Source organism: Caloenas nicobarica, chromosome 5, assembly GCF_036013445.1.
Source record: "Caloenas nicobarica isolate bCalNic1 chromosome 5, bCalNic1.hap1, whole genome shotgun sequence".
NCBI classification, from domain to species: domain Eukaryota; kingdom Metazoa; phylum Chordata; class Aves; order Columbiformes; family Columbidae; genus Caloenas; species Caloenas nicobarica.
The window spans coordinates 57,163,417-57,723,955 of NC_088249.1; the positions used below are offsets into that span (position 1 = coordinate 57,163,417).

At 37.7% G+C, this 560,539-nt stretch overlaps 7 protein-coding genes across 22 annotated transcripts; 3 read left to right on the top strand and 4 right to left on the bottom strand.

Annotated features, from left to right (window-relative positions):
- Positions 1-24,954: 24,954 nt before the first annotated feature.
- SBF2 (SET binding factor 2) lies at positions 24,955-340,533 on the bottom strand. 8 transcript variants are annotated; one of them, XM_065635396.1, is made up of 42 exons: positions 295,013-295,206; positions 245,587-245,675; positions 183,886-184,023; positions 169,083-169,196; positions 167,315-167,425; positions 164,806-164,911; positions 144,278-144,410; positions 142,835-142,943; positions 141,987-142,100; positions 141,084-141,161; positions 139,024-139,137; positions 138,394-138,522; positions 137,565-137,663; positions 132,965-133,169; positions 130,805-130,914; positions 129,601-129,750; positions 102,845-102,913; positions 86,342-86,512; positions 84,294-84,556; positions 82,858-83,030; positions 82,526-82,599; positions 81,944-82,139; positions 80,643-80,770; positions 78,256-78,431; positions 77,174-77,319; positions 73,185-73,383; positions 70,934-71,130; positions 65,107-65,244; positions 63,900-63,995; positions 60,216-60,287; positions 57,667-57,851; positions 53,909-54,085; positions 50,815-50,916; positions 49,416-49,601; positions 42,506-42,632; positions 41,003-41,130; positions 38,917-39,150; positions 32,314-32,418; positions 30,770-30,963; positions 30,320-30,407; positions 27,767-27,898; positions 24,955-27,470 (listed from the first exon to the last, which is right to left on the bottom strand). In XM_065635396.1, the coding sequence occupies exons 1-42, from the start codon at positions 295,065-295,067 to the stop codon at positions 27,372-27,374; spliced, it is 5,709 nt and encodes a 1,902-aa protein (XP_065491468.1). In that variant the 5' UTR covers positions 295,068-295,206; the 3' UTR covers positions 24,955-27,371. The 8 variants fall into 8 exon arrangements, with proteins under 8 accessions (XP_065491468.1, XP_065491461.1, XP_065491462.1 ...); XM_065635389.1 differs by lacking the exons at positions 60,216-60,287; positions 63,900-63,995; positions 295,013-295,206 and adding exons at positions 339,308-339,383; positions 340,257-340,533 and having other exon boundaries at positions 77,168-77,319; positions 245,587-245,672; XM_065635390.1 differs by lacking the exons at positions 60,216-60,287; positions 63,900-63,995; positions 295,013-295,206 and adding exons at positions 339,308-339,383; positions 340,257-340,401 and having other exon boundaries at positions 245,587-245,672.
- Positions 301,465-304,502, top strand: ADM (adrenomedullin). 2 transcript variants are annotated; one of them, XM_065636052.1, is made up of 4 exons: positions 301,465-301,552; positions 302,138-302,248; positions 302,513-302,653; positions 303,169-304,502. In XM_065636052.1, exons 2-4 carry the CDS (start codon positions 302,151-302,153, stop codon positions 303,470-303,472), a joined length of 543 nt encoding a protein of 180 aa, XP_065492124.1. In that variant the 5' UTR covers positions 301,465-301,552; positions 302,138-302,150; the 3' UTR covers positions 303,473-304,502. The 2 variants fall into 2 exon arrangements, with proteins under 2 accessions (XP_065492124.1, XP_065492125.1); XM_065636053.1 differs by having other exon boundaries at positions 303,172-304,502.
- Positions 340,534-340,637: 104 nt separating the features above from the next.
- Positions 340,638-372,848, top strand: AMPD3 (adenosine monophosphate deaminase 3). 3 transcript variants are annotated; one of them, XM_065635399.1, is made up of 15 exons: positions 340,638-340,725; positions 344,035-344,260; positions 346,166-346,361; positions 346,827-346,992; positions 349,308-349,527; positions 352,008-352,137; positions 358,981-359,175; positions 359,422-359,553; positions 360,422-360,585; positions 361,770-361,896; positions 362,732-362,895; positions 364,937-365,057; positions 366,872-367,045; positions 368,152-368,262; positions 369,182-372,848. In XM_065635399.1, the coding sequence occupies exons 2-15, from the start codon at positions 344,040-344,042 to the stop codon at positions 369,356-369,358; spliced, it is 2,298 nt and encodes a 765-aa protein (XP_065491471.1). In that variant the 5' UTR covers positions 340,638-340,725; positions 344,035-344,039; the 3' UTR covers positions 369,359-372,848. The 3 variants fall into 3 exon arrangements, with proteins under 3 accessions (XP_065491471.1, XP_065491469.1, XP_065491470.1); XM_065635397.1 differs by lacking the exon at positions 340,638-340,725 and adding an exon at positions 340,888-341,252; XM_065635398.1 differs by lacking the exon at positions 340,638-340,725 and adding an exon at positions 341,102-341,252 and having other exon boundaries at positions 344,004-344,260.
- A 1,661-nt stretch (positions 372,849-374,509) lies between these two features.
- On the bottom strand, positions 374,510-388,413 carry RNF141 (ring finger protein 141). 2 transcript variants are annotated; one of them, XM_065636755.1, is made up of 6 exons: positions 388,319-388,413; positions 386,185-386,384; positions 384,639-384,747; positions 383,492-383,673; positions 380,174-380,281; positions 374,510-378,474 (listed from the first exon to the last, which is right to left on the bottom strand). In XM_065636755.1, exons 2-6 carry the CDS (start codon positions 386,367-386,369, stop codon positions 378,324-378,326), a joined length of 735 nt encoding a protein of 244 aa, XP_065492827.1. In that variant the 5' UTR covers positions 386,370-386,384; positions 388,319-388,413; the 3' UTR covers positions 374,510-378,323. The 2 variants fall into 2 exon arrangements, with proteins under 2 accessions (XP_065492827.1, XP_065492826.1); XM_065636754.1 differs by having other exon boundaries at positions 386,185-386,387.
- A 1,260-nt stretch (positions 388,414-389,673) lies between these two features.
- On the bottom strand, positions 389,674-400,264 carry LYVE1 (lymphatic vessel endothelial hyaluronan receptor 1). Its single transcript, XM_065636368.1, has 6 exons — positions 400,017-400,264; positions 396,768-396,927; positions 396,530-396,669; positions 393,715-394,014; positions 392,857-392,935; positions 389,674-392,113 (listed from the first exon to the last, which is right to left on the bottom strand). Exons 1-6 carry the CDS (start codon positions 400,096-400,098, stop codon positions 391,927-391,929), a joined length of 948 nt encoding a protein of 315 aa, XP_065492440.1. The 5' UTR covers positions 400,099-400,264; the 3' UTR covers positions 389,674-391,926.
- Positions 400,265-403,435: 3,171 nt separating this feature from the next.
- Positions 403,436-478,531, bottom strand: IRAG1 (inositol 1,4,5-triphosphate receptor associated 1). 5 transcript variants are annotated; one of them, XM_065635260.1, is made up of 24 exons: positions 478,507-478,531; positions 469,203-469,377; positions 468,432-468,552; positions 452,708-452,805; positions 448,239-448,292; positions 447,325-447,510; positions 437,840-437,910; positions 431,870-432,043; positions 430,739-430,816; positions 430,257-430,306; positions 429,812-429,853; positions 428,079-428,672; positions 425,741-425,819; positions 423,181-423,301; positions 420,434-420,464; positions 419,210-419,350; positions 416,797-416,928; positions 415,923-416,064; positions 415,241-415,290; positions 413,114-413,221; positions 411,921-411,988; positions 408,881-409,000; positions 407,869-408,000; positions 403,436-406,732 (listed from the first exon to the last, which is right to left on the bottom strand). In XM_065635260.1, the coding sequence occupies exons 6-24, from the start codon at positions 447,438-447,440 to the stop codon at positions 406,492-406,494; spliced, it is 2,490 nt and encodes an 829-aa protein (XP_065491332.1). In that variant the 5' UTR covers positions 447,441-447,510; positions 448,239-448,292; positions 452,708-452,805; positions 468,432-468,552; positions 469,203-469,377; positions 478,507-478,531; the 3' UTR covers positions 403,436-406,491. The 5 variants fall into 5 exon arrangements, with proteins under 5 accessions (XP_065491332.1, XP_065491331.1, XP_065491329.1 ...); XM_065635259.1 differs by lacking the exon at positions 478,507-478,531 and adding an exon at positions 478,431-478,483; XM_065635257.1 differs by lacking the exons at positions 448,239-448,292; positions 452,708-452,805; positions 468,432-468,552; positions 469,203-469,377; positions 478,507-478,531 and adding an exon at positions 440,681-440,781 and having other exon boundaries at positions 430,739-430,813; positions 447,325-447,472.
- A 44,622-nt stretch (positions 478,532-523,153) lies between these two features.
- On the top strand, positions 523,154-545,305 carry CTR9 (CTR9 homolog, Paf1/RNA polymerase II complex component). The gene is made up of 25 exons (XM_065635521.1): positions 523,154-523,257; positions 525,369-525,467; positions 526,065-526,304; positions 526,811-526,928; positions 527,681-527,770; positions 529,049-529,197; positions 532,032-532,139; positions 532,576-532,683; positions 532,800-533,036; positions 533,822-533,911; positions 534,015-534,143; positions 534,248-534,431; positions 535,445-535,533; positions 535,780-535,965; positions 536,142-536,229; positions 536,480-536,628; positions 538,627-538,743; positions 538,925-539,070; positions 540,637-540,708; positions 541,914-542,049; positions 542,558-542,704; positions 543,156-543,313; positions 543,608-543,704; positions 544,056-544,168; positions 544,413-545,305. The coding sequence occupies exons 1-25, from the start codon at positions 523,213-523,215 to the stop codon at positions 544,819-544,821; spliced, it is 3,504 nt and encodes a 1,167-aa protein (XP_065491593.1). The 5' UTR covers positions 523,154-523,212; the 3' UTR covers positions 544,822-545,305.
- Positions 545,306-560,539: the final 15,234 nt, after the last annotated feature.

Genomic DNA, 560,539 nt, shown 5'->3' on the forward strand with positions numbered 1-560,539 from the left:
AACCAGAGCTCACCTCACGGACAGCAGTGATGGGCAGTTGGGACCTTCTTTTGCAGATGCAGTCATGATCACTGTGTTGCATTCTCCACCCTGCCAGGGCAAGCAGTCATTGTTCATGCCCCTGTCTGGTACAGTGTCCAGGCCCTTGGTTTCCCTCCCCTGGGGAGAGGTGGGCAGCAGGACACATCAGAGCTGCAGCCACTGCAAGAAACAAATGGACATAAGCAGTTATCTAGGTAATAGTGCCAACAGTGGCCAGCAGGATGGAGCAGAGTCCCAGGTGACCCGAGTGCTCCCAGAAACCCAAACCTTACTGCCCTCTAAACTGGAATATTCTTTCAATAAAACCCATCACAGCACGCTGTGGGTATCATGGAAGAAATCTGTCCCTGTGGCAGGTGATTAGGGAGCCAGACACAACAAACGTAGCACTGAAATCCTCAGTATGTTCAGCCAGAGAAGAGATGGTCTGAAGAGCATGGCGATGATCAGTGAAACAAGATGCACCACCGAGCTGAAGGTGGGTATGTTTCTACTGTGTCAGAGCTCCTCTTGCCCTTACAGTTGTATCATTAAGGCAGCCTGGTTCCAGGCAGCCTACAAGGGCTGCTGTGCTGTATTTATCTACACCATCTTTACCTTCTTTTTTAACAAAAGGCAGTATATCTTTCACTCACTCCAAGTAGATGCCATGCTGGAAAAAAAGCAGCTTTTGTAGTTTCCCCTTAATGATGACAATAATCACTTTACTTGCTCAGTCCTGCCATGTGCCATATGGCTGCTTACACCATCATCCTTTTAACACTCTCTCTTCCCCTCCACCCTACACGGTCATCTAGCTGAAGATTGCAGCATCACACCAACTAACTGAACAGAAATACAAGCTCTAACTGCAGTGGCAAAGCAGCGGCTGAGGATTAAAAAAGCACCCAGGGATTGCAAAAATACAAATCATTCAAGGCATGACTAGGGTTTTGCGTACCTCTTTCTGGACTGTTGGGTCACTTAACTGTTGTGCAATTCATTGCGACTGTGGTTGTTGGGAAAGGTAAGAGAAGGAAAAAATAAGAGCAAACTTAAGGAAATCTAATTTAGTGAAGAGAATTGCTCAGCAGTGCAGTTCTCTCAAAGTGACTCATAAGGGATGGTACCATTCAGAGCCACTGGTGTCCTTTCGCTCCACTGCAACAGATCTGTTTGTCTGACGTCTTTTGGAAAAGGGATACCTGCTTAAGTAAGTACAGCCAGAACCAATGTCCAAACAAACAGCACCTTGCCTCTGCATGCACCATTGTTTTCTCCTTTCCACAACATGCTCTATAAGAACAGATGCAGACATTAGTCTGATTTACACTGAATTTTCCTAAACTCTTCTCCTCAAGGTAGACTGATGCCCCCTATTCTTCAGAGGCAAAATATTTTGAAAATGTCTTGCTGTTTCCAAGACTGGGAAGAACCAGAAAGCTAAAACAAAAGGGGAAGGGGGAGCAACCCAAGCCCTTTGTTCCAGTTGGCATGAAAGCATCATTCTTACAATAGCTCATTTTCTCCTTCCCCCCAACAGCTGACAACTCATGGCAACTAAGGACAGGGCTGCTATTGTCATTAAGCAAATACTTGTCCAATCTACGTAGGAAAAAAGAGCTCCAGAGATGACGACATGTTCAAAATGCTCGCAAGGGCATCCCAGGAGGCGAATAAAGAGACAGAGCAGTGGAGGAAAGGGTTCCTGAAGGAAAAACAAAGGACAGAAAAGTGGCCTAGCAGACACAGCTGCTGCAGAGGTTGAAGAGTCAGCCTGCTGCAGCCAGCCAGGGACTCTGAGTCTAAGAGTCCACCATAGACTGCAGACTCCAGCCTGGGCATCCTCTGCAAGCCCCTGCTTCTGCAAACCATCCTCTTCCTGGGCACACTGCACGCTGCCATCAGGCCTGCACCGTCATGCATTTCTGCACAAAGTGATGGCAAAGAGAATTCTGGGCACTGGGAGAACCCTTAACGCTGACTCCTACTAGTAGGATAGTTTATCTGTAGCACTGAATGACCAGCATGCACTGAGGACACATACTTGTGATCTTTCACAAATAATTTCTTTAGAAAAAACACAAACATCCAAGCAAACAAACAACTCACCACACACCCACACAAAATGTGTTTGTTGTTAGAAATTTCTTTGTGTACAAAGCATGAGCCCTCCCCCATATAAAGCATTTCTGCATGTTCACCACTTCAGCCACACACTTAAGGGGAGGATGGAGGCTATACATCACAACATTAGCATGCAGGATGAGTTCCAAACAAAGCACAACACATATTTTTCCATGAGCAGTCCTAATTCCCCAAAGCACAAGCATGAGTGACTATAGTCCAGTCATGGCAGCATTTGTTTAGTTTTTCAATTGCTATAGGGTAAGTCTCCCTTCAGGGTCTACCAGTCCTCCCTCATCTGTAGCATAAGGCTGCAGCCTTTTCTTTCATGCAAAGTTGTGCAGAACAAGTCACCCAGTCACTGTAAAGTTTGGTGGTGATGTGCCTGACACAGAGACAACAGGCAACCAAACTCATCTCTCTTCTGCAGTTGCAGCAAGGGACACAGCCGGAGGCCGCAAGGTCAAGAATAGCAAGCATGGCTGTGGGAAGCCTGGCACAAGGGACTTATGCCTTAATACAGGTGGACCTCTCACAGCAATTGCAGACTTTGTTGGCCCTTCTTTACAGAATTATTCCAGGGGCTCCAAGTGTAAGCAACAGTCATCCAAATCAAACAACCTGGGGACTCACAAATGCGCAAATTTGCAAGTACCTATTGTGGATCGTTCAGCCTAACACATCTTCATGACAACAGCACACGGCCCCTGTGCAACAGTCAGTCACCTGGCACAGCCAGTCAGTAGCTAACTCAGGGCACGCTCAAGGACGGAGAGGCATGAGTCAAAGGGAGAGCTGCCTTTACGTAAGAAATCCCCTGCTGCCCCTCCAAAGGGCTTCTGTACAGGCTCTGATGAGGCCTTTGGTCACAGGGGGCTTTACCAATTTGTAATCCCAGATCTAAAAAACTAAGCTGCTACCAGCCGTTTCTGGCTGTCTAAGACAGATCACACTCCACCGAGCAAGGCTGTCACCAAAGAGTCAGGGGCAGCACACTGTGTGCCAGGTGTCGGACTCCTCCTTGGCTGCCCTTATTGCCCTGGTCCTGAAAACTCTGCATGTTTTCAGATGTGTTTGCAACAGCCGTTTATATTCATCACCATGAACATTTCAGTACTTGCCAATGTTTTTAAACTGGTGCTGGCCAGGTTGCAACGAACAAGATGGATGTGAGAGAAGAAGAATCACGGGAACTTAAATTTCACTCCAAGCCTCAAAATTCCATCATCTTGCAGCTGAATGCCACAACGCACAGTATGCAAAGTCCCAGATCTTACACAGCAGTGGAAATGCATCTTGGGAAGTCTGGATAAAGAGCCCAACACTTGTTTGGAAACACTGCAACACTGGACAGTTGTAATGATACACAGCTAAAACTACTTTGGCTGGAGAATGACGGTATTCACTGCACAGTGTTTATGGATATACAATTCAACTATATAAAACCACTGTATGTATCTTGTTACTCGCCTCATGCAAACCCTTACACAAACCATTTGCTGCACACAGTTGTGCTCTGGCAGCGATGAAGCGGGGCATGCGGCACGGCAAGACGGCGCAGCCACAGAAAATTGCTGTTATGCTGCTGCCCCTCAGCAATCCCTTCACAAAAGGAGAAAAACCCTAGCTTTTTCAGTCTGATAGATTCCTTCCCAGAACATTGCAGTTTGGTTCTCTTATCAATTTGAAAACTCTTCAGTAGAGTTTTGAGCTTCTCAGATTGTGAAATACCTAAGAAGCCACAGCAGACAGGCACTATGCAGATAAACAATCTCAGTACAATAACAGCTGCAGAAAGGCAGTAAACATGCATTTTGGCCTTCTGCAGCTAAACATTGTAAGACAAAAACAAGAAAGTATCCATGATTAGGGCGATTTATAGCCTAAAATAAACCCGAAGACTGATGAAGAACACGAGACCAAGAGAAACTATTCATTCTATTTCACCAGTTTTGTAATCGCTTTGGAACGAGAAAGGAGAAAAATTTAAGAGATTAGAAGAAAGTCATTCTTCATTCCCCATGGGTCTGATCCAGAGCTTATTGAAGTCAATTAAATGAATCCCACTGCATCTCCACTAGATTTTTTTGATCAGGCCACAAGAGATGATTACTAAAGTGTCAGTGCAAGAAGAATCAAGTTTGTTTCAGAAAAAAATATTTAATCAGCGTTTTCCTTCAAGGTAATCACAGATCCCTTGAGACAGTCAAAACTCAGTGCATCTAGCCTCAGCACTCAAGGGTGAGTTGCTGTGAATAGCATCAAGTTAAGAAAACAACATTTGTTTTCAACATTTTTTTCCATCCCTTTACTGTTTGCATACCCAGGATGACCGGAGGTGTTCTGCTCCTTCTCTCCACTCCAGCAAACTTGTACATTTTATAACACTGTGCACTGTCAAGCTCATTGTTTCCCCAGATTTTTGTGTAGCTCTTTTACGACGGTGAGAAGAACCTTTTAATCTGAAAAGCTGATAGCATATGACAAAAACGTGAGAATCCACGTGCAGATTTGACTTAAACTGCTCTTAATTCATCATTTACAGTTGTTTGGCTTGTGAGTCAAGGATGACTCTTTAAGTTGGAGTTTCCCCTGAAATTTTGCCCTTACAAGCAAGTTTTTTCAGGCCTCTGTCCAGAAGAGGAAAAATAATGATTCTTGGAATCATTATTATCTTTTGGGTCACTTTTTCTTTCTTTTTTTTTTTCTTTTTTCTTTTTCCTTCAGATATGAACTTTCTAGAACAAAGGCCCAGTTAAGAACAGTACCAGTTTCTCAGTTTCCATTGGAGTAAAATGGAATGCTCTTCTTCAAAAAGAACAAACCCACAAAAACATAAGCAAAAGAATCCCCCAAAGCCATACTGTATGCAGTGAAGCAATGTTCAGTGGTTCCATCCAGGTGATTTCTCTTGGTCAGTAATTATCTGCACTCTAAGAAAAGATCCTTTACAAACATTCCTGTCTTTAACCTCTCGAAGACTGAACTTCCATTTTGATGTTTGTTCCTGGGTGCTTTGCTAATCAGCCTAAAAATTAGAAGAAAAAGCCAGCAGAGCAGTTAAAAGCTGCAGTTCTTAGCTCTTTATGATACAGAAAAACAACTGAATGATCAAAAGAATTAGCTAATTATGTTCATGCGGGCACAGAGGGAAACCCATGGGGCTGACACACATCCAGGGCAGCGCCCATGGGAGAACACTACCACACCAGCGCTGTGCCGAGGTATGATCAGGGTAAAGCCGTGAGCAGAATCACAGTCTCCGGAACAGGGAGATAAGGCCTCTGGAAACTACTGCTCTCTCCTGCTGTGAGCTACTTTCGAAGGTTATCCAGAGGCTGGTTTTTGATACAAAGATGTAGAAGTGAAACATGTCCTGTGGCCTCTGCCACACACATATTTCAGTAAAGTGGTCAGGAAAGCTGACCACCCCTTCACTAAGGACTTAGAGTCTTTGGATTCTCACACCTTAATCCCAAGTTTATGAAAGCCCTCAGCAAAGCCGTGGCCAATTTACAATGGTCTAAAGGAACAGTGTATTGCATCCTTCTCTCAGCAGGTCACCATTAACCAAGAATCAGGCTATTGTGGTTTTTGCCACTATATGCCTGCTGTAAATCAAATTACTGAGATGAGGTTTTGTCTCTCTTGCCATCTCTTCCTCTAGCATTGAATTGGTTGTCCTCCAATTACCTCATTCTCACTTCAGTGTGCTCAAGCCAAGCTTCAGTCTCATTGTTGTCTCTCTCCATCCTACTTCACATATGAGTCTACCTACAGATGAATACAAGTCAATTTTTCCATTTCCTTAATGAGAAGGATACGATATTCTTAAGGAATTAGGCAGAAGCGCTTTATTAATTTAGATAATTTTCATGATTTCATGGCTGGAACAGATCCTCTTCCAGATACATCCAGCCTCACTATAGCGGTATGTCACAACTCCATTATTGCTGTATACGTTCATTTCTTTATAACCTAAACTGTTCATAACAAATAAAGAACACAAATCAACTCCCAAGTCCATACGCAACACAGGTCTTAGAAATAGTGATGCTCATGAAAGGAAATACTTTAATTGGGCCTATCTCAACAAGGCGTCCTTCAGTAATTTAAAAAAAAAAAAGAAAAACAACATGTTCTCTTCTGATTCTAAAGCTAGTACTGACTCCTGCTGCTAAAGTTGGTCCCATGTTTCATCTCATCTAGAAAAAGAATTAATGTAGCTGTTTTCTTGAGGCATGTCACATGCATACTTATTCCACTACCAGTGTGCCTAAACTCTATCCACACCGCCCTAAAGTTTCTCATCTTGTACACGCTAAACACATCTGTCCTGTTGCACAGAGAGCATCCAAAACTACTGTTACACCACATAAAATGATAGAAGCTCATAAATATCTCAAAGTCAGTCATTCTTAGTGCCCACATGTCCTCTACTCCGAAGGCTCATGGAATGAAAGTGAGTTCCTGTATCCCACATGAATCTGAGCTGCCACTTGATATTGCTGGAAATCTGGAGGTTTTACCTGTGGGGTCACGCAGACAGGACTGCTGCCTAGAGCACTGTGCACAGAGCATTCCTCCCAAGGAGCTTGTTCACTGTTTTAAAGCTCCCAGGTAGTCTCATGGGAAACTATGCTGTCTGTTATAGTCCTGTTATAGGGAACTGATTCGGGTTTTGGAGAGGGATGCACTTGCAAAAGGACTAAGTTGTTGGAGCATTGACGGCTTTTTTGTTGTTGCTTTTACATGGTGGGTTTCTACCCTGCACCTCTTGCCAGCTCTTACATATAAAATCCTGACTGTATCCTACACGGAGGTCTTGAGCAGGCAGTCAGCTTCAACTTCTTCAGCTGGCTTTGGCATTATCCGTGCCATTCATGGTCTGTTCTACTTGCCTATACTCACAGCAGTCATTACTTGAAAGTAATAGAACAGTTTTGTCACATTTCTACTCTTACTTAAATGTGAGCTCCTGTTAAGATAGAAGTAGCTCCTCTCAAATACTGCAGCTAAGGGCAGGCAACAGGACTTTTAAAAACCCTTACAGAAGACAAGGAGACCATAGAATGATAGAATCATAGAATGTCCCAAGTTGGAAGGGACCCACAAGGATCATCGAGTCCAACTCCTGTCCCTGCATATGACAACTTCACAGTTCACACAGTGTATCTGAGGGCATTGTCAGAAACATTCCAAGTCAGAATCTTACTTGTCATTAATTCCTGGCTTTTCCATTCTATAGAGTGCTGTACATATGTAGTGCTGAAGCAAAAGGTACATCTTATTTTTGCTTAGTGCCATCAAGTATGGTAGTCATACCAGAGGGTTGCTATTCAGTTCTGCATTAGCAGCAGACCGACCTAAACAGTAATATTTAAACTGGGGCAGGAACCACACATTATTAATGCTGAAGTAGTTGTTATCCATAAATTATAGGTCTTTCGAGCTTGCAAGCCCATTACAGTTGTTGTTCAAGGTTTCTGGAAGACTTTTCACCAGTTAAACTAAGTAGTCAAAATAGCGGTACATTTCTGTATTCCACGTGTCTGTTTTTTATCAGTGTATTTGCACACATTTAGTTTTCCAGGACACAGTGATTCTGCAAAACTGACCAATCTATTAAAGCAGCAGAAGCTGCAGACGAGCCAACTCCCTACAGAAGCGAAGACCTGAGAGAGAAATAAAAGAACAAAGATGCTAAAAAAATGCAGTGACATAGCCAATTAGTCTTACATATTTTGTGCTATTTTAATTTAATCTTCTTAATTATTTTTTGCAAGAACACTTGAACTTCTTGGGCAGGAGGAGGAAGAGGCGAAGAGCAAGCCTCCTGGGTTCAAAGTAGAGGGTCTGTGCAACGATTAATTCTCTAGAAATGTCCCTCTGCAAGATAACACAGAAAGCTGCTAAACTGTCCCCTTGGGAAGATGTAGCACTCCCAAAGCAGGTGATCAAGGGTACTTCTGCTATAGCTTTTTAGTTGCAATATTCCTGCCAGCATAGCTTCATTATTGGGCTTCCACACTGTCCTGATCTGGTCTGCCCTGCTCTGATGTTTTTAATTTGGAAAGCAATTTCTAAATCAGAAACACAGTGAAGAAAGAGGGACATGCCATCAGTCTCCATGGCCTATTTGAACTTCGTACTAGTCTGAACAACACTGACTTGCCAATAGGATTCCCAGAAAGTATGGAGGCTGCTTTATTTTTTAAATTTGCTTGGGAATATATTTCTCAGCTGCTACACAGGAAACAGTCGGCCCATCCATTAAAATTGCTTTCTCAAGACCAGATTTGAGGTATTTTATGAAGTCTAACATTAATTATGCAAGAACAGGAAAGTATCTGGGCTTCTTTGAGATCCCACAGATGGGCATATAAAGGACAAACAAAAAAAGTGCTGCAAAAGACAAACATAAACATGCCTGCAAACACAACTGTTCACTCTGCCTTGAATTACAAAACAGCATTTTTCACATGGCTAGAGTCTTAGGTCATAACAAGTGTCAGTGGAGAAGAATTCAGAGAGGCGAGGATGCAATATGCTAGCAACACGTCTGGTAGGACCTGGCTTTGGAAGTAACTTTTCTCAGAGAAAAGGCTTTAATAATAAGCAAGTGTATCAGATTTCTGCAAACACACTGTTAAGGTCGGCAGAGCAGCTGGCAGCAAGGCGAGTTCCGTGACCTGCTCCTGAACCCTTCAAACTCATTTCCTGTCAAACATCAGACCCAAGAGGACAAGCAAAAAGCTGTTAAGCTCTTTTCTAGAAGAGTCTGAGATTAGAATTCCAGTAATGGCTCAAATTCCTTTCCAGTTGTCCTGAACTGGCCACTTCCAGCGCCGACGACTGCGATGCCGTATGGCAGTGCTGTCCTCTGGGAGAAGGAGGAGAGAGCAGGGGTGGAAGGAGGAGTGAGGCCATGGAAAATAGGATCCAGCTTTTCAGACAGCAAACAGGAGAGTCCGATGTGCTATTCATTTAAATAAATTAGAGCTACTCCCAGTAGATCAAAATAGTTGGTGAGAATTGCTTGGCTTGTCCTGGAGAGCAAAGGTAAGCCTGGACGTAATCTGGCTCTGCTGGAGCTCCGCGTCAGGAGCCAAGCAGAAGGTTGTCCCTGCTGACAGCGGCAGGCAGGAGCTGGCACGCACAGCCAGAGCCAGCCAGCCTTTCCCAGCACACAGCGAGGCAGAAGGAAAAAGCAAGCATCGCCCTGCTCATTTCAGGTGGTTGGAAGAGAGCTGCTCGTTTCCACATCAGCAACTGTGAAAGCACCAAGTGAGTGGATCAGAAGAGATGTTAAGAGTTGGGCATTTTTCCAAAGGGACCCAGCAGTCGACATGTCCATTCCAGTATATGAAACATGCAACTGCACAAATTTTGAGGAAACAACTCATAAGATCTCAAGCACCACCATTTTAGGTTTTCCTCAGTTTCTGCCCCAAACTGGGTCCAACAGTTCAGAACACTTAAATAAATAAAAAAGCCTAGCAAGGAACATCTACCTGTTTGCTTCTGCATGGAGGCTTCCCAGTTCTCCTGCCCCAGCTCTGCAAGAGAGTCCAAGTTCACAAGTTAAAGCATCAGACCAAACTTCTCAAATCCTCCTTTGGTTTATTTGGCAAGATCATTCTGGAGCCAAATGCTTCCATTGCGTACCATATCTATGGACAGAAAGGTATAGTACAACACCAGGAGAGATCCCCTTTCATTCCATTTTAAGAAATTTCAAGTATTTATTTATTTATTTATTTAATTTTATTAAGGTTACCCTGCTATCATCAACCTTCTTGTCGGCACCACCATCTCCATGACAAGGAAAACAAAATTATGATGAAATTTTAGTTTTCTGCCTTTCATAGTTAAGAGGCAGCATGGATCTGAAAACAAATCTGACAAACTTTAATTTATTGTATCTGATTAGCTATCTTCAATTTCACCTTTCTTTCCCATTATATTGTTATAAGCAAAACAATATATCTAAATAGATAACAGACAATTTGTACTAAGATGTAAATCCAATAATAAAGAAAAATGTTAAGGAAAACAAGAGAAGTAAACTTGCAGCAAATTAATCAAAACATTTGCTTTCAATGTGGATGAAAATAAGAATAAATCATTATGGACAGATGCTTGTGATTTTGTTTTTGTTTCTCTATTATTCTGTCTATTATTGGCCAGAGGCTTATATTCATGTCTGGAAATGAGCAAACTTCCTATAAAAAGCACTTCAACAGCAGGTGTATAAACTGAACAAATTTTGCCATCAAAAAGTTAATATTTGGCAGGATTTTTGGATTCTGGGTCTGTTTCCTCTAGTCAGTTCATTAATATAAAGTTTAACTACCTTCCTTTCCTAACGCAGAAACAGCAAAGAAACTCTCCCCTTTCCCCCCAAATCACACAGCTCCTAATGACTGGTTTGTGTCCCAGAGACTCCATTGCTGCACACAAATCACAACAGCCACCGCACGATCCTTCATGTCAAAAATGCTGGAGAATGCTTTAGTGGGATTAGATGTATTTTCCAGATTTACTGCTGGAAATCCTGGGAAGCCTAGGGACAAACACACAAGCTAACATTTTAGTTCAGCTTAGTGACTCTTTGAATTGGCCAGTACAGCTGCTGGCTGAGCAATGACTGACCTGCAGCCAGCATGTAAGAATGCAGGGCTAAACAAAGAACAAATAAACAAGAAAAATGCCACCCCCAGAGTACAAGGCTTGAGCTCCTCTAGCACACCACAGTTTAACAAGGAGATCGGCTCCCTCATCAAGGGCACAGCCAGACTGTACTTTCTGCTCACCGTGACTTGGGCCTGTTATCGCAGAAAGGCTGCAAGGCATGTGCTGGAATACCCTGAGTAGTCAAGGATATACAGAAAACCAGGACTGCTTTCCCCCACACGCTTCCTTTCTTGAAAGCAAATGGTCTGTTTCAGGAATCAAGGTGAGATTCACACATATTAACACCAATCTGATGAAGAACTACAGTCAGTAACAGTGAACTTCAAGAGGCTCCAACTGGACACCTGTTTCCACAGTATTATTGGGCTTACAACTTGTGTCTGCTCTTTGCGAACATTTGGGTCTGAATTCAAACTTCACAGCTCCTTCCCCTTAAAGCCCTAGACATGTTCAGGAGTAGTGCTGAACTTTGAAAAAGAGATTGGATGCAAGTGAGGCACATTTCTAACATTCATTTGAATGAAGTCAGGTAAAGGCAGTTGTTATGTCTCTTGAACAGAGCAAAAAATTATAAGTTTTTACTTATCAGACTATTATGAAGAAGTGTACAAGGACAGAGATTTATAACTAAGTCCTTTAGGATATACAGAGACCTAGAACTCAAAACAAAACCAAGTTTTTATTTCAGCTATATAAATCATTTTGTAGCAACCAAATCAAAAGCTATCTTGACAGTGCCAGGTCTTACTGACCTCAGTTCAGGACAGCAGTAAATACGTGTCTGCCCCAATGAAGTTCCATTTGAGTTAACAAATAAAGAACATAATTACTGCTGTTTTGAACAAGAACATTTGCATTTCTATCTATTCTTAAAAATAGGGCCCTGTGGAGAGCTAAAAACAATTCCAAATTCATTAATAAATCAGAGCAGAAGAACACATGCTTCCCTGTGCTGATAATGCTCAAGGCATTTTTGTTCAATAAACTGCAGGATGCTATCTGAGGTTTACCCTTGAGGAAAGATATCAGAATTAAACTAAAAGCAAACTCTGTACTACAGCTGCATTACAGGTTGTAGTAGTGAATGTTCTTGAAAATCACCATGTGAGCCATTCAGGACTTTCTGAAAGGAAATTTGTAGGTAGCTTATATAAGTTTCTGTCCTACAAATTCAAGGCCATTTCTGCATCTGAGAAATATACCAGAATACTGGTTTCATTATGCAACAGAGTCCCCTGATCAGGAAAAAAAAGGATGTCAGTAACTTACTGTTATGCTGTTGAAACCACAAGAAATGAAAGAGGATCCTTCCCTCTGATGACACCAGTGCTACCTGCAGAACGTTATGTCTGCCACCTCCCTTTGCCTTGTTTTTCTAGGGGCAGAGAAGAAATGAAAGAAGATGTCTTATAGATGTTTATGACAGAAGATGATGGAACTTTATCATGCCATCTATAAAATGCACTTAAGAGCTTGGTGCTTTAACACATACTATAGTACCAATTCAGGTGTTAACTAGTAGGGCTCATATCCACTAGGAATATCCCTTTTGCTTTTTCATGTCAGCAGAGGCGGCATAGGTGGGGGAGGAAAAAAAAAACCACCAAAACAACAACCAAACAAAATGCAACAAAACCCAAACCAAACAACATCACCCTCGTGCCCCCACCTCATTTATATACCTTGTGGACCCTTGCTACTGTATCACCCTTCACAGAGATGACAGCAGCTGATATACTGTGGCTCTTACAGTATTTATAAGAAACACAGCTTTTTTCCTGGATAAGAATTAGCTGCTTTGTGCACAACACATGCAAAACTCTTTTCAATGAACAGAGCCTCAGACTCTCCAGAAGCAATGTTTTTAACTTTACCAAAGCCAGAGTTAAAAGGAAGATGTGCTGTTTCTAAATAATGGACATTCAAAAGGAAAAAATGTCAATTAAATAAATGTTTCTGGCATGCAGAGCACAGATGTCAAAGACGCAGAAGCATTTTTGTGGTGTCTTGACATAGCAATTTTATCTGTGACACCTTGTAAGGAGAGACTAGAGGTCTTAAGTGGGACCCTAGGACTGACGAATATAAAGCCATGTCCAAATACAGAGCAGTGCAGGTTATGCATTGCAAACCATATGAAATGCAACGTAAATAATTTTTCAATGCAAACCATATGAAAAATCTCCATCTGAAAGGTTTGAGGTAGAGAAATACTGGCAAAACTGAGTTTGAAAGTATTGCGTGTCTTGCTCCCACAGTAAAAATGTCATTGGCAACCAAACTAGAACAGGACACACGTCACATTCATAGTCTGTCAAACTTACGTAAATTCTAACTAGCTTCATAAACTATTTGGAATGCTGAATTTCTTCACCATAAAATGGTGTAAGTTACATCACCTGGCTTCACTAGAGTTTGGCTTGAACCAGAACAGCAGACCTGAATTTATCTGTGCTTTTAAAGAATTTCTTGGATCCAAACTACTCAGCTGGTCTGTAACTTGACGGGAGGGATCCATCAAGTCCAGCTCTGCATTGAATCATGACACAAGGGAATGTTTCTGAGTTGTTTTACTTATCCAGGTGGACACCTCACAGCACAGGACTTCAGGAGAGCAAACATAGCCCTGCTTAAGTTCTTCTTTAGCTATAAATAATTGTGCTTACTCTAAGAGTCTGTACTAGAACCAGAGAGCTTCCCTGTACTGAATATCACTTCAAGAACAGGTTCTGATCCTCTGTGCTGGGCCAGCCTCCATTTTCTATTACTACAGCTGTCCATCTTAAAATGTTCAGTGACACTGAGAGCAATGCTGACATACTGTGGTACTTTTCCTGGGAAATCAACACACTCGATGCCTCCTTGAAGTGCCTGTGCACTCACACACAGCTTGAGGAGCACAAAGGAAGAATGAGAGGTCTGCAGGCAGCTGAGGGGCCACAATCTCATTGGCATCGGGGAGAGATGGTGGGATAGCTCACAGAACTGGAGTGCTGTGATGGATGGATACAGGCCAGGAGGGTGAAGAGGGGGAGTTGCCCTTTGTATGAGAGAAGAGCAAGAGTGTACCCACCTCTGGCAGGCAAGGACACTGCCTGCCCAGCCTCAGAGAGAGGCCCCACGCATCCCCAGCTCTACAGACCTGCAGCCTCCCCCTTGGAGCTTTGCCTTGAGTCAAGGCCTCTGCTGATCCAGAGGCAATTGCTCATTATACACAGTAATGAATTTTATATACCTCATACCATCAAATGTTAACCTGACATCTAGGAATGTATGTTTCACTTACAAATAGTTCCAGCGATAACTGGGAAAAATTCTATAGCCTACATTATAAATTATTACTCTACACTGGTTTATTTTGAGCTATGTCTCTGTAAATAAGGGTTGAAGGATTGAGTCCATTTAGCACAGTAAACATAACCCACCTGAGCAAGATCTGGCGGTCACTCCTCTGGCTGTGCACTCAGATTGCTAAATACTTTGACATAAAGGCTTTGTATGTATTTTACAGATAACCAGAACACGCCACATATGAAGCACAAACTAGTTTCTATAGTTGCTGCATTAGTGAAGAGCTGCAATCAAACTAGCTGACTCTACAAGAAAAGAGTTCCTGCCATCATATATTCATCTTGATTACGACTTGTAACAAATGCTGTCTCAAAATTTCTTTTGTGAAACCATAAATCCACAGAATTAAAAGCAATTTATGGTGTCACTTTCAAACCCAGCTGAAGCATCTCTTCAACCTATGGTTATTAGCATGTATTATTTTTGTTCTTTTTCCAAAACACGGTATTTTGGATATTATGATGGTAAATCCAGAGAGGACAGAAACCTGGTTCCAAAGTATGCTCCTAAAAGGAAAGCAACTTTAATAACAGCAAGTATTAGCTTCCATGTGACCCAAGCTCAAATTCAATTTAACAGATATGATAACCTTCATGAGGGATGAAATCTCTGCTTTGCTGATCTCAGGGTGAGCTTTGCCAAAGAATTAAGCAGGCCATAATTTCACTCCCTCTGCAAGAATTCAGGAACAAGAGTGAAAAACCAAAGGAACTAAAAATAGCCCTTTTCCTTGTCTCACATATATGACAGCTGTTCAGCTGCACGTTTTCCTGGATTTTGCTACCTATGACAGCAAAGAAACAGACCTGTCAAGCGACGTGCCAAGAAAACGGAGAACTCCAAATATTTTTATTGTTGACAATACCATTCAGGAAGTTAGTTGTAAGTCAACCTAAGTACTATAATATCCAATATATGCTGTTTGTATTCATGTAATCACAAAAAAATGCACTGGTTGGCTACAATATTACTTAAGAGCAGAGAAATTGATCCCTTCTGAGAGTCAGCTACATCCAAAAGTACTGTGATAAAGCAAAGAAAGATCCACCTCATTTAAGATTGTGGGCTTATCTGAAGTTATTGCTACAACCATTAAAATACAGTAGCTGAGAGATCTTTAAAAAGTGGTTTAACATGATGTACTCATCCTGTTGCAGAGAGAAAGAAGAACTGCAGGCTTCATCCTACTCCATGTCTCCCAAACAGCCACCTATATGGAATTCACCTGCAGCATTCACCTGCAACCTACAGGGAATTTCTTCAATTAGCCACATACTAAGTCATACAATTGTTTCTAGTATGAGCTGTTTGGATGAGCAACAACATGGAAAAAGATTCTGCCTTAACTGGCACGTCATACACGTGTCAATGACATACGTAATGCACAAAATGAAAAGCATGCAAGTATACTACTCCCATGATCGGAACAGAGAGGAACATTCTATCCCTTCTTCTGAGCACAGCAGATTTTTTTGTTCATAACGGTAAGGGAATTTTTAAAAATAAATATTTTCTAAGATGACAGAAGCATGAACATTTTTCAGATAAGACATAAGACATGGTTAACAACAGGAAAATGCAGAGTACCTATCAGTGCTTTACAACTCACTGTAATGCAAAATGAATCAGGAATCCTTGGTTGGGAGATGGAAATGTTTGCATCTGTGAACAGTCAGTCTGACTCCAGTGCCTCATGCAGCAATTACTTACACATGATTTTTCAGCAAATTACAACATCAAAATATTCTCCATCACATTAACACAATGTCCAAACTTTCTTTTATTCTATACAACTTCAACACATTCAGCATATGTGCAGAACTGGTATTTTATTTTTCTGTGGAAGAACTCCACTGACATGATTAGGCTCAGAGGTATTTCTGATCTACAATAAATCCTTTAGAGAGTTGGGACTGCATACAGAAAAGCTCTGTTGTAATGTAGAAATTAGATGCTGAAGGTAGGTTAACTGTACTTATTTTCTCCAATTTGTGTAATTTTTATTTGCTTATTCTGAAGCACTTTTTTTCCGCAGAGGCACATATGGAACCAAAATGTGTAACAACGTAGTAAACAACAGCTGCAGCCACCTTTTGGCTTGCTTCTATTTCTATAGTATATCAGCAGTTTTTGCAAAGCTCTAGGTGTTATTATTTAAAGGAAGGGAAAAAACCTTTGAATTTACCTCAAAGTTGACTGAGATCAGGTCAAGCAGGATGCAATATCCACAAGCTTCTTTAACAACTCTGCATAAAATGTCCTGTGAGAGAGCATTGCAACACATCTCAAACACTAACCACCAAATCGAGCAGCTGGTCTTTGAACAACTATTTGAATACTAAGTAGAAACTTCCCTTCTCAGGGCCAAATTCCTTGCTTGGATCATAGCAGTTGAGCCTTACACCTCATACTTCAGAGCTCTCTATGCAGCAAGCTGAAGGGGCCATGCTGAATGGCATACAAAAAGACTACAAGTGAGCGCCTTCATTTCAGGTAGTAGGTCCTTTAACACAAAAAAGCATCTGTGAGTATCTTCTCAACACAGGCTTCAGACAAACCATCCAGTACAGAACATACTCTCAAGCACAGTAACACCATATTACCAAATACCGTGCTGAGAGACTGCTGCATACTAACATTGCTATTACTGTTCAAATGCCCTTCATGTTTTAACAGTTTCTAGAGAATAATAATTACTGGATTTACACTATTATATCAAAACTTCCAACACCTCCCTGCAAACTCTGTATGCTCCCTGCTTACCTTTTGGAACTTCCTTGGGCAAAATTGCATTTAGAGCACTGGGTTATACCCCCCACACTCCAGCAACATGGCAGCTTCTGCTCCCTTCTCAGCCCAGGTGCAGCTGGGGAACTCCTGCAAGCGAGAGCCCTTGCTGTGATGGGGAAGGTCCTCCCCAGCCTCAGCTCCTAACCCACACGGACCCCTGCTGATTCCCATTCAGCGGCTCCTAACGCCATCCGGTGCCACCTGGCTGTGCAGTTACTGGTCCCTGTCCTAAGGGTCACAGTCCCCAACCCTCCCAAGCAGGTCTCCAGCCTCACACCCAGCTGAGGAGAGCCTGGGGACGAGTTTCTTCCCCGCTTGCCCCCCCAATAAAAAGGTGTTCTCCTGGCAAGCGAGCTCTGGCCTACAGCCTCACCTTTTCTGCAGGTAAATCCACCACCTTTCATCTGTCCAGGTAGGAACAAAGGCAGAATCACGGGCGCAGCCATCGCTGCCGCTCCTCTGTGCCCAGCACAGCCCTGCCCTGGGGACAGGCACAGGTGCCACCCGTCAGGGCCTGCTGCCCAGCTGGGCTGTGCACAGCACACCTGGGCCCCGGAGCCCTTTCTGCTCTGAGAGGGCACCCAGCACAAGCAAGAGTAAACCCCACTTGGCATGGGCAGTGTGCTTCAGGATGAACATTCGGCATGTTTCTCTTCTACCATGTTCGCATCCTTTTTTAAGGATTTAAGACCTGTGTTTGTGGAGACCAGCAGCCTCCTCCTCCCCACAGCTGGCAGGCCCAGGTGCGCTGCCATCGCTGGCCACAGCCCTTGGCAGCTGCAGACACTTTCATACTCATTAACCACTTCCAAACATTTGTGTTGTGTTGCACATTTTCAGTTGTTCCAGGCCACCACCCCTGGGCAACTACTCTGGTATACAAGCTGTCATTTCATCCATCCAGAATATGTTTCTGGCAAGGGTTTTAATAATCTGTTGTCCTTGCGACAATCCTCTTTTCTCTTTCAGAATAATAATGTATTAAGTTAAATAACATCTACTAAAATGGTAAAATTAATGTAAATCACGTTTTTCTACCTCTGAGTTTGTACTCAGTCTTTTCCTTCAGAAGAAGGGGTTGCCATGCTCCTGGAACATAATTCAAACACATCAACCGCAGACAAAAATGCAGTCTGCAATTTATGTCCATCCTGGGCTTGAGATTTTTAGTCTTTCAATCTTCTAAGCTCTCTGCTAGCCTGTGCAATACCAAGCAACATGGCAGCCTTGTTCAAGTTTTGTATATAAACAATAATTTCCCATTTTCTCCATTTGCCTGGCTGTCCCTGGCCTGCCAGCTCTAGATCAGCTCACTTCTCTGTCCCTCTCCTCATTTAATGCTACCTTGTGTAGCAAGGCAAGGGCTAGCAGTTTCGGGATCTATAATATTTTATACTTTTCTTATTATGCATGTACTGTAATTGTACATGCCCTCTCATAACGGCCTGGATTTTGTATTTTACATAGAAACTTAGGATAACACTCCTAATTTAATAAAAAAGTATTTCATACCATATTAGCATTTATTTTTTTAATCCATCAGTGAATAATTCAGATGTTGGCCAATATGAGGGTTTGTTTCCTAAGTACGCATCTCACTTCATAACTATTATCCATGTTTGTTCTCAAAAAAGGACTTCAGATTTCCCTCTCCTCTCCCATTCTCTTCAAGCCTTGCAAACCAGAGTTTGATAATGATCACTTCTGATTTTGCAAGAAATCTTGCACAGTGTTTTAATTGTTATCTTTTTCAAAGGCTGTATGACTATTTCTTCTTAGTGTCTAAGTGCACAGTATCACTATGCCTGTGTCTTTAAAAGGAACAGTTTTACTTAATGCAGTAAAAGCTCAGGTTTGTTTTAACCACATATTAGCAGTCTACCAAAAATGAAGCAGTTATATTACCTACAAAGTTCCTTTAAGAGGAGCAAAGGTAATAGTTCTTAGGAGCATTACTTTCCTCAAGTATTTATTAGCACCAATGAATAATATTTGGGCTCACCTTTACTGCCATATCACTTCTATGTTTTGCTTCTTCCCTATGCACATAAAAAGGTACAGGCCTGTTTGCTGCTTGGTTTCTGATTGAAAAACATTCAGCATATGCATCAAAGGAAACTTTGTTTTAAGTGTGCTCTTTGTGTTTCAAACTGCTAGGAATTCTCTCATTCTTACAGGAAGTAACAATATTAATTACATAATAGCTCAAAATAATATTAGGAATAATCACCCTAGTAATAGGACACAGCATTGTTAGCCCACTGGTCCGCAAGAAAATTTATAACCAAATCGTTTTGGTTAACGCAACAAACATTAAGCAAAGACATCCATATTCTACTACATGGATAAAATTCTATATTATTAATTATTCCACATTAGATAATATCCATATTACAGATAAGTATGTTACATCATGGAAAAAATGGCCCAAATTTGGAAATTAGAGACTTGACAGTACATCCTTTGTACCCATCTCCAGCAGCTGAAAATAACTTGGCTAAGTCTGCATTTGATAAACAAAGCTGTGATGTTCTACTGGAAATACACTTATAGTAATATTAGCAATGGTATTTTCAGTGACCGGAGTTCAGCATACTTGATGTTGGCTTCACATTAACCTCTTTCCTCAATGCTGTTAAATCTAATTCCAAAGAGCGATACTCACATGTCAAATGCCGAGAGTGTCTGAAATCCAAGCTGAGATGCAGTTTTACGAACCGGCCCCTTATCCCTTACAGCACAACAAATTCAATCACAAATCCTGTTCCCCTACCCCCCAAAATTCTGAAATAAAGATGTACACCCTGAATTACCCACTAGTTTCAGAGCACTTTGAAAAACAAAGACTTATTTGGCTTTAAATATATCACAGCACCTGCAAGTATTCTAGGCACCTCTAGGGAACAAGTTCACACTGATAATCTTTGCTTCTCAAAAATTTATCATCTAAATTTAGAGATGATCAGACAAGTAAAGGTCAAAACCACAAAACTGGGAGTGAAACAAGTACAGGAGTAGATTTTGATGAACAGATAATGCAACTGCTCAGGGGAAAGCAAAGGAGATTGGAAGTGTTCCTTTGCTGCTGGGAGTGGGGGTGTATGGGATCCAGTTCCATGGCCTGCTTACCTGGAGTTCTTCCCATTTGCAGTATGAGCTTTCCTACACTCCACTCTGTCATGGATACCCGTCTTTCTCCTTTCTAATTCTTTGATCACCTGTCCAATAGATGAATATGCACTAGAGCTGCTGACACATGTTGTTCTGGTCTCTGCTTTACACTGGCATCAACTCATTGGGCACCAAGCACCAGCCAGGCCTTGCTGCTCCCCTGCATCTCTCTCCTTTTTGATGTCCACAGCCTTCATAAGCTCTGTTCATCCTGGCTTGGTGGGAACATATATACAAAGGTTAATCTAAAATCCTAACAAGTTTTAATATACACCAATGAGAGCAGTAATACAGTCACTTGTGATATCAAGTGTCACTGACAGCCTCACTACACTTTCATGTAACTCAGACTTATAATGAAAATTAATAAAAATCAGTGGGCTGGAATCCCAAGATAAACTGAAGGATTTCTGTCTGTTTTGGTTGCACATACTTATTTTTCAAATAAAGTTATCAAGTTGTCTTGAGATACCACCATCAAATAAGGAAAGCTGTCCTTATCTCGAGTATTATATAAATTTTAAACAATTTATATATGCATGTTTCGCTGTGAAATGGGGAACAGGTCTGAGAATATAAAAAGTTTAAAAGTTGCACAGAACTGTGTTTTCAGGAAATATTTGAATATCATAAAGCAACATGCATGATATAGAGAAATATTTTTAAACTGAGGCCTGACAACAGCTAAAAAAGTTTGTGGTAGTCCATAGCAAGTTGCTAGGGTATACATGACCTTATTGACAGCAATATTTACTTTTGATAGCAAAAATGGAAAATCTGTTCACATGACAAAAATGTGTGCAGTATTCTTTGAACTAAAACACATTCAGTATCATAGGAAATAGCTACATGATTGTTTTTTATTCCTAGGCTGAGAACTTGTCACATGTGTCACTGTGTGGTCAGCTGTGTGGTTTTAACAACTGAAATAATAATTGATAAAAGTGAGTTTATCTTAAAAATTATTTTCTCTACAGAAATTTGTGTCATTAAAGAGACAAAGTCTCAGAATACTATTTCTGCAGGAAGAACAGGATACAAAGCTTAGATATTTTAGGGTTAAAAAACACGTCTGATTGCTGTAGCAACAGTATGATGCTTTCCAAGATTGTAATATGACCTATAGCCTGTCCTGACACCACTAATGTACAAAACACACACAGTGGTCAACAACACGATTCTACATACCATAACTAACTCCTCAATTTATTCCTGGCTCTGGTGCATTATCACTTGATGGGATGTTTTCCAGGTTTTTAGGCATTGCTACATACTCATACCAGAAAATGAGACTTACTGCAAGCTTTCCTTTGAGTCAGGAGCCTGAAGTAGAAGAAGTAAGGTTAATGTTAACTTTAGACTTTTTTTTTTTTTCCAGAAAACAGCTCTAAAGATGAACAAGTTACTTTGAGTAAAGTAAGAAAAGCAGAAGAGATCTTGAACTTTATTTCATTTCACTTTAATGCAAATACATGAATTACTGGCACTAATTCAGGAGACACTAGGACAAGCCGAATTTTAAATAAAAGGTCTTTGAAAATATGAAAAGAATATCTATACACATCCCCGAGAAACAGGTTGTCCAACTTCATCAAAATTCAATAGTAATTGCATCTCCAACTCTTTTTTTTTTTTCTAATTCCAATCCTAAATAATTTGCCTGCACAAAAAACTACAAATATTTGAATGCTTTATACTAAACAATGTTTTTGACTTTAAAATCTCAGCATAAGCATTTGCTTCAACTATTGCATTAAAATATTTGCCAGTGATAATCTGAGCACAACAGAAATTAAAATGAAACTTTAAACTACTGCAATGGCACAAAACCAATGCAACATATGCAAAACCTGAACATGTAAGTATTTAAACATGAGTCTTTTCACCTCTACTATAGCTTATTATATTGAGCTCAATTCATAGCGATACACAATTTTATGAAGTTATTGTTTTGGACTTACTGGAGGTCTTGATGTGAATATAAACTCACTGGCACTAATGAAGATGGTCCACAGCCAATGTAACCTGGCACAGCGCTCAGTGCTGTCAGTGTGATGCCTCTTTCTTGAGCTTCCTGATAATTTTTCCTTATTGAGAAAGCATTTGCACAGAATACTCTTCCTGGGTGTTAAATTCAAAACAGTTTAATTTGTCCATCATTAAACAGGGATGTTGTACCTAGTATAGACTTTGAACAATTAATGGAGACTTCTAACACAAAGGGACACTACAAGTTTTGGAGGTCCTGTTTGGTGACAGGCTGAATGGGTTTGAAATGCAAGAATCCTTACTGAGTTGAACAGTGAGAGAAATTAATTAACAATGCATTCGTTGATTTTTTGACAATACAGATTGATAAATAAGTGATCGATAAATAAATCTTAAAATACACTATGACTATGCCTCAGGTTCTTCTAGGTGGTATGAGGGGCAGGAAAGAGTACCATTCAATACCAAACAACTGCTACCTTCATATCTCCTTCCAGGATAATATTGTGGTCCTTTTAGCCCAACTATTTCCATCTTCTATTATTGCCTGCTTTACAGATAAAAGTAGAGGCTCTCTATGAATCTCATAGAAGACACACATAAACAAAACATCTTTACTACCAAGTAGACAATAGGCGACAGCAACAGTAAACTTCCCACAATCAAGCAACATTTCCTCCTCATAAATGTGCAAATTCTGACATAAAAGCAAAATTTGATGAGAAGGGAAGAACCTTTAACTGCATGGTGCAACCTGAAACTGGACACAATGTAGTTTTTCCATTGGATGTTGACAAGCACTATTTTAGAGAAGCAGACATTAGATTAGACCACTATGAACAAGATAAATAAGACAGCATTTTGGCTAGATATGACTAGCAACCAAGAATTATAATTCAGCTGCCACTAGCACATCTCCTGGTTTGTAGGGTGTGCATAGACATCAAGGTATGAACAAATAATGTTGGAGAGTCAGCCTTTAAAAACCACAGCTTTTGCCTTTTATTCCAAGATTTAGTTTTAAGAACTTTCTAGGAGTAAAATATGGAGTCCACATATGAAATTAAATATCTCAGGTTAAGAAACTCTTCGTCTTCTCAGGAATGACTCAAGTGAGCATTATGACAATCCCGGCTCAGTAAAAGCTGGGTTTATTCATAGTCACTTGCTAAACCAGAAATGACAACAGTGTTCAGTCCTTCAGCTCTTGACAGACAGTCTTGTGATAAAGAAGAAACTTCCATAACTGTCAGTGGTAAGAAGGGAAGCTGGTATCTGGTTTTTAATTACTGGAGTGTGGTTGTGGATAAAGCTGGTAGTCATAGTTGATTACACTTAATTGATTTGCTCTAATAATCTTAAAAAGTAGTGAATTAAAGTTAAAGAACCGAAGAGTCCTTTTGGGTGACAAGTCATATCTGCTTAGACTGCAAAGGCATACAGCAGGAAAAAAAAGTAAAATTATTTTTTTGAGATTTTGTATTACACAAAAAGAAACAGGAAAACAAACAATTCTTATCAGCAGTATTTGTATTAGTAATCCATTCCTTTGGGAGGGTAGCTGGTCTGGTAAGTAAAGAGAGGAAACAATAGTGAACTTGCAGCATCCTTATTTGACAGTCAATTAAGAAAAAGTTGTATGTGAAAAAACTCAAAGATGGAAATTTCCTAAATGAGAATGTGGATGCTAATACTACCCTTGGCTTGCACAGTAGCCAAAATTTGGGAAGAAACTGATGGAATACAGACAAAACCCCGGAAAGTAGGTGTGACAGTGATACTCAGCATGAACTTTAGCATAACTGGGGAACTGGCAAATTCATTTCAGTTTTCTGACTCCCCAAAGCAACCACAGGATAATCATGAACAGACAAAATATTCCGATGATCACAAATCTGAAAAATGAGAAATGTGCTGCAGCCACTTAAGACATACTCCAAGAATATTACAGGATGAAAAGGCAAAATGTCAGTATTTGGACAAGATCACCACATTTTTGTTATGTCTGCAATTCACAAAATATCAGAGACAAATAACGTGTGTGGGATGTGATAGAAAATGTCGAACATTTGTTCCTGAGTCTGTTAGCTGTTTGTGTATTATTACATAACCAGTGACCCACACATGTGGCATGCTAAGTATTTTATTATTTAGCATTTAATTCTAAAGTTGCATCAGAAGGACTTTTATAGAAAATATTTGTATGTTAGACAGGAAAGAGAAATTACTAATATAATATACAACTAATATACAACAACTATACAACACGCACACACACACATATATATATAGTAACAGCTCTTCAAAACTTAAACTCGGTTCATCCCATCACCTCTTAGGCGGGCTTTTTGTTACTTAACGCAGAGAAGAGCAAGCAATCTTCTTCCCTTATGTAAAGCCCCTGATAATAGTCCCACTGTTTTACAGTCGGCATGTTGTGATACACAGTATGGGAACAGTGATACGACACACTAAAGGGAGCACATGTTTACCTCATCCCCAACTCCTGGATGGGTTCCTTTTTCTGGAAAATTTTCACAGAAGAGGAAGCCCTATTTCTTTGTACACAGAATTTTTCCCAGGCAAATTCTCTCTTCCTAATTCTCTACTCCTGCTGCCACAACTCAAACACACTGACAAACCCTGTAGCTTATGTCACGCCAACTTCTTCACATTTTCTCTAAGTCTCCGTTTCGATCTTCATTTTGTATAGAAGAAGCCCTCAGGGACACTGCAAACCATGAGCCTATGCCTACTATTCCTGCGTACATTCCTTATATAAACACCACAAATACCATGTATCTCATTTCAGCTTTTATTTGGGTATTTTTAAGTTAAGTTGCTCAAGTACATTTTCCAACAATACAGACACTAAAAATTGAGATCAACATTTAAGGCAACATTAGCATCCATGCCAAGCTCAATATGCAAACCTTATCATCTAAGCACCACAGCATCCAAGAATCGTCACAGGTCCCCTACCTCCGTCACACATTCCCTTTCCATTTTAACTCTGCTATCCCACACTACACTCAGTAATTCCATTTAGATGCATGTTCTCAAGTAAGACCTTGTAATTTTTCATATTTTATTTCTTATGACCTAGGTCATTTTTGCATCAGGTGATACAAATGCGTGAGATACATTTCAGGGTGAAAGTATGAAGTTGTGATATCACAGGATTTTTTTTTTAAAAAAATTAACATAATTATTCAACAACTTAGTATGAACATTATATGTATTTAGCCTTTTAGTAAAGGCTAAACACTGAGTCTTGTTAGAATGATAATTTTGCTTTAAATTCTGATTTCTTTAGTCTTTAGTGTTACTGTTGACAAGTGTTTGAGTTAAGGATGCTCAAGTGCAACTTTTATGTAAGAATATTTACAAGTATACAAAAGACCACACAGCTTTTAATACACCCACTATTCTTAATACAGAGTAAATAAGGATTTGTCTTGTGCCCGTGGAAATATTTCAACATGTGGGTCTTGCTTTTTTCTCTTTTACAGTAAAAGGAAAGGATTTACTTTTCCTTAAGAAGTATATTTATTACAAGATGGTTAGCATACATATATCACATAACATACAAGAGTTAAAATTAACTAGTTACAAAATAAGCAGTGGTATGTATATTTTCATATAACCTAAGAACAGGATGAGTATTTTACAAAGTACATATAAAAGTACTTCATATACAAAGAAAAATACAAATGTGCAAACACCATTGTCACAGGTGGCAATTTGTCAATTGAAAAATGCTAGAAAAATCCTTCATACTTTTGTTTTGAAACTGCAAATGCATTAAAAACAGCTGCATTTCCTATTGTGTGTGGTGAGAAATTTATGTTCCTTTCTGACAAAATACATTAGCTATAAAAAACCCACAAACAATTTAATAACTGAAAAATCTTATAAGTATAGTCAGTTTGGTTAGACCGACATTAAATTACAAGCAGGATGTCTGGAAAAATGAGAAAATAGTGAATCATATATACAAACCTTTTGTAATATTAGTGTGCTATTTAACATATTAACATTTCAAAATAAAAACAATGGCTTAATTACCTACGTATTCTACTCAATGTCATCACTATTTGTAGACTGTAAAATTTCAACTAATTTGGGGCTATTAAAAATGTTTCACCAGGATTTTAAGCTGAACAAACACAACTTTATCAAATGTAAAAATCTATAAACAGTCTTCCAATTCATGTGCAAAAAATGTTTAAAAAGTATCAAATCACGACACATCAAACCTGATTATGTACATATTTAATATTTGTAAATGTTGTTAACTACCTAGTATTGTTCTGCTATAAATAACTTACCTATGTCCTGCAAAATGTCTGCATTTTAAAGATTTCAGTGCAAATGCTTGCTTCATTGTTTAGTGCATTATCATGTTATTTTTTATTTACTGTGAGCAGAACAGCATATAAATTAACATATACAACTCACATATAAGAGATTTTTCTTCTACTGAATTCTAGTTTGTTGTTTTCCATTTCTCCTGGATAGTGTTGGCCAGTTTTCTTTCATTTATCACATTGTAATTGCAAACAGAACCTAAAATAAAAGTGCTGTGATCTTCAGATAATCCCTAGAATTTGAAATTCCATAACAACATTGCAGAAGCACTCAGCAGAGTACAAGGTTAGAGAATGACCTGCACATTGAGAAGACACTTGAAAGTCGGGCTATTTCACTTTTTGGTCTTAAAATATCGACTGTCTATAAACGTTGGCAACCTGATATATATGTCACTGGACTCACAAGCTTCATTTATTTGCTTATTTTTGGGAATTGTAGACATGTTCCCTCTCATTCATGACTAGCTTAAAAATGTAAATAAAGTGAAAATACACTTCCTGTTGGAGGGAAAATTTCTACAATTTCCTTTGGACAGGTTTCCCAACAGAATAGCTCTGAAATGAGAAAACCAGGATTAGATGATAGTGCAAATACAGACCACTTTTATAGCTACGAATTGTACTGAAGAAAGTGGAAATTCGGGATAAATGGATTATTATTTTCCAGTCCTCCCTGCAGAAAAAAATAGCAGTTACAGTGGTTATAATTGTTAAACAGAAAAGGAACGTAGTATGAACTTTTATGGCTGAAATGTCAGGAAGACTGGTTGTCTGTCAGTAACACTTCAGAACTTAGCTTCTTACAGGAAGAGGTGCTTTAAACGTGTCTTTAATATGGAATGTTTTCCCTTTCTAAGCATCTGAAATGCAACTCTGGATCCTATCCATCCATTGTTGAGCACTCTGTGCATCTTGGGCACAAAAATTATATACACGTTTATTTGTCTTCAACTGCAAAGGGAAAATAAGAACATGAAAACAGACAAGTCAATACACAAAACAGAAAAAGAAATTTGCAAATTTTACTTTAAATTGTAATACTCAATGTACTAATTGGGTCTGAAGGGAATATTTTTTTAACTTATGCTGTTGAGAGTGAGAGCCAGATGTGTAAAAACTTTTTGTCTGGAGTTGGCATGACAACTCTTTCCTAGCTCACACCTTCCAGCAGGACTGAAAGTAGAAGGTTAAACAGAGCATAAAAGGAAGTTTCATGTAAAGATCAAGTAAAGACCAGACATACTTACATCAAAAAATGCTTTTTCACTTGCATGTTTTGGGGCTCCAATTGTTGGAGAAGCTGGAATCACAGTTTCTACTTCTGCAAGGTCTATGTGTCCCTTACAGCTTGTATCCTCACCAGAATCATAGTATCGCAGCTAGACCACAAGAGAAAAAAAAAAAATCAAAATATGCTATTTAGATGGACCTTTCACGTCTTCTTCCCTTTTCCTGGACACAACCTGAGGGCATGGAGGGGTAATGGTGAGAGGCACAAACATTACTAGGGCCCGAGGACAACTGACATGGGACACAACTGACAGAAGCCACAGCCTTGGTATATACAAAATGGTGGGACTGGTAATAGTCCTTAACTGGCCAGTCCTCTATTTGACATCTCTGGGTAACAGTGAAGTCTCCACCATCTGCTCCTGAGCAGACATGGAGTTGGGGAGGAGCATTTTGTCACCGGAGTTTCAGAGCAGAGATGTTTCAAATAGTCCTGCATTGGTTCTGGGCAGAGGCCACGTGAAGGATGAAAGGAGATGCTGCATTCCTTATCAATTTCTCTAACAGAAACCACCTCTTCACTGTTCATTACATTGAAACTAACACAAAAGCTTTACTTCACCAAGGAGTTAAAACAACACTTATTCTCTATATTTCAAGAATTTATACTTAAATTTTTGATCATCATTTTAATTTTAGATCATTACAAACTACATAGAAAACTCACATTTTCCTACACTGCATTTAGTGGTTGAATGACGCTTGCTTTTTTCCCCTTGCAAACATACTTTGATGTGAATGTTAACCACTCCATAAACTGAGTTTCAATATGCAAACAAGTTCCAGAAGAGAAAATCTAACACTTACTTTAAAGAAAAAAACAATCCCATAAACCAATGCAAAATAGTAAAGCAAACTGTCATAGCAAAGGTCAAGCAACAGAATTCCAACTAAGATTGACCTGTATTACTCCTACATCTATGATACTCAGGAGGATATTTGGTTATACAAAAGATGTAAAAATATTTTTTTCTTCTGCAAACTGAGTCTTCTCTATATCAGGAAGAATAACTCTAATCAGCACATTTGTTGGTATTTTACGACGTTAATCTAGAAATCCTCTATTAGCGTTTTAAATGACTATCTATACGACATATTTTAAAGTGTATTGATTACTATAAATTAATATTTTTAAAGAAAACCACCCATGAGTCCCAGAGGTTACAGCCCACACTGCGTGGAATATTTGCCTCAATGAAGATTACCACCTGATGACCCAACATTATTTAAAGTCCACGAGACCATGAATTTCCACTGCAGAATACGAGCATACATTATAAATTGGGTAAAACGTTGAGAGTGACGCATCTCTGGCTTTAGTGCTCCTTGCTGTACGATGATTTGTCAATATTTATGAGTAACTTTGCTACTAAATTTACATCACTATTGCTGATGTAAAATGCTTCTATATATGGCACCTGAAGTCATCGTTCAATCAGGAACTTTGCATTTCAGGACTTTTACAAATACAGATTTGAGATGAAATTCTAACTCATTTAAAGTAATTTAAAAAATGATACTCATTTCAGAGTGATCTGTGATCCCGTTCTCCATATTTGAAAAGACTTTCAAAGAGAGATTCCAGATCAGCTTTCTCAAATGCAGGTTACAGAAAAACACTAAAAAGTCAAGTGAGGTACAAGGTCTTTTTTCTGCTGAGGCAATTCAGATTATGATTTTCTAGAGTATACAATGCCCTTTCATTTGCAAAGAGAAATGCTCATGGCAAAGTGCTTGAGGAACAAAGAGGCTGTAAAACACACTGAGCATTCAGTAACTACCACAGTTTCCACATGAATGCCTGAATTAAACTTGCTATCAGTTACCATATTAGCGCTCAGAATCCCAGTTGCACTCTAGAAAATACCTTTTAAGTTTTGCACTCTCTAGCGTCAGAAAGAGTTTTTGGCCCTTTTGGAAACTAAATTAGTCATATTAAAAGGGAAATTATGCTCACCACTTAATTGCTTAATGACATTCTAGAGTTACCGGTGCTTTAAAAAATTGCTTGTATACCACAATGCCCAGAAAATGTCCTCAGGCACCACCTGGCTTTTTTTTTCCTGAGGCATGAAGCAGGCCAAAGATGTTTGGGCCCAAATAATTATGCATGACTCCCAGCCCAAGAAGTCTTTTATGATTATATGCTAAACGGTTATCACTGTTTAAAACAAAACAAAACCAAAAAACCCCACCATGAAACAACAAAACCAAAACCAACCAACCAAAAAAAACCACACGACACAAAAAACCCCAAACAAATGAAAAACCCCACAAAAACACCCCAAATACTGAAAAACCTCTATCCATTCAGAACACTGTAGCAGCTACAAGATACACAAGATAAACAGACGTATGGTCTATAATGATGTAACAAGTCTATAATGATGTAACAAATACATTACATCTGAAAATAATCAGTATTATTTGCAAAATCAATCTGTACAAACTCAGTAAACAAAAAAGCAGCAAACTAGCCATTAAAAATCCATTATCTGAAAAGTTTTTACCTGGTGTTTTGTCACATCCAGCACAAACCAGCGAGGTTTCCAGCCTTTTAGTAATGCTCCTCTTTTGTATAGCGTACCTTCAAAAGATCTGAAAGGTACAGAAAATACAAACGGCATGATTCCACAATATGCCATAATATGAATACTGGTGACACATAAAAGCCCCCAAATTACTACATACATATTCAAACACTTCTTTTACTGCAGTAAAACAAATTGGTTTTAAACCGATAGATTAGTTATTGGTAAATGTAATACACCGATAAACACTGTTTAAGTACTTCAGATGCGTAAAACGTGCAGCTACAATTTGCTCGTAAAGGGGAAGACTGAAAGATACTGCTAGGAGATAGAGGCCCACCCATCAAGACAATTAATGTAATCAAAACCACAAAGAAGGAATAAAGTAGGTACAAGATATTCTGTGCATATGAAAATTTCATTTTTTACCTATTTTCATCATTCTTTGATGTGAAATGATTGTATAGTGTAGTTGTTCTTCTGTCTACTCCATTGGAGGGAGAGATGCTTGCACTCTGTTCCTCACCCAGCCCACGGTCAGGTATTTCCATCAAAGCCCTCTTTTGATAGGAATGTAGATTAGCTGACATCATCCCTGAGGAGCCAGAAGGGTGTTTCCGGAGCTAAAAAAGATCAAAAGAAAATAAAAAAGGTAACACAATGTGTTTTGCATTGTGAGACTGTCTTAGCATTATACTGATAATACATGGTACAACAGGTAAGTTGTGGATTACTATGAGGCAAAATAATCTTCACAATACAAGTCAGTGCTGCTTCAGAAAAGAAGTCAGAGGGATGGCAATTCAGTGCATTTCTTAAGCAGAAGGGTTCACATGGTGTGAGAAATCAGTATTTCAGAAGCGCCTTGCATATTTCAGTGACATGATCTTGAACAATGTTTTCCCTTGCTTTCTCAGAAGCATCTAGAACCAGTCAGACATTCAGACACAATAAATGTCCCTGATTTCATAGGGAAGGAAAGGAAAGGAATCGAGGGAAGAACGGAAAAAGAGTTTAGTTTCCGACAGCTACTTTATAGATCCAAATCATTTTAGTAGGATCTCAATAACCTGGAACAAGAAGGATCCTGAATTCGGTTTTAATCTAAATGACAGCTTGAGCCTTAGCTGTTGCATTTATCTGAGAATCCTTAAATAACAGCTAGGACAGGAGACTGATATCAGTTATACTGATACTTGCATTTTCTTTTCTGCCTCCAATTCAATAAAAAAATCCTCTGCTTTGCTAGGATAAAACTTTTTTCATCTTGAATTCATCTTGGGTATAAAGTAAACTTCAATGACTCCGACATGTAAAGCATATTGCTTTCCTGAGAGCAAATACCAAAGTAGTGCTGCAGACTAGCCATTGCATGGAGGCTGGCAAATTGAGCTGGTAACGCAGAGTGCCAAGTTTACAGGGAAAGCTCACAAAAGCTGTATCTAACATTCTTCCTAGTGCATGTAGATAGCAAAGAGGCAGCCTTTGACTTAGAAAATACCTATATTGTCAGCAATTCTTACTGTGGTCAAGAATTGGAAACACAAGCATGAACACTTCCTACCTTTACTAGAATCTACAATTCCAAAATTCTATTTAGACATGAAAATACTTTTACTCATCTCTGAAACTCCGTGATGTCCGTTTGGCTACTTTCAGGAACTGAGTTTTTTAATACTTCAAGAATCTTTTGAATATATAAAGACATATATTTGTGTGTCAGTAAACTGCTCATGCTCATTTTGTCTGTATGCCTTAATCTACCCTGGAAAGGCAATTAGATAAATAGCACAAGTTTAAATATATTTTTCTACTTGCAGAAATACAGAGCCAGTCTCATGGGTTAGAACAACACGTTCAATTTTTCAAAAGCAGTATTTTACTCCAAGAAGTGCAGTGATTTTGTCAGTGCCCCAGGTAGCCTATGTAAAATAAATGGAATTGTTCTATTGAAGAGCTCTTTTACTACTTACATTGTCTTGTCTGGTGTCATCCTTTAGGTTCATTTTGACCCTTTCCCACAACAGCTGCCACCTTTCTGGGCTCTGGTTCAATTTACTTTCCAACCTTTCAATTTCCTGAAACAAACAACAAAGGTTTTCTTAAGGATAAACATTTCCAACTGATCACTTGCTGGCAATCATTTTTATACAACTATTTTCTAGTCAATATTTTTACACAGGGAACTTTTAGGCTATGTTGCCCAGTGAAGTACAAAAACCTCTGTCAAGCCATCTATAGATTGCAATCAGCCAGAATCAGGAGTCAAAGGCAACCAAGTACAGCATCAGCCACATCCTTCTTCTTGCATGTCAGAGGCTGGAGGAGCCATTATGCTTTCAATTCTCTGCCAGTTCTCCTGAACACACAAAGTTCAACACAACTGCCATAATAGAAACATGGCAATGATAAGGATAGGCTATATTTTACAACAATATTTACAAAGAACAAGTTCTGTGCTGTGACACCAACACTGTACATTGCCAATATTAACATTTACTCTGGTTTATAAAATGTGATACGAAGCTGTAATAAAAGGAAATGAAACAGAAAGATTTATTCAGTTTGGATGCCAAACTGTAACAACATGTTCTTGTTGTGGAACTTGGGAATATGACCTTTGTTGATAACCTCCAGTTAGGGTTATTTCCTGTTAATAAAACAGCATATACAAAGTAAAGCAAAAAGAGGCAATTTCATTACTTAATGTTTACTTGTGAACACTCATTGATACATTTGTCGTTACTTTGATGTGTGGTCCATATTCCTTACGATGCTCCCTTCCTATATTTTTTCCTTTCAGCAATTGTATTGTTATGAAAATCTGATTCTCAATGAAATCAAATTAAAAACTCAATTTTCCAAATCCAGTTAAGAAGTGATGATGGAACAAAAACTTGCCATAGGACAGAAAACTCCCATGTTACATGAAAGCCAACTAAAACCCAAGACATTTATTTTCTGAATAGAGACAGTAAGTCTCTGACTTTATTTACTTCTACTAGACCAAATGATTAAAGTAGATTTCATAACATTCTCCAACTCCTATTGGTCTTTTAGAATGACAATTTCTTCAGGAAATTGTTATTGATTGAAATACTTACAGAAAATGATTGTATTTTTAAGGTAAGAAAACAGTTTGATCAGGAAATTAACTCCTGAACTAAATTTTGAACTCCGAAATGAAAACAAAAAAGCCAGTATTTGACAGTGCAACAGGAACACAATGTTTCTACAAACTCTTCCTTGTTGAAGGTAAATTAGCAAACTCTAAAGTAAAACTAAATACAAGAAATCTGGCTCAACCGCAAGAATCAAACCAGAAGTTTTAAATACTGAAGGTAGTTGAAAGCCACATATACATTAAATTTTATGGGACTCTCTTTCTGACAAGAAATAAAACCAGAATAGTTTTGGAGTATCTTCGTAGGTAGAGATAAAAACATGGAATGGTGAACACAAGCCAGACTAAAGATTTCTCTAGATTACTTGTTCCTTTTTCAAAGTGCTGAGTGTAAAATGCTTCCTAATGGGATACATATGACTGAATCAATTTACCACAGACTTTTTATGCAAAAGGTTTTCCAAATTGCTGCAAAAGGATACAAGCTCTTTAGTGCTAAAAGTTAGACAGGCTTTAATCTGATCATTCTCTTTTTGCTGTAGTCTTGACTTCTGAGTAGGAGTCTTTCTCTGCAGAATCTGGAAGTAACTGAAACTTGTTACTTAGCAACTGGGTCACATTCCTTCTCTTTTGGCCTCACGATGAGTAGTGCTTCCAGAACTTAAAATGAAAAAAGTTTCAACAACCTCCTATATATAACTCGAAATGTTAGGAATAAATTCTTCTTTAATAAACCCCATGTAAAAAAAAAACTTACATGGCAATAAATCCCTAAGATTTACTCTTGCTCCTTCAGTTTCAAATTTTGCTGAAAATGTCAGATTTTTTTTTTTACTTCCATGTGTGGAATGGACTAGGAATAGCTGCATTTCCTTGAAAGAAAAATTCCTTAACTTTAGCTTTCTGGTTCGTCTCCTGTCGCCTAGACTTATGGGAGCAGAAGTCAATACGTATAAAAAGAAAGGTTATAACAAATACAAATCACATGAATATCCATTTCCTGAAATTAGTAATTGCAAGCAATTAGCACTGCTCTGCCTTTCAAAAGACACATCTGCTACGTAATCTGCTTTGTAATTTTTGAATGGTACAGACAGGAGTTATCTCTGCATTCACTCCAGAACTGCAAAGACTGATCACCTGCTTTGTATCCAAAATGTGTTTGGGCACATGCAAAACAATCTGGACAAAGCCCTATGCCAGTGAACGGTCTTGACTGTGACAGATCACCCTGTTATGGAAATCCTCCCTCGACAGTATTTTCTCTTCAACTTCTGGGCTAGAAGGTTTCCGAGACTTTGAATACAAAAGGAAAGATGCTGAATTTGTATCCAGTGATCGAATTGCTGCCTCTGTGAAGTGTTCAGACTTGTGTGTGCAACAAGTTATACATGACTACTTACTCAATTTTTGGAATACATTTTTTGGTTCAGGGTCCACTTTGATGGATCAGTCTTTATGGCACATAACCAAAAGTTATAAACCAGCTCACGATCAGAAGTGTTATTTTTATTATTCTGCTAGTCATGCATTGATCCTCTTATATAGCTTTAGTTCTTTATGGCATAAATTTATGTCAGAATTCATTTGGGTGACTGGCATCCTGAAGTGGCATCTCTGAGTCTGCCAACCTCTCTCTCAGCAATCATCATCTAATGTTAAGTGATGTAACTTCTTACTTGTAAGAACAGGACACGCAGGTTCATCTCTCTCAATTCCTAAAACTACCAAATCTGAGCCACTCCCAATGAACTATGGGGACTGAATCTCTTTTTAGGAACATTAGCAGATTAGTGGGGACAGTGGAGATGTGTCTGCCCTCAGGATTTGACTTGCATTTTCATTAAAATGTTGGTACATTACTACCTCTAATACGACCATCAACCAGGCATTTATCACAGAATGGTTGAGGTTGGAAGTGACCTCTGGAGGTCACCTGCTCACTGAAGCAGGGCCACCTACAGCCAATTACCCAGGACTGTGTCCAGATGGCTTCTGAATTTCTCCAAGGATGGAGACTCCATAACCTCTCTAGGAAACCTTTGCCAGTGCTTGGTCACCCTCACAGTGGAAAAGTGTTTCCTGATGTTCAGATGAAACCTCCTGTGTTTCAGTTTGTGCCCGTGGCCTCTGGTCCTGTCACAGAGCACCACTGAATAGAGTTTAGCTCCATTTTTTTTACACTTTCTCTTCAGATATCTTTATACACTGATAAGATTCCCCAGCTGAGCCTTCTCTTCTGCAGGCTAAACAGTCTCAGCTCTCAGCCCTTCCTCATATGAGAGATGCTCAAGTGCCTTCATCATCTTTGTAGCCATTCGCTGGACTCTCTCCAGTAGCCTCATCTTTCTCATGTACCTGGGAGCCCAGAACTGGGCACAGCACTCCAGGATTGACCTTAGTGGGGCTAAATGATGGAAAGGAGACCTCAACCGGCAGGCCATGCTCCTAATCCAACCCAGGATACCACTAGCTGCCATTGCTGCAAGTGCACGTTGCTGGATCACAGTCAGCTGCTTGTTCCCCAGGACTCCCAGGGCCTTTTCTGCAAGGTTGTTTCCAGCTGGGTTCCCCCAGCATACACTGGTGCATGGGGTTATTCCTCCCCGAGTGCACGACTCAGCCCTTATCTCTGTTGAACGCCAGTCAGATAAATTAGCTCATTTATAATGTACTACAACATACTCATGGTCAAAGGAGCATTTGAAGAACTAGTCTTTATGGGAAACATTTAGCCCAGAACTTCAGCCAGAACTGAAGACATGGCTCTTGGATGTGCTACACTGTAGTAGAATCTGATTGAATTTTACAAGCAAGGAAAGCAAGTACTTACAAAAAAAGAAATAACAGGAACTTCAAAGTTCCTGTCAAATTAGTTGGTTTTGAGTTTTATGGAGAAACCTACATTTTTAAAATGGAGAAATATTTTAAAACTATCTGCAACTAATCTCTCAAAGAGAAAATAGAGGCATAACTGTAATGTTTCACAATTACCTTTCATTTTCTTTAAAAAAATGGATGGGTAGCCACTCTTATGATCAGTACCTTGTTTCTGATTTCTATTATGCGGAAAGGACACCAGAAAATGGTCTTAAAGGGAAGCACCTCTGTTCAGATCTGCTTTTGAACATTTATGTCTCCAAAGCACATTTTTGAGAAATTAAGATTTCAACAGCCTAGCTCATATTTATTGGGTGCCTCTGATGTGGTAGAAGTGAACTGAGAAACTTTTAACAGAAATCTGTATTTTAAAATGCATTTTATCATCTGCAATCTTTAAAAGGCTTCATTTAGGACTAAATGTTTGATTGGTTAACTTGCTAAACTTGCTAAGATTGGTTAACTTGCTAAAACTCATAAACATAAGGATTTATGGAAACCATAGAGCCATCATACACATCTGGTTAGAGGTGGATTGTTATGTACCCAAAACACGTCAGAACACTTACTGCTAAAAAAATTACACCTTTTGCTCTTAATAGAAGAGCACCACATTCACCCAAGGAAAATTCTGAATTAAGATACTCAATAACTTCTGTTTCAGCTTTACCTCCTGAAGAGCAGTATCTAGTTTTCAATTGAAAAATATCTTTAGAACAAACAAATTTGGGCTTATCATTATAAACTAAGGGAGAATCAATCATCCCTAATAATTTACCATTGCTAAATATGGTCTCAGTTCAAACATTTTTTGGATACCAACACATTCTCAACGGATTTATGATTAAAGAGAGGTCTTTCTCCTACATCAGCCATAGCCCTAAATTAACAATTTGTTTTAAAAGAAAGTTCACTTTGCTTTTTAAACTTAGAAGGATATTTTTGTAACCTTTATACAACCTCTTCAAAGATTTCCAAATGTTCCTCTCCATTGCTATCTTTTATTACTATAATCTAATTCACAAATAACATTTAAACTCTATAAAGCCTGACCCACATATCTTTGGAATATAATATGGCTAATTTCCCTGTTATATGGCAGTTTCTCACAGTTGTGGATATGGACAGTTTGGCATCTACCCCAGGAAGAAATGCAGAACAACACTGTTCTATATTCCTGATGAACTTCTGGCCTCTAGTTACCTGATACAAAAGCTCTCTATTTTTTTGCTAAAGAATCCCTGATACGACCCCTGCTGAGAGACTGCTCTTCCCTTGCATTTGTGAAATTATAAGCTCTAAGAAGTTCTGGCTATCTTATTTGGATTCAAGGGGAGTTTTACAAGTGATTTTGTATTGTTCCTATGTTTGATCAATTATGATTGGAAGGAATGGACCAAAAGAAACCTAAGGAATGTGCCAGAATAAAGCTAACTATCTAGCAAGAGCAAGTCTATCCTCAAGGACTCAAATACATTCAGAAACTTCCTGCCTTATGACTTTGCAAAAAATCATCTGTGATTCGGAGGACTTCAGGGACCCACAACATATCCCAGTTTTCCAAGCACTGCATTATTAGGCTTCGTAATCCCAGCTTTAATATCACGTAAAGTCTGCAAATAGTTTTCAAAATAAAACACCTGTACATAGTGATGTGTATCTGAATATGCATGTGGCTTGAAACAATAGCTCCAGCCCTTGTCATTTTCCTGCACTATCAATTAAGATTATAATCTAAATATTAGGACTGTTAATTAATTATAATCAAACAACAAACATTTAAGAAAATACAGATGTCATACCTTTTAAATAAATACAACAATTATCATGATAATTAGATCCTTTTTCATCTTCTAATGAACAAAGGACAAAACCTAGGCAGCCTACATGAGCCCAAACAAGAAAGAGCCAGAAATCAAGCATCTATTTCAAGTACCAAAATATTCTAAAGAATCTAAATTTACAAGTTGGGTCCCAGTAAACATGCACAAACTAAGAGCAAACATGGAAAGCCATTTTTAGAAATTTGGGCCAAGATGTTCAGTTCACGTTTGCGTATCTGTCTCCCCCTTGTTAAAATCAACAAGTGTCAGATTATGTTTTCTGATCTGTCTGGAAATCTGCGTCTTCACCATTTTACCGCACACCTACTTTAAACTGAGCAGAAAGAGAAAATGACATTCAACATTCACCCAAACTAAAATAACAGCTCCTGCATTTCTTAGAAAAGGTAACCTAAAAATGTATTATGCTACCTACCTTATTATTTAAAAAAGACAGTGAAAAAAATGAATCCATGACCGGCTTTCCATAGTTATTATCTATGGTTAAAGCATACTCCCAGAAAAGTGTTCATTCAGAACAACGTCAGCCTTGCAGGAAGCCTGACTGATTCCCATGCCAACCATTGCTTCTCAAGATCAACCAGTTAGTTTTACTAGATACCTGTTTTGACATCTATCATGACCCTTTTAATAACAATATATCTAGAACGCAATAACTTAATTCAAAAATAAATTTGAATTTCATGAGCATAAGGAAACTTATTGTTCTGTGTAACACATGTACTTACATTTAAAAGGCTGCTGATGGCATCGGGTTGTATTTTTTTAACATCATCATAACACGGCCATACTATTTTCCTCTTAGTCTGAGAGAGAGAACCATCCGTTTGGTCTGTTTCCTCTGAGATGCTGCATTTTGCAGTTACCATGGTCCAGTCATAGGAAGGACCTGTAGCCAGAATCTCTTCTACATAATAATCCCACTTTTTGAGGCTGGACATATTTACATTTGGTTTCAGTGCCTACTTGAAACAAAGTTTTATTATAATGACAGAAATGAATTCTTTGAGTTTCAGACTTACATATACTTATACAATACTTATTTTTTCTAGATTATTCTAAACTGAACAGTATATTGCACTGGGCGGGTAGTGCAGCAATTCAATAATTTCCACTGAAAGATCTTAGCTCAGTCAGATCAAAACCTAATGCTAGCTTTGGGAATTTACTGCTCATTTTTATCCTTCTATTAAACCAGGCACCCAATAAGAACTCTCATTCAGCATATACAGTTGATACCCTCACAGTCTTTGTGCCTCCTGTTAAACATTCAAAAGGCACTCAACAGTGATCACCCTTCAGTTTTCCTCAGCAGAAAATCCAAGACCCTTTACCATCAGAGAAAGGAGACAAGATGTACAATGTAGGTGGACATTCCACTTGGAAAAACCACAGGTTAGAGGTAAGGTAGACAGCCAGGAACTATAGATCTTTCAGAGTAGTTGTTTTTTTTTTTTTCTTTTAAAAAATAAGGTAAGACTTTCGGTTTGCAGGCACCTGACTTGAAGGGAATTACTGGCTCAGGTGAACAGGAAATTTTGAAGTCTGAAGAGTGATGCATAATGACTAATTCTGCTATTATGACTAATTCTGCTACTATTATACCATTTCATATCAGGAAAAACGGTTTCTTCTAAACAAGAGAAAGAAAACACTGCCATAATATCGAAAGCTACTCCTGATTACATCCCAGCAAAGCGGATAGAACATACAGTGAACAAGCAGCCTGTAAAGCTCCAAATTAACCAGTGATGGTTCTACAAAGAAAACAGACTTTTCTCTAAAACAAAGACAGCTGAAGCACTTTCTATCCACTGAATGTCACCCTCGTGTGTTCTCCCTCCCCCCTCTTGCACCACCACTTTATTAGGTGAGTGTTTGTGTGCATGTGGGGGGTGTATGGGGGTTGAAAGGGGCCGCACTGTGATCTGATGCAGAATCAAATTACCTTAAAGCATTTTTTTTTTTTAAATAAGGTCAGTTCATATAGCAGATTTGAGTGCAATTACTATGTATGCTAAGATACAATGTGGTAAAACGGCTTAAGGAAAAACGTAAACCAAGAAACACAACCAAAATATCAGTGGCGCCACGGCCTCTGAGACAGCGGAGACTTTCTGGTCACCAGCAGTGGATGGTCATGCCAACAAATGTTTTATCAGGGCGAAGCTCACTGCCAAAGCAGGAGAGAGCAGCACAGCAATGAACATCTGTGGGGCAGTGGATGGCAGGAACATCTTAAAACAGCCTTGTCTCCAGAACTCCAGCAAGAACAGCACCCTTTTCTTGCGGTTCCTGAGATATCTTGACTGCTTCTTCCCTGGCTACTGCAGAATTCTATAATGGTGAGTACACTGTAAATTCTACAGAATTATTCAAGACAAAGTCCAATCTAGTGGACGTGCATTATCACGAGACAGTGATATAGATAAAGTATTTCAATCAGATTGTTATGAAATAGTATCCCATTACGATTCTAATTTCCCCATAACTGTGGTTTTCAGTACACAATGTCTTTAATAATCTGTCCAAAATTTAAGATCTCTTTTTATAATCGTACATATAATTAAATGAAATGAAACAAAGATCCTCATTTACCTCAGTGGGATGCATAAATACATGTTCCAAAATTCAGCCCTCTAAGTAACATTTACATAACTAAGGTGACTGAGAATATAATCCTGTGAGACAAGGTGGGTCAAACTTGTCTGCCAAATGCTTAATTCATTTGAGAACAAGTATTAGCAGGGTATCAAAAAGTACTCAAAGAATCACTCAGAATAGCAAAACACCCGTTTTTTTTCAAAATCATACCTCTGTTTCAGCAGGGGCATAGAGGTAATTGAAGAAAATAGGGCTCCTTTTGTGCATCTTTTCAATACATTCCCAAATACAAATTCCTTTTTTGGCATGTTTATCTCCTTTATCTTCAAACAATGTCCCTAGGGAAAATAACAGCAGCAAAAAGACAGCTTTACGATAATACATAACAAACTCTAAAGCATAGCCAAAAGAAATTTCACAGACTAAATGTACAGTAAAATCTACTATCAAATGTCATTGCAACAAGAGATTGTATTTGATGAAACAACTGCTATACTTTGCAACTGCCACTGTGCCACAAATTGGTAGAATATCAATCTTGTATGAAAAAAAAAATCAGTAGCATTATATTTATAAACCTATTTTGAAATTCACTGAAATACTTGAGTGTATCAAAGACTGTCCCTTTCTGCGCGCAGCTATGCTGGCTCAGCAGACCACCGAGCCCTCCTGACTCTGGCCCTGCTGCCTGAGGTTACCAGCCCTTCCAATCTGCTGCACCAGCTGCACCTGAAATCACTTGCTAAAGCTTTTCAGGGAAAACGTATCAGGCTGGTGTGAATATGTTAGCCATAGATTTGTGCTATCTGAAATGACTTTGCAAGGACATATAGTTTATCCAAATGGGATTTTATACTGCATTAAATGGCATTTGAAAGTAATCTACCCTAAATAAACAAGCATCCCTCTCTCCTGCAGTTGTAGAACCATGTGACAATCCAGGTTGGAAGGAACCACAGGAGGCCACTGATTCCAACTCCTTGCTTTTGCTCAAATGAAGGTAAATATTAGAAATATTGAAATAAAAGGCTGCTCAAGTTTAGTCTGTTGCACTGTAACAGTTTTCAAGAAAAGCATAAAAATTGACTATATGCCATGAGAAACACCCCACGAAGCAGTGAAATTCAGAGCACTTAAGTGTTTTGCTCAGTGAAAAAGTTCCAAGAACAGTCTCAATTGTGGTTGTGAAGTTTTATTAAGAGGGTTCTGAGGGTAGATAAGGCCTTGGAACCAGTAAGGTTGCACACAATAGATAGAATAGATGGAATAAAAACGATATATAAAGGAAGAGACACACTGAAGAGAATTCAAGAGAGAGAAAGGAGAGATAACAGCTGGAAAGGCTTTCCTTTCTTGAAACCTCATGCACTCACTGAAAGATTCCCAAGTACTTTCTTTCTGTTAAAATAAGGTATTTAGTAGGGGAAACTGAATCACATGGATAAATTGTTAAAAACCCCTGAAGCATGGCACTAATTCCTTCCACTTTCTCTTAGTCTCATCAGTGGCATGGCTCAGGAATTCTTCATTCAGAAAATTCTACATGCTCTTCACCTCTATTTTCCTTTATACTCCTGAAATGGAATTCATTACATCATCACCGTGCAATTACTGGATCATCCGAAACTAGGCAAATTTTTGTAAACCACATATTGACGAGAAAAATACCAACGACTACAAAACCCATATGCAGTAAACAAACATCACACATACCATGTTCTAGTCTTTCATAGTCTGAATCCAGAAGAAATGTTTTGAATCGATTTGATATGTGATGAAAAGCCAGAAACTTCAGATAATATTGATTGAACTCAAACTCTGTTGGGTATTGGTTATGAATCTAAAAAATAAAAAGGGAAAGAAGAGAGTATTGATGTATGATACAAATACATATGTAATAAATAACAGTGTGAAACATGACAGCAAAATAATTCCCCTTTGAATGCTGACAACAAATATGTCCATAGGCAACTGTCTTCTCTGTACACACAAAACCTTCTACGTTTTGTCTAAAAGTGTTTTAAAGCTAATCAAATTCATGTATTGTCTATGCTGAAAAAAATGTGTTGGAGTAGATAGGGTGTACTGTATAATAAGCAGTATTATACTCTGTACAAAATCCAAGATTCTTCAAAGTAATCAAGTAATCAAAGATGCTATTCCTGGGTGTAGCTGGAAATCAAACTTTCATTGGAAGATTTTGCTGCAGACATCTTGCTGTTGGCTCAGAACCCAATGTAGCAGACACATATACAGGTAATGCTGCAAACAATATTCCTTCTATCATTACTGAAATAGATAATTTCTGAAGTACTTGCTAGTCTACATGTATTTCGTCCATTTAAAAATATGCACCAAAATATTACAATATGAAAAAAAAAGAAAACCATACTGAGGAGGTGTCTTGTCATTATTCTTTTAAAACAGTAAAAACAATGTAGCATATTGTTATCCTCAGTTAGGCTTGGGATCTATCTAATCCAGTGAATGTCAGCAATGTGAGACAGTTGGCTCTTCACAACTGCTTCCTCTTGAACATCATCAGAAAGAGCCTGGTGTAAGATTTTAAGCATTAAGTTTAATATTCATGGCACAAGTTTTTAGCATTAATTATTGATAATATTTATACTTGATATCCATAAAAATTCAAGACTCTAAAGTTAAACTTGATGAGATATTGCTCACAGAAATTTCATGTGTAAATTTCAAATTTAAAATTTACTCTCCAAATAAGTTTATGAATTGTGACATTTATTTTCTGAATTAAGCATGGTAATTAACTGAAAATTTCCAATTACAATAAAATATTAATAAGTGCAGTGTGCAATAAAAAAATAAATTGCTGATTTAATTTCATATTTGCAATATGTCCCACTGTGCTTTATCTGGCTTCCCATCAAACTTGTAAAATACATTTAGTTCTACAGTCTTCCCGAGTCTTGTCTTTTGCATTCCCATCACTCTCATTCTCCCATTCCGTCTCTTCTCTCTAATCTCTGCTTATCAGTTCCTCAAGAGAGAAACACTTTTTTTTTTTTAGTACTTATGGAAACTAGTATTAGACTACTTGAAGCTCCTTGATGTTTAGAGTTCCACATGTGCCAGTTGAAAAAAACAACCAATCGACCAGCTAAATAAAGAAAACAAATATGCATTTAGCAAGGAAAGGTTATCTACAGAACGTACAACAGTGACAGGAAAATCCCTTGAAAGGACCTAATAAACACACAGACAGCATTTCAGTCAGAGAATTTGTTGTTATCATATCTTGATATTAGCTCGTGAGTAGGCATTTTAAATGATCCTAAGATACTTTAAAATATCTCCATTTAAAATGATCCTAAGATACTTTAAAATATCTCCATTCAATATGCCCACACTTAATTTACCCCCATTACAAATTACTACATTCCTGCACTGTTTTGTAAGAATAAAGCTCAGCAAAATTCTTTCTATAATAAATTCAAGAGTTCAACTTCACAGACAAAGTAAGGTTTTAGTTCTCCTTATAAAAAAGAAATTATTTTTTTCTGGCATGTATTAGATTAAAATGTAAGCATAGTACACTAATTTTGTTCAAAAATGACATAATATACTTTTGATCTGAAATCCAAAAAACTCTGCATATGTGTGTGCATTTAGACACATACGCACACATATACAAGTAGTTCAGTATACATTTTCCACCTTCTGTGACAGGAAAAAATTTCTTTAATATATTGCAAGAAGGAAAGGCTACATTCTGCTCTTTGACATGACTTATACAGGGTCCTAATTTCTACTTATGGTCCAATAACTATTTTAATACATTTGAAGACTTAGACGAATAAGCTGCTACTAAAATCCTGTCATTGATCTCGGTGTTGTGAGTGATCCCATTTCTGGAACTACAAGTAACTAGAAGTTATAATAATATAACTCACTTTTTAATTGAAAACAACTATCATCTAAAACATTTATTTGATAAAGGTGAATATTGTAGTTATTGTTATTGTCTGTGTTTTAATGGCTGCGGCTGATTTCAGCACACTTGGAGATGGGAAAGATGCCACAGCCAGGTGAAGTGACTAGTTATTGATGATTTGTTCAGCTGCAGTGCAGTCTGCAAAATTTAAAACATAGCTGAGCTAGCAGGTAAAAAAGCTCTTGATAAAATATAGTTCCATCATCAGAAGTGCTCAATTAGAAATTTAACATCAAAGGAAATACTTGTATTCATTTAAGCAATTACAAATAAACATAAAAGAAAGATTTCTATTACTACAGGCAATGTAACCACTTAGGGTGAGGTTAAATACAACTGGTTTCTTTCTGATAACTCTTTGGTGCCATTCCAGTTAATTAATTGATTTTAAGGGATATACTAAAAATTTACATGTAAATTAGAAGTGATGTTGTATACTTTACAATTTAAACACATACCACCTAGAAAGATAAATCTACAAGGACAGGTTATCTTTGAAAATTACAACTGCAACTCTTTTAAAATGCTTTATCTCCACAATATATGAACATTTAAAACCTGAGTAAACTGAAAGTGTTTCTTATATTATGACTAGAGAAACTCAGTATTTTAGAATTCTTTTTCAAATCACCATGTTCCCAATTAACTATCTCCTAAATGTATTTAATAATCTTACACTTCTATCAACCTTCCTTAGTTTTCCAATATATTTTGGTTTTGTAATCCCATTATATATCAATATTTAATTAGATTAAATAAGAAATACGGTACTCTAAAAGTCCTGTGCTAGTAATCACTAAGAGGCTACTCCTGCAAACAATGGAATGACTGAATACATCTACCATGGGAGTAGTGCACTCACCTCCTCTTCCACAGGGTGCTGTTACAGAGCTCCTTATTGAGCTTAAAAGAAGTCAGTTCCAGAAAATCATTCTGTTTTAATTATATTTAATAGATTACAAAATAGATACAAAAGAAAAATAGGAAAAACTTTCTGCACTGACATCACTTTCATAAACTCAGTCTTCTTAGAAGCAGAGACAGTATCTGCCAGATGCTGCTATTGTAAAGGAATGATTTTGCATTAATAATTCAGCTGACACCTGGAGATATTGGCATAAACAATGACTTTTTGCAAGATGATGCAGTTCTAATTTAGGAATTCCTGTTTCATTTGTTTTCTCTGTATCTTTAGTTTAACCCATGACATTTAATGCACATACTGTTTCTATGGTGACTATTTACTGCACCTAGTATGTTGAGACCATAATGGTTAAAAATATTTTGAAAGAACCAAATGTTTATTCCCAGTGAATAGGCAATTTTTAAAAACTGATCATAATACATTACACTTCAAGGTCAAGTTGCAGTCTAATTGGATTCTGTAGTTGTCTAATGAGTTTGACAGAAATCAATGAAACATAACAGAAATGCTCAAACATAAATGTTATGTAAATTTATTTTGCATAGAAAATTCCTATGAAACTTCAACCAGTCTGACTTCGAAAGTAATCTCCCTAGAGTTTACAACCATACTGTTAGAATTTGGTAAGTCAATACTATGCTATCATGAGTTAGAAGACTAATCTTTGTAAGTCTGTTTCTAGAAAACTTAATTCAGAGTTGCATTCTAAATAGGATTGTAAGTCATTGAAAGATTTTTTTTCTAATAAATCTACAAATCTATATTACCTATATTACACTGATTATGCAGCAAAGCTGTGTTCCCATGTCTTTTCTTGGCTGAAGTTAACACTGGCTGAAAATACTATAACCCCTAGACAGCCCTATCTTTCCTCATGAGAAGTTACTGCCTCCTTCAGATTGACCTGCTGAACTGCTTCTAAATCTACACCCATCAAAATAAGATGGTCCTTTCTACCAAGTTTTTCTACCATTTTGATTGGAAAAGTCAGGCAGGTCCAGCTAACAGACTGGAAGGGTGTTATCTCCACCAGAGAAGTGCTGAATAGCTCCAGATGCCTGCAGGAGGTCATCTCTCTGCTGACACAGCTGCAGCCAGGGCACGTGGACACAGCTTAAGACCAAAAACCAGAAAATACAGATATTTCTGTAAAATGTAGCTGTTAATAACTTGTATACACTATATTGCCTCTTAAAGATAGAGAAGGGTCAGATACCTAGTGACGTGCGTCAAAGCTGTTATCTGAGATGAATGACAAAGGCAACGTTCTTCTATTTCCTTGACGCATTCATATGTATAGTAGGAATGTTTTACACACCTTGCAGCTTGAATCAAAATCATATCTGACAGCCGTTAACAGCAGGGATTTATCCTACTTTACATTACATTTCAACTTTTAAAACCAGAATGATTATAATCCACCATTCCATGTTCTTAGAACTGCAGGTTGTGTTAAACGTAACTTAAAGAGAAATCAAGAATTTTGCAGTGAAGAAAACACAGTACATTCTATTTTATCACAATAAACCCAAATCCTTGGATTTAATTTTTACCTTTGTTCTGGATAACCCATTTATTTCTACAGTTTCTGTGACCTCTGCACTCGAGAAAAACATACTGTACAGGTATGCGTGGATAATTTATTTGCTTTTCTTTACACCAGCTTTCTAAGATTTATTACTGTAAAACTGGAGCAAACAAAGTGTTTCAGGGTCAGAAACAGGATGTAGGCTACGTCTACAACAGCAAGTAATTCAGAGCAAAAGGAGCAGACAAACAGCCTGCAGCAGCTGGTGCTGAGGTCCCTGCAGCTGGCAGGGGACAACAACATTTGTTGTTTTACTTTGGGCTAGGTTTAGTCCAGTTGAGTTGATGACCCCATTGTACACTGATGGCCCCCATGGTTTTAAACTAAGTGATGAGTCACAGGTTCAGATCCTTTTAAGAGCTGGTGAGCATTTGGTACATACCAGTAGGACTTTTGGGTTAAATTATTTCAGGAAAAATCTAGTAAACATGCACCAAATCAGCATCAACAAATGGTAAAGAGGAGATTCACTTCAAAACTACTTTACTGCTAGAAATCAAATGTAGGTTTATTCCATTTATTCCATTCTAATAATAGACAGTGTTATCCAGTCAGCTCATTGAAGCTTGGAGAACACACCTGACAGCGGAGAGAATACAGCTCCAGACGAATGATTTACACACAGAACTGAATGAACCACCAAGCTGATGGGTTTCAGTATTAGAAGACATGGCTGCTCTGTCCTGTTGTAGCCATTGCAACCAAGAATTTGTTTTTTCTACTTCAGAAAAGGAGCAATAACCTTAAGCTGTTGTAAGGAATAGTCAGGATGACAATTGGGCAGATTAACTTGTTTGAATGAAAAATGCAATACTGATTCTCTTTAGAGAAATCTCCCCATTTCAAATTGAAACTAATCTGAGTACCACAGTCATTGGGAAACAGATTGATGAAACAGGAGATGTGACAAATACTTCTAAAATTTTCTAATGGGAAAAGCTGTAGGAATTGAACCAAATTCCAAGTGTAGGATTTATTAACTTGCAAGACAGTAATAATGATGGCTGTCAGTGTTTAACATTTGGATACAAAGTTTTTCTTTTGTGCAACATGTTCTTCAGTAAGTCTTTACTCATCTTGTAAGCTGATTCATTATCAATCTTCCATAGATATCTAAAGATGCTTTTTCATTGGTTTAGCAAGTTATTTAATGTGTGGACTTTACTTCAGGTAGGAAAGTAAGTCTACCTGCTGACCCCTCTTTCAGGGTCTACATGCAAGTATTCACTATGAATGTCTGTTCCCAGGAAGAAGGCTCGTGCTTTAAGAGTCATATTCTGTGAGACACAGTCATCCATAAATTTTAATATAGGTTAGTAACGTCCAGGAGTACTTTCAGCTTTTTCAGCGAGGAAAATGACAGAAGTGGGAAAAGAAATACATATGTACAACAGGAACTATGCAAGCTCCTCTTTTCACAGAATCATAGAATCATTTCAGTTGGAAGAGACCCTCAGGATCATTGAGTACAACTATAACCATGACCTAATCTAACTCTAGCACTAAAACATGTCCCTAAAAACCTCATCTATATGCCTTTTAAACACCTCCAGGGATGGTGACTCCACCGCTTCCCTGGGCAGCCTGTTCCAATGCCTGACAACCCTTTCCATCAAGAATTTTTTTTCTAATATCCAATCTAAATCTCTCCTGGTGCAACTTGAGGCCATTTCCTCTTGTTCTATCACTTGCTACTTGGGAGAAGAGACCAACACCCTCCATGCTACAACCTCCTTTCAGGTAGTTGTAGACAGTGATAAGGTCTCCCCTCAGCCTCCTCTTCTCCAGTCTAAATAGCCCCAGCTGTACTAACAATCAATCAGTTTCTTCTCCTGAACAAAGATACTTCAGACTTCCAAAAGCCAGTCTTAAGCTTAAAGAACTTCTATTTGAAATCTCTCCATAAGTGACCTTAAAAGAGCCATAATGCCAACCATCCCTCTTTGTCTGTTTTGTGTGTATGGTCAGTCTCCTCTAGGCAACCATTCCAGCTCTTCTTGAGGTGAAATCCATTCACTTTAATAAAACCAAGAGAAGGATGTTACTACATCTTCCCCCAAACCATTGTCTGTAACATCAGAAATAGTGGCATCTACACACTTATGCATGAATTCTTCTTGTAAACTAGAATTCGATATTGACTTACCTGATGCACGCAGTCTAAGAACTGTAAGAAAACAGGAGCAAATCCACTACCCTGACAATTGAGAGTCAGATTACTACGTTGACTGAATTTATGACCAAAAGAGAGCCATTCTTTTTCCACCAGCATTCGGAAGCCTTCAAGTGTCCTATAGAAGGGATCACTGAGTAACTGCACCAAAGATACTACCTAGATCACAAGACAAGACATATTGTATTAAGAGTGACAGAAGGTAGAAGAACACTTTAGTCAATGAACATAAATATTCCATAATCTATCTGTTTGTAGTTCGAGGAAACAAAAGCCTTCATATAAACTCAGTTACAAGTATTGTACCACATACATTGAGTATTTTTATGAAATAAACCAAATAACATCTCACATGAAAAAGTTTGAATTAAACTGAGACTTTTGATATTTGCGAAAGTTAAACCTGAGCAACTACAGACTTTGGAAGTCATTGTAATCCTTACTACATTTAAATTACATTGGAAATAAAACCACTTTTATTAATAAAATAAGGATAATAAACATGTCTAAAATAGCATCAGCTACCTCAGCAAAGAATTGGTCCTGAGGGTGACTTTAGAGTTTCTGCAGTGTTGCCATGTCATAGTGCTCACTAGCCAACTTCAGCTTGTTTTTATAGACAGCATCTCAGGAGACTTTAAAATGCAGCAGTGTGTGTCCTCTTCTCTATTCTTCATTGTTTAACAATTATTCCAGTAACTATGTTAACATTCTTTTGTGGATTTGTTTACCTGGTATCAAGATGCTGGCTGCACATGAAGTTTTTATTTACTAGAATTACTGTGTTTATCTTCTGCATTATGAAGCAACTACATGGACACAATGCATTCATCAAATGAGGCAGCAGGTCTTCATTCACCTAATTTATAGTTTGTTTCACAGAGTTATCTGTTCTGGTGATCTGCTCTTGCAGCAGGTGTTACAGTCACTTTGGCACAAATTTAGTTTTCTCCCTGTGTGTGGTCTCCTAACTTCACTTATGGAAAGTGAATGGCAAGAGAAAGAATTCCTCTCCTTCCCTCCTGTGTTTAAAGTGTACTATGTTTACAAAGAGAAGTGATCTGTTGTGGCAACTTGCAGCTTTCATTCTTACATATGGTCAGGTGCAGGAATGCAGATTTGATGTCTAAGCCTTAGAATTCTAAGTCCATCAAGACCTTTGGAACAAATTCATTTTATGGAACTCTTTCATGATCTAAATTGCAAATGAATGCAAGGATTCATGCATTTTAGTTTCCTCTGCTGCCGTAACAGAAATTTATTAATGTTATACCCAATTATCAGTAACTTGTTTAAAAAAGTGTCACCTGGTGTTTTTTTCTTAATGTGTGGCTTAATATTTGGCTATTTCAAGGTTTTAGTAGCAGCTTACTTGTGTGGTAATATCCCAGCCATCTTCCAAACAAACCATAACAGAAGAACCATTTTCCAGGAGCTCAGAGATGATCACACCCAATTGCATTATCCTGTGAAGCTATAAAGTATTACAGATAAATATCATACTCGAGTATAAAATAAATGTCTAGGTATTGTCAATAAATAGAATCTGTTCATATTTAATATTTAAATATGTATTCTAAAAATCTACATATAGCACAGAGAAATGCATTGATGCAACAGATTAGAAAGGTATAAACATAACAGACTCGTGATTTTCATCTTAACTACAACAAAACTAAGCAAAGACATGAAGACAAGAACTTAAACTATTAAAACCAATGTCTGCTGTAATAAAATAGCTGTCATAAAAAGGAGAATGGGAACAACATAGCTAACAGATTTATTGTAGAGAAATTCCATCCTGTGCTTAACATTCAAGTAATTTCCTGTGAAATGTTAAGGTTCCATAAAGTCACGAAGTACTTTGATGGGAGAACTCATGTAAGACATTTACAGGATAGTATTTCTAACGCTCAATTTCATGAAGTTGGAAATTCATTAATTTAATACTAATATTACTAGTACTAATAATGATGATGAAAAAAACAAAACCGCAACCCAAAAACAAACACAGAAAAATTCTCTTTCTATAATCTGGAAATAGTTTAGGTAAATTAAACAGTGTTTCTCATACTTTGCTCTTGGTCAGACTGGCTAAAACATACGGAAAAAGGACACATTAATTATTTGCATCCTGATATTGATTATGCTGGGATACTGAAATTTCTTGAGCAGGTGCATTAGTTATTTTCTCCGGGAAGGGTTATTGAGTTGAATAAGGTTGATTCAATCATGAGAAGTGTAAGCAAGCTAAAAAATTTAGGTGAATTTCAGAAATTTTATCTATGAGACTCCACATTAATATTACAAAAAGAAAAATCTATATGATGTTTCTACCATTTTTGTCATATTATGACAGCATTCTTGTTAAACAACATAATAGACACTATGTAAGAAATTCAGTTTCTCACAGCAGAATGAAACTGCTCTTTGCAGAGCACTGAATACAATCCAATCAATAGCAGCAGTAGGAAAGATAAAGGCGTGAAAGAAGGGAGAAAGCAATATAGGAAGGCAAATAAACAAAAGATGGCAAGAGAGATCTAAGATCATGTATGCAAGGAAAAAACTTAAGTTTAGAAAGTACAGAAAGCACAGGAAAGTGACTCAGGAAGAACAAAACTAAATTGTAAAAAATAAGAGGAAAAAAGATCAACCAAACAACAGTTAAACCCTAGAAAATTCATCCTTGTTTAGGGCAGTCTGATTTTTTCCTTATTTAAAAAGTCCCGTCCTATGAATATTACCATGGAAATTGTGACAGAAAACTCCTCTGAACATTCTTATAGTCATTACTTAGAAAATAAAATAAACTAATTTTCCTGCAATTTTTACTAGGAAAATATTTAAAAGAGTACAACTTTTAAAACCAAGTAGTTTGTTTATTCTTCTATACATTCTTAGGCAATAGAATAGAAGAAAATCTGTTTTTTGAAGAAACCTGATATGCAATCTGGTTATACAGATTCAATTAAAAAAATGCAAAATACTATTTTTATCATTTGTATTCAGAAAATAGGGCAGCACTTAAAATTTCTCCTTACGTATTCACATCCTTAGAAATATTTAGCCTACGCAGTGTTAAAATCGATACTATGTAGTAACCTCAGTTACCCAGGAGAGGAAAGCTTAATTCAATCAAAACACATTTCCAAGATGACAGATCTATGGCCTTTCACAGGAATAACAGAAAATGTGTTAAATCAGTCATAAATCAACTTTATCACATAAGTCACATACGACATGATTTAAACACAGAAACGTGGTTTAAATGTCACACAGCTAGTGTGTGACATTACGATCTACTCCTGACTATTACTTTTCCTCTCAAAGATGCAAAAAGAGAGTAACTCCACTGTTATAGTCTCCCCTTGATCTCTGTGCTGCTATAGGGAGGTGTTTATTTCATCAAACGGACATTCAGCTCATTTAGCTACTTATCTACTTGCTCATGTTCACATGTTGAGGGCGTCAAGTTTTCACGCTCTTCCCACTTCTCCCCTTCCTGAACAACGTGGTGGCCAGACCCAGCAAGGACCAGCTCCTGTACTCTCTGAGGAGCCATCACACCTCAAGGGAAGAAGTTTAGCCACCCCTTGTGCTGCAGCACATTTCAACCAGGAGTACATTTTCTGATGTGTAACTACTGAAATGACCATGTTACTCACATGTATTTCCTCCTTAAGAAATCAGCATAAGAGTTTATTCTGTTTTCTATGATTAATTGCATTTGAGAAGAATTTATTCAGCAGAGGATTCCAAACATAACATGCAACTTAAAAACATTCACTATAATTAAAATGGTTTTAGATTTACAAAGAGCTGACTTTCCCACATCCTTCTTAATTTGAATCTTGCAAAGCTACTTCCAGTCTTGCCTTCGTTTGGTTAATCTTTATGTAAGGGAATGTGGGACAGGGCAGTAATGGAACAGGTTCAGAGAGAACAGCTGAGCGCACACACAAGCCCCTTTCCCCTGCAAACACTCTCCCATATCCCACAATGGGTGACAGATTATAGCTTATCTGTTAAATACTTGTGCGTATAGAAATTCAGGTTGGGGACACGTATGAGGAGTAGAATATCAGCTTTAAAATTCAAAGGCTCATTTATCCTTCTATACTTTTTTCCCCTGAATTTTAAAGTATATAAAATAAGAAAAAAACAGTTATAACCAAGACCATAAATTTATATAGGCAGTAAAACCAGTCATCTCTACTTGTGTACACGTTTCATGTTATAAACCATAAATTATGTTATAAAAAATGCCTCTGACATTTGTAAATGTTATTATTGTATTCAAATAATGCTTATGTAATGACAGAATTGATAGCATGCAAAACAAATACAACGAACTGAGAACAGCTGCTTAGAACACAATAGCTCTCTGTCAGAAGAGCCTGAAATTTATTTTGTGTAAGTAGTACTGCATATAGATTATTAGAAGTACCTGTCATATAAATTACCTGTGGGAACCACTCTGACTCCCCAAGTGCTTTGAGGAATGTTGCCTCAGAATCTGTAGGAATAGTGCTGGGAACACAAGCTCTCATCAGCTTTTTAAAGCTTGCCTTGGTCTGTCGGATGTCACTGAATTCAACAGGAACAAATTCACAATTCAAAGCAAAATCAAGTTTGAATCCCTATGTGAAAAGGACAACAGCAGATGTAAAAGGCAAGCACATTTTTCACTAACAGTTTCATCAAATCTCAATGTCTTGCCTGCTTTATTGCTAAATACTTCAATTCCTAATTAAAAAATTGTTTAGTTAAACATCTGCCTAGTATAATAAAAATCCTTACACCACTTGCAAAATGTACCATAATAAAGTACCCATCTACTACTCTTAACAGCAGAATGTACTGCAGAGCAGTTATGTTTGTAATAGTAATAATAGCAGTAAAAAACCAAAGTTGATTAGTAAATGTGTTGAGTTCTTTATATACAATATAATGTGCTTCATTTAGGATTTTAAGGGCAAATTAACAATAAATAAATAAAAATTAAAATAACTGTATGGATGACATACCAACAGCGCGGGACAGATTCTAGTGGTTCAAAAAAGCAGGAAAGAAGTAAACTCCAAATCCAAAAAGAACCCCCAAAACTGCAAACTACCTGACTGGCCTAAGCAGTCACTGCACATTGAGTCAGTTCAACACAGAACAGCAGGCAGGGAATACCTGATATAACTTCCAAGGGCTATGTGAGGTTTTCCTAGCAAAATTTTTCATGTTCTGTTTTACTTACTGCATTTAGAAAACGAGCAGTAAAAGAGGAAGACTGAATTAAGAGATCATGTTAGCTAACTGAAAAAAAAGAACTATGATGAAAAGTATACTATGGAAAACATTATTAGGGAAAACAATTCTCATGTATGAAGCAGCCCTGAAGATCTTCACAGCAGTTTTCTTCAGAAATTGCTTTTTCATGGAATTAAACTTGGCCTGCAAATAATCTTCATTAAGCTGCTTCACAGGATGCCAAGTGAAAACATAGGCAAGTAAAAGCCTAGATTTAGCTTTGTTTATATTTTGGCATGGTTCAAAAATAAATTTAATAGCTCAACTACCAAACTTTTTTTTTTGAGAATGCTAAGTTGTAATAATGTATGATAAAAGCTATTGAGAAAAGTAGCAAAATTCCCTTAAAATGTTACATATTTTTGTTTGTATCACCAATTTATGTGACATGATATTTAGCAGAATAAAGTAGGTCCTCATAGGAATTAACGTCAGTAATGAATACGCTGCCAAGCCTTTTACAAAGCCTGCAAATGCCAAGCTAGCAGGATGCTAACAAAAGCTAGGAAAATACTTCACAACCGAAAATCAACAAGATTTCTTTATACAAAAAGTTGAATTGATCTTATAGGCTAGATAGATATCAATGAGAGCAGGCTCAAAACAATCACCTAATCACTATGTGATTTTAATCTTACATTTGCTAACACAATAAACTTTTCCTTAGAAATGTCCAGTGCTGACTGATCTCCTGCAAAATTCTAATATTAAACAAAAAAAAAAAGGTGAAAAATCAATGAGCTCTAAACCAGGAAGGAAATCATCCAGTATAACGTAAGGATCCTCAAAGTACTGCTTTTTAAATGATTTCCAAATTATATCCATCCTACTGGACTTCAGATTATTTCATGTGTATTTTTCCAACGATTGTTGTTTGTACATCCAATAGCCAGCTCTTTTCATATTCTGCATAATACTACACACCTGTATGGTAATATATTAAAAATGCTTTAATCTATACCAAGCCCTAGCATATTATCCCCACCTAGTTTGTTAAGTGTTGATACATTAAACAAATTCCATTTTTTGCCCAAGTGGTATAAAGGGTCACTTCAAAACAGCAGACTGAAGATGTTTCTACTACATCTCTTTAGATGCATGATAAACTCTTCACTTATCATTCATTAAGCAATCAAGCAAAGAGAAACGTGAATAACTGTTACTATTGGATTATGGCAATTTAATTCTATGTAATTGTTTCTCTTGCATTACTCTTCCTGTATTCTTTGTCATCAAAGTGTCTCCTTTGCCAGAGCCTTCTGGGGGTTATGGTTACAAAAGAAGACTTAACAAGACGAAAAATTTATATGAATAGACCTGTCTGAAAACTTTGGGAAGAATGTTCTCCAGAAGAGTTAATGAAAATGTCAACTCAGTAAAACTGAAAAAAGTTGCAGGAAAATAAACAGTTTTCTTACCATTCAAGAGAACGGTTTGTTCTAATAATGATAAATAATGTTTACCCTTGAAACTTCCGTTTAGTCTTTTATGTTATATATTCTTATGCTTTATTATATCAGAACACTGTGATTGTAGACTTAACAGAATATTTCTGTAAGTTAGTGTTATGCTAATTATATTAGAAAGCAATAGAATGCCAAATGAAATCTCACTAATTATAAATTACTACTTCATGTACGAATGTATAAGGTAAAAAAACAAAAGGAAAATTAATTTGCAAACCAATTATAAAAGACAAAGTAAAAATGGAATAAGAATGACTACCTGTTATATAACCACCATTTAAAAATACAACTGAAAATACAAATAAGATATAAAAGAATATCTGAAATTACAAAGAAAAGTAAACATAGAAACAAAATTTGGAAATCATTTTGATTCATCATTCTGATACAGCATGATTCTTCTATCTCCTGAAATAATATGATTTCAGAAAGAAATGAGTACTGGTGTATTTTCCTACTACCAGTAACTGCTTTTGGAAGTTATATATTTCAAAGAATACATAATATTTCATGTATGCTCATATTTTGAATAAGAAAGTAGAAAACAGTTGATTTTTCAACTTTTGAATGCAGAGATTTAAAAAAAAGACCTGCAAACATTTTCTGAAAATAAGTAAAACTACCAAGAACTAATGTGGACGACATCTGTTTCTCAAACAACTGCATCTAAAGTATTAAAATATATCCAAAAAGGTGTGTGAAACTGTAGGCATCACGGTCCTCCTCATGCAACCAAATCAGGATGGACAGACTTCTGGGACGACCTTATTCACATCAATTTGCTTTCATGTGAGTTTAAGTGCTGCCGACAGTAATGAAGGTTTTCTTCTCTGGTAATCGGCTTTGTGACTAACAACATTCCATTTGCTTCATAACATATTTCAACACATCAGGAAAAATAAAATTGCACTTAAAATTACCAAATAAGTCTGTTTCATGTTTCCTAAAATAGAAAACACCGAGGTTATGACTCGGCTGAACGTTAGATGTCTAGTCAGCAGAATCAGAGCACAGTAGTACGTACTTAGGTATAATTAAGCAAGAGCTTACAGATACAGAACTCTGACACTTCTGTTGGAATAGCTGAATGGGGCAGCAAGCTCCACTGCCGCTACACCACCCCACTTTATTTGCCTACAGCTCCATCATCCATCTTTATCCTGGCCGCCCCACTGAGCAGAACCGGACTGCGGCCCTTGCTCCCTGCAACGCCAGCACAGGGACACGGTGGCTTCCAATCCTGAAGGCTTTACTGGATGCTCTGTTGCCCAGCAGCGTATTCCCTTCCTAGCCATGTCTTTCCCAGTTTGAATGCTCGTAAGAGTTCACATCTTTAGGAGAGTTATCAATTTACCTCATCTTAAATATTATTTACTCTTTTGTAAAAACATTAGCGTTATTAAAATCAAGCCAAATAAAAACCATGTTAGCATAAAACAAAAAATTGCCATTACCCGTAACTGAGATTTTTCTCCAAATATATAGAGGGCTGCTTGCCGTCTCAAAAGCTGACTTTGCAGAAAAGTGCTGCTACTGTAGGAAGTGGCGTTATCTTTCCCTGCAAGTCTTGCACCAACATCAATGAATGGAGTTTGTGTGTTGATAAATCGGTTGCTTGAACGAAGACTCGCCCATACACCTTCATAAAGACAAAAAATATTTTAAAACCTCTTTGCGCAAGGCACGGGAGATCACAGTTATTAAGGCATATGCTAAAACATCATTTGGAAAGCAGAGTGCTTACACATGTCATTTTTCTCTCTCATACGACATAATTAAGAACACATACTGGAAGTAAATATTTTCATAGCAAAAATTGTCAAAAGTATCCTACTGCATTGTCATTTAACCTAAGATACTAATCAAACTCAGCACAGCACTTTCTACTGTAGAGAAAATGGTTGCTATGATATCAGTGATACAAAGATGAAAAGAATCACAACTTGCAAGCAATTAACTTCCATTTGGCTTCATGCAAATGAAATTGCTAGTTTTGTTCTTTTCAGAAGTAGGGACAAAAATTTGATGTATTTCCTTGGCAAAGGCATATTATTTTGGAAGTCTAACTAGTAAGAATATTATATAATTACTTTCTTCAGAAATGGAAATAGTATCACTTAAAATTCCCTGTTACCTAGAATTCTTGTGTTGGTTTCGCCCTACACAATCTAGTAGTATCAACCATATTGTATTATAATGAAAATGTATCTAAGGGTGATCAATTCAAACAATTCAAATATTACATTTCAAGATAAAGTATTCCATATCTACTCTTGAAATGCCATGATTAAAATACAGAATGCAGCTATATTGTCATTTCCAGAGGCAATTCCCACCGCACTGCTCTGATCTGACCATGCTGATCATGCTTAAGTAAGTTTCATGATTTCAACATAAGATTAGGTAGTGATAAACCAGATTGCCACAGCCTGTTTAGCAGCAGCAAAAAAAAGACAAGTAGTAAATATTTTTCTGTTTCTTGTGCCTCAGTTAATAACAATGATTTTGTGAGACTGTTATTGTGTGTCTAATGTGAGGTATGTGAAAGGTACTTCATTTTCAGAATATAAATAGCACTACTTGCAAATCAAATCCCTTAAAGTATACTAAATTGGGCATTCAAATGGAAGTGTGAAATTCTTTAACCCAGTATGTAGTAAATCAGAAGAGACTCTTGTCCATAAATCTGTGGAGCAAGATATCTAAAAGAGGTACCAGAAATACCTCATAGTAGTAGAAATTTAGACATACAGTACCACAAAACCCTCTGACCCCTTCAGTATAATACAATAATATGCAAAGTTAACATTTCTTGCAGAGTGGAAAAAAGCTGCAGATAACAGTAAAGTTCCACTGAGATAGCTCAACCAGCAAAACAATTTTATTTTGATTTTTAGAAGTAGGATTATGTTTCTATTAAAGAATAATTCTGTACAGTAATCCTCAACAGGGATTTATCCGTACAGTTTGGCTTGTCTGCCTGTCTGGCTGTTAGTCTTAGGTGTGAGCAAATGAACAGGAGTAACTGAGAGTGGTTGGCTCAGAATTTATGAATTGGTAGCAGTTCTAAACAGTTTCCACTTCGAAGTCAGCCAGTTTTATAAAATATCTCTCATGTCAAGTAGTATGTTTAGTATAAACTTTTGTTTCACATCTGAACTACTACAGATGAAGTAATAAAGACTTTAGCAAGCAAAAATCACAGCAAGTATTTAATAAGAGAAATAATTTCTTGTTCATTTGGTATGAAAAAATGCTAGCTCCAACACAGGCAACTGTCCCCTAAGATGATACACACAAAAATACACAGTCATACTTCATAACATTTTACAAATGAATGCCATCATTAGTGCCTGTAGAACATCAAAAGCAACAAAGCTGGTTGCAAATACATGCAGATGAACATGTTTACCAGTGACGGATAACAGTGATTAAAAGACACAATCATGTTTCCATTATATTTCTATTCTAATTTTGCCTAGTATTTTTTGCCTTATTTTTTGTTAGTAGTATCTAGCTTTCATTATTTGGCATATATCGTATTATTATGACTTTCTGATTCAGGAGAAATCAATTTTTCCCTGTTCACTAACATTAACAATGATTTTGGAAATATAGTTGACTAGGTACCAGTATTTCTTAGGTATTTCACTAAAGCAGTAGGAGTACTAAATGCTCCTCAGCAGAATTGATTTTCTGCTGTTTAAAATTTTCACAAAAGAAATTTTCTACATATCACTTCACATTAGATCCCAACATTACTAAAGAATAACATGGTGAAGTGTGTGGCTAATCACTGTCACTGCATCATACATTCAGTGGCTAAAAAACTCCAAAACAAAATAAAACCACAACACTGAACTAAAGCAAAACCAACCCCAAAATTTTGTTAATGCAGAATCAAGACTTGTATCTGTCAGTATCACTTTAGTGTGTATTAAGATACTGTAGTAGTTATGGAGATGGTAGAAAAGAATGTGCTTCAGGACACAGAATACAGTACCTTGATGGACTCTTCCCTTAGTTGCTGATTTGGAATTTGAATGAGTGAAACATTTATCTCTGTACCCAAGCACTAGGAGATAACAGTTAAGACAGAAGGAGGAGGAATGGAATGCACATTGCAGCGAGACACATTGCAGGAGAAAAGAAAAGGGTTACTTATTAGTTTCCAAAGATCTAGTATATATTGAATTTCTTTATAGTACATGATTTATCAGACAGCACAAATCTTAGTCATCACAAGACAAAACATCGATCAAGCCAGAAAACCAATATAAAATGGGAAGGAAGTACCCATTTATCAAAAAGAATTAATTTTCATTGTCATTGCAATGGTTTCAAACGTAGCATAGCCATCATGTGTTTTTTCATAATTACAACCAAAGGAAATGTAATTATTAAATCACTCTGCTGAATACTTTATTGAAAGTTTCTATCCAGCTGAAAGTTAGCTTGATTAAAAATCCCAAACCTTAGTGCATTTTGAAAACTATTTTAGTCTGTTTTAAGTACATAATTTGATGGACCTCAAAATCGACCCAGAGTGCAAGATGTAGTTCTATACACCAACAAACATTTTTAGAGGACTGTCTAAAAGTATATCATTTAGAACACATATAATATCTACCATACTCAGTGGGAGCCCTATATGCTTGTATTTTTGGGTGTATTTTTGGCTCGAAAGCCACATCAACACAAGCAATTTCTTTTAATACAAATATTCTATTAAAACATACGCAAAGTATTAGTGTCTCCTGCTTTTATGTCTGAGCTTAGTCTGTATTTATTAATTATAAACAACCTAGTATTTTTCTGATAGCAGCAAATCACACTGAGAAAACATTTTATTTTACTAAATTCCACAACAATGCCACATAAGAAGTGCTGTTCTGTAGAACGACACTATACTTATAAAGCAAAATAAGAGGAAAAGGTATGTATTTTTAGTGAACTTCAGAATTCTTATGAAAGATATCAACCAAGGTATTGCAAAAAAAAGGTCCAAGAATGAAAATATATTATGAAATGTAAGTATTTGGCCAAGTATTTCAGTGCAGAAACAACTTAACTGTGCTTTAGGCAACTACTCTGTTACAACATTCAGATAAAGTTAAAAACCATATCTGACACAGATACAAATATTCAGGACAATTGATGAGTATTCAGAACAATGATGATTTTTAAAAATGAGCACTGGCACGTATCTTTTAACCTAAATTTCAAATGGACGTGTATTAAAAAATACATTATCTGGCACAATAAAATAGAAGATGTCATTTTCAATCAGTGTATCACAGATGAACCTGGTTTTTGAGTGCTGGTATGTGTGAGAATAAAAACAAGGAAAGAAAGAGGGATCCAGAATCAAAACCATAAAAATATTGCTGTTGTATTTTGCGCATAATCAATAGCTGCTTGCTATGATAAAGTAACTAGCTAACTCTATTGTCTTTTTTTCCCCCCTTTTTTTGCTTTTTGAGTTATTCTTAGGAATATGAGGGAGAAAGAAATCATCATTTTTAGAGTGCCTGCATAAAATAGGTCTTTTTTTCAGCTGACCAAACTCTGTATTTTTGATTCTGCATGCAGTCTTGTGACAGTACTTCACGAGGAGTGTAAGTAGCTGTGAAAAAGCAGTAAAAAACTTTGAGATAATAAATCAAATTAATCAATTTATTTGAGAATAACAATTTTAGAGATTCTATATATTGTGTGTATTTTAGAGTTTCTTCTAAAAGAATTCAGTTAGCTAATCTAAACCCCCTAGCGTTTACTTCTCTACAGGGAGATATTCCCTTCCCCTGTTCTCTCTTAAACTGTCAACTTCTCACCTTCACTAGGGCTCCCCTTGTACTCGTCAAACATTCTTATGTTTCAGCAAAGTCCTCATGTGTCCTGCTGAACTGTGAATCGACTGCAGACACCGGGCTGTAATTACACCTTTCAGATATATAGAGCAGGTGTGGCATCAGTCCAGCAAGACACAAGATAACTTCTCTGCCCTCTTCCCGATTACTGTTGAAATTTAGCCAAGAGACTTCAACGTCCAACAAAACAACACGTCTGTGACCTAATACTGCCTTGAGACTCCTTTTTTCTTCACTGAGTAGCAACAAACCCATCCTATCACACTTACCACAAACTCTAAGCCCAGAAACCAGCAACAGTTATTTCAGTAATCCTTTTATCTTCAAACGAGAACTTCATACAGTCAACCAGCAAGCTTTCCCTTACTTATCAGAAGCACCTTCACTGCCCCTTAGCACCACTTCACTGTTGGCACTTTTGTCCCTACACAGACAATGAAACACAACCGAATGTCTGCTGTCAGCTACCCAGCATTTTCACTGTTTCAGTACAAAGTCAAACTGGGCACAGCCGTCAATTTATCAAACAATTCCAGACACTATTAACTGCTGTTCTCTTAGGTCCCCAGCCATTTTGCCTGTCCAAATAAAATCACTGTTTATTCATCTCCATGTACCACAATAACAAGACAGTGATCAGAAAGCATAAACAGAACTTTTAAATATGAAATAGGCATATACTATTATTAATGAATAAAGAATTTTCCATTCTTTAGTGATCATCATTCAACTGCCCTTCCTCTCTTCCCTCCTGCTATTCTCACTTAACTTCTCTATACAGCTCTGAGTATTTTCCTTTTTTCCTCTCTCCTGTCTTTTGAAAGTTGTTCTCTTCAAAATTGTCTAACTCCTCCCCATATGAAGCTACAGTTTTTTTATTACACAATAATTTAGGCTGGAATGGATGTCAGCAGGCCAAAGTAGGTCTAACTAATTTTACATGAGGTATCTTATGGCTTTTCTCACTCCCACCTCTGAAAATCTGAGCTGCATTTGCTGTAAGATGGTAAATGCACTACTCGCAAAGCTGGAAGGAGTTAAAAAGGAAGAAAAGCAACTTCTAGATGCTTAGAAGTAATCATACGAACAGCTTTCAGAGTTAAAAGGTAACAAACAAAATATAAAATTCTCCCTTTTGGAAAACAGATTCATTCCTATCCTAACAAACATACACTGAAGGAATTTGATGCACTAATTTATGCATGCATTGCACATAAAAATGGTAACAATTTCATCAGACTAGAAGAGTAAAAGTAGTTGGAATCCACTTCACAGAATGAAAGCCTCCTGTAGAAATGACACTGATGAGCCCTTGTACCCAAGAATAACTATCTCTGAAGAATGCACTTATTACAGCCTGGCCACGTAATTCCATGCTTTACCTAGAGTAAAATTATTCAGATAGATTATTTGTAACTTTATGAAGCATCGTCTAATCTTCAGCCAAATGTTGGAATGATCTGTAATTGGAGATTCTAAAGCACATTTAATTCTGATATAAAATATGCATTTTCAGGCCATACATTCTAGACAAATTAAAACATGCATGAATCACTAAGTATTTAGAAACATAATTCCTAATTGAGTGTTTCATTTTTCACTAAGTTCCAACATGAAATGAACTTTATTTCAATGGTAAGTAAAGGACTTTAACAGAAACTAGATACTTAATGTCATGGACTGAGGCTAATCTGTAATTCCTATTTTGATGTTTCACAGAGTAATGAATTGGTAAGCAGTATAGTTATTTTTGTTTCACTAACATTTTGTTATCATTTATTATTTCAAATAATAGACTTTGAGCTAGTCTTACTAACCTCCTTGAGCAAAGCTATTGGATAGATTTACATCCAAATGTCCTGGCACTACCTGCTTAAATACAGTAGACATTCTTGAAGCCCTCGTCTCAGTGCCTAAAGTCAGCCAAAAAGAGAAAGAAGATTAAAAAACTACAGTGTTACTCAGACTAACACTTAGCATAGCTGATAAAAATGCCCTTTTTCACACAATACAGCTAATTCTTGCCAATTTTGTGCTTCAGATATATTTTTTAAGACATGTATACATTGGCAACAGTACAGAGATGTTAGATAGAGCTAAGCAATCAAGATGTTTTACAATAAATGAAGCAAAGCATGCACACTTTGGAAATGGTGTTATTTTACAAGAAAAGCCTCTGTTGGGCTATATTAGGCCAATTACCACCAACCGAGTAAGACAAGACAGACACAATTTCAAGTAACATACTCCTCTTTCTAATATATTTGGCTTACCTTCACATAAACCTTACCAGGTTTCATCACAAAATAATTGAAATAAAGCATGGATTAATTTCTTCATGGTTTCACATATGCGTAACTCAAATAGTGTATTTTGAAAGAGTTTTTACTGCAAGTAAGGCTCTACTTGGAATTGACATTAAAAGCCTATTATGAATATGCAACATACATGAAAATGCTTACATGCCTTCCATTGCTGCTGTAGCTAAATAGTGCGTCCGTTCATATAGAATCTGAGCTTGTAATATGGTATTTTCTCATTATATGAAATAGAATAGTATTTCACATTCTCTTCAATTTGGCACTCTCTTATTCAATAGACAGTTTTCAATATACTTAATTTGTTATAAAAGACTTTAAAGTGGATCTTTACTTTTGATTCTGTTATATAATGTAATCATTGCATTTGATATAAAAGAAAAAAACCTGGAAAGGTTTGGAAGCTTGATATTCTGGAGAAATTAATTTTATTTGTTCCAGAATTGTAATAAAGTACTAATGCCCCACAGGTGAATGATCATTTACTGTCAGATTAAGAATACTGAAAAATATTTTGGGAAAGATTATAAACATCCTTTACATACAGAAAACACATTCACTGAAACTAAGAGTGAATAAGCTGTCTGGAAAGTGCAACAATAAAGAAAAAATAGAGTTCATATGGGACAAGTTAAACTAACACCAAACTGGAGAAAACTCACTTTTCAACTTAACCATAGAAAAGCACTATATAAACCATTTTTACCTGGAGACAGAGCAATTGTTGGTCTAACAGTGAGAGTGTTACTGCCATTCATTTTGCAGTGGACGGATATCACATTGAGTAAGGCCTGTAGGTATTTTTCCTGTTCTATACTGCTTGAAGATTCTAAAGAAGCAGGAGCTAGAGTCACAAGAAGAACGGAATACATTAAAATCCAAGTACATTTATAAATACATAAAATAGCAAAACAAAAAGCTTCTTGTGTAAAGCAGAGCACTGAAAATGTCATGTTGTGTCTATCAAAGGTTCAAAAAGCCATTCCTTTAATGACAAAAAATGCTCAGATGTTCATCACCTGGCTGCAGAGCAGCACCCAGCCTTGTCCTCTTGCATTCCACTCCACAAAGCCAAACTTCTGAAAGAGTCGGTTACCCTGTGGTTACTGCTTAAAACACTCACTATTAGCCAGTGATCAATACAATATAATGATGTAGATTTCCCTTCATTCCCTTCAACAAAAAGTAACATTTCTAAGTTTGTGCTACTTTTCAGCAAATTTCAGCCTTAAAAAAAAATGTGTATAGAACAGATAAAACTGTTTCTTTAACAAAAGTAAGCTAAAACTACACTCAACCAATTCTTCCTCATTCCAGTAAAGGAAGGTTACTCACCTGTAAGTGGAGGTTCCCTGAGATATATTGCCCACTTACTGAAAGTATACACCAGTGTTCATGCACTCTGCTGCATTAAGAGACATCAATGGACACATCCTTCAGGTGCCCTGCCCCCAGAATCTGACCTTTCTAATGGAATAAAGAAGAGAGGAACAAGGACGGAAAACACATGCACACCTATTAGAAGCGGGGTGGTTAGCAGGTCGAGAGAGGTTCTGCTTCCCCTCTGCCCTGGTGAGACCGCATCTGCATTATTGTGTCCAGTTCTGGGCCCCTCAGTTCAAGAAGGACAGGGAACTGCTGGAGAGAGTCCAGCGCAGGGCAACAAAGATGATGAAGGGAGTGGAGCATCTCCCTTATGAGGAAAGGCTGAGGGAGCTGGGGCTCTTTAGCTTGGAGGAGACTGAGGGGAGACCTCATTAATGTTTACAAATATATAAAGGGTGAGTGTGATGAGGATGGAGCCAGGCTCTTCTCGGTGACAACCAATGATAGGACAAGGGGCAATGGGTACAAACTGGAACACAGGAGGTTCCATTTAAATTTGAGAAGAAACTTCTTCTCAGTGAGGGTGACAGAACACTGAACAGGCTGCTCAGGGGGGTTGTGGAGTCTCCTTCTCTGGAGACATTCAAAACCCGCCTGGACACCTTCCTGTGTAGCCTCGTCTGGGTGTTCCTGCTCCAGCAGGGGGATTGGACTAGATGATCTTTTGAGGTCCCTTCCAATCCCTAAGATTCTGTGATTCTGTGAATAGCACAGGTCAAGGGATCTCCGCTTATGAGAAGTAATGATCCTGTTCCCTAGTGACAGACCACCGGCTTCTTCACCAGTAGGTAAGGTCAGGAAGTGTCTTCTCCCATGCTTGGGTAACTTGTAGGAGCGGGGGCTGCACGGTTGTGAGAACCAACATCCCTTCTCTGAATAATCCTTTATGTGCAAGTAGTTTCAGAGGACTAGTCCACAGATCTCAGAATCATTTTCTAACTGTTACTGATGTTGCTTAAGTTGCTGGAGACGTGGAGAAGGACCATTTAAGAAAGAGAGAAGTGGCTGCAAAAGACTGGATGAAAGCAAAGCCTGAGAGGAAACCGACATAATTTAAAAACAGGGAGGAGAAAAAAAGCAGCAAGATGAGAAGTTATGATGCTCTGAGAAACTACCGAAGTTAAACAAGACAATCCACTTAAGACAATCTTAAGACTTAAAAAAGTTAAGAAACCAATAACAACAAAACAGAATCAAAGAAAAAAAAAAAAAACCAACAGAAAAACACCACCCATTTGTATCCAGGTACAAGGACTTAAAGGAAGGGAAGGAGATGAAGGTCAGGTTCTGGGCCATACTATGATGACAAAAAAAGTGTCCAGCCTCAGTGAGTCACATTTTTTTTCAAATGCCCAAATTTTAAAATTCTAGTTTATTGCAGCCACCTCTGGACTTGCTATAGGACAAAAATGTCATAGCTGCTTAAACCAGGATTTGGTATCGTGACGACAAGAGCCAAGATTTGAAATAAGAGATAGAGAATCAAAGAATTTGAGCACATTTGGACAAAGCACAATGGTAATTTATAAATAGTTTTCTCCAGTGATGATCCAATCAGATTCTATGCTGGAGACTAATAGACAGCAACCTGCTTAGCTGGAGGTGGCAAAAGAAATTTCAAGATAGCACTGTTAAAATTAGTATCTAAATAGCCCTGTAAAAATTAGTACCTGAACTGGAAGTACAATTAGTAAGTGATTACAAAATGTACTTGCAGGAAACATCATGCTGTTTCTGTCTGACAAAGCGGAACGAGCCTGAAGAAAAAGATTATTTTCTCTCCAACTCTTAAAAGAGGGCTTGCACATCCTGAAATCCACTTGAATGATCTCTGTGTCTCCAAGTCCTTGAAGCAATGCCACAAAAAGTCAATTTAGGTCTTAAAATTTTAGTTAAATGAAACGAAATGAAGTGTCTACATGGAAGGACAATGTCCTTACAACTTGCACCTACAGAGTTTTATTTTTTGAAGACTATTTTGTGTGTTTTAGGAAAGAGACTCAGGAGATGAAAAGCTTGACTTACATGAAAGTCTGTTATTGAACTGGGCAGACATCTAAATTAAAGGCTGAAGGCAATAATGTCCTTGTGAAATATTATAGATAGAAAATGTGCCCTTCATCCTTACCACCAATCATCCCATCACACAGTGCCTAACAACAGTATAAAGGGATGAAAGACTACTGGTGACTCAAAGCATGAACTCCTTACCTGCATAACTGAACAGGTATTTCTATTAAATGACTGATCTTTTAAGTGCTGTATCATACATGAAGGTCACCACAACAGCAAGAATTTAAACAAAAGATGGGGATGGAGACCCCAGTAGCAATTTCCTAAATCCCAGGAATGAAATGCATTGCTTAGTAATGCAATACGATTGCCTCAGCTCTGTATGCCTGCTTGCAGGGCTCTCCATCTTTATCTTACAACAGGTCCTAATATAATCAAGAATCCAGACTGTATCAAGATAACTGTTCTCTTGGATATGTTACTACATAGAAGAAATATAATGGTCTTCCTTAATGGGAGTTGACCAATACTTGGTAATTCCGGTGTAGAATGTCATACTTAGAACTATGATGCTCGGCAAAAAAATTCCCAGAAAGGCTGAAGCGAAATTGAGAAACCAACCTTCATGTTTCAAAGGAACTTTTGAAAAGACCTGCATACTCTCCATGTCATATTCAAACACCTGTTAATAATCCTTTGTGGACATATATTAGAAAAATACAATTCTGTTGCACATGTAGTTTGGTTCCATACAGCAATTCAGTGCTGTGTATAATTTCTCTAAAAAATATCTTCTGTGCTTCTTATATAACATATTGATCTCAACTATGCTTTGAAAACTTGCTTAACACACGATCTAACAGGAAATCACAATAATGTTCATTAAGTTCCAGTAGGTCCTATTTTGTTTCTGTGTATCAATCCAGAACTGCCTAATAAAAATCTACTTCTATGAAACCTCTGCTTAGGAAGGTATGCACCTGTCAACTTGAATGTAACTTAAGATTATCTTCCTCCTCTTAGTTTGCATCCCAATGCGTTTTTCAACATCGACTTTCCTTCATTGTACACAATTCCTACTGAGGCAAATACCTGCACCTGTGCACAACTTTATTGATCAGTTTCTTCAAAAATTTTGCTTCACCAAGCTTTAATTTCATTATGAATAAAATAAATATCTTATAAATATTTTTCTTTTTCCTTGCAGTACCTTCCTGAGGAGGGTCTTCATTTTCTTCACATTTTAAAAGAAACAGGAGCTCCAGAAGCCCATGTCTGACAGATACAGTTCCTGTCAATCAGATTATCTATCGCCTAATATACTGCAGGAAGTATGGCAGTGACAAGGGCAATATAAAAGACTACCTAAAATTAAAAAAAGAAACCACCTACAAAAGCAATGAGACTACACACTGGAAACATGCTTTAATGGGTCAGGTTTTGAAGATCTTGTTTTGGAAGGCCCTCATACTCCCATGGACATAAAAATTATAGCTACTACAGAAAACAAGAAAGTGTTTGTCTTCATATAATTTGCAGACTATTCCTGCAGAATTTTTTCAACTCGTTCTATTTATACCAGGTTAAAGATGCCTGGCCAGTATTTCAGCTTAGACAATCAGTATTATATCAGTTTATAAGACCAATGTCTGAATTACCACGTTTAGGACTCAAAAGATAAACCTGTGGAAAAACCGGTGTACCTCATAGCTTTGATGGCTGCCATGTTAACTGTTGGTAGTACTTCACTGATTCATTTTATGAATCTTTTCAACAAAAATGCGTTATATAAAACTCAATTCATCATTTTGCTCCTCCCTCCAACTAAAAAATGCCCCCATGAAACACTGAAGAGACCCACTGAATCAATGCTATGGCAGTGAATATTCAGCAGATTATCAGTGATTCACAAATTAGTGTTAACAGCCAGTTCAGACACTGTCTGATGTAAAAAATGTTTTTCTAATAAGGTCTCTGATATGTTGAGATTTTAAAGGTGAATTTGATATACATAAAACCTCGTATAGCTAAATACTCTCTCTCATATAAACCGCTCTTTACAAGTAATGAAATTGTTGTTTTCATAAAGATACTCTGTGAAGGACGATGTAGAAAATATTTAAATCGTAATCTTAAAACTACTTTTATGTGACTAGCACGTATTTGTAAAGTATGCTAGTTATAGGTTTTGAAAAATTCTATAGAACAAACTATTCAGTAGAGTCAAACCCTTTAGTTGCGTTTTAGTCATTGTGGGGGTGAAACGCAAACATAAACAGGACTAAGGAATTGCTTTGCTACCTTAATGAGTTCCTGGTATTCCAATTCTACCTCACATTTTCTAAAAGAAGAAAAATTATGGCCTAATTCCAGAACAATTTCTAAAACTATCAGTTTGATTAAAGAGAAAACTGACTTCTTCAGCCACATACCAAATTCACTCTTGGCATGAAATTAAACCTGAAGAAATTATCAGCATAAAAGATGGAAATCCAGGCAGCCATAATAAGTATCCTAAACACTGCCTTTGACACATGAAAGCCAACTAATATTCCTTCCAAAATGAATGTTGCCCTAATATGTTATATTCTTTTGAAAAATTAACTATTCTGACAAAGCTTGTGCTGGTTCAATCTTGATGAAGAAATGAAGAAGTTTACTTAATGCAAAGCTCCCAACTAGAATCTTTCAGGTCTATGCTTTATAAAAGAAAGAGAAAAGTTAAAGTAATATTACAATGGAAAACATGAGAAAGTCCAGTGGATAACAATCTCTCTAATATTTTATATAAACCTCTATTAAGAGGGAAAACATACACTCCTTACATAAACTGGTGCAAAGGAAAACGATAAAGGGAAACGGGAAATTTGGGTTGAATTTGGCAGATGCCAGCTTTTAACAAAGACTTTTGGTACGTATATTATCTTTCAAATTATTTATTGACATTTTTAAATCACTTTCATATGATTCAGAATCTGCTTCTTGACATAGAGTAATTAAACTGAACTAATAAAATATCAGAAAACCATTCATATCCTGAGACTTCTGATTCAACTGTATCATCGATTTCCTCTAGAAAAATAAGTATTTCTATCTAGAATTCTTATGCAGAAAGCCTAGCTGCATCAGCTCACCTGTAGTATGTGTGTTTTGGGATTTGAAGAGGCCAACAACACCTTTTCCATGAAAGCCCCCAGATCTAAGTAGAAGAGTACTGTTTTTAGTGTTCTTCCAACAGACAACTGGCAGGCGATTGTGGCGGTAACAGCGAGCAACTCTCTGCAGACTGCTGTCTTGGACAGACTGAGGTACTACCAGGAGCCCAGGGTAACTGCATTGGCAAATGAATAAGAGTTGAAATTACTTTCAAAATTTTCATCAATGAAAAACATTCCTAAAATTACAAGCTGAATATACATCTTAATGAAAATACAGCTCAGCTGTTAGAATTATTTTTTAATTAGTAACTCTCATTTTTTGTCCAACCCTAGAAAATACATTAATTTGTAAAGAAAACTACATTTTAAAACCAACCCTAATTATGAAAAATTTGTAAGACTATCATTACTAGTCTCCATTTAAGGTTATATTTTATTTGGTAAAATTTTTCTTCTTAGTACATCTCTTTTCTGTCACTATAATGAAGCCATATTTTTGAGCATGACAGAAAAGAGAATTTTGAGGCATGCAAATGATGCAGTAGTTTTGTTTTGACACTTGTATATGAAATATGAGAACTGAAAGGAAAGAATGTTAGATTGCCTAGAGTATCACAACTAAAACAATAGGTTTTGGTTTATGTCAAAATACATTTAAATTTTACAGTCAGATTCCTTGGAACACTATTTCAAACTGCATTTTTGTGTACTTTTTAAAACACTACAATACACTGAGAGAATAGTAAATTCACTGATACAATAGCTTTAAAAATAGAAAACCCAGCAAGATGGTAGTTATGTTCCTATTAGTGAAAGAAGGCTTCAAGCAATACGAAAGATTATTTTCTATCTCCTGCAAAAAATATCCAAGTGCCAATATCATGTGTTAAGAACAAACTAAGACAAGAAGCAGGGAAAAGTTAGTACTTACTAAACAACTTTGTTCCTCTACAATATACACTGTTCCTGTAAGTTCGGTTATTTGACATTTATTGAACTGCCCTCAAACGTTATCCATCTACATAATATTTATGATCTACTTCTTAAAACACAGTAACAAAACTAATATGGCATTAGATAAGTATTTATATACTGAGGTTTTTAATCCACTCAGATATTAATCATATTTTCAAAAAAATCCTATAGAATATTAAAAACTGGTGGTTTTAGGGGAGGGAAGAGTTGTCTGCATAATGTTCAAAGCATAACAAAAATGCACAGATTTAATGCCTCCATTTGTGTTGTACTCAATGGTGGTTGAACAAAAGCAGTTATCAGTCTGTTACTCTAGGTAAGTCAGAAAACAAGAAAGGATCTAGTATTTTCTTATGTGCCCTTCTTCCATGAAGAAATGGTGATTTCATTATCCATAATAAAAGCAATGACTGGCCAAAACTGGCTTTAGAGAATGCAAATGCTCTTCTGATATAAGTCATGCAGATATGCTTTTTACATTAAAAACAATTTTTGTGGGTAGTGGTAGTTAACTACACCACCTTTCGGAACAAAAAAGCAATTAGTAACATTCATGTGTTAAAACAGAGCATGTGGCTTTCAGCACCTGATACAAACTTTTAAAGCAGTGTAGACACCTTCATTAATTCAATTTTAAAACATGTTTCTTATTTGAAGAAAAGAGTTATGTATAATTGTTTCTGAGGCTTGCTTTTTTTTATTTAGGAAAAGAATAGATTTTATATGCAAATATATGACAAATAATTTCCAGTACCCACACAACAAGTTCCAGAAACCATACTGAGGGAGTGAGTTCTACCAGCTAACTTTATTTGCCAAGTCGGAAAGCTGAAAAATAGGCTAATGATTTAGACATCAGTGTAGAAAGCCAAGAGAGAGAAACTCCTTCAGAAAGCAATCCAGAGTATCTAGGTCAGTTTCTTCCAAAAGTCCCAGGGGCACTCTCTTTCCATGGGCTATAGGAAGAACCTAGGAAGGAAGAATTGTGTTGTCTGACAGAGCTTCTGGGGCAGCTCTGAAAGCCGACTCCTGGTTACCATTGCTGGCACTCTTTCTGAATCTAACGAACACATACACAGCCACCAGGAGACAAATCTCTGAGGGGAATACAAATAGCTTCCAGGTCATTGGTTGAACACTCCTACTGTAAACAAAAATTTTCTCAGAATAAGTTGCTTAAATGGATACACCATGTGGTATGTGTGTTACGCCATCTTTATTTTCAACTACTTGACTGAACTGGTAAACTCACCTCCTGCAAAGGGAATACATCCTGTTCAGTGCAGTTATTCTTAAGTATTCTGTTTTTGAGCGAGAAGAGTTACTGCTGATGGTCCCTAGTCCCAAACGTTGGTAGTCTCTGAAACAGGCTCTTTCGACTAATTGCTCCATTGTTGATTTTTCTGATGCTTTTAGGGTACCGCTTGTGTGCAGCTCGCTGTCATCTGAAACTGAAGTTAAACATCTTTAAGAGTTTGCTATTGGGGAGGCCAGCAGTTACACAGAAAACAATGCTGTTTTCTTCAGAACAAAGTAGTAGTTTGTCTTACAGTCAGTGACGAATGACAAGAACCGATACATACAAACCACAGTTTACAGAAATTATAAGCAATAAAATAATATTTTAGTCAGGAAATCTGAATGTATCACACTGTTACCTACTGCACTTGTGATTCGCATAGCTGACAACTCCCTCACTAAAATTATGGATAACGTTATCTCATCTATTCATTTGAACGGAACCAAAGGCAAATAATCTTTCAACAATTTATGAAAACCTTTTAAACTCATAACTGCTATACAGAGATGTACACAAGACAGAAGAAAGAAAAAGCGCACATAAATCCATTAAGCATCCGTGATAAAATGGACCTCGCAATTCTTTTAAACTATCTTCAAAAGATGTAACAATCTTTTTAAGGCTTGGTTCAAACAAAAAAAAAAAAGGTTTTGTGTCATAATTTCACAACTGGTGAGTGTTGATTTCTTAATGCCTCAGTTTCAATGTCAAACCGCAGCTTCCTTCAGCCATGCACATCAGCTGCACTTTCCAAAGCAGAAAAACCTTTAACCATGAGTGATAAAAACCATCACAAGTTCAAACTACACTGAAATTCAAGTCAAGCAAGGTCTCTGTACAAAACCTGCCACCTGCCTGTTATTGACACTTCCAGCTATTTCAAAATACTTCCAAAAGCAGATTTACTGTTCACAGCATGTATCAGTTACTTGCTACCACCTCAAACATTGCAATATGTGCATATGAGGGGAAGTATTTCTTCAGGAATGAGGCACTGAAAAGTATATAAGGATTTAAATTTAAAACAGAATTTTATAAAACTGGAAAATAAAATTATTTTAAAAAATAAAAATCACGATACAACTAAAATATTACTGGCAATAGAAAATGTTCAGAATTTACAAGAGTAGAATCCATATATTTTTTTTTTTGCATCTTAGCATAAGAGCTAAATGAATAATTCTATTGCCCCTGCAGCTCATCAAATAAAACGAACAGTTCTCTATTTAACCTAAATAATAAAGAGTTTAACGCTGTGGATATCTCCTCTTTTTTCTGTGTTTTCCTATTTGTCATGGTAAGAAAGAAGTTACAAAACATTTAACAAGTATTTAACAATTTTGAATGGAAAGCTATTACTGACTCAGATAAGATGAGGGTGCGTTTTTTAAAATATTTTTTTCTAAATGCATTTTTCTCTCGTGAAAGCAGGTGTATTGGTGATCAGAATTTGAAAAACATTTCCTCTGTGTAAAAAGCTAGAGATAAGAGCTCATACTGGTGTCCTTAACCTCAAAAGGGAAATGAAGATACTTTGCTGTCTCAAGTTGGATTTTTTTTAAAAATTGATTTTGAAAAGAAGAGGAAAAATCCCTCTATTTTACTGTTCCTGGGATATGACTGTTTGTAAAAGTGGATTTTGTAGTCTCCTATTTTATGGAACACAACAGTATGATCACCTATAGAAAACAGAATTTAGCAGTAATGAGATTCTAAACTCTGAACACAAAAAGATGAGGAGGAATCAGAGGGAAATTAGGTGTTCATTAGCAACAACTAATAACTAGAGTTCTGTGCCCAGTTTTGGAAATCACATTGCAAGTTACATGTGAACCAGCTAAAGAGGGCTGAGAAAAGAGCAATGAAGATGAGCGGCAATCTACCGAGACTAATAAACAAAGAACTGAAAGAACTGCAGATATTCAATAACTAGAAAAGAACAGAGAAATATTACAGTAGGCCACAAATACATTAAGTACTGCAATCAAAATGAAGGGAATAATCTCTTCTATATGTCTATGGTGGCAGAATAAGAACTGAAGGCTTTAATTTATGGCAAGGAAATGTTTAGTCCTGAATATCAGAAAGTTGCTTGGTTTTCTCCAGCATTAAGGATGATTAGAGCATATGTACAAATTGCCTAGAGTTGTGGAACTTTCATCTTCGAAAGCATCTAAGAAAAGGTTAGGTAAACATCTCTGAGGAACAGATTAAGTATGCTGATCTTGCCTTGGGGCAGACAGATGGAGCACATGATCTCTTAAAGTTCCTTCCAACCCTGTCTTTAACATTTCTTTTTTTAAGACACCTGCTGCTGATAGTTCACGTTTGCTTCATTGCTGGTATAGCTGCATAGTTTCCTATACTTCAGTTTTCTGAGACTTGCAAACAAAAAGTCATTCACAGAAGTCAATACAGAAGAAAATGCAGGGATTAAATAGCAAATTTCCTATGGCTATTTGTACTGTGTCTGAAATAGTCACTACTGTTGTCAGCTGACTATACCTGAGCTGTCAGATCAGCATGGAGAGAAAAAACAAACTGTTACATTCCTAGTCACAACATCTGGAAAGCAGCAGGTAGGAAGCCTCACAATTTACATTTTTGGTTTTTTGTTGAGGGAGGAAAAAAGTGACTATAACTAATGTTTATATAACACCTGTGTTCATGAAAGAATATAGTTGTTTCGTACATCAGCAGTGCAAAAACTCTTAAAATTTCTTTATCGTCAAGAGAAGAACGAATACCCAGATATGATTGTGCTTGGTGTCTCTGGGTGAAAGACACAAAATCACCTAACAATCACAAAGGTACAGACTGCAGAATTGCTTCTGTCCCAAAGAATCTGCAACATCGGAATGCATATTAACTCAGCGCTTAAGGAAGATACTGGAAATTCAATTTAGAACATAATTTTTCAGCACTGTAAAGACATTCTGTGTTTTGTAATCCTTTCTTTTTGCCCTTTTTCCCACCATCTGGAGTGAAAGAAGAAAATCAATATTTTTTAGCTCTCCTGGAATGGCTTTCCTCCATTATGGAGACAATGCAGTAACACAGTCCTGCTTCAGGCAACTTTTATATATCTATTCATAAGTCATCTAAGTTGCCTTGTTCACTGACCAAATATCCAAAGGAAAATTTGGCTTGTTTGATGTTTTGAAGAAATTAGTAGTGTCTGATAAACACTTAATTCTCTGAAATGCTTAATTTTTTTTTAAAAAAAGAAAGAATGGTATGACAAAACAATACCTGTTTACGTACAGGAGAATCTGGTTCCCTCTAGTGGTTTATTATAAATTAGCACTGGTCCAGATAAGGATTTACTGACAGCAGCACATGGTAGAAAAAGAAGTATTTGGAAGAAAGTCAAACTCCACACCATTACACCAACTATACAAAGTGCCCAAATCGCTTTCTACCTTCTGTCCCCAAATCCTTTCAACCAAAATTTGGAACAATGGTACTCTCAGTAGTAATGACTTCTGCTGCTTTCAGAAACCATTTGTCACTTCCGCATCCACAAAAGTCTCCCACAGTATCTGCTCTTTTTTGAATCTCACCAGTTACTGCTTTCTTATCACAGACTTAACTCCAGAAGTCATGATGCCTAAAGACAAATGGAAGTTACAGCACACTTTTATGCTGTTCCACCTACATTATTATGATGTTAAAAAATGATAAAAAGATACTATCTTAAAATAGTTAGATCACTAAAAAATAATTACCTAGTATTTTGCTTTACCAGTGAATGAACTTCCTCTTTTGCCTCATCATGACAAAAGAAACACTTAATGTACATATTTGTAACTTTTCTCCTTCCGGTCAAGGAAGACTCTGCAATTTCTTCTTGAAGATACTACTTATTCAATATGTTGGAATGGAAGCATAACAGGATGCAATTATCAACCAACATGGAAAAAAAAAAGCGTTACCATTACCAGAGACATCATCATCTTCATTCCAGCCTGGGCGATTCCCTCTTTCTTCCACTATTGTGCCCGTCTTCTTCTTTAATAAATATTGGCGTCCAATTGTCATCTTCCCAGCACGCTTTGCTCCTTTCACAATGCTTTTTGAGAAGGTACTGTAAATTCACAGCAACAAAAATATTTAGAAAAATGCATATGCATCTCTCCAATAGCATGTGCAGATTGTTATGATAAACCCACTTACGCAAATAAAATGTATTTAATAATTTTTCATTTAATGTAGTAACAAAAATTGTAACCTCCAGAAAAATGACTTCCTATATTAATTTTTAAATGCCAATTATATTATTTCGAGATAAATTTGTGTCTATTATGTCTAATGGTAATGAATAAGCAGCTGTCATCTTCCTTTAGGTATTTATATTTTGCTAGCAACATGATAAATCTACAAAGTTGACAAAGTAAAGGCAAGAAAGAGAAACTACCTTAAAGTTTTAAGATTCCCTGACTAGCTTGGGATTCTGCTTTCCTGTGTCAATAATGCAATAATCAACAGAGAATCACAGGAACTACCACTCTCGAACAGAATAATGATCTAATAAAAATCTAGTCTAGTAAAAATTAACGTATAACACAAACTTCAAAAGAGGACAGGAAGCTCAAACTCTAGATTAAAAACCACTAAGACAACTGTACAGACTGTACTAAGGGTAAAATTAATTCCAACTCACATTAGGTTATTAACCTATGAAGTAGTACACAAGAAATCTGGGTTTTATTTTGGCATAATTTGCATAGCTGAAGATGCTACTTACATTGTATGTGTTTCAAAATGTAATGACAAACTCGTTCAAATTTACTGCAGCCAGAAATTTGGATAAGTAATAAATTCCTATACAAAACTGACATGTATACCATACTAATCTATCTTTTATTCAATAAATATAAAAAAATGCAGAATAGCACACAGTTATTTTGACTTTCCTGAAAACTGCTTGAATAATCTGCATTTCTGCAAAGCTGTCAGATTGTTCAATGTATTTGACTAATACTAAACAAGAACATCAGTAATAAAATAATAATAACTATACCGGAATGAAGTGTTCTTTTCTTTTTGTTTTGGTAAAATTATCTGTGGTGCTGTTTGCCCAGCTGCAAATGCAAAAGTGCTGAAGATAGATTGAGGATAACGGAACTTCATTAATTGTTTCTTAAATATTTCCACCACTTCAGGACTTACTTCTTCATCAAATGCTACTTTAATTAACTGCATATTAAAGACATGACATGTTAGAAATGGCAAAAAAAAAAAAAAAAATTAAAGAAATTAAAAGATCCTAAAACAGATCAGCAAAATCCCCATATTTATGCATTACTATGCCCATTGGAAAAAACAAATACATGTACATATATCTTACTGATTTTGAGGGATATTACACAGTTTATTATTTTTTAATTTATTTTTTACATTTATGTCCTCATGCTAAAGCATCTAGAATTCTCATAATATCAAACACAAAATACGTTAGTAAATCCAAGCAGTAGTGCTGGCACTAAGACATCCCCAACAGTTCAAACACTAGTCATGTGGGACAGCTTAGCTTGGAAATATTCTGCCAGCTCAGCCCATATACTGGGAACTCAGGTTGGTAATGCACTTCAAAGACTCTCACCAAACCAACAATTCCAGCATTCATACATCACAACCATTATATTTTAATTACTTAGTCATTCCAATTTTTGCCTCATCTTGCAAAGTATAGAAATGTAATAGTGAAATTTGATCCTTAATAAAGAACTAACCTTGTACTATTCACCATTGATCCATCCAATCCACTAAAAATGCTTTTTGAAAGGTTTTGAGGAAAGAAAGAAAAAAAAAAAAATCCCATCCCATCATCCTCAGCCAAAAGAATGACATCAGCAATTGGGGTGATGAGGCAGGGGAAGAAAATAGAGAGAGAAAATAGGGAATCCGTAAAAGGGCCCAAAAGAACTTTAATATTTGCAAAAGGCAAACAAAGAAATATCCTAGAGCTTTATTTCTGAGTGCATATGTATACACCTTTTGAGTGTCTTTTGTTTGCCACCTAGAAGGTGGATTTCATAATTGCTTTTTTAATTCCACTTGTTTTGTAAATATTTTCCGAACGACTAATAACTCTGTTGTTCTAGGACCTCCTTGAAAGGAACCCTTGAATCTTTTTGGGGTTACAGTGATCTGAAGTTTTAAAGACATTGAATAGCATAACTGCAGCCAAAACATTCTGAAAATCATTATTAATAAACGAAGAGGAGGGGCTATTTCACACTGCATTGAATTCTAGCTGTTACAAAAGGACCAGAAACTAAACCATTTGCTGATTGTTTTTGTTCTCATAACCTAATAGAAAACTATTCTAAACAAAAGCAAAGATGATGTTTGACCAGAATCCAGCACTAAAACACTGAGCTGTGTCTGTATTTAGCACATCATTGAAGCATGCTAACTATTCTGGTAAAAACAGTTCTGGAAAATAAAAGTACTCATGAAGTCCTCTCAGAAGTCCACAAAAAGAACTTTGTTTTGCTCGTTTTACTCAGTTGTGCTTTTGAATAGGATATTGAAGGATGATTAGCTAAATAATGTCCTTTAGTGTAAGGAACTAGAAAAATGCTGATGATCTATTTTATTATGTTTTCAAATATTAGAGTTACTGCTCACAATGAAAATATACTTCTGCAGTCAGCCAACCCAACAAAATATTAAATGTCTTAAGTGCTGCAGTGTGCTTTCAGTCCATGATATGAAATTCTTTGCCTTCAACTTTCCACCTCTTAGGGTTTGACCACAGTTAAGATCACTACCAAGAAGAAACAGTTAGGGAAGGCTTCATGAATGCTAATTCTTAAAAGTGCAGCTCTGTCGATGGCCCCGCAGTACATGCTCCTGCTGAACACACCGAGGGGGATCCCACAGACAGGAAACCACCTGGATATATGGAGGCTCTTTCGTTCTGGCCTTTAGTGGTTACCCTAAAGATTCCTGAAAGTACAGCTTACATGTGAGATGCACCATGACTTTCTGCCATGGATTTTTACAGGAAGCTGGTAAAGTGACAAGTATTGAGAAGAAAGCAATATTTATAGGTTTTCCATATTCTTTACATGTAGCTGGAGGAGAGAGAAAGCATCTTTCCACTGGCCTACCCAGGCCTCTCCTTACTCACGTTAAGAGATTTTGGAACACAAATAATCCATTAATGGACACAAAATAGAAAGGGGGGGGAAAGGAGTAAAAGAAATGAAATATAAAAATGGTAACCCTCTGTAAATATCAAGTGGGCTAAGAAATGCCAGTGTTTCTATGAGAGAACTGCATTTTGTATTGACTTCACAGGGCAGAAAACTGAACTCTTCACAAACAGCAGGACAAAGTGCTGCTCATAAATATTTTGACCTGTGTTGTCACATAAATTTTTACAAAACTTCCTTTTACCTGAAAGGTTGCTGAAGTGATCTGCAGTCCTTCCTGCATACTCTGCTGCAGTTGGTTCTGTATAGTGATTTTCTTCTCCTTCGTAACAGATGCAATAGGAAAGCTCCGGATCACCGTCTGCTCTCCAACTGAGGAGCATGAAATTGTATTTACAGATACTTGTTAGATCAGAGAATCAGATCTGGTTTGGTCACATTGTACTTTGAATAGATAGAAATGAGTAGGCACAAAGCAACACGAAAATAATGGTACAAAATTAATTTCAATCGGTTAATTCCTAAAGTATTACTTGTAATCTGAATTTTAGATTAATTTCAGATGGGATTATTAGAAAAATAATCTCCTTCATTCTGAGTCTTTCTATACAATAGAAATGCACCTCCAAAATCTAGGTTGGTAGGGGGTGAAGAAACACTTTTAAGCTTATTCAAATTTCAGACTGCATGATAAAACTTATAAACAACAAATTATATACACTGATATCTCTACATATGACCATGAACCTTCCACAATAAATTTATACTTCTGAATTACAATCTGCTTAGAAATGGCAGATGGCAAAATATGAAAATTTGCCATTCAGAAGAGTTATTTCTATTACATATTAAATAGAATACTGAATTTGTTAATATTCATTTTAGGGAGAACGCTAACTCAATATTTGTCATTTAACATACTTCTGGTGGCTGAAAAAAACTGTTTAATGAAAAGCTAAGGGTAATGGAAGCTGCAGTTCTCACACAGTATGTATGTTCTCTCTTAGTGGTGAAGAAGCTTACAAACATTGTTCTGTAAAGCAGCATTACTACACTAACTTTACAGATGGAACTGAGATATAAAGATACTAAGCATTTTGTCCATTCAAAACAGAAAGTCTATGGAAATTACTCAAGTGTGGTCAGCAATGTCCTTTCTGTCTCTAGGTTGCCTGTAAAAGCCCATAATACCAAGTGACAGTCTACCGAAGTTTCCTCTAAGACAAGTACATATTATGATTTTATATTACATAAATCACAGCACTCTTAAGTATCTACCAATATACAGGAATAAACAAACACTTTGCGCCTAATCCCTCATCTGAAGAAATAAGTTCTAGTTAAGTTAAATGTAAAATCAAAATCGATCACTGTCCTATCTAGTGATAAAAACCTATATTAAGAGATTAGTCTTATCTGATCAACATTAAAAATTATCCTGTGAGGTATATACATTTTGACATTGATGCTTGAATAGGTAGATAGGCCAGCTCAAAGTCCTGCTTATCTGTAGGAATACAGTTATCACTGTTTAATTTTTCTTACCCAGTTGATCATGAGGAGTGCCTTTAAATATAATTCGGTAAGTAGTAAGGAACAAAGCTCCTTCAGCAGGGAGGATGTGAGGACCTCCAAGCAGTCCTCCTGTAGCTTCCTCTCTGCCATCAGGATCCAGTAGCACACGGAGACCTTCACAAACAAATTCTTCTCCTGGCAGTAATGCTGGTCGTAGAATTTTTGGCTGATGCAAATAAAGGAAAGTGTTAATGTAATGGTGATACCAGTGTTATACCTCAGTCTAGTTATAATATTTAACTTAAAAAGCTTCAAAACAAAATTGTTATGAGACTGAGCCCAAAGAAGGGAGACGGAGTTTGAACTCAACTAAGAGAAAGGGATCTCAAAAAAGAGTGGGCATGCAACAGCTTGTTTATGATCAGAAGTTTGGCTCTACTAGTTTCATAAGTTCATATTTCGTGAGACCAAAGCCAACGCTTTAATGACTGGTGGAAATTTTCTTTCAGTGTTTTGATGTTGCCTCTTAACATTATGAGGGGGGAAAAAAGATGACTAAATTGCATGATTCTAATACTTGTAAAGAATACAAATATGTTTCATAATACTTGCCTTCTGTATTGGTGGAAGCCGCCTACTCTCACGATGGACAGCCTCCAAGGTCTCTATGTGCATTGCTACAATGCCTGGAAAGCAGTAATACCATAAACAAAGTCTCACATAATATGCAAGTTACCCTTTAATTAAAACACTGATATTTTGAAATTCTCAAATTTAAACATCAAGGGAATAATTATTTGAAATTCAACAGCAATTACAGTCTAGAAAAGAAATCTAACCTTCTAACTTCACTGAAACTTAATGAAACTAAAAAGTGCATTTCTCTCACTAAGAAAAGAATTAAAAAGAAGGACTACAAACCGTTTTTTGGTCACAATTCTTACCTGGTATCATACAATGAAGACTCTTTATGTGATCCTGTGTAACTCCGCTCTCTGTGCAAACCTTGTCAATAAATCTGGTGATAAAGCGTACAACTGCATTTGCGACATCATTGTTCTCAGAGTCCTCAAATCCACTTTCAGTGTCATAACTCTCTGCAACACTGCCTGCAATACTGTGTACATAAACAAAAGAAATTTTGAGCGTGAAAAATTCAGCTGGTGATGCATGTGTGATATCTGGCTAGAGATAGACCAGCTGTGGGTTTCTTTTCTTGTTATAGTACATAAACCTTGCTAAAAGCATATGGAGGTACCACAATTACACCATATTTTCACTGTGATTAACACTGTCAGAACTGCATGGAGAACTTTCCCTCCATGAGTCCAGCACAGACATGTCCACGAGAGAAAAAAAGGCTGCCTGGAAGTGAGCTCTATGTCTTCTCTTCATAGAATCAAGTACATTGTTTGCAACCCAAGGTAAACAAATATCCAGTTACATAGAGAAAGATATATTAAACAAATATTTTGGTGGCAGAGCGAAGCATACAAAAGCTAAAAAGACTATAAGATACGGGTTTTGTGCATCAGATAAAAAATGCAGGCAAGTCAGTGGGAGATGTACTTCGTATGTCTAAAAATGCCTCCCATAACAATATCAAGGACCAGATTCACATATGGCAACATACACTGCAACCTGTCTACTGAGCGTGTTCTAATGCCCCAGTTTTGAGGTGTTTAGTCAGCAGAAATGAGTAGCCATGGGGAGTCCGATACTGACAGCCTGCCTGTCTTTTACTTGATGTCAGTGTTCTCACGTAGTGTTCTACTATTTTATCAGGTGGGAATTCTGACAGATTCTAGCCGATAATGAAGACAACAAATAGAGAAGGAGGAAGGCTTGTTATGAAATGTCCTGGATTTGCATGCTAGGGAATGTAAACTGGCGTTATCCTCCTCCTTAGTAATTTAACCTTTGCCACAGTGGTTTAGCCCTCTTGCTTTTTCTGACCTCGGTGCCTTTCTTCCTTGCAGCTGTTGCACAGAAATGGTGATTTTATGGATGCTATACAAATGCTTTCTTGATTGTAGGTTCATACACTGTTTTTTTTCAAGTTATATAAAAACTGAGTCATTTTTAGGCTGCTCTTTCCTTTCTAGTCATACCCTATGTTTGTCTTGAACATTTCCATTACTGGATTAAAAATTCTTACTGCAATAATAAAATTTATATGTTCCTTTAAATGGTGGAAAATGACTCCAGATTAGGTTTTGTTATTTAAAAGGAATCATGTTAGACTTCTGTTCTCCTTAATTAATGGACTTGAAAAGAAGATACTGAAATAATCTGGTATTTAGAACAAGTCCTGAAAACCGAGAAGCTTTTGTAAATTGTGGCCCATTCTGACTGATCATCACTGAACTTGTGTACCCACCTGTTTGTGACAATACTGTTGCTTCCACTCTCCCAGTCACCAGTAGCTGATGTTCTCAATAACTTGTTCTTACTGGTATCCAGTGGTACTAGCAGGTAGACCATGAGGTTAGCAAAATGAATGGCCTGACTGAAAACTGTACTTTCCTCATTCTGGACTAGCTCCTGCTGTGTTTGTTTATTAAGAGTTGGCCACAATCGCAACTGCTCAGCAGCCAGGTCCATTGCCGTCTTATCCTGGTCTGGACCTACAGAATTTTTCTCCTAGAAGACATATTGAAAGCAATATAAAGACTTAGAAGAAATAACAAAGCTGTAACTTAAAAGCAATGTTTAGTCAAAATTTTATTAAAATATTTATTAAACTTCTTCAGTTAAATTATAAATTATTTTAAAAAGAAAAAGCAAATAGCTACACTCAATAGGGTTTAGGGAGAGTTATGATTATAATAACTGAGCTTTGAAGGTAATTTACTGAGATATGCAAGTAGCACAATGTGGACAGATTTAAATAATATAATTTCTTTCCAGATCTTTTTTATGCTGTATGATCTTCCACGTTTCTTCAGAGTGGTTTACTGATTTTAATACAGTCGTTCTCCTTAGCTTATCCATGTAGGTCACATAAGAACAAGCATAAATCAGATTGAGAAACGACATGTAGCTCATTGCTTGATGCAGGTGATATCCTCCGAATTCCGAGGATGTTGAGATGAGGCAAGGTTTTATATAAATAGTTTCCAGACCAGCTGAAACATTCATGTTCTTACATGTCAGAGTCCAGTTCTAGCATTTGCTTGAAGGAAACCAGGTAGATGGCACAGGGTAAATTATATTATAGCCTGAGGAAACTAGAATAAAGGAATCTGGCAGCTGATATTAGTGACCTGAAGTCTGATGTTAAATTATCAAAGGATGAGGTATCTTGTAAATGTTTTTTCCATACTAAGTTAAAGTTGAGCTAATTTTCCATATAAACATTTTTCTAATAGTCTATGTGATCTTTACGCTTAGTATTTCTGTGAACATAAGAACTGCTGCTAGGTTCTTCATCCTCACTACTGACAAGATCAATGCATTCAAGTACAGGTCTTAAAGGTCCTTCTCTAAAGAACTTATGTCATCTTCACTTTCACAAGTGGATGATGTGCTCCCATGAATGGTGGTAGAGCTACTAGACTCCATTATCCCGCCAGCACCCACATATGTGAGGGTTAAATTAGATGCTCCCTTCTAAGTTCTACTGTTCACATTTTTCTTTACATAGTGTCAGATTGGAAGGGGCTCTCCATTCACCATCCTACAGTGCTTTTCTCTTTATGCCTGATATGTCTGATGTGCCTTTTCACTTCTTCATTCTGTCTACATTTCTTGAAATATCTCTGTCTATTTTCCTTCCTCTCTTTACAATGCTGTATGACTCTGCTGTATGACTTTTCAGTCGCTTGGTTGATAATTGTATTTTCATACAAGAAGAGCGATAACAAATGGCTCTTCACTATGTGTATGTGCTCCTTCTTAAGAGGAAGATCCTATTGTAGCATGCTGCAAGGCTTCCCATTATACTTTCATTTCTGCATTAGAGATGTACTTTCCTCCTACTGAGACAGACAATTTGTATTCTGGAAGATCTCTCCAATTTTAATAAAGCAGATTGAGTGCCATTCAACAGAAACCACCTGAGGGTTTGGTAATAATCTAACAGTGGGCACCGGAACTGCTGTTAGCTTAGGTCGTTCATGTAATAGAACTGTCGCTAGTTTATAACACTGCTATACAGTAAGTTACTACTTTCAGGAAATACATACATCTTAAAGTATGGAAAATTACACAAAGAAGTGGTTGCTTGAAAAATCGTAAGAGCAACATCTGCTTTGCAGATAAATGTGCATTTTTGTTATTTTTCCATATTATTGCATGCTGTTTAATATGGCAAAAATAAAAGGAAAATATGTACAACTCGAGAAATATAACTTAGCTCTCTATAACTTCGGAGACAATTAAAGGGTGAATAAAAATACTACTTTGATGTTTAATATATTCTCCTACCTTTTGTCTGAAGTGTACTGCATGGTTGTCATCTTTGGCTGTAAGGTAGAGGGAGCGAACTTGATTTTGCACGTTGCTATAAAAGGTTGTTTCCCAAAACTGTTGGTTAGTCCAGATAGGATGGTCTTGTACACAGGTGTAAGCAAACTGACTAACTCCAGGTGCTAATTTCTGAAGGCAAAACCATGAAAAATTGACAAATCAGTCCTGTCATTTCATTTCCTTTAAAGGCCACAGCTTGAGTATTGAAATCCGTATATAAAAAAATCAGTTGTACACACTAAAATATGCAATATATACCATCTTTTGTACTGCAATATGGGAAAGAAAATATATCTCCAGTTTTGTGCCTTAAAAAATTAACACAGAGGAAGCTTGTATAGAATCCTAATGCCAGGGCAAGACGCGGCTTTCTTGATTCTCAGTAGAAAAATGAGACTCGAGAGGAAGAATTCTGTTATGATAGTACAGAAAACACTACTAATATAAAATATTTTTCGTGCCAACAAAATACAGTATTTTAATTACCTAGTCCTACAGCATAGAAATCAGTGTTCAAACAGGTGAAAATTATTTCTAGTTTTATTTAAAAGTCAGAACTGTGGTAATGAAATTTAAAATAATTTTAAGTGGCAACTGAGTCCTTCTAATAAGCTGCATTTGTTGCAGCTTAGATAAATTGTTCTCTTCATTGTTATCTACTGCACTGTATGATCCAAATCCAGCTCCTGAAAGAGTAGTAAATTGGGTATGTTCTTTTGAAGCCACAAGGGTCTGGATCCCTATAAGGCCTCAAACAAAACCAGAACTGTTACAGCATTTCTCATGAATGCATCATTTTTTCCAAGTAGGTCTATTTATTTAGGTAGCACTGGTATCCCAGTGGGTTGTTTAATATTCTTGATAACCAAATACAATTAAAGGAAATTTATTTCAATGACCTGAACCATGAACAATGAAATCTTATTATCATATATTCTTACTTTTTGAAAAAAATCTGTGTTGTATACTGCATATAGTGAAGAGGCAGGTAATCTAAATACCTGCTTATGATTATTTCTACAGCAGAACTGAATAATGAAGTACATTACTGGGTGCCTCATTTAATGACTTTCACTCAGACTACTACCCATATCTGAAATATGCACTACATTCAGACTTTAAATTTTACTTTAATGATTACGTTGTAAACCCCTTTCCTGTAGAGCATAAATATTACTCTATTTAATATTTATAACTGACCAATGTACACAACAGCTAGTAAATACAACAATTCCTCAGCAGCCACCCAGGCATTCAATTGGAAGGCTGGGAAATTACAACTGAAAATTTTAAAGTCTGTTTTATAGATTTCTGGTTTTGCAATTCTTCGAACTGTGTTTTCCACACTATGCTCTTCCAAGTACATCATGAACTAAAAGTCCTGATCATGTGCCATGTATTCATTCCCTATCAAAGAGAAGGTCCTTTGAAATGGTACATTTGAGGAAATGGTATGTGACATGCTACTAAAATTTACCCAACTGAAATACCTTCTTGCGATTAACCATCAAAAACTGAGAAATATAGTTTTTTATTTAATCATGAAGAATGTAATCAAAATCTCTTGGTAACCTGGTAAGAAATCTAAATGCATGGAAGATTCAAATTACATCAAATGTCACTTTGTTTATTCAGTACAGATTGAAACAGAAGATAGCTGGTTTGTTAACAGATTCCCAAGTTTCAGTTGGGATGCAGTGTCTGGTGGCTCACAGGAAACGAGAACGCATCGCACAGGAGCGGCTCCCGTGCTTGATCCAGCTGTTAAATCTCAGAACAGGACAGCTCAAACAGTGTCCTACTGGCCTTTGTATTCACTGCTGTGCATCCCGTGAAAAAATCTCAGGCATATAAAATATATGCTAATTCATTACTATATCAAGCCTGTTAATTAGCAGGACAACTAACTGTACATGAAATTTAGTCTTTTAATTGTAAAAATGAGGAAATGTTGAAACAAAAAACATACAGGAGGACTACCCTTATCCTCCTGTAAAGCTACCTCCTTTACAGTAATCTTTATCCTTTAACAGCTGTACGTATTTCACGTCTTTCACCATTGGTAGGTGTACCCACGGCTAGCTTAAAAAGCTTAGGTTGTTCAGCTGTGGTAATTAACACAGGGCCCACAGAATGGATTTGGTGCAAACATTCACTTAACTAAAAATCCAGATGCACAAAACTTTGTTACAGAGGAATGAGGATGACAGGTAAATCACAGAATATAAATATGGATAACACCTCTTGAAAGCAACAGTTACTGCTAAAGCCATATCATGACTTTTACTTTGATTTACTCTTTATTTTTTCCACTGGCAGTAATTCTCAGTCAGAATACAGCTGCAAAAAGGGAATCACATTAAAAACAAACAAACACCCCTCAAAAACACCCAAACCCACAAACAAACAAAACCCCAACAACAACAAAAAACAGCCGCCAAGAAAACAAATAAAACATGTAAATGTCTGTTCAACTCTAGCTCATGCCAATTTGTGTAGTAAATGCTGCACAAAGGAGTGATTTGACTATCAACCTGTTCAGCTGCCTTTGATGCCTCAGCCCAAATCAGATAACTGTGTAAACTACGTAAACGGCAGGTTATCTTTGGTGTAACCCCCAACAAAAGTTTAAACTCATAACCCTGGGTCCATAGTAATAGTGTTACAAAAATAAAAACGAGACAAATGATTTTCACATGGGGACAAACAGGACAGGACAGGAAAGCTGAGGGGCTTTTAAATGCTCTTCCTGTGCTCATAATTTAAAACCATTAACAGCCATGTACAAAGCACAATTTTTAAGGGATGGAGATTTACGTTCAAATATAAGGACAGAAGTCAACACTGACAGTAACTCCTAGGCAAAGTAAAAATAGTTTGTTTACAAAAGGATGAAAGAAAATCCATGAAAAAGCTAAGCGACCATCAACAGTATCCTTCTCATCACCTGCATGTGTTGAAATAAACGGCAGAACCTGCTAGTGGCCAGAACACAGAATCAAAGTCAGGACTTGTAGTTCCAGGATCAGCTCTGCCAGTTATTTTGGGAAAAATCACTTTGGATTCTCAGCTTGTTTCAGTCAGTTTGTTTGTAAAAAACCAATATGAATACCAGCCTCAAGAAGCGCACTGCTGCTCCTGTGCAGTCAAAACCCATGGCCTAAAAATACTCTTGGTAGAAATGCATGCATTCCATGAAGCTTGCACTTTCTGTATTCTCTACCCTGGGTATGCTTGGTCAGTCCATTTCACTAGAATGAAAACTAATCCAATACATCAAAAGGGTCCTAATATTTACTGTTCGTTCAAAAGAATTTGCTCAGGATTTCTCCAATTTAAGTAAAACAGTAGTTCAGAGTTTTTCATCAAGAAATCCTACATATATAAAACAAATCTTCACCTATCTCTCCATAGAACAGCTAAACTATACTGATATTTATGCTCCTTCTCCCTGTCCTGATAATTCATTTCTGCCAGACAGAATGAATGTAGGAGGCAGCAGAAGAATTTCCTACTTATAAGGGAGGATTTAAGGGCTGACAGCTTAAAAAACACCTTAGAAGAAAATATGAAATCCTTATTCTAAAGTTGTCTGTATGATAACTTAAATGAACATTCAGCTGTAAGCAGTAATAACCACCAGAAAATGAGTTAACTTCTGCAAAGGACAGCAAGTTCTCTCAGTAGACTAACGGCACTTAAAAAACTCAAGCACTCCTCTCCCAAATTACACTATGTGTGACTACGCAATTTCCCGAATTCAGGAATTACCCTTCCATTATTTCCACCTTACTGAGTGGCACTGGATAATACACGCCTGGAATTTTCCTAACACTGAATACTTCTGATTCTGAAAATGATACTTGGTGGCTCAGTAAAAAATGTGCAGTGACTCCAAGACTGTAAAACTTACTGTGAGGTGCATGTCCCCTAAGAGCCTCTCTGACATTGTATTACTTAGATTGCTTGTTTCTGGAAAAGAAAAGCAGGCTTTGTGCTGATCACTCATCAGTCATTACCCTTTACACCACAAAAGCTTAAAGACGAAAGGAAGTTTCTCTAGCAAATCAGAGGATCCAGTTATTGAAGTTTGAAAAAAGAGACGCAAATCAAAAAGAGTAAAAAACAATGTGAATATACCTGAGACTGCTCGTCTCACAGGATTTTGCTGCACATCTCTTGGCTATGGAAATTCAGGGCCAATGTCAATAGTACTCTATTTTTCAGAGAAATTCTGTTTACTTCAGAAGTAAACTGGATTTTTGTCTCCAACTTACATCCTAGGTTATTGTTCTGGATATTTTTAGTAAGAAGAGGAAGGAAGAGAGAGGTGAGGAAGAGGTTGTAGCTGAACGCAAAGAACAGCTTCCCGCTCGGCTCTTCGAGGAATCCCTGTGCTATGGGTTATTGGCTTGATTTCTGTGAGAAAGCTATTGCAACACCCTGGAAATTACCCACCGATCTTCTATGCATACCAAAGGAGAACATAGAACTTCCCTTCTTGTATTGGGTAAGGTTCGCCCTGGAAGCCTGCAAGTGTAAGCAGGACATCGTGACACTGCTACTTTAGAGTTACTGCCCATCTAGGAGCTGTTTATATAGACATTCAGTCAATTACCACCTATTGCATATCATGACGAGGTACCACTTACTGCGGGCAACACACCGCCCCTCCCCAAGGGGATGAACATATTGTATGTGCCAGTCCTCCATCCAGATCTATGTTGTGCCCACATAGATACCTGGTAACGTTCAAAAAGCCTCCAAAGAAGTCCCACAGGATCAACCTATATAAATTGACCTATTTGTCTATATATTACTTGCATACAACACTGCATCACACCATGCATGAATTTCATTATTTGTCATGGCACACACTCAAACAAGTATAAGTGTGTGCGAATATGTTTTCAAGTTTGACTGAGCACTGCAGGGGTAACACCAGTCAAAAAATTCAACTCAATAAATGGTTTTCCCATTCGGTCTAAAATATAAGATTATACTCACGTGTACTGGACACACAAATACAGGGAAAGGTCATAAAACCATAAAGTAAGAACTGTGAAGCGTCTATGTTGTTTGTTGGTTTTGTTTGTTTGTTTGAAAATTTGATAGTGTATTAGAAAAACACACAGACAAATAAAAAACCCACCAAAATACTAAATCATGCTGCTTCTCAGCCTGAAAACCTCGGCAACAAACAAGAAAACAATCTGCCACCTCTGCTAACTTTTGAAAGCCACCAGACAAGATTGGACTCAAGACTGATGCACATTTTAAAATACTTTTAAAGTGTGAGTAGCAAAGCAGTTCATTACACTGTTTATCTACTGTTATTTCACCATGAAAAATAAAAGAAAGGCCTGCTTACTTATAATTCAGTGCTACCAGATCACAGACGGGTACACTAAACCAGCAGAGGGCAATAGAATTCTAGAATTTTACAAAATTGGGATGTAATTCTGGATGGAGCTTTATTTATTGTATACATTATCTGGAAAAAGTGAGTTAAACATCTAACTACTCATGATCTTTAATCCCAGATTCCTGAAGATCATACATAATTTACTATATATTACTTAAAGCCATACAGAATATCTCGGTGATTTCTATATAGACGTGTCAAGAAAGACAGATATATGCTAATACACAGATACACATAACATTAAATAATGCACAAAATCACACTTCTCCTTTCTCCAAAGAGATTCCAAAAAGATTTACAAAGTTCTGTTATATGCAGAAAACACTAAGGAAACTAAAATCATCTTGAATGAAGAATGTTCAGAACCCGCAAAAAAGAAAGTGAGAAGATATTTTCATACCAGAAATTCACAATTTTAAATAAGGTTAAGTTCCAAGCAGTGGATAAGAAATACGTTCACTTTTCCCCTGTCTACAGAATATTAAAGTATTTTTTAAAAATCTAATTTCATTATAGAGATTACCATGACTCTATTAATCAAGATTTAATTCCATTAGTTAAGCTACAGATTTCACGAATTCTCAGTTGCCGTGTTGAATCCATCTGAATCGTTTTTGAAATTGTCACACAGCTATCTTGAAAATCTGCTAAAATGTCACCATATTCCTTTGGTGTCAGTTGGCTCAGCAGTGAGAGTGCACCTGGGTGACTGCATTGGAATGGTGGTGTTGGCTCTACCCACAAACAGCACCTCCCAGCAACAAAGTTGTTTTCCAGGTTCTAAGCTGAGAAACCAACCAGCCAACCCTGTCAATCTCAGGAGTTTATGTTTTTATTTATATTCTGACAGTGGTCCTTAGATTTATTGATGACCTGATATGAAATTTAAAGCCCAGTTAATAGAGCATCTAAGTAATCCTCAAAACGGTAATAAAGTAATTATTTTAAAGTTCTTCTGTCACTTCCTTCTAGTATTTCTTTAATTACTGTTTTCCTTCTTCTTCAGCCTTCTCCGTCTTCAGTGGTAAAAATCTCTCTGAAATTATCTCAGTATACAGCATTTCCTTATCTGAAGAAACTGTTAAACAAGAGTCTTCAAGTAGTCCTCAAGAACAAGATCAGCAAAATAGTCAGAAAGATATAAGAATACAATACAGAATATAAATTGCAAATTAATAATAAATATATATATAATAGCAGTAGATTTCATCTTGGCAATACAAATTATATATTCTACGTCATTCAGAGGATCGGCAAAAATGGGAGGAGCAATATGATGAAGAATATCATACGAGAAACCTGTATTTATTGCACTCTGATGGAAGTCATTTAACAGATTAAATGAAGATCCAGTCTGACTAACAGGCAAAGAAAATTATTATGGAGGTGCTGGATGCAAGTGCATTACCAGGATACCATAAGTAACTCTTCTGCCAAATCACAGGATCCAGATACAGCATGAGGAACAGGAGAGATACAACATCTGCCAAATAAATTCTTACTGGCAGGAGTGTTTTGAACTAAGGACAAAGAACTGATGTGGTATCCACAAGCTCAGAAAGCCAGTGACGAATCAGAAGCAGTGAAGATGAGGATCCTAACAAGAATTTTAACTGTAGGAACTATTACGAAGAATAAAGCAGCAAGTGGATAAAATGCAGGGATGTGGACGAAAACAACAGTAGCAGATACTAACTTCAGTTATGGCCTTGAATCACTGGGAGCATAATAATGTGTATGAGTGAAGGGGGAAACTGTAAGACAGGAAAGAATTTGTGACGCCACAAATTTTTAGCCAAACCCAGTTTAAATTGTTGATGAGATATTCGGAATGGCAATACAGAAATTCCCACAAAAGCAGGCAATATACGTAAATATATTAGTAACTTATCTCCCCTACCATCTGTAAGCATTTGCTCTCTTCTGAAAACATAAAATAATGCCGCTCCAATTATGACAGATGATAATGCCTCAACGAAACTGAGTTAAATAAAAGAAATTGCATTTTGACACAGAAAATTAAGTTCCATTCTGCTGGAATAAGGAGGTACTCATCAGGAGGTAAAGCTGAACGTACAGATACGGAAAATGCATGGGACTCAGTTACTTCAGATTTACATTCCTTCACTTTAAGGTCAGGAGTTTTACCAGAAATTTTAATTAAACCAGCAGAAATTCTTTCACGGTGAAGATTTTAAATGAAGCAGTATTTCTGTAACACTGTAATCCCTCCTAGAAATAACAACAATGTAGAGAGATGGGCTATAACCAAATTAAAATTGCTGCAGTCAAACCAGAGTTCTGTATCATTGCTAGAAAATGAGTTCAAGTAGGATCAAGAATAGTTACAAAGCATGTAATCCAATGCTTGTGGGAATACAATGGAAAGGTTTCTGTTTATTCTAGGAGTCAGTTCCTCACTTAAAGAACTAAACATTTACTACAACTTCTATCTTCACTTCTTATTTTAATTAGGGAAGGGTGGGCAGGTTTTTGTTGTTGTTGTGTTTTTTTTTTTCCTGACCAAGTACTTCCTCCCACAAACCACTAAGGAAAGGAATTGCAGATTGCAAAGTTCTTTAAAATGTTTCTCATGATGTTATCATTCTGGGAAAGCAAGCTTCTTCAACAGAGCAAATTTACTACAGTAATTCATTTCCAAAATTCCTTGTAACAACACATGTGAAAAAAATCCTGTAGTTAGTCTCTCCCACTAATGCGCTAAACCCTCGTATTACACTTTCCTGTTTTATTTCATCCAGATTACTTTTCACCTAAAAATAGTTTTGGAAGTGAGATCTGCTCTACCTGCAAAGACATAAAATCTGTTCTACATGCATGTATTATGTATTTATTCACAACCAAACTACACTAATGAAAATCTTAAGGATCAAAGATGACATTTTGGCATGTGTTTGCAAGTGATACTGCAAAACCACTCAACCACAGCTAACAAGAATCCCCAGATTCCTGTTTTAACTTTGTCCTGGTTTTGTCTGGGATAGAATTAATTTTCTTCCTAGTAACTGGTATAGTGCTGTGTTTTGGGTTTAGAACATGAATAATGTTGATAATACACTGATGTTTTAGTTGTTGCTACGTAGTCAAGGACTTCTCAGCTTCTCACGTCATCCTGCCAGGTACACAAGAAGCTGGGAGGGGGCACAGCCAGGACAGCTGACCCAAACTGGCCAAAGGGATATTCCATACCATATGATGTCACGCTCAGTATATAATTTGGGGGAAGGTGGCTGGAGGAACCACTGCTTGGAGACAGGCTGAGCAAGCGTTGATCACCAGGTGGTGAGCAACTGCATTGTGCATCGCTTGTTGTTGTTGTTATTATTACTGTTATTACTATTTTCCCTTTCTGTCCTATTAAATGGTCTTTATCTTAATTCATGAGCTTTCCTTTTTTTTTCCGATTGTCTCCTCCATCCCACTGGGGATATGAATGAACGGTTGTGTGTGGTGTTTAGCTGCCTGCTGGGTAAAACAACAAGAAACTTTAAAAGTATTTTTGCTTTTACAAAAATAATTTACTGAACTATAATATTTATGTGAAAGGAACTTATAGTGGATTTAATAAAAACCCTCGTCTGGAAGAGTGTTTGGAAATATTGACAGAACTGTGACCATCACCTTACTATTCTCTTCCATGACCCCACTCCTATTCATAAGCACCTGCCAAGTAACCACACTATCCTCTCTCAGAATTCAAGAAAATACTGCTTTTATGTCATGTCTATAAGAGCTTTAGCCATAGTTAACATACTGGTGGACAGAATCACCAACAATATTGATGACTAATACTGCACCACAGCTTCCTTGCAGTGCCTCAAACTGTCTGGCTTCAAGTATTATTACTTATTTCAAATTCATATTGTAAGCTCTTGAGGAGCTTCATGTCCGTTTGTACAAAAGCAAGACCAGCAGTTCTGGCCCATAATTATGGCTCCTGGATCCTCCAGTAATGCAAATAATGCTAATATACACACTTGATAATACTGTAAAATATCTTCAATCAATCTTTTGCCTGTCAACTTGGATATGTACAAAATGAGTGAGATGTCTGAAAGAAGAATTATTAAACGAGACAATACATGGAAATGCAATTTATATATTAAATTAAGATTTAAAAATCTAGCTTATATCGTAAACATACTGCGTGGTATTTTAAGTTACACTAGCATCGGAAGTCTAGGAACCGATCTCAATGTAAAGGATAAATTTTTTTTTCCTTACAAAATATGACTCATGTGAAAGGATTAACATCCAACCCTATCCCTGCAAAAAGGGCATGTATGTCATGCCCTTTTACACTTTTCACTAACATTACCACTCACTCATTCCTAACAAGCCAGATTGGTATCCAAGTTGAAACATTACAAGCTCTGCTGATAAAAAGAAGCATTACAGCTCTGAGAGTGAAAGAACAGCATCATCCAATGATGAAAGCTAACACATATTCTCTTGATACTTATTACTTCATTTGAAGAACTGCAGAAAAAGCCGCCTTCTCTCCTGTGTAATGTCCTTAAATACAGTGCTGTTTGTTTTAGAAGAGTTATGTAAAAAATAGGAACCACTTAAAGTCCACCTACACGTATTTTCTTTTGTGGTTCAGCTTCTTCCATAGTATCCGCTATATGATACAGGCATGTTCTTGCTGGTTTTTAAGCATACAACTTCATGCATTTCTACATTTGAGGGATTACCATTCTGAGAATGCATAAATAAGTATAGTATTAAAAATAATGTTATTTAACACAATTTCAGTCACAAAAACATTTTCATAGACTAAGATAGTATCAGAACTGGCAGAATAGAGATACAAGAAGAAAATTAATGGAAGCAGACAAAACTTCTTGCCAAGACAATAATGGAAGCCTTTCAGGATGGGACTAGAAGTAGAAGTGATTTCATCCCAAGCACATCAGAGTAAGAGACAGAAATGTCTAGAAGGAAAAACAGCAACAAGATAGACTGAAGATATTTCAGTACAGAAAGCTAATGTATTACAGGAAGTCTTTCTAGCTTTATAGAAGATTAATAGCATGCTGATGTTTATGAGAATTACTTGTGCCAATAGCAATTGTGCAGAAATACAAGTTAAGAATGAAAACTCAAATGTAAAAAGCCCACTAATTTTGCTCTTCAAAATCAACTGTTTCATCCACTAACTTTACACAATTCCTTGGTATTTACACTCACTCTAAAATATATTATTATTTGTTATAAATTAACAGAGATAATTTTCCACTGTTTTTCACAGTACAGTTGGATCAATATTCCACCTATTCCAGTTGGTACTAACTGTAAAATCTGCGTGATAAAGACATAAAAATGGAATCCATTCTTCTCCCATCATCACAGATTTCCACATCAGCCTTTCATTAGGAAGCTTCTCTGCGACTTCGTAGCTGATGCTACACAACAGAGAGCACATTCCAAATTATGATGCTTCTGTTACATAACTAACCTTGGATTGGGTCTCTCTTGGAAAAGCATTTGAGGGTAATAGTCAAAATATGATAAACTACTCTGAATTTCTCTAGCACTGCCTCTCTAATCTTCAGAGAAAGCCTTTATCCTTATAACTGGGAATCCTTCCCACACCTAACAGGCTCTGGAGTAAAGTGGTCATTTATTTAGGCATTTCAAGGAGTAAAGGCTTTCTTCCATTGGACGTCTGTCATAACTGTTACTGAAAATATGGTAATTCATTTGAACTAGAAAAAGTATACTCTCAAATTAATTTCATTTTATTACTATGCTATGCAAAGGAACACATGTATTTCACTGTGGAAAACACCAACAATTATTTATATTGGTGTCTTAACATGGAATACTTCCAGATTCACATTTTATTATTAACTTAAAATTTTTTTCTTAAGTCACAATTTCGTATTAACCTTGAAGATTATTAAAAAAAAACCCTAAACAAACTTAAACAAAACCCACTTTAAATAAACATGGACTAATGTATTTTTCATCTAGAAAATGCTACTGGGATAATTCCTAAGATGACTGGAATAAATGTTCTGTACGATATTAAAAAGTGTTAAGTAAAATGATTTACCAAATTTTGGTAATCTTTTAAAAATACTGAGTAAAGCAATCCTCCTATTTTATGTAATTCTATTTCCTTCTCGATAGAGAAAGGCATAGGCGTGTGGAGTACTAATGGTAAATGGGCAGACATGCAGATGAACAGCCAAACAATAGCTAGGGATTTCATCTAGCACTAGCCTGCAAAATGTTTTTCTGTTTCATTGAAAGTTCTAGAACAAAATCAGCATCACTATCCAACTGAAATATTATTCAAAAATTGGTGGTTTATGAGCAATTTAAAAAAAAAAACCAACTCAATCCTTCCCTCCATCCTCCCCAAAATTACATAATTTGGTCACATAAAATTATGAGGCAGTCTCCAATGCAGCTCACAGTGTTATGCTACATGATGAATGTCAGGGTTAATGTAATACATCCTATCTGTGAGACAGTTCAGCGCATTTGGGTTATTTTTGCTGAGACCAGATCAGCGCTCTCCAAGTGTACAGGAAACCATTAAAACCAACAAATGTCTCCGAAATCTAAATGAAATACTTGTGATTCTGAAAAATGATACTGCTCTGCAATTTAAATAAATGCTCATCTATAAAATATACATGTTCACTCAAGATTACTACACAGAACAAATTCTACTTTCAGAACAGTATATTCTTATTATGCCACTTCCTGTATTCAAACACAGGCGATCAGAACTGTCACTTCTGAATGTAACGAAAATTTCCAGGTGCATTACTATCTACTATGTGACGTGGTAGAAATGGGAACATGGATGATTATCCACAATTGAAGGATAAAATTTTAATTACAAAATTTTGAAAAGAAAAAAAAAATCCCCTGGAAGTGAGAACATTGTATTACAACCTGCACATTCAGGTTCTGCAAGAGTTGAGGGATGCAAGGAAGAATGTTTGATCAGACTGCCAAGCATCGTCTTGGTTGAAAAGGGAGGAAAGATGGAGAAGCAGACTCTGTGACTTGGCACGGAACAGCAGTGAGGACAAGAGATTCGCTGCCTCTGCTTGTTGTCCAGCGGACAGGCCGAAACTGGTGCCTGCCATTGATCACCACTCCTGCTGCACACTAACCCTTCGAGAAATGCAGTGCAGTCTACATGACATCTTGCCACAATGGCAAAGAGACAGAACTGACACAAGAGTATCCAAATCCCGTGAACGTCACAATGCCAGTTCACGACCGTCAAATTGTCTTCCTTGATGAGTTAATAAAATGAAAATATGATTAAGATATATCCTTTTCATCTTATCCTTTCTTCCCACATTTAGAAAAAGACCTATTTTCCACAGCACCAGGGAATACTACATTTCTATTTCATATACAGAAAAAGTGATCGCGTACCAAATGAGCACGGGTCATCCCTACCAAAAAAACATGGAAAAATTCTTTTATCTTCATGTATAAATACATTTTATTTATATTGTTTCAATTTAAACAAAATTCCAACAGTATTACTAATGGTAAACTAAAGCCTTTTTCTAACCCAGAAGCAAAAGATGTGTTTGTTTTTCTGACATTAACAGTACCCATCAAAGTCTACTGTCACTGATGAGTCACATTTTACTAGCAGTTCATGTCCAATATTTAAAATTTTTGAAAAGCATTGTGACTATTTTTTCTAGAAAAATTCAATTATTTCTCCAGGCCACAAATATGCAACCAGTACTGACTTCCTGTCTATGAATTTAATCCCACCAGCTACGAGTGCAATCAAATCCTGCCTGATCAAGTTTCACAACAGATCACTCACCAGACTTCAGGAGCTGGAATTCTGACATTTCACCAGACAGCCCGAGAGCTGATAGCATGCTGTACAGAGTGATGTTTCTTATTATTTTAACTAGGTACATGTAGAAATACCCTAGACTAATCTTTACACAAGCAAAGACATCTTGTCTATCTCACAAGACCTCTTAGATCATGCAAGCTTTTTCCTTTCTATATATTTTTTTACTGTTTTCCCAGTAATATTTTAAAATACCTCAAGGCTAGAGTATTCAGTACTTCATGAGAAGACAATTCCAGAATCTAACCAACATCACCTCTAGGATTATGTTTCTCTTACTACTCAGTTTCTTGGTTTCATCTGCCAGACTTACAGGAAAACACATCTTTCTCATCATTTATACACCTCAAACACTTGGTGTCTGCGCTATATGTGGCCACATACAGTAAAGCTATTTAGGAAGAACAGGTAATTGTTTCATTAGTCCTCCACTTTGTGTTAGGGAAAGAAAATGAAACTTAACATTTCCTATACACAATAGTCTTTCACAAAGGAACTGTAATGTTGTGTAACTTCTTATTATTTCATTTGAACAGGAATTACATTAACAACAGAATGCTGTGACATGAAATCCCATCATAATTTCCCATCAAAATGCTACAGCAAACATAGATTGTAAAATATATATTTGACTGATATAACTCTACAACATTTTTAGATTTACAGGCTTTCTCACTGATAACTCAATGTGGAATGCCATCTGTGCAGTAATACCAGTGCACACTCAAATTAAATTCTGGTCTACTCCTGGCTACCAAGACCACTGTGCAGTTCCAACAGGGCTAGGTGAAATAACATTTAATATGCTGCTGGCATTAAACATGGTATTCTGCTAATAGAAACTTCAATAAAAACAAGTACATACTACTTTACTACTTCACCATTTTTTTGGAATGCAGAAACACAATCACACTTATAGCAGAAGACAGACAGTTCTGCATATTGAAGCAACAGGATTGGAATACCTATGCTCTGCCTATAAAAAAATGAAATGCAGCTTCAAGTGTGTGTGTGCATGTGCATGTGAGTGTAAACTACACTCTATATAGTAATTAAATAAAATTGACAAGCAACTCAGCAGAAAAGGCCATGACATAGTTTGACAGTGCAAACATACCAGTTTTCCTGAAGGTATTTTAATAAAAGACAAATAGTCCCCCAAATGACCTTAATTTTAGTTTGTACATTCCTCTGGACTTATCAGAGACAGAACAGCAATATGCTGTGTTAAGCAACAAAACTTTAATCATTCTATCTAAGATTTCGGTAAAGGGAAACCCAGTGAAAAGAGAACTTATAAACTGTTAATACATTAAAAAGCAGGAAGCTCAAGGGACAAAAGCAAAGCAGCAGGATTTGGTATTATTTCTCCCCAAAAGAGGAGAAGAGGAACATTAGTTTAGTGTAACTCTAGAGCAGGAACCCCTGGAAGGGTTATAGAGATGTTAAAGGGGTGGAAAAATGCCACCCATTTTTCTTAAATTAAAGAATACTGATAAAGAACATTGTTCCTACGCAGGTTCATGCCAGGTAGAACACACTTATTCTAGTCTAGGATACAATCTTGAAAACCTCTAGAGAAGCTGAAAAATGCTCCAAAATGTTTAATTTTTGCTCAAATTTGAAACAGAACCTGAAACTGTTAATCTTAATTTTAACTAATCACTGCAAAGTTTGTCTACTGATCTTGTGTTCTGAACAACACAGTTTGTGTTTAGTAGGAATAGTTTCATATCAAAATAAGTACTTTTGCCAAAAAATTGTATCTAATGGGACATACCAAAGGGGGCCATCATTGAACCTGAGGATTAGATCTGGGAAAAACAAAATTCTTTTTCTATTATGCATTAACAGCTGGCTTTTGTAAGTTAGCAGTCAGGTTACTTTAATTTTTAATTCAGGTCTGGAACACTAAAAAATCATCATGTTTCTTACATCCGGGGGCTCACAGTTTTCTGAGTGTATAGTTTTAGAGATAAATAGCAAGTACAGGACTAGATTATTACACAAAAGATTTCAGAGAACTTTCTGTGAGAGAAATGGTGTGAGACCTCGGTACTCCTACCAAAAACAGAAGCATAAAGAAGAAATTACTTAAAGATATATTTATTCAATCCAGCTTTTGGCTCTCCTTGATTATGAAATTAAAACTTATTTAAGCTTATTTCAACACTCATACTACTCTGTGCGAAAAAATTATTAAAAAAAGAGTATTATTTTTACTGCCTTTTTTTTTCCTACTTGATTAAACTTTACCAGATGAGGAATCTAACCAAACTGCTACAACACCCCAAAATACTCTCTGTACCTCTCAACATAAAGAGCTATGTGGACTTTCTTGGACATTTTTATTAGAAGAACTAAAAATCAGAAAATAAAATGGAACTAAAGTCAACTCTTCTTCATAATGTAGGATTAAGGCAGTAGTAAGAATAAAATAGCGAAATGGAAAATCTCTACAGCTCATTAGCTCTTTCTCCAAATTAGGTATTAGTGGCAGCAACAAATGACAAACAACTCATGATTCTACTACTCAAGGACTTAAAAGAGATTGAACAAAAAAAAGATGAACTTGCAATTAATGATGGGAGAAAGTTTATTTGCTGGGATTGAAAAATTTCATGTCTTACCACGCTAGCTTATATAAGAAAATGAAAATATTCTGTAGACTCCAGAAAGCAGCGTTGTGGTAGAGCTCTAAAATAAAGCCCATTTAACTAAAACTTTTTCAAAGATCAAACGCAATGCAAAAAAAAGAAAAAAAAAAAACCACACAAGAAACTGAAAACAAATATACAGTTAAAACAAACCAAAATTAACAACTACACAGACTGAAAACCTAACGTGTACTTTTTGGCCAATGCTTAACATGCCGAATTAAACAAAAAAGCACTTCAATAAAGTTTTTCCACAGTAATATCAGAAATTGTGACTAGTTATAATTCAATGGTAATTCTCTAACCCATTATACAAACCTGCATTTAGTTCTGGTTAAATTTTTCACAATCATCATCACCCAGTATCATTAAGTTTAATTCTGAAGCAATGTCCATACCTAGCAATCTCCCTACCCACCTGTTCTGCCATCACTTTCTTCATTTTAACAATGCATGTAATGTAAATAAATACAAAATAGAGTGGTTTTCAATAAAAAACTCACCCTATAAAAAGCAGTCGTCAGGGGTAGCAATGCTGCAGCAATAGTATATTCTTCCGAAGATGAACAATCCTTCAAGAAAAACATATGAAGAAAATAAGCAAAACAATTTTCAATGTCATAAATTGTAATTTAATTTCTGCCTTATGGAGTCCCTCTGATATATTTTCTATACACAATGTAAGTTTTAATCACTTGATATCATGTAGAATAACATATATTTATGTGTGCACGTCTGTGTTCACATAAATATCTTCTGTCTAATTGCTATGACACTTCCCATTTAAGGAATTTATTAGCACCTTTGTCACTCCCATGTCTGAAATATAATTTCATCAACATCATCTGCATATAAAAAGGAAAGTATTCCTTGTTGAGGAAACAATAAAAATGTAGCTTACTTCCATCTGGGTCAATAGCAAATCTGACTAAATGGAAGTGATGTGATGACCAAAGAACGTACTTTCAAAGAGCTTACACAAAGAAATTGACATTTATTTCACATGAAATAATCACCTCCACAGCCTCTACAAAAGTTTGGCACAAGGTTAACTTTAAAAGAAGATGAAAACCCATTCTCTTCGCAGTCTCAGAATGACTCATTTAACAATCAAGTGTGTCATTTGTGTCTCTCTAAGCTGAAAAGGGTATGACAAAGTAAATGAACTAGTAATTGCACTGATGAAAATAGTGATTTTATTATGGAAGTATTTTAAAAGAAACCAGAATTGGAATGTAACTTAATATTTAAAAAACAAACTACTTGCATTTTTAAGACTTTTTTAAAAAAAATAGAACAAAAAATACTCAACAAGAGTTTAAAAAGTTATTTTCTTTTTTTAAGTGTCTAGGTTTTTTCATTAGCTCTTTTTCCCAGTACTGAAGAACACAATAATGCACATAATTCTACTAGACAAATGTATCACTGCTGTGCCCTTGGATGATGAATGGCAAAACAACATTTCCATTCGAACAATTCATTTCAATATTTTTAACGTTCATTCTTGCAATGGGCACTCTCCAAACCAAACCACACTCCTATTAAGTATGTATAACATCTGACCAAATTCCAAAATTGGAACATCTCAAGTGTTTCTCTGCCGGACTTTTCCTTTATACCTTCATCTCATTTCAGAGTTCTCTAAAACACAGCAACTAGCAAAAAGTTGGCACCAGCCAACTGTGACAACAGAAATAGAAAATCTGCATTACAAGAACAATCATGTTAAGGATCATTAGGATGTTATTTGCATTCATCTCACTCTTCTTTCTTAAATGGCTGCTGAGTGATTCTGCTGGTTTAAGACAATAAGACCAAAAAGCTCATCACAAGACTATTTTACTTCTCATGGACTTTAAAAGTGCATTTCATCCTTTGTGGTTTTCCAGCAATGAATACTTCATCTTCTACTACTTTAATCAAGCTCACCTAAATGGAACACCAATGTCCATACACAGTACTATACAGTAGCATTTAGAAAACTACTTACATATATATTCTGAAAAGGGGTACAACAAGTTAATAGGTGTGAAGCTTTATTTCTGCACAGTTACTGAAGGCTTCAAAATGTCTAACTCTGCATGAATTCATGTGTGCTAACTGTGCATGGAAAACACTTCACACTTCATAACACATTCTGATCCGGTAGAGTGAAGCAGTAAGAAAAGGGGACACCAAGAAACTCAACATATGTTTTAATGATGCCTTTCAGTATTGTGGTATCTATATAAAGAACCCAAATTAGTTTGTAAGATGTCAAAACAGTAAGACTAAAGGACATAGTGTCAGCTGGTTTTGATTTCCAATTTCTGCATTATTTCCTATTATCATCTATATCCTTGACCTCCATTTGGAATTTAGCACACGTATTTCTAGTTTAATAAAAAGATATGATAAGTATTGTTAGTAATTTTTCACTTAATCAGAAAACTTCCCATTTAAAATGAGACTTTACAACCGTTAGGAATGCTCAACATTTTTCAAAGAAATAAATACCTTGTTTCTGTATGTGCTTATTTATAACCAGGTATAAAATGATCCATCCTCATAGTTTCAAATTATCTACCTAGTCCCTTAGCTCAAATTATTTGTAAGAGCTTTGACATTTATCCAAAATATACATAAAAATATCTTTATAAAAACTGAGCAATGTATCTTCACCTAGAGAGCATTCAATACTCCAAGAGCTAACATATGTCTCAAAGATATATATCACCACATAAACAACACAGTAGATTATTTTTCCATTCCTTCTCACAAGTATGAAATTCTCCACATATTTTATATCAGCAATACCCCCTGGACTTGTAGTATGGAGGTATTATCTATTTTTTTTCCTTCTCCAGCATGTGACAAGCAATGAAAAATGATCTCAGTTAGGAATAAACTATAATACTGCTGTTTTAAGAACAGTGAAATTAATTGTCTATCTGCTTTGTAGCTGCATGACAGAATGCCATAGTTCAGAGAATCACAAAATCCTTTAGGTTGGAAAAGAACCTCAAGATCATCAACTGTCAAGCCTACCACCAAACCATGTCTCTAAGTGCCACATCTACACAACTTTTACATATCTCCAGGGATGGTGGCTGAACCACTTCCCTGGGCAGCCTGTTCCAATGCCTGAGAATCTGAAGAAAATTTTCCTAATATCCAATCTAAATCTCCTCTGGAGCAACTTGAAGCCATTTCCTTTTGTCCTATCACTTGTTACTTGGGAGAAGAGACCAATACCCTCCATGATTGAACCTCCTCTCAGGTAGTTGTAGACAGCGCTAAGGTCTCCCCTCAGCCTCCTTTTCTCCAGGCTGAACAGCCCCAGTTCCCTCAGCTGCTCCTCATCAGACTTGTGCTCACTACCCTGCTCCTGCTGGCCACACTATTCCTGATACAAGCCAGGATGCTGTTGCCTTCTTGGCCATCTGGGCACACTGCTGGCTCATGTTCAGCCGCTGTCAAACAACACCCCCAGGCCCTTTTCCGCCAGGCAGCTTTCCAGCCACTCTTCCCCGAGCCTGTAGCACTGCCTGGGGTTGTTGTGACCCAAGGGCAGGACCCAGCACTTGGCCTTGTTGAACATCGTACCATGGGACTCAGCCCATTGACCTATCTGGTCCAGATCACTCAGCAGAGCCTTCCTGCCCTCCAGCAGATCAACACTCCCACCTAACCTGGTGTTGCCTGCAAACTTACTAAAGGTGCACTCAATCCCCTCATCCAGATCATCCATAAGGAAACAGAACTGGCCTCAATACTGAGCCCTGGGCAACACCACTCGTGACCGACCGTCAACTGGATTTAATTCCATTCACCACAACTCTTTTCGCCTGGCTCTCCAGCCAGTTCTTTACCCAGCAAAGAGCACACCCGTCCAAGCCATGAGCAGCCAGTTTCTCCTGCAAAATGCTGTGGGAAATGGTGTGAAACGCTTTACCAAAGCCTAGGTAGACAATATCCACAGCCTTTCCCGCATCCACTAAGTTGGTCACCTTGTCATAGAAGGAGATCAGTCAAGCAGGACCTGCCTTTCACAAACCCCTGCTGCCTTGGCCTGATCACCTGGCTCTCACATACGTGACATGTGACAGCACTCAAGACGATCTGCTCCATAACCTTCCCTGGCACTGAGGTCAGACTGACAGGCCTGTAGTTCCCCCGATCCTCCCTCTGGCCCTTCTTGTAGATGGGCATCGCATTCGCCAGCTTCCAGTCAAGTGCCCCCAGTGGTTAGCCAGGACTGCTGACAAATGATGGGCAGTGGCTTAGTGAGCACCTCCAGCAGCCCCCTCAGAACCTTTGGGTGGATCCCATCTGGCCCCATAGACCTGTGCATGTCTAAGTGGTGTAGCAGGTCCCTAACAATTTCCCCTTGGATTATGGGGCTTTCGTTCTGCTCCCCATCCCTGTCTTCCAGCTGAGGGGGCTGGGTACCCAGAGAACAACTGGTCTGGCTATTAAAGACTGAGGCAAAGAAGGCATTTAGTACCTCAGCCTTTTCCTTGTCCTTTGTCACTATGTTTCCCCCCACATTCATTAAAGAATGGAGATTTTCCTTAGCCCTCTTTTTGCTGCTAATGTATTTGTAGAAACATTTTAAATAATTGGGCTTTGGCCCTTCTAGTTTTCTCTTTGCATAACCTTATGGCACCCTTGTAATCCTCTTGAGTTGCCTGCCTCTTCTTCCAAAGGTCATAATCTCTCCTTTTTTTCCTGAGTTCCAGACAAAGTTGCTTCTGTTCTTCTGGCTCATCCTTTGGCACACGGGGACAGCCCACTCCTGCACCTTTAACACTTCCTTCTTGAAGAACAACCAGCCTTCCTGGACTCCTTTGCCCTTCAGAACCGCCTCCCAAGGGACTCTGTCAATGAGTCTCCTAAAAAGCCCCAAAGGTTAAGAGATGTTGCACTGAAATCTTACCATCTCAGTTTTACAGGCAAACCAAAGTACTGGAAATGTCATATATGTATCGCACGCAACTAATTTAGACTCCTGAAGCAAGGAAATCCAGCCACCTTATGTGTTATAATGCCTTTACCAATTGTGAAAAATATCTCTACTGCTACAGAAGCATACAAACTAAATACCATAAAATAGTTAAAGTTGTCCCTCTAATTTGCACAAAATGAAGCTGAAACACATCTGAGGAACAAAAATTATTCTCAGTAAATTAATTTCCTAAAATGAATGTCTTATGACAAGGAAATATGGACTTACGCCATGCCATGTGCAGAGTACTGCTTCAAATCCATGCCTAATTGAAGACTTGGCGCATTATTCTGGCCATACATTCAGATAACTACTGAAGTCTGTAGCAGATTAAAAGTGTTACAGTAATTCATGTCCATTTAAAACTAAACTGAATTGACAAGTGAATAATGAGAGTACTTTTCGTTACACTGCTTACTTTGATAACACATGTGATTTACTTTTATGTTCCGCTCAGTTTTAATATGAAGCAAAACTTTTGTGGTTAGATATTGTCATTACATTGCAGAACTGACAGCTAGAAGTTACAGATTTTGACCACTTGGATGGACTCATGGGACCGCTGGTATCTGGTGAGGCACCGATGGCTTTTGGAATCTGGTGGGTGGGTAAAGCTTCTGGTACTGGAGAGGAGTGGCAACTCCTACCCTCATTCTTGACTTCAGAACAAGTACTGACCTGAACTTTTCTTTGGAAAACATGGTATTGTATGTCATCATTAAGCTGAGACGCTCTCCACAATCTGATCCTAGCGACGAATAGATAAGAACAGCCACCCAGGTAAAGGTTTCTCCTTGATCTGCTACTGAAGGTGCAGGCCCAGATTCAACAAAGCCCTTGAGCCCTTTGATGTCTCACTGACTACAAGGGCAAGTCAAAGGCAGTGAAGCACAGTGGCAGCCAAGCACACACTTACATACCTTCCAGAACAGGCTGCAGTAAATAATAACTGACACTTATGGATTTCTGCTTTCTCTTAGTCACATGATAAAAATCTAGGAGAGATATATTCAATATCTGGTAACATTTGCAGAACCATTTTCTTTTTAAATCTGTCTTGATAGTTTCATTAATTTCTGGCTGATACAGTATATTTCCTGTATTAAATCACATTCTGCTTTGGGCAGTAAGCTTTCCAAACATAATCTAGAGAAATCTGAGAATGCTGAAAACTTAGGACCCGATTTTGCTCCAAATTCAGCAGCACTATAAATAAATGGAATTACCCGCAGGCCTGACTACTGCACGAAATAAATGTATGCAGTGAATGCATTCAAACTAAAAAGCTACACATGGCAGCACTTGATCCATGCTTTTTTGGCAGTACAGTATGATGCAGGTACGCTCTACTAAAAATGCTTCTCAAGTAAACCCTCAACGCTGCATTGTCCCTCTTGAGAAGAATTGAATGCTGTCAATTTTCAAGACCACCAAGAGCATTCATCATCATGCAAGACCAAGCTTATAATGAATCAAGAAAGAAATGCCAGAAAATTTAGTCATATCTGTTTTTAAAGCACTAAGACAAGAATTGTTAAGTCATCATGTGTAAGGTAACCATAAACTATGTGCAGTACATTGGCTACAAATTACAGGTGCAATATTGGTTCCAAATTCAAGAGATTAATTCAGTGGTGCCAGGATTTAATCCTTATGTGGGGAGAGTTTTACTGAATCATGGAATTTTTATTGTTGATGCAGTTTATATTTTGGAAATACAAACTGTCAAACCTAATGCAGAAGACTGCTCTTTCGTCTAAAGTAGTAAGAGAATTCAGCAGTCCAGTTTAGAAAAAAATGCTTTGTTTGTTAAAAGAAATAGGGATTCATCATGTAGAACTGCAATGTAATTCAAAACTAGAATATAATTTTAATGAGCTGATTATAGAAAAATCATTCATCTTCATTAGATAAGTTGAATAAAATTTATGCATCCATCTATAAATTCTCAGCATAATTAAAAATCCAAGTAAATAAAACAACATTTGCACAATGTACTGATTATATCTAATGTAATTATATACTGCCTTGAAAGAAAGGTGAAAAAAATAGTCCTGTTTGGAATTTTTAATGTAACTTTAAAAAGTATTTAAACCACAAGTTTTAACTCCACAGGTAAAGCCATCGTCTGGACCAACAGTCAAAAATAACACATTTTGCTGGATTAAATGCCAATATGACACTAATTACTTACATTACTTAGTACTAACAGCATATAATTAACTCTAAAAGGAAGTTTAGAATCTTCTTACTGAAATCACAAGCAAAATTGGGTTTTTTTTCAGTGAAAATTTATTTCTAAAATTTATATACAGTGTTGTCTAATGAAGTTAACATCACTGCTAGCCACTGCTCTGCTTTATAATGGGATCAAAGTTTTCTTTTTTCTTGTCACCAAAGGTGAAATAAAACCTTATTCAGAGACCTACGATTTTGTTAAATGCAACTCTTCTGGGTCTTGAGAAACAGGATGGAAGAAGACATAGCTAGGAGGCCCATGTAGCTGGCTACCTGTGGACTTCTGCATCTGCAGAACTACAAGAACACACTCAAAACCTGGAAAATACTGTCTTCTGTAATTCTCATTACTTTTAAAACCTCTCATTTTGAGAAGGATATATACCCTCTCCTCCTTCATAAATGACCTCAGCACACTTTACATGTTACTTTCTAACAAAAGCTTTTAATTTAACTTTTGTTCTACTTTAACACTGTTGCTGTAATTCTCAGTAAATAAAAACAAAAATGTACACTCTTATTGTCTATTTTTCCAGGTTTACCACTGACCAGAATCACACTTTGGGCTTTTGAGGAGCAACTTCTCAGATTGCTACCTGGTTACTACCTGACAGCAGTGACTCAACAAAAAGTCCATATTGGACTTTAGATATAGACTTCACCTGTGCTCTGAATTATGCCAGATGGAATACTTTCTTCATTCTCTATGGCCATTACGGTCATACAAGTGCCAACACAGAAGACAAAGGAACTGCACACAACTCAGAGAATCCTCTCCAATCTGCTTGGACTTTGTGGTCTTTCTGCCTGACTAGAAGCCTTCATAATGACCATTTTGTTAAAGAACCTATCATGTCAGCAGTAGGATGCAAGACGTGGCAGGCCTGCCATTCCAGGTAGTAGGAGATCCAATTCCATTAGAAAAGGATTTCAGTTCCTGAAGGGCTTCATATTTGTCTTTACCTGGCCCCGAATTCTCATAGGTTTGTCTGTCCTTGAAACACAGTGCTATAAGGGACAGAATTCATTTGATGCAATTTAGATGGAATTACACAATGTTAATTAATTTTTAAGTTTCCTTTTGCTCTACTCCGCATTGTCACAAGTTAAGAAATAGAGCACATTTCTCTATGCAGTTCCATTGCACTTCTCACAGCAAGCCAAAACAAGAAACATTTTACTCAAAGAAGAGATGTCGAGTTCTCCTCCTCCCTTCTTTCTCGATAAATACAGTTCCGTCCATGGCTGAAATTAGTCAGCCTCCTTCTCGTACGTAACAAATTATGTTTAGGAAATCAAGAACCTCAATTTTTATGTGCATAAATTACACATTCTTCACTGTATTTTTACTGTACCTCAAAAGCGGAAAAACATTTAACTTCTTTTTGTAAGATACTGATAAACACAAGAATGCCATCACTTGCATCTAAGCACATCTGAGTTTCTTTAAGAGAAATGCCATGCATGTTTCTGAATACTGTCATGAGGCCCATGGCAATAAAGTTCAACATACTCAGGCTGTAATCTTCTCCCAAGGAAATGGTTGGGATGCCAAGATGCCTTTTGACTTTTATTTCACAGCAGGGCTTCATTCGCAGTGACTCTGTCCAAACCTTAAACTACACCAGCTGTGATACAAGGTCCTGCACAGTCATTTGTAAAAAGTATTCAACAAACAACATTCAAATGATAGAATATATTGCAATTCAAGACAGAACAGTGATCAACATCCATTAACTACTCAGTTGGAAAGGGGTGATTAATTCATAATATATCTACAAAGTGCAGCATACTACTAAAGCCCTGATAGACCAAAGCACTTATGCAGCGATCGCAAAACATAAATACGGGATACTTTGTAAACAATTTTACAGACAGCCTGGTTAATTGAGTGAAGGAACATCAGAAAAGTTCTTAAAATATTAGAACAACTATTAAAATAGATGCAATATCCCAGTATAGTCCAGTTATCTATTAGTGAATTAGCACACAGCACACATTATTATGCATTCTAGCATTAATTCAGTGTGCAGCAGCATTTCTTCTCCTATACTATAAGCAAAGTCACAAACTTTCAAATGTAAGAATACATTCATCCTACTTAATTCAATTTTACTGTTCTTCTCCATGTTTCATGCAATTTTCTAATATACTTTCAATAAAAATGTATCACATCATCAGTGCATATTCTATAATTTTTTTACAACTTAAGAGGAATTAACACTTCATTTTAAAAAAAAAGATTTCTATGAGTATGTAAAGTGATTTACTGAAAAATCAGTTTTTCACTTCAGAAAAATATTGTTTGTATAGAAGAGGAATTCTACATCTATGTCAGAACATATGCAGAGAGTCGACGCTCAGCTCAAATCAGTTACCAAAAGATTCTGGGTCTAGTTCACTATGCAGAAATTGATCAAAAAATGCTGATAAAATGAAACTTGGAAGTAGGGCTCACTGAAAGTTTTCCATTGAATAGCATGTGATAGCAAAATGGTTTTTTAATTTATGCTAAAAACCCTCACTGACATAATCTTAAAAAAGAGAACTTAAAAACCCCAAAGTTTTCCCCTTGGGAGACTTAGTCTCTTACAGGTACCTTGTCAATTATAATTGATTTTCTGGGGAAACAGAAGTAAAACCTTGGACAACACCTCAAGGTTACACATGAACAGCACCCGGAACCTTGTGCTGTGTTATACACGTTCAACCAAGATCATGCCCTAAAATTCAGAAAAAGCAGAAAATTTAATTACCTTGTTTTGTTGCTGTCTGCAGACATCAGCAAACTCTGTACTGCATAGACAGCTCCAAGGAATTGGTAAAACTGATAATATTGCAGCTGAATTGAACAGGCACTCAAAATAAGAGGAAATTGAAACATTATGGAGTATCTTGGTATCAGAAAAAAAGCATTATAAGAATTGCAACAGGCAGAAGTGAACAGATTTACAGTAGTGGCGCTAAGTCTCTCCAAGAAATATGTGAGGTAAGGAGTAAATAACTGGAAACAATGTGTAAGACTGATGGGAGATAGGAGGTGGAAGAATATCTTGTACCAAGTCAAAAATGTTAAAAAACATTAGTCTCACCAAGAGATACACTCATAGCAGGGGCAAAAGAACAAAACAGAGAGTTCAGAAATCTCATCCAAGAGATGGAAACTGTCGAGAGATTGCAGAACTGAAAGAAGCCCAGAAGAACTAAATAAGTGTATAAAGGGAAAACACTATGCTCAACCAGCACAGACAAAAATCGTTGGAGAGAAAAAGATGATGCCATATATATATATGTATATATATATGTGCTCAATGCATCCACCGGGTTCTGGCAGGTGCCCCCGCGAACTGCAGTACATGTTTGTGTGGATGTAATACTGCTTCTGAGAGACACATTTTTCACGAACTGCCAAAAGTGGAGTCTTTTCAATACGTATGTGACGTCTTGTTGCCGGACAGCTTCAGTTTTTCTACGCCAGCCTTGATAGTACTGAGAAGCTTTGCTACGGTTTTGGCAGAGGCACGCGTCAGTCTGTGTGCAGCTGCACCAAAGGACAACAAGAACGACAATGACCAGCTGCCTCTGGAAGAAGTTTTCTTGGATCGGCTTTGCTGGTGCAGCTCCATTTCTGGATTCATGAAACAAGTGTCAGCTGCTGGAAGAGGATATTTCTGGGACGACCTGCAATGGCTGTAGAATTTCAAGGATGACAAAGGGGGGGATTTGTGGGGTTTTTTTGAGGTAATTCTGTTTATTATAAGGTTGTGAATCTTGAATTCAGCCAGAAAGGGCTTTTCCGTGCTTAGGCACAAATGACACGTTGTATTAGTTGTGCTGGTGAATTTGATGGAACCTAAAAATCCCTTGTTGCCAACTCTGCTGCAAGACCTCTCAGTTCCTTAACAGACTGGAATGTAAATTTTCTGTTATGTTTCAAAGAGTAGTTGCAGTTTTAACAACTTTAATACAAGTTGTTGTACAAGTTGCTTAACTCAAAATTCAACCTTGTAGCAACAACAGAATGGGCTCATTCCACATCACGAAAAAATCATGCTACTAAAGCCATTATCAGAAATATCCCATTTTTCTGGAGAAAAAACTCACAAGAAATGTAAGGCTTTATAACTCTGGCTGATAAATTCTTTTAAAGGACAAATGGTTCATGGAAAAGAACACCAAAAGCAAATCTGGAAAACTAAAGGACATATGTTGTGCATGATCAGGTAGCATGTTGTAGAGCAGTGTCCATCTTGATTAACACATCGAATCTGCACGATCAAAGCAAAATGTTGCAAAGCCTATAAAGCCCAAGAGATTCAGAGACTTCAAGAGCTGCTTGATTTAGTAAAGTGCTCCCTCCAAGATAACATTCATCAATGAAACACATACATTCTAATACAAATATTTAAACTATGGAAAAGAAAACTTAGAAAAATATAGTATTTTTATGTAACTTCATGTGAAGTATTTTAAGTGTTTGGATTGTACTTTCCAGTGGATGGGCAGCAGCTTCTTTAATACAGATACAGATTTTATTTGAAATCTTATGCTTTTTCTGGTTCAATAATTATGATAAGTGCATGTGAGATGTGGGGACTGTTACTTATGAAACTTTTATTAAAAATTTGTTCCTTTAATGTTAATAAAAGTGTTTGTTTTTCTAAGAATACAAGCGAAAACAAGTGTGAAGCATTTTTTGTAAGAGTTAAAGACAATGGAAGAAAAAATAAAGCAATTTTGAGACGGCCATTGTAAAACTATCCCCTGAATCTGTCAGTCTTAAGAACTTGTTATATTGGTACTTTCCTCTGGGATTTTCAAATGGCTCCAGGAAATCTGAAGGTTAGAATTCCATGAAGTAACTCCTCTGACTCTGGTTACAGAAATGAAAAAGTAAGCTCCCCAACCGTACTGTTTTGTCATCTAGTTGAAGAGGCATGTTTAGATGTCCTTGAAACAAATTTCTGTTTGCCGTAAAAACAGTTCTGCAGGGCAAACACTGCTAGACGACAGAAGAAATCTTTGAGCTTGTTGTGTGGACCAAAGAAAGAGGAGTGTAGTAGGGAACTCTGCTGCAGTACTGCCTTTCAGCAGAGCTGTTCGCTTGACGCAAATTGCAAGAAATCTTGGTTTGATCCTTTTCTGTTCCATCGCCTTCCAAATCATTGCTAGTAGCAACATCCAGCTAACTAACCATGGAGAAAGCCACCTTTGCCAGCTTTGGGGGTTGCCAGTTAATCCATTTTAAAACACTAGCAGATCTTCTCTTAGGCTATCTGATCTTCCTTCCTGAGGGTTTTACTCCAAATGTTTTTCTGCTTCGTTCTTACCTTCTTCAAATTACAGCGAAAAAAACGCAGAAAGGGAAGTTCTGCTATGGAAGTGCAGTAAATGGTAATGAAAAGATTCATAAAAGGCAACTTGGGGTCCAGTGAAATATTGGGGAAGTATTAAGTCCCAACTACACACATGCTGTTTGAAATTCCTTCCACACAATTCATATTTGGAGCTTTCAGAAGGATGAGACAGATTGCAATGGCTGAAAAAAAGAGTGAGTAGTGAAAATGAAAAGTGAGAAGTTTAAGCATTAGCAATGGCTTTGGCATCCTAAAAACATCAAGACCCTAATTCCTGAGGATGCAGCAGCAAATTACCAAATGAGTGCAGGACAGAATTCTGAAGATCAATAGCTAATTTCTGGACAGCACGGCATTATTTGGCATGTATAGTGAATAGAACACACTGTATCAGCATGAAGTCAGTCATGCGCAATAAACATCAATGTGATGACTTGAAAGATAAATATTTCTAATCTATGTCTCCTCCTAACAAGAAATTTGAGCAGATATCCCAAAACATTTCACCATGTTCTACTCCTTTCATCTCACCTATAGTTGTAAGTAGCAAACAAATCCTTGGGCTTTCAGGAAGACCCTCACTATCAGAGTTGGCATGAATCCCACAGTCCCCATTGCCTTCTCTTTCAATATCATGCTAGCGTTCCGTGGCCACATTTTGTCCAAGCTCCTTATGCTGATGAAATTTTGGATCCTGTTCTTTGCTGCTTAGTAAGGAGATTTAAGAGGGTAACTTTTGGTTCAGTACTGTGAGATATCCTGCTAGGTGATCTTAGTCAACGATTTAATAGAAATTTCAAATACTCTTATTTACCTATGAGTTATCTTGCCAGGTAACGCATTCCAGGGATTTCATTGTGTGAATGTAAATAATTTCAATGCATTACAACTGAGGAGAGGACTAATAATAGACTCTTCTCTCTGAGCAGACAAAGCTCTTCCGTCACTACAGACCAACATTACACGTATTACGTATTGTCAAAAAATTATCTCACCATTTTGCATTCACAGTTCAACCTGCAACTGATTGCTGTAACAATAACACAGAGGTGCTGCACATGTGATTTTGATGAAAATACCTTGTCATTACATGTTGGACCCAAATCCTTTCTCTTCATCCTGAATGAGTTAAGTACAGAGATATACTATGTGTGGCACTTTTATTTTGTTAGTTTATAATAATGGCATCACTGCAGCCAGTACACAACAAAATAAGGATTATTCTAACTCATAATAGTAATGAACTTAGCAAGATCAACACAAAATGGAACCTTTTGTATACCTAAAATAATCAGATTATGTCATCTGGGCACACACTGAGTTTAAAAAAAAATAAAGATATACTATTCAGAAAAGCATATTACCTGCCAACTTTTTTATTAGCATGACAGTAAACACTAAGTGAGATAAAGGAAATCTATATGGTAATACTGGTAATCATTAGATGATCATAGCAGAGTCTACAGTACTGCAACAATTTCTGGAATACATAAAAGTCCCATAACCCAGTAGTGTCTCAAATCAAGACATGAAGAAATCTTAAATTAAGTAAACATCTCTCAGCTGAATTGCAAAAAGTTTCAAAACATCACATTTCCAGATACGTCTTTTACTGACATGCTGATTTCCTAAACACAGTCAACAGACTCTTCTATTTTGTAATAGTGACTGGTAAAGCTGGTTGCCTATCATGAGGGGAAAAAAAAAAAACACCTCACAAAACCCCCACAAAATCCCCAAACAAACAAACAAAACAGAAAAGAATAAAAAAGAAACCAAGAAATCACAGAGAACATCCTTATAGCTGCTTCCAGGGACATCTGTTCTGAACTGAAAGCTGCATGCTGACCAGGAAAATAAATATATCAACAATATTTTTGTTAATAATACAGATTTTAAATGCTGCTTACCACTACAGTTCTTGTATACACTGCTAACCAAAGTTCATCTTTGAATAAGTATTTTGGCTTTTTTTTTTTCCCTAAAGAAGTTACATATTCATGCAAAATTGTCATAGAACTGAGCACTACAGTGGTATGGTACAAGCTAAAGGGATTTGCACTAGATATTAAAGTTCATGATCAAATGTTGCATTCAGTCTTTTCAGTAAGTTTTTGAAAGTGTCTTCAGGAAAAAAAATTATTGTAGAATTTTGAAAGTATTTAGGTTATGATTTAAAATGACTTCATTGTAAATGAATTTGCTAATGACTTCTTTCTAATTAGACTGTTGCCTGAGTAGCCAAAGATTTTCCATCACTAAGATGGAGATTTCAGGCTCCAACAGAATTTCAGCCATCCCCAAGGACCTCTAAGGTCAGCTTCCTTTTACTGACCAGAAAACTGAGCTAAACACTCACTCATTTTATTTTCTCAAGTACATAATTATGTTTCAAATTTTGAAAATTAGACAGGAATACATGTAGGAGACTTTATTGGAAAATACAGAACATCATCCTTTTATTAAGAGGTAACAGGGAACATAGGACATTCCTTGTAATAATCCCTCTCTCTTAGCAAGCATCTGTATTTGTTTCTCTGCATGCTCCCAAGAGCGTATATACTAACTGAAACAAAAAAATTTCAAACTGTCACGTAAGAAATGCACATCAAGAAAATATGTTGACTTAGGTAAATTTGTATAACATTATTTGGTTCAAGCTGTCTTCGAAAAAAAGTCATTTCCAACCCCAACAAATCTTAATCCTCTTCTCCAAAACCAGTATTTATGGAGATCGATAAAACCTGAATGGACGACACGTAACCTCAAAATGTTTCTGCAGCCAGAAATTTTCTGAGTATTTCACAAACAATCTTTAATGTGCTCTTGTGGAAAAACGTATCCAAGAAACAGCAATTCTCCCCACAGTTTTGATTACTTCTAGGTGATCTGAGATGAGATGAATTTGAAATAGGCTATTGAAGATAGCAAATGTTCGTATAAAAGAGATAAAGGAATGCTCATGTATTTGAGTATACCTGTTCTAACGTTTAAGCATAGAATGCCCCCAAATTTGAAGCCAAGAATGAACACCACCACTGGCACTCTGAGTAGACTTCAGGTAGGATCTTTCACTTTTCCATAAGTTAATCATGGATAACCATGGTTTGGAACAGTTAATTATGGCTTGCTGGATTGATTTTAAGTTAATCAGTTCTGATGCCTACTGTTATCATACTCATGATGTATTTTGCAATTTGAAATTAGAAACTAGACAAGACTGATGGAATTCAAATCTTTGTTACAAGGTACTTTTATACCAAATTATCCTGAAGCAGCTCCTTGAAATGAGCACATGTAAAAAGCCTGAGTTCCTTTGTTAAAGTTTAGCTGAAATATGGATAAAGAAGTCATTCTTATAATAGCTCTCAGCAGCATCTGGCTTTGGATTTTCTCTGTAGTTATGGTTTCCATGTTTTGATCCATGTAACACTGCTGGTCTACTGACTATGCCTGAGAGGCTGTGAAAAGTAACCGAAAACCCCAAGCACACCACCAGTTAAGTTTTCTTCATAGAAAACGTTTTACATGGTAACTGGCTCTGTAGAGGTGGAAGCTGAATGGACAGGGGATTGGGACAATAACAGCCATCTATCATAATTAAGTCAGGATCAGTCTATGACTTTTTTTTACACATGCGATTCAGAGGCTGAGTAACAAATTCTGTTAACATAACTGTAGTTGTGGTCTGTGGCTTTTAAACAGAACCACATATGGTTAGTATTTCAACTATTCCCAAACGACAAAGGCAAGGCTCCAAAACAGTCCATTAAAATAAATATTTTCCTTTAAATTGTTTTTCACAAAAGCAATTATACCTTTTAACATCATAAATATAACAGGCTAAATTCCAATGAAATCAATAGCCTAGAATCTTGAATTTGCTGAAAACAATAAATTAAAGGTTGTTTTAGCCCACTGGCTTTGCCTGCATTAACATATTTTTCTCTTCTTATGAAGAAAAAATGTCCAAAACAACTTGTTTTGCCTCTATTCTAATACAGAAAAGAATTATTCAGTAAAGACTTTACTTGGTCTAAGGGTATAAATCCCAGCTTCTGCTGGCACACAGGTAAGATACTGATTAAGAAACATATTGTGGGTAGCATCATATTTTGTGCCATCTGTGAATCTAGACTGTACTAATGCTAATGCTCTTGTGCAAGTTGAAAATGTCAGAGCATGCATGATAGTACAGAAGCAAATTTTGTGAGACTTGAAAGCACAGGAAAATATACAAAATATTAGCAACCACATTCAGATGTTAAAAGTGAAAAAAAATGAAAACTTGTTGAGAATTCAAATCATCAGTACTGTTGAATGTATGTATAACACCTACGTCTCAGATGACTATGGTTCAGAGGTAGACACAATATTATAATGATCAAGTGAAAGATGAAATTTCTAAAGAAGTGCTGAAAATCATGGCATCCTCATAATCCAGGTTGGTTTTATGTGTATTACTATTACTACAGTTAGAGTAAGAGATGATCTAGTGAGATATTTCATTCCATACACCTGGAAGGGGTAGAGAACATTGTATGCCAATTATATGCAACTTGTTTAGGTATAACAAAGGATATGTATTCTCTAAATTGACATTTAATCAATTAACACCAGAAGCAAAGGTTTTACAAGGTGTTCAATTGACCAGAGGAATCCATTTTTATCAAAACAAATTGATTTTGTCCTTAGAAGTTAAATAATCTAGACAGGAAATTATTTCTATTTGTACACTCACAAACACAGTAAGATTTTAGACTGTTAAACATGTAATTCAACTTTTAATTCCTAGTTCCCAAGTGGAGTGTTGGAGTTTAGAGTTGAAGAATTGGCAGGAGAGGCAGGGAAGGGGGTTGGTGCGGTTGTTTGTTTTATCTGCAGACATTAGGTGAAATTATTTTTAAATACTTTGTTGGATCACAAGATACCAAAGCCTGCCCCCCAACTGTGTACAGAGGGGGAATTACTAAAAGTAAGCTTCACCACAGCATGCTTACAAGGCATTTTCCCATGCATTCTAAAAAAACAATCCATGTTAAGTCATAAATCTGGGCTATAATATCGAAAATTAATGTCAACAGCTGCAAGACTTTTTTACAACAAATTGTCAAATATTCTTTTGTTTACACCTTTATTTCTGTTTTTGTTCTATAACTCCACAAGCTTTTTTGTTTATGTAACAGTATAGGTAGGTCTATTACTACAAAGAAATAAATTCTTGCAGTTTTTTCCCTAAAAATCATTCTAAACTGCCACATGGGTTCACTATTTATGCATTTGTCAAAGTTTACACAAAATATTGATAAAACACAGAACTGGCCTGTGTTTTGTGGTATTTATCTCAACATGACACTTCAATTTTTGAATTCAAGCTGCCAAGATTTCAATTCTTTAAACCAAAGGTTACACAAACATTACAGCAACAAAACAATTAGAAGACTTTGAATATATTTCAACGTTCTTTCTGCTTTAGAAATGACTGTATGTGAAAAATAAATGAAAGATTATGACCTTACAGCAATCCATTGGCATCTCTTATGCAAACTCCTGCAAAATAAAACATTTGAAAACAGCCAAATTCATAAAAATTCCTTATGGACACAACAAACGAGTTTTCTATATGGCAAGTTTCTTCTGGTAAGTTAATTCCCATCAGTGATTAAGGGTGCACGTCCCTTGCAGCAGAGCAGAGAACCGTTCCACTTCAGCTCCTCTACCACATCTTGGCTGAACAGTTATTTGAAGGATGAAGACCAAAGTCAGACTATGTTAGATAGGCAAACTCTCACCCTTTATTTTAGTAATAAAAGACTGAACTAAAGCTAAGCACACACATGCACGAGTGGCCACAGAGGTACTTTCACTGAATGGGGAGAGTACATCAATACTGTATAATATTTTGTTAATCACCGTAGACATAAAATGACACTCAAAACAGACTAAGCACATGTACCTAACAGTGTTATACACAAATCTATATAGAATTAAGTACCTGTACTGAAATACACATTATATAGATACATATAAGATTTAAAATAAAATTCCATGTGTTTCTTCCATATTTTTATTAAATATAAAACTTGTAACAACAGAAGTCTATGATTTCATGTAACTTATTCTATTAGCAAAATGCCTATTCTTTCCAACAAAGACTTTTTTTTTTTTTTAAACTACTTTTCATCAGTTCACCTCTTTCAGGCAGGCTAAAAAGCAACTAACACAGCAGCATAACACAATTCCTAAAGCAGACTTGTTTTATTTACAGCAGTAGCGCACAAGCACATGTCTGCTTTTCATCAAGACAACCAAAAATATTCAGCGCACAGAGTTATTAGGAACACTTGGCAACCACAAGGCCACAATTAACAGTAATGAACACTCCAGAGCAGTCAGAGCCTACCATGTCAACACTCCGAGAAGCTACACGGTTTCAATAAGATACCTTTGTGCAAGCCCGGCATTAACAGCAAGTACAGGAGGAGTGAGCGAAGGCTGGTGATGGGGAACGTCCATTAAGAGTAAAGACAAACGTCCCAGACACCCATATGGGATGGGTGGGTTTGTCTCGCCTTCCTTAGCCCTGCCGGGAGGCTGCTTGGCGTTTGGCGCCGGATGCTCTAGCGCTTGTATTTGTGTCCCAAACGCTATCACGTTTTTATTTATCTATCTGTAAGCCAGATACGACCTGACTGAAATCAATGTAACACAGACACGAACCAGCCGTCTGCAGTTTGGATACTAGACCCTATATACTTTTTTAAAATGCCTGCATTGCTCTGTAAATGCCATGTAAAATCTGCTGAAAGATAATCACACCTCTTAACGTACCTGTTTCCGTGGCTGCTGTGTTGTGTCAGGGCCCCGACGGTGCAGTGCCGCAGTCAGGCTGCGACGGGGGCTGTGGGCAGCGGGGCCTGGGGTACCCTGGGCTGCTCACAGCCGGGTCCAGCTGGTTCCAGCCAGTCACAGCCGGTTCCAGCCAGTCACAGCCGGTTCCAGCCAGCCAGCCACAGCTGTGGCAGGAAGCCCCACGGCCAGCCCCAAAGCTGCAACCCGCCAGAGGGGCCGGCGGCACTGCTGCTCACCTGTATTTCTGCTTATTCTTGTACTAAAACCAATACCCCTCTATCTTTTGTTATTTGTAATAAGATACTAAGCAGAGATCCTTAAAACAAGGCTGAACCCTGCCCTGATAACTGCATAGAAACACAACTAAAGCATAATCAATATCCCCACACCCTGCAGTCTAGAAAACAAGGTGTATCTATGGCAAGTTACATCAACAGAAAGGAGGACACTATCACGTTTTTATTCTATCATTTTTGATCCTTTTTCGTGTCAGCAGCAAGAGCCCTGGGGCAAACCGGGGGATTCCCTGCAACCCAGACCTCGAGGCTTTTGTTTGAGATGCACAATCACTCAAGATCCAAACAAGCTGCTGATCATAGCAGGACTTGTGGATTATTTTAACATCTACATTACTACAGAGTTTACATTTATGTGTATACGTGTATATATATGTCCATATATAGCAGACATATGTATCTGTATCACCACTGTGCCCTGTGTATGCACATGTGTTTCGAGGGGAGGAGGAAGTGTGTGAACACATTTTGGGCGAGAAGCCGAGAGGGAGGGAGGCTGAAGGCAGGTATAGGTACAGCACGTCACAGGACTCTCGTTACTGCTAATCCTTCACTTTTCCTTTCTTTAAGTAACAGTTTTGCGCAATAGTTATGGAGGCAGGCTCAAGCAGAAGTCACAAACACTTTCGGGTTACCAGAATTAGGCACTCAGAGGTCTGCAGGGGAACAGCAATTTAGGAAGTGCCCATTCCTGAACACCTCTGCTGGCACAGCGCCAGCATGAAAAGCAGCCGTCCTCTTCTGCTGCCTGCTCATCAAAGAAATTCCTCACTAAAACCACAGAGGCACTTTAACGCAGCTTGAGACAACCACCTTGGTGCCTGGACACACATGCGGAACCAGCCAGACACCGCTCTGTGGAGACCACTGCACAAACCCATCGCCCTAAGTGATGCAAAAAGGAATTACTGGGCACTGCCGCCTCCGCAGGGAGAGTCCTGGCCCAGTGAAGAACGGCTACTGCTCTGTCAAGGTGCTCATCTCCCTTGATACCTGCACAGTAGGTAACTGTGAACTCATCTTCTAGCAGCAGTAGTGAACCTGAAAAGTCTGCAAAGCTGAGTGACATACAAACATGGGCAATTCCGCAAAGAAAGAAACCCTATTTTCTGGATTTTGTCAAAAGATGCCCGTGAATGGATTTTTCCTGGACTGTGTGGCCACTCAATGAGATGGGATAACAGTATGTTCCTCAGAGCAAAGAAAAATAAAAACATCAGGTATACACTCTTTTACAGTGTACTTCCACTTTTTTTCCAGAGAAATTATGTGAGCACCATCGGTTCTGGTGTGCGCAATGATATGCTAGTAGCTTGCCATTTCCCGGGAAAGAGACATCATCAGATTCCGAAATAGCAGATTCTTTTATTAAGTTCAGAACACTACAAGTGGACCCCTGAAAAGTCAGCAGGATGGAAAAACTGTTATTTCTATTGTTTGGGTAATTAACCACGGACGAGAGAAACTATGACATGCCCACTATGACAAAAAGAAATATGCAGTACCATATAGAATTAAATCTGGAAGTTTCAAGTCCAAGCCTTAAACAGTGGAATCTCCTTCCTTTCACTTAAATAATACCATGACTAGGTCTAACTGGATGAAAAAGATCAAATTGTTAATAACTCATGAGTAATAGAATTTAGCGTGGCCCTGTTAAAGTCCCATAATTTCTCTTCATGATATATTTTCTATGTTTTAAAATACCTTAAAATATTTTCAAATAGTGCTGTTGTTCAAACATTACTTCTGAGAGTCTCTACTGCCAGGAACACAAGTCAAACTGAGTAACAAAAGGCAGGCCATGACATAAAAGTCTGAAAGGAGAGAAACTGACTATAACCCTCCAAAATAAAGACATTTGGCAACATAGTTTTCAACATACAATATGAGAAATGCTAGTTCATTTAGCCTTTATATTGCCAAGAATTTGAATCATAACACACACACACACACGACTGATTTTCTCTCAGGAGTAATAGAATCTTTCTTGTTATTGGATGCTATTTGCAAACCTCTGAATTCTGAAAACTGACTGGCAATGTTTAAACTTTATCTGGTGGCAGAATACGATACACAAGTTATTTGCATAAGAAAAATAAATTCAATATTATTTATAGAATGCCATTGTTTTTAATTTTGCATATTAAAGTTTCTTTCACAACAGACTGTATATTAAGTGCTAGAAAGAGGCCTTTATTACACCAAAGTGATACAGAAGAGTGACAAGCAAAATTCTAGAGACAAAATTAATCAAGACTATCTTTCATCTGCTTTTGGCCATGGTTGGAGAACAGATGTTGGCCCAGATGTACCTTTGTTGTAACCTAATACAGGTTAAATATATTATTTTGCCCTGGTTGCTACTAAGACTTCCTACAGTTGTTTTTCATAGTGTATACTACAAGTATACTTTTAGAATACTCAGTGTATTTGAAAGATAAACACCATCTTATTGCCACCATGGAAAGCCCTAGTGATCTATTAGAAATTATCTAAAGCACTAAAATGCTGAATAATGTCTACTTTTAAAGATATTCTCTCCGTTTTACTGGTACAACACATGCGTATTCACAGAAGCATGACATTGGAGCAAACCAGGTCCTAAAACACCACTGATGAATTTGTAGGTTGTGAGATTAAAACACATCATTAGAAGACTCCACCCCTTTCCTACATCCAAAGACCAGAATTTTGAATTTATGTATTTAACAGTTTTGTACACCTTATTCCCACTAACCACATTTGGATTAAGTATTCCATATGTCTGGGACACATACGTTTTCCAATTTTACGCACATTTACCAAAGAAAAGCATTAATACGCAGTTAGACCAGCATCTTACAGAGAAAATGTTGTACTGCAACATTGTAGTTTTGGAGTTTTTCTTTTTAAATGAAAAATTTTATCTGTTCCAACCACCAAAGAAAGCAAGTTCATAGTCTTGCACTATCTGAAGAGAATCCTTCCCCAGAAATATATTTTTTAGGAAGCCTTACTGTTACTATTAAGTATTTTATGCACATCATTTAGAAATTTTTTTTAATATAAAAATTGGTTCTGATTATCAAGTGCTCTTCACCTACACAGTGGGAGAAGTTACTATCTTCAGGTCTTTTTTTGCTTTTACTGCTATTTTATCAAATTAATTGCTACTATGTTTCAAAATGCAGAGTTCACTTGCTGCTGCCAGAGGAACCTCAGAGAGACAATTGAAAATCTGGAAAAGTCATGTTGTTTGCAATAAATTAATGGAGAAGTATGCAAATTGAGCCTTGAGATGGTTTTTGCCATTATTTCTTAACAAGTCTTAAAAATACAATGTGTTGCTGGAAACATAATTACACATAAGAAGTGTTCCTCTGGTAAAAAAATAGACTTCTTAGTCGCAAAAATGTTAAATGGTCTTTTCTGAAATGTCAGAGAAAAGCATTTCATTACAGAAAAGTAAAGAGAAAAAAAACCATTAAAAATAGGAATTTATGTGAAATTGCAAATTATTCTGAGGTAACCAGAGCAGCAGATAGCAAACACAACAGAAATAGTTTCTAGAGAAATAATTTCACATTTTTCTCAGTAGGGTGCTATTTGTACGAATAAATTGTCGACCAATGTATTAAGCTTTCCCAGCAATGGTTTTTAACAGTAATGTAGTTATATGACATATGGAACAGAACATAACGCTTCTGCTTCACTATCTCAGATATTAATCGCTACTGTAACACGGGCTGATTTAAATGTTTGTCGGAGCATATGATTTGTCAGGGGAAAATTTCTTACTTAGGGCATGACAATAAGGTTTTTAGCAAGTGGCCAGTGACAACCCCTGGAAGAGATAAAAGCAAATAACTAGGGATCTAATTGCCCTCATCAGAAGACATCTGCTTCAATAAATGAGTAATACAATCTCCATGTCATTTCGATCTTCCTACTACTAAGAACCATCAGAAACACTTCTTTCATTTTCATTTCAGCAGCAGTAGATTGTCAATACTTCCCAGACACACACAGACGCAGCAAAGCACATTTTTAACACTTCAGTAGTAACTTACTGCTTCTTGCCTTATTTTACATTTGTAAAGCCACCTCAAGTCGGCCACATGGCTTGACATGCAGCTGCCTACCTGCTAAATAAGGCAGATTAATATGAAACTTTTGTAGTAGTCCACAGATCATTGGCATACTAAAAATTGGCAGTGAGGTCCTGCCTGTTACCTTCAGACTGTAAATAAAGAAGAATGGTTCAAAAGAATGCCACTCTTGGACTGAGATTCCAACTGAGAAAACACCAAAGATCTGGCAAGCCAAAGTTTTGCCATCTCTAGAGAAACCAGTAAAATACCACTCTCCCTTTCTCCTAGTTGCAAAATGGCTAGAGATCAGATACTTGGGGAAGTACAGCCTAAGCAATTTTTCACTAAAATAAAACAGCTATTAACTTGAAGCAATGGTATGAACATTTTATTCCTCTTCCTTAATCTATTCTCAAGCACTGTGGTAGCAGAGACATCGCACCACATATAACGAGACGAGCCAGAATACACATGGTGGGATTACTACTAGCATTTTGTTAACGTACCGCTCTCTGCAGAATGAGTATACAGAAGCTCTGAAAAAGCATCTGACCTTTATTTTTATGGACTCCAGTAAAACAAGATAATACATTCTATTAAAAGAAAAAACCTGACACTAAACAATCAAGAAAATCTTGAATTAGTAACGGAGGGATCCGCAATAAACTTGCAGAACGCAATGCTCCTGGTCTTGTAATATATGGCACTGTTCCCAGTAAAGACAAAGAATTCAGTACAGGCCAATAATACAGTTTCTTGTTCAAAAGCCACTCTTCAGAAACGGCCAACCTGCATCTCTTGAAATACACAAGGTTTAACCCATTCACATGATCGGTCACAGAGGTTTGGTGGCTGGGGAGCACCAGATTTCCTCTGTGTGTGAGCACGTGAGCCAGCAGAGACGGGTCCTTCCCAGGGAAGACCCTTAGGCTGGGCTTGCTGCACACACAGCCCAGCCCAAGCCAGCACCTACAGGACAGCGCCAGGGTCTGCCCGACCTCCCCACTGTGCCCAGGGCCCAGGCCCTTCCACTCAGCTTTTGTACCGGCTGCTACCTGCCTCCTGGCTATGGCAATATTCTTACAGAAGAACATGCAATGGCATTATGAGAAAAATCTGAGACAAGACGTCTGGTGGTACTAATGAGGCAGCTCCTACAATCCCAATAGTTCAGCGAGGTCTTAAAGCAACACTGCAATCTAACCCTCCACCAAAAATTCCATCATAATTAATGTGGTATATTCCTAAAGCCTGAATACATCTCCAGTTAAGGGCACGTTTCTTAAATTAGATTTTTGTATCTTTTTAACAGATGCTATTTCAATTGCTTGGTCTTATGACCTGCAGCTAACAGAGCTCATGTCCCTGCAGCAAAATGCTGACTCGCTGAGTCCCACCGCAGCAAAGGCAAACAAGTAAGGTCTTAATAATGTATTTTTTTCTTGAACCAATACAAGGAAGCTCCAAAACGTCACAATGTAGACATTGTTCCAAATAATACAGTTGAACCAAGTGCACAGACAAATTATAAATCATGCTTTTATCTCAATAAAGAATTTCATACGTCATAAAAGTAGATGAACTAAATACTTGCTTCTAACTAGCTGCCCAGTGTCAGGAGTTCAGATGTCTTCATATTTCCTGACAAATAGTAATGAACATACTATTGGGGGGGGAAAAAAAAAAACAACAAACCATTAAAACTGTGCTTCCTTACTTGTTCTATCTGTTTTTGCTGCATGATTTGAATATTTGCTAACTTTACTGAGAAAAAGAACATTCTATTTTAATTTCATTAAGACTTCAGACACATTAATTTCTATGAACATTAAGGTCTCAGGGATCTTCAAATCCCTGGGAAAAACTGGAAAATCTCTTAGAGAAAAACTGGATTTTATTGCTCTATTATAAGATGATGTCAGTATTTCTTTCCTCAGCAAAGGAAATTTCCTCAACACACCACCTTCTTCTGCCATCTGTTTTGTAATAAGATATGGCAAATAAAGGGGATTTGTATTCCATTCCAACTGTCTAAGAAACATCTTATTTTTTTTTTTTTCCCCAGGATAAATCATAAAAGTGGGAGCAAGATCTGTGGCACACATGGACAATTCTGTTTTCTGGTTTGAAAGAAAATTTCTAACCTGAAATATGCAACGGGTGCGGTATTCCACTGGTCATGATTTTGGGCAGAGAAATACGGTTTCACAGGTAACATCAATTTTTCTCACAACTCTCAGGCTAAATTTAGAGCTCAGAAAAGGCCAATGCCTGTGCCAAGAAAGCACACTCTGGCACATCTTGTGCAATTTTAGCCAGCCAACTTCAGTTTTCATCTGCTACCTGCACATAATTTTACACCAAAGACCAGTTCCAAGCAACAGAAAAATATCTACTCTGAATAAACAAATAAAACAGACAACAAAACTTACATTTGATGGTGACCTGAGGAAGCATTTGCTCAGTCAATGTTAATTTATTTCTATACTCAAGTGAAAGCTGTATTTAGCACCCACCTTTTTAAAAACACGGGTCAACAAACTGCTGCAAAATAACTTCAGCTGGTTTTAGATTAGAAGGGAGTGGGGTTAAAATACCCATGTCTCAATCAAATCCCTAATTTGATACAATATTTAGGGGCAACAAGAGGCAAATTACAACCAAAGGTGATCACATTACAAATTAAAAAATATACTACTACATTCTCACATATCAGACTGAAAACATGGATGTCTATAAAATATTTCTGACATGAATTGCCAACAAGTAAAGCTCAACCAGAACAATTACTCAAATAAAAGTCAAAAGAAGTCATCCACATATTTTACTCTCATAGGTAGCTGTTGCTGTATGTTGACGTTTATTTAGCACAAAATTATTTAATTTATCAGTAGAATACCTTAGTTGATGGACTGCAAACACCTTCAGTGAGTCTAACAAACTAAGATGTCACTGTGACAAGCAGAACTACCACCATGAACCACGCAAGCAGAAAGTGCGCTTTCTTCCTGAAGTATGTTTGCGCTTTTGATGATAAAGAGGACAAACTCTTTTTTTTTTTTTTAAACTGAGCAGGAGGTAATACAAATTTTAGGAACTTAGAGTTGAAAATTACCTGGAAAAGCTAACACCCATTCATTGAAAAAGTACTTAAAGCCATTAAGATAAATCATTTGAATACTTACCAAAACTAAATAATATATAAATTATTAATAATGGGAATGGTTTTCTTTCTGTTTTTCTTATCAGGCAGATCTGTAGAGACCTGAGCATTTTGTCCTTGATCCTTTCAACAAAGTATCTTAAATCCACTGTCAAGTAGCATCTGCAACATCATTGCAGTACATGGTCCTATAATGTAATTATTTTGCTTCTCCACGTCACTCTAAACTGTTTTTTGCTTATCATAATAACAGAACAAAGACAACCAAAGAACAAAATCTTCACATAGTGTACCTGCAAAGCACAATTCATCATTCGCACAATGTAGTCGAACTGCTGATGGTCCAGTATTGCTCGATTTTGTTTAACGTGCAGGCCTAACTCCTGTGTCAGGCAGTGCCGAGCTGCCTTTCCTTTCAGGGCTCGCAGAGCTGCCGGCAGGGTCTGGAGACAAGAAAATCCAACTTTATGAAAATGAAATTAAATGGCACAATTCATATTGAATATCATTAATCCTTTATTAAGAAACTGCAAGTGACAGTATAGTAAATGATAACTTTGGAAATTACACACTAGCTTGAATATCAAACTTTCATATAATGGTTGATCTTGCTTGAGTCATTAAGCGTTACATTTTTCCCACGCTTTTTTCAAATGCATTAAACAGCATTTTTCACCTACATCTGTAGATAGAAGTGACTGAATACTGACACTGAACGGATGTGAAATCAGACATGAATTATTGTGTATGAAAGCACCAGGTCTTGAGTTGGCTATCAAGGCCAACCAGTGTGCTTTTTGACATGTAGCGCCTGACAAACGGCGCTAGAAGCGGCATACCTCACATAGCAACCCGGCCACAAGGCTGTTACGCAGTTTACCCTAAAGCAGTGCCAATACTGGTAAAGATGCCAATAGCGCCAACGAGTTAAAGAGGCAGCAAGTGCTACATGAGTGATTATCAGCTGTGGCCCTTTAGATGAGATTTAATGTGTGGTAACAGATAAAGAAGAAAAGGGAGCCTGTTGCCTAAAGACAAATTTACCATGCAGGGGGACAAAAAACTACTGAAATTTTCCAAGTGCCTTTAAGTTGAAAGAGGTTATAAACTACTGGGTTTCACATTCATCAAAACTCTATAAAAAGAACTACACATTTTATTAGGAATTTTTCCATATGCACTTCCATAACATAACTTGTAAATCAAGAAATACTCATTTTCTATCTTGAGCTGCACAGGTCAGAGTGATAGTTTTCTAAGAAATAAAATGTTCTTAAAATAATTTTACATTCATTTTCATTTGTAGAATTAGATTTGAGTGCGAGTTTGAATGATTATTCTAGAATCAATAACTGAAACCTCTATGGACGGAATCTACAAAACCCAGCAACTTCTTAATGTGAAAAAATAGAATGTCAAGGATGACAAGGTCAGTCTTCATTTGCCCATTAACAGAACAGAGGCTTATTTGGGAAAGTTAAAATTTCATTTTATTACCTTTTCAGTCTCCAAAAATTTGTTTTCAAAAATGAATGAGACGCAGCTTCTAACAACTTCCAGCCTTTGTGCACTGTTGAAAACTGTGCTTCCTTTTTCCATTATGGAAACTAACAAAGAAAAACAAGAGTATACATCTGTGAAATGTCTTCTGCCAAAGCCACAAAGAATATCAGAAAGTTCTTTTAAAAAAAAAATTAATGTGCCCTCCATTTTGTTCTGTTAAGCAAATACCATTAGTAGGCACATACAGATGAGAACATAAGATCCTAAACATTCAGTTTTCCTACACTATCTGAAGAAAAAGAGTGCTCTGAATTTTAACTAGAGCAACTGATTCTCTTTACGACTTCTTCCAATTGTCTCATACAGGCACAAAGAGATCCTGGTCTCTAACATACTAATGAAATAAATAAATACAAACTAATAAAATACATATATGCGTGTGTGTTCTACAGTGAACTATGTAGCCTTGCATACTTGGTAGCAGTAGATAACTATTTTTTCCTAAAGAATTCATTGTTCATGCCAAGAATTCTGTGACATGGTATAAAACCTGAGAAACCTGCTCTCTTATCTAGATTCCAGTTTGCCGAGTTCTAAAGATTATTTTCTTAATGCAGTATTTAACTCTGAATTTTCAAGAAAATTCAGAATGGAAGAATTAACATTCTCTTTTTCTCTTTGGTGTCAAGTAATAGAATATAAATGCAGACTATGCCCTTTTTGTAGATAATGAGCACTAATATCCAAGGATTTTGACACACAGGACAGCAGGGAGTATGAGTGTCGAAAGCTGTTCCTTGGAAAAACAAACAAACAAACAACAGCAACAACAAAACAAAAAACCAAACCAAACTTTGACCACAAAATTAACATATTAAGAAAGAAAACCTTCTCTTGTATCTATACTTTTAAAGAAAGACAAGAGAAGGCGAGCACATACCCTTTAAATTTTCTATAAGCAACAGAGTCAATGACATAGTCAACAGTAAAGGCAGGTGAATAGACTTTATCCTCTTCTTACATAAACCCAAAGAGCCTGGAAGGGGCCTCAAGAGGCCAGCAAGTTCATTCTCCTGTCCCTAGACATGATCAACTGTATTTATGTTATTTCTCATGTTTGTCTAATATGTTCCCAAAGTTCTGTGATAAACAAGACTCCATGGCTTCACAAGAAATCCATTCAACTGTCTCATAATCCTCATTTTACCAAGTTTTTCCTGACAAATAACTCTACTCTTGTGGTGCAATTAAACCCATTATTTCTTATTACTACAGATTATTCCCTTTCTTTTTTTAGCAGCCTCTTATGTAACTGAAGACTGCTATTATGTGTTCCCTCAGTCTTCTCTTTTTCAGTCTAAACAACTCCCCATCTTTCCTTGTAGGTCACATTCTCCAGACCGCTGGTCATTCTTGTTGCTTTCTTCTGGACTCCCTCCAACAGAATCAAAACCAGAGACAGTCCTCCAGTGTCCAAAAATGGATACAAGCCGTCCAGCTGAGGTCTTACTGAGTACCATGAAAGGATTTCTCCACGGGGTTCACTGACTGTACTCCTGTTTATACATCCTACAGAGATGTTTGTCTTTTTTGCAATAGCTTGATATAGTTGGGTCATGTTTGCCCTATGATCATTATAATCCCCAAATTAATGTCTACAATGTCTACATCTGTTCTTTATATTTAAATATAGGTGTATATATATAGGTATATTTACTTTAAGACAGATGCTGTGTTTGCTCCTTGTCTTTTTCCAGTAATTTACATAACTTCCAGTAGTGACAAAGGAGAAACACCAACAGCTCAAAGCGCGGTTTGGCCAGTCCTACAAGTAACCTACAGTGATATTCAACAGATCTAGATGAGTAAACAATATCTAATTTAATAGTTCAAATTAACTCATATCAAATCCTTTTTTGTGGTAGTGATTATGCCACTCACACTCTGGATGTTTGGCTTCTTAGTAAAGGCTGATGCAAAAGAGCTTTTAAAACTGCAAAGACAAACAGCCAAGTCTATGTCCTAAAGGTTACTATGATCACTAATACTACCTTAACATAAAATTGAGAGCAACAAATTGCAGCCATGCTAATTACATATTCAACTCATGAGACAGGATGACAAATCGGTAAGTCGGGGAACAAATAAACGTACCGACGGGGGGACCTGCTGGGACTACGCACTTCTTGTCCCCGCGGGTGGCAGGGGGGGCACCCTGACCCCTTGCGAGACCTTCCTGGAGCAGCTCCTGCACCCGGCCCTCGTTGATCCGGGGGAAAGGGAGGATGTGGACACGCAGGTGGGAGCCCTCCGTGGGCCGCGGCACTTTCTGGAATGCTATGTGGGGATTGGGATTCTCCTGCAGGTCAGAAGTGAAAGGTTACACGTGTGTTACGCAGTGTTACCATCTGTCTCATGCGATTTTACTGCTGCTCTGTATACCTGTCATACCTAACGGATTAAGAAGCCAAGTATCTAATGCAGCTGACTAATATCATATTTCATATTCATATCACCCTTGATTCATTACCTGTAATACTTGCAACTTTGTTAAAGGCTTTTATAAAATTATTTTTGTCAACATGTGAAATTCAAAAAGAGAGAAAAAAAAATCACTGCTTGTGTTGATTTTATGCAGTTTAATGAACATTTAGGACTTGAATAGAAATTAGTTAGACAATCCACCTCTTCATGAGAGAGAGGGTTGAAGAATACTAAAACATACAATCTCTTCACAGAGTACTAAGAAATATTCTTATATTGATTAAGATTACAAAGCGAAAATTCATTTTTGTACCATGTTGTATCAAACTATGGCTTCCCTCATTAAGGACCAATTCTCTATCTTCTGTATGTCCCATAAAGATTTGTTACACAGCTCACTTTGCACTAAAAAAAATGAAAAAAAGTTAATACCAGTGACCAAATAGAATAAATGATAGGCCTTAACTACAAGGACAATAAAAAGAAGATGTCACATCAGATTCTGGAGTCTTCTCAAAGGGTAGAAAAGACTTATTTCCACTGTGAAAATAAATGTTTGCCTACAATGATTTTTCACTCACTCTTTTACAGTCTTGGTTTCTTTCACTTTAAAAGAAAATGTAATAAGCAGCCCCAAAGAAAGGCTCTTCAGATTTTAAAAATAAAATTAAAAATCAGTTTCACATTGCAGAACACTGACTTATTTGTTTTGCCAAAATAACTGCTGCATCTGCTACCACGTAATTATTATATTTGTCTTGATTTCAATATTACCATGCAATACTGCTGTACTGAAGATATCAGCAAAATACGCCCTGTACCATACAACAGAGATGTGACTGTCAGAGGGATACTTGAAGACTTGCGCTGTGTAGGTCAGCTCTGTGGGCGTTTGTCAATGCCAGATGCAGTAGCAGTAACCCATCTTCTGCCTCTGGTGTTCAGCAACCAGAAAGCTCATGTACATCACAAACCACTAAGTTTCACTCAACTGCCCCCACGCTGATTTCAGCAAGATATGAAAATTCACCATTTCCTTTCATTTTTTTCCTCAAATGGTTGATAAACCTCTCCTCTTTGTTTGGGTTTTTCCCTGGCTTCAGGATGTACCTTTTTCAAAATACAGTGAAGATCTATCTACATGTTCTACAAGGATCCTGCCGTCATTCACAGGATCACATCTCACACCTTGAGGAGTGTAACAATCAATCAAACAAACCAGGATATTTTCATCTCTTCATTCAGATACCAGGGGTTATCATTAATCATGTCTGGATTTATTGTTTTCCAATTTGACTCTATGCTGTTACTTATGTAGTAGGGCTATGTACCACTGCCAAAGAGTGCTACTCAATCAGTTTCTGTTGTACAAGCACAACTAGCTTGCAATGAAACTTGTAAACAGGAGCTAGTTGGATACTTGCATTTAGGGGAGCAAAAAACAACAAGGAGATCAAATGCATCAACTTGAGAAATAGCAGTCAAAACAAACCAGCTACTTCGCTGTACAAATTCTCTGCAGAGGAAAGTTTAACAAAATAAGCCAAAAATCTCGTTGGGGGATGAGAGCAGCAAATGCCAGAGAAGCAAGGCAGAGAAAGGGAACATAATTTCAGCAGAGGCTAACAGATGACATATAGCAGAAAAAGCCAGAAAGGGAGAATAACTATTCCACGTTCCATTTCATGGAGAAGAGAGATCCAGAGGAAAGATACAGAAAGAGTTACTTTAATCTTGGCCATCACAAACCTAATCCCAGCTGCATATGCTATTAGGAACGTAGGTCTAATGTCTTCAACTACTGAAGCAGTACATGCCAAAAACTTGTCTAGATTTTCCACTTGTACCAGCTAGACTAATACAAACATTATCTCTCCCTAACAAACCTTGTTTCTGATATTTATCTAGACTGTCACAGCTACAGTATGACGACTATTTAAACCGTGGAACAAGATGTCAAAATATGTCATGTACTGAGTTTAAAATCAGGCAGCTCTAGGCATAATTTACAGAAGCGATGTTACTCGTCACAGTGCTTTATTCAAAGACAGTTGTATGCATAAGTACTAAAAACCTGACTTTTAAATACACTAAGTCATTGACTTAGTGGTAGTGAAGTAGCAGGTCAATCACAATGGTATAAATAAATCTCAACGTAAGAAACACTAACATCAGCTAGTTTTGACACTGATTTTAAGAAATGATGTAAGCGAAAAGTTGCACATACGCACATTCACTTATGCTTTACAGGCTCTTTCATTCTAAAAAGGATCTATATCTACTAGAAAACAAATATAAATGTTCACCATCTCCCTTGGAGTAATTTAGTATCATAATAACAATTAGGTTGTTCACAGCAATTTCCCATATTTATGGGATAGTACCACAATAATCTTATGTTTATAACATTGCAGCCCCTAGCTCTTGGGGAAATCAAATCTTCTAAAAGACTGATTTTAAAGAAACTTTAGTGCAACATTCCTCATCTTTTCTACTGTGTCTTCCCCAAATTTGAATTCACTCATCTCTGCCATCTGATGAAAAAGAATCAGATTAGTTCACTTTAATATTGCTCATTGACTTTCTAATTGACATTGACAGAACCGTCAACCGATATACCTTCTGACAGTGTTAACCTGGAAGTCGGACCTGAATTTGGAAAATGCACACTGCTATATACAGCACCGCTATTAAAACAATAGCAGAGAATTTTAATATTCATTCGGAAGTTTTTATTTCCAATAACTTAATTTTAGCTCATAATAGATTATTCAATCCGTACTCATCATTAAGAGACTCCTATATGATCAGAGGTATACCATGGAATAAATAATATTTTATTACAGATGAAATCTCATGGATGAAATTGATCTGTGTAACAAAAATTCTAATGCCTGATGTTTCTCTTCATTTTCCACAAGATTCATTCTCTTATGATAAGACTGAAGTGTCAGTGTAAGGATATCAGTGTTAAGATACTCAAATAAGTACGCTACACCACATATGGACGAGAAACAACATTTCACACGCATTTTTAAATGCAAATTGGTTTTAGTCCACAAGTATATATTTGCTCTCTTTTCTAATGTCTTCCATCAACAAAATAGATTAAAATGTGTATTAATGTCACCTGGCAATTTCAGAGGAAAAGAGAGATGGAGTGAGTGTGTCTCAAGACAGACACAAATTCTGCAGAGAAGGACAACATTAAAGCCAGACTAACCTCATTCACACACCTTACTATTCACATATTCCATTTACTTGAAATACATAGATGTATTTTTCCATCCAAAATCTACTGACACAAAAGTTCGCTGAATGCACTGGTTATAAAGTTTTGCATTTCCCATTGAAAAAGATACTAAATTTATTCCAAAGGCTGCATTGACAGTGACAAAATGCTTAAAGGCAAATGATTTTGGAAAAAAAAAAAAGACACACACAACCCAAACCACCTCTCCCCACCTCTCCGCCAAAACACCCTGGAAGGTAGCAGTACTTAGTAATTCTTGCGATATGTTAACAGAACTGTAGATGTAAATCATAGCTTTGGGGAACTGGGATATAGAAAAGAAAGGGAGATAAAGGTGTCAACTGACTGCGTAATAGATACTGCTCTGTGGAGTCTGAACAACACCAGGAAGTGTGAAGGGGAGATTAGCTGATGTCAAAAAGAAAAAGTAATAAACAAAATGAAATCCCAGCTAATGGAATGATAAGAGACTTTACAAAAGCACCATGTAACATAAAGGAAGGCAAGAATGAAACTGGAAATGGTATTCTGGGAAACCCAAAGAGCCCAAGAAATGGGCTGTAAGAAATGAAACAGTTCTTGCTGAGCACACAAGCCACAGGGACTGGGTTGTAAAGCAGGAAAGAGCTGCTTAAAGTATACATTATGCCGAAAGGGATGTACAGTTTTCATATGGAAAAACATTGAGAGGCAAGAAATGTATTTGGCAAGGACAGGTTGCAGCCGAGAAAATAATTGTTTATATACATTATGTGAAGACACACTAAGAAAATAGAATGTTAAGTCACAGTAGTTAACAGGTAAGTCAATATTAGCATTAATAAATCAATATCAGTATATTTAACTTCCTTCACATATACAAAATTGGTGACGCTTAAAGTTCCAAAGTCTTCTGTCATAATGCAGATGATGACTACCACAGTCATTTCCATTTTCAGATACTAGATCAATCTCAGCAATAAGAATTTTCAATGTACTATTCCGACTCTTAAAGTGCAGTAGGTATAGTAAACTTACATTTTTGAAGAGCTGTTCTGCAAGTTCTCTAACATGCTTTATCATTTTTGGTGGATTACCTTCCTCAGCTTTAATTCTTTCAACTTCGAAGGCTACCAACTTTAAAAAAATAAAGAAAAAAAAAAGAATACAAATGTTTATAATTCAATTAAAAGTAATTTTCTTCCTATTTCAGTTATGAAATGTTAATTTTATATTGAAACTGAGCAAAGAAAACTGAACACTGAAAAATGTGCAATGTCACATTGCTCTGGAACATGAGACATTTTCAGTTTCTTACAGAGCTTCTGTTACCAGGTTTTATAGTCCTACCTAATGCCGAAAATCCTACATAACTAAAACATTCTGTTAACATTTCTACTACCACAATGCATATTTCTCATATATACTACTACTATGCAGAATACCAAATTCTATTTGTACTCTACATTCAAATAAAAGCCAGCACAGTAAAAATACGGCATTACCCGTTAAAAGAAAACAATATTTGTCTCTATTTATATTGTTGTATATGTATGTAATTTAATATTTCTCAATTACTTTTTCAGTATTTTTAAGAATATAATTAAATTACTCAAAATAATTCTGTACTAGCACATGTGATGCACTATGAAGTTCCTGACAACAGGAACAGGATTACCATGATTTATATGAGATGGGCATAATTTTATGAAGGAAGCTAGAAATGTACACTTAGAAGAAAATGAGAATTGCGAAGTTTAGTATAAACTTTATACAATAAACAGTGAGGATTCAGAAGTATTTCAATAGTTTTTCACATATCATAGGTACATTTTATTCTACTTGGGAATACAGAAAGAGTCTTCACCTCATCAAAAAGATCACAGGCTCTGAAAGGAGGACCCCGCTCTGACACAAAACCAGCAAACGCCATTCCATTGAGAACTTTGGTTAGAAAGTCATTCTCAAGTAAGCCTCGCTGCCCCAAGAAGGCTGCCTGCAACAGAGGAAAAAAAGCACGTATTTTATCAGTATCAAAACTACAACCAACTATTTATGTACTAGGAGTTAAACATTTTCACCAATTTGTACTATTACATGGTACTTTCTAACTAAATCTTGTATATTATCTTTTTGTACCTAAATCCAGGAGTGATGTAACAGGAAGTCTGCTGCACACATTTCATAAATGTCACAGGTAACAGAAAACTAGTACTTTCAAGTATTGCCTTCTAATTACGTATATGTTTTCAAAATCCTTAGGGATTATTCAAATGTTTCTTTGTATTAAATTTTAATGTTAACTTTGTTCCATATTTCATCACTGACTCCGCAATTAGTTCTACTAAAATGCATTGATACAGTGCTATGTCAAAATGATATGCTTATCACATGCAGATTATTTTATTTTATTTTTTTAAACTTTAACACTTGTTTAAAGGCAAGCTCACGGGAATAATAAATACTAACTAAACATACATAACTGCTTCTCTTTTACCTTATGGAAATGAATTACTGGTTCAGCATGAATTCTGATCAGCTGAAGACACGACCGATATCCTTGGAAAAGTTGTGCAAATAGCCTAAGGAAGATTGCTCGCACTTCTTTATCCTGTAAGCAGCAATTGAATACGCTGTCAAAACATTTTTGTATTCTAAACTTTTCCACACTTTGCATAAAGCTATCTGAGCAACGCCTACAAATTCATCAAGCAATGCTGCAGTGTAGCACAGAGGTGGAGATACTTGTACACATGCAAAGTTGTTTTACGTGAGGCTGCAGTTTCCCTGACCCGACCGGAGACGGCAATGACAGATGCAGCACATATGCACCTGTTTTCTCCTGCTGCTCTTTTCTGTGTCTGCACAACAGCCCCTGGCAACGCAAGTGTCACTGTTGGGGTGCTCATGTGGCGAACCACACGATGGAACTGCCATGAGGGAAAACCAATGCTGAGTAAAAGGGGTGTTTTAGCCCGGATTTGTTCCCTGAAATAAGTGTGGCTCTGCAGCGCTACACAAGCGGAGCCACCAGCACAGGCAGGGGCAGCAGGGAACACAGGAGCCCAAGCTGGGGCTGCCAGCTGTGGCTGAAACCTGAGGTCCCAAAAACTGGCTTATGACCTCAGGTTTTATGGTGTCTCAAGGGACTTCTTAAACAAACTCTAAAAGTTACAAGCAGCAAAGAATATTGATTGACTACTCCAGTAAACAGCTGATCAGCTAATCAACAAGTAAATATGACCTAAACAAGTTAAAGCCTGTAATACTTTTTTAAAAAGAAATAAGTTTAGGTATATATAAGATTCTATAAAGCTGTCCTATTGGAATACTTTTCTAGATGTCTATGGAACAAGATTTATGTTATTATGTTTTTAACTTCATTTTCTAAGGGTCCACTTCACTGAGAGATCATTGATTTACTGAGAGATCATTGATTTACTGAGAGATCATTGATTTACTGAGAGATCATTCTCATTTCTTTTGTGTCCAGGCTGCTTTCTAGGATTTTAACAGGTACATTTGTACCCTGACAAAATTCTTGATACAAAATCATATTAATTTATAACTTCAGAATCAAAGTGAGATCTTAGCTGAATTCTCTCATTAGTTTAAATGAAATCTGGATAACATTTCTTGTCTTCAGCAATGAAAAAAGTAATCTTAAAGCAAGAAGTAAGAACAACAAATGTATTGTACCACTTAAAGAGTTTTGCGTTTTCAAATACACCTACACAAAAAGCCCAACCTGTGTTCTTAACTTGAATTGGCTTTTGGAGTTCATTTCTAGATACACTTACAAACTAAATCCAGCAGTTTTACCAAATGGTTGTTATTATGGCTTCACAACTATTTTAATCTAAATTATCTAGATTTTAGTAGAAAACATTCTACAGATTTTTTTTTAGTATAGAAAATTGCATATGGTTTCATTCAGGTTGAGGTTCATTAAAGCCACTTAACCATGTATGGTTAAAAACCATAAAACTCCTTTCTCAAGATGTCCAAGCATGCAATGTATAATAATTATCATTATTATTGTAAAAGCAGTGACTTTATGTTTTGCTGATACAGCTACCACTCCTATCTTTATGCATATTTACTCTAAAAATCTAGATATTGAATGACATTTTTAATGTTTGTGAACCTTTTTTTGGGGGGGGGGGCGGGGTGAAAGGGGTGTCTAGAAGATAACTTAATTTTAACATTTACATTAACACACAAAAAGACCAGTTTGTCCAGTCACGTAAAATTCTGCAGCTTTACTGGTCTATGAAACAGAGAAGGCACAGATTTAACTCAATAGACAGCAATATTAGAGGAAAATACGGTGCTTCCATATTAATACAAATATGTTTATAAAAGCTTCTAACCCATTAGAATGCTATTAGAGGGCAAAATGCAAAGACCAATGGCATTCCTTTGCTCCACCAGTAACATTATAAAGAATACAGATATGGAAAAGAAAACACAAAACAGAAATTCTTAAAATAAATTTAGTCTAAAATTTCAACAGTTCTCTACTTAAGAAAGTCAGACATAACACAGAAATCTTACCAGCATTTTTGAGTGTGATAAAGCTGTTCGTGGGGGAGGGAATGCATAATCTGCTGTTTCCAAATCAGGATGCAAAACCTAGAGAATTTGTTAAACAAATTTTTTCCCTCATTTTGCTGAGGAAAGGATAAATTACTTTTTTTTCTTCTTTCTCAAATTAATATGCACTGATAGTAAGTGTATCACAAATAATAGATTTAATTAAATCATGAAGATTGTATGGAAATAAAGGTCGGATTAACTTCTCAGCTTCAGGTTTCTATAAGTGAGCTAGTTATCAAAAACTCCTATTACAGTCAACGACGTAAGTCAATACAGTTAGGGATTTTAGAGTTGATTCATCTGCACCAGATCAACAGACAGAAAATTCTTCTCTTTAAGACAAGAAGATTTGTTCAGAAGCCTCCAAATGTGTTTCCTATCTTATGGCAAAGATAGTAAAAACACAAACTGATCTACTTTTTTTGGTGATTCCCTAATTCTCGAATATTGATATAGAGGCATCATACAAATAAACTTTAAGACTAATTGGTTATCCATTTGTTAAACTTCTAGACAATGTACAGTTAAAATTAATTTATAAAAACAGAAAAGAAGCTAAATTGAATAGTAACAATGCTGCTCAAATACTGAGGTTGAACTCCTATTAAAAAATCATTATCAGGAAGTGAAAAAATCACTATCTACCTCTTGAATAGTGAAAAAAACATTTTAATAGTAAATAACTGATGATATTTACTCTAACTTCAGATAATAAATGCTTCTAAACCCAGGAATTTTGGCATGAATCATAGTTTTAAATCTCACATTTCCAGTGTGTTTGAAAGCAATTTAATACTGAAATTATTTTTTTATTTAAAATTAGGCGAGAGAGTAAAACCCGGGGTTTGTATCAACACATACTAGAGAAAGCGCCATTTGAGTCTGATGTAGCAGTGGCTCTGGCAGCTGAGAAAGATGAATACATTCAGGAATTTTAATTGTGCCTCCGTCCAGGTCTGCTATGATTACATCTAACTGTAAGGAACAAACACACACATTATCGGTAGAGAATACGGTAAGCATAGTTTAAAAACAGTTCAAATTTCATGATCTGAATGTAAGTTAAAATAAACAAACGAAACCAGTACTAACTTCAGCGTACAGAATGCTTTTGATAAAGGAAATGCTAGAAATACTTCGTATTACTGAATCTAGCCATGAAAAATGAATGTAAACCAAAGAAAGTAAAATTAGACCAAACTTTCAAAAGTGACTTCTGTATCTGGATGTTCCAGGTTCCTGTTTGGTGTTTCGACATATCTATTATGCTGTTTGCAGAAGCACATAGTGAGGACAACTGCAAGTAAAATCACGTGTTTCTAGGCACCTCTGTAACCCTGGTTCAGTTTCTCCAAGTACGTGCTTAAAAAGTAAGGACTGAAATAAAATAATTGAGGATACATTTGAAAATCCTAAGTGAATTATTCAAACTCACAACAAATACATGAGAAAGCTGGAAATTGAACTATTCCTTCTTTTCCTGCACTAGAATCAAATCTGCTCTACTTTAGAGTCTCAATGTATTTACAAAAGAATTGATGCTTTTTCTTTTTTCTCCTCCTGATTGTCTTGCCTTGCCTTCTACAATAATATCTTAAATGTACATGAACTGTTCTTATAAACATCTCTGAAGCAATGTCTGCAAATGTCTGCAACCAAACCTCACAGAGGACACTGTGGCTGTGAACACGCTGGGCAGACATACTTACAAGCTCGTGAATGTCATTGCGAAAGACAGAATGGATGCCAATTATGAAAGGTGTTGGTGAGCTGAGAACTTCCAATAGCTGTGCAGGAAGAATTGGAATATAGGGATAACTGTGAAAAGAATAGATAAAATACAGTAAAAGCTTCTGACTATCCTTTCATGTAAACTCCAGAAATTATTATATTATAGGGTCCACAATTTATTGTAAATGAGTTTATTTTGCAAAATAAGAGAAGCCTATATGTACTGTAACTTTTATGTTCTATGGACATAGTATTTGTCCACAACTTTTAGGTAACTAGGGATGCTAAAGTTATGGATAATACTTTCATTTCAAAAACATGGCTAGTTTTTGTCCAGGCACCTACAATTCAGCCTTTCTTGAAATAACATTAATAAGAAATCTCTAATTGAAATCTTTGCTTTGATATTGAAATGACAACTAAACCTTATGCATAAAACTCTGTTTTTCAGATAGTGTTTACTTGATTTGACAATTTTCATCAGAGCAACATGAAAATCTGGATCTAAATTGATCAATGCATTTCAACACTTAATTTATAGTTATTAAAAATTTACATTCATGGTTATTGTAGCCCATCTCTGAAATACTTTAAATAAAAACATACTATTAAAATACAAGTGTTTTAAAAAACACGTCAGAATTATATATCTTGATCATTAAAAAAGACATAGAGCTTGACATGAAGTTTTCCATTTCAAAATGCTAGATTCAGATGTCGCTTTTTAAAGAGGCTCAATTTGTTGCTTTAAAATTTGTTCTCTGTTGGACATTTGTCAGTGACTTAAAAATGTGATACAAGCTAACACAGATCTTATCGTAGAACCACAGAATCTTTTGGGTTGTAAAGGGCCTCAGGAGATCATTTAGTCCAAGGTTCTGCTCAAAGCAGGGTTAAGACTGAACCCAGATCAGGTTTTCCTGGGCTCTGTCCAGCTGGGTCCTGAAAACCTACAGGGATGGAAGTTCTAGACCTTCTCTGTTCCACTGTTTAGTTATCCTCATAATAAAACATGTTTTCCCTGCGTACAGTCAGAAACCTCCCCCTCCTCTGTTTCGGTTTATGACCCCAATCTCTTGTTCTGCTGTTACGCACCTCCTATTACTCATGTTATTAGACCTCCCTTGTATCTTTTCCACACATTTACTCATGGATCATCACTGTCAAGTTCTACCATCCAATTGATGTTGTGAGTAGGGTTTCTGTTGTATTTGTGGGTAGGATTTTTCACCTTTAATTGTTTCCACTGTGAGGATGCAATCAGATTTTTACTAATTATGTGTACAGACTAGGACTTACATATATGATCATGAAAACCTTTGCTTATTTGAACAAACAGAGCACAACTCCTTCTGTTAAGGACAACGTAATGTAAGTTATAAAATTAATGAAACAGTTTAAAGAACCAAAACTCAACTCACCTATATTTGAGAGGAAACATTAAAGACTCCAGAGCCCTGCAGGCATCGCTGAGCCTCTGAAAACTTGCAGAGTGAAAGAGAACCTTATTCTCTGTAAGCACGGCACAGAACAAGCTGAGTACATTTTGGATGCCTTTAAAAAAAAAAAAAAAAATCAAAACTACATTAAAATGTGCCATTTGCTGGAGGAATTTTCAAAAAGCGTATGATAAAAGCATAAATTACCAAACCCCAAGTTTTTCTAGCTTTTATTTAAGTAGCGTAGCTTACTATTTTTCAGGTTGCTAAAATAGTATCTTAATGTATTTCTACATTTCAAATATATTGTATTTTATTTCCCTTTCAATACCACTTTCAAGGATTTCATCTTCTCAGCATAAATCCCAGCAATGATTAATAATGACTTCAAATAGTATTATGTGTATCTTCTTCACAGTCTTCTGTGTACCTAGAATTCAATTCTGGTGACTGATCCAGACTTAACTTATAAACATTTATGTATCTCCACGGGAAAACAAAAAAAATTATCATACTGCTGAGCTCAAAAGAAAATGACAAAGCCTTCCTAGTAAATACATTCATATTTTATCCATGGAGAGCGTTATAGGAGTCACGAGGTTAAAAAAGGGCAATAAGAGCATACATGTCATTAGAAGGATATATTAAAGAGCTGACTGTTTAAACAAGCCCTACTAGATTTAGGGTAAGACTCATGAATCAGATGATGGGGGTTTTTTTAAGACAATATAATTTACCTAGGAGACAAAGCCATGTGCTTTCAGGGAAAACCAAAAATACATTTCCTTTAAAACAAAGTCCCATCCTGAGAAGCAGACATGTCCGAGATATGTGAGATATGCTGAAATTTATGAAATTTCCTGAATATGCTGGAATGTGTGATGTTTCCCTGAGGACATAGCTTGTGTTATCGGTAAGACAGCCTTTATTACCTTTACAGAGCTACTGCTTATCTTACAATAATCCTCCCAGTAAGAAGTGTGACTACTGAGGGCCACTAGTTTCATATGCAAATGAACACGTTGTTTTGCTTAAGTAATTTTTATGACAAAACTTTTTTTTCCAATGATGTTATATGAAAATTTGCTTTGCTGGAGTGGAGCTTGGTTCATAAATATAAAGGAACAAGGACTCGGACAAGGTTGTCAAGAAGAAGACTTAATACTTAGGATGAACGAGACAAATAATAACATAACGGCTTGTGCTTTCAAACTCCATTCTCCAAGAATCCTAAGGACAGACCCACGAAATCAAAGGCAGAGACTTAAGAGGATGGAAGGACAAAACGCTTTGTTATAACGCTGAGTGAGTTAGGGTTGCAAACACTTGTGATTGTGTTCAGTGGTGTAATTAATATTGGACTAAATAGTATAAACCAAACTAATTTGTAATATATAAGGTAAGGATAGTGTTAAAAAAAATTGAACTGGTTTCCTCACGTGAATGGATAGCACTCACCAGTGAATGGTTAGAAGCTAACTTGAAATAGTGTCCTTTCTTGTGTATGTATGTATCAATATATTTGTATGTATGTATTTGAACACAATATGGAAACTGCTGCCTGTTTAAAAAAAAAAATCTAAGAAATTAAGAACTTCAACTGCCCTTTTAATGCAAAACTTCCCTTGTTCCCAGGAGACCTTCAAAAGTGCTTTGGAGTATACTTTTTGTTTTAAACTAAGCTTTTGTTTCCAAGCTAAGTGGGCTTTTTATACCATTTCATTCCACACCAAATGTCATATTAAGACACTTAGGAATATAATTTTTAAACATCTGACACTTTTTTCCTATCATCAGATATAAAAATTCTCAAATAACCCTCTATAAACCTTTAATGTTCTGCCAGGTATTACTGAGGAAAATAATACCTAAAACCCAAATATTCACAACATCTTGTACAACTAAATTATCTTAAAAAAAAAAGTCTTGTAATCAAAATATCTACAACAAAACACTCTTGAAGGTGATGGTTTTCCATTCTGCACGTCTTAAAACTGCAACCTAGGCTGAGAAGTTCTGAAATATTTTCTGGATGTTATTGACTTCAAACCATGTTTTTTAAAAAGAATTAAAACATTCCTTTAGTGAAAGTATTTGATTGCAACCAAGCTGTGTTTAAGAAAAATAGTCCTTTTTTCTAGCTATATGATATTCTCTTGCTGTGGATTATGATGATTCAAAAGTCTAGAAGGTACATCTTAATTCTAAAATCTTTAAAAGTCCTAAAACTTACCCAGAATCAACATTTTTCACTTGAAATCTCTTCTGAATACAGGCTTCTTCATCAGACATCGAAACAATACACAATTCTCAATAGTACGACATTACTGAGCACTTAAAAAATGCACAAATTTTACTAACAAAATACATGAATGAGTTGAAAATCAAGATTTTGCTTATCTATAAGGAGGACGCCTTGCAAGTACTTCACAGTATTTTAACACCAGCTTTCTAAAAAGAAGATGTGAATAAACCACTCTGACCTTCTAGTGTTGATACCTGTCTATGACGCCAAAACAAAATATTACAGTTACACTGATTTTTTTGTTCTATTAAAAAAAAATGAGAACACATTGGCTGTAAAGCACAAGATCATGCAGTCTCCCAGAGACTACTAAAATGATACACTATTGTATGGCTAATATAGGGAATCTTCACGATCATATATAGCGTTAACCTGTACGTCTGTTAGATTTTTTTCTTTACCACTTTAAGAAATGGATTTTGGCAGGTGTCTTCAATTTACAGAAAATTTTGGAAGTCTAATTAGTGTAATCTTTTTTTGCCTGCTGATTTTTCTTGATGATTTCTTTTAAGAACCCAAGTTCACATACGCTATGTTAGAAGACAGGTCAAAACTCAGTGCTGAAGTTACACTGAAGTTCAACCTTTCTACCTAATATGTTCTTCTTAGTAACCAGAAAAATAAGGTCTTCATTTCTGTAACACTTGGGGGCGGGAAAAAGTACGACAAGAACAGGTTTGTCACCTGAACTCAACTACAGTATGCCTGGAGTTCACAACTTCTATCTTCCTCCCAGGGTTTTACTGGAGGACAAAGGGACTATACTCAAAAAGCAACACTTAACTGGAATAAAAAGGAGAAAAAAGAAATAAACTAATGCTTTTTTTGCTTTTCGTTTTTAATTTAAACTATTAAGCAGGGATGATACAGTTTGTGAGGCTTCCATAGTTTCACAAGGGAAATTAGTCTGAGTTTGCTGCAAATTACTGGCTGCAGATAAAGCTTCAGTTTGTACTCCACAAAGGCAATCTCTCATTGTAGCTTAATCAGCACCAATATCATTTGATTAAGATGACTATTTTTAGCAACTATCTCCCATGTATAATCCTGATGCCACAGAGAAGAATATTTGCTGCAAATATGTTTTTATTACATTCTGCTAGTTAGTCTCAAATATTTGCTACATTCTAACTGGCCACGGAAGATGGATTTGAAATGTTTGCTGTGTTATGAATGCACCAGATGTAGCCCCGGCTTTGCTGAGTTAGACAAGAAAACTTTTGTTTGCAGAACTTATGAAAGCGACAAAAATTGAGAGCACTGAAACACACCTCTCCCATAAATCAGCAGGTCTTGTAATGAATAACAGGAAAAAAAACCTGGGCAATATCCAACTTTCTCTGTGAGTCTGACCAGGGAGAGATGAAAGCCACCACCAAAGCAAGGAGACAGGCTGGTGGGGCAAGGAAAGCTCAGTGGCCAACTGCTCACTACCAAAGGTTTTAGACTAAAAGAGGGGAGGACTCAGGCCAGACATGAGGAAGAAATTTTTTACCATGAGAGCAATAAAACACTGGCTCAGGTTGCCCAGAGAGGTGGTAGGTGCCCCATCCCTGGAGACCTTCCAGGCGAGGCTGGACGGGGCTCTGAGCAACCTGATCTGATTGAAGATGTCCCTGCTCATTGCAGAGGGTTGGACTAGGTGACCTTTGAGGGTCCCTTCCAACCTGAACTATCCTACGATTCTATGAAAAGGGATAAGAAGTGTTGTCACTCTGGTTTGGCAATCCCTGTCACGTGTCCAGGTTAGCAGGTCCTTGGAAAGAGCAAGTAAGCGCAGCTGTGAACCGTATGTCACTGTATGTCACTGCCCTGTCACCTGTCACTGGCTCAGCGGGGCTGCCAAGACCCCAGCGCAGGACACGGATCTCCTGCAGCCCTGTCTACACATCCAGGCTACGTCCCAATGCATCCCAGAAACCACTGTGGGAAACGTGCAATAGCTGCCCACTGTAACCGACAGAACTTTAGAGATGTTCTTAACTTCAAGCCCAACCTGGAATTTTCAATGGATTGCATCTCTATCTAAAAGTTACTTCTAAATTCTCTTGGCCATTTTCTGCATTCTGAGTGCATAAAAAGCAGAAAGTCATCTCATCAAAACTGGCCACATTTCAGCAGAAACAGAAAAAAAGAGACTAGGAATCTTGTGTGTTTGCATTTCAAAATAAAATTCTTTAGGTTTCTGCAAGGTACCTACAATACAAATGAATATACCACAATAAGAATATTTGATTTGTCCTGTGTAATTAGAGTTCATATAAAAATACATGAGTAACTCACAAGGAAAAAACAGTACAATAAAAAAAAACATGTCAAGAAATAACCAAGGTCATTTCTTTACGTATCTTTCGCAAAAGTCCCTTTAAAGTGAGAACTTCACTGACTCTCTTCTTTCCTGAATGAAAGTTCACACCCTTAGAAATACTAGATTTATACCTAAGGAGAGGTTCTGAAGTTTTGAGGGGTTTGTTTCATTTGTTGTTGTTGCTGTTTGTTTTCATAATAGAAGTGCTCTTCCATTGAGAAGCTAACCACCAATACTGACCAGCTTCTTGAAAACAGGCTGCTCAGTTTGGAAACACATTTGGACAGTGAGACCCAGAGTAATCTCTTCCACTGACTGACAAACTGGTACAGCCCATGCAGATTCTTTGGTACCACTTGTTTTCCTTCCTTTTTTTTTTTTTTTTTTTAATACTCTGTATACAACACAGAAAAACCGTATAAAATCAAGTGTACAATACAGACATCTAATCTGGAATTTTCTTATTTTCAAGATGATATCCACTAACTCAATATAAAACTATTGCTCCACATATACTTTGAAATATATGTTTTCAGGAACATGAGCAATATAGTGACTGCAAAAGAAATTTTCATCTGATACATCAAGCTAATTATAAATAGTAAGACTTTCAATTACTTTCCTTTTTTAAACCATTGATTGAATTATTTGACCAAGTCACCAAGGTGTTACTTCAAGCCTTGCATGTTGTTTACCAAAACCAAAGAGTTCCGAATAACAGCCTGAGCCCAGTTTCCTCATGCTACAAGACACAATCGTGTCTGTAACCTTGAACCGTATACTGGTCTTCAGACTCCACACTACATCCGATGCTAATTTGTCAGGGCATAAACAGACAACATGAAAAACAACAAACAAGTTGATTTTTACAGATTACTCTTTTGCAGTCTACAAACAGACAGACATCCTGTGAAATATTATACATACGCTGGAAATTTTTGAATGGAGGCTTCCTGACCTTCACTGTTTTCAAGTATTTAAAGAATCTGTAATTTGTACTAAATTATCTGACATCCTACATCAACAAATGTATCATTCTGCCTGCTTCCTGTTGTTCTAGAATTTAAGCATTTATTTAAGCAGGATTAAAAAAAAACCCAAACACAAAGTGTACTTGACAAATTACCAACTGTCCTCTATGTTGCATTAAATCAAAATATTATCACTAACTTTTTCAGACTTTTGTAAGGAGTTATAAACATGACATTTGGAAACTCAACTAGCTGAATACATTATTATGCCAATATGCCATTCTTTAATTACTAGACAGAAGAAAAAGCTTAATAGACAAAATAATCCATAACTTAGCCAGACTAATCCAGGAAATGGGTCAACAAAGACTGAAAAGCCTTTCTGAAAGGCCACTGGAGAGTGCAGAGTACGAGTTCTGTGCCAGGCAGTGTCAAGCTCTAAAGATAACTGGGGAAAAAAGTCGAGAAAAACAAAACTCTCTTCATTTTTATTTTTAGATGTAGCTGCATAGCACTGCTAATGAACAAAATACAAGCTTAAGTAATAAATAAGAGGCACCAATTGTACTCAATACCCATATAGGCAATCCTTGCCAAATTGCTTTCGTCAATCCAAAAATTACACAGTATCCCCAATCAAGTACACGCAGTTAAAAGAACCCCAAAAAATTGCTATGTATGTCACTCAGTTCAGGATCGACTTACATTTAGAAAAGTGTGCAGTCCTGCTGTGCTGCTCACTCCATGATTAAATCATAGCTGAACTTGCTCACAAACGGGGAGCAACCCAGCTGTGCCAGCAGAGAGCTTTGTGAGGGGCATTTATTGTGCTTTCTGCCTGGGTGATGGAGAACACAAGTCAGACGAGTACCCCAAGAGATTAACTGACTTGGTCTTTGTCAGACTAAGGAAGAGAAGCAGTCTCTAAACCACAGAGCCTTCAGCTAAGACTCCCTCAAAGAATCAAATATATAATGAATAAAGCGTTCATACTAATTTCTGAGCACATAGAAGCAAATATGGGTGTGAGACGCAGTAATGAAATCAAAATACATTTTTAGAGATAAACTTTTGATTTTGGAACTGTAGTGAAGGCAGTTCAGTATCTGAACCATGAATGTTGCATGTTCTTTGTAAGACGCAGGGCAGAATGAAGCGGTCTCTACAAACCAGCCTTTGGGGAGGGTGGGAAGACGGAAGAACAGGAGGATCATACCAAAGGATTCTGGTACAAATGTCATAAAAGCCAATTGGTCATTAAACAGCAAATTAAAGAGACTGTGAAAATGAGTATATATATTAAAAACATCTCTTCAGCTGCTGGATAAATATTCCTACCACTATTGCTCCCTGAATGTCTAACAATATCAACTGTGTTCTGTCAACACCGAGTCAAGCAGGTAGTTGTCATCCAAACCCAAAATTACGCAGGCACAAAAAAGAGGGATTAAGCACAGTATATGACCTACTTAGGAAGACACAGGGTGATGTCTGTCATTTGTATGTTGATATCACTTCGTTATTACCAATTTCATTAAATCCCTCTGCAGACCTACTTCAAGGAGCAGCAAAAGCCCTCTGGATTTCTTGAGTCTTTAAACACAAGTCTGCCAATACACTGAGTGAACATGATCAGTGATTTTTTTTTTTCAAAGACAACGATACAGATAAAGACAATAAATAATAAAATATTTAGGTAGTAAGGTCTTCATCCCTGAAAGACAAAATTGCAAAACCGTTCCATATGCAGAGTTTTAAAGCTATGCATATCCAAAGTGAGACTGATAAGCTCAACATTCATATGAGTGTGTTGAGTTTTCTCAATAAAGCAGAAAAGACAATGGAAGCTAAACCAGACAAATAATGGTTTCACATACAGAAAGTACTCACATGGCAGGGAGGTGAATGCCCAATTTACATGAAAGCAATAACTCAATTATACCAACATAACCTGCATTAACAATTGAAGGTTTACAACCCATTGTATGTCTGGCTCATACAGACAGCCTTGATCCGCGCTACAAGAAATAGACTGTTACTTTATTTCAAGTGTTTGGGGTTTTTGTTGTTGTTTTTAACTGCACACATAAAAAATTCTAGTAAAGAATAAATGCCAAGAGGATGTCAGTCAAAGTAGGTTTGCATATAAAATTAAATTCAGAGCTGTTAAGGGGAAGATCACCTTCACACAAATAAAATACAAGATGATTTTTTTCTCCTACAGGAAGCGTGGCAAGCAATATTTCTCAATATTGAACTGTTAACTATTAGACTAAAATGGAGGTTTTTGTTCTCTGTCTCTATATGCATGCAGGCATTAACATTTGAGTAACAGTCTATTCTGCTGAAATATCTTTTTTTTTTTTCACATTTCATTTCACATGTCATTTTCTTCTTAGTTAGTTAGTTATCTAGTAAGATACCTAAAATAGAAAGCTCTTTGGTTTGGATGATAATCCCATAAATATCTAGTATTCCAGCCCCGAGGAAGTCATAGAGACAAACAGTAATCCTGTACAAAAGCAGTATCGGGATAAAGAATTTCTCTGTAAGCCTCAGAGGCCCACACTAACCAAAACTCAATGAAATAATTTCGTAAAATAATTTGCGTGGACTGGGATAACGGATCCATACTAATGCGTTGAAATGCTGCCCGATTTCCCTAAGTAGAGGTGGGAGAGAGCTATCGAAATGTTCCCACATTTTTAGAAATTTTTATAGGTGACTTGCCTTCTTTAGAACTGCTCTTTCAAGAAACATGAATTTATTACTCGTACTGAATATTTTGTGAAACCTTCTCTCCCACACACATCAAAAGATAAATTGGAAAAATAAGCATATGCTATAAAAATGATTTATAGCAGTTAAATTAGTCAAAATTATCTTTCTTTATGCTGATAGCAAATCTAAAATCATAATTTGATGTGAAGGAGAAATTATTTACAACTGCTGATTTATTTAAGTAATCAAAAATAGATACTGCCATTTACCAGCTCTCCAAATTCATATATGGTAAACTGCCTGAAAGTAAAGGAGGATTTCTGTTCTGCCACCAACAGACATTTTAAACTTCAAAAAGACCATTAAATTTTTTTCAACCAACCCAATTTGTTTCTAAAATTTCACATTAGAAATCAGGTCCATTATAAACTTTTCTGACCACAGATTCAAAGCCATGGCAGGATGAGCAGAAAGCAAAGTCATAACCATTACTTTTTCGAGACTACTGGAAATTATTCTGCACATAAGCTAACTAGCAAAGTATGTTACCTAGTAAGTAAGTGGCACATCAGAATGGAATTATTGTATTTATCCCCTCATTGCCAAAGCTGACAATTCAAGAAGTGTCTGGGAATAGTGCATGAACACTTTTACACATTAATGACAGCCTTTTAAAGGGACTGAGCCATGTCCGCTGGGCAGCATCAGAAACATAGTGTGGTGATGTTCACTTAGAGACACCAGCAAATCATAGATCCTGATCTTGAAACCTTAATCTTTATTTACTCACAGGCGCAATGTGCAAACCAGCATTTCTGAAAATACACAAGTATATGGTACGAAATCCTAACATTTCACTTTCATCACCACGAGAAGCATCTGAAAACACTTAATGACTTTTTACCTTGATGATGGATATTTTTGTCATCTTTACAGCTACATTTAAAACAGCAAGTCTTGAGTTATTTGAATCAAAACTATGACAACTAATTCCATAAAAATACATAGCTTATCTATTTATATAAAATTTTAAAAGCAAGTATTTCACTCATAGGTAAGCATAAGGCCAACAGGCAAAACAGAGAATGAAATCCACAAAATTATGAGTAGCTACAATATGAAAAAGAACGGTATAACATACAGGAAAGAATGCCATGTGTAATGGATTGTAAAATATTCTTAGTAGAAATATTACAAATTAAATCCTGATGGACCAAAGGGATACCCATAATTTGACTGGATTTGTTTAAAGCAGAAGAATGTCCTTTAAAAAATGCAGAGCAAGAGTAATATCACTATGATCCTTAGAAAGAAAATACCCAAGAATGAAAAGAGTATTGTCATTCTTGAACGGTACACAGGAAAAATGGTCAAGGATACACAAGAAATTGCAAACATATATGTTTCCTGCCTAAGGACTACAAAGCCTTTCTCAAGGGACATAACTACTAAAGTATTATACTAATGGAATCAAACAAATGCGAAGACAACAAGAACAGAGGTGAGTGATCAGGATATTCTGTGAGAGCCACCTTCAGCCACTGTCGCTTGATATTCGTGGAGCATAAAACCACAGATATTCAATTAAGGAAACCGTGAAACACCATAAACAGGAAAAGTGAAAAAAGCTGCTTTACTTTCTTGAAAGATCATATTTGGATTCTCTGCAAAATGTTTAGCGATCTTTAAAAATTCTTTCTTTGGGAAATCGTTATGAGATTTTCCTGACCTCCTGAAATACTGATCACTCAGCCCACGTTGCAACTAAATAGCAATAATTTAAACATGATTTTACAAGAACAAATGGAATGAAATTTCTATAGAACTATTTTTTTCCTTCCTCTGTAGCACAAGTATTAACAATGACATTTTGAAAATTGAAGTTTTGCAAGGTCTTATGATTTAACTGCTATCAAGTTTGGTGTGGATTAATGAGAAAGCTATTTCTGTATTCATACCAGCAAAAGTAGAAAGAGTAATCAGTTCCAAGTAGGATGTGTTTCAGTATTTTCTATAAGCAGAGGTGAGCGTCTTTTGCCTTTTCTGAATTTGTTTATTTATTAGACATTTGCTTTTTGGAATTTACACTTTTATCTCTGGAAAACAATAATTTGTTTTCACTCTTCTGAGAGGTGTCTTCTGAAGTCCTGCTATAAATAGAAAATTACCCTCTTCTCAAATATCTCAGATGAAATTTTCACTTAACCATTTAAAAAAATTCACCTCGTTGTTATAAAGCAAACTGCAACACATAGTTTTGTTACTTTTCATCTTACTTGAAAAGCTTCTTAAAAACCAGCTCATTAAATACAGCACTTTATCAACTATGCAGCTTCAAGTTTCTTTACTTTAACAGTAGTATTTACTGAGGTCAGATAACTTTTTCTTCTGAGATTTTTAATTTGCTTAAAATGAACTACCGCATATTTTGCCTCATTAGTAGAGGTATTAGTAACACAAGTTTGGACTGGATAAAAAGCAAGCGAGCATCTTATTTCATGTGCTTCGTTGTTCTGCAAAACAGTGAACACGACAGGAAATATTAGTCACTGCCTTCCAACACGTTTCAGAATCCCGCCTACTGATGGCTGGCATCACAGCACCGGCGTTATGCTGGTATTGACAGAGCTCTCAGTGTGTCCACATACGACAAACAAACGTAAAAAACCTGAGCAGCACATACTGAAGGAATAGTTTGACATTAGCTGACTGTGAGCTGCTCCGATGGCCATCACTGAACGGGACGGGCTCACCCCACCCACACGCTGCTGCTTTCCTGGCACCTGCAGTGATGCTCACAGAGTTCCAGCTGGAAGAGGGATGGATCTGTTCTCACGGTAGCACTTTGCTACTAGACTACTAACCACGGCATCAAACCACAACCTGAGGCTGACAGAAAACAGACGTCACTGTCCCTCCTTGCACCCTTCAGTACTTTGTGTTAACTTGGTGAGCTGAAGTAGTTTGGCATGGCTGAGCTGAGCACCGGTTCGGTGCAGGGGATGGGGCAGGACTGGAATGGATGTTCACAAATGGGACCAGCTGCCTGGCGGTTTATGCTGCTGGGGAAATGAAACCTCAGTGACTGTCCACAAAGTGCAGCTACTTGGGAGTGCAGAAGAGTCCCTGTACAAAAGTAACTATCACCATTTTCCTTCATTTCCAACAGTATCTAAAGGAACACTTTCTTATTGTTCTGCCGTCGCAGCAGTAAGGGCCCATTAGCAGTAAATGCCACATCAAATCCCCTGGTAATCTATTTGTTCTTTGACAGACTACACAAATCTACTTGGAAAGCTTGAATGGCAAATTCTCTTTCGCTGGGTTACGGAGCTAATCGCAGCTCACTGGCCACGGGGATTTAAACTGAAACTACAACATAAGCCAGCAGCATCCACTCATGCAACATGTGGTGCCAGGTTCCACAGGCAGCAGAGTACACAGTTTATTAAGATCAAAGACTGATTAGAAGTTTCTTGATTATATACTTCAATAAGTCTGTGTTAATTTAATTCAATCATATATGCTGTTAAATTCCAACAAAGGGTATGTATGTTCCCATCACACAATATATGACATCTCATGGAAAGAAAAAACAAAACAAAACAGAACTTAAGTGAGCTGGGTAAGAAGTTTGTAAAAAACCTGAGAGAGGTAAAAAAAGGTCTGGTTCATACCACTGAAGTTTTATAACACACATGAGATGTGGAAGGGGCTCTATGTCAACACTCTGATCTTAGTGCATCTCCCAGTTATAGGTATTAATGTACTGAAAATGCGGCATTTGGTCACTTCATACATTGTGCAGATTAAATCTCTCATTGCTTACCTGCCCTTACATTATTTCTGAACATAATGAAGTATTAAAATCTAAACAATTCTAGCTCGTTGTTGAAGACACTAGGATTTTCTTTGTCAACAAGTTGAAGCCAGCTCACGTTCTGACTGTGCAGTGACCCTTTCGTAATGTTTCCCAGCCATAAAAATGCACGTATATATTTATCAGGAATGTCTTTTCCCATTTATACAGTAATTCAATATAGTAATCTGTTGGCACAAAGTACACTACATGAGAGGCTGAACATTCTATCTCCCCTAATCCAGAACTAAAATAATGAGAAACTATTACATTACAGAAAACATTGCTCCAAGTGTCAACAAATGTAGTGAAAAGCAAAAAATTCTGGGTATTTTAATATGTCCTGGACTTAGAAATATGGGACTGAAGAGTCTACGAACAGTGAAAGAAACCAGCCTTTTACCATCATGACTATATCAGACAATCCCAAATTGATCCAGTTTTGTCTTAAATGTAGGGATACTGCTTGTTGTTACTACTCACAACAAAAGGTTTTGCAGAATTTTTCTCCTCCTACGGTTAGAAATCATCTTTTAACTTCCAGCCTTAATTGATTCATGACACCTTTTTATAATAGCTTGTTCTTGATGCTCACCATGTTCTACAGCTCAAGCAGGTGTACCCACAAACTCCTCTCTCTGAACAATATTGTTGTAAAACGCAGCAAATGGTAACACATATAATCTCTATCATATAGAGCAAAATAAAATTATAAAATACAGCAGAAAAAACTAACATTGTTCAAAAAGCAGCCTTGAAACACCAATATGAGTGATAATATCACTAACAATTTCAATATTCCTTTCAGATTTTGAGTTATTTGGGGATTTATCTTTTCTAAAGGAGGCTACACTTTTTGAGCAGTAGAACTACTTTTACTTCCATTCAGAATAAAAACGTAAAGCACAGCATGTCCTACAAGTACTGTCAGTTTAAAAATAAGCTATCACTAAAGTTAGCTAATTTGAGGAACATCATAATTCAGCTTTTCCCTTTTTGATCGGATCGGTATTTTCTAATAATCATGATAAAATTAATTATATTTTAATGTTATTCTATAATCTTATAAAATAGATACAAAAGTTATATGAAAATGACAACGCTATTTTAAAAGCACCTTTTTTTTTTTTTTGGGGGGGGGGGGTGGCTGGTTGGTTGTTTTTTTGTTTTGTTTTTTAGTATAAAATGTCAAATATTACCAAAAAATACCTTAATCACAGAAGCAGTAAATCCTGGCTCTACTTCCTGTTGTTTTCCTGACATGGTTCCATATAAGATCGAACTATGTGAAGTATATCAGATGAGAGTGTAAATCTATAAAATAATAGACGTCACTATAAAATAGAGACTTTAATAGGTAGCCACGCATATCCCCGTTCAGCAAAACATTAGGCTGAAAAAGAAAAATTGCTGTAGACTCTGGGGTCTTTTGATAGAGCTGAACAGGAATGAGCTGAGCTATATATCAAACTGGACTATTAAAGATTAAGCTGTGCGCCAAAATATTACGTTTACAGACACTAAACAAAGAGCTTCTCACATATTCTTGCCCACAGCCTGAAGAAATACTCAAACTTCCAAACATTAACATGCATCAGTTGTTCCACAATCCGTGTCTACGTGACCAACCTGATCTAACACTAAAGCAGCCTACTTAGAACGTGGGATTGGACCTCTTCACTTTCAGAGGTCCATTCCAACCTAAATTATTTACAGCTTTCTACACACTCCTCCATCAGGGTAAGAGTCAAGAAATTCAGGCACCTAACCTCTCTGCGCAGGAGCAATTGCCAGATCATTCAAGACAACCACCTTCACTTTCCCTAAGTGCGAACTACTGCAGATGACCCGGCACTGACCCCGACTCCAGGTTTACTGCTCTAAGTTCACACACCATAAATGCCCAACCTAGCTACATACTGGGGTAACAGAGGAAATCTCTGGGTTTGATCACAAAAAGAAAAAAGGCTAAATTTAGTTTAAGTTATTAACAACAACAGAAACAGGAGTAATTAGCAGCTAAATACACATTATGATCTGTCACCTTATGCTTTCTTATGAATAACTATCCCAACGTTTAACGACAGACCAAGTACATCTATTTTACTGGAAAAACAAACTAGAAGCAAGTGTCATACCTATATCAGCCAGGTCAGTCACAGTGATCACCAGGCCAGCCCACGGTCACGTAGAAGACCTGAGATCAAGCTAGGATGTCCAGTCTATGGGTGAGGACCCGGGTCAGAGAGGTCACGTTGCCAGGCACGAGCGTCTCTGCAACACGGCTCAGACAAGGACCAAGGGTATGGCCTGAGCTTAAGTACAGCACCCAGGCTAAGAGGTCGCCAGGCCCCTTCTTCTCACAGCTCTTTCCTCAGCAGTCTGGGCCAAGGTTGCCCAGCTGTGCCACATCAATGCTGACCTTGAGCACAGGCAGCTCGGCCCTGCAAGGAGGGGTTCAGGGGCTGCCCTGACAGCAGCTTTCCAAGGGAACACTTAGAAGAACCAAGGACGGAGCCCACTGAGCCATCAGCCTAAGCAGAGTTCGCAAGTCTTCTGAGAGCAGAACGTATGCTGAATGTTATTGGCACAACTACGAAACCATTTAAAAAAAAAAAAGGGGGGGGTTTTAATGAGTTTACCAAAATTGTAAAGTCCAAGTTTGTCAGTTTAAAATCCCTCTGCACATACAAATACCTACTTCCAAATAGAGATGGAGCAGCATACCTTCATTAAAAAAAGAATTACAATAACGCTGTTGTAATTAAATAAGATCTTCCCCACAAACGAATTTTTGTACAGACAAAAGTATTTTAATGTATTCATTATCAAAACACAAATATTTAAAACCCTCCGTTGATCTTCATTAATTTCTAAGAAATCCAATGAGAAAATACAGCACTTCTTTTACTTCTGTACACTTTGATATTGCACCCAAAAAATGATAAATAGGTACAATAGTTAATATACAATCTCATCATTTTGTTATGAATGGTTTTATCGCTGTATAACAGTAACGGATTTTGGCTTGACGACTGTTTAAACCAATAAAAACCATCACTGTCGGTGTCCCACCATGGAAACATGGACAATCATTCACTCGTATTTACTTGCTTAGTGTTAATAAATTTTAAGCAGCTCTCTATGGTATCAGAGAACTATCTGCTCTGGTGCAAAAGAGAGGTAACAACATGCAAATAGGGAGAAAGAACAGATAATACTCCAGACTTCTCAGGCACAAGTCATAGTGTTGAATTTTGGAATTGAATAGCCATACTAAAACAAACTCTTACCAGTACTATGAATACTGGAGTGGAGAATTTGAAACTGCTTGTACGGAAGTGCTTCTCTGCTTATCGACTCTGCCACCATCACACACATCTGCCCTAGCATTCATATTTTGTGCAACTGTAACACTCTTTAGAAGCGACATCTGGAATTACTGATGTTAATTACGCTGCAGTCTTGTTTTAGAGGCTTCACATGCTGCCTAATGCCATACACAGAATTTTTAGATGAAAAATATTTCAAGATGTGTGAAAAGGCTGAAGGATAATGACATTTAACACCTTCACAGAAGTTACGTCACAGGTTGGACAAATGAATGACAAGTTTGCCAAGCCACCTGGCTGAACCTGGCATTACCATTTATCTTCATCCTGCTCCACCTATTTAAGCTCTATTTTACACAGCCCTGAATTCGAAGGCATCCTTACCTTGTGTCTTCATCCAGAAGATTCAAAGCAGAATTTACTTCAAAGTTTCACTTTTGCCACTTAAAAATTTACTTTATTTGTAACACTGAAAGTCAGTCTGAGTTCTACTGAAAATACTTGAGTTGTGAATTAAAGATAGGAGCAAAACCAGCACAGACAAATGAAATGGAATAGAGAAAATAAGGGGATAGGGAGACAGGCCAGATAAGAGACTAAACAAGAAGGAAAAGAAGGAAAACTCTTTTGTCTTCAATTAAGTTTTTGGCAAGTAGGGAAAAACTTAATTCTTCAGGAAAATAAATTTTCAGAAGTGTTCTGCTCAGCTTAGTGGTGTGATTCATGCTACCATTTCTTGAAACACACAAAAATTAGAAGTGCTGATTAAACCTTAGGTTCTTGTTTTGCTGCTAAGGTCCCCAACATAGTTTTGCGTCTCAGATTCTTCGGAAAAAACCTGCCCATTGCGGGGATGGAGGTGTATGTCTCAGATACAAAGGACTGAATATGGCAGTGCTGAATAACCAGTGTCAGCAGAATGAAGAAGGTGAGTTTGGAGAAATGAAAAGAGCTTAAGGCAGAAACACATGAATGTATTGTTAATAAAGTGAGAGAAGAGGAATATAACCAAACCAAAATCTCCTTTGAGTATGAAGAAGGCTACTGTGTTTTGAAGCTTTTCTAGATACCTACTAGCTTACTAACAGACAATGAGAAACAGAAGAGTATTGAAAGTCTTCTAGCTACCACAGATCACTTTTAAAGTAACTTTATGATTACTGTTTTCCAGCTAATCCTTGTTGATGAAATCATTTTTAGGCGTAGTGATCCAGCTACAGGCCTGGCTTTTGTCACATTATTCTCATATATTATTTTTTTTAAATAAAAAAGAATGTATGATTTAAGCTGTCAAACACTGCTGTTCCTTATTATTAAGCTTAAAACCTTTGGGGATGTTTTTTCCCAACTGTAGTTTAATGCCTAAGTAAAAATAAGGTCTGTTTCCAGATATGCTGCGAACTTGGTAATACAGGGAGGGTCATCCGCTGACCCAGTATTATCCTGCCAAGCAGAAAAAGTGTGATGAGACTACTATTGCACAATATTTCTCAAAATAAATGTTGAAATTACTTTGGTATCTATTCGTAGTGGTAAATTTTGTCTTGCTGCCCACCTTCTTCAAAGAAAGAGCTATTTTTAAAAAGGTGATTTATACCGTTCACAAATATTTTGCTAGCTACTCTTCAGTCTTCTATTAATAATTTCCACTGGATTAAGTGACTTGTACCAGAAGAGAAATAACTGAACATGTCGTTACTTGACAAACAGCCTAGTCAATATTTGTGTCCTAAACACAAGAATTTGACAGGATAACAGAAGTCATCAATTAAACACACTGGACAACAGAAGAATACTTCTGCCCAGTTTGATAGAGACAAATACACAATAAACTCTTGTTCAAGTGGAACGAGACAGCAAGTGTGAATATCATCACAAAAATCACAAAAAACTGACAAGCTCAACTATGATCTCCAGAGGAAAGGATTAGGTCTTGTCTTAGAAAAATAAACTTTTTCAAAGCAAGAAGCTAATAGGTTCTACCACATCCTTCCAGATTCACTGCCTTTAATTCTTCATAAGACTACATTAAAAGTGAGAATAAATGAGAATTTATTTACAACAGTCTGTTGATATTTCCAAGTCCTCTTTTTATATTCAACAACCATTTCCAACAGACATATGTACCTGTATTAACAACTGCTTTTTAGTAAATGCAAACAGAAATTTAGCATTAACAAACCCTGGCCTTAAGAAGACAATGACAGTCCATCACCTACATGTGAAAGGAATTATATGCTATTCTGTAAGGTGATGTACACTATGAAAACACAAACATTTTTTAATTTGTGTCCTTAGAGATACAAGGCAATTCTACCATTGTGTTATACACCCAGATATAGACACGAAAACTTTCAAAGAGACATCATCTGGAAACTGAGGCACATTTACAAAGAAAAAAAAAAAGAAAAAAAGAAATAAAAATAAATTAATAAAAAAGCAAAAAAAGCAGTGATTGGAAATAGGAGATGAGAAAAGTAGGTCTCTTTTGCAAAGGGTTCAAGTAGCTTCTTAAAAAAAAAAAAAAAAATTAAAAAAAGAGAAAGGAAGAAAGAAAATCTACCTGCCAACTAATTTGCCTATTCTTTAACCAATTTTGGGCCCATTCTCAGTCAACTGTTACTGTCCTTACCACACCAGAATAGGAGGAAGACAGGAAGAGGACCAGAGGACCTACACAGGACCATTAGACAAGCTCTTCTTTACAGTTTTGATAGTCTCATAGAAAAGAAAATTACGCTACAACAGAAAGAAGGCATACTGAGACAGCTGTTCCCTTTGGGGAATCAGGACATAAGCCTATAGCTCCTCTTGGTGAGGATTTGCCAAGTTTTATAATCACACACTTTCTTCAGTCTCTCTCTTCTTCAGTCCAGCTGAAGTGCCACTAACCAGAACTGTGACCAACGAGCAAGTTTTCCTTCAATATCTCTGTTTTTTGCTCCCTCCTTCTGCTGATTTTCATACCCTCTGTGCACCATAACTGGAAAGGGCACCTGGTAAGCATGAGCTTACTGACTTGTACTTCTTACAAGCCACCAAAAAGCAAGAAAGACTGGAGCTCCAAACATTTCCTGGAAATCAAGGGAAGAAAAGAAGGTAACAAGAGCAGCAAAACCACAGAAACCTGACTGTTTACAGCAATAAGACTATTGGAGAATGGGAAAAGAAAGATGAGATGGTAGACAACAAGTGAATCACAGGTATAGATATTGGAAAGTTTATATGAGCTAAGAAGGAACTACACAATCTCAAAATACAAAGGTAAAGGATCATTGCTTGCTAGCACAATCCTGGTTACAGGAGTCCTGGTTACACTCCAAACTCTTCAGTACTCTGCTATAGTATCTTTAGCAAGTTACATGACATCTATCTGTATATATTTACCCATTAACAAAATGTGGTTAATAATATTAACTTAAATCCTTTGTGTGTGACAGCAATTTTAAATTCTCATATGGAAGTGTTATAATTCAGTTTTATACACAACGAGTGGAATTTAAAAAAGCTCGCTCTGCAAACATGCTCCTACTAGAGGAAAAGACAGTCCTCAGTTTCCTCTTCCATATTTACATTCCCACTCTGTCGCTACACAGTTTCCCTCTATAAATCTGAAGCATACAATGACTTGTTGGATTATTTGCCTCAGACTTGATCCTGTGGCAAATCACTACAATCCCAGCTTGTGTTACAAGAGCCAAGCATCACAAGACATGGTAGTTAACCTATCTAAGCGTAGCTAAAAACCTCACTTTCTTTGGCATTTTCAGAGCTGTGAATTTATAGCAACCATCACTACAATTGCCTAAACTGAACTGGCTCAACTTAGGTATCACACACCGTACTTATAGAACAAACACACCATACCACATGGTATATCATACCGTACTTATAGTACCTCACACCATATTTTATATCTTCAGAAAAGGAGAAAAGTTGTTGGGCCTATCCATGCTTAAAACATTGCCTGCAATCTGATCAGAGGAATCTGAATGAATCTTGACATAATAAGCCAAGTGAAAGCTCAGGAACTCTGGTGAGAACAAGCGAGACCTATGCCACGTTAGCCATGTTTTTTAATTTAAACTGCTATCAACAAAATAATAATATTACCTTCAGAATAATATTCTTTTTTGAAGGATACAATCAAATCTTATCAGTAGTACATGGCGTTGCACTCATCAGATCTGACACTGCTTCCTGTGACACAAGCTCTTACTTCTCTTCATTATCTTTTTTCCAATTTGCACCTATTCTTGTCGTCCATTTACGAGAAGAATAGATGACAACACATATTGTGAGGTCACTTGACTACTTGAGACTAAAAATTAGGTTTGTGGGTTCATAAAAATTATTAATTGTTCTCTTATCCATGACTGCTACAAGGTTGTGCTTCAAAGTCACTTCACAAACCAACAGAAAGATGACTAATGGAGTGTTAAAATTTAATGAGACACAAGAGATTAGCATTGAGGTACCCAGGTAACAGTGACATGACGTTGTAATTGTAACGAACAAGTAAGCATTTGATAAGGACTGTGTTAGATCATCTTCTTGAAAGATAGGGAATAATAGATAACAACAAAATAATATGAATTCCACATAGTTACCAATATCAGTACACAGTACCTTCTCAACCAAACTTTTCAGTTACACTTGTTTTATTATTAACCTCCTTGGTTTTGTTTGGAGTTTGTACAGTATCCAAGGGCTGGGCAATCTCTCTACATGAATGTTTTTGTAATTAAACAGAGGCCAGGCTCACTTCTGCTCACTGTACATTTACAGATACTAGATAATATTGGAGATAACTTACCACAGGCAGGATGTACAAAAAGGTTATATGACTGTCTGATTAGGGGATAAAAGCACTATTAGTCATTCTTTCATTCAACAGAAATTAATATTTACTGTGTAGTGTTCTTGGCATGACTTGAACTGAATGAGAACAGAAAATACCTCATTCTGTATGTTAAAAAAAAAGAATTCTTTTTCAAAGCAGACCTAGACATACCCAGTTGCTGAAAGAGAAGAGCCACACTGGTGCCTGTAACAGGAAGGCTATCATGCAGAGGAGTCTGTATCAGTTGTCGGTCTCCGGCTCCCAAAGAAAACAATTTCTGTAGAAAGAATTTTTTTAAACTGAGTATAAATTTAATTTATATAGAATAAATAAGCTGTTGTCATACAGATAAGTGATTCATCCTGCAAAAATAATTTATTCTCTATATAGAAGTTTAAAGTCAGTAAGAATAATTGAATTGACCAATAGAGATCTGAAATACAAGGAGACGTAATTGTCCTCAAATTGAATGCATAGCATGAAAATGCCTTCCCTGAATTTCCATTGAATTAGTTAAACAGCTATGGCTTTGAAAGTATTCAATATCACATTTTTAATAATACATTTAAAAACCTTCCAAAGAAAATGAACCAAAAACACAAACAAACACCACCACCACCACAACCAAACACAAAGAAACAAACAAAAAAACCAGTTTAAAACCCATTCAAAACAGAAAAATATATAGTGTTTTGTAACTGAAGTTCTTTGATATCTACTGTCTGCTTACATGTTTTAAGTATGAGCATACTTGTGATATATGGGCGTTGAAGAAGAACACTTGTACTAGTCCTGTGTTCCTGCTCTGCACATTAAAGTAGGATTAAAACTTCGGTTACCTTTCCGGCACAAGAACTCACCTCCCTTGAGGGGGGCAGGAAATGGAAGCGAAAGGAACGCACTTGTGTATCGCATCCCAAAAACCAGCGTAACTGCAAAATAATTTTGCTTTCCTCTGAGTAAACCCACATGACATTCAACCAGTGAGTGGCTTCAGGCAGTCACCTCTAACCAGGAACTACTACAGGCTGGGGGTGTTTCTGTAGGCGCAGTAAGTGTGGCACAGCTCCACCTGTACGGCAGCAAAGGTGTTGAACGTATGAAGGCAGCAAAGTTCTAGCTACTACACAGCAGATGTCTGAAACTAAAATGCTCCGCAGTAAAACCAAGCAAGTCCCTGATCTGTAGCAGAGATGTTCTTCCCCAGCACTTCAGCAGCAGACCCAGATGCAGGTCAGTAACTAATTTTGCAGTTGATTATTTCAGCAGTGGACACATCAATAACCTGGGAGGCTCCTCAAGGACTTCTGGAGACAAACATCTAAAGAGTGTTCTCATTCTAAGATGCGTAATTCAGATTTAACCCTAGAAGCATGAAGCTTAAGAAAGAAAACAGAAGAACTTAATTTCTGATTAAAATGGTAGTTTGACACTAGCAAATTTAAGTTTGAACTGAAAGAACATTTTATTTGAAAAGAGAAAGCAGAAGGAAGAACAGTCAGAGGAGCATGAATTTTCCTCCCTCTTCCAGCAGAGGAAACAGCCACTGGGGAAAGCCACATTTATGGACGGGGGTTAAAAAAAAATATATATATATGAGTCAGAAGTTCAAGTGGATCACCAAAACCTGTAATATGAGGTTCAAATACCACTGGAAAAAAGGGTTTCTAATAGGGAGACACAATCTAATGACTCCTCTTTAAAATCAAAAGGCTTGGGATGCAAAAACCCAGAGATGTGGTTGCCTGGAGAGCAGTAAAGTAGATATTGACTAAGCTGACAGGACATTTTGCCACTTATAGCACTACGAGAAATTCCAAAGCAGCTAGGGCTATGGGAAAAACAGAAAAGAATTAGGGATTTGAAGGATTTCAAGAAATTTGATAATCCATAGGGTGAGTGGGAAGTGTGAGAAAATGTGTACGAAATCACCTCTAAAATATTGCCGTTTGCTTACTTTGTTTCCGGCTATGTTTGAAGATAAGGACTACAATTTCCCCGCAGTGTCACAGCACAAAGCGAAAGCCAAGCAAATATGACCCAACCGGGTTGTCAGAAAACCACAAATGTAAAGGAGTAATTTAGTTAAAGTAAAGCAATGAACAGATCTTTCTCCTCACAGAAAGCATAGGTAAAACAGGAAGATGTGTAGTTGCTGGAAAGCTTTATTTTTTTGAATGCATTGGCTACCTGGAATATTTAATTAACTCTGAGAAATCAGAATCTAATTTTATGAAATTAGAAATTTAAAAGAGTTACCAAGGAAAAGACTGGTGGAATCCTGAACTGCATCAAGGAAAAGACATGAGTAAATGAACTGAAGTGAAGGATGTTAAAAAATGGCAAAGAAAAAAGCCTTTAAAAAAAAATCTGTAGCAAGCAGAAATATACCTGAATACACATTATTATTAAAAATTAAATGTATACAAACTGCTTGATTTGTTACTGTGCCTTGTAAAAAGCCAACTCGGTGACAAAATTAACCCTTTGACCTTATCCTGGAATGGAATTCTTGCTGTCTTTAGAAGACAGGCCACAGGGAAAGCACTCACAGGCCACAGGGAAAGCACTCAGCTGAACTATGATCTTTTTTTCTTCAAAAATATTTGAAGAATTTATTTTTTGTTTTCTTCATAAATTAAATTAACTGGAAAAATACCCCCTTTTTTTTCCCATTTACCTGAGACCCTCCAGAAGCAGGGACAAGGCACGAACACAGATTTGCAATGAGAGTCTCCAGCGACACGTTCAGGCTGTCCACATACACAGTATAGATCAGGCCAAGGCAAGCCTAGAAAGGTAGACAAAATACATTAGACTGCTATACAGAGAAGGCAAATGTCAAATTATTTAAAAATCTATGTATATATATATTTTTTTTTTTTTTTAATGTGTCTTAATAGTTACTAATGTGGTGAAGTACTTTCCAACTGAAGACAAAGTAATTTGCTACAGAAGCAATCATTCACTTTAAAAAATTAGCTTGGCTATTTAGAAGGGATGTATGAGCTGGCAGGTGTAGATATATTATTTTTTAAAAAGAAATTAAATGTTTAATATTTGTGCTTTGTTCATTATACAAAAAGAGCTTTACTACAAGTTACTTTTAAAAATCATAAAATCACCAAAGCTTTTTCATCTGTGTTTTGAATTCTACAGACCTAAACCTGACTGGTTTCCAGAGTAGAACACTGATGAATCAATGAGGTTTTGAGGCTGGTTTTAAGACTAGCATCAAGGATCAACAATTATATATGTTATTTAACTTACATTCTTTATTTTATTATTTTAAGACGAATATATTTTAAAATGAACAGTATCTTAACACTTCAGCATCTCCTTTTTTTTTTTTTTTTGATCCAGTTTTGATTGAGAAATCACAGATAAAGCTTTAATATCTTTACTAATAATTTAATGTACGATGATTCTAAGAAACTTCTGGGAAAAAAGGAAATAAATAACTTTGTTCCACAGCACCCTTTTGTGCCTTTCAACTGTTGTAATGTTGATAATCCAGCAAATACTTTAGGAATTCTCTTCTTAGAAATAATTCCAACAGTAACTTTTCATATAACACTTAGTTAAGCTGTGAAATTCATTGCCATGGGTTGTTGTAAAATCTGAGCATTAGGAAACTGGACAAATTATACGAAAAAGCTGACAGCTCTGGTTCAGAATGTCATTTAACTATAAATCCCACTGAATTAGGAAAGTATTTTGTGGAATTATTTCTAGAGCCTGTCCTGTTCTTACACATTTTACTCAGCATTCGCTACAGGCCGCTATCAGAGACAAAATACTGGGCTATGTGGACTTTTAATCTCACTCGGTACAGTCATTCATAATGTCTAATGACAACTTAACTGTTGAATGATTTCCTCCTTTGATCTGTAAACTCAACTATATTCGCTTCCCTTAATATGTATCAGCTTAATAAAAAATTAAACTTTTCATTTATCTCATATCAGCCATACTTCATCAGCTGAAAGTAATCCAAGATCCTAAATCTCTGTCATGCATCTTCATTTGATTTGGAAGAGGCTCTGACATCCTGTCTTACATACAGAGGAAAACTAGGATTTCACTTTTAATTTACCATTATATATTTAACCAAATATTCTTAATGTGTTGTTTTTACCTGAGCAAGTCTGGTTTTGTTCTAGTCATTCCCTTCATCATACACTACATTGAGCCCCGAAAAATCCCCATTTCATCTTCTATATAGATTTAAAACTGCTTGGAGGGTAAAAAAGCACTGCTTCAACCTATAGGGGCTATTTACTGTCATTGACATCACATTTCATCTAGTTCAATCTAAGGCTACTTTTGCTTTTAAATTCCCAAATCAATCCTGAAATGTTTTAAATCAAAAGTACTGTCACTGCTACTCATTAAAACCACATTTGTCTGCTGACACATATTATAAATGGCAATTGCAAGTGCTTTACCCTGAAAATTTCTGGATAATCTAGTCTGGACACCAGTACCAGACTTTTAGGAGCAAATACTTCTGCAGGTGGAATTAAACCAGACTCCTCTTCACCTTCGACGTCTTTTGTTCCCTTGAAAACAGAAACACTTCAATTAATAAGCAGAAAGAAATTTCAAACTAAAATGCTAGGACTCTTACAAAAAGTTAACATTTCTCAGAACCTTAGAAAAGCAAATGAATGCAAATTAATGCATTACTCAAAACTGGTAATGAAGTCAACTAACAGGACCATATTCCAATGGTTGCCTGAACTCCCTAACAGCTTCTAGATGCAGTTCAACTTGTTAGAACTCACCTGGGAAGTCATGCACCAATGTACCTAAAATAAAGTTCTCTGAGACACCAGTTTAAGAGGACAATGTTTCACATTAAATGCTCACTGTTTCACATTTTAGATAGTGAAGTGGATTATAGAATGGAATCATTTCACATGAAAGTGTTAGCTGATTTGCAATCAATCGTATTCCAAATAGAGAAAGAAATATATTCATTTGGTTGTCCTATTCATTTAATACAATTCTTACAGAACTTCCACTAATGTTACAGCTAAAATTATCTACAAAGTCATCTCCAGCCTGATTCAGTGACGCTGGAATCTAAAGGAATTTCTTCACAAGAAAACTAGTTCAGATTTCTCAAATAATCCCTCAAACTTACGAACCACTAAGTTTCTTGATTTAAAAAAAAAAAAAAAAAGGTACCAGGCAGATAAACCTGTAGTTGTTCATGACATTGTGCAAGTTGCTATAACCTCCTTGCCAGCGCTTACTATTCAATCACAATTATTTTATTATTAGAACCATAGAATCATAGAATGTCCTGAGTTGGAAGGGACCCACAGGGATCACGGAGTCCAACTCCTGTCCCTGCACAGGACAACCCCCAAATTCACACCATGTGTCTGAGGGCGTTGTCCCGTCGCTTCTTGAACACTGACGGGTTTGGCGCCATGACACCTCCCTGGGGAACCTGTTCCGTGTTTACTCATGACCAAAACTGAAGATGTCACTAAGTACTTTCATTTCTAAAATTCCACACGTGTTTTGACAAACTCATTAACTTATTAAGTTTTCAAATTACAGAAAGTCCATGCTTTCCAATTTTTGCATGTAATTCTCTCCACTCCCATACCACGCACCCAGTTTCTACATTTTCTATTTGTTTCTCTGACAAAGCATTCTTCTAAGCAAAAATCACTGTATTATCCTAATTAGGAATATGAGAAAAATTACTTCCCTTTCCACATAACAACATATCTGCCTTCTATTTCTGTCACATTACTAGTCATTTCTGCTTATTTTTTTTAAAAAAAATCCAACACCACTTTCCTTTTAAATGGAAGAAGCTCTTAAATGCCAAGAATGCTGCGAGTTCATGAGCTTTATTTCACAACCTCAGTTCAGAATGTACGGTTTCTTCAAGCAAACACATGTATTCAAATAAAAGCAGTTAAAACAATTCTATTAGAAGTACTTAAAAAGGGGTCAAATTATTTTAATTGTGAGAAATGCTTAGTTACACTAAGCTTCACATGGGAATTTTATTGATAGCAGCCCACGATCAAAAATTTTGGAGACCACCACCCTACAGTATCATTGTTCTTCTAGTGGGATACTAAACAGGTTCCTTCAAAAGCACTTGTTGCTTTACCTAACATCAATGACTTTATACTGAAACAAAATACATAATAACAGTCCTATTCTGTCCAGTCCTGTCTGCAGAGTCCTGTGCGCCTTGGTCAGAGCTGAATGGTGGCAGCTGAAGACAAGAGCGGCCATCAGCTGTGAACCACTTAATTGGTGTTGCCTCCACACCAACACCTGCGTTTTATTATATAAATGCTCTCCTCCCTTCTAGCGTCAAACTGAACGGGTCACTCTGAAAACGTCCAGCAGCTGGTCTCAGCTGGAAGCTGCGCTGACAGTGTAGGGTAACACAGAGCTGGTTCCTCACCTGCCCGCAGGCGAAGGTACCTGTCCCCGAGCCTTGGCCCGTGGCCCTTCCACCGCAGCGACAGCGCGGCCTCGCGGGCTGGGGTCCCCAGCGCGGGGCTGCGGCTCTGGGAAGCTGCTCCACCACTCTCCAGTTCTGCGTCAGCCTACACTAAAGCGCTTCTCACACACACCCCCCTGAAATGTAAGACACATCAGTATGTGTGTACGCTCAGGGACCCCGGTGCCCTATTTTCATTATTAAATAGACAAAAAAGGGCATGGAATTTTTTATACTTATACAAATGCTATAAAATATTTTGAGGCAGAAACTAAATGAGATTCTGGAGTTCCTGTAAAACCATCACTGTGATTCTTCATGACATAAAAGTTAGGTGGTATTTACTTATGCTATGCCATCCCTTGTCCAAGCAAGATATATTAAAAAAAAAAGCGAGTGAGTATCAGCATCGCTATGGTGAGTCAGACAAAAGGTTGCCCCTGAGCAAAGGAGCAGCTCAGTGAGGCTGCTCCTCCAGCAACCTGCAGCTCTGGAACCTCCTGACCCGAGGACAGCCTCCTATCGAAAGAACAATTCAGCATTCAAGCAAAAACAGTTTAAAATGAGAGTATTAATGTTTGTATTAAGCAAGCTGTTTAATTAAGAGATACGTATAATATTTTCATACCAAAGCAAAACCAACTGGCACAGCAATACATATACACACATGGTCATGTGCTTGGCTTTGTACATTAATCCTTACCTAAATGGCAACCAATACATACGCAGTGTACATGACTCGTCTAGTTTGCGTCTCATTTCTAGGTTAAAATTGTGATTCACAAATTAGTAGAGAGGCACAATAACTCAAAAGTCACCTGTCCCAGATGTTAATTTATTTCCATCCATTACAATGTTGTCAGGGAGAGCTTTTACATTAGCTACAGTTCCCTTCCCCAGCCCCTAAAAGAAGAATTTTTAAATTATAGTTCAGTGGTTAAACAGCACTAAACACATAATCAACAAAACTTTATTCTATCAACTGTTCTAAAGAGCAATTATGAATTCTAGGCATAAAGGCAACAGACTCTGGCTCTCTGACAAATTGTGGACCCTGACAACATCAGGAAAAATGAAATTAAAACATATTCCACATTTCTAAAGGCAGGGGAATGGAAGCTTCTCTAGATACACATGATACTAAGATAATGAAAACTCAGGGTGCATAGACAGGGAGGAGGTTTCTATAAAAGGCCATTTTCATAAACTCCACTCAACTTCAGATCAAGTCTTGAATTAATTCTTAACTAGATTTAATTTAAGGGCACAGTGGCAGCACAGTATTGAATTGATAAATCATTTACACTATAAAAACACTCTCTCACTCTCTTGCTTCATAAAAGATTTATGGAAAAATATAATGTGACTAGCTGTATTTCTTCCACAGCTAAACGTTCTGACAGGCATGCAGGCACATTATTAGGAGTCACTAGACTAAGTAGATAACCATTTTAAACACATGACTTTTAACCTACTTTTCAAGCAAAGTATTAACAGCACAAGCATTCTGTAGCAATACTACACACAAAGCGGTTAAACCACAAACTTAATTCTTTCTAGTTACACTTTTGCTCAGACACATGCACATTTCATCTTTCTTTATCCCCTTTCTCATCTAAGAAAAAAGATTCCCTAATCAAAACTAACAAAATAGAAGAGTTGCTTTGTGTTTTGTGGTTTTGTTTTTCCTCAATACATTTTTGTTTTATAAATATAGCATCCACTTTACAACTAAATTTAGAATAATCCAATGTTAAAGAAAACCTTGCGAATGATACATAAACCAAAATATGACTTTAAATTGGTTAAATAATACTGCTATTTCATTTTGGTTGTGTGGTGGTTTTTTGGTTTTGTTTCTTGGGGGGTTTTTTGTTTGGTTTTTTTTGGGGGGGATGTTTGTTTGGGGGTGGTTTTTGTTTGTTTGTTTGGGGTTTTTTTAATCTAGTTGGTTATTATAGTTTTTCTTCTGCACTTTGATTGGAAGAACATGTTAATGGTATTTGGCACACTGCTACGGGGCTTCCCTGACATCGCTCTTCTAGACTGTTGGTTAGCAGCCCTTCACTCTACAGGACAACAGATTAAGAATTTTCTGAATTTCAATTAAATACTGAGATTCCTTTTTTGATCTCTCCCTTTTTATTTCTACATACAGGCAGACTTTGAAAACAGCTGAGATGAGAAAAATGTACCACTAGAGAACAAACCAGTGTTCCAGATGCTTCAAGATCTATTTAGTTTAAAAGGTGATACACATTTAAAATCTAATTCAGAAATATCTGTGCCTTTGGGTTGGAAATTAACTTTTTTTTAACATCAGATTAATAAAGCTCTGAAAAACTCTTCAGTAGGCTAAGGAATAGATAACAGAGACTGATGTGACTGTATTAATGAAAGGAACTGTATGATGACCTGTGATCACGCATGATTTCACCATGCCTAAAATATTGTCCCGCAAAAACATAGATTCAACATCGCAGTAATAGATGTTAATACTTATGTCCCATGAGATCAAAAAGGTATAGGAAAAAATCAAGATAACCAATTTTAAAACTAGATACACAATTACGTTCTTAAAATTTAAAAATACAATTAAATGAGTATTTATTTATTTGTAAGTAGAACATGGTTGAGGATACATCATAAGTTTAAACAGAAAAATCTTATCTGATTTTACAGTAGGGTGTTTCATTTGTTTGTCTTTTTTTTTTCCCTATTGTCCTGCATAAATAATATATAATAAACAAACCCAGAAAATGGTGAACCTTCTTTTGAAAGACATATGACGCAATTTCATTTTGCTCAACATGTTTGCTAAAGCTGTAATGTGGTCTGTTAAGAGACTGGCCAAAAAAAAATTGTGTCCCCTGTACATTTAAAGCAGGCCAATAGATGAATAAACTCAATTTTTTTCATGTATTTTAATAAATGTAGACAGTCACATCTACACTAAAATGATACATATACAATTCCTGACATAACATAGAAATTAGTTTCATAGGTTCTTACTTAAATGAGAATACAGAACTAGGGAGAGCGTGACTGCATATATTTCAACTGTTTGCCTTTCTTATTTTATCATGAGAGGTATTCATTTATCATATTTGTGACCTAAAACGATGGGGTAGACTGGAATGTACAATAACCAACTATTTCAACTAACAGCATAACTTTATAGCTTATTAACTTGGTCAATAAAAATAGCAGAATTAACAAATGCATTTGTGCAAGCATTTGAAAAAAAATCCTCACAAAAGCATAAAAGTTCACATGACAAAAAAAAAAAAAAAAAAAAAAGGAAATTAACTGTGATCAGCACTGTTCATCATCATCATTCTGCTATTTATTTGTTTGCTTGTTTTCTGAGAACAATTTGTTCCTCAGTTTAGCCAAGGGATGTATATGGCATTAAGCCCAAGCTAGACAAATTCGGACTAATTACTCAAGTGTTTTTTAATAAGGAAGGTAACTGACAACTGCAGTTACCTACTGACAGATCAGGCATGATGCCCCAGAACCACCATCTAGAAAAAGGTTTCATAGTTTTTTAACAGATGCAGTTAAAATCAAATACTTGTGGGCTTGACACACGTATTATTAAATAAGGTATTTCTTTAATTTAAATTGCTGTCTTTTTGTTTAAAACTCCCTCTACACCTATGAGAAGTTTAAGAACAACCGGGCACAGTTCACACCATTTTATCAAATACACTGCAATGAGAGAAGAGTTTGAAATGTTGGTATTAGAAGAAAATGTCAAGTATTAAGCAAAGAATAAATTTAATGATAAAACATGGCACCTTCTCCTCAAATAAGTTGGTGCAGATTGAGAGCAAAAACTTTCTTAAAACTAAAATGTACATTAAATGTTTTCTTCATATGCTACACACAGGGTACTGTGGAAAAATGATTTACACATGGTAATGGAGCAAGTGATGAGCGGTCACGTAGCTCTCCCAGTTCAGCACCCACGCCAGTCTGTCTGGGGAGACATTAAAGGGAATGTAATGAACACTGGGAACCTGTGAAAGTACACGATACAGAGCACACAGGCTTGGCTTGACACCTTATCATTGAGACCATTTCCAGCCTTCATCAGAATCTCCTGTTGCTTCAGCATCCACTGTACACACTACTCAGCAAAACTTAAGCGGGTACAAATGTGAATATGAAGTAGTCCTGCAATATTTTCTGCCCGATGCATTTTGTTTGCTTTAGATCACAAATATACATTGAGTTGAAAGTTGTGAGTTTTAAATGACACCTTGTAAGGCCAAGAATAGCATGTTTAGTTTCTGTGCTTAGCATCAAAGGAGTGTAAGAGAGAGATTTCATTGGAGCTATTTTTGCACTGGCGTGCCAAAACAGAAGTGGTAACAAAGCACGAAAAACAACCAAAGCTGAACTTATCAAACTGATAGCAAAACTGTTAGAAAGTCCTTTGCATTGGGTCCTTTCCTCATTGATCACACACGCAAAAAGTACTAATGCAAGCTTAAGCCTAAGTCAGGCAGCTTATTAAATACAGGAAAAAAAATAATCAAGTGATTACAGACTTATTTTTTATTTTCTTCTTTCTCTCTGGCTGAACGAATTTTGAGGACACAGAAAACCCCACAATTATACAAATCTAAAATACAAACTGACTTAATATCATTCATAGTTTCAGATTTGGCCTCAGATATGTGGAACAGAGAAGAAAAATAATTACAGCAACTACATAACAAGCAAATAGCTCTTTGAAGATATGAATTAATTTCATTTCCTGTAGATTTATGTCTACATTTAAAACATTTGTGGATTACCTGATGTCTGATAAGAGCTGATCTCACACTCCGATTTTTCCCTCACATGGCAGTGGACTACAAAACAAATCTTTCTGCTTCCCACCCACCCATTTTCATAAAAGCTACTGCAAGTACAAGATGTCTACTGTCAGTCACATTTGGCTGATATCACACGTGTTTAAAATGTTGCATATGGAAAATGAGCACATAACAGACAAATGAGCACATAAACAGACTGTAAGCCACAAACTCAGCTTAAGAAATCACGTTAAAACTTTTAGTAGAAAAAGGTGACTGATTTTGTGCTACTTCAGTGAAAACCTGCAACTTATTTAAAGGCAACAGATGCGGCAGCCAAGGAAACAAATGACAGCAGCCAACTTTACTCATATTAACCTTATATTTTTTTATTCAACAGAGATATTCATTGCTCTGATTTAGCCCTCAAAATTTAAGCTTTCCTCTTGAACTTTTATGAACCTAATTTTGCCACAACAATCATTATTTTAAGATGTCAGCTCTGCTTCTAAATATTGACATTTAACTGAAAAATAACCATCTAGCCAAAGTCTACATTAGGCACTGAAGTAAATTTTTAAAGATGAAAATGACCTACCAACATAGTCCAAAAAATTCTCCCTACTACTGAACGGAGCTGATGTTAAGGAACTCACAGAGCTTGAGAACGCATCGGCATTCACTCCATCGATATGCAGCTGAATTACAGCCCACGTGAACCGTAACTATCCTCCTTTCACCCCCATCTTCAGAACTTGGACATGTCCACTTTAATACTTGAATATGTATGCCCAAATTTGCTGTTTATCAAATCTCCAACGTCGGAGGCTCCTAGATAAAGCAACCCTGAACTGTTATCCAGCTCTCTGGGACTCCCAGCTGTCCAGCCCGTCTTGGCTGCTGTTGGCTCCAAGCCCCCCCAGTTGGATCCCAATGTCCTGCTGGGTGTCTGAGCCCCCCCATGGCAGGCAGCTCCTTGACCTGCCTCTGGTGGAGATGCTGCTCGTTTTCGGACACAAGGATGACCCAGGCATGCCGACTGTACATTTCCACTCCAAGGGCATAAGCTACTCAAGTCACTGCATCTCATCTAACTGATTAACATTGAGCAGAGAAGAATTAGGTTCATCTTCATGTCAGAGTGAGGAAAATAGATTTAAACTGAGGTACTAATAGAAAATACAAAGCATTAGACGTAGCTTTACCATTCTGAAGGTGGAAGCTGGCAGGCATGATTTGAAACTCAGAGGAAATCAAATGTGAACAGAAAGTCAAATTAGAATTGTACTTTTATTAATTCATCCAATCCTAGAGAAAGAACGTCTCTGATTACAAAACTTTCGCTCTAGTACTTCATTATAACTGTCAAAACCAGTTTGCCCTATGCAAAATTTTGCACTGAAATTGTGCCAAGTTCAGCAAGCCCATTGTTTTTCTGCTAACTGCCCAGCAAAGTAGATTTACAGACCACACATGATTTCTTATTTTAAGAAAAATTATTTGAAGTTTGCTTTAGTAATCTCATGCCAATTGCTCCTTTGGGATGGATCCCTTTCTCGCCACGTGACTTAGTCTCTGCTGGTCTAATTTGCAGCCAAATACACTCTTAGCCAGTTTATTAACAATCAAAGGCCAAAAACATTCAGCATCAATTCATTTTATTTACTTTTTGGACTATGCAAGCACATGTACCCAATAAATCCTAACACATGCACTAAAGTTAAAATAAACTTAGCTGACTGCCTCCAAAAGACAAATCTGCATCCTGCCTACGATCTGCTGTACTGAACCGAAACCACAGGTGAACAGATCTACTTCATGGCTTGTTTACGCACACAGAGTCATACAACTGCAGCTAAACTTACACTGGAATAATAAGATCAGCATAAAAGCCTTGATTTGATTTTTTTAAAAAGCAGGATAATAAACTGTAGTAATGTATGGTAGGGTCACAATCAACTAAGAAAGGACCAAAGACAGAAAATAACATTAAGATCGTAAACCTCAAGCCTCTGTAACAGGTCAGCTCATTGACTCCCTAAATACTGCTGACACTTCAGAGTACTCATATATGAGAATAAGGGGTTTGCCTTGCACCTTCCAGCATTACACAAAACTCATACCACCAGCATCTACCAGATGTTTAGAATTTAAAGAGCCTCACTTTGAAAACTCCAGAAGATGCTTATTTGCATTATAGTCTAAACAAATTGAAAGAACGTTGGAACAGAAGTCACTCAGTACCCATGCTTTCCACCTGTCAGTCCAGCTTCTGCAGCCATAGGCCAAAGTGTATTTCTGGAGTAGGTCATTGGGCTATACACACCCCTAAATATCTGGGAAGTCCAAGGTAATTAATATGCAGTTGCCCTATAAATGCTGAAATTCCACGGGGCAATAATCAATAGCATTAAGTAACTTTTTTCAACACGTTAATCTTAGCACTGAAGAATGTTAAAGAACTACAGTGACAAATCTTTAGCAAGAACTATGCATGTGCAAATAGTAATTTCAGAGCTTGTAGTTTACTAAATCTTTCTGAATTTTCCCAAAGGTAGCAAACTTCATCTATGGATTCCACCCTTTCAAGCTTTACACACCTAATCTGAGGTGAGGAGGCTGCAGAGACCTAAGCAGTGTAAGCAGAACAAGCAGCAAAAATCAAATTAAGAAAGCTGGTCATTCATATCCTATTTTAACTCAGTCATAATGGTTTTCATATAATATAGAACAGTATGTGGAAGTAGACCAAGGCAAAATTTTACATGCACAGATTTTTGTTTTGTTTAATTAAAATACAGTCAACTAATTCCTTTTGATTGCACGTGGGGAAACACATCGAAAATAATACTTTCAATGAATTGCTGAATTAGTACCACTACTGTCTGCAAGTCGGGTTAATTATCTCTACTGACAAAGAAAAGTCTCTGCTTAAAAGATAGTATCCGCCTGTCCTGTGAGCTGAGACTTGGGGCCACTGTGTAGATGCAGCACAGGAGTCAAGAGGAACAGGAGACCTTTCCCCAAACAGCCTTTGCAGCTGTGACAGCAGGAGCTCCAACCAGCGATGTGCGCTGCTCTGGGAACGCTCGAGCCCAGGGATACACAGCACAGGAGAAACTACTGCCAGAGGTATGAGGAAAATGGAAATATGCTTTCCTCTGCACAACTCTTCTCACCTTAAGTTCTGGCCTAGAGAGGACCTTAGATGTACAAAAGGATGTTAAAAGTACAAGCCTATTTCTTGTAATACAGAATATGACCTGCAACTTTCTCTTTACACAGGAGCAGAAAGGAAATAAGGCATTACTGAAATCTCTGTATGCTATCATACCATCCATTTTTCAGCAGATTTAGAAAGATGATGGTGTAACATACTAAACATTATTTTAAAAATTGGGGATTTTTCCACAAAATCTGTTTTGAGGCATTAACAGTAAGAGGTCACTTTCAGAACAAATTTAACATTTCGGATATTCACAAAAAGTTATTAAATCTCATCTTAAGAATAACCTGCTAATATAATATCCAAAGGGGGGTCAGAATTCACACTTCAAAAAGGGTACAACTGAACTGAGCATTCTCAGCCTCTGCTAAAAAGCAAATGTCAGTAACTCATCAAGCAGCATATGCTTTGACACAATAGGATCACCAACTCTCCAGTCCAAGCATAAAAATTGAAACTTTATAAAGCATGAAGTCATTTTGTTGGCAGTTTTTCCCTTGACTCAGGAAATATTTGTGAATGTCGTGAATCTGCCATTTTATGGTTTGGGATTTCTACAAATTCTTTTTCCTCTTTTTTTCAAGAGGGGCAGAGAGAGGAAGAGAACATGAATGGCAGGAAATGGGAGACTTGTGAATTATTACTTACGTGCATTTTCCAGAGTGATGTATGTAATCCTACCAGCTTTATGATCGCAATGTTTTAACGTGCATATGCTCTAGACAATACACTAGAACAATACAGTCTTGTAGTAAGATTGTTATAAATAAATGTCTGGGGTTTTGTGCTGATCTCATTGAGCAGATTCTCCGTAATGCCCGAAATGCAGTTGCACAGGCTCAGTTACTGGCATAAATCGTTCTCTAAGTTGTCGATGGTGGGGCTGGGGAGAGAGGATAACTTTCTTTTGAAGTGCAAAGCAGCATACAATTTGACCATTAAATTCTCAAACGACGTGAGTCAACATTTTTAAAAAATATTCTATGGTGCTCTTCCAAGAACTGCTAGGATAAATTCTAATTGTGTAATTGGTAAGAAGCGCAGTTGAGGTCAGTAGAAGTATCTGCTGAGTCAAAAGTATTAAGTCTTTGTATGCTAAGTGGTAACATCCAGAAACTGCTGTTAGAAATAACCTCATTTTAGCAAACAGCATATACACTATATAGAACTATACCTATATATGTGTGTGTGTATATATATATAGACATTTTTTTTTGATGGCTAATAAAGTTACACACACAGAGTAACTGAGTTTCATGGGTGAACTCTGTAGATGTAAGTTATGATTCCTGCTTCAATGAAATCTGAAGTCCACAGCAACAATCGAAACAAAGTAATAGGAAAAAACAAACACATAAAAAACCAAAAACCACAGAAAAAAACACAACAAAACCAAAACACCAACCAAAAAAAACCAAACAAACACCAACCCCCCAAAAGCCTTCAAGGCACTGTGAGGGAAGAGGAGAGAGAGATATTTTGACTCAGTCTCCTCCTTCTCATTCCTGTAGATATATACAAGTCAGTATGGAATCCAGCTGTATTTGCTAGAGCATCTAAATTGCAGCTTAAGCCAGACAGAAATGTGGATCAGACCAAGCATGTGACAGAGACATAAAAAGCTGGAAGGAGAAACCGGTGCAGTACCTCAGATTTCTTTACACTTTCTATTGGTAGGAACTTGAGGTTCGAGAGAAATCTTGCACGTTGAACTGCTCTGAGACACACTAAAGAAGTCTTTAAATGATGCCAGCTTTACCGCTGTTAGTTCATTATTAGACTGCCTCTAGTTGTCGAGTCATGTTCCAAGCTTCAGACTCCTGTTAAGGTCAAACTACAAATGCTTTATTTTAGTCTCAGAAGAAGAACTTATCCTTATATAGCTTTAACAAACGTTACTGGGATAATTAAGTGAGACTAGCATTGGAAAACAGAACAGTTCATGAAGGCTTACATGGCCAAGCTGTATCACCTGCATTCACAGAACTGAGTTCTATTCCCATATTTAATGGATGCCCTGTGTTTACCTTCCGTGTGAGTACAGACATTGAGTATTAATCAGACAAAAAGTAACATCAATCTTTTTGGTATATTATCACAACTTTGTGAGACCTGATCACCAAATTGACAACCATCCATGACGATAATAAATTCTGGGTCAGTTCAGAACAACAGTACTGCAACTACGCAAAGTATGATTCATAGATGTCAACAAATAAATGGCATTTTATTTTCTATCCAGGGGTAGAGGGTTGAAAATAGGCCATCAGCTGATTACTAGAGCCTGTGCTTCTCTCTGGAAAACTTGTTGTGACATGCAACTGCCAAGAGATTAAACTGAATCCAGGCTTTCAGAGACACCAGGGAGAACACTTTTTTCCTGTAGACTACATAGCTTTTATAGTTGCTATATTAGTCTTGCACCCGAGGTTATCATGGGTACCACCTAGATATACCATGTGAGTACAATCTCCTTACTTTTTAGGCAGCAGTTATTTACAAATCATCCTGTAATGCACAGCTGAAGCAGGAATGAAGGGAACTGGAATGACAGGAGTAGCCTCCTCAGACCCAGCCTGATCAATTGTGTCAAAAAGGTTCTTGAATTATTATGCAGGAAACTCAAAAAAGGTTTGATAGCTCTTTTCCAGCATTCACAAACTGACAAATGAGTTTGTTTTCATTTTGCAGTTTAATAAACCACAGAAACTTCCAAGTGGTTGGTTCCAGTTTTTGTGAAGACGACTCTGCCAAGCCAAACATCTCAGCTGCTCCAGCTGAAGCCCGACCGATCTCACGGATCAGCGAGGTTTACCTGAAGGCTACCGGGAAAGAAGTAACTCTTCTGTTTTGGAAATTTAATCTTCCTTTTGTCTTAGTGAGTTATATCATTCAGTTAAAAAAACCTCAACTGTATTTAACTGTGCAAAGTAGTGTCCAGATTCCATTTCAAGTCCTGGACACAAGGTTTCCTGCCCTGTTTGTTTAACCAGGCATGTGTCTGAATGGTTAACTCACTATTACTTTCACAGCCCAATGCTTCATAAGCTTATGTTTCATTACAGATTGTACATGTGCTGAATTCTTGTCTAATGACCATGTAACAGGGCACGTTCAATTATTCTCTTCGGGTTTCGGAAAGAAACAGGAAGTTTGGCTATAAACAATGCAGTCATAGAATAAATTTCACCACAGCAAGTTCATCTGAAAAATATGCATTCTTTACAACACAGCCAGGAATGGCATTATGAGAACCAACATCCTGATGCGCTCAGATTTTTTTTTTTAAATTGTTTTTTTGTATTAAAACTTAGGCAATGTAAGAAAAAAACCCTTTTACTTAATACTGGATGTTTTGTGATGAGCATTACTTGAAAGATGTGGATAGGGAATCAAAAGCAGCTGCTAGAAACCACAAGATAAATAACAAGTTTGCTAAATTTAGTATATGTTATGAAATACATAGAGTGGAGGAAGAGTCAGCTGTTGTAAATTTTTATCAGCTGGGAAAGAATTACTATAGAATATTTCACTCTTTCCTTACAAAATAAAGGGAAGATGACAGACATTAAATAATGACAAAATTTTCAGTAGGAAGATGTCAGTTGATCTACAGGAAAATTTAAGACTAAAATAGATCTAATTTTTGGCTACATTTCTGCTTTTAACTCCTTTCAATAATCTACCAAAATAGTCACCTAAACCATACCATTCATGAAATAAGAACAACTATTATTCTCTGGCTTCCAACTGTGCCTAGAAAAAGCATAATATTATTATTGCTATGCTGCACCTTTTAACTATTCTACAAGTAGGGTCAAATTTCAACTCCAGTATTAAACAGGCAGAGTACACTTGGACTATTAAAAGAATTTTCTTAACATAATCAATAATGTTACATTTCTTCACTAAAAGAGTATAAAAATTACTTTACTTAGCCATCTGTTTAATCTTAACTAATTTTAATATACTTAATGCCAAGGTTTTACTTATTTTCTGATTTTCACATGGGAAAGAAAATACTTCAAAACATAACAATGACAGTCCGCAATTACAGATTGGATTAGGTTTTCCTCAGGTTCTAGCTTCTAAAGATTCCATGTATTATGTCACAGCAGAAATTCTGTGAAGTACTTTACATCAAACGGGAAACAAAATGCCTATTTTTGAAAGACTGAGGTGAGCTACTGCCAAGTAGCTGACACTCCAAATCTGACCTATCTAAAAACTGAAGAATTATTCTCTGAATTTAAAATCTTGCCATTTACACCCACACAAATCTTGCCAATAAATGCACTTATAGAAATATGTATGTGTGTGTGTATACATATATATTACAGCATCTTTGTACACATTTGTCCTGTGCTGGCCTCAGACAGATGACCAGCAGAGGGAGCAAAAGTTAATAAACCTTTTTCCTAGAGCAAAGATGAGAATCATTCATGCTGTCAAACACGGAAGTCAGTGGAAGGAACACCATCTTGGCTGTCCCATTGAAAAACGTGGTGGAAAAAAAGAAATTCTATGAAGTGTTTTGGGTTGCTTGGTTTTTTTCGACACAGATAAAAACCAAAAAAGCACAAACAAGTACATCAAGCTTACCTTTGCACAACAATATACGCCTTTCTGGATGACAGAAAAATACATCCTTACCAGGATGTCCTCTATAACGTTAATCTATTGTTTCTAGACATCTTTTTCTGCACTTCCGTTACTTATTGTAAAGCTTTTACCTGCAGGTTAATCTCTGCTTCATAGAAAGTTAAGCAGGAACAGTAGTGCCTCTCTGAGTCTATATCAGTCAAAACCACCACAAAGAACGTCGGCTGTTTTCTCTCTTTCGAAAGCTGCCATCCTCCAGGCTGGCAAAACTAAGGAAACAAACAAAAAGACATATAGTCAAACAGTAATATCAATTGGTTTAAGTATGAAAAATATTATTAAACAATGTAACATAACATTATCTAACAAGAATCTCATTTCATTTAAAAATGAACATATGCAGGGTTGCAAAATTTGGAGAAAATGAAGAAAAATTAATACGTCTTGGAGGGGGTCAACTGAGATAAATGTATCTCTATAGACATGAAGGGAGATATAATAAACTATACGAACCTAAGATGTGTTCCTTTGAATTCAGAATTCAAGATCATCTTTGCAGGGTTTAACAGGCAACAAGAGGACTCAACTGACACGTTATGCAGGTTTCATTTGGATAACAGGTCAGAATTTGAAGCTCAAATTGTTGTGTCTTGGAATGTTTCTACATTTTTAATTTCTCCACTTCTCCATTAATTTATCTAATCAAACATAGATAGTCCACTCACATCTACTTGCAAAGTTATTCAATGTTTACTCCTACAAAAAAACCTATTTATACAGCAGTATTTTTTTCATCCATTTATTGATCACCTCGATAAACTTCATTGTGAACATTTGAAATTTTATAAGAGGCCACGCCATAGCAGAGATATAGATTTTGCCACTCCTGTGAAAAATATATTCAAGTTTCACGACTTCGTAAGTCTTGAAGACAAAGAAAATCAGTTGCTTCTCACAGCCAAAGAGGCTGCAGTTCTCCAAATACTTCCAGTGTACTTAGAATACTACATGTTTCCCAGCTCTTGCAGCAATGAGCAGACTAAGTATGTGCAATACTTAAAAGCAACAACAAATAAGCCCAAGTCCTTTCAGTATTTGTTTCTTCAAGCTGACCAGGGCCGTGGCAATGCAAGGCACCAGAACCAAGGCAGCAATTCTGACCTCAGAATGGATGTGCATGAACAAAAAGAGAATTACAGATCAAAAGCAAAGGGGAAAATGCATGTGTTTTCTTGTTTTTTAAATAACTGGAGTACAAGATCAGTTAATAACTTGTTCCCAGTAACGGAAGAGTGTGCTGAAATCCAGAAATCAGTTTGCTGAAGATTCCTGAGATGGCCTTTATGGAATTTTGTATTCACTGTTTCTTTTACTTAAGGCTGAAGTCGTATACGTGAAAAATTCACAAGTGTGTTATTATTCGAAAAATTATAAGCATAGAATCGACACGAGGTAAAGGTAATAGCCCCTGTATGTGTTAGAAAAAACAGACAAACAAAATTATAGAATTATTAAACAATGCAGATGCCAAAGGAACCAGAGAGGTCAAATCTCATGTTTCCAGCAATTGCTTCTTTCCCCTGCACAGCTGCTAAAAACTGGAAGAGCATGAAGAGTAAGTTGTAAACAAACATTTACTACAGATTCATCTTTAGAACCTCTACAATAAAACCTGGGTAGTCTTAGGTGAACAGCAGTTAAAACTCTGCCTCTGATACACAGTTTATTTTACGATCCTGGGAAAATCTTCAAGATCAAAGTTTTCTCATGTTGCATTCTTCATATTCTAGATAGTCAGCTTAACACTTGTGAGTCTGTATCCTTAGAAGTGCTAAGCACTCCCCTGTATCTGAGAATAACTGTTCTGAACATCAAAAAGTACTCTGAGAAAAGACATCCTAGTCATTCCATGCTAAGCATCCAGTATTAGTCCATTATTTTGATAATACTGGCCTAATCTCCCTTTGGTTTTCATCCCATGTCAGTTAAAAATAAAAAGATATCACTATCAATCTTGCAGGACTGCTATAAAGATAATGCAATATGGTCAATATATACAGATAATGTAAAAAAAAAGCATCGCTAAAAAGTTTGACAATAAAATCATTATGGTTCTGTATGTATTGCAGAGTTTAAGTGGTGTGTAGTAAATGAAGCCTGGAATCCATAGCTCCAATAAGATAAAAACCCCAAGACTCTGAATATCTATTTGTTCAACAAGCATGAGCCAAAACGCAAACAACACAGTAAGATTCTGTTAACAGCTAAAACCTTTCCATGATTATTAAAACCTTTCCATGATTACCATTAAAACTGAATCATCCATCCAGGGTAGGTCAAGATAAGCTTGCTTATGCAGTCCTAGTTGAGTTTAGAGTCTTAACCCTCTTTCAGATCTGCCAAGGCTCCCAGTTCTGACAGGAGACCCTTGCTGGTGCCATTGCCCTTCAGCTTTACGGGTAATTTCCCATCTCACACCTGTAAGCAGCAATCTATCAAAGTTTTGAGTGTCTGGATTTCCTGACAAAGGACCATTCTGCACGCACGAAACACCTACTCTAGGCTCTACTAAAGGCACAGAAAATCTCGTATATCCAGATAATCCACAAACAATTGTATTCTGCCCTCGAATGACAAATATGGGAGCTTGGGATGTGTGGTCTATGCATAGCTGGTTTTCATTCATACACACAGAATCTACCAGTTTTGGACTTTGAGATATTAGCAGGTTCATTTTGAATATTTTATTTATTTTAAAATAAATCCTAAAATAATTGTTTTTATTGTAATAAGCCATTATTAGCAGATTTACTGCACAAAATTTATACCAACATCTGCCCTGTAAACTGGGAAATTAAAAGGGAAAACCAACAGCTACATTTTTAACTATCAGAAGTGACTGTTGATCTGGGCAGGCTGCTCTCAATAGCAACCTCTCCATCTTTAGGCATGTCTAAACCCTACTCGTGTCAGTGAGAATTCTTCTCTATTTCAAAATGAACTTGTGTATAACATAGGCTTTCTAGATCTAACTGTTTTACTAGAAAACAACAATTAGTGATTGTTAAGGAAAATAGCTGAAGTAGAGTACACCCACTGGTTACACAGAGAATCCGTGTTGTCAAATAAACTGCATGGAATTTATGTAGAGATTGAGGATAAAGACAACATGCTCCTCCAAGAAATTAAACAATGAATGATTCTCAGTTTCCTTAAAATAAGGTAATAAATATTAGTGTAATATTTGAAATGCAAACAACATTGAGAAGAACTTTCCAAATTAGTATAAATACAAGCTACTACCCAGCACGATTACCACCGCAGTCTGGCCACTAAGAATGGGAAAATGTTTCCTTACCAAACCAGATGCTACACCAAAACAGACAAATGCACCACTGTGAATATAATTCAAAGGTCATATGCTTCTTCAGTAAACAAGACAAAAAACCCAGAAGTTTAAAAATGAACACGGTCCCATGTTGTTTCACTTATTTACCAGAATTCTTGGAACCAGAACATAGTTTCTATCAAAGACACTGAAAAGTAGAAAGCATCAGATCATCCAACTCACTATTTATAGAAATAAGCCTCTAACGGTAGCAAGTGCTTTAAATCGACTCCATATTACCACTGATTGCCTTCTAAAATCTGCTGCAAAGTTGAGATGAAGTGTATGTAACAGAGATCTCCCATTCAAGGTCCTGAAATGACATTTCAAGCCTTGTTTGAAACTGCAGGTGCCCAGTGAAGCAAAGAACTTTATCTTAAGTATTGCCACAAATGCTTTCAGACTAAACAAGAAACGAGACATTTTAAAATGATGCGCAGTGTTTTAAAACAGCATAGCTGGGTTTGTTACCTTTAAAAATTTGGTACGTTGTCACCACAAGCTTCTCTCTAAAGTCTGCATGTGATTAATGAATGTTTAAAAGTGACATTTGTTTCTTCTAATTTCTACAAGCCAAAAATGTTGTCTTTGTTTGATTCAGAAATTTGTCCCTTCTTTCCTACCTAGAGCCATGGCTGTGCCTCTACTCCTTGCCTTGCCTAGTGAAAGTAAATCATTTGCATACGTCAGCATATACCTTAGATATACTGTATAAAGTTTTGGTGTCTGGAATCACAGAAATATAGAATATCTCAAACTGGAAAGGGACAACGACGATCGAGTCCAACCTGTGACTCCACACAGGGCAACTGAGAAGTTAAGCTCTATATCTAAGAGCATTGTCCAAACACTTCTAGAACACGGACAGGCTTGGGGTCACAATCACCTCCTTGGGGAACCGTCTGAAGTCTGACGAAAAACTGAAGACAATGTAAAAATAGTCACAATTTCTATTAAAGCACTGGAGGGTTAGAATGTAGGAAGAACTCTTACTGGATACCATGGAAGTGAAGACTAAATACTACCCGTACACTGATATAGTGTTCAAGTTTCATTAGAAAAATTTTAGTCATTTGTATCTTCACCATGGCAGAACTATATTTTCTGCCTTCCGTATCTGTTGATCAGAAACTACTCATTTGCTGAACTGCATGTTAGAACTTTGCCATTTACTTCTGGGCTTGCACCCTGAGCACAACCAAGTCCGTAACAAAAACTTGAACCAATATTCTAGTGGAGTCTGTGCAGCTACAGACAGGAAGACTGCTCTCTCTGCACTTTACATTATTTTCTGTACGAACGATCTGGTCGGCTTTCTATCAGAAATCCACTACCTCTGATGGCATTACCAGAGTAGAATGGGGAAAAAGCTTGTTCAGAAAGTCCACCGCGTGATACGCTCTTTGCAAGTCATCTGTTGAAAGCACTCTTTAGAATTTATACAGAACAGAAGGCAAGGTCTGTGATGCACAATTACAGAACACTGCAAATAATTATATTTATTTTGTCACACCATATATTTTCTTATCTGTGCACTTATTTCTTGTTAAATAAAATCCAAAGCTATCTGGATGCACATAAAATAGAAAACATTTGAACTCTATGGACAAGACTTGAATTAAAAGATCCAAAATTACTTCAGAATTTAAAACATCTGACAGAGATATCCACCTTCCTTTCTAGTTTAACTCTTTCACCAAATATTTGATTCTCCCTTGGATCACTCTGGGCACAGAGTTTTATTATTTATTATTTTATCAAGTGTGCTTCTGTATGTTTTCTTTCACTTTTCAAATAACTGTGTTTTGTTTTTAACATGTGTATCATCATAATCTTGTCTACAAACTTCCCTGAAAACAAATGGCCATGTTCTGGACATAATGTGAAGGGAGTTTGTTCCATCTGGACTTGCATGACCCAGCACCAGCTGCGGAGTATTTCACCATTTCACCATTCACTTATGTATGGAATTTTGGCAAACGGAATTTTCTTTTTCAGATGCATACCTCTACTTTAAAACAAAACAAAACAATTACAGTGCTCACTGGCATAATAAAAACGCAATGTTATGAAGCTGTAAATCTGAGGAAATGTTTGAAGCTTTGGGGTTATCTCTGAATGTAAACAGAATACAAAATATACACTGAATTTTACAACATCTTCCTGCCTTTCAACATCTTGTATCTAACAAACCGCATATTTATCCTTAGCCTAGTCTAAAATAAAACTAGTGCATTTAGAGTATACTCCAAATTATTTCCAGGTAAAAACCCGTCTCATGTGCTGTGGAAGATTGTGATTATCAACTGTAAACAACTGAACTCATTCATTAAGGAAAAAAAAAGTTTTTAATCCTAAGAGAAACATGAAGGCTTTTCTACCTTTGAAATAAATACAGAGTTCCCCAAGATGAAGCGTCCCCCATGACGTACTGGAACCTGCAGGCAGGGTCCCCACACAGCAAACCAGTTGCTCCCTCCCGCCCAGGTAATGTCACCTGTAGTCACAAACAACCCTCCTGCTGCTTCTAATGTGATTCCCCAAAATACTCCAACCAATTCCAGGCAGCTGAGACAGAGGGAAGGTGAAAGGAGTGTGGATACGCAGCGTTCGTTTGAAATCAAGGACCTGCTTTCTCCCCTCAGCGAATTGCAAAACCGCAGCGAGGTGCCTGCACGCACTGGTGGTATTGGACACTACCTGCCCCTCAGCCTCCCACACCTGAAATTGGGTGAAGTCTCTTGGGGAATCATATTAGAAGCAGCAAGAGGGTAGTTTGTGACTACAGGTGACATTACTGTCCAAGAACAGTTAGAGGTGAATAACCTCTCCCCTCCTTGCCTGGGACAGACACTCCCCATCTAATCCGGATATTTCCACCTCAGTTGTCAGCTCCTCAGTCAAACGTAAAAAACATGTCAATAAAGACACTAAGAAACACTTCCCCCCCGAGAAAAGATCCTCAACCACATTCTTGGGCTTCCAAAGTCTGGAAGTTGTTGAAAGATCTCTCAATGGCACTAATCCTGCACAAGTGACACATGAGGTTTTCTCTAATTTGAGCTACAGATTAAAGTGATCCTCAATGATCAGATGCTCAAGCTTGTCACAGAGACACTGCAGCAGAAGTCCAACAAAAGAAGAAAAGTTAAAATATTTGGGAACATCTCAACTAAAATCAGCTCATTGATCCTCAAAAGCCATAGAGATGGAGAAGTCTTTTACTGAAATTCATCAAGAATTAGGTTAAACTCCCCCACATACTAGTGACTATATAAGCCTGGGTGTACATCTACACATGCACATAAATTTAAAAAAAAAATTTAAAAAAAACCCCACACAAAAAACAAACAAAACAAAACCAAACCCACACAACCACAGTTCCCAGCTCATTGCTTTGCTTTTTTAAAACCTCATAACATTGTGTAATTCTAAAGACCCTTTCCACAATCAACGGCTATGCTGAAAATCCAAACTTGTAAGTAGCATTTCTACAAGGACTGTGTTCCTAGTTTGTCTTCTGACAAAATATTTGAACTGGCTTTTAGAAAGAAAACTACACCCACTGGGAAACCAGTTTCTTATTCTGCTTTCAGAATACTTAATATCTTCATTTCAGTGGATTCTGTCAATCTTCTGACTATTTCTGAACCAAACCAACCTAGACTACCAGATGCGGTGATTTCTGAATAGTTTTTGTACGCTAATGCCTTTATTTCTGAAGTAGCACAGGATTAATTATGACATTCTGAAAGGGGTTTTCTTCTCAAAATGAACTTCTGACATTGCTGTGCTAATCATGGTTAGTAGGAAAGTGAAATTAGTGTGCTTGTGCAAATAATTAATAGTTTGGACCTTTTATTCATTTATTTAAGCCATGCTTCCTCCTCTTGTTTTCAGCGAAGTGTCAATCAAGATAATGTCATGGCAATTTAAAACTTCTGAGACCCTTAGATCCAGAATCTCTTTTTTACCACTATCGCCAACAAAACCCGACACACACAACATGCTTTGGTCTATCTCAGGCAAAGAGATTGAGACAGCTGCAGACAGTAACCAGAAATTCTCAAATATGCATCAATATGTCAAACCAAATAGTAATATGTTAGGTGTCTGAAGCAGATATTTTATGCCAGAGGATTTTTTTTTTAACATACATTTTAAACTTCATTAAAAAGTTTAAAAGTCATAAAATTGAACTCTCAAAATTGACTTGCAACTCAAATTCAGGAACACATAGCCTGCCTTCAAAACTCCTCTTACCAAGAAATGCTCGTTAGTCAGCAATAATTACTGCCAATGACACCGACGGTCAAAAGAATAATGAGAAGTCTGGATACTAAATATTCAACATGAAAGCTGAAAAGATAATTTCAATGCAGCAATAAATTCAAGCGAGGCATCATATCAGAAATTTATACTTCAATCTGAAGAATACAGGTCTATAGCAAATTAATTGTGTTTGGTTATGAGACAAAAAAGACGGTGTGTGTAAAAAAATCTCATATGTAGAATATTCCTGAAGCAACACTGAAAGTAGGACACTGAGAAAGAGTATCATTATCAAAGAAATTAATTCTTTGTATTAAATGCTGTGTTCTAATTTTCAGCACTAAATGGATAAAGAAGCTCCTTTGTCCCTCTTGACCTATTCAACAACCAGTGCTCAGGAGTGGTTTCCAAAATGCGTTGCAATGCTTTCTAAGACGATGGTTGATTTGGTTGGGGTTGGTTTGTCTGTTTTGTATTCCATTTTTAATGACCACTGTCTGTACACTTGACAAGATTTGTAGCCATCTGAGGCATACAAGCCTAGAAGAACAGTTTACATTAGAAATATAAATGAGCATTTCTATACATTTTTATCAGTCAAGCATGAAACATTAACCTCGCCTAATGCACTCTCTTCTCTCTCCCTGTTCTTCCCTTGCCTTCTTTCTCTTCTGACAGTAGTAGCGTTGTGTTACAACAGCAGCCATAAGCTTTCAAGTCTTTGAGTTCCCAACACATTTCCTAGATAATGCTATAAGCTATCTTTCAACAGATATACAGCATGTACAAGTATAATTATTGCATTGGTTCAATGTCAAAAGAAAGTACAGCAGCGTAATTAACATACATCACTCAACAATTACAATTGGCACAAGGTAAGGTACTTATATGATCATAAATTTTGATTTGACATTTAATTTTCCTCCAGAGGAACTGATCAATGTTATATAAAATACTAGCATAACACACAAAGTCCTCATTATCTTATTTTTATAGCTTACACACGCACAATCAGATATTAAACCACATGGTTAATACCATACCCAGCCTTGCTGCCATGTTTAAAGCTACATTCTGTTACCCTCCAGCAATTGTAAAAAAAAAAAAAAAAGTGCAAGCAGACTTGTGTTAAGATTTTTACACTCATGATCTTATAACTCCTTAGAATGTATCCGCCAGAGAAGGGTTTGAAGACTCAACACTTAGAGAAAAAGCACATGGGTGTGGGGATGTGTAAATATGTGGTAATGCAGCGTATACTAAAAAGAACGTTGATCTGAATTCACAGAGGCCTAGAAACTAAACGGCCTGTGACTGCTGCAGTAAAATAGACTTAAGAGATTTAAGAGAGATGCCAACAGCCTCAAGATAACAAAATACAGAACAGGAACTCTTGAAATACGCAAATGAATTTAAAAGTTGGAATTTGCTCTTAAAATAAGAGTGTAGAAATTAGACTAGAACGTATGCCTATAGAACAAACCACAAAAAGGATAATACCTTGAAACCCCTGAATAAAATGCACTTGGTGGGAAAAAAAAAAAAAAAAAAGAAAATCAATTTGGTTTTGAAATATACCCATTAATAATGCAACTCCCAAACTCACCTTAAGCTCCAAAAAGTGCCCAGGAGGAGCGGCAGAACCAGGCGAACACAAGCGGCAGGCTGTGAGTTAGCGAATGGAACACGAGGAAGAGATATGTGCTCCAAGATCTGGTTCTCAGGGAGTTTGTTCCACAGCTCCCATGTTTTATATAAAATCTCCATGTTTTGGGGCAGGGGATACTCAACCTGCACGGATTCAGCTGACTTCTGAATACTGCCTTGCCTGGTACCTCCCCTCCATGGACCGAAAGAAATGGGTTTCCTGAGACTACATCTAGAGACTCCTGGTCTAACCATCTTCTAGAAACAATGCCAGCAAAATGGTGGTGCCACCTATCCCAGGGAGTTATCGTTACCTCTTTTAACCATTTTGAACACCAGACATCAAGTTAAAATACATTAATCTACCTTAACCTGTCTTGCTCAAATTTTTATTTTCAAATCCAAATACTGTTCGCTCAGCATGCCTCCAAGATCTGGAACGTGGACAACACCTCAAGCAGCTTTCTGCCTATTTTCCCCAGAGAGCGCATGTCCCTCCCACTGTCAACGCTTGCATCTGGTATGGGGAAATCAAGGGAAAGGAGGAGTGGATGGCTGGCATAGGGAAGGGACTTTCGGAAAGCCTGGGGAAGTTTAAATGGTTTGGCAGTCACCTAGCCCAGCAGGAGCCCCTCTATTAGAAGGCCTGAGAAGACAGTGTGCCCACGAGCACATCCTGCAAGCTGCCACCTTGCCAAACGTGCACTTGCAGCAAGTGCTCCCCCAGCCACCACCGCAACCCCCTGGCACTGCCTGCTCAGCATCACCTGCACACCATCGTCTGTGCACCATCTCCTGCTCACCATCACCTGTGCACCATCTCCTGCTCACCATCACCTGTGCACCATCCCCTGTGCACCATCCCCTGCGCACCATCACCTGCGCACCATCACCTGTGCACCATCTCCTGCGCACCATCACCTGTGCACCATCTCCTGCTCACCATCACCTGTGCACCATCTCCTGCTCACCATCACCTGTGCACCATCTCCTGCTCACCATCGTCTGTGCACCATCTCCTGCTCACCATCACCTGTGCACCATCTCCTGCTCACCATCGTCTGTGCACCATCTCTTGCTCACCATCGTCTGTGCACCATCCCTCTCCAACTGAGCAGAGCTGCGAGGGACAGAGATAACTACAGCAGTTCACTGCACCAAAGCTTTGTTCAGCTAAGGGAACTTAAAAATAAGCAAAGAAAATTACAGAAAGGGCAGTATATTTCCAGTCTGCTTGTTTGGGGAGTTTAACAATACTTCTTGTACACCTGGTGTTGCTCCTTGCCCCTTAAGGTCACGATCCATTTCCCCTTTTGCAGGTGTGAGTTTCCACAAAGAAACGGAAGAGAAAATACATAAACATAGGAAAATGAAATGTCACTAAAAATCTCACAAAGAAACAGCTTCTCATGTGAGTGAAAGCCTAGACTAGGACCTCAAACAAATTAAAAAAAAATAATAATTACTGAATTGCAATATGAATGTATTCCATTAATGAAGTTCCGTACACTGGCTGCTACTACTGACTCTTACATTTCCACAGCGTTGATTAAGAAAAGTATGAAATGCATTTCCTGTCAGCGATCTCACCAACACCACGGTAAAATAAGCAGCATGAAGAAACAGCCAAAAAGTTTGGTGCTTTCCACTGAGTTTCAGTTTCCTGTGCAGAAAAATGGGATTGACAATATGAGACATCCTTGGCCTCTCTTCCCACAAAACTGAGGCCTGTATTGTAACCAGAGGGCATCACTACCGGACAACGTGACGGGATGTCTCTAAGGGGTGTGGTAAGAGTTTGTCTGGCAAAAGCTCCAGTATAAACAAAGAGGCTTTGTGCCACTATAGATGTTTTCGGGTGCACTGCTGGCATGCCAGTAAACAGCTTATTTTGATGAAGAGGTTATTTCCTCCAGGTAGGTTAGCAGAATGTAGCAGTTTCTGAACTAGGAGAATAATTAGTGATTCCAAAACTTGTCAAAATGAAACTTCAGAGAGGTTTGGCACTGAGAAAGTTTGTACTTGTAGGTTCCTATTTAATAACGGCAACTGCTTTTCTTCCCTTTTGACATTTCTCCAGTGTACTCATGTTTGGAAGACACCTTAAACTTGAGTTTTGCAGAATCACAAGACTGCAACTTGTATGGTCTCCATTCTCCACCACATGCAAGTTACAACAGCAAAATACAGCATTAGAAGTTTTTATGGGGAGCGTGCTTCTGTCATAAGATGTTACTGGAATTAAAAAAAACCAATAAATAAATCAGAAGGGTGAATGTGAGAACTCTGATAAAATTCAACATTTTCAAACAGAATGGCTCAAAGTAACTTATACGCAAGAGGAAGAACTGAGGAGCTGTTCACCACTAAAGTTAATATTCCACAAGTTTTCAAAAATCCCAGGTGCCTAGAGACTGCAGACATTATTTCTGGGCTTTAAATGGGTAAAAAGAACATCCATAGGAAATTATAGTTAAGTTCAGCACAACAGTCAACTCAGGTAAATTAACAGAAGGTAATTTGAAGCTGTATCAGCAACAAAGATCAAAGATACAGACAGACTGATGACTGGTATGTTTCTGCAGAAAACAAGCCACTAAAACAATTTTTGGAGGGTGGAGTAATAGAAACAGAATGCAATGGCAACCACATGGTATACTTGGATTATTTTCTTCTTAAAGATATTTGATTCGATGCTTTCTGACAATTATATTTAAAAAGTACATTGGCTGACATTAGTATGGCATATATTACATGGATTAAAAGACTCGTCTGCTGACAGACTGGAAAAGATAACAGCAGAGACACACATCAGGGAAGCCACCTCTATTGAAGAAGCATTATCTGACTCCTCACCCTTCTAAGGCCTCATCCTTTCCCATGTGTCACTACTGGGCAGCCACAGAACTGCTAAGAAAATAACTTTAGAACATCGTGTAGAGAATGCAGAAGAGAGTTTTCCAAATCAGACAAAAAAAAATCGTGGGGCTGGAAAACAAGTGTCATATCATGAGTTTAAGAGCTCAGCTTTTTTAGTTTATTACAGAGAGAGTATAGAAGCACTTCATAGAGTAAGTTATATGTAGATAATGTGTGTCCTAGTAAAAAGATAAGTGTTGCAGATCCAACGTATTACAAGATCCAGAAGTCATCATCATCAAAATACAAACCTCAAAATAAGATGTCACTCTCTAGTCAGTGAAGAGGATGGAAAACTGGAACAGGTTATCATGGTAAGCACTAGGCTCCTCTCCGTTGGAGTCCGTCAAGTCAAACTGAACAGCTTTTGGAAGAAATTATTCAGTCCCTGTGGGTCGGCACAAGTCAGTCCAGACCAGCGTGGGACCTGGAAACCTCTTGTTCTTTCCTTTTCTGAGCCTGAACATGCCCATAACACTTGAATGATATGACTATAATCAGATCTCATACTTCAGAGCTTCAGCCATTCAAGCACAAGATTCAGACAGAATTTCCACCTGAATACCTAATTGCACATCCGAGTATTTGCGAGAGAGCCAGCGGCAGCGATCCAGCACTTCATGGGGCTGGCGGGTACTGCAGAGAAGTCTGGCTGGCCTGTCTTGCTTATGTGACTAGATGTTGTATGCCAAACCAAGGGCTGAGAAGGAATTTTCTACCAAATCAAGCTGAGAGGGATTCAGGAGTTTCTTTTGCTTGTTTGTTTTCCTTTGTAGCATGTGGCATGTTGGTATCATCAGTGCAATCAAGTCCCTTAAACTCAGGAGATGCTCTGGTCTCATCTTAATCTCAAGAACACTTATCAGTTTGGAGAGAACTGAAATTAGCTGGTATAACTGGAGTTGCTGGATACTGTACCACAAATTGGTGCTACCAATTAATAGACTATAGTCAGATTAAATAAACTGATGTATTACATACGGTCTTCTCCATAAAGCCAGAAAGAGGAAAAAAAAGTTTTAAAAAATAAACTGACATGTTTTTAAAACAAAGTAAAATTTATTGTTTATGTGTAACATACCTGAAACATTGTATCATTTTGTATCATAAAATTTGCGTTTTGGAAAAGTACTGAGTAGAACTGGATATGAAGGAGTATTTTTCAAGTGGGTCGGTAGGGATTAGATAATTCCATCTTGGCTTGATAATTTAATACAAAATAATTGGTCAGACTCAATACTTGCAAAATATTTCACTGCTTTAAAATGCCAGTTATTGGTAATTAACTAAAACAATGCAATGTTAAAAGAACTGAAAAATGTAGGCTGTTAATTTTACTGTTTGGAAAAAATGGATGTTTCCCCCTCTGTCCCAAGCCAGCTAACAAGTGCAGAAAAAATATCCCCTGTAAGCACACTCGCACATTTCAACTGCATCTCAGTGTCCTCTGCAGTGACAGCGTGCCCAGAAAAGGGCTCCTCTTAGGTCCTTGCTGGTGCGGTAATTCCAGACTCTTAAATCCAAAGGCACGTGGGTTGCCCTTACAGTTCTTTCAAACTGAACATCACCAAAATTCATCAATTAGAGGTCATCTCATAAAATACAGAGAGTAGAAACAGAAGCCACATCTTTTGCATGTTAATTGCGCAAGAGATGGGAAAAATACATGGTTGTTATTATTATACATTTGTTAAATTGTTATTATTATTACACAATAGAAGAAGCTATTGAATAGTAGGAATTAATACATGGAAAATTACATTGTAAAGATCATATTGTCATTGAAAACATTAAATAACTAACATGTTTGTTTCCCCAAACTAACCAAATGTTAGTAGTACTCCTATATATAAAAATAGAAACACTAGTCAACCGTGGGGGGTTCCCTTCTACTGTCCCATAAGCATACAGAGGAAATAGAAATATTTCAAGGCATCTGTAATGTCTTACATACTTTGAATACAATAAAGAGCCAAAACACTTAACAGTACTGAATTTTATTCCAAATTATACCCAAGAGGAAGCCATCTGCAGGAAAAATAAAAAATAAAACAACAAAAAAACCAACACACTTTTGACTTGGACAGCACTTGTGCAATACAGCTATCCAAAAGGACAGTATGTTCTTTTAAAAGAATTTTTAAAGAATACTTATTCTTTCATGATACAGGAAACATAAAAATCACCTGAAAACTTTTGGATTTTTTAAACTACTAAGAATAAAAGATACGGTGTTCCAGTGAAACACTGAACTACTTCTGGTTCTTTTGTTTTTCCCCTCATCTAACATTAAATGTGACAATATTGGCAAAAGTCATCTCTAGAAGACCGTGAAACTGAAGTTATCCACAGCCAAGCAAATCACTGTTGCTATGGTCAAATTTGAAAGGAGACCAAACCTAAGGTTTAAAATGTATCAGTGGATCAGCATTGGCACCTACAGGGCCAGCAAAGTTTGAAGCCACCGTCAGGTAATATTTCAATCGAGACGCAATAACATACAGCTTATCTATACACTCACAGTAAAACTAAAACTCAATATATCAGGAAGACGTTTATAATACGCTACTACAAGACAAAATCAGTGTTGGTAACTTTACAACTATGTCATAAATGCTGAAGATGTTGACATCTCAGACACGATGGTCTCATCTGAGCAGCAAGGACTATGAAGATGCCTACAAATATATTAGTGTATTCATCAGTTTGTCTCAGGAGTAATGATACAAGACGAGCAGAAATACCCCACTGCATGCAGAATTTCCTGATGAACCACTGTTTCCTAGATTCGTAAGTCTCCAAAATATGAAACAGATCATACTAAAGAAAAATAATATGAAAAATACTTGCTGTAAACTCCAAACAAACCAAGTGAAAATTTGAAAATAACTATGCAGTACTGGACAAATATTAGAAGGCATTAGTATAGGAACTTGGACAATGTGTGTATGGAACACATTAAAAAAAAATGAAAAACAAGCAAAAATTCCTTTTCAACAGTTGCATACCAGGAAACATGTGTTGACTCACGACATTTGAACAGCTAACAATACTGCCCTGCACTCAACGTACAACAGCACAGAAGAAAAGCAATTTTTCAGAGAATTTGGGGATTGGAAGACCCTTTAAAACATGACAGAAGTTTTCTGCTATTTCCATATTTGCTAGTTGACACCACACAACTTAAGAAACAATTTCTTCTTACAAAAACCATACAGGCAGTAGATACTACCCAGCCGTTTTGACCCACTCAGATAAACTCAGAGTAGATTGCCAAAATGATTTTTTCAATTATGCACAGATTTGTACCCAAATAGAAACCAACGGACTATTTTTCAAGGAATCGTATCCACCCTCCGCCCCCGATTTTCATAGTAATAACTACGTCCTTAAAAACTTAAGCCTCAGCCACTTTAAAATCCTGGTTGTGTAGAGACCAAGTCATAAATATTAGGTTGGTGCAAAAGGAATTGCGGTTTTTGCATTGTTGAAATTTTCCATTTGATATTGGAATAAGTTCTTATAATAAATGTGGTTCTGTTATACATCATTTTAATGCATTTTTCTCACTTTGTTTTTTTGCTACCGGCTTATTACTTTCTGTTTATTTTATATTTATTTTAGACTATGGAAATGATGTTAGACAGAGAGAAAATTCAAGCAATTTTTTAATTCGCGTTCAAAATGGGTAGTAAAGCAGCAGAGACAGCTCACAACATCAACAATGCATTTGGTCCAGGAACTGCGAACAAACGTACAGTGCAGCCAAGGTTCAAGAAATTTCGCAAAGGAGACGAGAGCCCTGAAGATGAGGAGCATAGTGTCCGGCCATTGCAAGTTGACAACCACCAATTGAGAGCAATCATTGAAGCTGATCCTCTTACAACTACACAAGAAGTTGCTGAAGAACTCGCCGTCGACCATTCTATGGTAATTCAGCAGTTGAAGCAAACTGGAAAGGTGGAAAAGCTTGAGAAGCAAGTGCCTCACGAGCTGACCGAAAAGCAAAAAAAAAAAAAAGTCATTTTGAAGTGTCGCCTTGTTCTACGCAACAACAAACAACCATTTCTGGATCGGATTGTGACGTGCGATGAAAAGTGGATTTTATACAACTGGCGATGACCAGCTTGGTGGTTGGACTGAGAAGACCCTCCAAAAGCACTTCCCAAAGCCAAACTTGCACCAAAAAATGGTCACGATCACTGTTTGGTGGTCTGCAGTCAGTCTGATCCGCTACAGCTTTCTGAATCCCAGAAAAACCCTTATGTCTGAGAAGTCCACTCAGCAAATCCATGAAGTGCACTGAAAACTGCAACATCTGCAGCCAGCATCGGTCAACAGAAAGGGCCCAGTCCTTCTCCACGACAACGCCCAACCGCATATCGCACAACCAACACTTCAAAAGTTGAACAAATTGGGCTATGAAGATTTTCCTCATTCGACATATTTACCTGACCTCTCAGCAACTGACTACCACTTCTTCAAGCATCGCGACAACTTTTTGCGGGGAAATGCTTCCCCAACCAGCAGGATGCAGAAAATGCTTTCCAAAAGTTCGTCAAATCCCAAAGCATGGATTTTTAAGCTTCAGGAATAAACAAACTTATTTCTCATTGGCAAACGTGCTGATTGTAATGGTTCCTATTTTGATTAATAAAGATGTGCCTAGCTATAATGATTTAAAATTCATGGTCCAAAACCACAGTTACTTCTGCACCAATCCAATATATACCTACTTATTTTTGCAAGTAGCGAGAAAGTTATTGTATTGTATTTCATAAACTACATTTCACCCAGAACAAAAAGAACTCTCCATGTAAAGCCAGAACCATGTTGTAATTTCTTTCTAATTGAGCTGAAGTCTTGAATACATGAACATAAGCCTGAAAGTCAAATGTCCTAATGAATCTCTTTTGCAAAATTTTGCCTGGGGCTAGAAAATAAATATATATATAAAAAGGAAATAGCTCCTTTCAGTGTTATTGTGCAAAAACTCAGGCTGGCACTGCTGGTTTGAATGACTGAAGCTTATATTTTCAGAGATAGTCCATGCTGAAACAACCAAAAAGCTATACTTTGTGTATACTGAAAATGCCAGCTAGATAACACTAGTTATAGTTTTATAATGACCTATTCTTTTTTTAATATTTAGCCTGGATCCAAACAACTTGTATCCAAGAATTCTCCTAGATCCACGTATAAATAAGTTCTCATAGAATCTTTTTGGTTGGAAGAGACCCTCAGGATCATTGAGTCCAACCATAACCTAACTCTAGCACTAAACCATGTCCCTAAGAACCTCGTCTCAATGCCTTTTAAACCCCTCCAGGGATGGTGACTCAACCACTTCCCTGGGCAGCCTGTTCCAATGCCTGACAACCCTTTCCATCAAGAATTTTTTCTTAATATCCAATCTAAACCTCCCCTGGTGCAACTTGAGGCCATTTCCTCTTGTCTTATCACTTACTACGTGGGAGAAGAGACCAACACCCTCCATGCTACAACCTCCTTTCAGGTAGTTGCAGACAGTGATAAGGTCTCCCCTCAGCCTCCTTTTCTCCAGCTAAACAGCCCCAGTTCCCGCAGCTGCTCCTCATCAGACTTGTGCTCCAGTCCCTCACCAGCTCCCTTCCCTTCTCTGAACTCTCTCCAGCACCTCAAGGTCTTTCCTGCAGTGAGGGGCCCAAAACTGAACACAGGATTCGAGGTGCAGCCTCACCAGTGCTGAGTACAGGGGGACGATCACTGCCCTGCTCCTGCTGGCCACACTATTCCTGATACAAGCCAGGATGCTGTTGGCCTTCTTGGCCACCTGGGCACACTGCCGGCTCATGTTCAGCCGGCTGTTGATCAATATCCCCAGGTCCTTTTCTGCTGGGTGGCTTTCCAGCTACTCTTCCCCGAGCCTGTAGTGCTGCCTGAGGTTGTTGTGACCCAAGTGCAGGACCCAGCACTTGGCTTTGTTGAACCTCATACAACTGGCCTCAGCCCAACGATCCAGCTGGTCCAGATCCCTCTGTAGAGCCTTCCTGCCCTCCAGCAGGTCAGCGCTCCCACCCAAATTGGTGCTGTCTGCAAACTTAGTAAAGGTGCACTCAATCAAGTTCTCATGAAGTTCAGCAAAGGGAAACACAAAGTCCTGCACCTGGAGAGGAATTTCTCAAAAGAAAACTGTAGAAGTAATTGACTTAATTGTGACTGTGCAGTTATTTTGAAAGACCTGCTTTACTTTTCTGTCCCCCTGCAAATATGGAAAGCAATCCACTACAGCAAACACAGACAGGGCAACGTCAAAACCTACTGAAAATGTTTGTAGCTTCCCCACTGCAACTACCTCAACCTACTAAAACATCAACATTTTAAACTCTCTTCTCATAACTAAACTTCTCACAGCTAAAACCTAAAAATCTTCATTTTTGTTACCATAGAACAACAGACGCATTTTAAAACACACTCCTCCACATGTCCATTAATAAAAAAATGAAAATAAAACCCCAAACCACAAACAACTGAAATAAAATAAACAAGTGAATGCAAGAGAAAAGTGACTTAAGCAGATGAGCAGCAGATAGGGGAAAGAAAAACATACCACAATACCATGTCAAAATTAAGCATCAGGAATGGAAAGAACAGTTCTGCCAGGATCTAGACAATGTTTTCTGAAACTATAGGTTATGAGAGCGCTCACGGACTGTGTTCTTCGCCTGTAAACCACAGCTGAACAGTATTTTCAAGTCAGAGGAATTGCCATCAGATGTCCACATGTAACAGCAAAGCTGCCAGTAACAGAACTGATGGCCCCACGCCCTCAATTCACCAACTGATTCAGATGTTTTATGGTTCAAAACCAGTGAGACAACCACACTAGGGAGAGAGGGAAAGGTCAACAAAAAGACGTCATTTACTTCATTATCCTTAAGCCAAAAGAAGTTAGCAATATACAAAGATATATCAGCACTTGAAAGTAAGAACTGGATATATAAATGTGTTTACAGACTGAGTGGCAGACCAAAACTTGATTCACTATCCACAAAGCCTATTTCAGCTGATCTTCCCACCAGCATCCAGGAAAATGTAATTTTCTGCCACAGCTGACCACCTACTCTTCCTGTCACCCAGTGACTTGCATCTTTTTGACCCGTTCTTCACTTACCTCTGATTCTAATCTTGCTTTATCTTACACCATTTCCTTTATAACCTCTAATAAATATATTTATGTTACACTGTATTGATAAGTATATGGTTTGAGATACCACATCCCTTGATTGAAGGCTGAAGAACGAAAGCACTACAATTTTAACTGATTTTTAGAAATCTGCTGAGCAACTGCTTTTTTTCTTGCTCCAACTACATCATCTCCTTTGTTGAATCCTTTCTTGGGTTCTCTCTTGCACAGCAATGTCAAGATTTTAAAAACTAGACCATGAATTTACCTTCCCCTTACACAAATTCTTACATACGTTCTGTTTTATTCCCACACTACTTTACTATTTTTCTTATTTAACCACACACTTAAAAATAACATACTTTTTTGATGCAGATATTCATTTTCTTCAACAATTCCCAAAACCAATATACACTGGAAACCCTTCAAGTGTGCCTTAAACCTTCTCATTTCTGAGCTGTCCTCCTGTGAAATGGTTTGGTTAAATTAAGACAACTGGACATAATTTTCCTTAATTTTTGCATCAGTACTTACTTCTAAATCCTCACTTTATTCAATCAGCATATACTTCATCTAATTGCCATCAACAGCAGTGCAAGAACTCTTAAAAACAAATCTCTGTTAATAGTGAGGTACAAGATGCAAAGTTACTTTCCAATTCTGTGCTCATTAATCATCTTGCCTCTGAACCAATGTTTACCACAGCAGTTACAGACAGCTGCACCAGAAAATGTCATTTGGGACTGTACAAATATCTGTCACTTAATCCACACTTCACAGTGTAATGGAGCCCTGCTCTTTCTTTTTGTGGCTATTTGCACAGCTAAGGAACTCTCTCTTCACTACTTTTTGCAATCTAATGCAGCTTGATTTTCAACAGCACTCACTTTGCTCATACATACTTCAGTGGTGTCCCATTCATGAAGGGTAACAAGCCCTGTTTGAAACTTTTTTCCTCCATTCAGGAAATTTCAATACTATTTTAAAGCTGGATGCAATGCACTTCATCATAGGAAAGCTGCTGAGGAAATGTAGGTTGAATGTCATTACTCAAGATAGAAGTTGAAAGACAACAAAGTGGATAACACTCCTACATTTGCATGGATGGATCCTTAGAGCTCATGGTGGGCAGACTTCAGTTTTATGTCTAACCAAGAGCTGCCCATTGCAAAAAAATATTCCCCCCAAACCACAAAAAGATAGAAATGCTGTAGCAATGACTCCTGACAAGTGAATCGTCTGCTTTTGCCTGTATCGCTGTAAATTTTATTTAGTGTTTGTTTGCATATATTGAGTATATGACACAAAAGTCTGAGAAATGAACAGTGCCCAGATAGAATTCATGTCTTATAAAAATGAAACTGGTAGGCTGTAGAAAGAAAATTTCAGACCTTGCCTCAGAAACAAAGTAATCCATGATCTTTTTCCTAACACAAAATCACAGCAATAAGGAACAAATGCTGTTACATATTTTAGCTCTTTAGTTATAGATTACGAGACAAAGATTTTCCTATGCCAAACAATTATGACAAAATTATGTACAATTCAAACTGATGGAAACCCAACTGCCTAGCACTGTTCACTTCTGCAAACCCATCTTCATAAAACTGGCACAGCAATATGTTATTTGTTGGGCTCTTGCCTGAAGCACTGACCTCACCCTTTAACCGTAACAATAGTGATTACAATTTCTGGAATGATATGACGAGATTTGAACAATCTGGGCGTTCTTCCACTTCTGTGGTGACTGTGCATTTTGTAAGGTGCCGTTGCGCTTAGCTAAGTGTATTAAGGCTTCTGTATTTTTAGGGACACTTGTTTAATATTCTTCGATGAAATAACTCAGATCTTCACTAACCTTTAATTTCAGTTGTTGCAGACTTTTCCTTATTTCTCTGATTTACTCAGCTGTAAAAACACAACAAAATAACAAAAGAGCCCCATAACACTGAGAATGTGGCATATTCTCTCAGGTGCATTCATAGCTCCCAGTTCAACATCAGCAGATCCTGTCTTACGATAATCTTCCTCCCAATCAAGTGGATATATTTCCGCATTATTTAATGCAAATCCCCAGATACAATGATGTTTAATAGCATATTAGCCAAAAAATATGGTCATGATTAAAACTCGGGTTATTCTTCCTATCTTAGTAATTTTCAGATCGACTTTCTCATCAAAAATACCATTCTCCTGTCTGTTTTTTTTTGTCTCCAACTGCTCAACAACAGCCAAAAAGACAGCTTCCACAGCAAATTGAGCTTTGCTTGCAGGGAAAAGTAAAAATTACAGCACCGAACAAAGACCAAGAACAGTGTCTTGCTTATAATACAGTAAAAAAGAGCAAATCACACAAGTAACTACTTTGGTTTATGAAATACTTAAATTAGCAATGAAACAGAAAAATTGTGAGTCTTTACACTGACATTCTTATCAGTTTCGAAACTCTATAGCTGAGAAAGAAAATTATTTATAAAATGGTACATCTTTTGATACTATGAGTTACATGTGCATTAAAAAGTGTCCATCTATGAATGATTGCTTGCAACTCAACATTTTGTAACACAAGTTACTAGAAGTGAAAGAAACGCTACAAACAGAAAGCCTGGATTATATCCTCCTCTTTCTTTAAAACCCATGACTTGCTAATAGCTGTATAATTACCACATACATTGCAGATTTCATGATGCACTTTCTGTGATTTGATGCCAGTATTCTTAGGATTAAAAAGTTATAATTCTTCAAGTAACATTAAATGCATCTTTAAGATTCATTTTAAAATTGCATCATAATATTTTCACCTTACTTAACAATTTCACTAATCAAATTTGCAACTGTCATTGACCTGTTGCACTACTTAAATTCAGTGAGAATTGTTTTCAATTGCTCTAATGCTTTGCACTTTTCTAAAACCATTACAGAATCATAAAATGTCTTTTTTTTCTTACACTTCAAATTTACACTTCAAAACTATTGTTCAAACATGTCTAAACAGACACGATGATGTTCAACTATGTACTTTGCATCTTTCAGCACACCAGAAAGCTGTCCAAAACTAGGGAATTATTTCAAATCCAGTATCTCCACACTGATTTGGAAACTGTTCTGAACTCCAGAAAGTAGGGTACGAACTGATACTACCGCTTCCCAGTAGTAGAAATCAGGGAGTGGGAAATTACTCATCTCCCTGAACAACTGACTACAGCCACTTGCTAAGGAATTTACTAGAAACATCTTACGGAAATGGGCAAATTCAGATGGAATATAAAGATGACTTCAGAATTCCTTTTTGTACAGCAAACCAATTTTACGAGCACATTCCTCACCTGTAAATGCGTCACCTGTAAGTGAGCAAAAGGAACTTCAGAAAAGGGAAGGAGCAGAGAAAAGCCGTGGATATCATCTGTTAAAAGAAGTGAGATCAGCTGGATAGAAACACAGTATAACACACACTGAGCTTCCTATATATCGGCGACATTCCTACAACCAGCTGATGTGGATTTTGGACAATTCTGCTGTGGCAGAACTGTGCTGCCACACAGCACAGAGCACTGAAGGACACGTTCCACATCCAACCTACAGGATCAAACTAAAGCTGCCTCCAGGTAAGGCTATGAAACGAAGGCTGCCATGAAAGCAACCTGCTAAATGGCCACTCTCTCTTATGCCACGACACAAAATCAGCCTTAAAAACGAAAACAAACACATAAATAAACCACGACACGAAACCAAACACAAACACCAAAAGGCAATGCAAACACACTTCATAACAATCCTTGCTCTAAAAGCATTTGTGAGCTAATTGTAAAATAAACATAGAAAGATAGATGTATAATTCTGTATTTGATGCTGAAAAGCCACTTTTTACAGGTATTCCCTAATTGCGACAACTGCACATCACAATCACACAGCCAAACTTTCAGAAGCGCTGAGCAGATGTACTGCTGAAAATGTTTTCATTTGGCAGGAAACTCAGCAATATGACCAGTCTGACAAAAATCTGGCCATAGATATTTGAGATTGGGCAACCAAAGTTGCTGCAGACTTAAAATTGTCAAATCTTAATAAAACATGATGTTGGGATATGAGCCCTGAATACAGCATCTTGAGTGATCTTACTAGTTCCTGATCATTCCTAAGGTACTCACTACTTCAGCCTAAGTACTGAACTAAAATGTATTTTAATCAATAAAAAGTTAAGACTTTCTAATATTTATATTTTTAAAAATCACAAAAAACCCCAATACACAAAAACTCCCTTCTTCTTAAGAGAGAACTACAGGACAAAGTGATGACAACCATTTCTAGAGCAAGGTTACAGCATCAGTCATGCCTCAGGCAAACCCCTCTTCTTATGGTAATAGAATGCAAACAGATTCTCTGCCTCTATTGGAACAAAAACTTTACATTTCCACAGAACTATGAGGAAAAAATATAGAAACATGACCAAAATAAGTTGATGGTGTTGATGCCTGCTTTGTTTGTAGGCAGAATGAAAATTAAAATTCTAAAATTTAAGTTAATTTCATCAACTGTGACATCTCAATGGTGATAATTCTTTAAGACCAACACCAAAGAGAGAGTTTGTAGCACGTGGACTCAGTCATCAATCCAGAACAATCGGCATCCTGCTCTTTGAGCCAATTAAGGGCCTAAACAAGTTTGGAGATCTTCTTTTCCAACACAGTGTGGAAATTAAAATGAAGTCAGAAAGACAATCCACTGAGTGACTGTTTGGGGCAGTTCTGTCTCCAGATTAACATACTGTAACAAAAACCTCAGGAGAGTTTTTCTGTTTTGACGAGGCTAACCAAAGAAGGCAACTTCTCAGAGAAATGCCTCCTACAACGACTTAGTATCATGTGCATGGAGGTCTCGGGGAAAAAGCTCCAGAAATCTTACAGTAATTAAACCTTCTCAAGTCTTCCTTCTGAAAACATTTGGAATCGGCAGCAAAAGTTTTTCTTGAGTTCGGTCGATTCTTGGTCCACAGATGTTTTGCAACAAACTGCTGACAATGTTTAAGTTCCTGCTGAAATCAAAGATGTTAAAGTTCAAAAAAATGCAAAATGTTGTCAGGGCTCTTCAGAACATTAACTTCCAATATAAAGTTTTATCCTCTTCTTTAGCCAGAATCAATATAATGTCTTAAACCAACCAATTCAAATCTCCAATATGACCCCATGATCATTTTAGGTGGCTATTTGCATCAAAATGAGTAATTAAGTAATTTAGTAATATCTGCAACCTGCTCTTACATATCCTTAACATAAGACTGTTTCTTTTTATTTTTAGTCAAGTAAAGACACTTAGATATTTTTATCAACCTGAAGGCTCAAATGGTTGGTTTCTAATATGAAATAACGTTGTCAAACTGGTCTGCCTGTGTGACATAGCACAGAGGCTACTGTATAAACAGGCAGATGCAGGATAACAGCTTCTATAAGATCTTACACTTTAGAAACAATATAACTAAAACACAAAGCACAGTAAAATCTGAGCTAGGCATTAGTTTGAATTAATTTTAACCAAGGACAAAAAAATTCAAACAGAAACTATCAAGAAATGTTTAGTGGGAAATTCGGGTTTCTGAGCTTCTCGGAATACAGCACACTTGATAAGAAATATATATGAATAAAGATAGAGAGACATGCCAGGAATGAGTCAACAACGTAACACCAAAATTGTGGAAAACTCTCAAGTTTTGCAATGCTGGACATTCAAAAATCCAGAGCAATTTACACAAAAAAAGCTACACAATTTGCAATTTATGAGTTTAAATACAAAAGAAAGGATTCATCGAGTTTGAGAGGAAAGACATTTTTAGCTGGCAAGCACTTTTTACAGGCTAACTTTTTTTCTTTATCTTGCTCATGAGACCTCTTTCAGATACAAATACATTTGTTAACCATTATTATGAAGAAAATAAGGCAACAGTAAGATAGTGTGTTTGTACTCTTTTAAAACAAATCGTGCACATTAATACACTCATCATTTTTTTATGATTTGCAAATTCCACTCTCATTAATAAGCAGCTTATTTTGATAAATAAGTTGAGTCCAACTAACTTGGCACCATCTTTTAGATGAGAATGTTTTGTCATGAGGAACTTCAATGGATTCACGTGCATTTCTGCAAAAAGAGCGAGCACATTACAAAATCCCAAGGCACAACACGAAGTATAAAACAATTTTTTAAATTAGAATGTAGACAAAGAAATGCCAAAATTAGAACATGAACAAATACCTATGAGAAAACTGATTTGTCCACTGCTTGAAAACACAATACTTCAAATTCCATTCAAAATCCTGAAAACCCATAAACGCTTACTCTAATCTTCACAATGAATTTGGAGTTTCTCCATGAAGAAAATCAGCCAACCAGATGTGAATTCAATTGAGTACGTTCCTGTCTAAGCCCAGAAACGAAGCAAAAAAACCCACCTCCTTCAACTCTACTCAGAGACCCAAATTTTCTGGTTTTCACTCTTTTAGGTTACAAACTGATCACAGAAATCATCACAGATCAGATCAATAACCCTAAACAACACACGCTGCCATTCAGGAAGAACTTCTACGCTGCCTTCAGGGTGGAACTTGCTAATTTCAGCTCAAGACTGACCATGACAACCCCAATTCGAAAAAGCTTGCCTGAGTGTGAGCATTGAAAAGTGAATATTGCGGCAATAGTCTCGCAGGGCCTATCTGAAGGTAACAAACCCCGTGAGGCTCCAGCTGACAATGCAGAAACCATTGAGATAATTTCTGCACTGCATTTGCTACTGCTCCAGATCTCGAGAAGTGATGCACAGACTTCCCAGCAGATTCGAGTCAAAATCAGCCCCGGGCCAGTATCGCTTCCCCTCCACACAGGCAGAAAAGGGTGGAACTGTTTCCTAAAGCTCAGAGTAACATCCTCACAGAACTGCACCGAGGCTGTAGTTAATCTGCAACTCAAATGCCTCCAGCGCTCGACGCACAGACAGCTCAGTGTGTGGAGCACACTGGTTCCTGCCAGAGTGGCTGTGCAGCCCAGAAAAGGATTTTTACTCTGCTTCTCTTCTTTTTTTTTTCCCCTCCTCTTTCCACCTTCCCCCACAACCCCTCACCCTTTACCATGGCCCAAAGGACTAGACAAAAGAGAGCAAGAATTGCCCGCTTGCTTTCCTAGGAAGCACAGCACAGGTCTTGCCACAGTGAGCAATTTGTATGCAGACAGAGAGATAAGTATCTTTTTGGTAAATCCTAGGCAGCATTATTATGTTTTATTGAATATAAATCTGGTTTTAACGGCTGTATTTTTAATTACTATAAGAAACTGTCCAGACATCCCTTCATCCTCTTCTTCCATTTTTTCCTCTTGCAAAAAGTGTATCACGTGGAGTCTTCCATGTTATTTGCATAACAGCCTTTAGCACTTGTCCTAAGCCGCTTTCCTTCCGGCATATCCAACAATTCTGTTCCTGAAGAAAACGTTCTGCTTCTTATCATCTATTGCCAAAAGCTCCACAGTGCAGTAGCTGTGGCTTAAACTTCTAAGAAACAGATATGGATAGAAGAACACAAAGAGAAAGAATCTCAGCTTCCCAGAGTCCAGATAACTCCATTTACAGTAAACAGAATTAGAATCTCTTCTGTTGAGAATGAAAAGGAAGTGTAAGCAGGACAAAACCTCTGAAGATGCCAGTCTGGTCCCTTTGCCACATTTGTTTTATGGAATGCAGAATGAAACTGGCATGCCTTCTTTTTCAGCTCTCCAGCACAGTTCAAATCTACAATTTCACTACAGACCACATTCCCGTTATTCAAATTACAATTCTGGAGATCCATCTGTCTTTGGTGATGCAAATAGCATGACGCAGCACTAAAGCTGACAAGAGGATTCATGGTGGCCCAGGAAGGACATGGGGAAGTCTCCAAGCTCACACATCAGGAGAAGGAGCAAGAATACCCTAGTCCCAAGAGTCCTGAACAGCAAGAGAACCCAGGAACAAATGCTCTCACTGTCACACCCCCAATCTCTGTTACACAACAGGGGAAAACAAACCAGCCTGAAAGATGAACCACTCCAACAGGGTCTCATTGCCCCAAACTGCCCAGCTCCTGTCACCTCCCATCTCCTCAAGCAATCCTGGAGATGCCACTGCAAAGTCCTCTAGGCACAGGCCTGAAAACAACGGCATTTCCCAAGAGCATTCGTCTCTTTTAGAAATTGAGAAATGCTGATAGAAAAATAATCTCACAAACCAAGTGTAGTTTAAAGTCTGGTGGCGAGGCTAAAGCTATGTTATGCCTTCCCCAATACAGAATCTTCAGTGCTCTATAGGGGATCACCCACTAATGAATCCTGGAAAACTGGCAGCTATGGGAAAGTTTCCTGTTAAGATTTAGAAAACACCAAAAAGCAGAAGACTGAACAGACAAGAGAGAGATGATGCAGTTTGCTCTGGAATTTCTCCTGAGCTGGAGGAACACACATTCTTACAACGGGACATGTTCACAACTGGACTTGCACTCTTACAGCTGGAAAGCAGGAGGTATTGCTCTGAAACACACATCTACTCTGTGCGCACTGATGAAGAAAGTTATCTTTATTGAGCCCAGTACCAGCAAATATACAGGCAAAAGCATCGCAAAGGACAGCAATCTCTCCACATCAACTGCTTGGGAAAAAAATAGCTCTTATCTTGAGCAGCTAAATTTGAAACATTATTAATCTAAATAAACCTCAAGATGGAGTATGTTTGCTAAGATTATAAAAATTGTTTGGATAAGTGTAATGAAAATTCACTTTGGATGATTCTCAATGGGCTGCTGAAGGTTTAGCAGACTTGACTACAGCATAAAACCATCACGACGCATATTTATACTGACTAAGCACATCATAGTCTTGCTGTAATCTTTACAACATTCTGCAATTTTCAAGTTCAGCAAACACAGATGAAAAATTACCTTCCTTTCTTTAGTACTAAGAGAAAGGCACTATAAATACCAAAAAAATACATTATCACTACAAATTCTGCATATCAGTTATATTTAGTCAGTCAGACCCAGCAGAAACAGAAGTCATTCAGTTTAATGGGAACCATTCATAGATAAAGTGAAACCTCTACTCATAAGCATTAACAGAGTCTTCAGTGCGTAAAAAATTTCTGTGCTTCTATCGGTGCTGAAACACCCAATATGAGGCACACTGCTCAGTGCTCCTCAGGCTCCTGAAGTGAAAGAATAAACTCAAAGCCAGCAGAGGGAAAGGAAAAACTGTGTGTGTCTGAATAAGTGTCCAGGAAAGCAGCACGACTATCAGATAACAGTTTATACAAGTTGCGTAGAAAGCTCAAAGAAGCCGAAGAGTTTGCACCTTTAGCCATTTGTCCTTTTTCTAAGAGCTGCTGATCAGTGAAGCATGGCTGTTCTGAAAAAGGACAGAAACTCTGTAAAATACTTTTATGGGTTTCCAAACCCCCAAAGAGAAAACCTGAGTTGAGCTGCTCTAAAAACTTTACATATATCATGGAATCAGCAACTGAACTAGGTGTAACAGTATAATACACCGGCATTTTGGATATGAGAGGTAGTTTCATTCAGCTCTACAGACTTACACAGATGGAGTTGACCAGTACAAAAGCTTTCCTGTGTGTTCTTGCTGTATTTCCTGAGGGTGCAGTCAGCCCGTTCCCCCAGCCTGTCCAGGTTCATCTGAACAACACCTGCTCTCAAGTGCATCAAACTGCACCCTCGGTTGGACACTGCAAACCTGACTGTGCTGCAGTCCACCTCCTTAACAGTTTTTCACAATAGATATAACAAATATCTTTTTTCAGTCCACAGGGCTCTTCCCTGACAAGTTTAAGCAATAAAAACAGAGACACATGGTATAATTCACTAAATTATAATTTTTACTAGGTTTTACAGTAATGTCAGATTTTGAAAAGCATAGTTCTAATGTTTGTATAAATATCTTTAGTTTCTTCTCTTTCTGACAGACAACAAATAGGGTTATACTTATAAAACAAATAAATTGAAACCAAAAGTTGAAATCAAAGTTGAAATTAACCACCATACATTCCTCTTTGACTAAAAAAGCACAATGCATAAAGTGCAGAGACAAACAGGCAATGTGATACTAGAGACTGCATTCCAAACCTTGAAGTTTATTTGTTTGTTTTAAGAAGCGCTCCATGATATAAGGAACACTTAATCCTCCAAGCCAATAAGCAATATGTAACTTTAAAATTATGTTACTGGCATGAATATGTTAACATGACTGCCTCAGAGCCAACCACTAGTTAAGATTTCGATACAAGATTTTTACAAGATAAAGTACTGTAAGTGTTTAAACAGAGACATTTTTAATTAGCAGAGCACTTTTACTAGTGGTGACTCTTGCCTAAAATTGATAAAATACAGAAAGGATTAATGAGAAACTATTAACAAGTATGTATTTTTGGTTTTTTAATGTAACCATAATGCTTAAAAAACCCCTCGAATATTAACATTAATAAGGGTTAATAAAATTCTGGATTAAACAGGGAGACATAAGTGAAATTACACACACACAGATATATTCCCACATCCTAAATTTGTCAACTGAATTGAAGCTAGTGTGTGAGACTATCATTGGAATATGATTCAAAAAGCAATATTCTTGATGACAGAACTGATATTTATATTCATAGAAGCATAAAGACATTAACTGGCTACATGGAGAAAAATATTTAGTCTTCTAATGAAGATTGAAAAGTTTTACTACGTAGATAAATACAATGTATACAAGAATTTATGAAGGTACCTAGATGTAACCAGCCAGCATTTTCAGGACAGAAGAATATGCATCTCCTGCCTGCGTGTTTGCCAAAGAAAATGAGGCCTGAAAATATGTAACTTCAGAGAATCTTAGATTTCCTCTAACTGAAAACAGGCAGCAATTCACAAAGGCTGATCATTCCTGCACGATTTAAGCAGACATAAGCATATATAGATTGAATTCTGCTTTATAAGCAAAAGAGTTTATCACACAAACAAACATAGCTCCTTGTACACTCTCAGCCAAATACATATAGCTGACACCAAAACTCAGGAGAGACCATCCGACTGAACCAACCTGCTACCTACAGCTTACCAACATTTTTGTACTGCCCCAAAGAGATGTTATCTGCACATACAAGTTACCGGTTTGGCACATGCATTATATATACACCCTCAGGTTCACTTACTGTTGCCTAGAGGAACCTTACTGACAGCTATAATGAGGTTCAGAAAAATCCTGTGGATTTTTAAGGGTTTTCTGGCTGTTGATGGTAGGCTTTTCTGGTTTGCTCCATTTTTAACTTGTAGCCTTCGGAACAGTGTCACGCTGCCACAGCTTCCTCTCTCCCTACTACAAAACTTCCCTTATTACAGTTATTACCAACATTTTACAGGCTCGGTATTTTAGAGACACGTAGTATTAGGCACAAAGAGATGGACCCAGTACCCTCTTCAGGACATTAATGACAACCTAAGCAGGGGAAGCTATCTAACAGAAGTTGCTTCCTTGAGACACAAAGTGTCAAACAGCTTAATTACCGAATGAAAAGCTGCGATGACTGATGGGCACATTCAGAGAGCCCAGAGAAAGTCCACAGCTCTTGCAAAGGGAAGGTGATAGATTATACCAGCTGAGCACTCTGTGTAAACAACTGGGAACATTAAACCCCAACTGCAAATCTCTGTACTTGCTACTAGGTGAGTGCCTTTTAGCCAAGATTAAGAAGGCTTTGCTTTTCACAAAAAACGTGTTTCAGACATGTGAGTAATTCCTGCAGAATGCAGGAAAGGTTTTGAAAAGTAACCTGACTTTGGGTGTATCAAATATAGCTGTACAATACTGAATAGAGGGATGCATCAAGCCTGAGAACTGGAAGAATCTTATTCATTAAATATTACCTTCCTTGGGGTAAACTGCATCTAGGTTTCTTAGGATAACGTGAGGATAATGAAACTGGAAGAACAACCCAGGGACCAGGACAGCAGAACTACGACAGATACTGCCAGCTACCCACCTCTCTTCCTTTAGGTCCATAGTGTCTCCTACAATAACATCTGCTAACCGCCACTTAACTTGCCAAATACAGAGCTCTAGTATTTGGGTAACTATCGGCATCAGGTGATGATTGACAGAAGTTTCCTTAATGCATTCCTTCTTGCTCCTTTTCTTGACTTCAGAACAGAAATGGCTGCAACAACTTGGTCTGTATTTTAGGATGGTCTTTCCAGTCCATTCAGTTTCTTTGTGAAACAGTTTCTTGGTCTGCTATCCTGCACTGCTATATTAACTACTGGAAAAATCGAAGTGGTCACTCTGCTGCTTACATACCTACTCATTATATTGCAAAAGGAATGAAGAGTGAAGGCCATCCTTAATAGTAAGTGTGCAAGAGCTCCACTCCCAGCAATTCCCAGAACAAAAGAGCTTGAGTTCTAACAACTTCTTTAGAAGAGATATACACAGAACAAATGTTAGCATAACGAAAATTAAAATCAGTTAGCAAAGTGAAACACACTAGATGAACATTCAGAAGTAAAAGCTGGCAAACGTTATGTTAGCCTTGGATCAAAAATCAAGCGGCATCACTGGCTTTTCCAAGCTTTTATTTCACTAATTACACCTTCAAGCATAAATATGTCACCAACAAACACACTAAATATGAGAAGTTTCCATTTATGATACAAATTTTTAGAAATCCAAATAGTAAAATCCTGTATCAGCTAGAAACAAATTAAGAACATGTATTTTTAATAATGAAAAATTATTCCCACAAAAAGTCACTAGTATTTCTCTAATGCACCATACAGTCACACTGATTCCAAAGCAATTTCCTGTTATAAAGCAGGTTTCTCCTCCAAAACATACAATTTCTAGAAAACAAATGAATGCTTATTCCATCTGTACCAGAAAAACATGCACAACAGAATAATAAGTAACAGATAGATTTCACTCAGAATTACCTGCTTTATCTACAATCATTTGCACCATTTAGCAAAGAGAGTATTGGGTGCATCTTTGTGATGGTGTATTTTTTCAGCTATGCTGCCAAGTGAGGACCTTGACTTAAAAAGATATGCAATAGCCATGGCAGTTAGCATACTTTTTCTTAACAACCTTTCTCAATGTTAAGAAAGCGGATGCAAAATACATGTCAGCAGAAATTTGGTTGAGCCAGAAAATATTTTTAAAATAGTTCTTCTGCTACTCAGAAATGAGACTAGTGTATTTCCTGCATTTTGCTGTTTCCTAAAATTCACTGTGAAGTCCAAATTTATTTTTATGCATCTACCAAGCTTGTTTAGTATTACAGACATGGTTTAAATCAGAATGCACCACATCCATTAACTAGCACTATAATTTTTAATATGAAATCTGCTTCCCTTGTTCCAAGCAGGAAGCATCATATGAGATTGTCGGATATAATTCCTCTAATAAACTCTGACTTATAAATGGAAAGGCCACCACCAGCTAAGAGTGTATGTACACAATGTCCAACTCCAGTCTGAGTGCCATACTGGTCCTACATTGCCAGTATATAATCATATAGACTGTTATGAAAGCAAAGCAAATACAGTTACAGGACACACAATGACAATTAATTGTCAGTACTATAGACAAATGTCACCAAATAATGAGGAAATTTGTCTCCCAAGCAATTATATTAGTCATTTTTTAAGTGGCAAGACTTGATATCCTGTACAGTCATGTATGAAAGAACTATTTCATTATGTCACTGATTATTATCTGCCGAAACAAAGTACCCATTTCAGAGCTCTGACAGAATCCGTGAGGGCTTTGTGTTTGGTTGATTTTGTTTGTTTTTAAATTAGAAAAAAGAAAAAAAAAAAGCGCCATTCCCCTACTTACGGAATTTCTATCCAAAATCAAATGTATCTAAGTTACTAAATTACTTCTGCAAAACCCAAAGGTTGTGTTCACTAACCTGCAAAACCTTCCTATATATTTCCTATATAAAAATGGAAATATAAGAATCTACTGGTGAAAAGAAGGAACTTGTATTCTCCTACACACATCACAGGATCTTACAACTACTTTGTTTTTCTGAGCATTTAACACTGCTTCCAAGTTTTGCCTTCAGACTTGCCAAAATATCTCTGTTATACAAGAGACAATACACCAGGTTCCAGAAGATGATGAAAGATATATACAACATATTTTCAAACTTTTTAAGTAATATTTTTCTCTAAAATATTCGAGAAAGGTGATTTGATGGAAAAGGTACACAATCTGTAATTTGAAACAACTTGGGTACTTCTCATTCTTATTTCAAATCTGAGTAGTGACGCAGTGCCACCTCACAAGGAAAAAGCCTTCCACCTATTAGTGAGTGGGTGTTGCACAAACATAGAAGTTAAAATCTTTTCAAATTTTGTTCTCTTGAGCCATTAGTATTGTCTACATTCATGCATCTACCAAGACATTTGTGTTACATCTCATTACATTCTTGGCCCTGGGGCAGCTGTCAGCCGGGCGCCACGCACTGCGCAGTCGCTAACGGGGATCTGCAGCCACCAGTTGTGTGTTGTTCGGCCCCTGCTCACCCTGAGCAGAAAAGCGTCTTCGTACCCTGTCAGAGCTCTCCCGTCACAAAAGTGCATACTTCTCGCAAACTTCAAACAGCTGCTCCCCAAGGTAAAATAGTCCAAATGTCCATACTCCCCCTCACACACGTCCACAAGCTTTTAATCTGCTTTGTCATCATAGTAATTACTCCCAAATTTCTTGTTTCTGTGGTTCCAGGCAAGAGTGGAACTATTGGTTTATGTGTTTTATTTCCATAATGCTATTCTTCACACATCTTAGCTTTTGCTTTTTTTGGCCACTGTTGCTTACCGAGCCAGAGATTTTCAACTCTGCTGTCCCAAGTGTTGCTCAGGTGTCTTCTAAATTTGAGAAATTAATTCATAAGACAGTAAAGCTTATGCAAAGTTCAAATTCCCTCCTTCAATGCGCATGCTTTTGCATTCATCAGCATTGAATTTCATGTGCCGCTTTGCTATTCATCCAACTAATTGGCTCCCCCAGAACTCCCCCAAAAGTTTTCTCAGATCTTAACTAAATAAATAATTCTAACGTCTGCAATTTTGCCAATCCTATTCCTCATATTCATTGCATATCAACATTCTCATCCCTAATAAGGTACACTTCGGTTGCGGTGAACACTTACGGTAACCTTTTGTTTCCTTTCAGCTCTCTCGGTCACCACCTGATTCCTGACAGCCCCTTGCTCTGTCATTTCCTTGACCTATTTTGAAGGGGTTTGGCAAAGGAGTTGGAATCTTCAAATAAACGATGTCAGTGACTTCAGCTGTATCCACTGTTTGGTTTATGCACTCAGAAAATATTAATAGATTAGTGAGGCATAGGTTTCCTTTGTGGAACCAAGAGAATTTTTTTCTGTATTTTGTTCAGCTGCAGTTATTTAAAACTGCATATTTTAATTAGTAGTCTAATTACAAAATGAAACTACTTCTGAGACTGTCATTGAAGTTACTCTTCAAATTCTCAAACATTGCAGGCCCCCCCCCCCCTTTTATTTTATTTCACACAACTATTAAAAATTTAATATCCCTAGTGTTTGTCAGTCAAAGTGAAGGGAACGTCAGTTCCTGGAAAAGGAAGAGCATGTCAGCAGGATGCATCCTTCTCTCTGTGTACGTTGTTTCTGGGGTTTCCCGAAATAACTTCAGAACCGACAAAAAAAAAAAAAAAAAAAAAAAAAAAAAAAAAAAAAAAAAAAAACCACACAACTAGTGCTTAGGATGAGGTGATGAGCACGGAAGGATTTACTGAAATGGAATGCAGGAGAGAGGAATGAATCCCCCATCCAGCGTGTCACACACTCCAGGTCACAAGATAAAGGGATCAGCTGCACAGACTGAGCAGCCCCTGCATCTGCAGCACAGCTGGATCCAGTTCCGAATGTGCACTCGAGCATGAACAGATTCCTGAGCCACAGTTTTCTCTTGTGGAACCATTAACTTTCTCCTCTTTGGTAGCTTGTTCATCTCACTTTAAAAAGTAATTAAAAAAACAAAGTCTGCTGTTTAATTAGTTGCTCTGATAAGTTCTACAGTCCTTTCAGTGCACACACTTGAAAGATTTGATGCTACATTCAGTTTTATTAATACAAAATGAATTTTAGAGACCACTAGATGGTCTCTAAAAACCAGTGGCCATTCCACTCTCCATAAAGAGCTCTAATCACCTGTGCAATGAAGGCCTGACATGTACAGTACTTACTAAATCACTCAGCATAATTTTATGAAGTAACAATGTCTTTCTTGCAGGATTTTGTGTTCTTAATTAGCAGAAATATGTAAGCAGTAAGTGTATTACTAGAAGTATGTAAGAAGTTAGTATGCACAACCATAAATTTTTCTGTGTCATGAAAACATTGCTAACCACTTAAATAAAAGACATCAGGACTTAATTTACCATCAGCAAAGTATAGCTATGAACTGCAATGCATTCGAACTCTAGTGCATCGTCAGTAAAACAGGGCAAAAAAAACCTCTCAAGGTGCAAAGAAAAATAATAGGTACCTCCTTTCACAATAAAGGCTTTAAGAGTAGTGGAGAAATTGAAATGAATTTTAAAAACTTAACTATAATGTGAGCAAATATTGCAACTATAAGTAGTATATAGTGCAGTACCTAAAACAACATGTATAATACTGAATTCTGCAACAGTACATAAACAAAGCAACTCTTCTGATTATAATCACAGCAGCTTCTTACACTAAGATGTCAAACTGTAGTTTCAGAAATGCCAGATTCTCTTGTTCTAAGATGAGCTTACTAAGTAGTAACATGATGCTTCTGGTGAAAAGCTTTTTCTGGAATATGCTGTAAATGAAAGGAATCTTGGCAGGTCAGTATCTCACCAGAACGTGCAATTCTGCATGTCACTGCCTCTTGCTTATTCACTGAAACAACAGATTTCATTACAAAACAAGTAAGAGAAACAAACACAGACTCCTGCAGTTCCTGCTTCATGAGCAACGTTCACCTTTCCTTTCCTTTATCACAACACCCATTGCCAAGACCATGTCTCACCACAGGACAGGAAAACAAAAGAATTAAAGAATTGCTAAGCTGAGTTCAATTGCCCTTAGTCACCAGCTGATGATACTCCTATTTAGACATTTTTTAAAGCAGTGTGCGAGCACTTCCCGGAAGCCGGTGCTGCATTCCACATTACAGCTGGGACTGCGTTACAACAATGAGAAGAGTTTAAAAAGTCAAGCGGTCTCTGTCAGATAAATACCTCCACGCATAACTATCGGGTGAAGCCCCAGTCAGGTTTGCCCTGCAAACCTCATATGAAGTAAAATCCAGAAACATGACAGTTTTCAAATGAATATTTACACGAACTGTAGATTACCCATAAACTTGCCTTCCTCTGTATCGCATTCTTGTTCGGGGGTTGGGGGCACAGGTTTGAGTTTCATTCTCATTTCCCTCATGGAACCTATTCATCAAAATCGTTGAAACACAAATTTCACTGGAAAACAGTCTCAGCCAACAGCTCTCTGAGCACTCCCTTTCTGTATTAAAAGAAATTTTCCAATACTAATAAATGGAGCATAAATATTTACATATTTTCATTTTCCTTTTCAATAACACTTTTTGAGGATGACACATTAAAAAGCTACATATCTTTGACTGTAGGAAAACATCAGCTGAACTACATTTCAGCTGTAAGATGAAAACCCACCTTTTCATAATTTGCATCTTTAAGGTATCTACAAAGCAATTCCCACAAAACTTTGAATAGGCATTTTGTAAGCACAAATCATACTGATATTAAAGATGAAAAGAGTGAGCATTTAATATTTTTATAGAGAAACTACTTCCCCAACATGGTTATTTTAATTTTAAAAGCTCTTGCAACAGGTGGAGTCACTTAAATTTCAAACATTCGATAGTAAGAAAATTGAGTTATTAAAAATAAAACCATATTATAGATATAATACTTAAATGCAAAATATTATGGCTTTGTCTTTCACATCATTTCCTGAAGTTAAAAAGAAAATGTACAAATACTGTTGCATAATCAAAACAGAGTTCAAAGTTGAACCTATGATTAAAAATCACTCTCTTAAAAAATTAAAAGGTAAAATAAAAATCACATTGGTATGCTCACTAAGCTTGTTAAGGAGTTTTAGAGGTTTTAAAAATGAAAAAGAAAAGAAACATTTGCCAATTGGCCACAATTAGACATCTATGATAGAAGAGGTAAGAAAATGAGTAAGCTGACACACTGACAATGGAATCCCGTGCTTAGGGGTTTATTTTCCTGAAAAAGAAGTGATTGTGTGAACTTATTTCTCCAGCTGCTATTTCTCATATTCTAAGTGCCATAACTACAAGTGCTACGTGTGTAGTGAAGAGAAAGTGCGCTCTGTATACAACCACCTCCCTCGCTTCCCAGGGAAGATGCACTTCTTCAGGCACAAAATATGAAAACATTTTCAGACCAACTGTTTATTAAGTTTGCCATTTTTACCTTAATTGCATTTTCAATAGACAACCATGTTCACATACAAAATTCCAAGCAAACACATCATCTACCCGCTAATCAAAATTATGTATCATAACAGCTACCTCGAGTTAACGAAGCATATATTCTGTTTCTAGGTAGGGCTGATCAGGCGGATGGGGAAGAACTTCCAGGCCCACAACAACTTTTGGCCAAGAGATTTGATGAGCTAGACATGGTATCTTCTGCCTTCTACAGGTTTCTAGGAACACCAAACATCGCTATATAACAGATGCTGTTGACTAATACCATAAACCAAGCAATTACTAAACCAAACATATTGCATATTTGGTTCTACATATGAAAAAGAAACAGAAACCACATGACTGGATGGAGTAGTGAAAACAATGCTACGATAAAATGCAAACAGCACGCCAACAACTTAAATATTAAGAAGGAAATACATATTTTTAAACTAGTTGCTTTCTTCTCCTTTATCTTTTTCAAATGCACATTATGTCAAAAATGCAGTTGCATCAAAATACTGGAGATCCTGCGGCACTTAATAAATAGGTCTATCTCCTACATTACACCTCAGCATGTTGACAATGTTTTATTTTTAAAAATGTAGTTATTTCCAACAAGGTCCTTTAAAAGATATTTCTGGAATACGCACTTTGGTTTTGTTAACAGGTCACAGGAGCAGCTGCAGGAGTTGTTAGTTCTGCGCTGTTACCGACGGCCAGACTGAGGAACAGCAGCCAGAACCATTCACAGATTATAAGAACCCTTAGGACATTGTGCAGGGAGAACAAGGACAGCCGGAAAAGAATTCTGCGCTGTTACTTATAAAAAATCACTACAAAGTTAATCATATGATGTGCATGATCCATCTAGTCATTCACTGAGCTACATGCTGGGATTCTTCTCTGACCTTCTTGCTTTGGCAGTAGGGCCATTTTGCAATGCAGTGGTTGCGGTCGTTTTCTTCTATTTTCCATTTTTTGGGTTTTTTTTTTTACATTAAAAATCAAGCGGCTATGACAAGCATAGAGTGTACTTCTAAATTACTGTTTTCAAATTCTTTGATATTTTCACATCATGGAGAAAAAGAAACCTATGAAAGCAAATACGAACCTAGAGGAAGAGAAACTACATTGCCTGGGATAGAAACAGTTGCCTCAATGACAAACTTTTCCTGTGAGATAACTGATGGGATAAAACCTAAGAGAAAGACAACATATTCACTCCTGAAATGCTAATATACATAGGAAAAAAGCATTAAAAAAAGTTTACAATTGCGAATTGAATGTTTTACCCCAATCATTTGCATTTCTCTAAGCTTAAGATGACAGAACAGTATTTATATGTGCAGTGAATACAAAATTAAAATACAGAAGATATTTTTAATATTCACATTTCTGAATAAATCTGTCAATATTGTTTTCTCTGTAATTCTACTTTATATTCCTGTTTCAGATAAGCCATCTGATACCTGGATGTGGTTGCATCAAAAATGCAGGTGATCCCAGGTGCGGTGGGGAGGAAGCAGTGGACAGGAAAGCAGGGAGGACTGTTCACAGCTTGCAGAAACAGACCGGTGAGGAACCTCAACATGTTCAACAACGGCAAATCCAAAGTCCTGGCCTTGTGCGACTACATGCCTCAACAAGAAAATACTTTCCAGGGTCTACGGAATAATTCCATATGGTTCTGTAAAAGTTCTTTCTCGGCTACAGAAACTGTCGTGTCAACTCTCTATGCAAAACAAACATCCCTCGTTTGCTACGCTGTGGGAAATTGAAAGTTGCAGAGTAACTTTGCAGATGTTTTTACTGAGCTAAGCTACTTCAATACACTTCCGACCTAAAACCATACTAAAACAAATATGTAGACAGCCCGTTTTCTCCAAAGACAGATTTGCTATAGTTCACACACACAAGAAACCTCTGCCAAACTAGCAAAAACTAGCCAAATTACAAGATACATTTCCAATATACAGTTTTTACCCAACAATCCACCAGAAATTCCAAGGTTAAACATACTACCGTGAAATATGTCACCAAGTATTATGCAGAACATGATGTCCAAGAAAAGCAAGCTTTGTAAAATTAAATATGTTTACACCCATTGTATGTATTGTAATGTAATGTATTGTATATGTTGTATGTTTACTTTCCAACGATATCATGATTTTCTTTTATTCAAAATACCATCCACTGTTTCTCTAAAAAACCACAATTGAAAAATATAAGGAAATAGCAACTAAAATCTCTTCAAAAGCTTCAATACAGAGAACTACTATATCTAACTACAAAGTGCCTCAACTTCTTGGAAAAATCCATGTCAGCCTTTGCTCCCTGTAGAATTAACGGCTTATATTTTCCTATTTCTACTCCTCTAGACTTTGCACTAAAGGCAAAAATTGGAAATATGCATCAGCAACAGATGATGGGAAAATGCTTAGCCAAAAATTACAAATGGACGGCCAATAAATTAAGAACTAAGGTTAATTAAATATATATATATATATATATTTGAATGCAAATAAATTCACCATATTTACAAACTCAAACTACTTTAAACTCCAACCAGACAGTGATTTCTACATTTTTCCTTTACTTACCCATTATTTAAACAAACTTTCCTCTGACCTCGAAGGTTTTTCCCCAAGACACATAAAAATGTAAAACTACACTGTACCTTGCAACAATGGAAAGAACTTGGAGTGGAAGACAGGATATTTTTTTCACTCCATATTGACTCCTCAACAGGGATTCTCTTCCCTTCTCTTTATATAAACAGACCATAACTCAGTAAAGCCACCTGTCACAAGGTGGGATGCAGCTTTAACTTGGATGTAATCTCACTGCACAGTCCTTCCTTCTCACCACCAATCTCTGCACGGGTACGACACGTAACATGGTGCTGATCACAGAAGGTTCCAGGGAAGGCACTTTAGGAGGTCTATAGTCCAATCTCCTACTCAAAGTATGACAAACTCTGAATTCAGAACAAATTGCTCAGGGATTTAGAAAGTTGGGCCTGAAAACCTCCAAGGATGAAGACCACACAAAGTCTCTCGTTGCAATGCTTGACTTTCCTTACGGTGAAAGCTTTTCCTTTATTTGGCTGGAACCTCTCTCATTTCAATTTATACCTATTGCATCTTCCTCTCCCATCATGTGCCACTGGGAAGAACCTGGTTCCATATTCTTGACAGCCTCCATGTGGGTATTGCAAGGCTGCTGTCAGGTCCCCCCAAAGCTGTCCCTTTCTCCAGGCCCAGCTCCCACAGGCTCTCCTCACCTCTGGGCCCTGGCCAGACCTCCTTGGTTGCCCACCTCTAGAACAGCTCCGGTTCATCGACATCCTTCTTGTACTGGAGAGCCCAAAACTGGATGCAGCATTTCAGATGGGATCTGTCAAGTGCTGAGTGATGGACATTAATAATCCCTTCCCTCAGTCTCCTGGCTGTACCCCTGTTAAGGCAGCCTGGGATGCCGTTGGCCATCTTTGCTGCCAGGGCACACTGCTGGCTCACGCTTAGCTTGCTGTCTAGCAAGACCTCCAGGTCCTTTCCAGCAGAGATTCCCCCCAGCCAGTCAGTCTCCAACCTGAAACACTACAGGTGTTTCTTCCTTCTAAAGTATAGGCATTTGCATTTTTTCCTTTATTAATTTCATCATATTTCCAGTGACTCATTCCTCCAGCCTAGACAGGTTCCTCTGGACAGCAGCCCTGCCCTCGAGTGTTTCGACTCATGTCTTCTAGTACCAGATTCCAGTATCTGCTGGCACCCCGATACTTGTGGTTTCTTCACGTAACTGATGCGAACCAACCACTACTGTCACTCTAACAGAGGGGCTCTTCAATGCCAATCCACTTCAATGAATCATAGAATCATTTTGGTTGGAAGAGACCCTCAGGATCATCGAGTCCAACCATAACCTAACCTAACACTAAACCATGTCCCTAAGAACCTCGTCTAAACACCTTTTAAACATCTCCAGGGATGGTGACTCAACCACTTCCCTGGGCAGCCCGTTCCCATGCCTGACAACCCTTTCCATTAAGAATTTTTTCCTAATATCCAGTCTAAACCTCACCTGGCACAACTTGAGGCCATTTCTTCTTGTCCTATCACACGGTTTGCAGCACCAAGGGTCAGATACTTGAAATGAGACAGTGAAAATGCCCTTAGATAGTCAATACCTGACTAACTATATTATTTTAATATCGGCACCAAAAAAAAAGGCACAACGACATAAAATACTACTCATGCATGTTTGCACTACATGCTGTACAAAAATGTGCAAACAGAACTCACGACTGTCTCCCATAAGGCCTGCTAGTCTGTTTTGCAAAACTAATGTTAATAATGATATCAAGAGTAAATTATCATATAAAGAATAATGAGTAAATTTACTCTTCAAAACACATAAGGAGTAAATTATCAAGTGTTAATAGCTAAGAAAAATATTGAAGTGTTCATATTTACGCATAATTCTAATGTCTCATCTAAAATAATTTTTTCCAGAGACAGTAGGGTTTTGTAATATAAAAATAGTATTCTTAGTAAAGGAAAATCTTAAGAAACCCTTAGAAGGAAATACTGCCAACTAAAAGAAAAAAAAAATCTAAGAAAAATATCCTGTCTAGTCATTTCCAACAAATCCACATGAAAGTATTCACAAAGACTTGTGGAAGTGTACATCAATATTCAACAACCTTTAACAAGCTTCCCCCCAGCACTAAAGTATTACACAAAGTTTTATCTTAAACAGAATCAAGAACAAAATTAATTTTAATCAGACAAAAAATACAAAACATTAGCTACTGTGTTACTAAAAACGGAATACATTATTTTATTCATTGAATACAATATATTGAGATAGCCAGTGTATGCAAGACGAAAACAGTAAACAGCACTCCATGCATTTATGCTGTTTCTATTTAAAGTATGCAAGTACTTACATGCATTTTAAAAGCCACAGTAAAAAAGCAATGAAACTTTCAGTCATCCTCTTTCACTACCCAGAAATTCTAAAAAATAAGGCATATGTGAAAAAAAAAAAAAAAATTTTACACGTATTCATATACATATTCCTTCAGTCACACTGACTAAACTGTAATTATTACCCATGGTGTTTCAAGGATTAGGTTCATGGCTTCAAACTTTTAAATTATTTTCTAGATTAGTCTATTAATAATCTTTACTGTAATAGAAAACGTTGCATGTAAATTACAGTCTTGTGCAAAATTTATGGGATGTTGCAGCAAAATTAGAACCCAAAATCTTAAAAAAAACCCAAAACCCCCATAAAATGCCAAAAAAACCCCAACAAACCACATCAGCACTTCTGCGCCACAATCCTGCTGCAGCTTCTAAGTAAAATCTCTTTGTTTTCCCATCACGGTGAAGTCAACAAGTGTCAAATCAACTGAAGACAAGGACTAGTGCATTTCCCAGCTCTCAGAACCACCCGCTTGGGTCAGGACTGAAGCAAGCCTGGCTTTAGTCCACTCCCCTCCTAGAGAGTCATGCATCTGGGAATCTTCTGCAGGTTGCTCAGTGAAGGAGACGGACCTGAATTGTTTGCTCTCTTCAATGTTGACTCTCACAAAGCGATGAAAGGGACTTGATCAGGAAAATTCAATACGTACAGCCACTGACACTGCAGTCAATCAAGGGAAGATATGGAACACACATATATTTTTCTCATTGAATGCATTGGTTGGTCTTGTAGGGGATTTTCCTCTAACCCTACCTAGGACATCATACGGAATGTTCAAGGGCCACTTCTAACACTGTGACTCTATTAAACAGTTTGTGCATACAAAGTAAAAAACGCCCTGTCTGGATCTTTCTCTTTATTTATTTTTAAAGCTAAGACAGAAGAAAAATCCTGCTGGCTGAAAGACATACGTTAGAACCTCCGAACCAAGAACTATGAATTCTTTTAACATATTTCACATATCAACACTTAATGCTGAGCTAAGTAATACAGACTCAAGTATTTTGTAATTTAAACTAGAACCACATATTCAGATTTGGACTGCTCTTCTTGTTAGGAATTACTTAGTACTAAGATTACAATAAGCAGAAACCTTACAGCTGCAGTATCAGTTCCTACTAATATCACTAAAAATAAAACTAAAGCAAATCAACATGCAAGCTTGCTGACATCTGCCAGTTTACTTAAGAGTATGACAGTATGGCTGGCCTGCAGTTCAAAGAGCTGATGGAAGAGTTCCAGGTACACTAGGCTGTACCCACTTCTAATGGCACGGCGGCATCCCAAAAATGATCTATGAACAAGTCCTAAGACAAGGACTCAAGCTTAACTGTGCCAAGTACAGTCTTAACACTTTGGTATGAAAATGTCTTAGATATTTCTTCGTTGAAGAGATCTTTACTAAAATACCCGAAATACATATCTGCGCAAAAAAAAAAAAAAAATTTCATCACCTCAAGTGTTTTCAGGAGAGGTACATTATTTTCAAGTAAACCTGAAGAAAAGGTAAACATATTACAAATATAAAACATGCAGTGAAAACATACACAAATCAGTTTCAAAGAGGAAAAATAAGCACAAACAGTAGGTTTGGTATGGGAATTTCAAAACTGTTTCTCCAGAGGAAAATTCAAGCAGTGAAAAGCACCACAAGCTCCAGAGCTCTGTTCCAAATCAACACGAGTGAGCTGGCTGCAGGCTCAGGGGAGCACGCTCTTGGCAACTTGGCTGGAAACTTCAGAGTCAAAACCCCTGCTTGGTAAACTCATTAAAACTCATTCTTCTCAACTTTTAAACATTTTTTATTACATGTTCCTGCATCAAATATCAACCAAAAAGTTAAGAAAAAAATGACAGTAAGTATGTAAGAGCTGCATCCAGAATAACCATTTGTCTAGCAGGGCCTGCTGCGACAGGACAAGGGGTAATGGTTTTAAGCTAAAAAAGAGGAGATTCAGGACAGACATGAGTAAGAAATGTTTTATGATGAGGGTGGTGAAACACTGGCGCAGGCTGCCCAGAGAGGTGGCAGACGCCCCATCCCTGGAAACATTCAAGGCCCGGCTGGACGGGGCTCTGAGCAACCCGATCTGGGTGAAGATGTTCCTGCTCATTGCAGGGGGTTGGACTAGATGACCCTTCAGGGTCCCTTCCGACCCAAACTATTGTACGATTCTATGATCCCAGGCTCCAAGAAGGTGGCCCACACAGTTCCCTCGGTGAGCTGTGCCCAGGCACTGCTGCTGTCAACACGGCACCGCGGTGTCTCGGCCGGGAGAGCAGCAGGTCCAGCATAGCACACTGGGCCAACAACCCCACACACAACAGTCCCACTTCAAGCCTCTGTCTTTCTCAGGACAGAGAAGTCTCACATCAGGAGAGCATTACTCTAAGACAGGACCTACACAGTGGTGGCGTTGAACCTCTTTCAGCAAAACACACCCCCACAGCAGCAATGAACCCAGCTTGTACAGAAAAGCAGGCTCTGAAGCAGGGGAGTAGGAATATAACAGATACCAGCCGGAATGTGTGGCAACTTGTTTGTTGGATGTCAATGAGATAAACCTCATGTAGATGTGACGGTTCCTAAAGAAGTGGTGATGATGGTGAAGTCTGTTCAGGTCAGGGTACATTTCAAGAGATGCACTTGGAATCCCATTCTTGGGAATCTGATACTCTATGTATTTTCAGACAAAAACTTGCTTTCCTAATATCACACAGTAGCCAAAATTATTTTTTGAAAACAGTAGAATTAACCATCAGGGAAAAAAAATAGCCTTGTCCAAGTTGAGGAAAGCAAAAGTGAGCATAAACTCCAGCAAGTTAAATGTAAAACTACAAATCAAACTAATTGAGAAATTTGGTAGAATAAAAATGACAACTAAAATATGTTTCAAAATGCTTCAGAAGTAGAAAGCTTGTGAAAACTGTTGAGGACAATGGATAAAATGAGGACAAAGGTAAAATGATTACTCAAAGATTAATCAAGAGCTCTAAAAAACCCCAGTAAGAATTCTCTACATTACTGCTCCCTAGAGAGGTGCCTGGGGAAGTTCCCAGAATAAAACTGCATTTTGGAGGAGAAGATACAGAAGATTTCAGAAAATGAAAATGAAAGTATCAAACCACCAGGCACAGTGAGTACTCTTCCAAGAGTTCTGTGTAAAGGAAAGATGTAGTTGGACAGCTATTAATAGTGGTTTTCACTTGTTACCCCTGGAGAGGATAGCAAGTTACTGGAAGATGGGCAAATGTTTCATCTGCTTTTAAAGAGCATTGAAATTATCCAAAGCTTTTGCTCTACATGTAGCGAACTCCAGAAAATGTTGAATTGCAAAACACTTAACCCTACAGATAAATAAATTGTACTGGAAAAGGATCAGAAAGGCTTCTATACAGCAAGATCATAAGTCATCCATCTATTAACAGTTCATCAAGAAAAGCAAATGGATGTGCTCAGTACAACAATATAGTCACTTTAAAAAAAAAATCTTTTGGTAAGAACATTCACCAAAAAGTCTCAAACTAAGTTGTTGTGGTATATGATAATAGTTCATATCTGGACTAATAACCAATTTTTTAAAGTAGGAATAAAAGGTTAGTTTTCCCAATGGAGGCGTATTAGAAACAATATTCTAGAATCATAGAATCGTTTTGGTTGGAAAAACCTTAAGATCGACTCCAACCATTAACCTAGCACTGTCAAGTCCACCTCTAAACCATGTCCCCAAGAACCCCATCTGGGATCTGTACATAGGTGGTAGGAGCTGACTGACTTAGGGTTTTTTGTTTTCTGCAGACAATTTCTGAACATATCAAAAAGGTTCAACAGTAAATCGGTCAAGTCCATCTAAGATAAAGTATTTGGAGCAGTTAATGCTAAAATCTTTTGTGATAGTATGTGAAAGGGTCTCACAATACCAAGTAAATGGGTAACAAAGCATCACTGGGAGGTACACACAGACTGTAAGATTTGCCATTTTGGTCCCCGAAGTTCAAAAAAAAATACATTCCAACTAAAAGACACAGAGAGAAAAAACAGTATCCAGAGGCTTGGACGAGCTTCTGCACAAGGAAAGAGTGTATCAGAGGGGCTTCTGCATCTTGGAAAAAATATGCTCCAGGACAGGAACAGAACAGATATCTTCATACTTACGAACAGAATCAATGTTATACAATTTTAAATACAGAATAATTCATTGTTTCTCATGAAAATTAAATAGACAACATTATATAAAATGATCATGTGTAGGTATACAACACATGCAAGTCTTTCACAAAACCTAGTGAAACTGCAGAACACCTTGCCACGGACTGTTATCAAGGACAAAACAATAATGGGCTTAAAAACTCTCAGACAAAGAAATAAGGGAGAAGCTCCTGAGGAACTAGCATACCCGTTACCCCAAACGTGTCCTGTCATTGTGGAAGCCTTTGAGACCTGGGAACAGCACATGCCGGTGTATTTATCAAAAGAAGCAATAATGTGTCATCTCATTATATCTCACACTCCTTCCCAAACCCTCCAGCACTGACTCCTGGTGGATTCTGGACAATGATCTTGATCAACTTTTATTCTGATCTTGGGTTATCAATATTTCCGTTGCTATTCAATGTAATTATCACGAGAGGCTCATGAAGCCAAGACCTGGTTTTCAGCATCTTCCCATAAACCTTATATGATCATGGAAAGTAGCTCAACTATCGATAGCGTAACATTTCTAGCTGTAGCAGAATTAATAGACCTAAACCTATTTATCTGTTACACTGCTAAAATTAATGTTTAAGACACAGATTTCCAAAATTCATATGGTTCCCACAGCAGTCAAGCAGATACTTCAGACAAGTGGAAGGCAACACATACGGATGAAGAACATACCCTTGCAGAAACTGTACAGTCAGCTTTTTGCCACTAGCTTGAAATTTAAACAGCAAGTCTTCCTAAAGCTGTCTCAGCAGAAAACGTACATTTTATCAGCACTGCCTCTTATTGGAGTCTGAAATACGCAGCTTCACTTTGCAAATCTTGTTTATGCATTTCTAGATTGAAGCTGAAGTGAGGTAGTTTGCTTTCTCCTCTCACCGTGGGTCAGAGAACAACCTCACCCTCCCAAACAAGAAAACCTCAAGAAGGGGGTACCTCATATTAAACCAAAATGTGGGATGACTCAGGACCACTCCAGTCTTATTTCATTCAGTGCAGGACACAAAACACTGTGAAACTAACATTGAAAAGGCACTTTCTTTTCTATCACACTTAAAATTGATTATCTGAAGAGACAAGAGTCATTAAGTTTCCTTCTTTGAACACACTTCAGAAACCACTACTAAATTCAATCCCAAATTTAATTAAGGTTTCCACTGTAGTATTGCTTTTGCAACCCACAAGTAAGGTATCATCCATAATAGGTAAAATAATGTACATAAATGTGCTGTTACTTAACTCATCACAGTAAATTAATACTTTAAAAGGAAAGCTTATAAGCACTATCATATTTAAACAGTAAGACATGAGGGTGTGCATATGCTGTAATAATGACACACCTTAATAATACGAGAAGTATGTCATTATTATCCCATACTACACACCTTAAAACGCTTCAGTATAGATCACATCTATGCATTTAACAAACGAAATTAGGATACTTGGAAAAGATGCCTATTCAGTGGCTGATAATCTCAAAATGTGTCATCAAAAAAACCATAAAACATCCCACCAAATATTCCTGCCCAGTTAACCATCTCTAACTTTTTTTTCATCATCATCTGATTACAAATACAGACTGTTAAAAAATACTTGTGTCAATGAAGGCACTTGCAGTTCCTACAAAAACAGGTTAAAAAAGGAAGGAGATGCCAGTCAAAAGGATCTCATTTTCTGCAATTTTGAAGTGTTCTTGTCAGCTTAACGGTGAGTTTTGAAAGACAAGGTGCACCTAAAGCCTTTAAATAGGCTCTTAGGGTTTTTTTGTTAAACTGCTTCTGCCTTTCCATTTTAACAACCCAAGGAATGGTTTAATAAACCAACCTACTTCAGTTATCTCTATTAATTCACAGCCTGAACGCAGAGACTGAGGAGTTAAGTGGTTTCAGCTGAACTCTTCCACAACATCACTATACTACTTGCTGTCTAAAGCCAAAGTCGGCACAAAAATCCGACATTCGATTATATTTTCCTTAATTATATCATTGTTCACCTTGGAAGAAAACTGAAACATTTTGGAAAACATTATTGAACACTTAACTGAATGCTAGCTACTTAGGCTTTGCCACGCAAAATACACACAAAATTATGTTTGTGGCAGCCAGAATAAACAAAATCTAATGCTGATATGCCTTCATCTTAAACCCAACTGAAATGTATTTAAGTATTTATTAATCACATATGATTCCACAGAATTTATTACCGCAATACGTTTCTCAGGCACATTCAAAATAACTCCACTACTTTCTCTCTTTAGTGGAGGCATACTGTTACAAAAAACTAACATCGACAATCTTTCAAGTCTGATCAAACTTGACAAAACGATTGTTATTTAACAGATTTCCATTCACTTAATATCTCTTCGGTTATATAAATTGGAAACAGTTTCCCAATTCATGTGAAATTTTCACAATTGTATTTCCCAAGAATAAAATTGTAGCTACTCATTTATTACAATATTCCCAAATAGTTTTCCAACTACACAGTTGGAACTGTTGCTTATCTTTTAGAGGAAAGACATTTGGATATGAAATGACCAAAACACATCCTTTTAAGTAACAGTATTGATCAAAGTGGAACAACAAACAAATCTTGAATTTCAAAACAGAAAACTTTGAAGACATGCTTATATAAATGCCATAACCAAAACCAGCAAGTGATTTTTCCAAGCAGTTTTCGTTACTCGGTGCAAATATGATAACGCACTGTGGATACTCAAAAGCTTCTCATACAGAAGTTGCTGCTGCTAACACACATTGGTCATACTAGCAAAAATATCTGTATTGGGGGTGGAGGGCTTCGGGGAGAATGTCCTCTCCACCCACTCTTCCAGAGATCTTGCCAATTCCTCCATTATTTGGGAGAAGGAGATCAAATTCAATATACAATACATGAAACAGATATGAAAATGGTCTAACAACATATCTTAAAAATTGCAAATGCCAACAAGTCTCTACAAGTATATTACTGGGCAGGAATGAAGGAAAATCATTGTGAAATAAGCTTTTCTGGTATGCAGTTATAGCAAATAATCATGAGGTGATGCCGAGAACTAGACAAATCTGGTATTCGAAGAATGTTAAAAACATAGAGGTCACAAATGCACACTGTAACTTTAGTACCCACTTCTTATCCCACTATTTTGATATTAAATCTAATTCATTCTTCATTCTAAGCTTATAAGCCATGATTTTAATGAACATCTCTCTTGTCCACATGCCATAACGCATGTGGAAAAGGAAACAATACAGTTAAAAATGAAGTGAGGTTGATTTTCTGTATGCCATTTACAGAAGGGGAATATTGCTTGTTTTTAAAATACTACATTATAATGCAGACCTTTCAGTAAATTACAAAAGCAGATATTCTCTCTTGGACCAACATTTTGAATTTATTTATATTTTCTAGAATAAAAGAATGTTTTCTGCACACTCAGCTCACAGGTAAGCCTAAGATAAAGCATCAAAATCATAATTACATTTGGCATTTTTAATACTAAAAGCATATTTGCTTGATCCAGTGTAATGTACTGTGTCAATCTATACAAAGTAATTGCGTAATCTGACCTTGTCCCTCCAGTTTGTTCTAGAGGCATACTAGAATGGATTTGGGTTTAATTGCCTTTACTTAGGTAAAGGGCTAAAACTTTAAGTTCTGAAGACATGGAGACACAGGATGCGGGGAGGGACCAGAAAGTTACAGCCAGTTCTTATATTAAATTCCCCACAATTTATTGCAGAATGACAACAGGAATATTAGCAGCTCAGTAAAACAGAAGATCATTTTCTCTGGGGGCAGGGAGTGTTATTACACATTATTTATTACATTAAAATTGCTTTATTCCTAATTTTATGTATATACTGGTTGCTTTAGTTCAAGTATTTTGGCAAAGATTCAAGTCAGAATATATATACTTTAAACAAAAAGGAACAAAGGTACTTTTGACTTGAGGATAACTGAAAACCTGTTTAGTATCTGAGTGTGATCTGTTTTTCGTATGCCTTTTTGGTGACATAAAGAGAAAACGGCGTCTCATGACGGTTAAGAAACCAGCCAGTGCAAGGAAAAGATGAGCAATTAGTTTGGGGACGCCTGCACGACAAAACCTAGACAGAAAAGTTTCTCCAAAAACATCAGTAGTACCTTAGATACAGAAATCCAAAAAGATGGGGAGGGTAACAAAATTTGCCTCAGGACCCTGACATAATGATTAAGTTTATGCTTTTAATATGCACGGGAGTTTTGTCTGGGGTTTTGTTTGGGTTTTGTTTTTGGTGGTGGTTTTGTGTTGGTTTGCTGCTTTTTTCCTTGAAGTCACACAAAATAGAGACAGGTACTGTAATACATAGAGTATAGGTGACATTTCAAAGTCTCCCCACTTTTTACCCTCAAGGGAAAAAACACAGTAGCTACAAGAAACAAACAAAAAAGACAGATGCAGAAATGATGAATTTTGGTAGGAATTGGATCAAAACAAAGCCAGTTGGGATATGTGCCCTTGCACAGAAGGGGATGGGAGTTGTCATGCCTTATCTTCTCAACTTGCGTTAAAACCTGCAAGATTTGTGATATCCAGTCAGGGAAGCTCACAAGAATAAGGTCCAAAAGCCACTTAAAAGAAAATTTGGTATCAGTATTCTCTCTTTTTGCCTACAGCTCACTCTGTAGCTCAGATTTAATTAGTTGCAGGCTGAGAAAGAGCTACAAACCATAAAAGGATCATCATACAAGTAGCATTAACCACAACTGAAGCCTGAACTGCCTTATCTCCAAATCTGAGAGTTGGAGCTTCAAAGATCCACACTACGGGGCAGTTCAAATGCTTAATTTATTACTCTATTGCCAATATAGAAATAAAACTCCTTTTTAGTATATCCTGGTGTCCATTACAGCTAAATAAAATCACCTGTTCAAATGATTCTTTGACAACATGCCTTTGAAAAATGTAAAGACACTGCAACTAAACCTACCTGAGAGAGGTGTCTCCCAGCAACATTAAAAAAGGCTCTCACACCTCATGGACCAGACTGCAGCATTAACATTCTCCTCTTAGAAATTTGCCCTTCTGAAGGTGTTGGCCTGCATCGGTTTATTTCTGACATTCACAGGGCAATGAAGACAGAGAAAGCAGAAAAGTTTTTGCGAGGACAAGCCCAGGTAAACTGCTGACAAAATTATTGGTTCTGCAATACTGGTTCCATACTCAGAACTCACTATAAGAAACCACGCTTATGGCAGATCCCCACTTAGGAGAATTCCGATATAAAGACAAAACTTCTTCATCAGTGACTAGCCCTAAAATAAGCGCGTACAAAACAGATCTGAATATATTTATATTTTTCTTCTTCCTCTTAACACAAATTGCATTTTGCATATAAACATACATTATTTCTTTACTCTTTTACTATGATCAAAAGCAAACTCCCTAAAATTACTATTTATTGACTTTTTCGTTAAAATAAGGAGGTTTCTTCATTAAAATTCTCATAGTCATTCGCCAAGTCCTTACTAAAATCAACATATCAGAATCACATTAGACATTATTAAAGACATTATTAAAGAATAATATAGGAGGAAGAGGGTCATCTAAACAGCCTGGCTCCCTTTTCTATCTTCTAACCTGCAATTTATTCATAAACTTTTCCTTTTTCCATCCACAAATACCAGGTTTTGTACAAAAGAAAACAACATGCTATATGTTATTAGGAAATACACTAAGTCTAAAACAGCTGTACAATAAAAACTGAAAGATCTGAAAGCGGTTCTGCCAATTCCGTGGAATTAGTCAAAAGACGGCATCAACATGCTGTAACAAAACATTATTAAATAGTCTTTGCTTTATAAACAAACAAATCAACATCTTCAACGTCAGGATTTAGAAATTCAACTCCGTTTGACGCTTAACCACCCCCACCACCAAACAGGAGTTACACGAACTGGAACAGCAAAGTCTCTGCACCAGTGCTTCTGTTTGGCTTCTAACTGGGTAATACAAAGACTGATACAAGGAGCTGCACCACACAGAATATGCAAAATTGTGAAGGGTCATCTAATAATTATTATTGTTCGTTCTTTTTAATGAACACAACTAGGACCCACCTCTTATAATATATTATGAAGAAGCACTTACACTGTGTAAAGGCATCACAAAAGTTGTCAAGTTTAAGAAGTCAAGCTCTAAAATTGCTGAGATGATTTAAACCAGCAGAAGAAACCTGCATCAAACATTAGAAAATACATATAGAGTACAAATTTAAAAGTTGGTCAAATGGAGGAGTTGGGGAAATACCACGATTTACAAGTGCTACCAAAGAAAAATTCTTAGCACAAACTGTATCATCTTTAACAAAACACAAACTATTAAAAAATTTGTTCAGAAAAAAGTAAAATAGACTTTATTTTCCATTAGTCTGTTTTCTTGAACTATTAGAAAATATTCCAGACTGATTTATAGTCATAGGAATCAACTTCACAAATAAACTATTTCTGGATTCCCAGAACACATTCAATGGTCCAGTTCAAATTTCACAATCTTGTATTCAGCCCAATAGACTGTATTTGATTAGATGCACATTATCTGCCTTTCTGCTCCTTCACAGAACTCTTTAGACAGGATAGCTTTGTGACAACTGGATATATAGTTATAAATTCAATAGACAACAGTCTTCCTTTCTGGCACTCTCCAAAACCACACCAATTCTCAGCTCCTTGCACGAACACACAGAAAAAACAAAACAAACAAACAAAAACCCCCAGAAACTTAAGTCAAAAAATGCCTAAATTACAGCACTTTGAGCATAAAAAAAGTTCCAGTTTCTTACAGAAGGCTGACAAATAATTATCTGTAATAATGAGCTGAAACAAAACATGGGCATTTTATCAATCCAGGTTATCAATCCAAGCTGGGGGATGAAGGGACTGAGAGCAGCCCTGCGGAGGAGGACTTGGGGGTCCTGGGGGATGAAAGACTGGCCATGGGCCGGCAATGTGCACTCGCAGCCCAGAAGGTCAGTCGTGTCTTGGGCTGCACCAAAAGCAGCGTGGCCAGCAGGTCAGGGAGGTGATCGCGCCCCCCTGCTCTGCTCTGGTGAGACCCCACCAGCAGTGCTGCATCCAGCTCTGGTTCCTCAGCACAGGACACACATGGACCTGTTGGAGAGGGGCCAGAGGAGCCACAGAAATGATCAGAGGGATGGAACAGCTCTGCTGGGAGGACAGGCTGAGAGAGTTGGGGCTGTTCAGCCTGGAGAAGAGAAGGCTCCAGGGAGACCTTATTGCAGCCTTTCAGTGCTTAAAACAATTTTTAAAAAGAATTAAAGTTTTGCTCATACTTTTTCATCTCAAAAAAATGAAACAAAATTATTTCTGCTCCTCAGTTTTGATTTCTGGAGATACATCCCATTTTCATACCATGTGTTTCATGACTCTCTCCCTCTTTAGTCTTAATTATTTCTTAGTTCCTCTAAATAAGCATGAAAAATATTCACAACTGTTTATGTGTTCACACTGAGTACAGATAGGAGGGTAAACCTATAGGGAAAAAGTTCTTACTGAGACAAACTAGCCACAAAACCAGTTATCGGAAGGGTATTATACACTCTCGACTTGTACCCTGTGAAACTGAAGAGCACAAAGAATGCTCCATGATCCTGCATCCTCTCAAACCTCAGAGAAGCACAGGGGCAGATAAAAACACCACATCCATGCAAAAACACAATCCTAGATGGGCTGGACTCAAGCAGACGGGACCGCCGAGAGGAAGAACTACAGATCATTCTCCCGCACCCACAGGAGCGGGAACTCAAAGAGTAAGAATGATGATACTGATACGGCTCCATCATGGTAACAGTATTTAAATGAAGCATAATCACATAATCACATTTGCATCACTGCATTCCATGCATACCTCCATTATCTCCATTATTACATAGGGAGCTCTTTTTTTTTTTTTTTTTTTAAACAAGCAATGTTAAAAAAAACCCAACAAAAACAACAAAAAACCACACCATTTAATAATCAAAATTTCAAGACCTTCAGGAAAAGCAGGGCCCCCAGAAGACTTCTCACAGACAAGTATATTAGTTATAAGCTGAAAATACCAAGATACTCACAGAGGTCTGTAAATGTTAAAACACAACATGACTTAACTGTGGGTCTCAGAATCTCCTCTGCTTGATTGTTATGCAAAAACTCCCCAAGGAGAGACTGACAGAAACGTCTGTGTTGCAGTCTTTCCTCTGATTTTTAAAGATGAGATGAACTTACGCAGAGGTAATAAAGATACTGAATCACACACAAAGCTTAGGAGAAAAAGACCATCTTAAGCAGCCAAGTATTATTTGTGGAGATGACAGATACCGAGAATGAAGAAAACTAACCCAAACCGTTCTATGATTCTAAAAACATCTGCATTTCTTAAGAAAGCTTATAAAACCAGTTTTCTCCTCTAAAAATAATTTAACTTAAAACTTCTTTCAGCAGCAAGAAAGAAAAGGGTCTCTTGAAACATCTTGGTAGTTATAAAAAAGGTTACACTTCAGTACCCTCTATCTTTAATAATCTCCATGGAAAGATTACAGATTTGAAATTCCAAACAGGTGTCACTTCGATATTTTACCATTTTTACTAGAAATATTGACCGTATTAAAAGTGTTCCATTTTTCTTCTTTTTTTCCCCCTCCCATGGAAAACAACAACAATGAAAGAGAAAACATAAATTGCACGCTTTCGCAGTATTTATTCAAGTTTTGCTAGACAAGGACTACCTGCAAGTCCTTCAATTTCAATATCAAATTATTTTTCCACACTAGTCTACAAAATCCAGGAGCTAAAATCCACTCAGTAAAAGCAGTGGGATTTTAAACCAGAATATAACTATTTTACAGCACAGCAGAGACAACGCTGTAAAATACAACACATTTACAGCACTCTAAGATTTCCACTGGAGGCTAATATAGACAAGTTAAATGAATATAAACTGAGTCCATAGTAGAAGTCCAATAAAAAAGTTAGCCGCACTTTTGCTATCATCTGTTTTCTACTAACTGCTGAAAGCACCAGTACTTCAACATAAGGAGAACGAAAGAAAACACAACGTATTTGTAAGTGCTACACTGAGCTCTGTCATGCATATGTAATGATTTTTGAAAGGTAAAAAAAGTTTGAGGGGAAAGAGGAAAAAACTCACAAAACCAAAATCTCTGCAGCTGACTAAGTGCACTGAAGGTTAAATGGATGCTGCAGACAACCCTTTATTCAGGTCCTTAAAAGCATCAATGTTGCAGAAAAATTGGCTTACAGATCAGCTAGCTAAAACTGAAGCATTTAAAGATTAATCCCCTTAAAACTTTAATCACTTCAGGCCTCAACTGGCTAATCTGTAGCCCCATTTGTCTCCTATGTCTTATTTTAAATAACTAGTAGAAATGTTCAGGTATCAGATCTTTTCTTCCCTAGAAAAGATGCCATACACCAAAGCGGTAAAGCAAAAATAACAGTGATTAGCACTTGCATTTTAAAAGTATTACTTTTGACAGTATATGTAATGATTTTTCAGACTCTGCACTGGGAATCTCCAATAGTTCAGGAGTTCACTACTTTAAAATCTGGCTTACCATAAAATGTCTTCAATTGACTGACAGAAATTTTGTTTTTCAGTGCAACTCTGAAGACAAATTAGTTGTTTATTAGGTTGGTCAAAATACAGATATACTTTGAAAATACAAAAATACCATTTCTTACTCTCATTTGATTTTTTTCATATGTCAGGTCTCAGGTCAGTCAGAATTTGAAAGCTGAATCCAGTATTTCATAAAAGACATCTTCATGTCTGTTTAAGAGTTCATACCTGAAGCTGCTCAAAGGTGCAGAAATGCTGAGATCTACAGCAAAGACAAGGCTCTACCCAAAGGAGTAATTAGCTCATTCCAACAACACCAACTCCTCCTCCAGACAGAGCAGGCATCCTACCACATCTCAAAAGGACAGACAGTATTTCTTCAGAAGCATTTATCTTAGTATCGTAATGCATGTAAGCTGTCTTACAGGGATTGTATTAAATAACAGTTTTTACAATTTACAATTACATCTTATAATTCAGGTAATTATTTGGATAGGTGATTAGCTTGTCTAGAAATGTACGTTCCTTTCTATAGCTGCACATGCTTGAAATGAAAATTACTAATTCATGACACCACTACTACCAGCACTGCTAGTTCTAGTGGCATATTTTCTTCCCTGCTACACACAAACTGCACTAACCCACTATATCCAGTTTAAACTTAAGACAACATATCTATTTCTCAGTATGACTTTCATTGGCCTAATTCACATTAACCTCCCAACGCTGAGTAATGCGGGCGACAGTTGGTTTAGCTAATTTAGCCCTGGGACAAAAATGAGTGTGCAGTGTAACGTTACATACCAGAGCTTCCTCCTTTGATGTATAATGAATTATAGTGTCTAGAAAGGTATAAAGCAGAATTAAAACTGGATTATAAGAAAAATATGCAGAAATATAAAGCTAACTCATGCAACAACATACTCTCTCTCAGATTCTTTCTACAAGCAAGAACAAGAAGTCTGATTATCCCAATTTAAACTGTTATATATGTCTCAAATTATTTTAGAGGGTCGTTTTTAAATTTAGGCTGTATCTGTGTAAAGCTGAAATAATGCTCTGAAACAGACAATGGAGAAGGATACCCCAACATGTTCATTTAAAATATTATGAGGGGCAACTATCAGATTGGTATGTTCTAACTGCATTTTTTCGGAAATCGATGACTTAAATGCTTTTCTGGACCAAATATTTTTAAAATTTTATGAATGAGTATAAATCTCCCTTTACTTCTCAAAGTCAGATTACTTCCATGGAACTTGAGAAAACTCACCTTGACTTGTATTTGTCAGCAACCTGCAGACTGTTATTTGCCAGTAAACTGCAGATGCTCAGATTCTAGCTGAAACTATTAAAAAAACCATTTCCTATATTCCTCTTGAATAGCCCACAAAAGTTCTAGAAAATCAAAGAGCATCTTACTGCTTTTGAAGTAACAGTCAATATGTACGTGATATATAATATTAACAAATAACATACCTTATTCTCAGTTATATCACAATTCAACAAACAGTAAAAAAGTATTAGGGCCCATGGTAGCTATTGTAACGATTAATAATCCATTACAAAAATCTTCAGGTGTGTTTCATGGCAATTTGCAGGTGGCTCACTTCTCAAAGTTTCTGGATTCAGTTATAAACAGAACAAAGTTAAAAGCTGTGAAGCCATTAGAAAAAATGGCAAATGCAAAGAGTATAATATTAAGAAAAATGTCTTTAGGTAATTTGATGAGATGCAGAGGAGTAGAAGCTCTAAGAAGATACTGTCAGTAGATCTCAGTCAGTGTATCTTTCCCTCAACAGAGACTCATGGCTTTGCTCACCACTGACAACCAGAAGACACACAATTTATTTAATAAGACAAATTAAAACACTTGATTTCAATGACATTTCATAAAATGTACTTCTGTTGAATTTTGGACAGTGTGTTTCTTTAATAACATATGTATTTGTTAAACAAGACCAGAGGATAGCTAATGTGCTACACACATAAAAATAGAAACAGTAAGTAACTCTTAATCCTTTAATACAGAATATATATATATACTCCAAATATAATAACTGTTCCATAAAGTTCGAACTGCAATTAGATTTTATAATGACCCAATTCTCTACATATTTGTGTCAAACTAACAAAACTACAAATATAGTCAGGGGTAAAAGTTGAAATAGGGTCACCAACTTTCCTAGATAAGATGTTCTCAAAATGATCCCTTTTCACCCAGCTGAGGGCAGCTCCATTAGGCACAGTTTTCCCATGTTAGCCCATTTTTCAAAACTGGGCTCAACAAAATAAAAAATATTATTTACAGTGTTATTACTTTACTTAAAAATGACCTGCACAACTCTGTTCTCTATATTGTCTTAATTTATGTCTCATAAATCTGACCACCCAAATTGAAGCCCAGCAGGACAGGGGAGCATGCAGGGCTGGAGAAAGAGAAGAGACCTCCACAAAAGTCTCAGAGGATTTTGTCTATTAGTTTTTGTCTAAAGCTTGGACTACCAGCATCCCTACAAGCTATGGAGATCATAAGGGGTCCCAAACAGGCATTTTCCATTTTAAAGTATTAAAACTTTGCAGGTGGGGGTAGGCATAGGGCTTTTCCACTATTTACCCCTCGCCTCGTTTCAGAAAATGCTATTAACCTGAATGGGAGACAACTATTAAATCATAACACCCATTAGTTGCCAAGGTTAACTATCTGATTCAACTTATTTATTTGGCAAAAAAACCTTGGACATCCAAATGTCCAAATTCGTAGGCAAATAATTTGCTTTATAAAGGAGATGTAGGGGGCAATGAGATCTTCACCAATAATCAGCTGAAGATCTTCATGATTCATGGCATGAAAATCTTTGGCCTCTTTTTCCTTCATGAAAGTAAAGAGAGTTTAACATGTTTTTCAGATACGAATCATTGGGTTTTTTCCATTTCAGGGAAACCATATAATTCCCTAAAGATCCTTTACTCAAAGGAGAGGAAGCAGAACTATGTGCTATTCATCAAAATGTCTACCTTCATTCTCATGCACATTTACGTCAACTATTCTATTCTTACCGTTTCTCTCCCCAACAAAGTTTGCCTGTTACTTTCTTAATGATATTGAAGTTGCCCTTAAAGTGTCAAACAGGACGTTTGGAAAGCAAATCAAAATTTGATTCATTTCACCAACTGGCTGAATAGATGTCCTTAACTTTTAAGTCATCAGATTTCATTTTACTTTGGAAGTTTAAAGTCGTAATGGCTTTGCCTAATCAGTCATTTGAGAACTGATACAAATACGTTTTTTGTAAAGAAAAATATTTTAAAAAATCTTCCTTTAGAAAGTTATTTCTTGTAGTGGTAACATCCTACAATTGAATGGGAAAGAACATTTGGGTACAGACATATCACTTCAGAAGCTTCACTGCTTTAAGAGAAGCTGTGCTCATTTGTTTCAAAACATCACTGGAAGTCAGACGCTATACTTTCTTTGAAGTAACTAAGGAATATTTTTATGACGAACCTCAGCATGACTCAAACTCTTGCAGCTGTTTAAGGCCAGATCAAACCACCTAGTTCAACCCCAAGAGAGTGGTTAAAAAAAAAAACCACCCCTAAGCCTTGGCATCAAAAATGTATTTCTCTTCTAATGAACTACAACTGTGTGTACTATATAAAAAAGCCACTTATCCGAACTCAATCAGCAGCCATTGAGCACATGCTGGCTAGGCATGCATTAAGTAGAGAATTACTAGCTAGAGCAAACAGCAATTGCTATACAGAGTGGTATAATGTTGTAACAGTAGTAGGAACACTTCAGAGAAAGCAAGAGCTTCCATTGTTTCAGCACAGCACTACATTGCCAAATGTAGCATTATGCAAGCGTACCGCAAAAGCTGTAACTATCCATCACGTGTATCAGAAATAATGCTTACACCAGGAACTAATGTGTGACATCCCGCCAAAACATATGGCTTATGCTGGACTATGGAGAAATGAAAACCACACTGTTGAAGAAAACGAGCAACCGGTCGCGTACGTCAGTGCCCAGCAAATAACATAAACCTCTGCTACAGCAGGGAGCAAGCGGTGAAGAGCAAGATCCCTTGCCCTCTCCCTCCCTGGAGAAGACGCCACCGGTGTGTGATGACCTGGTGTATGATGACGCAAGCTGAGCACTGGTTCAAAGGTATCACCCTGGTAAAAGCTTCCTATATCTGGGGAATAAATTCAGCAAAGAGTCAGTGTCTTTGTCCACTGCTGCTGATTTGTCCCACAGCACAAAGACTTTATTGCAACATTTCCTACGGGCCATCTCCTTCTACAGCTCATCCTGTCCCACAGGTTTCGAAGTTCACGGCTGCAAATTTCACTCAGTTCTCAGAAACCTCATTTGCAGAGTGTGACCGCAGTATTTCCTTTCGCTGCAGGATTTTTAGGGCTGTATGTTTAATGAATCCTCGATCTGGATGAGTGAGGTATAACTTCTCATTGTGTCTCACAATATGAGACCAAGGAAAGGAAAGAAGTGGCACTTCGTGAATTCTCAGAGAGGGCATTTAAAACAGATCACTGTACACTCGCCTTTTTCAGTGTACCATTTTTGTAAGCACCCATTATACCACCTGTCAAGGACAGAATACTGGGTAAAAACTGTTTTCATCAAACCAGTTCATTAGGCTATTAATTTTTTTTAATCTATAATATACAAATAAACATTTGTATTTATTTGAACACGGCAATGAAAAGTCATCTGCCATCTGAAGGACGCTTCTAAAAACATAGTCAATGATAAAATTACTGACACAAATAAACATTTATTTTAAATACACTGTTACTAACATTGCAGCAGAGTTTTCCTGTATACTAGAGTTATTTACTTAGTGGTAGAGACCAGAATAAATGATCTTCTGTTAGCCAAATTTATTCTTAAAGCTATTACCTATCTGCTCAACTCATGTAATTTCTATCCATTCCCTGTCAGGTTAGATAATACAGATTATTGCACCAAGGCAGATATGTCTTTGAATTGTATATGAAAGGAATTTTTTAAAAAATCATAAAAAGTAATGCAAACTTACCAACTCTATTCCCTGTGGAAAAGGAGTGTCTTCCCAGTCCTTCTGTGGAAATCTTTGTATTATTTTTCCGAAACCTTCTGTTGGGCCTGCTGAAAGATAAAATTCAATTACTTAAAGACAAAGTGGTAGAATTTAAATTGCCATAAATTTGAGTTTATTTTCAGAATATACCCAATATTAGGAAATATTTCACCACAAGAAGCAGAACAGGCTCCTCAAATGTGTCTTGCAAGTCATACAATAAATACAGTCTTAATATTCTCCAGTAACAACACGAGGAGTGACTACATGAAACGAAGCGGCAAGCTGCATCCAGCTCATGCCCCTCAGGCTTGTTTTCAAAGTGACAGATGGTGATTGGTAATTCTAATCTCTCTCTAAAAACAGTAGTAAATTAAAAACTAATATAATAGATAATGTGACATTTAAAAAAGAAATCAAACATTTGTCAACAAGCAGTCTTCAAAAAGACATCTATAGACTAAAAATCTATGTGATTTATGCGGGACACTCTAGTTTCTTGCCAGTATTTCTAGTTGGTTTCCTTGGACAAGTCAGTAGTGATCTTCTGTGCTGAAAGATGTAGAGAAAAACTGCTAATTTCCAATAACTTCTCTTATGCAATTGTCTTTTTTTTTACCTCTTCCTTTTTTTAAAAGCCACTGTGCTATAGACAGGAGGCCCTTCAGAAACACCACAAATATCGAACTGTAATGTCCTGTCATCCTGAATGTTACAGGAATGAGCATACAAACATGAATTTCGTTCTTCATCTTCTGGAGTCCTGGAGTAAATCTTGAAAATATAATCATGGTTTTAACTGAATTTCAGCTCAGGGATACACTACCAGTTAGACCTAACATTTATACACATTTAAACCCAAGAAAACAAGATTTTTGTGATAATACTACCTATCCGTCCATCCTCACTCCAGCAATTTCTGCATCTCTGGGATGATCTCAATATTACTCCAGAGATAAGCAGACACAAAACACACACATTTGCAAGTCAATCACTGGGTAGAGATGAGAGGCCCAAAGTCCCATTCTTTCCTCTGCTCCAAAGAGAAGGAAACATCAGCAGCCCTGTCCAACCCGACCCAGCCCAGAACACGCAGCCCCAGGCAGCACGGATAAAAGTCAGAGTTAAAATAAAAACAGATACTTAAGAAACCAGCTTTCCTTAAACTATACATAAAGCTTCCTAAACGGCGAAATGGAAATTTGCCAGCGTTTAAAATATCTTCTAACAACCTTTGCTGACCTATCACGTTTGACTGGATCACCCTTTGTCTAAAGTCATATTAGGAAACTTTGAGATTAAGCATTAAAATTTTCAAACATTTTATTGTAAAATTCTCAAAACTATGCTTTGATATTATGAAAGAGTATGAATTCTGCATTAGTAGTAACAGTCCATATGTGTTGCTTTCTCTATAGACACCCAAGCAGCAGCAATGAATACATTATTTTCCTGGTTTTACCATAAAAAACAGCTTTCAGTCTGACACAACTCAAGTCTGCTAGCATAAAGCAATTCATAAGTCAATGGTATGGTCAAAAAAAATACACTTCCTTTAAGTTTTCTGCTAATTCATAGTTGGAGTTTCCTTCTGTCTTAAAACCCACAATAAATTTCACAAGGCATTTAGGTAGAATCAATTTGACAATATATTAAGCAGTATTTTCTCCAGTTTATGTACTTTTACACATCTTTCTATGTTTTTTCTCTTGAAAATAATTTAGGAATAGATGGGTTTGGTAAAATGGGCATATAAACTACACAGAGTAAATTCCAAACAGCAATCTTACCCCCAAGACAGCAGATGCTGATTGTGATTTCCAAGGGCAGCCTGGTGAAGAACTGCAATCAGACTGGGCTAGCTGAGTTCTAAGTAGCACTAAGAGATGGAATCAGCAAGTTAAAAGCCAAAGGAGATTTCAAGAGAAGCTGCAGAGGTGCCAAGACAGCAGAGTTAGGATATGCCAGAAACCAAGAAATAGACACGGCTACAGCTGCAGTTTTTTGTAAGGAAAGGGAGCTCAATATCTGTTAGACTGTAAGAACTTAATAGGGTCATCAGTCACTAATTTCACTTGTTTGAGATCAAATGTTGCCCAAGGTACTCTTTGTTACACAGCATCTTCTACTGAATTATCACTCCACTCCCCTCACCATTTCATCTCAACATCCTTCCAAAATTAGGAGGCATAAATGAAAAGGCTTTACCATTCCCCTCCTTAACAGCTCTCAGAAGAGCAGCCAGTCGCACCCCTTCCCTCCTACCGCAGGCGAACACTCCTGCATTCCTCCTTCCTTCTACAGCCTTCCAGTCCATTTCCTTCTTGCATGTAAAAAAAGAAGAGCTACATTTTCAGCTGCATATGGCAGGAATTTATATTTATTTTGTTGCTAGCATGCAATAAAGAGCCTTCAGCCTCCTCTTGCGCTTCACATTTGACATCCTACTCAGAGAACTCCTCTTTCCTCCCATTCCTTTCTGCAGCCACCTGGAGAGTCCCTACTGTTCTCTTCTGCACTCTGAGGAGGGCTCTTGCTTCACTGACTCAGTATCAGAACTTCTTCCATTGTTAAGTTAGAGTCTCAAATTACCATGTCGTCTGCTTTTCACAAGTTATATCTTTGCCAAATCTCTTCTTCCTCTAGTTGTTCTAATACTGGCAGGTGGAGCAAGGAAGAGCCAGCAAAGAACTGCAGCCAAGGCAGCCAGAAGCACGAGCACCCTCCAAGTAGAGGAGAACTCGTGGTCGAGAGGCCAACGGTGAGAAAGGGCAGAAGGACCAAGGTGAACAGCCATACCCAGACTTCCTGGGAAGGAAATATCAGAGAATTACAGCAGCAAAACATGTTCGGTCCCTATGTAAAAGTCTCCTAAGTCTCCCTGTGGGAACACAGGTGACAATTTTTTTTTTACTCTGAACCCACTCCAATTCTCAAAAGACTGAGACCTCTGTCTGACACTACCAACTACACCTGTAAATAATGAAATCCAGAAAAAGAGCTCAAAATTTCTGCTCCATCACAATTTGAAGCTACAAAACCTTCTGGTTCTCTTTTCATTACACTGCTAGAAAGACACTCCTACGTTACAGTGTGGGAACTTCTTTTAATTCAGAATTAAGAGATGTACATTTTTTTTTTAATTTGTAATATTCACTCCTTTATGTGAAAATATTATCAGTCCTTTCACATCACTTTCCCTGGAAGTACACTAATGCTGGCTATCAGGGTTAAAAGACCTTTCCACATGTAATTCCTTCTTGCTTACAGGAAGGATTATAAACCTCAGTAGGAATTTACCTGAAAGAAATGCAACTCTGAACATCTTATGCAACCTACACTTGCAGTTCACTTCATCTCCGGGATCAAAGGGAAATCATGCCAAAACAACTAATAATTAAATGAAAGTTTCACATGATGAGTAGATGTCTTGAAATCATTACATATAAAATAAAATGCTCCAAGTACTATCTGGAAAAAATCATTTTGTACTTTTCTGCACATGCGTTATTCTTCTCTTCAAGTCTTAAGTAAAGCCAAGGTGAATCCTTAACTAGATTTTAGCATGGACCCTTTAACCTTTCTACCTTCAAATTGTTTTACCCGTCTCTACTACCAAACACAAGCAGAGTTTCTGTACAACACTCCTACATGGTTCAAATTTTTTCCTCTGGAGCACTGAAGGCAGGTAGAGGATGCTTTCAAAATTGTCATCAACTGGATGCTTTATCATAGTCTAATTGAAGCCATAGTTTTGAATCTAATTGCATAACACATCTTGGTAAGTTCTCAGATATAAAAATAAGACATACAAAGATGTACAAATGCAAATATGCACAAGCTGGTCTGGGTTGTTCTCCCTTCAGCGGGAGTTAAGAGCTTTCAAGAGAAAAAATGAGGAGCGGTAATAAGCACTTAGAGCCTGGTTCAGAACATTCCAAATAGTTTTACAAGGTAATTTTAAAACAGAATACAATACACCATCATACTGAATTATATTCTCCTTGGAGCCAAGGTTAGATTACCATCAGCACGATTAGAACACATGTTAAATTGCTCTAGATATTCAAATTATTCATAATTTCGTCTTAGCATTCTCTATTTGATTTAGCTACTGATTCATTAGGTCTGAGACATCACTTGTTTTAACCAGCTTAAAATGTCCTCAAAGATAATTATATACTGTATATACTGGCTAGGTGAAGGTTTGTTTATTAACAATTGGCTGCTTCATAGACTGTTATTGCCACAGGAAAACCAGTCTTGACTCAGGGAACCGGTACTTCAATTTAATTTATTGCCAATTAAAGTTTTGACCACGATTCAGGTACAAAGACGACAATAAACAATTAAACAAACATTTGGGAACACATCTTTCCTCTTCCTTCTCAGGCCCAACTTCAGTCCAGCACTTCTCCTCCCCACTCCCCAGCCTCAGCTTCCCCTGTTGATCCATCCATCTCGATGTGTTTGGGGAGCCGACGGGCACTGCAGGAGGCTGGGGTCACACACAGAGAGGTTTCATTCCGCTGTCCCTCACCTCTTGCTCATTTTCTTCCGCTCCAGCACAGATCTACAGGCTGCAGTCCCTCCAGGGGTGTCCCTGGCGGCCAGTGTCCCTCGGGGGAGTGCTGCTTCTGGCAGGGAGCGACTCCTTCCAGCAGCACACCTCCAGCAGTGTCCCCAGCAACGTCCCTCCCGCCCCTCCCGCTGTCGCTCTGCCGTACCTGCGAGCAGGTGTGCCACACGCCCCTCCAGCGGCCTGCGGTCCTGGCACACTCACACACGTTTCAAAGCTGGCTGGGAGCCGCTGGGATCGGCACAGGGGAGTTCCTGATACCCTCTTGTACAACTTGCTGCCTGCTCCCAAAACTCGGCCATTTCTGCATGGATACAGTTATTCCCGATTTCTCTACCTTAGAGACCATTCTTGGGAAAACACTCTTGGAAAAAAGAAACACTTCCTATCAGTTCAAGAAGGACAGGGAACTGCTTGAGAGAGTCCAGCGCAGAGCCACAAAGATGATGAAGGGAGTGGAGCATCTCCCGTGTGAGGAAAGGCTGAGGGAGCTGGGGCTCTTTAGCTTGGAGAAGAGGAGGCTGAGGGGTGACCTCATGAATGTTTATAAAGATATAAAGGGTGGGTGTCACGAGGATGGAGCTAGGCTCTTCTCGGTGACAACCAATGACAGGACAAGGGGCAATGGATACAAACTGGAACACAGGAGGTTCCATTTAAATTTGAGAAGAAACTTCTTCTCAGTGAGGGTGACAGAACACTGAACAGGCTGCCCAGGGAGGTTGTGGAGTCTCCTTCTCTGGAGACATTCAAAACCCGCCTGGACGCCTTCCTGTGTAACCTCATCTGGGTGTTCCTGCTCTGGCAGGGGGATTGGACTGGATGATCTTTTGAGGTCCCTTCCAATCCCTGACATTCTGTGATTGTGTGATTTGGTATCCAAGCTTGCAAAAAAAAATTTGAAAGGAATCCTTTTCAGAAAGAGTCGCAGAAATGTCAGAAAAATGCCAGATATTAAACAGTCAAAGTTAAGGCCCACAGTAGTTAAGATGAATCTTCAGAAAATCATCAACTTAAATATAAAGAAAGATGAAAGTTGGAAAAAATAATTTATGGAAGGATGCATGAAGGATACATCATGGAAATGCAACACTTTAAAGGAAAAAAAAAATAAGGTGAATATTTCTGCATCCAAGATATGAGCATCAGAAAAAGAAAAGTAAGTATTCACATCCATTCAGATGTGAATGAAAACCAACTTTTTAAAAAAGCACTGTTAATCATTTCACAGAGAAGTTCTGTGATAGAGATTTACAAGTCTACTTATCAACTTATAATACATAAAATCTAACTATTTCACACCGTTTCTTAAATTGTATACAACAGAGATAAATAAGAAACCCTCTTCACATCCAACCAGAATTTGGTTGAGGTAGAGTCTGGAGAGTTCTTTTTAAAGAATCTGCACTCCTTTCAATTCAGGGCAATTCTTCAAAATATCAGAGTTTCATATGTTTGTGATTACTATGTAGAATTCATCATGATTTGATAAATTTTGAAAAGAAATAAAATTGATATTTTCAAATACACAAGTTACTAAAGTGCAAGTTGCATTCTTTGTGAAAAGTTTAGACCCAGGAACACATGAAAGAATCTCCGTTCTCCAGGCAGTGAGGACCTCATCTGCTCTTGCCACAAGAAGCTTCTTTCTTTTACTGGAAATATACTTCACCCAAATACAGAAATTTACATTTAATCCTTATACAGAAGCAAATAGATAGAAAAGGTCTGTCTTATGGACTCTACTCCTTTACATGAATGCAAATACAAAGGAATTCATTTAATGCTGCTACCCGAGATTAAAACCTGTGCAAGAGAAGGCTCAGTAGCTGCACTCCCACTTAATAATAAAAGCAAGTCAGTCCAGTATGCTCACCACGCATTCCCAATACTTTCTAGTGCAATTACTATTGATTCTCTGTTGGCGTTTTTCAACCCAACTAGTTAAACAGCCAAACCATAGGAAGTCTCTAAATCCCATGGTTTGGGGTGAGGAAGTGTGGAGGATATCTGCCTTCAGCTGACCTTTCTTAAGTCATTCATCTTTCAGCAGAGCAGGTATGTCTGAAGAGATCAGATTATTCAAGAAGTGGCTGCAACTCAACACCTCAGTGATTTCACATTCTCAACTGTTAAAGCACAACAGGCAGAAACAGGAAAAAAACCCAACAAAACAGATCATGGGATTGCATCAACAGCTATAATTTGTTTCAATATATGCTACTGATAACTCCTGACAACTTTCCAAAAATATCAAGGCCACCTACCAAATGTTAATTCATCGTTAAATCAGGTTTCTTTCGCATCTTTATTTTTTAATCATTTTTCAAACACAGAGGTCGTTGGGTTTATAGATCCCAGATCTACAGAGATCCCAGAGGTTTTGCTCTTCATTTCACTCTCTTTATTGAGAGTAATAGGAATAACTGGCACTCATTAATATTGACACCTTGGTTTTAAATTGGAAAAAAATATTATTCCAGTGTTAATGAATTCAGATAGCCACAGCCGGCAAGAAGGATCTTTGCATCATCAATACAAAGATTTCTGTCTTTTGGTATCCTTTCAAATAACGTGCAAGAGGGGCAAAATCCAGGTGGAACCTCCATAGCTAGCACTGCTCACTGAATTCACATCAATTACACAGAAGTTTCTGGAGGTTTTTGAAACTGCTTAAAGTCAGATAAAGTACACACATCACTCAGAAAATAAATTACTTAATAGAGTATACATGTGCATGAGCATGGAAGATCAATGCATATTAACAGTGTGTTCCATGTAAAATAGTAATTGCTTTCATCATTTATTATATATGCAAAACATGCCTGGCAGTAGCAAGAATTCAAATGACATATTTCCAGCAAAACTATTGCCATTATTATTACTCAATACCCATATTGTTACCTTCCTAAAGTTATCCCTACAAAAAAGCAAAAGTATTCCTATACTTTAACTGAGTATTTTGCAATTTTTTTCTTTCATTTTGTAAGACATCATATAAAGTTGGGTACAAAAATTATGAAGATATTGCGGCAATTTTGAACAGTGTCTTTACCTTTAAGATGGCTTAATTCTTTAATCTATTAAAGCTGACCACACAGTAGATCAGGCTTCAAATTTTTAGACATCACATCCTTGTCCCTGTACAATACGTAGAATCACAGAATAGTTTGGGTTGGAAGGGACCTTCAAGGGTCATCTTGTCCAATCCCCTGCCATGAGCAGGGACATCTTCAACTAGATCATACACATAGTGAATTTGTCCAAGACCAAAACCAAAATTTCAGTCTATAAGAAAGCTGATTGAGTAGTCCATACCTTAAGCTATTAAGGAAAAAGCAACTTTTTTCCCCAGCTAACCTCTTCTGATCTGCATCCTTTTTCCTTCCCCTTTTCCCTTCTTTTTCTTTAAACAATACAAACATGCAACACATTAAAATTCTGGCATAATTTCCTGGTTCCTGAACCCTAGTCCCCTAAACTCCCTTCTTACATAAATCTTTCCCCATGAAAGGTCACATGCCATCTCTTGCTTGCCCTTGAAATTCCAGAAGCGAGCTGTTAATGCAATTTACATTCCAAATTAATGAGAACTGTGATAAACTCTGTCTTTTCACTTACAAACCCCTGATAAAAATACATTTGAGCTCTAAGTATTGTTAATCCTACGTGCAAAGCCTTGGATGTAAGCACTTTGGTGATCTGTTACAAGAGAGATCATTTTCAGGTCTGCGCAGAAGAAGCACACTACAGATCACCGAGAGAACATTATGCCACACAAAATACTTTAGAACTACCGTTATAGATTCTATATGTGAAGTTAATAAATCATTGAGTATTTAGAAGCACAGCTTTGCGCGTTCAAACTTAAAAACATACTGTCAGTGTGAAAAACATACAGAAGGCGGGTGGCAGAGTACTGTACCATTTACCCTTCTTTTCAAAACAGTACCTAGCACTGAAGAAATCACTAAAATCTGCTGTGAGGTAAAATCCTTTTCATATTAAAATTCTTAAACAAGTTGAAACAGCAGAAGTTTTAAACTACCGAGGATTCTTGTCACTTTTTAGGAGTTTTGGAAAAGCTCTTCATGGCAGCATGAAGACCACTCATGTTCCATCTTATGCCTCCATTTGTAAAAGGTCTCCCCATACCTTTAAAAATATCACTACAGAAGTCCTGATGCCAGAACACAGAAAATATCACAAAAGATATCCCTATTTTATCTCAGTTTCAATACAGAAATCAGAACTGGAACCAAGGTGAACAAGGAGCCAAAAAAGAACTAACATTAAATAGCTTGAAAGAGAAATATTTCTTTGATAGGCCTAAAACACATGGCATAAAGTTCCGAAAAAATCTGCTCAAGCCCATTAGAGCACACCACAGGCTACGTGCATCTTAAAGTCTGAAGTAGCCTGGACAAGAAAATTTATAGGAAGAGCATTTAACTCTGAAATATTCTAGAGAAGAAAGACTATTGCAGCCTAACAGCTACAAAAGGTTAAACAAAATGCTGATACTTTTAGGAAGACGGATTGAAGACAGGCTTCCCACAACGACCACAGACACTATTTGTACAACTGGCAGAATTCATAGACACTTCATCTTAATCAAGCCAAAGAAATGCAAGCAACAATCTTGGGAATTTGAACGACAGACGTTCCGGAGACTTGCCATATTACCAAGGATACAACAAATAATAGGATAAGATGATCCTCAGGCCCTTTTCTTTGTAAACAGGAAAAATTTGCTGAACTTCTCAGGAAAAAAAAAAAAAAAAGGTAGTATTTCAATCTTCCCCCAAAGGTACTGGCACTGCTAGTCAGGACTACCTGAGATACTTGGATGGTCCAAATTCCTGAATGCTTCAATATTTATTTGACTTCGGTACTTTTCTATTTTGCAGAGCCATTAACCCATCTTATACACAGGGGAAGGAACTATAGAGAAAGTGATCTATAGCCCCAAAGGATGTACGGCCTCAATCAATACCACCCAAACCTTAGATTATGATCTTCATTAATGCCGGCTATCAAAAATCATTTCTATGCTTTGGAAATAAAGGAAGATAAATATTCTAGCTTGTATTTTAATTAGGTTGAAGTATGGGGGTTGGGACAGGGCAGAATAATATGGCAATACATACCACATCTCATCTCACTAAAACAATAGGTGTTTCTCCTGAAAAAAAGGCTAGCAGTTGCTACTCAGTTAGAAAACCTGTAAAGAAGGTTTGAAAAGTCTGGGGAAAGTTCACATTTAAGGATGAACTTCATCCACTGAAGTTCTATCAGTCCAAAGCAAAATGAAAACAGATAAATGCCATAAAAAGCAGAAGAGGAAGGAAATCAGAGAGAAAGGAAGCATGGGCAGAATGAAGGGGAAGAAGAGGAAATAAATTGGGATGTTATAATCACCACCATAGACTAGATGCATCTTTACCTACTGCAAAGCTGCCCCTCCAGTATTGCTCAGTACCAGGCCCTGGCTGACGCTGCACACAATGATTGGTCAGGTGTGACTCCATCAGCTTCTAACCCCTCTGAAGAGCCACAGACCAAGTGTCAGTATTATTATACCTGAAAAACTGTTAGTCACGTACAGTGCTGTCTCATTTTGAAAGCCACGCTTATGATCAAAACCCTAGTGACCAGTGGCAATAAGCTCACTGACATTTTTCAACTGCACGTTCTGTAAAAAAGCTATTTTGCTGCTGTTGTAGCTATTGTTTTTAAGAGCCCATGTAGGAACTTATGTAATAGCAAGCGTCCTTTAAAAAGCTTTTCTGTCCTAGGACCTACGAAGGTGTCAGTTATTGCTGAAGAACCCTTCAGTATCATCATCCTCCACCTTTCACTACGATTCCAACTCCCCTCAGATTTTATCTAGATAAATTACTGATATAATTAACACAGCTTGGCTGTAACAGCTGAATCTTAGGACTCTTGCTTCCAAATAGAAGTTTGGGACATAATACACTTCTGGACACAACAGTGTGTAGTTTTGCTGGGTGGCCAGTAACATGGCTTTGCAAAAGTCTTGAAAGGGAAGAACAGACAAAAGAAAGCAACAGGGAATGTTAAATAATTTTCAAGTTACTCCCTATCCAACGGCTGGCATAATATTCAAGAAATTGGAAAAAACCTTGGGCAGCTGGCAGGGAGAAAGTTTCCTGCTCACCAACAATTCCTCTTCTTGTTTGCAAACAAATCACTTTTGCCAACTTCTGGATAGGAAGGGAAGGTCAGACTTCAAAATAAACATTCTACGTTAAACAAACATTCTTTTGAACACACCGAACTGAACAAGAGTTCCCAGCTGTCTTGGAAAAACATTTTTATTTATTTTCAAGGAAAGTATAAAAACTAAGATGACAAAACTGTACTCAGCTTTGTGCTCTGAATCAATGTCTTAGAGCTTCCCAGACTGCTCAAAAAAAAAAAAAAAAAAAAAAAATTAGGCAACTTCTCAGTGCTAACAAAGAACATATATTCCTTTGTTTTAGAAATAATGCTGCCCTATTTATTAAATCTGATTTCAGTTTTCATTAACTTCCTCCCACAACCACCTTTTGATTTACCTTTAACTGCCCAAATAATTAAAAATTAAGCTTTACTTTGACATTTTCTAAACATAACTGTAAGATTATAATTCTACCCTAAACCAATTTCAAATGTTCAATATTATTATTTCAACTTATTGATCAACACCCATTTCAGCATACAAAATTTGCATAAAGCACACTTTATACAAAACTAGCCTGAGTAAATACTTCTCTTTTACCTGATTTACTTCTTGCTTGTTGGGTTTTTTTTTTTAAAAAAAAAAACACAGATTGCAAGGTTAGAATAAGTATACAAATATTTACAGTTCAAAGCTGTAAGTAGCTGTAACTGTAATTTGATTTTGCAGAGTATAGAGAAAAGCTATTCATACTCTAAAATCCAGCAAAGAAAATACTTCACAAAAAGGCTTCCTACATTTACTCTTAAAGATGACTCTTCACCTGCTGAAACTTATTTTCCTAAATCACTTTGTAGCAGTATAACAGGCAAGGAAGAATGTAACTACAAGAGTTCTGAATCAGCACGCATTTAGATGACTCCTGCATATGAAGATTCAGGTCTAAATGCAATAATTAAAACATACCCTAAATATGTTGAAATACTTTTTTTTTTTTTTTTTTTAACACTTTTGAAGTACAAGCATGTTTTAACCTCTATTACTATTTTTTTCCTAGGAGCAGCATAGAAACAAAGTTAAACCAGGGCAGGAGGGGAGGGAATCCCACCTTTATCATTTTACCAACAATATGCTATTTGTTGAGGTATACAAAATAACACATTATAGCTTCTGGAAGTGTCTGAATAATGCTTGGTAATAGTCAGAGAACATCATAATTATATCTACGAACAACATCATACAGATAACAATCCTAAACAAAATTCAGGCCCAGCAAACTGAATATGGAAATATGCTATTATGCTCTATTGAAAATGTTAAGAATATATTTAAAGGGTTTTTGACAGCAACATCATTTATATCTGTGTGAACATTTATAAAAAAAGGTTACAAAGCCAACACAGATTCCTTCTGTGACATTCTACAGAAATGAGTGTAATGTGACAAAGAAATAAAAAAGACAATGCTGCTCAAAGTAATATCATTTTAAGTGTCATCTAAGGTATAACAATAAGTTATTTATTTTGAAAACTCACACATATGATCATGAAATTTAATTTTTAATAGGCCCTTTCAGACCCTACAAAATTTAGGCAAGTTGCAGACTAAATACTATATAAAAGACTGAAGAATTTTCCTAATATTGCAATTCTATTGTCATTTAAAAGTCTTAAATAACAAATAAGAGTAAGGGAAAAAAACAAGTAAAACAAAAGCAAACAAAAAAAATCCACGAAACTTCATTACAAAAATCCATCAAAAATCTGGATGAGGAGAGGAAGAACAAGTAGCACGGTGAGCAACAAGCTACTAAAGCCTGAATTCCTGGATGGTTTGATCCCCCTCGTTAGAATATCAGTCTAATAAGGTCTGACCACTGATAAGCTTTTTTGCATCTCTAACACCTGCCCTACAGCAGCCTGTTGTGTAACGGCATTTTTCCTATACTGTAAGCTTTTTCTAACTTGGAATACATGTACGGTTCTCCTACTGGACCACCTGCTTCCACAAAACTTGCCAGAACTCTGTACTTCTCAGCATCTGCGGAACTGCTGTCTCTTTGCCTTTAACAAGATATCTTCAGCCTTCCCCAGATGGTTTCCTAAGGAAATGAGGTTTATGCAGCACATATTGTGTCAGTCTCAGCTTCTCTCCACTCCCTTCAGCTGTTAGCTAGAAACAACAAAAGCGGGAATACAGAACCCAAAGCATATCAACGAGATGAAGTTACTATTAAACTCAAAACATCCTAACACTATTTGTATTGCTGATTCTAAGATCCAAGTCAGGAAAAATTTCTTTTACAGAAAGTGTCTTGAGCTCAAGAAATTATTCCAAAACTGATACATATGCTACCAGAATAATATTAGATCTAGTCCATTTGACAGAATGAGATTAGGAGTAACTGGATATACAGGGTGGGATAAGCATACAGATAAAGTTTGGGGTTGGGTCTTCTTTTGTAAAAGATGTGTAATCTCTTTGACAAAGACATTTTTCCAAGGCAAACATTGAGACTTCCCTGGAAGCACACATTTGTATCCAATGGTCTCAACAACTGGTTTTGTTTGAGGGAGTCACGGAGCTCGAATTCAGGCAAAAAGGAAAGAGCCCTGAGACAAGTTCTCATAACAATGCTGATTCAAAAGAGCATTCCAAAACGAATGCCTGTTGCACCTCTAAAGAAAAAGTGGAAGCAATGCAAAGCAAATGGGTTTCTCCAAATGTATGTAAAATGCTATCTTGTCCCTCTTAAAGAGATTCCTAAATAACCACTAAGAGGAACACAATTTTTTTCTTTCTCAAAAATTGCAATGGTTTGTGTAACATCATTTAAGACCTACTGTCAGGACTTCAAGCAAATATTGAAATTGCATGAGGAATTTTATCCCTACCGCAGTCTATCTTTGAAAAAGATAAAATTAGATTACCAGTGTGAATTATCACCTGAAAATTTTGCTGATGAGGAAAACTGTCACTGTACAAAACCAAATGTGTCTTTTCAAGCGTTGACTTGTTTCAAAGGCACCAGGGAGTCGGATGTCTCTAATTAGCAGGGAATGCAATGTTGCAAAAGAGTAAGCAAAATGCTTCCCAGGGCTGGCTGATAACTTCGGTTCAATGTAGGGCTCACCAACATACAGACCCATGATAAGTGAGCAGAGAGTACATTTTTTGAGAGACAGAAAGAGGATTCTGCACAGATTTTCCATTCCATGAGGAAGAGCAAGCACAGCAGCAGAACATAGTTCCAGCTATATGAACGTCACATACTTGAAGTAGAAGGTTTGGACGCTATATTGGGTGAAAGATTAATCTTCATTGCAAACCAGACACCACTTTTTCCTTTAAAATGGAATACATTCTACCTTTATTTAAATCTTCATATACCTTTTAGAGTAAACTGACCTATGTAAAGAACATAAGTGTTATAAGAAAAGCAACATGCAGTTACAGGTTTATATAGCTTTGTGTATCCGACCTCCGAGCAAAAGTACTGAGATAAATGACCATAGCATTTGAAATTATTTTCACGAATTTTTTTAAAATATTTTGACAGCCAAACATTTTGCAGCCATCTGTAACATAGAAAAAGGGGTTTTCCTTTCAAAAAAAAAAAAAAAAAAAAAAAAATCAACAAAACACACAAATGTTTTAAAGCCAAGTCATTTGTCATTACTTACATCTCCATTTTTATGTAAATTACCTGAAAGATTACTCGTACATCCAAAAACACTGGCTCTTTCTACAGAGTTAAGTTATATTAGCTAATCTCATTGAAGATCAGCTTGCTCATAAGACAGACCTGCATAATCTGTTTTTTAACTTCTTTATTGGTTTGATGCTAACATAAAATCTAGCTGTGCAAATAAAGAAAGCTTACTGTAGTAACAGATAATGAAACAGCTTCCTCTAACTCTCCTACCAGGTAGAAAGGTGTTATTTAAGTCACACATCACAACCATTCTCTCTTTGGTCAACACACCACATAGAATTCACAACACTATTCCATTTCCACATAGACATCCCAGTTGAAAACTGCATCGCCCTGCTTTCCATAGGAATGATCTTATGCATCACATACAAGTTCCTTAAGGGGAGTCACGGGAAGAAATGCAAGAGCACACTGGTTTAGATGTAGAAAGTAAAGAAAGTAAAAATGCAAGGTTCAGATTCAATATGCAATACTTAAGATACGCATAAATACAGAGGAACTGCAAGTTAGGGCCCTTCAGTTTTTATGGTCCCCAGACCGGCCTGACTCACAGACTTTAATAGGTGGGGTCCTGTTCGTTAAAATGCCAACAGCACATGCACAGGCAGCTCCAACAGTGGTTGCTGCATTTTTTTGTACACGAACAGAATTGTAACAGCTTCAGATTTGAAGTTTTCTAATTTTGGTAACTGTCTCAGGAACGACTCCATTATAAAGGAGTAGCAGCTGTGTCATCTACTACAGTTTCTAAAAAACAAAGTTTTATTACAGAATCTTACAGCAACTGCTGCTACGTTGATTGAGTTGCTTCATTAGTGCGATGCAAAATACTTACCCTACACCAACTGCAGATGCAGCCCTGAGCCTCAGTGCAGAAAACTGGGTATAATCCAGCAGTGGCCACATGATGTGATGTGAGAATATGTGTAGCATGAGGCCATGTAATCATGGGTGACTCGCAGAGAGGGAAGCTAATAGCCTATCCTCTCCTATTTTTCTTTTTTTTTTCCTACTAAATACATCATTATCCTAGACCATTATATTTAAAGAGACACCATTTAGTTTTCAAAGATTTTTGCCTACTAATTTCAGACTAACAGCTACACTCAAGACATTTTTCTTGTGCCAGATGTCAGAACACAAACTTAATGCTTCAACTTATAAAATATTTTCCATCATAATACCACAAAACTTTCAATAAAGGATGTCACTATCTTTGGTTACCATGTCCCCACACAGAAACTCTTACAAAAGCCATTTTTATTAAGTAGTACTGTTGCCACAAAAAAACAATTCTTACCATAACCCGTTCTCAGTGGCAGCCTAATAACAGACATTCTTTAAACTGCAATAAATAATTCTCTTTAGTTTTGTGGTATTCTTATATAGTCCACATATAGAATGTTTTCTTCATATAATAGTGAGAAAAATTCAGCGGTATGAAAGGCACTAGATGGTGATTCTCCAAGAGCATTTTTGGTTATACAATAGTTTTGAAGACAATGTGAGCTAAGAACACTCTTTTATATGCTTGTGAAGAACATAAATTAAACTACCTAACATGAATTCTAACTCATAGAAAGCCTCATAATTCAGTTGAGACAGAAAACAGAGATGCTGCAGGAAATTTACTTACCAAGAACCAGAGCCTGAGCGATGTGGTGCTTGTGCAGTGCTGGGCACCTTGTTACTTGAGACTGGAGAACATTCTAATGCAGAATAAGAAATGCATTCAACCAGTCTTGAAAAACAAGGTGCATACATACATGTGAAAGACTACAAGGCTACGAACGGCCTTGAATTTCCTCTACCTTTTCATACAAAACAAAAATTGCAGAAGGTCCAAATACCAAAATTTTCTCACCTCTACATATTTTTTTATTTTGTCTTTCCTTGGGCTAGAAATATTTTTAACAGAAACACATAAGCATGGCCAGGCACTCTGATGAAATCAAGACTGTACCAAAGAAAGTTTGGCTAAAAATTTATTTAGGAGCAGTAGAGCTCCCAGTTGCTGTAGGAGGGATAACAGGCCAATACTCCACTGCAACATCAGCATTAGACTATCGTGTCTGCTGCTCATGGTTTAGAAGCAAGACACCTCAAATTTGCACATCAGAGTTTAAAGCCCCACATGGGTGAACTGCTGACAGATAAACTCCCATGCACCTATTTCAAAAAAAGGAATTTGCTTATTAAAAGAGAAATCACTCTGCATCATGTTACCTGTCAATCTAGCAACAGGCAGTGAAGTTGCCCATCATATCTAAGCTTTCACTCCTTTCAGAGTCCAGATCCCTACAGCATTGATGTAAAACAACTTTTCTAACCAAGACCACAGTCCTTGCACAACATGACAGTGAAAATGAGCTTCCAAACTCTCATGAAACACATCTGATGTCACTTTTTTGGAGGACACGGGGAAGCACAAGTTCTGAACAGCACTATCGCAGCAAATCTGAGCAGTGTTGACCCACTCACCAAAGCAATGCTTGTCAGGAGAATTCAGAATGATTCCAGATACTTGAAGTCATCTGAGGTAACGTTTGGTGCAATGAGTCATATAAGATAAATGGGTCATCTGTCTTAGAAGGAAGACAAACTTGATTTGCCATAGTGGTTAGCTGAGTGTATCACCGCAGAATCAGACTTAAAAGACTGGAATCAGTTTTATAGGAAGCAGACCTCTCCCCACCAAGGACTCAAGCATAACTCCAGTTACTGCAAAACTTGCACTGGTACAGTGTTCAGCTTTTGCACAGCAGCTCACTCCACAGACCTGCATAATGTAGGTCTCTTCTAGTAACTCCTGAAGAAATGTCCTGAAGACAACTTGGAGTAAGAAGTAATTCTGTCCAGTTTTAATGGGCATGAATTCAAAGAAAAACAGCTTGTTCACTTCAGGAAAGCCGTGTGAAATAATCCGAGAGCCCAACTGCACTGAAGCAAAGGAACAAATGTCTCTGCTGAAATCAGTCTCCTGTTTCAAGTGCTTGCTTTTGAACCTGGAAGGCTTAGCTAAGAAGGAGGATTAAACCAAGTGTTCACTTCCTAAAAACCTGGTATTGCCCATTTACCCCGTGATCAGTGAAATGACAGAATTTGGAGACTTTTGGGGACAGAGTATACAGGGTCTAGTTGCAATAAAGTTAATTTCCTTCAGAGCAGACCATATGATGTTGTGTTTTAGATGCGTGACTAAAACAGTGTTGATAATAAACCAATGTTTCAGCTGTCACTCAGCAGTGCTTGCACAGCATCAAGGTCTCCCCTGTTTCTCACTCCGCAGCCCACAGCGAGTTGGGCCGGGGTGGGCAAGAGATTGGGAGGGGACACAACTGGCACAGTTGACCCAAACTGACCAACAAGATAGTCGATATCATATAACATCATGCTCAGTAATAAAACCGGGGGAGTTTTTCCAACCAAAGGAGATGTTGCTTGGAGACAGGCTGGGCTTTGGTCTGCTGGTGGGATGTTGAGATTGCTTTGCTTTTGCATCTTTTTTTTTTTTTCTTCCTCCCACCCTCACTTACTAAACTGTCTTCATCTCAACCCACAAGTTTTTCCCACTTCTGCCCTTCTGGTTCTCCCCTCTATCCCACTGTAGGGGAGTGACCGAACAACCGGGTTAGGGCTTAACCACTGGCTGGGGTCAACCAACCACCCAGAGGATTCAGGAAGTCGATCAGATTTCCTCAACAGGCAATGACATCCAGGCTGCAGCCAGATGATTAAACATGACCACAAAAAAGGGTTCCATTTCCACACTGAAGGACATCCTCTGCTTATTTCAGCAAATTTAATCACTGCAGTACACCTTTCCCAAGAAGAAAATAATGGTTCCAACAGAGACCACCTTCTGGAAAGGCTCTGAGGTACTAATTCCGTGAACGTGAGGAATTTTCATTGGAAAAGCAAAGATGAACCTGCTTAGAATAAAATCAATTTACACTGGTTTTCTGTGTGATAGCATATTGTAACCAATACGAACTGTCTGAATGCCTGAACTGCAGCCACAGAAAAGGAATGTGGGTCTTGGGGAAGCAAATCCAGACTTCACAGATAAGGACGGTGACTGCTACTGTCATAATTCTGGCTTCTTATTTTCATTTTTTCAGCACAAGTAGCCATATTCTCCAAGGCATGAGGTCTTGAAAACATAACACTTCAAGCATATATCAACTTTGCCTTCCTGGGTTTTCCTGAACAACTTGATGCTGAAGAGGTTGCCAAATTTATCATATACTAAATGGTCTGACTTTAGGTGATGTCACCTTGTGACATCTTGTCTCCCCCTTAGATCCAGGGATCCTTCTCAAGAAGATAATCTTCCAATGTAAACATCTTGGTCATTTTTTGTTTTGATAAAGGATGACTGGTGGAGCATCTTAACATTTCCATCTCTATGGTAACAGGGATACAATATATGCAGAGTGTAAGATGGAGTCAGTTCTCAAGTTGCAAAAGAAGAATTCAGGAAGGCAGAATATCTTGCATAAAGAACAAATATAGAACAACTTTTTCTGCCACTTTGAAAAGAAAACAAGTCACAGCTATGGAACACTCCATCTCCCCAAGGAAGAGACGTGCCAGATGCATTCCAGCTAATGTGTCCATGTGTTTTCTCATTCTCCATGCATGGAGCATGAACGTTCCATCTATGGAGTCTGTACGAGGAAAATATTCCCTATTTTCAAGTTTTCAAGAGTAAATGGTGTGTTCGTATTAATGTGGGCTACAGTCAAACACAGAATTACAAATTCTGTAGTACTTTAAAGGAAAAATGCATAATAGAAAAAATATTGTCAAAGGGCGCAGGAAGCCTTCCTTCTGTTTATGCTGTAATTCTGTAGAAAAATTACATCAACTGTACCCAAAAGGATTTTTACCCCTCTGGAATAAAGGACAGGAAAAGTACAATCAGGGACAACTGTTCTGTACTGGTGTTCTCTGTTACCTTATGTTCTTATTTTTGAACCTTACAAGAATTTCAATAGTGGAAGAGAACCAGATGTATCAGAGTATGTCATTTCGTTTTGGCACATTCAGACAAAATCTGGTTTACATGACTAAACATGACTAAACCTTAAATATTTTTATTTGGGAGAGCTGCCTACCTATCAGCGACAAGCTGCAGTCACTCAGAGAGAACACTTTATTAAAAAAAAAAAAAATCCAAAACAAATGAGGAAAAAAACTAGTCTAGGAAAAAAAGCAAAGCCAACACTCCACTCTTACCTCCCAAAAGAAACCAAATGAAAACTGCATCCAAAGTTCCAAAGGAAAATCATTGAACAGGAGTTCAACTGTGGAAAGACTATCCTAAAATTCTTCCAGAAGTAAGTATCACCTGTGTATAAAAAACATTGGCTTAGACTAGAATCATCTTCACATTAAGCTGTAAGCTGTTAGTTCAAACATGCTGAAAAAACACAAGAGTGCTAGAAATAATTCATGACTTGGAAAGTCAAGGAGTTGCTTCACTTTTGCATATAAACCATATGTAGATATTGCAAAACAGTGAAGAACAGTGGCACACCAAGTTTGTTTCTATTAAAACGATGCTACCTACAAACAAAAAAAGCATTCTTGTATACATACAGAGCTACCACATTCTAATCCCAACTACTGGCTATATCTCTAGCATGTCTTCTATCTGTTCTATATGCTATTTATTAAAGTCTAAATGCGTAAGTCAACAATTATTGTAATGGATTGGATTCGGCATATACCACAATCATAACACTCAGAAATATTAAGAAAGTATTCGGAATCACTACCCAGCACATTAGGGTGAACTCATCTGTTTTTATTCAGATGTCTATCACTAAACTGAAACTCCACTGTAAATCCTTAATTAGAAATGCCACTTTTACTTCTAAAATGCAAAAATCAAAATGAGAGCAAACGATTACGACATTGTTTCCCAGATTCCAGACCTAGAAGGTTATCACCGAAGACCCCCTGGGGGCTACAGGCACCACCATCTTTAACATGCAACCTCCAAATGAAAGTATTATATTATACTACACTATTATCCAGCCCTGCCACTACATGCAAAAGGATATTAAAGTGCAAAAGCCCTACAAACTTGGAAATCCTGTGGGACTTGCATGTGTAATACAGTCTGAGTGTCCTGGTTTTGTTAAAAACAAGTTTCTCTTTTAGTGAATTTCCCTGTCAGCTAAAGTCTTCTTACTAACTGCAGTTTTCCTGAAAGTTAGGTACATGTTTTGGTAGACATAGCAATGGAATGAGAGGTCATTGGTAATGATGCATCCTGCGAGATGTGCGAGCAGCAGGTGAACTGAAAAAGTGACCAACTAAAGTATTCCATCCCATTCACGTCATACTTCATATAAAAGTGGGAAATCGCAAGGATCCCGTCCCTTTTCCTTATGGCCGACATTGGGAGAGGACCTTGCGCGTTGTCCCTGCGAACTGAGGCCCAGTGACAGACTGAATCCAGCTCCGGTTGGCTGCAGAGTCCAGTCCAGGACTTCAAGCGCCGGCCCTACACCTGCCGGAGCTGTTGCCGGGACTTTCAAGATTGGTTTTGTATATTTTCTATTATTTTCTCTATTTCTATTAGTAGCGTTAGTAAAACATTTTTAATTTTTCCAACTCTCTTCTCTCTGTCCTTCTTTCCCTCCCAATCGCCTGTCCTTAGTGGGGAGGGGGGAGAGGGAGGGGCTGAAGGGGAAAGCGGGGTGGGGGTGAGAGGAGGTTTTTACATCTGCCACGGTTTTACTGTCACCCCGCAATCAAACCCCGACACTGAGCATCAAATTGCCAAATTACTTCCAACTCTTCTTAAATGCATCCTTCCAAATCTTCACAACTACAAAGAAAAAATAATTTCTCTGCATGCTGAAAGTGACAAATCAAAAAGATACTTCAAACTATTCCAAGATATCGTCCCTTATGCATGTTGTCACCTTAACTCAGTACGGATTTTTTTCAACTCCAGGGTTATCCAAAACCTACCAAATGCTCTGTCAAACAGCACAGCCTCACACCCCGAGTTTAAACAAGATGTTACCTAGTTTTGCTTTTAAAACGTCACCACTCTTATCTTCTAGGACGAGTTTTGACCCAAATTAGACGCAGAGTCAACCAGTGTGCACTGAGCACCCAACTTATTACCCAATGCCTATCGTAGAATACGCAGCCTCTCCAAATCCTTTCACCAAGTTCCTCATCACCTGCGGCACAGAGGGAAAGGAACTTGTCTCGGCTCTGGGATGAATATGATCCCGTGATCCAGCTAAAGCCTGCTCAGTCAAACACTTGCCAGCAGCCACTGATAACATCAGAAATGCACCTACAATGTTCCCCAGAGGAGAGATAACAACTTCCATGGTATTTTCATTTTCAGGATTGTCAGGCCAATTTCCACCCGAGATGCATGCCTACTGAATTAGCACAGTGTTGCAGCTTTTTGTACCTGAATTTTAAAGCCAAAAATATACTGAATAAGTAAAATTGATTTGGTAATACAGCTATCTAGAGCAAATGCATTTAAAAAAAACCCCACAGAATATATATTTGCCATTTCAATTTAATATATTCAGAAAGGTTTCACTATGCAACTAGATTCTAGTAGTCTTTACATAAGTAGATTTTTATAATACAATTTTATGCCAGTTAAGCTTTATTTGTCAAACTGATAGATGATACTTTCTGAAGTAAACATTACTTTTCCCACAGAGGTCTGCACTTTAAGTACTCTTTGTCCTGCACAATGTCATCCAAGTCCTAGTTGTTTTCATTGCATATTTATACAACTCTCAATTAAATGCATTTTCAAACACACTCTCTACACTGTGTTTCTATTTGTTATCCAAAACAGTAGCCCTTAAAGATACTGTTATACCATTTAATGGGATACATGCAAAACCCCACAGGACTGTTTTTCCATGACATGCTTCTAATCCCTTCCTTAGTGTTCCCATCAACTATCCTCAGAGCAATTCACTCCTAGAGAAAAAATTATCAAAGTAGTTTTCATACCCTACTACTTCTCTTTACACAGAATTTTCACTTTCAAGTCTTTCAATACTATTTTTCCTCTTTTTAACTATATATGCAAACATTTTATGACATGAGAGATTGCGTTCTTTTAAAAAAAGGCACAAACTGTTATTCTAGCCTGCATCTGGTCAAATATTGCCTAGATCACCCAAATCACACGTGAAATATTAATTTCCATATTCAGCATCTATTTTTCTTGCACCACTAATAATACAACTGAAGATGGTTTTCCCACTACCTGTGACCCAGGAATATGAAAAAGTATCTTAGAAGTTCCTAAACATGAGAGATTAGCCTACCGCTGCAAATGTGAGAAACTATGCTGACATTACAGCTACCAGGGCAATTCAACATGGTTTTTATTCACCTTCATGATAACCTAAGTAGTGTGCTAGAGGTCCTTCTCCCCAGCCCATAACTAGCACTGATATTTGGGAGGCAGAGGAACCTGTATGAAGTTATAAATATCTCCGTTTTCTAGAAGAGCATCAGGGTGCATGGAATCCTCCACCCCAGCAGTTTCCAAAGCCAGAAGGGCCCTTTTTGTCCTGGCTGGATCCTGAGTCACTCCCTTTTCCAAGAACAGAAGCCAGAAAGCACAGCAGGAGAGGGCAGCAGAGCCTGCTGAAAGCCTTGACTTTGCAGAGCCAGAGCAAATGAAATTATCACACCTATTAAGAAACAGCTCTACATCTCAATGGCGAGATCCAGGTACGTCCTGACTAGTGGATGGAGAAAAAAAGGAAGGGTATGAATATAGAAAAGCACCTATCTCAACTGTACGTTGTTTAGCTCACAGGTCTTCAGGGAAAAAAATGGCTATACAGAAATGAACTTAGAAACAGTGTCAAAACATACAGTAAACTAAAACTTAAGCCTGTTCATATAATTCACATACACTTGGCTTTTTTGCTTACCCATAAATTCTATGTTGTAGCAATCACAACAAATCTAGAATAAATTCAAGCAAATACCAAAGCAAATAAAAATTCTGCAGGTCTCTTAAGACCGAATGTGTTATTAGCACTAAATCCCCACCAGTCCACAAAGAGCATCCTCCAGCCAACAATCCAGAGCACTATGAACCATACAAAATGAAGTACGATAAATTAAAAATCTCAACTCATTATAAACTTCCCAGTTGTTAGCTCACAGCAGTTTACATTTACTTGATTTTCTTCTACTAAGAATCAAGTATATTCAGAAATCACCAGAGATGCTAAGCTGACTAGGCATACTCATTAATAGAAATATTGGGGGGGATTTATTAACTGGATCAACACATTCAGAAGCCTATTTTCTCAGAGATGTCAAGTGTTGTTAACACCACCCAAGATGCCATTGATAATATTGTTATGACAGGGACACACTACTGCAACAGTTTGAAGACAGAAGAAAGGTCTTGAAGAGAACATAAAATTTACTGAAAATCAAAACACATCTGTCATTAAAATCTGACTCACCTGAAAATTGATCGTATGATACAAAGAAGTGTAAGATTAGAAACTACTGATAATTTAACTCCTAAACTTGAAAGATACGCTTCACTGTGGAGACTACTTCCAGGCATTAGCAGTTCATCTTTTCTTTAACATGACCTAGAGACTAATGTCTACATTCTTTTACACTGTAAAATTTTGCTTTTTAATAGAACTCTGAACATCTACACAGGTAACTGCAGTGCCATCAAAACACTTTTACTTCTAATCTTACTTGTAAGAAATAGTGTTAGTGTGAATTAGAACAGTAAATGGTGCACTTTATGGCTAGAGCAGATTATTTTTGACAAAAATGATGGGCTTGGCAAATTATCACACTAAAGCAATAGAAAGGAAAATGCAACTGCTATCAAAGGTAGTAAGCTTGAATTCAAGCTGCCTGTTTAGAGAATGAGATACAATAAGGCAGGGAGGGGAGAAAAAAAGAGCAGAGAAGAACAGGATCAGTAACTCGATGAAACCCAACGAAAAATATGTAGGAATGTAGCATTTGTGATGCAAATTTGATATAATAATACACTCCTCAGTAAGCCTCATTCAAACCTGCTTTGTGATTCATTGTCAAACAAATAATTCTGATGATTCATTAACAAAAGAATGAATGATCTAATACAGCTTTGAGATAGCAATGTACAACCTAGAGAAAGGTTGCCATAGGTTTAAAAGCAAACATTACCTTAAGAAGTGAAACTTTCCTTTCAGTTCACAAAAAACAGGAATGGACTTAACTCCAAATAATTCTAAGGTTTAAATATTTTTTTAAATCCTCACCTATATCACACTACTGTTAGTTTCAGAGGTGATGTGATTACTCCATATTAGCTTAAATACAGTATATTTATTTCGGCAACTTTGTGTATTCCAATGGACTACCTTCCAGTTTGGGAGAGATATACACACAGTACTGCAGAGTCACTGCAACAACAGATCCAATTTCCACAGCCCCTGTGGTGTTCCTCTGCACAGGTAAAAGCATCAGAACACTTTACATCGCACAGCGTTTTACAAAACAAGCAAGAAAACAAAACCATAAAAGTTGGGCATATAAATAAATATGCCATAAATTTTAAACTGATGCATACCAGCACAGAGTTTTATTGTTTTCAGCAGAAGTAACAAAAGTCTTCATGATAAAAGCTTAGACACTTGACCCAGACATTTAATAAAGAATATTTGGGGGGTGTTTATCCTATTTGGCTTGAATTGTAATAATGTTTCATTTCTGGATGAATGGTAGACGCTTTCTCTCCCTTAGTAGTAATAACTTCCAATCATCTAATTATATTCTGGAGAACAGCTAATGCTGTAGCTCAACATGCCAAAGATAGAACACATTTTAAAAAACTACTTCAAATGACACAAAAAAATAATCATGAACAAAGGCAAAATTAGGTCCTGATACAGCGAAAGCAACATTCCATTGGTGACCACCTTAGTCCTGCACAAAAAGGGATGGAGAAAACCGATCCATGAACATTCATAGTAGAATGACTTTAGCCTCATCTGTACTAACAAAGGTGAACTATGAGATAATAACATTTAAAGTTGGGGAGGTTTTTTGATTTTTAGGAGTGAGTGGTTTTGGTTTTTGGGTCTGGGGTTTTTCTGGAAGAGAATGTTTTAGATATAGGAATAGTAGAGATGTACAAGCTAAAAACTGAAACTACTAGGGAAATTTTCTATGTAAGAGGTATAGAACAATCAGAATGATGCAATCTGAGTTAAATACAAATGATACTAAAATATTATTTTGTTATTCAAACAAGTTTAAATATTTAAACAGTGGAAGGAAATACTTATCTGAGTACAAGAGAATTTACTTTAAGAAATACCTTTCACATTCTTTAGAATGTAGAGTGCATTTGGGATGAAGACACCACATGGGAGTTACCAGTTTCTAGTAGAGGAAAAGATCAGTAAGAATTCAACTCTTGATGAATGAAGAATCTGTCATATGAGACTAACATGTCTGAAAGTATTTTGACTTTTTTTTTAAAGACTACTGAGGTGCAAACTGCACATTGGTATAAACTACTCATATTGTTAAACAAGTCTGTAACATAACTTTGTTTCTTCGCTACTTGCTAAATTCAACCTTTTCCATAATATGTACAAATAGTTGCAAACTGCATATATTCTCTATCTTCAAATAATGTGGTTTCCCAGCAAGTCTTTCACATTATGCGTGCTTGGCCAGGCGCCCCAGAGCAGCAGCCCAGGACCAGAGGGCAAGTGGAAGTTGGTTATAAGCCACTTTCCGCTTCCCTTAACCCTTGGCCTGGCAGGAAGGAGACCAATCCTCAGTGTTTTGTACAAAAAGCCTACCGGCTGTTCCTAAACCTGCCCTTCAAGTGGCTGTTACACAAGTTGAGAATTGCCAAGACAGCATGACAGCACAAAAGCTTCTTTCAGTGACAACTCACCAGCTATAAAATTACTGTGCATCACCACAGTTCTAGCCCCCTGCATTCCTTGATTTGACAAATTAAGTACTAAACTCTGCTACCATTACCCTCTAACCAAACACACCAGTATTAATGGCCAGTCCGAAATCTCTCCTTTTTAAGTTAATGAATCCACTGAAAACCAGAGTATTCTACGTCACATTTATTTGTGGTGTAATGTAAAAGCTTCCAGCTTTATCATTCCACAATAATAATAACAATCAACCCTCAAGTTCCCTTCACTAGACCTGCAAGATCTTATTTAACAGCTTTATCCTTTAAGGAACTCATTTTTACAACCTGAGGAAAAAGCCCTACACTTTCGGGTTTATCCTTTCCTCATTTTTTCCACCCTCCCCTACATAACCAGAGGCTACTGAATGGTAAAAAAAAAATCCCTCCACCGCACAGATTAATTACACAGACTGCATCTCTTCCACTGGAACATCTGATACATAGACCATGACAGGAGAAGGAAAAAAAAAAAAAAAAAATTACAATGGTCTATTACTTTGGTTAGGATTACAATATTTTCAGATGTTACCCAAAAAACCCCATACATACACAACAAGAGCATATATAGTATATCTTTTGGAAATATGTATCTTAGTGTATCTTATTTTTTAAATAAGAAAAAAAACATTGTGAACTTAAAAATCAAGATACAGGAAATATGCTGTAAAATACACTGAAAATTGTTTCCGTTAGCCCTTCTATGAAGGACATTTTAACACTTAAGATTGGTCCACAAGAACAAAGGATTAGCAGGTATTCTATTTGATAAATATTGTTGGTAAAATAGAGATTTTAGTTTTGCTTACAGTCTATTTGCCAAAGTTAAAAGTTTTATCACTCTCTTATTATTAGTAAAATAAAAGTACTTTGAAATCTACTTATCTGATTTTCTGGTTTAATATGCCAAATAATTGAAATGCATACAGAGATGAGAGCTGCTCTCTCAATCTATAATCTGCAAGCTTCTTTACTGATCTAACCAGCATCTGGTATCAGTCAGAATGCTGACACTGGAAGAACAGCATGGCAGGAAACCACTGTCCAAGCCAAACAGCCTTCTCCTTTCTAACTTTTCTTACATATAGCATTACAATGTAGCCATCACACGCTTCACAAATGCTTGGGATTAGTTTAGAGAACTGAGAAGTTAGAGAAGACAAGACAATGTCATGTGTACATAATCTCTGCTGACTTCAACTCCAAAAAGTCTCCATGGAGATGTAAGAAGAAAAACAGAACCTCTCTGTCAGAATGAAAAAATTCTGAGGAGCATCAATACTAATAAAACAGAAAAAGTGACCAGTCAGATGCATAAGAATCTTCCTACAGACCATGCCAGCTTCCTGAAGGTGCAATATCTACTTTATATCAGCTGTTATTAAGGTAACAGCACAGCTTCTACCCACCTTGCTCAGCCAGGCACACACTCCACCTACACTCCTCTATTTTCACTTCTCTCTGCTTCTTGGTTACCCCAGTATCAACTCTGTGCCAGGAATCTTCCCCAGCCCATCTCATTACTCATCTTTTGCTTTCCTGTAGTCATCATGACAAGAGTAACTATTACTGCACTGGCCCTCTACAGACTTACTACATCCTACTGAATCAATTACTATGACAAAAACACACTTAACATTGCAACATAAATATTATAAGACGCAACTTACAAAGAAGGAATTTGTCTTTAAACTCAAGTAGTTTTCCATATACTCCAGTCAAGTTCCAGGTTATGTCCTACGTATGTACAATACAATCATAACATATATTACCTTGAAAGTAACAAAAGCAGGACAGATTTAAGTGCAGAAGTACAATGAAATAAAACAGGAATATATCCAAAATAATCCTTAAAGGCAACCCCCCAATCCCCACAATTAAAAAAAAAAAATCAAGATATTGCCTCTACTGCTGTCTTCCTTCCCCCACCCTGGAAACTGGAAATGCAGAAGTATTTTAATTTGCGTGCAGAGTATGTAGAACCAAGCAAGGCACACACTTTCATTATGCTTCAGTTAGAGCACCACAAGTTTGCGGAAGAGAGGCTGAACAAGTCAATACTCCTCACCTCACTGCCCCATCACTGACCAGTATTTTAGCCATCCAGAGGCTGACACGACTGAGCAAACAGGTCTTCCTGACAGCGAGATAAAACACCTCGTGTGGCACAAGCACATCTTCTCTTTTCATCCTCATGCTTTCTATGTATTACCTCCCTTGAGTGGCTGACCCCATACACTATAAAACCTATTGCTACCCACTACTTAAATACATTACAACAGAATCCCCTTGTGGATCTGAAGGCCTTAAATTTCTACAGAAAACATATGAGGAAAATGAAAGTTATTTCTGGGGGGTTTTAGGTGGTTTTTTTTGGTGGTGGTGACGGTTTGGGGATTTTTTTTTTGTTTGGTTTTCCTCCAGGTCTCCCTTGGTTTTGTGTAATTTATCAGGGTTGGCTTTGGTATTGGTTTTTGTTCAAGTGGCAGCTGAGGCAAGTTGCTAATGCTTTCTAATAAGCATAAAAATATTTTGACAACTATTGAGAAGAGCTGCAGACAGAGAAGATGAAGACTTTCTACTGCCTAACATTTGTAACTTGTCGACATTCCCTTATTTTAGCAAAAATCATATAGAAATAATTGATTAACAGCTGGTAAAAATACAAAGTCTTCCAGCAAGAGTTGTTTTTCAGAAAACTCAACAGATAATACATTGAACATGAAACAGTGTCACTGGCTCTATACCACATTCTGTATCCAGTTTCACAGTGAATGTAGTTTTAAATTTTAACAGAGATTTCCAATATTGTTTGGTGTCAGCATGACTTTTAAGTGTTGCATGCACATCTCGCACGCTAGGCCTTCTGAGGACTTGTACTACTTAATAACTACACATTTTAATAGAAATTTACAAAAAGGGAGTTACAGGGTTTGCACACATCATCTTATTAGGCTTGCCTTGTATTTGTACCTGTCATTGTTTGTTTAGCCTCATGGACTTTTTTGTTAAGTTTACTGTCAACAGAAAAACAGAGGAGAAAATAATTTACTGGAAACTGAGTACTCAAAACTTCAGAACTTTCAAAGTTAAAAATCTACTTTCAAAATTAAAAAAAATTCAAGGCTCATTAAAAGAAAAATTAGAATGTTTAGCTATTGATTTGGAAACAACAAATCTTATGGCAAAAATCCAGTTTTTCTGATGCCAGTACAAGAATTGCTCTATTAAATGGAAAAGCAAGTTACGAACTTAATAGGATACCTACTCTCAATTTAAAAGGAAAAAAACATGTTGTGCTAAGTGTCAGTATCCTGGCTTATTTTCATAAGCATCTTTCCCTGCCAGAGGGGTGGAATCCCATTCGTGAATGTCTCTCTGACGAGAAATCTTCTGGCCTTACTAATCCTACCAGACCACAACTCTATTGTGTCAATTGGAATATATAAAAAATGGCAATTCCACAACCCCATCATGACTCAAACCAGAACATAACCAAACAGAACAATTCTTGAAAGAAGTTTAATTATAGCCTTCAATTTAAACTGAAGAGGTCAGAGCCACTCCTCTTACGTTCCCCACTAGGACAGAACATCAGTTCAGCATTGCAAGATCTAATAAGGCAGCCCATACAGACAGAAATACAATAATGGACCTAGAATATGCTCATAATCATATGATCTTTATTCTGGCAGCATAAATGCCCAGCTTCACACCATCTTACTCAGAGGATCAGATGATATGTAGAGCAGAACCTACCAGAGCGACTCTGAATAGTCACAGCAACGTCCCCCTCCCCCTGCACCCCAATATCCTCATCTACAGCAACACTCTCTGCCTGCAGTGAACAGGCGAGGAAGCTACAATTCTGTTTGCTACGGATGTCTGACAAACTTGGTTTGCACAGGGGACAGAGGTATCAACACTGCAAGCGTAGGCACCTGCAGGAGGCTAAGAACCACCCAGAAGCACCCAGATGTGAAGGCGAGTGCCACGGTGGCATTCAAACACTGCCGTGCTTGGAGCGCGCTCTTCTCCCAGGGCAGACCGCAACACCACCGTCCAGCAGACGTTGCTGCTGTCCCATTCCGAGAAAAGTTATCATGCAACGGATAGCAAAGCTCAGCCTGACCATTGCACTAAGTACCCAGAAGGACTCCAAAAAATACAAAAGAGATCAGTTCATGTTTTCTCATGTTCATTGTCTAACAGTAGGGAAGACACCTGTAGAACTGTAAGGTAGCAGCAAGTAAGCAACCTGTTACTTGATCTCTCCTTAGCTAATGTGTTTGGAAAGAATAACTACTGTATCCTCAGACTGCTCATGAAAAATGTCCAACAACTGGACATTGAAAATCTAGTTTAGCCTGAGTTCACAATTCTAAAAGTGCTTAGAGAGAACTGCCACAAACACTATGAAGCATGAAGTCTCAGAAAAGTCTCAGTCAAAGAAATAGTCACTGAGCTCACTAGCATATAAATCTTAAACAGAAGGCTGAAAAAAGGAAAAAACCCAAAACTTAATTCTAAGATTATTTCAGATGCCATGAAACAGAGCTGTGCAATCTAGACATTATGTGTAGACTATATGAGGAGCAGTGACTATCCATATACAAAATAATTTGCTTGCAATTTGAAAACTGAAGCTAGGTGCCACAAGTTCCAACAAAAGAAGCCAGGTAAGGTACACCTAGGAAAAGGCTGAGGTTTGTTGGTGCGGGGACCAGGCCAAGGGAAAGAAGAAGGTAAAAAGAATAGCTGGTTTTTGTGGAAAGCATTTGTTTGTTTTGGGTTTTGTTGTTTTGTTTTTGTTTGGGGTTGTTTTGGTTTGTTTCGTGTTGTTGTTGCTTGTTTGTTGTTTGGTTGATTTTGTTTTCCCACTGACCTTTTAAACTGTAAATCTGTTGCCAAAACTGAATTCACTGACACTACTGCAGTAACATACTAAAATGAAGGCACTTAACATGGATATCATTTCAGAACTATCCAACAGGGAAAACAGATATTTCTTACAGAATTACTACCTGAGAAAACACTATGGGTACAATTACACAAATATTTTCTTATACTTTTTCAAAAAGCAAATTTTTAATTAAGGGTAAGACACTTTTATTAAGGATAAGACACCCTTACCTATGCAGACTCTATCTCCATGTGACAAATCCCACACTGGAGACCCTATGCAGACAAATCCTCCAAGACAGGTTCCTCCAATTGTTTCACTGTGTCATCCCATTCACAGAGAAGGATTTGCCTGGGGCTGCGGTGACAAACTCTACAGACTTCTCCATAACAGAACAACAAGTTCTGCTGTGATAGAGCAGTATTTTTTTCCCTAAACTTGACGATTTGGGCTTCATGTCTGACTAATGACTGAAAAGGCAAAGGCTTGTATTCTAGTTTTAAAAAATTATAAATCTTTTCCCACAGAAATAAGGAAAATTGCTATGAAGAATAAAATTAACTTTATCCCTGAGATAATCTGGAATATTTTGTGGTGCTTCTTCAAAAGTTCTTTCTGCATTCTTAACAAATAATACAAAGTGTAAGTAAGCGATCATCAACACTGGAGTAAAATAGAACATGGAGCATTATGACAGTGTTTACATCAAATAAAAAGTCCTTTGCATCTTCTCACACATAGTAATCACATATTCCATGTTCCAAAATACTATCTTGAACAGAGCAGCTGAAAATGCAGAATGTTTATTCTCAAGCTCAGTTCTGACATGTTTGGATCTCAGATGTTTCATCATACTCATTTTTTCCCCAGAATTCAAAGTGATGATTTGGTACACAGCGAAGTATCCAAATGCTTTGTAAAAGACGTTCTGCTACTTCTTTGTCATCAAATGTGCACAAGAAGGATTACAGCAAAGTTAAGCAAGAAATAAAATGCACATCTGTGTAAAAGATATAGCCACAAAAAAGTGGTCCCTTCTTCAAGCTAAGAAACCAGAAGCCAAAATAGACATGCTTTACAATATGCATCTTGCTTTAAAACAAATAGAATAATCCTTCATAAATGACACTCTTTATACAGAAGGTAATGTATTTTCTGCAATTTAAAAGGTGAAGGTTAACAAAGCTTTAGGTTTAAGTTTAGATGTAGTGTGGTTTGTTGTTTTCAATATCAGAAAGATACTCCACAGAAACAGAAAAGTGTAACTTGTTAAAGTCCGTATGACGCACATTCAAGCAAAACAATCATCACTTCTAAAAGCATTTCCAGGTTAGGTAGTTGACCAATATGAGAAATATTTTCATAACATCAAAAAACAAACTGATCTTTAGTAAAAAGTGCTTGCATGGAATCAAAGGAAATACATACTTGACCCAAAACATATTTGAAAAATCCACATTTCCTGCGAAATTACAACATCAGTGGAGCTTAATGCTGCTTTACACTGGACACACTGTTATTCTAGAGCTAGGAAATTATCATGACCTCCAAAAATTTAAAATTACTTTTGAATAGTATTTGCCAACTATGTTAAAAATTATTATCTCTGTAAGTTCAAGACACTCTTGCAATACGTGATCAAACCAGCTCATCTGAAATTTTCAGCACAGTGCCTATGAACTAACAACATAGTTCAGGCAGCAGAGACAGATACAACCTTTCTGTCTTTATTCCATTTCAGAAGCAGTATCTTCAGATACGTCTATTTTTCATCTGTCTCAAATCAAAACAATCACGCCCAAGTCTGAAATCTGTAAAGACAGAATCATTCTCCTAAGGGCCTTTTTGACAGCCCACACCATGACAGTGCTGCACAGATACCATGCAGCTCCTTTCCCCAACTACCTCACGTGAACCTTAAATCGAGTGTTTACTTGAAGTTCCATATTACACATCACTGCAAATTCCTGTTTTGTAGCTTGCCTAAGATGACCACATCTATACTCCAATCGGTAAATAGAATTTAGCACATCTCAACATGTTTGCTCTGAAATTCACTTCCAATCCTCTGTAATAAGAAGCTGCTTCAACTTCCAAGTCCTTTAGTTATCTATCCAATACCTTCACAGGACTCTTCCTCTGTACGCGGCACGCTTGCTCTCTAAAAGACAATGTTTATGATCTCTCAGCTCCTCTTCCAGTGCCCTTTTTCATTCTTTATTGTTATTTAAAATACCATTTTTCTATAATGCTTCCTGCCTCTAAGCATTTACAGAGCCACACTCCTTTAGTGAGAGGAACTGGAACATGGAACAGTACACACTGACAGATATCAGTTATAAATATCACACGTCAAACTTCTGGATGGCATACTTCATTTAAAATTTGTTCTAAATATACACCAGTTTGTGACTGGAAGGTCATCCCAGCTGTCTACTAGAACATTATTTTTCCCCTCAACTTCACAGCAACTGCTGCTTTCCTTCAGGTAATGAGACACGTTGAAAGGTCACACAGAACTTCAGACAGTGCCCTGCTCACCTGCATTCACATGCACATGCCCTTAGTATCTTCCAAACCAGACCACAAAGAAAAAACAAAACAAACAAACAGTTAATCTGTTGACTCAATCCCTAACATAAGTTTTGTACTGTACATATATTTTTGCATTGATAAAGGAAACCTTAAAGCATTTTTTGTACTCAAAGCGTAAGTATCAGCAATGCATAAAGGATGAAGAAGCAACTTTTCTTTTTTTTTTTTTTTCCCCCAGAACTAACCAGCTGCTAAGACTTGTTTTTTTGTGGTTTTAAGTCTGCCTGCCATTGCTCACCTACAGGTGATGAGGAATGACAAGTCATTTGACTTTCCCACCCTGGATATTTCCTGTGGTTCCCATAGGCTAAAACAATTAAATAATATTTTGATCTTACCAAAGCACGACTTTTACATAACAGCTGTAAAAACGCATGCTAACAATAAAATTTCGGAGCACATTCAATGTTTCCCTCATACAAAACATTTTCAGAACACAGATCACAAATGAAGCCTTACAAAGAAAAATGATTCACATATCCTGGTAGGCCAAATATTTTGTCTGGACTGACTATAGACTAAAAGCACTGAAAAAACAAAGAGCTTCCAGTAAGTGTGAGCATATCTTATGGCCCATATGTATTTAGCAAACAAAAATTAGCTCCTTACCCACCTGCTGGAATAGCATTAATGCCAATGTTCAGGCTGTCAACATTTCTACCAGCTAAACCCCACACAAGTATGTGCAAGCCAGTTCTGTAAAGCAATGTAGAATCATCTCAAGAGAGTCTGACCCCGAGTGCTCAGGCATGTTTTGCTCTGCATTCTCCAGTACTCTAAGCCGGGGCTGCGGGGAGCACGAGCAAGGGCCCGCGGCTATTGGCCTTCCATCACGCCAGAACTCCAAAGAACTGGTGTGTCACCATTCAAACATCCCTGAGTTACCCACAGCCTTATGGGAATGCTCCGCCCTCTAAAGACAAAGGTGCTCCAGGTAAGTCCTCTTTCGGAGAACAAACTGGAACAAAGTTTGAGTAGAGTGATTTTCAGGCCAAAATAACAATAGCCCAGAACCACAGGATCAAGCAAATAGCAACAGAACATAATTCCATCTATGCTTACTCGATTTAAACCAAATGGAAACAAATACGTGCCAGTGATCACGCTTACACAAGGGCGAATGCAAGTAGATTGCCACAGTAGTCAAAATCATCTCGTGATGTCATCTGACTGAACTACTGCATGACCAACTTTGTTCTTCGCAGCTGCAGAAAAGTTCCAAACAATATGTTTCGCTTCCGAACCAAGAACAAAAAGAATGGCTCTACTTCAAAAAGGCAATCAAAATTAACACCATTGTTTGAAATATCCACAAATGTCCACAAGTTAAACACTATTTGTTTGTGTTCTGGCTTTCAAAGGTTAACAGTTTGTGTCATTCCCTCCTCCCCCAAGAATGCAGCTGCCAGAGTGACTTGAATTAAGTGAGGATCAACACAAAGAATGTAGTCCTTTAAGGGATGCTCAAAAAATAATATGTTGTATCCAAACATCATAAGTGCTACTGTGTATTTGTATTTCTTCTAACACTAGTAGTCTTCACTGAAGTTGAATTTTGTATAATGTGAATTATATTTTGCCCATGTAGTATAACATTTTTTTGCCTGATCTCTAAGCATAGTTAAACAAATACTGCAAATACTGTTAAATAACTAAATGACTAAAAGAAAAAAAAAATTTAAAAAAAATCAACAAACAGAAATGTCTAAAATAAACATCAATTTGTGATTTCAAACAATGAGTATGCTCTTTCAGTTTTTTAGATAATTCTTTTTAAGCTGTAATGCAAGAATAAAATATGATTCCCTGCTTACATGCTAAATCTCCTAATTCCTTACTGCCATCTCCCTCCCCATAAATAAGCTGTACTGCCAAGATTTTACATGTCAAAATGCATTTCCAGAGCATGCACTATTACCAGTTAAAAAAAAAAAAAAAATCCTCAATCCACACTTCACAATTTTAAGAACCTGAAGGAACTGCTTGTTTGAAGTTAGAGCATAATTGAAGAAAACAGAGCTGCATCCACATCCTAGCAAACAATCAAATGCCACTTGACTATGAGCCCGTAATAAATTAGTAGAACACAACCTCTCCCTTCTGAGGTTATGGCAGGCCCAGAATATCAACTGGAGCGTACTATAATGTGTCTTACACAGAAAAGCAGATATTCTTCTAAGTGACAGCAAGTCATGTTCTTGCAATTAAGAATGCTACTTTCAGATAGGTTTCCTACAGAAGCAAGGTTTATGTGATCAACTGCCTTTAACCCAAATAAATATTATCCAGTGACCCTGATTTGAAAAAAAGTATTCAAGACACCCTGTGGCTTATCCAGTAGCAGCACTACTAGAGACATTCAAGACAAAGACAAAAATGTGCAGAAAGATGTCCCTAGTTCTGTTGCTTACAAAATAATTCACTCACTTGTGTTTCTTCAAGCACTCTGACTCTCAAACTATAGCCCAATTTATATACTACAAAGCACCTCAAATTTAATATGCCTAGGAACATCAACTGAATGTACTTTCTGCAAATGTACTCACTACACACATTCAATCACGTGTGAAGCAGCATTAATTCTATCTCCGTGAGTCATTATGGGGTTCAATGTTCAGTTTTTGTTTTGGGATGGTTTTTATTTTGTTTTTGATTAAAGTCATTGCAGGCTGAAACACAAAATATGACTGTAGTTATTCTTTATATATATATATAAGCATATATATTAACACGAATACTTTTCATATATACACATAAATTATTACTTTCAGAAAAATGGAGATAATAAGCATGTTAGAGGACAAGAGAAGAATTCAAAGTGGTCTTGAAAGATTGCAAAAAGTTACAAAAAGCTAGAGCATGACAGAGGCGAACTGCAAAGCTGCAGAGTTCGGTCAGAACAGCTGATTGCACATATATGGGATGGCCAAATAGTTCTCAGTTTAGTTAAAACGGATGTAGAGATTAAAGTAAACCACGAAGTGACCCTCCGTATGGTGATGTTGGGAAAAAATAAATAAATAAATAAATCGGAGTGATGTCTACACACAGAACTGCCGCAAAACCAGCAAATCACAGTCTCACTCTTTGTACTGGTAAGATTCCATGTCAGTTACCATATCCAGTTTGGTCACCACACTTCAAGGAGAAAAGTAATAACAGGCTTAAAACTGTACCAGAAACCACTTGAGTCTGCGAAAATCCTTTCAAAAAGTTGGACGGAGTAGCACTGGAACAGACTGACAGAGCGAGTTGTGACAGAGCTGTTACTGAGGGGTTTTTAGAAGGAGTTCAACAATGGTTCAGGTGATACCCAGAGGTCCTGCCCGGGATTCAGGACTGCAGAAACCAGAGCCCAACCAGACCTCTGGGACTCACCTCAGCCATTCCTGTCCCCTACGCTGCAACCTCCAACACCACAATGTTTTCTCGTGTGTGTTTGATCGGGTTTTGTTTTGTTTGTTTTCCACAATTCCATACTGTTTATTTCTGAGTTCACTGTTGGAATTATCACCAGACATTAAGCTGATGTTTACAGAGAATGGTCCCAACAAATTTGAAGAAATTTTTCTCTAAGTGATAACAGCTAAAATGGAGATTATTGTTGTGAATGTATGTTAGGACCATCTTTTCTCACTGCTGCTTGTACTTTAGCTTGTATTTAGCAAAATCGCATTTCATCCCAAATTTTAACAGCTAGTCACTCAGTATCACAGCTCTTTCTGGAGCCCTTCACCCTAAGATTTACATTGAGCAATCCTGAATTATTTTAATATTTGTTTATTTAAATCATCTGCAAGTCTCATCTCCTAATTATTCCACCTCTCTTTTTACCAGATATTTACAAGTTGAGCAAAACAAGGTCTGCAAAACTAACTTTGGGAGTCCATGCCACCAACTTTGCCTATGAATAGTGACCACCTGCTTTTATCTACTTATAACTCTTGAGACTCTTATCATCTAACCAGCAACAGTTCAGATTCTTTAAAAGCTCCAGATATTATAATTTGCTGAAAATTAAGATTGGCAAGTCAATGTTGACACAAACGTTTGTCCATCTGTTCTAAAAACTGTTAAGTATACGATGCTTTGTACAATTTTATTACTACAGTTCAAATCTCTTCTTGGTAACTGTCAAATACATAAGAATAAAAGAAGATTCAGAGTCCTCATAAAACCACAAATCAAATATATTTAATGAAACACAGAATGTATGTTTTGGTGTCTACAAATCCATTTTCAAACCTTTAAGAAAGCACAGTTAATATTAGGTAGGGAGTACATACCAGATTTAGACAGTAAGCAATTAGGGACTCCTACTGCTCAATAACTACTGCTCATTTCTAGACTTCATATAGGATTTTTTTTAAGTTGAAATACTGTTGAAATATTTACCTTTTTTTTTTTTTAACCCAAAGCAGAATGAGTAAAATTGGTCCTTATAAAACAGGAACGGATTTTTAATTCAGAACTACGTGCTGCAGTTCAAGAGTTTTCTGCTTCAGGATCTCAAGGTATTTTATTAGTAGTCATGATTTAAGTTTTACAAGAAACCTGAAACAAGAAAAATTACTGATTTTAGGGGAGGACAAGAAGGGGAAGGAGAAAAGAGGTGAGAAATGGGAGACAATGCAACTCACGACCCCAGCATGCAGGCAGAGAATAAATAGAACACACACAACTCCCTAACAAAGAAAGATACAAGTTGCACAGTTTTTATTTTTCAGGATCCTATCTTCAGCCATCAGAACTATGGGAAAGGGAACATCTCCAAGATCATTTCTATAAGACATATGACACTACGGGTCCAGTCCAAGTTAAGATCTTTTATATATACATATATATACACTTTTATATAAACCTTACCTCTGGGTTTTCTAACTTCAAATAATGTTGAGCATACTATCAAGAAAACAACATTACGAAAATGATAGTTTTCAGAGAGGCCTCTAAAATTCAGAGGCCTCTAAAATTGTATCTCGTAATGAGGAACAATCCTCATTTTTGTTAGAATTAAGTATGAATGTAAACTATTACCTTCTGTCTTCTACCAGGCTACTAACAAGAAAAGCAGCTACGATTATCAATGACTACGTCTAGAGACTAGGCCAGTGAAGCTACATGTTCTTCAACTGCAACTTTCTGAAAATGGGCCATTTACTAAAAAACTGGACCATGTTTTCTTAAAAAAAAAGAAAAAGAAACCCAAGAGCAAACACATAAACAAACAATTTTTTTAAACATGCAAAAACTTCTCACAGGGTCAGAAAGGCAGACAGTGTGTTTTCTGGACACTGTTCAAGAACACACTCTCACAAAAAAATAAAATGCTTCAATGACAGTCTTGCCTCTTCCAAAAAGATGCCATGTGGCAAAAGAGAACAAAATAATAAAAACAGCCTCTACAAGGATATTTTGTTAAATATGTATGATCTCATCTCTCTTTGCAATAAACACTCTAATCAAAGTATTTGGGAAACACAGTACTGAAACAACAACCTTACAAAAGTATAACTACTTGAATCAACACTGTTTACTCAGTGGCGAACCTGGTATCATTATTTATGCAGATTAATCAAACAGGAAAGAGAATCTTTTGAAAGAAGAATTTTGAATTCCAAATCACAAACATGTGGCTCTCTATGGTTTTGTTTTCTTTTCAGTTGCCTGTAACTGAAAAAACATGCCACTGGCTTTGGCTGTCCCGCTGAATCACAATGCCATCCCAGCTGACACACCACAGCTTTAACACCCCAGTCCCACAACCACCTCCTGAGATGGTCTGGGATGTTCTAGCTCTTTTTGCTGCTTCTCTGCTGGAAACGATCAACCCTTCAGAGCTGGAAAAAGCCAACGTGCCCCATGCCAAACACAAATCCAGGTGTCTCAGCTCAAAGCATGTTTACTGGCGGCTTGAGTCAAAACCCTGGCCCATTAGTGGAACTAGCCCAGAACTGGCACGAGTGTCTAAAACTGCTGGAGGGGCAGTTACCTCCAGCTAAAGGGCAAATCTGAGACTTCCACAGACATTATCTTAACTCACTTAGCAAAGTGAACCAGAATTCGTCACTTAAAATAAGCACTTAAGTTTTAGACACTATAAAATATCTAGAGAGGAAATATTTCTCTGCAGCATTTTGAACACATAGAACTTGCATGGATTTCTGAACACGAATTCTAAACTCTGACTATTATTTACCACGGAAAACATCCTTTTATTCTTATCTCTTTTGCAAATACTATTAAGAGCATCCATTCCAAACCTTGGGCTTTCTACCAGTGCTGAAACTTGCTGATCATGAGAAACACAACACTAATTAGTTTCCTATTTTGCAAAAGCAAGTAGCTCCTCAAAAGCATAAAATAATTAACTATATTTCTAAGAAACGTGGGGTGAATGCCAAAGTCGAAGGCAACGCTCAGGCGGCGGTTCTTCTCTCCCTTGACAGGGAATTCCAACTAGCTCCTCAGTTGCATTTGGGCACAATCTATTGCTTGGGCTACTTTACAAAAGCAAATTCTGCCCAGCAGCCCGGCCAGGCGCAGCGCCAGGAACCTCCACAAGGACCCACCGCTTCACCTTCTGAACTGCACAAAAGCTATCCCCAGCGTTTACGGGTATCATGAGTTTTCAAAGCTGGGAAAGATGAGGACATCAAGGGCAAATCCAGACCCTTCTACTAGACACAATGAACTCAATCACAAATTTCAATCACCCACATTGGCATCCGCTACCAGCTCTTACAGGATCAGTATTGAGAGCCGTGTCCATGACTAAACAAAAAACAGTGAAGAAAGAAATACCTCACAGACTAAAGGTTCTAAAAACTCACAACCCAAAAGACAGAGACTAGAAATAGATTAAATTACCAACATAGTAAGGGAAAAAATGTGGTTTTAAACCTGTGGTTTAAGAAGGAAAAGTATAATCAATTTTACTTTGAAATCATGTTTAAAAAATTCTAGGTTCTTCAAAAATATGAAACCTACTTCTCTCTTCACAAGTTACTAATCAAGAAGAAAGAACAATGAAATCCCCTGTAACTTCTACTAGAATGAACTGTGTTAAACTTGGTTTAAAAATAGCATATACTAACAATATAGAACAGTAACAACTTAGCCATTGCACAAGCTTCGTAAAACTACCATATATCTTTCTGGGAAGAGACTAACAATGAAGAAACAGCTCTGCAGGAACAAAGCGTGTGGCTTTCATTTTTTTTATGCAATTGCAATTTGCATATTTATGAAAAGCAGCCTGTGTAATAGCATTAAAAAACACAGATTTCCTAATTTACTGTTATTTAAAAAGTACAGTATGCCCATTCAACAGCATTTCAAGAATTACAAGTCCATTACAGTTGTATTTAGGACAAGATCACAACTTTGTCCTTTTGAAAAAGCCTTGAGTATTTTATTACTCATACAGTCAGCTTACGCTTACTGCTACTTAGGAGTTATATTTATGGTCCATAGAACAATAGTCACAAAAAAAAGGACAAGTGTCTGTATTTCTTTGTCCAAAGCACAAATATATGTGTTGAGGGTACAAATCTAAAATGTGAGAGTTTAATAACACAGTGATCCAGCTAAAATGTTTATTGTGCTACGACTGGTTGTAAGAAACTAAGAAGAAACATGAGTGCAATCCTTTTTGATATGCAAATAGCTAACAGCCACAAGCATTGCTAAGGGTGCTCTAACCTCTTATTCTATAACTATTTTCAATTATTTCTTACTTACCTAAACTAAATATACCATCTTGAGTCTCAATGCTTAATATCTGCCTCCAGCTCAATTATTTCAGAAAACGTCACACCAAATACTTTTTCTGTTTCTAAGAAATAAGACTGTGGAAAAGGACTTTTTTGCCTAAACAAAAATTCTAGCAAACACTCCTTTAGGCTCAAAATTTACAGCAGGGACAAAACTTGGCATTTGTGTTTATGTGATGAACTGATATTTATTTAAAGATGAAAACCCCAAGAAATCAGACTGATTGGACAAGAGGACTTCATCTCAGAAAAACACAGTAGATAAAAATGGCCAAACAGAGAGAAAAGGGAGGGAGGGAGGGACGGAGACACACTAAGGTCAGAGATTCTGGGGTAAACCTGGAAAACCAAACTAGAAGACAGAAAGAATTTTAAAACACCGGAATACGTCAAACAGCGTAAGCTGGAAGAGCGGCCGCTGTCGTACAGAGCAAGGGCTCCTGAGGCACAGGGTCGCGATCCACAGCCCAGCACAGAGCCTGAGGGGAACGCTGCCATCCCACCGCTCTCACTACTCCCGGCGTTAACGTTTATGGCATCTGGCAAAAGTAGCTCGACAAAAGCTGTTTTCCAAAGCACAATTTTCCACAACTCAAGTCAAAACTCTAGAAAGAGGAGTTGTCATTCCTTTGCATCCACAAGTATCCGAGAAATTGTCTGCCAGAATGTCTCATCTTCCTTCCAGTTACTATTCCATTAGACTCAACGTCTAAGTCTACCAAGACGTTTCCAATCTTGCTGAAGACCTATCCAAGTATCAGATAGTGAATTTTCTGTGTTTTGCATTTTTAAATCCTAGGAAACAACATATGAACCACATTAAAAGGACATTATTCCTACCTTTTTCCCCCCTTCCCCGAATTTCTGAGTGATTGATTTTGTAACCCCAGTAGCATTCCTCTGTCTCATCCACCGAGGTCTCCCAGGGTCCAATGTGGTTTTGTATGCAGCTGTCCTGAATTTGCATCCAGAATTATGACGATTTTGTATTTTCTGTATATTAGCATTCCTCTGCTACAGCTACACAAAACCTCAGACTGTACTAACTGTCTGTCAACAGCTACTGGTTCTGGCTGCAGTACTAAAAGTCTGTTATCTATGTCCAGTTGAGTGGAAATTTTGTGATTAGTTACTTTGTTGTTACCCTGAGCACAAGACTACTACAAAGCAAAGAAAGAATTCAAATTGTGTTCAGCAATTGCATTTTTCCACATTATACAACTTGCAGAAGACTGAGAACTGATAATCATAAACATCAGAGACATGATCTAGTCACTAATAGATAAGCAATAACAAGCATGTTCTTGGCTCAATGAGCAGGGATTTAACTGCCAAATCCCAATCAACACTAATTGGATTGTCCTTGACTTCAGAATATACTACTGACACCAAAGGAATAATTTATTTCAACTAACACATCTAGCAGGAATTCCCAAAATACCAAGCAGAAGAAAATTAATCTCATCAATAATGATAGTTTTATTGTTAGAACTATTTTTTCACTATATAAGCAAGAAGCCTGAAATTCACTGCAAAGGAGGAGTAAAAGAAGACTTCCTAATTACCAGCATATGTTTGTAAGATACAACATTTGCTGAGGTTTATCAAGGTTGAACAGTGAATTTACTGTTCCACATTTTAAAATTATTCCATAGCGACTGTGGTTTTCCTTTGTTTTTTACTTTGTAACTACCAGTAGCTGGGAAGGTAGTTGGTATTTTAATTTCATGTCAAGGAACTACCATAGCAATAGTCTTATCTTAACACTGGAGAAGATAATTATATTGTGACGTTGGAGGAGTTAAATGTCATTTTTATTGTCCCCCCACTGAAAAAAATGCTTGTGGTTACAGAAGGCCAGTGCTTAAACAGTATTCAGGCTTGCGTAACAAACTGTTTTCCATGAACACGCTGCAGGAAAAGTGTCTTTTTGTTAGATAATCCACAAAGTTAATCCAGGACAGAAAACAGCAGAGAAAGTTTCTTTACTGCACTTTAGTCTTAAAATATCCCCGAAGATATGAAATGCTATTTCCTTCAACATAATCTGTCTCCTCACATTTTAGGACAAATGAAGATTTCTTACAGAATAAACATTCAAGCCCTATGAATGTCTTAATTTAGATTGAAAGGCTGAAAACAATGTATTTTTATTGCTGTTGTTATTAAGGCAGCAAGACCAAGTGAACAAAGAGTTTCAAACCCAAGTTCTTTAGAGATATTCATCAGCAGACATTTGAGGAAAAATACTGATCTGTACTGATTTTAAGATTTTTCCAAAATTATAGTGAATCCTTAAATCAAAATAACAATAATTTTTTCTCAAATTTATATATTAGAAGAAATTGCCTAAATACATTTTAGGAAGGCATGCTACCAAAAAAAAATACTGGTTTTGTCGGGGTTTTTTGTTGGTGGTTTTTTTTTTTTCTCCAAGCAGATTTTCAAAATAGCCTAATCTCAACAAAAGAGGAAAAAAAAGGCAAAAAAGCAGCAATGGAAACACTATTTTCTTATTCTGTTTCAGTGTGGTATTGTGGAGGCTGTTGTATTTGAAAACTAAACTTCGCAAGGACAAGGTTTGTAGAGAGAGATAATTTCTTATACTAGAGCAACTAATTTGTTTGGAAAAGTTTCTGGGCACCCACCCATGCCCTTCCCCAGTCACAGCCAACTACAGCAATCTCTTACCAATACACGGTTACTTACATATCTGCATTCCACTTCAGTTCTGATAGCACACTTGTTGTTTCATTAAATTACAGCTACAAGAATTCCTCTGCCACAAAAAGGATTTAGGTTTTGTTGCATTTCTTTCTTTTCCATTTGAGATTTCCCTAGATTGCACTCAAATCAAACTAAGCTGCAGCACAGATAAGAAAGCCACTGAAGTAACAACTTGATTTCCTTATTTTTCTACATTTTCTGTTTCACAGAGATTGCGTACCAAGATACCAAGAAATCACCCACTCCTTATACACATACTAACCCAGAGGAATGCCTAACTATGAATATACAACAAATACACCAAAAAGTCCTCATGATATTATAGGCTGTTTACTCCACTAAATGAAAATTCTTCACAGGCAAAATCTGCCCACAGAAAAAAATCACCATACAACTGCATTTAGAAACTTCTACTCTATCATCAATCACTTGTCTAGTTTCAAAATCCAGCAAGATATGAAACTATGCTAGACAAGAAAGGCTTCCCTGAAAAGAAGTTGATAAAAATCTGAACAGAAACAACCACAACAGAGCCTACACATGTTATATCAGCATTTATCAGTTATGACAACAGCCAAATAAAACTGCTATGCTGCTGCAAGCCTTCTGTCATACAAACTGCAACTGCATAGGCAAGCAAGAACAGACAACACTGGTCTGTCTTCTTACAGCGAACAATCCCACAGGAAACATTTGCTGCACCTTGCAGATGTTGGGAGTCAACTGCTGGCTACACAACAGCATCCCGTAGCAAAGCCATTATGGGTGTATGGGCAAATTCATCACACCCAGGATTTAGTCCTCTCTTCTTTAGCCTTGCCTTTCAGTTGCTGAGCTAAGAAAGACGCAAAACATTCTCTCCTATACCTTTTCCGACTCCTGTCATATGCAAATTCGAGGGATAAATGTACAATTATGGCTTATACCAGCAAAAACAAAACCAAACAAAAAAGCATTTTCTCATGCCCTTCTGCGATCTTTGCAAACATATGTATGCTTCCTAAATCCCATGCACATTCCATTACGCGAACAAGTTAAATGAGAGTTTTTGTTGAAGCACATCAAACACACTTCAAAGTCCATGTAAAAAGAAAATGGATATACAGCAAGGTCTTCTGGGATTTTCTCTACCTTTTAACCCAGGCTGCCTACCTTTTCTAGCACCTTTGTTCCCCTTCAGAGGCTTCTATAAATGCTTCTTGTAGCAAGTTACGTAAAATGTTTATATTGTGCTGATATGTTAGAGAAAAATGTGGTTATCTAACTCAGTAAAGGTTCAGTTGAATGCAAAATAAACATGGTAAAGCAATCAACCTTGTGTATCACTGAAATCCTTCACATTTCCACTGTTAGAACAAAACCAAGGGTTTTTATTAAATTTAGGGGATTTATTAAATCTGGCTCCTCCAACCACGTCAAGACACTGAACGTGAACTTCCGATAGGAACTACTGCTATCACAGTTCTTCATAGTGGCTCAGAATGAGTCTTCAAAATACAAAACAGGAATTAGAACTATGACATATTTAAGCTTACTTTCATGGTGAAAGACAAGGACCAATTTTTAAGCAGGAATACAGTCAAGTGTACCTGAAATACATAAAAAGCTAATTGAACTTTTACTACACAAAGACTCCTCCTCAACTTCCCATGTCCCTGAAAGTCCACTGACACCTACGTTGCCAACAGCAAAGCTCATTCTCCACTCACATTGAACCTCCGGGCATTTCTCTGAGCACAAGTCACCTGTCTGTTTTGGGAACTGTTGGAAGGCACTCATTACTTTCCTTGGAGCACACACGAGACTAAGACACCTGACTAACACCTTTGTGCCCAAGGTTCTAGGACCATTTAAGCTGATATAAATTCAGGCTGTAGTGATGTGTCCTCCTTCTGCATGCTCCTGCTCCTCCTTTATGCTAATACAGGCACTCGTTTGAAATCCTGGTGAGCCAACTCTGCCTGAAAAATTAGCAGAAAAGTAACGCGGAAAAAAATAATACAGCGACACAGGCAAAATACTCAGCAAGAAACGTCTTTTCAACAGGTCAGCATCCTAAAGCAAGCTGAAAACGAAAGAAAGATTTAACACAATAGGGATGACAGCACTAGGACTGCAGTAACATCAATTTACATAGGCCTAGACTTGAGCAGGAATGAACTTTAAAATGTCTGACCCCCAGAAGATAGTCTCTTAGGTTTATTTGAGGACAAAAAAACATTCACTTCCCCTTAAGACTGACTATGTTGGATAAAAACTTATAACACCAAAGTTTTTCTGCAAGAAGAAAAATCTATAAACCTGCTCCTGAATTGCACAAGTGCACTAACGCATTTTACATATTTATAGTGAATGGTTTTGAATAAAACTAGATAATTTGCACAAGTCAGCAGTATGTTTACCACATTTTCAGTATATTGTAGATATTGGCACATGTAAATAAATCCATATAACACATGTGAAGTCAGAGGCTGCTATGGCTGCTATAAAGAGACAGCAGAGGCAGAAGGGCTTTTCTGAGAGAACAGTCGTTACTATAAACATCCTTTCTTATCAACCGCAAGTGCACATTATCCAAACTGCTGCTGACGTACAGGTTGGGGAAGAGAGGGAAGGTTACAGGACTTTTGTTTGCTTGTTTACACAAAGATATTCCACAGATTACTCCTGAAAAAAAACCCACTATAAAATGTAATTCCACTCAACATTAAAATCAAACATATTAAAACCAAGCCAGAACCTTGTTGAAGATGCAGGGGGGGCAGGAAAAAAAGAGAAGGGGAAGAAAAAAGAGAACATACTTGATAATTTAAAAGCTTCACAGGTAATAAGTCTACAATCCTAGAAATGTTTGCCCCTACTTTTTCATATAGAAGTAAGCATAATAAATGCATCAAGAAACTACAGCTTTTACAAGAAAAAGAAAGGTCAGTACTCCATGTATTATGGGATCGCATGTGGGGGTAAAGGAATTTCAAAAACAATGCATGCCTAGTCTTCAACAGAATGTTGGTCCTTCAAGCATTTTTAGTATGAAGCATTAAAGCAGCAATGAGTAATTTAAATAATGAAGTCTAAATAGTTACTTTCTGGGCATGACCTTTTCAAATTAAGGTTCTGGTTCTGGAATTACTTCTGAATCTGCTCAACTTCATCCATGCAAGCAATTCTGCTAAACTTAATGAGATGATTTATGTACAGGAAGTTAAACACATACTTAAATGCTACAGATGAAGACATTTTACAAACATAAAGCTTTCCACTGCAATCTGTGATTTTATTTCACATAGTGGCTATGCCAGATTGATCATACCCTTTAAGAAGGCAGCCTGCTTGCTCTGTCTCCTCTTTAATTAACCCTTGGATTTTTTGGTTGCTTCTTTGATTTGGGCTCTCTACTATAGTTGAGGAAAATGCTCCAAACAGGAGACACAAAAGGGGAGATTTTTAACCTAATAGTTTTTAACATAAAGTACTCTCCATTTCATGTGCCTTAGACTTGTCCTAGCTGTAGTGGCAAAAGTATATTTCCAAGTGGAGGGGATAGAGGGGGAACCAAGCCATAATTAATGGAATAACAATACTGGTATAGTAAAATCCGGGAGATCCTTGGCAGAATTTTGTAAGCCACTGTACCTTTATAAACACATAGATATAATGACTTCTCTGAAAAATGTGTTTCTTTAAAAACACGAAAGGATCTTACTCTAAAAGTTTATTAGCTACACTTTTAGAATGAACAAATACAGATTACATGCAATTGCTACTTCAAAGAATTACTTGGCATAACAAACTTGAGTGTTGTTTAGTTTATGCAGAGCCAAATAAATTCGGGGACATTCAACTGTTTAAAACATTGTTTATTAACAACATACATTCGAAGGATTGTTCTGAAATACCCAGTATAAACACATACCAGTTGACAATCACTTCATTTTCAAATCGGTTTATATACGGATTTAAGATCTCTCCAGCAACAAATGTGATATTACCAAAACAGAAAGTTACATAATAGAAAGCACTCTCTCTTTGCCCACAAAACGCCAGCAGATAACACCACCTTCCTTTCACCTGAGCAGACAGAAAACATCTCGATTCTCTAAGCAAAGCAGCCATTCCTGAAGAGCCTCCCGAGTGCCACAGCGCTTTCCCAGGCTGCGGCACCTTCTTAACAGGCGATAAGCTGTAAGACCCCAGGCAAAACGGGCAGAATGCCCCAGTGCTTCCCAGGACCCCCAGCCTTTGTGCTCCTTTGAGGCCGCGGGTGTACGTGCCCCAGCCAGCAGTACAAAGGCGGGGGAGCGGCAGCCACCACCGCCGCTTTCTGCCGAGGCGGCTCGGGAAACAGGCACCACCAACACCCCCAGCCGGGCCCCGCTGCCTGCCCAGCGGGTGCGGCCGCTTGGGCACCGGTGCTGTGCGCGTCCGTGGGCGACATTTTAAGCAGCCCCCACTTTCTCGAAGGGACCGCTGCCCGGGCCAAGGCCGCGGGGTACGGCCCGGCCAGCTGCCGCCCGCCCGGGCCCCGCTCCGCGCCATGACCCGCTCACCGCGGGGCCAGGGCCGGGTCGGCGGGGCTGCGAGGTGGGCCGCGGCCGCGGGGCGGAGGCGAGGCCGCCCCTCCGCCCGGGGGTGCCAGGGCCGGGCGGCAGAGGAGCCCCTCCGCTTTCCCGCCGGGCCGCTCCGCCTCAGGAAAGGGGGATTAACCCTTCCGTCGCCCCGCCGGCCGCTGCGCCCCTGCGCGGGGGTGAGGCCGCCCCGCTGCCCTCAGCCACCCTCCTCCCCACGGCCGGACACGCGGCCCGTGCGCGCCGCAGTCTCCTCCTCCTGCGGCCCGACCGGAGGCGGGAGGGGGCCGGGGCCGGGCAGGAACGATGGGAGGGGGGAAGAGGCCAGACACCGCGGGGCAGCCCTGCGCGCAGCCACACCTACCTGTCTTCTCGTGGTCATAGCCCACCACGATGAAATAGTCGGCCAGCCTGGCCATGGCTGAGAGCAGCCCGCCTCAGGCCTCACCACCCCTGCTGCTGCGGTGGCGGCGCCGGCTCCCGGGAGGCTCAGCATCCTCCCCTCCGCGCCCGCCGCAAGAGAAGCGGCACCACCTCAGCCATGTTGGAGACGCGGGCGCGCTGTGCGCCTGCGCGCCGCCGAGTCCGCTGCGCCGTGACCCCGCCGGGCTGGGCGTGGGCTGAGGGCTCGCCGGCGGCACGCGGCTGGGGCGGGCCGGCTGCGCTGCGCTCCGCTCCGCTGCCCCGGCCGCCGCCGCTCGGGGGTCAGCGCTGCAAACGCTCCCGCCTCGCTCCGCAGCCACCGCGGGCGGGGAGGGCCCGGGCGGGGAACGTCCGACCTCGCCCGCGGTGGGCTTTGTCTCCTCGCAGCCTGCCCCTGAGGTACCCACCCAGGGTGCAGGGACTCCGGAACACTTTCTCCCTTAAAAAAAGAAAAAAAAAATCTGATCTGCACGCTCGGGGAAAGTCGGGTGCTGGAGCGGGGCTTCACCTCACCGCCCTCCGCGGGGACCGCTCCTGAGAGGGGCTGCCGGGGAACGGCATCGTCCCCGCTTAGGCTGTGCGAAAATGGAACCCGGCGGCGAACTAACGCCACTTTCACCGTCCCTCCCCCCCACCCAGCTCAGCCTCGCGAATCGAGACTCGGATTTCCAGGATGTCTCGTGTTCCGTTTCGTGCGGGATGTGCGGAAGGTGCCGCGGCGCGGGAAGCCGACCCGCGCGGCTGCCGCGGCCGCTAGCGACCCAGCGGCGCGGCCCGGCCGGGCTCCGTGGCGGTGCCCGCCCCCCGCCTGACCGGCAGCGAGTGACGGGGAAGGGATTTCAGCCCCGGCCCTGCCCACACCAGCACCCGCGACCCCCGGCGCTGTCCCCAGCGGGCGCGGCGGCGGTGCCCTGAGGAGCCTGCTCTGCGCTGCGGTGCGCGGTGCCTGATCCTGCCAGCTGCCGCCTCCTCCTGCCCGCTCTGGCCGCCGTGGGCGCCCCCTTCCACGGGGGAATCGGCGTTTGGGGGTGGGAGCCTGGCCGTGGCGTTCGCTGCTAACGGGGGCGACGGCGACGGCCGCAGCGCTCGGCGCAGCCCTCCTGGCCTCCGACGTGCAGGTCTGGGCACACGCGGTGGCTGCCGTGGGGCTCTGCAAGGCAGCGGGGTGACTCGGTGTTGCTATTTATAACCTACAGACGAGGCCGACACCTTTTGGACTCTTACCCTCGAAAGCCCGGTAAGCTTGCCAGCAGTCGCAGAGATGCTGGTGATAAACAGGGTGTCTGACAGTACAGCGCTTGGTTAACTGGCGGAATCTGCCAAAACGTTCTGATAAACTTCCATGTACGTCCTGTTTGACAGCACAGAGAAAATAAACAACGCAAAGTACACCAGTTGCACTACAGTGAGGAGCTGCAGCAGCCGTGGGCAGTGAGGTGCATATGGAAATGAAGAAAATTCCCTGGATTTGCTCCCGACAATCCGCCATCACGAGGGACCCAGTAGAGTCATTAGCGGGTTCACAGAGACATTTGTTTCAAACATTAAGTTGTTGCACCTCCTATTTAGCTGGGACATACCGATGCAGAGTCTTGCTGATAACCCAGAGGCAAGTTGGTCAGGAAGCTCTGACAATCAATTACAGTGCTCTCGCTTGTGCCTTCTCAGCGGAGGGCAGCACTCCAAACCTCCTTGGAGTAATCAGCTTCGTGGCTGAACTGTTTTGAAGGCAGATCCAAACTTAATAAAATTGCTCTTTAACTTCAGGAGTTTAAAATTTTAAAAGTGTAATACATATATTGAAAAGACTAGATATACTTTTTGAGGAAGAGATGCTCTGTGGCGTCAGTCACTAAGTAGGAGCTAGAAGAAGGAATACCTTTCTGAAGTCATGCATAGGCATTTTCCTTCATGATCCTCTAGACTTTAATGACTGAAACCCACAAAGCTGTTTTCAAAACACTGAGTTTTTTGATTAAAAGCATTTCTGAAGTAGCAACAAAGGAATGCAAATCCTAATGAAGCCACACATTACCCCTGTGAGGTGTACAAGGTTAGAGCTCATCGTTGTAACTCCTAGGAGGAGATGCTGGCGTTGTTCAACAGCACAAAGCTGAGATACGCAATAGTTTACAAAAGCAAGGGATGATGTTCCGTACAGCTAAATCTGGAGGGAAAGTTTAAAGACACTAAGAAATTACCTAATTTGGAGCTGAAATGGGACCTTGGGGTTATCATATCTGCACTCATAAAAAGGTGCAATATGGAATAACACTCTCACTGCTCTTTTCAGCCAGCACCTCTGGCAGGAGAATATCACCTAACACTTTTCCCAGGGCATTAGCAAGTGCTGGATCAAGAGGAAAATGTTACTGACTGATTCCCCAGTACTACTAACATCCACTTTACAGCCTTGCTCCTTCTTCCATCTAGACCGATATAGCCAAATCTTGGTTAATTTATAAGGCATGTCGTAAGAAGTGGCACATCTTAAGTAGTCATGTAACAGGAAGGACACCGTTCATCTGGGTTTGAACACAGCTGTGTACCTGCGTGGACAGCAAATGGAGTCAGCCATCTGTAACTTACTTCCTTAACTTCCCTTCGGTATAGAGCAATCTTATGTTCTTATAGGACAAATGAGGAAGTGGAGCAGACAGATTGTTTGCTCACCTAAAGTCTAACGCAATGTCAACTGAACTTTCATCCAGACCACCAGAAACATAATTCCCTCTGTTGCAGCAGAGCAGCCTGGCTCCTCATGGGAGATGAAGGGGCTCACAGAGCAGCAGCTCTGGGTGGATACCAAGGCCTAGGTCTCCAGAAGGACCCAGTCATCAGCCACATACTTATCCCAGGGGAGGAACTGTGGGGCTGCAGCCACTCCAGGAGGCTGAAAGCACACAAGGGACAATGTTGCCACATGCAGATTGTGTGCTCTGCACCAAAAAGATGTCAAGGTTCACAATACCTTGTACAGTCTACTCCTGCTTCAGGAAACATAAAGGTCACACTCTGCCTGCAGTCCCTTAATCTAGTGTCACCCGACGCTGGAACAGGGAAGCAGCCACATCCCCGACCAGGTTTTTCCTTAACCAGTGTGCATCCCACCCTCATTTAGGAGGCTTTGTTTGGTATACTCAAACCTATCAGATATAAGGCTCATCAAAAGCACCTCCAATGGGACTACCAGAAATGGAATCATGCCTTGTCACTGTGCCCTTGGCACAGACAAAGCTGGCTGAGTGCATGCACTCACAGCAAGGCTTTCTTTGTGGAGCTTGACTGAGGTTTTACATCCCTCATGGGGTATCATTCTTCTCTTAGTATCATCTTTCCAGTGATTTCATACAGCCTGAAATATAATCAAGTATATTCATACTCATGGCATATAAGTTCAGTAATATTTGTTTAAACACAAAATGAAACACACAAAGGCACTTCCACTGGCTTTAAAGAACAATTTTCTTGCAAAATCAGTACAGAATATTTGCCTCCAACTGATTTCCCATTGATGCCTACAGATTTTAGACCTTTGCTTTTGGAATAAAACTCAGCCTGAATAAAAATCTTTACAAACAGCAACTGATCTTCACAATCTGCCTGCCAGAGCAGATACATCTTGTAAAGTCTTTTGCACCTATGGCAATGCCAAGAGTTTGAATTACATGCCCAAGATAACCAATAAACAAGAGTTGGATGTTCTTCCAGGCCAACTTCCCTGCCACGGATAAGGCAGCATCCAGTGGAGACCCTACACTTCAGAGGAGAGCCCAGTCTTGCTGAACTGCGTGGCATTGCCTCAGAATAACAGTTTGTGAAAAATATTTCCATAGAACAATCCATGTTACTTTTTTTCAATATTGAAGTAACTCACTATTTACAAAATATTTTTTAAAGTGTCCACTGTTATCTCGTAGTACAAATTCAGTGACTATTGCTCATTTCCAAACTGCACAGGAATGCAAGTGCTTAGGAAGAACAAAATAAGCATCTGAACAAAGAACATGTTGTTTTGTGTCACACTTGAACCAGCTTTACCTGCTGAAGCCCTTTCACAAATCACATAAGCAACAAACAGATAAGTTATGTGCTAAAGTTTGCCACCTCATGAACTAGAATGAGCTAATTCTGTATCACTAAAATGACAGTGGTAGTCAGTGTGGAACTCATGTGAGCTGTGTTACTACTATTGCGATTATTTCTAAACCAACATAGAATTCTTTCTGCATTATTTGCCTAAGAGTATACAAAATGCACTTCCCGTTTAGCCAAGGGTTTTAATGAGGGATTTTCCAGCATTTGGGGAAGTGTGTGATTTTTTTACTGGAACAGGAGACTTAATCAAAGCAATGGTAATCACACAAAATCCTGCCTTCTCATTCGGAAAAGTTAGATTCAGTTTCAACTTCTGCTGATCGAGGAAATGCTTGAATTCGCTCGAGCCTGAGCTGCCTCATGAGGTCTCTAAAATCCAGTAATCGTGGTCTGGTGCAGCTGTGCAGCTCTGGTCATGCTACAGTCCGGTTCTAGACCACCTCTTTTCCCATTTCTTCCTACCTGAGCTTACATCTCAAGTGTCTCGCACTGTGCACTTGTGCTCCGGAGCACGGTCCGTGGGGAGGGCAGCGGAGCTGCGGCTTCGCGGCACTGCCCGGGCCGGCGGGCGGAGGAGGCGAGGGAGCGCCCGGGGCTGGCCGGCTCCCGCTGCGCCCCCCGCCCGGGGCAGCCGCCGCGGCTCTCGGTGTCCCCGAAGCCGCCGCTGCCTCCCGCCCTGCGCTCTGGCCGGGCAGGTGCGGTGAGGAACCGATCTGGGCTTGCCTCGGCGGCCAGCTCACGGCCGGGGAAACTGCCTCGCCCCGCGGGAGCTGCGCCGGGGCCTCGGGGAAGACAGACGGGCCGGCGGGAGAATGCGATGGACAACAGCTCCGGGGAGCGCTGACCCTCCTGCCTGCGGGTGCCGGCGGAGAGCGTGTGAGGGACGGAGGGGCAGCCGGCCGGGGTGGCGGCTCCCGGGCCAGCCTGACCCCGTACAGGTAGATGCCGGTGACAGAAGCCTCCAGATTCCTGGATGCTGCTGGCGAAGGAGAGAGGGAGCACCTTAGACCTAGTCAGCCGTGCACAAGAAAGTTTCCATCATCCCCTCGCACATACCTCTCCAGGGTGTTGTTTATATACCGCGGTTATCTAGAAAGGCAGAGTCATGAGTACATACTCACTCGTGATTTTTGAAACATTTTGCTTGGGGCAAGATTTAAGAGAATCATCTCGCACAAGCTAGTCTGTTCCCTCGCGACTCTCTCTCGCTGGGAAGGGGATTCTGACGCCCCAGGGCACAGGTCTCTTGGGGCATTTCCCTCGGTTCCGCTAAATTGCGACAAGTACAGAATCAGTCCATCTGGTGCTGGCTTTCAGCACCCCATGCGAACCCGGACCTCTGCCTTTCTGCAGCACCACGGAGCTAAGACGTTAAAGACTGTAAAAAAAAAAATGGTGGGCAGACTGAGATTTTGCTGCTGGCCAGCCAAAATAATGCTGTTAGAGACCTTGATCCTGCACTGGTTTAGCTTGATAACCGGGAAAGTAAGTGCACTTATCTATCTGGAGGTTTGCGGACTGGGATAAAACAACGCAAGGCAAGTCATCCCTGGCGTCCTTAAGCATTTGAGTGACCCTGTGATTGCCCCAAAGCAATACTGCTTCCTTTGTTCAAAGGTACAGAGTGCGCTCTAACCTTCATCTTCCAAACCCCTTTAAATTGTGATTTATTTGAATCGATCAAGTAAATCAAATACATTTTATTAGATAAAAAATGAACCCAAGTTGAGTCATAAATATTAATGATGCCTGATTTGTCACCTCCTTACGTGTGTAAAGAAGGCTGGCGTTCATTACAGTTTCTCATTATAATTCATGTCCAAATATGGATTTATTTTTGGAACTTGGGTATTTGATGGATTTGCATGGATTTTGAAATTGATCGGATCTAGTTCCTACTTCTCTGCTTCCACCCACCTGAAGTTAAGATGCCTAGAATGAGAAATTATGCTACAGATCGTGTAAATATAATTTATATCGGCAGTTAAAAAGTCTGTCCCCAGTAAAACAGACCGAGGGGCTTATCAGATTTTGCAAGTTATGCCATGACCCGGAATCCACACCTAAAAGCTGTCGTTATAATTAACAAAATACTAAGGGGGTTGTTGAAGGTAATTTTTAATAATCCTCTTATTTTATCCTAGTATGGGTTGCTCCCAATCCACACTAGAATGATTAAGAAGTGCTTGGACGTGGACGTGGGCGTGGGCCCCCAGCCACGCTAAGGTCCACCCACTTCCCCCCTCTATAAAAGCCGTGGAGCGCAGCTCGGCAGTGGTTACTTCAGACACACAAAGAAGGAGTTCTCCCTCCTCAGGAAACCCTGCAAGTTCGGATCGTTACTACAAGAACATTTGTCTCAGTGGATTATCCTCACTGTCAGGTAAGAACTATTTTTCTTTCTCCCTCAACAACGACAAAAAATATGCAGGGGAGGCGGAGAAGAAGTAAAAATCTACTAAATCTGGACTGTTTTGAAGAGCTTGGAGTTATGCTGCAGAGTCTTGCACTGGCTCTTGGCATCAGCTGCAGTTTACAACATAAGATCCAGAACTAGCTAGTTCTGCGTGTGAAGTGGGAAGATGAGCTATCGGGGATAAACTTCCAGGCAGCAAAACACTTGCTGGAGTTTGGAAACGATGCATCTGATAGCCAGCTCTCTCTAATCTCATGGGTTTCCTAAATCCTAGTGCAAGCTGCTGGGGGTATTCTGGAAATCCTGCTGGTTTTCAGCCGCCTCTGCAAGTAAAACTCTCAACAAACGTAAACTTTGGAGGCTCTGTTATTTACTCTGCGATAAGTTACTGAGCAAATATTAGCTTCTGGTTCATATCGCACACAAAGTCCCCGGTAGCCTGGGGGCTCTCCGAGGGAATGAGCTCTCTGGAATCACCAGAAATAAAGGACAGACCTTACTTGACTTTTATTAGCATCCGTGCTTACAGTTCTTTTCTTTTCCCTCCACCAGGAGCACAGCCAGAATGAAACTAGTTCACGTAGCCCTGCTCTATCTCGGTTCTGTGACCTTCTTCGGGGTGGATGCTGCAAGGGTGGACGTAGCGACAGAGTTCAAAAGAAAGTGAGTATCGGAGCGCGCCCTCCTGCCAGCGCCCAGTACCGCTCGTGGAGCTGCGGAGCCCCCGCGCCGGCCTCCGGCCGTGACCAGAGGGACTGGATTCCCTGCGGGAATTGCACAGCTCCTAAAAGGCCTCATGCCCTTTCAGGAAACATCCCAAAAACCAAAATCTCGGCACTGGCAAAGATTATCGCCCCTCTATTTGGTTTGGCTCCTGCCCTGCAGGCTTGCGCTAACAGGCTGTCCTCTTCCTTGCGCTCCTTTCAGATGGACGAAATGGGCATTGAGCCGAGCCAAGCGGGACGTGAAGCCCTCAGGCGCTCTCCGAGGACTGGGGGCAGCCGCCGACGTGCAGTCGCTCATACGGACCCAGGACGTGAAGGAGGATCCCCGACTGTCGCATCCCAGGTAAATTCTAGCCCCTTCTGGGCTCGGGCACTTGCTCGTGGCAGTGGAAAGCATCAGGATCCCCCCGTTTCCGGGTGCTGAGGCTTATTCTCGCTATAGATCCCCCAAACCCCGGAGATAGGTCCTGCCCGGGCTGCACATCGCGTTGAAAGCAGCCTCCCGCCTCCCTTTCCCCGCGCTCTTCAGCTGGCGGGAGATAGTAGCGCCTTTACTGTGAAAGTCAAATATAAATAGTAACTTGAGCTCTGGATCCATAGATAAAGTAACAGCCATAAAATGCGGGGCCTCTTCTCCCATCAGCAGCGAGCTCTACTCTGCGACCAGATCGCCCCTCTCCCGCCGCTTGGCGGAGGGCAGAGCCGGGGGGTGGTGGAGGGAAGTTTTGCACGGCCGGGACGGACCCGCCTCCGCCCCTGAGGGGTCCCTGCCCTCCCCGCCCCAGGCCCACCGGGTCTCCTCTTCCGGAGCCCCACTGCGCTCTTCTCATGCCCGCTCTCTCTCTTCCTGCCTCGCAGCAGCCGGGAGGATGCTCACATCCGCGTCAAGCGCTACCGCCAGAGCATTAACAACTTCCCCCACTTCCAAACCATCCGCACGGGGTGCCGCTTCGGGACGTGCACGGTGCAGAAGCTGGCCCATCAGATCTACCAGCTGACCGACAAGGATAAGGACGATGCTGCCCCTGCCAGCAAGATCAGCCCCCAGGGCTATGGCCGCAGGCGGCGCTCCCTGCCCGAACGCCGCAGCCCGCCGCGCTCCCCCCAGGCCAGGCGGCGCCCCCGGACGCGGGGGGCGCATCCCCTCGTCCTCGGGATCTGAATACCGCACTACCCGGCCGAGGCCGTCTCGGGTGGATGGACTGAGGCACGAACGCTCCAGAGGTCCGCCGCTGCCAGAAGGAGCACCGCCCGTCCGGGCGGGACCCCGGCGCGCCCTCCCCGGGCCGGGGGCGGCGGAGCGGCGGGCCGCACCGCCAGGGCGGGGGGCGGCCGGTCCCGCGGCGCCCGCCCGCGCCCAGAGCGGAGAGACGGCGCGGGGAAGCTGTGAAAGCCCATGGGGACGCGCAGGGGCTGCTCCTCCCGCCCGCCGCAGAGGCGAGGCGGTCGCTGACTATTTACCCTCCCCGAGCGAGGCACTGCTGGCTCCCGCGCCCGCCGCCACCTGGGACTGGAAGGCGCCCGGCCCGCGGCCGCCATGTCGCCCCTTGCACCGCCGCTGCACCCGGGGCCCGGGCCTTCTTTGCCGGCGGGCTGCGCTCAGAGCTGCCCCGGCCCCGTCTGCCCGCAGCGGGGGTTGCTCAGGGGAGCCCCGCGGCTGGGAGGACCCGCCGGCGGGCGCCGGCCGCTGCGCGGCACCCCCGGGCCCGGGGACCGCAGCCCCGGCCTCGCCCTCTGCCCCCAAGTGTCGGAGGGTGCGCGATCAGCCCTCGCAAGGACAGGTCCCCCACATCTGCTCTACCCTCTGCGTTATCTGCACCCGGCAGGGAATCGGACACTCACTAGTCCCTGCGGGGGCTGCGATATACTTGAACGTCACAGAGAGGAAAAGTGCAATTGTACGTGGTTTTTGTTAATTATAAGTGCGGTGTGTGTGGGTCATGAGATATGTATCAATATTTAAGATTGTCCGGTGTTATGTCCTGTTTGTATCTTTTTTTTTGGAAATATATTTTATTTTTATACGTTTTATATATATATATATATATATATGGCATAAGGGCATTTTAGAACATTGTATCCCCTCTATTTTTCATATCGTGAATGTCAAACGTTAAACTCTTTTTCCATACCCTTTTTTATCTTGCATTCCAGACTGGTGAAAGATGTAGAGAATATATCAGCTGTTCTCCATGGGTAATATGTGAAATAAAATAAACACTATTACATAAAACAGTTCTGTTATGTTGTCTTTAGTGGGGGCGGGTGGTCAAGATAAATGATTTCTTATTGTGTTCAGTCCTGCCCTTACTAACCTAGCATGGCAGCTCTGTGACAGACCAGAACTCCTCAGCAGCCACCTTATCTAGTCAAATCAAGTACACTCAAAAGCAAGCATGCATCTTAAAATCCCAGGGCAGATCTGTTTAGAAGGTTCTAAGGCCTTTTCTACCCTCGTGTTCCAGCCAGGGCTGAAACGTGTCACAGCTTGGATTGATCGTGCAAGTTTATTTTTTGCCCTAATTAATCAGAGAAACAACTGCACACTTCAACATTGCACAACAAAGTAACAGATTTATTGAGGGAACATGTTCCAAAAATGGTCATGGCAGCTTCCAAGGTTATTTATGTTGAAGGATTTCCTGGGCCACAGTTCAGGTTAAAGTTAAACGGTGACCAGTTCAGTGCGGGCAGAACATCTTGGATAAAAGCTTAGCATTAGGGATTTTGTTGTTTTGTTCTTTTTTACTATTATTTTTTTTTCCCCTCTCTCTTTTTTTTTTTTAAGAACAAATTCCAACCACAGACCAGAAAACGTGAAAAAACCTTATTAGTGCACCAACAGCACCATCTATTGGTGTCTACTCTTCGCACGTTAAGAAAATGAACCTCCTAAAAACTAAACAAGTGGATTTGAATAACGTCTTCGGTAAAACACACATTTCCCCTGTTTTACAGTATCTCTGAACATAGCTAACATGCACAGGAGAGGACTGGGGAACAGCAGCATTTAACCTAATACTAAATGCCTAAGAAACATATATTTGCAAGAAAAACTCAAAAGAACTGCTAATGATGCCTTTCCAGGAATACTGCCGGAAAAAACAAACAAACAAACAAACAAAAACCCTCAAAACAAAAAACCAACCCACTTGGGTAGGAATCCAGCTGACTAGATACCTGGCATATATTCATGATGATTTTTCTCCCCAAAGTTTTGAAGTTCTGCTCAGAATTGCCTGGTTTTAGTTACTTTCCTAAACATTTTCAACTAAGAATTTCGGAATCTTGAGAGGTGGATTTTCCACTTGAAGTGGGGTTTTTTTGGTTTTTTGTTTTTTTAAAGTATATATGTTGACACTTGCCGGCTTTAATCACCATCTGTTTGTTAACAGCTGGAAGAGAATTTACCTCTCTGCTGCCGATGGCCTTTCTGATCCAGATTTTGTAAGATGTAAGGGATGATGGCAAATGTGTAATCTTCAGCACAGATTACAGCTGCTAGCTCAGAAACAAGCAAGTGGCTATTCTCAAATCACAAAAGATGTTGAAATTAGAATAGTTGCTGCTTATAAGTTTCGGGGTGCTTGCGGTGGGAAGTTACAATGTGTGGTTGAAAACATGATCCTACTTAAAGTACATAGCACAGCTGAGATGACTTTAACAGAACCATACAATTCAATAGATACAATATTTTACTTATGGGTTACACATCTAGCATCTTTGTCATCTAAACTTGGGACACAAGGCTGGATTGGGCTATGGCATGCTTAAGTATGTACATGCCCCCTAGCTACTTTTGTTCGTATTGGTCTTCATTTACTGCCAAAACCCACTCCCTGCTTAAAATACATTTTCTTGTTTCTTTCTTTCCCTTTCACTGATAGAAGGCACTTCACTCGAAGCTGAGAGATCCTTGGACCAACGGGACAGGGCTAAACCCAGCAAGCCGGTGCTGTGTGGCACAGAGCTGACCTTCCTGGAGCTGAGCAAGGGCAATGTCCATTTGGAAGGATCAAGAGCACCACCTGCTGCGCTTGTAGGGAGAAGCGAAACTCTGTAGTTGGCAATAAACAATAACTAAAGAAAAGGTTGGGTTTTTTTCGTTTTAAAAAATTCGCTCCATTCTCCCAAAAATCTTTGAAAACTTGTCTTTCAAAGTGTAAAGACCAAGCTTTTCCTCTTGCCCATGCAGGAGATATCACTGAAGAACTTTGGCTAAGCATCTTTTCACTACAAACATCCCACAAAGCAAAATGTTGGGCACTAGCCTTTAAATAGTGGTTGAAATCCATACATGAACCAGATTAAAATCTCTGAGGAGTGTGAGGATTTTGAAACCCCTGAGGTTTCAGGGAGAACAAGACTGAGAAACAGTATCAGCTCAAGAAAACGAGCTTTCTCTTAAAGTCCTAGAAGTTCAAGAAGGGCTGTGTGCTTAGGTCAAGGTCAGCTTATGGTCCAATGTGATAGATGAGAAGTGGAAGATGTCATCAAATGCCTCCAAAATCAGGAACTTCTGTTTACACAACACCTTAGTTTAAGTATTAGTTTCTAAGAACAGGCTGGTGCTTCACAGGCCAGCATTTCAACAGCTGCTCAAAACATGACTATAAGTTCAAAGTTCTAAATTAAAATTAAGTTTCACAATGGTAAATATATATTTGAGCAAGAATTCATCCTTATCCACCAATCTGTTCAAGAGTGGATGCCAAAGGAGTGGTCACCGTTCTCAGCAGAGTCTCCACAGTGTCAGGATAGTTCATGGAATATTCTTTAAGAGTTATTATTTTGTTTTGTATGTACCCTAGAGATATCCTATGGCAAAGAAAAAGCACTTCACTATAGACATTTTTTTATTACCAAAATAGATTGAAAAGGCTATTTTTATCTCAGAAATATTTTTGTGGCTCCATTATTAGTGCTATATGGAATGGTGGCAAGGGGCCTAAAATGCTGATATATTAGCACTTTCCAATAAAGTCCTAGTGCAGGTCTCCTAACCTGGAAGAGGGAAACAAGTACTTATTTTTCTTTCTCCAATTGGTACCAAAAAAACTTACTTCAAGCAGCCATATCACATAGAGGACTACAAAAAATGTTTGTTCTCCAGTTACATAAGAAAGTGGCCAAAGAGTTCTGCCACTGTTACCTAGGAACAACTTCTACTGTATCCAAAAAGTAGAGACACCGGTGTACTTTTAGATGATTATCAAAATCTGCAAAGCATCTTGGTCTGTGCTAATAAGAACTGCAGTCAGGTGCCAGATATAGACTTTTTTCTGCAAGTACAATGACAGAAAGGGGAATACTAATGAATACTTTGGCACATATGAAGCCTTTTCTGGCTCATTGAGTACCCAAAGGACAGCAAGTCATAATTAAAGCCAATAACGGCAACTCCAGACAGCCATCCAAATATTTTCCTTGTGCCGTCAAGACACCGTTTTATATTATCTCACATCATATTTAAGTAGTGTAGAGCACACAGGCATCAGGAGAAAAAATTCCAGCATGACTGACTACAACTAATAACTAAATCCAATTATGCCTAGCTAAAATTTGTTTATTGTGTTTACAAGGGCTTGCTTTTATTATCCAAATATTTCTTAAAGAACATTTTTTTCACCAAATAATTTGTGTCAGCTTTGAAATTGTTTTAATTTTTAAATACTTGGTTCTTTGGAGCAGGGCCATGTATCCTTATGAGCAGAAGGAGCATAATTTGTTCATGAGGTAAAGAGCTTTGCTATGCAAAAGACTTTTTACTACATGCTATATACACTAGTCAAAATGCTCGATAACTATAACGTCTCCAAATGAGAAACAAATGGTTCCATGAAGACTAGAATCAATGTTAACAATTGATAAGACTGGAGCATTTTGCTTCCAAAAATCCCAGCAACAGCAATAGCAAGGAAGAGGCCAAGTGAAATCTTTTGACTTCGTTTGATTTTGTGATAACTTTTACCGAACATTTAACTAGACCTCTTTGAGTCTTCCATTCACTTACAAAAACCTGGGTTTTTCCAAAGTCAGGAAAGATCAGTCCAACCAAGCTAAAGCCAAATATTTTGTAATTAATTCTGACTCCCAGAATCGGATTGCAAAATAAATGTTCCTCCAATAGTTTCAGTCAACTATCACCTCCCAGATCTGTCAGTTTTCAAATTGCACGCAACTTTTCCAGCAATTATAAAATGGTTTATATTTTCTTCATACTTTGCTAACATGGTGTAGAAATAAACAAACAAAAGTCTGGGTCTTAATCTCTGATGTCCAGTAGTATTGGCACAAACAGGAGAACAAACATAATGGATCTTATCTGTTAGTTCAGGAGCAAACTAAGCAGTTCATCAAACAAACATGATTATCGTCCTTTTAATAGGTGGTTACTGTCACAGGAGTTATCATGAAACTGAAACACTCAAAGACTAAAAGGCCACCATGTAATTCATTCCACTGCTGTTACAGAAGAGGACAAAAGGGTGTGTGGGTTTCTCATTTGCCCTTACATGACCTGACTCTATTGTGGCTCTCTGCTACAAAGCACTGAACTCTCAGAGGCCACTCCACTTCCCTGCAGACCCCTTTCAGGAGCAGGTCTGAGTCTGCGCACTGGAAGAAGACAGCTGCACCTTGTAAAGTAAATTTGCTCTCCTTAGAGACAAGGAAAAAGTGAGGGATTGCTAAGTCACTTTTTCTAAGTCATTTTTTTTTCCCTGGGACTGTGCAGCTCTGCATCTCATTCTGCATAAGGAACAAATTCATAATCTGGCCCCTTATTGATAAACAACATGAAAAATATGTAACTGGCATATATCATTAGTCTCCTTACTGCCTACAGACATCAGACATTCTGGTGGTGATGAACTGGTGAGCCAGATAGGAATCTCAACACCAAATCCCAGGCCTAAGACTGATCCCATCTAATTGAAACAAAACTTCTACTGACTTCAGCAGGAAAAAAATCTAAGCCCCAGCTTTCTTTCAAAAACATGTCTATTTTTATACTGAAAGACCGTATTGTAAGTTTTGCTTTATACTTCATTTATTCACAAGTTCTGGTTCTGAAGCCTGAAGAAACTATTGAAAGGTAGAAGTAAGGGACAGGAACTCTATCAAAAAGATGTAACTCAAGTCTAGACTCTCAGTTCAATCTGAAATGAGTTCAGCAATGTATGATCATTGCTGCTCCTCTTAAGTGGATGTGGTGCTGCTGGCAACGGCAGCTTCAAACAACATACATGTGTCAAGCGTGGAGCTAAATGCGTTCATGAGTAGGGATCGAATCCCAGAAACTTCCAGTGCTCTTGTCCAAACCCCAGAGTTCATTTTTTACCTAATGCAGTAGGATTTTGGAGTGTTTTAAACACTATTGATTTTATATAGTAGCATTTCCTTCCTCCTTTCTCTACTAAAAAAAAACCCCACAACAAAACAAACAAACAAAAACCACAAACAAACAAACCAACCCCACAAAACCAACTCATCACCTATTTTGAAGCCTCAGGAAAGGATGTATCCAGACAACTAACTCAAATGAGAGAGTGAGTGCTGTACATAGCTCACAGCAGAAATTGGCAGTCAAAGCTCCTGTATCAGTCAGGGTGCACACACACACAGTCTAGCACTTTGTGATAATATTTGCACAAGGCAATCAGTATCTGTTTAATGAAGGATATAAAAAGATTTGCCCAAAGAAGTGATTCCTGCAGAGACACAGATGATTTACCGAGTGATAATTCACATCGTCTCACCCCAATCCGATTTCATTAACTCCTGGTAATGGGGAAAAAGCCCCCCTCACATTACAAGTGCACGAGGGACATTAAACCTGATTTATTGTCTTAACCACACGACAAGACAGACAGAAACAAATGATACGTTTTTTCCATGGAATGTTGTTAGAGTGTGTGTACTAAGATATTTTTCTTCTTCTACTAGTCTGGCACATCTGTACAACTTTGCTGCCATCTGCTGCCTTCTAAAGAAAAATAAATCACTCTCATTTAAAATTATTGCTGGATGTCAAAGTGGCACAGTGCTGCTGCCAGCAGGGAGGCCTGTGTTTAAAAGAATTTTATATCTGGCTTGGGCTGGTTACTCAATTTGCTGAGTAAGGCAGAGACTCAAATTCTTCATTCCTCCTGGGCTTTATTCAGAAAAAGCAGGAACAGCACAATACCTTTACATATTCTGAGGAGATGGAGAAAGGATTTTTTTCTGTTCTTTCTGGTTTTCTGAGCAAACTCAGGGGTTACACTCTGTGCAATGGATGTCTGGATACTTCTATCCTGATACCACTTTTGCCACTGTGGGCTACCAAGAGAACAGTGAACATAACAGCGCTGTCTTGAGAAATAATGTTTCCAAGGTGTGACATGAAGGGATCAAAGGAGAATGCTGGCTCCTGTGTGCTACAGGAATTACCTATTTACTGATGAGTAAAGAAGGCTGAAGTTAGAAAGACCAGTACTGCCTTTTCAGAAGAACTCATGATTGGAGAGATGTACACGTGCTCTTAATTTCTAGACATAGAGCTTTTTAAAAGGCAGGAAACAGAACAGCGTGATGAATCAGACTGACCTGTTTCTCCCATCTATCTAAATAAGGCATAAACAATGCACTGCCTCAGTAGTAGGTGTGAGCTGTCAGCTTCTACGATCACAGAACTGAAGTTGTTCCTCTAACTGTTATAAACAACAAAAGAGAATATTTTCTGCGATTACATTTTTCTACTGGATTGAAATCACAGTCATATTTACTCTGATACAATTATGTAAGTATATGTACTTAGTATAATATTTATGTTTGAAAAGGGTTTCAAAATGATATTTCAAATTCTGTTTCCGATCCAGTTTTGGTTTCCAGTTAGCATTCTGTTCTGCTCTCTGGTTAAAAACACAGCAGTTTGAAGTCACCAGTCACTGAATTAGTCCAGATTTTAACTCTGGCAGCTCTTATGTGCTCAAAGTAAATGTGACTGGAGAAAAACAAAACAAACCAACAAAAAGATCTATAATGGAGAAAGGGACTGCAAAAGCCTGGTCCTTTTAGAAAGAGAATAGGTGCTGTAGGCCAAATCAGAGATGCTGAGGGGGAAAAGTGATCTTCCAGCTCAGCGTCCAGCAGCAGCCAGAGGTCAGTATGTTGGGCACCATCAGGAAAGTTACTGAGAACATGACAGAGGGTCAGCCCGGCGCTGTACAAAACCTGGGTGCACCTCCACCTTGAGTTCAGCACACAGTTCTGATCCCTACATCACAAGAAGGACAGTGGATCTACAGAGGGTAGAGAGAAGAGCAATGAAAAGGGTTGAGGGGATGGAGTGCCTGCTTTCTGAGGAGAGACTAAAAAGGCTGGAACTGTTCCATTTGGAAAGGTGAAAGCTGAGGAGTGATTTAGGTTTATAAAATCATTAAGGTGGTGGATAAGGGGAATACAGAAGTGTCATTTATCAAATCCTACAAAATTACAACCGGAGCCAGAGGGGGGCACTCTCTGAAAATAGCAGGGACGTGGTTTAAAACTGATAAAAGAAAACACTTTTTTTACACAGCAGTTAGTGAATTCCAGGAATTTCTTGTCCCAAGAGGTTGTGGAGGTAGGTGGCATCAGCAAATGCAAAAACAAATGAGAAGATATCTCAGATAACAGTATCAAAACAGATACTATAGAGAATAGGCAGAGGTGTGCTTTTAAAATCTTTAATCTGGTGATGCTGGGAGAGTATGAGGAGAACAGACCACAGGAGGCGGCCAGGTTCATCAGATGTCTCTAAACAGTATATTTGTTCACTGCAGGAGACAGCAGTGGCAGCACATTGGCCTAGGCAGACTACTGCACTAACCCTGATATTTTTTGTGTTCTTATAAATAAAGCTTCTGTGTTGAGAATCTCCTCCATGCAAAAAAAAGCTAACCTATTGTGCTGTACTGGGAATGTGAATGGTGCCAGTGCTGTAGCAGATGTCTGGAAAACTGTCTAATGAGAGCATATAGGTACAGAAACACATCTATGCAGTAAGAGATATAATACCAACAGGATTGTTCAGCCTATGTATCCACACACCCTCCAGGACCAGCTTGAAACTCTCTAGGATTGTAAGGTTAGAAGAAAGTTAACTCATCTCTGTGAGGCCTTGCAGTGGAAATAACAAAAGAGAAAGACTCACAAAATCTCTGGACGTGAGGCAGAACAACTTGCATCGAAGGGCCAGTAATTGGAACCACTATCACAAATAGTTGGGATGGTTATAGAAAAAACTGACCAATTTAACTACTTCAAGGGTGCTGCAGAGTGGAATAAAACATATTAATGGGAACTTTTTTTAACCATGTTGTACTTTCTCTTAATTGCTGCTTGTTTGGAAACAGTGTTTTAATGCTTTTTTTCATGTCAGCCACTGTACAAGACAGAAACCACTTCTTTCAACTTCAGTTACAAACAGCAGAGGTCTGTGATGTGCTCTATGAGCATAATTGAAGTGAACAATATTCAACAGAAGAAAAAATGCATGGGCAAGAAGCTTATTCTTTGCTTTCATGTGCCTTGCATATTTTTGAAGTCACAAGTTTTTGTTGATTAAAGAGTTTTACTTTTACCCTGCTTTCTCACCAGCCTCTCTGCTGCTGAAGGATGAATACGGAAAGTGTTGACCTTTCTCTGTATGTTCCAGTTAATAAATACAAATAACACTTTCTTGTAGCTGTGCCCGGTTTGGATAAAACACAGTCTGATGGATACTGTATCCCAGATGTTACATCTGATAATTAAGCAGCTTTAAAATGTAACATAGCCGAATGTTACTAAAACCACTAAAATAAAATTAAACCTTCATCCCTCTCATATTTTTTTATGCAGGAAAACATAGATTTTTGCCTTGAAAAGGTCAGTTGAAAGAAGAACCATAATGAGTTAGAGGAAGGTAACTTTCAATTCTAGCTCGTCTGTGTTAAATACTTCACAATAAACTGCTCATCAGTTGCTTATCATAGGCAAAACAGTCAGCTGGTAAGCTCTGCTGATTTTGTGTATTTTAACACACTTCTAGTATGATCCAGAAAATCCAGGCGAGAGGTAATATATGTGACCACGACTTGTTATCTTAAATGGTTTCATATGTGGTATTTGCTCCAGTTATTTGACATGACTCAAGTTGACCTCATTGTTTGTATGCTTGAAAGGGAACAATTATGCAACTACTAAACAGTATGGAAGACAGCAATACCATCCAAGACGGAAAAGAAAGCAGGAATGCAATGTCTACCAAACTGTCAAAATGTCTTACACCAACATAATAAGTATATTTTCTTTGTATGGTCCTGTATTACAGAGGAGTGAAAAAGCTAACATTCATGCTGGTAAATCTGGGTTAATCAACACATCTTGTATTTCTTGTAGTCATTTGGAACCTACGATTTGTGTGGTTCTCACATCAGAACATGAATATTTTCAGACAAGTTCCACATTTGCCAGAATAACAAAAAGTGAAATAAATAAAGCAGATAATAGTCACACTAAAAATAGCATCTTATGACAATGCTGCCAAACGATAACGTACATGAATTGATGCATATGTATTTTCAGTCATAAAATCGTTGTACATACTTAATGTGAGTTTGGCAACATCTTAAGGAGGATGTTGGAGCAAGTATATCTTTAGTTTTACCAGTGGTTTACAAAAAACACTGATGAAATAACACAGCATTAATTAAAGCTGAGCAAGACACAAACACTGTAACTTTCTTCTTGGTACTAACCTTCTTCTTGCAGAAGCATTTGTATTAACAAGTTAGAAAATGAAGGATGGAAGAGTCCTGGAAAATTCACTGGTATCTATTTAATCTGATTTTGAATTTCTTTATTTTAGTTTTCCTGGCACCAATTTCAAGTTTTTGTAAGTGAAAACATGTAATATCTTATGAAACTGCAAGGCATCCTCTGCAAACTATTTTGCTAGATTTAAAATAACCTCGAAGCTTTACAGAGGTTTTTGCTGAGCAGACAGAGGTTACAAGACAAAGACTTTCTATTGTTCTGAAGCCGCCTATCTCATCAAACGTCAGTAGTTAGTGAGTGACTGAATGGCCAACACCCAGCTGAACCAGCACAGCAGGCAGTGTGCTAATGCTTCAGAAAGGTAAGTACTTTCTGCTGATTCCATAATGAAACGACTTAAAATGGGCAGCAACAGGCTGCTGGAGGCACTTTAAGAAAAGGTTAAACCATGCCACAATTGAAGAATTTTTAGGCATTCTATACTGATTCCAGTGCCCTGACTAATGCCCACACCGGAAGAATTACATGCTGTATTCCCTAGTTCTTCCTCCTATTTCAGTATTATCTGTTTCCCATTCTACAGGTCTCTTGGGATGTTATGCATGTCCAGGAAAGTGCTCCAGTGAAGTACTGGAGAAAGAAAATTTCAGAAAAAATAGCAAATATCTTTGGCTATCACACAAATGCCCAATCGACAATGTATGCTGGTTTGCTACCAAGCACAATCAGCTTTCCTTGTCCTACCAGTAGAATCGTTGATGCACATTGAGAAGACAAGAGGCTAGAGAATATGACAAAATGTTCTTCTGGAGCATGGAGGCTGCTGTTGGCAGCTCTGAGGGAGGCAGACATTGGTGCCTGAGGATTTATTACAGTTTTCCCCTGACGCTAGACAACATGGTCTTGCCTCCAGATACTGTGTTTCTTTCAATATATGAGTAGGAAGATGAGTTTTAATCAGCATGACTTTAAAGCCGACCAAAGCAAATACCAATTACTGTCAGTCAGCATGGCGATTACAGCTACCTCAGACACATTTCAATAGAAGAGTAGTTGCTTTGTTTATGTATTAGAAGTGGATGGTAAAGGAAAGCAAACATCATGATTAGCTCACAGCCTAGGCATCAAGAGGAGGAGAAAAATATTTTTGCTTACCATGACACATTTGGTGTTTTGTTCTGGATTTCTTGGGACTTCTCTCAAACCTTTAGAGTCACAGACATGAGAGAGAAAAGTAAATGGATCACATGGTTGATCAGAGTGCTTTTGTCCGCCAAATAGCTGGGGTGGAACCATACCAAACTGCAGTTTTCAGGCCATGGCATAGCCTTAGATTCTTCTGTTCTGTCCTGTTCAGCACAGTCTGGTAGTAACTGTGCCCAGTTATATCCCTCACAGCTGCTCTTTCCCAGTCCAAAAGTGATACTGCACTTTGGAACCCAGCGCTTCCCACTGAGCCCAAAACCCCACACTGATACCCTGAGGTGGCACTGCCTGACAGTGTTATCCTGAGCCAGAAGGTAACTATGTTCCCAGACAAGCACTGTCAAGCTTTTCCATTTAAATAGCACTCAGCCTTTCAGGGCACTTCCTCTGTAGTAGCAATGAGGGGAGACTTCGGCACATTTGTAGTGCTCATTAGCTCAGGTGTTCTCTCCTAAGTTCATTGCTATGACATGATCCATTCCCTGTTGTGGGTTTCAAGATGATTACCCCAAGCAAAATGCCTTGAGAAGGTAATGGTTTTCCTGCATGTGTCTAGGTCATTCTGACCTAACCCCTTTCCTGTAATATTGTCAGACAACTGGCTAGCTGCCAATGTGCTCAATGAATTTAAAATGCCATTAGAAAGATTATAGTCTGTGTTCAGTCCAGATTTCCTCCAGCTCAAACCATTGTGAAAATGCCTGGAATATTTAAATATTGCTTGCACTGTGTAGAGGTAGAGGAGGATTTCTGTTTCTGTTGACTCCTGTCTGAAAAGCTCCTCCAATCTCTAAGTTATTTTCATTCATGTCTAACATGGAAGATTTTTGAAACAGCATTTAGCTAAAAAGAGAAGCTGACATAAAAGTGTATGCCAGTTTTCCAACTGCTAAATTGCAATTACTTTCTTGCCTCACTGCCAGCTATGAAGAATGTGGCTACACAGATAACCTAGAAATGGATATAATAGTCTGTAATACAGCTGCACTTGACTAAATATTTAAGTAATTACGGAATTAGGAAGTTGAGCCTGTATGATGGCACCGTCTGTGAGCTTGTGGGGACAAATCTCTTCCTGACTTGTTAAGTTACCTCTTTTAGCAAAACCTTACTCTTCCTGGGCTTGGTGACAGATTGGGCTTTTTTTCCTGTACTACTGTGTACCTGACATTCATTTTGTAAAGTAGTAGGACTCACTGGGCAAGGAAACAGTTACCACTAATCACAACAAGGCGAGAACGGGAAACAAGGATACTCTGGGGAATTTGGGAGCCAAGTAGACGTGAAGAGGCTACACCTTAATGGATTATGTCATGTCCTCCCAGGAGCAATCCCTGAGCCAAGCAGTTCTGTGTCGTTCATGCCCACTCTGGTATGTTGCCATGCAGAGTGGCTGCCTGTGCCTGTGCTGACAGCTGGGGTGTGGTTGGGCAAGTGGGACTGTCTGGATTCAAAACAGCCAGGGTTCAGTTTCTAAATGAGAACATGGAGACTCCAAAACAAAAAGGGCTAGGAGGGGTCAAAAACTTGAAGAGTGGGCACTGAGAGCAGATAGGCAAGGAGAAAGAGACAGGCCAGACATAACACAGGTTAGAGAACGTGTAGTAGCAGACAGTTCTCAGGGGAGAGACCCAGGAACCCATCAGTCTGTAGAGGAACACAGTGTGTTGTTTACACTTCTACAGAAACAGCAACACAGGTTCCATGTGAAATAAAAGCTACCCAGAAAAATATATGCAAATAATAACATACACTATGTATAACAGTGCCTAAACCAGAAGACCTAACTAGTAGTTAGGAAAAGATATATCTGGTTAAAGATACCTTTTATTGATAACAAGAATTAACTAAATGTATCTAAGAAGTCATAAAATGTATAGGATCCCAGAGTATCACAATACTTAATATTAGACTTATTTAGCTGTGGACATGTCTATAAGTTCGTGGAATGTCCAGGTAGAGGCATTAATGTCCATCTTCATTTGTTTGCTGCCTAAGAAGAGTATCTGTGCTCCTAATTTGATTTCCAAAGCACATACTTGCTCAGAACTGACCCTTGAAAACTCTAAATGAAATCTGCATGTGTAGGCCAGTGTTTAGGTGTTACTGTTTATCTTTGGAAAAAGTTGGTTGGAAGTTTAAGAAAATGGGAAATGCATCAAGTTAGAATCTTTTTCCTATTACCTCTTGTAGGAATCTCTAGTCTTCATGAACTCATGTTTTTCTTCAGCAAATCTGCAAATAATTTTCAAGGAAACCAAAAATATTGTATTAAAGTTCCAGGACTATCTGTTTCTATTATTTTGGTTATTTTTCCTCTATATACAATTCTTAAAATAGATATATATGCACATATTTAAAAAGGTTAGGTGGTGCATGCAGATATGGCTTCACTTGGACAAAAGACTTTAAAATTCAAAATTACTTGAAAGGCAAAGTGGTAAGAGAGAAGTAACAGTTCATAAAGACTGTTATATATTACAACAGATAATATTATTTTTAGAAGTTATAGGCTTATGGTTTACCTTGCTGAATTAAATACAATTAGCAAAATGGAGCTCAGTTTATCTCCCACAATCTTCAGGTTTTCTCCAGAAAAGTGCCTTTTCCTGTTCCATGTTCGTCTTTTGTTCTTCATGTGCTATTTGATGGATCCCTTGGCTGACTTTTTCATTACTAGAAGGCACTGAGAAGAATATAGAAAATAGAAGGATTTCCTGGTCTCACTACAATATCAAGGCACACTTTAGCCTTGATCAGCTATGGCAGGGAAGAGGCAAAGCCTTCACCCTGAGAGGTATAATCTCTGCTCCCCTTTTTAACTGGCCACTGGAAAAAGCCCATGGCTGATACTCTTTTCTTCAGGCAGCATCACAGTTTGTCTCACTGTGCTTTGCCGGGATGGACGTTTTTACTGAAGAAGTAAGAGAAATGTCCATTGTCTGCAAGCACCTTTCAGTGACAAGTTTTCAAACAATTAGGCAAAAAAGTGTCAGGGAGGACGTAGGTTTTTGGGGCTGCCAGGCAAGACAAACCACCTTCTTCCTGTGGCTCCAGTGACATGTTTATGTCTTGCTTCTGAAAGCTCTGCAGGAAATGATGAGACAGAAACCAGTTTCTTCTGGCTGAGAGCAGTTAACCTTTGGAAATCTAACTTGTGTATTACAGCAGAGGCTTTGACTAATCTGGTACTTTGAGGGAATCTTCGTGAACACAGACACAATGCAGTCAGTTAACTGTCTCCAATGCCAACATTGACAGACTCTTCTTGGCCGCACACTAGAAGTCCTCTCTGGGCTTCTGAAGCAGCAACCCAGCTCTCTCTGTCCTGACGCTAATTGCAGATATGTAGCTTTCCCCTAGTCAGTGCTTCTGGCAAGGAAATCGTTACTCTTGCAAGAGTGGAAATGGGAAAACCTGCATTTCTCCAAACTTGTCTGGATACCCAAGAGTCAGGAGGACTCTTCTAACAGACTGCCAGCTGGACCAAGAATAATGAAGTTCCAAGGTTTAAACAGTGGTCTGCTCTGGACATTCTTGACGTAAAAAGATACTTTTGCTCCCCTCCTCTCCAGTTCAGTCCTCCCACTCTTTAATTTTTTGGTTCTCTTTCTTGGACTTCTACAGATTAAAAACAGAAAACAAAGAGCATCCCTTCCCCCACTTCAGAAGAACACTTTTTCCTGCTTTTCTTGGCTGAGTGCTCCTTTCATACTCAGCGGGTATTCCTGGGATATCTCCCAAGGCAGGCTCTGCACAATGGCCCAGCACCAAGAAGCGTGGCTGTCTAGTGCCTAGCAACACCAACATGACATTGTGTGCCTTAATTTTATAATTGCTTTCTCTTAGGTAGGATGTGAACTCAAACTGATCTCCAGGACTCGTAACCACACCAAAATCTCCTGAAAGAAGCAGACACTTCCATTGGCCTCAGTTCCCTTTCTGAAGGTTCCAAGATATAGAGCCCATTTTCTTTGGTTTTCATTCATGCAACGAAATTCCAGAAAGCAGAGCAAGAGTTTGTTTCCCAGAACTAGTTATACCTTGATGGATAATTTGGATTAGGGCAAAATTAAATAAAAATCTCCACAGAACCACCCCCCTCATTCAGCTGTATGGTCTTATTTTTAAGTAGCAATTGCAAACTTGTGTTGACCTCAGCGGAACCAAGATTTCATCCCAAATATGTTACCAGTGCAGATGACTATCTGCCAGTGCACTGGAGATCTGTGATCCAGATTCTCAGAGTTTTTCTAAGAGTTTGAAATCAGAGATCAATTGCCACAAACATCTTCTGAGTAACATCAATGAGAAGCAACAGTGTTCTAAGGGAGTTGATCTTCACAGTAACTGTTTCGATTCACAATGTAGTTAATTTCTGGATCATACTAGTAATTTAGATACCTTGGCACTATTTCAAAAGCTGGCAAGATGATACTTGAACTCATATAATTCATAAGTATTCATAAGTATTAGGAGAGCATATTGTGGTAGCTCTGACCAACAACTGAATAGTTTGGCAAATGTTCTTCAGTCCTTCAGACACAGAGGACAAACAGAGAATTTGGACAGGGATACACTTCCATTTCTTGGCCATGTCACGATCTTCACGGGTATAAAAATGCATCCAACTTAAATGAAGTTGATCACAACATTTCCATAACATCTGCCCAATAATGCAGTGGGCTGACCTTGTCTGGCTGCCAGGTGCCCACCAAGCAGCTCTATAATTTCCCTCCTCAGCAAGACAGAGGGGGAGAAAATATGATGGAAAAAAACTTGTGGGTCAAGATAAAGGCAGTTTGATGAAGAAAAAGTAAAGACCACACGCAGAGGCAAAGGAAAAACAAAATATTTATTCTCTACTTCCCATCAGCAGGCCATGTTCAGCCATCTCCTGGGAAGTAGGGCTTCAGTATGCTTAGAGGTTGCTCTGGAAGATAAATGTTGTAATAACAAATGCATCCCCTCTCGCCCTCCTCCTTTCTTTTAGCCTTTATTGCTGAGCAGATGCCATATGGTACGGCATATCCCTTTGGTCAGTTTGGGGTGGCTGTCCTGGCTATGTCCCGTCCCAGGATCTTGCCCACCCTCAGACTATTGGCCTTTGAGGGTGAGGGGGGATACTGGAGAGACAGCCTTGATGCTGTGGGAGCACTGCTCAGCAGTCGCCAGAATACTGGTGTGTTAGCAACACCTTTCTAGCTACAAATACAAAGCACAGTACTATGAGGGCTGCTGTGGGGAAAATTAACCCCATCCCAGACAGATCCAATACAGATAGGTTTGTAATTTGTCCGGCCCTTTAAAATTTTGGAGGGAAAGTTCAACATACAACCAAACTTTTGGTTACCTATATTGATTTGCTGCAGACAAGAGATTGCCAGTTGCCATGATAAATGTTAGTATTTTCCTTTGAAGTTGGGTATTTGCCCCCTCTAATATGTGAAGATGTTGACTCACAAACATAGGCAGATTTAACTGATGGTGACCTTCAGCTGCCTATTTTTGTGATTGTTCTTTGCTTCCCACATAGGGAAATGGAATAATCCATCCAGCCATTTCTAAACTGTTCCACTATAAAATCAGGACTGATTCTACTTCTGTTAGAGAATGTGGTGATTTGGGAGCATTTTTGCATGCGGTTCAACTGTCGCTGCAGTAAAGGTGACAATCTTTGGAAGAGGCAAATCATAGGCACTGGGAAGGCCTCCACTTCCAAGCTGAGTCCCACTGTGCTGAATCCCACCGTGTCACTGTTGGGTGTTACCAGCTGTCTTCATTTCTATATGAGAAATTAAGAGCATATTGTTTATGAATCTCAACAGAGGACTTAATTCCTCAGAAGGCTTGGGATATGAATAATATCTCTCTGTGACAGACCAATGGTGACAGTCATTCGTAGACTGTATAAAATATACATTCATATTGGCATTTAGAAAGCAGTGGACAAATGCTGAACTTATGCTATTCAGTTGCTGATTCAGAATGAAATACATTACCAGATCACTCTCATCTAAAATGTAAGAGATAAACAATTGGACTATTGCAATTCAGCATAGAGCAGTATCTGAATGTTGACATGAAATAGGTCAAAACTGGTTTAAGTTTTCTATAAAGAAGGTTTGCAACATTTTAGCTGCATAACCTAAAGATACCTGTCTATAACTATAGTTTTATAATTAGACTAAATCTAGTTTTTACATTTTGTTAAGCCTTAGTTTATTCAATGATGGAAACAAACAAACAAACACTACAAGGATTGGATCATCACTTTGTAATCTGCCCTGAGTAAAGCAGAGGCATGCAGTTGTCTGTGTCCCCAAACTAAGAAAACTGCTCCAGTCTTGCACCAGATGAAAGTGAAGTCTCTTTAGTGCAATGGTCTTAGCATAGGATTGGGGAAAGTGAATCAAAGCCTCCTCTGTTCTGCAGAGCTTGCTTTACCTCTCTTACCTGTAGGATTAAGCTCAGCAGAGAAATAAAGGGGACTCTATGCTCACTTACATGTCCATGTAGGGCTATGATAGGACCTGAAAGGACAACTTAATAAATTGGCAGACACACCATCAAAACATCAAAAAAATGCTTGGTTCTTAACAGCTTTCTCATGCTTAGTAAGGCAGGTTGGGAATTAGAACCCACATCTTCCACTGCCTATCCTTGAGTCCTAAACAGAAGAGTTATCTTGCTGTTCATTTACATAATAAATAAGGTTCTGGATCTCTCTTTAATCAAAACTTAGAATCAGGTAGCTTATTTGGAAATATGAAGAGAACTGGGGGTCTGATCCCACATGCATATTGGGAATTACATAACATACTGCAAAGTTATAAAATAACTGGTGATTTCTATGTGTTTTAAGATTAGGCAATATGCGTGCCTGATTAACATTCCAACTTACAAAAAGCCCGGTAAGTTCCCCGTAAGTTATGTAAGAATAATTTTAAAGTATTTAATGAAATAAATTATTTTCCATTAAAGAAACTGGGACAATTCTAAATGCCTTCGTATGTTAGCCAGCTACAAATATTTTATCATAGGAACCACAAAACTTATCTCTAATGTTCAGGAATTCAGCATTATTACTTTTGTAAAGCATGTCATTCCCAATAATTCCGTATTAAATAAATGTACTATTAACTTTCATAATAAAAGTACAGAATTGGAACTAAATTGTAATTATATTGTGTTCTTTAGCATTTTGTTGAAGGTAGGCTATTTTATAAGCCTTCACTGTTCATGAGGTTAATTTAGCTTAATTTTGCCATCACATATAAATGGCTCTTTATTTTTTTCTGTTCAAATGTTGAAGTAATGGGAATTAATCTTCCAGAATCACAGTCAAAGAAGGCTTACTGCACATTTGCAGACCCACAATAAAAGGAGCTGTAGCCATTTCCAGTGCCATTCCACATGGTCTGGCCTAACCCAGCCATGGAGCTTACGGCTTTCATAGTGGGAATGGCTGAATTAAATGCATACCCATTCCTTCAGCAGTCTCAGTTTGAAGACTGATCCTTTCAAAAATAAAACCAGAAGCAGCTCTCACTAATATGCCCATCTGTAGCTGATGTAGAGAACACTACTTCCACTACCTTCTGCTCTAGGGATTGGAAACTCCAAGAGAGGAAATGCATGGGAATAGGCCATCTCTCTCTCAAAATTTTTACAAGCAACCTGGGGGAATTCTGACAACTGAGGTACACCTATAAATTACCATCACTGTTTGTGACAGCAGATAAGCACCAGCAACTCAATTTATAGTCCTGTCTTCAGCCTCTAGATCTCTCTTGGTTCCCCTACATCTCCAAATTCCTGTCAGCATCAACTTACAAATGCTGTCTCTAAATGATGTTCCGAATGATTGTTGCTGCCCTCCTGGCAGTTTTGTCACCCTCTGTGGCTGGTTCCTTTTCCCCCTGCTCCAGAATCATTATCCAGGTCAAGCCTTTTCTTGCTGAATGGAGTTTGCAAACTCCCTACGTCACACTGTGACAACTAAATCCACTGAGGACTATGAGCCAGATACATTCCACGACATGCAGTTCCAGTATTGCCTCATGCATCAGACACTCAAGATGGCACTCAAGACAATCTGCTCCATAACCTTCCCTGGCACTGAGGTCAGACTGACAGGCCTGTAGTTCCCCTGATCCTCCCTCTGGCCCTTCTTGTAGATGGGCATCGCATTCGCCAGCTTCCAGTCAAGTGCCCCCCCTGGTTAGCCAGGACTGCTGACAAATGATGGGCAGTGGCTTAGTGAGCACCTCCAGCAGCCCCCTCAGAACCTTTGGGTGGATCCCATCTGGCCACATAGACCTGTGCATGTCTAAGTGGTGTAGCAGGTCCCTAACAATTTCCCCTTGGATTATGGGGCTTTTGTTCTGCTCCCCATCCCTGTCTTCCAGCTGAGGGGGCTGGGTACCCAGAGAACAACTGGTCTGGCTATTAAAGACTGAGGCAAAGAAGGCATTTAGTACCTCAGCTTTTTCCTCATCCTTTGTCTCTATGTTTCCCCCTGCGTCCAATAAAGGATGGAGATTCTCCTTAGCCCTCCCTTTGTTGCTAATGTAATTGTAGAAACATTTTTATTGTCTTTTAAGACAGTAGCCAGATTAAGTTCTAGTTGGGTTTTGGCCCTTCTAATTTTCTCCCTGCATAACCTCACAACATCCTTGTAGTCTTCTTGAGTTTCCTGCCCCTTCTTCCAAAGATCATAAACTCTTTTTTTTATTCCCGAGTTCCAGCCAAATCTCTCTGTTCAGCCAGGCCGATCTTCTTCCTCCCTGGCTCATCTTTCAGCACACGGGGACAGGCGGCTCCTGCACCTTTAAGATTTCCTTCTTGAAGAATGTCCAGCCTTTCTGGACTCCTCTGCCCTTCTGGACTGCTTCCCAAGGGACAATGTCAACCAGTCTCCTAAACAGGCCAAACTCTGTCCTCCGGAAATCCAAGGTGGTAGTTCTGCTGACCCCCCTCCTTACTTCTCCAAGAATCAAAAACTCAATCATTTCATAATCACTATGCCCAAGACACCCTCCAAGCATCACATCACCCACAAGTCCTCCTCTGTTTGCAAACAGCAGGTCCAGTGGGGCACCTTCCCTAGTTTGTTCTGCATCAGCTGTGTCAGGAAGTTATCTTCCACACACTCCAGGAACCTCCTAGACTGTTTTCTCTCCGCTGTGTTATGTTTCCAGCAGACATCTGCTAAGTTGATATACCCCGTGAGAACAAGGGCTAGAGATTGTGAGACTTCTCTGAGCTGCTTATAGAATACTTTGTCTGCCTTTTTGTCCTGTTTGGGTAGTCTATAACAAACTCTCACCAGGATATATGCCTTGTTGGCCTTCCCCCTTTTTCTTACCCATAAACACTCAACCCTGTCATCACCCTCATCAAGCTCCAGTCAATAAGAACACCCCTAACATACATGGCTACCCCGCTGCCTCTCCTTCCTTGCCTATCTCTTCTGAAGAGTTTAGAGCCATCCAATGCAGCACTCCAGTTGTGTGAGTCATCCCACCATGTCTCTGTGATTGCAACTATGTTGTAGTTTTCCTGCTGCACAATGGCTTCCAGCTCCTCCTGTTTGTTGTCCATGCTCCATTCATTGGTGTAGATGTGCTTCAGCTGGGTTATTGATCCCACCACCCTTTTTTGGGGAATAAGTGTTAATTCCTATGTGACCATTCTCAGGCACTTCCTTGATTTCTAACACGTCAATAACCCTTATGTCTTTGCTGCCACATGGGTCTCCATCCCCTATCTCCACTCAGATACCAGACCAAAAGACTTCACTAGCACACCATCCCTCAAATATCAGCGTGCTGCCCTCCATCTTACCTCCAGTGAGCCTGGTTTTATCCCTTTCCCCCTTCAAATCTAGTTTAAAGCTCTTTCAATGAGTTGCTAACTCCTGTGCAAAGATCCTTTTCCCGCTTTGGGACAGGTGTACATCATCTGTCACCAGCAGGCCTGCACTTTATGTGAGCACCCATTAGTTTTGCTTTAGTCACTGTAATGTATACTAACTACATAATAATGTTCTTCAATGCTTATGTGACCAGCTCACTAGTTTTTATTACACAACACTTTGATATTAATCTAGTTACCAGAGTACAAATCAGTAAACAATGTAAAATTCACAGTCATTTTCACTTGCAGAGGTATTCACTGGAGGATCGAAACCAATGTGAAACCCTTAGGCAGGACATTCCCTAGGTGATTTTGCAGGGCAAGGGAAGAAAAAAATGCAATATATAGAACAGTTCAAGTCTTGCAGATATACTACATGGATGCACATAGACCTTGGGGATATATTTTTGTGTAGATTCCCTGTACCTGTGCACAGCACAGGGGCCTGTGACCTGATTTGATGAAGGCTGTATCTGAGGCATATGATTTTCTCAGCAAATAACAAGTGAGCTGCTACTTTTAAAAGGCAGATTTTTTCTATACTGAGTATGGTAAGGGAGAATCTCAGCACTGCACCTATCAGCATTTCTAAGGGGCTTGTGAAAGATGCACTACTCCTCCCAGAACTGGAGTGATCAGTGGAAGGGATCAGTGCTTCTGTTGGGCAAGAGTCACCATCTGAAGTCCTCTGTTCTAACCCCGTCTGGGACCACCTCCATCCCTCACCATTTCCTCCAAATCATTATTTTTCTCTTCAAGGACTGTATCATGGCACCCTGCCTGTGTCCTTGTTAAGATCTCAGCTAGAAAAATGCCTTTGCTTAAGAAAATAACATCATGGGAAAGGCCATGGCAACAGAAACACTTGTTTTGCCAGAACACATTTATACTGGATGGGTGGGTAGTTCAGATGGCCATGAATACTTAAAAGCTTAATAAAGCTTTTATTTTTCTACTAATTCCCTAAGGCATTTTCTTCAAAAAACTATTATAGAGAGACAGGCATTTCAGTGGAAACTGCCAGACTTAAAACAAATATGTTTACCTTCTTTTCATAATTTTTTCCTGCCACCTTAGCAATCTAGGGAAGGCAATTTCTAGTCTAAATAAATCTGATCTTATTATGCCTTTTCAACTCTTCAGTCTTTTCTAAGTTTTGTTTTTACATCCAAAATCTTAATAACAGCCTGTAACACATTTGCATTCCTGCATTCTTGCCTCTGTTTTGTTGAGTACACAGTATTCCTCCTTCTTCCTTTTTTTTTTTGTTCCCCTACTTTCTGCCTTTGGTAATATAATCGTTCTGCATTTTTCCAGATTTGGACAAACAGAAAAGTTTTCCACCTCCAGTTAGTGTTTAAACAATAACAAAAAAAGTGCCTCTGGCCTTCAGGCATGAATTTAAAATATTAAATCAAACGCAGAAAGAAGCAATGTGAAATCTAGGATGAGGAAGTCAAAGCTGTCTAAGAAATTTCACAGATTCAGAGAATTTAAGGCCAGGATGAACAAACAGATCTCTTAGTTTGACTCCTGTTTGTCAGGGCCATTGCATTTTACCCATTTATTCCTCTACTGAGATCCACAACTCTGTTTAACCAAAATACTACTTCCAGAAAAGTACACTGCTTTGAGGTGAGAACATCAAGAGGTAGAAAACAAACAACTTCCCCGACATTCATTAATCATACACACTGTTAAAAAGCTTGCCTAACTCTCATTTGAATTTGCTGGCTTCACCTTACTGCCCTTGGTTCTCATTTTTCCCTCTTTCAGTCATATTAAAAAGCACTTCTGTCCCTGATAACTTCCCACAGTGAAATGATGTTTGAATTCATCCAGTCACCCTTGGTCCATTTTTGAACAAAGTAAACACATTGTACACCTAACAGTTGCAGTTCTATGAGACACCTGTGCTGGTGTAATGCCTCACTGCTTCACAAAGGGACTGGCCTTGTTTCCTTGCCGTCTCTCACTCCTGGCCACATATTCTTACTGCTTGCCTAGCACCAGGTTTGTTGCTTGTCCAATTGCGTGAGCAGATGTCTTCATCTTAACCCACAAGGTTTACCTTTTTTTCCGATTCTCTCCCCCATCCCACAGTGGGGGGTGGTGAGCAAACGGCTGTATGTGGTGTTCAGCTGCCTGCTGGGTTAAACCACAACAAGTTTTCAGAATCCCAAGGGAACCCCAAGGCACTCTGTGCAAAACTACAGCTGGAATTACGTTTTACACCTTAAAAATCACCTGGAAGGTATACACACTATAACACAAATTTTATGCATTTTTAAAACTTTACTGCTCTTCATTTGGATAACCCAGGAAATAAATGTATATTTTCATGACACAGCTGCTTAACCATCCTAAATCCCTTGTCTCAAATAGATGTTATATCATCTGGAGTTCTCTAGAACCCTCCTCTGAAAGCTCCAACCAGAGTCTCTCCTGTCCAGCTCACTTTGCCAGATCTCACTTCCTGCAGCTAATTCAGACCTCCCACCCCAGGTTGTCAGTCCCATCCCCTATACAGTCCTTCAGTTTGTTTCTGTAGCACTTTTATGTGCTTGAGCCTTTTCTACTTTATATATCCACTTAGAGCACATGGCTTCTTTTGTTGTGTTGAGGGTTTTGTTTGTTTGTTTGCTTGTGTTTGTGTTTGTTGTTGTTGAAGTTGAATTCCGCTGTAGAAACATTTGACTAATTGTTTGGTCAAACTACAAGATTTAAAACAAAGGACTCCCTTTTATTCCTAATCTCAGTTAGAAAGGTTTTCTTAGCAAATGTGCATACGCGTTCATACACAGACATTAAAAACACACCTAAACATTAAAAAACAGGCAAAAGTTTCCATTACATAGATAACATTCCCTCAGTTATCACAGCTATGACTAAATATATTTTTTTGATCAAAGTAACATTTTATCAGCTCTCGAATGATGAAAATAAAAGAAGCAACACTTTTGTAAAATCACTTAGCTCCTGATCCTGCAACAGTGTGCAAAACCCATCCATGAATTGTGTGGGAAGCTGACAGATAAGGAGCACACCTTCTCAGGCAGTATCTCAGGATGGGTCTGACAGAGGTGGCTCTGCTTCCTTATTCTGTCCTTGTTGGCTCTCACGGCACAGCATGGGTCCTTGCCAGTCTACCTGCTGCACAGCTCGTACCATATGTAAGTGTGGAAACAACATACTTTTCCTTCCATCTATCACAGTATTTAAGTTTGTTAGAAAGTCAGAAGCACTTGCCACAGGGAGGGAAACAAACAGCAAGTTGCTTTGTACTGTACTAGAAAAAACAGTTCTTTTAAAAGATATTCAGACTGAAATGTCACAAGAGTTGGGCTTTGAGATATTGTGAGTAAATGAAGCAAGTAATGAAAAGGCTGGCAGAACAAACATGGGCATGTAATGGAGAAAATATTGTCTTGGCATTGTGACCTACATGAGGGATGTGCAAAGTCATTCTGCAGAGAAGGCCAAATTCCATGTTTAATGACTGCTTGTCTAAATTTAGGACTATGTGATACACTTAATCTACAGTAAGATGCACAATGATATCACTGGGGTACTGGCATTAAGATCAAGGGGATAAACTACCCTTTTGTACTATGCTAGCTGTCTCAGACTTAACCACCACGATTGTGTATCAGTTGAGGAAACATTCCCCTCTTTCACTGTTATTTCTGCACTTTGATTTTCTTCTTTATAGTTTTCCTTTTGCTGCTATTCATTGCATATCAGTCTCCTTTTTGTCTTTTTCTTACCTTCCCTTGGACTTTTCCTCCCTGTAATAATTACCCCTTAACTCTAGTTGCCTCCAATCAAAAACTTCTGATAAGCATTCCAAGTCATGCCATTATATTCTAGAGTTAACTGTACAAAGACAGAGACAACTAACATAATTCAGAATATTATTTCAAGCTGCCTGTTAGTAGAGTCCTGAAGAAAACACTACAAAAATTTACAATGAGTTCATGTTTAGAATATTGTAATGGATTTTTTTCTCTCCAGGGAAAGCGATGGGTGTAACCACTGTAGCATAAGCTATTCCACAATAATTGTTCTTAAATAACTAGTTGCAGCTTTTGGAATAGATCAGAAATAGTTTATGCCATGAGAGATGTATCAGTCAATTTCCTTCTGTAGACAAAAGCTTTTGTAAACAGGACATGGTAGTATATGCTCTACTTCAGCGTAAACTTAAATTCTCGAGAAACTGGGTATATCATGGGTTTGTGCGGTACATCAGATGGGGAAAATGGAAAGACTCCACAGACTCAGACAGGTCTTTTCTTGTCTCTGTTTTCTATGAACCACATCGTTGGCTCTCTTCTGTCCCTAATTGTTGTATTATGATCTTCCTGGCCTCCAGCTCTTTCTTCTAACTATTAAACAAGACTAACATTTTTTCGAGGTCATAGTGATAATACGATAGCCCCTTGGAGGGGATTCAGTAAGCACAATACAGCAGTAATGCATTGCAATATTATTAGAACCTTAATTTTGACTTTTGTCAATATTATCACTGAAGAAACTAATTGTTTTTAAAAGTTTCAAATATATAGTGGTCAGAAGAACCACCAATAACAAGCAGAAGTTTAGAAAGCACAAGACATGCTCAGTTTCCTTTCTTGAACACAATAGGCAATTGCTAAAAGGAGTACAGCTGTTAAGTAATTCCTTTAAAGAACAGCAGTCTTATTGCATAGTCCCTTCTGTCTAAGATGGCTATCCAGAAGCAGCTTCCAAAATAACTAATTTAATTCTGCTTCACTTTGAGATTCCTGGTAAGCAACTGATTTTTAGTTGTCACTTCACTATGTGACATTCAACTCTTGAGGATGATTGACTCCAGCATTCTTAGGCACCTACCTGCAGAACAAAAGAAACAATTTTTTGACAGTGTTTACTTCTTCTCATGGACTATAAAGAATCTTAGAACACCTGCTTAGATTCAGATAACTATATTTCAAACATCTAAAAAGTTAGGTCAGGTAAGTTCCCATGACCAAAGTCTGTTCTACTTTTGAATTACACTTATGCTAGATTTAGTGATGGACATTAGGGTTTATATGAGTCACTGCATGCTGCCTCAGAAAACCATACTATTTGACCAGACTTGCACAGGGAAAAAAAATGAAAAAAGAAGAAAGAAAAAGAAGGGGAATGATTTAGGACAATGACATCTGACATGGACCTGGGAAGAGGTGGTTTGTCTCAGAAATATCAGTGGCTCTTCTTGGTGTGATCCCTGTTGTCCTCTGTCCTACATCTCCCATGGCAGCAGAAGGTGTTAGGTTGGCTCAGTCATGGCTCCAGCTCTGCCTTGACCCCAGTCTTTTCTCCATATAAGAGCAAATTTCTGCTTTGCCTGTTTGTTGAGTAGCTGTTAGCTGATCTGCACTCACCTTCTTACATTACATTAGAAGAACAAAGTCAGCCCAACTATTTAGACAATAACTATAAAAAATCATGTTTCTTTTTCTCTAGGAGTTATCTATAGAGGCAGAAAATGACAATGTGAACATGTAACAAGGGAAATGACTGTGGATGACAAAAGTTGAGCAATTATGTCTGAGCTCACCATGAGAAATGATGAGGATAATATCAATATAAATTGTGGTCATGTCTATTGTGTGCACAGATGCCTGCATGTATGCTGATTACTGAGAAGGGAGATAACAGCTGTTGAAGCTTGTTGCAGCATTTTGAGGAAAAATGTAAGAAACCTTCAATGTGGCCTCTTCCCAGCTTTCTGACCAACTCCAGAGCACTGCATCAGTTTGATATGCCAGACTATCAAAAAGACAGTTCACAGAAGAAAGGCCACACTCCAGAAAACAACTGATTAACTATACATCCCTGAAGCAGCTGGCAACAAAGCAGCACAGGCATCTGAAGGGTTTAAATGCCAAGAAGAAATCGAAATGTGTAACTGCTGAGCCTAAATATCAGAGAAAACTTTTTTACTAGTCTTGGGTGTCTCTAGTGAACTAATAGAAATCTCCATGTACAATTTTAACACTGTTAATTCTAGCACCAATAACCGTACAGTTTGTAAGAAAGCAGAACTGTCAGGGATCAATATGAAAGACTATGAGCTGCTTTCCCTCTCTGACCGTTGAGATCGCACCTAGATCTTGCTCTTTCCACATGTAAGTCAAAACCACACAAAACTGTACGTTTTCAGTTTAAACAGTAGGTGGCTCTGTTGGCTTTTTAAAGTACAGCGTTTCCCAAGCTTGCACGAATTTTGAATAGTGGATATGATTCAGAGAGATGTGCTCCATTTAGAGTCATTATGGACTATGTAACTTTTTCTAGAAGAGTCTCTATTGTGAATGATCACAAGGAAATATAGATACTATTACCAAAAAAAAAAGAAAAAGAGAGAGAAAGAGTTGCAACCAGCCTTTGACCAACTTGGAACTGATAGCTAGCGGCAGGGGAAAAAAAGCATTGGCTTTCAGTTTCTCTCCTGTGTTTTCCCTAATTTTCACAGTTAATTGTGCCCACGGGGTGCCTGTGTGGTGACTAAGGATGGGAAAATGAAGGCTATGGATTATGGCCCCATTCATTGAAGAAGTACGCATAAGTGGTTTTAAGCTGTTAATATGCTCTTCCAGTTCTTGAATCACTTTGCACTGGTCTGTGTCCTATTGGCACAAGAAAAACTCTATTCTGTTTTGAGCTGGTTAAAAGTAACTCAAGGCACTGCTAAGGCAGCTATGGATCCCTAAGTCATGTAGAACCCCCTTCCTTCACACAACACTGCAAAATGCTGAAAAACTATCCCGAGAGATTATCCTTGGATTCCATTCTTCCAAAGTGACCACCCCAGGGCTGGCTGCCCTGACTGGCACTCAGATAGCCTCTTTTCAGAACAAGTGACCCAAACCAGCCTTAATTTGGGGGAAAACATTCTGCATTATCCATCGTCAAAATTAATGACTAATTTCATTTGGGAGTGTGAAACATTTTATATGTCTTTCAGAAGTGTTGCAGATCTACGATCCTTTCTTCTCTAGTCTTTAACCACAATTAGTATACTTTCTCACATCAGAAGAGAAATGGAAGAATTTTTTTCTTAGCAACCTCGCAACTATCACCCTGGACATTGCCATAATAGTTACACTTTTAAATCTTTTTTGTTCTTCCCTAGTGCATAATTTTCCGCATTGGAATTCATCACTGGAGCCGTCCTTGCAGAGCATTTTGGCAATCAATGACAGCTTTATTTTGTATGAACAGATTCAGTACCTTATGAACTGCTAAAGCATATCTGGAAAAGCAAAGAGATAGAATGCATATGAAGTTGACTCTTGCTTTTTTACCAAATATCGAGTTTCAGTACCAGATTACTAGATAAATGTTTGCATACAGCAAATTTACTGTTCCACATTGTTTGGGGGTAGCATATATATATATAAAGGTTTAAAATTTATATTTCATTTATATGAAATAATAACACAATCCAAGTTTTGAAGAAAGACTAAATTGAATTGAAAATTAAAAATAAAAACAAAGTTGAAGAAATATCAATGTGATGGTCTCTTTTAAAATTATCTGCTCATTTAAGTTCTAGATTCCTCTGATATTTCTGTTTAGTAAACAAAATGTTGTCAAAATTCAGAAACTAATTATTAGGGAAGCCAGGCAATGAGTTTAACAGCTCTTTTTTTCTTCCACTTCTGTCTAGATCTGAGACGACTGGCTGTTCCCCTACTCTCTGCTTATGCCCACTGGATCATACAGGAGATGACAGCTATAAGCCACTCAAACAGCTGACTAATCTAGCAGATCACCTTTCATCTCATACCTTCTTTCATCTGCTCCAGTCTCTATTGGCTGCCTCAACCTCAGAGAGATTTGAGCATGTTTGAGGTACTACCTGGGGAAATTAACTTCTTTTCAGCTGCATGACCTCGTAAAGAGTTTATTGCGTACAGAGACCCTCCCCAGAGATCCTTCGTCTTGCCACGGTAGCACAATATGCCTCAGCATGGTAACCTATGGCACATTCCTTTGGCTCAATAGTGCATTTTTGTGACCTAAGCATCAGTTAGAGGATGTCTTTGCAGGGTACTGGGGGCAGAAATGAGCTTACAAAGGCTGTAGTCTTAACCATCAAAAGCTAAGAGCTCAAAGAGCTGTGCTATATCTGGTCATACAATTTTTGGATCAAAGCTGGCTCATACCTCCCTGGCTCACAGTGCACAATGAAGCTGTAGAACAAGCTCACTACCATAGGATGTTGTGAACACCAAAATAGACATGGTTAAAAATGGAACTGGATTCATTCTTGGAAGGCATTCACTGGCTGATGACAATCAGTTAGGACAGTCCAGATTCCACTTCTAGTTCATAAAGGTTATGAAGCAGGTGAGGCACAAGAGGAAAAGGATTGCTTTGTCTTTGGCACCATCTAACTAACTACTAAAATTTCTATTCATACTGGATTTTCCTTGTAAGTTTGGCTGGGCATTAGCAACAAATGAAAAAGGAAAGGAGTATGAAGGTGTATGGTCAAAAATGTATAAGTAGTGAATAAGAGCAAAACCCTGAGCCAAGTACCTCTGTCCATCAATCCCTCAAGGTATCTATGGAATTCAAGGCCTTTGCAGGGTGAAAAAGGGCTAAAGAAAAAGAGAAAAAAACCCCAAACAACCAAAAAAACCCAAACAACAGAAAACAAACCCAAGCCAACCAAACAAAAAACAACCAACCAAAACACACACACGCGAACACACACAAAAAACAAACAAAACAAAAACCCAAACCAAACAAACAAAAACCCAAACAACAAACAAAACCCACCAAAACCCCAACAAACCAACCAAACAAAAAAATTCAAACAAACCACACACACATACACACATAAACTTATCAGAGGCACTAAATCAAAAAGGAAAAGTATGTAAGAGTTGCAGGATCAAAAATTACCATAGAGAGAATTGAGTGAAGCATCAAGCACAGAAGCCCCAACAGCATCTACCACTCCATGACAGTATCCCAAGTGGACCTGCACAGGAGAGGACAAGGGAACAGAAACAGGCCTCACTATCTCTGGGATCTCTCCTAATATCTGCTAGAGATAGAGTATGGAGCTACGGGGCTCTTCTGTCTAGCCCTGATGGTACTTAAGTGCCTTGGAAATCTACCTTTGCACCCAGACATTGGAATCAGGTGCTCTGATTGTGGCAGCAGCTGAAATATGAAGCTTAAAATACACAGAATTTTCTTTCCCTTTGTGTCCGTATTGGATTAAGTTCACTCTGTGCAGTAACTATGAATCAGTAAAGTCTTCCTTAGATCCTCAGAAAAGGGCACAAATGTGACTTAAGTACGTGTGCCTCTTTTTTTCTTCCTTTCTTTCCTTTCTTTCCTTCTTTCTTCCTTCCTTTCTTCCTTCCTTTCTTTCGGAATTTCTTCCAGGTTAAGTAAAAGATGGGAGTTTCACAAAATTGCCCAAGTGAAAAGTATCACAGCAGCAAACAGGTCATCAAGTCACTTTGGAATCAGGGAGAGATATATCTCTAATAATGCTAACACCGTTTTCCCCTCCTTTTAATTTATACACGCTAATGGCACAGATGGAGAAGTCTCCGAGAGGAATGAACGGTTATGTAAGGTGAAATCTGCGTTCCTTGCGTAACTGCTGTTTACGTAAGGCCGGCGCGGGCAGAGGCCGCGGGGAGGGCGGGAGCTGCTGTGGGCCCGGCGCAGCCGCTGGAGCGGCAGAGCCTGCCCGGGGCCCTGCCCGGCGGGCGCGGAGGGCAGCGCAGCGCAGGGCGCATCCCAGGCCACGGTGGCCGCGGGCGGGGCTGGCTCTGCCCAAGAACCGCCGCTAAAAATTAAAAGATGTTATTTTCCCACTGTCCATAGAGTCGGAAAAAAAAGACGGAAAATGTCACAAGCTGTAGGTTCTCATACCTAATATTTCAGCTGAGCTTTATGGAAAGAAGACAGGGGCTTTCTAAGTCATATTGGATATAAGCGTAGGCCTAGGTATGTTTATTTTTTTACTCAAGAAGGTTGCACAAAAATAATAAAGCAATCTCCCCCTAGGTAAAAGTTCAAGTTTCTACATGGAAATAAGAACACTTTGGGCTGGATTTCTTGTCAAATATGCCAGCTAGCGCCACACAAGCAGTCTAGAGAAGGTTTATTTGGGCTGCAAACAGCCACTAGGAATCCCCGTGTACAACTCCCAGCTTTGGAGGTTGCAAAGTTTCACTCACGCTTGTAAAAGGAGAGACTTGGAAAACACACTTGTGAAACAAAGAGAAGCCAAGAATATTCTGGGGACACGGAAGGCTACAGCTCAGCAACACCTAGCCCTGAGTTTATTGAGGGCTATAGAGCATTTGTGTAAGGTTACGTCTAAACCATATCTTGCAGTTCCCAGTTTCTGGGCACAGTTACATGCTCCACCTGCATCACACAGATATCTGTTATTTGGGAATGAGGCTTCTGACTTGAAGGCCAAATAACCCAGATGCAAACGCTTGTCACAGATAATCACAAAAACCTTAATGGAAATCTAAAAGTAATACAAATACAGAACTAAAGATCACCTAATGGAACTACTTGCATTTCCACTGCAAACATAGGTAAAATGATTTAAAACATACAGTTTAGATTCCAGTGCTGATTTTTTCAGAAATCAGACAATTCAGAATTCTATTTATTTCAGCAGTTTCCCAAATAGACCATAGAATTCCTCTCTTTGAACTGTAATTACAGTTTCATTATTTATCCTGCATTGGCAGTGTCTAATTTATTAGCCTGTTGCTTGCTGAATATTTTATTTAATGTGCATTCTGAGTGAATAAAATTCCTCTCAAAACAAAGCTGAGAAAAGCGGCATTGTACATCAGAGTAGTGGTTAAAAAGTATTTCATCTGCATATCATATAACAGACGTGAAATGTAACTTTCAGAAAATTCTCCTCTTTATAAATCAGATTAAAAGTCTTTTAGCTCCACATACAGGCTTGTCTAATACAGTCAGATCTCTCCTTCTCAGAACAGCTCCAGAATTTCAGATAAATCATGTATAACGTCAGAGCAAGGCAGTCTTCCACCAAGGGTAAATACTTGCAAAGTCCAAGGTAAGTAAGTTTGAGATAAACTGGTTTTAAACTAGCATCTTTACATGGCTGTTGTAACCAAAGGCAGGCAGTTAGTAGATGCCAGCAAAGAATTTGCCAACTGGCTGGAAAGAAAGCTTCACAAATATCTAAATGACAGCCTGCAATTCCAAACACACCAGAGAGTCCCATCTTGCTTGTAAACCTTTCTTGTGCAACAAAGTAATACAGTATATTCCATTTATAAGCTCATGGAAAACTTCAGTTAAGTTATTTCAGACTGAGATTATTAGGACTGTACAGATTCTTTCCTAGGTTATTTTTAAAGCAGTGACTGAACAGTCACATCCTTTTGTAATTTCTATAGTTCCCATTTCCATTTCAGTTTTTCAACAATCATTTATATTTGCATAGTATGTATATATATTTTATTTTATAATAATATACTACAGGACTATTATACTCGCACATATCCTTTCAGAAAGGAGAATGTCATGTGACTGAAAAAAACCCAAGAAATAGAATTCAAAACCTAGTATCAGCTCTGATGTCAGTGCAAATCTTTTCCAAAACATTTTGCATTTTATATAAGCATAGTCGTATCTTGTGTGTACATATTCCAAACACCACAACTACCCAAGATGGAGTCTAAAAAAATTTGCCTGCCCAACGTTTCTCCTCCTTATTGCCCTCTTGCATATTTTCTGGAATGGCCTTGAGTAGACCCAAAAACATAAAAAATTTGCTGCTTATATTTACAGTAGGAACCAAACTTTTAGATTTACAAATTCTAGTTTAACCCAATACTGAGAAAGACCCTATCATCTCTATCAGGACTTCTTAACTGGGTCTAATTCAAATACAGGAGTGAATATTCATATACCAAATTAATTTCTACAAGAGTTTGAAAAGCAATGGATAAGAAAAATTATGCCTTTTGATTTGCTGACTTTATAAAACAGACAGATGTGATTTGTTTTATATCATTTCAATCACTCTGTGGAATAATTTTCTCCCTTTTTCAATGATTACAATTTTCATCTGTTGTTTTGTTTAAAAAGTTGAATCATTCCTCCTTCTAGTAGACAGTGTTTGATAATACAATTCAATTACATTTCACATTTGTCACAAAACTCCCCTCCAGCTTTTGGAGATTACTTTATTTAACCGTGGGGTTTTTTGCTGTTGGAATAGCAATTACTCTTCAATAAGTAAATGCATGTGTGCCAATCATGTCATTAACTGAACTGACTGAAGATCAGAAAAGCAAATACTAGGTCTAATATTACCTGGATGCCACCAATGGGTGTATTATAGATAGAAATATTTCATTTGATCCATTAGTTGTTTTCTTGTTGTCAATATCACAGCCAGTAATATGAATCTACTAAAAAAATATCAGAATCCATTAGCTTTTAAGGCACTGTTCAAATAAAAGCAGCACATTATAACAACTGAAACAATTTCAAGTGAGAATGAGGGGCCATTTCCTAATTTTGATGATTTTGTATTCCAGCTTTAATAATCCCTCAGACAAGACTTTTCTGTTTCTAAAAATAAGTATTAATAGTACAGATGTGTATTTAGGTTTTCTTTATTTTATTCCATTCCTCACTAGATGTTGATATGCAAGCAAATCTTTAAAACTTTTATTGTATTTCCATGTGCTAAAATAGACTGACTGTGAAAGAGCAGTCCAAATATACCATATACACTGCAATAATCATGAGTTTACTACTGTCACCAAAAGAATAATGTCTAAAGAACATTTAAAACAACTTTGGAGACACTTGCACTACTTTCAATACAGTGTATAAGAGTATAACTTACTCACAAACTGGACTGGCAGAAAGAGTCCTTCATGGGCCAGATGGCAAGTGTTTAGCAAGGTGTTGACTGACACCACTGGGGTGTTCCAAGTCTGGATGCAAATGCTTTAATGCTTTATGTCTTGCAGATGCTAATGGAAGTATACAACACCACACACTGTTGAAAATACACTATTTCATTGTTGTCAGCTTAGTGTTACTTCAATTTTCCAAAGACGGATGTGAATCGTTCATTATAAGAACAGAGATGGGACATAAAACTGGACCCACTAGTCAAATGTAGGTTCTGAACACAGTTCGTAAAGTAACTGATCATAGCAATTGCTTCTGCAAAATTTGAAAGGACTCAGAGTATTTTCTTGTTAATTTATCACCATTACCTTAGTCTTACAATCCATCCTGACATTGTCATAGATCTTGCAACAGTATTTCCTTAATGCTTCAATTACTATAAACACATTTACTAAGTCATGATCTGTTTGCCTTTAAAGGTTTCCAACTTGTTACAAAAGGAAAGCTCATTTAAATAGTCATGGTCACCTAGAACAAATGTCTTGTGTTCTTATGGATTTGTATGTAAGTGCTTCTAGAAGCTTTTTCTTTGTTAAGGCATTTTTAAAGTCTCCCTTCTGCATCAATTCTCTTCGTAAAATGTGAACTCACAGTGCACTGTCTTCTTCACTTGGGGCATACAAAGTTGCCTATTTCCATGAAAGAAAACTGTAGAAACTCAAGTTACCTTTGAGACCATTATTTTTTATTGTGGTCAGTATGAAAGCCAGCAATAGCACAAGAGGGAACTCTTCCAGGGTCTTGCATCCCATAGTTAGATTAAATCAAGTGTGGAGGCAAGACCCATTTGCCAAGCTGAGAAGAGGAATCCAAGAAGCCACAGGATACCTGAGTCCAGCAAGGCAGGGCACAGTTACGATTAGAGGGCCACTAAGGAGCCCAAACTGCTAGGAAAACTCCATAATGGGAAGCAGGCAAGTTTGGGCAAGTTCAGGCAGGTGGTTGGGAGAAGGAACAGGGAACAGGAGAAATGAAGCACAATAGATCAGCAATCAACGGGTGTACTGAATGGCCACAGCAACAGGTGTGTGTCCTTTACTCATATATCACTGGGGCAGGGCAACTGTGAGTCAGACTCACAGACACTTACAGTGTGCAGTTTCTTGGGTGGCAGATGGCATGTCTGGATGTAGCCTGGCAGTAGGTGATGAAGACATTCAGAGTTACTGTGGAAGAAACATGCACATGCAGCATAAGCCTTTTGCCAAGCTAAGAAACAATTACTGTTTTTGTTAGTGTGTTTGGTTTGTGTTTTTTCTTTCTTTTTTCTTTTTTAAATGATTTTGAATGGCTGACATTTTCAAATGCTTTGGTTTGGTACATGTGTCATAAACCAGCTGTGGCCAAGATTCTTAGCTTTTTTACGAGCACATGAAGGTGATTGCATTGATACTAGTGTAAGAGTCAAAATATCTGGTCTTTGTAACTCAGACTTTGCAAACTTTTGCAACTCTTTACAACTCAAACTTTGTATGGTCACCTACTTTCTTTTCACTTCAATTTCTTCACCAGGTGTGTAAAGTAATTTCTGAAGCCAAAAACCCCTGAGGTTTATGAACAGAGCATTTCTTCATTTACCAAGATAGGAGGACATAGTGGGGACAGCACACTTGCCACAGAACTACCCAATCCCTCACTTTTTCTGGAGATCTACCTTTACCTTGCTTGTCTTTTTACAAAAGGGACCTTGTTCCTCAGTTGCTACATTCCCTGTTCTTTGCTACACTGTAGAGATACTTTTATATTTAAATGTCTTTAGATTAGACTCCAAGTATTGTTACCCAAATTTACCATAAATGTCCCTAAACCTTTTAGCTTAAGGGCTCGGAAACTCTCGAAGTTTTACATGTTAAGATCCTCATTCCTGCTGAGTCATGCTCGGTTTGACCTTCACTTATTTGTCTTGGTTTCTTTACCTGAGAAGTTTACTTTATTGTTTGTATATATATATATACACGAGTATTGAACCGTGTCGCTACACTGAAGGACGGACGTTGTTGAAAACACTTTCAACAGGGATCCATCGTCAGCAAACTTACTTATTGGGTGTGATCTTCGCACCAGCCTCACGACGCTCTGGTGTCGAACCAAAGTTTTCTCCGTGACAGCGCTTTCCGAGGAGGAGTTTTGAAATCAGCGCTTGCGAAGGCGGCACTCACGGGGCGCCCCGCGGCTGAGGCGAGCTCAGGCGGGCTGAGGTGGGCCGGGCCGGGCCGGGGCGCTCCCTCCCTCCCGCGCCGGCGAGGAGACATGTGACAGCGCGACTTCTGTCTCGGAGCCGCCGAAGGGGAAGGGGCCGCCGCGGCGAGGGGCAGGAAGGCTTCCCTTGCATCCTCCGGCTCCTGCTGAGGCCACAGCCCCGCGGGGGAGGCACCGCCCCTGCCCCCGCCACTCCCGTCGCCGCAGGTGCAGCCGCGGTTCGCGCGGTGCCGGACAGTGGCCCGGAGCGGCCGCCGCCTCCCGAGCCGAGCAGCCCCCGCCGCCCCGCGCGGGACTCTCCTCACAGAGGTACGGACAGGGCGCGCGCCCCTCCTCACCCCGCCCCGTCACGGCGACCGTTAACGGCCCCCGCGCCGCTCGCGCCAGGGCTGGGCGGGGCAGCGCAGCCCCCTCCGGCCCCGCCGGACACCGCTGGCGCTTCGCCCGGCAGGAGCCTGCGCCCGCCGCCCCCGCGCCCTCCTGCCGCCAGTCCCCGGCTCCACCTGCTGCGGAGCCGCCCCGGGCCGCGATGCTGCCGCCCAGGAGGCAGCTGGCCGCTCCGGTGGGGCCGGGGGCGCGGCGAGCGGGCTCCTCCGCCCGGGGGCCGCTGCGGCCATAAAGGGCCGGGGAAGGGGCGGCGCGGCACTGCGGTACCGGGGCGGCCGGCTGTCGGCTGAATGCGGCAGAGGGGAGCGGCGGCATCTGGCGGGAGCAGCTCCTCCCTCTGCCGCCGCCGCCTCATCTGCCGCCGGCTTCTGACAGAGTGTTCCCAGCCGGCGGGAGCGCGGGTGGCGGGGCCCGGCCCTGCCCCGGCATGGCTTTCCCCGCGCCGCTAGGTAAGTCGAGGGGCAGGAGGCAGCGCCGAGCCGGGCTGGTCCGGGGTGCTGGTGACCTTGGCTGCTGCCCCGGCGGGGACGGGCCCTGGGCGGCCGTGTCCGGGGCTCCTGCGGCGGGAGCTCCCGCGGCCGGGCCCCGCCCCAGCTGCTCCGGGATGCGGCTCCGCGGCTGCCAGCTGACCGGCCGGGGGCTTGGGAAGCGGCGGTTCTGGTTGTTTTCATGGTGTGTGCTCATTACATATGCAAGTCCATTAAATTCCTCATCAATAAGTGCTTTTAAAATAATCATTCCATCATTTTTTATGCAGCATGTTTCAATAGAAATATATATATATATATTTTGCCTTTCTCCCTACAAAGGTACAGAACTAAAGAGCAACCAAAGCGACCTTTCTATGAGAGAGAGATATTTAGGAAAGGAGCATTTCCTCGTTGCTGGATGGCATTCATATCCCCTCCCCATCCCATTAAAATGTTCAGTTGCCGCTCTCCCACTTGCTCACCTTGGGTAAAAGACAGCACTTCTATAGAAGGATACTGGATATGAGATCCTCACCCCACAGCTTACATGAGTGTTGCATGAAGTGTCTCATGACTGTCTTAGGTTTATTAAACTCATTTCAGTGACATAAACTAGCAGTGATGCGGGTGAACCTACCTTCAAAGTGTTTTGTGCCTTAGTCTCTCATTTGCTTGGGTGGACAACATGAGATCAGGTTCTGTACGAAAGAAAAAAAACATCCTTTAGTCTGAGTATAGGATACTTATGTCTATACATTCTGACTCTTTACTATCTTACTGTAATGATTTAAAATACAGTATGGTTTCTCATGCAATGTATTTCCTACTGCACTTCTGTTTCTGATCACAATTCTCTAAGAAAAAGTTTGTTTATACTAGGAAAATGCTCAGCTGATGATAAAGAACCAACCAATTGATTTTTTTCCTGTCCAAGTCTGCCAGTACTGAAGGTATTTTAATTGCTGATTTTGCGGTAGAAGAAACATTATTATTCCACATTTCACTATTATTGCTAGCGCTTTTACTGTGGTTAAGTAACTATAAAGGCTGTTCTGGCCTGGCTGAAGTGGCCCAAAAACCCCTTGTTGCTGGCAACTGTATGTATGGCAGTTACTGTTGCTGACAACTGTGTTCATGGAGGTCAGTGGAAAGACTCCCATGACTTCATTGAGGTTTGAAACTGAGAAACCAAATCTAAGTTTGGATGCTTCTAAGACATTATAGCGCATTGTTATCAAATCATTCAGTTAAATGCGTATGTAGTTTTATGCATGTTATGTAGTTGCACGTGATTTTATAAAGACTTAATACTAATTGCAAAACAAATACTCTCCAAGCAGAAAAACTGCATAGTCAGATCCATAGTTCTTTAAAACCAGTGTCATTTTTTTTTACTGGGCTGTGAATTGGTTCTTACAAAATAATGTAGATGATCACTAAATTGCCATGTTATGGTCCAATATATCTCTCATCACCTTTTCATACTATATTTGCTTTTAGAATAAAACCAAAAGTGTTCTCAAAGCAACTGTGAAAACAGGTGGATGTTAATTAGAATCTTTTAGACTGAAAACAGGATCACATATCAAAAGGATCACATATCAACATTTGAAACCTGCAGCATGCCTACAGAAATACTGTAATGGGGGCCCTGATAAGTTATGCCTTGAGTGATTAAAAACTGCCGTGCTCCATGTTGACTTTCAGATATGTTGGTATTTAAATGAATACCATCTATAAAATGTTTGCATTTTTATAACGAAAAAGGATTCTGAAATGCCAGTTTTGGACCCAGACTTCACATTCTGGCAGGGCTTGGATCTATTTGCTGTGACATGTTCATTGCTGTTTTTAACTTATGCAATAAGAATTTAATCTTATTTGTTACAAACTCCATCATAGTGAAGGCATTCAAAAAGCTTTACAGTACATAATAAATAATGCTGGTCAGTAGCTTACAAGCACTGTATTTTTTTTTCCCTTCCAGAATGCTACCAGATATGTCAAATTTCATGGATGGTATTTTCTGTAGAGCTGCTATAACAAAATCGAAATATTTTGTGATGAAAGGCTACTTAGATAGACATTCAAAATATAAAGCATATTTTTTAGAAAAATTATATTGAAATGCCATAAAGTCCATATCCTATCTGCTTCCCACAAACAATTCAAAAGCAGTATCTGAACTACTGGAAACAAATGAAAAAAACTCACTGAGTTAACTACAGCATATTTGTTCCTGTTGTGCAACCATTTTACTTCACAGCAGCTCCATCACTCTCTTATTTGTGGAAAGGATGGAGTGAGTTAGAAATGTGCAACCTTCTAACTTGCTTGTGGTACTAAAATTGGGTTGAAGTCACTGAGCAGGGAAGAAGGAAATCCATTCACTCCGTTGCTTACCAAGTTCAGTGCAAGTACGTACAGCTAAGTATAGATTATATTGTAAATAATAGTCTGATTATGCAAATAAGTGGAATCTACTGGCAAATCTGCACATACATAAATTATGAATTTTAATGAGTACACCAAGAAGTTCCTAATTCACAAACTGGCATGGCTCCTTAAGTAAAGATGCTCTGTGGATACCTGTGGTTCTTGCGTACTGCATAGTAGTGTAAATTCTGCGTAGCTGTTCTACTTTATTTTGCTTTTGCTCTAAGCCTTTAATGTCAACATGTGTACCATGAAAACAACCCAGTGTCTCACATATCTTTATTCTGCTTGTAGTTATAACTTTGCCAACTGTCTTCTTTATTAGCCGAGATGCCCAGACAGTTTCCAAAGCTGAACATCTCTGAGGTTGATGAGCATGTGCGACTTCTAGCAGAGAAAGTATTTGCTAAAGTCCTCCGAGAAGAAGACAGCAAAGATGCCTTGTCACTATTCACTGTGCCTGAAGACTGCCCTATTGGGCAGAAAGAGGCCAAGGAAAGGGAACTACAGAAGGAACTGGCAGAACAACAGTCTGTGGAAACAACTAAAAGGTTTGTTCTGTAGTTGCTTTCTTAGTGGAAAGTAGTTTTTTAAATGAATTTGAGTTAATATTAAGATATCTGGCAAATAACATTCTGCCTCCTATTACTTCAGGAGAAAGGTCAATGGCAGGTACCAAGGGCAGCTGTGTGATGTCCTTGGGGTGGGGATGGTCCCTTGGGGTGGGGATGGGCCCTTGGGGGCTTGGATTGGTGAGGTTGTCTCAGCTGCATTTCCAGCAATAGCATGGATATTGCATATACAAGTTTAACAAACAGCATAGCTGGGTGGAAGTGAACACAAGCCTAAGACTCTTTCATGTAAAAAGAGTCAGAAAAAGAAACGCGTTCCTTCTCCCCCTTTATTCTAGTTTCATTCAGAGATGGAAAATTTTAACATAGAGAAAATGACAGTGGTATGATACTTCTCTGTAAAAATAGATGAAAGCAAAGACTTGACATTTAACAACAAGGGAGAAGGTGAAAAGTGGTATTGGCATAATGAGGTTATTTGTAGGTTTCCTTAACTCACAGATATAATCTAACCACTATCAGCCTTAAAAGTGCACATTTTGAGTTTTCTTGGAAAAAACCAAAACAAAACAGTCCACCTTTGGTTTACCCATGAATCTAATTAAGCCAAACTTTATTTGGTTTTCTATTTTCTTTTGTGAGAGAGGTAGCCTTACCTTGATGTCAGGCTATTCCAGTATCTTAACTTCAGTGAACTGACTAGATGACTTTGTAGAGTCATGTGAGCTCAGCAGCAGTCTGACACCAAATGGCTTGGATGTGCACAGGCTCTTCAAAAAGCAGTCAAACAGGGAAGCCTTTGAAAGTGGTAGCTAAACACATGTACCAGTTATCTGCAGACAATCAGTGGGGCAATGCTTGGCATCATATTTCTGGAACAGAAGGGAGAAGAGTCAAGTTAGTTAAATTAAGGTATGACACACTGATACAGGCTGAGACTTTTGGTTTTGAATTGTGCAAGTGAGTTTTCCAGTTGGTATGTTCGTAAACATAAACAAGTACAGAAAGGAAAACAAGATGTTTTCAAACAACTATTTGGTATATCTTTCTACCTGAACTAGTAAGTTTCACTTTTAATTTGGGAAATCGTCTTATAGAAATATGTTCTGTCAAACTGTACCTCAAGTTTTTACAAATTTAACTGTGGGAAGTGGGATATTATATGTATGTTATTTACAGTCCTGCCCTACAGGACTGAAGTATACTTGAAGGACAGTTACAGGAGTACAACTTCTGTTGTTTTCAGTTGCAGTTGATCTAATAATGCCTTTCAAGAATTTCATACTGATTTCAAAGGTGGCTATAAGTACTTGAGAGGATGGAATTTGGTCATATACGAAATCTTGATGTATTTTCTTGTCTGACAACTAGAAGAGTTTTTAAATTCTGCATGTTTTGGGAAGAATTGAAAGTGTGTGTAATAGCATCATAACTTAAAACAACTTACAATATGTAACATTCCATTGTTTCTGTCTGATACTTCGTGAATTCTGATGCTACCAGTCTCTAAGAATCAACTCCTACTAAAGTAAGCACAGTAAATCCATTTTCCTTCCGTACCGTGACTTGCTGAAACTGAATTTATAAGAAGTGAAACAAAACAAACCTTAGTGCATCTTACAGTGATTGTAAATAAATTAAGGCATATTGTATTCCTGTGGAGGGTACATGCAATTGTGTGTAGCATATATAATGTGAAATATATATATATATTAAAAAAAAGCTAAAAGCACAAATATATTGTGACCAATGTTTTTCCTGTGGTATAAGAGATTTAATTTGTAAAATTTCTTCGGGGGTGATTTCTTTGCTGTAGTCAGTTTTCCAGTGCATTTAATGTTTTATACCATGGCTTATTTTATGCTTTATACCATGATTTTTTAGGAAGAAAAGTTTCAAGATGATTCGATCTCAGTCTTTGTCATTACAAATTCCATCTCAGGAATGGAAAGCACCATCAGCCAATCCTGTTATGTCTCCTGCAACGCCAGTTCTTCCAAGTGCTTTTGTGCCAGTCCAAGTGCCATACGATGTCCCAGAGTTTCAGAGAGTTTCAATTAGTGGGGACTACTGTGCAGGGGTAAGAAACCTTCTCCCCCTGCCCTTTCTGTATCTGGTGGGGGGAAATCCCAAACCACAAGTAACTAATATATATAAAGTGTGAAATACCAGTATATTATGGCGTCTGCAGCAAACTCTAAGTTGCTTTGTGAACACATTGATTTGTAAAACAGTTAAAGTCAAGGTTGGGTCATTTTATACTTTTTATCATAAAAAATAGATTGAATAGATAAAAACATAATTAGGTATTAAATGGGTGATACATGGTAGGAGGAAAAAAAAATCGTGTCTGTATCTTTTGCACATTGTATTTGGATGCTGCTTCTGTCATTGGCTTCCTGAGACCTTGGATAAGATCCTTATGGTCAAGCTACATACATTTGGATTTCTGGAAATTCAGTTTCGTTGCTACTGATGTGGATTCAGTTTGTTGCTAAAACTGATGTTTTACTTTTGCCAGTATTTATCCAGGCTTTCCTTTCAGGTTACAGTTGATGATTATGAACAGGCTGCCAAGAGCCTGGTCAAAGCTCTTCTCATTCGAGAAAAGTATTCACGTCTTGCCTACCATCGCTTCCCAAGAACAACATCTCAGTATTTGTGTAGCATGCGAGATGAAAAATGGAAGGTAGAAGATGAAGTGTATCCAGGTGAATATCCTTGTTCTTCTTTTTAAAATACAGAATTAAACTCATGCACTACTGTGATAAAGGTAAATTGAATTTTTGTGATTACCTGAGTCTTTCCCTCTGTAATTTATTCTTAGTAAGTGGTGGAGAATCACTGATGGACCTAAGTTACAAATCCTATGTCTAAGCTGAAACTTTAAAGCTGTCAGAAGCTTAAAAAAAAGTACTAGATGCTCATTAATTATTTTTTGGTGGCAAATGGGATGGTAAGTAGTACACTTGTGTTTGTCCAGGAGAAAGATATATGGGTATGGCTTAAAGTGAAAAGTCATTCCTTCTAATCTTGGCATGCTGAAATAAAGGGATTATGAGCTCATCTAGATTGTAAACTGAAGCATGATACAGACATGCCAGTTGGCAAGCCCTGAGTAATTTCCCAGGCATGGTACACTTACCAGATCAAGACTGGAAGCTGTATGCTCGTAATTGTTGGGCATTCTGCCAGGGTTAATAAACTCCGATCTCTCAACAAGGCGTATTAGGTTGAACATATTCCCCACTATATATGTCACAAATGATACTTGTCACTTAGGTGGGTTGTGTGTTGAAAGCTTTGCTTGTGCATTAAATTGTTTGCGCTGCTAGTTTTTTGGATTAGCCTGTGAGGAGCAACGTTTGGTCTGTACAGATGTGCCACTGTAGCTGTGTCCATATTGGTTGCAATGTATTCTGAGCCATAAAGTGACATTTAAAATCAATTACCCTCTATCTCAGTGGTTGAAAGAAGGTGAATTAACATGTTTTCAAGCATTTCTTATACAGAAGAAGTGTAAAGAGGACAGTATACTGAATATTAAACACAGGAAAGATATTTTGAAACAGCTGCCAGGGAGATATTTCCAAGCTATTATTAGGTTAATAACTTCTTTACAGTTCTGATTTTAAACTTATGACATAAACAAGAAAACCTCATTGCACAGTGTCTTAATTAGCACTAGTTTGAGCTGCATAGTTATGAACATTAGACATAAGAATGGTATCAGTTTGTAACATACATTCAGGTGCCCTAGGTGAATAAAAGGACTGGTTAATTACTTTTTTGGCTTAACAGAACAGGTAAAAGAAGAAATCTCAGTGATAAGATGGAGCCCAAGAATGTAGTTCAGCTGACATAAATGTAGTTGAGACACTTATTTTATGCTAGTTGCATTAGTAAGATATTGTAAAAGAAGCGATGAACACTCACTAGCATGAGTGATAATGCTTGAGTGTTCACTTAAGCTGAATCTCCCTGAAGTACGTATGTTTACCTGATTGTCAGAAAAAAAAAGTAATTTTATAAAGACATTACAAAACTGTACTGAACAAATCCCAACCACGCTTCTGGTACTTTCTGATTTTGGTCATCATCAGAATGCCAATGGGAAAACTAGAGTTGTGTTGTACTACCTCTGGCTTCTGCACTTCTTGGTCCTATTCAAAACATAAAAGTAAGGAGTTTTATTAAAAACAAAACAACCTTCCCACCCCCCCAAAAAAACCCCAGCAAAACCCAAAACAATAAACACAAATAAAAAACCCCACCACATACAAATGAAAAAAAACTCAATCAAAACACAACAAAACCAACCAACCCCCCCAAACCTACAGACCAACCACTGCCTTGGCTAGAGTGAGAAGCACTGAGTTTTAAATTATTACCTGCTCTAGCATGAGTGACGTATATTTACTAATGGTTCAGAGAGAGGAAACAATCCTAGTATGTATGTGCTAGTCTAGCTCAACGGATTGTGGGAAGGGCAGAGGTGAAGCAGTAAGGCACAGCCTGTTCTTTTCTGACTGATGTTTCAATATGAGAACAGCTTCATTACTGTGTGCTTAAATACAAACTTCCAAAATTACTACAGTGAGTCAGAAGGTGAAAAGAAAATAATAAAGGTGGGTATGAAGTCAACAACTGTTTTATTGTTCAAAAATCTCAACTGTACTTTCAGCCATTCTAATTTAAATACTTCTGGAAACTTATTTTGATACTTGTGCCATCATACATTAATAACTAATGGTATTAAATCTATTTATACCTTGGTTCAGAGAAGTCTAATAATATGTAATATGTGAATTAAGGTAGGCACTTATCTTAGAGAGGGACTGCAATTAAAGCCTGTCAGAATAAAGCTGTGTTGTAACAACAGATCTTTTATAGTAGCTGAAAATGTGATTTTAAGGAAAGTATTAAGATCTGCTAGAAATAAGTGTTACAGAAGCAGAAAGTCCTTTTTGTAATTACTCTGCCTTTTGTGTTAGTTCTTCTAAATGTAATGTAAACTTATTTCCAGATTTCCATTCGCCCCCAGAGGAAAATGAAGACCCTTACAATCTTGATGATGCTCCAGACAATTTGGATTATGTTATCAAATTAAAAGGTGGAATTCCCTTTGTTTATGATAACAAAGAAATGATGGAACTCAATGAGCCTCGGAGTCTGCCATATCCTGACCTGCAGACCTACACCCTTGACCTGAGCCACGTTCTTGCTCTAATTGCAGATGGTCCAACGTATGTTTCTCTTTCTTTCTTTGCCCCTTCAGGCTGCTGGTTGCCTTTAGTTTAATACTTCTGACTTTTGTGATATTTAATTTCTTAATGTACTCATTCTATAGTAATGTTTTGTTTTGTGCTTCTCAAGCATTAATGCATCACAGAAAGACTTAAAAGGAAAAAAACCCCACATAAATTTTTTATTTCTTTGGCTTCTTTGTATCAACCATGGCAAAATGAGAAGTAGTTAGCAGAAAAGCAAGAAATTGGCCAAATGTTCCCATTGAAGTCAAATATGACCCAAACTTCTTGAGGCACAGGAACTGAAACTTGAACCTGACCTTTTTTAACTTTGTTTTAGCCTATGCTGAATTTGAGGGTTTTGAACAGTTGTCTGGAATTCCTTCATGTCTGCTCTACTCTTGCTGCATGCAGGGAAACCCTGCATGTGTAGAGCGCACAGAACAGCTCAGCAGCATAAATATTCAGTCTGATTTATTCCAGATGTAAATTAACAGCTCATGTGCTGCAAAACTGATCCGTACATGCACAATCAAAGTAGGTCTGAAATTTCCCAGAACCATCAGACTCCTGGGGAATCTCTATAAAGCAGAAATATAACTACTGTAGTATGGTCACTGACACTCTCATAACAAGACAGTGTCTTTGCCTAGTGCATAAGAAAATGTGCATCCAGTTTTTAAGTTTACTTCCTGGCTGAGGACTGGAAACATCAAGGTTTCAACACCAGGAAAGGAAAAGAATCCATCCTAGGATGGAACAAAGCAGGAACGTGGACTGTTCTTCCAAACTATTTGCCCTGCCTGCCAGCACTGCATTCCTGGTCCTTCTGCCTTTGCGAGATCATAACTTATAGTGTGACAAGTTAGTCACACCTGATGCATTCTTTTCTCTTCAGTCTGTGTCTGACACCTGCAGCACAATGTCTCTGCCTTACACATTGATAATAGCAAAGCAGATGGGCTGAACAGAACTGTCCCATTCCCTAACCACTTTTTCAAGAGCAAAAGCCTGTGATTCCATGAGCTTTATTGGCACTCCTGTTCCAAATCAAAGCTAGCTTGAGTACACTTGTTTGCAGTATGCAATTGGTAAATGCATTTCCAGATTTAGTGTGTTATATTCCAAGACACAAATATTGAGAAGATTAAAAGACAAGGAGGAAAAACGTGAAACAAAAGTCATACCGAAGATGCTTCTTTTTGCAGCTTTTGTTAACAGTCTTTATCAGGAAGCCATAAGTAAGAAGAGCCTTGGTAGGACACGTTAGATCACTTGTCACCTTGGTGAATGTAGGAACAATTGTCTGCTCCTTTCACTTCTTCAGTTTAAGCTTTTGCAGGCTGATTTGCACTCCCTGATAAATATACACAAACCAAAAGAATAAAGTCTTTGCACTAATCCTGTTGCGTAAGCTCTTCATACAGTATTGTTTCCCTGTTTGCAGCAAGTGCTTTCCTGTCATTTATGTCTGTCACACATGGGGCTGCTTTGAGATCAAGAACCCATTGTTCTTTAATCTTCGCTGCTCTTAAACTGCTGAAATCTCACCCCTACTTCTCAGTCTTTGGTCTCTTGAGTAATAGCAGAACCTGATAAAGACTTCCTGCAGTGGGCAAACAGGTCTTGATCAGTATCAGATACAGTGAGACTGTGTTTGAATTGGACTTTCAAATCCATAATGGGATTTGTGTCCCATTGAGGAGAGATTGTCAACAAAAAAGCAGAAAAAAGGCTATTAGATTAATAGTGCTACAAAAATATTGTAGATTCAATAAGAATTGACAGATGGTGAAGAGAAAAACCATGTCAGTGGTTAAAAATAGAATGAGGAACGTAATAGAAGATGAAAGTGAAGACAGAGTAGTAGGCAAGCAGGAATAAAAAAGCATGATTTTTCTAAAAGGAGCACAAGAAATTATTTTGGAAAGAAATGTATTTCTACACAGTATACATGTTTTTAAAGGCATAAAAAACAAAAGTATATCGGATCTTATCTTGGCTTCTTATATTCACATCAAAATCATATAAGCTTTGGGTTATTTTTTTATTCTTATTTTCATAGTGAGTAAGTCTGGATTACAGGTTATTTCTGTTATATATGAGGTGATCTGCTCTATTGAAGGTATAGTGTCAGAGTAGTAGCAATTGACATCACATTTTATTATGGGTTTTATGCTTTCTCTGGTCATCATTACTAAAAGAACTGCAGTTTATGCACAGATACAGTGATAACAATACTTCAAGGGCATAACGTGGTTGTGTAGAGTTCTGTTTGAGATTTCACTAATAACTGGTCTGAAATCATGTTGGATTTTGACTTACATATTTGTTAACCAGTAGGACAGGAAGAATGGATTTGTCTTGGTCTTCATTGAAAATATATTTGTTTTTACTGTGAAAGCTTTCAAGTTCTTTCTGAACTTGAAATACAAGTAGTTTTAAGTTACAGTTAATTTTTGTGTTTTCTTTTACAGAAAAACATATTGTCATCGGAGGCTTAATTTTTTAGAATCTAAATTTAGTTTACATGAGATGTTAAATGAAATGTCGGAATTTAAAGAACTAAAGAGTAATCCCCATCGAGACTTTTATAATGTAAGAAAGGTAAGTGTTAAAAGGATTGAAGGCATGACATTGTTTCCAGCAATTCTGCTTTTCTTATGTGAGGTGCAGATGATATGCATGAAGTGGTGTGTGCATACCACTCAATTGAATTACATGATTTTAAGAACATTAACATTTTTCTGCTTGAGAACACTCCAGGAAAATTAACTTGAATGTAAGTGGGTTAAATGGATTATGTTAAACTTGTGTTCACTTTTTCAGAATCAAAGGGGTTTAATTGTATGTTGATTGCTTTAAAGGAGTGAAACAGAGTTAATCAAATGAAGCTCACTTGGGTTATGAATAAAAATATCCACATTAAGGTATAATTCATTATAATTAATTCACTTAAAGACAGTCAAGTGCATTTTCCTGCTTTCATGTAGGTAAGTCATACTAGACTGTAGCAGAAACAGCTGTATAGATTTTGGATAAAAATTTCACTTGAAAATAGGTGTTTAAATACATTTGAATACATTTCAAAAGAAAAAAAGGCCTCCCACAGAAAACGAATTGAGGGTTCAGGCTGCCATCAGTATCTGGTAAAAAATGTCTGTGAAATATTAAGTAAAAAGATTGTTATTTGAGTTTTATTCTCAGCTGCCTCTCAGATATGCTGGGATGTAATTAGGAGACAGGTAGGGGAATTGAAGACCTGATTTCATTTCCTGACATATTCACACCAAGGGAGCTGCATTCTCTTCAAAGCATGGAAGCAACAGTGTTACGCTGCTTCGTTTGCTTCCCTTTCCTGAAGTTAGAGGAAGTTGCTGGAGAGATAATGCTTCAGTTTGACAGGTGAGATTTCTTCACAAAGCAGTAATTGTTGCTGGTGTTTTTAACCACTTCAGGTCCATTTTGCATTGTTTCTATAAGCAGCTGGACGAGGCAGTCCTTATTTTGTAACTCCAGGGTTTAATCCTTCCTGTTATGTTTTGGTTAGTGCTAGCACATCAAAAAGTCCTTTCGGATTTTCTCTGTGGTGTCCAGTGTGTTGGCTACTGAATGTTTGCTACTATTGTGGTAATAAACTGTCAAATACAAAATCTGCTAAACGAAAATGTTTGTTGAGTGTACCCCTGTCTATCACAAGGCTAGAAGCAGATGGGTTGTTAGGTAAATTCTAATGAATTTCACACTTTTATCTGTTAAGCGTATGAATTGGAGGATCTGATAGTTAATACACTGGAGCAGGACTCAAGTGGCAGAGCCTCAACTCCTAGCTTGACAGTTTTCTTGCATAACCCTGGACAAGATATTTACTCCATGTCATATTCACATAAGACACTTCACTAGCTGACAGAGACCTAATTAAAGCACATGGTGACTGAGAGGTGTGAAGGACAGAGGCGTGGATTGGGTAACTGCCTAGACAATCAATTTGATTACTGAGAAGCTGTAATTAACAGGATTGTACTTGCTAAGTTCGGCTTCTGATTTAAGAGCAAATGTTCAATGTCTCTGGGCATATCTTAAATATTTTCCAATTATCTACTATTAAATAAGCCAATCTACAAATGGATTCATGTTCAAAAGCACAAAATGTGCATCACTTCCCCTATGGCAATGCCCAAATTCAAGAGAGCAAGAACAAGCTTTCTCTTCTCTGGCAGCGATCATTCCTACTGCTAGTTACTACTTTAAAATTTTTGCTGCACAGAGTTAACGTTGCTCTACAGTAGTGTTTTTATGAAGCACTCTCTATGGAAAGTAAACTGCATTGTAGATAGAGTTCCTGTAAGCTCCCAGATAATCTGGTTTTCCCTATGTCTTGCTAGTAATGTTTGTATCTGTAACTTCCTCTAATAACAGTATCAGCAGTGAAACTTATAATATGCAACAGACACTTCCAGGGCCTGAATTTTCAGGATGTCTCTCTGTTAGTCAGTTCTAAACAGCGTGTACTGCTCAAAAGGAAAGCAAGAAATAAGATTCACCTCCCAAAAGAGCCATTAGTGAAGTTGTCTATTACATCCCTCAGACACTAGTGTGGAGATCCTGGTACAATCTGTTTGCTTATATAAAAGAGCCAAAGTAATGAGTGGAAAGCGCCGAAATTAGAAGTTACGAATGTAGTGGCAAGGTCAATCAGTGAACATGTATTACTGCATTTAGAAAGGTACCAGTAGAAAGCTGGCCAGCATTATTTGCTGGCATGACAATCAAAGGTTTCTGTTTTCTCTTTTGCCTTTTCCCTGCACCCTTCCCCACCTTTTTTTTTTTTTTTTTTTTTTCCTGGTTTAACAGGAGTTCTCCTCCAGTAAGCTTATCTATTTAATAAATTCCAAGATAAGGCTCCTATTAAATAAAGGAAATGTATGTGTGTATCTTACATAGTGGGCTTAACCAGAATGCAACCAAAGATGTTTTGCACTGATTAAGCTGGAACTGGAAAATTGCCCTTTAATAACTAGACAAATACTTTTGTAGACAGACAAGAATCCACAGGTGGTAAGACAGCATGGCTGGCTCCACTTGGCTCCCCACAGGAGGTGGACAACTGTCTGTGTAGGAGAACGCTAACTTTAGAGAAGGCTCTTCAGTCTGCCATCAGCAGGGCTCTCTCCCCTTCTCCAGCTGATGCAGAGCAAAGTGCAGTCAGCACAGATTCTCCACGTAACTCCTGGGTTGCCTGCGTTAGGGATGAAATTAAGTAGTAAGAGTCGTATTCTGCCCACAGGCTCACAGGCACAGATGCTGAGCCTTGTGTGGCAGCAGAGCTTGGCCTCAGGCCAGGGTAGCTGCAAACAATGTAGCTTCTAGAGTGGCGTTGCTGCTGTGAGATACCATTTGGTCTAGGTCGTTACAACACTTATTTTTTTTTTTTGGTATTGGTTAGACAAGAGGAAGTAAACTCTAGCTTTTGTTTGTGTCCACAGGGTTGACATACCACTTGTTATTTCTAAGAAGGGAAGTTAAAGTGGGTTTATATACTTCTTAATTTGGTATTTTGTGAGATATATAGAATTGAATTCACAGATGTCTGCTTTTCAAATGTATTATTTAAAGCTTCGTGAGTGAACAGCGAATCTATACCTTAGCTTCCCTGAGGTTGCTTCTTTTTTATCTTTTTTTCTTTTCATTTTTTCTTTTTTTTTTTCCTTTTTTCTTTTCCTGAAACAGGAACTTTGGCTTAGGGCATACAGCTGAGGTTTTGCTCCACTAAGGGGAAGTTGGGCTGGAGTGACATTGTAACAAATTTGGAAATGCAGTAGAATGTTTGCAAAAAGAAGCAAATAGACCTTGTGGTAGGGGCTTTCGTTATTCATGGCCCAGAAAAGCCTCAGCTCACTTCATGTATTGTATGAAGAACAAAATAATAACAGCTTAAAATGGGACTGGTTTTGTCCTTTTTTGGGAGAGGGAGGAGGCAAGGGGGGCATTTGTCACTCTTATATGAATTCAGCCTGTTCAAATTCTTTTAGTAGATGCCTTTCATAATAAACAACAATGAAATTAGGATCAATTTCTTAGCATGACAATATTTCAAATAAAAATTATAATTAAAAATATCTGTAACCAAATCAGACTATATAAGCTATGTCTAAGGATTCTGTGTTTTGATGCTTCATTTAGATGATAGCATTGCACCCTGAATTGTGAAAATGCACAAAAGCAAACATACTAATTATGTGCTAGGGTAGGTCAAAGCTCAACTCATTAAAACCTTCCAAAAAGTTGCATTGCTTCTAAAAAACAATGAAGAAAAAGCTACGTAGTACTCTATAAGACTCTTGTTGTTACTGAAGTCGCTGCTTGCCTAAAGGTCAAAATATACCTGGTAGTTAAAAATGGTACGCAAAGCACTGCATATTCTCTGGAAAAAGCACCAAGAAAGTCTTTTTACTCTTTCAAAATAAATAGATTTAGGGAGAGGGAGGATTAAAAAAAAAAAAGGAAAGAAATAAGAAAAAAAAAGGAAATGTGGGTTCTAAGAGAATAAGGCGGACGTGTTTAGCTCTGCTGTAGAGCTCTGTCAGAGTTGCTTGTGGGGCCTGGGGAAGATTTCACAGGAGCTTACTGAATTGCAGGGGCACACTTGAGAAAATTATTTCTCAAAGGGAAGCAGGACTTTAAAAGAAATAGAGTTACTACTGTGCCACGTGATCCTTGCATACAAACAAAAAAAAAGACACAAGATGTGTCCTTGCTTTCTGTCCTTGCCCTCCTCACAGTGGTGAATTCATGTTGATTTAAATAAAGAGGAAGTGGTGGGGGTTTTGTTTGTTTGTTTTTCAAGACTCATCAATTCCAGTAATGGAGTCACCACTGGAACTACTGCATTCTGAAATTCAATAAACTAAACTTATTCAGATTCCCTACACCTGGTACCCTATCCTTACGACTTGCTTTTCCTGAATGTTTAGAGCTTATAGGGCATCTGTTAACTGTTGTTTCACTCTCCCATATGAGTTGACTCAGCCCAGTAGTTTGTAGTATTTCATTGGCCCAGGAAGAGTTTACAGTAAACAGTTTGTTTCTAAACCAGAAGACGCTTATTAATGTGAGTAAGCATATATATAATGCGCTTGGGTTCAAATGTCCACACAAGTACTCTGAGGAGTGTAACACAATATGCTAAGTGGAGCTGGTTTTACTATTTTGGACACAGCGTTGTTTTCTGTGCATTAGTAATGTACTTCACGTTGTGCACTTTGGGACGCTGACATGTTTCTTGCTTTTTCATTTAACTTTAAAGTGGCTAGCATATTTGAACTAGGCAGTGATTAACAATTACATATTAATCTTTAAGATTCAGTTTATATCCTGGTCTTTAGCTGTGCTATTAGGATTCACATGGAGGTAGATTTACCCTTAGAAGGCTGCAACAACTTCTGTATGTATAAACTGCAAATTAAATGACTATATGTGCCAAGTAAAACAGTGGCATTTCGGTGGACTGTCATAGCATAGGCTGAGGTTTACATCGCAGCAGTATGGCTGTTACTGTTTCAGGTGCTCTGTGACCTGTTTCCTACTGACCATTTAAAGAGGATCAGGATGTCAACTACTTCTGTTGGTGGAATCTGAAAGCTGCAGATGTAGTCACTATGCAAAGGGAACGTGCTGGTCTCACTTTGTACGTGTCCATATTTCAGTTTCCTGGACAGAAGATTCCTGGACGAGAATCCCAGCAGAGATGTAGGGCCAACGACTCCTTATAGCTGGTTTATCTGAGGATTCCTTTTGGTGTGACATCCCGCATACAGGCTACGCAGCTCTTGATGGGAGTGTATCCCTGGGAATGCCAGTTACTTGCATTTTTAAAAGCGCAGTGCCATGGGTTCAAATGGTTCCAGTGTAGTAAGTGTCTTTAGGAACTTGTATCTAACGTCAGCATCTTTGGATCTTGTTACGTCGTTGCTTGTGAGATTGCAAAGCCCACTCTCTGCCTCATGGTCTCTTCTGGATGTACAGATACTTGTATACAGTTGATCACATTAACTCTCAAATTGCACCTTTGAATGTAGACAGCACTGTGGCTTCTGGATGGGCTGAAACTGCTTCTGCCAGGGTTTGGCAGTCTGGGCTTGAAGGCAATGTCAGAGTCTTGTCAAGCTGTCCCCAGGGCCTTTGTGCTCATTATGTGTCAACTGTGAAATCTAATCAGAACAGTGTTTTGGTTTGGTTTTAAATTTATAAGAATTTGTTGGTAGGGTAATTTTGTGTTTGCCTAGGCCATGCATTAGGCTGTTTTGTTTTTCAGTCAGAATTTCTCAAGGAAATTCAAAGCAAATGGACCCTGGAGTAGCAGCTCTGCTGTTCCACACACTGGATACTGCTGTGCCATTAGATTCCTTAAGGGCCTTATCCTAGCTAAGGCCTATTCTTCCCTGGCAGGTACTTGGTCCTTAGAAACTTCAATAAGTATTACCTGCCTTTTCAAACAAGAAGTTGTCGGGGAATATACCTGGTTTTCTTCTGTTCTTTATCGGTGTAGTTAATAAACCCTTGACTGCAAGAAATTTTAATGGATTCATTTTTACATACCTGCTGGAGGTACCTAAGGAATTGTACACACCGAAGAGAAAACTTAAATTGATAGACAAACCCTTAAATCTCATTAGTTGTTTCTTTGGATTATGTTCTAATATAGGCTGCTCAAAGAGCAGTGCAAGCTTCTGAGCAAAAGAAAAGCATACCTGTGGAAACCATTTGGTTCTGGTCAATTATTTTAAAAAATGGGACTTCAACAGAAAACTGAAGGAGTACTCCCAGCTCTTCCATGGAGCTTGCACTTCCCTTAGTGTGTGAAGAGATCTGAACAAACTAAAAAAATCTGTCAGCATTATGAGTTGCTGTATTATATAAGCGGAAAAAAGAAGTGACAAAAACTCTCACATGTACATTTTGCAGGTCTAGTCACCTAAGGTGTTTCATGTGGTTGAAATACAAAAATTAATTATGCTTTTGGAAATGGCTGAGAATTCCAGGTCCTTTCAGTCAGAGAGGATGGTTATAACTGCAGTTTATAACTAGAAGGACGTCATTGATTCGTGGATGAACTCAAAGGATGTTAAAGGATCAGAGTGTCCTTTAAGGAAGTGTCAAATTTAATCTGAACCCAGGTTCTGTGATTTGCACTTAAAATAATGTATCTTGTTGAAAATTTTCTTATTTAAATAGGATACTATTAATTGAGGGCTAATTTATTTGTATTTCTGCTTATTGAGTAACTCCTCCAAAATCTTCAGGTTCCACAACATTTTGACTTGCTTAGGCACTAATCCATTTGTTACTTAAGGAATATTTTAGAATGCTTTAGTCATTGTTGTCACTGACATGGATACTTTGCTTATTTGTGTATATGGAGGATGAGCATGAATGACCTTTTGCTTTCAGGTTGATACTCATATCCATGCTGCTGCGTGCATGAACCAGAAACACTTGCTGAGGTTTATTAAGCATACGTATCAAACGGAGCCTGACAGGATTGTTGCAGAGAAAAAGGGCAGGAAGATGACTTTAAAGCAAGTCTTCGAAAGCCTTCACATGGACCCTTATGACCTCACTGTAGACTCTTTAGATGTCCATGCAGTAAGTCTATTAAAATGACAAAGTAAAGGAGAAAAAGCCAAGTTTTCTGAGTGTGAAATTCTGGTTTCTACAGTTTTTGCATGATAACTTACTAAATCTGAATTTGAAATCACGCATTACTTCGCATGTTTGAAGTAAGCTAGCATAGGCTTTCTGTTTTCTGTGCTTTTTATTTCTAGGCAATTTAATTTATAAACTATTGTGTGTACTTAAAACCATGGTTATTTGGGTTTTTTGATCCTCCAGGGTCGTCAAACATTTCATCGATTTGACAAATTCAATTCCAAGTACAATCCAGTTGGTGCCAGTGAGCTGAGGGACTTGTATTTGAAAACTGAGAACTATATTGGTGGTGAATATTTTGCTCGTATGGTCAAGGTAAATAAGTTTCAAGCTCTCCTAGCGGTAGAGAAATGAAGACTTTAAAAGATTTGTGATGTTGTTATTGTATCTAGAGCTAATACTATGCTTAAGTGATTCCAAGTATTGGGTTTGCTCTAGGAATTCATCAGAGACAGACACTGCTAAGTCAGCCACTGCTGCTTTCTAAACAATTTGGAGTTAGAAACTCATACACGTAACCTGTGTGAGAGTTCAAAGCAGAGTTTTGTGCAGTTTCAAGCTAATGGAGAGCAGCCAAGGGTCAATTCACTGGCTTAATATTTTGTTTGGATGTAGTTGGCTAGTGGTAGCTGCCAGGGAAGGAGGAGATAGGGAAGTGCCTCTGCAGAAATCTACACCTGCACATGCATGCACAGCCTTCAAATTAATTCCTTACAACAAAATAAGTAGTTTTCATGAACTATGTCAGCTCTTCTTAGATGTGTAGAAGTGCTTGTCTAAAATTAATAGTCTTAAAATTTCTTCTTACCATGGATTCTAGGTCAGACTCTCCATTGGTCTGCATATTTTATGTAGTCATTTACTACGGTTTAAATAATATCATTCTGATTTACCGATTTTAAATATATGTCTTACAAAGGTGTTAGTAATAACTGCACAAGAATATTGTCCTCTAAATCTAGGTGTTACAGTTAATTATACTCAAATGATATCTGAGATAGCTTGCGAGTAGAATATTTATATGCCTAAAATAAAATCAAGGATTAATAGACAAGAGACCCCCATTATCTTTAAAGGGTGATAATACAGTTATGTCTAGTCTGAGGAAAATACAATAATATACTACTAGCTGTAAATGATCTTCAGTGTCCATATTAAAGCAAATATATTTATTACTTAATAGGAAGTAGCCCGTGAACTAGAAGAAAGTAAGTACCAGTATACAGAACCCCGCTTATCCATTTATGGACGGTCTCCAGATGAATGGCTGAACTTGGCAAAATGGTTCATTAAGCATAAAGTTTATTCCCCTAATATGCGCTGGATAATTCAGGTTCCCAGAATCTAGTAAGTAATCAGGAGCTCTTGGTAATTTTAATAGTTTGAAATCATACCAATGATTTGTTTTAATTTCTGATATTTTTAGAGGGTTTATGAGCTGTCCTGTAGTTCTGTTTATAAGCAACAGCCTGGGAAATTTCTTCTTGACCATTGCTGCAGTTTTCCTGACAGTCTGGGGGTGGAGGACAGGAGATGGGGTTTCAATCTACTCTGTATGAAGCTATGCAAAAGCTACTATGAATTATTTGTAAGCCTGAAGATACTTAACCAAAAATTACAACTAGGTGAAATTAAGCTGCTTTCAAAGGCAAATTAAAATATAAATTACCAATGAAAATAAACCAACTCTTGAATACCATAAGGGAGTAGAAAATGCTCTGTAAAACTGTTATCAAACTTCCTCAGGATCAGTGACTAAATGACAGTGAATTTGGAAACGCAGCCCAGATTACTGATTTGCAAGCTTATATCAAGATGAGTTTTTCTTAGTTTTTAAGCATTCTTTCGGACTTTATTCAATGGTTCTTTTTTCTAATACTGTATATTGTAATATAGTCTCCCATGACAATTGTCAGCCTTAATAGCAGAGCATCATGTTTTGAAATGGCATAGTTGGAATATGAGTAGAGAAGGAGCTGTCATGGTCAGATATATCCCGTGGAGAGTGTTTATCATTAGGGAGAAAATTTCTCTCCTTTGATTTTTTTTTTTTTTTTTTTTTTTAAATGTACATAGTGAAGTCAACACTTTCATTAAGTCATGCACTCAATGACACACTGAAGTATTTTCTGAGAGGCTCACTAAAGCAAAACATTCTACTTTCATTTGGAGTGGTCAAAACTTTAGAAAACAGAAACTTTCACGAAAGGCAATTCCTTATCTCCTGTATTAGTACTTGGATTGCTGGGAGAGGGTGACTGTTCTTGAGACAGCATCCATCCACCCCTGCATACTGGCTCTATTTTGGGAGCACATGAGAGCTTCAGCAGAGCCTGGATGAAGCAAAATGCCAGGCAGTGCAGGAAACAGGACATAGAGACATACCCTGCCCTGACAAAAACTGTGAATTTTTGAATCCTGGTAGAACTGAAGCTGTAGAATATGCACAAATAACAGAAAATATGAAAGTGGAGGAAAAACATAAACTGATTAAAGAACGGTCATGACTGTCTATATTTTTTCCCCTTCAGTGACATATTTAGGTCAAAAAATATTCTGCCTAGTTTTGGGAAGATGTTGGAGAACATCTTTGTACCTTTGTTTGAAGCAACAATCAATCCCAAAGACCACAAAGAATTGCACCTTTTCCTCAAATATGTAAGTATGTTTGGATTTTCTGTCTCACATGAAATGGATCCTCTCTTACTCATAAATGTTGTTTGTCCACAGCTGTTTCCAGACACTAAAAAAGCTTCCTCATCCATAGATTACTTGTATCATTGTTTTAAAGCTCTGACGTACAATTTAATAAAAGCCTGGCCAAGGTCCTGCTGTCAAATAGTTGCAATTTATTTCCTCTGAAACAGCTCAACAGCTATTTATTTGTCCTCTCAATAAAGAATGACCAAAAACCGTTCGCATGCTCTTGTGCAGAGGGAAGACTGAAATCCAGGATGTGTACTTCGAGCTTGCCTTTGGGACTGGCCTCCCAAAAGGAGGCAACTGAAAGGAAGTGTTGTGTAGCTCCTGATGGGACTCAGGAGGGAGGTGGGGATGTAGCTGCTGGGATGTGATTAATGGAGACATTTCTGAATATTTCCCAGATCAGAACCTCGAGGTTTTTTGGGAGCTTCTGGCCTTCAGCTGCTGTTGAAATAACAAAGCAGATGAGTTTAAAGGATTATAATCTGGATCTGAGGGAGTCTTATAGGCCTATGCCCCCCACAGGAGTCTGAAGGCTTTTGTACACCTGGGCCTCCTATTTGTCTCAGAATGAAAAAAAAAATGGATGAAACTTCCTTTGAGAATGCACATTATTCCTGCTGTCTGCCTGCCATGGTAGGAGGACAGAGCAGCAGGACTGCTAGCAAACAGAGGGAAACGAAGAAAGAGGACTAGATGCTTTGTACGAGCAAGTCCTGAAGCAAGAGTAAGTAACATTGAAGTTTGCTTCTTGAAAACACTCTTTTCTGTTCATCTCTTCTCCCACCAGGTGACTGGCTTTGACAGCGTTGATGATGAATCCAAACATAGTGGCCATATGTTCTCTGACAAGAGCCTTAACCCTGACCTCTGGACCAGTGAGAAGAATCCCCCGTATAGCTATTATTTGTATTATATGTATGTGAACATCATGTTGCTAAACAACCTTAGGAAGTAAGTAGTCATTTTTCTCTTCTACAAGCTTCCCAGAAAGAAAAATCAATAATCTCGTCTCAATTTAAGTCAGCGTCTAGATCTTATATCTTTTGAAGCAAAGGTTAGCTTGAATTGTTTTAAAAGGTCCAAGAGGAGCACGACTTATTTGAAAACATTAACTGCAAAAGGAATTAAAACGAAATATTCAGAAGTTGCAAAGGCATCAGATTAATATCTTGGTTTGACACTTCTGTGTATTTTTGTTTTGTGAATTCCTTAAACATGAATATATCAAACAAAACAAAAGAATTGAGTTGTTGACCTTTGCTTGGATTCACAGTGCATTTCCAAATATAATGTACCTCTTTGGTAGCTCGCTGTCTCCTGGTAATTTAATAGATAGAAAAGTTATGTTGTGAAATACTGGTTTAAGGGCTGCTGCTGTTGTCAAAGATAGCCAAAGGAGGACAGAATTATAAACTGCACATCTAGCTAGCTTACTTCAGCATGCTTGTTGACTCACTCAGTTCAACTACTTTTGAGACTGATGTCTAGGCAAGTAATGCAGAGACTTATGATACTGAACGTGATATCATGACTGTAAAAGCAGATTCTGGCATCAAGCTCATTAAAGCCTGAAATTCAACTCGAGGTTATGCTCCTGACTGCGGCTGACTCACTGAGTGATCTGCACAACTGACTCTAATTGAGGCACAGTGAGGTTATCTATGATATCACAGTGTCATCACTTACCTTGCAAGGATTTGGTTCATTATTATTAATATAACTTTTGGGATTTTCTTATGGGAGGTGCACAGATTTGTCATTTTAACAGGTCTTATCCAATTTAACTTTTAAAATGTTACTTCTTCTCTCCGACTGCTACCTCAAGCATTTCTGTCTCTACCACTTTATATAATTGAAACTTTTAAAAACATCCACCTTAAATTACCTCGTACCTGCAACAAACAGGCCTCGTTGTTAGTTTTAGTTCTGTAACAGAAAGTACACGGTACAGCAGAGATCTAAGTCATCCCTTTCTCCTGACTTCCTTATTGTTCTCTGTAGGCTACATTTTTTTCTTTTCCAAAGACAGAGATTCTGTCAGAAGTTAAGCATTTCTTTTTTATCTCAGGATCATTTCAACTACTGATTGAAAATCTCCCTAGATAATCATTAAATATTCTTTACAGCTAGGTGAGATAGTGACACAATTCATTAGTGAGTCAGTAAAAATGTTCACCCTGTTAAACATACCAAGTATTTGGGGCACCACAGCCAGTCCATTACGAGACTCTTTTATTCCTTTGGTAGCATTAGAGAGCTCAGTAAGGATGGATTACATCCTCACATCCATTTTCAGGAGAAACATTACTAAACATCCATCCTAGAACTACCTTATACTTTAGCAGTCCTTGTTGAAATTGTTTTGAACATCTCCAACTACTTACGGGACATTTGTCTGCACTGAATAAGAGGGTTTATTATAACCTAAAACCCAGCACATTTTTAATATAGATGATAAAAATAAAATGGTTCTAGAAATTGTAGTGTGAAGTCTAGTGTAATTAGTAATGCTCCCAGATGATCTCAGTGCTGCTGCGGGTGTGGTTTTGTGCTACACCTCATCGGTGAGGCGGCAGGTTGTCAGCACACCGAGCAGTGCCACTAACTCTTGGCAATGGGCTTCCACTTCTTCCCTCATTCTGGCTCTAGGAATTAGGCAGCCACAGGGTGCACCAGTTCACTGAGCTTTTCACCGGCCAGTTCCCTCCACTGAAATCAGTTCAATGACTGCTCCCCAGTAACTAAACAGTTGCTAAATGAGATGTAACTGGAGAAGGAAAGAAGGAGGAAGACACAAATATGCCAAGTGGTGAAAGGGGCTTGGGTAGAGGGATCTGCCCCTTTTGACAGCAGTTCACAGGTAGGCCTGATCAGATGTCACATCAAACGATATGAGAATGTGTAACTTTTTTTTTAAATTGCCATATTAATGATAATTAACAGATGAAGAACAGAGCATTTTTTTAGTGGAATCTGCTTTTAATCTCCTCAGGGAAAGAGGCATGTGTACTTTTCTGTTTCGACCTCACTGTGGAGAAGCTGGGTCTATCACACACCTTGTATCAGCCTTTCTGACAGCAGACAACATTTCTCACGGACTGCTCTTGAAGAAGGTATTGCTTGGTTGCTCACCTAAACTAATCCCTGTCTGCTTAGACATCAGTCTAGTTCAAACAGAAGTCAACAAATTGACTTTATCTGGGCATCCCAAAATTAATTTTCATAGCAAGGCACGAGTAACTCTTGGATCAGAAATAAATAAGCTCAGCTGAACTTCCTATTTCTTCTACAAGCTACAAAAATACAGCTTTTCCTAAGTGAATGTTTTAAACCTATGTCTTTATAAGGAAGATCAACTGTTCAGATATGTCAAAGACTTGGTGGCACCCATTTTTGGTTACTCCAAGCAGAGCTAAAATTACATGGAAAAAACTGCGTAGACTTGTTACTACTCACAGAATCACAGAATCACAGAATGTTAGGGATTGGAAGGGACCTCAAAAGATCATCTAGTCCAATCCCCCTGCCAGAGCAGGAAAACTTAGGTGAGGTTACACAGGAAGGCGTCCAGGCGGGTTTTGAATGTCTCCAGAGAAGGAGAATCCACAACCCCCCTGGGCAGCCCGTTCCAGTGCTCTGTCACCCTCACTGAGAAGAAGTTTCTTCTCACATTTAAGTGGAACCTCTTGTGTTCCAGCTTGAACCCATTACCCCTTGTCTTACTGTTGGTTGTCACCGAGAAGAGCCTAGCTCCATCCTCGTGACACCCACCCTTTATATATTTATAAACATTAATGAGGTCACTCCCTGGTTTAGGTCCCAGAAAAGTTTAAGGAAAGCTTTAGTCTCTTCTGTACAGGGACAAAGCTCATTTTCCCTTACTGGCATCCCTGTACTTCAAGGTTAATTCAGAAGTTCATTCAGGTTTTGATTATTTATATCTAGAGTAACTGGGATCACTTGATGAAGAAATATAACATAGCTGTATAACATAGCACTATTTTATATACAACTTGATTGTTATGACAGGACAAACGTTACGATTCCCGGTTAATAAAAGCCACCACACGACTCATCCCCAGGCCACCATTTTGTAATTAAAATAATTGGTCAGTGGGTGGCAGCCTTGCACTGAATTAATTGTCATTTTTTGGAAAGAGTTCTCTTGTAAGTTGGATTTTCTGGTTAATGTTGGAAAATTCTCTCTGTATTTTTCAACATATCCAAGAACAAAGAAAAATTTTGCCTAAAATCACATCTGATGTTATGCTCAGAACCACTAATTCCTAAAATTAGGCCAAGACAGAGTTGTACTAAGGCTGTATGTGACCAAAACATTCTCCTCTTCACTCTGTCCCCCTTAGCCTGGTGCAATAACCTGGCATAGCAGATAATAACAACGGCACTTGTTAGGTTCACAAGTTGGTTAAGACTAAAATTGTCATAAAGATGAGATGACCACAGGTTATTTATATTATGTGCAACAGGAAGACACAACTTCTAATAAATTAAAACTTCTGCTCCTAAAATTTACCTATTGGATTGCAGTTTGGAAAATAACAAATTGCTTAGCAGTTCTTACACATCTACTATCAGTGACTTCCAGGTTTTGGGGAAAGGTATGCAGTTAGTATCAAGCACAGTGCCCTTAGTAGTCATATATACTTACTAATCTACAGCAATATTAGTAATAATATTTTTTAAAAGATGGCATATGTTGAAGAATGTGAATTATTTTTATAAAGATCAGTAACATTTAAAATTCAGACTTCTAAATATTTTCTGAAGAAGTCAGAGTTTAGTGTCAACCTAATTTTTTTTGGTCTTAGTCCTCCCTCTGTAATGCTGTTTCCATTCTATCCAAGAGAAGTCTTTTTTTTCATTGTCCCATGGTACTATTAAATGCTGACTGTGTTTTGTTTTGCAGAGTCCTGTCCTCCAGTATCTTTATTATCTTGCACAAATACCCATTGCTATGTCTCCACTTAGTAACAACAGCCTGTTCCTGGAGTACTCAAAAAACCCCCTGCGGGAATTTCTCCATAAGGGACTTCATGTGTCTCTCTCCACAGACGATCCTATGCAGTTCCATTATACAAAGGTAAGAATTGCACAAAGCACCGAATCTGGCAGCAGTACCACATAGGCCCAGAATGACCCCAAAGCTATTTTATATCATTGCCTAGGATATAAAGTTTCATGTCTTTCCGTCATTTCATTCATTATTACTCCTCATTCTCAGTCTACTACTCACTGTTAGGTTTCAGAGGGAAATGTCTGATTTCCTAATTATGTTTCTTTTGTACTCTTGCCTCTCCAGTGTTGGCTGTTGAAGTATAGAATGAAGGATGAGGCTGGAGGGAGGTTTGAGCCTTCATAAACAATCCTCTAGAGTGCCAGGAAAGTCCAGTTTCCTTACTAATAAATCTGGGGAAGTACATTACAAAACCACCATGTGGAATCTCTGAAGATGACGTATGAGCTGTTTGCTCTGAACTGAAAGTGATTCTTGCCCTTGGGTGGCCCGGCAGGATAGAAATGCCTGGTCGCTGGGTTTGATGCCTCACTTCTGCAGTTGGTGCTGACTTGAGTCACGCTGTGCCTCAGGGTGGCCTGTGCGTTGCTCAGCTGCCTGTGCTCTGCGGACAAGCTGAGCTCTGGTGTACTCCACCCAGGCTTGTTCTGGCCCGTGATGCGCCTCTGCCAGAAGAGACAGAGCTGCTGTGGGGGATTTCTGCGCGGAGCTAACGCAGCACCAGCCCAGTTACACATAGTGTGGAAGATCCGCAGCTGTGACAGCCCCCTAGAGTCAGACCCAACCTCCTTGTGTTGGACAGTCAGAAGGGAGAAATTGCCCTGCTGTCTATGTACATACTCATTAAAGATTTAGGACTAGATCCTCCAAGGTGTTCATATACCCTGGGATCTCATTTGAAATTGCCTAATAAATGCCTCTAAGGATCTGGACTGCAGGCTGCAATTTCTTAGGCTAAGATAACTGGATACCCAGTGCCTGTAAATTATTTAACAGTCACCCTCGGGAAATTTGAAAGAAACAATTCTGTTAGTAATTGTGATGTTAAAGTGTTAAACCTCTAATTTTTCACAGCTATCTAAAGAGCATGTATAAATTCCTTAATTAGTAATGAGTACATATCCCCATTTACATTTTATTTACATATAATATTAAACATTTTGGTGACACAGGAAGCTCTCATGGAAGAATATGCTATTGCAGCCCAGGTGTGGAAACTAAGTACCTGTGACTTGTGTGAAATAGCAAGAAACAGCGTATTACAGAGTGGATTGTCAGATAAGGTAATTATGCCTGAAAAAAATCTCCTTTGGGAATATTAGGGCAAGTAGGAACTGAGAAGCCTTTAAATTCAATAGTAGGTGCTTTATGTGATGGATTTGTGCACATCCCTATCCTCTTTTCCAGAAATATTCAAGAACTATCTGCTATACAGTCTTACATTAAAAAAATATTGATGTTAAGTTTTTTTCTCAAGAGCTTTGTTTTGGAATTGCCCAGACATGCAGAGAGCCAGGTGCCTGTTTACATTCAGTTCTGTCTCCAGTCCCAAACCTTTAATTATCCCTTGGCCAGTAATTTTATATATGGTGGCTTGCATTGAGTAAAAACAAACTGCATGTCATAAGACATGTTTTTGCCTAGAAGGGAGTACTACAGAAAATATTCAGGTTTAGACAGGCAGTCAGATAAGATTAAATTAATGTTTGGCTTTAAAATTCTATACATACATGGCTTTCTCTAGGACTTATTTTAGAGCATCCTCTCTTCTATGGCACTTCCAAACATTCCTCTCAAGGAGCTGGTATGTGAAGGGGCTTTAGAAGTATAGTCTGTTGTTTCTCCCAATATTCTCTAGTGACAACTACTAATTTTTGTCTCATGCAACATTTAATTAACAGGAGAAACCTAAGCCTGTTTTTGACCTCTCACATGAAAGATGTAGTAGTGAAGACCAAACACTAGCACAAAGGGTTATAGCCAGCCAGACTGTGTGTGCTGCTGAGTAATTAACTATATATATAAAATTTGGCCTTAAAATCTCCAAAATTGGTTAAGACTCTGTGGTAAAGTTCACTGGCCAGCTGGTTGAAGCTGCTCTTTTGACTTGCACTGGAGTCATTCAAGTAACAAATACTCAGTTATACAATAAACCAAATCAGTTGAACTGACTTCTTCCTTTTTGTTTAATCCCATTCACAGGAAAAACAGAAATTCTTAGGGGTGAATTACTGTAAAGAAGGGCCTGAGGGAAATGACATTCGAAAGACAAATGTTGCACAGATCCGGATGGCCTTCAGGTACGAGACACTGTGCAATGAACTTAGTTTCCTGTCTGATGCTATGAGAACAGAAGAGATTTCTACTCTGTCGAAGTAGTTACAAACTCAAAGAAACCAGAACATTTCACTCCTATCAGGATGTTAATTAACATTGACTCATCTGTCTTTGACGCTACCAAGACATAACTGAACAGTACAGAGAAAAACAGAGTATCTATGGAAGGTAAACAGCATTTGCTGTTAGCATTTACTGCGTTATTCTCATTGCAAAATTTTCAGTTTCTACAAATGTTAGGCTCTAAATATTAAATGCAAACTCAGAATCTTGTAATATTTGTTTCATACTGTGTTAACTGTGCGCTATATTGTAGTTTGGAAAACAACAGAGAATATTCATAGCATCTGTGACATGCACCTTCAGACTCTGCAGATGCTGACAGTGTCCATGCACCTGTTTTTGTCCTGCTGGTCTCAGTAGCAATCACAGCATTTAGCAATTGTAAGTTTAACTCTTTATTCGTTAGCAGTTTGTATGGGGTGCGTAATTTTGAGACTACCCTTTCATTCTGGAGGGTGTTCTGCCAGTTTTTATCTTAATGTTTCAGCAGTTACACTGGAAAACAAGAAAACCCAAAATTTGGTAGTCTTGTTTAATGACTAATTACTTCCTGTTGTCATGTAGGATGCCTGTGACGAACAGCAGATTAATGCTTTTTATTCTAGTAAGTAGAAAACATGGTGTCAAAATCATCACTATTGTACATTGTAATAATGAGTCTAATTATATCATGAAAACTTTGCCTTGAAAGTTGAGAACACTTTTTTATTGCTTTGTAAGGGAAATATGTGGATATGCCAGTTCAAATTAGTTGGAAATTTATGCAGATAATTTTGGTTGCATGTAAAAAGAAATTTTTTACTTGAACAAAGGAAGTGTTCTTATGAATCAGTGGTAGAAACTCCAGACCTGGGTTCTGGTCCTACTTCTGACATATTTTTACACATTTGTGTTCATTTGTATTTTAGTCAATTAGAACTGAATGAGAAGTCAAACTGTCTACTTATGCAGAAGCTAGCCCACTTGAGATATGTCATTTCACGTTATGTTAAACTTTTTATTTATGATGGAGCGGCTAGTAAAATACAGCTACTGGAATATTTATCACTGTCAATCCTTTTTTCTGTTTGGTCATCCTTCTTAAGACAGTACTACTCATTCAGAAAGGATTAAAGGTAATGATGTGATAGTATCTATGTATTGCTAAAGTAATACATAGGGAGGTTTGGCATCTTAGAACAGTAATTCAGAACTAATGCATAAAAAGGAAATCATGAATACTAGCCAATCAAGCCTCACTAGACCTAGAACCCTGCATGTTTTACTACATCGGACACCTCGTGCCACTCTACTTCTTAGGCCAGGTCCTTCTCCTGGGGCATGGGCACCTACATCCTTCCTTTCAAGAGCTGATCGGGTCTCGCTTTCCCTTGTAAGTGCAGCCAGAAGTAGCAGTGGTGACATCACCCGTACCAAACAACCCATGAATGGCATAAATGTATATATGCATTGAAGACATACACTCTTTCCTCAGGCTGGGGCAGTTCAAAGCAATACCTACAATGACTTTTTAAAAAAAAATGTACCTGCTGTCCTGAATGGTGATTGCAGGGAAATGGCACCAAAGTAGGGGAAGAGGGAATTCCCTATTGCTTCCTATAGTTGTGCAGCCCTATAAGAGCCCCATAAGAGAGATTAAACCTAAAGATCCTTAGGCAGCAGCCTGGAAGTAAGGCTGCTCTGAGGGAGACCAAGGCCCAGGAGCAGAGTTCTGGCCCTCCAGTCACTATGACAGCTGGCCAGTGTCATGCACAGGGAACTGCAGTCATTGCATACGTTCTTCATCCAATATACGGTTGCGGACAGGGGATGGGAGACCTGACTTCAGCTCTTCAGTGACCTGGCCTAAGGCCTGCAGTGTTCAACTAGTATTGGAATTCCTTGTGCAGCTCAAAATTGTGTGAAACCGTGCTACACGGCTCAGCTGTATGATAATAACATTGTCCAAATTTCTTAGTCAATAATGCTTCTTGGCCTCACTGTTAGAAACTTTAGCAGCTCATATAATGCATCATCAGGATTGGTGAGTGTAATTTTCTTAGGATGAAGTTTGAAAACAGTGGTTCAAGCATTTTAGCTGCATAAAATGCAGATGTCTTGTTTTCATTAGTACAACTTACTAATAAATTGTTATCAACGTCGTATTGTTTACCTGAGAAAAGCACCTGTGTCCATGCTAAATAAGGAACATGCTTGGTTTGAAGAATTTAAACTGTAAGTATTTTCATGTGATAAACATCGGATTACTTGGGTTGTGTCACCTGAAGATTGCTATTAGTGCTGCTTTTGTTGTCACTTCATTTCTTATTTAGTTTTCTTAATATTATACCAAATTTGTGTATGTTTAATACCTTTTCAGCTTTCCTTACCTCAAACACATCAGGTTCTAATATGTCTGTAGCTCTTATTAAAGCAAAAAAACCAAACTGGATTGGAATATTCAGTTAATGGACAGTAATTGGGATTTTGACAATAATAACAATAACACACAAGTGGCCACGACCACAAGTTCTGCTTTCTGTGCTTCCTTGTGTGATGCTTTTACGGATAAATTGAGCTAATAAGTGTTATATTTAGGGAAACAAACAGACATCCTCTCAAGCTTCCACTACTCTATCTCTTTTGGTCATCTTTTAATTAGGCAAAAGTTATTGATTCTCAAGTTCAGTTCTTAAATTTCAGCTTCTTTTCTTTTTTAAAGTTGCACTTTTGTTCTAAGGTATGGCTGCTCAAAACACCCTTGCAGTCTTAGGATATGTACGTCATGAAGGGCAGAAGCAGTGTTGAAGTGTTACTGACATCTCGATTACTCAAATGCAAGACCGGGCAGTGGCTGACTTTCCACGCCCCCCCACCCCGATCAAGCCTGGTTACACCACAGCTTATGTTTTACTCAAACAGAAAGGGACTAGAAGAACATCCTCGTAGGTGGTGATCATGGCAGGTGTTGCTTCAGAAAGGGAGAATATCCTATTTTCACATAATTTCATCGGTGTTAAGGTTCAAATATTACTCAAGACTTCCTTAAATCTGCTGGCTCAGAGCATTTTATACTTTCATCTAACAATTAATTATGGTTGTTTGATATTTACAACATATCTGAACAATTTCTAGTGACGCTCTTCCATTCTGTTACGTTAGCAAACTTAAGGCATTTGCTCTGCCACTGGATAATACAATTTTTTTCTCACCCCTGAGCTACCTTTCTTCTCATGTAATTGTTCTTTACCTGTGGCTAAACCTTTCTGTTCTGTTTGCCTAGTTAAAATCTATTACAAGCCTGAAAAAGGTGGTAGCGGGCAGGGATGTCTGTAAAAACTGTGTTTTCTTTCTGTGCCTGGGTTAAATGATGTTTATCTTTTGCCTCTTGTGGAAGCATTAAACATTACACTAATAAATAAATTATAAAATAATATGGTTAGGGTTTTTGTATGTGTATACCTCTCAATAAAATTGTAGCTGCTCAAAATCTCTGCATTTATGTATAACTGAAAACCTACACAACTAAACTGTTAGCAGTGCAGAAGACTAAACCAAAACTAAGGTTTACCACAGCATGAAAACAGAAAAAAAACAAACCAACAACAAACAAAAAAAACCCAGTGGAGGTAGAGAAGATAATAAGCAATATTTAGGAGAAGCTAAAAGTTTAACTGACTTAAAGCAATTCTGTGTTAATGAAAACCAACTGTTCTGATTTGTGCCAACAGAAGCCCTGCATTAAGTCCTGCAGTGCAACGGTACTGCAGAGCTGCCCCCTGGCTCTTGGTCCCTGGTTCCCTGCTCACCCAAACTGTGCACCTTCCCTCCTGGAGCCTCAGCTTGGTATTAAACAGAGTCAAACACCTGAATCTGGGAGCAGGAAAGCAGCTCTGACACCCATAGTTGAAACAATTTAAGCAGTAAACACAACAGCTTTATCTGAAAAAAAGAACATGATTAAGAAGTCAAAAAGTGACAAATTGAAATAAATAGTTAATATCAACGTAGATATTCTGCTACAGCAAGATGACTTTTGAGGAAAAACGTTTAACACAAATTACCTTATTCAGTAGGAAATGTAATAGATTTTTAAATGAAGATTAAAATGTGTCCCTTTCTGTATGCAAACCCTTTATTTCTGTAAACAAGCAGCACTCATGAAGCGCAAGAGTACAGATTCATCTGTAACTGAAGAATGTGTATTTCTCCCCCATATCTCTCAAAGCACTAAATATCAGTGTTAAGCAGCACCGAGAATAGTGTATGTAATAGTGAGACACCAACACAGCTGATTCATTAATGACAAACCATGACTAACACCTCCCATCTCACAGGAATGTTTTTGGAAGGTCTATTAAAGTGAGTTGGAACCACATAAGCATGGAAGCATAGTCTGTTGTATCAAAACCCTACCTTGTTCTACACACAAATTCCAGAAGGGTGGGTTTCTGACTAATTTAAGCTTAATTCATAAAAATACCATGTATTTTTAAACAGCATTTTGAACCAAAGAATAATGCTCATTTAGTTATCTGTTGGATAGTATTCTTCATTCTACCAGACTCAGACTGGGCAAAGTTCCATCCAAGGTCACAAAACCTTTTTTTTTTTTTTATTTCAGGCCTACAAAACCCATGCCCAGTGTTTAATATTTTAACCTTGATAGTTACGTTAGTGAGGTAAGCAATAGGTGAGCAATCATCTGCCAATTAACATCTTGACAGCTCAGATACAAAAGTAGAATGTGTTGTCAGGTCCCTCACAGCCATAACATTCATTGGAACATGGCTTGTTCACAGCAAAACACGTTACCTGCTGATTGTACACCATGGTTACTGGAAAAGAGCACTATCCCATTCGGGTTAATTTCAGCTACATGTAGTAACAGGAAAAGAATGTTCAGTCTTTAGAGTTTGTTGCTACATGATATATTCCAGGCCTTGGAATCAAACATCTGAAGAAATGACAATTAAAAAAATTCCATCTTGAAATTACTAATTTTTAAGACACATGTAAGAAAGCAGAATTCCATTCACACACTTAAAAACAGGTGAGAATAAAACCTTTTGGTAAGTTATCCTTAAGAATGGTTTAAGAGAAAAACAAAGAAAATAACTCATTACTGTAATATTTGTCACAACATAATTATTTCCATTACAGAGCATGTGTACTTAGTGGATACAAAATTAAAGAATTAATTATATATAGGCAGTGTCAATCATTAAGGCCAGGGAGGTTAGCATACAGCTCCCATTCATATCGAGCATCTTTAAGGCTCCCTGAGGCAGCCACTGTTGCAGGATTCAGCAGGACACAAAGCACAAAGAACCATGGCTGAGATGTTCCTTCTAAAAAGAATGCTTTTGGCACATACAGTTACACAGGGGTGGAATTTAACAGGTCAGTTCAAGCCTATAGCACTGAGATCTCACCAGTTGCCTAATGTTTCCAGAACTGGAGAGAGTATGGATTAGAAAACCATTATATACAGAATTTTCTTTGAAGGAAAGACACATAAATTAAATATGCTATTTCCCACTAGAAGAGAAACATGCACGTTACATTAATATGGTGTCTAAACTTGCAACCTAGTTAACTATAAACATTTGTTAATTCCTCAAATACACCTACCTCCTGGTGTGTCTGTCAACGGGTAAGTTTTCCAATTTTAATTTTCTGATCTGTTCATGAACTCCTCTCCTATTTCTCACTTGGCTTCAAAAGATCCAAACACATAAACCAAGTAGCTAGACAGAAGAAACAGTTACATTAATTATAGAATTCAATTCTTATTAAAAACAGGAAGAATCTGAGAATAATACTCCAAACCTTAGCATTCTTGAGCTTTGAAATACTATCAGGAACACAATGGAGTAACTTGGGGAAAAAGTAAATCCCACTTCTCTGAAAAGAAAAAATCTCTTCCCCAGAGAAACCTGTTCCTCAATACTGTCCTTTTAAGGAGAGTTGTTTGTTTTTTCCCATCACTGCAAAATAATAGAATCATTTTGATTGGAAAAGACCTTTAAGATCCCTGACTCCAACTGTTAACTTAGCACTGTCCAATTTATTTGTTTTGGCAAAAGAAAAACAGAAGAATCAGGGTCTTTTTTGTAGAGCTGCATTTAAGCTACTTTGTTATTATGACACTTCCAGGTTTAAGAGCCATCTGACTCCTAACAGCACACTTTTAACCACACCACCTGTACAATGGAATTTGATTTAATTAAACTTCAGTTTTCAGACGGTTGTGGTATTAAAGCCAAGAGACTCCTCAAGCTTAAAAGAACTTGGACATTTCTTCCAAAGTAACTTTATTGCACAGTTCATACACAAGGTTTAATATACTGGAATGCCCTTAGCTATTAATACGATCTATAATGCCTGAATTACAATTTCACATTAAACCTGTAAGAAATCTTCACTTACCACAAGAAAGTTTAGTTTTTCTAATGCCCCCCACCAACAGCTATTTGTAGGAATTCACATTTTCAGGGTCTAGCTTCTGGAACCCATCGCCATGTTCCTGCCAATGTGATTCCTTTTCCAAAGTTGTTTGCTAAATGTAGCACTTCAGACTAGCTAATACCAACTAGTACCAAATTACTAGTTTTTCAGTGTTAATGTATCTATTATCTCATAAAACATACAGTACATGTAGTTTACAAGGCACACATTACAGTACCTACATCACAGCAGTGTGAATTACAGCAACTTAATTTAAAAAAGCTGTACAGAATACAAAGTTTACTTTTTCACTATTTAAATAATTTTTCATTAGTTTATACTGTAACTGCAAGTGTCATTGTGCTGCAATTAACAACCTTTTTGCATCATTACAAAATTACATTTTAAGAAGGTCATGTAAGTTCTCAGCAGACACTCAACTTATAAAATCTCAGTCCAGAAGTATAATTCTTGAAATACTTGAAAAATAAAGTTAGCTTGAAGCTTTAATTTAGATGCTCTTTCTGTTCCACTGATATAAAAAATTTTAAAAATTCAAAAGTTATTTTAAAGTTCTGAACATGGACTAATGCAAGCTCAAAAAGCAAGAAGAAACCGAACTGGTGTGTGATTAGGAATATCTGCAAATGTTTTAGTGGAAAATCCCTGACCATTAACGATTTTCAGCCCAAATAATAACTGCCTTTATACAACCAAACAGACCACATATTTTCTGAAGAATATCTCCTTGATATCAAAGGATTAACAAAGGGAAAAAAATCGTTATAAGCTATATATGTTCATAAAAAGATTTTTCAATAGTTAAATACAGATTTACACACTAAGCCATACTGGCTTTCAGATGATACATACATGAAGAGTACGTTGCTTATCTGTCTTAATGTCTATGATAAAATTGACAACTGTGCCATAAGCCAAGCTCAAATAGGTGACACATGCTATGCACGTTCCTTAAGTACTAGGGAGAAACTCCCAAGATCTGGTCCCTAAAGTAATTAAATTATTTTGTAGTAAATTAAGAAAAATAACCCAAATGTGCATATCTACATATGCACACACCTTTTATTTCAGAACCTGTCTGTGATAAAAGGCCTTAGCCTTATGGCATCAACAAATTTTAACAAGTATGGTAATTAAAAACACAGTCTTACAGTAAGCAAGATTTATGCTGATATTCCCTGAAATGCTACACTTTAATATTTCTCACTCAATAGCCTCAAGCTAAAAGAGTAGTATTTGTTAATATATATGAAAAAAAATTAACTCTCTACAATAGCAGTTGATTTCCATAACACTATTTACGCAAAAGAGCCTTAAGATGGGTTTCCTGAACACTAACATTTTATTTTAGACTAAACTCAGCTCTTTAAAGAGTTTACTCTGCTAGACACAGAAATACACTGTCACACTCCAGTTGTGATATCCCTTTTCCCAAGTTGTCACAGGCACATCTCACTGCAAGCAACATTATTATTAGAGTAGAAGTTTCTGCTACATAAAAGCATATTGCACTTGTAGAAATAAAGCACAGCACCCTTACTTAGATTATAATCTCATAACTCTTAGTGTGCCTTATAACTCTGATTTCATCACTTCAAAAATTCAAGAGAAGCAGATAAAACCACGGCGTCTGACTAAACTACACCTTAACTCTAATGCAAATAGAGTTGTTCTCTTCAGATATGTCTAATGTTTAAAAATAATATTGGCTGTTCTTGATCAAAAACCTATAAAGAAATTGATTTACTTCTTTTAGGATTGTATATGAAACTGTTTAAGGTTTCCAAGCTAATAAGACTATGCTAAGTATCATATTTTAAAAAATATTCTAAGAGATAATATTGTTAGAAGAATAAGAGGAACTGCATGAGTACATTTACAGAGCTGCCTACACACTCCAAAACAGATTCAAAATAATTAATACTAAAACTCAGATCAGCTTGAAATCAGTATCCGTAAGCACTAAAAGCAGCAATAACTGGCTACTAAAGAATGGGCAGTGGGACATCTTCAAGTTTCAGCAGTAAAATTTCAAATTAATAATCACTAGTGTTAACTCATCTTTATTCACATTTGTCACGAAAGTAAAAGGAACTGCATTTAAGGGTAAGAACTCTGAGGTCAAGCCATCTGACATGGTTCATCTTGTGTAGCAGTACACTGTGATGTTCAAACAGCGGTTAGCAGTTGTAGTTGTGCTGTTAGAAATTGCTTCATCTAGTAGTCGAACTGTTAATAAATATCAAAAGTTGTTGCTAAAATAAACCTTGTTAATGATCAAAGAGTTTACTGAAAGTACAGATTAATAATTAAGACTGCACGCACATACACTGTCTTATATACCCTCTGTTTTAAAAGAGCAGCGTAGGTTCGCAGCAGCCAGGAAGAGAAGTAAAAGACAGACTGTGGAAGAACGGCAACGAGAGGTAAAACCAGACGTTGATGAAAACGAGCGCTTCAAGTGCTTCTGCTATGATCAGCTTGTTGGCCAGGGTCAGGGTCTGTGAGGCTGGCCCGCCTCATCTACCATGTTAAGTATGTAAGTAGCGATGTCATCTTCTGTAGGCGCGTCTGAGACCACCCAAGAATCACTTGGCCCAGTAACTTGCCGACGGCAGACAGGACAGCTTCTATGACGATCACTCCTGTTAGGAAGCCAGAGAAATAAGTGGTTTTCATGGATGGTCTCTTCCTGGCCAAGAACAGCCAAAAGACACCCCAAACAAAAGAAAATCAACCCAGTGAGAACTTCAAGAATGATCAGGTTAACTGGATTAGACAACTTTTGTATTTTTTGTTTGTTTAAAAACTTTGTGAGGAAGATTGGCCAATAATTCTGAATGTATCTCCATTCTTTGAGTGACAAATTTGGAGTCATGTTCCTCATACTCAGGTTTGCTCAGGTTAAACAGAATGCATCTAGCTACCTGTCCAGAAAGTTTAAACAGAAATCCATGGTCTAAATTAATTCTTCCTATCTTCAGATATTCAGCTGAGGTGCTTCAGAAACCAGTGCCCCTACACTTTCTATATAAAAAGGAACCCTCTTCCTGCGTCATTCAGCCCACTGAAGTTTAGAATTGGTCCCTCAGGGTCTCATCCCCCTCCATCAACTAACTCAGGGGTCCCAAACAATTCTGCTTCTGAGCTGGGAGCCTCTGTTCTATGTCTACATTAACAAGAGATGAACCTTAAAAATTGAATACAAAAAAAAAAGAATGGTGTAACTGGAACTTAGTCAAGAGTGCAGCTGACTCGTTAGCCAAAGCAGAATATTATTTGCTCTCCACCACAGTTGCTGAACTAAGCCCTGTATTGCTGATAGATGTTAAAATATGTCCCAGAAAAGAGATGACTAGTTATACTCTGACATCCAGTGATTTTTACTATGTTTTTAACTTGTGGGAGCACGGTGTTATATGTTTAACTTCCTTGATAAGCCTTTGAAAAAGCCACAAAACAAATTCTTATGCACAAATTATGTGGCTTAAATGTAAAATTATTTGCATTAACTAGCCAAAAAGCCTTTAACTGAGAACATCTGTTATCACCTAAAGCCAGACTGCCAGAACACCTGCCTAATCCTTGAAGGTCCTTCTGCAAGGTCAGAGAAGAGCTATGCTCCTCCGCAAAGGAATTTTTCTCAGTTTTCCAACAACTGGTATATCAGACAGATGCGAAGCTGAATAGCTGTTCAGTTTACTATGAAGCTGGACACATATTGTAAGATACTTGTTATACATAAATTGAAAGGCATTGCTATTGAGAAGTAGTCTTTTCCTGGAAAAGTCTGATATATTTAAATTAGCAAATGGTATGCTATTTATTTCAAGTGAAAGCATAATGTATGGAAAAAATATTCCTCTGATATTTCTTTCCCACATAAGTGAAAAGACAGTCCAAATTGCTTTGATATTTGCATCATCTTGCAAACTATTGATTTTTTCTTTACAAGGAAGCTGTTAATGAGATTTTTATGAAACATCACATGCCAGCATCAGCATATACCCTTGTCTTCAGAAGTTTTTGAGCAAGAATACAATAATTTAATTTTACAAGAATAAAAAGAGATAAGAGATTACAAAACAAATGCTGAAAAGCACCTTCACATCTCTCTTTCCAAAATGAAATTCTTCATAAGATGTTTACAAATTCTGGAATCCTTCTTTCCTTATGCTGCAGTCTAATTTTACTCAAGCTTCATATGTATCATATGTACATTAGCTTGCAAATATCTTCAGACATTAAATTATATAGGACTAAGGAATCTGTCAGACCAAACTGAAACATGTCAGATAACCAGCACATACTATAAAATAATGAATATCCTTTAATAAGTATTACCATTTATCAATGCATTTCTGGCAGAAACTGTGAGTACATGGCAAAATTAAATCAGCACGCCCATCCATGCAGATGCAACATTCGTCTTCATCTGTCAACTGTTTAACCCTGCAGAAAAGAAGACAGTATTTTCTCCCAGATAACTAATAAGTTTTATATTTATGCCCTGGTAACTATATTAGTTACCACATTTTTCATAATAATTAGCAATGGACAGAAGGAAACACCTGTGCTTATCCGCAAGGAACATGTAATTTTGTGAATGGACGAGTCACATCATCCCAGCCTACGTCAGCAGACATAGCCTCAAGCTACCAACACCAGTAAATGAATTAAACTGAGTCAGAATACGCATTTACTTTTTGTGTCACGTGGTGCTTTTGGTGTTGCAAAGGATTATGCAAATCCTTTTTCATATCAATAAGGAAGTGTGAGGAGTTTAAACTGTTACGCATCACGTGACTGGGCAGAAGAACAGAAACACTGTTTACATTAAAGGCAGGAGAAGAATCTGCCTTCCTTTCACAGAGTGTCAGGATGTACTATTTCATAACGAACTTTGTCAACGTCTGTGTACTGGCTTATATCTTAGATAAAAAACATGCATGTCAAGAGGATCGCTACTATGTTCACTAATTTCAAATGCCATCAAAATGCCAAGAACTAAACTGCACATTAGACTGAAAAGGCTGGTTTCAGCTTGCAATACACTCCTCGTGATTGTTCCTTCAAATGAGGAGTCTCTCCCAAGTTGACTGTTACCACAGCTTTTCCACTTAAGCTTCTAGGTGTTCTTGTTGGGGGAAAAAAAGTTTTAAAATTAGATCACTCCCTGGGACAGACATTTTCATTTTATCTGTTTTTGTTGTTGTGTTTTGTTTTTACCCCAGATAATAGATAACTGTATCTAAAGTTTCTAACAGTACCATCTCAAATATCTGCATTATCAAGACTTCTCAAGCACGAGAAGCTGCAGAGCATCCTCAGCTTTCACCGACCTAACTAGATATGTAAAGTTCCCTAATTTTATAGTCATGGCTCACTTCCAAGGCAGCCAGATAAGTGTTCTGAAATTCTTAGGTTTTCCAAAAATCCTGATTTGCACAGAGGCAGCATTTTAGAAAAAATGGCATTTCAGGAGAGACAGTCCCCCTTAATGACTACTGACCAGACTGCTTTTCCTTAGGTGTCCTGGGAGCTTGTGAAGTAACAGAATAATTTGTAACTGTACAGATTAGCCAGCTAATGGACAGCAATTAATGTGCTTTTGTTTTACTATTCAGTAGGTCCTTAGGGTTTCCTTTCCATATTGCTTTTTGAGAAATTACTTTAGAATGCTAGGAGATTTTTTTGTAGAAAAACAGATGGTGATTCACACATGTTGAGGACAACAGTTTCCAAAAAAACACCCTATCTTTTGATTAGCTCCCTATGTTCGTCGGACTCACTCCCTTCCATTTCCCTCCCCCAGGCAACTTCGAGTACTAACCTTGGATAACACTTCAATTTTAGACATTTGCTGGTGGATATAAAAGCGATTATACTTAAAAAGGTACGCTATTTATAAAGTTTCTGGAACCTAAGATTGAGCCATAGGGCTAAGTTTCTGAAGAAATGGTAAAATGACAAGGGTGACAAACTAAGGAAATGCTTTTTGTCTCTTCACTATCAGAAGGCGTAAAGCACTTACGGATATTTTGGAATGTTCTGAATAGGAAGTAGGTGTTCTAGAGAAATGGGCTATTATTCCAGTAGTTAAGAAGAATTAAACAGGTAGTATTTGCTATTTTTGGACAGTGATGTCTAGCTCTTGCAGAGCTGAAAAATGTCTAAAGCTGAGAATAATTTAGGCAAATGGGAGGATATCATGGAAAAACAAATGGAAGATTTCCTCAATGTAAAATACTTGAAGGTGCTTCAGCCTCTATTTTTCTCAATGACTTCAAAAACTTGGGTAAGATACAAGTAGAAAATACCAGCTCACTAAATTCCAGCATATTATCGGCATATTAGAAAAGTATAATCTTGTTGATGTTATTTGTCACTAATACTACCTCAAGTGGTGAAGTTTACAAACACAAAGGATGCTTATCTCCCTCATCTCAGAGTCAGAAAATGGAAAAAGAAACTCACCTAAGAAACCTTATATCTACTGTTTAACTTTAGCAATACATGAAGCTGTTTTGCATAAGCATCTGGGGTTTTTTGTTTGGTTGGTTTGTTTGAAATAAAAGGCCATTTCCAGATATATGGGTATTCTAATATAACCATGTATCTTTGAGAGAGAGCAGGAAAATATGCTTTCCCAAACATGCTCATGATTTCCTACCAATTTCAAACATTTTGGTAACTCGGAACAGCCAATAATTTAACATTATTTGTTCCCAAACCAAAAGAAACGGGAAATTAAATGAAAAAGAACACACTTTGCAATCCACTGACCTAACCAGTGGGCTATGTCTTCAGAATGACAACATAGCTGACCCCTTTCTCATTCTAACAGCCAAGTGTGACATTCTAACGAGTTAAGTAGCTCAGCAACCTGTTTTGTTAAAATACCTGGCTACCAGCTTCTTCAGTGGTTGAGAACTATACCATATACCACTTTTTCTTGTAAAACCTACCTCTGCCTCACTTAAAACTGAGTCGGAATTCTGAACTAACTCAGAAAGCTCAAAGTAAGGAATTACTGGTAGCACCGTTTTCACACAGGGAAAGGGTGACAAGCTTCTTGCTGTTACGTTCAGTTTGAACTGAAGTTATTGCAGGTGTTGACCTCAGTCTTTTGCTTTTCCTCTAGTTAACAAAGCAGGATGTCAACATGTGTGAGACAGTTCACATTTTTCCAGTCTTACAAGTTAAATTACTACTATAACTGATGAGTATCTAGTGGCAGCAGATGGGAACTTTCACATGCCAAAATGTAAAAGAGGAAGAGAAAGTTTAAGTGGAACAATAACAAAATCTGTTTAAACAAACACTGTCAAAATCCCTAGATTTGTAGCTGCAGCTGATTCCATTTCCTCCTGTTTCCTTATTCAGGAGATTCAACATATACCATGTTTATATCAAAACTGATCATTAAAGCAATTGTTCTGGAAGCCAAGGCATGGTAGCACCAGCAGAATTTCACCCAAGTACACAACAGGATTTTTTTATACAAGAGAAGGTGTGCTATTCATGTTTGTCATGATACAAAGTCCACATCTGCCAAGAGCATGCAGTTCTCATCACCCAGTGTTTGTAGTTCAGGTTTTACACACAATTTCCAAAATATCCGTTTTAACTGTGGTCAGAAGCTAAAATATATCAAAATACCTTCTCATCCACAAGCTTGCCTGACAAGATGACACAGACATTAAACTCTCAGCAGCTTCTTCAGAAGCACCACGCTGTGCAAGAACTCCTGATGCTTGATTGGTGATGTCTTTATACAGTTGAACGAACTGATACAAGTTCAAGATTCTGGAAGCTTCCACAATGCCACTTGTTTTATTTATCTGAAGATATAAGAATTGTTTACAATTACATATCAGATTTTTACTTGACATTGCTCAAAATTATTTTAATGCACTGCAATTCTCATGGCACTGAACACCTTCCCAAGTGTCCAACGCTATGTTAGCAAATTGCGGTCTGCTTCAATAAGAGTTGAGACCTGCAAACGCAACTGTTTCATTGTGAAGAATACCACAGTTAGGACTATATTTTTAGGACAATTACCATCACTACTCAAATGTGTAAACCACTGGGCTAAACTTAGAACAAAACCCAGAATAACCAGTCATTTCATATTTGAACTTAAAATAGCCTATAATGATGGCTGCCTTAATGAAAACTAAGAGTGAACAGAAAATTGCAAACTGTTAACTTTCAAACAAAGTTTGAGAGTTGGCTTAGTTGAAACTGCATGTTAAGATTGCCCAGTGGATTCAGGACCATTTAAGGTTGTTACCTGGTAGGACACAGAGAAGAAAAATCTCATTATAAAAAGCAAACTTAGGAACTTTTTTCATGGTCTCCGAACTAAGTTAAACATTTACCTTTTAGATTGGTTTTCTAAGGAATCAGAATATATACAGTTACACTAGCTCAGCTAATAATGCTTGGAATTGCTGACTATCTTCTAAAACTATCAAACTATATAGTTCCCAGGTGGCTGTACTATTTGATTACCATAACCTGACCACACAAATCATCTGAATTGATAATTAACGGGTTGTAAGCATTCCATTGAAGGGTATAATTCCTTTAAACTTAGTTATGAAAATGTTTTTGTTAATCTGCTTTTTGCAGAAACTTGGAATTTAGACTTAATTTATCTCAAATAGTATCCTCGAGTGTAGCACCTTTATAAAAATATATAGTCAAAGTATATGAAGCAGGTGTTGGATTTTATCAGTAAAAGTGACAGTCCTCAAATATCTGTACACAAAAATCCCACTAAAACTTTAAACAATCTTACTTTAGTACATATTATCCGAACGATCACCTTCCAGAAAGCAGAAGAATCAGAACCAGGCTGCACTTCAAATAACAGATGTTTGTCTTGTCCAGAAGCCAAATTTGCAGTACTGAAATAAAGAAACATCAGTTTTACATAATGTGCTAGACACGCAAAGATCAGCAACCTCAGTCACTGGTATTTATTGTTCACCTATGTGCTCTTTATCCTTAAAGAGGTTTTACCAATACTACCCAGAGACATGAAATTAAAGACTAATGACCTTCTTAGCATGTTATTAAATATAAAATACACAGTCCATTTTACTTAAAATTGCACAGTAAATTTCATAAAATTATGTGCAAGTCTTTTGATCCAGCATCAGCAAGTAAGCATCCGTTATAGAAAATTTATATATACTTCCACTGTTTATTACAGTAATCATACAACCTTGTGGTCCAATCTAAAAAGGTTATATCCTTGTCATGTATGTAAAAAAAGCATGCAAGTACCAACAAATGCAGATGAGGTATATTTTTGTTAGTATATACTAATAATGAAGCAGTCAGGTGAAAGCTTCAGGTGACCCTGAGATTTTTCATTTTTCATAATTTTTTTTAACGGAACACAGACACCAAGGTCTATTCCATAAGAATCAGAACAAGATATGTTACTTTCAGGATGAACACTGTAAACAAAAAATGCTTGAGTAACAGTGTTATTTTGGAGGTAATTATACTGAGATCCACTTAGATTCTCAGGCAAAACATAAGGTAAAGTTCTTCAAAATCTATTTATCGGTCTACCCAGAAGACAGCTATCTGTTCTTGAAGGTCATTCATCAAAGTATGACACCATACAAGAAAATTTCTAAACTGAATACAAATTCACATCATAGTTAAACATCAAGCACTTCCAAAAGCCACACACTACAAAAGACCCTTTTTGGCCTATATGTTTCCACTTCACATCATTTTATACCATAAATATTGAGTGAAAATTACAACTCTGCTTTTTTGTTCAATTCTTTTTACCATCCATGTATCAAACAAAAGGCAGGTTACTAAAAATCTTACGTATGCAGCCTTTTATTTGGGATTTTCTTGGCCACTGGTTTCAAATAGTATGAACACAGAGGTGGGAGAGATGCTCACAAACAGTTGTTTCTCAGGTATTACCTTCCTACTGTATCTGTACTTTATAGGGCTCACATTGCTACTTCCAGCGGAGAAAGCGGCATTGCATCTTTAGGTGGTTGGTGGAGGGGGGAAGAGTTAGGGAGACAGGTAATGCTAACAAAAATATACTGCTAAGCATCTACCTCTTGTGAACTTCCAAGAGAGAAGCAACACTTGCTGGGAGAAGACTACTGGAGAAAAGCGAATTTACAAAAGGAGAAATGGCTTTGGGTTTGAAGTGTAATTACAACCATTATAGAAACTTTGAGAACTGAAGGAAACATTTCAAAATGAGATGGCCAGTTCTGCCTTAGCCAGCACAGGACAATATATTGCATACAAGGTCTCAGTAAAACATGAAAAAAAGAAGGAAATAAAGTAAGGCTTACATATCATTAAGTTCAGCTACTCTTCCCAGAAACTCTTCATATGTTAGGAAACCACTTTCTTGAACCAAAGAGGCATGCTTTGCTACTTTTTCGGGCAACTTGTTGATTACAGTTTGTGTGTGGTTTGAAAGTTGTTGACCCATGGCGAAGTTCTTCACCTCAGTTCCGCAGAAAGAAGTTCTCATTCACTTGTGGAGTCTCTGCTAAAAATATTTTAGAGTTACGCTGGTGTGTTTTATGAATGGCTACTCCTTTATTTTCTTTTAGTGTAAGAGTTTAGGTACCCACTAACCAATCTAATTATTCTACAATAACACAACTTGAACAGTCAAATCAGAAACAAAACAGAACGCTTAGAAGAGACTGGAATGTGGCATTAACAACTTATGAAAAATGTATTGCTTTGCTTACAGCAATACCTGTACTGAATAGATAGTATTTCACATAGATTCTTCAGCGACTCCAACACACACACATAAATACATCCAATGGAATGGAAAAGAAAATCTCACGATGATGATGGTAATTTATTATCTTTGTTTTTCCTAAATATTTGTGCATGTGAAAGTCAGAATGTCTACAAATAAGAATATGTCTATACACAGACATTACATTAGGAATTAGCTTTCTTACATCAGACTGACATTGGCAGATCACAAGAACTCTCACAGCATTCTTTAACTGGTAAGCCATGGAATCCACGTCGGTATAAACCAATTCAGAAATCTCCCTATTTTCAGCAAACACTCAACTTCAGGACGTATTACAGAACTGACTTGCTCAAACCTCTCCATCTTCAACTTATCCTTTCCTTTACACTCGTATCTTTTTCCCCAAAAGTCTGCATAAGGACCTACCCTGTGACTTATGATTCTGAATTTTTATCCATATCCTCCCCTTGATCCCTCTCATTTGATATTCTTTTTACTCTTTGTCTTGAAATAGCAAGAGCATGCAAACTAATGCTCTCTGAACAGAGTTTGTTGCTTCTAACGCAAACCAGTAGTTTCATACCCTTTTAAGACTCCTACAGACAGAGGTCTGCAATGGCGAATTAACTGCAGAATATCAACCTTACCTTAAATATGGAATAAACTGATACTAGGTGCATTACAAACACCTTATGAGACACCACAGAAAAACAGAACTCCATCCTGCCTGAAGGTATAACTGCATTTGGGCATAAAACCACCCAGGAACACAGTCTGCAGCTGTCAAGATCTTGCCATGGTGCAACAAAAACATGGCACGCACAAAGTGAGTTCACATCAGAGCATTCTACGCAACCGCTCCAGTATTTAACCCAGGAGAATAAACTTCCAATTTAGCATTTTAATTTTGACGAGATTCTGTTCCCAGACATTTGTGTTCCCACTCGAGTCACTTTTCTCCTTCCACATTATCCCGCAACCATCTCCTCTGCCGCTATCTGGGCCCCGCGCTTGGTGTACACACACCTAGGAGATCCATTGAAGCACGACCTCCCAACAGCACAACCTTGGCCCCTCAAATACAGCCCATCCCGCATCTGCCAGTTGTTGAGCGCTCCTCCAGCTGCAGCGCGGCCTTCTGAGGAAGCCAAGCGCCCCGTGTGAGCCTGCCGAGCTAATAACGAAAGACTGTACCACAGAACTTTGGACAAAACCCCCCTACAAAGATGTCTGGAGAAGCATTTCCCTTTGTATATTGTCCGAGCTCAGACACACAGCCGGTACGCAGGCGAACCGGCTGTCCCACGGGCCTGCTCCCGTTCGGACGCGGAGCCCCGCGTTGCCGCCAGCCGGCCCGGCCGGGCCGCTTGACCGTTACCGGACCCAACGGCCGGGCTCGAGACGGGCCGCGCGCACCAGCCCGGCTGCGTCACAGCCCCGCCGCGCGGCGGGGACGGCGCGCCCGCTCCCCCCGGCCCCGGCCGGTTCCCCGCGGGTCACCGCCGCTCCACCCGTCCCGCCCCACGGCCGCGGCAGCGAGGCCCGGCTCAGGGAGGCGACGGGGCCGCGCTCGGGGCGCCCGCACCCAACGGCTTCTCCCGGCCTGGGCCCGGGCCTTGCGCTCTCCCCAGGGCGCCGTGACGGCGGGCCGCGCGCCAGCCCCCGAGGGGCCGCGGACGGAGCGGCCCCGCCAGCAGCCTCACCCCAGCGCCCCGGCATCCTGCTCGCCGCCGCCCCACGGGCACCGGCGCGGAGCCGCTTCCCCCCGCACCCCGGCAGTCGGCGAGCGGCGCAGGCGCAGGAGCGACGGCGGCTGCCGGCGCGGGCCGGTGACGCCGGCGCGGGTCGCGCTGTTGCCAGGACACGGCGGCACAGCCGGGCCGGGGAGGCACCGGCGGCAGCGCCGGGCCGAGGCCGAGCCCGCGGGGCAGAGGCGGCGCTACCGGGGCCGCCGCCAGCCTTCCGCGTCGCTGCGCGGCCCGGCGCCATCCCCCGCCGGCAGTGAGCCGGGCTGGAGCACCGATACACGGCGGGGAGTCGGTGACCGCGTTGCAGCTGAGCAGAGCAGGCCCCGCCTGAACATCCTGTCTCTTCAGCAGTAGAATTCGTGTATGGAGGTGTTTTCTTTTAAGAAAAATGCTGTAATAGCTTGAATGACCAAAACGGGTTAACTTTTCTGCACTTGGGACTTCCTGCTCAGGGCTCCCAGTTCTGAAGGGCCACAAGAGTGTGTTCTCTCTTTTCTATAAGCTCTCATAAATAGCAATTGAAATGAGACTTTATGGAATCTGAGTGCTGCCTTGGGGGGATCATCACAGGCCAGCAGCTGCTGGTGCCAAACAGCCCCTGCCCCGCCAGAAGCGGCGGGGTAAGAGAGCTCCCCGCGCCGGGGGAGGGTGTGGAGCTGGGGGTGCGTGGCAAAGGTCAGAAAAAAAACCCAACACCCGTAAACGATAATGAGCCATTTAGGAAGAGAAATCCTAGAACATCCTCTAGGTCATCCACATCCTGATGCTTCAAGTTTTAATTCCAGAGGTCTTTTTTTTTTTTTTTTTTTTTTTTAAATTTAATTTAAAGAGGAGAAAAGGAGTAGTACTTCCCCTTCCTGCCCACTTCTGCTCACACACAGACACACGTACTTCCCATGATAAAGGCACCCCTGTATTCCAGGCAGGGACTGGGCTGGACTGGGAACCTCACTGTGTTTCCTGCAGGGCAGCCACCCCTTCCGCCTAAGGTCAGCGAACATCTGTAGCTCAGTGTGGGAATCTGAGTGGCATTACTGTCAAATGAATAATGCAAACCATGATCTCCTGCTAGGTGGAGTGAGTTATTTGTGCAAGACACTTGAGCATATGGCCATTTCTGAGACATCAAGGAACTTCGTAGCTGTTGAGAATGTCTGATAAAAAAAAAAGCACGACACTTGAGAGAAGTCAGAAACATAATGAATTTATCTTAAGTTTCTGCTACCACCATTTAAGGGTTTGGTTTTCTGACACTTTCTGTTTAGAACTTAAATAAATGCTTCCTGTTCATTTTGTAGTGGTACATCCCTTGCAATTCTATCAAACAATGAGCAAGAACATTTTGTACTTTCCACTTTGAATGTGACTCAGTAGCACTCATACAGACAATATCAAATACAGTACTTGTTGATTGGTACTTACAGCTAACTTTAATTACACACAGAACAGTGTAACAGGTTCCTTTTAGCCTTCGTAGTGCTGGTATAAATTGTATAATGAAAAGGAGGGGCAGATAAAGCTATGTCCATTGGCCAGGTGTCAGTGTGAAGGTCAGGATGAAAGTTATCTGAGGTTTTAAGGTACATAATAAACCAAGACATTTATAGGTTAAGGCAATATCTTACATCAACTAGTATAGATTTTTTAGAAAGTAAACACTTCAGGGGGAAAAAAATGCCCTTATTTAGATCTAAACCAGAAGCAACAAACGTTCTGAATTTGTTTGGGTGTGAATGAGGCAATCTGAGAGGAAAAGAAGTTGATAACTGTGGAATAGAGGTAATATTAGTAGGAGAGTAAGAGAAGTGATAAGTAATTCTCTCTTGGTGGTAGGGAAAAGAATAGAGAAACAGGTAATTTCTAATCTCTAAAACATGGAAAAGAGAGGTGGAAGGGAAATTGTAATATGTCACAAAAAAGTCCAAAATTACCTGGTATCCATTAGCGTTGCTCACATCCTTAAGCCTGTTTATTATTCTGACACCACCATGACAGCTGTTGGCTATGGCCTTTCCTGGTGGCCTTATTTCTGCTGTCTACTCTCACTGCTCACAGAGCACAGCGTGCTCTCAGTCAGGTTGCCAGGAGAGATACACGGCATTACTGCAGTATTTTGCAAGGAGAGGAATTATTTAACTGAGTGAGAAGGCTGTTTCTAGTGCTTTCCTCTGCTGCACATTTTTCTGCTGAAATTCTGTTGATGGACATCTGAAATTAGCAGTTTTTAGAGCTTACTGAATCACAGTCTTTCAGCAGTAGTGTAGCTTTCATGGCAGTGGTGGACTGCATGTCAACACAGTCCAGGCTGTTGGAGCCATGAAGTATTTCTGAGCTATCAAAAAAACCAACCAAACAAACAAAACCCACAAACCAAACAAACAACACCACAGGGGATCTTCAAGCATGATAACTCACTATCTGGTGGAATAAATAACCACAGGGCAATTTAAAAATTTCCGTGAATCAAAAACCTAAAAGGTCACAACCCAATATTCTGCTCTGTAGAAAACACAATATAGGTGAGCAGCTTAGTGCTACTCTGTTTAAGACTATGTTTTTCAAGCTGCTTGATCTAAAAAGAAACTTCCTTTGCCATAACCTTCTTCACATATAAAAATAAGTTATCCAAAACATTTATTCATGAAAATATTTGATAAATTGCTAGTGTTGTTCTTTTATAACAACTAGTTATTCCTGAAACATTAAGGTTATATGAGCTCTTTTTACTGTGAGACAGTTTTCATGAGAATAAATTGCCCGGACAAACATATCTACCACACTTCATTTCCTTTTGAAGTACTGTAAATGTCCCATACCACATGAGATCTTTATTATGAAAGCCACACTTAAATATACACAAAAGATCTTAAATATAACTGCTGAGATATAGTTCAAGGGTTTTTCTTCCCTGTCTAATATCTGATGCAGAAGAATGACACAAGTTTTAATAAATAAAAGAGTTAATTATTCCATGATGATGATGTCTAATAAAGTAATTCATTGCTGTGTATATATATTTAAACATCAACATCTTTGTACCCTTCCTTGGGTATTTGAATAACAGTGGGTTGGATTCTTTGATTTTTTTATTCATGTGTAAACAGGCTTATTTCTTCTGTTTGTAAATAGACTTTTTAAAAACAGTATGCGACTACTTAATGGAAATAAGCTAATCTACATGAGGAAGAGCTACAGTATTATCATTTTATTTTAGACATTAAGTTAGCAGACATTCTCCAGCCAGGTAAGAAAAACCTTTTCATTTTATATTGATCTGAATTCTGTGCAAACAGGTAACACACTGCATGTCCTTAATAGCATATTCCTAATTATTTCTTGATTAGAGAGGAAAAATGAGCTGTAATTTCAAGTAAATAAGATACTATGTTCTTCTGCAAGAGCATTTATGGATAAAGACGTAATTATTTAAAAAAACACGTTTTCTTATGTTAAGACAGATAAAATATTCATTCATGAGTATTTACAATCACCCATGTTTAAAAGCATTGCTAAGTTCTGTGTGCTTCATTTAATATTTCTACCAAAAGTGTACATTCTTCCCCTTAAACTTCTGCTTCTAGACATTTTACTGTGGCCTCAGGCTTGGTTGGAGACTCTTCTACCTTTTTTCCATTGTTCGTTGTTTCTTTCTCAGGTGTTTTGTCATTTGACGTAGCCTCTTTGAGAGCAGTAGTTTCAACCATTTCTTTTTGCTGATTCTTGTTTGAAAATGGGAAAGTTTTCTTGTACCTTTACATTGAAAAAAAATTGTAAAGCAGAAACATTGATGTAGTTTGGCCAAGAAATAAGGTGAAAAATATCTAGAATTAACTTTCTTTGCCATACTCAAGCAAAATTCTGACAGAGAATAGTTGCATGCTGGATCATTGTGCTTTTTAAAAAAAAGTGCTTTTAAAAGAAATATTTTGTTATTTTTTTAGAAACCAGACAATGTATATTCAGGATTCATGGTACTTAATGATAAAGTTATCTGGGCTAGGATGTTAGAAATGCACATAACTTTTTGATATGATTTAATGTTGAGCTGTGTTGAAGATCTTTACACGTGACAAATGAGCTCAGCAATTATTTTTTTCTGAATACAATCATAGTCCAAGAATAAAAACTTTTACCTTGAGTCTGACATAGAGAGAAACAAGAGTAAAACTGCATAAACAGGGCTATATACAAACAGATGCACACTTCAGTGTTGCTATTTTGGCACACTTGGAAATGTTTCACACTAGGCATGACTGACTAATCAGAAATAGGCAGTATTTGTCTTTGGTTTCTTTTCTAAAACAGGGAATGGCAACAGCAGCAACAAACTTTATCTGCATAATGACAGGGTTTAAGATTTATTTCTTTGTGCTATGCTGTTACGTCATTATAATTACTTCTCTGCTCTCTAGCTACATATTTAAAATATTCACTGGTTGTACTGTAGGAGTTTACTCAGTCCAAGAGAAAAAAATAAGAAAGAAAAAACTTACTTTTTGATATAGCAGACTGCTAGAACAACTGAAATAATGAAGAAGAAGACTGCCAGTACAAGAAGTGCAGTGGGGATACCTAGAGATAAAAGTGAGGTAAGCACAGAACTTTTGTATGTACTTAATTCTGACTTTCTAAAGGCTAATCAGCATAAATTCAGATTCTTCTGAAAACAGCCTAGTGTAAGAGGTTCATACACATTGACTCAAGAATAGAGGTATTAAGAATCTCAAAAAGGTTAGTACTCCTGCTAATTTTTTCAAGAGAGACTAGAAGAGGTATTTAAGCAATCCCTGACAGATGTTTGTCTAATCTGCTCATCGGAGGACTTTTACAACCTGCCTAGGGAACACATTTTTGTGACTAACTATTCTTACAGTTAGAATGTGTTTCCTCATACTTAGTCTACCTCTCAGTTGCTGTGTATTAGGATTACTTATTCACACCTCCTATCTAGAGAACACCTCCATATTTGGAGAACAATTCTCCTTAAATTTTTCTTAGCTTCTTGTGTTTTTAATATCCTGCTCTGTTTTCCATTACTCTGAAAACATGGTGTTTATTAAGACTATCAGAAATGTATTTACCCCAAATCACATTAATCAGAATGAACATCCACCATTTTATGTTAAAATACAATCAAAAAGTGTAAAATAAAATCTTCTTCTTTTAAAATTATTTTAAAATCCTCTGCCTTATAAGCTTTGCTTTTGCAAAACCATAACACTCCTGCCTCCATGTTCAGCTATATCAAAATGGATCCTAGAGTAGCAAACAAACTTAGCAGTAAACAGTTTTACTACTGACATCTACGTAAGTCGCTCTTTGACTAAATAGCTGCCCTGTATGGCCTTTACCTCCAAAGACAACGGCATCGTTCTTAAAGGCAGCACGGGAGGTGTAGTTAGGAGAGTCAATCGGTGAGTATTCCTCTGGCATTTTTGTAGTAGTTCCCTCTGTTGGTAATATAGTTTCGGTTATACATATCACGCGAAATTTTATATTTTTCAGGGATTGTTCTGACTCGGTCACGTTGGGCGCTGCTGTGACATTCTCAGTCAAATCAGAGCCTGAATATGCACTTAAGTCTGTCGGTGCACTTGATGAAGGTAGTATGGTTGTAGTTGGATCTGGTTTACACGAATTAATCTGAACATCTGCAGCAGGGAAAGGAAATACATAAAAGTTGTGTTCGATGTTAGTTTTGTTCTTATTGTACACACATATTTATAGAAATGGTTCCTCAGTCACTCTCTTCTGGAAATCATTATCTGTTTATTCACAAAAGCCTTACCCAAAGCAGGCATGCCTATTTCAAATATATGGCTACAATGCAGATTACGCACCTTTTATCATTGCTCACATAAATAAACACTTTTATGAGCAAGCTGTTATGCTCATTTTATAATTTCACACCAATTACAAGATTCTTCCTGAAAAGTACTTAGAATAATAATGCATATAAAAAACAGTAATGTGACCTCCTACAGAGCAGGACACTTAACTGCAGATCCAAGATTAAAAAAATATTTCTGTTATGTATATGTTCAAAACATATGGATGCACTGTTGATACTCGGAACACTACTTTGATCTCCTGGAAACAGAAGTAGCCCCACAGAACCTTCAGCTAAATCAGGCACCAGTGTGAGATGAAAAAGTCACATGATTCTAATGGGGCCTACAAAGAAACAAACTTCAGGCACACTCAGAAATTATGTAATTTAAATTATGTGAATGTTGTCTATATAAAAACATAGTTGCAAGTGGACTTCCACATGTAAATGCAAAAGCTGGGTTCTGAACCAGGCTTATGTGAAAGTGTAAAAATTCTTCTAGTGAATGCTATAAAGCCATAAAAATTTCACTAAAGTAACAAGCAGATTACAATATAAATAACAGGGAAATGACATATGTACTCCAAATGAATCCCTGTGGGAAGTCTAATGACGCAGTTCCATTCACAGAATAAAAAGCTAAATGGCAGGAGCTTTTTACTTTTTCCACTGCAGTTTTCAAGTGATTTTGGCATTTCTTTGGTACAAAGAAAATTGACAGAATGAGCTTCTGCCAAATATTTTGGGTAAGAGCAGGCAACAGTTTGGTAATTAAGATAAAGAAATGCAGAATCACACCAATGCTAAATATACATTACTTTAAGTTACTTTCTAACCATTCAGCAAACTTAACTTTCTTCACATACCATAACAGTACAACTCTTTTAAATTAAACCTAAACAAACCTCCTTAGTATTACCCTACCTAGCCAATGTTTCTGATGCAGAATGACACGTATTTCATGCACTGAAACATCATGTTGCATAGGAACAGAAGAAATAACACTACCAGCAGGAGTAGCTTCTTTTAGAGCATGTTACCTGAGCTCTAATTCAGCTTTGTATTCATCAATAAAAGCTATAGAGTGTAGAGAAAAACTAAGTTAGCTCAATCATGTAGTTTTTAACTTTACAGGTTAGGTGATAATACAATTTTTAATGGTGCTTTCTTATCAGCAGATGCTTTGTAAGCCAACTACTTCCATCATCTACCCTCTTTCACTCAAATGGCCCAAGATCATGAGCAAAGGCCCAGCAGCAAAGGCACGGCTTTCTCCCTCACAGCTTTGTCCTCAGTCTCTGTGTAAACTCCAATGTGCGCAGTCACCAGACATGGTCTTAGGTCTTTATAGAATATCTTTGCATGGGCATACATTACACATCCATCTTTCTCCTGCTCTTTCCAACCTTTATTCACCAGCTTTCCTGAAAAAAATCAGGATTTTGTATATAATCTCTTATTGTCTAAAACTCATTGGCAAGGCCAAAGGACTGATTAGAAATAATTTATTGATCCTGTATATGGTCTAATTGTTGCGATAGTTGTTACATAATAACCATAAGATGTGGGACACTAGCAGGAACACAATGCCTCTATTTAACTATTTGTTTTTAGTTAATGCCACAGAAGTTTCAAATAAACAATACTGATGTGTTGTGCTGAGAAGATCTAACTTATACCAAGGCCCACGTTCCACTGTTGTATCTTCAATCTGGGAATGGACAGTCAAGAATGAGGGGAAGGACAGGTCTTTTCACACATAGAATAATGCACATGAAGGGAAGCTGTTTGATTTTACTGATAATAGATCAGGAATCTAATTAATTTTATGGTCTCTCAGCTGTTCTAGCTTATATTGTAATTTAGTTTAATGGATGCATTATATATTTTTTTTTAAAAATACCAGTTTTTCCTGAAGTACCCCACCCTTGGTCTTTTTGCAAGAAAATAAACACCATAGACAGACACCCTGGTTAAAAGTTCAATTCACTGTCTTTCAAATTAATCTGTCGAAATAATCAAAACATATTAAGAGCCTTGTGTTGACATTACAGAATAGTAAAAGCAAGTCTTCTTCAAGAGCTTTCATGGCAGTACTGAATTACTTATTCAGATTAACTGATCTTTTGTATTTCCTGGAAGCTTTTTTTCCCCTACAGAGCTAAATACAACTTGACAACATTTAAGACTGGGGGAAAAGGGCCAACGAATTGTAAGAACTCATGCAATTGTAATGTTTTTCTCATGCAGATATTAAAAAAAAAAAAACAAAACACAAAAAACCAAAAACTAAAACACCGAAGCACAAAAAAAATGTATCTGTCATGCTTACATACCTGAGGAATTGAAGCAGTAAACCTTAAATGTTTTAAAGTGCTCAGCATTCCATGGCACTAGTCCAGTGTTGCCCTTACCACATTTCTTGTTGGATGTTATCCGAGGAATGACAACAAATCCATCTTTCACCCATCCATAGCTACAATAAAAATCATTTAATATTATATTTACCACCAGTCTCAGATGTGTGTAAAGGAGTTCACTAAAGCTAATGAGACACTAACTGATGTCATATACCTGCATGTTTCAAAGCCGTGTTTCAAAGCCTTTTCAACTTGGTCTTTACTTGCCAATTGTAGATTCAGTTGGTTACATGCACTACTTGCTTCTGAGAAATTCACTTTCTCCTCAAGATAAATTCCTACACCTGTGATCCTGCAAGGTGAAAGAATGGAACCTGTAATTTAGACATAAATATTCAAGGTTAGTATTTGAATATTAACATTTATTCTTTATGAAGAATTTAACACCAGATTCAACTGAACTGAACGTTGAAGTTTCTAGTTTAAGGATAGCAGAAAATTAATTTCTAGCAAAAAGACATACTTTAAAAATAGAACAGATTTTCTTAACACAACAGTCTATAATTTCAAGAGGTTTGGTGGTTATTAGCCTAAATGCATATACAGTTGGCATTTGAGTCATTACCTGGAGTCACTTTTTTACTAAGGACATTCTTATTTGTCATACTTATGCAAAATGGGAAGAGTAATCAGACAGGTTTCCCCACTGCTTTTTTTTTTTTTTTTAAATTTAAAATGCTGAAACAATTGCACTGAGGCACTGATTCTTTCAGTATACCACACTTACCATATGGGTTCTATCAAAGGTATTATACATAATTTTTCATGGAATTAGTATACCAATAAGAAAATATGCCTATAAAGATTCTATTGTTCCTTATGTTCCTTACACCTCCTAAACTTACTTTTAACTTTTTTTTTTCCCCCCTAGCTTGGCATGATGCTTCTACCACCTAGCCACTGTCAAGCGTTCAATTTACTGAGTACATGGCAGGCCAAGGACAGAGGGCCAGGCCAGGTGAATTTCTGATGCTTTTCCCCATTCCTCTTCCATAGGCCGTTCATCCAGCTTTTTCAGATAGCCACAGCTGGCACACTATCCATGACACCCACCCCAGGAAAGGCATAAGCTTGTCTGATTACACCTGCTCTACTTTTTCAGCCTGTGTTTGGGACATTGGGCAGAATTTAGGATTTGACACAGACAAGGAGAAAGGATATTATTCTTTTGCTTCCATATTTCACAGGAAGCATATACTGGAAAAAGATTTTTTTTTTTCTTTTTGAATTACATACAGTAATGGCCATATTAAATGAAATATTTCAACATTCCATTGCAAACATTTCAGATAACCAACAGCCACAGGTGTTACTTCCTTATTCAATATTCTCTTCAGACTGTGAGCCCACTAGGTATGTACACTAATGAATACATAATAAAAATTGTGCATCAGAATACAGGCAATACACAAATTCTCAAGGCAGGATGAAGTGATGCTTGCAGATCCACCACATAATCTCTTGGCAACAGAGGTTAAATTGAATTTTATGAATGAAATGACAGAACTAGCAGCCAAGCCACTCCCATGATGGGAAGGGGATGCAAAGATGACTGAACTTGTGTGGAGTGCTAAATAAAGGCAGGCTTTTCACTCCTGCCCCTGCTGGCTGTGGTGGTAAAAGACGCATCTCTGTTGTCCTTACATGTTTTAGTTTAATTGGACTTAAATATTTGGTAGAGCAATCATTGATATTGCAGATTTATCCCAGCAGTGATGGAGGCTGTGACCTTCCATTAACACTTCCTGGCATGGTGTAGACCCAGTCACGGGGCAGGTGAGCCCCTGAACACTTGAGCAGTCCCCGTAGCCAAATCGTGGCTGCATCCAGCCCTGACTTGAACATAAGACCAACCGAAACATATTGCATGAGGTTGCAGAGAAGCCCTGTTGCTCAGTGAAGATGTATGTCTAGGTATCAAGGACTTCAAGTCTACCCAAGCAGTCCCAGTGTGAAGATGATTCACACTGTCAAGTTTCTGCCTTTCAGCCAACCTGTTTTCATCAGTGTCCTCTTGTATGTCTTCCTTTTGGCCAAAGTACTTCTGTGTCAAAGGAGTGTTCAGTGTTAAGTTGTCTTGATTCCCTTTTGCTAGCAGGCAACTCTCCTCGTCCTCTCCAGAATCTTTTCTGGTTTCCTGGATAACTCCCCATCTCAGCTGCTGCGGCACATCCCACAATTCCTCTCTGTTAGTTTTCAAGACCCCATGCCTCCTCTAGGGTTTATGCCTAATTCCTTTCTCTCCTCACTGCCTTTTGTGCTCAGACTTCACTCTTACTGCTTACTTAGTTAATTATTTTCCCGTCTTTAGATGTGAGCTAATACAACTTCTAAAAATTGAGAATGAAAGTTTCTCACTGACCAACGTTACAAATTTCAACTAGAGCTGAGCAGCTGACTGAATGGAATTTCCTGAAAACTTAGAAAGTTGCCTAGATACTTGTAAACCCTTAGTCTTTAATAATTCAATTACGGGACAAATACTTTTACATGAGAATTGCCTGATAGATACATAGTGTAATATAAAAATTCAGTATCAGAAAATTAAGTCTCAAGTGACAAGAAAAGTGACTGTAGGACATAAACCGAAGCTGTACCTTAGAATTCACTAAGCCCTTTAAATCAAAATGATGAAGTAAAATAAATATTTTGGAAAAGTTATCAACTTCAATCTTAATTCCAGATAGTTTTACAGTGTGAGGAAAAAATCCAGAAAGTAGCCTTTTCAAGTCTTTTAATCACTTCTTAAATCACCTCTGAACTCTGTTCTAAAGATGACTGATTTTGTACAGGAGACAGACCAATCCTTTAGAAGCATGTTATCCTTTCTGGTGCACAAGCTGCACATAGCTGTACTTTAAGCTTTGCTCTAGTAAACCTGCTAACAACTGGACATTCTCTTCAGTATCTGGGTCTTGTGTGAAAAATCTGTTTTACTGAGGAAGATGGGAAGACCTAGACAGAAGAATCTCATGACAAGACAAAGTTGTCATTGAACAGGAAGAAAAATGTTCAATTTTTGTAAGCTATGGGTATTGGCTTTATTGTGCATTAATTCTCCTCTTGCTTTTTTTTGTACAAAACTGTTTGCTGTGGTATATTAAATAATACAAAATAAAATCACATTTCAATAGCACTGAACTTAATCCTAAATGCAATACCAAATCTTTAAAATAAGCATTTCTGTAGCATTTAGACAAAAATTAGACTAACAATGAAAAAGTTCCCCTACATGCTAGAGTAGCCTTCATAGCACTGTATCCTCAAAGCCCTGTGGTTTCCTGCATCAGAAACATATTTACACACAGTGCCTTTCCCTCACTTTTGTTTGCAAATCTAGCTACATTTTTTAAAGTACTTTACTGTTTAACCAGGAGACTTTAAAAAGTGGAACTTTACATACCCGTTATAAAGTAATTTTGAGCCATGAATGTCGTAACCCAGATGAAAAACACTGCTGAGGTCACTCCAGAATAAGTTGCCATTGTCACCAACTTGGAAAATTGAGAAATTCAAGATGATTTGTCTCCTATGCTGAGAAAAGTCAAGGTATTGTATACTGTCAGATCACCTCTGCAAAGCCTTCTCCAAAGCAACTTCAGCTGTCACTGTGCTGCTTCATAGAATGAATGTCAGAGCAAAAGTATTGACTGTCCCACTCAAAGGTGAGGTCACTGACTGGAAATCCCTAATCACCCTTTGCATTTTCTTTCATGTAGGGCTTGCTGGAAAATTTAACTACTGCTGACTCAGAAAACACAGCTGAGGAAGGGAGATAAGACTGTTAGACTGCTCAGTCAGTAAATACTTTGAAAGAAGTTTTTCTTTTGCTGTTTTTTCCTGTTTTACTGATTAACAGCTCATTATTCATGTTGTCTATTCATCTGGTAAATAAAGTAAAATCTCTATTGTATCATGGAATGCCAGGCAGGATTTTTCTTTTGGAATTGCAAGGGCATCCATTCTCCATTAAACTATTTGTCTTGAGGCAGAACTTGTACCCCTTTTTTTGCCTTACAGTTCCAATGAAAACTTAGGTACCACAGAGATAACATGATACCTAGTTTTGAACATATTTGGAGATACGCTACTGTAAATGGGATTCCTTGTGAGACTGCAGGGCCAGAGGTGGGAGCCAGTCCCTTCACTGCTGCCTTTTGTGAGGTTCCAACAAACAGTGACTCAAAACACAGATGATCCTCATGGCTGTAACTTAGAAAACCTTCAGGAAGTCTTCACAAATAAATGATTTGTTTTTTTTCTCAGAGATGCCAACAAACACAGAGCAGGAATGGAGTTCAAGAGATCAGCCAGTTCTCTTTACTGCCGGTAGAATCAGCTGTATTTGTGTTATTCCTGACAGATGTTTTTCTAGCCTGTTCTTAAAGACTTCCAGTGACAAATTCCTAACATTTCCTCAAATGATCTATTCCAGTCTTTCACTGTCCCTTACTGTTAAAAGGTATTCCCTAGTCTAAACTCATTTACCCATACCATGGTGTAAACCTATCGGTTCTTTTCCTGTTGGAAATGGACATGGAAAATAGTTCATTCCCTTAGATTTTGCATTAATCTTATGTATTTAAAGAGTTGTGCCTCTGCTCCCACTTTTCTTTCAGCTAAGAAATCCCAGCTTGCTCATTCTTTCCCTCTGGCCAATGCTTGCAATTACTTTACAAATTACCTGCTTATACAGTTCAGAATGGTATAAGCCCTTTTTTTTTTTTTTTTTTTTTTTCCTTTTCTGTCTCTCTCTTATCAGGATGATTTTGCTACATCATGTTCAGTTTGTGATTCAGGAAACTTTTACATGTGCTGCATCCCGAGGCTGTTTTCAAGGTCCTGTAAAAACAAGTGTAACAGTAGATACCTCTTTGAACTGCTATTCGCATTGTAGGAAGTTCCCACTTAACATATGAAGATAGTATTAACTTTTATCTGGGCATAGGCCCAGTCTCTTACAGCAGCATATAACATGGTTATGGGTATACTATAACACAGACAGGGATCTACAGGGCCATGGAGAATGCTGTGGGTTAATTAAATGATGTCTCCATCAGCAACAAAGCAATGAAAACTGGGTTGTGTTTGGGTTGTGGTTTGGAACTGAATGTTGATAAAACTCTTTGAGATCTTAAGACAAATTTGTTGCTCCAATTTCTATTCACTCCTTTATCGTGTTATACTTACCTGGCTCTACAAAGTGACGGCAATCTGAAATACTGTAATCAAACATACTCTCATTGAAGCAAGTTCCAAGTGGATTCACTTACTTTTACAAGGTAGGAGCAAAAACTAATAGTTATTCTGTAGCTCTCATGGACTAGCAGATTGTGGCTGTAAACTACCAAGAATATTAAACAAAATCTTACTATCTCCATGCTTACCTTGACTGCTAAGTATTTCCTACCATGAAAACTAATAAAAAGCTGGGTTTCTGACATTTTAAAATTGCATGCTAATTGTCCTTCCAAGTTTTAATACTTTGTGCCTGTTATCCTCACTGTGGCAAAGTTCCTTTAGTCACACTCTGTCCATGCTACTGATGTTTCGTAGGATTTTTAGTTGGAAAAAGGACATAAAAACTTTTGTAACACCAAACAAAAATATAAGCTCTTTCACATGGTTTTGTAAGAGCAAATTATAGGTTAGGAGAGAGAGAAAATAATTTTACAATAATGAAATGAGACTGAAATAACTTTTTTTTTTTTCTTCTTCACACCAGGTTCTTCCTTTTCATATTTCAGCTGTTCTAAAACTGCGTGGAAGGTCACTTACCTGGACCGTAGCAGTACAAAAGGTCTTTAATCTGTTTGTGGGTCTTCATCTTAAATTGTGTGGCAAAAAAATCCCAGCCTTATACCGAATACTTAATTAGCATTTAACCTAAATACTTACAGTAACGTATAAGGAAAATTCCCAGCATCTCATGCCAACATGTTTTCAAATGCTGCTGAAGCTTGCTAAACAGCAAATTTCTGATACGGAAGAACAGATTTAACTGTTTTCTACAATCATTTCTAATGGAACCTTGAAGCCTGAACAACAGGAGAGGAAACAAGTTTAAAAAAACGTTCATGTGGAAAACACAAACATCATGGTCTTTTCCTGGTGACAGTCATTCTTTTCAAGGTCGTCGCTGTCCTAGAGTTTTTCTCCCTGACACAGAGCATCAGAGATTCAGAAGTGACAATTCTGTTCTTTGTGGAAACTGAGCATTGCCTCCTCCCCGCTGGTCTGGCAGTTCAGTTCTCCACAAAGCCGAGGCTTCCCAGGCCTCCCAGGCCAACAAGAACACTAATGAAATAAAGAATCCTAACCTTTCACTCAGTCTCCTCGGGTTACAGATCTCCCCTGTTGCTCTCCGTGTTGAACCTCCTCAGTGCCAGGAGCCTCCCTCGGAAGCAGGAGTTAAACTCTCTCCAGGATATTTCAGTTTCCTCTCTCATCTTGTTTCTGGGCTATGACAGGGATGACCCTGCTTACTAACACTTTCTCTACTGAAATAGGAGTTTGCTTGCTTCTTCTACAGCATTTCCCTGAAGAACTGAAAAACTAAGAACAAGATCTTTGGCATGTGTAACATGGAATTACATTACGCAGTATAGACAAGGCAGTATGTATTTCATAAGAAAATAGCCATTAATATGCAGGCAGAGCGCATGTAAAAACCAAACCTTTAAGGCAGCAACACTGACTTTGAAACCATACTTTTATTTCAAAACTCAAGTATGTGATACTATACAGTACAATACCAGCACACTTGTGCAAAATCTTACAATATTACAAATTTAAATATGATACACAAAAATAGTGCCCTTTTAAAATTCCTTTTACTAGAAACATCTGTGCTGTGCAAGAAAAATAATAAACGTGTCTTATCCAAGCAGAAAAATAAATATTGCACCTCAAGAAAACTACTTCAGTGTTAATAGCATAAATAATATATCTATTTCTTGTTATGTGATCTTTGAACACAAAACAGGTTTTGTTCCCCCTTGCCCCCAGATAAAGCAAACTAATACCCAACAGATAAAATTACATTTAGAATAGTTTTTGAGCTCCACCTAGTTTCCTGTTAAAAATGTGTCTTCATCAATTAACTGAAAAACAATCAAAACCATTTAATGTGCTATTAGTCATTGTGGTTCATCATTTTATAACTACTTTAAGCAAACTGTCCACTAAAAAAGAACAAGATTTTTTTTTTGTAAATAAACTTTATCTTTATATTTTCATCCTCATGAAATATCTTGCCCCTTTCAGTCCATTGCCCACAACAATTAATAACTTTGTGGCTAAATTATACTTGCCTTAGACACGCAAGTAGTTCAGTTCAAATCAGTACAATTACTTACAGAAACTTGCCCTTGTGCACTAAGTCCACCAAAAGCCAGTGTGCTGAATGGAGAGGATGGAAACGTCAGGCACCCGTTGACCAAAAAAAATCTTAGGACGCACTTAACATTAAGCAGTTCAAGAGTCCGATTTATATCAATAACTTGCTACATGCACTTAAAATAAAATGTTGGACCCACATCAGTGCAGTTGTAAATAAGAGTGAAATAATTCAGTTATAAGCACTGCTAATTATTTTTCCTTGGTGCAGCCCAACATTTCCACAATCACATTATCAAATATGTACCATAATTTTTGGCATTGAGTCCTGAATCTTCAGGACTGTTTACCTTCTACTTTTATTGCCTTAAGTTATCAACACTATTTGCAAAGAATATTAAGCTAAAGAAGCTGATTTAAATAAAGAAGTATTCAAAGAGCAACTGGCAAGTTTCTTCAAATACTGAAAGTATGTGAAATGTCACAGCAGTTCTTCATAGTCAGATATTCTAACTGAACCAAACAGATACCAAGTAATTTGCAAGAAGCCTTCTTTTGTCTTATTCTTTACCAATTACAATTTTAGACCAAATGACACTTTCCCATTATCCTTTTTGAACTTCCTTAAGCACACCATTCCTCAACAATATATACTTTAAAACAACCACCCCTCCCAACTGCTTATAGACTTCTCTCTCAGTTCCGCCCCCAAGGAAAAAAAAAAAGTGGTAGTGGTTTGCTTTTAAAATTTTTTTCCTTTCTTTTTCAATATTAATGTCTGTTAAGAAACATGTGGCTAAAGATATAACAAACAAAATTCACCAGCAGGATGGTTGTTACTAGTGCCAGATACATGAATTTAATTTATGACTGAGTTAGAAACCTGTTTTCTTTGATAGTTAAATTGAGGTTCAGCGTTGACACCAAAAGGAAACAAGACAATACTAACTGCATCTGAACTGAAATTACAGTACTTCATAACTTACTGACCCTTGAGTTGGTAAACAGACCTGTTAATCAGTCAGAAAGTGCCAGAAGAATGCAAGACACGAGTGCAATCAAGTGTCACACTGATTTTGATATTACGGTTACACTCAAGCACATAGCTATGGCAAGACACTCATAGTTCATCTTCAATCAGATGTGAAGTTCAGCAGGTACCTGTGGTGTATCTTAAGTGACATGCATTTGGCCTCAGCCCTAGGTGGTGTGGTTTGTTGTTTTTGTTTTTGGTTTTTTGGTTTTTTTTTTTTACAGATAATGGCTTTACCATTTTGAAATTGCTTGTCTAAAAATTACAGGCTTTCACGTTCTTGTGTAAGAACTCATAACTCCCAAATAGGCAGAATTGTTAAAAAATCTGTGCAAAAGAATATCCTGTCATGACCTGATAGTTTTAGCTTTGAAAGCATATCAGAACAGTTATATACTTGGCATCAGATTCTGAAAACGAACTACTGAAGACATGCAGCAACCTCTTAAAAGTCCTCACTGCTTGCATGTCCTGATTCACCTGGGCACTGGTAGGGTTTTTGATGTATGCAGAACTGTGTTCCTAGTGCAGATCTCTAAGGATCTCTGCTTCCAGTATCAGCAGTAGGGAAGAGTCCACTTAGTGTGATCACCTGTATACAGTGTATACAGAGGTTTGAAGACTTTTTTTTTTTTTTTTTAATAAAGAATTGAAGATTGCTTCCTACATCCAAGACTGCTGTATTATGGGCTTGGGCAACACATCCAACTTTCCAGACAACAACTACTTTTTGCTGTAACCAGTATTGACTGAGAGTCATATGCGAATCTTTTGCAAAGCATGTCCCTTTGATATATCCCAAATTCCCAGATTTATTTTACGATACTAACTGCGGCACCGAGACCTCATTTTGGGTTTTGTTGTGTATCAAAAAAAAAAGTGGTGGTCCCATTCTTAAAGTATATAATAAAACACATCTATGCATGTACTTAGTATTCCATTTAAATAATCATACAGATAATTCCTCTTATAAAATTACTTTATCAGCAAGGCATTTGGTCTGATAATATAATTCTTCCATAGAAGAGCTTCTATTTCTACTCAATAACCATGAATAAGGAAATTAATTAGACTCTTTAAACCCAAAGGACTGAAATGCCATTAGTACTTCAACAATCACCAGTAAATTCAGAAAATAAAAGTAAAGCACTAACTGCAAATGGAAGTTTTATGATTTTCTTCAAAACCATAGCAGAAATAATGTCCTGTGCAAATCATTATTTTAAATGTCTTGCTGGTTGCTGATTACTGCAAAACCTTATCATGATTCAATATTAATTTATTTGTATCAGGCATTTACAATAAGAGGACAGACAGGATTATTTATCAGATTGTCATTTTAGCAAGGTATGTTCACAATGTATCCCCAAACCTGATGGTGTGGAGTAACTCACTTGTCTAACAGATCATATTTAACAACCAGAAGGCTGACTAAGCACTACCTACAACAATTGTGTCCTAATACACATACTTGCTCAGGTACCATAAATACATGGTTGCTTCTCTATTATTCAGTGCGTTGCTCATGTTGAAATCCTGAGTTCCACCAGGAATATTGATGGGTGGCAGAACAGCTGGCCTTCCCTTCAGGTCCCTCTGATTTTTCATCACAGGAGTTGTATGAATGGTAGATTCCCAATACCACGGCAAAAATGATTATCGCAGCCACTACGAGCCATACCACATTCCAGTGTTTACACAGTTTGGGGTACAATATATGTAAATAATTAATGATGACTTCAAGTCTGCTGTAAAATTAAAAGAAAACTGTTATATATTAATCATATGCAAATTTATTATCTTAAGTTTTTCAATTTGAGAAGTTTCGCATATGTATGGTGCACCATCTTTCTTCCAAATACAAACACCTTGTCAAAGAAGAATCAGACTGTTCTTTTAGGAAGAGCTGTACACTCAGATATTGGTGATATTTGCGAGGCAGCTGAAGACTGTAAGCTTGACTTCTATTTCTTCCACCTGTCAGCTGGCAAATCTCAGAGCCTGATATGATGTAAAATTCTGCACCGTTCATAGCTTGCTCAACTAAACATAGAACATGTTGTAAACATTTCTTCCTAAGAGTTTCATGACTAGTGAGATGGCTACCCTTCTGAACATGGCTGAAATTTCAAATGAACAGATGTTTATAATCATAATGGTTATGGAATGGAAATTAATTCTTCTGGATCAGGTAAGGATCCCTACCTTAGTTTGGGACTGGACGTATTACTCGCTTTGGCCAGCATTCAATTCCTCTCTAATGCAAAAGTCGCTTTGCTTTTAAAATTCAGCAAATTGCAGGTATATCGAATTGGGTAGTAGAACCACTAAGAAAACTCAATAATTAACTCTGAGAAAAGCTGAAAATTTCAGAAAAGATTTCCAGTTAAGCATCAAATGCTTCAGGTCCAAATCAGAGCTAGTCCAACATAACTGGGGAGCTTGTCTTAATCTGCATTCACCTTGTAGATGTACGGACTCATCTGTGAAGATCCTTTGGGAATGACATATGGCACAAATATGGGCATCAGATTCCTCAATTACAACTTGTATGAGACAACCCGTGCCTACTGAGGGGTGTATTCCGGCATCTAAAGAACTTCTGTGGAATATCTTTTACCTCAAATCAAAACCAAACCCCATCAAGATGAAACAACTTGATGTCAACATACAATTTGAGTTGAAATATCAAAATAGAAAGTTTTGCATTTTTCAATTGTGTTATCTTGTAATATGCCTTTCTGTGAGAATACTGTTATTTCAAATATGTATCCCCAGACTGGAAGAAATTATGTCAAGATAATAGTATTAAACTCTTGGCTGGGTACCACAAATAGAAAAAAAGTGACCACTCTTGTATGGATATATTACACCACTGTCTCACCTGCTTTTCAGGTTTTTTATCTCATCTTCATTTTCACTTTCTTCATGTTCATCATGACTTTCTTTTGGTGTCTCTTCATCTTCTTCCTTCAGTTCCTGAAGTTCTTTGGTTTTCTTCAAGCCTTCCTGATAGCTTTAACACACAAAACATTTTTCTTAGTCTAGTATGCTGTATAAGCCTGTTCCTATGTAACAAAAAATTAGCTTTATGTTTTGTTATGTGCAATAAAACACAAATAGCAGTGTTGCAGCACGTGGAAAAAAGTACCTCTAGCTAAATAACATGAGTATGGCACACTGAGCCATGTTTCCTTCATAGAGAATTATATTAGCTCTGTTACCAAATTTATCATCTTAAAAAAGAAAAAAAGGTTATAGTCCTCGGCAGAGCACAACTTTGGTCTGTTGTAAAGGAGTTGGTAAGTATTTCTCTATTAGTTTTCAACCATTTTGAACACCCTCTCTATTTTTTTTCTGGAGAAAAAGTGCTAATCGATGCTCAAGATAGATGGCTTGTTGGATTCTGCAGGAGAGGATCACAATTTTTGTCTCACTCTTCACATCGTTGACATTCAGAAACAGATCCCAAAGCTGTTAATTTCCCCAAAACTTGCTGTGTAAAGCACTTTGTGATACAAACAACATGAGTTCACTGCAAAAGCTGATACCTACTCTTTACTCATTTCGATATACACTTTTCAGAATAAACATTTTATAACGTGGTTTTGGATTATCCTATCACAAAGCTGAACACTGTTGGCATAAGAACACCAGCCTAACCCAGAATCTCCGATACAGCTGCTCTCCCACAGTCTGGCTAAAGTTAATAAAGGGTGGAAGTGAACAGCTATGATGCAAATACGAGTGAAGCTCACTCACATTGTTTCCCACGTTCCTGAAGGAGGTTGTATTTATTATGTAACTCATTTTGCATTTAAAATTACACTATCATACATATGTCCTCATCTGGTAGCACATATTTGCAGATTCAGTTCACATAAAAATATTCCCACCCTTTGTTATATGCTTCCTCTTCTATCTTGGCTTTAGTTTCAGGACTGATTTCTTCCAACGAACTCTGTGCCAGCACAGAAGTAGCTGTTTCACTGTCAGGCTCTCCATTAGTCTTACCACTGCCAAGACAAAAGAAACACACAAACAGAAAATAATACCACTGAAATGTGTTGTATTTGGAGTATACTACTGAACAAGAACAATCACACACAATTTTGTGACTCCCGATTTTTCTTCTTTAATCTATATCAGAGAAATAATATGCCTCTCAAAAGAAAGAAATTAAATGTTAAGCAAAATTTTAATTTCAAAATGTTGTAATTTAAGAACAGTAATTAATATGTTTTTAAGGTATTAAAACTTGCATTTTGTTTCTTCTTTAGAAAACAGAAAAGAGCATTTGTCTCCTGGCTTATCTGTGGCATTTATTTGCTATTCTTCAAAATATTTGCTTCAACTTTTTAAAAATCATCTTAGAAATTGTAGCCTGCTATGTCAGAGGAAAAGAATAGAAATAGTACCAAATATTAACTTCACAAAACATTTTTCTTATTTGCCTTTTAGGTACTTCTCTCTGCTGACTTTATAAGCTGAAGTGATGCACAGGTTAAAAAAATATATACATAGCTTTTGTCATTAAAACTTTTCTTGAGTAAAAGCTTTGAGCATCTAGCCTAAAGATGAGCCATTATATATTTGTCTCTTTCTGCAGTGCTCACCTGTTCTTACTTATTTAAGTCTGGGACAAAGAGTTCAAGTGATTCAGACATGACTTAGCAAATCTATCAGTCTAGGTTTAACACACTCAACAGTGGATCCCATTTCAACTTCTCGAATCTAACCCTTTTGCAGGCGTTATTTTTCTGGCACTAAAAACAATGGCAGAACACTTCATCCTGATTGACACCATCTGTGGGCAATGGATTTTCTCACAATGAGTCTTGCTAACAGTAGATATTATTTTCACTTGAACTTTAAACACATCATGAATATACGCTTGAAGTGCTTAAATATACAAAACTCTGCCAAACTATGTAATTTTACACTACGTACTTATGCTCAAACTTGAATTTCAATTGCTACTTCTGTTACTTGAGAACATGATTTGTTTTCTTAAGATCCAGTAAGAAATATTGGTAGTATTTCTGCTCCCCCTTCCCCCCCAAATTTCTGTACCATTTCAAAAGATGGTCTAAATCTTGTAGAGTTCTGTTGAGTTGTGACAACTAGTGCCATAGTTCACTGGTTTTGTTTTCCCAATTGTTGCATGTTTTCATTCTCAGTAAAGTACAGAGATAAAACAAAGACATAAGATAAACTTTGTCCTGCCTCAGTGCTAATAATAAAATATGCAAGAATCATTATTCTGTACAGATGTGAGATCTACATATTTTAAAGCTTGTAATTGTCATGTGTAAATCATCCTAACAAACTTTAACTTAATATTGTGGGTATTTTATTGTGACATTGCAAACCATCTAAATGACCGTAGTAGTAGTAGTAACAAAACCAACAACAAAAATCAATGTGATGGTTTAGTAAGTTTTACTTCTGAAACATCAGCAAGCAACTTCCTCAGAATGTACAACATCTCGTCAAAGAAATAAGTATTTGGAAATATGCCTGACAAATTTTTATTTTTGCTTTCTAGGCTGATTATACATATGAATAAAGTATATACACACATGGGTTTGCAAGTGCAACAGTCCCTGTGTCCATAATGGCAACTGTTTACAAAGACCTTGTAGAACAGCTTGACTCTGCCTTCTGTTCTCAGCCCAGTCTCACATGTTTTCATATTGCCCATCTTTGTATTCTATTGCTGCAGAGGCTTTACATTTCAAGAACTTGTATAAAATTAAATTATGTGTGTACATGAATTTCAACTGAAAGAACTTAAAAGTTCTTTCCAAAAATGTGTAGATGCAAATGCTTTTCAGGAGAGTAATTTTCTGCTTTCCTTGTCCATATAACTATTATTTTGCTCTGAAAGTCCTAACAGTACTATTTAAACCCATGGAATGTCTTGTGGAACTATTACAGAAAATGGATAACAGCAGCACACTTTAATCCATCCAGGACATTTACACTAATCATAAGTAATATAGAGTCAGAAGGACAAATGATTTAATGAAAAATATTGTTGTAATTTATATGTACTAGAAAAATATAGATAGAGGTATTTGCTTATTACCAGGCTAAAAAAAAAAAAAACCAAACCAAACAAAACCTCTTTCTCCTTTGTATCTCTATTTTTTAGTTTTACAATGCAACTTCTCTAGCTGTTAAATTCTTAGGTTGTTAAAACCAAAATCTCAAATCTAATGCTTTAATTTAGCTGAATGTTTAATCCATTTTATACTAAAAAGATAATTGCTACTCAATAATTCTTTTTACCTCTGTAAAATGTTCATTATCTACTATTATAATAAATTATACTTTTGAATTTTGTATATTTATGTTTATTCATGTAAGTTTAAATACCTACATGATGCTGGATATCATAATAGTTCAAAATATCATTCTTACCAGCTGGCCACATGTTGAAAAGGCATGGGCAGGACACAACTTCTTTTGCTGGGATAGTCAAGTTAAGGAATATTCATACCCAGAGCTGCTCAGAGCCAGCTTTAGATACAGCATTCGTTTGTTCCAGGAAATATTTTTTTTTTTTAAAAAAAGCCACATGAATCGTATGTAATAGTCCCAGTTTTGTCAAGTTCTGAAGGCAGGTCTATTCAATTGTTTAAATGTATAATCTTCTGCTGCATTTTTTACTTGATCAATTCTAACAATCATAGCAGGCTTGGTGTAGTTCTGAGACACGGCTTGTCAACTCTTTGAACATGAAAGGAACAATATGATGGTGATACAGTAAAACACAATTACCAGATTGTGAATCAACTTAAATGAATATTGTGTCACTGATTTCAACACCTTATGCCTTGGTACAACTTCTGTTAGGAAACATAGAAATTATATAATTTTAATTTCATAGGTGGATTTAATAGGTAATGAGATAACCTGGAGAGAACTCACTTTTCTAAAAGTGCTGGCAGAATGGGAGTAGACGTTAGATTGCTCCTTCCATTGCTAGGTGATTCAGACTGTAAGTGAAAAACAGCAATAAATCTTACATTCGTTAATTAATTTGAAATGAGTCTTCAGTAAAAAGACAAAGTCAATGTGCTATTTCAGTTTTCTTCCCACACCCATGAGCAAGATATCTTTAATGTGGAGCTTCTGAATTACTCCTACTAACCACGGTGAACAATGGACTTGCCCACTAAGAATTTTCTGGGACATTCCCTTCTACCCTGCTTAGTTTTTCCAAGAAAAGTTGTCTTCATATATTGATCCGTGAAGAATGAATTTACTCTGTTGCTCCTCTAGGAACATTAATTTGTTTTCAATTTAAAATTTTAAACAACCAAAAAATAAGAATAATTCATGGTTAATATACACACTTGATTCCTGAAACAATTGAGTCTGAGTACATAACTAAATTGCACAAAGAGATTGTTTCTGTAAAACTAAAATGGATTTAGCTTCTCAGCAACAACCCTCATTTAAATATCCCTACATTTTTAACAGAAAACTGCATGATTTTCAGGTTATGTGCTACCTTAGCTCATCTCTGAACAGTTGGTATGCCTTGCAGTTTTCCTCCAAAGCATTTATATAGATCTATTAGCTTCAGATTAGATTCTCATTTAATTTATTAAAATTTTATAAACAAAAAGTCAAGGCAAAGGCTGATAGCTCCACTAATCCCAGATCATCACAGAACTTCTACATTTGTACTACATACATTTCCATAAATTCATTGCATGCTTTTCTCTTTAGTAGACTATTTGGCAATGAAGAGAAGCAGAACAATCATCTTGCATGGATTCTAGTGAAAACTTCTCTCCTACAGTGGATAACTACTTTTACTACAGATGTTACTACGGATTAAAAGGCAAATTGGCTCAACCAGTTTCTAATGCCTCTAGATCATCAGCTGGCCCTATTCAGCTCTGTGTCCAAAGTGATAATTTATGGAGGTAGATTCTGAAAGCGTATGTCCTTTACACAGCAGAGATTACCTTTGTACATCCTTTTCACTAGGATGGGGTCAAAACAAATTAAACGAATGAAAGGGCTTATGTTTTTTTGGTAACTATGGTTTGCCCCTATGCAAAGGTGGTTTAGACAAAAAGTAGTAACTTTAAATTGTTGGTTTTACTTACCAGGGATGGCATCGAAGGTATAGGTGAAGCTGTTGGTGACTGACCAGGAATGTTTAAGGAGTTAAATTTAGGGACAACAGCAACACTGACTCTCCTCCGAGGCATATTCTGTGACAAACGACATGTTTTTTTCTATCATACAAGAAGGTAGGCTGAAGAACAATTCTACAAGTTAATAGGTGTGGCAAAGATGTAGGTTAATATCCCTTAAGGGAAAGGAAAGTTGGGAGCAAAATTATGATAAATGGCTGTTAGGGCTGTGGTTTTCCCCAAAACCTCCTCTAGTAATGTCTAGTATGGCAAGTGCTTGGTGTGAAATGAGGTGGTGTGCAGGGATGCTACTTTTTGCCTCCACACTGAAAGCCCATTAGTGTAAGCCACACAACAGCTGTGTTCTGAGCTGTTACTGTCAGTTCTTATTAGAGGTGATTATCCTTGGTTAAACCAGATGTATAACTGGGAAAAGTGCCAGTGTCACAAAGGCTGGAAAATTATGAAGTTACACTTTAAACTCTTCTCTTGCAATGTACCTGTTAAGATACACTGTATCCACTATTATATATTAATTATTTCTAAACCTATATATTATAACTTACAGAAACAATAACATCCATTCCCTCTGCAAAAGAACAGAGCCTTCTCCCCCACCCTTGAATTGACAGACATCTATCTAGCACCACACAACACTGCCTACATTTCCCAAAGACGACGGAAATTCTTTATATGATAAACACATGCTAGCTTTACATAATATACCATAGCTCAAGCATACATCATATTATTGTAATTAAGTAGCCAAGTACTTTATCCTATGACATTTACCTGGTGAAATCTACACTTCCTACTGAGTAAAAAAAAAAAAAATCCAAACACATATAACATATTACAGCTTCATCTTAGTGCACATCCAAATACTTCTAAGATTCTGCTCTAGATAACTTGACAGGAAAGGAGTTAAACAGATTTACAAAATATACAGAAGTCACCTACTCCATGATTCTGGTTCTACACAAAACCAACTATACCTATTCAGTAATGGCAGAAGTTTATCTAATGTGCTCCTGAAAAACTATACTGAAGAGTTTGCAGCCATTAGCCAGTCCACTTGAGTGGGGTTTTTTTGTTGTTTGTGGTTTGTTGGGTTTTTTGTTGTTGTTGTTGTTTTGTTTGTTTGGGTTTTTTTAGGGCTTGGTGGGGGTTTTTTGTTGGGTTTTTTTTAACCTTTATTTATTATTTGGACTTGTACTTGTCCCTGTTAAATTTCATCTTTTTTAGAACCTCCATTTCAACTTCTCATTCTTATTTTGAAATTCAGTCTTGCCCTCAGCATGCTCTGTGCTCTAATTCTTTCTATTCAGTACTCAGAGGTGGCAGGAATAAACTAAAGCTAAAGAACTACAACCAAAACAAATAAGGATAGGAAAAGAAATAGTAGACACAATCTAATGCCTCTGACCATCAAATGTCATAATGGTCACATTGGGACTTGGATCTCTCAAATCACTGGTGGTTTTAGGAAGTTTTATAACAAACTGGATCTCCAACACTTAAAAGTTTCACAGAAATGGAACACCGGCCATGTTAAAGTTACTAACTGGTCAAGCCAAAACAGTCTGAGAAAGTCTTTCACTCTGAATGCTTTGTCAAACCAAGCAAGATATTCAGATGCTAACTAAAAAAAACGAACCCTACTTAAAATAACTGTTTACATCTAAGGTACTCCGAACATCACATAATTCTTAAGATAATGAAAATGATAGGATCATGGAATCTCTGATCACATAGTAAGTTTTGATCGCATGTTCAGCATCCTCATTGAGAAACTAGGACAAAGCACAGGACCTAAGCCATTCCCTGGAAGACAGGTAAGTGGCCCAGAATACATTTATTCTTAAATAAATAGGTCCCTTTATTATTTATAACTTCATAGCAAGCATTATCATTATTGCACAATCATTCTTAATCACATATCCAAAATTACAAAGCATTTGCACTAAATTACATTAACAATATTGAGAATTTAGCAGCACTATGTTTTGAACACAGCTTATAAAATCGAATGTTTGTGGACAAAGACATTTCACTATACAAAATGTTCACTTGATTTTCTTTATATTGTAGAAATACCTTTCCAACAGTAAGAGACATGGATCTAGATGAACGAGGTACTCCATCTTCTGCAAAAAAACAGTAGACAAAGAACAGTCTTAGACTATATGAATTTCTATAAATAACATTACTTGCTTGTATTTCTAACTTAGATATAGTATATTTATATGAAGTCTGCAGTGACTACGTTTTTATCTGTCATTCAGTTCTAGTCCCAATTACACCCGAAGAAGAAATCTGAAATAATTGCAAAAAATCAAACCATTACTATCTTTACTGAGATCAGGCAAAAGCCCACTATTTGTCTCCATAATCAAGTTTTTGCAAAAGAAAATGTGAGTATCTCAGTCTCCAGCAAACTAGGAAAGAAAAGGTTACAAAAAGAAAAAAATTCATTTTCAATAATGAAATTAGTTGCATTAAAATGTGCAAGCTACACTTATGTGCAAGAGGTCAATCAATCTGTCATCATATCTTCTCAGACTTTGGTAAATGATAGTGATTTTAAATTACCAAGCTATAGCATTAAGCATGGATTGTATGAAATATTCTAGCTGTTATAACTTTTTGAAATCTGCTCCTCTAGATCAGAACTTCATGAACAGCTTTCATGATACTTCACTTTTTATCATAAATAGCACCAACACCTCTCTGTATAGAGGCAAGACAAACTTTTTTTTTTTTTTTTTTTTTTTTTTACCAGATGCACCATAGCTTCTGCTAGAATTCTGATTGGCAAGTTTCTTGAACTCCATTAGTTCGGCATGATCTTTTTCATACGTTCTTTTCAGGTTTTCCACATACTGCATCATTACTTCTGTTGCCTTTGACATCCGCTTCTCCTAAGGAAGAAAAGAGGGGAATACTCAGGTAATGTCTGCACTTCTCAAACAAATCATTCACCTCTGTTTGTGCCCTGGAATAGTTATTCTTAAAGAAATATTAGTACCTCTATGACTGAAAATTCCAAACCTAATTAGAACACAAATGCACACGCATTCATATATACCCACAGAATACTATAATTTGTTTTATCATATATTTATACAGTCTACTTATGTGCCTGTATTATTAGTTATGTGGTTTATGTACACTTGTACTCAAATCCTCGAAGGTCTTATTCACTGGCATCAGTCTAGTTTAGTGGGCAGACTCGCCAGTCTTGAATCTAGGAGGGTATTACTGTGTTCTCATTTATACTTGCTCTGTTCTTATACTCTGTATAGATGTCTGACTAAGCTATTGCCAAAGGCAGGTGACTGAACTAGAGGGGCTTTTTGACCCAGAAAAGCTTTCTTATTCATGCTGCATTGATTTTAAATAAGCAGCTATAGTTCTGAATAATATATATGTTCCTATTGTAGAGATGTTGAATAGTTTCATGGGTAATCTCCTGTTTAAATTCTGTTTCTAGGCTGAAATGGTGTCCTATCTGACACAACAATAAACATCTTTAATCTGTCAAAATGCCAAATAAACTTCGAAGGGCTAATATAACCACCAGCTATGGCTGAAAAAGAGAAGGAGTGAACACATGCTACCAGGATACATGTCAGACACCAGGATGTTCTTACCTGGCGAACTGCTCCAACCATCTCAGCACGACTAGACAGTCTAGCAGCTAAACGCCGCAGAACAGCGATATCCTCCAATAGCTTCTGGTAAGCTTCTCTGTGTTCATAGTGATGCCACAAGTGAGCTGAAGACTGAAGTGAAAATACATCAGCTTTACTGCCATGTCCAGCCATAGAGGTGGGGTAGACATGTCCAGGCAGAACTACACATGGACACAGTAGCCCCAGAGGAATGCCATCCCTACCACCAGAGGTTACCTAGAAAGTGTTGCTGCTCTGTTTCAGAATGGTGCTTCGCTGCGTCTGCAGGCACACCTTTCGAGGGGTTAAAAAGGGCTGAGCACACCTGCAGTATTTTTCCTTTTGAAATTAATGATTAATTTTACAAATGCCAATCTTACTTGAACTAGTACTTAGATGATTGCTAAAACACAAAGAACATCTTAACTCGCTGGGCACAAGGTGTTAAGAAGGCCATTTATGTTATTTATTTCAGTTCCATGATGCTTCAGTTATTTGGAAAATAAGACATTATAGTCTCAGGAATTCAAAATGCAAAAGAGTAATGAAAACTGGCCTGTAAATCAAACAGCAATTACAATTTCTTAACTTTTTTTTTTTTTTTTTTCCAATCAGTACACATATTTATGCCTTGGATTAATATTGTCACTTTGATAGCTCAGATTAATACTGAAAAACACTGAAGCATTTAACTTCCTTAGGATTAGTTACCGAAAGCGAGAGTGAATTTACATGTAATCTTAGCCAAAGCCTTATTAACACCTCTTTCACTGAGTGAGTTTTCTGTTCACAGAAAAGTTTGATACAAGAAAGCCCAATACAATTTAGTTCAGACTTACAGGCAGACTTTGTGATGCTGGATGATTCTTATATTCTTAAAGTGCATCGTCAGGATGCACTACTTTTGGCATTGAGGTGTCTTAAGTAATTAATCACTGTGTTGCTGTTCACACAATTCTGCCTCTGACCAGTCACGTTGTGCCCTAGTTCCCTGCAACCCCTCACCTGTATTACTGCAAGAGCAAGTCAAGGCATTGAAATGATCTATGAGAAAAGAATAACCTCTCCTTCTCTTCTATTTCCTCCCTTCAAAAGAAGGGAGCGACGTGCAGTAACGTTTTGGGTAGAGTCATCTGAGAAATTGTATCTGTAGTGCAAACCTTTGCTGTAGAAACACAGCCAAGATACTGATGAATTTGGTGCAATGGCAACAATTGCAACAACAATAAATTCTTAAACTTATTTATCACTGAAGCTAGTGTGATAATAAATTCCACAAAAAAATTGACTGCAAGACCCAAGAAGGCATAAGGGAATCTGAGAAAAACATGCAAAGAACTTCAGATTTTCACGTTTTTCTTAGCAACCATAACTTGCTTATTTTCTCCAGCAAATCTGAAGTTCATATAAATCAGCTTTCTCTTGGAGTTGGGTTTTTGAATAAAACATCAATTATCACAAGATTGACAAAAAAAATCATGAGGACTGGTAAAACAGTCATTGAGCCATATAACATGTGCCTGTCCTACAGAAAGACGTAAATATCACAATCTATTTTAATTATATCATTCCTTACCTGATTACATTATTGATAAATTAAATGGCAGAATTATACATTCTCCTATTTCTCAAATATATGGCAGCACCTCCTTGTAACATGCTAATTGGATTTATGGGTATTTCATTTAGCAGCATGGTATCGAAGCATCCCTTCCTTTTTTGCACAAAAACGTGTGTAGCACTTAAGTTGTGTGACACAGAGATATATTTGACATTTTGATTAGAAAATCCAGAGAAAGCTGGCAAGGAGGACTGAAAACTACTGCTGTTAAAAAAAACCATCAGGGACAGCTGGAATGAAAATGTGTTCAGGCCCATAACCTGAACCTGGGATTACATATATTCCGTAAGTACTTACTGTTTCCTTTCCTATACCACCTTCTGTTATCTGCACTTAAGAGGTTTTTCAAGTCAGAAATCTCAGGACTCAGATCATTTCAGTGTCTCACTTAACTGGACACCTCAAATCTACTGCTAGAGAAGGTCTCACCCAGGAGAGCACGGGTCAGTGCTCAAATTGCAGCTCTGAAGGCTCTTAGCTTTGTCACAGGCTTATTCCAAGAACTGAACGGCAAATTAATAATACTTATTCCCCAAGAATGGGGCAACATCCTCTGTTCATTTCTAGCAATGGTGGCCCACCCTGGCAGGAAAAGCCCTCTCTGGTGCAGAGTGCTAGGCAGCCGACAGTAAGGAACTTGTGCAGCAGAAAATGAAGTTTTGGGACTGCATTTAGTATAGGTATGAGCAAGCACAGCCGCGCATATTTCAAATCCGTGTGCACTTTCATGTACATTATAGTTCACAAAAGGAATGATTGTTGTTTTCTTACCGTAATGGCTGCTTTAAAGTTTTCCAGTTCCTTCTCAGCATTCTCTTCAGTAAGATTTCTCTCTCTCTCTGCTTGATTAATTCTAGATTCTAAGGTATAACTATCATTTCTAAAGGCCAAGGAAAGTTGAACAAATACATTCTGTTTGGATTAAAAAAAGGCACTTTAAAATAAGTGTCATAGCAATGTAATTTCCAATAACAACTTATGAATAAGGTAGTTTTAACAAACTTTGGTGCTTAAATAAGTATTGAAACAGAAAATTGAAAATATTTTTTACATTAGATTGTTTCAAAAAAATCACTCCTCTTTGTTTCCTCTAAAATATGAATAAATGTGTTGCTGCCTCTTTTCCTGCCTGTTTTTCTGGAAGATCAGTAGAGCAGAGACACAATGAAGGAAGCAGCCTACGAGAAGCATCAGAGTCACAATGGAGCTGTTTTCTAGCTGGACTTCCTCCAAGGGTCCCCAAGGTTTTTCAACAGATAGTGTGTGCAGAGGAAGTCCAGGGATGAGCTCACCATTCGCATTGTTTTACCTAAGGGATAAACACCTACCACTGAAGCCAGCAAAAGTTTAAGTGCTAACATTTTTATCCCTGGCACCCTGCTTTTAAAGATTGTCTCTTTCTTTACCAGATGCGTTATTACTTAGGATTAAAATTTTGCAAAGCACAAGGCACCAGCGGTTCCTTTAGATTGAAGCTATGTAAATATTTTTTGTTTTCTTAACTGGTATGTGACAAAAAAGGAGTAACAAAGGCAGCAAGCTAAAGAGCAACCTACAAAAAAATTATTGTCTTGAACTGAAAAAGTAAAAATTATGTAAATGAACTACAAGACATCAAAAACTGCCCCAAAGCTCCTATTGTCCAATACAGAAATATATTTTAAAAAATTTAGTTTCTAGTATCATTTTATTTCATTTTTTTACTACCATATTGTAATAATAGCCAAAATGAATGTGTACTTTATTATGAAAAATACAGAAACAATGTTTCACTTGCTCCTACTCTAAGTCTTTTTACAGTTTATACCGTCTGGGACAATTGCCCGTATTTCATAAAACTGTTCTTTTTATTGAGCTCAATATGTTTCTTTTCTGATAAATATTTTTTTGGAAAAAAAATCCAATTACCTGATTCTAATAACCACCCTTAGTCTTAGAGTATCCACTTAGAATTGAGGCATATCTCTAAAATCACGAATTAAAGAACATACTCACCTCAACTTCTTTTTCAGTAAGTGGAGGAGAGCTAGAAATAAAAGCAGAAAATTCACATTTTAATTTGTTTTGTCTCTAAAAACAAAGCCATTGTAATATTTAATCAAAAAGAACAACAGAAGACATCCTCCCTTTAAATATTTTATAGTTTCTTTTGGTGAAACCAATATTTAATTAATTGAATTGTACTTGTTATGGCTAAACTTTTTTTTTTTTTTTTTTTTTTAAAGCAACAGCACTGTATCACCTGAGTATTGGCAACAACATACCAAAGTTTCCGGCAACTGCAAATACTGCTATCTGCGCTACACTGTGATAAACTGCAAATATAAGAGCAAAACAGAAGTTATCCTTCTGGAGTTGTGGGTCACTTAATACACTATACTTCAAATTTTTATCTTTACCCATTTTCCTTCTCTTAACAGTTGCAACCTCATAATGATGATCACAAATAAATACAGATGGGCAAAATTCAAGCCCCAGCTCACTGTATACTGAACTATCCTGTTTTGGCTGCTTTGTCAGAACTTAAGACACAATGATTCTGACCATGATACTGGCACTGACAAAATATATGTTTGAGTTTTACGAACTTTCCTCCAAAACAATGATTAATAACTACACAAAGCCTAGAAAAAGTTATCAAAATGGAGTTTCATAGAATACTACAAAAGAAATGAGATAGATACTATATTGCAAGATCTCACTTAATGGCAGTCATTCCCTGTGTTTGAATTTACAGGTTCTTATTTCCCATAATTGCTCCAAAACATCAGAGAGCTATTCAGCTTTATGCAAGCAAATACAGATAAAAAGCATCTGAAAGAAATGACAGGAGCCATATATACAAATTCTAGTGGATGACAGTGATAGGAGTTGTGGTTGACATACCTATCATGCACTGTGCAGACATGATACTTTCAGAAAATTAAAATATTATTGTAATATTCATTGCACCACTAATCATAAAATACAAAAGTCAACGCATCTGGCATAAATGGGCAGCAGCAGATTTTTTTATTGGGTAGAATAATATTTATACTAGCAGTAACTAGAAGAGGGAGGCCAGTATGTCCCCTGTGTTGGCAAACCATTTTGTGCCTAAAGTATTAGTGTTCATACTTTTTATTGTGATTCTAGGAGGAAGCCTACTAGAAGGAGTAATCCTTCTAAAAGGAAGTTCAAGCATCTGTGTGTGTTATATAACAGAACAGAGAATTATAAAATTTGCGTCTTTCCTTAGGTTAGGAACGTTCTGAGAAATCGATAGTAGGAATTAAAAGTTATGTGTCTATCTATTCAATAGATTAAGCCAAGTGATAAAAGAATGTTACCTGAAAACCAGAAGATCTGTATATTAACTGATCCTCAAAGCCAGTTCAGCATTTACCTATTTTGTACTTAGCTATGAAATTACTTTTCTTTTCAGTGTTTGATTATGATCAAGCAATTGTCTCTGAAATTCCTCACCTCATGCATTCATTTATACAAAATATTGTATATAACAGTTCCTTCATAACAAATGTTAAATATTTATTTCATCTGCATGGAGAACACTTATAGACTGCTTCAAATGATTGAAGGCCTCTCGTATTTATAGTATAAAAACACACGGGTGAATTGAGGAATGGTTTTGGCCAAATATGCTTGGAATTGTTTTAAAGTCTAATAAGCATTTTTAAATGGTTTTACTTCTCTCAAAGAAAAGGCTTATGCAGAAATATGGAAGAAGCTTAGCTTCATTCCAATGCAATACAAAATAAAACATGCTTAGTTTCTAAAGTTATCAGCCGTGCAAGGTATGAAAGGCATGTGACGATAAATGCTTAATTTGCACTTTCTTCCCTAGATTTCTTGGGCTAGAGCAAAATACTTTCTGAAATTATGGACTTTTGTATCATTTTAAACATAAACCTCTCTCCCAAAAGGGAAATTCCACTTAAATTCTATCAAGAAAATGTTAAGTTTGGGTAATAGTAAGCTAAAAATCAGAATGCAAATTGGTATTTCTAAAGGTCTCAACAAACACCTGGCATGTATAGTCTATTATGACTCCACCTCAGAAGAGTATGGACCAGAGCATTCCCTTGCTATGGTTGGATTGGATTATGCAACAATAGGTCTAGTCTAAAATGATCTTGTATGGTGCTACCCTACACACCTATAACGTGCAGACATACGGTTTCAGATTGTGTTAGGAGGGAAACGATAAACTCCCAAGCCACAGCAGGTTGATAAGTGCCTACTTGCACAGGCCAAGACAGGGAATTCGCAAGCAAGTACTTCAAGTACATGTGCAAAAATAAACTCCATTTCCCTGAAAAGTCTTCACCTGCAGAAAAACTGCAGAATTCTTACATTCCCAAATTTTACTATTGGAAAGCAACATCTGGCCTGATTATTTTTCTAGGGGAAGGAAATACTAACATTTTCAACAAGAATTCATATCTGCAGCAGCAATTCTGAAAACCAGGAATGGACAGCCCAGTGGAAGAATCTGTAAAAAAGTGTACTTGTAGCACACAAGTTAGGTTTCAGACTTTTTATGTCAAACTGACAAACTAATTTTAAATGTTGGCCAGTTACTGGAAGTTGGTGCACTCCCTAAAATTTTTCAGAAAATCTGTGTTACACATTTTAAGATGCAGATATTTCTCTACTTATATGGATCCCCATACAGGGAGTTCACTGGAAACCACTAGTGTCTTCCCCCAGATGATGTCTTTCTACTTCTAATGAGCTTTTACCTTCCTGGAAGTGATTTGTGCACTCGTAGTTTTCGCAGCAATACATCAGGAATGCTGGGCATGACATCAGAGCTATTCTTTGTCTCTTCCTCTTCAGTGGGAGAGGGGAGAGGTGAAGGCCCTAAAGACATTTTCAGATAAAAAAAAACCTTTTAATGTTATTTGAAAAATCCTGCATAAATAGTCAGCATCAGAAACACTGAAGCGATAAGTGCCCCAATAGTCTCTAACGCACTGAAAAACAATTACTGTAGTAGTATTTTTCCTAGAATTCAAACCGAACCCGCATTCATCACTAGAACATCTAACCTATCATTTATAATGTACTATACTACAGATTGTGTGCACCATTTATGGTGCTGAATCTACAACATGTACTTGATTGCTCTGTATGTTGAAACAGGACATAAAGGTTATAATTGCATTCTCTACTTTCGTCACTTTCATAAGGACCAAGATATAGCATAAACCTTTTTAAAAATTCATGTTAGTTAACTTTATTTTCATTTCATTTAATTTCATAGATAAAAATTCCCTTATCTCCTTCTATCTTGCCAGAATTTAATGAAAGACACTCCTAAAGGAAAGTCAGGTTCCCCACTCTGAATCTTAGACGTGGGAAGATATCTTTGTACAGCTCTCCTGTTCATCTGGCATAACAGAAAGATTCTTAGGCTTGCCAAACAAATAGCGTGAAAAAGCTCAAATTTGGTAAATGTGGAGAGCATTAACATCCTGTCTTCTGAAAGACAAAAAAGAATGGGAGATTCTTTAGAGCTACATTTAATTTCTGTGCATTTTCTCTGTATGTAAAAATTCCAGTACGTACTTCGGAACAGTCATGTGTGTCCCCATAAAATGCCAGTCTGACACCACATCTCCTGATCTAATAAATTCCACTTATCTAAACTACTGTAGATGCAAAGTTGTGTTTACTAAGATGATCACAATAACTTGGCATTGATAGCAAAACATGATGGAGCCAGTATATTTGATTCATTACAGTAAAAATGAAGTAGCTGGCTATTTCCTATTGTTTAAGCAAAATTACTACTCCAGTTAAAAAGCACAAGGTGGCTTTTCTGACAATGTAAGGAAGTAAGTCTCCCTAACAAATGAGCTGAGGATTTGACCCTCACTTGTTTTGCCCACTGAGGATAAGGAGTTGACCCTTAATGTTCTGGCTATCATTTAGATAAGGTAATGGGCTCTAAAAAGCTCGTGATGCTCATGAGGTCTTAGTTGAAAAGCTACATAAAATAATGCTTAGCTTTTCATAATGTTTTCCTCAGAAGTTTCAAATCTACCTACATTATGTGACAGGCTGGTAAAACAGCAACTATTTTACACTTTAAAACAGAGCCTGCTGAATTTCTGGGAAATGATATCTTAGCAGAGTGACAGGAATAATATTACCATATCTAAGAATCCAAAGATATAATCACTGAATACAGAAAGAGGACAAGAAGTCTTTTTAATCTTGTTCCATTCGGACTGAAGATAAGTCTGTTTCCAGAGATAACATGAAAAGTAATATCTCAGCCATCTCCCTGTGTAACAGAAACTTTAAGGCCTTATGAAACAGTCCCAACGCAAATCTATGCATTAGCAAAATAAACAGTATTAGGAAAAATGGAAATTGACTCTCGATGAAATATTGGCTAATTAGTTTCAGCTCCTTTCATATTAACTATCTCCATTTCAGCTAATGTGGCATTAAAAACACTCTGAGCAAGTTCTGACTTAACTACTTCCAAACAAATATACAATTTTGGTTTACATATTTTCAGTTGATTGTTCAGCACTACTGCTATTTAGGTCTTCCAGTTAGTGAACTGTCCTCGGGATTATATCTTTGCTCTTTGTTTCTATTCTGAATCTGTTTAGATGCAGCCTACAGGCATCAAACCTCATTTGCCTGTGTTAGACTGGAAAAAAATTTAGTGCCAAATTTCGGTTTCCTCATTTACACAGAGTTTTAATCCTTTTCATTATTAAAAGTCATGCTAATTGAGCTAAAAGAAAACAAAAAAAATCCGCTTATTGTAAGGCATATTTTTCCAATCCTTCAATCACATTTATGTCTCTTCTCTGGCTTTACTGTTATTTATCCACATTGACATAGAGCTCTGGACAAGAATTGAACATGCCATTCCAATATTTGCTACATATATACTAAAACAAAGAAAAGCAGGAATAAAGCATTCCATTTCTTATTTATACTTTCAAGGATCAAATTCACCCTTATGGCCACAAAAGAAAGTCACTGAAACTTGAGACAGTCCTCCACCTATGCAGTACAAGCTAGACTCTGTTCCAGGCATGCACCTTTTCTTTTGGTTGTAATTACACCTACAGTATCTTCTTGGCTCAGACCATCAAGAAATTCAGATACTTCTATTATTGGTCTCTCTTATTTATTATTTACTACCCTCCTCCATGACTGCTTCATTACAACTACTATTGCAATTGAAGAAAAATACTTTTCTCCCCTCCATATTAGTCAATTATAAAAATCAGTGTATAACAAACACTCCTTCCAGCTTTTATGATACTGCACCTTTTTCCTGTTCAGCTGCTTCACTAAGTTCAGGAAGCTTAAGTCCGACTAAATTTTGATTTCTCATCAAAATGTGCTCCTGTTAAGAAAAACAGTAACATTTCTAAGTAATTTAACTAGAAATCTGAATTTAAATAATCCTGCCATGAGAACACCAAATATAACATTTGGCTTAGTTAATAAACACAGTGGAGATATTTATATCAAGTTATAGACAGATGCTATATTCCATGGATACATGTACCTCCACACACACACTCTTAAATATTACCATATTTCAAATTGCATACACGCATTATTTAGAAAAATTCCTGGTCAGGCAGAGATTTGCGACATGTGCCCCTTACTCAAGCAGAAAAATGGAGTTTTGGTAAATCAGAGTTTTAGTAATTGAGAGTGGGAAAAGCAGTTTTGAATATAGCCATAGTAATAAGTATCTCAGAAAGAAGAAAAAAAAAAAAATCAGAAAATTGGATATATGAGACCTTACCACTTTGACTTAATCAATAGGATTTATTCACACCAAATCTTGGTATGCTACAGCTGCAAGGTAATATTTCACTGTTACTGTACTCAGCCCCTGTTCCTTACAGGTAGGGATTAAACCTTGTTATCTTATTTCTCCTCATCTCCTCATTTTCTACTTTCACATTCTCAAATATGTTTAAAATGCACAAACACCCACTTTTGTGTATAAGTAGACAATTCCTACTGGAGACAGAGTTCAAATCTCACCTAACTGGAATTACATATCATGCTGTATTCATTTTCTGATTGTAACTACTATATGTGCTTAACAGCTTCTAGGACTTTCAAAATCATATGGCTCAACTGTCTCTATAAACAAAAATTCCAGTACATATATGCTAAGAATATGTGTGTTACATAAACAAGAAAATATGAATAACTAAGCTGCCATTCCCAAGCAATTTGAATTCCTCATGTGGAAGCCCTGTGTTCATCATAAAATATTAACTACTGGAGGCCAAAGAAAATATTCTTATTGGTCTGTTGAGGAAAGTAACTACTTTTTTTGTTTCTTTCAAAGGTCTTTTTTGCTATACACATGTGGTAGTTGCCTTATTATGGTGGTTTATCATTTCACGACATTTCTACTTTTCAATACACTGATTAATTCTTAGGGTTTAATTCTTAAATTTTACCAATCATTTAGACAACTACTTAACAATGGATTAATTTATAAATTTCACATTACAAGTCTATCCTTCAAGAAGCTGATACATTTGCACCGTGTTAGAATTAGGAACTTTAAGTCTGGCTGTCCCTTATGTGCCCCTGCTCCCAGGGACACCCAGTTTTAAAACTCTATACACTTGGAGACATTTTCTGAGAACGTTCAATAAGCAAAAATACCATACAGGACTAATTTCCTGTCCCCTAAGATCTTGCAAATGTAATGTTATTGCAAAGGCTAGTAATATTGAATGACAGGACTACTGCCCTTACAAGGGAGAATACCAACCAACACAGGACCCAAAACCACTCAGCTAAACAATGTAAAAGTGATTTTTAAAACCAAAGAAAGTTCACAAATGGTATATGATACACAAAGGCTCATCACCCTTTAAACAATGTGTAGTAACTGTCTCTGAACTTCAGTTAAAGTTTTCTGTTTATATGCAGGTCTCGGCCCACTCGTACAGAAATCCATTAATTAGTCAATATATTGTGAGAGCCTGTGGATCTGAGGACAATTCTGAAGGGGTAGAATAAGCAACGCACAGGGAAGCAAAGGAAGTAAAAGAGCATAAGTTACTCTTTAAAAGAGAATGTTGTTACATCCTGAGGAAGGAAAGATTCTTCAGATTTAAAATTCTCTTTAGAAATCGAAATAGATCATTTTACTCCCAAGTACATTTTACAAAAGGCGTGACTGTTAACCAAGTGCTTCCTGTCTATAGGTCACATAAATGATGCAAAAAATGAGATGTATTGTGTTTTAGACTCACCTTTCTGTCACAATGAAAGCAATTAGTACTTTCTTGACACCGGTATTACAATTTCTTTCTGGGGGCCAAAACTTGCATGTGCAAGAGTATATGCACATCGATATGTGCATCTTGAAGAGACCACAGTGCATCTGATGCATATTTGAAGAGAACTAAGAATAATTCTATAGAATTTAGTTACAGGATACAATTTTACTACAGCTGCAAACGAAAACCACAGTACAATACTGCATTGATTTTGCTGAAACTGTTTCCCATTATATTACTGTATGTTTCTTGCAATGATAAAAAAAATGCTAAGCAAGTTGAAATTTCAGCAAGATATGAAAATAACTTTAGAACAGGATACAATTGACGGTAGGACTCACCTCTCTGAGCTTTGTCAATTTTTGCATTCGAACCGGCTGAACTTGGATTTGAAGGTCTTTGAATGATTTTAGTTGATTGCTGGATTTATTACCAACAACAAGGCTTTTATCTTCCTCAGATGGTAATTTTAAATGTGTTTTATCTTTCTGTCCAGGCTCCAAGCTATCCCATGACACAGCCCGTAGTAAAGGAGGATGCAGTCCCAACAGTTTAAATTCTGGTTTACAGGAAACTTTATGGTCCCTTATTTCTGGAACAGGAATTTTTAGCTTAGAGTCTATATTTCCTATTCCTGGTCCTGGTAGATGGGTTCTTAAAGGAACATCATTTTCTTTTGCTTTCTTGAGGAATGACTTTCCAAGTTCATTTTCACAAACATTCATGCAAGTGTTAAGAGACATTCTGCCACCATCACCACCTGAAGGGGAACATTTAGGTAAAGTATCCATATGTTTACGTGGATCGAAGTTTTCTTTTTGTTCTAAGAGCTTCTCTTTGGAGTTTTCAAAACCAGCAGCACGAGGAACAAACCTTCCCTGAGAAATCTTTCTTTGATCATTCTGCCTTCGGTCAATTAATCCTTTTGCAGCATTCTGAAAGTAGAGGGACACACATAAAATAGAGAAGCAAGTGCAGATTTCTTTTTTCCCCTCTGCCCAAGGACAGATTTTCACTGTAAAAAGCCATTTCCTTTTCAGTGACATTTGCTTTTAAATGTGCTGTTGACGAGAGAAATAATTTTTAAAAGGCACTTGAAACGACACTTAATTGGGAATCTTTTAGCTGAACTTTTGAGATAACCACTTCCCATTCCAGAGTCCATTATAATAATCCACATATAGCAAAGTTTCTCATCATCTTAACGTAAGGTTTCTCTGAGTATACACCTTTAACCCCGGATTTTATAGCACTATAATACTTTCATTTGATTGTTTTCCATTAGTCCCTAACCTCTCAAGGGAAAAAAAAAATGATAGGCTTGTACGCAAGGTTAAAGTACATATTTTAATTTCTCTTTTCTTCCTTTGTGTGCAGTACCATAGATTATAACTTGGCAGCAACCTCTACAGGAGAACTGGCAAAAGAATGTGTGCCTATACTTCGGCTACTTTGGTACAGAATCTGTATATTGTTCAAGGGCGCTTGTGTCAGCAATTTAAGGCAACCAACATATAGTCTAACTGTGGGCTCTGACTTAAATATGTTGCTACTCCTCTCCTTTATATAATAGTTACTGCTCAAAAATTCTGCTGCCATACTGGTTTTTGTAAGTATTGCCTAATCCACTCACAGTGAAATCTCTTTAAAGGGCCATTTGATATTACCTAAAACAAATTAGGAAACATTCATATGAACTGCTCTGCCAGTAGTTGTGTGGAACAGTAATATCCCATCAGGGGCACAGAACATGAGGTATAGGAACTAAAGGAGTCTGGAAGAGGACACCTGTCTAAAACACCAGCATACACCAAAGTGGCTCTAGGAGATGTTTTTACTTACAAAGTTATTTAATATATTGATTTTAACTGAGCTGGAGCAGAGTGCATGATAGGATGTAAAGGGCAGCTGTACCTCTGCTACACTTGCAGGCGCTTCGCAATTTCTTAGAGCAGTACCATTTTTCTTCTCACTCAGTGAACAGCTTTTTAGCCTTTTTAGTCACACAAGTCAGTCACATGAGTGCTGAGACAAACAGGCAGGTTTTGTTCAACACTTAATGTGAAACACTTACCTCTGCAGTTTGCCTGTCATCTTCTTTCACAGTTCTGTTATTCTAGGAAGAAAAGTTGATTTACAAGTTATCTTTCATATCTATGTTGCAAATGTTAGATACAGATACTAAACGATGAACTTGGAATCTCTTAATTTTTACACTGCTTGTCACATTTATTTATGAAGTAATTTTAGGGATTAGTTTTTTCCATAGATCAGGATTATATTGGATCTTTTTCCATTTCCTGCACTAATCAGATCTCTATGATCCTTCTGCACTCGTTACCTCATGGATTTTTGTCTTCAGAGTTAACATTTATTAATCCCTCACTCTGCAGAAAAAACATAGAAATAATCCCATCTTGACATTCAAAGCATCTCATTTTCCTAAGAGACTAATAGGACAGCAAAATATAATATAGCACTGTAATAACCAGGTTATGTGAAGACTGTTCGGTTCTTACCTGTCCTGGGGATACGGACTCAATGTTAGTGGTTGTGCATACATCAGACCCTAGAAAGACACATGTATAATTATGGCATATCCTGATGTTTTGCTCAAAATTTCCACTACTACAGCATTAGCAAACAGATATATGCACAGTTCCACATAATATATTAAGGACAAAATTTAAATGTGGACAATACTATTTAAAAGGGGGGAAAAAAATCTAAAATATAGTAAGTGAAAGATCACTGAAGCTTCTCGAAACTCCACTATTGAAAAGAATAAAAAATAGAACACGTAATCTAGCAGCAACACAGGAATGAAAATGTAATTAAAAAAAATACGTAAAAATATATTTTGTGGGCATTCACGAGCTTTGTAATATTTAAGAGGAGATGCCTGAATCTACAGATTTTGACTTCTCCTCAAGATATATTAAAAACGACATTTTTTGTTACCTTTATAAGTTAAAGTTTGAGCCTGTATAGATCATTTTACCTGATGGAACTGGGAGAGTGAGAGAGTTGCTCCGAGATGCTACTGGTGAAACTTTAGGACTAAGGGTAGGTGAAACTGCTTCAGTAGAACAAAGACAAAAACAAAAAAGAGAGGTAATTTTACTTTCTGGCTTGTAGCTAATCTGAATTTTAAAAATTCAGATAAGATTAAAACATGAATCTCATAGTCATCAGTCATGTGTTTGTCTAGAACCTGACAAGTCATTTTAATTGCCACAATGTACTTGGCAATTAGGAACTTAAAGCACTGTACAGCTGCCACAAACTAATACAATTCTGTTGATACGCAGAATCCTTATTCTCCTCAGTTTTCTGATACTTGAAGCACTGCAGAGAAGTAGACACAAGACATGGTTTCACAAAGAATTTAGAATTTTTTTTTAAAAGACAATTTAATCTCAAAAAACCCCCCTTTAAATTAAAAAAAAACCCCACACCCTTTTTCTTTTTCCTCCAGAAAGTGTCAAGCCAATTTTAAGATAGAACTTAGTTTTGAATTGGCATTTCAAAGCTAAAAGAAGGTCCTATTTAATGATAAAATGGTATTTTGTCCTAGTTTTCAGACACTTCATACAAGGGCAGGAGAGCGGGTGGGGGGGAATCAATTGACATTCTAGAACAAAACATTGTCTTCTGCTGTCTTTAAAGGAAGATCTGATCCATTTAGCTTAGTTTATGACTATGTTCAGGAAAAAAGTCTGTGCGATTATCTCCGGGGGATTTGTTTTTTTCAGCAGTATGAAACTTGTCATTAAAATTTCATTTTATGTACAACAGGCACTTTAAGTAGAAAATCTTCACAAACAGAAGTTTGTGACCATTTTTTTAGATTCCAGTAGAAATACTTCATGATTTCCTGTTACAGTGTCTGCAGAGTATCATTGAGGCACTTAAAAAAATTTACACCATCTTCCACTGTTACATCGGAATATAGAGATTGGTCATTTCTGTTTTATATGGAACTTTGAGGAGGGGCAGAAGAATTCTGACCTTCAAATTAACCAAGTGTATATATAAAGTAACAATGTATGTATTACAGTAGATACTTATTTATGGCTTTGCAGATGTTTGAAGTAGAATATAAAATCTTGTTTTCAGAATCTGCACCTACCTGTTGGTGACTCTGGAAGGCTGCTTCTTGACTTTCTGCCTCTGCGCATCAGAAACCTCTCGCTTACTTTCTTTGCCTCTTCTAGTAATTCAAGGTTTTTCTTTTTGTCTTCCTCTGATATTTTGACATCCGGTAGCTGATCGTTTACCAGATCAATCACATGGCCACTGTTGTCTGGGTAGAAACCGCCAGAATTAGAGGTGTACTTCGTCTTTCTAGATAGGTTGTGGCATTTCAGAGCAAAAATACAAAACATATCTATAAATTTAGCTTTGAGCTTGCATTTAACAAACATTCATGTCTGCTCATTTCTAATGTTGTTATATTCTCAAGTTTAGAGCAAGTTCTCAAAACCACAGATAACCCATTAAGATTAAGTCACTATGATCAAAGATGATCTGATATGTGAAACTGGCTTTTCTGGCTGTGCCTGAGATACAGTTTTTCTAATTTATCAGTAAAAGTGGCATTAGATCCATTTCAACTAGCAGTCACGGCATTTCTATTGTAGACTTAGTTTTTCCATGGATTCTCTATGTTCAGTTTTTCAAGGTCAAGGTCCCAGAAACTTATCTGGCACAGACTTATGCACACTAGTTTTAACATACATTTGATTCCACCAAATAATCTATGGAATCAAGTGCACATTTGGGAAGAAGAGCTTTTCCCACAAATGCAGAAGCAACACTAAAGCTGCATCTGGTAAAGCTGCAGGCAGCAGCTGATGAGCTGAAGTCTGAGAATCCAAAAACCAAATCAAACTCTACCATGTGGTGGACCTGCAAGGATTTTCCAAAGGAATTGCAAATCCCATTAGAATATCAATGGTTAAAGAAGGCGTTAGAGGTTGCTTTTCCTCATGCCCAGTTATGTTGATATATTAGATATGGCCCACAAACTGAAAGCCACTGCCCTACACTTAGACCTTTAGATTAATATGTTGTTTTCTAAACAACATTTTATTTGTTGTAGAAAGAACTCATTAATGTTTGGCTTCTGAATTGATCAAAACCACTAAATTTCAAGCACCAATTTTTACACTTCTCCAGGCTATGACTAAGCAAAGAATGTAGCCTGTTGTCTATGGCCCTTTTCCTGTGTGAGTTGGTGTGAATGGCTTCTATAAGCATCTAGGTTTGTACAGTGAAACAGTTACCTGAAAACGACAGGCCAAAGAAAGGAAACATGTATGCTGACAAGGTAGTGCGTGCAAGTTTTTTATGGGCTGATAAACTCTACAGACCAGTAAGCTTGTTGGATCTGCAGGAACTGATAGACAGATCACCAAGAGACTGCTCCATTTGTACAAGGCAACTGGCACACACTAGCATCAACAATGGACTGCAAGTCAGACAGTTATTCTCAGGTAACTATAAGAAAATTTGTGACTGCATGAGTTAACTCTTCACACAACACAATCACTTATTCACTCATATAGTTAGTTATCTGGTGTCAGTAACAACTTGATCACATTAACAACAGCTTAGTGAAAAAGATGTGTTTGAAGAAATATCAGTGGTGACTACCTCTCTCCCCAGCTTGATGCCTCTACTAGGGAAGAGGGAATTTATAACACTGCTTTGCAATAAGAAAAACTTATTAAAGAACAGCTTGGGTGGGAGGGAATGAAGTCATCAGGTAATAAGAGAAAAATATTTTAAAATTTGACAAGAGCCAATACAGAACAATCAGTCTTCAGAAAAGCTAAGGACATAAGCAAGCAGCAAAAACTCAAGGGGTTTTGGTTTGTGGGTGGGTGTTTTGTTTGTTGGGGGTTTTTTTTGTTTTTTAATTTCCATTAATTTAGTTCAATTTCTAGACTGTCAAAAAGCATGTCCACAGACTGGATATTCTTAAAGCAATCTATTTTTGATGAAATATCTGTTCCATTTTACACTAAGATTTGTGTGTTGAAAGTTTGAGAGAAGGACCTCCCATGGCATTTTCCTTGGGCCAGCAAAAGAGGAGAGCTGCAAGGCACAGTACTTTCTATCCTCCTTGAACAGTTACGTTTTCCTCACTATACTCAACATCTTTGCCTTTTTATATTTGCCTTGCCTTCTGCCTCTTCACCACTTCCATTTGCCTTCCTGTTTGCTGCCATGTTCTCTTTTCCCATGAATTCCCTTTAATTTCTCCTGCTGCGTCCCATCTCAGCACCTGCTTACAAATGACAAATGTTCAAAGGATCACTTGTTTATTATTTCAGGTCTACAAGTTTATGATTTTGTACATGTTCATGAAGTTACATTTCTTTCAGCCAAGTCAGACCTCCAGCAGTAACAGTTTTAATTAGAAATTGCTTAATTTGGAAAAGCAACATCTTAGAATCATAGAGCAATGCAAGTTGGAAAGTACTGTTGGAGGTCATCTCGTCCAACCTGTTCAAAGCAGAATAAGTGGTGAAAGATCAGGTCGCTAGTCTTTCAAGATAACCTGGTCTTGAAAAACCTCTAAGGATGAAGAATTCAAAACCTCTCTGGGCAGATTGTTCTAATGCTTGACTCTACAGAGAGTGAGAAGTTCTTCATACCCACTTAGAGCTTTCCTTGCTTCAAATTACATCCATTGCCTCTTGCCCTCCTGCTATAGGCCTAGCTCTGTTTTCTTAATTGTCTTCTCATTGCTATTGAAAGGCTGTATTAGGTTTCCCCTAAAGCCATCTCTTCTCCAGGCTAAATTAGGTCATCTCCTTCAGCCTTCCTTCATCAGGCAAGTGTTTCAGCACCTGGTCCAACTTTGTGGCCCACCATTGGATTCATTCCCATTTATCAACCCACTTTTTTTATTGGAGGTCCTAAAACTGGATGCAATTTTCTAGATGCAGTCTAATGAGTGCTGAGTAAAAGGGAATGAGCACTTCCGTGATCTGCTGGGTAAGCTTCTGTTAGTCCAGTCCACACCATTGTTAGCCCTCTTTGCTGCAAGGGCGCACTGCTGGTTCGTGTTCAACCTGCTGTCTACCAAGGCCTTCAGGCCTTTGTCAGCAGAACAGCTTTCCAGCCAGCCAAGCCCCAACCTGTACCTGCTGCAAGGGGTTACTCCTTCCCAGATGTAGGACGCTGAATTTGGTTTTGCCGAACTTCATCAAGTTCCTATTGGCCCATTCCTCCAGCCTGTTTGGGTCTCTCTGAATTGCAGCATTGCCCTCGAGCACATATTAGTCTCTCCAAGGTGATTTCATCTGCTAGTTTTGATCAAAAACTATTACTCTGATCAAGTGCACTCCATCCTCCTCCAGGTCATTGATAAAGATGGAAAGCACCACTGATTTTCTTGAGTGGGTTCCAAGGCACAGCCAAGGGCTGACCAGAGCAGCTGGCACAGGAGCAGGCTGGAAGCAAAGCTCTGGCTTCAGAAAATGACATCTGGAAAGGTTTGTTTCTTTCCAAGAACACTCTCCTTTCACTAAAGTCCAGGGAGCATATGACCAACCAACCAGTCACTACCCGCAGAGCCAAACTATCCAACCATTATTTTACCTGTCTAGTTGTCCCCCCATCCAGACCATAAAGTCCTAATTTAGATACCAGATTTGGGGGGGGAGCTGGGGATGGAGGAGCAGATCTTGGTGCTGCATCTCCGAGTATGGACGAATAATCATTATTTTGTGTAAGTCTGATTTCTATAAGTGTAGTTCCATACATTTACTTAGTTTCCACAAGTTTAGTTACCTCTAAAATCAACTGCTGGCAAGCAGGATAGGTTTTTAAGCGTTCCAAGTACCATTAAGTGGATTTGAGCTGATTTATGTGGATCTTATCTCCATCTTAGTTTTATACGATGTATAAAGGAAGTTTTCCTTTGAATGCAAGCAGCCAAAAGCCACATTTGAGTCATGAATTTAAAGGGCCAATCACAAAACTGGAGCAGATGCACGAGAAGTCACAAGTCTTTGAAGCCTCCTGACAATCTTTCACTGGCCTTTCTCTCAACCACATTGTCATAGGCATACTGATGCAACTGAGTACCCAGTTAGGAAAGTGTCAGAATCACAAACTAGTAAGGATTAATTCTAGCTGTTACTGATACAAATAGTTAGCACCTTCTCTTTGCATGGCTGAGAAGTTAACTCTAGTACAACAGTGGAAATACTACTTACATAAAATATTTTATTACCTTATTAACAAAAGAGATGTTCTGCTGAATTTAAAAGTCTCCAATTCTTTATTTGTGTGAAACTAGCCCAGGATCCCAGGTGTATAAAAGCATTATTGTATTTTTGTCATGTCACAAATCTCAAATTAAATCCAGCAAACTAACTGTCATAAATCCACACAAAAAACCAAACGAAAATAAATGGCATGTGTAATGATACATTAAATTCTACCAGAAAGGGTGCTGGCCTCTCTACTTTGAGAAAGAAAAAAAAAAAAATCAAGTGAATACACTGTTAACAGCAGAGAGAGTTTGGGTTACTTTCAGAGGTACCAACGATTTTTTTTTCCTTCATGCAATAGCTCCTATACAAGAGAAAGTAGAAACATACCTATAATTCAGGGAAAGCAGACTTAGCTGTAGCCATTTTTCAACCCTAGGGATGCATGATCTGCTATCAGCCGCAGATCAGTGCCGCTTATAAGAAATATTCGCTGATACGGACAGGAGTCCCATTGCTACTGGAAAATTCTGAAATGATCGGTGAACCCCCATGCCGAGGTTCAATAGATTGATCAAGAACAACTCCACAAATACGACTTTGTTAATAAAAGTGTGCTAAGACGAATTATTAATCGGAGTCCTTAAGAGAATCTCAATTACTAAGAGCAATCTGAGTTGATAAACCAGAATTTTTATTCTGAATATTGGAGTATCAGAGAGGTAGCAGGGCTCTGATGTTTGCTGGTGCTTTAATAAAGAAAAAAATCCATTTCAAGCTGCCTAAGAACTAGGTTCCTTTCTGATAGTAAAAAGGGTCTTTCCCTTTAAAAGCCTCTGGGAGTATTGGAATAGTCACCTCATAAGCTTGGCTTTAAGTGTGTCACAAAACCAGTTTTTTGTTTGTTTTTTTTTTTTTAAGGTATGAAATGATCACACAAGGCCCTGATTTTACAGAAAACTGTTTTGATGAATGGTATAAGTGATAACTTGCTTAAGTTAAAGGCTGGGAGAAAGTAGTGTTGTAAAGATAAAAAGAGTTTAAAAAATTTATTCTAAATTTCTGATTCCCCTTCCCCGCATTTTGGTAGGAGGTCTCATAACCTTATTCCTTCATCCTTAACATGCTATAGTATAAACATTCTATCAACTCTGTTAATCTTTTACTTTATAGGAAATACATAAATGGAGACAAGTAACAATCCAAAAGCAAACAGACCAAGGTTAAGAACTGACGCAGGCTTTGCCACTGACTGAACAGGATGAGTATTTATCTCAGTTCGCAGTACTCACAAATCCACATCCACACCATTAGTCCCCTTGAATAGCAATTTACTCCACAGATTGCTACCAGAAAGCTAATAGAACTAATGATGTGGTAAGAGACTCATTAGCAAGTGAAGAAATGAAGAAAATCTTTCCCTGGAGAGTTTGTAACCATTTAAGGTTCTATCTGATATGACAGCCAAACTAAATAACTTGACAGTTAAATGTCTTTTAAGGATCTTGCTAAAAAAAATTGCAGTTGTTCGGAAGTCACAAAACCAGCACTACTGAACAGCATTTTGAATAAAACAAAAATTTTAAGCATAAGTCAAGCTTTCTAACAATGTTAAGCTAATCCATTAATCTAACAACTTTATGAAACTACCAATACGCATATCTCCCTGGCTCACTCTGCATGCAATTCACTGAGGATCATAAACTCATGATCACAACTCAACACACTAGCAGCATTCCCTGTGCATGCATTAAGCAGTATGCACAGGAAAAAAGCTGCAGTCAATGCAGCCAGACTCTATATTTAGGTCGCTATTGCATGTCACACTTTCTGAGAAAAGATCCTAGTGTAAGTGAATAATCACTTCTTACCAACAGAAGTCAATGAATTTGTTGGACTCCTACTGGCACGGTTAGAATGTCTCCTATGAGGACTACGAGGCCTAGAGAGAAAAATGAACAAACAGAAATTAGGGCATTATGCCACAAAGAAAAAGAAAAAAGTTCTACTTCTCTATCAAAAAATTAACAAGAAAAAAAGAAAGCACTTTTCTTTGATTAAAAAAATCAAAACAAAAAGGTTTTATTGCAATTCCTCTCATCTACAAACAACTGATAAATGGAGGAAGGCTGTAGAAACAAGGGAAATTACAGAAATTGCTCTCATAATGCAGATGTGACATTTGCTGATAACCTCATATACTGTGAACTTTTGATTTCTCAGAAAAACCACATTTCTTTAGTTCATTATCATGACTTAAAACTCATGTAAATATGTTACATTGCAGGGGGGAAAAAAAAGAAAAAAGAAAAATGAGTCTTTGTAAGTTGTTAGTGCTTCCTAAACTAAGTTTTAAGATTGAAAAAATTTTTTAGGCTCCTACATTGACACAGCAATATAGGAAGTCTCAAATGACTGCAGAAAATTAAATGCTGATCCAGCAAATAATGCTGCTTTTAAAGCGCTGCATTATAATTCCGACTCTTAAACAATCTTGACATTTGGAGACGTACACTTTAAAGATACAAGCAAATTATTGTCTACATTTATGATCAATACTTTCTGATTAGTTTTTTCTCACACTTCAAGTCTAACGGCAGGTCAATACATTAAAAATCCCAGGTCAAGAAGTATGCTTTATTAGAAGACTGAAAATAACCTTATTTCGACTCAAAATTGAATTGAAGTTTTCAATTTACGACAGATTGTTTCCATCAACAGCTTACTTTTACATATGCTGAACCTCAAGGTGATATTCCCGCCCTGTCTACCTGAACACGTCCAAACATCTGCTTCAAAACTATAGTATACTATAGTATTCAAGCTAGACATTTAAGTGCTTCCAGCTATCTTAGAAATGCTGTCTACTTGAATTTTCAACAGATTCCTATTTAATTTCAGAAGATCAGGAATGTGCTCCTATGGCAGCTTCCAAGTGCTACGAAAGTTTCTTTTGCAGCTTCATCAAAACAGTAGGAGGACTGAACAGATACAAGGGACAAAGGGAAAGGAGAGAGCTGGTAAAGAAGCCTACACTTGTTGCATCTCTTCTTTAGGTAGAAAAAAAGTCCAGTAACTTGGTTTCTAATCCTTTCAACTCAGGACTTTAAAAGAAACGAGCATATCTTAATTAGCTTTAGAAGAAAGTGTTAAAGATGCTGGCCAATAATATAATGATATTTTAATATCTCAGAATATTATCATATGAAACAAAGTTAGCCAGCAATGTGAGACTACCAACAATTTTTCTAAGGAAAGAAATGATATACAATAATAGTAGCTTCACTAGCAAAACCTTCAGTTACATAAAACAGAACGTGTTCTAGGTCAATAGGAAAATAATATGCACAAGATTGGAAGGTAGATTAATTCTGAAAGATATAGGTAATATGCTAAACTTGTCAAAAGAAGAGAAGAAGCATTTTCAGCAGTTCATGAAACTGTCAATCGCTAAACATAAAAAAGAAATAAAAAATACTTGCAAAAGCTATTAGTAAAAATTGCAAAATATTTTTATGATCGTAAGTCTTCCTTAGAAATTTTCTGCCCTCACATATAAGCCTTATTATACAAACTGTCATAAATTTCAAGTCCTTCTTTTGCAAAAAACTTTCCTTCATTAAAACACACTTTAGTAATTTAAGGATCATGCAAACATTGTTTTTAAGAACAACATAGTTTGTTGCTGCATTTTCCTTTCAATAGACAAAATAATTACAACAGATTGCAAATATTGCTACAATGTCTATTTTTCAGCATGATACTAAGGATATCGTAATAAGACGGTAATATAGCTAGTTCTTTAATTCAAGAAGGGAACAGACAACACAGGCTTTGTACATAAGATAAAACCATTTGCAAGGGCATTCCTTGGGGAACTTACATCTTTAGTATTTAAAAAAACAGTAATTTTTTTTAAAGTCTTACAAGAATTAATTTCCTAACTCTACATCAGTCTACAAAGTTCTTATAGGTTCAGTGGAAATCTTTATAGGATTAAAGGCAGTACTAGTGGTGTACATACATAATTAGTACACCAGAATTAGGGATTTAGCTACTAAAGTGAAAAATTTCCACTGGGGAAAAATACTCCAGGAAACATAAAAATGCTCAATTGTCCCTTTTTGGTTGCTCATTGACTGGGTCTAATAAAGTTCAAGATTTGGACAGAAAGACAGTATTGCACATTTACATGCACAGAACATGAGGAATCCAACTGCAGTTATCCTTGTAGTAGGTGCAGGATTGCAGTGCACATACGCACACCACTATATGTCTACAAAAGGCTTTGACCAAGAAATTTTTTCCTTGCTTGGCCATATTTTATTTCCTAGCAAAAGGATGGACTTTAAAAGTTACAGCTTTTAGTCCAAAGTATGCAAAACTTTAAATTTACATGAACATTCTCATATTTCAGAATAGCATAATTTGAAACTAAAAAATGTAAATTAAAGTATAGTGAGTCAGGTTGGCAGGCTTAGTATAGCATATGAAACTCTAATCTTTTAGTATCAGTTATATACCTGCCCTACTCCACTTCCCTGCATCCAAAGAATCATCATCAAAATGAAAAGACAATATGATCAAATTACAAATAGAGATACATCAACAATATTTTGTTACAATATACATTTCAAAGCAATATTTTAGAAATGCAGCTCCTGGAATTACTGTACAATTTATGCATAGATTGGTAATGTATTATATAGTACCTGTTAACCAGATTTTTATCAATTTCTACATCTGGCGTAACAGCATTCTCTGGAAGAACAATAGAAGGTGTACTGCATGTTGTCCCTTCAACAGTTGTGTCCTGAATGGTTTGTGACAAATATAAAAATGTAGTTAAACAGAAATTCAAAACACTGAATATTGATGCTCTATGTGGAAAATAATGTGTACTGCTCAATTTAGCTAAAAGAGAAAATTATTGAACTAAGCGAGAATCAGATCTTATTTGATAAAACAAATGTGAATTAGAAGCCTATATACATAAATTGCTAAAAAGAGATGATGGAGACCTGGAATATCTGTTTTATTTACAAATTTTCAATGCACACAAGCTAAACTCAATAAGCATGGAACTAATGAGAAAGCTTTAAAACGGTAGACAAACTGATTTTTTCATACAGCAAACCATTCCTCTGCTGAAGTACATGTACAACATTTAATGAACTCGCAAGCTGAATGCAAGTGTGAAAAGCAGCGATGTATAACAGGGCTAAATTTTGCATATAAAACCTCCAAACAGTACTAGTGTGCAATGAAAGGTTGTATAAATGTAGTATTAAGAGTACACATGATATATATAAAAAAAAAAATATTATCTTGTCAGTGTTCTACTTGTTTTTCCCTCCCATTAACTGGATTTTTTAAAATATAACTTCAATATTTAATAAAATACAATATATTTTGTAAGTGACAAAAGAAAGTGACACTGAATATCAAGGTATGCTTGCCTTCTTTAAAAATATGAGAACTTGTCCCGAGAACTTAATCCCACACCTTCTACACCACAATGACCCCAATCAGCTCAAGAGAGGGAATCAGTTTTCTGTGAGATATCCCAAATGGAAATACATCAAGTTGGAATAAAAAAAAACCCTGTGGATTTCTCATATGTCATCAAAAAAATCATTACTTCTACCCCACGTACTACATTTCGATTAACAAAAACCAAAACAAAAGACAAAACAACTCCTGTACTGTAGAAAGGCTAACTAAGCAATCTTGTGTTCACAGTCAGTCAAGAAGTTGAAAAAAGTGATTCACATAATATCATGCAGAGGGGGAAAGTTAGAAGCTGCAGTTTTTATTTCAAAGGACAATCATGAGATGAGTAGAGCATATCATAGCCGTGTGAGTATTTATAGCTGGAGGGAAAGCTTCACAAAAGTGGCAGGGAATTGCCATCAATCAGCTTGTAAAATTTAAATATTAATTTCTAAATTTTCAAATCCTAATTGCTTCTGCTAGGTATTGTATGTACAAATATTTAGTTATTTGGATATTTTTTTTTCCCCTGAAACTACGTCCCAGAGTTTCAGAAGAAATTTTTACTTTAGTTGGCACTGGACTAGATAACAGAATATAACCAATTAGTTTTGGTTGGAAGGGACCTACAATGATCATCTACTTCAACTGCCTGACCACTTCAGGGCTGACCAAAAATTAAAGCATGTTATTAAGGGCATTGTCCAAATGCCACTTAAAGACTGACAGGCCTGGGGCATCGACCACCTCTCTAGGAAGCAACGCTTCCAGATTTTCTAAAAGAGAATGTTTGCAATCCATGGCAAAGTGAATCATAGTCAACTATTATAAACATCATTTTCCTTTCACTGAAAAAGCATTTGTCGTGAATTTTGTTTACTCCTTTTAAGAATGTTTACCTACTAGAGGTTGACACAGGTGTAAGGAATTCACAGTAACATTTATTTGGGTAATATTCATTAAATAGACAGGTAGTAAAAAGCTGTAATAAAAGCACTAATTGAGGCATTTACAGAATGAAGCATGTAATAGCTCACAGTTTAACAAGTCAAAATTTTAGAACAGAGAAAATTAAATCTTTTCACTTATTTGAAACAAAGGCCATCAGTTAATAATTGTTTCAGTCATCTGCTGTCATGTGGAGAAACTAGTGGTCATAAGGTTTGTTACCATAAACAAGCAGCCAAGAATATAAATTGAAATGAAATTGTATACATTTGGAAAGCTACAAAGTTACATGACTGCTAATATCCATCAGATACAATAGAACTCCTTTCAGCATCTCTCCCAGTGCTGCATTTTACTCTTGTTGAAATGATGTATTTTCTGATAAATTCAAAGAAATCTAGAAGCATTTTGAAAATTGTGTAATATTAAAAGATATAGAATAGCGCTTCTTCCTCTCAAAGGCAATAAAATATACTTTGGTTTGGACATTCGATTTAGGATTTGTGATTCTGTTGTAAATAGCGTATTTTTTTTTAGACTAAAATAAATACATTCCATGCCATTCCACACTTCTATACTCATAATTCTCGTATGATATTCCTTGGCAAGTTCACATTGTCAGTCACAGGAGAGCAGGATAGGAAATATGCCAAGAAAATAATACGAAGATCTAAGTTTAAGAAAAATATCCTTGTAGTGTAGGAAACGTTAGAATGTAAAAGCATGATCTATTGTGCGAAACAAGTGCAAGGCTGACATTGTATGATAATAGTTTGAAAGCAATTTTTAGTAGTATGCTCAAAAATGTTACTAAGTAACGATGTATTTTGTGTAACCGTGGATAAAAATTCAGGTGACTGCCCTTCTTGCAGGGCAAAGCAGCTGAGTACACATGCACATTCTTTATACTAATCTCAAGACTGCCAAACAGCAAAAGCTATTGAATGGCATTACATCAGCCTTAAAGTCACTCAAGTCCATTTTAGGACTCTAAAACCGGGTCATTAAAAATTAAAAAGGAAAAGAAAAAGGCCATAGCTAAGGCTAGTTCAGGTCAGGTAGAATATATTGTGTGGTCAGTTGCTATAGAAGTTTGACTTGTACTCAGGTGAAAACTCACGACTCCTGTTGTGGTGCATTTGTATAGGAGAGGGCAGAGAGAGCCTATAGAGCAGGAGTAACTACTCCTACATTTATACAGTCCTAAAATTACGTTCGGCCCTTCAAAGACAACCACGAGGCTGATGTAGCCCCCAGTGAAAATGAGTTTGACACCCCTGCTATAGAGCATGAAGCCCTCAAAGGGCCAGCTGGCTTGAATCAAGAGAAATCTTTCTGCTCTGCAGAGTGCTCAGGCTGCTACATGCAGAACTTGGAAGAGAAGCTTTAACAGGAGGTTTGTGCTGTCTCACAGTCTGCACGAAGATGAAACAGAAGTTCTCCCCTGCCCACCTGTCACTGCTGTCTCCGTGTGGGCTTCTAGACAAGTCTGCTCTCCAGCTGTTCCCAGCAGCTGCCTCACCTCCCAGCACCAGTGACCTCCTGCTACCAAGTCCTTGCTTCCCCTTTATCCCAAGCTCTCCTCTTCTCACAAAAATATAGCGTAAAACTCACTGCACCTCTATGGCCAGGCTGGGAACTGATCTACGTTCTCTAGACGGATGATCAGGTGCCATCCAGTCTTGTGCAGGGCTGAGAGGATGGCACACGCAGTTTGGTCCGTAAGAGAAGATCCAAGAGGTTCAGGGATACTCAGGGTGGATGGGATCTGCAGAGACCCCTCACTAAGCACACAAACACAAAAATGTGGTTTTAAAAGTTTGATAATCCGGCCAAATTTGGATGCATTTGAAGGGGTGAGAGGGGAATAAAAAAAAAAATCTGTAAAAGAGCTCCTCTGCCAGGACAGTCAGATGATAAAGCTTTACTGTATATCACCTGAATTCTTCAAAGCATTGGGGAAAAAAAAAATCTACCCTTACTCTTAGAAATTAAAGGTCTGCACTGAATTTCAGAACAAATTTGGCCTGAAATACACTTATTTGAAAGGCCTCATGAAATTTATGAATCTCAGAGAATGGTTTTGTGAGTGAGACAGGGTTTTAAACAGGCGTAGTTTCAGATATTTAAGCAAAGCACTGAGCTGAGAGTTTAGCAAGCAAGGTAACAAAATTCAGTTGTAACTGCACTTAGTGGAAACAGACAGAAGACCAGACAAAATAAACATGGAACATGTTCTTCAGAATAAAACAGGTAACATGCAGTGATTTGATAAGAGTACAATACACATTTAAATTGGAATAATAATAAGAAGAAATGCAGAAGCTTGAATGATGGAATAATCAGTGTATGAGAAACATTATGAACATCTGAAACAGACTCTTTCTCAGCAGTCGGAAGAGCCAGTAAAACAGTGTTTGGGATACAAAGAAAGGAGAAAGCTGGAAATAAAAATAGGGATTTTTAATTTAAAAAGAGGGAAAGATGGCAGCTCACAACCATCCCTGAAATTGTAGGGAGATTTATAGGCCACCATAAATCTTTTAACATAACTGTTAAGGATCTAATTTTCTTGCTGCAGGAATGCATTACATGTATAAAAATTTATTTTTAATACTAAAACCCTTAAATCAGTTTTTAAATATATCAACGAAAGCCTATTATTATATTACTCTATGTGAAATAAATCTAATTAAATTAAAATATAGAAATTACTGAAAACAACACGTAACTATGAAGTTCTATGATTTATGCTGGGAGAAATTATTCTGTATAACACATTTCTAAAGTGTTCAATGCTTACTGTAACAAGACAGCACAAAAACTAAGAGTTTGACTATATACTCTTAATAGAGACAACATTTCAAACAAGGTGCTAAAGTTCTTTGAATTATGCTAACTGTCCTCATGCCTGAGTTAATGGGAATTTCACATCTACTTTCCCCAGGAACACAGAGCTAATGAATACTTTGATGAACATTGTTTAGAAAGGTGAACACAAGCTGCTGTAAGAAATACTGAAATGGAAAACTGTTATTTGTTTTCTCAAAATGAATTTGAGAAACATAGCCCAGGTCTTCCCATCAAGTAAGAGATACTTGAAGTAAGCAAGAAACTACACGTGATGTAAGGTTCATTTTCTTTTTCTCAGAACTGTTTTGTGAATGTGTGTGCATTTGTGCATGCAGGGAAAAGGTGAGGAAGCATCTCCTGAAATAGAATGAGGAAACTGTTAAGACACCACACAGCACTTGAGATGAGATTCCAGACTTGGAAAGTTTCGTTAAATGGCAGAAAACAAGTCCACTAGTTGTTAGTTCCTTTTGATGCCCTCTCCTTGCTTTAAAGTCCTTATCTCACAATGATAAGTTACTTTAATTATTACATAGTCATGCTGTAGAATCGGACTGCAACAAGACAAGAGTGGTAACAGGTATGAGCAAGATCGAATTCTCACAAGAGGGGCTAGCTGCAATCCTTAAGTAGGCTCGTGAGCAGTGCGTTGGCTAAAATCCTTCCACTGCTACTTTGTGCCTAAAAACAACAATTTACCTACAACAAAGTGTTTTGCCCAGTTAAACAATTCATGAACTATCACATTATCATAGTTAGTTTATGACCTACCTCTAAAAGGCCTGTATAATGTAATAAAAATTATTTTAAAATTTTTTGTTTAAGATTATGTGACTGGAATTCTTCATTTCTCCCATTTGACAAGCACACTCAGGATTATGTTCATTGACGCCCGCTAGCTTTTAGTATTTTTTCTCTTTGGGTATATTTAACCAGCAAGCATTTTGTACTAAAATACTCTTCACATGGGTGAGTCAAAAAAAAAAAAAAAATTTTCTTGACCTAATATATGTTCTCAGCTAATGGTCTGATGAACTTGCATCCATCTGGGGTGTTTATCTTCAGCCAGGAAACCAGCACTCAGCACAAAGTGCAATTTAGATGGAATGCATGACAAATCAGTGCAGGGCTCACTGCTGACAGTATTTTCCAACAATGTTAAAGTAGCGGATGTTTTCACCTAAAGTGTAGAATACAGTGTCCTCAAATCCAGGGACAGTGATACATTTTTAACTGAGGATGTGCCAGATTATAAATCCTCTCTTTCTTTACACCAGGTTGCATAAAACAGGATGATCTGGATAACCTTACTGTGATTACAAAATCACAGGTTATGTATTTCAGCTAAGCTAACAACTAAAAAAACCCCAGCCACTTTATTAGAACATAAAATTGCTTTTTATCAGTGGCATAAATTATTCAAAAGGGAGAATTATCATCTCTTATTGATTTTAAAAAATTATCTGCAAATAAAACATACAAAACCAAGTAGGTGCCACATATTTGAGTAGCAAAATGATGAACGTGTCTGGGGAGCACCCACCTGCTCTCTGTATAGTTCCAGTATATGTTCAGCTACTACTGTGGCAAATAAAGCAATGAGAAAGACTACAAACCAAAAGGCAGATTTCCATCTTTCACACACACATAAATTGCATAGCATCTCCCATATCTGTACAGGCAACACTAGCTGTTTCAAGACTACTGTGAAGCACAAGCCTAAGTTCTTTTCTCAAAGGTTAAAGTTAACTGTAATAACAAAGGATATTTTTGGACAGCTTTGATATAAATGGTTCAGAACAGACAGACATACAAGCCTCCAGATCAAACTGATAAACAAGTGCTCGAGTAACTTGAGTTCTCATTCCTTAGTCTAGAAAGTATTTGAAGAATTCTAAGAGTATCAACTGAAACATCAATCATAGCTTCATCACTTAATCAAAACACACTAATACAAAGCAATGATTAGATCTTATTTTATAAATGCCTAAATATATACAAACAGGTTTCAGCCTTCAGGTTTCTAACAAGTGTCAGAAAACACCTTTGTAAGAGTGCTTACTTTGGCTGGAGAACTGTTGTGTTCTGCCTCTTTTGATTGTCCCTTGTCTTCAGGTAAGGTTGGCATGGTGGACAGTGTGAAGCCCGTGAAACTGCAATGTGGATTAACAGGACCATGCACCGCTGAGAAGCTCTATTTCAAGTTAGCCTGAAGGCATAAGTGCTGAGAGGCCTTGTGATCTGTAGGCTGTGTTAGATGCCAAAAATACAAATCAGATTCATTTAAAACTCTGTGCTCTAACAGCGAGATCACTTTACAACAACAAACAGTATTAAGGTTTAAAATTAAAAATGCTATCTTGTGTTTTATTAACTGAAGCTTTCAAGGTCAAGTATAACTTAGTACACGCATTCAAAACGGACAACGTTCTGTTCTTGTTGCTATTTCCATCTCATCCCTGCATTTTGCAGGGTTTTTTATTTTTTCATTACTATGACTGTTTTGCCTGTGACCAAACTACCGTCTCTAAAAATCCTGTAAGAAGAAAACCACATCCTGGATATCTGCAATATGCCTTTTAGTAACTAACAAAGTCCTAATGCTACAAAGCGTGACCTCAGATTTCAAAGAAAGGAGTAAAACTGGAAACCCAAATGGTGGCACTCTTCCTTTGAGCAAGAGCAAGGCCTAGGTGAATTGTGCACAAGACTTGGTATGCATCTGCACAAGACAATGCTGTGCAGGACACGTCTGAAGCAAAACAGCAGTAATGCCCAAATGGGGGGAAGAAAAAAAAAAACAACCCACTGCCTATTAGCTGAGAAAATTCTCGTTATTAGTATCAATGGGAGTTACTGCCTTCACAAGTGTATTATTAGTATTAAAGCTTGTCCGGTAGTCTGAAGGTGAGAAACGTCAGGTACTAATCCTCATAGCTACAGTGTATGTATTACAAGACTTACTCTGACACCTACCGGATAGTTAAGGAATGGTCCTCATAAATAAATCATTCGACTCCTTGGTGGTGCCTACAGATGAGAGACAATCCAGTTGTCAGAGACAGTCTGGCACACAGCTTCTGCCTGGACTCAATAAAAGCTATCTATATTCCCTTTACAGTTAATTCACAGCTCTGTATAGAATGGAGCTGTCCCGTCAAACAATAATAGAACAACTTCAGTAGCATGCCAAGGAGATAAATATACCCAACAAGCATAGACTCAACCTCTAAAACATGCTATCTTCTCCCCAAACAGAATTACTAATCTCATCTCTAGTCTTTTACTCTTCTGGAAATCAAGACAAGTGGAGCAAAGAGGTTGAGATGGGGAGATGACTTGAAGTTCAAGGAACTTAGCACTGTAAGATTAACCTTCTACAGTTTTCCCTTCCCTTTCAGGGAAGGGCAAAGAAATGTATTCAGGAACATGTCGGTTTATTGAGGTTGAGAATTAAAATTGACAAAATAGTTGCACTGATTTAAAAACAAACAAACAACAAAAAACCAACATTCACAGGAAATACCGAAGCAGCCTCAGTAGTGACAAGTTCCTCACCTCAGCTTTCACAGGAAAAAAAAAAAAAAAAAAAAAAATCTGTGTTTAAAGCCTACAGAATATGTGAAAACTTTGAACTACAGAAGCAGCTAAGACCCATGCTTTTATTAGATTCATTTCACATTATATTAGAAATTTAATTTTCTCTTTTACTAGAAGAGGAATACAAGGTGACCTCACATTAAATTTAATGCAGAACTAACAGATTGTAAAAATGATCTCTACACGAGTGTGTTCTGAAAAAAAACAACAACTATTTTGTTTAAGTTCTTTGATAAAGACAGTGGAAAAGATGCAGCATATATGACATCATTATGAAGACTAAGATAAGGACTTTTTTTGAATAGTGAGTATACTTTTTTCAGAGTAGTATATGCTATAGGAATGGCACGCTTGAAGCTTTTGCAGACATTTTGAATCTGTTACGGGTGAATTTCTAGCTCTACTGCAATAAGTGGAAGCTCAAGTTTTTATCATGATTTTAGCCACCTCTGACTTCAAATAAAAGTAGAGGAAGCTTTCTATGAATAAAAGGAAGATTTAAAAATGTTTAATAAGGCAAAATATGTTTAAAGTCCCTAGTATGTTGGAAAACACACATATTTTAATAAACCCACAGAGATTAGGCACATAGCAATAGCATTAAACATCTGTGTTTCAACAGTTAAGTATTTTTGTATGAAAAAGCAGTCATCAGCTATTAACAACACATGAAGACGAGATAGAAGCTAGCTAACTAAAAAAAGTGACATGGACTTGCTTTTCATCTCTCTAACAAATTCCTGGCATCCTACACAATTTCTGAGTTTTCAAGAACTCAAATTCAAACAAAAACAAAAAGAGAAGATATAAATTCAGCTGTTTATCTAATCCCTCTTAGTGTTTGCCTTATGAATGGTTCTGATAGGCTCAACTCAACAGAATGCTGTGGCTGAAAAACCAGGAATGCTTCAAGTCATGGCCAAAGCATATTTGCAGTCCTATGTGGAGTTGTATAAGGTATTGCATCAAAGTGGTTTATTCTCAGTCCTAGCTGAGGTACATACTAAACTTTAAAAAGGAATGCAAGTCATATTGAAAAAGAAAGAACTATTCAGCACATCAAGTTTCAGTCCATTTTTTCAGATTTAAAAAGCAAAAAAACTTAAAAAAAAAAAAAATCAGCAGACTTGTCTAAGAATAGAAAGGGACAAATCCGAAGCTGTGTTGTCTTAGAGATGCAGCACAGAAAGTACAGCCAATGGAGAATGAAGGGAAGATGACTTGATGCCACCTTAACAACTCCCAGATTTGGAGTGGACTGAGTTCAGTCCATCTCTGACACAATTAGAACCTTACCCTGACTTCCTTACAGAGCTATCTCTGCAAATAGGAATAAGCTCCAAATCTTTGTGGTGTTGATCAGTAGGAAAATTTCTTCTTCTGACTTTCCATTTTTTCCTAACATCTTTCCAGAAAAACCCAGTGCTGAGGACTGTATTGGAGCTGTGTAAGCTTGTCTATAATTATTCGTATTCTGAGGCGTCTTAAAACTAATGCAGTTTTTGCACATCTTGACTGCACTGCTATAGTCCTCTAAGGACTACAATTTATCAGTATTTCAACAAAATATATAAGGACATAGTTCAATTCATAAGCTATATGATTTAGAACTCTTGAATGTTTGGGGGTTTGGGTTTTCTGTTTGTTTGTTTGTTTTTTTCCAGTCTAAAAGCTTATTTTTAATCTGTACAGTGTTCTTAAAATCAGCAGTCCAGATCCTTTAAAGACTTTATCATGCTTAACCAGCACAAACATAACATCTTGCAAATCAAATAGATACAACCAATGGAGACATCTTCTTGCTCCATGCTGTGCAATGAGTTCTGCCATTTTCTGTATCAATTACTGCCTTCTGATACTAGTAGGTTTAGAAATGACGGAACCTTAAGATATAAGTGAATAAATGTTCTTCTTCCAACACCAGTGAAGTGACCTTATGCCTATTTGATTGGGCAATGAAAATAGCCCCAGTAAATGTCAATGAGAGTAAAAATATACAGAAAAAGGAGGTTTTATGAGAACACTCTAACAAGAATTAGAGGGGCTTATCTTTATCTCATAAAAATAAACAAGACGGGAAGAGAAGAAAAGAAAGAAATGTCCTTGGAAAATGTACTTCCCTGGAAGATACATTTTTTTTCTTCTTCATTAGAGCATTAGGCAGGAGTACAGCCTTGGAATCTACAGAAATACCCACCTCTATCTATAAAGCCAGATCACAGCCTTACTGAACCCTAAGCCAAAGTACAGACTGCATGACTATCCTGGTTCTCAGCCTGGCTCATCTGCCAGCTGAACAACCCTTGGAATCCTGTTGCTGTTAGCTTTGCCAGCTTTCTCTCCTTTCTACAAGCACAAACATGTTTCAGTCAAAGAAGGAAATTATATGTTAACAATACATGCAATAAAGTGAGATACCAATCGAAATAACTGTAAATATTGTCCCTGAAGATATTGAGAGGATAGATTAAAAAATACATCTACACCTTAAAAACAGTCAAGGTGCATAAGTACATGTTCATAGAATCATAGAATCATTCCGGTTGGAAGAGACCCTCAGGATCATCCAGTCCAACCATAACCTAACCTAACTCTAGCACTAAACCATGTCCCTAAGAACATTGTCTAAACGCTTTTTAAACACCTCCAGGGACGGTGACTCAACCACTTCCCTAGGCAGCCTGTTCCAATGCCTGACAATCCTTTCCATCAAGAATTTTTTCCTAATATCCAATCTAAACCTCCCCTGGTGCAATTTGAGGCCATTTCCTCTTATTCTCTCACTTGCTACTCAGGAGGAGAGACCAACGCCCCCCATGCTACAACCTCCTTTCAGGTAGCTGTAGATAGCGATGAGGTCTCTCCTCAGCCTCCTTTTCTCCAGGCTAAACAGTCCAGTTCCCTCAGCTGCTCTTCATCAGACTTGTGCTCCAGGCCCCCCACCAGCTTTGTCGCCCTCCTCTGCACTCTCTCTAGTACCTCAATGTCCTTCTTAGGATGAGGGGCCCCAAACTGAACACAGGATTCAAGGTGAGGCTTCACCAGTGCCAAGTACAGTGGCACAATCACTTCCCTAGTCCTGACGGTAACACTATTCCCGATACAAGCCAGAATTCTGTTGGCCTTTTTGGCATCCTAGTCACTGAGACAATTTTGAGATTATTTTGTTAGGCATTGATCAAACTCTGCCTGGCTTACCTTTATCCTATCAAGGGATGTCATGAGATTATTGTAGCGTTTTATCAGAGTAAAAGATCCATCCCAAAATTCTAGTCTTTTAGAAACTGCAGGAGTTTCAAAATTACCTTTTAAAATTAAATACTTGTAGAGATTAACTCACATGTCACAAGAAGAGTGGATGTGGGCAAATATCTTAGTCTGCATGAGCTTTTTGCACCTACAAAATGGGTAAAAAAAACCACAAACCAAAACAAAACAAAAAAACCCCATGACCAAAAACCAACCCAAATCACCTATCCTTTTCATCAAATTCTGCTTATTCCCACATTGACATGAAACAATTTAAAGAAAAAAAGTTAAGAAAAAGAAAGAAAGAAGAGAGGATGGAATGCTTTTTAACATTTTGGCCTGTTATTGTAAACTTGCTGCTTAAAATAGTTAGGAAAAAAATGATCCTCTAAGCTCAAATTTGTAGTCAGATATAGATCAGTGAATGCAGAGAACTTTCTTTTACCACTGTGTAGGCTTAGAGTACAATCTCCAGGAAATGGTGATCTGGGAGCTCTATTCCATAAAAGGGAAAAGTATTTAGAGGCTTTCAGTGTGTTCTCTCTGCAACTCATTTTACCATAGTAGAGAAAGCTAAGTATAATCAGCTCACTTACCCTCTCCAAGTCACGGCTGAGTGCTGTATTAGTGAAGGCTTAGATAAAGGTGCTTTATTCCATCTCCACTGAGAGCTTGACGGTTGACCTCAAATGCTCTGTCACATCACAACAAGGATATATAAAAAAAAGCAGAAATAAACAGTTAAGCAAGCATTTTATTAATATTTCTTGACCTCATACTGCCTGCAGTCAAGTCAAGCAACTCTCATTTGTCAACAATGGGAGTTGCATACTGTTGAACACAGCTGAACTGCACAATTCTGAGCTGCTTTTTGTAACACTTTCTTTGTTGTCCTGCAAAGTGGTTGTAAAACACTACCATATTAGAAAGGTATCTTTTTGCACTCATTTTGTATAGCTGTAAAAGTATACAGAATTCTTTTAGCATTTTCAATTAGGTTTTTCAGCTTTGAAGCACTCAAAACCCACTAAACTTATTTCATTCAAAACAAGCATGAGCAATAGCGTGTTTTTCTTATGTTTGTACTACAGAATAAATTTTTAAACACAAAGCATGGTTATAATATTTAAGATACACGGAGTCCGTTGGCATCCATTCACTATCTCAAAAAAATTTAAAAAACAACATAAAACACACAAAGCCTATAAAACCATATCCAGAACACCTTAATAGAAAACCTTTAATATTCTCCACTAAAACTTCGAAAATTTTGTACAATAGAAATATTCACTGGAAAACAAAAATCAAACCCACAACTAAAGCTGACGCATTTACATTCTTACCCTACGTGACAAGATACTACATGGAAATTGAAAAGCACTTTATTTTCTGCCACACAGAAAAAATGGACTGTTTCCTACCGCATTTGATTTTTATGACAAGAGATATGTTTCTTATATTAAACACTTTAAGCTTGCAAGATACTAAGATGCTGCTTCGGTCCATTTACCAAAACACATAGTCATTGCCTTGGGACTAATATAAGGCATCTCTGTGATAACAGTAATGATCTGAGTTCTACCCACATTAATATCCATACACCTGTACAAGATAAAATCTGGAAGACAAAGTGGTGTTTCTGTTCATAAGATACGCAACAATACTACCAGGGCATGCACAGCATACACAACCACTACATGAATTCAAAGCATTTGTTTTTCATTCCGAGAAGTACTGAGATGAATTCCTGAGTGACTTAAATAATACTTCTTGACAATCAGAACACCGCCAGGTTGCAACTTCAGAGACAAGGGACAAATGTGGATAATTCTGTCACAAAAATATTTTAAAGGAGGAAAGTAACAAAAGGGTAAGGAAAACAGAGCAAATGTCCTCCAGCTTCTAAAAAATTTCTGTGTGTCTAACTCAGTGGGTACAGTCTGCCCCAGGACTACAAGCTACATAACAGGACTTTCTTTACAGAGCAGCACGGCAGGAAAGGATCTCCTTTTCTGCTTCCTGTTTTCCTCGTAGCTCAGGAACACATAAAACATTATGGTTTTCAATAATCTGCTTGAATGAGAGAAAGGAAAAGTTAGGTCAGGCAGAAAGCAAAATGTTCTTTTGATGCATATCCAGCCTGATCTGACTGGGCGCACTCAAGAGAATCTCTCTAGTAGTTCGTTATGACACTCTGCTGAGACCAAAACCCAAATGTTTGGGGGTGAGCGGTGATGCTGGTCCATTATCAATAAGACCAACTCCTACAACAAGGCATTTGGTTATGTACCTAAAATTTTCTATCAGAATTTAAAAAACCCTGATAACCAACCAATAATAACCAATGGATCATGTTTTTTTGGAGTTATGTACTTAACTCCAATAGGATCCACTCTGGTCCCGGCTTTAGGCTTTTCCCTGATACATTAAGAGGAGAATCAATTGGACTTTATTTCGCTCATAGATAATTATTTTAACATAGTTAAATGGAAATTTAAGACTAACTAAAAGATTGCAACTGTATCTGAAAATAGCATTTTTTTGCTGTGAAAAACTATCAGCCAGTTTCATTTGTTTTCACAGTCATTACAATTTTTGTTTTGTTAGTGGTTAGAGTTTAGTGTTAATTTTCTTGCAGCAAGCAAGCAGAGGAGTGGCTTACAATCTTTTTTTTTTGCAAGAATTCTAGGCTGAATTTTATGCTGCTTAGCAAGTAACTAAAGAATGTACATATTTTAGAAATACTGAGGAGCAGCATTTCACAAAGTTTTCAGACTACTAGACACAGATTAAAAAAAAAAAAGTTTTAATATTTTAATTTAAGCAAAGTGTATTTTAGGCAACCTGAAAGTTTCCTGATTCTGCTTTTTTTCAGGGGCAACCAGGAGTTAATATTACGTTAATCAAACTTTTATAAATTACTCTGCTTTAGATACAAAGTCTTTGTTTTCAGTTTTTGTTTTTATTTAGTGCTAAAAATAATTTAAGGAAATAAGGTTATAAGTAGCATTGCCTCCCTGTGAAAACAAATGGTTTTAAGAATTGTATACAAGTTCACAAAAACATGTTCTGGTTCATTTCTAGTTTTTATTCATTCTGAGGTTTTCTTTGAACTAATCAGCTTAAGACAGAACTCCAGTGACGTAATTTTATCTGGTTAAGTATGTGCCCAAGATACTGGACCCAGCTCCCAACGGGAGTTCTGGGCAAGGACAGAGCTGGGAGGTTCTTAGGGCAAAGGCTTCTCCCCAGTCATGCCATTCCAAGAACCTCCCCACATCCCGTGCTGGAGGCAACAGGACGGCTGTGGCAGGAGAACCAAAGGGAGGTGGCACTTCCTCAGTGATTCTGGACCTGAAAGCTTCTACCCATCCGTTCCCCCTCATTCAATGGCTTGCACCCTGCACAGACTACGGTTACATTAGTTTCACTGGCAGCTGTTTCCAGGGTCACCTTTAAGACATTCTCTCCAGAGAAGAGAACGAATATGGCCAAGGACTCCATGGCAAAAGAGAAAACAATGCATATCTCTCTCTCTCTCCTGTCCTTTTTGTTTGTTTGTTTTGTTTGCTATCTACACGCTGTTTTGTTCTTTTATTGCTCTCCAAGTACTCATGCATATTTCGTAGACCAAAGCAAGAAGCTTTTTCAGAAAGTAAAAGAAATTGAAATGAATATGAAGCCATACGCTCATCTTTCAAAACATAATAGTGAAAGCCAGATATCTATCACACTGAGCTTACTAAAGGTTTATGCTCCAATCCTTATCCAGAGGAAGCTCTCCAACAATGAACCAGTTAGAGATTTAAAATTTTTAATTATGGTAGATCCTTTACCTCACAGGAAATTGTCTTCCAAAGCCACATAAACGTTCGCTACACACGAAGAACAAAGTGCACAAGCATGCCAGACTAGGCCATGAAATAGTCAGAGCTGCCCAACAGACCTTACCATCCAGAAGTTTTTAGATATGCCTCCTTCACTTTACATTTCAACTAATCACTTCTAAACAAATTTGCTGTTATCATTTCAACAATTCTTCCCCTTGTTTTGTGAGGAGAAAAAAACCCTACAAAACCAACCAAACAAAAAACCCACGAAAAACACCACCTCCCGCACACATAAACCACCCCACAAATGAACAAAAAAAAAGCCCCACAATGCGAAAAACCTCTAACACTCTATAATTCATAGATAGCTGTGTCCAGAAGTTCTGTTAACTTGCAAACAAAAATTTTACCTCATCCTACTTCATACTGACCTCATTTTTTTCTATCAGTGGGCTTTCAGCTAGAATGACAAGAATAAGACAACATGCAGCAGAGCTCGGCTGGATAACCAGCTGGGCTGAACTTTGAGGTACTTTAAAATATATGTATATTTGTATATTTGGTGAAAAAATAGTACATGTCATATTAAGGAAAAATTAGGCCATGATTTATTCAGTATTATGCACAAGTTAAAGAATTCAGCCTGCACTAGAAAATCTGACGATCAGAAGACTGTCAGCTCTCAAGGCAGGGCTGATACATTTCTTAACTTGCAGATTACTTTGGACAGACTTTAAGGAAATGCAGTTTAAAGGAAGAATGTGAACATGGAGTGGGTGGATATTTGGCTTGGAGAATAAGGATTTCTAAGCATAAGGAACAGCACATAAGAAGGTGTGAAGATAAGAGTGGGAGAACAGTACATTAAGTGTCGTTCAGGAGGGTAGTTCAAAAGGAAACTAGAGCTAGGAAGTATCTTGAGAAAAACCTATTGTCTTATAGCATAAAGGCAGTGACCTTAAAATACGAGAAAATAAAAAAAATTCAAAATGATATGTGAGAAAAAATGTTGCTCTCTTCCTCCTCCATAAACAACTTACTATTTGAAAGAAACATGCAAATTTGTTTAGGAAGCAGCATCAATCTTTGTTCCATGGTCCTGAAAGACCCCTCTGGTGGAGAACCTATGCACTGATAAATCGCTCAACACAAATTGCTAATGATGGTAGTATTAATAATACCAACAGATAATATTACCATCAAACATGCTTTTGCCTAAATGAGCATCATGTACTCCATAACAGAGTCATTTGGGTTTGTCGTTTTGTTTTTTTTCTTCTACTCCTTCTCACATATTTGGAGAAACCTAGATATCTTTCTACTGTCTGGACTGCATGTATTCTACATCACATTCTAGTTAGGCATTTATTTTTGACTATGATGTAGGCAGAGTTGGGAACCTGAGACAGTATTTTCGTCAAAAGTGCCACCTGACTATATTCTTAGTTAATGTAAAAAGAGAACAAATTTGCTTTTGGGGAGGCGAGACAGACAAGATCAGGAGAAAAAAATATCATGTTCTTGTCCTTTGGTACAGATTCATTCTTGTTTAAGAAAAACCTTAAGGTTGTTAAATGAAGTAATATTTTCAAATACTATCAACTGTATGTAATTTGCAAAAAAAAAAAAAAAAAAAAAAAAGAGTACTAGAGGACTAACTTAGACATATAAATAAGTTGAAGGCAATTAGGGCAGAACACGATTGCTTAGTGACCCAGGAGTCTTGTTGCTAGTCAAGCAAAAAATTTTCCAAATGAAGAAATTAAACAAAATTCTTTCTTTCCCAATTACAAAGGGTAATCCCAGAGGGCACACTTTGTTGAACAAACTCACAATAAATAGCTTTCTTTGGGATCCTAAAATGCGATTGTGGTCTTTCAAAAAGGGAGATTACACTCAGCTCTTCATCTTGCATAGACAAATGGCAAAGCAGCTAAATTAGTATTGTATTCTCATTTTATTCTTCCTGGGCAAAATCAGAATCACAGTTGCTTACTTTAGTGGCACATGTACATGGGGTTTTTTTGCATTGTAAAAATCAACACACCCAAAAGAGCACGAATATGTCTCACTTCCCTGTTTATGAGGAAAAAAAATTATGAATCCAGCTCCGCTGAGTTTTTTCAGTATTGCTGTACAGCAGGAAAAGAATAACTATAGTATTCAAACAATCAGCCATTGTGGGGACTTAACCGACTGCTTATTTAACTACGGTTAACTTATGTTACTGTATGATAGCCAGACTGGAGGATCAATTCCCAGAATCAAGGAATTCTGCAGGTTGGAAGGTCATTTGGACCAACCTCCTCCCTGAAGCAGGGTCAGCACTGAAGCAACTAGACTAAGTTGCTTTGGACTTTGTCCAGATGGAACTTAAACTCTCAAGGACAGAAATTGCAGGATTTCTGGTAGAACTGATCCAGTGCTTAATTACCCCCTTCCCTGCCTTCACATCCAGTCAGAACACCCCTTGTCATACCTCATGATCGTATTGCCTCTCATTCTCCTGCCATGCACCTCTGTAAAGTGCCTGAGTGCCTGTTTTTAGTAACATCTAAGTATTGCAAGACTGTAACTAGTTTCTTTGCCAGGCTCAGCAGCACCAGTTTGTTCCCTCAGCATCCCCCCACAGCATGTGTGCCTCCTGACTACCATAGCGGCTCTCCCTGGATTTGCTCAAGTTTATCAAAATCCTAGGGGCCCAAAACCAGATGTGGTAAGCCACATCTGATGAAAGTGTGTTCCTACTCATCCTCCACATCTAATAAATGGAACTTCACTGGTAGGTCACATGTAATGCCAGGTGACATGTGATGCCAGTAGTATGAACTAACTGCATTATTTGAATCTAATTTTCAGCTGCTTTTTTCACTGATCTGGGAGTTCACTCATCTAGACTGTAATGTCCCAATTTGGATACAAGGAGGCTGTATATTAGATCACAAGGACTGTTGTTTTTGCTAGAATCAGTCCAATTATATCCCTAGATTAGATATTGATTCTGCAGGCCTAGCTGTCTGTGAAGAAAAAACCCAACATATATACCTCTTCCCTCCTGCTAACATATGATATAGAACTGTGAATAAGCAATAACATTTTGTAATGCCATCTTTTAAGCTCTTTTGCTGGAAATAGAAACAACATGAAAGCCAGTAGATACACCAATTTCTCTTATCAATATCTTGCTCCAGAAACAGGTCATAACAATAATGCAAAAAAAAGATTAATCATACAAAGGATGAGCGTTCATTTCAGTATTATCCAAAGAGAGGTGGGGAAAGAAGTTCTCAGTGTCATTCAGGTGTGATGCCAATGCAGAATCAGGGCCAAAAGCTCTGTTCTTGCTCAAAAGATCTATTAAAGCAATGCAGGATGATGCAAACATACTTTGCAGAAGGTCTTTTGCCTGCATTGCTGAGTTATCTGCTGTTTTCTGTGGGCTGTGTTATTCCTTGCTACTGTAAGTATGCTTTTGGGACCATATTAAAAATACTCTGAAGAGTACTTTGCAGAGGTAGTCACACAGAATTATTTTCACATTATGAAGTTCTTACAGTAAGCATTTCCAAACTGATTTGTTTTTTCTTTTGAATTTAATTTTTAAAAGGTGTGATGGGAAGAGGCAGGCTATTTACTGGACAGTTCCGTTTCTGTATTATAAAGTCAAACTTTCAGAAGTTTTTAAGAAGCTTTTTTTTAACAATTTTTTCACTGGGATTTTAAAACAAAGACCCACAATACCTGAAGACAGAAAGACCAGCCTGTTACTGCAGAATTTAGCAAAGAAATTCACTTTGTATTTTACTATCCAAGTTAGCAATGGATTGGATGACTCTTTGAAGAGATACATGTATTAGCTGAAACAGCAACAAATTCCTCAAAGTTGTGTTTCTTCTTCAACTAATTGTGCTAATTGAGACAGTTAGCAATTTCAAGGTGAAACCAAAGAGTACTTGATTCAGTAAGTTGAGGGCTGCATAGGTATTCTATCAGACAGAATGATGCAGTAATTAAGACTGAGGTAAAATACTGCAAACTCCACATATCACGCAGAAATAGCATGGTAGCACTGAAACTGCTCCATTAGGCATGTTCATGACACAGCTGTCTGTATACAATAAAATATTCACTTGCATTCTTTAGAAGGGTATTTCAAAATGCAGCCACGGCCCTGATTTAAACCTCAGTCATAAATAATATTTGGTGAGCTTTGTGAGATGAACCCTTTTGCAAGCAGCCCACATTATAGCCTTCCATACCTTGTCCTGGTTTCTGATCTGAATCGGTGCATGTTCCAAACTCCCAATGCAAACAAGTCCTTCAAATAAAAAGACTAAGGGCAGCTGAGTTCTGACTGAAACTTTTAAACAGAGCAGTGCTTCATATTAGCATTACAACTAAGTAACTACACACGTACTTCAACTGATTAATTAAAAGTAAGGTTCTGCCTACTGTTCCTAGTTTGAAAATCTCAGTATCCCAGGAGGGAGACTTAATCTCAGGTAACACTTGCAAGCCTCTCTCAAGTAATCTCTGTATCTCTGACTCAAGTAGTTAAGTGTCATGATTGTCTCCTGCTCTTAGATGCCAAACTCAGCTATTTGGCCTGAACTATATGTGGCCCAATCAAGGAACAGAAAGTTGACCGGAAGGAGATTTCCCAGTGGCTGCAGTCTAGCAGCTACAGCCAAAATTACAGGAGAAATAATTTGCCCTTGGTTCATCCGTGTTTGACATGCAGATGATGTAGCATCAGGAAAACCAAACCTGAGATCTTTATTGTAATGTGGGGAAAAGGGAGAAAGTATACTGCTTATCATTTCAGAAAGATTTGCTGACTTGCAGAAAAGATGGTCAGAAAATGAAAGTAAACAGTTGTTCGTGAGAAAAGAAAAGCCAGTTCCCATTTCCTGAGTTCCCAAAGCTCTGCCCTTAGGTAGGCTTCATGGGAATACAGAATGAGAGACAAGAAATTATTGCTAGTACATACACACGCACGCACAAAAAAGATTGTCCAGAGCTGCCTTTCCACTATATTTATCATACAAAGTCTTTACCTACAGAATCACAGTACTGGGATAACATGGTAATGCAAAAAAAGTGACAACTCAACATTTTATTTTGCAGGTATCCTTAAAAGAGCAGAGCTCTCTTAGACCATCCACTCCAATAGCAGCTCAATCTTCTATACTGCTTGACCTTCAACATACTAACAGAGGACCCAAAGAAGAATTTAACCACCTATTGCTGGTTTCCTCACTTAGAGGAAACACAGATGTATACTGAACATGGACTACATTGAAGTCGGCATTTTCAAATGTGCAACATCGAAGCTAAACTCCTAAAAGCAGATTTAAGTGAATGCAGTATGTAGTTTCTCTTCGTTTTAAATCCTTCTCAGCAGGATTTATGGGTATTCATATGGAAGAAAATGAGGCCTGTTTTGGTTACTGGCTAGAGTTCTAGATTCAGGAGCTTTACAGCTGCACTCTAATTTGGAAACTATCCTCATTGGTTTGAGTCTGCTAGAAAGTGCAGTAAGAAAAACAATAACTTTTCATTTTGCTTAGAAAGCTAGCCAATACAGAACTCTGAGTCTTTAAGAACAGATGGTTTGCTAACTTTATTTTTGTGGTTTTCAACTATTGTTCTCCAAAACCAAGAACTAGGAAAGTTAATAACAAAGATCAAAGCTATCAGAACAAGAACGGAATCTTTATGGATTGACTGGCATGTACTGTACCAAAAAGCCACATTTTTCTGGGTAATTAGACAGTTCAGAACAAAGCTTTGAGGCAAACAACAGTTTTGCTCTTCTGGAATAGCACAAGCCAAATGTAGCAAAATGTTCCTTATGTTCAATTTCTCAAAATCTTTCCCTGATAACATTATTTAGCCAACACCATTCCATCACTGATTATATCCAGGAGTTGATCCAAAAACAACGTACCAGCTTTATGCAGAATCTCATCTCATCAACATCTAAAAAACCCCTCACTCATTCATTATGGTTTTATCAGTGTTGTGCACAGGGAGCCCCTAGCCAAGAGTGAGCTTAAACCAGAGAACTACTTCTGCAGGGAAAAAGAATTATAGGCATTGGGGTCTACATTTTATATATAGGTTTTAAAATTTTGGCCTCAAACCTAAAACAAAAATGGCAGAGGTAAGGAATGGGTAAAAGAAGCCAATTTATCCATGAAAGAGACTTTAAAACAAAAGCAGGACACATCACGGGTCAAGATTTGCAACAGAAACAGAAGATCCCACTCCAGTTGGTCTCTGCGTCTCTTTCATGGTGCACCATCCCTACAGTGAGAGCAAGTGAATACGGTGCACGCTTGCCTTTCAGTCATCTCAGTTTACAACCAGTAGTTTAGCAAAGCTGCTAATGACTGAGGTTGTATGACATGTCCTGTTCTGTTGCAGCTGCTAAACCTTTGATAACTTCTGATAGAGGAGCAAGGTGACAATGTGGTGAAGGAGCAGCACAATCACATCTTGATACTCAGCTAAATCAACTAGAACTCGTCTTTCTAGACCCTCATTTTATAACTTTGTATATAAATCAGACAAAATGCTATTCTGTATGTGCCTACTTATAAACAGTTTGTATACAATAAGTATATAATCTGTATGCATTAAGATTTATTTTCTTACCTTTTTAAATCTTTCCTTCTATTGAACAAACAAAGTTATATTAAAGTAATGGAATCTGGTTACTTTATTTAAAATTTAAAACAGTCATAGAAAGTTATGGAATGAAAAAGATTCAATTATTCTAATATATGATGAAATAAAAAATACAAAACAACTTAAAATATTTAGAAAATATGCTTTAAAAGAAGATATAGCAAGTCATTGTTATTTTAACAATACCATAGAACTACACTGATAAGACTAATCTAAAATAGAAGAAATGCTGAAGTACCAATGCTTCAAAAGTTTCATTATTAAACAAAGTTTTGGGTTTTAAAATGCTTCTGAACAACATTCTGGCACATGCAGAGACAAAATGCTGCACATTAACTACCTGATGTAGTGAAGGGCAAATAAAAAGAAAACAAACTTCAAAGAAACTGAGATAAAGGCAAATATTATAAGCAACGAATAATGCCCATTCTTTCCAAACACCTCCCTCAATATTTTGGTGTTGACATTGAAGACCTTTGCTATTATGCCAAAACAAAACAAATCTCTTCTTTGAGGACTGATTGCTTTATAATTTTATTATCATTTAAGGCTTTCATCCCAGGTCCTAACTTCAGGACAATAACTATCCTACATAAGAAATAAATGTAATTTTTTTACTAAATAGATGCAGATATGAGAATGATAAATTAACACAGGGCTGTACAGCATCCCAAACTTTGCTGTTTCATTAATATTCTTTACATAAGTCAATAAGCATGTTAATACAGCTAACACATTTTCAAAGAGAGGTTTCGACACAGCTGTCTACCAAACCTCATAAGGAAACACTCCTCTCGCAGAGGGAAGGGAAGGAAACAAAGGGCAGGAGTTGCAGATCTGCCTTTCTCCTGCAGGGTTTACTCAGTCATGAAGAATCTGGAAAAGAGGGTGTGTAGAGCTGACTAAAGCTGAGATGAGAAAATCAGATCTAAAGCCAGTCAAGGCAGTCTATGGGATACTAAGCACCTGAATGATAAAATGACAGGTGAAATAAACTGCTAAAAAACGCAAGCCAATGCACATGGGTAAAAATAATCATAAAATATACTTAGCTAAATCAGAGCCCATTATTAGGTTATACCAGACAGAAAAAAGTCCGAAAAAAGATCGGAGTAATTTTGATTAGTTCTCTGAAAATAGCATTCAGCAGCAACCAAAAGGCAAAAATCTTAACAATTAGTATGTAAAAATTAGAAACAACATAGATTAAGATCATGTTACACTCACATCATTTCTAGTCACATCTCAAAAAAAAACCACATAGCAACACAAACACAAAGAGTACATAGAAGAAAGAATGGTCAGAAATTGTAAATGGTTTCCATGCAAAAAAAGACTAGAGCACTTCAACGTGAAGAAGGGATACTTCTGGATAGAAACAGGTTAGAAATTAAAAGAAAAACTCATGAACAGACTGGAGAGGGTGGCCTGTTATTTGCTCACAATTCCTCACAATACACAAAGATAAGGATGACAAAAGTAGTTGTTAGGCAATAGTTTAAGTACAAAAGAAGCTCCTTCACACAGTATATAATTAAATAGGTGAATTTGTTATCACAAAAAGTTGAAAAATAATTGGAGCATATAATTGAGTTCAAAAAGGGATTTGATGCATTCAGAGGAGAGGTACAGCCTCTGGATCTGGAAAGGCCTAACCTGCAGATGGTTGAAAAGAGTGAGGTTAAACAATGTTCCTACTTTTGGTGTAACGTAAACATGACCCTCATGTGAGGTTAGGTGAACAGTTTGCATGACATGGATATGCAGTTCTAATGTTCACTGGTAGAACTAGATTCAATTTCTGAAAGAATATTATTTTGAGAAAATGAACAAAGGAAAATTGCCTTTATGAACATTATGAGCAATTTGCAATGCTGAAGGAATGGACAGAACATCAGAGAAGAAAGTAACGGGAAAAAAAGACTTTTCTTACACTTTTCTAGTCAATACAGGACAGTACAGGCTCAGACCACAGCCAGAGCTAATATGCTGCTGCCACAGGATGGTACTGTGCAGGATTCCTAAGAAATCTTCTTGAAGAAGTAAACATATCTCAGTCTGAAGAATGTCTGGCATCTCCTTGCTTTGTTACATTTTAGATTCTTGCATATGAGCAAACTTGAGATGTGTTTAAGAGGCTATTTGGGGGGCAGGCCACTGAAAGTACTTTCAGTTCTTGAAGATTCATCATAGAAGTACTGGATTTCACAGGAACAAAGACAGCGAGCCAGCACTTTTCAAACTTTGCAGTCTTACATATACATAAACACATTTGCTCACACACACACAATGACATTCCCAATTTTACAGCTATATGAAGACACAGGTGAAAACCAATATAGGATCTTCTTCCCTTCTTTCCCTGGAAGACTGCGAAACTGAGGCTGGCTTGAAGATTTACACACTCCTCAATTACAAAGGATTAATGCCGTTCTCCATCTTTTTTCCTTCTTATTATCTTAGCCTACCAGTTTCTTCCTTTGCCATCCCCTTACCTGTCACACATATTGAGTTGCATGGTGTGGCCTACAGCCCTGCTCCCAACACCTCACGTGTGGCTGAGTCAGAAAAAACATGAAAATAATCTCTTCTCAAATCCGCAGTACAAACTGGGGGGATGTTTTAAGATGCTCTCACAACTCCTACTGTTTTTCTCCAACAGGTTCTATACCAGTAGAGTGCAAAGGAATACATCAAACTTTCTGCAATAGAGGCTGGAAGTACCTTTTCTCTTTCTCCAATGAATATTTCTTTCTAGTTCAGCCAGTATAAGAATCAGGTCTCAGTAGGCAAGGAAATATGGGGGGCGGAAAAAAAAAAAGTTTCAGATATGATGGATGGCCTTCCCACCTAGAGGTATTCAATTAAAACAAAAAACAAAACCAAAACACAAACAAACAAAACCCCCCCACCAAAACAAACAAAACCAAAAAAACCCACCACATCCAAAATACTATATATCAGCCACACAATTTGGTTGGTCTTTTTGTTTGATTTTAAGTCAACTTAAGTGCCTGCTCTAAAATCAGGAACTTAATTTAGTCTCTCTGAATTGCACTCTGGAGGAACCTCCCTCTTCTCAGCTGCCTACAGGGAAAGCCCAGGGAAACAAATTTAATTAGGCTAAAATTAACCTTTTTTAATATAGGTCCCTTTCCTGAAGTGATTTACTCCAGATTTCCTTCCAAATAAACTGCTTGGGGCAGACAAAGGAATAGCGGGCTAAAGAGAGGTAGCTTACATCCTTCTCTTAATTCTTAAATTTATTGGCTAAGAAATTAAGTTCTTAAGAATAAAAATCTTAATTCTCTTTTACTATCCAAATCCCAGGCTGCAGTCATTAGGAAACTATCTGCCCAATAGTTTTGCCTCACAAATTGAATGAAATAAGAAAGCTAAAACTAGAGTTACTAGGTTTTCTATAAATACTTAATGTATGTTCCAATAATCTTTTTTTCATATCCTTCCTTTATTTCATCTTTATAATATATAACAACTGACCACAAACAAGTAACACTTGCCAAGCTAGCTTAACAAACAAGATATAGAATGTCTAGATCAATTTAAAAAATCCCCAACTATCTAAACATAAATCAATACAATGATACTGTCAGATCTGTGTAAATAAGATGATATCAAATTGTGTTGAACATGTTTCTAAGGCATGTAAAGATTTTTTCCAACACAAGCTTTTGTTATTGTTAATGTTTCTTAGTTAGAACAATGTTTATTTTAATTTCCATGGTGCTTAATGGCAACTCACAAATTAATTTTCTAAGCGTTCTCTCCAAGTGTTTTGTTTTTAACCCTCTTGAAGGAAAAAAAAAGTATATTTTTACAGAAGAAAGAGGATAAATTTACTAATTGAACATACCATTTTTCTGCTTTTTTTGTTGTTGTTGTTGTTTGGTTTTTTTAAAGGAAATACTTAAAGTCAGAGCTGCTATGACTTTTTTTTCCCCCAAAATTCTCATTATCTAGTTAACTCAGAAATGATTTTCTGAAAGAATCAACAGAATCTAGAAGATAAACAGGGTAACTACAATACTTTCCATAACCAACCATTTGCCAACGTGAATGAATGGTACCCCACTTTTCTGTCACTCACATGAAAGGAAAAACACCTCAACTCTAAGTGCCTGTCAAGTTGAATTAAGCTGAAGCAAAAAACAGGTTTCAATCACGTAGCTTGTTTTAATTACAGCCAGTACCTTAACTGAACATTGTGCTGCAGAGCTTCACGAGTATTCAATGACAGAGTAACCAATTACACAATATTAGTGCTTTTGGTATTAAAAATTACATTTTCTTCTTCAATTTTTGCAGCAGAGTGGACTAATGGGATTTTACTTAATTTACTCATCAGGTTCACACTGTCTTCATTTGTATTGCAACTATATGAAGCCAAAAATCAGGCATGCGCAAGTCATATAACTTTTCAAGTCAATTTACTCTGCAAAGGCATGCAGAAGTTCTTTGCACAAAGCTGCATGGTTGTAACCCTTACTATGATGGGTTAATATCCCTTAGGGAGGTCTGTGTATTGAAAACATGCTGAATATGTTTTACATTGTTACCCAATCTTTATAACTGAGCAAGCGGAACATTGAAGATTCACTAATTGAAACCATTACTTCATAGCACAAATACAGCAGAAACTAGAACCATGTGTTAAGAAAGTGAAGGGTGCAACAGTTCAGTTCTGAACTATTCAGAAGATCTGGTTCTTCATGGTATACTTACACTGTGTAACAGCACATATTTTACTATGTCCTGCAAATATTTTGGGAAAGCTGAGATTTTGGGGGTGTTGTTTGTTTGTTTTCCAAAAGACGTATTTAAGAACCTCAGAACATTTGGAACACTAGCAACATAATTCTTTCGTTTTTTCAAATAAGCACCTGCTAATTTAGCTAAGATTTACCACTGTGAAGAAGAAATTATTGTTCCCTGACACACTTAAGTGAAACCGGCCACTGGATCCTACTTTTTCACCTGAACTGTTTATCAGACATTGGTATTGTGTAATACAGCATCAGGATAGGTCCTAATTATTAAATCACTATTGCAAACCTCGTAGCGTTATCCAATAGTAGCTGTCGGGTCTTCTGCCTTTCTGAACTAAATCTCACTTTTGTCACATACCCAAACCACATTGCACTTCCAGTTGGCAAAAATGCACAGTTACATACTGAGTTTTATGACGTAACTTCCATTCCTGAAAATCCATCTAGGTGGAGCATTGAACTCTGTGGGAATTATGTTTGACAGTTACGGACAAAAATATAGGTTTGGATATTAGTTAGGAAATCCAACAATTATTTTTATCTCCTCGTTCACTAACCTTATTTTCTGATCTGGACTGTGAAGGATTAACATTTTCACAGACAGCAAGCTGTCAGTGTTGGCCTCAGTAGAAGAATGTACAAACACAGAAATTGGTGTTATAGAAACATTTACTTAGCATTCCATATCTTCTCATCTGTAACTGTTATACTATTTTTTTATGAACAATTTAATTAAAATTGGTTTATGAAACAGCACTTAATTTTAAAAAACTAGCAAACGGTCAACATACATGTTAATCAACCAAAACGCACGACCAATTTTTTTTTTAAATACTTAAAAATATTTTTTAAATATTTAAAACTGTCAGAATAACAAGTAGATGACCTGTATAACTCTTACATGCACAAGATGCCTATTAACTTCACTGGATGAGACCCACAAATGAGAAATTAGCACAAATGTTTCAAAAAACAGAAATTTAAAATATAACCATAAAGCTAGGTATTACCTATCAGAGGAATTTAAGGTCTGGAACTGTCATGGTCAGCATAGTACCATGTAGCACAGGTGAAGAAAGGACAGTGAAAATTCAGCAGGCTGATGGTTTGAATGCTGCAGGCAAGAGCTTCCTGTTTTAAACGTAAAAGGAAAGAAATTTAATGTTATCTAGACAGAAAAGAGTTTTTTTTCATTTGTTTGTTTAAGCAAAAACAAACAACTCCTTCCTAATAGATGATCAAGCAAAGAAAGAAAACAGGATGTTACCACAGGTTAATTTCTTTCAAATAATCACAGAATAACTAATCAGTGACGAACAGAAATAAAGTATCTACTCAGTTTGCTTAAGAACAAATGAGATCTTATTCTGCCATTTTTTACTTTGACAAAAAGGGCCTCTAGAAATTTCTAAAGGGAGCCGGAAGCCAAAGGGGGAGTTCTTTAATGGTATCACAATCTCTCTTTGTTTTTGTGAACATCTGTTTAGTGTGGTTTTCCCAATGTTTTCGAAAACCCATGAAATCAAGATGGGGGGTGGGGAAAATAAAGTACATACGATCTGATCCATAAAACTGGTATTTGCATACTCTGAGTAATCGCCACAGAAAGAGTCCAGTATTTTGCTGTATATTTTCAAGAAAAAACTAACTCTATTAACTTCTTTTCTTTTTGATAACACTATGACAGGTGATTAAAAGGGTAACTAAAGGAGCAGGTGCAAGTCAGTGTCCATGATGTGGAACTCCCGGAGTTTCACCAACCTCAGAGTTTACATACTGACCTCATGTATGCACAAGTGAACCGACATCATTAGTGGAGAAGCCACTTCAGATACCAGGAAATTTTCAGAGAAGAGATTCTCGATCCTCAGCTGCCTTCTTCAGATGACCAGAGAGCAGATGAGGGCTGCTGTCTCTGGATATTACTTTACTCTCCCTGGCTGAGCTTCAAAACATCTGTTATATAAGGAAAATCTAATTAGAATGGCTGCCTCTACCCAGCTGGCTGACATTTATTCGCCATGGGAAGAACCTGTCCACTAACAACATTCCCATGAGCCTGACTGACATGCCTGAAGAGCAAACTGAGTTGAGTCTATAGCTTGTTTGCAATGAATCTGAAACATCAGACCTTTTCCCTTTAGGCATTGCAGCCTTGATGAAAATATCTGCAAAATAGATGAGGGTCTGTTTCACAATTTAACAGTGTTCTGGCAGGCCTTGGAAAGATGACAAACATATGGACTGCCACCAACTATTAGAACTTTGTGTGAAATCACAGGAGAGTTATCAGCGTGTAGCTTTCATGATCTATTTCACACACATTTGCAAAAAGTTTTCCAAAATAAAGTTATCAGTGCACAGACAGTTTTGTAGTATGTCTCTCTACATTAAGGAACAAGTTGTTTCTAAGTTGGTGAGCAAAAAAAGCCCTGTTCTTCAGGTATTTCATTTTAATGATTTTGCATCTTATCTCTCTCATCATAATAAGCCTACTTGTCTCCTAGACTCCTGTCAGTCTGGAGAGACAGGAGACTGCATTTGCTGTGCCTGGTTTTGAGCTTCGCACATGCCAGGTTGTCAGCTGGCAGATCAAAGAGAATCAATGATGATTTCACCTCACATTAGAGCGTTTCGCCCATAGCAGCACTAAGCTGAGTCCCTCCTCTCCTACCACTACCACTGATTTTCACTTGGAGGAATTTAATACTTCTGAGATCCTTTCTTGCCAAGTTCAACAAGTTGGACAAGTTCAAAGGCTACTGGGAGGGAACGAGGGAGGGCAGGGAAAAAGGGAGAAAGATAGTTGGCTGACAACCAGAATAACAGCACAATCTTTATTCCAAGGAAAACAAAACCAAAAATAGATTTTGGAAAGAATAAATGCATAGCTAACACTTAAAGAAGGCTAGTGGACAATATATGAGAAGTGTCTCTCTAACCAATAGCCATATATATAGATATATTTTTTTCCCCCTCGAAAAAACCTTAAGCAGCCATGTTGTCTGTTCTACTCTCTTTTTGCCCCTGCACCGCAATAACTTTCTGAAGCTGGTGAACAGTTTCAACCAAAGCTGAGCCAGGGAATGGCAGGTATCAGGCAGTGTGCACTTGCATGGCAGATGCAAGTTCAGGGGTACAGCATCCAAAACAGAGACTATACAGAATAGTTTTGAAATATAGAATAAACCAATGTTGCAACAATTGTGATGCTATATGCATAGGACATACTTCTAAGGAAAATGTTTCTGTGTTTCAGGTATTTGACTGCTTCATGAAACACAAAAGCTACACAAAAAGTTTCACATATCTCCTCCTATTATTGTCTTCTCCTCCCCAATTAGGTTATTTGTATAATCACATATTGTCAACAGTAAAAGTTACATTATTGTAATTGAAATATTGTAAATGAAGCATAGATATGCTAATTTTACAGGCACACTATGTGTAACCACAGAAGCATCTCCCAAGCTTGACACAAAAGATAACAACTGGAATTCTAAGACAAATTTAATAAGTATCAAATATTTATAGATCTAACATTTGGACTATCAATAAATATTTATGGATCTAACATTTGGACTCTGCTATGACATCTGTTAAAAACCAAAACAAAGCCACAACCAGTCCTGTTGACACTTTTGTGTAAGAATAAACCCATTTGGAAGGCGATTGTCCAGTGCCCCATGCAGAACAGTTGAGAGGGAAAGTAAACAAAGAATCCACATAGAAGCTGAGAAAGACACACGCTTCCATGTGCGTGTAAGTTTGTGCAGCTATAAAGCTACAAAATGTTGAATTTCTCTACAGTTAAAACCAAAATCGAAATATTAGAATTCAATCGTAATATGGTCAAAATTCATGACAGAAAAATACTATAATGCGGTTGCAGATACGAGCTATTCTGTGGTAGAAATGAGAGGTGCTACTATCTATGTAACATTGCAACTCTTATTTTGTGAGAAACTATAAGCCATGTACGTGGTAGCAGTTTATTCAGACTTTCTACAAAAACAAAGTAGCCCAAATGTACTTAGAAGTATCAGAGGATTTAGGTGTGCCTTACAACTACAGAGTACCACAGTGCCTCTAAGAATCACTTCACCTATACATTCACCAGCACAAGAGACCCTTGAACAAAAACATTAACCATCATCTAACAGCTGAAACAAAAACTTAGAATATGTATTTCTACCACTGATACATTCTTGATACCAGACCTCTCAATTGCACTTCAAAGCATACATAAAGGAAAACACTTGGAATAATTATGTGACTGTTGTGGACTACTATATCCAAACTGAACAGCACACTCTTATGCACTTCAAGCCAAGCCCATTGGAACCCTGAGGTTTCTTCAAGCAGTTTAGAATAAAAGGAAAAGAACAGTCATATTGCTTTCAAACAAGGCTCCAATTTTTCCAAGTCTTCCCTAACTTGTTTCTTAGTAAAAGGGTGAACAAGGCATAGAAATGCCTAAAGTAGCAATTCAATACCGTAACTGAGTTTACAGCTGCCAAAACAGCATGCCTTCCTTTACTTGCTATGTTTGATGAAGGAAGTTGAATTTCCTGCTCTCTTCAAGAAGCAACTGAATGTTCAAGGCTTGGAGCCCCTGAGAGATGCTAAGGATTCCATTAGGTACTATTTCATTTCTTTTCTTTTTGATAGCAGGGTTCCCATAGCTGCCTCAGGAGCAAGGGCATTTCAGACCGACTATTGTGATGCTACAGGGAGGAAATCTACAGAGTCTGATGCACTCTGTATTTTGATTTTCACACTTGATATCATGGGACCAGAGGAATTTAGGGAAAGGTCAACATTTTCAGCAACTTATCTGGCAGAGAAACGAGAACTTGCTCAAAGTATTGAACTCTGTGTCATATAAGTCATGAAGAAGCAACTGAATTAAGCAGGGATCCAACTGTTGCTTTTCGCACAGCAACTTGGGGATTTGTACAGTTACGCCACATTTTGCCCACAGGGCACCTGGAACTATGTGGCAACTCCATCCTCTAATATATTGAGCATCTTTATCATGTTCTCAGTCCCACAATCTCCCTGTCCCAGAAAGGGCTGGTATTGCCCTATGGTAATTTGCACATCATTTTTGAGATTTTTATTGCTATGGCAACTGAGTGTAGGCATTTAAACATAGCAACAGACTTTTTATAGCACTTTCTTGGATGTCAAAATGGCATGCTGTTTTATTTTCTAAGCAGATGATCAGAAGATAAGTACACAAGATGAATGTACAGTGCCCACCTTCAAAAGGAAGAAAAAACCTCCCAATTTCAGTCTCTGAATCATATAAGCAGACAGATAAATGTAACACATATTGTGAGTTTAAAGGATCTTGTTCTGAGAGAGTGTATCACTAACTACTACCTGAAAACAAGAATAGGTGAAAAATGGATTTGTGCCCAATTTTGTAAAAAGATACGCAAGAAATTTTCAAAGTCATACTTTGAAGGGAAAAAACTTCTCATCAACTCTGATCTTTACCTCTGAAGCAACAGAAAGAGGGAAGTTGTCTTCATATTAAGTGAAGCAAGATTTTCAGGAGTGATCATAATCCACTGATACAAACCCTTAGTTCACACGCATGGGCAAAGCTCTGCACATTCCAAACACAACAACAGCGATTTACAATAAATTAGTTTGACCTGCTATGTTGTTTGAGAAAATACAGGTCATCATTTTTGTAATATAGTATAGTATTTTTCTCTCAGTCCTTTGAGTTCTGTGTCATTTCTACAAGTGATCAGTGAAAAACACCACTTGGTGTTTAATGTAATTTCTGAGTACATTCCCAGACAAGGAAATACCAAGCAGCAACAGGACAGATTTCCTGGGGGATCTTTAGGTATTATTCACCTTTCTGTTATGGTTATATGTCAGCTTTGTATAGAGTAGGATGGTTGATGTTTGCCATTTTACAAAAAAAACCCCACAACATTTAAAATCTGTTAAACAGGAAATGTCAAAGATTTTAAAAAATTAATCCAACAGGAAATGTCGAGAGTTTCTTACAAGCGTACAAGATTGTTAATATTCCAGTGAGTCTGTTCCACTAGCACACAATATATGAGTTTGGAAGGGACGTTTTAATGCTGTGTTTCATGCAGGAGAGATTTCAAACAGGTCCCAAAAGCTCAGTACACAGATGGAAAAAAAAAAAAAGAAAAAAAAAGTTTTACATGTTGAGGTTTTAGAATATATCCCCAAAATTCTTCCACTCTGTCCCTCACATATATTTTTACTTAGGTCAGTAAATAAACACAGCACAGTTTAAGTCTTCCAATCTTGCTTGAAGTATCAAAGATACTTGAGAATGCTGATACATCTGCTTGGTTTTCTACAGACTGCTCCCCTGGCTACTGCACTTACTAAAACCAGCTTTTAGAGTGATGCTGATAATTATACCTATCAAGGAACAGGAATGATAAGTTTATTAACTGCAAAAGCCTTCAGGGAAGTCAAGATGATAGGCACTATACTTGCACAGGGAACTAAGCACAATATTTACATTTGCTTACAAGATATTTCCAGTCTGAGATGATGTGCAGAACATCAACTTGACTTGGCACCTCCTCCTGGGGCAAACTCCACCCTCCATCGCAACTAGGCCCCTAATGATATTGTGCTATTTTCACGAGCCCAGAGGTCAGTCATGTTCATTCACTATTGGAAAAGAAAAATATGGGAAATGCAGTGGCTGAAACAGTGAGGCGTGTGTGCATTTTTATACATTATTAGATTACTTCCCTTCCTCTCTGCAAACCCTCGTTCAGCTTCTGGTTAAATACTTTGTTTTTCATTTTTCTGTTTAGCAGTTAGAGCACAGTTCGGCACAACTTCAGGAGTTTTAACGTGAAATGTTAACCCACATTTCACACTTTATTATATTCTACTACCTGCACACGTACACCTCCTTCTAAAAAGGTCTTTGTAGAGACACTTCAGAGAAACTAGGGGAACATTTGAAACTGAAATAGTGGGGTTTTCTTTTCCAATATTTCAGAAACAGGTTTCATCCTACAGATCCTACCATTTGTTAGTGCATTTCTCTAATTCCAAAATAAGATGGGCAAAAATAGACCTGCTGCTCCTAGTCAAATTCTCCTAGATTTCAGACTCATTTCCTGCTAACTAACATAGCCTTTACCTTTGTGATATTCACTAACAGCCTCAACTGGCACCACTGAAGTCAACGGAAACTTTGCTGATGATTTCAAAAGCAAAGGCTCAGAGCCAAATTCCCCATGTATAACTTCAGCATTACAAAACATTCTGCAGAATTATATAAACATCAATAATTTTAGTCTGAAGGCAAGCCCCTAGCCCAAAGCAACTGCTCTACTTGACTCAGCAGCACAGAATTTCTACCACATATCCATTCCCAGGATGAAAAACCTCCCAACTGGTAAAAAAAAAAGTGTGCAACTCCTACATAAAATGCTTCCCCCTTGTTCCCCCCACCCCCATTTATTATATCAATTTTCAACTCCTTTGCTCTTTGCAGAAATTGCAGGAACTAGCCCAGTGGAGCCCATTTGATAGCCATGAGACAGCAGCTCTGTTTGGACAATCACCAAGATAAGTGTATTTGCATGTAAATTAGGGGACAGCACAGTGATTGTGAAGTTTAACTTTGTATCACGACAAAACACAACAGAATATGCTTTAGAATTAGCTGAGGAAAGAAACTTTCAGGTTTGCATACACACTTGACATACATTAGCTGTCAAGTTTGCATGTTTCCCTCCCTGCCCCTCTCATCCCGAGCAATGCATGTTAGCTTTAAAAACATAATCATATTCTACTGGCCTTACTTGTCCAAACCCACAGGTGATCATATCTACAATATTACAGGTCCCCGATGACTTTTGATACCTAAAGAGTTTGGGTTTTGCACATTTCAAGGGCAGGTAAGAGTTGTAGTAGATGGTAAGCTATTCTTGATTTCAGCTATTAGTTGGGGAGGGGTGGTGGTCATTGTTTTTGTTTTTTATTTCTTTCAGATACTTACTACATTTGGTAATTCCCAAGTAAAACCCAACTTCTCAAATTATTTTTCAGACTGTAAAATTAATGATAGACACATTGAAATAAACAAAAGTAAAGAAAAATACAGAAAAAAGCCCATTACATCTACCTACTGAAGAGAATTCAAACCAGGGATGCTGTTAGAGCCCAAGCTCTCCAATAAAACCTGAGGCTACAAATCCACTTGCTCTAAAGTATCAAATCCCTCTCTCCTTTTCAGAATTCCTAGGACCTACTTTCCAGGGAGGGAAACTGAATTACTATTTCAAAGTGCTACCATAACAGTCCCAGTCTTAGTTCTCCATAACATAACACTACATAAGTACATAGGCAATAATTCATGTCTTAGTCACTGGTTTATAAGCTTACAAAGATCCATCACCCACTCAGATTTCCTTCCTGTCAGTGATACTGAGATCCAAAACATCTCTTTGACCCACTTTTCAAAAGAAGTACAAGTGAAGGACACATCACAAGGAAATTCTTCTGCTTAGTTTACAGGAGGCTGCAAGTTAGGACAGAAAAAAGATCTCTTTCTGCCTACAAATCTCCCAGACCTTTAAATAGCCCACAAACCTTGAGATAGCAAGGATTTTCTTTCCCCTTCCACTCAGAAGCCATTTGATGCTTCCTTTTCCTGGATTTATACACTTCTTTAAGAACAGCAAATAGATGAGGCAAGAGAATCTATGACATATAAGGAACATAAACATACAACTATTGAAATGAGAAGCTTTCACATCTGTCTCTTTTCAGTACCAACTCCCTATACCTCAGTTGCCATACTCCACCTTATCCAGCTTTTCAAAAAGTGGTTTGACACTGTACTGTCACTAAAAGCTGTCAGAAGGCAGACTGATCCAAAGGAGGATGGAAGAACCTGGTGCTAAAACTGGAACTATGAGTCTGTCTGCTAGATTATTCTTCCACTGCTTGGGTCCCAGATAAGTAGGACTATAGTTATTAAAACTGGCTCAAACATACAAAAACAAAGGAGGTAGGTAGGTATACAGATTTCATGTCTGCAGCCAATTTAGAGCTTAATCCAGGGCAATGTAAAGCAGATGGATTTACATAACTTAAACAAATTGATAATCCTAGGTACTTTATCATAGCACCGATGTTAACATGCAGTTTTCACTACATATAAACGAGCAACCTGTACGTCTTGTATTAAATTACAATTGTTGTCACCTTAACATCCTTGCTATGATAAACTTACACTTAGGCACTATATTATATATTCTCAGTTACAAAATAAAAAGTTTGATATTTTGCAGCATTTCAGCTATTATAAATATATACTTAGTTCAGACATGGAGGAGATAGACACAGATTAGATACTCCAGTCCATACACAAATTTAAAAACTACTTATTAAAACTTAAACACCTTCTAAATATAACCTAAAGTTGCACATCCTTGCACAAGTTGAAGGAGAGCATGTAACATCATAAGTACAGTAACAAATACAAGAGCAGCAAATCAGAACTAGGACCTTTGAAGGCTAGAAAATACAAGAATATTAAAAGAGCAAGGACTCTCTAGCATTCAGCATTTAATATATTGGACTGTTTCTTAATTTCCACTATTAACTCTAATAAACTTAGATTTCTGTGTATTGTATCGTTAGATTATTAAGCTCCAAGTTTGGCATAATTGTTGATTTGGGATGTAATTGTTGATTTAAAAATGAAGGTCAGCTAGGAGATTAACCTAAAAGTACTAAGCTGTTCACTAATGATAGTCCAGAGAAAAATAAAAGGAAAATTAATTACAAGTTTTGCAACCGGATCCGAAATGTTTTAACAAGGAATATTCATTTGTCACATTCTCTTGAAGCTGGATGAAGTGACCTTTTGTTAAAGTATACACAATGCCTACCATATCAAATATAAATGTAGTAACTGTTAGCACTTGCAGGAACACTGTCTATGCTCAGAACTCTAAATTTAGCCAATCTTTGCACAGCATAAGCTAAAAACTACTGTCTAATCACTCTGTAAAGATGGAAATCTGCTGCTGATTGCAGAGAATTTTTCACCAGATGAAGCCATGCTATATACAATTTGAAAAGATAACTCACCAAGACAAGTTGTTACTAATATGAGTTAGTAACAAACCTGAGTCTTCAATTTCAGCTATCATTTCCTTGTACTGACCTCATTCTTTCATGTTGTTTACATACTGCTCTCTGAAAAAAAGAGCTTAACATACACATTAGCAAGACAAAAAAAAAAAAAAAAGTCTTTTAATTTGCCAAGAAAATAAAATGCACTTCAGTGCAGAGTACCTATGAAATACCACAGATAAAACTGAAGACTGAAATATCTGGAAATGTAAATACTGTGATTTTTCCATACTGAAGCAAACGTGCTTTAACACTTGAAGGTTTGGTGTTCGGTTTTGTTTTTTTTTTTTTCCTGTACAGCATTCCAGTTAGATACAACTTCATGGTATTAATTTACATCTAATAGGATTAAAACCAAACACATATTGCATAAATAAATGGTTCCAGAAATGCTTTTTTTAAAAGATAGTTTCCAGGCACATGTAGGTAATCCATCAAAATTAACAACTCCAGCACTGTTAAAAGCAAGCATGAGGGAAGGAAAATCATACAATTAAAAGAACGAAGAAAGATGATATATCTCTATAACACATCTCACTGCTAACTAAGACTCTCTAATGGTTAGCACAATACAGATAACAGTATCTGTGAGTCAGGTTGCCTTGAATTACTGACTACGTACCTTTATTAATCAAGTCTCAGTATAATTAACACAGCTTTTTCTTTTTTCATTCCTGTATATGCCCAAACAGCACATAAGAACTAGGTTTCATCAACTACACCCACTTTTTAAGCAGCTAAAATCTGAAGAAGAGGTAGAATTTGAAGGGGGTAGAGGGAAGAGGTGGAAAGAACCAACTATTCAGTATCACAACAAGAAGATACTGTACCTTTAAGGAGGAAATATGGTTCCGTTCTGTTTCACAGCTGAAAAAGAGCTTATATTCGGTTATAGAGATTACTTACCTAAAACTTCGGTTATTTCTCTTTTTCCCCTCAGGCCAGCCTCTCTTTCACTCTTGGGAGCTTTTACCATTTAAGGTCAATGTTACATCTGGCTCTAGTAACTAAAGCTGAGGCAATTTTTAACTCAGAGATCCAACAGGCTGTCTAACATTAGAATGAGAGTTTAAATATAAAGTAACTCTTCAGAAAGCCTCTTTCTTGCCTCAGAGAATTACAGAATTACAGGGTTTCCTATTCTGGCATACGTACTCTGAGTACAACATGATGCAGACATCCCATTAGCATTCTTCAAGTTCACCACATATAAGGCTCCACTTACTCATTTTGGATTAAAATGGGCAAGTAGGAAGAACAGATGAAATAGTTTACATCGTGTTATGTTAACCCTTAGAATTTTTTACTGAAACAGCTGCTACTATTTTTCATTCCCCCTCCACACGCACTTTGTTTGGTCAGAAGGAGTCTAAATTAGAAAGCAAATATAAGGCATGTGAACTTTTAAAGAACATTGGCTTCAGTCCAGTCATGGGCTCTGCTCTCCACTTGCAGAGTATGAATAATTCCCATTGAAGTCCACAGAAGTTGTTTGAATCCCATGAGAGAATGTAACTACAAATAGGACATGAAGAGGGAAAAGAAACCCAAAACATTTACCACACTATAGTCAGGTACATAGAGGAGAATCACATGCATGTGACTCAGAGCTGCCAGCTCCGAAACAGACAGATCTTACTCCAGTCCTTTAGCCAATTCAGATTATTTGTAAGTATTATAATTACATCCACAGATCCTAAGAGTTCTGCTTAGGTGCTGTAAAGCTATTAAATATAAACAAGCCAAAACCCTGTTTGAAAAACCTTTCACAATTCAAGTAGAGATAAGAGAGCTGAGGGTGGGAAGTGTCAAAAAATTACACCAGAATAGATGTAAAATTACTAGGGAGTGAGATAGGAGAGGACATATTAGGGCTGCTTTAAGAGAATGGAGCAAATAATGATATTAAATTAAATTTCTTTTGATAATGGCTAATAAGAGCAGCAAGGCAGGAATGGATCAGACAAATGAAAGTAAGGATTTGATTATTTGACTTGTCAAGCATGCTCCATAGGGGGGTTGATGCAAGGAAACATGAAGATGCTTGTATGAGAAGTGGGCAAAGATGAGTTGATTGCAACATAGCACAGTCCCTATAAAATATGGAAAGAAGAGGCTGGGCACCTCATTTCTGCTATATCAGGTTTGAGCTGACCTTAGGAAGTCTATTATTCTACATTTAAGATGTTCTTCATCCCCAAAAATCAACATAGTACAAAAAGTTCTGGAAAACCTTCTCTAACATCGGCATTTAACCTTGATCCCAAGATCATGGGAGTAGCTAGATGTTTCAAAAAACATTTCAAGTTTTAATGTCTTGTTCACTTACAGTCCTTTGCACCATTACTGGCTCTCTGACATGACATTTTAACATATTTCCTCTCATCTTCTTGAATTACTGTTTTATTACCCAGAACCTCAAATTCCAAAATATTCTCTTGTGGCTCAGTGTGGTTACAGTCTTTCCATCCAGTTATCTGCAACTACAGAAGTCTTGCCATTTTTAAATTTTATTTTCTCAGAATTTCTAGGCCTGAAGTGTCAAACGTTTCGTTTGTATGTAATAGAAGTGTTTCTCTTAAATCTGCGTGCACCTCTTGCATGGTAATGACTGCTTTGAACCCAGTCTGGGACAGAACATGCTGCTCACTGCCTTTTAGCACTACCATCCTCTGGGAAATAAAACTTTTTGATTAAGTTGCTTGTTTATTACTCAAGCATTCCATAACTGCTGTTGGCCCAATTTAGCCAAAATTTGTTTAAGTAGTGGAGGTCTCAAAATATTTTCAAGTTCCTAGAAACTTCATGAAGTCAGTCGCTTGTAAAGGAGATTTAAGCTACTGCCCCTGCTATGGGATAAATCTATAGCGATAGTTTCAATTTCATTTTGTTTGGCCCATCCACTTGCTTCACACAAACATGACCCTACCTAAAGAGCAGTCTTTAGGTAGCATTTGGGGGACACAGAAGGACCCTGGAGATACTCATAAGAAGGAGAAAAAGATGCTTCCATCAGTCTTCAGCTCCTGAAACCACCTGTATATTTTTGTATCCTACACCATGCTCAATGCTTTGGCAGATGCTTTGCCCAGGGATTTGTTTAACGTGAATAATCTCTGGCCAAACGCAGGTGAAACCTGATAGCTAAAAACCTAAGGTTTTGAACGAGGGAATCTCAGCATCTAAAAATCAATTATTTAACTAGATTGTTAAAACTGTATGAAAGAGGCATAGTAACACACATCACATAAGAAACATTTTTCATAGGGCGTTTTTGTTTGTTTGTTATGGTTTTGTTTTTAAGATCTGGTGATACCAGCTTCTTTTAAAACATTCTAATACAGCTCACTGGCCACATACAGTAGCAGCTCACACCCCCCTTTTACTTTTGCCTTTGAAGACCTGAACACGAACACTAGAAACCTGGTCATACTGAAATAACTGAGAGTTCTGCCTCAAGGGCTGAAGTACAAATAAGATTTCATGCAGAAACTTCATTTTTGGGGTGCAACCATTTTCAAATGCAAACTTTGAGCAACAGCAGACAAGTGATCTTGCTACACTCATTTTTTGGCTTTAATTGGGTAGTCTGGGAGATAAGTTCTTCTTTGTACTCAAAAGGCTCATTTGGGTAGAAAGAGTTGTAGGTGTTTTCATTTGAGCTTTTGATGGTCTCAAGATAAAGCTGTAAAACCTCCACCATATGTATAGAGCAATGCCTAGAAAAGAATTATGTAAAAGAGAACTCCCATATTATTTTGAAGAATTTATGCTTCATGACTTTAAAATACATTGTATTAAAAATGTTGCTTACTATCCTTTCTGCCCATACATAATTGCCATCCATGTGACAAAAAAGAAGCATGCCACAGCTGACAAAATGTAAATGGCAAGATATGATTATATGCGTCTTCTTTATTCAGTGACTAAAGTATAAAGATTATTAATTAGGCTAAAATTTGCAGCGGAAGTCAATATTTGCACTTAAAACTGCAGTTCTATTACATGATTTTTCATATTTCATTTTTAAAACTTCCCCAAAGTATTTTTATCAGTTAAGACTTCTGTCCTACCACATCTAGAGTGCATTTCTGTCAATCTCAGGTCCACCTCACAAATGCCAATGAGCACTGTCAATTTTGTTCACTGAATCAATTGTACTGGCCATTCTCACTGTCTAATTTCTCCTCAGCTGTATGGAAAAACTAGTTAACTGACTTCAGGTTTATGCCCAAGATTTCCTGTGTGTCTTCATTTTCTTGCACAGAATTTTTTTGCTGATTTAAATCACAGAATCACAGAATGTTAGGGATTGGAAGGGACCTCAAAAGATCATCTAGTGCAATCCCCCTGCCAGAGCAGGAACACCCAGATGAGATGAGGAAGGTGTCCAGGCAGGTTTTGAATGTCTCCAGAGAAGGAGACTCCACAACCTCCCTGGGCAGCCTGTTCCAGTGTCTGTTACCCTCACTGAGAAGAAGTTTCTTCTCAAATTTAAGTGGAACCTCTTGTGTTCCAGTTTGAACCCATTGTCCCTTGTCTTACCATTGGTTGTCACTGAGAAGAGCCTGGCTCCATCCTCGTGACACTCACCCTTTACATATTTATAAACATTCATGAGGTCACCCCTCAGTCTCCTCTTCTCCAAACTAAAGAGACCCAGCTCCCTCAGCCTTTCCTCATAAGGGAGATGCTCCACTCCGTCATCTTTGTTGCCCTGCACTGGACTCTCTCCAGCAGTTCCCTGTCCTTCTGGAACTGAGGGTCTCAGAACTGGACACAATATTCCGAATGCAATCTCACCAGGGCCGAGTAGAGGGGCAAGAGAACCTCTCTCGACCTACTAACCACCCCCCTTCTAATACACCCCAGGATGCCATTGGCCTTCCTGGCCACAAGAGCACAGTGCTGGCTCATGGTCATCCTGCTGTTCACCAGGACCCCCAGGTCCCTTTCCCCTACGCTGCTCTCTAACAGGTCGTTCCCCAACTTATACTGGAGCCTGGGGTTGTTCCTGCCCAGATGCAAGACTCTACACTTGCTCTTCTTATATTTTATTAAATTTTTTCCCCGTCCAACTCTCCAGTCTGTCCAGGTCTCGCTGGATGGCAGCACAGCCTTCTGGCGTGTCAGCCACCCCTCCCAGCTTGGTGTCATCAGCAAACTTGCTGACAGTGCACTCAATTCCCCCGTCCAAGTCATTGATGAATATATTGAATAATACTGGCCCCAGTACTGACTCTTGAGGGACTCCACTAATACAGGTCTCCAACTAGACTCTGCCCCATTGACCACGACTCTCTGGCTTCTTTCCTTCAGCCAGTTCACAGTCCACCTCACTACCCAATCGTCTATCAGATTTGTGTTTTCTGTGGGTTTTCTGGCTTGTACGTTGCTACTGCTATAGTGCAAGAAGTGCACAGGAGTGAAGTCATCTTCTCTTACATGTTGGCATCCATCATGCAGATCTCATGTATGCAACTCTAACACTGTGTAGTAATCTTATCTGCCAGCTTCATCCAGACAGGAGAAAACAAACAAACAATACCAAAACAAAACAAAAACCAAAAAAGTACAGGTCTGGTAAGTAAATACCATACAAAAAATATACAAGCCAAGACATGCAATAAACTCTCCACATCTGGGACTCACTCATCCTGCTGAATACTGAACCCCAATTGGAATCTAGAATACTTGAACGAAAATGGATGCTGGTTCAACAGGATGGAATTAGTCAGCATTCACTCTGCCAGTCAGCTGAGCAGCTACGCTAGATTATTTATGCAAAATGTAAGAAAACTTTGTGGTACTTTTAATCATGTTTATGCAGCAACTTTTCTAGATGAGTCTTCTGAAAGGCAGGAGTTTTGCTTCCAATTTCTACAGCAAAACTGAAGCACTTCGCATAAATCAGAAATGTCAAGTTAAAAGAATATGCAATTGCAGAATAAAAAAAGGGCCTGCAGAACAAGTTAAGGGGACATATGCTAGATCCCAGTCATCTTAAAGAAAAATTTATATTGACAATATAGATAATGTTTGCTTCGAGGTCATACAGATGATCCTGTGAACTAGTCCATGTTACGTGGAAAGATTTGAGACTTTAGAAAGAAGTACTCAAAGTGCTTGCAAAAAACCTACTAGTTAAGCCATAACAAGTATTTATTTATAAAGCTAACATTTTTCTCAGTCTCAAAATAGTCAGCTAATAATCTCTACATGAGAAACAGAGTCCAAGAAACAAAATGTCAACCTATTTACTAGCATTCATTGCCAGACAATCAATAAAATGATTCAAACTGACAAACAGTTTAAATGGCCAAGTCTTTCTGGACATGTTACACACAGCATTTACAGAAACCATTATATTTTCATTTCCCATATTCATGTAGTTTTTTTTCCTCCTCCCTTTAAGAAAGTGGTTTTTAAAAACGAAGTTCCAATAAAAGCACCATATTAAGATGTTTATAATAGTTAAAGGGTAAGCAAAACAGTATCGGAAATTTAAACCTCTGTGGGCAAGGAAGTTGTTCTGTTTCTATGCTCTTAAAATCTGCCCTGCCAAAAAGGTAAATGTATTGAATATTTTTTAGCATACACAAAGACTTCTGAGATCATTGAGACATTTAACTTAGTCTAATTAACCGTTTTCTGAGGTTCAGCTTTCATTTCTGCTAATAGTGATCAAAACCTTAGCATGTATACAAGTAATGTATTCAATACATTGTTAAGTTATTGTCCTGTGTTCTATGGAAAAACCTTTTGGGAAGACAATCCAAATGAAAAAAACTGCTCTCACACTATTGATATTTAAAACAAAAAAAGTTTCTCAGTCAAAGAAAATATTCCAGAAGACTTGACACAATCATGACGAGAGGGTGAATAATTACCCATAGAGAACACCTCCCATCAGAGAACATTTTCTGTTTTGATTTTGGGGGTGAGGAGGTGAGGGGTTGAAAAGGGATCTACAACAGAAGGATTCCAGGAGAAGAGGAGGGATTAAGTTTTACAATGAGGTTTCTGGGTATTTTTTAGAATCCTGAAGAGGTTAATACTCACTGTGACTAAGCTCCATCTTACCTTGTCTGTGAGAAGTTAGGCAGAAGAATTAGAAGAAAAAAATTCCAAAGGATGACAGGCTTCTCATTCCACGTGGATGTACGTACATATAACACCCTACTACTGAACTCTAAAGTACAATTGAAGGAGACTAGTACTGCACATTAATGGAGGTCAAAATAGTAAAGTTATGCTTCTTCCTGAATTTAGTATTCATACTGAAGTTTGAACTTCCTGTCACGGAATCATTTTGGTTGGAAAAGACCCTCAGAATCACCAAGTCCAACAGCTAAGCTGGCTCTGCCAATAAACCATGTCCCTAAGAACCTCATCTACACGTCTTTTAAACCCCTCCAGGGATGGTGACTCAACCGCTTCCCTAGGCAGCCTATTCCAATGCCTGACAACCCTTTCAGTGAATAATTTTTTCCTAATATCCAATCTAAATCTCCCCTGGTGCAACTCGAGGCCATTTTGTCTTGCCCTATCACTTGCTACTTGGGAGAAGAGACCAACACTCTCCATGCTACAATCGCCTTTCAGGTAGTTGTAGACAGTGATAAGGTCTCCCCTCAGCCTCCTTTTCTCCAGGCTAAAAAGCCCCAGTTCCCTCAGCTGCTCCTCACCAGACTTGTGCTCCAGGCCCCTCACCAGCTCCCTTCCCTTCTCTGAACTCTCTCCAGCACCTCAATGCGTTTCCTGCAGTGAGGAGCCCAAAACTGAACACAGGATTCGAGGTGCAGCCTCACCAGTGCTGAGTACCAGCTGCCCTGGTCCAGCTGGCCACACTATTCCTGATACAAGCCAGGATGCTGTTGGCCTTTTTGGCCACCTGGGCACACTGCTGGCTCATGTTCAGCCAGCTATAGACCAACACCCCCAGATCCTTTTCTGCCAGGCAGCTTTCCAGCCACTCTTCCCCGAGCCTGTAGCGTTCATGGGGTTGTTGTGACCCAAGGGCAGGACCTGGCACTTGGCCTTGTTCAACATCATACAACTGGCCTCAGCCCTCAGCCCTCTGTATGGCCTTCCTGCCCTCCAGCAGATCAACACTCCCACCCAACTTGGTGTCATCTGCAAATTTACTGAGGGTGCAACTGATTCTCTTGTCCAGATCACTGATAAATATATTAAACATATTCCAGGCCATATTCCCACCTAAGAAAAGGGAAATTAAAATATTGCAAGATACTTTAATCAATAGAAATAAAAGCATGACTTTTGAGTTTTCTTAGGAAAAGTACATAAGACTCATTTTTTAGGCTTTAAGCTGACATTCCTTTGCTGAATTAATCCTAAATAATAATTCTTAATCACACATGAAACTTTATATCAGCATATATCCTACTTATATTGATCCAAAATGCTTACAGACTCAATTAACAGCCTTAGGTTTTAAGAATTAGTTGCAGAGTGAAGAGTACATTTACCACATGGTAACAATAAACTTATCAGGAAGTAACGTGGGCAGCTTTTATCAGGGACACAGTAAGTGATCTCAGTTCCTACAGCAGAAAGTAAAAATAAGCACAAACCATGAGCAGAGACTGAGTTTGCTTAATACTTGTGTTAAATGCTGGAATTTTACTCTTTGTCATTTATTCTAAAGTTGTCAAGCAGCACTTTGGCAGTTTCAGAATACAACATTAATTGGTTGTGCATAGTCAGTATCACCATATGTATGTACATAGCTAAATGTTTGTCTCAAAGAAGCACTGCAAGGGGAAAGCTGGGATTAACAGAATCATTTATTCTACTTTTTCCTAGCTTCACATAGAAGCAGCTGTTGGGCACAGGACTGGTGCCTCATTCTTTGCCAACATTTAAAAGGATGCATTTCCAGTGAAAATTTTTGCCAGATCACCCTTAAAGCACATTGTATTTCCATCATGCCTCTAGAACTGCCTGAGTGACAGTTTTATAACTTGTTGCAAAGATATACCAGAATCAACATGAGACTCTAAAGTATCTTTTCTCTGCCTGCTTCTTTCCACATTCCCCTTTTCATCCTTCCATCTGATCTGTATCTTTTTCACCTCAAATCTAAAACCTAATACCACCTCTCTACATTTCTTCCTGTACTTCATTCTGATAACAATTTCCTGGTGGGTGTTTCCTAATGAGCAACTAGGTGACCTGGTTTTCTGTACATTCTCTTCCTACGATTCTCTTCAAGGTGAATGTTCTAGTTTTAAAAGACAAGTGTTGTTGTTCAAAAACACTAACAGAATCAATTTGGGGCTTCTTGTTCAAGTTATGAGCAAGATTTTTTGTTTTTCAGAGACATATTCATCATACACAGAATTATAAAAAATAACGTTTATCTATTATTTTAAGAGAAATGTTAAACCTCTAACAGCATGAAAATGAAAAACAAAAAATCTGATAAGTAGACACCCTAATCTATATTTAAATACATATATATATAATAATCAATGTTAGCTTATGATAAACTGAACTTCCACAAAACAAGAGACTGACATGTTTTTACTAGGAAATGCATATTCAGAGTTGGATCATCTCAGATTGCAATAAGGCAATGAAACATTCATCACTGTCAGGTTTTCATCACCACACCAAGTGGTTCTGCTTTTTGAGGTAGCATTTGCTTTATTTGAAACATACAATCTCCACCCATAACTGCTTCAGACCTTTCTTTTACCTACTATCCCATAACAGAACGCCTCCCCCAACAAATTCAATGCAAAACCAAAACAACTCTGATATTATTTAGAGGTACCTACCTGAAGAAAGGGAACAGACAAATAATAAGGGATACTGAGAATCCAGTAACTTTGATAAGATATGGTGATCTAGAACTGAAAGAGTTTACCTACTATTAAGCATATTAATTAGCTTTGAGTCCAACCATTTTATATTCTGAAGCTGCAACTGTAGTAGAAGTTTAGTAAGCAAAAAATTTACAAGTGTGATATATAACTGTGCCAACAATACACCCATGTATATAAATTTAAGATTGGTGTTGTATCTGGGAGTGCCACAGTACCATGCTTTGAAGTGGATGTTGTAGTATAAGGTACCAATATTACGAGATGCACAGTACTCCTGCAGGTCCCAGGCTGGTAACAAGCTCGCATTACCTCCTTCTCCCTCCAGTAGCACTGGAACAGATCAATAATAGAGATCAAACAGGGCAGGCTGAAAGCCACTGCACTCTGTACAGAGTGTACAGAGAACATGAGAACATCTGGGCTTTTACTAGGACAAGAAAAGATGGCAGCAGCTTGGCATCTAAAGCCCCCTTCTTCTACCCAGAATGGGATTCACGTGTAAGCATGTGCTCAAATTCCCTAAACCAGGGGTGTCAAACTCATTTTCACCAGGGGCCACATTACATTCAGCCCTTTGAAGGCAACTGCAAGGCTGATGTGGCCCCCGGTGAAAATGAGTTTGACACCCCTGCCCGAAATGGTGCACAATCAGGAACATAAACGCAGCACGGACAAAAACATGCTCCAGTCCTCCACACAGTGATGGAGATGATGGTGGCATAGGCCTCGACGGATTAATGATTTCTCTAGAACAAGCTGCATAGCTTTTACTAGGGCAGGAAAGAAAACTATTCAGTATTGCTTCATTATTTTCTCTTGACTTTAGTTGTATTTGCAGAGGATTGCTTCTGTTAGGAAAAATAACTATCAGCATTCCTTTTCTCTGGAAATGCTCCCACTTTTTCCCAAGTTGATCACATAGCTTCACAGTGGTTTAGGTGCTGTCTCCATTTTCCAGAAAAGCCACACACCTGTCCTAGGTGTCTGTCTCATTTTGAAAAGCAGCTTGTCAATCAAAGCTTATGCCTCCACTTTCTTCCTGTGAGCTGCAAAGCGTTTCTGTTTTCCCTTCCCTCAGAAGTCTGGCTGCTGTACAGTACAATTCAATTACACATTCTTTGTGGGAAGAGCTGGAGAATAAAAGGCAGCTTCAGGCAGAGAAATAAGCCAAGGAGGGGTATCAGTTGCAAAGTAGCTAATTCCACAGCAAAAGTGCTGAGTGGTATGACATTATGAGCGAGACAAATTGCATAGCTAGAGAATTATAGTATTCCAAGCAGCTTGAGATTTAAATACAATTCACTCTTCTCCAAGCTATTGCTGTAGGCTATGGAAGTGTACTTACAACTTCACTTACTTGACATACCCTTTCCCCCCCGCCCCCCCAGTTCTAAGTTAAGATAACATTTGTCTTTTGAAACAATACAGTATTCTCCTCGAGGAGAAATATCCTCCTTGAGGAGAATAATCTACCTGACAATTTTTATCCCTCTTTGTGCATTGAAACCCATATTTCTTTTGAACAGTTTTATCAATACTAGAAGGTTTTTAACTGTGAGGGATAAAGGAACTTGCTCAAGGCACCAAGAAAAATATTTTTTTCTTGGTTGATTCCTCAGTATAAATACAACAAAATAAACCTAATTCTTGTCCTCATTCTCAGAACCCACATGGTGGGCTTTCATACCAGAATCGGTTATGCCACGAACTGAAAGTTTCTGCACTTCAGAATTCTTTTAATTGCTTTAATAGTATGATGACACTTTCTTGGTATTGCAGTTTTTTAAATTAATGCCATTAAAATATTCACACAATACAACCTACATTTATGCAGCTGTATACTGCAATTTGCATATGATTACTTGTATGGACAACTGTGTCTTTAAAAATGTACATAAAGCACTTCTTTTACACTTAGTCACAAGCATGAAATACCACAGGCCAAAGTCTTTTACCTAAAAATATGCTCTTCTATAAACGTCACTTTAAACAATTAAGTGCAGTGACCCATAAAAAAAGCATAGTATAACCTTTTATACTTTCAGACAGGTTGGTGAGAAGAGGTAGTAAATCAGAGGAGTGGTACTAAACCATAAAGTTGAAAAATGAAAATAAAGAAACCTCCCAAGCCCTTTATTTACCTGATTCACAAACATGAATCCTAATTTCTTACTGAAAAAAGCAAATTAAAATAACTAATGCACAGAGGTAAAGCATGCAGTTGCAGTTCTGGTAGGAAGCAATTATCCTTTTAGAAGAATAAAGAGACAATTAAACCAAGGCTATTATGAGGCACAAAAGTCTTCCCTCTCCCCACCTACCAATCAAACAGGGCTTGGGTGAAGAAATGCACGTTTTACCCATCTACCTTTTTGACTAGACCTGAACTACTGACTTCTGCAAGGCACCGTTTAGCTCAGAGGACAACAACAAAAACATGCTGAACAAGAACATTAAAATATTACGCTTTAAAGTGCTGTTGTATTTGATCCTTCTTTGGAGAAATGCACAGTTGGCTAATACTTTCCAATAAGCTTTTTAAAACTAGCTTTCTGTCCTGCTTTGATGCCTCTTCAAAAAAAACACCCTACTGTGCTCACTTTGTTTGATGCAAAGACTTACAGGTTCTTCACATTTACATTTCTTAGACTTACTTGACTCTTCAGGTTTTAGTCTTGAATGTCTGCCAGTCCTTGTATTCTTGAATCTATGCTAGATGCTTTTATTTTCTTAAATTCTCAAATTCTGATCATGTCGAAATGTGTATTGTTATTTGCTTACAGAAGAAAAATAGGATGCTGTATCAGGCAAATATGTTTTTTTCCCATTGATCAACTCTATTTCTATTTTGACAAAAATTGTATAGTCCACAATATACATTTAAAAAAAAAATTTAACTCAGATTTTCACACGCAGTTTCCTATAGTCTCACAGCCAACTGAAATAAAGCTCTGAAAACCTTTAATAAAAAGCAAACAATTGAGATTGGGAGCAATTCAAGTGATAGGACAGTGAAGTGCAGAAAAGCTATTTCAGTACAGAAGAGAATATGTAGAATTATTTGAGATCAGGCAATTATACATATAAAAAGTGAATATGTAAAATCTCATATGATCAACTTGCCATCTTAAAAACAATAAATGAAGTCTTAAATGAGCATGTGCAAATACCATGCCATTTTAGAAGCTAGAGAAATCAGAAAAACATGTAACTAAGTCAATACTGTGCATAGCTCCATTCTTTTCCTTTGGTAAGGATACATTAGATATAGCTAGATATAGCTATATAAATAGAGTCTAAAACTACATTGGACTTCCGTAGAAGCTTCAGTAGAATTTGATCAGCTTAAATTTCATAAGGATTCATTCAAATCTGGAACAACAACAACTAAAAATCTTCTTTGTTCTGAAATGAAAGCCAAAATACCCAATTACAACTCTGTTATACAGGTAACAGAACAAAATCGAAGGGGTTGGAATTCAGACCTTACCTGAGCTCTGCCTTTCTGCAATTACACATAGTCATCCTAGATTTAGAAGTGAAGGGAAAAGCAACCACAACCAGCAACAACCACCAAAACTAACAAAAAACCCAAACGACACCTACCAGCTTTCCACTCCCAAAACAATAAAAGTTAAGAACCTGTTGTTCAGTTGTTGTACTTATCTCTACACTCCAGAGAAAATTCCTCTCAAATCCAAATTTGACAGCCAGCAAAACTAAGTAGAGTGACCATGACTAACAATCTATTCCAATTATAATCCTTTCTATCACTAGATGACCAAATTATCCCTCCCATACTTTTTATTTTAAGTTATGTATACAAAGCCTGCAGGAACTTCCAGGGAGAAAGAAGCTCACCATCAAATAGAGACAACAAACAGAAGATGTTTACACAAGTAGTTGGGTGATTAATCTGTTAAACCACCTGACATCAGGAAGGAGCAACAAGAAGTGTGCAAAAGTCACACACATACCCTTGGTGATTTGAATTTTACGTATAAAATTCTATTATGAATCCTTTGATTTGTGGCAACAAGCCTTCTTACCAATAGGAACACAGTTAGTGTCATGTGTAATTGTTCTTGCATTATGGATTGGAAAAAACGTAATAAATTAATCACAAGCAAGAAAAGCTGCTTAGAAAGTCTTTAAGCTTTTCTGCTTAATTTTTTACCATGGATATATGCAAATTAAGTGGAAGTCAATGGAATGTATATAATGATTTGGGGAACTGTTATATGTTTCAGTGAGGAATAAGAGATCATACAATCTTATCACTATGAAAATTGCTGTATCCATAGAAAGTGTTTATTTCTGCTAGTAGGATACCAAGCTAGGAACAACAGAAAAGGCTGAAATTTCTCCATTGCTCTGACTAAAAAAGTAGAATGTTAATGATTATTGGCTAGAGTTAGAAAGAGCTGCTACTTTTATCCTTCTTAGGGATGGGGTCTGGGAGTCGGCTGTGCTTAAATCAGGGAGAGAGAGAGAGAGAAAGAGAAAAAAAAAAAAAAGGAGTAGCCTCTTGGGAAGAAATCATGCACTAAGTCCACAGAAATAAAGAGACTAGCATAATCTTCACAAAGCTGCGAAAAGGAAAGACTGAGAAATTGGCAAGTTAAGTAGCAAAAACCTAGTCAGGATAAAATGTACTAAGTTGGATGAACTTCAGGGTTTAGAAGATAATAATGATGATAGATCCTGGACATCCTTCATCCCCCAAACTGTTTCAGGCAGATGAGAGAAGACAAAAGCAACAGAAGATTTATTTCTTTTCATTGAAACTGGGTATTTTTCACACCATGAAATAAAATATCATGTTGTTTTAGGACTCCCTCAAAACTGTTGTGTCTTGTATTGCTTCTACCATTTTTGGAAGACTTGAACTATAGCCCCTAGACAACATATCTATGGAGTAATGTGAGGAATCTGTTAGTCAATTACTTGCCCTCAGAGACAAACAAGACAGAAAACCAAACATTCAGGATGTTTCCAAAACAGCTGGGATTTTGACTCCTACTACTGTGAAGCAGCAGCAGAGGAAAAATGCCAGAGCCAAAGGAGGAAAACTTTTCAGTGCATAGCAAGATTCGTGGAAGCTCACAGCATGCAGGCCCTCTGGGCTCAGTACAGAAGTCTAACAAATGCCTGAACAAGAACTGTATGACCACATTTGCAGCACAATTTGAGAGCAGATTGCATTTTTAAAGCCTTATAAGCAATAACTAACTCATGAGGAACCTCATCCAACTATCTATTGTTTACTAAAACATGCAGTGAATTCCAGTTTATTTCTCAGGTTTTCCTAGAATAAAAATGACATAAGTTTCAGCACAATTAAGACCAAACTATGCTTGCACTATAGAAAACCAAAATGATTCACTTATCAGAGCAGTGCCACGTAAACAGAAGAAAATTTCATAAAATAGAAGTGCTATTTGAAAAGTTCCAGCATTTCCTTGAGTAAAGCTTAGGATTATTTCCATTCTAAGAGTGACTTAACAGTTACTTGCCATTTTACTATCCACTTCTTAAACACTTAGGTCAGAAGTCTAAAGATGCCTTTGGACAAAATATAATTCTTCTATGTCAGGTCTGGTGACCAGAGGCCACCTCATGTCCCTTTTTAGTATAGTAATATTGCCTTGCCTTTTGTGTACACCTTGATTTGCTGATACATTTTGGTAACACATTATGACAGGTAAATTTTGTTATGTAATGGGTGACTGAGTCTCCACCCACCTGCAGAGAACACAATTGTAAGAACTTACACTTTTCATGTTCTGTCCCTCTACTTAGCCAGATCAACCTACAATCCACTGGATTTCACATGCTGTGTTCTTAAGAGGAAGTATTCTAACATTTTTTTCCATCGACACTGTTCTTATAAATTAACAAAGATGTAGTACAGCAGGTACTTTTTTAAAAAAACATTTTTTGCTGAACAGCTTCCTGAAAGTGGGTGCTTAAAACCTTCTTCAGCAATACTTAATCAAAACCACTCAGAAAACTGGGAGCTCTCACTCCATGCTGCCTCTAGGGCAGCAGGTGGCTAGAAGGACAGTGGCCATTTCTTCACTCCCCATACAGTAAAGTGGTCTTATGAAAAGCCTCATCCCATCTTGCTGCAACCGGGAATGACAAAACATATCTTTCAGCACATGGATGTCCCAGTGTTGTTGGAGAGAGGTCAACATGAGACAGGAAAAAAACCTACACATTTACAAATTGCAGAGACAGAAATGTGAAATATTAACATACATATGTACACAAATACACGGGAGAAATTAACCTGCATGTATAGTCCTGTAGATGGGGTGAAAAAAGAAAGATAAGAAAGCACAAGATTGGAAGACTGAAATATACAAAGGATCTGAGCTGTCAAGCAATAATTTCAGAGAATGCAAAGCTTGTGTGTGTTTGCAGCAGGAGAATGGCAATCCCTCTATACAGCCAAGAGTAAAATTTCCGTTTACTTTCACATTTACATTTGATTTTTGAGCTTGAGTTTAAGTAAGCTTGGATAGGTTCTCCCCAAAGTCCAAAGTAACATGGGTTTTTTTGGTTGGTCGGTTTGGTTTTGAGGTGGAGTTTTTGTGGTTTTGTTTCATATTTTCAAAGTCAATTCCCGTCCTCTTCCCCTTCTTTCTTTAATTGATTTTTAAATTAAATAATTTAATTTTCTCTGCTACATTTAGTAACCTTCTGGATGAAAAACTTAGTTTATCTTAACATGTCTTAAAACCCCCCACCCTGCTTCTCGGCACTATCTCTGGTCCAGATTGCAAGACTCCTCTTCGTTTTCATGCAACTTCTGAGTTGGACCAGTACTTTTTGGTGTGCTAAAGATGTAGTGAACTATATAGTCCCCTGAAATCACTTTGAAATCCCAGGCTTTCAATAGGAAGCTGCAAATCCCTCACCAGTATACAGACACATCCACAGAAAGCCTCCAAAACAAAATCCTTCTGTTTTCTAGCTACTGCACAAGATCGTTTTCGGTGTTGCTAAAATACACACTTTAACTATATAATCAGATATTTAATTTCATAATTTGTTAAAATATTATTCTAAAAAAAACCACACACAAACAAAAACCCCCACAAAAAACCTACAACCAAACAAAAAAACCCACCACTTCTTATAACCTGACCATGAGAAAGCCTCATGCTAATAAGATGTTACTTCTTAAGCAATTCACAGGAAGTTTAGAAAAAATATTCTGACTGTTAGAAGAATTTAGCTCTTGCAAGGAACAGGAACAAAGAGTGGGGAAGAAGGGTTGTTTGCAGATGCATGGCAGAAATAACGCAAAGTATTGCAAAGCAGTCAGGAAAGGACCTGAAGTTATCTGAAGAAGCAGCCCAAATTATCCTGCTTTGATTTAGCCCTTGTATAATCCTGTTTTAGTCTATAAAACTCTGAGATTTGGTGGTGCGATATGCTCAGTTAATGATCTGAACACATTGATTTATACAAGTATGAAACCAGAAATGAAATTAAAATATCTGTCTCAAATTTAATCTCTTACCTTGCTGAGGTCTCTCTTGTTTCTTTCATCTTAGATGGATTCTTCACATACAGAGCAACTTCTCTGTTCACATTAAGAAGCAGAGATAATGCAACACTTCAAGTAAACAGGTATGACTATTAAACAGTATTTTTGAACTGCATGAAAAATACTCAAATGGGAAAACTTGGCAAAAATGCTGTAATCCTTATACTCTGTAAAAGCAAGAGTATAGCATCTGCATTTGTCTTCTATATAACTCAGGCAACAATATCCTGGCAACCACATTTCAATGGAACAAATCCAGGTAATTAAAATGACTAGATCTAGCATCCATCTCTTTTTACCATCCCACTTGATAGGCCAGATTTACTTATTTTGGAAGTGATGGTCAGAAATCTGCTACATTCATTTAAGTAAGACGTTATCTGTCTCTGAGCTAAAGGGCCTTTAATTTTGTTTGCAGTTGTCTTTCACAGCACTATCTTTCAGACAACTTCAGAAATTAACTTTACCATTTCATACATGTTGTACTTTATAGCCATATGCATAGTTTGGTGGATTTCATTAATACTTTACTAATAATCCTGTCAAGCTTTTTATTTTATGTATAAAGGCTAACAGGATTAAATTCACTGTACCAATAAGCCATTTGATGTGTCAACATTCTGCATCACGTCTGCTCACTCAAACATTTTACTAGATTCCTAATACCATTAGTCAAAACCTTGGCTTCCACACCTCTGCAACTGCAAAACTTAATCCCACTTTGGAAGCCAAACTCCTACCAAATTAAACTATGGAACATGAGTTCAATAATAAAGAGCTTTTGGAGTCATTGTATTTCAGTGGTTATGTGAGCAACTGCTACAGCCTGTGTGTTGACATCTGGAGATTCCGGCAGCCATATCACTCCTCTGAAAAGGAAAATGAGATGAGAAGCAACTCTGCAGCAAAACAAAAATAAGTGACTGTTGATCTAGTTCATACTACCCTTGATCAAAACAGACCTCAAACTGATAGTGTTGAACAAAGTAAAAAAGCAATCTTGCATTTTGGGGTTTGGATGCATAAGTTTAACTGTGGGGATGTATTTTATCTGGATATCTACATTCAAACCCATTATCTGTAAGATTCAATTCTCAACATTAGATATGCTATGACCTCACTGTCCTGAAAGAAACACTAGAAGAGATGTTAAGAGAGTCATTACGGTGACAACACCCTCATAAGCAGGCACAACAGAGTTGGTAACCTACATCAATACCTTTTGTTTCCTTGTACTGTATCATCACACACCTCCAATTCCTGTAGTCTAACCTGTTACAACTACCTCATTAATGGAGAGGAAAATTTCTCTTTTTTTTTTATATTTAAGGTTGCTGGTACTTCCACAATGACCCATTTTAGCCAAGTCAAATTCCCTGGGGAATCTCATGGGGAAGTAAGGGGGAAAAAGAAAAATTCTCTCTTTCAAAAAGGTCAACCCCTCCTTTTTCAAGCTTACCCTCACAGCCCTAACTATCACGTTAAAATAGGTTTAAATGCACAATGTGAAGTAGATTGGATTTCCTTAATTACTTTTTGCCTGGTTAAGAGATGAGCCTAGCACAACAGGTCTTGCTTATGAATAAATTTGGCTTTGAATTATGTGCAAATCATAGCCCTGCAAACACACACAGATACACAGTGCCAGTTTTTCTTATGGAATCACCAACAAAATACAGCTTTGGAACAGTCTGTCCACACAGTTATTCTCTTCGTTGTCTTCTCAAAATCTACCTTGCAGTTTACTTTGCCAATAAAGCAAAAATATTTTTCCCCATTAAATTACATGCTCAAACACTACCAGCAACATTCTACTGCCCAGTTACTGTGCTGAAACTTAAGATATGCGACCAGGAAAACCTTATAGCATTTTTCAAACTTAGAGCAAAAGAGGAAAACACACACACACACAACATTGCCTGCTGCCCAAGTGGACAAAACAGAACCTGCCGACATTGCTATTAGCTTCTGCACAGAGGACACCCTTCATTACAAATCATGAAGTAGAGCAGCTTTTGGTATAGATTCAGAACACACTTCCCTCATTTAATCTCTGTAAATACAGAGCTTGTTTGAAATGGCTGGGCTTTAAAGAGACTACAGTGGCCTAGCAAAAAGCAATAGATGGTAGTTGAAGGATTCCTTTTCTACTTTTACAACACTACTTTTAACTTAGCTTTTGAAGTACCTTGAGATTTTATTACTTTCAATTTTTTTTAAAAAATTTGATTTATTGGTTTCATTTCTTAAGAGAAACTCTGATGTTTTGAAAGTTACTCTCAGTTGTTCTGCAATGTACAAGCAATTCTTCACATGGAAAATGAACTGCACCAATCTGTCAAGAAATGGGCTGTAGTTACCCATCACACCTGTAGGTCTAAGACTAAACGAAAAAAGTGGCAGCACATTTGTGAAGTCCAGTGGAAAACATGGGTCTCAAATCTACCTTTTTAGAGACTACTAACATACATAATAGAGCATACATTAAAATTAATATGTTGAAAAATGAAAGTTAATAAACTCATACTAAATGAGTGTATTAGACAAGGTTATGTTGATTATTCACTAATTGCTGCAATTCTTTAACTATATTTCATTGTGTCTACACAGCAGCATATGAAAAGAACAAGCATTACTTAGTGAACTTTTTAACTGCCGTTGAACTTTCAGTAAGAGGGGAGCATAAACTTCCAGTCTGGGAAACATTACTTTTCTTCAGATTTTCAAAGACCAGGAAAAGGCCAGTGAAAACTGTGTGAGCTGTTAGACTCAGTGATCAAAGTCAGTGATCACATTTTAAACTTGCTGACAGCTAACTTTTATTGAGGTTCTCTCAAGCAAGTGATACAATACAGAATAAGTATATTGGTGGTATTGTTATTCGGAAGAGACCAATGGATAAAAAGGAAGCTCCAAAAGGGCAGTCCCAAGAGTTTGCAGGTATTATCCACGCTGCTAAGGGCAATTTCTGTTATTATTAGAGCTGAGTGTGTATTCAATAGCTTTGACTTGAACAGTAAATCCAAGACACAAATACTATTTTCTCCCTGCTTCATGAAAAAAAAAAAGAGTGTCTCAGAGAAAACACAAACATTTGTGAGCTTCTAGCAGTAGCTCCCACAGGATAAAACAAAGTCTTCTACTGTCAGAGAACTCTACTAAACCCTCACTTTGATGCGAGCTACACATCTACAACCACCAGCAACAACTAAACAGTGTGCAGTTTAAATAGAGGCACACTTGTTTCCACGTGTGGTTCTGTACAGAACACTTCCAAAAGCAAGCTTAAGACTGAACATACAGATGAGTCTTTAGGAGAGAAGTCACTGCTTTATCACCTCCTTGTAGTACTTGCATTTCTCACAGCAAGTCTGACATTCTTTTGAGACTATAAAAGGCAACAACAGATAAATTAATGTGATTTTCAGAACAGAGCAATAAAATGCTTTGAAGCAGCAAGCAACTAAAAAAGGAAATCAAAGTCATTACATCAGATGAATTACAAAGTCATCTAAGAATTGGTTCAAAATTTAGCCTGCTACATTCTTATACAAGAATACTATTCAGATACACATTTAGTAAAAAGTTTTATCGATTCTGCCATTTTAAACTTCTCCTAAAGCCCCAGTTCACGGAAGAAATTATTATGAGTCGTATTATAGCTTAATGAATAATCAAATATCAGCTATATCTCACTGAGGTTTAAGCAAAGTGTTTTTACCTCACATGGTAGAAATTTATTTCGATATTTGATTAGCTTTAGGTGAGCACATAGTTCATTACTCCTAGCAGCTGACATGTGACAACTGCTGCGTGTTTGAGCCTTGAGAGCTGCCCCCACATGCTTTTCAGTCTTCCTACCCACTCTTCAAACCTTTCTGACCATACAAGACTATTTCCTGGATGACTCCATGGACATCATGTGTAGCCTAGTGGGTCGGGAGCCAGAAAAAAAGAGTGTAAATCCTACAATACCAAATATCTCATCTTGCTGGCCTGTCTTTTTAGGTTATGTTATCCATACCACATCACATATTCATGCAATAAAGACGTATCTCCAAATAAGCAGTACATAAAAAACCCCTAAGGAATGGGCAGCTACAACGTCACTGCACTAATTAAATCTACTTCAGATTTCTTCAAAGACATACCTTTCTCCTCGACAAGAGCATATCACTCATATGTTTAGCTCAGAAAACCGTTATTTGAAACTACAGCCTTCAACTGTTTATAGTATTACTTGCCATCCCCAAGAGTGCTCCATTTTTTGTTTTATATAATTCTTCATTATTTCATCTATCTTAATTTCTCTTTCCTCAGCTTTCTATTTTCCTCAGATTAAATAACTTTCTTGCACCTTCCAGACAACATGGTTTTCAACTTTTTATTAAATAGCCGTTTTTTCCAATTCAAAATCTAGAGCTTACTGTTAAACTCAGAACAGTGACTCAGTGACTTCTATCAGAAAATGTGAAAATTTGTTTTGACATTTCCCAATCTATCCCTGGGGACTAAAATTTTGCTATAAGCAAAAGAAGTACTTACTGAAGTAAATGTGAACCAACACGGCTTGCCTGTTTCTTATACAGTACTCTTCAATAGTCAAACCATTTAACATGCTAATGTATAGGTTTCTCCCACAGATACAAGGCCAGTGAGTGGACTGGGTATACAGGGTGTTTCAAAAAGATAGACCCAATTTCAAAGCAGTATATATTTCAAATTTGGTCTGTCTTTTTGAAACACCCTGTATTTACTACAAACAACACCATACACATGGAAGTGCCATAGTAAGATAGGGAGAAACTGAATACCTGAGTATAAGATTAAAATATTATCTCAGAAATATAAAGTGTTTGCTAAATTGCACTGTATTACTTTGCTTCACAAATTAAAACTGCACTATATTGCTAAAATTGCTTTTGCAAGGCAGAGATTATAAAACTCACATTCATTGCAAAAGGATTTACCTAAATGATATTTAGAAAAATAATAAGTCATACAAAATTTGCTTCGCACCACATTCATGCCTCCCTCAGCACAATCATTTAATGCTAGATCTTTCAAAGTGAGCACAGTTTTACATTAGTGCTTTGAAAAATCTGCCTGAAATATATAAGTGCTAATAAACATGCTCTTTGCTTACAGCATGAAACCAAGAACTGGTCAGATTCAACTTTGCATTACAGACTGCCTTTAAACTCAAGTAAAAGACCTGGTAAAGAAAGTTTGATTTAGCAACTGCAAGCATAATTTCTGTAAATACACCTATTGAGAATAGAATTATGAGACCTGTCTAGCAGTTTGGTGGTTTTTGTTTGTTTGTTTTCTCAAAAATCTCTATTTTTACTGCATTCTGTTGATTTTATGTTCCAGGTTTATTCATGTTTCATAGGACAACGATCCCAATGTAATACAAGCTGTTCTTTAAATACTCGGGTTTTGTGTCAGATCCTCAAGTACAGATTTTCTTTTAAAAGTTGTGAAGGTCAGCTGTGTAAATCCTCTTCAGCTGAAAGCTGAAGGATGACAAACATCAGCCTGAGATGTTTTGAAATACAAAGATGTGATTAAGAGAGCTTTTCTTTTGGCATTATGCAAGAAAAACTATGCAAAACCAAAACCATAGATTCACATGTGATTATTCCATTTATTTCCTAGAAAACTTAAGATTTTGATTGTTCAGGAAGGTTCTCAAGGCCAGATAGGGCTGGGAAAGATTGGGAGCAGCATGGGTACAGTCCCAGAAAGTGCCATAACAGACAGGAACAAAGACTTTTGAAGATATATAGAAGTTAAGCACTCCTTACTTTTACATAGTGATAATATTAACTGCTCCAAAACCACTGAGAATAAATACATGTTTGACAACAGGTGACAGTATGACACCAGAAGAATGTTTTTTAATTGTAATTGTTTACAAAATTCAGGGCACTGAAACAAACTATACAGTACATACAGAAACACAATTTGCAACTGCACTAGTTAATGTCTGCTTAAGAGGCTTTAAGCACAAAAAGCTTTCCAAATATCACTTCCTAATGGAGGACCTAATTTTACAGTCTTTGAATTATTTAAAAATAGGTTTTGTTTGGAGGTTTTTGGGGATACAACTATTACTAATAGCATGCAATATCTGTGAAGATCCTTTTGCATGCTTATGTTTGAAGGAACTACCTCCAAAGGAAAAATCACTGTAGCATTTGTCACCTGAAAAAAACAGGTTTCATAATAATTTAAGCCTCACATGTCATTATATAGTTAAGAAGCAATACCTTTTTTCATGCTAAGACAGGAAAAAAGTATTACAACTAAAAGAATCTTTTCCTCTATTTGCAAAGTTTTATATAAAAGTCTTTCTACAGATTTCAAATTATTTAAGTTTGATGACTATTCTACTTGAAACTTCTCAGTACATTAGTAGATTTATTCATTAAGTTGTTTGCTTCCTTAAGATTTTATGGCTTCAATGAGATCAATTAAACATCTATTGCCCATTCCACTGGATGCATAATTTTAAATTATTATATCTAAAGTCATACAAATTTATATACTTATCAGGTAATGCTTTTTTGGAAGACTTATTTCTACCTTATTTCTACATTCTGCCTGCTGAACACCTGTTCTCCTTCCTCATTGTTTTGGAAAGGGTTTAGACCCTTATTGGCTATGGTGGAAACCTTTAAGTTTTCCACTGTCAGAAAGCCACAGCTGAGCTACTTGAACCATTTGCATCCTAGTCTATAATTTTGCTCCTACTGCTTTAAATACCTCTCCTAAATGTTTCTACCTGGTATGAAATAGATATGACACTTGATCTTCAATTTTGGCTTTAGCTTGTAAGCTAAAGTTCGCATGGCCTAGGAAGATAGCAGAAATAATTTCTTCTTACATAGCACAGTCTCAGTAATGTTTGGATTTTCTGCTTTTCTTCTACCTGGTTCTGACAACTCCTTTGTTCATTGGAATCTTCCAGGAGCAGAGGCTCTATTTTGAGATATTTGCTGCTGCATAAGTAGAACAATATTATTTATAAATATTTACTTTCCTTAAATATTCTTTATTAAAATATCTTTTTTCTCCTTAAAATATAAGGCAGAGCCCTCTGAGCACAGAAGCTTAGGTTCCATCTAGAATGCCACCTTTGCTAGTTTACAGGACTTTTACAATGGCTTATTTGGAACATTGTAGTTGATTAGACTTAACCCAACAATACTGTAGTCCTTACATATATAAACTCTAGGTATTCGTGCAATCTCCACTGAGTCTATGCATGAGAGTCTGTTGGAGTCTGAAGCAAGTAAGTGTCATCTATGTCCCCTTGATAACAGATCTTCATACTTATAAATATTTAGAAGAGCTTTACTTGGCAAAGCTATCTGCTTGGTAAAATTATTTAAGTCAATTTCTCTCAACTTATTCTTACTGACTAAATACATCAAGAGGCAGTATGTTTAGACTGCAAGCTCTTCAGGACAGCGACAGTGTTATTTTTACAATGTCAGGAACAACAGTGCCCTACTGTTAATTAAATAAGGAACTCTGTTGCAGAAGATGGATGGGTAAGTATGATCAAAAGTTAGCACTCTGCCTGTTTCTCCTTCTCCCTTCATTATTTATTGAAGTTGTATGGATTTGTTTTTAAAAAGCAATAACAAAAATGTTCTAAATATATATTTTTCCTGAAAATGACTGAAGAACAAGTTTGCGTAACTTCCCTTTACCTTAAATAGAACCCAAACTGATGAGAACAAAAAGCCATTTCCACTAAAATTCAGACCACATAATTTATCATTTATGTATAGCTGTCCTAGCAACAGTCTTTAATCAAAAGTATATTTATGATTATCTTATATGCCAAAACAGTAAAGACAGAAAAGACTGAGTATATCTTAATAAGAATTTCCCTTTTGATGCTGCCCTTTGAAAGTAAATAACCAGTTTTCACTGCTAAACACTAACTTACAAATTCTACAAAATTAAGGTAATAAGAAATTTAAATGAAGGGAAATTCAAATTTTATAATATGTGCTTACACATTACGGTGGTAATCCTACATTTAAAGAAAATGAATGCAAATTCATGCCAGGAATATAGAGAGATACATATGGATATACCGACTGGATGAAGGCCTTTTGCATTTGAAGCAGCAGGAGAAAAATAATGGTGCTTAGGACTTAAAAATTTCACAATTTATGTTTTCACAGGCAATACTACTCAGTCTTTACAGAGAAATAGAAAGCAAGCACTATCCCTTGTTACAGAGAAAATCCATACATCTGAGGTCCCATCCAGTCAGTGAAGTCAGCAAGAATTTTGCCATTGACTTTAGTGAGAGCTGGATAGAGTCTCAAGTGACTGCATAAAAATTACTGTCCTGTTCGCAGCTTTATTCACAGTACACTGAAAAAAAGAGGCCTTTCAAGATACTTGTTACAAGAAGGAATGCTTGCATTCCATATTAAATATTTTGACACTCATTCTCACAAATTTACCAAGGAATGTTGCTATTAAATGTATTATTCTCAACAGCCAGATCCCAAGGCCAGCATGGTACTTTCTGTAATTATTATTAGCTATTGTGAGCAGCTTTTATTTATCTTATTCCTTCCCTGCTTTAGTTATGACTCATTTTCTCCTCTCATAAAAAAAGAAAAAAAAAAAGTAGTTAAAGCGTGGATCAAATTTCTCCCTTTTCTATGTGAGATGGTTACTATCTACCAAACAGCTTCCTTTAGAGAGATACAAGCACGTTACACAAGTGTAAAAGTGTTTTATCATCTTATAATCTACAAATAAACTGTCTGTAACACCAATTAGCATTGTCTTCCCTGGGTTTTTTGTTACACTTGCTGTAACACAACTGTATTGCTATTTAAAAAAAAAAATCATCGCATGTTACTTACGAACAGAAGTATTAGTCTGCTAAATAGCAAGAAAATACAGGTATAATTTCCTCCTGGGAAAACAAAACAAAAAAAATATCTATGAAACAACAAAACCCAAACCAAACCAAACTAAAAAAAAACCTTCTTTGCTATAAACTAACTGTACTCTATTTCTAAAATCCTACTTAATTATAATTTCGGCCTTTCTCTACTAGTTTGATACAGATAAATTATTAACACTGCTGTTTTATCTTCAGTTACAAGAGGTCAAGTTTGAATGTGTTACAGATTTCGCAGTTCAACCTCAGGCTAAAAAACAGAGCAAAAAGAAAAAGAAAAAAAACCCCACACAACCACACAAAGCTTTGGGTGGTTTGTTTTTTGGGGTGTGTTGTTGTTTTTTTTGTTTTGTTTTGTTTTGTTTTTTTTTTTTTACAAAATATTGATAATTAAACCACTCATGAATGCCCAGCAAAAGGAAGAGGGCAATCAACCCAGCAATCAAACTTGCCTCTCAATTATGACTTTATAAGTTATGTTTTTCTATTTGAATATTACAGTGCCTAGGTCATAGAAGGTGAAGAGATGGTCACAGAAGATTATAATTGGATAATCTGATGTCTTTCATGTGCCATCTGTTACTCTGAAAGTAACAACTGTCATTACTACAACTTCTTAGTTGTAGTTCTACTGTTCACTTCTCTACATATTTCACTTAATTATATAAGTTGCTATTGTCATAAATCGCTCGCCATCTGAGCACCTGCTTCTTCATCCACACCAACTGCCTGCAGATATTGTTATATCTATGCTGCAAGGTATTTGACCATTCTGACTCGTCATCTTAAAATCGTCTGACAAATATCACTCCTAGTGAGAAGTCTGAACTTTTAACCCTATAGAGAATACAGTCAACTTTACTAGCCCTGCTGGTATTTTGGACTTGTAACTACTACAGTTACTACTCAATTTCCTATAAGGGAGATATCTTATTACACTAACAGATAAGTCAGAGGAACACAGATAAGCCTTCAGGCATACAAGCACTTCTCTTGGTCTCTGAAAGCCTTCTCTTTTTACACGTATCAGTCTTAATAAGACATAATTGCTGTAAACTTTTTTGTGAAGTTAGAATAAATTTGCCTGGCCTTAAGCTTTTACAAAAGCATTACCATTTTTCACTGCGTATTGTCATAGCTTTTTGGTGTTAGAAGTCACACACCCAATATGTTTGAAAACAATTTCATTTATATGTAAACACCTTTAAAATGCCTTTCACTGTATATTATGAAACTATGGTCAATATCTTTAAGCATTAAGTTATTCACAATTCATTTTGTCTTGCTTATCCTTTTTCATAGATGCTACCTAAGAGAGGATCAAATTTACTACATTATCACTCCTTCTTTCCCCATTTCCCATCCCTGTATCCTCAAATCCTCTATATACCTTCAAAGATCTTATTGATAACTGAATCCCTCCACAGCATCCCTACCAGGCCTAGTCCTCTTTCTCCTCTAGTCTCAGAGAAGAGGAGAATATACAAATCTACGCTTATCAAATGCTGAGTACTTCTGAAGCTTATCCGTATTTTTTCAGGTCTTGGATCCCAGAAGACAGCCTCCACAAAATTTATCTAGTATGCATTCTGTTTGGTTAATGAAATTAAACAGCTCTGCAAACACTGCTTTCACACATCTCTATAAATATACTTGTGCTACCTTTGTGGTCTTAAGACACTTCACTTTGTAGCCCAGAAGTGTCTACTTCGCGTTTCTCCATTCAGCCATCACCATTTAGTCCTAAGTAGCCTACCCCAATATATTTGGAAAAAATCAGATTGCTTGAAAAGGTTCTATAATGATTCATGCTCCTTTGTTACAAATTTAAAGTTACTAGATATTTGCAATGACAATTAAACCTACCTTTTTAATTAAAAAAAAAAAATGTCTTCTAGTCCTTCCAGGTGTGACCTTAGAGTTGTATCACATGTTATTTTTAGGCAACTATGCTTACAAATGAGAAGAATGCTGTACAAAAATAATGAAAATTTACAACACGCAGCTTTGTTAATCAGGACTAACATACAGAGACTACAAGAACATAGTTCTGAAAATCTGTCTTTTAATATTAACTCTGTTGTTTCATTTTCTTCACAATCATTTAGAAATTCAAAATACTAGCTCTCACCTGTTTTCTAGAACTGGAATTCACAGGCATGGCTACAGACGACAACTACAGATGACAAAACGAACACATAAAAGGGACAAACACAGATACGACAAAAAAGAGTGAGGAAAAAATGACACGAGTTTCTACAGACATTAGATGAGGAGGATCAGCTCCTTCAGAGGGATGTTATGAGAGGAAGAAGGGATCAGAAGTCCTAAAGGTGCTCATGTACATTTCAGCTGGTATTCACAGGTCCCCAGAGGTGCCTTCAGTGTCCTGTGCAGCCTCCAACAATTGCAAATTCATGATTCTATAGTGCAATACAAGCCTCTCTGCCAGCACTTAATCCATAACCGCTCCACCTTTCTACCCTTCCAGAATGCCAAGATCTGCAATAGCTGATAATTCTGGAGGACAACAGCTCAAAAGCAAACCTGTTCAACATCCCAGCTCCTTCTGTATATTCAATATGACACAAGGAGGAAAAATAAAGTTTAGAAGAGTTGGGAGAACATCAGATACCAACACCCAAAGCCATCTGCATACTTCCTCTCATAAATTTGGCCAAGTATTACTGAATTTTCTGTATTAAGAACAATGCACTCACATGGGCTTTTACCATGAAGCAAATATCTGACCTGTTGCAAGTTTAATAAAATTCCATGCTTGTGCTAAGCACTTGTCATCTGCTCAACCACAGTACTTAAGGAAACAAGCAGCCACTGCTATGGTCGCAGTTTTCAAAAAGAAAAAAAAAACAGGAGGGGGGAGAGGGAGGAAAGCAAACTACTTAAATAAACCAATAAATTACATCCCCCAAACTGGGAGGTACAAATTTTCATTTCAATTGCACTAGCTGGCAGAGAATTGAATGCTTATAATATGCAGTCCTTAAAATTTACCAGGCATGTAATACCCCTACTTTGTATACTTTTTGTTGTTCTTTGGCTAAAGCCTTACTCAGAAACTTTAGGCAAGTAATAAAAAACCACACACAAAAAACCCCAACAACACACCAAAACCAAACCAACCAAAACATGTACAGGAGGTTAGCAGACATGTCACAGGGTATTTTGTAAACCATGGGGCAGCACATGCATTAGCAGATGTTTACACACTAGTGCCTAACATTCACATGGCAGCATTAGAACAGAGGCTAAGGCTATGCCATGCCATCAATGCTTTCACAGGTGCTCCATAACTTAAATGAAAATTCAGTTTCCACTGTTCATTCCGGGCAGGAGGGGAAAGACACAGCCACAAAAAAACAACAACTCATAGCCAAACAGTCCCCAAACATACTCCTGTTCACTTTGAAGATGTAACATGGGACAAGTCAGAGTCTGCCACAAGCATCCATATGACATTTAGATCCAACTATTTTAATGCAAACAAACACTAACAAGAACAAAATCAGTATAGCAGGTCCTGTCTTAGAACATACCTACATTTCTAGGCCTAAGATTCTAAACTATCAAGGCCTCAGCTTCCCAAACACATCACACACACACAACAGGGAGCCAATCTCTCAGAAAAAAATCAGCTCCACCACTCTTCACCATCTCCCTGCACAATGCTTTCTGTCTTCAGGAGACTTTTCCTCCCCATCACTTATATAAATTATGCAGTATTTCTCCTCTTTTGCCTGCCCACAAGAAACCAGACTCACCCTCCCATCCCTCTTCAGAAAAGGCTGTCTATGCTACTGCTTCATCGTCACCTTCTTCCAAGCTTTCTGTATCTGGGAAACAAAGCCATTTTAAGAAGTAGTATTTCTTAAACCACAGTTAGTCTCATTCCTCAGAGATGATCTAATACAAGGGAGTAAACATGGTCCAGACAAACAATACAGCAGATGCCGCTACTCTGTATATTCCACAGTGCTGGCTCCAGCTTCTTGCTCGTAAAAGCAGCTGCCTCTCACCTCCCACCCTCCAGCATGGGCACTGGCTTAAAGCCACCTTCATGTCAGAAGCTTTGCATTTGGAAGACAGATTTAACAAACTAGTTAGCATTTTGTAAGCATAACAAGAAGTTGTGACATTTAAACATTCAACATAGAATTTCATCCATTTCCAGGTGCTTTTATGCCTTTTTTTTTTTTTCAAACAAATACAGTTTGTTTGCAGCACTGCCTCTAACATGGTATGCAATAACTCTACAATGTTTACAAAAGTTTGTGAATACGTTAACAAAAGCATTATTTTTACAGTCACAGCAAGACAACATTGACACTGTTGTTCATGAGGCACCCAACTTAGTTCATGTATCCATTTAGTTTTTAGGAGATGCAGTAAGTTGCTGTACAGTCCACTGCACTTAAACCCCATGCAAGCCCTTTTCTCACTCAGATTGTAAAACATTTTGTATTCCTAATCTTGCCTCCAAATTAGTGATCCTTTCAAATACACAGAATGTTTTGCTTGTTCTGATGTCACACAGAACACATACTGTATAGAACGTACTAAGTGTGTTAGCCGAAAATATATACTAAAAGAATTAGCAGGCTTAGGTACTACCCGAGCATGGTCTTATCTTCTTGACAAGCATGCAGGATTAGCATTGGCCTCTGAGGTTTATGGTTTTGAACTGCCAAGTCAAGATAAAGCGTACTTGCTGGAGGGTCCTTGAATTAGTGTTCTTTCTGGTTTTTCAAACACAGACATGAGAAAACGCTAGAAAACACACAACAACTGGTTTGGCTATCAATAGTCCATAAAGGTCAAGTTTACTGCTACACAGCAAGGTAAGGTAGTCATTGCCCACTGCTCTAGTTATGCATAAACTACCCAGACATTCAACCACTACAGAATTTCAAATTTATTTTTTTTTTTTACTTTTTACAGAATCTCAGGAATAAGAAAAGTCATACAACTTTTAAAATAGATTACTTAAGTAATTATCAACTTGCCAATTATTCTTCAGTGCTGTACCATCTGCTCAGTACTAAACCTCCATTCCTACTTGCAGTGTTGCAAAAAATGTCATCTGTGAGCTGAGCTACTTGTTAAGAACGTGACACCTTCTCACTTTTGGAAATACAGCTATCAAAGCATTTCACTATTTCGTAAAAAAACATTGAATGAATGAAAAATAGACAAAAGGCTTGCTGCCTTCCTTTATACGGTTGCTCTGTCTGCATTTCACCAGTAAAAGAACCTACAGATAATCCATCATTACCAGTGACAGTCTTTCCAAAATAAATAGAAAATTCCTACCAATTTTGTCTCCAGATCAGAGGTAGAGTACTTGCATAAAACTTTGCTTATGAGATGTACTGATTTGGTCTGTTTGCTTTTATAAAGTTTGTTGTAGATAATTAGCTGCATGGATTTGGGAAGACTACATTATAAAGAGTTGTTTCCAATTCCAGGAATCAAAGAAACATAAGTTTGTAAGTGCCCCTACATGTGTTTATAAGAAATTCCCCTCCCCTACACTTTTTTTTCTTTTTTTAAAGTTCAGAATAAAATTTGGGGAAAGGAAGGATTTAAAAATCAGTAACTTTTTTCCACAATACGAGCAGCATTTAAACATCCTTGACAGTAAATCCCACTGGTTTTATGTTTAAACAAAATTTTTTGAACGAAATTCAGTTGCCAAAACAAGAGCAGCACCTTGGATATCATCCTTTTCTGTATAATAATGAACTTAGCTCTCCTTGAAAACTGCTAAGGAAACATATGGATAATTTCATAGAGAAGTGTTGCAAACCAAAGCCCTACAGAGGAAAGTAACAATAAACAATATCCTCTTTTCTTCACTCATCCCATTAGAATAGCAACAGAACATAAACTAAGGAAGAGAGCAATTGGTCATCCTCACAGAAAAGTCACCAAAAGAGTCACAATTAAACTTCACAATATTAAAGTAACACAAAAGATTACAAAACTGTCCCTATAATTTGCTACAAGGCTGAAGTAAAGCTTGTCATGGAAAACTCTACAACGATATGCACATTTTTAAAGTGTATACACAACAGAATCTCAGTATGCAAGTACGAAACTGCTTGGCAGTCATTTGAGGGCAATGTGCTAGGGTTTGGGGTGGGGGGAGAGGAAGGGGAACAGCAAAACACAGGATGTTACATGAAGGATCTGCAGTGCTATGTGCTTGAGTCTAATCAGTCCAAATACTTCTGATCTCAGAAGGTCATGACTAAAATCATTACTTGCTTTTTGTAGATTCAGTACCTACCTCTGAAAGCACAAGGCATACGTTCCTTTTGCAGTCCACTAGGTATAATTCAGCCACTTTCTCACATAATTTCACATATCTCAACTCTTTTCAGTTACTGGATGATACATTATAGGACCTTGCATCCCTTTTCACCAAGAACAGTCCACAAACACTCACTGCAAGAACGACTGTCAGCAGGAGTGCTAAATGTGCTATTGTTTACAATGGGGTTCACCACTGTACCTTGGGAGTTAAGAGCAATAATTTAAACCAAGGCCAGCTAAACAAAGCTCGGCTATTATACAGTCTACTTTGGCTTAAGTGTAGTTAAGGTTTGGTCAGTCCCTCACTGTTGTTCCCAATATCCCTTTTGAACTACATTTTATGCAGGAGAGATATAAGTTTAGAGTAGGGACCCTTCCCACATTTGCACTACTGGGACTGTCAAACCGTGAAGTTTGTGTTGCTAAGAGCTCAGCTATTATACAGTCTCAGTTGGTACTCAGAAAAGACAGTATTTGTCACTAGCAGCTGTCCTAAACTGATTTCTCCTTTTCTGTGCCTTGCACAGCCTTAAGTCTTCCATACTGTACATTTAAAACTCACCACACAAGTACTTTCTCACCTCCTTGCCATCATTTTCCATCAGATTCAGCTACTGCATTACCTTCACGAATGTTTATGCCTACCTCTGTTCTACAGCTAATACTACTTAGTTGCTTGTTTAATGTAAAATCAAACAGAAAAATAATTCTCTGCTGATGTTATCTAAACAAAAAATAAAGATATCTTCAGCATTTTGAAACAAATAATATTTCAAAATTTTAAAAAATATTATTTTTTTTAAAATAGCATGCTAACTGGCAGTACATTTTCTGACTTTTTATTATTTCCTACATGACAAATATTCCCATCCATCAAAGACAAAAGATTCTTACCAGTGATCAAAACATATTGTCTACCCATCTGGATCTGTCTCCGACTTTTAACAAGTATTTTAACAGTGGCACAAAGAGCAGTCTCGTGCTGCTTCAGGAACCAGAGATATTGGAAGCACAGTGCTGATATGCAAACTGGGCCCACCCAAGTTTTATAGGCCTCAAAGCCATGTAACTACATTTATAAAACATAATTTAATCCCTGCCAAAGTTCTGATCACAACTGAAATACATTCCATACCCAAGCTCTGCTGGGTATCAATAACAGAACAGTTCTGACCCAGTCTGCATCCACCTAAGGTCCCAGCAGCACTTTTTAGCCTTCACTGAATTCCACATCAACTGGTATTTTATCTTGCAAAGATATACACACAGCAACACTCAAAAATGGACATGGCTCATGTGATCACTTGCCTGAGCTAGTTTAAACTAATTTGTTGGGATAGTTGCCAGGAATCTAAACTGTAGATTTAACCAAACCCCACTGCTTAGTTAAAGGGGTAGCGAGCCATCTGAGAAGTGCTAGAATTCTAGCCAAATGGCTTTCAAACCTAGTTGATCTATCTAAGAGGGAGAAGTGCATTTAAGATGCCAACAATCTTTTTAAGAGTTGTTCCTGTTTACCATCAACAGCTGTAGGCAAACATTTGTGTTACATGTAAGAGTGATTTAACAATACTTAGTATTCACTTTTCTAGGAGCAAAAAGAGAATAAAAAAACCACATGCTCTCCGCTACAGCAGTTCTATTTAATAGGTAGAATCACAGATATTTTGTCTGAATAAATATTGTAACTAACAATTTGTCAAAAAAAGATTGAAACTAGACACTGAGATGTAACAACATTACTTCTCAGACTGAAGACAGGAGTAAAACATTTGCTTTAAAGTAAATTATACAAATTATTAGTGCATCTAAAGAGTTTAAGTAAATGTCAGAAGTGCTTTTATGTGACATGAGTGTCAGTAAACTCCCTAACATAGAATTGTGTTTAGTATTTTTCATATACATTTGTTCCACAGCTTGGAAGTCTGCAATTTTGTCTCAAATACACTCTTGAAAAAGCACTGCAGAATTGGCAAAGCTAAAGGAAAATACTGTATTCCACAAAATTCAACAGTTTATCATTTTAGCCAATAAAATTTCAGCTAAGATGAGCAAGCATATTGAGAAAAGGAACTAGAATTAATTAACGTAGCAATGACAAGCTAGGACTATGTTTGCATCTTAAAAAGAAAAAATTCCTAATAAAACTTACTGATTTGGAGAAGCCTCTGATTTCCATAATCTGTCCACAAATTCAATGTAGCATATCTTGGGAAAAGTTTTTAAACACAAAAGCAATATGCACTCTTTAAATTCTTCCTGACACTATCTCAGCTCTCCAATAAAGGTGCAGAAAAAAAAATCCTGCTATTGAGTAGCAAATACTATAGAAACTATACTTAAAAACAAAAACAAACAAACAAAAAGAACCCCAAAACAAACAAAAAAACCCCACAAACAAAAAACCACAAGAAGACATTGTTTCAACAGAAGCTACATAGAGATAACCATGCTGGTCAATCTTGCCTTGCAGAAGTAACAGGCAAGATTCTTGTAGGGCTATTTTTTTTTCTCAGATGCTTGCCTATTTTTATTAAAGTTGATGAGAACTGTGAAAAAATACTATTTCCTGATGTTGTAAACAAAAATGTCTAAAGATTTTTTTTTCTAGTATTATTCAAACAAAACAGCTACGCTTCAGCACTGGGTATGTTTCGAATCCAGTCTCACAACTGAATATAAAAGTGGTTTAAAGAGAAAACTAATCTGATTGCAGGTTGTTATAGACTGACCAACAACGTAGACACATTACCATGACCATATCGATTGTAGCTAACTTTGAATTTGGCTCTCTGAGACAGAGGTTGACCCGATGACATTCAGGCATCCCTTTCATCATAAATTATTCTGTGATTCGATGAAGAAAAACTGAAAACATACAGAAACACTTTTTTTTTTTTTAAGGTCAATTTACTATTGTTCTATTTCTGCCTCGATACTGCCCCCTGCTGATGTTTATACCATTTGACTGTTTCCATGGGAAAATTGTGAGGCTATGTCATGTGGATGTTTTAACACTTCTGCAAATGAAGAAAGGAAACAACTGAAGAACGTTCTTTTTCACTAAAGCAGGCTGAATCTCTAGGTTTAGGCTAGAGAACATAAATGACCAATACCTTTCCCAGGTCAGTTTGGAAAGTATGTATCTTTTCCCTTATGCCATAAAAGCTTAGGATATTACACAGCAGCCTTCAGAGCTACAGACCAACCCCATCCAGAGCATGTAAAAAGCTCTAAAGAGAACCATCAGTCTTCCTTGCTACAATAGCAAGTCCATGCAGGTAACTGAAAGGAGGAGATTAAAAATAATATGATGTAGAAACCATCAGAGTGATCAGAAGAACTGGCAGCCATTCATTTCCAGCCACCCAAGAGAGCTACATTTTATTAAATCTGCTACAAAGCTTTGCAAAAGGAAGTCAAAGTTTTCCCTTCAAAATTTCCAGTCTACTTAAATTTAATTTCTAAGCAAAATTATTCTTTCCTCCAATGCTTACACAAGCCCAAGGTAAAATACAAATTACCCTGAAGAAAGGTAAAAAGACATCTTTTTCTATGTACTGCTGAATGGGACATAACAGCATTAAACATCAGCAAGGGAAACTCAGGCCAAACTTTCCGAAAAACGCTAACAACAAAGCTGAACAATGAAACTGCTCACCACAAGCATTGAAGAGTTTCCATCACTACAGTTTCAGACATTAATATCAGTATTGTATTACTTGTCTACAACTTCTGCACAAAATGCACCATGTATTTTTTAGATTACATTATAAAACACAACCATCCTTGGCACCATTAAAAAAGGACTCAATACTAGAAGTACGTCTGACTAAAAAAAGTTAGAATCTGAGGCATACTTGCTTGTTCTTACAGACTGGAGTCACATAGCTGTCAAATGTATTATGCTTACCAATTTTGCCTACGTGAGTTGCCTCATTTGTTGCCTGAGTTGTGTTGCATTTGATTAACACAAAAGATTAATGCCTTAACATTATTTAGTTATTAATTAGTTAAAAGTGTTTCTCTTAGAAGTTTTGTGTTTCCAGCACATTACAAATTACCATACATACACCTTGAAATTCCAAAATAACCTGCTGAGGTGCAAATGGGAGCCCCTATTTACCCAGTGAGAAAATAACCACAAGGAGTAACTTGTGAAAGTTGCATCCTCCTCCATTTAAGTAATCTGATCTCTATGCATGCATAGTCACTTGACTGACATAAATAAGCTTTTACTCATACTTGCAGAGGCAACACACTTCTGGGAGTTTCTTTATTGGCTTCCGAATCAACAGAATTCTTGACTAAGTTCTGGCAGCAACCATATTGGTGGTTATGTGCAAGCCTGAAAGAACGCAACTTGACTTTACATCCCAGGATGTGCTTGCAGATATAAACATAGTTTTATTTATAAACATACTGCATCATGGATGGCAACTCCAGCAGCGGAGGACTACAAACCACTAACAGCACCATTACTGCCCTTTGGCAAATGAAATCGGCTCTGAACTCCAGGCAGACACCCATATGCATTTTACTGAGATAGGCAAATTTCATTCCTTACATTATGCAGTCTCACTCACTTTAAGGATAATAGATATTGTTCTATTAATATGCAAAGCCAAGAATTTCCAGGCAGTTTGCAATACAGTATTTCTAGCCCAGTAGCATGCTACTGCTGTGAATTGTAGCCTAGACTCCATCCATTAACAACATGGATTGAGAACATTAAGTCAAATATCTCCCTGTATAACCACCCTGGCATATGAGGGAATGCTGATTTTAAAAGATGCCTTGAGAAGGGGGAAAGGAATGCTTGAAAACTTAAAACTGTACATTATTTTTCTTTCTAAATGCTGTTACCTGGGGAAGTCAGCAGGTACTTGTTCAGTTTTAAATAGATACTCATTGCTGCTCACACACCAACATTATCCACTTGCCACATGGCTTTAGAAGTTGAGCAAGAAAGAGTACTCAGAGCAATACACAGAAATAGGTTCCAAATTATCTAGTGAACCAGTGCCTAGAATACCTCCTTGCATCTTAAAATAAGATTTGCTTCTGGCTGATAACAGTTACTGGTTCTCTTCCAATCTGAGGCCTTAATTCAAGAAGATAGCTAGACATGTGCTTAGTCAGGTTAAGAATCAATGGCTCTACTTGCATGGATCAAGTTAATTGTAAACTTAAGATACATGTTGATAGGAGGTATGAAAACGGTCTTCAACTGTGGCATGCATCCATGTTACTTCTCAAATAACTGAACAAAATGTCCCCAGCCTTCTAAGAAAAATATAGAAATAAACACATCAAGTGCTAGACAGAAATACAGAACAGACATTTCTTAAATCAATTAAGAGCTAGATACACATTGTCCTATTACACTGGAGTTTTAAAGTAATCAGATGTGTTTTTCATCCATAGTGTAAGATGATAAAAAAATAAGGATTTTCCATTACTAACAGTAAGATGCATGTTAAGACATTATATAGAATCACTGGCATAAGGTCAAGTTTGAAAAGTTCACTTTTTTGTCTTGGGATGAAATAAATTACAGAAAATATATGTACTTCAGAACTAGTAATTAGATCCAGTAAAATAATGGTTTCCATCTTAAGGTGGAAAAACAAACAAACACACACCACTTAAAATTACTTCCCCCCCCCAATACAAAGCTTCCCCCCACCCCAGCCCTGAAGTTATTAGTGTACCCAACAAAAATTAATGACATATTCAAAAAGCAAGAAAGAGATGCTAATGAAACATTAGAGATGCAGGGGCAGGAAGGTATGAAGTTATAGGAAAATACACTAGCGAAAACAAAGTAAACCTTAGTAAAGTCCCAGCATCTCTGACAATTAATTCTGTGAACAGTAAATACTGTTCAACCCATAGCTATGTATTCTAGCAGTGTTTCTTATCGACGTCAAAGGAAACTTCCATAAAATCTAAGTTCATGAATATGTAAACAGACAGAAGAGCTAGGTTACTTACGGTTTATTATTTAAAATAATGTATTATACAGTATATTATAAAATATATTATACATTAATATACACGTAAGGGAGAGGAAAGTATATATCTCTGTGCATGTCCATGTACTTTATTTCAAAATACAATTTCAAAACGGCATTCTCCATTTAAAAAAAAAAAAAAAAAAACAACAAACCAACCAACCAACCACCCCCCAAACTTAAAAGGTTGTGGAATAAGCTTTTAATAGCTTTAAATGTTTACTCAGAAAAACATTAAAAAGACAGGTTTCAAAAGTCAACACAGGACCCAAACTTCCAAGCTTTGGTCTCTTGTTTACATCTTAAACTTTATATATTCAGAACATCTACACAGGCAGGAACTACAAAGCATTTATGAATTAAAATATAAATCATACCCAGTGTCTGCAACATCCATGACATTTAACCTTCTCCTCATGCAGACTTGGTATTTTGGTCTCTATGTGCTCAAGCACATTAGAAATGGGCTTTCAGTTTTCAGAATAATTCTGTGTGCTGCAAAAGAGATTCATATCAACTTTTTTTTTTTTTAAACTAGATCAGAGTGTATTTGCAGTGACAGCCTATTGAACAGATCTTTCATACCTCATTTGGCAGGATAGAGTTCTGCCCACAAAAAGTAAGGGCATTGATCTGTTTAAATATTGTCACTTTAAGTGCTTAAAAAAAAAAAAAGTGGAAAGGGTTCTGTAGAAGAAAAAAAGAAGGAAGACATAGAAGAAAAGTAAATCATCGGAGAAGATACTATGGCTGTTAGAGACATAAAAATTTATTGCTTTTTCTATTTAATTTCTATGTATAGAAGTCAGTATATAGTTTATATTATAAATCGCATTAACGAAAAAGACACTGAAAACAACCAGCCTCCCCCAGGAAACAGAGAAAGATTTGTTGACATATTCCCAAAAGCTTTCTTCATCTTCAGGCTGATTCTCGGGCTTCATCCTTCCTGAGAATCTCAGCACAAGTGTTCATTGTTATTTTTGGAACTGACTTCCATGTTCAAGTACTTGCTTGTATAATGTGTTTTCCTTTCCTCAAACTTTCTGCTAAAAACTCGTTTTTCAGAGAGCATGCATAGATTTCAGTGAAAATAATTGTTTTAAAAGTCATACAAAGCAAGGAGGAGATATTTTAAATAAGATGTAGTCCCTCCACTAGTTTCACAACATTTTCAGAAGTGCAATTAGAGCAGCAGAAGACATTGATTTCTGTACCTATTTTGTAGTCTTTTCTTACATTCAATTTTCAGTACACAAATAACATTCCATTGAATATGGACAGCATATTTTATTTTAATCATTTAATCAAAAAACCTGTCATCATTAGATGTCCTTATTTTATGTAAAAGTACCTGTAAAAAAAGTTTTATGATAAGCAATTTAATCAAAAAGTCTAGAGGATGTTGGAGATGTTAGATCTCAATGTTTGTGGGTTTGCTACTATTATCGCTGCTAAAACACTAGGTAATTTTGTTCTATGCATTGAGCAATTTCATTTCAAAGAACTTGCCATCAGAACTCAGGAGTCCTTCTGGAAGAACACTTTAGCGAAGAATAATTACTGTAGTCTCCGTCTCAAGCTTTTTTTCTTTTTAAAACTTTTGCTCTATGCAAGTGCAAGCTTTTGTAAAACCAAGCATTGTAAAAAGAAATAGAGTAGAGAATGGCAACATTCCCGAAGTTCATCGTAAGTTAAGAAAAATTCACTTCTCTCTCAGTGTAAATCTGATTAAAATCTTGAAGACACTAATTCTTCCCAGCAAACAATCTATACTAGAAGTCAGTGATACTTTAGTTCTTTACATTTCAGCACTGCAATTTTATCTGATACTTCTACAGTCTTTTGCATAATCCTCACTTGTCCTATTAATTGCTGACACGCATTTTACATCTGTAATGCTATTGCATAATCCCTGAAAAAGCCTTCATCAGGAAGAGAAGGGGGAAAAAAGTACCTACCTTTGCTAAGTAGCTCTTTGTATGTGAGGTGTTTATCATTCAAATAAAATTTATCATTGAACAATTCAGTGTTTATCAATCACAGGGTCCTGGAACAAGTAAGTGTATTTTTGACATGTTGGAACATACTAAGGCCAAAGAAAAAATTCTTCCAATAGGAAAATGCAAGGCCGTTACTAGGAAAAACGCTAAACTTAATTCCATGATATAAGCCCAAACCCGCTGTAAACAGAATGCTGGAAAGTGACTCTGAAAATTAATTATTCTTTTTGTTGCCTGAAGGTGGCAATAATGAGACTGAACTCATAAAGCATTGACAGTTTTATATTTAGAAACTTTGTGAGTTTTCTAAGTATTAAATATTAACTTTACAGAACTGTGCTTGTACTGCTAACTTTTTATGGCACTATTCTTTTTCCATTAGCCCTACAGAGGACAGAATAAAAATCTCACACATCCTACAGCTGCCTCTCTAGAGTTTTCTAAGAGAAACTCTATAAAGCAAAGCAAACTCAAGACTGTATTGTTTGTGTAATTATTAAAAATTTTAAAAATTAAAAACCAAAAACCACCCCCCCCAATCCCCCCCTGCCCCAGCTTTCATACACATTAACCAAAGCTCAATGCAACACACAGAAGGTAGAAGGCTACCAAAAAAAAAAAAAATTTTTTTTTTTTAAAAATCATCCTTTCAAAACAAACCATGAACTGTACCAGGATCAGACCAGGCTCTGCATCCACAGAAAAATAAACAGAAATGCTTCCCTACACCCCAGGTGAAGAAGGATACTGAAAAGAAGCAAGCGCAGCTACAGTCTCAGCTCCACAATATTCCTGAGTATAGATATGTTACATTTTGTGCAACCCAGGCAAACTACAACCAATGGTATAGTAAAGAGAAATAGATCTGTACAAAGCTGAAATACTTAGCATGCTAGCGGTACGTACGAGGATCTGCAAGTAACAGTTTTAAGTTTCACAGAATATGCTAGACCATTTAGACCAAGTCTAGTGTTATGCCATTTTTTGTGAAGTTACTTGCATCTTTCAGGTCTGTAGTGCACAAGCAAAGTTTTTAATTCTATGTGCTGATGTTAGAAATTAAGATCCAAGTTACATTACTGTTAGTGTTTCTGATACTAGGAATTCACATATACATACACTTAATAGAAATGAGAGTGCTAATAAAGTCTAGCAGCCAGTTGAGAAATAGGGATTAGAAGGAAGTCAGTACTACAGCTAAACATGAAGTATAAGCATTTCATGGCTTTGTACCCTAAATACGAAAGAATTCTTTCTCCATCTTCAAATACACAACTTGCTCGCAAAACACAAACTAGTACAGACACCCCTTAAAGCTTTTGCATGCAAAACAATTATTTAGATTTAGTTGATTATCCAAGTCAGTAGGACAAAATTATCTTTATCAGATAAATAAGGCACACACAGTCATGTGAAAAACTGTGAACAACAAAAAAGTTACTAATCCTAGCAGCATAAAATACCATTTTTAGTAGCTATACAAAATATTTCTTGGTCTGTAAAAATACCACACCTTTAAGTGAAACATGAACATAAAGCAGTAAAGACCATTTATTCTTCCAGTTCTGTCTTGTTACATTTTACTTTGTTTTATTAAAAGAAAAAGAGCTGGTTTTCTAGGGAAAGAATGCCCATAAGACTGCTCTACACACATTTAATAGAACCTGCTTCAGCATTCCTTACCAGCAAAACAGAGATTCCTCTCTTTACCACAGCAAGTTGGAAACACACAACTAATTTGATAGCCTTGAGAACTATCAAGACATTAAACTAATACAACAATTTATATACCTATTAACTCAACTTCTAGCACTTCCTAAAGCACACTAAACCAAACACAAAATCACTAACATTTTACTAAGCCTACTTAATATCTCTTCAAGACAGACATACCTTGTCAGGGCCCTGTGCATTAATAAGCTTTAATGGCCCTGACCAGCCACACCTCAGAAGCCCCATTTAAGCTCAGCCCAGGACACACAGTCCTGGGTTGACTTACACTGTAAAGGTGTTGGTCCTTAGCTCAGTTACAGCTAGGTTCCTACCTAGTCAGAGATACTCTCCTGATCTGGACATTTACACGAGGGCTGACTTCTACCTTCTACTTTTTCTTGTCAGTAAGGACCCACCTGGCAATTACAAGGTTGTTAGGCCATGTTTGGCGCTTCCAGCTTGACCTCAGACCTGTCTCATCACTCCAGGCTTGCCCAATATCTGCCCTGCTTGGGTACTTGCTAGCAAAGCTTCACCCCTTTGGCTGCATATGCTCAGTTCCTGGGCTTCTTCCCTAAGGGAGCGGTGGCCCTGGCAGCTCCCTGATGCGTAACACTGAGCCCCGCAAACCACCAATGGATTTTTTTTTTCCCCCCCAATAGGTCAGAATGAGAAAGGAATTAATTTGCAGTCTGAAGATTTCTAAAATCATAACCAACTTTACTCTAAAAAAAACCCCAAACCAAACCAAAAAAAACCTCTGAAGAAAAAAATATTTCTTCTAACAACCCAAAGTAAAGAAACTTTGCTACTAAAATACTCTGACCACGCAGCTGTTCTAAATTGAGGCTTATTTATTTCAGCATACACAACTCAAAGAGAAACGGTAATTTGCTTGCAAAGAGTAGTGGTCAAGTAGCTGGAAGCCTTCCTATTATGTTAGTAAAGTAGCTCAGTTAAGCTCAATTTTCATTCCTGAAAAAAGGCTTATAATTATATGTGGTAATGACATTTTAAAACATTTTTCACTGTTTATGTAATGTATTACAAGTAGAACTTCAATTTGCTATAGATTACTTTCTATTTATATAAGAATTTTTGATATTGATAACAATCCAAGGTTAAAAGTAGTAATTTAAATTTTCATAATTAAAAGTTTCAATGAAACAGCAAGAGGAAACAAATCTCTTCTTGAAATGTTCCTATGCGCTCGAAGTAAAAAAAAAACCAACAAAAACCAACAAACCAAAATCCAACTCTTTTCACTAGAACAATATATTATACATTAAAGAAGTTCTACATACCTGATAGTATGTAGAACTACACATATACCTACATACCTAATACTGATTTATTTTATCAGTATATGTGGAAAACAGGGGTCTTGCTCCTTCAAACAATCTAAAAAGTAGTTTGCAGTATTGCCTTTTCAGTCCAAATTGCTTCAACAGAAATTAAAACACCTAAAAATCAGTTTCTTCATAAAAAATCAGTCTATAAAGCAGAAAAGTAGGCTTTGGAACTCTATTAATTAGCATCTTGCTCTGCATAATGTTGGCTTTGGCATGTTTTTAATGAAAAAAGCACACACACCTATTAATTTCAATGTTACTCTGCTTCACTGTCACATGCAAAAGTTTCTCTACAAAAGTTATTTATGGCACATACCTCCTCAAAGACCTACATGAGTAGGAGAAATGCTAGTTATACTTTATTGGACCAGGTAACTCAGTTCAGAATAATGAGTGCGTAAGTAAAAACCAGAAGCTGAGATTCAAAATTATAAGTAATTAAAAATACTACTTGCTTCGGCTTCAGAGAACAAGTGACACTCCAAGTGAGCTAGTAGTTACTACTACAATATATACTATTATAGTAACTCACAATTCATTTTTAAAATGAAATTTAGTAATTTAATGTGTTAATAGTTGTGACTATCAGTTCAGTGAATGGTTAGCTACAGGACAAAAATCAAGTTAGCTTTAGGGTTTAATAGGCTGTGTAAGTAATGTGTTACAGGTTGTTGGTTTTTTTTTTTAAATCCTAGCAGAAATGTGCCAGAGGATCTTTTAGTCTCTTTTCTCCCCTTGGTACAAATTCAAGAATATGGAAGACTGGTCATACGTTACTATGCATGCTGTGTTTTGTTCAAATATGTCAGTGCATCTGCCATCATAATTAGAAAGAACAATTTAGGATGCCAATTTTGTAATTTTTTACTCATGCACCTCCATATGGCTGAATGCCTCATGCAAAACAAGTTCCAGGATCAGGGCCTAGTTTCAGGATTCAGTATCTTATCAGATTTAGAGTTTGTAATTGCAAACACTTAATTTGAAAATAGTTGGCCGAGCTGTGGCTAAAAAATTTTAAATATGTATTAATATTACACCACTAAGCTAGTCAAATAATGTGTATTTGGATTTACACATTGTTTTTCCACAAAAATAGGGAAAAGTCACACATTTTAATGCATCTGGTTGGAAGTCTTCAGTGATTTTAAAACTATACGAGGAGAGGCATAGCCTGAGGGAGTCATGATCTCAAGACCAGTGAGCAACCAGGTGCAAACCCATTCAATTTCTCAGTGTGTGCGTGTATAAATACACAGCAACATCTCTTACTATCGCATAAATATATTTCTGTAGGTATGTATATGATATACACGTATAAATTAGCGGAACTAATACCTGTCTGCCAGTCCCCAGTGAGCCCTCACCCTGTCCTGAAGAGACTGCTCACGTTTTAAAGCGCCACCTCACGGAAGACCGCTGTGAGCAGCCGCACCGGAGGCCACACAGCGCAACACGTAGCGCTCCAGCCCGGGGCGGTGACCGGGCCAGGGGCAGGGCTGGCGGGGACCGGGTCAGGGCCAGATTCGGCGGCTGCCGCCGCTCCGTCGCCGCTCGCTGAGGGGCGCCCGCGAGGCCGCCGTTACCTCAGCAACAGGGCCGCGCGCGCCCGCCCCCGAAGCCCTCCCGCCTCCTCACGCGCGGGCGCCAGGAGGCCCGCGAGGCTCGTGCGTCGCTGCGATTGGCTCGTTGCGCCTGAGGGGCGGAGCCGTCCCGCCTCCCCGCTCCCTTTGCCCGAGCACGTCCGGGTCAGTCGGTGTTTGTGAGGGGAAGTGCGCGCGCGGCAGCCGTTGCGTGCTCGCGGCTCGGCGGACAGCGGTGTCGCCATCATGTCGCGGGGGTCCATCGAGATCCCGCTCCGGGACACCGATGAGGCGAGTCGGGGGCTGGGAGCCGGCGGCGCGGCCTGGTCCCGGGGAGGGGGAAGGAAGGGGTCCGCTCTGTGATGCGCGACGGGGCGGGCGTTTGTCCCTTCCTCGCGCAGTGTTGTCCCGGGCACGGAGGGGACTGTCGCTCCCTTCCGAGAGCGGAGTGAGCAGGTGGGCTTACAGGTGTATCGCTTTGCGGAAAGAAACCCAAACCTGCGTTCGCCGGTGCCCTTCGGTGAACGGTGTCTGCCTTCTGGTAGCTGTAACCTCCCTGTCCTTGCCGAGTGCGTGGCGGGAGAGCCCTGGGGACAGCCGGGCAGCCTGGCCGGCGTCCTGCGGCCCCACACGGCTGTGAAGAAGGGGCAGCGCTTCTCCCACAGCGTGTGCCTCAAGCAAATGCAACCCTGAAGAGTGAAGACCCCCTTGGGAACAGTATCTCATCTTTAGTTTGTACCTTGTCCAGCTAAATTCTCTTCTCAATTCGCTAGACGCAGATTTTCCTCACCACACTGACTTGTAAAAAGCATGAATGTTCCTGAATCAGCGTAGAGACGCGGGCAGGGGGTCACTTGGTCTGCTCTGTAAAGTTACTTCAGTGTGGGCTTAGAAATTTATTTAACTTTATTTGAGGTAGACTGTGACAGGCCAAGATTTAAAAGTTTTAAGAGAAGTATTTGAAAATTTACAGGGTATTATAAAGTTTGAAGTTAAATCATACCATAGCAGATACCAAATTAACACCTTAGTTAAATAAGGTGTTGAAACATACTGCTTATAGCTTTAAAAATGCTTTTTGTGAATATGTGTCCATACTCTGGCAAATTTCAATATAACTGCCATTGTGGTTTTAAGTTTCACAAAGGTACTTTGCTCTCTGTAGGTTACATGTTGGAGGACTTTTTTCTCTGACAGAAATTTCTGTCCCAGGTGTCAATATGAATATTGACACTGGTTGGTACTGGTTCTGCTATTGAATTTATGGCTATGTTTACTTGGATCCTGAAGTTCTGAATTAATCGCTAAAGATTGCTATCAAATACGTTATTTTCTTTCACTGGCTTTTTTTACTTCCATATTTATTTGCTGTGTTGGTAATATATATTTGTCACTAACAACTGTTATAGTTTGTAGATGGGGGCTGCCCAAATTTGAAAACATCATTGTCTATCAAACAGGAGGTACTGTGCAAGACAAACTCAAAACTAAAAATATCAGTGGTAGCAGAAATATTTCCGCTGATGCCCCCGTAAGTTTTGCATAATCAAAACTGTAAGTCTTTATAAACTGGATTGTTCTAATCCAGTCTCTGGAGAAAGAGTTCCTGCACTGATAAGTCAGGGTACAAGCCTGGGTACAACTACAGTTCTTCCTTGCTGTCAAATTAAATTGTAACGTAGATGACTAATGTTAAAGACAGCATGGCTGAGTACCAAGTGAACTAACAGGCAGTTAAATTGTGGTCCCAAACATCCCACCGTGGGAATATCTGTTCCTTTTTCTGCATTTTGTATATTGGAAGAGTAGATCAACATGGCAAACACTGCTTGCAAAGTGAAAAGTTGTTGATGTCATTTGTTCTTGATGACTGTTGTTAATATTCAGAAATTTAGTCTGTTCTTTATAGTGTTTGCCACTTCAATAATTTCTTGATTCTCTTGGACGTAAAGATGATTTTAGAAAATTTCAGGGCTCTGAGATGAATTTGAGGTATTGATTCTCTGACACCTGATTACTTGGAGGATTTTGACTATATCCTAGATCTTTATATTACCTGTAGGAAAAGTTTTAGAAATTCAGCAGTTTACAGTCAAGTTGATTTTCAGCTGAACTCTGAAAATTCTGAGCCTGAAGTCTATGGTGAAAGAAGTTGAATTAGCATATCTGTTTATTCTCCCTGACTAGTATCCCAAACATTAGGCTATCTTTACTCTGCTGTTTGTGAGACACCATCACTTTTGTCTCCTACAGAATAAAATACATCATCACTTTTTTCTTTGTCCATAACCTTGTTTAAATATGTAAAATTATGCTCTGAAATGTCCACCTTGCTTTGAGTTCAATGATAGATAACATTGTTAATACTTTGTGAAAAGAAAATCTGTATTGTTTGTTTCTAGGTTATTGAGCTTGACTTCGATCAGTTACCTGAGGGTGATGAAGTTATAAGTATACTGAAACAGGAACATACTCAACTGCACATATGGATTGCCTTAGCGGTTTGTATATATACAAGTTGTATATTTAAACATTTTATTCAGATAATCGTATAGTAATTTCCACTTCCTTACTTATATGACTTGTAATAACTGAATTCTGAATAGAAACTTAAATGGGTTATTCAATCACTGATTCTAGGCCACATATTTCTGATTTGACATATGCATATTAAGATTTTAACTTCATCTTTTTTCATAAAACAATGCTGCTTGAGGCCTGCTTTCTAAGTTGTGGAGTTTTTTTTTTCCTCCATCCATAGTTTTTGTTTAGTGCCTTTGATTACGCACTTCATAAAATGGAGAGGGCAGTATCTATGCTATGCAAAGTATGGTGAAATGTGCAAAAAAAATTAAGTTCAGAGGAGAAACAGTGGATTCTTTACTTATAAATAGCTGTAAAACTTGTGTTCTAATGTAAAAATAGTAAATGGGGATGGTGACAGAAAAATATTTGGCACTATTGGAATGCCTTTGCCTGATTATCTCTACATTGATCCCTATGTTCTGCAAAAAGAATCTGTGACACCTGAAGTACCAACTTGATATGCTACTTACTAACTGGGGTAGTATTGTCTGTTAAAACTATGTGTTTTATAGCTGGAATACTACAAACAAGGAAAAACAGAAGACTTTGTGAAGCTGTTGGAAGCTGCACGCATAGATGGTAACTTGGACTACAGAGACCATGAAAAAGATCAGATGACGTGTCTGGATACGTTGGCAGCGTACTATGTACAGCAGGCTCGGAAGGAGAAGAACAAAGACAACAAGAAGGAGCTCATTACACAAGCTACCTTGTTGTATACCATGGCTGACAAAATTATCATGTATGATCAGGTAAAACCAAAATCTGTGTAAAAATCCATATTTGTCAATTATTTAAGGATTCTTTTTTTTTAGTATACTTTCAACATGTTTTCTGTGTGAATTCAAAAAGTGATTCTAAAGAAAACAAGTATTGATTCACTAAAGGGAAGACAGAAACTGCTCAGGCTTTAAAGTCTGTTAGTAGTGTTGTGCATGTAAGCAAAACTTTTAAGTATCTGAAATGTGAGCAGTGCCATCAGGAATAATTCTCTCTAGCTTGGGACAGCTGATAGTTATATGTCAGTCAACATTTGGGTGTTGGGAAGGATGGATTGTTTGTTACTGTCTTGCTCGATAATATGTGAACTTTAGATGTGGATGATAAAGACCTTTTTGATTTTTTTTTTTTTTGTCCTGATGTAAGAGAAATATGTTAATCATAGAAAGCATTATAGCATAGTCAGTTAATTTTTCACATAGTCTGATCTTCATATTTTACAAAGATAAACGTAGCAGAATTTTTTTTCCTTCTCTAGAATCACTTATTGGGAAGAGCCTGCTTTTGTCTGCTTGAAGGTGATAAGATGGACCAAGCTGATGCACAATTCCATTTTGTGCTCAACCAGTCTCCAAATAACATTCCTGCTCTTCTTGGTATGAGTTTATGGGTATTTGTGTGCAAAACCAAACAAATAAACAACAAACCCAAAACAAAACAAAAACCAAACAAACTCCCTAAACAAACAAACAAAACCCCCAAACAAACCAACCAACCAACCCAAACCCCACACCTGGTCTCTCCACTTGAGTTTTGGAATGAGTTATGTGCTGTGCTTAAGAAGAGGGTGCATATGTGAGTAGAGAGAATGAATGGGGTAAAGAAGTGTGCACTTATGACCAGAAACACATGACAGTTTACTCTAAACTTAGCAAGTATATGTGGGTGGAAAAGCTAAGAAAAAATATTATGCTAACTAACACCTTCTGAGACCTGTGGGCATACATCCAGTCCAACTACTTATATTTCCCTGATGATGCCTATGAAGCTGTATAATATTTCAAAGGTGAAGATACTAGTAGTGAGGAGTCAGCGGGCTGTAACACTTGCATTTTAATTTGTTTACTAATTAGTCTTAGCAAAGGTCACTCCTCTGGACCAGGAAAGAGTTCAGTTTCTACAGAAACCCATGAAAACATAAATTTAATGTGTTCATGTGTTGGATTTCTTTCATATACTTGACACCATCAAAGATAATAAAAGTTGTAGTTATCTGAATTTTCTGGTTTTAATCATAACTTTCAAAAATCAGCACACCACAAGTTTACCAAATAATACTTCTGAGCTTCTGACTTATAATTACTGAATTTATATGTCTAATTTATTTGTAATTGATATGTTATAACAGGTAAAGCTTGCATTTCTTTCAACAAGAAAGATTATAGAGGAGCCCTTGCCTACTACAAGAAAGCATTGCGTACCAATCCAGGTTGCCCAGGTAAGACAGAAAGTATTTGCTGTTCTGGCAAATTAACTCAAGTTTTCCTAATTCAATCACCTAAGGGCTTTTTTGTGATCTATATCTGTCAAAAAAACTCCATCCCTCATTATAGAGTAGTTCAAGTGTTTGCTGACTTGAAGTGTTCCTTAGTTGTAGAGAAGGAAATCATGTTTAGGAAAATACTTTTCATTTTTTTCCTAATTATTACCTTTTAAAGAGCTACTAAAAATGAGAGGTTGCATGTAATAGAAGTTATAATTCTATGAGGATGCAGGAAACTGTTCAAGACTGTTGCAGAACCTATCCGTGAGATTTTTGAAATAAGGGTTAAGAAAACTATGTATTAGCATTAATAATGAAACCAGACATAAAAAAAAAAAAAAATTCTACCTGTAATGCATGATGTGAGTTTTCCTGGTGTTATATGATTTTCTTAATGCTAAAATCTGGGAAATCTATCACAGCTGTAAAAGCAGTGCATGTGATTTAGAGATATTAGTTCAGAGTATTTGCATTAGGATCATAAATTCTCTAAAGTCTCTTGAGAGATGTGATATACTTTGTCATAACCTATCTGAAAAAGAACTTATTACAAAGTTGATGTGTCTTTAGCATAAGAATCATTGCTGCAAAAGTGGATTTAGAAATACAGACCTTTTAAACAAACATCTTTCATTCACTCCCCCTTTTCACACACACACAAAGATTTGAAATTGCTGTGTATAAATGTCTCTGTATTCCTAGTTCACAGGCAATCTAAAAGGGCAATATGATGTGAATTCTCTGTGTTAGCTCATTTGTACAGAATCATGGAAGTTAGAGGATGCTAAACAGCATTTTCTTAGCAATGAATCAGTTGAGATGTCTAGCTAACTTGCTTATTAGCCTGGGTTTTTTGAAGGCCTGTGAGTCTCCAGGGAACTTACTCTTCCTAAGAAATTTCCAGCCCTTTCATCTCGCAATTTTTAATGCCTTTCTCTGATATTTTTTTAATACATTCCCATAAAAGTAATTTTAATTTGTGTAGTACCAAGTCTTTTGGAGGTATAGATCAATATTCTGGGTTGTATGAAGAAATGAAGTCTTACTAATCTGTTAATGTTAGTTCTGCTGGCAAATGTGGGAGGCTGCCTTTAAAAACACAAAATTGTTACATGGCTTGGAGGTTTTAAAGAAATATTAAAAATACTTCTGTCATGTTCATTGATGTCCAGAATGTAAAAAGTCATAAAATTGAAATTTTGGGATTCTGAATGATGTCACCTTGTTCTCTAGCTGAGGTTCGGTTGGGTATGGGCCACTGCTTTGTGAAACTGAACAAGTTGGAAAAAGCTCGCTTGGCATTCAGCAGGGCTCTGGAGCTAAATTCCAAATGCGTGGGGGCTTTGGTTGGACTGGCTGTTCTGGAGCTCAATAATAAAGAGGTGAGTGTGACTTAACAAGAATCCATATGCAGTTTACTTGTCTGAAAAAGTGAATATTTTATCCTTTGAAATGTAATCCAGTTATTAAAAGGGGTAATAACTTCTGTGGTTAAATCATTTGAAGTCTGTGTCGCTATTGAATGGTGTTATAGGTATGTACTTAAGCAGCACATTCTGAATAACTTTCTCTTATTGCTAAAAATCTGCAACTCTGCTTATAGAAGTCGTAAGTGCAGAAAAGCTGCGCTAGGTTAACTGTTTTAATTAGAATAATAAAAATCTGTCTGAGATGTGTGAATGCATGCCCAATGGCTTAAAAAACCCTAAAGTGCCGATTTCGAAATCTTGCTTTAAGGAACAATAGTTATAATATGTATAATGGCCAGCCTTACTTAATCGATTATTTGTGACTCTGTGAAGGTTAACTAAATCAGTTTATACTCGGGATGCTCTGAAAATCCTCATATACTTGGAGACCTCACTGCAATGGCAGCTCTATTCCAGACCATCAAGAATTTTTGTTTTGAAAGGGCATCATTGTAACAGTAAAGGTAAAAGACATAGCCCTGGGTTTTAAGGAATATAAAATTTCAAACTAGTGTTAAAGTTGCAGTCAGGCTACCTCAGCGTGCCTGCCACATGGTAAAACAGAGTAGGCAAGAGCAAACTTTAGCTCGGCTGATGAAACTGATAAAGTGGTGATCTGACCTCTCTGGATGTTGCATCACTAGAAAAATACATACGCTCATTTAACTTAAGATAGTTAATCCGTGCTAAGGAAGTTAGCAGTGGAGGATGGCATCTTTAAGTGGTAAAAAAAACCAACCTTACATAATTGTATGTTGCTAAAACTTAATGTTATGCTATCTGTAGAACCTGTAGCTCCCTAGAAAGATCTTTTGTTGGCACAGTGTGTCTGAAAGTTACTTCATTTTACTAAGTCATGGGAAAAAAAGCAACTGTTAAGAGTTCCTTGAAGAATTCAGAGAAGTGTGGCCATGAGAGTTTACCTTCCTAAAACTACAGAGGCAACCGGAAGTATTCTAAAGTCAAATTTTAATAAATAATTCTATAGGCAAGAAATTAATGAAACCAAGTATCATTCTTTTTTTTTTTTTGAGGTCTTTTGACTAAAGTCAAGGGATGAGTCCACTTGCCCTGAGCTTCAAAGTTGTGATTAAAAGCTGACCTTCTCAAATAAGTTTTTTGTTCTTTGTAAGAAATGTGTCATCTGTGCTTTACTTCAAACTGTTTCTACAACTTGCACTGCAAAGTTAGTATAACATCGAAGAGTTGACATGGGAGAGGGAGAACACTTTCTCTGGGGAAGGGATTCTCTGGTTTTCTTTCATCAAAGTGCTTTGGAGCTTTGAGGCCTCTAATCATCTATTATTGGATTTGACTGAAATTGGACATGGGAGTCAAATTATTAGAGAACTCAGACATATACATAGTGTTATTATAAAACATTTTTGCTTTTGAAAATTAAACCAAGAATGATTCAATACCTCTTAATCAAGGTATATTGTTATACTAGGCTTGTAAAGATAGTGCCTTTTCAAACGGAAATTGTTTTTTAGCTGCCTGTTGGACTTCATCTCGTCTCAGTCTCATAAAACCTAATCTTTTCAATAACAGAATCACAGAATGTTAAGGATTGGAAGGGACCTCAAAAGATCATCTAGTCCAATCCCCCTGCCAGAGCAGGAACACCCAGATGAGGTTACACAGGAAGGCGTCCAGGCGGGTTTTGAATGTCTTCAGAGAAGGAGACTCCACAACCTCCCTGGGCAGCCTGTTCCAGCGCTCCATCACCCTCACTGAGAAGAAGTTTCTTCTCAAATTTAAGTGGAACCTCTTGTGTTCCAGTTTGTACCCATTGCACCTTGTCTTACTGTTGGTTGTCACCGAGAAGAGCCTGGCTCCATCCTCGTGACACCCACCCTTTATATATTTATAAACATAAATGAGGTCACCCCTCAGTGTCCTCTTCTCCAAGCTAAAGAGACCCAGCTCCCTCAGCCTTTCCTCATAAGGGAGATGCTCCACTCCCTTCGTCATCTTTGTGGCTCTGCACTGGACTCTCTCAAGCAGTTCCCTGTCCTTCTTGAGCTGAGGGGCTCAGAACTGGACACATTCTGCTGATAATAATTGCAAAGTGAAGCACAGATGTTACATGATGACATTTTTGGTGTTTCTGTTCAGAAGTAAATACAAATCTCATGGGTGTCATAGATAAATAGCAGTTATTTTATCAGTTATGGATTTGAACTTGTATGTAAGTCAAATTGTACTCATGGAAATCTTTCTTTAAAACTGTAATGTTTCTTTAAAAAAAGAGTAAGTTGATATGATATCCTATGTAAACACATCAAACTTCTAGCATTTTTTAAAAATTAGAACTTAAATTCTAGTAGCTCTTAATTCAACATCTGAAGTTCTGGCTTAGAATTTGGACATGTGAATATTTTAATTTTACCATTGAAGAAATTTTGTGAAAGGTTGAAACCTAAACCAAACAGGAACTGAGAACATTGAACAATAGAAGGAAGGCTATCAGGGTGTGAGTGTGAGAAGGACACCAACACTAAGTATTCTTTATTTTCCTAGCAAGTCCTGCCCTTCCTTTTTTCTATCCCTGTGTGGTGCCTTCATTTCCCATTTTCCACCTGTATGTTGCAGGGGGAAAAAGCTAGTAGCTGAATTTGCTTTTTTCTGTGAGCCCAGCAAGGTTTTGTCAGAGTTCCTGCAGCAGCCTAGACTGAAGAAAGTTGAAGATGTTGATAAGATACAGGTATTGAGATGTTGCTGATACCTGTCAATGTTTTATTTAGGCTGATTCCATCAAGAATGGTGTTCAACTTCTCTCTAGGGCTTACACCATTGATCCCAGTAATCCAATGGTGTTGAATCACTTGGCTAATCACTTCTTTTTCAAGAAGGTAAGAGGTCTATGGAATTTTACAGTGAAATACTTGATAACCTCTGAACAGCAAAGATTCCAGTGTTAGATTCAGTCTTATTTAATCAGGTTAACTGATGCCTAGTATGGAGCTATTAATCTAGATGGATGAGTGTAAAGTTTTTGACTTAAATTTTGTATAAACTTTTCTCAAGAAAGCTAAGAAAAGGTATGCTTATTCCTTAAGTCAAAGTCATCTTTGTGTCCTGAAGGGTTGGTGGTTTTTTTCCCCTCTCTCCCCCTTCCAATCTTTAAAGTATGAAACAGAGAAAAGAACAGTAACACTAAAACTAAATCTGTTATTAATTTAGTCAGTGCTATGGCTTAAGCTTTCTTATATTTGCCAGCTATCCTTGTTTAAATAATAATCACTTGGTTGAAGACTTTCAAATTTCATTTAACTTCTCTTTTTTCAGGACTATGGTAAAGTACAACATTTGGCTCTTCATGCTTTCCATAATACAGAAGTTGAAGCAATGCAGGCAGAGAGTTGTTATCAGCTGGCTAGGTCTTTTCATGTACAGGTAGGACAGTTTTTAAAAGCCTCCTTTGAGATTACACTTAATCTGTGTTATAAAAGTTCATACAAAGCTTACTTGTGAAAACACTACTTGCTCTTTATTTACTTATTTTTAATTAGGAAGATTATGATCAAGCTTTCCAGTATTATTACCAGGCCACTCAGTTTGCGTCATCTTCCTTTGTACTTCCATTTTTTGGATTGGGTCAAATGTACATTTATCGAGGGGACAAAGAGAATGCATCACAATGCTTTGAAAAAGTTTTGAAAGCTTATCCTAACAATTATGAGACTATGAAAATCCTTGGATCTCTTTATGCGGCTTCAGAAGACCAGGAGAAACGGGACATTGCGAAGGTGAGTTTGCAATAGTTTTACATACAAGAGTAGAACTTGAAAATCAGACTTGAAATTAGACTGTACCCTAAGGTGCATAAAACTTGGGGTTACTTGGCTTTAGGTATAGAATATTTAATACTGGCTGTCATGAGAGATCTTTCTAACTGTTTAGAGCGACAAGTCCTGGACAGAACTGAGACTCCTACTGGGCTCTGGCTAAAGCAAGTCCAGGAATTTGGAGGAGCTCCAGCCTCACATTTGTATTTGGTACTATGAAAAACATGGAATTTTTCTCATTTATGTTAAAATTCTCTAAACATGGCAAGTTAGCAAGTGATTTACTGAAGACAGCAAGTTAGCTAATTATTTCCACAAAACACTTGTCTTGATTATCTGGAAGGATGATGTGTGGTGGTTTTTTTAATTTTGGTTTGGGCTGGGTTTTTTGTATTTTGTTGGTTTGGTTTGGTTTTTTGTTTTAATGAAAGACTTTTTAAACCTAATGTTCGGTAAATAAATGCAAAAAATGTTTGACATCACTTTTCTAGCTTCTCATTTTGGTTTAATAGTTTCTGCTTCTCTAAGTCTATAAGCTGGTGTTGTATTCTATTAATACAGAAAAAATAATGGAAGAAGGAAGGAAACTAAGTTGTGCAGGTGTTGAAGATGTTTTCTTTTGCATTATGGTGTATCTTTCTAGTGTTGAGGTTAATACCTTCACTCTTTCTTTTGATTTGTTTATATTTTTTTAGAGCAGTTTGTGTGTCCACAAAGAGGTATAATTATTTTGTACTGTTTTTCAGGGACATCTAAAGAAAGTCACAGAACAATATCCTGATGATGTAGAGGCATGGATTGAGCTAGCCCAAATTCTGGAACAGACTGACATACAGGTATTGTTAGTATACAGTTGGTGAATTATGTGTGCTCTTTTCACAAGAGCATGTAGAACTCATTCTCTTATTTCATTCATCCACTTTTTCTTTCTTTGTAAAGGGTGCACTGTCAGCCTATGGTACAGCCACACGAATTCTGCAAGAGAAAGTACAGGCTGATGTCCCACCAGAGATTTTGAATAATGTGGGTGCTCTGCACTTCAGGCTGGGAAACCTAGGAGAAGCGAAGGTGTGTAATTACTCCAAGTCTGAATTGAATTTCTTGATCACTCTGAAGGTTTCCTTTAAGAATATTCTGGAGTGCCTCATTCCTTTTTTCTTTTTGTACTTCAGAAATATTTTTTGGCATCACTGGATCGTGCAAAAGCGGAAGCTGAACATGATGAGCATTATTACAATGCTATCTCTGTAACAACATCCTATAACCTTGCCAGACTATATGAGGCGATGTGTGAATTTCATGAAGCGGAAAAGCTGTATAAAAACATTTTAAGAGAACATCCTAATTACGTTGATTGTAAGAAACATTTGGTATTTTAGTTCCATGGTCCACCTTATAATACCAAAAATCTTCCCATTATAGTGTATTCTGCTCTCTTTGTGTCTGTCTTCACTTCTTTTCATAGTAGTTTTGGGGGCCTGCTCTCCTACCCACTATTTTCCCTATCTTTTTTTTTTTTTTTTTAAGGCCTGCATCATCATTATAGTCCAGTCTTCAGGTTTAAGCCACCTAATTATTGGTATAATCATAGTGTACTCAAAAAAATCTAGCAAAATTAGCTTATCTAGACATGTATGTGTTTACTCACTTGATCCCTACTCCCACCAAAGCCTTAGCACCTTGGCTCTTGTGTGCATTCAAGGCCATCTACCTGATGTGCCCAGGCTGTGCAATTCTGTGTATGGGGCTGGAAACAGAGACCTTCTGGGAGAAACACTTTATCTTGGATCTGGGCCTTTCTCCACGGAAGAAAGGCTGAGGAGGGTGTCAGCAAAACTTCTATGGCACATGCTGTTTTTAGCTCTCACTCTGCTCTTCCTGTTATCCCCAGGTAGCTGACTTGTGTTTGCTGCAGAGGCGAGGTGGTAGCCCTTGCTCAGCAAGCTGCAGCACACAGCCTTGTCTATAGCCTTTTCCCTGCTTGTTTTCCGCTGTCACCTGCTAACTGATACTCTTCCCAAAGCTTGTGGAAGTGGGAGGGATGTTTAAAGCGGAGGGAGGAGAATTATGTACCTGATGTATCCTTCTTTCTTTGAGGTTTCTCAATTATATTTAACTTATGAAACCAATTATAAACATTTTTATTACTTTAACTGTATCTGCAATTTCTGTGTCACCATTGTGGATGGATGTTCCTCTTCACATGGTGTGTTTCATTGTGAATAGAATATGAACGATGTCTTAATGTTTGCTGTCCTTAACAGATCAAGAGAAAGATTGCTTTTGAAATTCATGCATGGACAATATTTTCTTTGTTTGAGATGACTTTAACCTGTTTCCTGATTTTTATTTTCTGTTTTTATTTTTAGGCTACTTGCGCTTAGGAGCTATGGCTAGGGATAAAGGAAATTTTTATGAGGCTTCTGATTGGTTTAAAGAAGCACTTCAGATAAATCAGGTTTGTAAACCTTTAAGTATTTAAAGTTAAAACACATAACTTAAAATTTTATTTTCTTTTTGTTGCATTTTTATTTTGTTTGTTCACATAAACTAGAGGAAGAAGAGATTTACTCTCCTTGTGGTTTTTTTGTTGTCGTTTTTGTAATACGGAATTCTATTTAAGAGAAATAGAATTTTATACTTGAAAAAGTAACTATGCAAGGGAAAATTATGTTTTTGCAACTTATAGTGAATTTTTATTTAGGACCATCCAGATGCTTGGTCTCTGATTGGCAATCTTCATTTGGCTAAACAAGAGTGGGGTCCAGGACAGAAGAAATTTGAAAGAATATTGAAACAGCCCTCCACACAAAATGATACTTACTCTATGCTAGCTCTTGGCAACGTCTGGTTGCAGACTCTACATCAACCCACAAGAGACAGAGAAAAGGTAATGGGTGTCTGTCTGCCCTGTGTGTGGTTTTGTTTAATTTTTCTATGCTCTTAGCTACTCAGAGCCCTTTCTTGATGCCAATTTGGCATCTTAAAGTCCATAAAACTGCTGGGTAGATCTTTTAATACCCCACTATAGAAATGAGCGATCAATTGGGATACTTCTTTCTGCAGGAGAAGCGTCATCAAGACCGTGCGTTAGCAATCTACAAGCAAGTACTCAGAAATGATCCAAAAAATTTGTATGCTGCTAATGGCATAGGTAAATATGAGACACTAAGTTTCCTTCAGAGCTGATGATATTCTTATGTTTCATGCTTTAATATAGAATTGTTTTTGCAGGGCCCAAACACTATGTAGTGGAAGCACAGGGAAGAAGAGCTTTCACATGACAGTGATGTCACTTAGTTTTTAATGGGGAACATTGTTCAGGCAATATTTTGTTTTCTTTGGTAGGAATACATAGCACATGAACCTGGAGGCTCACACTGTACATATTACTTTCCCCTTAGGAGCTGTCTTGGCACATAAAGGATATTTCCGTGAAGCTCGTGATGTTTTTGCCCAAGTGAGAGAGGCAACAGCAGATATCAGTGATGTGTGGCTGAATTTGGCACATATCTACGTAGAACAGAAACAATACATCAGTGCTGTGCAGATGGTAACATCTCTAAATTGAACTACATAATATATTGGGTTAGATGGTTTCTGGATGTTTCTCAACTGTCATAGGAGCTCTGCTAGTTTCTGAATAATATTTTAGCAAGTTATAGGACTATTTCTAGCATGCTGTTGGCTGTCATGCCTAGATTTAAAAACAAACTGCCAAATGTAGGTAAGGTGTAACAAAGCACCTACCAACTTGTACACATTTTTTTGGTAGTAGAGTTAAAACATAATTTGGTTAGAATTTTGGTCTTAGAATTAATTTTTGGTCAGAAAGGTTTCAGTCAGTGTAGTTACTGTATATGGTTTACACTCGGATGTTACTGAAGTAAGTAAATGCAATTTGTTGCTGCAATTTTTTTAATAGCAACACTTCCTATTTTTGTTCTTGCAAGTGATGGCATGAATAACAATCGGGGTTGTCTGAAAAGCTGACTGTGCCATGATTTCTTATACAACAGTTAACATTATAAGGTAATTCATGTTGGAAGAAATCTGTTGAGGTCATCTAGTTCAACCTGCTTACACAAGCTGTCTTCAAGTATCAACCTATTGTAACTAAATTGACTAAATTAGTTGATCAAGAGCATACAAGTAAGCTTAAAATAAAGTATGTTTGACAGGACAGCAGCTCAGAACAAACTTGTTTTGTTAAGATTGAGTCCACATAGAGGCTCAAAAATACTTAAATCAGAGCTATTCTGAAGCTCTTTGGATGGTTATAAGGAAGAGATAGTGGGCCTTTCTTACCTGATGAAGACCTCAGTAGTTGCCATCTTCCAGTGAACTGCTGTTAAAAAGCTTTAGTAACACGATCAGATTCGATCTGTTCTGTTTGAATGGGGTCTGTTGTCTTTTTAACATCTTACTTGCTTATATTGACAAAAAAGCCTAATGAAAATCTAATTCGAGCAATATTTGAAGCAGTGAATTACTAGTGGGAAACTGGGTGTCATTTCTTACCTACTGATTCGTAAGGAAAATATTATACTCATTTGCTAACATATTTAAGCAAGGCTATTAGTAGAAATGTGTTTATTTACTGAGGTGTTTTATTGTTCCCTGGGTTCTACTGTGCAGTTCGTACAAGCCACGGTCTGAAATACGCTATATTGGTCTCAGACAGATTGAATGTAATGGCATAGCTTAGTGCAGCTACAACAATTATTCTAATGAGTTCTTTACCTTAAAGCATACAAATCCGAGGCAGATGTAAGCTAAGTACAAAATCTTTGACTGTAAAGGTGAGTGAAAACTGGGTGCTTGCAATACAGTGCGATGCAAGAGTAGTGACTTCAGGCATTAAAGTTCAGGGCAGTTTCTGTATTTGAGCTGGAAATAAAAGTTACTTTGTATTTCTTATTATTTTGGGGATGTAGAAAGAGTGAATGATTCCTTGAGAAAAAGTATGTCAAACAAAAGGCACTAGTTACTGAAAAGGATAAGTTTCATAACTGTTTGAAGCATTAATTCTAGAAGCACAGAACCTATTGTAACAAGTTGTCTTCTACGTTTTAGAACAACTTGGTATCCCTTGGCATGCCAAGTTATTCAGCTAAGTGGACAGAACATAGTTGATGTTGAGTTATCTGAAAGGTGTGGATTTTTTAACTAATTGCATCAAATAAATGGAATTACTACAAGAAATATATTTCAGTTTGTAAAATATCTTGTATGAATAAATTTTTTTTTCTCCATACTGTGGAGAAGAATCGAGTGGTCTTAAAATGAGTCATATTTATTGAAGTTTGTTACAATAGATGGTACTTGCAAAGTATTCTGTTGGATTTTAAGACCTACAGAGTCTCCTGAACTGCTGCCAGTTTCCAGAAAAATCTGGTTCTTGCTATGGAATAGCAGAAAGAGTTTTCTGATCAGTGAAGAGGACATGACATGTGGTGTGACACACTTTAGAAAACAAAAGGCATTTGCTGGAGTTAGTTAAACAAAATAACTAACCATTGTCTCAATTTGATGGTTTTTTTTTTCCCAGTATGAAAACTGCCTCAGAAAATTCTATAAGCATCAAAATACTGAAGTATTGTTATATTTGGCCCGGGCACTGTTCAAATGTGGCAAATTACAGGAATGCAAACAAACTTTGTTAAAGGTACGCAAATAAAACATCTTATACCACAGAATAAAACTAATTTAAGTTGATGCATGTTTGTGTCTCTTAAAATTCATAATGAATTAATAATTCATAAATAATGGTGCTTTTTCTCTGTACGTTGCTTCAGTATACTTTTTTATCATGTAGCATATCTTAAAAACGTGGTTTTTATTTACAGGCCCGGCATGTAGCACCAAGTGATACAGTCCTTATGTTTAATGTGGCTTTAGTGCTACAAAGACTTGCTACCTCTGTGCTGAAAGATGAAAAAAGCAATCTAAAGGAGGTGCTTAATGCCGTGAAAGAACTGGAGCTAGCCCACAGGTGAAGATTATTTCTTTCTAATCATTATAATCTATTTTGTTGTTATCTTACAGTAAATTTGCAGTATAGGTCACAAATCTGGCTAGAAGAGCAATCATCTCCTATGAAACACTGTATGTGATTCTAGAGTTTTTAGTAGGAAAACAAAGATTGGGCCTGACAAAACTACTTATTCAGACGTTGCTCCAGAGCCAGTTTTGTTTGGCCAGATGGCCAATATGTATTTCTCAAAGGGTTTTGTGTTACTGTGACCAAGATGCACTTCTTCCTGGAAGAGCATAGTTGTCAAATATGTTGAAACTTATGCTACAAATTTAGTACTCTTTTTGATTATTTATTTCAAAACAACTTAAAAGGCTCAAAAGCAAATCTATCTTTATTAATCTAGTTAATGACCGGTAGTCCTTGAAAACTCATTTTGCCCTCCTATTGGCAAGTAAAGCCTAACTACTCTCATGGCTTAAGAACAGAAGCAGTTTCTTAAGTGCATTTCAGATCTTTTCATTCTCTTTAAAAAAACAAAACAGAACAAACCACAACAAACTTCTGGGCAGAAAACAATGAGATTAATCTGATCTAATCATGACTGTCTTTGAACAGAAAGCCTTCAGTCATTTATTCTGCTCCTACATATTGCTGATGTAGCTGGTGCTCACTTTATACATTCCTGGCTCTGCTGTTATGTCGAGGACAGACATTGCCTCTCAGTAATTTTGTCAATTAAATCAAGCCTTTCGTACAAGCAAGCATTTCACAGTTCTATTGGTTTACATAATGTAAACTAAACATTTGAACACAAACTCTAACTTAAATTCAGTTAGAAGCTTTTTATTTATTGTCTTGAGAAAGTTGCATGAAAGCCTTTAGAGCGTATCTATTAACTAAAAATTCAGATGTCTGGTGCATTTTTTTGAAAATATTTTACGTAGTGTAAAATTTGAGCAAGGAGTTACTTTCTTCATATGCACAAGAATTTGAGTTCAATCTAGCACAAACCCACCTCATTTAAAGTGCCTCTGGAATATGGGAAGAAACTGGCTATCTGGGAAGTTAGAAAGTCATTTTCCTTTAAATGAGTTGGAGAAACTGCTTTCAAAACACTGATCATCATAGCTTACCCATTCACTCAAAGGTATGTTGTATTCACAAGGACCTGTTAACCAAGTTCAAGGAGGCTGTTCTGGAATGACTTTTAAAAGAAGTTTTCCTTCCTTATGTTGGTTCCAAGCACTTAAGCTGTGACAGATAAGGAATGAATCTACTGGGCTCTACAATGTCCTCATTCCTAGGAGCCAGTAAATGAAATCTGAGAACTCTCTTTAGAATTTTTCTGGGTTTTCGTTCTGCTCTAGAGTAGTTTTAGAATGTTTTCAATTTGGAGAACTCTGAATGTACTTTAATACTGTAGTATTAAAAAGGGCCGTACATAGAGAAAATTGGTGACGTTTCCTCATCTGTTGAGTTTTATAGGATTGTAATTCAGGAGTAAATGCTTTGTCTTAAATTACAATAAATATGTAAGCAGTGCTGTATTTTCTTAGTTTTATTTGTTGTTTTTTCCTTCAGGTACTTCAGTTACTTGAGTAAAGTAGGTGATAAGATGAGATTTGACTTGGCACTTGCTGCTACGGAAGCGAGGTAAAAAAATAATAATAATTTTTAAAAAAAATATAACAAATCATCAGTCAGATACAGAGTAGAATACTTTTATCTTATCTTTTCATACTAAAACTTGATTCCAAAATTTCAGCTGACTTAGAACAGTAAAAATACAACTGCAGGGTTATTCCCCACCACTATTTCATTATTTCCCTGTCTTTGCTTTATAACGTTTTTGTGTAGTCTAAAGCTCTTAACATGTGGTGTCTGCCATTAGTGGGAGCCTGCAAAACTTTAGATTTTTTTAATGGTAAATTTTCCATCAATTAAAGTGCAGTGATGTTTATTTAAACATCTCTAGCTCTCATTCCTTTGACTTTAAACATAGTAATCTGACAACAGGTTTGTTTTCATGGAGAAGTTTGGAGGTAGTTCATGGGTGAATAACATGGGTCAGTTATTGAAACGTGAAAAACTTTTGTTTTGCAAAGTCTAGTCTGCTTTCATTTTTGCTCAGGATAATGAATTTGTACACAAGCCTATTCAAGTCCATATCCTTGTAAGCTTGTTTCTTGATTTTTCACTCAGTATGCCCTGTGTTTCATTTATTGCACATTCATCTAAGATTTTCATAGCCATGTACCTATAACATTTGTTGGCCATCATGCACTGTACATCTTAAATGGGTATCATTAAAGCACTTTGTACATAGAAGAAAATTTTAATATTACAAGGAATATCATTGTAACATTAGCTAGGAGGGTATTGAAAGTGCCTTGCTTTAATGTTTCATGAGACTTGAACACTTTATGCAACCTTAACTCTTACACAATTGGATTTTTCTTAAGACAGAATTTCTGCCTGCCTTTCTGATTAGATTTGCTAGTATGGTGTGATTAAATACAAGTTCTTATTAACCAAATTTCTGAAGCTGTCCAAAGTAGTTGGGATGATTCCTTTTATGTGCATGTGGGATTTTTTGGTATGTGAATTGGCTAAATTTTAAGTGTGAAGCAATAGGTTCTGAAATTGTATGTTACAATTTAAAGATAAATTAGCTTACTGGAAAGTGCTTAGGGTTTATTCAAATATCTGTACTACTCTACTATTCTAATTTGCCATTTCAAGTAGCTTTTTTTCTCTGGTGATATGAACATAGTGTTGCGAAGCATGCCCTCTATGAAACTGTTTCTTCTTGTATATGCCTGCCACCTTCCTTTACTTGCAAACATTGCATGTTACAGGCAGTGCTCCGACTTGCTCAGTCAAGCCCAGTACCATGTGGCTCGGGCACGCAAGCAGGATGAAGAAGAGAGGGAGCTGCGTGCGAAGCAAGAGCAAGAAAAAGAGCTGCTTCGCCAAAAACTACTTAAAGAACAGGTTTTATTCTGTTACATTCTGTGTACTATGTTTAAGTAAAAGCATACTTTATTTTTAAAAAGTATACCTATCAACAATATATATGCCCCTATTGCTCTGTGGTGGTACCTGGTGTTATTGATAAAATGTCTAGTAGTTTTTCTTAGTTATAGTAAGTGCTAGCGGAAAATGTTATAGCTAACAGGTTATGCTCACTCTTTCTTCCCCATAGCCTCAGAAATAGATTTTATTTTTATAATTAAATAAAGGGGTGCCCCAGAAGGTCTGCCGTCATGCTGACAGGCTGGATGAGGAAGCACTTGGTGCAACAGTTCTTTTGGACTTCTGCGTGCTCTAGCATAGGCTTGTAGAAAACTTTTTTTTTTGCCATATAGACCTTCTGCTATGACATAGACTGTCAAAAGTCAATTCTCCAGTTTCGTGTCAGCAAATAATTTATACACCTGTGATTGTAATCACTGCAATGCTGCAGATACAATAGTAATGGTTAGTTTTTTCTCTGTTTCAGGAAGAGAAGCGCCTAAGAGAAAAAGAAGAACAGAAGAAACTTCTGGAACAAAGAGCTCAATATGTGGAGAAAACTAAGAATATTCTGATGTTCACTGGTGAAGTAGAAGGATCAAAGGAGAAAAAACGTGGTGGCGGTGGAGGCAGGGTAGAACAGAATATATTTTTTTATAATCTTGATTTGCCCCTTTTGATTTATGGTCTCTTGCAGTAGCACAGGTTTTTAATTCCAAGCTGCTAGACTCCACTGACTGAAATTGCACAGGTTTAATACTCAAATGTAAAAATTGGAAGCTAATACTTAGAAGTTCCAAGCACTGTGGCATCACTAAAATCTGTTCTATTCAATTGTTAAAATAACGAGAAGATTGTTTTATTTTATGCAAATTTGGAGTCAGTTTCTTAATGACATACATCTAGAGATTATGGGAAAGTTGGCACAAGAAGGTCCGAATATGGGAAAGTTGGCACAAGAAGGTCCGAATGTTTATATTTTGAAAATGTGTTCAGATAAAGTTTCTACTATGAATTGTTTTCTGGTAGCTTTTTAACTGGAAGGTGAATAATAAGCTGTATTGTGGGTTTTTTATTTATTACAGCGTTCCAAAAAAGGAGCAGGGGAATTTGATGAATTTGTCAACGATGACAGTGATGAAGATCTGCCTGTGTCTAGAAAGAAAAAGAAGAGGAAGGGCAGTGGTAGTGAACCAGATGGTGAAGAAGAGGAGGGCGAGAGAAAGAAGAAGAAGAGGAGGAGGTAACTGAAACTTTAATGTTAGACTTCCCTGAGAAATGGTATGGCTTTTGTATTTATTCTTATGCAGGCTTTTGTAATGATTTAAAAAATGAACTGTTATTAAGAGATCACAGGATTATTTTTTTATTTACACATGTACATTATAAGACTTAAACAGCCAACCTGCAAAAGAAGTATAAGTAATGCTTCATCAACCAGACGTTTCTTGAGACTGATTTTTTTTGCATTTGGAAAGATTTTTTTTTTTTTTGCAATGTTGTGCTTTACATCATATAAAATTTGTTTCTGTTCAAGACCCCAGAAGGCAGATGAGGGAAGTGATGATGAAGAACATGAAAACGGTCCAAGACCTAAAAAGCGACGTCCACCCAAAGCAGAGAAAAAGAAGGCTGTAAGTTGAACCCTGAATAACTGCATCACTTTCTAAATATGCCTTTGGACTTCAGTGTTACCCTGGTTAAGTGAGATTTATTAATGTTGAAAATTACCAAAAAAAAGCCTTGTAGCAAACTGCCTTTGAGGTTATTTTTGTCCTCCTCTGTTGCTATAGCTGCTTCAAGGATGCAAAGCATATTTCTGAAGCCATCTAGAATTAAGTGGTATTAAATGAAAAATTTTGATATAATGACTTAAGAACAACTGTTAAAAGCACATCTGTTTTTCTGAATATTTTTCTACATTTGGGCACTATGCTTTAACCAGCCACACGAACAAGCAACCTTTTGTTTTTTTCCCTGTACAGCCCAAACCAGAACGTCTGCCGCCTTCAATGAAAGGAAAGATCAAATCAAAAGCCATCATTTCATCAAGTGATGATTCTTCTGATGAGGATAAGCTCAAAATTGCTGATGATGGGTAAGAACTTTAATTAACTTTGTACATACCAAAGTTTCAACACATGCTTTCAAAAGAAACTGCAGTGTTAATAATAATGAGATAATAAGAACCCTTTCAGTGTAGGCACAACATCGCTTTCCACTGCAAATTAATCCAATTCATTCTGATAACACTGGCATTACTCAAGTCTTGGTGTCTCATTTTATTTTTAAGTTAAAGATAGCATCCTTTAACGCTGGATTTTTTTTTCTTTTCCCTACAGACATGCTAGGAATAGCAACAGTGATTCAGATGATGGGGAACAGCAACACAGTAAACGCATTGTTTCTGATAGTGATTCTGATAACAGAAACAAATCTGGTAGCGAGGCCGGTAGTCCCAGGAGGTCCAGTGTCCACCCATCTGAGGAAGATTCTGACAGTGACAGATCAGCCAGAAAAAGGAGGCGCTCAGATTCGGAGCAGTCCGACAATGAGTCTGTACAGTCAGGGAGAAGCCGTTCCGGTGGTTCAGAAAACGAATCTCGCCCAGCTTCTCGCAGTGCTGACTCAGACAGAGATTCTGAGAGAGGATCTGACAACGAGGGTTCTGGCAGAGGATCTGGTAATGAATCTGAACCAGAAGGATCCCATGATGAGGGGTCTGAAGGTGGTTCAGATGACAGCGATTAGATCTAGGTTACAGACCATCTTTTTAAAATGTTCATGTAAATATATTTCAGTTATAGGGAAAATCCAATTTTTATATTTGAGAACTGTGATTTAAAAAAAACCCCTTAATGTTTTAGTAAACTATTGTGAGACCTTCCTGTGATTCTTTCTATTAGCAACTAATGGATGTCTCTCTATATTGGCTTATGGTGTATTCTTAAATTGAAACTGCTGTAGATGAAGAACAGAATCCCTGTACTATAATCAGCACACCAAGGATGTGGAATGAATGTAAAAACTGTGGAACATAAAATCTCTGTTTAGGTGGTTCCAGTGTGGCTAAAACTGTGTGTTCTGTGCTTACACATGCATAGATGGATCTTAAAATCCTACCAAATGAAATGAAGAGCTGTGGATATTTATCTTTTTCCTCATTCTGAAAAAAAAGGTCAGTAGGGGAGGTTTTTCTTCCTTTCTATTAAAGAATACATTTGCCATGATGAGACTCCTTATGTTTCTGAGAGTTTGTTCTTTTGCTTCTGTTCTTGTGTTAAATCAGGTGAAAAGATGCAGATACTAAAGAAACTTCATAAAGTTATGATATAGGTAAATATTTAAATTGGCAGGTAAAAAAAATAATTAGAGAGCTCCATATTACATGAGAAAGGTAAAGGTGCCAATGTCACAATAAACTGTTCCTGCTTATTTGCTTGGAGTGATTTATTTTGCCCCTTAAAAGGTATAAGTAGAAAATCTGAAAATGTCAAATTTTAAAAAGGAATGTGTTTTAAGGAAGTAGTCTTAACTTTTATTTTAGCTTAAGTACATGGCTTCTAGAATTAATGCCTTTTATATAATGTATTCGGGAACAACAATGACAAATTGCTGTGTTGTAGACTAAAGTGAATCTGATTTCTCCCTGCAGTTCTGAAAAAAATCAGTCTTTTACACCAGTCCAAAAAATTTTTTTTTTTAACTTTTTTCATTGTTCATCAAGTCCTATTTTAAGCATTTGCTAAGAGAAGATTATGCAGATCTGGATGGTGTATTACTACTGTTTTTAACAGACTGTATAGCCTAAAGTATGTTGCTTTGCTTTTAGAAGGTCTGGATTGTCACTACTGATAGTTCACTTCAAGTGCTAACTGAAGTTAAGTTTCCCATGCTGCTATTTCTGGTTTGCTGCGAGCGTTAGCTGTTCTCATTGTGTGTGTTTTTTTCATGTGTTTATGGGCTGTTGGTAACCATAGCAGACGAAGCAGAATGTAGAACAGTTGAGACGTCTCTTTTCAAGGCTCAGTTTGGTATCAAGTTTCTATATGTGGCCTTACCTAAAATTTGTATACTTGGTAACATTCAGAATAGAAGAACAGCTATCATGCTTGTTGGATTAGAGCAAAACCAAATCTTAACTCACTCTTCTTGTTGATGTAGTCACTTAGGTGGAAGATCTGCAGCAGTCCAAGACTAGCTAGATAGCTTTGAGAACATGCACTTGAGGAAGACTTGTGGCCATCGTAGGAAATGGTGTTCCTATCGAGAGTCATGACCCAGGTGCTCACCTCTGAGAATCCCAGGGAAGCGGTGGATAGATGGGGTATGTACGCTCGATGTCACACTGCTTCACTTAAGAAGCTATGAAGTACGGAGTGTGAGGAAATCAATGCAACCAGGGAAAACTAATACACAAAAGGTGAAACAACTGGAGCACTGGCAGCAATGGCAAGTATGAGAGTAACCAACTGTTAACAATAGCGAGGAAAAAGAAAATGCACAGCACTTACTATGGGATCTTAAACACTTTTTTCTACCTTAAATACATTTCTACTATCATAGCCTTCTGTATCATGTTATTAATTGTATATGTCTTATGAAAGGACTCAAGGTTTTGGTTTGGTGCTGTATGTAGCAAAATATATTTTCTGTAGTTAAAAGTTAGCCCTTTATCTAAGGTGCTGAGTGAGTCTTTAGATCTAACATCCAGTTGGAGAGAAATCTTTTCAGTAAGTGTAAAATAAAAAGGGTTTCCATACATCTCTTATCTGAGGAGTAAGTGCATTTTTTGAGCTTTCCAGAGTCAGAGAGAAGGCTTGTATGACTTCAAAGGGCTTGAAATGCATGATATATGAGAGGCCAATCAGCAGGGAAAGGAAGGTGATGGGATGCTTTTGCTTTTCTATTTTCCTGCTTTTACTGAGCAAAAGGGAGGGGAAAAAACCCAAGAGTCAACTTTTCTTTTTTTCTTCCCTTTGATTAGGAGGGTTAATGGAACAATTAAGGTTATATAAATAGTCACATGTTGCTGTAATTGGAGAGAAAGCTATGTGTTAGTTTAATTTATACTTTCTAATGCTTGTTTTTTGAAAGTGCAGTGGTGGAATAATGTTGCCATCATTCTCTGTTGGCAGCATTCCTTGCCCTCTGAAGTAGGTGGTTGGCTTGCAGCTATTAAATTCCTTTATTTATAGCGGTAATCTATTCCAGAATAAAATACAGGGAGTTAGAAGTGTAATACGGCATTGCTATAAGAGTGTTTTATTCCCCGTTTCTGTTATGCATCTAACAAGTTACACGACTGTATGAAAAGTGTTTCCTATTGAGCTCTGTTGTAGCTTAGCATTTTGCTCTCATGTGAGCATGTCTTCTCTAGAATACAGTAGAAAAGGATTCTGTAGAGTTTCCTGTTAGCAAGCAGTTGATTTTTTAAAAAAATTCTGAAATTTGTAGACTAGGCCCTTCACAGAACAAATGCTTCAAATATAACTTTAAAAAAGTGAGTAGTTGTGTGGTTTGGGTTTGGATTTTTTTGGTATTGTTTTGTTTGTTTGGTTGTTTGGTTTTTTCAACCCACCTACTCAAGATTTTCTCTTTCAGAAACTTTTCCAGGTCAGTATTCGGTGGGAAGGAGTAGCTGTCTCTGCTGAATAACAAGGCATCTGTGTATAAATTGATTCATTCTCTTTCTGAATGTCTGCTTCTGCTGATTTGACTCAGAAAACAGCAGTAGTCTGTCCACACAGAAGCAAGGTACAGGAATATATTTGGGAATATGCTGCCATGGAATGCTTTCCACAATGCAAGACTATGGTAGGAAAGCTACAGCTAAAATTGTATCAGTTCTTTTCAAAAGGAAGGGCCTCTTTCTCAGAATAAGTTGCTTTCAGTGTTAAATACTTCACTGTTGTTTGTTGTAGCAAGGTGTTTTCCTCTGGCACAGATTGAAACTGTTACATTAGGAGTTGATTAAAACTGTGGGCCCCTTATATTAAAACTTCCTGCAAGCTTTCTGAAACAACTTTCCTCCCTAATTGGTTTTGTGCAGTTTCTTTTCTCCTACAATATAGTGGTCTACTTGGTGGATAGTAGCAGCTAACTTAGAGTAAATGAGCCCTGAATTCAGAAGTTACCTGGAAAAGTTACTGGAGCTGCACTCAGCAAGGACAAATTTAGTATTAATATGGGTAACAAAACAAGTTGGCAAAATGGAGATGAAAAGGAGTATGTAACCAAAATACTTATTCTTCTCAGCTAGTAGACTTAATGCTCTCCTAATACTAGACTTTTATTTAGCTAAACCCTGTAGTTGTTCTACAGAAGAGGGATTTGTGTTGGAGGCAGAATCTAAGGGAATACCAAATATGGGAATACTTAAGAGAGAAATTCAAAGTAAGTAAACTGTGCAGTATTTCTATCCTATCTGTGAATTTCAGTTCTACACATCCACTCAAACTTTGTGCAGTTTATACAAGAAATACCAGAAAAAGTTGGTTTTTTTTTTTTTGTCTTAGCAGAACCTACAGAAGGTACAGTTGTACAGTCATGCAGCATGTAACTTTTTTTTCCTTTGGTCCTTAACCTAGAGAAGTTAAGAATGCTCATCATAGTCATGTTCTTTGAATTTTTATTGTATTGTCAGGGGTAGACCTGCCCCTCTGGGTTGTTATCTTCCCCTTTTAAATTCTTCCTTTACCCTTTGGCAAAAACTCCTTTCTCTGCAACCTCTAGAGCTTGGGACTGGCTAAGTAGTTGGCCTGCAAACGATGTCATATTGCCACACTTGATCAAGTTTACCTTTTTCTTATAGCCCCATTTGAAATGATGCATGCGTAAGAGTCCATATTGCTGCTTCTAAATAATGTTCATCTTTATCTTATGCATGTCCCTGTATTTGACTGTTTGGAGATGCCCCCAGCATTGTTATGGTGTCAGTAGAACTCCAGATGTCCTGTGTTTAGCTCATGAGCATACGAGAGTCTCATACCTTCCCACTCATTTCTTGTTGGTTAAAATAAAAATACCCTGCTTTAGCCAAAGAAACAGTTTCTGTTTAGCACCTTATAGTGAGTGTCACGTGGCAGTGACTTCAGTGGTGTTTTCTGTTGCCTTAAAAGGGTCCAGGCAATGCTCTGGCTCTTCAAAGGTTTTTGGAGTTGATGAAACTGCTCTCTTGCCTCTCTTTAAGGCTGTGCAAATACCATATGCTGATTGCAACAGCTAAAGTGTTCTCAGACATGTTGAGGAATGGATCCACTCTGGTTTTTAGGGCTCAGATCACTGGCGTCCTGTCAGAGGTGCAGTTTACTGGTCACACGATACCTTTAGTGACACACATAATCTGGAACATTCTGGCTTAGACCTATTTTCAAATGCACAAGTGGCTTTCTGATTTAGGTCACAGAGCTAGTAGTAGAGAACTTTGCTAGCTGCTCATTCTGTAACAACAGGACAGAGGAGATTGTAGTTTAAGAATCTCTTTTAATGCTATATTCCCTCTGGCTGTTTCCACAAATCTATTAAAATGAAATTGTCTTCAGTGTCTTCTCACCTTTGCATCTGGAGGTTCTGGCTATACAGGCAAAAGACTGCTTTTAGCAGAACTCTGTCAAGCAGAGGAAAGATACTGTAATAAATACCAGTCTTGACCTTCCTTGCCTTGGTGACAGGTTACTACCAGTTTTGAAGATATGAGAGAATATGAAACATCTCTTCATCTATCTCTACTCCTTCCAGACACAACTCTGTTTTGTTCCAGCTTTCAATAGAGTTCGAACTGCTTTAAACTAGCTGTGCTGGCTGTATCTGCCATGCTGTACTAAATTGTGTCTAATACATGTCCCATTCTCATGGGAGTCTGTCTAAGCAAAAGGTAACATTCTTTTGTCTTGTGGAGAGCTGTCCTGGACCAGCTGGGGAGGAAGAATTATTGTAAGCAGCCTGAAAAGGAAAGAGGAATTATGTCTCTTTTGGGTTTGCAGGATGTAAGCATATTCATGCACAAATTCAAGCTGGTGATTTCAGTCCACATGAGCTTGACTTTCCAGAGACACATTTTTAACCTCTAGTGTACCCATTTCTAAATTTCAGCAAGGGCATACTTGTTAAGAATACTTGCACATAATGGTGGGACTGCTTCTGCGGCATATTTGTCTGCTTTTGATGGTGCCCTAACAGAAGTACTCAAGTTGTTCACACTCCTGATGAGGCCCAAGAAGTTGGAATTTATCTCCCAGTCTCAGAGCTTATTTCTGGTCAGATCTTCTCTCTTTCAGATTATTATCACTTAGCTGAGTCTCTATTAAATGCTGCTTGTAGATGAAGACTGTGCTGGTTACACAGTAGAAAGCATTTCCCTAGATGTATATACCTGGATGTCCTGGGTTTTCCTCCTTGTATCCAGTCAGACTGGTCCCTCGCATCTCTGTGCATCTGTTGTGTTTTGTGGTCACTGTATCAGGGGAATCAATGTGTACTTGTGGACATCTTAACCCATAACTCTTGGTGTGTTCACCGTTTCTTCAGTCTGTCTACTGGTCATGGTTTGTGCAAGACAAGAGCCTTACAGGATGTAAGGTAATTAGGTGTTGCCATATAACAAAATGGTGTTACTGGAAGGGACAGGGAAATAAACAAAAAGAAACAATGCATCAAATTAGTCCTTAAAATAGATACATTGTTTATGGTCTTGCTACTTAATTACTTACATCTCTAATGAAAATGCCCTTTAATGTGTTCGTATTTCCGACTTAGTCTTCTATTTTGGCTTTCTTTTGCTCTGCACTCACTTGTTCATAATTAATGCCCAGAGACACTCACTTTGCCCATGAGTGTTTCAATTTCCATTGTCTTTAAACAGTGCAGGGAAAAGGACATTTTTTCAGTGCCTGTGCAAGAGCTATTGATCTATTCAGCTGTAAATCGAGATAATGGAAATTGTAACAGTAAAATCAAGCAAAATAGACATTAAAAACCAGGAAAAAAAAATCGCCAAAGACATCACCTAGAGACACAAAATCATTCACACACATAAGAATAGCACTCCATGGTTGCAGTTGCAGAGGTACTTTCTTGTATAAGCAGCAGCATTATCAGTGGAGTTACGTGCATTCCAAATGGAAAGTTTGAATGGACTATGTGGAGAAAAAAAAAAATGCCTTAGCCACCTCTCTCAACTGCCATTGTGTATCTACACCATGCGTCTAAGCCGATTTGTCCAGTTTAGTCAAATAGTGCTGTGATCCAAGAAGAACCCAAGGCTCACATCAGCTGCTGCAGTGCAAGCTTGTACGTAAAAGAAAGGTTAGTAACATCGATCATATTTACATAGAAAACATTCTCAGTAAAAATGAACTGCAATTTTCAGTTGCCAACTGTCTTGGTCTAAATTGCCTGCAAACATGAGCAGTTACCTTCAATTGTACTTTTGCAGAATGTCCCATTTCCTTATTCCAGCTGAAGTGATATAGTGTTTCTTACAGTTTTAATACATTTTTGTCATTTAAGAAATGTGTCAGAAAGCATAGTGGACAAGGAGGTGGGCAAAGAGGTAGGCTACAAATTGTATATCAGGAGAGCTGAATGTCCTCACCAATACCTATATACAGAGGAACAATCACTCAGTCTTTTTACCCCTTTCACAAATTGTGTGACTTTAATAGAATTCAAACTGCTTTGGACCAGGATGACTTCTTACCAAGTTGTACAATGCCTAAAATACTGCAACCCAAACTTGTTCAGATCTCCATCTGTATTTTAAAATCATATTTATTATTTTTTTTATGGTGGCTGTTTTTAATAATAATTCAGTAACGTATTTTGAACTATTGTACTATTTGTAACAATTTTGTTTTCTTACAATTAATTAGATTATTGAAAGCATGTGTAGTTGTTACTGCGGAAAAAAAATCTACAAAAATAGAGTAATACAGATTGGGTCACTGGTTTTCATGCAAATTCTAGATGACTTACCCTTTTTTTAGCTGTTAACTCACAACAGGAGAATACAGTCTTCTATAATTCCTGTCAGACCCTTTTTGTCTGATCTGCAAGGTCCTTAGAGCATAAATTGCATCTTGATTTTAAAATGGCAAGCATTGTTGCTTGATTAATAATAGAACAGAATAATAATCTCCAACATGTACAACAGCCTCTTTCTACTCCTTTGTAGTAGAAAGGCCAGTGAAAATGATCTGGTTTTGGTTTTGAATGGTTTGATTTAAAAACAGAAGAATATAAACACATAATATTACTATTAGAAAGGTTGAAGGTCCTGGTCAAGAGTATGATGTGCAAACAAATTAGGCCCAGAATTGTCTTACAGAATTAAATCTTTATTGCTATTAATAAAAGCTAATCTTCATTGCTGATCTCCATGTTGAAGAGTCGGGGTTTGGGGCAGGCAGGCCTTGATTCCATTCCTGTCTTAAGTCAACTGCTACAAAGCTGCTTTGCTTTTGCAGAGTCCTTTCTGTAGCAATTAATCAATATCTTCTGGAAAGCTTCAGCATAGGCTGGGGTCATAGTTGCACAATCACTGAAGTTGCCAAATAATCACATGCATTTGTTTGTAGAAACTTCCCGTGATGATTTGTTTAAGAAAAACAAAACAGACAACACAAACCAAAACCCAAACCTTGAGGGGTAAGGGGAGGAGGAGGAAGAGGTGGCTGGTTAAACTTTCCCTTTCACGTGAACTGGTGCCTGTGCTGCCTTGTGAGGCAGAGTGCTGTAGCCCCTTGTAGGAAATATGGTAAATCCACGCTTTATCTTGGGAATGATGTTTAGAAACTTGTTGCTTGGCTTTTTTTCTTTTTTTTTTTTTTTTAATAGAAGCAGTCAGTAGCAGTAATTTGACAACTAAATTGTTACTATAAAACTTCACAATAACCTATGAAGTTTCGAAATGAAAAAGAGAGTGCTCTTGTCTCTCGATTTAAAGGAATTACATCTGTGATTAATGTCAAGTGGAAAATAATTATTTTGAAAGCAAGTTGGGAGTTGCACAGAATAACCACGAAAAAAGCTATCTTGGAGAACAGTCTTGTAGAGCATGAAAAGAATAAGCTAAAAAAACAGCTAGGAGAATCAAGTGAGGACAATCCTAAATTTAAAGAAAAGTAAGTTTCTTAATTAAAAAGTATTGAAAAATATATGGTGCTTTTTGTCAGACTGAAAGATTTCTTTACCTACTGTCTACTTCCCAGGAGTTACTTTTGGTTAAAACAATTGTACCTGAGAATCAGAGCATCAAGCTTCTGTATTCGGTATCACCAGCTAGTTTGATCCTGATTCTTGTTTTACCCTGGTGCTTTCTGTAAACCCCACCTGCAAGAAAGATATAAAACTACACGTTTTTTTGTTTTGGGGTTGGGTTTGGTGGGTGTGGTTTTTTTTCTTTTAAAGCATTCAGCCCTTGTGGCTGCAGTGTCAAGTTCTAATGTGTGAAGCGAGGTCCTCCAGAGATCCAAAACTGGAAAAGCAAATCAAACTAGTAGTTACTATGTGTCAAAAATTTCTAGGTCAAAGCTTCTAGATTTAGGTTTTTATGTACCCATCTCACATTTTTGTTGGGGTTGAAAATGAGAGAGGAGGAGGGAAATAGCACATGTAGAGGTTGAGGTATGGACAGTATGCATGGATTTATTTTCCTTTATGGTGATTCTGAATTTCATAATAATTGTCTCTCTTGGACTTGGAAACCTGTGTCCAAGATGCGGGGCTGCAGCTGCTGAAGAGGCTGCAGAGAAGGCCGGGGGGCTGACAGGTGAGACTGAAAGGCTGAAACACTTAGTTGAATATGGCAAAGAAGAGAAGGGGAAAGAATGTGTTATATACTTGGAAATCAGGAGTTTCTCAAAAAACACTCTAAGTCTCCAGTGAATAAAAAACAAATTAAAAAAAAAAGACACAATCTGTATATAATTATTGCCAATCTGATATAATGAGCATATGAAAAGAGAGATTTAAAAATATTAATTTTAGAGACTTTTAAGAGATGTTGTGGTTGACATTTTCTTTATGTGTATTGCTATTCTGCTTTTTTTGTGTGTGTGTGGACGTATTTCCTGCATCACATATCATTTTTCTTACAGATTACATATCTAAATTTAAAATGCTAATTAAATAGGTTACTGCAAGTGTTGTATAGATAAAATTCTCGTGTTGCTTTCGACGTTTCTGTCCCAAAGACAAGTCAATCTGACTGTCATTAGAAAAAAGAAGAGAAATTTAGGGTTGGATCATTCAGATGCTTAAGTTTTCCTCTACCAACAAATGCAAGACACGATTCAGTGGCTAAAAGTTGAAGATAACTTCATTTAAACAGGAAATAAGCTGTACATTTTTAATAATTAAAGTAATTGAAAATTGGTGGAGATTGCAGAAGTATGAAAGTCTCAGTGTTCCCAGCTGGTCCTGAGTGGGGCTTAGGTTTTCCAGGGCACAAACTTTAAAGCAAATGATAACTCCTGTATATTGGCCAAATGGACTCACTCTAACAATTTGAACTTCTATAATAGCAGTTCTAGAAATCTGGACACTTGCATTTCTAGGACACTGCTAGAAACAGGAGTTTTAGCTGGTTCCACCAATACAGTTTGAAACTGGGTTTCAATGTGTATTATTCCCTGTTATGTTCGCACATTTCACTTTGTCCTACACAGTGAATGTATTTTTAAAAACTTAGTCTTGATGAACCACCAGGCACCTATGAAGGTTCATGCTGTTCAGGGATAGTGGTGCTGCCTTTCAGCAGGTGTCAGAACATGGATGTGCCTCATCGTGGCAGAGCACTGGGACAGCACACAATTGGCGTATGGTGCAATTATGTCTTAATACAGAATTATGGGCAAAGTTTATTTTAGTGTTATATGGCCAGGTGATTTGGATGAATTTCATTTATCTTCAGCCATCTAAAAATTAGCAGTCTAGACGCCTTGCCCAGGCCTGTGGACATTTGCCCAAAGGGAAAATCATCCCGTCCTACGATAATTATCTAAGGTAGGTGGCATGAACCACTGTCTGCGGAACCTGTTTCTGTCTGTTGCCTGAGGAGTGCATAGATGTCTAGACACTCAACATTTGGATAGTTAAATTTAAGAGGAATCTCACCCAGCAAAACAGTAGCCCAGACATTATCTTTTCCATTCATTTGAATTAGTTTTTGATTTTAGATGTCATTTACCCCTCTCCTTCCCTCCAAAAACAATTGGGTAGAATCAAGTTTACCAAAGCCTTGATCACACTCTAAAATTTAAAGGGAGTTTTCCAAGAACAGGCTTGCATATAGTTGGTATCCATCTACCAATTCCCTTCATATTTTGGTTTTTATGGGATTTTCTTTTTTTTTTTCTTTTGTTACATTTAGGGTTTTTACCAAATTGTGTTCTAGGTCTGCTATGCCAGCAAATGTCAACGCTGAGCTTTTTTTTATAGGGTCAGCTGAACTTAAAAATTACTTCTAGTGCATCTGTGAAGGTATCTAGCAAACCGCTGTCTGAGAAATCAAGATGGAACTCCCTGAAGTTCTGTGATAAGTAGGTAAAGACAGTGCAGTAACTATAACTCTCTTACCCAGCCTCAGTGTAGCAGTGAGCAGGGACTCTTCCTCTGGGTGTACGTGCTGGTAGCACAGGGGGCTCGGGCTGATGTTTGTGCAAGATTGAGCTGTTCTAATGTGCACAGTAGGTTGTACAGAAAAGCTTGTGCTTCTACTAAGTGTTTCCAGGGTGTGATGTCCAGTTTCTCAGCTGCTGGTTATGTGTTTTACTGCATGGGTGACAGGGGGATTACCAGGATTCGACGCAATCTTTGTTATTATCTTGAATGTTTCCTATTTAAAGATGAAATCCAAAGCTTGTATGTTAGAAATAACAGTATTACCTGCATTTATAGGAGCAGTCTGTTTATAAAAGCGAGAGGGAAAGGAAGAATTTGAACCAATGAAATTTCCTCTTATAAGCTGGATTAAGCATGCAGAGTCTTCTAGAAGAATATGTAAAATATTACATTATTTGCATGTTGACCCACTTCCTGAATCGAGCTCTTTTTCAGTCCTTTCTGACTACTATGCAATTTGCACTGGCAAGAATTCAGTAGGGATAGTGGATAGGATAACATACTTTCCTATGGCTTGTACTACTGCTGTATTTTATCAGAGATACTCCAGCCAGCTATTTATTTAATTGAACTTATGAATGGCCTCTCATAATATTTGAATACCTCATTCATGGTCTTGGAAGTTGATCAAGTTACAGTAGTACTGATTTTACATCAATTCTATAGATGGAAAACTGTGGGAAATTGCAGGTCACCATGGAAATGTTCACTGGAGCAGGAACTGAAACTGTACTGATCCAGTGAATAATCAGTTCTTCATGTCCTCCTGAAAGCCGACACACCTCTGATCAAGCTTTTACAAAGCTGGAAGTGAAAAACAGAAGCACAGTATGTCTGCCCTGGCTCTTGTTGCTTGGCCTCTACTTCAAAACTATCTTCGGATGAAATGGAGAGAGTCCTCTGTTTCTCAGATTGGGTCACTGTAGTGCATGTTTTGAGATTATTTAAAGTGTCAGCTGTACTTGAGTGCAGTTCCTGTTGTTTTATTGTGTTGAGGATAAGTATTCATGCTTCTACTGTTAATCAGAATCTGTGATATTAACTCTGCAAGCAATGCAAGCTTAAAATAATGGAGTAACCCAATGGCATGTCTAAGAGGAACAAAAGGAATACAAATAAATGGGGATATATGTAAAAGATGTTTGTCATGTACATACATATATATAAAATATACATGTGTATATATACATACAGAAAAAACCAAGGCCTTAAGTACTTCCTTCCCCTGCTTTGTGCATCTGGCTTAGCAGGAATGCAGTGCTGGCCCAACACACATGCTTGGTGCTTTGTTTATGACTTTGCTGCAGAGAGCAACTGTTTTCTAAAGGAGCAGCTGCGAACTGATTCTCCAGCCTTGTGTTTGTATGATGTCATCTTATTGCTGAATCATAATGGCAGTGTGCTATCGCAGGAATCTGCAAAGCTCATTTCCTCAGAGTGTAAATTCCCAACACAACAATCTGCTAGAATTTGGGCTTGTAATTTGACTAATATATAGGAAAAACATTAAGAGGCCAAGTCCAATTAGATGTATTTTCAAGTATATGATCATACTGTGGGTCCCTGAGCTGATGCAGATGTCAGTACTAGCCCGGGCTAACAGCAGAAACAAAGCAAGTCGCTACCACAGTGAACTCTAACTTTGGTGTAGTTTAGTATTGTTTTGAATGTTTAATTCAGATCTGCAAGATTCCTCTTGAGAAAGGCCAGTCACCCAGTATTCTACACAGTGAAGTGATTAAATCTTCAGCTGTCTATGAAGTCTGAAAGAACATGCAATCATTCCTTAGAGGGTTAAACAAGATCACCATAGAAATGCAAAACAAACCTTCACCTGTATTTCAGTTTCAACTCTAATGTTCTCGCTAACTTATCCTTTGTTTCTCAAATTTCACTTTGTCCTACCAAAAACATCTAATGAATTCTATACACTCATCATCCTCCACATACTTGATCAAATCAGTCAAAGATCCCCTTTCCTTTCACAAACAAGTGTTTTGCATAGCTTCCTAGATAACAAAATACCGGGAATACTTGACACATCAGATCCTTCAGGCACTTTCATTGCTAACATAAACAACAACTAAATGTTTTTATGAACTTCAAAATATTTGAAGATAATAATTCCACTCAGATAGTTGCTTTCCTCACTCCAGCTGTGTATTTATGCCAAGTGTAACTGTTGTCATGGCTGCTTAGTCAGCTCATTAAAAATAACATTTTGCTAGTCTCCAACCACCAGCTGTATGGAATCAGTTAGAGGAAATGGATGTGGGCTCTATAAATGAATCCAGATGAACCCATATCACTTTGAAGCCACCCCATTCAAGGAACCCTTACCTAAAGAATCTTGTTTGGTCCCTGAACCTCAGGGGTAAAGGCCTGATTTTGTTCCAGGGAATTCTTGGTCATTTGGAAGTGAAGCTTATTCTGCAGTACCTGGATGGGAGCAGATCTAGAGAGATACTGTAACTGCTTTGTATCTTTTGACTTGACAGCAAAGGTTTTCCATGCAGCTATTTTTGAAGCAATGGCAAGCTTGCTTTGGAGGTCTTGTCGTGGTTGTTCTGGAAACAGATGCAAAAGAACGCTATAGACATCTCAGTACCATATTGATACGGTCTCCTTTAAATTACTAGTTCTATTAATTAAACCCTGATATCTGCAACTATAGTTCTGCTGAACAGTTTCCTGTTACAGTGAGCAGCTTAAGTCTCAGCTGCATATGGTTATTTCTATTTTGCTTTTGTAGATCCAACATATGAGTAACTGTACCAATTTATAGATGTGCCTATGAGCAGACTTTGCCCCCGCAGACTGAGACTGTATCTGCCCATAGAAGCAAGACAACCACTGAGTGCCTGTAGTCTCTGGCCAGCATGATTCAAGATAAAACGCAGCAATGATAAAGTTACAAGAGAACATAGCAATTTATGTGAGGTGAAGGGAAAAGTAGCTTTACACAAGTGCAATTGATAATTTAGGATCTTTGTGTGACATCTTGACGTGTTCTACCACTAGTCTCACATTGTCATTTCCATTTTTGTGCAGATAATTGCATTAAGTCACTGGCTTCAAAACTGGTTTGTATCTGATGCAAATAATTACTTAAGCAACTCTTTGAAATTAACATATGGGTCTCATATGGTGAGAACGTTCCAAAAATACTTGAGCCCAGACCCTGTTTTAACCACAGTGTACTTCTGCCTCAGTAATTCTGTATTATTTCAACATATGGTGGCATACATCACCACCCTCCTTTTCTGCCTGCCCCTTCCTTCCACCCAAAGGGGAGGGAGGTGGCACAGGGAGAACACAGGAAACCGTAGGAGTTGCACTGTTGCTGTTCATCAACTTTCAAAGAATCAACCTCCTCCTGCCGATTTGTACTAGGTAGGGGAACACTTGTGACAGTGCTGGTGCCACATGCTCCTAACTCCCTGCACGCAGGACAAGGACACACCAACATACTTCTATTTTAAGGCCTTAGATAAGCAGTATTTAAACTACTGCAGCAAGCAACAGTTAATGAATGCAGGTTTCTCCAGGTACATGTAAGAGTAAGCTCTGTTGGTTTGCTGCACCAGCTCTCTGTTAACTGATTTTAGAGAATAAGGATGAACAAGCAATAAACTCATCTTTTATCAGCACTGTAGCCACTAGCCTGGATTGCAACATGGGCTAGGGTAATTGAGATGTATTCAAAAAATTTACAGCAACTGTGACTAGAGGCTATGCTGATCTATTTCACAGCTCCAGAGAAAAGCCTCTAAATCCAGATAGCATTCAGGTGGAAGCTTTCATCTGCTAAAAGGTCAGCCAGGTCACACAAAAATTCTGGTTCTGTACCAACCTCCTCTCCCCCCCACCCATGTAAGGCTTCTTCCTGCTATTTTCCCAGAAAAGTGATGCTTGTGCAATTAGGACTCTTAGAAACATTGAACAGAATGCGTTCCTGAAATATCTAAATTTAATGTATCTACCCACCAGAGACAACCGGAGCTTGAAGAAGAGAGCTAGTCTTCTACTGGTATAAATGCTGACAATAAACAGGTTAACTATTATGCTTTATTTCTTGGAAAAGGTGACAATTCACAGCAACTGCTCATTTTCAATAACCAATGCATAACTTCTCTTGCAGCCACCTTTGAATCTGCTCTGGCTTGTCCCATTTAGTGGCCATGCTTTTCAGCACTTCTGCCAAGTACACCAGGCAGCGCTGACCCAAGGGAGTGAAGGTCCCTGAACAGTAACCGCAGCCTAGTTCTGCAGTTCAGAAGGTAAACTTCAGGACTCAACAGGTACGAAACATGTTTAATATGCATTTTTTTCTCCAGTCCTCATGTGAGTCTGTTATACCTACATTTAACAAAATTAATACTAATAAAAGCCATTATCATTGAACAGTTATATTGGTTTAATATTGACTGACTTTACTATTTAGATGGAGTACATTCTATTTACATTTAAAGTACAATGCAACTCATAGTTAAAAGCCACATAGAAGTTAGACCAACTGAACACCTACTCCTTTTTCCAGATTGACTTAGTCACAGGCACTACAGTCAAACACTGAAACACAACAAGTAGCTGAAGATCAAGTTAAGATTATCCCTTTCCTCACCCTTCTGATGTTTACACTGCAGTTGTAAGAGCCATTTTTATACCAGTTTCAGGAAACCAGATCTGTTCATACTAACTGCATGTAAATTTTGCAAGCATCTGGTAATGGAGAGTAATTCTACAGGTTAGTAGCATTTTCTGCTGCCTATATTCTGCTCCATTTTTTCTATGTTTCTTAACGTTTCCCTCTTCCCTAACAGAGTTCCTAACTCAGCAACTGGTT

What these genes read in the sequence shown, in the direction of transcription:
- LYVE1 (XM_065636368.1), bottom strand. Translation starts at nt 400,098, where the DNA reads ATGGCAACTTATTCTGGAGTGACCTCAGCAGTGTTTTTCATCTGGGTT. An exon ending in TCAAAATTACTTTATAACGG is followed by an intron (nt 396,928 to 400,016) that starts GTATGTAAAGTT and finishes TCTAAATTACAG; the next exon opens with GTTCCATTCTTTCACCTTGC. An exon ending in CGATGCCGTTGTCTTTGGAG is followed by an intron (nt 392,936 to 393,714) that starts GTAAAGGCCATA and finishes TTTTATCTCTAG; the next exon opens with GTATCCCCACTGCACTTCTT.
- RNF141 (XM_065636755.1), bottom strand. Translation starts at nt 386,369, where the DNA reads ATGAGAACTTCTTTCTGCGGAACTGAGGTGAAGAACTTCGCCATGGGT. An exon ending in GTAGCTGAACTTAATGATAT is followed by an intron (nt 384,748 to 386,184) that starts GTAAGCCTTACT and finishes TCTTTATTTCAG; the next exon opens with TACTGCAAATTTGGCTTCTG. An exon ending in CAGAAATGCATTGATAAATG is followed by an intron (nt 378,475 to 380,173) that starts GTAATACTTATT and finishes GCTTCCTAACAG; the next exon opens with GAGTGATCGTCATAGAAGCT.
- ADM (XM_065636052.1), top strand. Translation starts at nt 302,151, where the DNA reads ATGAAACTAGTTCACGTAGCCCTGCTCTATCTCGGTTCTGTGACCTTC. An exon ending in GCGACAGAGTTCAAAAGAAA is followed by an intron (nt 302,249 to 302,512) that starts GTGAGTATCGGA and finishes CGCTCCTTTCAG; the next exon opens with ATGGACGAAATGGGCATTGA. An exon ending in CCCCGACTGTCGCATCCCAG is followed by an intron (nt 302,654 to 303,168) that starts GTAAATTCTAGC and finishes CCTGCCTCGCAG; the next exon opens with CAGCCGGGAGGATGCTCACA.
- IRAG1 (XM_065635256.1), bottom strand. Translation starts at nt 447,390, where the DNA reads ATGCCAACCTTACCTGAAGACAAGGGACAATCAAAAGAGGCAGAACAC. An exon ending in CTGCCAGCACTTTTAGAAAA is followed by an intron (nt 409,001 to 411,920) that starts GTGAGTTCTCTC and finishes TTGTCTTGGCAG; the next exon opens with TGGTAAGACTAATGGAGAGC. An exon ending in ATAAAAAACCTGAAAAGCAG is followed by an intron (nt 406,733 to 407,868) that starts GTGAGACAGTGG and finishes TTAATTTTACAG; the next exon opens with CAGACTTGAAGTCATCATTA.
- SBF2 (XM_065635396.1), bottom strand. Translation starts at nt 295,067, where the DNA reads ATGGCCAGGCTGGCCGACTATTTCATCGTGGTGGGCTATGACCACGAG. An exon ending in TATCACACTCAAAAATGCTG is followed by an intron (nt 139,138 to 141,083) that starts GTAAGATTTCTG and finishes TGCTGCTTACAG; the next exon opens with GATAAAGAAGTGCGAGCAAT. An exon ending in CAGAACAGCTCTTCAAAAAT is followed by an intron (nt 133,170 to 137,564) that starts GTAAGTTTACTA and finishes TCTGACCTGCAG; the next exon opens with GAGAATCCCAATCCCCACAT.
- AMPD3 (XM_065635397.1), top strand. Translation starts at nt 341,231, where the DNA reads ATGGCTTTCCCCGCGCCGCTAG. An exon ending in GGCTTTCCCCGCGCCGCTAG is followed by an intron (nt 341,253 to 344,034) that starts GTAAGTCGAGGG and finishes CTTCTTTATTAG; the next exon opens with CCGAGATGCCCAGACAGTTT. An exon ending in ATTTTGCTCGTATGGTCAAG is followed by an intron (nt 359,554 to 360,421) that starts GTAAATAAGTTT and finishes ATTACTTAATAG; the next exon opens with GAAGTAGCCCGTGAACTAGA.
- CTR9 (XM_065635521.1), top strand. Translation starts at nt 523,213, where the DNA reads ATGTCGCGGGGGTCCATCGAGATCCCGCTCCGGGACACCGATGAG. An exon ending in ACATATGGATTGCCTTAGCG is followed by an intron (nt 525,468 to 526,064) that starts GTTTGTATATAT and finishes TGTGTTTTATAG; the next exon opens with CTGGAATACTACAAACAAGG. An exon ending in TGGAGCTCAATAATAAAGAG is followed by an intron (nt 529,198 to 532,031) that starts GTGAGTGTGACT and finishes TGTTTTATTTAG; the next exon opens with GCTGATTCCATCAAGAATGG.